This window comes from Plectrocnemia conspersa, unplaced genomic scaffold (genome assembly GCF_051122295.1).
Source record: "Plectrocnemia conspersa isolate PC_06_02 unplaced genomic scaffold, ASM5112229v1 ptg000012l, whole genome shotgun sequence".
Taxonomy (NCBI): Eukaryota; Metazoa; Arthropoda; class Insecta; order Trichoptera; family Polycentropodidae; genus Plectrocnemia; species Plectrocnemia conspersa.
The window spans coordinates 23134167-23627392 of NW_028277176.1; the positions used below are offsets into that span (position 1 = coordinate 23134167).

The 493226-nt window shown below is 31.1% G+C and overlaps 4 protein-coding genes and 2 long non-coding RNA genes across 13 annotated transcripts in view; 5 read left to right on the forward strand and 1 right to left on the reverse strand.

Moving 5' to 3' along the window:
• Kdm3 (Lysine demethylase 3) overlaps positions 1 to 126880 on the forward strand; it is a 371633-nt gene extending 244753 nt beyond the window's left edge. For 3 of the 5 annotated variants that reach the window (XM_088198984.1, XM_088198986.1, XM_088198987.1), the window contains 9 exons: positions 118210 to 118942; positions 119019 to 119205; positions 119277 to 119432; positions 120403 to 122859; positions 122933 to 123077; positions 123147 to 123277; positions 123351 to 123647; positions 123732 to 124265; positions 124337 to 126880. In XM_088198984.1, the coding sequence (XP_088055110.1) occupies positions 118210 to 118942; positions 119019 to 119205; positions 119277 to 119432; positions 120403 to 122859; positions 122933 to 123077; positions 123147 to 123277; positions 123351 to 123647; positions 123732 to 124265; positions 124337 to 125458 (5762 nt within the window). In that variant the 3' untranslated portion in view covers positions 125459 to 126880. Of the gene's footprint in view, positions 1 to 109110; positions 110236 to 118209; positions 118943 to 119018; positions 119206 to 119276; positions 119433 to 120402; positions 122860 to 122932; positions 123078 to 123146; positions 123278 to 123350; positions 123648 to 123731; positions 124266 to 124336 lie in introns of those variants that run through there. The other 2 variants (XM_088198988.1, XM_088198985.1) reach the window with 2 other exon arrangements.
• A 1850-nt stretch (positions 126881 to 128730) lies between these two features.
• On the forward strand, positions 128731 to 130904 carry Tasp1 (Taspase 1). Its single transcript, XM_088199439.1, has 4 exons — positions 128731 to 128823; positions 128923 to 129051; positions 129116 to 129927; positions 130318 to 130904. Exons 1-4 carry the CDS (start codon positions 128796 to 128798, stop codon positions 130477 to 130479), a joined length of 1131 nt encoding a protein of 376 aa, XP_088055565.1. The 5' UTR covers positions 128731 to 128795; the 3' UTR covers positions 130480 to 130904.
• Positions 130905 to 132684: 1780 nt separating this feature from the next.
• Girdin (protein girdin) lies at positions 132685 to 140066 on the reverse strand. Its single transcript, XM_088199438.1, has 7 exons — positions 139936 to 140066; positions 137271 to 137687; positions 136787 to 137103; positions 136352 to 136522; positions 136072 to 136288; positions 134117 to 136003; positions 132685 to 133914 (listed from the first exon to the last, which is right to left on the reverse strand). The coding sequence occupies exons 1-7, from the start codon at positions 139993 to 139995 to the stop codon at positions 132862 to 132864; spliced, it is 4122 nt and encodes a 1373-aa protein (XP_088055564.1). The 5' UTR covers positions 139996 to 140066; the 3' UTR covers positions 132685 to 132861.
• Positions 140067 to 148279: 8213 nt separating this feature from the next.
• On the forward strand, positions 148280 to 427036 carry LOC148228653 (uncharacterized). Of its 4 annotated transcripts, XM_088199016.1 has the most exons (16): positions 148280 to 148594; positions 223122 to 223338; positions 292475 to 292543; positions 395168 to 395290; positions 402266 to 402467; positions 414827 to 415084; positions 415154 to 415402; positions 419161 to 419420; positions 419491 to 419635; positions 419709 to 419849; positions 420659 to 420816; positions 420883 to 420953; positions 421026 to 422519; positions 422643 to 423895; positions 423959 to 424111; positions 424493 to 427036. In XM_088199016.1, exons 3-16 carry the CDS (start codon positions 292500 to 292502, stop codon positions 424745 to 424747), a joined length of 4806 nt encoding a protein of 1601 aa, XP_088055142.1. In that variant the 5' UTR covers positions 148280 to 148594; positions 223122 to 223338; positions 292475 to 292499; the 3' UTR covers positions 424748 to 427036. The 4 variants fall into 4 exon arrangements, with proteins under 4 accessions (XP_088055142.1, XP_088055140.1, XP_088055141.1 ...); XM_088199014.1 differs by having other exon boundaries at positions 421026 to 423895; XM_088199015.1 differs by lacking the exon at positions 292475 to 292543.
• Positions 405753 to 412111, forward strand: LOC148228654 (uncharacterized). Its single transcript, XR_015811543.1, has 2 exons — positions 405753 to 410912; positions 411801 to 412111. It is a non-coding gene; the product is annotated as an uncharacterized LOC148228654 (long non-coding RNA).
• A 50163-nt stretch (positions 427037 to 477199) lies between the features above and the next one.
• On the forward strand, positions 477200 to 491613 carry LOC148228655 (uncharacterized). The gene is made up of 3 exons (XR_015811544.1): positions 477200 to 477523; positions 488060 to 488124; positions 489456 to 491613. It is a non-coding gene; the product is annotated as an uncharacterized LOC148228655 (long non-coding RNA).
• Positions 491614 to 493226: the final 1613 nt, after the last annotated feature.

Below are 493226 nucleotides of genomic sequence, written 5' to 3' on the forward strand. Positions count from 1 at the left end.
CGATATCATAAAACACTTAAAGCACACGGCTTAAGTCGGTAATTTTATTATAAATACCTACCTGATAAATGTTCTTAGTGGGCCCTTACGCGAATTTTTTTTATGTTTTGAGCCTTGGAAACTACTGTGAGAACAAGCTTTTGGAATTTCCAAAAATCGCATATTTTACAGTTATCTATTTTAAATTAGATAGGATAGGTATATAAAAATATAATAACACAGAACTAGTGCTGATAAGTGTTTATCGTGGATTTTACCCTTTACGAGATTTTTTTATGTTTTGAGACTTATAAATTACTGTGAGAACAATCTTTTGGAATTTCCAAAAATCGCATATTTTACCGTTATCTATTTTAAACTGGATAGAGTGGTTATATATAAATATAATAAGCTAGAACTAGCGCTGATAAATGTTTATCGTGGATTTTTCCCTTTCCGCGATTTTTTTATGTTTTGAGCCTTGGAAATTAGTGTGAGAATAAACTTTGGGAATTCACAAAAATCGCATATTTTACAGTTATCTATTTAAAATTAGATAGGGTAGTTATATATAAATATAAAAACCCATAACTAGCGCTCAGTATACTTTTGAATTTTGACTAAAAACATTCGCAAAAAAATTCGTTGCGTCTTTGAAAATTATTTTTGTCGTGGTTTTAAAACACTTTGTCACAGTGTCATTGTGTTTTTGGTAAAAAATTCAGTACAGCAAGAAAATAAGTATGTGTCTTTATATTCACATGTGGGTTATATTTTATGTGTTATTTATAGGTAATTGTTTTTTATAGATTATTGTTGAGAGCGACTAATTTGAGTTACCAGAGTTTATATTCTTCATAAATGGATAATTCAGACATATTAAGTCAAAAAGACAAGGAAAAATATTTTTGGAATGGATATCTTTATGAAAAGAATAGACCAAAGAATTTTTATAAAAGTTTTGAGGTACAATAGAAAAAATATCATAGAATATTTACGTGGTATTGCATATAATTATAATATGATAAAATAAAATTGTTTTTCATTTAATATACATTTTCGTTTTAATGTATATTTTATTAATATTCAAAATAAAGCAAAGCGTGCAAGTTTTTTTTAATTTCTGTCGCCCATATGACCGTCGCCCAAATAACCATCGCCCAATTGACCGTCGCCCAATTGACCGGAATCGCCCATTTGTCCGTCGCCCAATTGTCGCGTACCGCCTATATGATACTCGTTCTTGTAAAACGTGAACCCAATCTGAGGCGTTAAAAGTCAGCCATCTCGGAGACCTTGGATCGGTATTGTCAGTCTATTAAATATTCTAGCCGTCGGCCACCGACGCCGAACAATTTATTACAACACAGCCGAATAATCGATTATATACGCCTGGTTTTGTCTTGTCACATTCTATCGGCCAAATGTGGGTCACTTGTAGACGAATTAATTTACAAACCGGCAACAATTCCGAGTTATGTAACGACAACAGTCGTTTAACTCATCCTGCGCAAGCGATGAGCGATTCCATAGGTCATACTTAGCTAACCATAAAATATACATAAATCTAAATCATTCACTTTCTTTTGAGAAAAATTCAAAATAAAATTCTATACCTTGATCATTATGTATATTCTTTATTCATTTAACATAGACATGTATATGCAGGTCTACCGAAAAAGGGGGAAGGGAGAGGGGACAAATTCCTGGGGCCCAACTCAAAAATCATATATTTGTACCTATATACTTATTATTAATTATTGTCTTAAAACTTTCATTAGGTCAAGTTCAAAATACTTACTAAGTTAACTCATCTCTCAGGGAAAAATAAGCGAAAAAACAAGTACAGACAGATATCGCATCTCACATATTATGTGTGTCTGCATTTCAATGGACTTCTAATATAAGAAGGCTGATCGAAGTGTTTACAAACCGAATTTTGGTTAACAGGAGAGCGCAAAAACAATTATCACTTCTAAGAAGGCAAAAATTCACGTCAAAAGCAATAAAATCGTGTCGGCGCCGTCGCCTATTGAACAAAATTCTGTTTATATGTACTTGTTTCGATTCTCACTCGTAATATTATTATAAAAAGTCTTAAAACACGACTAATTATCAGATAAATATTATTTTTAATAATTTTTAATGCGTAATTAAAATATTTTGCATAAAATATAATGCAAATTTTTATATTTATTTGTAGCATAGAAAGCGTTAACTCGTACCTATTATTATTTATTCAAGTAATTTATTACTATGTTGAAAAATATATAAGACGGCATTTTTGTCATAAGGCCCGGAATCATTGTTTTCCCAGGGCCCGGGTTCGCTCTCGGCGGCCCTGTACGTATATAAGTACATACATAATGATTCTAAAATATACTACATACATATTATGTAGTAAATATTTAGTACTTAGTATATATTTATTATTCTGATTTTCATTAAAAAGTGCCTTATAGTAAGTTTCAAGGCCATGTTTTTTATGACAAGAATAATTTCATATAACATACATTTCGTAGACCCATGTATTTTTGCTAAATATTTATAGAAAACATGTGTACAATTTTTTTACTTATAAAACATATGTTACATTTTCGTTCCACTTCCAAGAAAAGAGTATTTTTTTATATCATGGAGCAAAGCAGAGCTTATTATTATTACGTAGGTATATAGTATCATGTACTATTTCAGAATAAATAAAATTTCATAAAGGTAGCAAAACACTGAGCCTAAGAAAAGGTTGTCTACTTAAAGTCGCCTATAAAAATACAAATATACATACGTCATATCAAAAACAATCAAGATACACATTAAAATGTACACAAAATGAACTTCTACTAAAAAATATTTCATACTAAATTTTTAAATTATTTCCTAATTAAATCTCAAAACCTAAATCGAAATCAATGTAATGTGTATCATAGTTAGACTACATTCTTATTGTTAGAATAAAGAATGTATTCGCACGTTTTTTAACTATTCGTTTTTCGAATTTTTTCGCACTATTCGTATACTTGTAGTGGACTATTTTGATATTTTCAACTTCTTAAAACACCAAAAAACGATAAACTTTAAAAACCCAGCTACTTAGGTACTCATTTTTTATTTGATGTACCGCTGCCTTCTTTGTTTTGCGAAATTTATATCTTTATATTTGTTATTTATAACAGCCATGGCTATTACTAATAATAACCGACAAATAAAACAATGAAGAAAAAACACTGTTATTGCCAAAATTCCAGAAATTATTCATATTTTCGAGTTAATATTTTGCAGCTGTGGACTTTCTCAATAGCTAATAATATTTTTTTCTTCGAGGTACCGCTGCTTTATCTACAGACCAATTGTGCCCCTTTTTTAAATTCCAAAATAATCTTCATATCTTCATGTTATTTATAACATCCATGACCATCACAATTAAAAATCGATAAATAAAATGATGAAAAAACACTTTGTAATTGCCGAAATTCCGAAAATTACTCATATTTTCGAGTTATTATTTTTCAGTTATGGATTTTCTCAATGGATGATATTGAATTCTTAATCTTTTTAAGTCAATACAAATGATGTTTTAAAATCTGTCAAAAACAATTTATTATGGTAATATTTTTTTGAGCATACGAAGTTGTAGTATTTTCATGCAGCAGGTATAATTAAAATGAAACATTATACTGATTTATAGTATGAAACACTTATTGCTCTATTATTGTTAAAATTAAAATAAATAGTAAATAACTACTTTTTATTGTTTCATTTAGATATGTATGTATGTATTAACCTGTATTTTTTTGATTCTTCATAACCTTACGTATATATTCTAATATTTTATAGTTAACTATTAAATATTTGAATAGTTGAACATAGCTTTGTAACTGCCGAAATTCCAGAAATTACTCATGTTTCCGAGATAATATTGCAGCTGTGGACTTTCTCAATGACTGTTATTAATTTTATTTTCTTTAAATCGATACTAATAATGTCAGGTGATAGGTCAATCACCTGTTTATCCAAAATAAAAAAACAGACCCATCCTAATTATTGAACAGAATATATTTTTATATACATATGTATATAAAAAATAATATTGCCCGCTGTACGAAGAACGACGGCGGTCTATAAATCCATGAAATGAATGTACTTAAAGTATATCGTGCATTATTAATAAATTGCCAAATATGATGACGGCAAACGTTGATTTGGTAATAAAAATTGGATCGTTTTTTTGACATTTCAAGCCATAGCCAATTATCAACGGTGAAGATTGTGATAATATAAATTTTATATAAATATCAAAACTTGAAAATACAGTTTTGGGATGAAACACTACAGTTCATTATCTTTGCTATTAATATTGTCAAAGCTGTTTTTTACCAATGACATGTTTATTCCACGAATCCTAAAAAAATCATAATAAACGCGTACAAAAATACACAAAAATCCCAAACATTCACACGAAGAAAATCCCCCAAAAAAATAATGGATTCTCCCAAGTTTTCCGTTCATTTTTTTTCTATCTCGAGCCATTCCTCGCTTCGTAAATTTCCCGAATTGCGTGGGTCTCCCGTTTTATGCTCGAGCCAGATTTACGATTCAAGTCGACCGATGCTTCTGGGCTTTGCGTTTATTTTAGCGCTTCCATCACTCGATTCTTGGTGACATAATTCGCGTCGAAGTCTTGCACCGCACAGGAGCCATTCTCCTCGTGTCTGGCAACGTTTATTTGTAGACAATGCATCGCCGCGAAGGTTATTCTCGGACGATGGCGGGAGCCAAAAGTTGATTTATCCAGTGCATTCTTGAAATCTCTCCTCAGCGGAGATTCCATCCATCTACAAAAAATCTAATACCAAAGCTGCCAAAAATTCGCTCGGTCGATTCAATCGGAGAATACGTAGTAAAAGCAAGGTGACCCCAGTATGTCTACGATGTTTGGATTCAATCGGTGATTCATAAGCTTGGAATGTACGCAAGACGGATTGAATGATACTTTCTCATTAATTAAATTATGCTGAAGGTCATTGTTGAATATTCTCACTTTCAATAATTGATTAATATCAAGAGTGTGATGCCAAAAAGTGACATGTGGTCAATGCTCCGAATACCCAAAAAATAATTTAAATTCATTAATGTCTAGTCACTATAAAGCACTATTTACATTTCAATACGAAGGTCGTCAGAGCAGCGTGCATTGTGTCCGCATGAATTATAATACCAACTATTGTTATGCTATATTTTTTGTAGCTTGCTCTCCCTGAGAATCAACGTTTATATAGGGTGCGTTTTTATCGAAATAAGGACAGGTGCTTAACGTTTTTGCCAAGGGTCGTACATATTGTACATTTATAAGTGTAGCAATTCCATTGTTGTGAATCCATATTTATGCTTCTAAATAAAATAATAAACCCTCAGTAGACTTATTTTCGTCGACATCCATTATCGACTTTCCCCGGGTTTGCACGGCACCGGGCAAACTTGTCAAATTATTTACAAAGTTTGAAAATAAACGCAAACTTTCAACTCGTTTCCTTTGAACAAACTTTCAACCATTATGAGTAGATCTTTACAGAGTCGATAATTCAAAATTATCAGCAAAGTTATCCTGAGTGTATTTACGTAGCTTTCCGTTGGGTTTTATTTATAAATCCAATCTGTGGATAAAAATACACATATTTTTCTTCAGGTGTTGTGTTCGTCTCCGGACATACATAGGTGGCTATCTACAGATTTATTTGCTGAGCTTTATATACTCCATTTTAGTGATGTTTTTAAGTCACTATTTTTCCTCCATTGCTAGCTGTAGTAACCTGTATAAACGATCGTTCACACTACGACGGTGACGCCGTAGTGTGAACGATCTTTTTTTTTTTAAATATATATATAACATGTTAAGAATTAAGATGGATGTATTACCGCCTGATCATTATTGATTGTCGCACGTGAGGTGAGGTGGAAGGGTAATAAAGATATTATTAGGTTGTTTAATATAAAATGGTCGAATTTTTAGTGAGATATAAAATGCTATATTTATTATTTAAAATCTCCATTTACATAAATGTTTTCTTGCCAACGATTTAACAACGAATTAATCCCTTGTGTTTATAAAAATATTAATCTATATTATGAATTTTATATTTCGAAGAAAATGGTCTAATTTTTTTAAAAATGTGAATCTGTAAGAGAAAGGTCAGGGGAATATGAAGGATGAGTCAAAATTTCCATTTGTACTGTAATTAGATAATTAAGTATGAGGTCTAGCATTATCATGGAGCAAGTCTGCTTACCAAGATCGGATATTTTATGGTTAAATTTGATTTCGCTGTAATAGTCTCACTAATATTCCGATAGAATTTCACCATATTACCACTATATTTTTTTCGGGTGCAAATAGGGTTTCGGAGCTTCTTTGCTTTCTTTTTAAGAGCCATTATGCATTTTTCATTGCAAGTAAAGATTGTCTTTAAGAATAGTTCCTTATTGTTTTTGGGAACTAATAAAGAACAGACTTCGAAATGTGCTATTTTTGCCTTTCGGTCCGTTCGTGTGCCATTTGTCCATTTTTCACCTTTTCTATGGCATTCAGATGTCATTGTGTGGGTTTGAAGCATTTGAATAATTAATTTAGAGGTGATTCTAATGACAATTTCAAGCAACTTGACTCAAAAGTTAGACCCAATAATGGAAGAGAGATCTCGGGACTAAAGAATCGCGTTAATAGTTGTTAGTAAGCACTCATAAGTACAGGAAAAAAACTACTCTTTGCTTGGAAAGGATGCGCAATCTACAATGCGTTTAACCTTACGCAGAAGACTATTGTTTTTTACTCATTTGTTAACGATTGTGGGTGTGACCATCTGGCCGTTTCACTTTTAAGACGTAAATACATTTGGTGGGTGTGTCCAAGAAACGATGCAATTGGCCCGCCAACATGCTCATCTGCTATCCACCAGAAGAGACGCCAAAAATTTCGTCTCAGATTCGGCTATTTTTCCGGACAGGATTTTTGAAGACACTGTTTATTTCTTCAACTTGAATTAAATCCATTGAATCAACATTTTTACTTCGTGTATCTTTTTAATTTTTATTTGAATAAAATAAATATTAATACAAAGAGGTATAAATTATTTTATTGCTGAATTTGAGTTTCCCAATTTTATTTGAGTAAAAAAATCAAAGGATTAAGGACATGGACTGATGTCTATCACATTGCAACGATCGACCGATCAAGACACGCAATGCTGCATTCACAGCTCGCAAATGTCTCGTGTTAAAGCATTTTCAGTGTTGTGTGTTATCGTGCCAAATAATATGCGCCACCGTCTTTGATTTTATTAAATTGATTTAAATTTTCAATAGCATAATATGATCGAATCGTCAGATTACTGATCTAGTTTGTGACAATTCGTACGGTTCGATACGCAAATCGGTGGTAATGACGATATTTAAGTCTATTTGGTTGGTAGCTTGTTGGACTGTTCAAAACCGTTAGCTTGGCAACAAATTCACAATCTCGTTAAAGTTGTGACCACGTTCGCAAAAGAAGCGCCCTTAGTCGCCAAGGTGCAATTTGTATCGATCGCAAAGTGTAGTCCAGAAATAGCGCCATTACGAAAATACCGCAAAGAGGAGGAGACGGAGAACGAGGACCACACGTACATACATCCACAAAGAGAAAAGATCTCTGGCGAGCTCTCTCAGAGCAAACACGTGCTGTTTTCACTCTTTTTTCAGACGATGTTTTGCGAACAAAAGCCATATCTGGCACGCTTCCAGAGAATTTTAACATCTTTCCATTATACGAGGAAGTGCCGTAGTATGCCCCTACCAGAAACGCTTCCACGTAATGCAACAAAAAGTATATGTACACATTTGAGTCATTTTTCAAAAATATTGCTAACTTCGCTGGTCGTTTACCAGTCTAGATATCTGCGCGAATATTAGGGACATATGCGACAATCGCGCTACTGTTTTATTTATTATAACTATACAAACTTATAGTTTAAGAAAAAATGCATTGAATTATTATATTTTTCACTTATATGGGTAAATAATATTGCTATAAGGCCGACAAAATCAATGTTGAAACGAGACTTCGAAAAAGTCAAAGTCGGTCGGTGTCAAGTAGCTAGGTTAAGCTTTGACGACCGCTACTATACAGTGGAGTTTAAATCCATCAAGAGTTATATGAAGTTTCAAAATTGTAGAGCTATGTGCAATAGGCACATTATAATTGATTTAAAAAATCGGTTTTATATTTTTAGGTTCTTATTTGAATCGCTCTGGTAAATAAATAACCTCATTAACCATGTGCGGTCAAAGTTACCTGTCGTCACCCGACAGGAATGATACACGAGACCGTAATTCAATCCTCTGGTGGTACTTGAACAGACGCCAAGAGATCAAAGACCTCGCCCCGGTACCAAGTCGCCCGTGAAACCTTCCGACCTGCAAAGACCGACATTTCAGACCTTTAAAGGTCAGAGTTTTGCAACTAAAAAACACAATGCATTACTAAAATTCATCTAATACTAGCAGATAGTTAACAATTTTACGTTACGCAACGAGATTGTGCTTAACCTCGATTCGAAGCTGTTGATCGTAATATAAAAACACAAGTCCAAGGTAAATTTGATTAACGTAGGGATTTTCCCCGATTGACTGAATCTAAATAATTCATAAAGAACGTACGTTACTAGGTTAATAAATAAATAAACGGCTGAGTGGTATTGTTTTGTTATTAGCTCTCTCAAATATCTTATAAGGAAATATTGTGTTGTTTGCTTGAGATGAAAAGAGACGAAGGTCATCAGTTGTGATCTCGGATCTCGTTTCTCGTTTACATATTTTGTTTTGATAAAGATTGATGAAAAACTCGGAAAGGTCAGAAGAGAGCGAATGAAAAATCGAAAATTGATTACACACACAAGTCGTGTGCACGTTTTTTCCGACCCTTATCACGTCTGACCTTTGGGAGTCTGTAACGAGTGTGAAGTCGAATGTTTTATTTTAATTAACATATTGTGTTACACATAGTTAATGATTACTAGCTTATAATATACCGTTTTTATCCATATAGTTAAAATAAATCAATGTAATGGTTCTTAAACGTTAGTATAATTTTATATTTTACAACACAAAAAAGTAGTTTATTTTTTCATTGTATAATTCAGCACTTTAAAATTAAGTATGCTATACATTAACTATAATTTTTTTAGCATATTTCAATATTTACCTTACTACCTTGTTGAATTTTATATATGCTACAGTGAATATAAATGTATTTTCACATGTATTTCGGTAAAATCATATCGGAATACATTTTCGATATCCAATAATGAAAATATAATTTCACTGACAGATTCTAGTGAAATTATATGCTGCTCTAAATTGTCATTTGGCAGATGCAAAACGTCCATTTATGTGCTTTTTTTAAAAACAAAACCGTGTTTTTGTCAAATAATAAAAAATATTGAATCCGAATCATCAGAATAGTGCTAATTTTTTATGAAATTTTTTGATAATACAATTTTACCAATGAAAATTATAAAACAAAATATAGACCAACACCGCTATGATCTAGTTACTTTTAAAAAATAGTAATAATAGTACTATATTTTTTCACTTTCATTAGGTCGAGTTAGGTTCGGTTAAATTCGGTTTTAAATAATATTTTTCGTCTTTTATGAATTTTTTATATCAATTTAGAGGTACTTTATATTTTTTATAAAATTAATACAACATATTTTTTGTTATGTTCATTTACGTAGTATTTAATTTAATGGTATTATTTTATATAAAAAGCATTTACATCAAATTAAATTAAAAAAAAATATTATATAAATATAATATTTTTATCCTATATTTATTCAGTTATATATGTAAATATATAACTATATGGGGCACCTCAAAACAGTGAAAGATCGACCGCCGTACATGTACGGCGATACCGCTCAAGGAGCTAAGCCGATGTATATGGTATAAAAACTACCATGACGCATTTGCCCAGATTTGTAATAAATAAATATGAGTTGTTGCAGTGTTTAGTATAAAGTGACATCTTTTGATTATACATTATAACAGACATAAAAATTTATAATTGATTATATAAATGTGATTAAAACTTACTTGCAGATATTCATTATGTCTGACTTACCCAGTTGGTACAGATTTACACCGTTGTAACGCATTGGGTTTACGCCACTTAGGTTACAACGGAAGATTGAACAAGTAGCACTGTAACATATATATCTAGTTTTTAGGAAAATATTTTAAACTTTTTCCTAAAGGTTTTTGTTCAATCTATTATTGAGTCACCTAAAGGGATGAAAATAAAATATGAATAAATATTAGATCGGAGCGTGCAATGTGTGCGGTGATAGAAACAGGTCGCCTGTCACTACATCTTTGTAACCAAGCGATCAATAGCGTTAGATTAACTTTAGTTCTACTTCTTTTATATTTATAGTTTATTTTCAATGAGGTTAGTTTTCCGTCGAGTAATGGGTATTAATTAAACTATGTGATAGTCGTTATAAGAGTTTGCAAAACAATATTAAACATTATATAAATATGTATTTTAAATTCATCTATGTGTTATATATACATAAATATATTATTATGTTTTCCAAGGTCATGTATTATAAATACCGTAATCTTTATTGAAGAAAATACCACAACACACGAACTTTTGTCATTAAAGATTAAAGTTATATTTAATTGATTATTAAACGTTTATGTTTCATTTAAGCCCACATTTTACGTATTTTTCCCTTGACATGTGCTATGTGATATATTTATTTTAAAACATATATCGATTTACTATCGCAAATCAATTTTTGAATTAGAAAGAAAAATTATATAATAATGTTAAAGGTATTCTAATAAAACTATTTTTATATCCAGCTTACATGTTTATTGACGAATAAAGCCATAATACTCATCGTAATAATGGATTCTCCCATATGTATGCCATTATATAAATTAAGTCTTCCCGTAAAAAATAAACATAAAACGTCTGTTGCTGACCGAACGCTCGTTGCTAGTCAAGTGGCGTGACCTTCATTTGTATATGTTTTTCTATTATATATAACAGTAGCAACTAGATACCTCAAAAATATATAATATTTTTTTTTAAACGACTGCGGTGCACATTTTATGCTATTACGATTTTAAAATTATAGAGGTCTTGACTTTTGTAATTTTTTACGTTTTCTTATTTTGTTCTAAGCGTTATTAAGATATTCAGATATGAGCATTGTAAAAATTGTTTTTAGACAACTTTAGAAATTGTATAATAGAATTGAATACTCAACTTCAGATCACGTCTGACGTTATTTTTGTACAACACACCTGTATAACCGAATGAAAAAAATCAAACAGACACTCCTTTGAAGTTTTCCAATAGACACCAGTCTATAGTATAGAGGCGATGACACAAAAACGAGCGTCACAGAGTTTTTCCACGATACTCTTTGACATGGCGCCAGATGAACGTGTTGGCGAAAAATGTATTTCTGTTAGCGCGCGTTTATAAATAAACGTATAAATACATTATGTTTATTGTTCTCATTGTGTGAGCTTATTCCGAGTCAAGGTCGGTCGTGAAAATTCTTCACGGGATGGTGATAAAATTTGAGAACATTTTTTCCCACCCGGATTCTTGTTAAGAACCCGTTGGATCCATGACCCGGTGATCTTCAAAACTCGTCCACTTCACCTTGGGAAAATTTCGCGAGACGTTTATTGCCTCGACGCATTATCTTGTTTATGTACACAATAGCTACCGGAGAGGCGGCTGTAACTTATGTAAGGAGCGATAAATATTTAACAACAATAAGACATAAAATAATAAAAGTAAACAAAATGATTTTGCATTAACGTCGAATGTGAAATGAACTTTGCGTGTTCCATGCGAGCAAAGATCATGATTTCTTTATAGCATTCATTGTTTACTCGTTTTTTTTTATTTTGATTATAAACATATGTATCTACATATACATATGAATATGTATTAGAAATAATTATATTTGTCTTTTATTTATTTAACAAACTGTAAAAAAATAAGTTATTTATAATATTTTCTTTCGATGCTTTTTATTACTATTAATTATATTTGTTTTTATATAATGAAAAAATATTTGTATTTCGATATCTAATAATTGTTTTATTTTTGTTTGATTTCAGGTGAGTTGAAGTTACCGATTCATTATGTGATTAAAAGTGTAAGTAATTTTAACGATCTGAATAACGTGTTTTATTGTTATTGTCTTGGCAAAGATTTGCGTATCATTCAACAGTATTTTTTTTCATTTGGCACTTGGCCATGACGAAGATCCGTCTTTAGAACCTCTGAGTCCATTCACCGTTCAAATCGGACCTCTAATTTCATAATGTGAATATTAAAATGCTATTTTTTTATTCAGTATAATTTTATACATACATATGTATGTGTATGAATTAAATTAAAATTTGCCAACAGCCACATTAATTAGCTCCTGCATCATAAAATGAAACAAGTTTTAAAAATAATTTACAATAGCGATCAATAAAATAGTTTATATGTTTTTCGAAGAACTTGATCGGTTAATCGATAAATGTTGGCATCAAATCATAGTTTGTGTTCTTATCTGAAATAGGCTTTAATGAATTAGTAGTTCATTCTATGACCGGTTTGGAATTTTGACATTGATTTTTATAACAACAAGTGATCAACAATGCGTATCATTTAATTATACGTATTACGCTTATTTATGCTGTGTTACGTTATCGTATTTTTTCGTAGTCGTTATAACGTACAAGTTGAATAATAAACCGCTTTTTTGTATCAATATTTAAATACGCGATCTCACACACGAGAACGCTATAAACCGAGAATAACATTAGCATTCTTCAGATATTGCACACAACTTAGGTTATGGTTTACATTAGTACGAACATATTGGTGCACTGCGTCACCATTGATCACTTTCAAAGTGATGAATTACTGCAGTCGCATCAATCTATGTCACATTGCCGATTCCGAGTCGAAGCCAAATTCGTCATCGGGGTCGTGTGCACCCCCGGTATTAAAAAATCTAATATGCCATTTCTTCACAACCATAAAAGTCTTTTAGACATGAATCAGGAACTACTGTTCAAATGCCAATAAACAACAACTACATATATATGTATGTTTTAGGCAGTAAATACATATTAAAATGTGATACAGAGGTTCCAAGAAAATATCGAACTTTTTCCTTCCTGCAGTCGCTATTATATTTAATTATGCTATAAACATTATTCCTTCTATATAAACTGGGTTAAACGTGCATAACTCCAGGTTCAACCTTGAGCACCTTTAAGTGATATAATTCGATTCATGACCTGAATATGTACATTATTTTAACTCTCGTATACGAAATACAAATAAGTAATGGACTCGTTGCTAATATGACGCTATATAATTTCAATGATAACCTATCAGTTATCGGGTAAGAATATCTGATATTTTTCCTTTCTATTACAGCCATAACATGCTGCATTGCAGTTTATTTCATTGACGTTGACATTATTTCTCTTCTTATCTTATAAATAAAAGCTAATATTACTTTAAGTTTATCGTTGAAAACTTTTATGTCAACAGTTGAAATAGCGAAGCTGTTTTGTAAATTGTTTAAAATCGGGAAAATCACTGTGTGACATGTATGTTAATTTGTAAAGGGCTTCAGTTATTATTTTAGCTATATTATCCTCGCTCTTCCACACTATAATCGGCGAACTCCAGCGTGTGTCCAGTGAATGTATATTAGGAGTGTGTTTATATTTTCATTAGTGTAAATATAATTTTCCTAACACCAATGTAACAATTTATTTACAACCGCTGCTCAGTATCAGCAAATTGGCTAAGTAATTTATTATGGTAATAATTTGTAGTATTTTCGGAAGCGGGTATAATTCAAATTCAACTTTTACTAAACTCTGAAACACTATGCTATATTATTTTTATTGTTAACATATAAATATTAATGTATGTATGAACCTGTATTTGTTAATCAAACTGTACTCGATATTCGAATAGTTGAAAATAACGAATACTTAGAGCCACACAGGATCTTACTCTATGGATGCATCTCTGAGAGCACGTCTTAAATATATGTCTGACCGGTGAAAGGCGAAGAATCGGTGTCAGGCCATCTGTGGGTGAAGTCTTCTGAACAGGGGGCGCCCGGCCAAGGACAAATGCGTAACGAATGGCATCTTGTTGCATTATATCGGTTCCGCGATTCACTCACCGACGACTCAAACTATTCTGCACTATTCAGGAGTGTTGCTCAAAGCCGTTGATATCATTAGTTTCTGGCGAAGGAAGTGATCAGAAACCAGATATACCAGGCTTTTTCAAAAAGTGGTTTTATCTGGTTCTGATAAACGGCGTTATATGATTTATTTATTTATATTAAATGTGAAGTTGTAACTGTAAATAATTAAATATAAAGCTGTTTGCTGTTCATAGGCAGCAACAAAGTGAATTTTTTTCAGCAGTCAATTATTTATTATTTTGCTTTTCTTTCCTTAACATTTTTTTTCTTTTAAATGTCGTAATCTCACTAATTTATCATGGGCTTGGGACTGTCAAAAAAAACCCTCAGAGTAATAACGACACTTACAATAATAACTACGCAAATTTCAGTCTATACTGTTATAAATTTCAAATTTACTAATCTAGTACAGTATCAACAAGAAAACACTAGTTTTTGAGTTGTATCGTTATTGTAGCCGACATGCAATATTTTAAAAATGCTTTATTATACTAAAAATAAATATCAGCAGGTAATAAAAGACGTTTACTATATAAATAAATATATATTCACGCGATGCTTATCTTTATCGCGCCATTGTAATGCGTTCAAGGTTGGTTGTTCGTTTTTATGTCGTTTCTTTTTTTATCTCGTTCATGTGCATTTTTTGTAATTATCGCTTACACAATGCTTATGTAAATATGAGAATCTTATGTCGGTTGTTTATTGGCAAAGTCAGATTTTATCAAGTGCGGTCGAGTGGTATCATCGCATTGCTCGGATTTCATTCTACATATGTGTGTATATTTGTCGATAAACTCGCATGTTTTGAACCTATTTTATTATAGCTTTAATACGTGCATGTTCTGTTTTGATTCGCTGCCTCGTGTTGTGTTGTTTGATTATTCAACTGTGCCACGTTTTATTTGCTCAGCTTTTTCCGCTATAAACAAACTCCGCGTTTTATTGCATTGGTGAGTCTGAGCAATGCGCGGCCGTTATGCGATGCAATAATTAAAAACTGCAAATAAAAAAATAAACGTCTAGACGAAATTCTGCATGAATACATCCAGTATTCATTTGCATGAGTTCAATTGGATTCAATTGCAGCATAACCTTGGCAATGATATCCAAATATATTATTAGGAGGTTGTGCTTAAAAAAATATTTACATATATAGCTCCTAAACTTTTTTTAATATTATATGTTCCAATTGACAGGTGTGTCTGACTTTATAATAACGTAAGATATATCTGAGACATTGCGTATTGCGTTATACCGACAACATTTTGATGGAAAAATTCTTTAACCAAGTGTCAACAACTTTTTTTATTTCTGCTGTAATTATAGCGATCGTTAAAGTATATTATAAATTATAAACAATCAAATTGAAAAAGTGGTCGTGCCATTTTGGTGCTTTGTAGTCCAGTCCGGTTTCAATATACCCAATGGACCAAGAGAGAAATAAAAAAAAACTGTCTGGATTGAAGGACGGTCGGCGGTTTGAGAGTGGAAAAACCACTCGCCATCTTTTCCAGCGAATTCTCATGTACACGCGAGCTCGAGAAATCGATTTTGGATGTCAATAACACCGTTTGACCTATATTTTAATGGCTTGCTTAATAGATTAATTAACAACCTCGTTAAATTGTCGTATAATATCATCAATAAAATAACCAAAATAAGAGCTTAAAGAATTTCATTTTAAATCCACGAAGCTTTGTTGTGAAATATTTCATGATATATGCATTCTTTATGCGACGAAATCAAATTTAGTAAAATTCCGGTTCAACCCCTACTGAAAGCTTCATGCACCCCAATATCATTTTTCTTCATTCTATGATAGTAAGGGAGAAATATATTGTTTCAAAATTTAATATGAGGCAACTAGGGGAATGTGCATCGCATGACATAAATCATCATTATTAGGTACTTGTTAAAAACACGTTTTTTGCAGTATAATAAAATATATTGTAAATCCTTAAAATTATTTTCATCTCCTGAAGGTTGCAGCATTTTATTTGCCTTGCTTATAATAACAATCATAATGAGTTTTATATTTTTTTTTTTAATATAATAACTACTTTATAATATTTTTGTTACTGTAACATTGTATTGATTATAATTTGTTTCTATTATATCATAATAATACTCTAGTTTAATATTTAGATATCCAAAATTAATTACAATTTTCCAAGAAGGTTTGATACTTTATATAACTAGATACTATATAAATTTATTGTGTTTTAATATATGATATAAAATATTCGAATACTAAGTAGAATCGCATGATATTTTTTTAAAATAAAGTATCAATTAACTTTTGCATAATAACAAGATTTTGCTTTAACCCTTTGAGTAGTGAGTTAATTTACACATTTGTTATTCTGTTAGTATACAACTGGAAGTGAGTTAATTTAACGTATTCTTGTTGTTATTTATTTATTATTATTTATATTGCAGTTATTATAAGTTATAAAAAAAGCTGTTTATCAACGTTTAATTGCTTTGATTGATTTTACTACTTTTTTGTATTAGTGTGTTTTGATAATTTATTTAAACATTTTTCTAATACATATTAAATTTCGTTAATTTATTTTACATATTTTTTATTTGATCAATTCAAAGGCTCTTAATATTTTTTTATAATATTAACATAACATATTTTTTGTTATGTTGATTTATGTACTCTTTAATTTATAAAAAAAAATTATATTTGCATATGTATTATTTATTTAGTTATACATATATGTAAATATTTAACTATCTGGGCTACTTCAACACAGTGAAATATCGACCGCCGTACATGTACGGCGATACTGCTCAAATGAGCTAATAATAATACAAAAAGTTTCTCAGTAGAATTTGACTACATTGTCATTGAAAGCAATATTGATATATCTCTAAAAATAAAAAATATATTATTCCTGAGAAATTTAACTTCTATGCAATTATAAACCACACAGTTTTATCCTTTATGTAAAGTTAATACTTATGGGGAATCGTATAAACATGAATCGATTAAAGCAAATATCTGAGCATTATTAATTGATATGACTCAATTATATTTATTTTACTCTAAGGAAAAAATACATATTTTATTTAATTTGGGCGTCTGTCTCGATGACTAAACGACTTACAATTTCAACCATTTTTATTTTAACATCGTCTGATTCACACAAATACCTCCCGTCACGATTGTTTAAAAATAAATTGAGGATAACAAGATCTCATCTCTTGTTTATTTAAAACAAGCATTATTTCGTCGAATTTCAATCAATAATCCGAAGCTTATGATAAAATCTATTTTTTTGCAAATTTCTCAGAAACCAAACAATTTTCCGCATCATAAAGGGGACATGTGCTATTTTAAAATCATTGTATTATTTACCACGAGCGGAACTAACAACAAATAAATTGATAAGACTTATCGCAACAATAATGTGATTTTTAAATTACAGTACGACTTTTTCTATGCACGCGTATGTCTATACACCTTGAGAGTGAAACTTTGATTTGTAGTTTAATGCATACATTGTTTATGTCAAAAAGCTTACAATCAATAGATGTAATTTTATATTATTGAAACTGCATTTTTAAGGGAAGTAATACAATCATAACATTTTTATACACGTTCTCATCATGAGCTTTAATTATATTTTCTACCACATACATATGGTGTAAAATAAAAATAAAAACTGATATTATTTGTATTAACAAGGAAGCGATTAAATCTCTTGTGCCCTCGCACATTGAAAAGATACATGTTGTCGTTTTTCCCATAGGCGGGCCCTCTCTTGTTCAATTCTTGTTTTTTTGCATGCATTCTGCGGACGTAGCGAAACCGGTGAATAATGTAGGTAGCCGTCTGGTTTTTCGATTCAGGATCGCATTCCAGCCATTAAAATCCGAGGGGGACTGTCCTCCTATGCTCTTGTGTGGCGACAGACGGACCCGTTAATCTGGCTTTTTTTACTCGGCCCAAAATAATATAAAACGGCAAAAAAACCTCTCCATTGTTCGTCTCTCACCGTAAAAAAATACATATCAAGCGACGCATAAATCGCTATATGTGTTGACCTTCATTGACCTTGAGATAACTTCAGTTTTATTATTTACGTAATTCACGGGATTAAAAGCGACAATGACATTTAAATGACCTTTTAATCGCCACGTGTGATTGTCTCATATTAGGATGTGTAACGTAATACATATTTCCAGTTGAACCGAGATGGCCCCCAGAGGTTAAATATGTGAGATAATGATTCGGTGGATTATTTTTTAACGATATCTCGCTTGAGGTCAATTGTTGTTTGTTATTATCAGGTTTTTCCAAGCGTGTTGATTGATTGGATTATTTTTGGTATGCAAAAAATGAACAGGGTCAAGATCGGCAAAATTTCATCATCATCATCATCATTCCGATCGTGCAGAATTTTATAAGCATTGTTTGCGTGGCTCCAAGGTTATCAAAACGTGCATTAAAATATTTCAACGCTTATAAATTTTTTGAGTGGTAGTCAAAATAAAAATTAAAAGACTTGTTATCTGATAAGCACTTATCTCTTGATCTTTAATTAACAATTAAATTGTATAACTGATTAAAAACGTTACTGTAATTAAAATTAGCGCATAATTGTGCATATGAATCAGTTTATTTAACTGTGGCAAAAATTTGTAATCCAGGTTAATAGTAGCGAAAAATGCATATTGCGACGTGACACACTAATCGTAAAATATGATAACAATTATAACAAAAAAATTATTATGCTAGATAGTTTTTTTATAATAATTCCGAATTAACTATCTGTACCTTATAGGAAGAATATAAAAAAAATATCGTAATTTTAAATATAAATCGAGTTAAATATCATTGAACGATGAAAAATTCAAGGGCGAAAGGAAAATGGCACGCGTCGCAAATATCTATTTATGAATAAGGTATGCAGAGTTGATATTAAATACATATCAATCAAAGTTAATACAGCTAATATTTTTTCAAGTTATATCAATATGACATTGTAAGAGATATTCTATTATTTAGATGATTTTTGCGTCATGAGTTTTGCCTTTCATAACCAAAATTTTTCAGAAATATTTTTTTATTATTAATGGCTATTTTTTAATAGAACAAAAATGCACATTTTGCTGCACAACATAATTTGTAGATATTTTATTCGTAAGTAAAATAATGTATAAAATAGACCGTGTCATTTAACCTTAATAATAATTATTGTTATATAGTATTTCTTCTTGAGAATTAAATACAAAACTAAAAATGTTTTATTGAAAGTTTCTCGAGAATTTCCATATTTTTTTTAAATGTATATGTTCGCTAGCAAAATTCAATGTGTCAATTTTTTGAAAAATGGCGACAAGTTTAAAAACTTAAGCACTCATAACTCAGTAGGTTTAAATTTTAACAAAAATGAAATATTCCGCTTCTTTTATTTATTGTATAATATGTATAAAAACGGCTAAAGGAACTCATTACCTAAAATACATCAGTATATAGGTACATCTCAAACAGCTGTAGTTTAGATCAGATTCATTATTTGAGGTCGGTTTTTTTTTATAAATATATTGATTTCAGAATCGGGGCCCGAGAATTTTTCCCCTCCCCCCTTCTCGGCAGGCCTGATTGTTATAATATAAATATAATATATTTTAATATATCCAAATTTCTCCAGAGGATATATCAATATATGGATACAATTAATGTAATATTATCTCAATTAACATGATAGTAAAATAGGAAGGAATTTGTTCTGATAACATTACTTCTTTACAACACGTTAGTCCATCAAGGCGATATAATATCAATCTTCATCTAGTCGCAGCTCGTAGAGATAACAAATTATTTTATAGCGTGTCTAAAAGATCATCAATCAACCTGGAAGCTGGAGTTATCGAGAGTTTTATTAGAATGCCTCAAACCCTCATTGAAACCTTCTACGATAAACTTGGAAGTATATCGATGAGATCAGCCAAATAGTTTTGCAGAAACAAATTATATTTGGAACAGTGTTTTTTTCGCTGCGCGGCTGAGTATGTATCAAGTATTATGACAATTTTCGAGTAAAATATTTGAAAACACTGCTAGGCCAATTTAGCTTTTTTTGTAGATATTTTAATTAAATAATATAGCATTTTTAAGTGAAACCATAAAAAAACAGTAATACAGTAGAACCTTGACTTATGAATTAAATCGTTCCATGACGGAATTCGTCACACAAATTACTCGTATGTCAAATCAATTTTCCCATTGAAATTAAAATGTATTAATGGCAATTGAAATGGTAAATACCCACTACATAAATTAATGATAAGGGTTTTTGCTCGTGTGTCTAATATATGTATATATATTTTAATTTGTCCATTATCTTTTTTTAAGTCAAGTCTAGGTTCCATTGTATTTTCTTTAGGTAAAAAATCAATATACTTTAATTATAAATGCTGTACCAATGCGCGTTTATTTTAACTGAAAATCGCATAATTTAAAAAACTTACATTTGAATTTCTGGCCGAACAAATTTGTTTTAAAAATATATTATACGTGCTGGGTCGTTCGTACTGTAGCTTGTAATGCCTGCACTACACTCTCTGGAAGTTGGCCAAGATTGGCCAAGGACGGAGAATATAGTGGGTTACTTCGGTCGAGTTCGGTTCTGCCCGCTCTAAAATCTCTCGGAAGTTGTCCGAGGTTACCGAGAACGGGAGGTAAAGTGGGGGTAATTATGTCGACTTGGCCAGCTTCAAGCGCTTCCGAACATTGTCGGCAAACGGACCGAAGTCGAAGAAACCGAAGTCGGAGCTGCTCTTTCGAGCGCGAGCGGCGAGATACTTCCCCATTTCGCTCTCTCGCGTGTTAAGTGACGACAGTGAGAGAGATAATGATATGGTTTTTCGTAAACTGAGATAGAACGAGTAACTCGGTTCAATTTCAGTATGCGCGTAGGCGTCCTATGGTCAACACACATGTCGAGCGCTGCATCGTAGTAACATGGTCAAGTTATAATACCACATACTTATCGGGGACTTCAACAGACTCTTACTTTGAATATTTTAGGGCACCAAAAGGGATTAATTATATTTTTGATAGTATATTCTTCTAACAGATATCGTTATTATATTTTTTTCATATAAAATTAAATAAATAAAAAATAATTAGTGGTACTTGATTTTGTTAAAAAAATCGTTTCGAATATCCTTATGTATTTTCCTAGATCGGTTTATATAAATATCACACCATAACGAATTCTTATTTAGAATCGATGGCGACAAATTCTAGGATAGTCACAGATGTGGTGTTCGTATTCTGAAGTATCATTTTTATGCCTTATGGCATTTTGCAAAAGCCGACAAAGATTTTGCGTAAATTGAATATTTACGACCGAAAAGTTTTCACTGATACTCTATTGGTGAGTGCCCACACAAACTTTTATAATTATCAGTAGCGTAATTTTAATATGACAATTTAATAATTGCGATTATTTGGCACATTTTTCGATCGCGCGCAAATATGCCGGCTGTACGTGACAGAAGCCGCCGGCCGGACGTCATTCAAGCTCGCCGTCCGGACGGCATATGAAATTTGCGAGTGTGGTAGCTTACTCGAAGTCGTAAGTCTCGGCCGACTTCAGTTGTAACTTCGCTTCGGACAACTTCCAGAGAGTGTAGGCAGGCATAACAACTTAAATACTTGCGATTCAAGGTGACTGCTTGGCTGGATCAAAACTGACGATCAAAGTGGAAGCGGCTGCGTTTGTCCGGATTTCAGTGATGTCGTCTTTATTGCTTTGGCACTTCACCAATGGAGCTCCTCCACCGGTGAAGTGAAGTTTGAAGTTTTTTTTTTATTATAATATTCCGGCTTATATATGACCAGAGAAATAGAGGAGATCGACGATTTTCTCTTCCAATAATGTGTGATTTGAGGCGGTACTGGAATTCTAGCTGTCGACAGTGCAGTGTGTTGTGGGTTGCGTAAATCTGGCAACGGTGGAATTTGAAAGGTTTCATTACCTAATCGGAGGAACGGTTTGGTCTTATGTGTTTGTTTGCGAAACAATGTGTTATCTTAAAAGCGCCGTATATATTTTATTTTATTTTTCTTTTCCTAGCTTTGCGGTCTCTTGCTTTACGAATTCCTCAAATATAAAAAAGCCTTTATATTTATTTGTGTAGTATTTTATTTGTTATTGCTTGTTATAACGTCACCGTTTGCTATTTTTATCCATTCTCGTATTCACACAGCGTTAACGGATCTTTAGCATAATTTCACACAACTGTGATAATTACTCCCTAAACAAACTAACCATACGAGCGCAAATTAACACATGAAATTTTAATTAACGACCAATCCGTGCTTTTCAGAGCGTCAACGCGATTACTTATCAATCACGTACCGGGATTATTCAACATAGCGCTACGTACACAATACATATCCGTCGATTCGCACGTGCCATTATGACACAAAAATGTATAATCAACCGTGCATTGTTGCCGCCGAAGGGTTGTTAACCTTTTCGTGGGTTTGGGTTTATTTATTTTTTCCCCTAACAAAAGGGGAAACATCACGCAAATAAATGAGAGGAAATTTTACTGTCTGGAAACCACCCCAGCGGGCATAAATACCCCCCGGGACGCGCGCGAGACGCGACCCTCGACCTATTTCGCAGAATGGGGTTGCCAAAGAACAATTTTACGAGTTGGCACAAAGGGCCGGATCGATACGAATGGCCGTAAGTTGGATCTACACTAGATAAACGAATACATCATCCATCGTCTTATCGGGAACGCAAACAATGCCGCGGACCGAAACAGATCTCTTGTCTGAATGGTTTATTATTGGATTACGCGAGCTGGAATGGTCGGAGTAATTTGATAGCTTTTGGATGAGGCTATTTAGTTATGCCATTGTCGTAGTCAGACAATCCGTTGTTATGCACATGTACACGCGATGAATGTATTAAAAGTCCACGATTGTATCATACTAAAATGATCAAGAATGTCACGCTGAATCAGATCGTAAGCACATGTTTATTAGTTCTAGTAGTGTTTTACTCTATTTTTATTTAAAAATAGTTAATGTAACATATAATAAAATCAGGTTATTAATATCTATAATTTAAGCCCTGTGTTTTATTATTAACGTTTACTGTATTAAATCTTGTGGTCACGATCTTTAGTCATGAACCAAAGAAGAGGAACGATATTAATCTAGAATGCAAAAAATATGCTATGCGAGTTTACGAGCTGCGCAAAAACAACGAAAAAGTGTGCAGTTCTATAATGACTCTTATATAAAAATGTATCTCTGTATACATGCAGGAAGTTTGGTCACTTTTTTTGGACGTTCTTCCAAACCCGATAAACGGGTCTAAAAAATCCTGTCCATCATCACGTACACTCAGCTGACCGAGCCGGATTATTATGCCACCCATCGAACCATGACTCAGGTAACAGGTTGACAGCTACCATGCAAATTCGCATTTTTTCTACTCTTCTGAGAACTTTCGAAGCGGCACTGAGCAGACAAAAGATCGTTTGAAGGTCGTCGACACTCTCTTTGTTCCAGTTTTTGCGCTGAAAAGAAGCGTAATGTTACCTCTTTCCCGGGCCGTCCTTTGTTCGATATCCGCATTTCTCGGATTATGCAATGAATGCTAATAAAACGCTTCCTATTCACATTCGTCACCCGATGAGTTAACAACTTCCTATTTTGCAGGTGGTTAGCAGCGTTTTACTACGACAAAGGGTTGCTCTAAAGTTCAAGGTGGCGTGCCTGTTTGTGCGTAGTTGTTGGATTAAGTTCGAGATTAGTTCGGCTTGCCCTTTCAGAGAGCTTTTGTTGTGTTGTGTGTGTATTCCCACTATACATGCAACCACCTTAACAATTAAATGATTTAATAATAGCCCTCGAATTTCAATTAAGTTTAGTTAATCATATAGGCGATTATACGATTGGGTGGGTTCAAATTTAGTCCAAAAATTGACTCACGATACAATCGCTTTTGTACAGATTGTGTTGTATTTGTAATATATTTGAAGATTGAAATCTCCAATTTCTAATAAAAAAAAGTTTGTGCGAAATTTTTATTAATTTATTAATTTATGCTAGAGAAAACATAACTCACTGGTAATATACATTGACTGTAACACATGTATATATTTTAATTTAAAAATAATAGAAAATTAAGTGCTCTACTTCATATTTCTCTTCATCAGTACGAAGTTTAATTTTAAATATACCTGCTGCAGAAAATACTATAACTTGGTTCTCTGACTTAAAATTATACGTTATTCGTATTGATTTAAAAAAAAAACAATACTAGCCATTGATAAAAAGTCCACAGCTGCACAATATTAGCTCGGAAATATGAGTAATTTCTGGAATTTCGGCAATTACAAAGTGTTTTTTCTTTATTATTTTGTTTGTCGATTATTAGTTTAATGGTCATGGTTATTATATAAATAGCGTAAAACAATTAGGCTGTAGATAATGCAAAGGTACATCAAGAAATGAATATTTCAGTTATTGTAATGCACAAAGACACAACTGTGTTTTTAGACTTGGCCAGCTTTTGCAGTAGAGCCATTTTCACAGCTCAAGTTTCAAAAATATTTTTGGAGCTGAATATGCTGGATATTTTTTAATTTTATTGTACATACACATCACTAATCAATATAAATAAAAGGCAATGTTCGTATGTGTGTACTCTATAAACTCAAAAACTACTGGACTGATTTGGCTGACAATTTCACAGTTTGTTCTTATTAGTGCCGAGAGTGTTTAGAGAGTGGTTTGAATGGAATCTGACGCTGTTGATCCCGATAATTTTGACGTCATATCATGATGTCACATCACCACCGTCGATTTTTCTATGTTTAAATATATCTTGATTTAGTATTAAATATTCGCATCCTGTCATATACAACCTATAAATTTAAAATGCGCGCCACCGTTCTAATTATTATTTAAATGTATCTCAAATTCCTGGTATAATGACATCATTTAATTAATTTATTTATTTTAATTTATTTACTTGGTTAAGTTCAATCAACATTTTGAATATTAATTCTAATATTGAAAATAAAAAATCAGTTTTTAGTGAAAAAAAAAGTTTTTTTCAAACCTGATTTTTAAAAACCGTCAAGCCCTAGAGAGAATGTCAAATCAGAATCAATTACATTATTGCTTTGCAAACATAATTTCCAGGTGGCAATTTTTGGGCGACCATTTGATAAAAACAAAAGTACAACAATTTTTTTGATGTAATGCCAAGACTATTTTTACTCGGTGTGTCTCGGTGCTCATTTTTGCATGACTTTTATGTAATTTTTTAACGTTTACGATACTGGTACTAATATATTATTTCTTCTAAATTATCGTGGAATGATATTTTTTCAAAGAAAGCATTGTGGTTAAAATCCATTGGAGTTTAAATATCTTATTATTAAATTTAATAAAAAAAATGCAACTTAAAAAATACTTGTTGTGAACTTCTGAATATTTTATTATTTGTGTAGTTAATCAATACATGAAATAAAAATAAACAATGACTTTGTATTATATTTTTGGACCTAACGACAGCCTTGACACAACCTCAGAGCGAGGATGGTCCTGCTGCATAAATTCAATGTTAAATGCGGTTTACTCATTTCCAATTTGGAATTCTATTGTATTGTACATGTGGGATGTTTGTTTTATCTTAAGCGAATCAGAAAGAATAGCGCATACATAAATAACTCTCACGAGATTAATATCTGTGTATTGTTAAAGCTTTTAGCGAGCACTCGCATAAGCATGTAGGTCAAGAGCTGGGTTATTAAATGCTTCGTACAGCAGTATCATACTTTTTAAGTATGTTTTGGGAGTAATTAATAAATTAACTGTCCCTTTGTTCGTTACTATACTAGACAGTTTGTGTCGTCGGTGAAAATTCAAAGGTTTTCGACTAACATTTTCACAGTCTGTGTATACATAGTGTGTCTGTAGGTATGTTTGACGGGGAAGAATTGCTAGGGGATGAAATAGGGTCGCCCAGACGAGCGACTATAAACAAAGGAGTCGGATATGGTGAGTCGCCGGGAAGGAGGACAAACGATCCTATGGGAGACGAAGGAGAGACAAGGAGAGCTCTGAACGAAGCGCCGAATTATGCGAAGCGTGAACGCCATACCGAAAGTGAATTATTAAAATGTTCAGAGTTGAACAAATTTTCAAAGTTTGCCACCCACTATCGGATTTCGTTCGTCTGGTTTCATTTTCGTGAAAAAAGAGATAATGGACGCGCCTGGAATATTTTGTTGAATAAATTATTATTCGCAGAAAAGTGTCGAGCAAATCTTATTCAATAAGATAATAAGCGAAAGGCCAGATTTATACGCATAGATATGTATTTAAAAGTGTCATAAAAAGGGTGGAAAATTTGCCTTGAAGAATTTAATAATGAGATTTAAAAAGTACGATTTTCCTGGGCTTATTTTTTTTCTTTATATTTGAGTGACTTATGGTGTGCTGTAAATATTTATCCAATATACTAAAACATCTCTTGATAAAATTATTATTATAAAATAGATCCAAAGAAAAAAATCCCTTTTGCCAAATATTAGTAGTATTTTTCTATTATTTTTTGACGGCAGATAGAGCTTTTTACAATAAGTTACTTAGATGCTTTCCTACGTGGAAGCCAAAACGGTTGTATTTCACTCCCTAGTCTAATAATATGATAATATATCTCGATGAACTCGATGACAACTTAGAGTGTACACAACAGCTGGTCGTATTGAATGTAAAAATAAATAAAATTTAGACTAGCAGTACTTGCAATTATTTTTCATAATAATTTTGATTAATTGTTTCTTTTTCATGTTTCATGAACATAAATTTATAAATGCGAACTCTCGTTTTAAAATATGTGTAATATATTTACAATACAGATAATATTTTTTGATAAATTAAAAAAATCTGTGATTCTCCTTTGCTTTTGATAATCTCTCAGTAATTTTCAAATATCAGTTAGAACTATTATATTGTTTGTAACTATAAAACCGTCGTTTGTTTTCAATATGCTTTCATTTGGATGAGAAGGAACATTATCTATTAACATTTCTGTGGCAACTTTGGGTTTTGAAAATATTATTGTTGTATTTTATAAAATTAGACAATGTAAAAAGTTGGCTAATTATAATTTTTTCACATAAAGAAACATTGGTTCAAAACCATTAATAATACAATTACTATTATTTTAATCGCGACTGACTTTTTATGCGTTACACTCAGATCACTTATTTTAAAATAGTAATAATAAATGACCACGATTTTTATTTAACGAGATCATATTATATGTCACTTTACTTTTAACTTATATTTAAAAATAAAATTATATGGGCGTCCAAATATTATGACACAGTGAACAAAAAAAAAAAAAAAGTCTTTTCTGTGCTCCCTGTGGGATGTTCCGCTATTGCTTGTTTAACAAAAATGTAAAAAATCTAACATTGTCTTTTAACAGCTGATGGGTCAAAATAAATATTAAAATAATGACAGCTGATAATGAAAGGTTTCGCGTATCGTTCCGACGCTTTTGATCAGTAAGGACAAGCCTTAAAATATGTATGCATATATAATACAAAACAAGGGAGTGTCACGTAAATTGAAAGTTGCTGTTTCTACAATGACAACATTAAATGTTTTAAAATGTATCTATAGAACAAATTACGATTCCACTGACACGCTCTGTAAAGTAAATATAACTTTTACACCGTCATAACTTTAATTCAATAATTTTCAGTTCAATTTGGACCGGGTCCAAAAACGTGCGCGCTCAAATCGAACTGTTGAATATGACCTCGTAACTATTGGTAAATGATTGAAAAAAAAAACATCGTTGGCACGTTTACCGCGAAAAAAAACAGCGAAGAAAATACATAATAGAATCCGCGCATAATGACCGCTATATACATACAAACTTGTTTTTATGCATATTACGTTGCCGAGAGGCGAAAAAAAAGCGTTTCAGGATCGCTGAGCAAAAACTTCGTTAATGACCACTTTGCAATTTTACTTTCGGAATACGTTGTAATAATTTGTTGTTATGTGTGTGTGTTTTTTATTTTTTTTTGTGCTTTTAAATAAATTATAAATTTATTTATGGAACGTTTAATGTGCAGTTTTAGAACGCCAGTTGCATTATTTTGAATGTATGTATGTATGCAGCGCGGCCTGCCTTGCTCCAGTTCGTTCCTCTCTGAGCTCTTCCAGTTAAGAACGAATCTAAATCCGCCTCTGGCAATTAATTAGTCGGTCTGACGTTTTTCATTTGCGTCTTTTTGTCTTTTGCTGACGTCCGCTTTTAGACAGGATGACGACGGTGACCGCACACTTGACATCGCACAAAACTAATTCCCCCCCTGTCTCTATATATTTAATTAACATTCTTTGTTATTATTCTGCTTCTTCAAGTACTGTGCTTGTGCTTAGAAATTGGCGACTATCTACTGACTTATTTGATATGTATGTATACTTCTCTCTCCAAGCATTCATTTCAATTAAGTGATTGCCTTCTGTTTTTTTTCTTTTTTTAATTATTGAAAGATATTTTTAACTTATTACTTTATAATCATATATTCATTTAATTACAACTGCATAATAGTAACTAATATCTGAAAGAGGGACGAAAAACATTTATTAGTTCTTACTTAGAATTTGCAGTTGTGATAGCAATTATTTTATTCAAAATTAATCACTATTGGATTTACAAATACAAGGTTGTTATGTTGTTCTAAAATAAATAGAGGGGATCTCGCACATGAACATGATTCCTACTTATTCAATCTCAAGACCGTATCATGTATAATACAATACAATCGGTAAAGTACTCCTTTAATTCTTCCATGCAAACACATTCGTTTTTGTATTTACAATACCGTATTTGGATTTATTTTGTACAACATGACGAGAACCATTGAATGGTTGATTTTCGTTTCAGTTCCAAATTATATTCGCTCTTTGACCTTCACTTAAATTGCTGTTTTTCGACATTCCTAAAATGTTTATCATATAATCCAAAACAAATTAATAAGTTCATAATACAAGTTAACAAAACTACCTGCTATTATTTTGGCCAAGGCTATACATGTTTAACTTTTCGTTGATTTTAAAACGGCTTGAATTGAAATCACATCCATGAATGACTTCTCATTTTTTTATAAATATCACAAAGAAAAGTATAGTCTTTAATTGACCTTGCTTAGCGATTGTGCTGAAAAAAATTGAGTCACGATATCCGAGGCGATTTGCAAATATTCTGCATAGAAATGATAATCTCCTGAGAGATAATAATTGCATGTGAAATGTCTAGGTCATTTGACTTTATCTAGATTTTATATTCAAGTATAAGTGTTTTTATATAGTATTATTAAAAAAAACTTACTATGTTAGCGGATCAATAAATTAATCTTAACCTGTTACACTCCAAAGGTTTTTTCAAAAGTGTTCAGTGAGTTTGGCAATAATTATGTTAAAATTTAAAAAATAAAATATATTGAAAATTTATTTTTGATAAATTAAATTTTAATATTGTGATACTTTTCACAACATTCCCCTGGAATAAAATCAGTTTCACAATAATACATTGTTTCTTATCTTCCTTTTCGTTCTAAATCCTGACCGGGGATCTGTTATTGAATATATATTGCAAATAAAGTACCCAGAATATTTTAAAAACACAAAATATTTTACCAAAAAATGCATATATTTATCACATAAATATTTATTATATTTATGATTTATAAGAAATGCTATAATTTTGATTTCGGTGATATCTGTCCAATTATAGAGAGTAGAATATTTATTTAATTGTTTTCCGGCTATAATTTTTGGTGCATACAAATCAGTTTATTTAAAATAATTTTTGTACAAAAATCAGGCCTGTTATGTGTACCAGATGAAAAATTTATACTAGATTAATAATTGTCCTTATTTGCTACATCTGCCCATTGTGGCTAAATAAGATCAACTAAAGTTGAAGCTGAATAATTATTATCATTGACATTGACATTTCATTACAAGATGATTCAGCTATAGGTTTTTTGTCAAAATTATAATGAAAATATATAAAATAATACGTAGTCATCCCGCCTAACATATAAATTTATATATTTTTATTTGCAAAAGATATATAATATATCTCTAGACTACGTTTGTATCAGTCAGCATATTATAAGTTACCTATACATAATTGACATGTAAATAAATACAACGACGTATCAATTCCGCGTAATCGTTGACGCGACTTAATCGATTTGTTTACCTAGACGTTTATGTAATAGACGAATATTTTCAACATTTTCCATAATGACCACACACACAGACGAACATTTCAAACTAGATAGCTTCGGTTATCTCTCGACTGGTACTGGTATTAAATTATGAAATCTCGACCGTAGCGAAAAACCGGCTTACCGTTACCGTGCCACGCTGCACTAGTTCTATTCCGCAAACAGTCAAGTGATATTTTCTACCGGTCGCCATTCAATTAGGAAATATCTGACAAGCAGTTTCCGATCAGATATGTGTGTGTTTTTCTAACTAAACTGGAACGAGCGCTTCCCACATATCGCGCTAATCGAATTACTCCTAGATTCTTTCGTTGAGGCACCAAATATGGAAAAGTTGCATAAAATGCGCTGAACGAGAAAAACACACAATTACAAGAACGAGAGCGAAAAACGTGGAAAAACGCCATGAGGGGAAAATCGCAAGGTCGAAACACGCGATTCGCTCGCTGACATAATTTCGTTTAGTGTTTTTGGACTCTGACCAACATGCCTTCATTGAAGTCAAAGAAAATTTACATTGAAATGTTTATTGTTTACGTTGTGTTAAATTAGTTGGCGAGAGGAGTTCCTTAATTTCCGGAATGTGGTATAAATATCTGGAGCTTAAAATGATCATTAAAATCTATATACTTATAGATACAAAAGAATCCTACTGCGATGTATAGTTAGGGTTGCCAAAAGATTAAACAAATAACAATATATTGCTACAAAGATGATGTTTATTTTTATGTTTATATAATATCGTCTTGTCGATTGCTATTTTTCATTACTTTGGTTTGATAAAATATTCCAAAACTTTAAATGGATTCTGCGTATACTCTTATCTTGCTAGTGTTTCGATTTTTTAAAATAAAATAAAAACCAGATCTTTCAAGTCATAATCTGTAAATTTGTAGTTGTGTACATATAGTTAAAAAAAGTTGTACGTTGATAATAAAGTATTATTTTATTTAATCGTTAATAGTACATATATTGGACTGTCTGTTCCGGGGGGAAAAAAGTCGCAAAACTAATTGTATCCAAAATCAACACAATGTGACGATGACCTTGTTCAATCCATTCGGAAATCTGCTCTATTCTTTCACATAGGAAATGAAGGATAAGAGTCACCAAACACCTTAAATTCGCACGAAACAGGTTTCGTGCGAATTTATGATTCCGAAAAAAAGTCCCACTCGAGGATGACTGGCCGCAAAAAAGTGGATTGTCGAAATGGAATCGCGACTCTTCGCTACCAGCTAACTGGCAATAATGACTCACGAACGTGACTCATTATTACCTCGTGGTATTATATACTATAACTTGCTGCGGTGGTAACGTGCCCCCGTTTTTATAATGGCGAATGTGTCTCGTTATTATGATGATGACAAATACATTGTATTTTCGATTAAGAGGGTTGTAAAAAAATTTACTTCTCTAGTCACAGCATTATAATCAATTATTGCATCTGAAGTTAGTTTTGATATTTAATGCATTTCGTGCTTGAAACTATCCCTCCTGTGTGGGCGAATTGTGCAGCTCGACCCTGATGACCTCTCGAAACAACAATGCAAAGTTACGACCAAGCCAGAACCTGCTGCTCGGAATTCTTGTAGAAAATATGGCAGCGGTTGCTACGAGCCGTGATCGCGATCTTGCGCAAGCGAGTTAAAAAAACGTGTTTCCTGTTGGGGATCGTCGGCATGCAGGAACCCGATACTTTCATTGCAGGTTTTTTTGCAGTCTGGTATCCTATCTTAACACGTGTGGCGACTATCAAAAGTCTTAACCATTTTTTTAATTCTTGCTATGATTGCTCCCCATCACTTACAGTAGTTATCGTTTTTTTATTGTCACACCTCCCTTTAAAAATGATTTAACAACCAATGCATGATTGATTTTTTGGCGCCCGAGTAAACCGCCAATGCCCCTCGGGCCGGCCCTGCTAAGACCGACCTCCTACTTAGGCAGTTTATTTTAAACATCAACTGACATATTCCTAATTTTGGAATTTATTTTTCACTTAAGTTTATTTCAGGAATTCGTTTCCTCTATCAGTACCTGAAAATAGTTTTTGGTCGCACTTCATTTATTGAGACTATTTCTCCTTTACGATTACGGAAAGCCTGAAAATGTTTTTAATAGTTCCAAATATATATATATAAGTAAGAATTGTGTTTTTTAACTTTAATATTTTCAGTGAAATGTTATTCAATTTAATAAGCCGAATCGCTACAGAGAACTTCTGCATAAAAAAATACGTTTATGTATCTCTTTTCCAACGTTGAGATGAAAACATGTTAACCAGATCCTTTTCTATAACATTTTGTCGTCTTATATAAATATAACTTGAGGTAAATGTCTCGCATCTCCATATATTCCCCGGGGATACGTTAACAGACCTAACTAATGTTTGAAGATTCTGGTATGTTTATATAGCAGATATTTATTGAAGGCATAATATCATATTGTAGTTATATATTCACGTTGCATTTTTTTATGTGAAATTTTTTAAATCAAATTCTCTGTTATATCATATATGAAAACTGCTTATATTACAATATAATAGACGAAAACGAATGTGCTCTAATATTTTTATCTTCATCTAAGTATGCTCAAACAATAGCGAGATTAAATGTGATTTTTTTATTATTATACATAATAAATAATTTTATTGTTTCTATGGAGCATTTCTTAATTAATTGGTCATTGTTCTGACGGCATGCTTCTGTCCTCATCATCGTTCACTCGATCATCCATAGCTTAAATTTTAAATCATAAATCATACTTAACCTCGTTGAAAATGCTTTAGTTGACCTTTCGGAAATCCTATAATAGGTTTTAATAATTCACCCACGTTAAATCTAAGAAAATTCGAGAACGTAATGAACTATGACTATAGGTGAGTTAACCCATATAGAGATGTTTTAATACGATTTAAATCAATCAAAACTTTATATATTTTTTAACATCGTATATATTTTTTAACATAGCTACGAGCTAACCCTTTTTATGCTACAAATAAATAGAATAAAAATTAACCACCGTTGCTATACATTTTCTAAAATCATATTTTATGCGAAATATCTTAATTAGGCATTGAAAATTATTAAAAAAATCTACTCATAATATTTACTTGATAATTAGTCGTGTTTTTTTTTGCTGCTCAGCATTGCCATATAATAAATTTCCAGTCCAGGTCAAAAGCAATAAAATCGTGCCATCGAGGTGAAAACGCTCGATATCAAGCGTTTTTACTAAGACTTTTTATAACAATATTACGAGTGAGAATCAAATAAATCTCATCTACACCGATTTTTGGTCAATAGCAGAGCGCAGAAAACCATTATCACTTCTCAGAAGTTAAAAATCCACGTTAAAAACAATAAAATCGTGCCGTCGCCGTCATGATTTTATTGCTTTTGACGTGAATTTTTGCCTTCTGAGATGTGATAATTGTTTTTGCGCTCTCCTATTGATTAAAATTTGGTTTGAATATACTTTGATCAGCCCTCTTATATTAGAAGTTTATAATAATATCGGTTAGGATAACTATCATATTTTTAAAACATAGTGTAATATCATAATGCAGACAACAATGGAGCAAAAACTTACTCTACAGCTTATTTTCCTATGGGTTGGCTTACTTTATATTTTGGACTTGTCTTTTCTAAAACTATAATTAGTTTTAGAACTTTCATTAGGTTAGCTTTGGGTTTGAACAGCAAATAGACGTTTCGCAACTGTCAAATTGCGCTTCATAGACATTTTAGAGCAGCATATTAGCGTCTACCAGTTCAATTATATTTTCGCTAGTAGAAATATATACATCTACTAGTAAAAATGTATTTGGACCTTACTACTGAAATATAACTTTACTAAAAAATACACATTCACTGTAACATTTATACATTGGATGTATATAAATAGTGATAAGTATGTAAATATATATGTATAATACTACATATAGAAAAGTTGAAATCATATCATTTTACTAGCACCTGTAAGATAATTTGTATTTTCACTGGTAAAAATATATATCTACTGGTGAAAATGTATTCCGATATGATTTTACTGAAATGATCTCGAATCTATCCCGAAATTATTTTCTGGATAGATTCAAGACTGTTATTTCTAAAATTTTTTTTTGGGATAAACAAATAAAACAATGTATTATTTATGAATGTATTGTCAAATTATCGATAATACAATCTATAAAAAAAATTATGTAATTCAGCTTATATAATTCTTCTTCCTTAGGTATTCGATTTGAAAATTCAGATCGAATACTTAAATTTACTGCTATTAATTTATAATACATTCGTTGAACATTTCCTCTCATATCTAATGTTTTTTAAACGTTCAAAAAGCAATAAATTAACAATAATTTGAAAACAAATTTTAACTCAAACGAATCCGCGTCAAAAAACTACAATCTATCCCTTTGAATAATAATGCTTATTGTGAAAGTACTGCCTAGAAAGTGGGTGCTTTTGAAGGCAATGTTCCGCTCCTTTTTCTTGTATGTATAAAATGGTCTTTCGACCATCGTGGCGCATTGGGGTAACCTGTTAGGCCACGATGGTCTTAATTTAATCCAAAATAAAAATAAAAAAAATACATCTCAAACAACTGTAGTTTAGTTCAGATTCATTATTTGAGGTCGCTTTTTACTTTTTTTATAAATATATTCTTGCTATGATTTTTTCCATAGTCGGGGCCTCTCAAGGAGAACGGGCCCCGGGAATTCATCCCCCTCCCGTCCCATCTCGGCAGGGCTGCTTATTAGTGACCAACTTCCAACTGGTAGTTGGAAGCATATTATTGATAATTTCATGCTCAATTTAGTAGTATTATGTATGCAATCAGTGCGTATTGAGTAACAGTCGTTTCAGACTTCTTCGGAAGTGAGCATTCATTTTAACAGGCGATCGAGTTTTATCACAATCTTTGCACCAGCTGTTGCCGTTTACGAATCACGTGCTCCGAGATAAGGTCTCGTGGCGGAGAGAAAGAGCAACACCTGCCTCCCGTATTAACCATATAAAACTTCATGCATTTATATGCCAATGCTATTCTTTGGCACAAAAGCCAGACATTGCTCTCTCTGGCGTACAATGCCTTAACAGAAAACGCCGACGCAATGCACGCTAAGCAATTTTAGAATTCGCGTATCACATCTTGGATCCATTTAATTTTTTTATATGAAAAAAAAGTGTCCCACCCTCGCCGGCGCATGTGGTCTTCTCGATTTGAGCGCACATGCGCCATCATCATGCAGTTTCTTCTTTTTGCTTCGGGCCTTTTCTTGCGCGATCCGGTTTTGAAAGCATCGCCATTTAAAGTCAAAACAGCATTTTTGAGCGACTCTTTTAAATTTTAAAAATAACGCTTTTGTCGTATTGTTCGTAATAAGACAAAGAAGACGCGTGGGTGATGAGATGTTCTGCTCTCTACATGGACTCTTAATGTATAATTTATTTTGTTATGTCTACAATACATAATAAATTATCTGTGTTTTATAATTTAACGATCATATTCATATATATGTGTAGTGGTAAATAAGATTGCCTAAAGCTATTGCTGGACTTATTAACTGTAATCATTTACAAACTACGTCTTGTCTTTACTGCAAGAAGAATCATCCACTGTCGAGATGTATCATTGACTCGGTTACATCACTCATACATTATTTTTTTAATGTTTGTATTGCGAATCACTCGCAATTCGAGGTTAATATAAATATTATATTTTTAATAATGTAATTCAATAGTAGTGCTTTGAATAAATGTATATACATATAGTTTGAAGTTAAGCTTGCTAGAAAAACAAGTCCTTTAAAAAAATATTTTTATTGTAATACAATAAATATTATTAGGGTGTCACTTTCTAATATATTCCAAATTATACACTTAAAAGTGGTATTATAATGCTCTATTACAATATCAGTCACTCAGGGGACAAACTCATGAGCTAATATAACCAGCCACTCCCTGTTACTATTCTCCCATACGAAGCTTTATATAAAAATGTGTGACGTTGAACCCGAATACACCCAAAAAGACCGTTCGATTAAACGAGTCTAATTTTATAACTTTACGGCGAATGCGGATGGTGTAATCACACCCACCAGTGCGATTATTACGTCTCGAGACGTGTTCTAACTATCCTATTAAGGGTATAAATATGTAACGATATGCAAGGGGTATCTTTGTCCCCCACTTCGTCGTATTAATATATACATATGTAAATCCCTCCCCTTCTTATCCATCTTGCTGTATAAAGTACGGTGAATTTTTTGCATCATAAAAGTTTTTGCTCACAATCAGCAAATCACTGAATGGTTTGCTGGTTGTGTAACGAATAGTAATAAATAAAAATAAAAAAATTGCAACGGCCTTGATCGATTTGTATGCTCCGTTGGTTGTGAAATGCTTCTGCCGATTTATGTACGTTCCGCATAATGAGCCTGATAATGTTTGTTGTATGTGATTATTGTGAATTTTTCTCACACTCTCCACGCTCTTAATTAACCCGCACGTCTGAATGGTTCCGTAACCCGTTAGCGCTCGTATGTAGATTTTTTTCATACATCACAGTTAGAAAGTGACGCCTTCGCAATAGACGGCTGCGAGAGTTCGAGATCAGCCGCGATCTTCCTACTTATTAACAGCTTGACTATAACAATATTTTTGCCACAAAGATTATTATTATTATAAATAAAACAATGTCGATTTTATTAATTTATATTTTTAATTTACTTATTTAAATGCTAATACTTGGTGCTACTGGTAAATTATTTTCAACAACAAATATTCGTAAAAAATTGTATATTCAAGCAACATACGCCCGAAATGCGAGACAATGAGGCGCTCCTTCTAAAAAAAATTTACGTTTTAGAAATATATTTGTGAATAGAATGTTTGTCAGTTGTATCTACTATGACCGAAATTCACAGAATTCGTTAATTGAACGAAACAAAAGGTTAGAAAGGTCCGCTTTCATCACCGTTTAACGCTTATCTCAAAAACAGGTGTTCGTCGCATATTTTTGTGAAGTTCGTTTTACGTTTTTGTATTTGTTGTTTCAAGATGCAAAGATTTTTATTTCAATCAATTCAATAATTCGATCGCTACATGTGCTACATGCAATGAAAAAATTAAAATTGCCCTGGTTTCACCAATTCCGTCACTGTTAAAAAAACTGGAACATTGCTTTTCTTTTCATATTCAATTTTTCTATAGCTGCTATGACGCCATGTGCAGGACACTTTTTAATTAATTAATTATCAGACTACTATTTTACAGTTTATGGTTTTGATATATTTGTCCATTGTTGTAATACTATATAAAAAAATTAGAACGTCGGGCCAATTGTTGCCTTTATTTTCGAGCTTCTTAATTGACTTACGAAACGACAGGTAATTTATTCGCGTCTCAATGGCGACCGCAGCTCGTCTCGGAATCCTGACTGACTGGTGTATTTCAACATGGAAAAGAATAATGCCTATGTAGGCGCAAGTCGACAAAAAGGCAGAAGAGAAGAAAGAGGTCCATGAGCCGGCGAGCAGATGCGAGGGCAGAACAATCCACCATCATCTCAACACACAAATATAGCAAATGCATTTCGAATCGATATTGATACGTTGAAAATAAAAACGACCAAGGAAGAAGAGGCGTACTCTACACAATGAACTTATTGTGAAAAACCGGTTTATCATTATTATTATTATAGAGGTTTGATCCGTTCTCCGCGAGTCTGGTGCAAGCTCGGCTAGTCATGATTCACTCTCACGCCATCGGACGTGGACATAGCTGAATCATCGTGATAAATATTGTATCTCTCTTGCAGCATCCGACCGTGTTCCAGAGTCGCACGTGACTCGGCGAGCAGACCTCGATCGGCTTAATCGGAGATCGTAAAAAAAATACATGACCCCGAAGGTAGACAGGAGCATGGAGACGGTTCAAGAGAATACACCTACACTTATGGAGTTTTATTGACTTTTAGATACTAGAATCTCGGATAAAATACGCTCACAATCGATTCATGCAACTGTCGTATAGAAATTTGAATTAAACCCGGATAGACGACAGATCCGTTGTCTACGGGTCAAAATGTCACAGTTGGTATTTCTGTCTGACTTTCGTACCGTTCTTGAGGAAAAAATCTATAAACCGTAAAAAAATAACACGTTTTGATTTATAAATCGTAAGTCGAATGTATCAAAATGCAAATCCCGACACTTAATGATAATATATGTGACGTTCAGCATCAATATCAGAATATACCCATTTTTTATGGATATCGACGTCTTTGCTGTATACGTAGAAATGTAGAGCAAGATTATTACCTTTTTCATTAAATATTTATTATTATTTACATACCTATAGTGTTTTTGCTAGGAGCGTTGGAATATGATTCATTGCATTCTTGGCGTAGCATCTGCATAATTAAGTACTTTTTAAAGTTTCTTAAGTCGCCCGTCAAGGCTGCGAGCTTTAGAGTGCCCTAAGCGTTCCTTATTTTTGACCGTTACTGCCAGGACGCCAGTGCTTGAGAACGCTCCTCTTATACGAGTATGCTTGATGAATCGATTAATGCATAAGGGATAAAATCTTTCGCTTTTTTTACGGCGCACAGTCGCTGACTATCTGCTCCAAACAGATTAAATTCGGATTCGTCGGAGAAAGCCACTCTTCTCCAATCTTCGACGGTCCAATGGCGATGAGCTTTTGCCCATTCAAGACGATTCTTTTTCATTTTATTAGTAAATAGTGTTTTTTTTGCTGGGTTTCGAGTTTTAAATCAAGCTTCAACCAAACTATTTACTGCCTTCGAGTGAAACATTCGAGTTTGAAGTAGATTGCAACCTTGTTTGTATTTCAGCAGCAGATTTGAATCGATATTTTTTATGATATCCTTTATTCTGCGGTCTTCTCGAGCAGACGTCATACGCTTCCGACTACCCCCTCTAGAATTCGCGATTTAATACATTTTCGAATAGCAGAACCACTAAACGCGCTATCTTAGAATTAAAACATTTTCTTCGAAATATGCTATTATTTTAGATTTTACCGTGATTGATATTTATTTAGATCTCTCCATGATTTTGGGCTTGTCTTTACATAATTGAGGCTAACGTGCAACTGAGGAGGCTTTACAACCAGTGGCGTAGCTATGGAGAGGCAGAGGGGGCGGGCCGCCCCGGGCGGCACTTGCTTAGGGGCGGCATATTTGCGATGGGATCGTCTAGTGTGGTTCTTAACCCTTAATGCACTAAAACATATATAAATCCACGAATAACAAGAGCTTAATAATAACCAATTTAATATTTTATGACCCTGCAAAAAATGTATGGGGGGGGGCGGCAATTTTAAGGATCGCCCTGGGTGGCACATACCCTAGCTACACCACTGCTTACAACTTAAAATATATTGTAAATTATTACCGCACTTGATCATAAAAAATACAATAGAACAAGTTTTAAGGAAAGAATACATTTTAATAATAGAATGAAACCATGAAACTTTCAATTAGCTACAGCTGTACTATCCCCATATATCTCTTTTTTTTATCATTCGTCACGATATTCATCTGAGAGATCAAGAAAATCTAGGAAAATGTTATATTAATCTAGTCCTGTATATTTTCTTTTTATTTGAAAATCAAATAAATTTTCAAAACATATTCATAGCTTTAGATTTAATATATGTATATTAAAACTGATTAAAATGTCTTTTTATAGCAAATTAATTAAATAGAAAGTTCGTATAATTTCTTAATTTGATAAAATAGATTATCTTTACGGTCATACTGACTCATACATTTGCATTGTATAAATATTAGATATATATATATAATAAAGACTATTCTTAATTTATAATATTATAAACAAAATTCTTTATTTGATCTTGTATCTAACTTAAATTTGATTATATATATAAATTAATTAAAAATACTATACATGTTTGGTATTTGTGTTTGATAAGATAACTTATCTTGTTAATCTAGGTTGTCTGGTATATTTAGTATTTAGTTCAGTGTTTTGTTAATTATTTCATTAATAATATACTACAGTGAGCTATCTAAAATTTCACGTAATCGTACATTGTTTCAAAGTTATCTTAGTACGTGATAGACAATTTCTAGTAATAACATAAAATTACTTTTCAATAATAATTATGTTCGAAACATACGTCATTATTTTTTTATCTTGCAAATAAAATCGTGTATGAATAAAGCAAAAATATTGTTTGTGAATACATTATCTAAACGTTCATGGTTATTTAGATGCTTTTAAAAATACATACGTTTTCCGTATTTATGTAAATTAATTACGCAATCATTTTTTGTCAAATCACTGTTTTTCCCTAGTGATTTTTTCACATTCAAAGGATTAAAACTACGCCGAGGACAAATTTGTTTTCACACCGATGTGGAAAACGCATGTAAAATTATAAAAATGGCACGCAATATAACGAATTCATTCACTACACGACGGAAAAATGTCGTTTGCTCAGTTGGCGATCCGGTATGCGAAAAAATATTTAGCATAATTAATCGTGCGAAATTGTGTGTTTGATTAACGTATGTATTATTTCACCGAGTGAAAAAATATCCATGACGTCATAGAAAATCGTCACGTTGTATTCTTTATCCAAGTTGCTAATTAAAATGATAAACGTATTACGAATGCACGTATTAATTAATTACATATCATGTATATATAATACGTTCTTGGAACTAGTGTTATGTTAATATAAACGATACTGACCTCTGATAATATTGTTATATTTACATATATTGCTTTTAATTAGATATCAATTAAATAAATGAGTTTTCATTTTTATCTAATTTATTTCTCTGTAGACTTTAATTTCAAAGTCATTTAAGGTCAATAAAGTGGTATTATAGGCACAAATTCCACACAAATCATATAAATAAATTAATTTATTTTGTTTATGTACATATGAACATGTAATAATTGTATTTTATTATTGTTTCAGGTGAGCTTGTAACACATTTTCCCGAGCGTGAGTAAAACTATTGCGATATGCACTTAATTGTAACGATCTTGAGAACTAACTGCTCGGTTAAAAACGCATACAGTTAAACCGTTCGACTAGAATGCCGTACATACACGTTAAAGCGGAACCGTAAACCCGTTCTACAACTTTCTCATATGTAAAATTTAAATAAAATGCACACCCACATACGTAAGTGTTTGCAAAACTTGTGTCATTACGTCGAATCAGATTATCATTCGCTTATCCGGTTGCTTCAATATGAAAATTCAGAAAATTTCTCTAGCGTTGAATAATCGTCACGATACAAAAAAAAACGGATAATAAATCAATAAAATTTAAATAAATAATCCGTGACGAAACTCAACATTGAACGAGTCGTTCATTAACATTTTTACTATTAAAAAAAATCAAAATGATAAATATTCATCGACTTATCGATCTATCTATATGGTATTATATTTATCAAACACGTTAATAACCGGTTCGTGAGGACGCAATTCGTGCCATTACCGGTTTTAGCGCCATTAACATTTTAAAAGCGGCAGATGTTCCAATTCGATCGATTACTAATCGGAATTTGCTTGTCGATCATTTGCAGCATATATGCAAATCGTTGATTTGTACTCCCGTAAAAAATTAAATACCCAGTATTAAAAAAAAATACTATTTCGTGACACTTTGTCCTGAATCCTTGACTTAGTAAACCTATTTTTCAACCATTTAATTTTTTTACTAATATTATAAAATATTAAGAAGTTGCATAACGGATAAAAAAAAAATTCTGAGTTGATAACTTTAGTATATTAATAATGTAAATTATATTTTGTATTGCATTTTAGATATTATAAATATTTCTTCCTGGTATACATTTATAATTAACGGGTTTTTATGATATTTAATTCACGTGCCGGTTTTCTTTTATTTAATTAATTGAACTGTTAAGAGAATCTATTTTTAACATTGAAGCCAAGGAGAAAAAATTTTACACAATTCTTAGTAAAAATATCTAGCAGTGTTCAAAGTTTTATTTGGTATAATAACTTACTTAACGGTAAAAAAATGTTTTGCTTTAGTTGCTTTATTTTTTGTATTAATTTATTGAGACAGATATTTAGATATTTTTCAGTATTTTACCAATCTATAAATTTGCTTTACATATTTATTTCAGCTAATTTGTTGATAGCGATAGTTTTTTTCAATAATTTAATATATACATATGTATGTATAAAGAGGGCTTTTTTTTAAACATAAAAGGTCCCGGAACTTACTTCTCTTCAAGCATTTTACTAAAGAAAATTATATTAAATATCATTTAAATTAAATTTAAAGAATCCTTTTTTCCTATGCCACGAAGCGCATAAAAAAATAACAAAATTTATATGAGAGATTTATTTATTTCAAAATTGATTGATTTTGGTCAATAGGAGGGCGCAAAAACAATTATCACTTCTCAGAAGTCAAAAATTCACGTCAAAAGCAATAAAATCGTGTCGGCGCCGTCGCAGTGGGAACGCTCGGCAACGAGCGAAACTTACAAAATTAAAAATAAAGTTACAAAATTAAACTTACAAAATTAAAAATATAATGACGTCATATTTACGTAAAAATGAATAAATGAATTGTTACGCACATTATCAATGTTTTTTAAATATTAAATATACTGTAAAAAATATGCCGGAACGCCGTTCCACCGCGTTACATGACAAAAACAGCCTTGTGTATAAATATTTCTCTATGGAGATTTTTATAAGAGTATAAAAAACCGTGATTTATTTTTTGTGTGGTTTAATTGGTAAATCACTAGTGAAAATTCTATATATGTTACAGTAAATCTGTGCTAACAATTTTAACTATAATAAAATAAATAACATTTCACTAACTCGGGCAGTTAAAATGTAACAATTTCTCTGCTCAATATCAGTAAAACTGTGTTTGTTCACAAACAGATAATCAATCTGGTATGAGTAGTTTCCACATAATCAGAGCTTCCCAGAATTGTGATGTTACATCGGTCAAAAAAATACTACTATTTTTAAAATAAATTAAACAAAACTCAAACCTAATCTTAACCAATGAAAGCTTAAAAACTATAGTTAGTGTTAGAACTTTCATTAGGTCAAGTTAAGTTTTGTTGAATCGTTTAAGTTAGGTTTAGGTTTGAACAGCAAGTAAAAGTTTCGCAACTATCAAATTAAATTTCATAGACATTTTACAGCAAAATATAACTTAACCAGCGCCTATTCAAAATTTATGTTTCCGCTAGTATAAATATGTCCTATTTTAAAAGTCATTGATTTTCTGTTTTAAAAAATAATAAAAACAATAAAATATTTATAATTGATTACCAGATAGGTGTATTTAATAATATATACTGATATAATCTAAAATTTTAAGGCTTAGATTATAACTAAACATTTTTATTTTCATATTTCACTTATATTTCGGTGTATAGATGGCTAAATTGGCTTTTTTAAAGAAAAAGCGAACGCTTTGTTTAATGTAGTTATATAAAAAGCTTTTCACAATAGCTCCAAAACATTAAAAAGTAATCCTTAAATGATGAAAAAATATTTAGAAATTATTTTTGTAAAAAAATATATCTTTTTGATTTATTCTGTTTATAAATTGAATTATTTGACCTCTTAGGCTAATCTTTGTTTTATGGTGATAATAACGAACTAAATAAATCGTTTAATTTGATATACCAAATTTTTATTACTGATTAAAACAAATTAAGTACACATTAATCATATAAATCATTATAACGTTTAAAAATAAAACGCTTAAAATTGTTTTTCATTATCAACTGACACTATTAGCAACAGAATTTTTACCCATATCACATTTTGGTAGTTCTTGTTATATACATCGGTATTTAATTTTATACCCGCACTATACTCTCTGGAAGTTGTCCGAACCGAAGTTACAACTGAAGTCGGCCGAGACCTACGACTTCGAGTAAGCGACCACACTGCCGCAAATTTCATATGTCCGGACGGCGGCCGTGAAAGATGTCCGCACGGCGACTTCTATCACGTACAGCTGGCATATTTGCGCGCCATCAAAAAATGTGCCAAATAATCGCAATTTTTAAATTGTCATATTAATAAAATTACGCTACTGATAATTATAAAAGTTTGTGTGGGCACTCACCAATACAATATCAGTGAAAACTTTTCGGTCGTAAATATTCAATTTACGCAAAATCTTTGTCGGCTTTTGCAAAATGCCACAAGGCATAAAAATGGTACTTCAGAATACGAACACCACATCTGTGACTATCCTAGAATTTGTCACCATCGATTCTAAATAAGAATTCGTTATGGTGTGACATTTATATAAACCGATCTAGGAAAATACATAAGGATATTCGAAACGATCTTTTTAACAAAATCAAGTACCACTAATTATTTAATTTAATATGAAAAAAAATATAATAACGATATCTGTTAGAAGAATGTACTATCAAAAATATAATTAAACCCCTTTGGTGCCCTAAAATATTCAAAGATGTCAGTAAGAGTCTGTTGAAGTCCCCGATAGCATGTGGTAATATAACTTGACCACGTGACCACGATGCAGCGCTCGATATGCGTGTTGGCCATAGGACGCCTACGCGCATACTGAAATTGAACCGAGTTACTCGTTCTATCTCAGTTTGCGAAAAACCATATCATTATCTCTCTCACTGTCGTCACTTAAAACGCGAGAGAGCGAAAGGGGAAGTATCTCATCGTTCGCGCTCGAAAGGGCAGCTCCGACTTCGGTCCGTTTGCCGACAATGTTCGGAAGCGCTCGAAGCTGGCCAAGTCGACTGAATTACCCCCACTTTACCTCCCGTTCTCGGTAACCTCGGACAACTTCCGAAAGATTTTAGAGCGGGCAAAACCGAACTCGACCGAAGTAACCCACTATATTCTCCGTCCTTGGCCAACCTTGGCCAACTTCCAGAGTGTAGTGCTGGCATTATATACATATATGTATATATTATAAGAACAACATACATTTCCATCTTGCGACTTAATTTACCTATATGTCGTTTCATTTTATTTATAAATATACTAATTAATTGTTGTTCTCATTTCTTTTATAATTTTATAAATTGCCTGGTGTTTTGATAGCATATTTAAAAATGTTTATTAATTAAAACCATAACAAGACAGCGCAATAAAAATTAATAACGTCTACAATAATAAAATAGATAATATATTTTAACAACATAAATATTTTATTCGATTCGAAAACAAAAATATTTGTGAACGATTATTGCTACAATCAACTTTATCATACAAATTAACCCAGGAAAAAAACTGGTTCAAAAATTAAAATACAAATTCTTGATAAATATAATCTAATAAAAAAATATGTTAAAGAAATAGTTTTTACAAACAACCTCAATGTTTATGTAATAAATGTGTTAAATATTTTATTTATATGCACATACATTACAGAGTCGAAAGATGTTAAAACTGTCGACATGACCGAATGCGGGTCCGCTATATAAGGTGTTTGAATACCATACGGGCGTTGACCATACATAGGTTTAATTGGTTTAATTGTGCCGTGGATTTATCGCTACCGCACCGACGATAGACATAACAGTCGTTCGAAGCGAAATGCGGAGGACGGACAGTGTGCGGTGCTGCGGTGGGTGGTAGAGGTGGGTCACACAATCGATCCGAGTGCATTCTGCACTGGCGTCTCCATAGCAACGCTCACACAAGAGATAGAAAGGAGACAATCGTAATAGCATCAACGTTGACCCCGTTCGCCATATGGCCGTAATATCTTAATATATGATTCTGAAACTGAAGCGGAGTAATGAACTAGAAATAGTATCGATCAGACTCCGATTAAGGTCTATATATATATATCACACTAACTTATTCGGAGTACTTAAGAACGCATACATCGGTATATGGTGTTAAAAATGAAGAAATGTGTTCTTATTTATACACGTTAATACAACTTTAAGGATTCATATCTAAGCATATCTCTCAGCAATTTTATTTATATTTATCTCGTACTCTACTACCTGATTTCTCTCGGGATTTGAATATCATTAAACTCCTGGATATGAAGATTATGTAATTTCATAATAAACATTATTCAAAGGGACAGATTGTAGTTTTTTGACGCGGCTCCGTTTGTGTTAAAATTTGTTTGCAAATTATTGTTGTTTTAATTGGTTTTTGAACGTTTAAAAAATATTAGATATGAGAGGAAATGCTTAACGAATATGAATTAGTAGCAATAAATTTGGGTTTTGAATCTAAAAATTCAGATCGAATACCTAAAAACTGCAAAAAATAACTAAAAATCAATAACATTATATAATATAATAACATTAAATGATTATATAAATATAATCTTTTCATGGATTGTATTGACAGTTATTTGACAGCTGGATTTAATGCAGCATAATAATAGTGGTTATTCCTAAAGGAAAATCTAGAAAAAACAGACTCGAATCTATCCCGAAAATATTTCTTAAAATAAGTCACTTCAGTAAAATCATACCAGTGAAAATATAAATTATCTGGCAGGTGATAAAACAATTATATGATTTAAATTTTTCTATATGTAGTAATATATGTATTTACATCCGATGTATTAATGTTACAGTAAATATGTATTTTTTGGTAACGTTATATTTTCACTAGTATAGTTCAAATATATTTTCACCAGTAGATATATATATTTTTAATAGCGAAAATATAATTTAACTGATAGGCGCTAATATGCTGCTCTAAAATGTATGTATTATATATGAAGCTCAATTTGCCAGTTGCGAAACGTTCATTTGCTGTTCAAACCCAAACCTAACCTAATGAAAGTTCTAAAACTAATTATAGTTTTAGAACTTTCACTAGGTCAAGTCCAAAATACAAACTAACCCAACTCGTCTCTCAGGGGAAAATAAGCGGAAGAATAAGTACAGATCTCACATATTGCTCGATACAGTTTGTTTGCATTTCGATATTACACTATGTTTTAAAAATATGCTAGCTCTCCTTTGCCCATCTTTAATAAAAGAGAGCTGATCAAAGTACATATATTTAAACCGAATTTTGGTCAATAGGAAAGCGCAAAAACAATCATCACTTCTCAGAAGGCAAAAATTCAAGTCAAAAGCAATAAAATCGTGTCGGGGCCGTCGTTAATTAATATTTCGTCCATGATGTTGAAAGTTTCTGTGCATATGGTTAACCTGAGGAAGGCTTAGTGTTCGCCCACTTTTTACTGCCACGTCTAATAGATTGCAAATTATCATCTGGACAGGCTTGAAACGGCCGTTACATATTTTGAACTCGCATTCCAATGATATTATATCTATAAAATGGCTATTGTGATGCTATCCGAGATGCTAATTCCTAAAAATATATGGCTGATCCATGCCGGTCAACATATGGAAGGCATTCGCAATCGACACAATCCTCCAAGATTTAGGATGCTTTTAACGCTATGGAAGTTTTATTTTTCACGCTTTTTTTCAATAAAAGCTTTTAAAATTTCCATGAGCATTCAAATAGTCACTGTGGACCCACCCCACACGTTCTTCCTTACTAGACCATGAATGATTTTTTGTGTAATGGGCCTAAACGCACTGGAATCTCGTTCCTGTACAATTTGTTATAAGATGTAGTAAAATTTCTTTGAGCTTTATTGAATAGTCACCGACAGTGTAGTTTTAAACAACACACTGCAAAACCCAACTACAATGTAATAAACAGGATAATCTTTTCCGAGTTCACATAAACTAAAATCTTATTGAACACCCCATATGAGAGTAGCGTTCCACCGAAGGGGTGTAAAAATATGAAAGATGAGCTGGTAACAGTTTATTTTATAAAATTTATAAATTACTATATATATTGTGAAAAATGTAGGTGCTGCTATATTTGGTGTTTTAATGGCAGTCTTGTATGTCGCAGAGACTTCACTGGAGTGTCGAGTTGAATTATTGTCGGCTGTGAACCGTCATGATGTGTTCTCTTGATAATTTTTGATCCGCTGACGTGTTTCGTACTGTTACTCCGAGGCGTCTCTCGCCGAGTCTTCCTCTGTGATCAAGTGTCACATCTTTATAATTCTGGTTCGAGAGAGCTCTGGCAAATTGCAGATAAGGATGTTTGTGGGCCAATTGCATCACTTCTTGGACACACCCACGAAATGTGTTTTCGCTTTAAAATAGAAACGGTCCAGATGGCCACTCGTTAACCATGTGGGAATTATGCGTAGAGTAGAAAGCAATGTTTATCGTGTATTTATAATAAATAATATTATTCAATAAATCTCGCCTTGTATAAATTTGAGGACAATTTATATAAGCAATATATAAAATAGTTGTTTATGCATTACTGTTGGACAGATTGGGTGCGAGCGAATGTAACGACTGGATATTGGTCAAAAATAGTAAACACCTTATGAATAACTCTCTGCAACGATTTTTTTTCTAAAGAAAATCTGAAGATTTACCTTTCATAAATGCACAAAACAATTAGATTTATGGAACAAAGTATTTATTTAAATGCACATATCTCTTAAAAGAATGCCCTGTTTCGCTAGATCACAGTGCATGAGCGTGTTTTGAGGCAAAAAGCTATAAAATATACATAGAAGAACAATGCATGTATAGAAAAATATACATTTACATAATCATGTAATTTTTTTTATAAAAAATGTGCATACATTTTTTATGGAATGCTGTGTGTATGACCCGCTAAAGTGACCTTGCGATAAGTCTCGGCTCGTACACGAGTGAATGTGTGACGCGTCATAAGCAATTGGTGATAATGATAAACTGGCGTGGAGCTGAGAGCGAAATAAGGTCGAGCGCGTAGAGTTCAAAGACCGTGACTGTGTGCGCGCAAACTGTTATGCAAACGCCGATAAACCGATTGGTTAACAGTGTGAGTTTTTCTCGGGAAATTTTATCTCTCAACTTCTAATTGTCGGCCTGATTGGGCTGGCACGATTGGAGCTTCGTGATGAATTCCAATTTAGGCAATCAACGCTGTGTGCATAATTTTTCACTTGCCATGTTGACTGGTTAGCAATAATTTCGGACCTCTTGCTTTTTCCGTGCCTTTCAAGACACAGAGTACAACGAGACCCATTTTATAATACGTAATTATTTACTCATGAGACACTTCACAAGATGAATGGGATGTGTTCTCAGGATGGAACTTTGAAGAGTTCCAAACAATTAAGAATAATAGCCTGCATACAAAAGACCACGAGGAAGACTTCAGAGAGTGTGTATATATTGCATTGAGTTAGAAATAACAACAAACGTGTCTGAGTGAAAAATAATACTAATTGAGGAAAGGAACGGATCGTGTCATTTTATGGAGCAGCAAGGTGTAGCGATATATACTGTCCCGATGATAACAACCTATTAGATGCATAAAGATGAACTAATTTTCCATTGTCTATTTTTACATAGAAAAAACTTTACTGGCCAGTTTATTATGCGCGTTTTCCATTATCTAATATCGAGTGATTTTACTTACTTTCTAAAGAGATAATAATGGAATCTGATAATATCCTCATAAATAATACTCATTGTCTTTTTTATAATTGCATAGTAAAAGTACATGTAGGATAGATTTTATAAATTAATTAAAAATGTGGAAAATCATTCCATATAAAGAACAAATACCATATTATCATTAAGTAAATATAGCAGTTACTAATAAAAAAAATAATGTGTATTAAATCATATCAATTTTACCTTATGTATGTATGTACATATGTATACACTCAGAAGTCACTCCACAATAATAAAAATTTAAACACTTAACGTTGTAAGATATGATTTGAAACAATGTTGCTTTGAGAGTACCACTTGTGTTCTTGTACATCACACATTTTTACCTGTTTATCATTCATTATGTATAATGGGACCTTGAAAAGTGTTAATTTATATAAGTTTTTGGGTAGACGTTTGACACCCTTTTATAAACATTAACAAACAAATATTATACACACAGTGTACTCTCTATTAACCGGATGCGGATTATCCGTGCTTGAAGTTAATTTAATTAATTTCATTTTTTTTTCTAAAAAAAAAAAATTCTTCCTGTTAATTATTTTAACCAAAAAGGAGCATAGATTATCCGTGTTTTTCAATTATCCGTGCACTTCCTCCCCAGCATTATTCTGAATAATCGAGAGTATGCTGTATTTATGTTTGGATGCGAATAACATAAAGTCGTGTCACATGCGTTACTGAAAATGACATCACAGTGATCTTCATGACAATCACGTAGTGAAATGGCAATTGCGATAAAACGTGTCATGACCTTGCGGCAATTCGTTGCCGAGAACGAAATTCGTTTAGCACAATTTGCATAAAGATGCTGAGTAATCAAACATGGATGTACAAGGGAAAACCTGTTCTGCTTATATAGAACTGTCTTGGCAGCTTATTGCCAAATTCCTCGATTTAAAAGTCTTCCATTCCAATTGTAGAATGCGTAGCGGTTGTTTATTTCTATGTTATTTATTATATTATGAGATCTGTTAACGATAATAAAAATATTTAGTCACGAAACGTCGAAAGATCTTGACCCGATTAGTCAGCGCGTCTAAAGTCAGATGTTATCTCGAATTCTGGTATTTTTTCTGATAAGATTTTCTATTATTATCCAAAAATAGTTATCTGTTTTTATTAATTAACAATCGATATCGAACTCATTGTAACCGTGAGAATAATGAAATTAATTTATGATATCGGAATATATGTCACAATCGCAATAATTGGAATTTTTGCAATCCATAATCGCACATTGACGACTGAAATCGGTCAAATTTCGCATTTTTATCTCATTTTGTATGTATATTTGTTTATTATTCTCTCCCATATATTATTATATAAAAAATGTTTTTAATTGTTGTGACATTTTTTTTATTTACTTGAAAAAAAAACAGATAAGTAAGTCGTTATATTTCCTATTATATTTCCATAATGTAAATATTAGCGGAAACGTTATGTTATTACATAAATAATAATAAACGATCAGAATAAATTTATTACTGCTCTCTACATAAATTTAATGCGAGTTTCTTCACCTTTGTAAATTATTTTACGTTAGTTTCTTTATGGCTTGAAATTAATAAGTAGTAGTGTTATTTTTACAGTATTATGTAAATTTATATATTATAGAATAATAACACTTTTTAAATGACCATATTTGTTAATGCCATAGTATATTATTTTATACAATAATGAACATATTCAAGTAATAATAGCTAACATAACTTCAAAGATCATATGTTTTTAGTATAGTTGATATTTAACATATTAGATGTGTTGGGAAAACCCGTAACTGTTGTAAATTAACTTTGTCAATATTAGTAGTTTTGCTAAAAAAATAGCATAAAAATTTTTAGACCTTTTAAAAATGATATATTTTACTGGTCAGCGTAAAAGCAGACATCCATTAATATTTTTAAAAGCACTTGCATAAAAACCGGGACCTTATTTGAACTGTTTGTAATTTAATATATTTTCATTTACTATATATGTGAATATTGCAATAACCCTAAAAATGCTGTAATATGTGTATATAATTCATTGTGCGCTTTTTTATTTTATTATTTATGACATCGCATACAAAATAATAAATAAAAACACTTGATCACTGCTGAAATTCCAGAAATTAGTTATATTTCCCAGTTATTATTATGTGGCTATAGACTTTTTTTTATTATAATGCATTGAATTTTATATCTCTTCTAAGTCAATACGAATAATATTTTTTTAAATAGACCTTCGTATTAATCTAAATATAATTAAATATTTAATTTTCAAAATAAAATGAAAATTCAAACATATTTTTAGTCATTTCTTAAAAAAATTAAATAAAACACTAAACATTTATTTTTAATTAGACAGGGAAATCTATCATATACATAAGACGCCAATTGGCGTCCGCGGTCTTTAACGTTCGGCACGCACGTAAATAAAATAGTTTATTATGATGACATTTTCTTTGATCAAGTTGTAGTTGCTGCAACCCATTGCTGACAATAAAACTCACATTGACAGCAACTAAATGAGTAAAATGAAATTTCGTATTTTATTTTAAAAATTTAAATAAATAGTTTTGATACTTCATGTATTAATTATTTATAATTTTACGAATATATTCGAATATTTTTTTGTTTATTATTCGATATTAAAATAGTTGAAAATAACGATATTTGGAAACTCTATTTAGTGCCAAATATTTCCGCGAACAAGTGCAATAAAACAGATACCAAATCATGGTTATGCATATATTCTAATTAAATTATATATAATAACAAAGAGTCTAGTTCCTCCCCGATCAGAGGATCGAAGACTGAAAGGGACGATGGATTTTCTCATTTTTGAAACATTGCCATATTATAATATAACTTCTTAAAGAATTTCGATTTGAAACAAACTAGAGTTCAGCCGGCTCGCTCGCTACCAAGCGTAGCTACGTTGAATCGACTGAGACGACCCTTAGTACTCTGAGAAAACAGGCTTTTATCGTCGATTAGGTACAGCTAAACCTTCACCTGAATCCCAAGAGTTCAACTCTCTTCAATATAACTTAAAGATTACGTGACGCAGTAGAACAGACACGTATGTTTATAAATCGTTATAGTACGAATTGTACGGCCAATTTCAAAACTATTCTACACAGTCAGATAACATTGTTTCATCTAATGTATGAGTAAGGCATATTTATTTTTATAATACATCAAAGGCTTATCCGTATATGTTTTTACATATATAATACATTACACAACAAAGGATTGATAATTAGTGTCAAAATAAATTTGAAGAAAATAAGTATCTAGAGAAAATTACGTGTATTGTTTTTCTAAAATAATCAATTTACTGCATGTAATCTTCACATGTTTTTCTAACAATAAGCAATACATTTAATTTAATCAGCAATAATTTAGCTTCATAAACAATAGAAATTTGCATTTTTCTAACAATCTAAACTCGATCGGTCAGTCAAATGAATTTGGTAAATTAATATATTATATAACGTAATAAATAGGGGTAAATGGCATCTGTATATCCTGTAGGGGTTTAGATAATGTAATATAGGAAGGTCAATAGTGTTCACCGAAATATTTGTAATAAGTTCAGGTTGGTCCTTAAATTTTATAATACAAAGAATGTGTGTTAATTTAATTCCTGTTTTGACCCAATCATAATAAATATAATTAATGTAACACGTAAAATGTTTAGTTCAGAAGCAACGTGTTTCAATTCTGCTATTGTATTTTATCTCGATTTAATCAGATTTAATCCGACTTATTTCACATAAAAAACTGAATCGATTGTTTATCGTCGCAATAGTACAAATGCGTAATTGAGCGCACAATGCAATTTTCTTTTGTTATATAATTTTCTCACAAATGTTCTCGTTGCATCGCTCGCGTGCGCAAGTCGAGAGAGAGAACACACATACACGTAAGTCGGAAAGTACGCGCGCGCAAGTCGAGGCCGCAACGGTAAAATGAAGCGATTAGCCTCCCGCAACAATGCTAACGAGGTAAATCTTCCACTTTCTACTGATTGCGATTGCAAAAAGTGTTAAATGCGATATTTTGCGGTCTCACGGGCTTTTTTCCGCGTTTTCTATGCGTATTCTTTGAGCGAGCGTAAAAAATGTACATATTATTGTGCACGTGAAACGACGCTGGAAAAAGAACATAATTTTACATAATAATATACCTTAGCTATATTTAGGCTATCTGAGCAGTGTAATTATTATGAATTCCGATGCTCAAACGCGCTGCGTTGTTTATTTTGCCTTAATTAAGTTGAAATAGAATCCATTAGTTATGAATTTGGTACTCGGGTATTATGTGTGTAAATGAGCCGTTTATTTCAGATCTGTTCTTTGTGTAACAAAGTTTGAAGTATGCTTTGCAAATATTTTCTTTGATTTTCTAATTATACGTATAAATATTTATTTCATAGCAACGTTAATCTGACCAATTTAATTTTATTTTCTTTGCCTGAAAATAAAAAAAGAATGCGGTCAATACGATATAACGTAAATAATTATTTGATTAGTTCGATCGAAGCGTTTCAGTTAAATTTACATATAAACATAGATCGGAAGGTGCTTCTTCAGAAAGAGTACACAAATTTACCATTACTCAATAATATGCATTAATTTTAAATCGTTTGAAATATCTGTTTCCTCCTAAACATAATTTTGCTTAAGCCTAAGGATATGACTTTCAATATAATACAAATTTATTTTGTAAGGAAAGGGAGAGTTAAGAACAGAGGTTATATTGGGAGTAAACTTATGTATAACTCTTATTGTTTAAAAATGTATTCGCTCATGGTAGCGCTTATTTTATTTAATATTCTTTATTCGAAAAGAGTTAGTCTTACAAAAAAGTATAGCACTAGGACACTGTTTTACGAAGACACGTGCCCTACGAGGGGAGGGGGAAGCAATTTGAATATTTTGTGGGAAAATCATAAATATTTTTTTCACTTAAAAATCGCATTTATCGAAATCTTTTTTTGATATTGCAACACTGATATTCCGAGAAAAAGATTGCACAGTAACACAAATGTCAACACGACGCGTGTTTATGGTTGTCCCTGTTTAATTCTGTAAAGCCTAAAAATTTAATTTAATTATAGTTCCTTATCCATTCTGTCTGTTGTGCAAACATTTTTGGACCAACAATATCTATGAAAAAAGGTCATTTTAACCCTTTGAGCGGTATGGCCGTACATGTACGGCGGTCGATCTTTCACTGTTTTGACGTACCCCAGATAGTTACATATTTACATACATAAATAAATAAATAAAAAACATATTACTTAGTTTCTATATGCTCAGTGTTCTACGTTTAAAACAAAATGCGCCGCGGATGAAATTTTTTTAGTAAAATAAAATATGTTTCAATTATATGATTTATATTTTCCAAATATTTTTTAATTTTTCATTGTATATTGTATATGTAGCGATCGAATTATTGAACTGATTGAAATAAAATATTTGCGTATTGAAACAACAAATACAAAAACGTGAAACGACCTTCACAAAAATTTGCGACGCACACCTGTTTTTGAGATAAGATGTTCCTTTCCAACATTTTGTTTCGTACATTGAACAAATTCTGCGAATATCGGTCATAGTAGAGACCACTGAAAAATGTTTTTCGAAGGCGTAAAAACATTTTTTTGTTGAGAAGGAGCGTCGCATTTTGCGTGTATGTTGCTTAAGTATACAAATTGTTTCATTTTAAGATATTTTCAAAATTAATTCGAGATAACATAAATACATATTTTAGGAATATTCGTATAGTTGAAATTTTAGTAAATAATAATTGAGAACCCTAGTTATGAAGTTGATCCTGATATTTTTATGGAGTGGTCGAAACAGTAGAATAATAGAGGTTCACCGCTTCCTAAAAAAGCAACGGTGGTGCCGTCTGCTAGCTTCTGTTTTTTTAAACGCGTGGATTTCCTTTCTAAGGGTCAAACCATAACAGGTCTTGAATAAATAATAAAAAAAATAAAGCGAACCGAAATGGTTTTTTAAAAATTTACTGTTCTGGCTTTAATTTTTTAACTAATATTTTGCTTATTACAAATCTGACCATCATGACTTGATAGATTTAACCAATTTTGCATCATAAAGGTTTTAAAAAATTCTTACAAAATAGTTCAAACATGTCATGCACATACATATACTATTTTAGTTCATACATGTGCTCGTTTGATACATTGAACAACAAAAATTGTTACAGCTCCACATTATTATCGCCAAAAACACCAAGCTCGTAATATTTGTGCCTATTTCTCAAATACATGTTTAGCTAGTTTCTTCATAAGAATTCATTATATAAGTAACCATAGTTCTCTGACATTTGAAGGAACTTTTTAGTAGTTTTCACCGTAGCGAAGCGGTTTAACTGTATTTATTACACCTTTGACATTTAAGTTATAATCAGTTAAGTATATTGTTTTTTTAAAGCCCATAAAGCTTGATTTAATCATTCATTTGAAAATACTACTTAAAGAGTCTTCATTTAAAGAAAGTTTCGTAGTCCCAGATGGTTCATTGTCCTTCACAGACAGATATCCAATTATTGTAAATAAAAATGCGCTGTTCGGACTGCAACATGTCATTATGCACAATGTGTGCAATTTAATTTATGATGCAACGATTGCATTTTTCAATGAATAGCCGTTTATTATGTCAGTCCCCTGTCCGATTCGACCTTCGTCGACATTGTAAGAACACGTTGTCCATATTTGCATACGAATGCGTAAGAGAAGGCCTCGACTTACCTTTGTTCGCGACAATTAACCTAAAACTCGAACAGGTATCGGGCGATTCGACAAACGAGGCAAAAGAAATACAATGGCACTCGGTCGAATTGCCTGTCAAACGTGACCAATTAGCGACACTGTGTCATTCTCAAACTGACGCTTCCCGTCTTCGCCGACATTTTCGATTCGTGCCTGACATTCCGCTTTTGTGCCTGTCTGCCAGTGACCCCCCATCGTAATCTTACCGCACTTCCTCGGAACTCATTGTTCGACGAGAAAGTCAATAACCTGCCAGAGGTATAGTCGTAAGATCCCTGCAATCACTATATGCAATTAAAAGAACACCTTTTACTATCGTTCTCTGGGGACCTTTAACTAACTATTATAACTGTTGTCCTAAATATATGTCAATTCGCAGTTATGACACAACTTTTCAATATTACTCGTGGTGTCTTTCACCCTCATTTAATATTCATTTTAATGTACATATTATAAAAGCCAGCTCATAATACAAGTTTTAATTATAAACAAAAAAAACTTCTATGAATTCGTAATACACAAACTGTCGTTTGAGACTTGTGACATTACTGAACTTATACTTGCTCTGACACAATCCTAATTGTCGACCGAAAAGAAGACAGTTTCGACGTTAATTTATATTTATTCAGCGGTCGATCGTTCTATTGCTAAGCACATTTTCTTTTGTGCATTGTTTGCACAGCGGATTTTTCATGCATAATATAAACAAGACACACCAAAGTGGCTGTACCGTTAAACCAGTTGATGTATTGCTAAACTCGAATTTCAGACAAGAGCACGAATAAAAAAATAATCATGTTCATTTATGAACACGTTCGTTTATTGATTGATTGTGATGCATTTTGGGCGTTATGATGTTCACATTTATAATAAATCAAATACAATGTGATGTGTGATATATTACTTTTATCGCATTATCGCTAATAACTTCTTATCAGTGAGTGAAGTAGTATGATATTGATAACATTCGCACATAAACAAAATAATTATAAATATATATACAGTAAAAAAGTAATAAAATAATAAGATATGAATCGCAGTAAATTCACAAATCATCAACGAAATTTTAAAATATTACAAATATTGACTCATAACATACAGTTAAAAAAAATATATGAGTTCGTGGTTGAACCGCTTTCTCTGGGCATATTGCAGTGTAAGATTTTGCTATAAAAAGTGTGATCCGCTGAAGACGTGAGGTCAGCTGCGTGGCAAATTCTTTACGGCAGCTGTAAATATTGAGATATTGAGTAAACGGTCCGGATCAGACAATGGGGGAACTACTTCCATGAATAAGTGTTATGTAAACGCTTCGGACGTTTCGGAATATAAACGGACAGCGAGCAGTCGATGGATCTGGTTTAATTTTACAGTTATTCCGAACGAGACGGAGAATCGGCTGCCGACACCCGGACCTGAATGTATGTAGGTGGGGTTCGCAATACGATACTGCTCGAGGCCCCAGAAAGGTCAAAAGGTTTTCTCCATTAATAATGGACTAACAAAAACTGATCTTGATCAAGCCGGCATTGTGTACGTGCTGTGAGGTGCATAAATCAGCAATGGAACGTTCCGACGAAAAAAAAGACAAAAGTCTGTGTCAGTAATGTCCGTAGTTACATATTTGAGGCTATCGTATCTAGTTATTATGCATTAAACGATAATATTTATTTTGAAAAAATAAATATAGCATATTATTCTAATAGAACACTATCAATTTCAACGAATGTAAATTAGTAGCAGTAAATTTTCAGATCGAATACCTAAATTTAGGAAGAAGCAAAGCAATAACAAAAAATCAATTGGCAAGATAAAGGACAAAGTCGAAGCTACCAGTTATAGAAGTATATTAGAGCAGCACAAATTAACCCTCAAAGTTAGTAGCTCAACCAAAACTTGGCTGTAAACAATCATGACTGTCACTTGATCTTGATCCCATTGATTTGATTTTATTTGACGAGCACTATGTATAGTCGGTGACTAAAGTCTGAATGGCCTGGGTTCAAATCCCATATGAACCCTAGTGTTTTTTTAATTACTATTGTGTCTGGGAGATCGTAATTAGTGATTATTATATAATTAAAATTTTGATGATTAGGTTTTCCTAGATCTCACAGATAAATATTCAAAAAAAAGTTGCCACTAATGTATAGACTGATTTCAGTCTGGTACACTATTTACTTGTAGGTGTTGATTATGTTTATTGCATAAGTTGTGACGCATTGGGCTAGCATCTGTCATGTTATAACAGAGGATTCACAATATATAGTCCTTGAAAGAAGCTTGTAAAAATTAGAGATAATGCAAATTTAAAACTAATAGCATTATTGAGTATGTCCGCCTCCGGTACATAATTTAGTAAAAGCGGAACTTCCAGGTGGCCGTTTATAGGCGACCATCCAATAATGACAATGAATACGTACAGAAATGCAATGTGATGCAAGTTGTGTTTTTAATTTTTTGAATTCTAGAGAAATTTGGACATTAGTATTATATATGTATAACAATTTTGGTCAATATTTAAGCAAAAAAGTATATTATAGTTTTAAAATACAAAGAAATGAAAACAACCGTAAAACTTATTTCAAATTCTTATATGAGATATTATTAATATATTATCAATATTTTTAATGCGTGTTTAATTGATAGTTGCTTTCCATCGCATAATATTTTTCCTTGTTTTTTGCAAAAATGACAATCTTATCATATGATTTATATAGCAAGTCAAAATTAAATGTTTGTTAATTATAAACCTTATATTATTATAGTTGATTATTCATACACTAAAAAAATTTAATCAAAACATACTTATAAATCATAATATAAACAGAATATAGAAAAGATTATAATATTATAATTAACCCAAGTCCGTCCAAGATGTGAACGCTCATCGATATAGTATTGTTGAGAAATATTTAAGGGTGACCCTGTGAAATTACACGTTGAATTAATTTTTCCTTTTTTAATTATTTTTGTTGAGGAAAATGTAAAATATTACTTTCTTGCTTATTTTGTTTATTTATATACATATTTAACTCAAAAATATAATAGCAGCTTTGGAATCACTCTCCATGTTGAATATCTGTTTAATATAATATTTAAAAAAATACCAATAGAATATTACAGGAGTTGTTTTATTGATTACAAAATACCACAACATGACAATAATTTATAATAAAAATATAACACATTATTATTTTTAATTCAATTTCCAACGTATGGTCTCCCTACTCTTAAAACAGCCCTGATTTAATATTGGTAACGTTCTCCTATCAGTGTAAACAATTTCGCGGAAAACTGTATATGGATGCATGCATGCGTACACGCATCCTTATTTCCAACACAACGATGATGAGCGTTAACATCTTGGATGGACTTTTATTTCTTATTGAAATACTTAGGTTACATATTATTTTCTAACTTATATATAAATACTAAAATATTAATCTTCAATATTTTTTCAATATGCAGCCATTTCAATATTTTAATAACACTTTTACAACTAGTAAATCTATTTTAATTTAAAACTTCTCTCATTTGTAATTTTTCAACATCGTTTTATATAATTTAATAATATATTGTTGCACAATAAGTGAAGTGGTGCAATACAATACTATTGTAGATTATTATTTTTTATATTTATACTTAACATATGATATTTCTCATCCTAGATAATATATACATATTTCATTTTTTTTATTTGTGATTACAATGTTGTATTATCAACTATTTATATAATAAAATTATCTATAACTATCTTTATTTTATTGTCTATTTCTCTTTATCTACAATTTCTGTATCATTATCACCTATGCAATAAATTAAAGTGTCGTCCGCAAACAGATGTATTCGGAGTGTTAATCGGTAATCCCTGTCACTTTTTTTACTACCTGCTTTGAATGCAGCTGTGAACATAAATTAATTAATCCACTACTTATTTTCAAAATTGCAGCCAGCGCTTGTAAACCATTTAATAATATTTACATAAATTTAATTTTTAACATAAATACATTTTATGAAACAAATACATACATACATAAGTGTTGGACGAAACGAAACTGTGAACCAACGTTTATTTTAGTAAATTTTGAACATTAATTGCTTTATATGCTACTCAATGTCAGTTTCTTCACCCAAAACTATAAAATCAAGCTTTCTTCGCATATCACGTGACCTTAGTCGATTTGTACACGCCATTGTTGTTCCGTGCAAAACTAATAACTTTTTTACGGCTATGGATACGTAACGGAATCGAACACAATGGCGCGTATCGCAATGTCAGTTTACATAATTTGTATTATAAATAGAAAAAAATATAAATTACACACCGTCACTACTATAAGTGTAATAATCTATCATTGTGAAAAAATAATATGATAAAATAATTTGTTTAGATAAGTTCAAGGCGGCGAAGCGTGGAGCAGCCTGTTTCGCTTTTCTCTTACCCATTCGATGATGATGACTTTCTCTCGAGACGGATTGTTGGCAATCAGCAGTTTTTTCTGCATTCATCGAAGTGACGTCATTTTGAATTTAAAATGCAATCGATATACCTTCATGTCAAGTTCGAATTAGCACTTTTTAACGCTTCGTGTCGCATCAATTCCACCTTGAATCATAAAATAATCAATGCAAATTGCATTTTGTCATTGTTGACAAAGCAGTATCAATGTGTATTATATATGAATATGTAAATTAGAATCATAAAATTGGTCTAAGCCTATTAAAATAAATCGATCCCGATCACGCATTTACTGTAGCACTTGCAGTTGTCGCCAAAAATTCATAATTAGCTCAAAACTCAAAATAAATAATAGTAAATTATAAACATGCAATTACATGTTAAAAATAGGGTTAAACAACAAGAGAAAATCAATAACTTAATAACGAGATTATACAGCGTATATTTTTACATATTCATATATTTTTGTACAATAACATTTTAAATGCTGTTCAAGGTCATTCGTTACATAATTACAAATACTATATAAATAATTGCATTCAATCGATTAAATCATTGATTCGAAGCACTCAAAAGTACTGAGCCTAATGAGAGTTTTTAGTATTCTGCATCTGGCGTACCGCGCGAGAGAAAGACCATTCAAAATCCCATTGCTTATTGAACCGGCCATATAAGGCACATCGTATATTGAACGCCGAGTAAATCCATTAACATTCTACCGAAAAGAAACCAACTCGAGAACGCGAACACCGGTCGTTCCTGTTTGCCATCTGCCGCCGCAATCATCCTCCCGAGTCTTTAACCCTTTTAGTGCCGCGGAGATTTACATTTTTAAATAATCCAGACGCAGCGTAATGACTCACGCCGTTATCATACCTGATCGTTTATTTTAATTAATCTCTACTCAAGGACATTGACTTGAAAGAACTGCATATCTGCCACTCTATTCTATTGGTTTTGCTAGATTCAAAGTGCTTCGGAGAAGGTGCAGAATATCTTGAACGGATCTCTAATCTCACCTATTAACCATCAAAATGGATTGTGTTTTTTCCACTTTTTTAACCCGCCCATTTTTGGTGTTATCAGCCGGTTTGTTTACCGTTTATCAGCAGCTCGCGTATATGTATGTTTCACAGTATTTACACGGCCGCTATCTCCGTACGTGGCCCAATTCGTATGTTAAAATTCCTTTCGACTGTTTGCCTACTACATGGTATAGAGAGAGATATAACCGGCATGACCTTTGTATAACCTTCGACAACGCCCGCTTATCATTCAATTTCTCGTTAGGAATCTGAGCACATCTGCCGACGAGTATGTGACACCTGTTGTTTTACCGTGACCGTTGAATTTTTGTTTTTTTTTTGCTTATTTTACGTTATTGAGGTTGCAGCTGTTGTGGATACAGACTACAGACATTTTTTTATTGGATCAATGCTTATGCTCCTACTATAATAAAACTGTTCTTTAAACTGTACATTTTCTAGTCTAAATAAAAATGCCATGTTCCACATTTTGGGAATAAATGTTAATCAAATATCAAACGTACATATTACATTATATAGCTATTGATCCGATATTTTTCTGCTCAATGACAATAAGACGTATTTTCTAGATAAAATTACTATTATTAATACTTCTATTTTAGGAGGCGGGTATATTTATATCACTATTTTTGGTTCTACAATAATATCCGCTATTGACATTGGCTTAAAATAACTTTTAAGCATATCCATTTTTATCGATACACGACAATGACGCATTTAAACGAAGTTTATTATTATCGCAAGCTAAATCTATCTATCATAAATATTACAACTTTTTAATCGACAAAATATACGAGCGTTGTATAATATAATGTTTCAAAAAACTTATGGAAAGATAAATTTTAAAACAATAGTTTAGCTAAAAGACGTGTATGTAGATCGAACATCTGTTAATTTTTGTGCAGTAAGCTTTTGTTTAGACGTCGTGGAGCTATAATTGAATATATAAGTGTACTGTTAATAAGGAAAAACTTAAAAAAAATGGATCGATACTAAAATTGAGATATTTAAAAAAAAATAGTTCCATTAGTCATTTTTGCATTATTAAAATATTATAAAACATGATATTGCTGAGATCAAGCCCTACTTTATTTATCTGACTTGAAAACACAACTTTTCGCTTGCTCAAAGTAAAAACTGTGTCAGGATGTAAAAGTGTATTAAGAAAATTTTATTTTCTTACATTTTTTTGTAGGAACGTTTCAATATGTATAAACTATAATTCCAATTTATAAACATACATTTTTTTGTGTTTCTTGTGTATTGCTATTTTTTAATGTTCTGTTGTAACCTGATAGTGGTAAGCCCAATGCGTTACAACAGGGAAAATATGTACCGACTGGGTAATACACCTACAAACAAGTATTAAAACCAGACCTTTTAATATAATTAATAATAAATTATTATGTGTGTTACAATTTATAATCAATAGAAATCACTTTATATTATACATTGCCACAGCTCATATTTATTAATCATAAATTTGGCCTAATGCGGCATGGTAGCCTATACGTCGGCTTTACCATTTCAGTGCCAAGGGTTGATTGATCAGCTCTATATCGATATGCTAAAAGTGCCATGGGCCGTTTTAAGCGGCCCACATATGTTTTGATTTGATCCTGCTGATAAAATTATTTATTTTTCGTAAAACTTTGTGAAACACAAGCTAAACATACTTATACACATAAGCCAAAGATTTAAAAGGTCATGTTGAACGAAATTTGTTGAACTTGCGTGAACAAAAGCAGGTATCAAAATATAGCAAGTTGGTTTTTTTTCGACACCGTGTCATCAAAAAGATAAGCGCTCGAATGAATGTGCGTTCCCCTATAAATTTTGTAAATAATAAAATAAATAAAAACATTTATGCTTTCGAAAAAAAATATTTTTATACTGTTTTAGTTTGTTTTTTATTGTATAAAATATATTTTATTTCGTTTATATATTTTCCAAAACGCACTTTTAGCGTATACCACTTAAATCAGTCTGGCATCAAAAGAGTTAAGCATTCATGCATATATGTACCAGGGGCGTATATTCAGGGTGTGCTAGGTGTGCGGCGCACACCCGCAAAACCGTCTAAAATATAAATTTAGAAATTTAGAAAATTTAAGGCGTAAAGCGACATCATTTTGCATACAGTAGTATGCAAAATTATAAAATTTTAATATGCAGTGTATAGTATGCATTGGTATTTGTCATTCGCTCTGAACGTTTTCGCGCGAGCGATCGTTTTGGAACAACACATATAACGCGCCGACCTTGCGCGCGGCCGCCAACTAAAGTAAATTGTTCCGAGATTTAACGGCTGAAGTCGATCTGTCGGCTGGCAGCGCTCAGTAGTAAAATTGGTCTCGAATTTGGTGCGCGTACTTCAAAAACTCTTGCGTCCGTCGCTGCTTTTTTATTACATTATATCACAATAACAGGTCACTCATTTTTTATATTTTGGCGTAAAATAGTTTATTATCTTATTTACATATGATCAATATTTAATTTTCTATTCTAGATTATATTTTTTTATTTACCCCAATAATGATGAAGAATACTGTTGAAGATATTTTGAATAATCCATTTTCAAAAAGAAGTTATGAAATTAAATTGAAGATAATATTAAGGAAGAAATAAATTCAGCAAATTTCGTCGCCATTATTCTTGACGAAACTTCAGATATAATGACGAACTCACAGCTCTCAACAGTTTTGCGTTTTGTTTATGAAGGTAAAGTTTACGAGCGGTTTATTGGCTTTACAGACGTTAGCTCTGATAAAACAGCCGATGGCTTATTTTGCCACGTTGTAAATATAATTGAAGAATTTCAAATTCAAGAAAAATTAGTTGGACAGACTTATGATGGGGCGAGTGTAATGAGTGGGCATATTAATGCTTTGCAAGCCAAAGTACTCGAAGTTTATCCACTGGCCATTTTTACACACTGCTATGCTCATATGTTGAATTTAACATTACAAGAAGCTCTTTCCAATATAAAAGTGTGCAAATCATTCTTTCAAACTTTAAATGGATTGTCTGCATTCTTTTCGAAATCTTCCAAACGAATAAATGCTTTACAAGAGTTTGTAGCTAGAAGACTTCCTTCTGTTACACCTACAAGATGGAATTATACATCACAGTTAAGTAACACAGTGCAAAAATACAGAAATGAATTTACGGACTTTTTTCGAGACGTCGTGAAAAATTGTGAACTATGGGACCCCGACACTGTAATAAAAGCACGAGGTTTTCTTAGCTTTTTGGAAGATTTTGAAACAAGAAAACTTCTCCACATATTTTCAAACCTTTTTGGAAAAACTGATGTGCTATTCAACATTTTACAGTCCAAATCTTTTGACATATTATATTGCTGTAAGAAAGTTACCGAAATTTTGCAACAACTCAGACATAAACAGGAAAATAATTATGAAACATTATGGGATTCTTATGTAACGGAAGAAAATTATCCAAGACTGAGTAATGATTTGCTTGTTGAAGAAAAGCACGCGTTTAGCCAACTATTTAATACAGTAGTTGATAATATATGTAAGCAAATTGAAAACCGTTTTTCTTCAATGTCCAAATTGGAATATTTTCACCTTCTGGAGAAAGGAAAATATGAGCAATATAAAGAAAAATTTCCAAATGAATTACTTACCAAACTGCAACAATTCTATGGAGCATTATTTGATTATATAAGTTTAAAAAATGAGCTTGCTGTTCTTAATCATTTACCTAAATTTGCAGAGAAATCTGTTCATGAGCTTGTACAACTTATGAACACAAATAATCTTGAGTCAGGTTTTCAGGAAATAGATAAATTAGGCAAACTAATATTAACTCTTCCAAGCAGTACTGCTTCAGCAGAACGTTCATTTTCTGCTCTGAAACGAATTAATAATTGTTATCGAAGTACCCAAGGCCAAGAAAGGCTATGTGGCCTTAGCTTGATTTCAATAGAAAAAGGGATCCTTATGGATATTAAAAAGAAGAGCACTTTTTATGACAGCGTAATAGAAAAATTTATGATTAAAGAAAGAAGATTAGATTTTATATATAAATAATTATAAGTTTATGTTTATTGGAAATTTGATATTTTTATATAATAATATTTTAGATTAGGTTTGATGTTTATTTATTTATTTATATATGGGAAAAAGCTGTAAGGCAGTTTAGGCATGTCAAAACCTCGGCTAATAAAAATGAAAAAATGTACTTTATTTTTTATTTTTTATAGCACACCCAATATTAACACCCACCGTACGCCACTGATATGTACATATTGCTCAGTACAGTAGTTCCTCGAATCTTTCGTCAAAAACATCGTTGTGTATGGCAAGCTCGTTAAGAAGCTGTACGAGCGGAATACGTACTGGTATCATCAATCAAGAATAACGGACGCAATCGAAACTCTAGGGCACTCCATAGTTGATAGATTTTCAACACCGCCCTTCATTGCATAAAGACTATAATAAATGCATGCAATAAATTATATCCAGAGATTCCAATCTTATTATTAAAATACTGAATATATTTGCCCATTTTTTAACTATTCGTGATTCAAATATTTGTCTAACTATTCATCACATATTCGTTAATATGTGTAGTGGAATATATTGCTTTTTTTTATTACTAAAAACATAGTTTTGTATTGTTTCTTAAGTTTTTGTGTATTACAACAACACAGGTAGCCATTTTTTTCGATGTATAGCCTTTTTTAGTTTTGTGAAATTAATATTTTTATCATCTTATTTATAACAACTAATCAGTGGCGTAGCTATGGTGGGGCGGAGGGGGTGGGCCGCCCCGGGCGGCACTTGCTTGGGGGCGGCATATTCGCGATGGGATCATCTAGTGTGGTTCTTAATCCTGAATGCACTAAAACATATATAAATCCACGAACAACAAGATCTTAATAATAACCAATTTATTATTTTAAAAAATGCTGATTTTATGACCCTGCAAAAAATGTATGGGGGGGCGGCAATTTTTAGGATCGCCCTGGGCAGCACATACCCTAGCTACGCCACTGCAACTAATAAACGAAAAAAAATACAGAAAACAAAAACTTTGTAATTAACGAAATTCCAGAAATTGCTCGTATTTCCGTGTTTATATAATTTATAATTAATAATATAGATGTCACCGATTGCCTGACTTTCAGTCTGGTGGTTAATACTTACTTGTAGGTATTCATTATGTCTGATTGACTTACTCAGTTGGTACAGATTTGCCCATTGTAACGCATTGGGCTAACTTCTGTCAGGTTACAACGGATGATTTAATAAAAAAAATAGCATTATATTGATTTATAACCATTTTCGTGTTTATAATTTTGTTATTAGTTACAATAATAATGATTGCTAACATATAAATATGTAAGAACCTGTATTCATTATTCACACTATTTTTCGTTACTTCATAATCTTATGAATATATTCGTTATCTATTCGATATTCTAGTAAAAATAACGAATATTTAGAAGCTTCTCCAACAAAAAGGTGTAATTCGTTTAACTGAGATTTCATAAAATAGAGCAATATCGTACAGAACGCGAATCCCCAATACATTTTCAAGTGACACGTGCTCCGCATGACGAAGTCGAGCATCTTGAGACTTTATCGCAAATACTTTAGTCTAAAATATATGGGAATATGAGTATGTACATTATTCATATTGAATAGATTAGAAGTACATATATTGTTAAATCAAATCTTATTTTCACACACTACCCTTGAACTTGAGCTCCTCAATGAAAGATATATTGGTCCTAATATCTGTCCAAAGTATTCGGAGCGTTTTTATTCAACACTAAATCTCAAATGCATCGATTCTTTGTCTCTACCTCTTTAATGTTCAAGTAGTATGCTTCGACTTGTTGCATTATTCGAATCTTAATTTACCTATTGGGCTACTCGGTTCTTTTAATATTTTTCGTTAATGGTAAGGTGACCAAATTTTTAAAATAGCAAAGGTGGACACTAAAAATAATAAGGGCATATTAGATTTTTTGTTCGCGTGCGATAAAGGATGATAAATTGCTGTGAGAGCTAAATTTCGGATTTTTTTGTTTGAGGAATACTAATTGCTGCTGGAGTTAAAAAAAGGCTATGTCCGATTTTTTTATGATAATTTGCTACGGAAGCTAAATAAAATGTCATTTTGTTCAAGGAGGACAAAAAATTTTAAGATGACGTCTGTTCACCTTATTACTGTAATTGTAGCACACTTGTAGCGAAATAGAGGACGTGATCGCATCATGCATTGAATATGCTAAATATGCGAAATTCCCTCACTCGATCGCCAAGTTTCCCACGATCGATGATCGATATCGTTTCGAAATGTCTATCCTCGTTCCGGCCGACGCGAAAGCGAAAACGGCCATGTTACAAAATGGCCGCTCTCGATAAAAATACTCATTTTTTTATTTCGCTTCACAGTCGATCGCGTGGGCAACGTGGCGTGACGGGCCATTTATATGGAATTAAGCGATGACTTTGACTAGTTGCAGAAGCGCTAGAAATGCGGCGTTTATCTAAATGAGATTGCGATTTTGGGATCTAATAAAAAAATGTTTAAAAAAAAACAGCTAATTAGAAGTGAACTGGCCAATAATTAAATCATATCCGAAGAAGAGATCTGATGTCCAAGGCCATCGTTTTTGGCCTTTCGATTCGATTTACAAGTATAGTTTTCGGGGCACATTGAGGCTATGCCATTAACGAGGTCGTCCAAGGTCGCAATGGTTGCTAGTTACAATTACAAGAAAAACAATGAGGACTAGTATAATTGTATGTAATGGATCAAGGTCAGTGATAAAAGCATGTCCTGAAAATATCGCTCTTATTATTGTAATTTATATGAAGGTGCTGCAGTTTCATAGATCTGAAAATACATAAAATCGTGATTCATCGCTTTTATATTTTTGGTTTAGTTTGATATGAAAACGTTGCCAAAGAGCGATTTCAGCAAAACAACAGCAATATTTCAGAGTAAAATATAGCTAGCTGCGATACGGCAGATACAACATTGCGTCACATTCCAAAAACGCGGTCTAGAATTGCAATTATTGCTAAATTACATTAGAAAATCTGACATAAATACATACGTAACGCGAATAATGTAATTGATTCACTTTCGTGCATTTTCTTTTAGTAGAATTCACATGCATTTTAAATCAATGATTTGCTCCTTTGTTCTGATCTACATATGTACATACAATGGAAAACGTTAAATTTGAGATAATAATCCTGATTCGTACTCGAAATAAAAAAGGGGATCATTGAGTTGGCAGATATTTAAATCTTTTTAGCTTATAAAGATTATTAAGCAATGTTATTTTATATCTCGAAATAGCTTTCGCTCTTGTAAATGAAAATCCAGCTTAAAATCAATTATTAGATTATATATTGGGGAGCAATGAAGCAATATATATTTTAATTTAATGGGTATATTTATTTGCTTTATAATTGATATTCTCGGAAGTCGAAGCCTTGACATTAAAATGATACCGAGCTGAGAGTTCACGTTGCCAGGATACGCTCCTTTGTCCCTTTTCCAGGCGGGGAGGATATTCGCTTGGGAAAATTTATGTACATACCAAAGCGAGTTTAATGTTCGAGAATTAAATTTTTCCACCCCCACGCCCACTTTGTAGCGTTTAATTTTAATATTAATTTCATTAGAAAGGTTGTGCTCTATATTCATGGATGGTAAACATTGGAAAATGTAACAGTTCTTATCAAGTAGACGTTACAGTTCTTTATATTTTAAGAAAGTTATTAATTTCACAAAACTATTTGTAAATGTAATACATAAATATATGATACACTCGGTGATTCTGAAGTCTGAATTTTTGAAGGGCAAAATAAGTTTTTAAAAATAATAAGGCATTATTTTAGACGATTCACATAATCTATTTATACTTTTCATAGTAAATACTCGCTCGCTTTCCATTGATGTTGGTTTAGTTGTGAATATGGATTTATATAAATAAAATAGATTTTGGGTCTTCTAAGCCCGTAAACATATAAGATTTAACGTTTATTTTGTATACTTGTGTTCATATTTTATATTTGTTGACTGTTCGAGGATTTTTTTATATTAGAAAAGGTTGTTCTTGATTTTGTATATATGTATGTAAGTCCCAAGCGTTTTTGATAATTTATTAACGTTATAAAGCTACGAAGATTAAATAACTTCATGCGTTTATTCAACAAAATTATATTTAAATTAAAACAATTTGAAATATAACGAACAATTGCGCACGTAGTATCAAAGTCATATCGAAGATTGGGTTGAACTCTTAGGACTTCAGATGTTTACTAAAAATTAAAAACGTCAGTTTTCCTACGTCTTCTAAGGATCGTTTTGATCGATTCGGCGTAGCTCTGCTTGGTGTGAGTTCGGCTGAGCTCCCGTTATCCTAAAGCGGAAATGAAGTGATAGTTCTAGATGGTAGTGGCGGAAGTAGTTCTGAAATCTCTGATTTTTTTTCTTGTAAATCTCGAGAAGTGAGACAAAAAAATCCGATTCCTGAAAATACCGTAAATCGAGACTTTTGTTTGCTTATAGGTAAAATATTTTTAATAAATATTTGAATATACGCATGTGTGTAAAAAAGAATACACGTTAATTTATTAATAAAAATTAAAAAAAACATATTTTTTGTCATGTTAACAGCTGCAAAAAAACGCAATTTCAATTATATTAAAAAAATAACAATACATTTTATTTTTGTTGGGCATAATTTGTTTTTAGAACAAAGGCAAATTTTCCTGCCGTTGAGAATATTCGCTTTCCGTTGATGTTGGATTATTTGTGAGTAGCAGGTTCCGGGAATCAAAACTTTTGCTTGTTTATCGGTAAAATCTTAAGGAAAAAATAGTTTTGATAAATATTTTATTAGTAAAAGCATACACGTTTATTTATTAAAAAATAATTAAATATAATATTTTTTGTTATGTCTATTTATTATTTATAACTCAATTTTAATTCTATTTACAAAACAGCAATTGTAAAATTAAATTATAAAACATTTTTTTTATTTTTTCTGGGAAAAACGAATTTTTAGAAAGATTAACGCATTTAATGATGATAGATGAATCAGATATTTCTAATTTTTATAGTGAATATTACGGCCGTTGAGAATACTAATTCGCTTTCTGTTAATGTTGGCTTAACTGTGAGCAAAGACTTACATTAAAAAATAGATTTTTTAGTCTATTCTTCGGTTGGTTGCAACATCTTAAATTAATTTCGTCTACTATATTTATTCTTTTTATGGTGGCTTATTACTTGTTTATTTAATTATTCTTTGATTTTCAATGTCATATTAATAAAATCGTCATCAGTATTTTATTAATAATTATGTCAGTATTTGATTCTGAACTATCTAAATTAGAATAAAGTCGTTCTAAAAAATATTCGTTATTGTTCAAAAATATATTTTCGGGGGAAAAATAGTGTTCATTGACAACATAGTCAAGCTTTTCTAAAAAAATGCATTAACTTTATAAGATGCTTATTTCTTCATTTTTTTATTTAAGCGCTGGAAACATTTCTAGTGAAAAAATTGTGTTAATTTTATACGACTTTTTGAGTATAAAAATCTCGGGCTAATTTTTTTAAATTCCTGAGATTCTGTGTTGTCTCAACACAGAATCTCTAGGTCTATAGTCTATTTATTTTCAAGAGTCAGCGCACTGTAATCATTATGCCCTGTGATTGGTCGTTCTCAATGAATCGATTGATCTCACGGCGAACAGAGCAGAAATTGAAGAGCACATTATGACTTCGCGTTAAACGATATTATTGCGCACTGACTCTTGAAAATAATTAGACAATAGATAGAATACAGTATTATATACAATACACATATGTTTGAAAGATTATGGTTGTATGATATAATTTAATAAAGAAAGCAGAAGTTTAAACATTATTATTTTTTAAATTGAGAATATTGAAAGTGTACATATATTTACAACTTCTGATTGAAAATATAATCATGTTATATTCAAAATATAAAAAATTGTTCCTTTCAACAGCTGTTAAATTTGTAGATTATACTCAACTTTTTTGAAACGCTTTTTTTATAATTATATGATATTTTGGAGAGTCTACCAATTTACATTTTAAGCTATCGATATTAAAAATTAATATTTAATCACAAGTGACTAATAATGTTTTTTTCTTTTTGTTACAGGTTCGTATTTCATCCATATTCGCCATGGTAACGGTAATAATTTTATGATATTATGTTTAAAATAATTAAACAGTACTATGTTCATATATAGCATTACAATAGCATTTTAAATCAATTGTTGACAGGAAGGCTAAATTCCATTGTTTCGCGATTTTGATGTGTGGTGTTGCTGAATAAGATGCATTTCGAACTTTTCTGGAAACATATTTGATCACATATTCACGTAATATATATAAGTGACTTTTCGTATCCTTCATTGGCTCGTGCGTTTTGTAATTGGTGAATTGCGAATTTTTTCATAAGCGTCTTTTCATCACGTCGGGCTGTCACCATGATCTTGATGTATGGTGCCTAGCTGTTAACAATTTTTATCTCGTTTGTGGCACATGTGCTCGCCAAAATATATATTATTTAGCTAATTCTGCTAGTATCATTGAACCCAAACACACTTTTATAGATTATTCTGTATTTTAGATATACATAGATAACCTCACGCTTTTCATTACAAAAACCAATTGCCTGCACAAGCATATTTTATCCTCTTCAAACAGAGATAATTTTAAATTAAACGTAAACATGTTTACCGAGAAGTTTATAATACGTTTCATATATTTTCCGGAAAAATTTCTCATTCGATTTGTATATTATTATTTGCTTTACATCCACTTTTCTTCGTGCGTCATATTTCACCGCGAAATCAAAACCGCTTTGCGTTAATTACCGCGACCTGTGGTCGTTATCTGGCACAAAACGGGTTTTGTTAGCTCACTAACATCCGATAGCCGCATACCGAGGCGTGTTTTTAACCATTACAAAATGACTAACCGACAAACGCCCCCCATCAAAATTATGTGTGTTATTATTTTCATCATAATAATACAAGGTAGTTCACAAGTCACTCCATTTAAAAATTGAATAGGCTTTGTTGTTATATTGACGTTACAACCTGTGGTGGATTTTGTAATCATTGTCTCCACAAATTGTTCCTAGTGCTATTTTATAGACAGACTTGACATTCTAGCAATTATGTAATTATACCTGGATTTATTTTAAAAATGAAAGAAGAGAATAAATAATGTTATTGAGTTCTAATAGCTCGTACAGGACACCCATACATTTAATTTTCAAACATACTGAAATAGTTTTTTGCTTCTAGTGAGTTTTACAACCAATTCTTAGATCGGTTTCAATTACAGCTTCGAAATTTAAAATATTCAGAAGTTCTCCTATGGATGTAAATAACTGATCACATCTTTGCTCTTTTATAATTAAAAAAAAAATATTCCTTTACTAATCAAAATTATTTATAAAAGATGACCATTTTTTAACGGTAAAGCGATTTACGGAACACGCTGTATCATCATTGTTATAAATAATTACAATGATGTATGTATAATGTACGCGATGAATATTCATTGCGGTCACGGAATGTGAATCACATTGTTTCTCGGTCGTTATCAAGAATTGCGATAATGAGCATAACGTAGTAGTATCGTTTATTGAGTTTAACCGGTGATGTAAACGATTTGATCGTATTATGCAAAGGATAATCGTTACGTTACGTGGAAATTCCGCGATAACGTGATGTTCGAATTAATTACATAGTATTACAGTCACATTTATAAGAATCAAGGTTGTATAAAATAATTCAATGTAATGTATGTAATACGTAAACAATAATTTAATGCTATAAAATAGATTATAAAACGCGTCACTTTCTCTAGTCAGTCGACATACTTTTTTATTATTATTTATCCATTAACAACCTATCGGCGTGAAAGTGAAATGGCGTAAGAGAAAATTTATAAATAGCTTAACATTCTTTGTCTTATCTAAGCACTTCGTCTCCTAGGAATTTAGGGCTAATAGTAAAGCTGCTCTTTTGTACGATAAGAAAAGTTTATCCCTCCTTTTCAAACGGTACATTTACATAATCCAGGTAACACCGGTTTTGTTATTTTGCTTATCTTACAGTTTTTATGTTTATAATATATAATTCTTTATTTTAAATTATTTAAATATTTGCAGGATATTCAAATTAGGGCTGTTTTAAAATGCGCTATATTTGATATTTTTAAAGTAAAGAATTAAAAATATTTAGAAAACAATGAGTTTTTCAATAAACACATGTAAATATACTCGCTACATGGCCTAGCATTTAAAAATAAATAAATATTTATTAAAAATATAAAACAATAATTATTTAAATTGATATAAAATGCGTTATAGCTAATCAATATATATTCTAGAATAGTGAAAGAAAAATTGTATTCATCCACATTATTTATTTGACAAAAACCTTTTTAAAAAATTCTCTCTGAGTCACAAATCAACGATTATCATAGAAAAATCAGATAAAATGTTGCTATCATGTTAGTACTTCTTAAAAAACTAGCTACAAAATTTTGTTGCATAGTTATATTTTAAACATTTATCAAAGAAAACGTATAAAAATTCCGTTACACGGCTTATTTTTTTGCGAACTTTTTTCAATATAATTAATCCACTATTCCATACTTTAAGATTTGTATATGATTGGAAAAAAGTATTCTGACAGGACTTAAAAATAAGATTCCCCGATCTGATTTGGCTGAAAATATCTGAAAAAAGGAATTCGAATCAAACGTTAATATAAGAGCTTTATTAAAGAAAGGCAAATTTTATAGATTCAAGAACCTTCTGAATAGCTCCAATCTAACTATTCGTATTATCAAATACTGAACATATTTTTTCAACACTCGTTATTAGAATATTTTTTCCAACTATTCGTTCATTTTAAAAATTATAGCGAAATATTTTGAAATTTTTATTTTTTTGAAAACACATCCGTGTATTATAACATAATAATATTTTTAATATTTAGGGGTTAAGACCTTGTGAACAATGAGACCCAATATGGAATCTAGTAAGGCTTTTTGAGTGGTCGCTACAAATATTTTTATATAATATTTTTAATAATATAATATTTTTTCTATTATTTTTGATAATATTTTTTTATCAGCAAAAAATATTATATTATTTTAATATTTTTTTACAATAATATTAAATATGTTTTTTCTTCGGTGTACCGCCGCATTATCTAAAGACCAATTGAGCCCTTGTTTGTTTTATAGAATTTATTTTACTATCTTAATATTCTTTCTAACAGTCATTACCACAACAACTAATAGCCGACAAACAAAATAATTATATAATAAAACACTTTGTAATTGCCGAAATTCCAGAAATCACTCATGTTTCGGAGTATATATTGTGCAGCTGTGGACATTATTAATGCCTAGTATTGCTTTTTTTAAGTCTGTCTAAAGTAATTTATTTTGCTTATCTTTTTTAAGGTGTAATTAAAATTAAACTTCATACTGATTTTTATTTTGAATGTACTATTATGTATCATATAATTATATGTGTATGAACCTGTATGCAATAGGCAAACTATATTTTTCGATTCTTCATAACTACAAATATATTTGTATATTTTAAAGATCTAGTTCTGAGAAAGCGTCCAACAAAATTCAGTCATTTTTTGGCACGATATTTGTCAGCATCTTATTACAATGCATATGAAAAAATAAAACACGAACTTTCGGCATAAATCAGGTCTATAAAATAACATATTGCTTGTAAATGTAAAAGAATGATATCTATAGAATGTTGAGTTTAATACTATTTATATTTGATGAAAAAAAACTTTGCCCTTATTTTTATTAATATAAAATACATACATATGCATTATGGAATGCAGTCATTTCAAATGAAATTAAAATAAATATTATTAACCGCACACACAAATCCGTTTTTATCCAATTAACAATGTTTTGTAGTACGATGACATCAATTTCATCTTTTGCACTGTCGATTCATTCTCTTTCTTCTACACACATTCATCACTTATTACGAGAGTGCAAAAGATCAGCGGCGTCTTTTGTATCGGCGGAAGCCAAACGAGTCACGATTCGAACAGCGGTATTTTATTAACTTTTGTGTTACTCAACAGTTAATCTGAAAAAAATAAGCCCATTTCTAAAAATAAAGTATACTATCACGCCACCGATAACAGTGTCTGCCAAAAGTGGATTTGCAAAATACGCTTCGAATGCAGCAGTAGTGCCTATCTTATCTCTCTTGAGTGATACAGTCATTGTTTTACTGCTGTGTCTACAGAAATGATTTGTTTTTATTTTATCCGTATAAATGCGAATACGACACGACTATCAAACATTTTATTTGCGTCGTGTAGAATGTTTAGCAAACACGTATAAGAATAGTATGGTTAATGAATTTTCTCAGTTATCGTCGTTTCACACAGCCTTCGCGTTGTTTATTATGAAAATTGTGTTGAATGTTTGTATGGAAATCTGATTAGAGCTAATTTGAACATTTAACACATTAAGATCGAATTTAGAATCAATTTAGATGTTATTTCATTAACTTTGTTGTGTTTTGATAAAGAACAGCATCGAATACTGAAAAGCAATTCGTTGAATAATAAACTTCAATAGAATAGTCATAAAACATGTATTGTTTTAATTTTCCTTATTTCTAAGAATTAATATTATACATGAAATTATTATTTCTATACATATGTATATATTCTACTCGTGCTTTTAACACAATATATTAAGATTTTTGCTACAAAGAATTATATGTAAAATAACATACTGATCACTGATTTTATATATACGATCTTAAAAATCTGTTACAACAAAAAATACAGCAGTTTGATCTATAGATACGACACTGCAATACATAAATGATAGTTTTGAATACATAGGGCTTTTCTTTAAACATAAAAGGTGCCAGAACTCACTTCTTGTCAAGCATTTTACTAAAGAAAATAATACTAAATATCATTTAAATTAAATTTAAAGCAGCTTTTCCTATGCCACGAAGCGCATAAAAAAATAAACAAAATGTATGTGAGAGATTTATTTATTTCAAAATTTATTGATATAAGAGTATTGGTCAAAGTGTATTCAAATTGAATTTTGGTCAATAGGAGGGCGCAAAAAACAATTATCACTTCTCAGAAATCAAAAATCCACGTCAAAAGCAATAAAATCGTGCCGTCGCCGTCACAGTGGGAACGCTCGTTACCGAGCGTTCCCACTGCAACGGCGCCGACACGATTTTATTGCTTTTGACGTGAATTTTTGACTTCTGAGAAGTGATAATTATTTTTTGCGCCCTCCTATTGGTCAAAATTCGATTTAAATGTGCTTCATTTGATTCTCACTCATTGAAAATTGTAAAAAAAATCGTAAATTAAATTGTAGCTTCCTATCTTTTCATACTTTCCATAGCTTCTTATTATACCAATATTGCCATATTTTCTGTTATTGTTTTGGTATTTTTAGTGTGACCAGCGGTTAAAAAGTAACCGTAATTTTCTTTCATGTTTAAACTTGGGGCTAAACTTTTCCACTTAAAATAAGAAAAATAAAAATAATGACTTAATATTTACATAAAAATAAAGAAATGAAATGTTACGCAGATTGTCAATGTTTTTTTGAACATTGAAAATACTGGTGCCGGTACGCCGTTCCACCGCGTTAAATGATAAAAAGCCCCGTGTATACATATACTTTTTGTACATATTTGATATAAATTTGTATTTACATATAAATCGCGTTTTCTTATATTTAATTTTAAATTGCTGTACGAGCGGTTACTTTTAGTATACGAGAGAGAGAATTTTTTAGTATTAAATTTATACGAGTATGTATAAAATATGATTAATAAACGTCACATAAAAAATCAACAACAAAGCTTCAGATTCGAAAATGTCATTGTTTCATTTCGCAACTGTCACGTAATTCTTCTGTGCCAAATTTGAGGAGAACATTGGCCATTGTGTTTATATAATCACGCCAAAGATTTTTACTTAGCCAATAATTTTCCTTCATAAAACATGACACACATAACCATTTGTGAACATACAAGTGTTCGACTCAATTATGACGACCTCGCCCAGCCCTTGACCGCAAAGAAGCCATAATTATATAATAACCAAAAAATGTCCAGAAGAATTATTGTTTCCGTCTCATATTCGCATCGAGTTGCCCAACACGTGCTGCCGCCAAAACATCATAGTGTTCAGAATTCATTCACTTTTGATTTAGAGACTTGGTGAGGCGTCCTCATATATTCACGTCTGGATCCGTTCCCAGGTTTGTCGGTATCCTGGCAACAAGCCAAACCGAACGTTTCCAGGAACTCATCCAATATGGCAAATGCTTTACGCGTAGGTATTGCCTTTTCTCTTCGATATATATGCATGAGTATACATCCGAAAGCAATTATAAGTTTAGAGGCGACCTTGAACCAAATTTCTTCCGAGTCTTAAGTTCTTGGTACAACGTTTTTTTGATACTGAAATTTATTATTATCTTATTAAACAGCTATTGAACTACCTATTTTAAGTCTGCATTTTTACCTTTATTGTAGACTTATTTTTAATTGGTCTTTTAATAGTTTAATGCTCAGTATTTTATTGGGCAAATGGTCCGTATAAATAATGAATGGGGGCCTACTTGACTTACAAGTATTTCTAGATATGTTTTTTTTAAATTGACTACATACGAGAAAAAAATAAGAAGTATTACGTAACTTAAAAAAAACTTTATCGTTAATTTAGGTAGTATGTATTTATTATTCCAATTGCCATTAATCTTTCAATTCATTTCAATATCCGTGATTATAAAAACGTGGTTATTGCTCTTTGATGTACAATGACTTTTACATTATATTTTTAGTTTTAATACTTTAAAGTTGGTACAACCTAAACTTCTATTATTATATTTATTTATTTTTTTTGCTTAATTCGTTAAAGTTAGGTTTTGGTTTGAACAGCATATAGACATTTCGCAGCTCAACATGCTAATATTTTTTCTTGTGTTCATTATCTTATACATACATATATAATTGTTCTAAGCCGCTTCTGCTTCCGGACGCGCGCGCTTTAAAACGAAGCATTATATGCTCAATTCTCTACTCTATAAATCGTATCGCTTTGAATGAACGGTGTATAATAATAAACGTAAACAAAGGAAATATATTTAATTATAATTAATAGAAATAAAAATAGAGTTGACGCAATGATTTTCGAGCCTCCGCTAATGTATTATTTTGTTGTCGACCAATGAAAAATAAGCATTCAAATATAAAACAAGATGGCTGACATCAACGTGACAACAGATTTAAATAATTATTATTTATAACAAAATTTTGCTACGCAACAATAATTTTCATTAATTCATCATGTGCGTTGTTCGATTTGACTGAATATAAATATTCGGATTGCAAATTAACTAGGTATGTTATAACTATGAAAATGAAATATATACATAATGTGTGTAGGGATTATAAGAATATATTGATTAAACTAGATAAACAACCATAAAACAATCTTCCTAATTAAATCTTCAAATTTTGAATTCCCGTCGACGGGCTCCGAGGCCGAAAAGTGAGTTTTTCCTTTTACAATACATAAAAATTATCATTGCTTCTGATTTAATGCACATATTCGTTAGACTCGTGACAACAGTTTCAATAATTTTGTATGAAAGGCAATAATTTTCATTAATTCCTCATGTGCATTGTTCGATTTGACTGAATTACAAATATTCGGATTGCAAATTAACTAGATGTGTTAAAACTATGAAAATGAAATATATACACATTGTGTGTGAGAATTAGAAGAATACATTGCTAAACTATATAAACAATCATAAAACAATCTTCGTGTTTAAATCTTCAAATTTTTAGTTCCGAGGCCGCAAAGTGAGTTTTTCCTTTTACAATAACATTATCATTGCTTCTGATTTAATGCACATACACGTTAGATTTGACTGAATAAAATTGCAAATAAACCAGGTACGTTTTAAACGCGAAGGAACGTTTTTAACGCTCGTTACCGAGCGTTCCCACTGCGACGGCGCCGACATGATTTTATTGCTTTTGCCGTGAATTTTTGCTTTCTGAGAAGTGATATTTTTTAGCGGCCTTCTATTGACCAAAATTCGGTTTGAATTCACTTTGACCAATACTCACATGTTAGGTAAGAATAGCTATCATATTTTTAAAACATAATGTAATATCCAAGTGCAGACAAACTATGGAGCAATATGCGAGATGCGTCTGTACTTTTTCTTCCGATTATTTTCCCCTGAGAGAAATATTTTGGAATTCTAAAACCATAACTTTCATTAGGTTAGGTTCGAGTTAGAACAGCAAATGTACGTTTCGCAACTGTCAAATTAAGTTTCATAAACATTTTAGAGCAGCATATAATTTCACTAGCGCCTATCAATTATATTATATTTTCGCTAGTAAAAATGTATTTAAAATATAATACACATTCACATCGCATTTAAATAAGTAATGATAAGTTTTTTGGCAACAATTGTTTCGCCGGTTGAATTAAACAAGAGTCAATGTTTTCGTGTAAATGCTGTATAAATTACATAGAGTTTGATTAAAAGACAACAAGCCTTCTTTGAAACCTTTGGAACCACAAAATTATTAAACGACACGAAAATTGGTGATATCGAGACCCGCCAATTTATAAATACTATATGTTTATTGTAACAATTACTTCAAATCACTACATAGAATAGTTTCCCCTTTCAAAATAAAAACCGAAAGTAAAAATGCACCAATATTCAATATAGTATCTTATGCTATTATTGTATTCAGACAATCCGTTGTTATGTGCGTGTACAAATTCTGAATGAGCTAGAAGAAATCGTGTGACCATGTGTGTCAATTTTAAAATGGAATGCCATGATATATTAGATCATAAACATATTACTTCACATGCTCTTCAATCTAACAAATTACACGAACGACTTCAAGTTCATATGTCCAAAAATGCGTTTCAAACCAGATAATGGTTCATTTTAAGTGATATAAGAAAATATAATTGACTTTTAATGGATGTTATGACATGTCGTGAGTAAACACCTTGAAATGAGTTGCACAAATGGCTATCATTATCAGCAATGCGTATAAATCCGCTTGTTGTTGATGGCAACACACTCGAGAGTTTGCTTTGCGATAATGAAATGAAACCGTGCAAGATAGAGCAAATATGTCTAATCAACTAAGCCTGATCTTTCATATTACCTGAAAATGAACAATAAAAGTCAACTCGCTATTTAACAAACCTAGAGCGCTTTATGATTGTCCGATTTATTAAATCTAGCAAGTGAAACACTGCTATTTTTAATACAAATATTAATTACTTACCTAATGATTTAATAACAATATAATTCAGTCCAATAACGCACATACTTCTTCATTGACAAAATAATGGACGATGAAGATGCAGTGCGTTTTTAATAGCACCAAATATCAAGGCCGATATTGATGCAAAACTGAACATTGAGACGCTTTTTCGCTTGACTTGAGAGTTGAATGTTTCTCTTGTGATCGGTTTTATGTGGCAATTTTACTAGCGCAGCATCCAAAATGGATTACATAAAACAAGAATGATTCTATCGGTGTTCGGGTTCATTTTGAAGGCTTTGGTGTTATGCTCATTGTTTTCCTTGTTGCTCAGTTCTACTGTGACCTTTCTTGGGTTTCTCATAGGCAAGCCTGAATGTCCATACAAAGTGAGCTCGAAACAGGTACGATTGTGTAACGAATCGTTATTAAGTCGTTTTTTGTCATCGCACGGTACGATGCTTCCATTGAACGGCGAGAAGAGTGGGCGGGTGTCATTGATTAATGGGCCGACACATCTTACGGATAATGTTTGTTTGTGAAAAATAAAAATACAACATGCACCGAATGCTCGAGAGAGCTCCGCTTCGAAATAGACATGGAGTTATATTTTTAACGCCATGATGTATGATGGTGTGCTGCGGCCAACGCTCGCCGGACCGGTTATCTCGTGGAAGAACGTTTTGGATGTACCGGCCAATTAATTAGCATTCAATTAAGACCAAGGCCGTATGTTAGAATGCGGATTAAGGAGCTTTCGTGCGAATGGATGGAAGCGTCCTTCATAAAGCAATAAGGACACCTTCACCGGACATTTGAGATTTGGAACAGACAGATGGAAAAGCTCACATATTTACTCGTATCATCAAATGAAGTGAATCATATATAATTTTCTAAAATTAGAAACCGATTGAACATTAAGTTTCGGTACTACTAAAATATACAGTCGAAACCGAACATGAACCAAATAAACAAAACGTGCAAGAGTCAATGCTGTTAACATACATTGCTGACTGTTTGCATTGCTGTGGGTTGTGTGGAACACACCCATAAGTGGACGATACATGATGATATTTTTGTACAAATATATTGAGCTTGTTGGGTATTTTAAATGTAATGAGCAAGTGAATATATATTTATTCAATAGCTAAAATACATGTGCTTTACTTTTATTAATTTATAATATAGAAACAAGTTGATACGTTTGTCTCTAATTTGTTAAATAGTAAATGACAACTAGACCAGTTCGAAGGGCTTCAATCGTCTTTTTAAGTAGTTCATATTTAGGTGTTTGGTGCATAATTAAATATGTTAGTTTAACTATTGCTATTTTTGGATGCTTTTTTATAATTTTGACAGTTATTGAACACTGTCGAAATAACACGTAAAGATTTTATTATATGAAAATACCTTTTATCACATAAAAATGAAGTTCACAACATATGCTGCTGCTCCGCAGACCATTCAGGAAACTACATTATTAGAGAATTTTGATTTTATTTTAATTATCACGATATTCATTCGTGAGATAAGGAAAATCTAGATAAACCTAATCTGAGATTGATCGATTGGAATTATATTTATATAATAATCACTAATTTCGATCTCTTTTTGGATCAATATTTATGCATGAAAATTATATTATAGTAAATATTTAAAATATAAACGAACGCAAAGAATTGTAAAATCTTTATCAAAACATACTAGTACATCAATAATATATTTCAAATACCGATACGAGATATTATAATTTTGACTAACATGTTAAGTGCATGTTTAATTAAAGGTCACTTTCCATCACATAAGATTTTCCATTGTATTTTGTAAAAAATGCTAATACCTTAATGTATAATTTATATAGCATTTACATGAAAATTAGTGAGCACTGTTCCTTAGAATTTTTTTCAATCCCGGGAATTTTAAGTATTTTTATTGAAAAAAAAATTAAAATAAATAATTTTTTATCAACAAAAAACCAAAATACACCATTTAAAATTATTCTCATAAAACAAGGTCAATCTTGTTTTTATGATAAAGATTTGAGATTTATATCGGAATAATATGTCATTGATCTTCGCATTCTTAATTTGATTTTTTCTTGAGATGCAAATGTTAGAGAAAGTCGAAATGAAATATTTTCTAATCGTAATTCCTAGAGTCGGTCATAAAACTTATATTGTCAAACAATATTTTCTAAGTGTTCGGAAGTTCCTGTCCCTTTATTAACTACCTGCTCTGAATGCAGCTGTGAGTTTAGCGGATTTAAAACAATATTTAATTAATAGAATAAATTTATTTTTTAACAAAAAAAAACATTTTATGAGAATTCTTGAGAAATGAAAAATCATTATTTTTCATTTTTCTTGAGAAGAAATATTAGTTAAATTGCAATGGTTTGAGTCTCTCTATCGACATTTGTCAGAGCTCAGAGTTATGGATGGACTTTAGTACTTAGGGACCGAACTAGCAGACCACTGGTTTGTGCAATCAGGACTGGGAAAGTAAGTAATATAAAGGAGAATGTAGATATGGGGTATAGTCGCATGGGTCTAGACACGTATACATTCTCGGCGACATCAAAGATTCAGACGCGAGCTCTTAGGAGGCAACGACAACACAGCATTACGAATTCAACATAAAAAGCACACGAGCGATACCTACCTTGCTCGGCTACAACGTCCGCCTTTTTCCTCAATCGATACCAAACTTGGAGTGTGTGCATGCGTTTTGACTCTCGCAACTCTTGCATCACGCGATCAGATTTTAAAACGTGGCCAGCAGAAGTGAAATGGAGGTCCGGTTCCGCATGGTGATTTGGCGGAATTTTACGCAATCGAATTTACAATTGGATCACGAAACGGCGGACAAACTTGGCATCGATAGCAAGCTGTATAGCGTACCCTCTCAGACACAACATTCTGGTTTTGTAACACGGCGCGGTGTTTGTTTCTTTTTTTTGCGGTGTCACGATCGCCGAGCCGTGACCCAGTCGCAGTTTGGATTTATTGTCTGCTTCGCCACGATGATCGATTCCGGCCACGTTGTTCCGATGCCATTACAATAAATATTCCATACAAGGCAGCGATGCGTCACTTCCTTTGAGCCGTTAATTCTTTCTTCGGACGCTTATTGGCATATCGAAAAATATCGAATTGCCCATTAACGCCCATAAAACTCTATGCTCTTTTGGCCGTTTGAAGTCTGGGTTCTTCTCGGAGACCATTGAAGACGAGCGCTAACAAAGCGATATTCCCATAAATGGACACGACTCGTTCTTCCAGCTTCGGTTGCTTCTCATTCACGTCAACGTCCCGAGATGGTCTGAAGACCCTTCTCAAGACTTTTTCTTTGGAGCTTCTCGAATATTTTAACGGTTATCAGATTTTTTTTGTAGTGTACCTTACATCATAAATTTAAAACTAATTAATTCTAATTAATATTGTACATAATAATATAGTCATTGAATATTTTTGTTGTCCGGAAAGTCGGTTTTGTTGAGTGTTAATTGGTAATCCCTGTCCCTCTTCTCACTACCTGCTCTGAATGCAACTGTGAATTTAGCGGAATTCAACCACTACATGTTTTTAAAAAATGCAACGGTTATAAACCGTTTGAAAATATTCACATAAATGCAATTTTTAATGGAAAATCATTTGTGAGAATTTTTATTAAATGTAAAATGATTTTTCCAAGAAATTCTCGAAATATTTATTTTAATAACTGCTGTCATTTTCAGTTTCAGCTTATAGAACTATTTCATATATTTTTTTATATTTAAACTGTAATTTAAAAATCTCTGCAACCGGCAAATCGTTCAAAGGGATAGTAATCAATTGGAATCTCACCTCTGAGTTAACTGTTGGAATAAAAAATATATTGCGGGAATTGTGCTCTTTTGATCTTTCACCGTCGAGTTATGAGAAGTATAAAATAAGTCCACGTTAAAAAAGAAAGCACCGCAAATTCACACTGAGATGTTACTTACTGCCTTAGGAGGACATTTTTCAACTGCTTTTTAATAATGGCCCGATCATTGAAAAGGCGAAGTACTACTTTCTCCTAAAATTGATCGCTATCGTGCATTTACTACAATGCTCGTAAATTATTTAAGGATCGATTATAGAAATTAGTAACTATTAAAGTGTGAAAGATATCTGCAGATATTGTTTAGAATTCTGAATGTTCTCGCTAAAGCCGAAATTAATTTGATATGATTAAAATGTATTGAAACGCACGAACGAGTTTCGGAGAAAAAGTATAAATGGATTATGGAGACTAATATATATTTTCTTTGATATTCAGAAGAAAAACATCTATTTTAAGAAGCAATTATCTTGAGAATTTTCTTTGTATCCATGTTGATGTTAATTTTTGTATTTCCAATAGTATATTTTAGAAAATCTATTATCGCCAAAATGTTTTATTTCAATTGCTTACTCACTGAATCTGCTGCGTTATGTCACTTATTTATCTAAAGTGTTTCTTTCCAAATAAAACCTGATCCAAGCAGTAATCTTTACTGCCGAATTCCAGCAGATTGATAGGTATTTTACTAGCCAATAACAACTGGTTTTCTCCACAAAGGTCGAACCAATGTCGCGACAACGAATCGATTAGCGTATAATCGCATCGGCAAAACGAGCCATTTCCAGCGAGAACCGGTCTCGTGAGTGCTATAATATAACAATACCGATTTTTGATACCGACTAAAGTGTCTTGTAGAGTATGTAAAGGAATTCACCAGACCGGTTATCCAGGACAGTTTATAGGTCGTATTCTCGCTTCTGCTTCCGCGTGAGGCCTACACCCACGAATAATGGATGAAACTCGCGAAATTTATATTCATACATTCGTATACCTGCGCCGATTGATAATCCACGTTCGGACTTTTCTTTGTTTGCGGCATATAAATCTGAATAGCAAAGCGGTGGAGAATCTGGATCGGTTCCAAGTGTTTGTGTTTTTTTTTGTTTGTTTGTTCTTCTTCTCTTCTGTTTATTTATTATTCCACCGCTGCCCACGCATACATATCGGTCGATGTGATTTACATAGTTTCATTTAACGCTTCATCTTGCAGTATCAAGAATTTAGCGTTAAATATTTCAGTTATTGGACCGGTTCGAGTTTGAATCCGATACGTGTGTGAAATAACTGTTGATAAGCTAAAAATAAAAAATTCACCAGATTTTAACGAAACAAAAAGTATACGTTTGTGCATAGAAAAGTCATTCGCCTCCCCTTGAATTTGGCCAAAAAAATGCATGTCATTTAACGAAATAAAATCGAAATATTAAAAAGACAATCACTGATTTATCAATCAAACTTTTGCCCCCCCCCTCCCCCTGGAAAAAACTGAAATAACGTCTCTGATTCTAAACGATAAAAATAAAACTTCAGCATTTTTTATAGACTTTAAAGAAGCTTTTGACACAGTAAACCACATCATATTGGTTTAGTAGGACGAATGCTAAATTTATATTTTAAAAAATATACAACAAGTAGTTGTAATAAATAGTACACAAAGCGAAGTTCTATTTTGGGACCTTTATTATTTAATCTATACATAAATGATTTACACCTTTTTTGAACTTGCAGGAAGGATTCATCTGTATGATGATAATAAAGTGCTAATGTTAACATATAACTCAAAATCATACAAATATATGTAGAGAAACTTGTAGAGTGATTTTATCTTTATTAATGAATGGATGAGATTAAACTAATTAACAATTAATGAAAAAAATTAGCTATATGATATTTAATGATAATTTTGATATCACAATCACTGTAAATAAATCTCTGATTACAAAAAGTGATAATATAAAGTACTTAGATCTACTTTTCGATTAAATTTTTTTTAACCATATTGATTATATAATTTTTTTTACCAGTTTCAAAAATTTCAAAATATATTTTTATGCACATATTCATAGTCATCTACATATACATACATGTACATATGTATATGTAAACTAAAATTTTGCCTATAGCTATTCTAAGAAAATGTGATCAATAATGGTAACTATGTTATTTTAAATTTTAATATTAAATATTTTAGGTGTCCTTATTATATTTTTCTAAATGTGTACATATTATATTTCTAATTATAATATATTAAATTGTAACCGCAGAATGAGTTATTTCTTACTCATGCGGAAAAACAGAAATTCCTCAGGTTATCCCTCAAAAAAATGAAAAAAAATAACAGTTTTGAATCTATCGCCTATATTGTATTGAAATACAATTTCACCGGTAGATATATATTTTTACCAATGAAAATATAATTTATCTGGCAGGTCCTACTAAAGTTTTATGTAAATATTAATGTTCACTATATACTTAGTGATAGTATTATAAGGGTTTGTCGGGCACAAAAGGTTAATTAAAGCGTTCAATCATCAATCAGAGCGAAATAGGGGCAATAAATTCTCGTTTTTGAACTATTTTCTCACAAGGCTCAAAATACTCCAGCTAACACAATGCTGAAAGGTTGTACCGATGAATTTATTAACCTCGTTTTTGTGCGCTTTGGAAATCGATTGCCGTAATAGCTTTTATTTGAATACACAAGCCGACAACAGTCCAAATAAAAATCGGCATTTTGATTAAATTAGAAAGTGATTAATTCTAAAAATATATTTTGTTGTTGTTGTAGTTTTTATGGCACACGTGACACACGAAAAAACATTGCCTTTTCAATAAATTGTGTTATGTAGTTTAGCGAAAACGTGACGTGTGAAAAATTTGGTCGCTAGGGACCCGAGCTTTTCTGAGAATTTTCACGTGTACGTTTTTCTGTGTATGAAAAAAAAATATAACACATCATGATGAGGTCGTGCCGATTATGCTTCGAGAATTTTAATAACACTTTCACACGTTACACGCTTAACCTTGTGCCATTATATCTGCATCGTTTACATTTATGAGCTTATTTGTCTGTACGTAAATAACATATAATGTCTATAATTATCTAAATCTAAATTAAGATCGGACAACGCATCATTTCCAGCAGTTAGAATTTTTTTATATGATGATCTTCAATAACATTCACGTTGTTGTCAATTACACAAATTTATAAAAATATGTATTTATAAACACTTGAGCAAACAATCGTTAATTCGTTCGTCCAATGTTTACCTCCTATCGTCAATTGCACCTTTACACTTTTTTTATATAATTCATATAAAACTCGAAGGTTGTTTCTGTCTTATCCTCAACATTTCGATCAAATCTTTATCTCAAAATTTCAAGGAATTCGCGTCGGTGTTTATTTATGTATTTCGAAGAAAACGCAGATGCTTCTGGTGCTCGCTCGAAATTAACCAAAAACTCGTTTTTTAACCTTCATCGACATACAATTTGCATTCGTAACAAACGAAAATGGCATCTCGGTGCTCATGCCATGTATTTTAATGTCTTTGTCATGAACATTCTGTGGAGAGAACCGTTATGAACAATTTAACAACCGCGACGACTCCTCGTCGTGACATATTCTACTTTTATTATTTTTACAGACGGTTATATGTATATGTACATTCATACATAGCTATCATACAATACAAGACATAGTACGTATATGCATTTACTTGAAATAAGTGAAGCTGAGTACGACTTGTTGGAGAGAATTTAAGGAAAATTTCTACGATTCTACAAGAGAGAATATGGGTCGTATCCGTATTTCATTTTCCGATATCTCAGCTATAACTTGGCTGATGTTGGTTTTTAGGTGCTTTAACGTTTCGGGTTTGTCGGCGTAGATATGACACAAAAAAATCCAACAGCAGTAAATTGCATGATCTTGGCGTCCAGTTGACCTGATTTGTGGTTGTTGGAACCACGTGATTTCCTGCCAAAAATAATCGGTTATCATGCGGCTGTAGTATTCACCATTGATTGTTACATTCCAATCTTCATCAGTTTTCAATACAGTATGGCCCAATGACGCCGCCTGACTATAATGCGCAGCAAACAATCACTTTTTTGCTATGTAATTGTACTTCGCGAATCATATGAGAATTCTTCCTGAATCAAATAAGAATTCCTCGCCACATATGCGGCAATTTTGCTTATTGACATACCCAGAGAGGTGGAAGTGTACCTAATCAGTAAAGAAGATTTTCTTTGAAAAATCAATATTTTAACTTCCTGCTGCTCTTCACTTAATATTCGCTTCAGTTGCTGTGTTATCTAAATTTTATATGTGCAAGACCAGATGCAAATTTCGCCAAAGGGAGCAATAAGAAAGGTCCAAAATTTGCAAACGCAGACGAATCGACAATTCTGGGTCTTCGGCCACTTACAAAAATGAATACCCTATCTCTAACGCTTTCAGTCTCTTTAAATTTTTTCACTACGCTGTGAATTGTTCGTTCAGTAGGACGATGAAATTTATAATAAAATTTCGATATACATTTCGTAAATGTGTTGTTGCAAAGTAACGTTTGACACTTTAAAACGCGCGTAATTATTGACAGCTGTCAGATTTACAGTGCTGCCAACTCGAATTGGATCGCTCTGTATATTAAAATACATTGTATATATTATTATAGATTCATTTAATGTAACGATTTCTAAAAATATGACGTAGTAGCAAAAACACTAATGATACAGCTGAAAGTATTGTGTAATTTTGTATATAAATCTATATATTCGTGTCAAAAAAAGTGCAAAATTGTTTTGATCTCAATCCACCTCAACAAAGACAACGCGACACGCGCTTGTTTAATAATATACGTTATACGCAAGATTTATGTGTTTAATTATTCTATATTATGTAACGCAAGCGCAAGGTACAAAGTCGTGACACACCACTGAGCCATTCAAAGACATACATAGATATACACACTGGTTTGAAGCAGTCCTCGGGAGAAACATAACTGTATCTTTAGCCTTGTTTGAAAAGCGCCGACTTTTAATGGACAAATGTATTAGATATAAACCGCGGCGAGGACACGACGAATGGTAGCAAAAAACCGCAAGATGTGGATATATGGTCGTATAAATAAAGAGTGGTGTTGTTGCACAAGCGTCACAGACACTGGACAGGCTTATCAACAGCATCGCCGAGACCGGTTCCACGCCGTGTTTCCTCGAAGCATCCGATGCAGGCCCATTTACATAGAAATACCGGGCATTCATGCGGCCGAACCGGGGCTGGTTCGTGAGGTTCGGATCAAGCAGGAGGATTGTTGAAAATGCGGAGAAAGCACGACGTTCCGGCATGGTCAATAGCGAATGTGACATTAGAATTGAATTTATCCTTGAGGTCATGCTCTTAAGAAGAATAAGAATGTGCTTAAAATTTATGACAGAAGTAGCATTACTTGAAGATATTTCTTATGGAGAGACTAGATTGCATCGCGTCGTTCATATATCAGCTGAAGGTCTGCCGAGAGGGGACAAATTCCCGGGGCCCGACTCTGGAAAAAATCATAGCAAGAATATATGTACGTACAAAATAAGTATAAAACGACCTCAAATAATGAATCTGTACTAAACTACAGTTGTTTGAGATGTATGTACTGATGTATTTTATACATACAAGAAATAAAAGGAGCGGAACATTGCCTTCAAAAGCACTGTAGTTTTTCGACGTTTGTTTGTATTGAATTTTTTTGTAAATTACTGTTAACTTCAATGCTTTTTTAACGTTTAAAAATATTAGACATGAGAAGAAATATTCAACGAATGTAAATTAGTAGCAGTATCTGAAAATTCAGATCGAATACCTGAGGAACAAGTAAAGAAATAACGAAAAATCAACAACATCACCAGCTGATTTATATAAATCTAATGTTTTTATAGATTGTATTATCGGTAATTTGACAACCGGATTTAAGGAAGCAAAATAAATAAATAATATATTCAGTTTCATGTGCGTATTCCTAAAAGAAAATCTCGAATCGATCCCGAAAATATTTTTTTTAAATATGTCATTTCAATAAAATTATATCGGAATACATTTGCACCAGTTCAAATTGTTTTCCCAGGGTCGATTTCGCTCTCGGCGGCTCTATGTGTCACACAACTCATAGCAATAGCAATTAATTTTCGACCTACGTCGAATTTATGCATCAGCACCACAGGGGTATTCTTAAAGACTTGACAGCGGCAATCGGTTTTTAATTGATCGTAATTTGACTGTTCAATAAAAAACAATGTCAAATTTGTTACGTACTAAAATTGTACATTGAACATTACGCATGATTGAGTATCAATTATCGCCCACCCACTAACCCACAGAGTTTTAAATATATTTATATATAATATATATAAAAAACGCAATATGCGGAACCACGGTTATTTTTAACTGTTAACACTTTCCGGCTAAAGCCGTGCCCAAAGACCGAAGTTAATTCAACTTTTATCATAAACCATATTTTAACTGCAAATGATACCGTTACCGGATATCTTGTTTAAACAATCAATATCTAATCTAGACACTACTTGGTATATAGATTTTTTCGCTGATTTCACACATTTCAACTTTGATTGTAGATATGATAATAGGTTTCGTACCTGGTTTCACCGTCGTTTGCAGTATTATCTAATCCTTTAACTCTTGATCACAGACAATATTTTTTGTTATTATCATATTAAAGCACATTCATACATACAAGTGTTTTATTGTACATCCTCCGCTCATGACATTGTGAGTTGTGACATAAAATTGGTCATGTATTCTTCTTCCAAGTCAATTCCTATGCATTGTAGTGGCACAACTTTGGTGGATCGTCAAAATATATAGAATTTAAGAACTAGACCATTATTTATTGTAAAATGAACGTACTAGCATCTGCTCTTTTATGAAGTCAATATTATGTGGTTGTAATTTATTGAAATGATTATCCAATACCTATCTACATAATATTTAAAAAAAATGACCTAGAAAATGCGCAACAAAAACTTTTTGTAAAAAATTCATATCGCGAGTTTTTAGCGAGAAGGTCAAACTCGAGAGTTGTATAGATTAGTAACATCATCTATAGATCGTGAAGCGCTAAGAGCCAATCATATTTATTACGAGCACGATAAAAAAAATAATGTAATCGGTTCGACGAACTGCATGGGAAAGCGAGTGGTCGCCTACCGCAGTTTCCTGCTCCAATTAATACAAGTTTAGCAACTTGCATTTAACCGTTATACTATGCTCACATAAAAGACACCATCCTTTCGAGCGGGTGATTCACTCAATGGTGTAATGATTGGAGTAAACGCAGTTGAGTCACAGGAGGCAAACGTAACGACTTTAAATTAAATGATTGTAGAATATCCGACGCGGTGGTTGTAGAGTTGTAGGCTTGTAGAGTTGTAGAGAAACCGCGAACCAAGGACAACTACAGCATGATCTCGTTGGGTATATATTATGTAAATAGGTACACGATAAGGTGACTGAGCATGCGTTATTAATTAAACTGTGTACGTAACCATATGTATATATATAATTTGATTGAACGTCGGCGTGGGTGCAAAAAAAATCCATTGCTCATTCCGAGAATTCTACTAGATCTAGACAATGTAGTAGAGACGCTAATATGCACTCACACAAGTAAGACGGCTTATTATGATAATACAAAATGATGAGATCACGAGTGTTCAATTCGAGAACGTCGAAATAATGAATGGTCGATGACCGTGACAATTGGTCCCATCAATCTTGTCGTGACAAATCGCTTATGGTAGAAACAATGTTAATTTGTGTCTCTAAATACACCTATACGACAAGCAATCCGGATGTGTTAATGTACTAGTTGGAATTTAGATTAAGTATGCTGAGAATCAGCTATGAAAATAGATTGTCAGTCTCATATTCTTCAACAATCATTGAACAAAATTTTAGATTAATTAATCCTCATTCGAAGATTTTCTGATATCTAAGATTAGTGCAATTCTGTAAATACGCTGTGTTTTAATTATGTTAAATTTACAGCTGCATTCAGAGTAGGTGGTAAGAAAAGGGACAGGGATTTCCGATTACCTAAGATTATAGTTGTTCCAAAAAAAAGCAGAGTGCTGCTTTCTCATTTATTCTCGTAAAATGTTTTTTCTTTAAAATTATTTTATGCAAATATTTTTAAATGGTTTACAATCACTGTTGTGGTTTAATTTACAGCTGCATTCAGAGCAGGTAGTAAGAAAAGGGAGATTTGCCGATTAACACATTTTTTTGTCTATGTAAAGAATGATCCAATTCGAGTTTCCTATGTTGGCAGTACTGTAAACCAGACAGCTGTCAATAATCACGCGTGTTCAAAGTGTCAAATGTTAGTTTGTTCTACAGATATATCAATTCTGTACGAATTGTATATTGAAATTTAAGGGAAGATTATGGTAAATTTCATCGCCTACTGAGCAAATAATTCGCAACGTAGTGAAAAAAAGTGTTGGAGATAGTTAAGCCGAGAATATTACTGCTATAGGTGAAAGTGTCGATTTACCATCACCATCCCACATACATATTTCCAGCTCTTCATAGCTATCCCTAAAAATTTTATAAAGTTGATCAAACTCGCTGAAAAACTGGATGGCTCGTGCAAGAGATGCGCTCTTGAGCGCTGACGTCCTGGCCGCGACGGATAAGGGACGCGATCGCGACGATCTAGTTACTTAGAAATGACGGATTGCCAATGCTCCTACCAAATAGGCACCATATAGTTTACAAATACGGATACGATCCATAGTTATATAAAAAAAAATCTTTGAATTCTTTACAACAAAGAGTACATCACTTGTATTCCATATAAAAGAGCCATATCCAGAACGCGAATCGTCAATAAATAATTGTGACACGCGCTCCTTATAACAAATACGAGCAACCTCAACGCTTTATCGCAAACTCCATTTCTGCTAGTATTTCTAAATATTTCTAAATAATATTAATATATATTGTAATTTACATATATATTTTCTTATGATCAGATCGACTTTTTATTTCTCGAAAAATGGTTAACATCGAGAAATAAGAAACACTTATCTAAGATAAGTTTTCAGTATGCACACGTTTGCACTTCTATGATATCATCGGTATTATTTTTGTAATATGTATGAATTGTTAAGCACTTTATGACTAATTTTGATAAATATTGATGTATATTTAATATAAATAAAGATTTCTTTATATAGGATATGCTCAATATCTTTTCACCAAATCATAGTTTTTGCTATCGTAGCAATATATAATTTTACAATAAAAAACATTTTTTTAATCAAATAACAAATAAGCTGTAAACATGAAAATGGTTATAAACCAGAACACATATATTATATGTATATAATTAGTATGTTGTAAAATGATTTACATATATTATATAATTTGATATATATGAACATATTTTTTTCAAAACACAGCACAATTATTTGTTAATAGCATAATAAAAGAATTGCTTGTTACTGCGAATTACGTTTATAATTTTCGTTGGAGTTATCCAAGCGCGCGTGCAGATTGCCTCTTTGGGCGGATTTGGACAACTTGGAAATGCACCATTTAAATGGACCTAAAATGAACTGGACTATACCGATACAAAATAATTCATTGTCTAGTAAGCACTTACCCAGGGATAGCGTTGCCAAATCTCCAGCTGTTTGAATTATGATTTAAAGAGCACTCTTATATGATATTTTAAAGTTGATAACATCTCAAAATTGTTTGTTAAAGATCTTACACTTTAAGAAGCTGCTGAAATGAATAAAAAATCAACTATCAGGCTGAATTTCATAGTTCAACTTGTCCAATTTTTTTACACGTTTCAATCGATTGAGACGTAGATCGCTTCAGAACAAAATTTGCAGCGGTGACTTTTAGTGTTTTCATTTAAGCAATGATTTAGTTTTGAAATATAGTGTTTTAGATATTACGATCTATTTTTTTCTGGCAACGCCTAATACATATTGCAAAGCAAACAGTTCTCTTAGTAAAACAATATTTGAGTTGGACGATAACAGCTGCCACGATAAAAACAACCAGACGCGATAACAACAATAATATTGGTGTCAATTGTTTGATTAATAATGAATAAAGCACGCGATTGTGTGAAATATTGCATTAGAATACAATGAAATTGCGATAACGTTCATAATGAGATACGATTTTTATAGCACTACAACAATTGACCTTGTGAAGGTCATTCTTACGTCTCCGACCGTTAATTGATTTAACGTGTAAAATATTGCGCGGAAATCTATCTATCATATTATATTTGAAAGGCTCTGCCACGACAGGCGAGTAAATAGAAACGTTGAAGAAAATTGATGGAAATGTGTCAACGTCCATCATTTTTCACATAAGGGATTGTGATGTTTGTCTTTGGACTTTTCGTGATATTATACATTACGAAGCGCACAGTGTATCATTATCGCTTTTTAGCGTTATCGCTAACAGTTAGTTACACAAAAAGGGTAAACATGCCCGTAATCAGCCGCGTAACAAATATTCCACACTTAAATATAAAAATATGTATTGACTCATAATTTAATATCTTATCGCTTCTAATTAACCTTGCCACTTTCCATATATTTATGGAGCATAATTTATTAGCTATTTACAATAATACGGCGATTGAGTAAATCACGCGTTTTGAGAAATCGTGATGTCAAATTTCAAGACCGTTGACATTGTCATGCACGATCAAATTTTGATTTGAAGCATAACTGTGTTTTGTTCATTTCGATACTATTTTGACACAGATAGCGCAAGCTTTGCTTTATCGACCTTCGATTAGTTGCAAATTTTGATTAAGAATGATTCACTATGGGCGTCAAAAAAACGCAGTGATTGATTGAGGTTTTTTTGTTATAATTTGCAACCAATTTGTCTATTGTGGCTATTGTGAATAACTATCAGATCGCTTACGTGCGCAATGAACTCGTGCGCAACCCGACACGCCCCTCCAGTGACGTCACATGCGCGCGCATCCGCGCCCCTTATTAAAAGCGTCTATTTTGGAGTAGGTTCAGTGCGGTCCGACAATGCGAAATCGTTTCCTTTCTTCTCTTGCCAAGGTTGTCGACTCGGTGTTACGTTACGCGTTTCATTAGCCAAGTCGAGCGTTCCGAGTCGGCTGCCAAGTTTTCAAGATTTGTGTTGATACACGTGTTTTTATTGCCAGCTATGTCTGCTGGGGGGCATTCCTATAATTCGCTTATGTGCGCATTCAAGTATTTATTTACCTTTCGAATGCTGTACAGCAAAATTTGTATCACAAAGATTAGATAACACGATTTAAATACGGAATAACGCAGTCCGTAACGTCTCAGACTAGTTATTCTAAGGTTGCGAGTTCAAACCCCGCCATCGACATTATTTAAGAAATACATTTTTAAAATACGGGCTTCAGGGGAGAATATTTTTTTTTAAAACATTTGTATAAATATATTTTAATATGTAATAAATCAAAAACCCATCAGTTTTTCTGATAGAATATGCAATATTTTTTGTGATATTATAGATTATATAATTTTTACGGCTCATGAGGCGTAGCGCTTTTTACATTATATAATGTAATATATAGTTTAATTAATAAAATTTAAATCGACTAAAAAAACTCATGATAAATACAAATTAACGTATTTATGTAAATTTACATATTTCACAGATTATTGTTAATTGTTAGCAAAATAATTATTATCAAGTTATTTGTGAATAAAATTTCATTGAAATTATATTTAAATATACGTGTACATAGCTATATATTTATTTTATTTTTAATCCTCTGTTGTAATCTAACAGGTGTAAACCTAATGCGTTACAACGGGGTAAATATGTACTGGTAAAACTGAGTAAGCCAATCAGACATATAAATAATTAATTATATATCATTATGTGTACTCGAATTTATAGTCTATAGATAGGTTTTTAATAATGGCGCATTTTTATAAATAAAAAATTGAGTTTACTGCCGTGGCTCGAACCCGCGGCCTCTGGGTTACCAGTTTAGACCTTATGAACTACGCTATTCTGATCTGTATATGCTATATTTACTGGACTTAAACAATTAAACACAGTGGCATTTTTTATTTATTTATAACTGGTTAGTAATAGTATTATAAACATTACATTTTATAAAATCATTGCTTACAAAAAATGTATTAGAATAAAAGTAATAACAGTTTTTAAATTAGCGCATATTTTTACATATACATATATAAGACAAATTAATCTTACTGACAAAAAAACGTAATATTTCAGCAAAATAACACGTATCACAAGTAGCCTAAAAACACGATAAAACCGACCTTAACAAAAAATTTAGACATACATGCTAGCAAAAAAATCAATCATTTTGGAAAAATACTGAGTATTTTTTATTTAGAAAATTATAATTTTTCTACTTTAAAAACTTACAATCAATTACAATCTAGAGTCTAAAACTTATCATAATCAATCAAAAATATGTATTTTATAATGATTTTTAAATATTCTGTGTCGAAAAACTGAGTTTCATAAAAAAATCGTCTAAATAAAAAAAAATATTGGAAAAAAATTAATTGTTCAGCTGAAATCTGCATGTAGGTACATATAAAAATTGGTGAAAAAAACTGTTGTTTTGTTGTGTTGAATAACTATTAAAAAGAATATAATATAAATAATCTCAAGTCAATGCTAAAAATTAACTAAAAAAATGTTTCTTAGTTGATATTTGGCTTTAATAATTTTTTGACGAATCAAATATTTCTATCTTTTTCATATACGTACATATGTATGTATATACATACGTATAGGAGAGGTAATAAATTAAACGTATATTTTTATATTCCTATAAATTTAAGCGTCATTTCCTTTGGCTAAAAATTAACATTTCAAATCACTCGAAAACAGACGATCCGATCAAAATGTACCGTAATCTGTTAGTGGTCCATAAATAATTGAAGAGCTTATTTATGTGATGTTAATAGTTTCAATCGCTACAACCATATGTCGCTATGAATATGTACGATGCAATTTACAGCTATTTTTTGTTTGATAATGAATACGGAAAGTGCTTAAAAAACTGAGTAAATACTGTAAAGTGGGTTAATAAGTAAGTTAATCGTTCTCGTTTGTTTTAATTAATTATCATATTTAAGATTCTATTATTATATAATGCTCTTCTTTACACAGAACGTGCATTTTTCACATTTTAATATATTCATTTGAGATTATGCAAACGCGAATAGTGCCGAATATATTTTAATATATTTTTTTGTGAGACTACTGGCCATTATGCGACTATAGAAAAATGTGATGTAGAATTTAAGCTATTGTATATTTATACAAAAAAAGCAATTCCACTTACGTTGCTATGTAGTTTGTTCAAAATTTAAATTCGATTTCTAAAAATAAAATCAGATGAGAGTCTGTTGTTTATTTTCTGCTATGTTTGTACTATTTTCTTTCCAAATAATTTATATATTTATAACTGCTTTAATGAAGACAGTTGCAGCATGTGCATTTTACTCAACCTAAGTGAATTTCAATACGGTTGGTTGTGATGGTATTGATGGTATTTTATCAGAACATAATTGATTCACAGCGATTTTCCATTTCGCTTCAAGGGATTCTAATCCTCATTTCGATTATGAGAAAGGCATGAATAATTTACGAAGACAGTCGCTCAATATGACAGGATTTGAGTTGAGAGGTTGTATTTTATATGTTTGCTATAAAATCCATTTAAAAATATTATTATTGAAATACCAAAAGTAGTAGTATCAATAGGAAAAAGTAACAAATATTTATAGATCAAGGAAAGGCATTAAAATCTACGGTTTAAATATAAGCGAAGAGTAGACCAAATACAAATTGAAAATTTGCTACACTGTTGCGTTTGAAAAGCAGTTTGCAAGTGTAAAAGGTTATTTCTGTAAAACTTTGTTGTTGTGTTGCCATCGGATACGTTTCACCGAAACGAATATGAAATTTTCTGACTGAAAACTTTCAAGTCGATACCATTTTTTCTCTTTACACACTCTTACGTATTTGTATACTTTTCATTCGCATCAAAAACTTTGATCGTCTTCTTTTGGAACTTGCGATACGCTCGATTGGGTTCGTTGCTAAAACTCATTCGCTAAAACTTTTTCCAGCAACCAACACTGCGAAAACTAATAAATAATTCGTATTTGTTGTCGTGATGCAAACGCGAGTTTACTGTTATGTCCGTTTGCGTGTAGCGTCTCTATCTTTGCTTTTTTTTCATTCTCCTCTCTCGTTCTGTTCTTATTGTGTTGAAACAATGATGTTGTTCCATTTGCATGTTCTAGCGTGTAAAATTGTAAATAGCCTTTAGCAGATCTCTTAATAATGAATGTACGTATTTTTTCACGGTGAATTACTCCGTTTTCATGCCTCCACTGACACTATGAATATTCTTATTCTGGTTCCAATTGCAGATTGTATCATTAAACAACTTATTGATGATGTATCGCAGTGGTCGACATTTTTGGTTATTACTCCAAAATAATAATAAAATAAACAAAAACATATGGTTTATACATTTATAAATACAGAGTTAAGAACCTAATTTCGAATATTAGTAAATTAGCGAAAAAATATTTGTATTGTAAATACGTGCAAAAAAGTATACACATTAATTGTAAAATCAGTTAGTCTATTACTTATTTTCATAGTGTATATTACTGCCGTTGATAATACTCGCTCGCTTTTCGTTGATGTTGGTTTAATTGTGAGCAAGGTTTTATACAAAATATTTAATTATGAGTTCATTCACCGACTGGCTGCATTTCCTCGGCTTAATTCTTCTTCGACTGTCAACGTCATATGAAATCGTCGTTAATATTCTCTTCATTAATTATTTCAGTATCCGATTTTGAACTATCTAAATTAAAAAGTCGTTCTAATAAATCTTTCCTACTATTCCAATATATATTTTTGGTAGCAACTTCGCAAATTGTTTTCATTGGTAAAATAATCGAGCTTTTGTGAAAAATGTATTAAACCAATAAGCTGCTTATATTAATTTATATTTTTTATTTGAGCGCTGTAAATATTTAATTTAATTTCATACAATTTTTTCAGTAGAAAAGCGATCTCGAGTATTTTTTGAGTCTCGAGACACGAGGCAATACAAAAGTCGGATATTCCCCGGAATAAATTCCAAGGTTGTCCCTACACAGAATCCCTAATATGTATAGAGAATTTTACATATGTAATATAGTTTTCATACAATTCGCCTCAAACAAGCATAACCTTGTGATTAGGGTTCTCAATCAATTATTCGAATTATACTATATGAATATTTGAATAATTGATCGAATATTCGTAAAATTTTTTCTTTTTCAACCCTCAATGATCAGTAATTCGCACATCATTGTATTATGCATATTTTTTTAAATTCAATGATTAGTGATTTTGGAGCGATTGCTTCAAAAGTTTTAGCAATTTTACGAAACAGTTAAAAAGTATCACATTTTCATGAAAAAACATTTGTCAGTTAGTCGTGCATAAATTTGTACTCAAATTTTCAGCGGCTTGTGTTTGTTTTGAGGTCTTCATATACTACTTTGGCGGACGGATAGTGATGGGTGGCAATTATACACAGATTGAGCGGCTGCAGTAATATTTTAATGAATGGATATCATATTATAATAATCGCATGTTGTTGAATGATCGTTGAAAGAATGAACGTTGCCCTCGCCGCTTTCACGTCAGTGTTGCCGCATAGTTTGTGGCCAAATAAATCGCCCCCTACAGATTTTTTTTATCCAATTCTTAGACTCATGGTCTGAAAATATTGTTTAACTGTAATTTAATAATAAAAAAGTTATCTTACAAAGATTTTTGGGTATATTATGAAAATATCAAGAAGGAATGTTTTATTCGGAAACAGTTTAAGATGTCTTTTAGCAATGTATTGTTATATTTGATTGCGCAGCGCAAAATCTTTGGAAAATCTATTCATAATTTCCACTTTATTTTAATAAATGTTTTAGGTTCTATATGTATTTAAAAATTAATTAAAGATATACTGCATGAAATAAAAGTTACCAAAAATCTCCTAATATAATTAAAAATTCATAAAATATAAATATTTTTTCTATCGGAGAAAAAATAGGTTTCTGCAAACAGCAGCAGCATTTTTATCGCTTTTACGTGATACATTTTGCGCGCTTTTGCAGACCTTGACATCCAATAAATTACAATCTGCCATATTCTGAAATTCAATACATGATTCATTGTTGAAGCCAAAAATGTATCGGCAGATCCTATTTTTTGTTTGAAAACATACATTAAATAGCAATATTTTATGCAATTTTATTTATTATAAAATCTCCTGAGATTTGAATTATTACTTCAGTTCCTCGACCCTGTTCTATTGAATGCATTACCAAATTATATAACTCTCTGAAACACCTGCTGGTGATGTGTCAGCTTGGTTGCACGTCTAAGATAAAAAAACAATTTTCAATGCAAATTAAAAAGTATATAATCTACGTGACGTAAATACGAAACCGATCGTATCGTACGCATTTCAATCAAGCATTTTATTGCTTGCGTATCCTTGGGAGTACTTGGGGAACGCCCACGGCATGAACATACATACTGTATATGCATAAAGAAGGATCATATCGTGTTCACACGAACAACACTCATACACACAGGATACGTTTGGAGATGTGGCTCGCGTTCGTAATCGGTTCGGAACCCGCTTTAGTGAAACAATGGGCCTCGGATTGCTCTTTCCCACTATTGTTTTTTGACTCGCAACGGTCGCCAAAGGTCGACGGTCCTGTGATTGTTGGTCACTTTACAGAACACGCGTGAATTCCTCCCATGTTTGTGAACTGTTCTTTGTAACCTCACTCTAACAATAATCTACTTTATTTTGACCCATATGTTGCTTCATTTGTGACAATTTTCAAATAGTGACACATGTCATATTGGTTTAGCTTGAGCGTTCCCACTGCGATTTTATTGCTTTTGACGTGGATTTTTGACTTCTGAGAAGTGATTTTTTGTGCTCTCCTATTGGTCAATATTCGGTTTGGCTATACTTAATTCGATTCTCACTCATTGTAAGTTGTAATATTGTTATAAAAAGAACTGAGCGCTTCCACTGCGATGGCGACGGCACGATTTTATTGCTTTTGACGAAATCGAAATATTAAAAAACGATTACTGACTGGCCAATTTTGCTCCCCCTGGAAAAAGTTAAAAGGACGTCCTTGAATACCTTATCCCACTTTACTTAAATTTTCCTTAAATATTTTAGAAGTACAATCTCGATCCATTTTTAAATACTCTTTCTCATTTCGTGTTATATGACCAAAATATTGATAACTTCGTATTTTTACAACAGTCCCACGTTTTTACACAGCAATAAATCCAAAGTTCAAAAGTTTTTTTCTACTTTTTTCATTGTTGTTTTGCTCAAAGTCCACACTTTCACTCCATATGGATTTAAGAGAAGAATCAGCATGTCTATACTCGCATTCGTAGCTTACTAATAATATAAATACTCCATAGTTACTATTGCTCATCAAAATTTTTTGTCAAGCCTTTATAAAATATCAATTTATATAAATGCGGATTTAAGGTTAAGATTAAGGGAAATCAAAATAATTAGCTAAATCGCTGTTAGTACTTTTTAAAAAATAAGATACGAAGTTGATGTGAAAATCGTAGTACACTCATATAGTCTGAACAACCGAGTTTCATGTATACTATATTATATAGCAATCGAAAGTACAAATGTGATCATATATTATACAGCGTGGGGATAAGTTACAGTTAACTGTCAGAATATATTCTATAAACAATAGTTGAGATTACCCAGAACCGTCGACTTTTGTAAATATTTACATAGGACAGATGAGAAACTGCACTCCCGTTCTGACTTTCTCGGCGTGTATCTTTACCTTCTTAATTGGCAATGGCGCGTTTCAACAATGCAATGTGAAGGTGAATGCGTGCGGCAAAGTGAGTGGCAGCACGGAGAAGAGAGAGAGAGAGAGAGAGAGAGGTGGTTACGTCACCTCCATTGACGCACACCTACGCGGTCTGCAGCTCGTCTCCGCCATTGTTTACGACGCGAGACCTCTTTGTTTCCGACCGGTCGGTTTGTGTTATGTAATTTCGATTTTCGTTCGGCGGCAGGAATGCCGAAGGCAAATTGCCGCATAATTAATCGCTGATTTAATGCGTTGAAGTATTTTTCCAAATTGTTCTGCGTCTGAAATGGGTTCATACTCGGGAGGCTTTGTTGCGGAAACGCACTGTTCTTTCATGTGTTAAAATTGCACCACTAGCGTGTTTTGTGAAACCGTATCATCTTTATTTCACTCAGAGCTATTTTGTATTTTTCAATTGATTTACTATACTAGTTGCATCCCTAGAATAATAAATGTGTTTCATTTACTGCTTTTTTATTACATTATATTTACTATACAAATACAAAGTGGAGATGATATCATTACATATTTCATATTAATTCGATTTTTTTGTGTTAGGCTAAAAAATTGTGGTTAATTTTAAAATTATTATATATACCAAATTGTGGCTAATTTAAAAATAAATATATATACCAAAATTTACTTTAAATGAAATAATAAGTTAATTTATCAGTTCTTTCCTGTTATTGGGGGACAAATTTTTACTTAAAATTTTGTATTTATTTGTTTTTACATTTAATACATTTAAAAATTATATTTTTTAATTAGATTCGCTGAAAATAGTTATTCATGGGGTGTTCACTATTCTGACCAACACCCACTTATTTTAAAACAGTGATGGTCAGAACCAGTAGCGTAGCCAGGATTTTGTCAAGAAAAAAGGCAAGATAATTTTTGTAATTAATATTTAATTAACATAAAATCACTGGCTGCACTCCGCCAAGGGGGGGGGGACACAACTTAACATATTCTTGCAGGAATTATACAGCTTCCGTTTCGGTACGAGGCAGATTAATCACGTTTATTTTAAATAAAAAAAATAATTGTATATAAATGAATAACATGTATATTTTTTTTTAATTTGCCTATATTTAAGTTTAATTTTAAACATCCATTTTTTCCTTCAGAACCCACCACGCAACGCATCATTTTTCGTGAAAACAAAATCAATGAATTTCGTGAACTAATCCTCAAAACCAGCATTTTTATATTTTATTTTATTTGTATTGAGTTTCAAAATATTCAGTTTTCTTGTAAATATTTTTTTAAACTTGAAATAAAACAAATTTTATCATTTTATTATGGTCTTATGCAACCCTCATATTGAAAAGCACCGATTCAATAATTTTAACGTACATATGTTGATTTGATATTTTTTGTTTTTTAATTCAAAAGTTTTCACACATCACGAAATGAATAAATAACAAATTGCTTCATTATATTACGCGTGCAAGCGTGGCGGTGGCCGGTATAAAACCGGCTAGTACCATAAATTGCTATATATATTCATCAAACAAAACAATACATTTTTCTCTCATTAAATCATCTGCAGAAATAAATGTCTAAGATGTTATTTGTCGATTTTGCTATCTTAATAGACATATATAAGCGTTTTCTTTAAAAACACAGAATTTCTTGGAAAAACGCGATCCCTAATTTGTTTACGTTGAAATCGGATTGCGTAGAAAAAAACATAATATGTTCAGTTATAAATATCGCTCAGTTTATACATGTGTTTTTGAGGAATTTATAGAAGTATATCTTGACTTTTATTTTAGTAGAGTTTATTCACGTCCGCGACAAAAATAAACTCGCGCACTTTAGCGCATGCTAATTTTAAGTAAATTTAGAGAGAGAGAAAGCCTTTTTTTTGCATGAAAAAACTAATAAAAGAATACCGTGAAAGCAAAAAAAAATACAAGAAAATAACATTACGGCCTCTATTGTATATTTAGAACTCGTCTTTGAGATTATATACTGACATGTGATACGCAGAAGATTTTTACCCTTTTTTGACTCCATGTTTATAACATCGACAAGTTTATGGTTATATTTTATATGTATACATACATATTATACATACGTATATAAAATGTATTACCCGCGTATTTGTATTATACGTTTATTTATTATTACATAGAAGGGAGTCGACTAGAGAAAGCGGATACGTTTTATACGTGGATAATTTAAAATGTATATACGAGTACGAAGAAACTACCCTTGGGGGTGAATTTGGGGGACCTTTCTATAAATACGCCCGCATGCGACGCACACCTTGTTTCGGCCCTTTGTTTAATATTTATATTCGAATTCGACGTTTAACGACAGTGCGGCTGGTTTTCTCGTGCCAAAAATAATTGAAAAACAGATAGCAATCATAATAAAAAATATTAAGCGAACAGGCTAAAAAGATCTCCGAAAATTGAAAAGCGACAAGCCAATATACAATTAGTTCTGATAATAAACAATATACAACTCTACTGAAATCGTAGAAATATCAATCCATTTTTTCTCATAACGCGTCAACCTAAAAACAATTCACGCATCCTTAAAATAATATCGACCATACACAAACTATTGTGTATGGTCGATATTATTTTACGGATATTTGCACTAGCAACATTGTGTCCTATTATTTTTTAAATTGCACGCAGTGAAAAATTCGAAGAAATTAATTTTTAGATCCAATACGTAACGTGTTCATTTTACTCAATTGCCAATATAATTGAACAAACAAAAATCTAAAATACCCATAATTACTTCAACAAAATTGTCGAAAAAAACGATATAACTAAGTATAATTTATAATTAAGAGATGAAGTTAAATTTATGCAAAACTTAAATACATACATACATATATATTATATAGGTAAAACTGTAAAATTACTGAATAGAACGATTTTCTTATCTCGGTTAGAACAGTTATTGAAGAATTTAAAGTCGAACTTGAATTACGGCAGACGAGTTAAGTGCGCCATATAAAGAGACAGCTGTTGTGTGTTAAAAATTGCGTTTCTCCGACTTATTGCGCGTCCAATTTCCCAGTACTGTAAAACCGGTTCGTTATAATACTGCGATGAAAAGTCAATTCTTCGAACGGCGCTTATCGTTTCGACACTGTTGTTATAATAATATTATGTCATATTTTCTAGAGTCGTCGGAATGCGCTTTGCATACAATGCGTCACTTTGCAGTCGCCGAGTTTTTTTAAAATAATTATTCTAATCGAGAAGCGCTAACGAATAAAATAAAACACATGGCTTCCGCTAGTCCGCGTAATAGCTTCTGCGGAATTAGCTTTCTCGGAAGTGCAGACGCGTTTTGATACTGCACGTCGAAATAGCACCCGAGGAGCTAACGCTCAGCTCCGACTTGAGCCGAAAGCGCTAACGATTTTTATTCGTAATCTTGCACGGTTATTATTAATTAAAATATTTAAAAGAGCGTAAATTATGTCATGATTAGGTATGCGCATAAATTAGGTGTTAATTTCAATCGCCCACCGGTTGTTCGTTAACCGTTAAGTATTTCGTTGTATGAAAAATATAATCACGCCGTGGGTTTGAATTTGCAAGCGTAGTGTTGTTGTCGTATTATTATTAGTTCGTCTGCGTCGTTTCTTATGAGTAAATTTAAAGAGAACTACAATTTGGAATTTATAATGTTATGTGATCAACATCAGTTCCCGGCTCTTTTAAAGCCTTCGTAAAATGTCAGTTTACGGAGAAATTTATATTTGTTAAACTAAATAATTCTTACATTCTATATTTTTGTTGTTTCGGAAAGTTCGGAAGTGAAGGGGAAGAAAATAATTAGCGTCCCGGCACTTTAATTTAGCACTATAATATACAAAATATATGTGTGATAAGAAATCTGTAGTTAATTTTACAAGTATAATTGTAGGTTTTTGAACAATTTTTTAAATTAAAAAGACCATATATCATATTAAATAGTTAAGATTATTTTTATGAAAGCTGTGCAATTATTATAATAAACTAGCGTAAATACCATTATTTTTTGTTTTGTTGTTTGGGGTGAAAAATATTACCGCCGGAAAAGTAAGGTGATTCCAAAAATTGCAGCTGATATATATAATATTGATGGTAATTGCGAAAACCCATCTGAAAATTATAATCTTTTAAAGTTAAAAGGCAGGTCGGTTAGATATTCGTTTTTAGTTAAGCCAGTTTAAATTGTCTCCTCGTTACATTCGATAGCAATGTTTGAAGCATAATTGCGTAATCGATGTGTTTCTCATAGCATACAATTATGTGGGATATCATATATCAATGGTTAGAGAATCAGGGTAAAATCGGTAAAAAATATTTTTTTTAGGGATAATAAAATGAAAAAGTATATATTTGTACTATTTTATATTAATCTAGAAACATGTATTATGTTTTATTTTGCAGACACGTTTGGTTCATTAAATTTGACGTGTCAGAAGAACCTTAAGAAAATCACTTTTAAATGACAATATTTGTTAAAGCTTTTAAAACTGTAAGAGGAAGCGATAAAAGTAACTGACATACACTCTAACGAATATTAAAACAAAGCACAGTAATCGACTAAACTTCGAAGACATTGTTCAAATTAGTTTGCCATAAAAACATTTGATGTTCTTGTGGCAATAATGAAGCAATATATTTCAAAAGCTTGAATATAAAAGTTTATTATTACAGTAAATCATTCTCTATAGAGGGGGTAAAATCTGGATAAATAAATATATTTTGCGGTAGACTTGTGTCGTGGTCAGAATTTATATTAAAAGGTCAGAATATAAGCGGATTATTTTGATAGATGGTCAGAATAATATTTTTCAGTTGGCAATAATGTTCTTGTATAGTCTTATTATTGCTGTAACGCTGAACATTAGTACAACTGGTCATTATCATTATCAAGGTGTTTTAGGAGCTTGAGCAAAATTGTTTGATTGGGCTCGCAATATGTTAATACAAGCCAAGGGTGCTCTCCGCCGCCACTCTGTCGTTATTCCCGCTTCGTTCATCGCACTGAATACCTTACAATCAAATATATTTTTGACCAACAGTTTTAAAATAAATAATTTATTGGCGATTTATATTATATGTGTTCAGAAACTCTTGGCTATTTGATCATAAGAAAATAATTTTGGACCAGTGAATATAATTTTGTATAAAAGTAAAAGAAAAAAAGAATAAATTAGTGCGTGCAGTACGCGTTAGTAGTGTCAGACGGCAGAGAACGTTATTCGAAATGACAGAAAAATGAGATTACGGCGCTCGGCTGCGTAGCGCCGCTGGCCGGAAAGGGCCGATCTCGGCCGAGAACGGCCGAGAGCTGCCGACGCACACTTGTTGCGGCAGTCCGCCGGTGGCGCCCGAGTGCGTCGGCCGCATTCACCGTATCAACATCGTCGATTCTCTTCGTCCGCGAAACCGACCGAATTACGTAGCCGCATCTGCTGCACGCGTCGCACGGTGTACGTATCTCGGTCCCGGCGAATCTAGTGTTGTTCGCGCGTCGCTGTCGCAGTCGCACCGGCGACGGAGGCGACAAGCGGCGTGTGTGTGTATGTGTGTGCGTGCGTGCGTGTTTTTTTTTTGAAAGTTCAACGGAGGTCCAAGATGGCGGGCGCCGCGTCGCGATCGGCATAATCAATTATCGTCGGTCGGTGGAAACGAAAGCGACCGATTTCTCTCTCCGCACTCGTTTGCGAATCGCTACCCGAACTTTTGAAAAAAAGTTTCCCTCGAGGGGAGCGCGTGCACCTGCCTCGCATTCTCGCATTCCTTCGACGATATCGATCGCGCTCGCGGCCCAGCCGACGTAGGGGTCGCCTATCCTTTGTTGCATTTCCTATGCACTTTCGGCAAAATTGTCTCCATACTCAAGGTCGCGTTCAAAATGTACGCAGTCATGAAAACGCGTTAAAACGACAGTAATCGTCGTTCGTTCGAGCGACGTTAACGCGACGCAGTCGCCATCTGTCGACGGTCTCCGAACGTTGAACGTACATTTTAAAGTGCACAATTCCAATAATTAATTCATTTGAAATAAGACATGACCTTGTGCGGATAATTGAAAAAATATTGATTTTTAAATTAAGTCGACCATGTGAAAATATGTTAAATCGCGAATATACAAAATACAAGCCAGTTGCTACGTAAATGAAAGTCATAAGCATAACCAAGATGGCGGATATGCATTTTTATATCTAGCAACATTTAATTGTCTCTAATTTTATTTACAAATCGACCGTGTGAAAAAGGTGAATCAAAATGGCGGATGTTACCAGTGTTATGTTATAATGTTACCAGTGTTGAAAAGGGAGTATTTGTTGTGGCTCGTGTACTCGTGTGCTGTGAAATCGTACGTGTGTTATTGTCGCGTTTGTGCCTAGTGCCCAGTGCCCAGTGCCCAGTGCCGACCTATTGACCGTTCGATTCGATTCGACCAAGTGTTATTGAGAATCTTGCTGTGGCCAAGGTCAGAGTGACAGCGGAAAAACTGGTTTACAAATAGCCACAATGGGCTATTTGGCTAAATTTACTCGTTTGCGTTTTCTCATACTTTCCCGTCACAAACGCGCCTTCAATCGTTTTCAAACTATTTTGCATAATCGATTCGCAACCGGCAACCGGTTTGCTATTCAAATCGAAGAGCACTGCAATAATGTTTCAAAAAACTAGAACATACGAAAAGCACAATTATATATTTGTACGTAACTAATTTATCCTCGGGATAAAAATATCCTTTTAGTGTCCTCGAAATCCGCGAAACCTTAATTAATACATTATACGATTTTTTTTCGTTAGTCCACTAAGCGCCCTCCCAAGCTTTTAATTTCATTCTTTTTATAATCATATATATTTTACATATGGCTTGAAATATCGGTAATAGCCGGTGTTGTAGTATTGGTATTAAAATCGTTGGGACATTTTCAACTTTATGAATAAATCTAAAGAGATTTAAGGGCATTCTCCTGTTATCAAAGGGGGTGGGAGGTCAATTTTATTTTAAAATCATATTTATTTATATACAATTATAAATGTCAATTTTTAAATAGATTCGTTGCAGAATTATTTATGGCTTGTTTACTATTCTGATGAAACAATCGAGGAAGAGTATGTACTACACTTTTTTACTTTAAACCCTTGTTACAAATTGAGAATTGAATAAAGCTTGCAATGAAATTTATTTATAGTTAAACTTTGACATTATACTCTGCCAATATATCGATTTATTGAAACACACGTGCGTTCTATTCCATTTCCCGTAAACGTATACAAGTATTCAAAAAGACACAATCCACAAGTAAAGTATAAAATACTCCATATGTTCTGTAACCACTTGCATGGCTTCCAAAGTTACCTATGTCTCAAAATTATTTACTTCATTGTTGAGCCAATTTCTTAGCACCTCTTTCTAATTAGTGCGGCAGCAATATTATGTTTGTAAATTATTTTTTAGAGCTACTATTTCCTGGATATTATATATTTAACATATAATAAACTTTATTATTTTGACTCGGGGTTTTCTTTTACTATTTGCAAAGACAAAGAACTTCAAAAGCAGTTTTTTGACAAAACCACCTGATTAGTCCGTTATCGTTGAATACATATTTGATTTCATTGTTTTACCGATATCATTGCAATTCAAGTTCGTTTCTTGAGTTTTTGTCTAGATTGCGTATGTGTTACTTTCGTAAAAATGTACATAGGTCTGTCTTTTTTTTAAGAATATGCATCGTAAATTAATAATAACAATTAAATTGATTCTGATCAATATTATATCAATGTATAAATTATACCAGTTATTTTAATATTATAAAATTGTCAGGGATGATCATGTCGATCGCAGTAGTGTAGCTAGGGTCTGTGCCGCCCGGGTCGATTCTTACCTTCCCCCCCCTGCATATAAAATCTGTTACACTACACACTATTCACATACTATTACAGTTTTCAAATTTGATAAAATACTTCAATAGTTTCAATGCGCTCGACTCAAACAAACAATGGGGAATATCTGGTAAATTCTCAGAAACTGGCCAAATTTTCGGGTCGGTCAAAGATATTTTTATCTGTAGAGGCGGCATCAGCATTTCTTGAACTGAAGTTATTCGTAGATATATATTTTTAGCGTATTAAGAACCACACTACACGAACGGTCCTTCCATCGCGAAAATGCTGCCCCCAAGCAAGTGCCGCCCGGGGCGTCCCGCCCCTTAGTTACGCCACTGGTCAATGTTATGTGTGCCTCGACTTGATAGGTTATTTATAGGCCTTAACCTCTCTTTTTTACTTTTTAATATTGACTAAAAAGCTAGCGATATTACACTTGAATTCAATAATAAAATCAATCATAACATGTCACATTATCTATTTTTTTACTAATAATTCTGTATGAAAATTTATTATGATTATTTTAAACAGTCGGATAATCATTTACTGATAACATAATAACGTTAAGTAATCAGATTATAGATTTGGCTAAGTGGCTTCCACTTCTTTACCACAGCAAATACAGTTACCCCGGCTGTCTTATATTTACAGCTAGAATATCTTATCTAGATTTTTCGAGTTTTTAATTATTACGTAAGTCATTGACTAATGTAGTTTTTATTTTACAATGCACGTAAGCTTACATTTACTTGGATCATTAAATAATAATGCTATGTAGTTTTTGTAATCAACGATTCAATAATAAGAGACCTAGAGATTTTTATGCCTTAGCTCGCGCATAACGGCTCTCGACCAATTAGCAAGTCATAAACTACTATGCTCGACGAGAAAAAGCGAGTAAACCCAACGGTGTCAACGCTCGCCGTCAATCGTAAAACTGCGAGTACTGCAGAATTTAATCTGAATCGTGGAGAGTTCGGGTATTATCGTTATCAAAAGGCCCTAGTTAATTTTCGTTTGTATCTTTATCGCAAGCTTTTATGGTGTTATCTGAATCGGCAATCACTCGTCCTAATCCCGACTGCGGCGGAGCGCATAAATCGTCACGAAAGTGGCGCATTCCTGCGATTTATGCTCGAGCTTCTCCGCTCCCCCCCTCCCGTTCGTGTCTATCTTCGGTCACGAATGATTAATTTAACGGCGGGCAGAACCAGATCGGGAACGCGAGACGTCCAGCCCGGGACCGGTTTCCCCCTCGGACTGCTCGCTCGCCCGCTTTCTAATTATGCATCTGTCTGCTGGCGGTTCTCTCTTTGTTCTTCGCTCGCCTCTCTCTCGCTCTTCTCTGCGGCGGTTCGCACGCTCGAGCGCCTGCCATTATCTCCATAGGTCGCGAGAAGATGAGCGCGGAGGAAACCGTTTTTCGCTCGATCGCTTCCGGTGTGTTGGACAGTCGAGCGGATTGTCTGACGGCCTTGACTCTGCGCAGACGATGCTCCCTAGTTTTTACCGCGGCGATGATGTTCACGAATAGCAGTGAACAGGTGAAATTAACGGCAAACTCATCAGACACATATAACCTTATCTTGTAGAAACCGCGTGATGGAATTGTATCCAATGTGTTCTGTTAAAGTTTGTGGTAAAACATACTTCTAAGTAAAAAATGCGTGCTATCATAATACAATACAAGGCATTGTGTTTCGTACATATTATTATTATATATTATATTAAAAATAATATATTGTATGTTTAAATTAAATAGTTTCTTTAATTTATCTCATCTTGTAAACTAAAAAATAATTATAAACCAGCAACGTGTATTATCCTGTATTCAACGTGTATTGCGTTTACAAATTGTCCAGCTGAGCTTAAAGTAAAATTCGCATATTAGTTTTTATCAAAATAGTTTATGTTATAAGATGGCATGTATTTTTCCAAAAATAAAACGTTTTTTATATTATTTATTACAATGCGTCTTGGAGTAGGAAACACTAGATTATTTAGGATTCATATTTTTCGATTCAGAATTTTAATACGGTTGTGGTCAGAAGCTATATTACATGGGTCAGAATTTATATTAAAATGTTAAAATATATGCGGCAAGAATAAATATTAGAGGGTCAGAATTTACATTAAATGGTAAGAATTATTTTGACACGATAGTCAGAATCGTGTATCGGCAATAATGTTATCGTATAGTGTTGTTATTTCTGTAACGCTGAAGATTGGTACAACTAAACATTGTGAAATGTCAACGCAACAAGTCTCCGCCGCTCTGTAGTTATTCCCGCTTCGTTTGGGTTTCAAGTTCTTAGAGCGTGCGAGAATTCTAAAATAAATAATTTATTGCTCGTTTATATTCTGGAAAGGTTTTCTTCAACTAAGGATTTAGGAGTGACTTTCGAAGAACGTTGGAAATTTAGCCAGCACATTGCAGTGACTCATAGCAAATCCTTAAAAATGCTCGGTTTTATCTTGAGAAATGCACGTTACTTCAGGAATACTTTAGTATTGCGCACTCTTTATGATATTCTAGTCCGCAGCATACTAGAAACTAGCTCCATCATTTGGATCCCAGGCGTAATGAATCAATGTAATGAATTGAAGCTGGAAAAAGTACAACGTAAATTTCTTCGATATTTATACTTGAAGGAATACGGGTATTATCCGTTATTGTTTCCCAGTGCTTTTATTTTGGGAGCCCTGGGATACGTTTCTTTGTTGACTCGCAGAAGTGTTTATGTAATTAAACACTTCTGGAAATTGCTCAAGGGCATCGTAGACAATCCTTCAGTGCTCGAGCAGCTTCAAATGTGGCAGCTTCCTGAAGGTGGTTATAGTTCTCGGTCGCGTCCACTATTCTTGCCTGTTAAGCCTAGAACTGGAGCACTTGCCAACTCTTCTCTGGCCAAGGCTATTTATCTGCTCAATTTTGTCCATAGTAATATTGACATTTTCTCTTGCACATATGGAGTTTTGGTTCAGTTCGTATGGGACAATGCACACCTGTTGAGGTGATTTGTGTCTGTTGTTTTGTCTTGTTTATATTTGTATGTATTGTGATGTATTAGTACTTTTGACTATCGTGACGCATTGGGTTTGCCTGTCAGGTCACGATTGTTATAATTTTAATATTTTTTTTTTTAATAAATGATAAAATATTTTTTTAATTTACATAATTGTCTTATATTTTTATTCTGACCCTATGCTATTTATATTCCAACCATTTGATATTTATTATGACCAGGCTGATACAATTCTGACGTTGATTTGATTTTTATACTGACCCAAAGTTGATTTAAAAAAAAAAGCCATTATTCAGCAGTTCTAACGAAATGGGTTTTTAAAGCGTTTTATATGCTCATTTTTATTGTGATGTCATATGTTTTTATACGTCATTATACTATGTATCGCCTGCTGAAGGTCATTCAATTCATAGTAATGAAGTCAGAAATGCGTTAGCGCTACCCTCGTTGTTACTATTGTCTCGAATTGTCGAATTTATATATCAGTTCAACTTTCTATTTTGAAGAATCAGCTGATCGTAATTTGACTGTCTAACTCGTTAGAAACATATTTTTCATATAAGGATGAGCTTCTCAAGCTTCAAATATTGTACAAAATATGTTAGGTTTCGATTTAGCTACCCATTGGTGCACGTATTTAATAAATAAATAGGGTCACTTTTATGCTGTATTTACTGCCTCCTCATTTGAGTCCGGAATTCACGCAATAATAAATGTCGACGCGTTTTTACAAAATACCTATTTTTCATGGTTGACATTTCAACGATTTGTATATTATAATTCAAACGAAACCTGTACGTTATATTACCATAACCATAGTAATAATTATATAGTATTATAATAATATATATAATATGTACAGATCCGCGTGGAATATTTATGAATTAGTCGCGAGTGAAATAATCAATATTCTGTTGACGTTTTTTAAGTTGACCTGTTCTATTTTAATATTTTTGTTGATAAATAAAACTTTAATTATATTTTCTATTAATAATAAATATAGACAACAAGGTTAACTTATACATATTATATGTACTATCAGTTTATTTTTCAGCGGGTGCGGATACTGGTAGCTTATTAACTAATAATTAAAAGAAAACTAGTTTAATTTCAGAATACAATTGATCAAATATTTACGATTGAGAAAATCTGTTTTTTTTTTATATATGTACATACCTATAAAATGATATCTCGGTGACCTTGTAATTTATTCAAATTTCAATAGTATGTTGCCCCATTAATGTTATTTTTCTTACATTTGCAAAAATGTATAAGTTTATAAGTTAACGATAATTTAACTATTCTTTCGGTATTTGGTAAAAGTAGTCGTATCAATGATGCTATTTAGTAACAGATTATTTTTACTTAGATATTTTCAACCCAAAATCAACAATGACGGTGGAGATAAAATAATCTCAGTTTTGCTATACTATTCTTTATGAGCTTCAACTTAATAGTAGTTAAATACATACGTAATGCAATGGGCAGGGATGCCATTACATTTAGAAAGTGTCAAATGTGGTTCTATAAATTTCGTTCCGGGAATTTTGACATTGAGGGATATTCCTTATGGGGTTGTTAGTGAGGATATTAGGGTTACCATTAAAGTAGGTCCGAGATTAACGATACAGAAGCTAGCACAAAAGCTCACCATGCCGCCTATATCAGTTCACAGACATTTAAAAAGTTAGAAAATGTGTTAATTTGCAGAATATGAGTATCTCATAAATTGTCTATGTAGCACAATCTCAATATGCCAATAATTAATAATTTTAGAACGGAAAGATTTATCTTTGAGTCGAATTGTTACTGAATATGAAAAGTGGATCATTTACTTTAACACGCGACATAAAAGGCAGTGGTTGGATGCCAATGAACCCCCAATTCCAACCCCGAGAATAGGATTACACCTTATTAATAAGATATGTCATGCATTTGGTGGGATATGAAGGGCATAATTCATAATGAGTCATTGGATTTAGGCAGACAATTACGATAGACACATAGTGTGCTCGGCTAATTCGCTTAAAAGCGACTCGGGCTATAAAAAATACCTTCCCTTATAAATTAAGGAAGGGTGATTTACACAAAGACAGCGCTCGCCCTCTTGTATTCAAGAAGACGATAGAAAAAATCAATGGATTTTCTTGGGAACTCCTTTTTCACCCTCCGTTTTCTTCAAACATTGCTCCAAACGACTATAATTTATTTAGATCCCTGAACAGTTTTTAGGTGGAAAAAAATATGTTACAGAAACAGATATAAAAATGACATTAAAGAATTTATTGCTTCTAAAAATAAATTATTTTTCGATTCAGATATAAACAAATGAATTAACTTGTGGAGATTAATCGCAGAAAAATATAGGGAATATATAATTTATTAAAAGTATTACATTTTTAACTCACTTAACCCGCGCACCTTAAAAACGCAAAGACTTATGGAACAACCTGATATATTGTGTGGAACTGGCACTGGAGGTTAACATATGTCGATGTACTATTTCCCCCTCTTGATTAAGCTAGCGTCAAGTTATAATGTCTGTCATTTCCACCTGCCGTATAATTATTATCGTGAAATTGTTCTATTATATATGTACGTATGATTCGTTTGTGATGTACCTATATAATTTTCCTACGTTCCCGACGTTTCGTTGTCGCATATGGTCTTCTATAAATATTCACGCGATTCATATAGCGATAGTAAAAAATGATAAAGAATTTGCCAATGATCCTGCATAGTTAAATACCTCCGTCGCCGAGATTCCAATCTATATTAGGAACGTCACCCTGGAATGTAATATTTATCGTACCATATTCGCGCGAATATGCGTTTTCTAATCCGTAACAATGGAAGCTCATTGTGCGCTCGAGTCGTTTGTCCCTATCTATGCAAAACGGCGCTTGTTTCCTTTTTCTCGGACTCCTCATGTCGCGGCCGCTGGGATGCGCGTCTTCCGCATTCAGCGTGCCATTTGGAGCGGGTTTTGCGCTCGCGATTCGATCGTTGGGCTCGCGCCAAACGACCGCCGGAGAAATTCGGCTTTGTTTATTCTCGCGCGAATCTCTAGCTGCCCGAATTCTTCGGAAGAAAACGCGCGCCCTTGCTTGATTGCCTATTATTAGAATCAGTATATCGATTAATCGACCTCGATTCGGTTGCGTCGGCGTCGGTCACGCAATCGGGTCTTCCTTATAATGTCGCACTTCCGCTCGTTACCGTTATTTGTATAATCACGATTCCTACGCGTAGACCGAACGTCGAAGAAAGTGCGTATGGGCCGCGTCTCGCGATACTTTCGGTGTCGTTTGGTCGCGATTTATAAGTCGAAAAAATACGACGAGCGCGAGAGTTAAAATCAAAATCGTCGGAGAAAGTAAGCCGCCAAGGTCGACGTTCTTTAGTCGTTTTGTAACGCTTTTAGTTGCGATTATGAGCTTGACGTGTAATCTTTTGAAAGTTTTCATCGCCTCGTTGTTCTATGATCCCCGCTTGAGGAGCTAGAAGTTGACCCTTTCGTTTTTATTTTGCAGAACCTGAGAAATGCGAAAAGAAGAGCGAATCATCGGAGCCAACCCCCGTTCCGAAGCGTGAGCGAGAACGAGAGAAAGAAGGGGAAGAAGAGCAAGAACGGCCGAAGGAGGAACCGCCGGAAGAGGAGAATCTAGCGGAGATCGAACCTCCGAGTGTTCCCTGCGAAGACGAACCATCTTCGGAGAGAGCCGAAGCGCCGCTCGAGACAGAAGGAGCCGAGAGCGAAGCCACGGCCGTTGCGGCGAGCGAGGAGGGCCCCCGGCGGCTCGATGAAGTGAGCGGCGCCAGGCGCGGCAGGGATGTCGCCGGGATGGACGCCGCCAGCAGGGAGGAGGTCGGATTCCCGGGCCGCTTTCCCGACTCCGGGGCCGATTTCGGCAGCGACTCGGGCGTGAGCAGCCTCCGATCGGCGTCGGGCGACGAGCGCTCGGGCTCTCGGTCCAGCGCCCTCAGCGGCCCCGAGGAGCACGACCAGTCCTCGCAGGCGCCGCTCGGCTTGCCCCTGCCTCTGTCGTTGCCGCTGCAGACCCTGTCTGCGCCGCTGTCGCTGCCGCTGCTCATGGCGCATCCGGCCGCTCCGCCCGCGCCGCAATCGCAGCAGCCTCAGCCGCTCGCGCACCACTATCCGCCGCCGCTGCTGCATCTGCCTCCGCCCTCGCTCTATGCGCCCCCAGATCTACTTTGGTCCAAGCGCTATCCGGAAGAATATCTGGATCGAGAGCGACTGATCAGGTTTGTTTCGTTGCGCATTTTCAAATTCCGATTCGATATTTGCATATACTTATACTTATATTAATAATTTTTCCAGAGAGCGTCGGGAGCAGGACGTCAGAGATTTAGAAAATCAACAGATGAAAGAGCGTGAAAAAGAAAGAGAAAGAATAGAAAGAGAGCGCGAAAGAGAAAAGCAAGAACGGGAACAGCAAGAACGTGAGAGGCAAGAGAAGGCTGTCCACAAGCATTTTGAAGAATCCTTTAGGCTGGCAAACCAAAAGGTAAGCTCTTCGTTCTTCTTGATGATGTACGTGCATATAGCGATCTTACACATTATTTTTGTATCCGACAGAGAGAAAGAACCATGTCGTGGAGCATCATCAACAGTCTAACTCCTCCCGGCAGAGCTCCCACGGTCCCCGGCGAACACGAGAGAGCCGCGACGGTCGAGAGACACAGAAGCGACGTCAATAGAGATCAACGCTCGTATTACGCGACTTCTGCACCGGTTAGTGCTTTATTTTTTATTAACATATTGAATACTGTGTGCACAAATATGTGCGTTTTGTCATTTTAACTTCATATAACAAAAACACGTTAAACTGCGTATTTACTGTAATGTATTTATTCAGCGCTTTAGCCAAAAATGTTAATATTATTATGCTAACTAAAATAGTTTAAAAAATTAATATTCAAAATTCCAGACTCAAAACTAGGATAAAAAAATTCGTTCTAAGGGAGTGTTACATACACACAGTTTTTTTTTTTATAAATATATACTACATATATGTTCGTAAATCAGTTATCATCAAATTGTAAGTTACGTACCATTAAAATAAAAATGTATTTAAATAATCTTTAACACTATGGTCAATATACGCAATGATATTCGCATATGTCACCCAACCGTGCAATTTTTACATTTTGTTTGATATTTGCACAATGTAACAGACAAACAGATTTCTTTCAATTACTGACAAGTACAATGGAAAACGACAATAGAAATTAAATTTTAAATTTATAATTTATTTTTGTGTAGTGTGGATTCACTGTTTTTCTAAAATACTGAGTTTTAATTCTAGGTTTGCTATTTTTTCAAATTATTGACATAATCAATAGTTAAGATATATATTTTTTAAATTCTAGGACAATAACATCTCTCCATTTTTCATGAGTGAGCTGTAGTTACGTATTTTGAAGTTACGGTGATTTTGCTCCTGATATCGGTTTGTTTCTTCTGATATTGTCTGGAACGAATCATCACCAATGAACTGGCACAATTTTAAAATTGTTCAAAAAACTCAGGTTTAAATTTGACGTTAAAATGTTGACTAATTATAAAGATATTATGGTTAAAAAATAAGTTTAGGTTCTAATTTTCGCAAGGAAATAAATAATGCCTGGTATTCAATGTGTTACAATGTTCAACATAATAATTTGGTTTTGCGATGATTGCTAATTTTTCGTTTTCTATGCAGGTGCAACGACCGCCCAGCAATCCCAACAAGAACGACTATCCTCCTCCGGCGCACAGTCGAGCGTCGCTCTCTCAAAAGTCTGTCGAGAAAGCCCCACATCATGTCGGCTTACCGAAGGCCGAGCCCAACTTCAACGCGTACGCTTATCCGGCGTATCACCATCCCACCGTGTATGCAAACCACGACAGACACAAACTAGACCGTCCGTCCCAAGTGCAGATGCACAGCAGCATGTCGCCGGGAAACAAACCTCCAGGGTCGATCGTCGACAGAGACCGAGACGGCTCGCTGCCGACTCCGCCGCCCCTCGTGAATGAACTCAAAAACTCAGTGATAGTGAAACACGACGCCAAATTACCTCCTCATCATCCTCTGGATTCTAAAATGCGTCAAGCGCACTCTCCCAAGTTAAGAGCCGTGGACGTTTCGAGTCCCTACTCGCACGGTCCGTCCCCTCATTCGGTCGCCAACTATGGATATTCCCTCCAGCCGCAGGCGGTCGTACAACGAGGGAGGCCTCATCATTCTCCGGCGCCGGCGCCATCGCGGCCCGCGATGCAGTCGCAACATCCGCAACATCAGCAGCACGCGCAGCATCCCCAGCACCCGCAGCATCCCCAGCACCAGCAACATCCGCAACATCCTCAGCATCCGCAGCACCCTCAGCATCCTCAGCATCCGTCGCAACCGCCCTCGGAGAGATACTCCCGCGCTCCGCCTGCGACATATCCTTATCATTCTCAGCAACAACAGGCCCCGGCTCCTCCACCCGTTCCGAGCAAGCCCAAGGTGTCCAGTCCGGCGCCGCCGCACATATACGGAAAACCCAGTGCTGGCATCACGAGCGGAATTCCCGTGTGTCGCGCACAAGACGTTAGAGTGCCCCTCGATCCCGTTCCGTTGACATCCAAACCGAACAATGTGAACGAAAATTATAGGGTTTCGAGGCCGCCGCCCGCTCACTGGAGAGGCGATCCGCGTCCTTTCCTGCCCGTAGGGGCTTCTCCCCCGGCCGCGCATCCTGCTCCCTTGCAGTATCCGACGCAACCGGTCGCATACCAGACCCAACCTTTGGATCTCGGCATGTCGTCCGAGAGAGACGACGGGGATCGTTCCCCAAAGAGACGAAACACACCCCTTCCGAACACATCCGATCCGGTAGACGCGAAGAGGAGGAGAACGGATCAACCTATTGTTACGCCGTTCAGACAAGAACCCGTCCAACGATATCCCGCCGCAGACGGTGCGTCTCCGCTGTTGTCTCGGGTCAGCGAACCGACTCCTTTGATAGCGAGCGCAGCGACTACCATAACCACCATGGTCAACACGGCTGCTTATTGCACTTCCCCCGCACCGAGGACCGTAGACGATTCTCCCGTTAGGATACCTTCGGCAGACGGAGCCGTTCGACCTCCTAGCGCGCCGGTCGTCGGCGAGAAGATCGTGGAACTGGAAATAATCGACTCTCGACCAACTGCTGCGACCAGCTCGTCTCCGATCCCCGCAGCGGTCACTCCCGTCAAAGTCGCGTCTCCGGCTCCTTCTAGCAGTCCTAAAGACGGCGGTGCGCCAGTTCGACATCTCAAAAAAGCGTGGCTCCAGCGACACGAAACTGCACCCGAAGGGCAGAGCGGTGCGGCGGGAGGCAACAGCGGTGGCGCATCACCGTCGATGCCGACAGCTAAGACTCCCGATCCTCTTTCGCTACACAGTGTCGGTTCCATGGCCGTGAACAGTATCGTTCGGACAAAACCCGCCAAGGTCTCGAGAAAGACCGTACAGAAAGACGCTAATGGACATTGTGACGATCCTCGTAAGATCGAAGACAGTTCCAGTTCGGATCAAGAGCGAAACGTCAAAAGTCCCCCTAAAAGAAAACCACCTAAAGTTAAGAGAAAAAAAGGCGTAGGACAACGAAAATCGGCGATGGATGAAATAAAAAAGAAAAAGAGTTCTGCGATCAGCGATAGCGGAAGCGACAGTGATAAAGAGAGCAACAGTGACAAGGATTCAGACTCGGGAGCCAGCCTGAACCGTTCGAACGTTACGAAGCGAACGGCTAACGGCGGTGGCGATAACAGCTCTAATAAAGCACCCAAAGAGAAAGAACCCAGAAAGCGCGGTCGAAGACCGAAGTCATCCAAAGGAGACAAGAACGGCGACGACGAGCCGATCAAAAATAAGAAGCCCAAAGACGATCCGCCCGGAGCTCCGTTCGACAAACCTCCCGTGAGTCAGTTGAAGAAGACCGGCGAGTCTTTTCTTCAGGACGGAGCCTGTTGCGACGTCGCTCCCAAGTTGGCCAAATGCCGCGAATGTCGGTGGACTCCGCATCAGAGATCGAAGAACATGCCCAATATCTTTTGTAGATTTTACGCATTTAGGAGGCTCCGTTACACTAAAAACGGTCAATTAGCCATAGCTGGATTTTCAGACCCTAATAAGGATCCTTCAGAGGTACTTTTCTATCAATGTGTGTCATTTTTGCATACATATGTATGATTAATTATTTTTTTTTAAATTATTTTAGGAGGATAAAAAACTTTGGATTCAATCATGCAGCAGCAAAGATTTAGATATAGAGATGAGCTGTTTTCTGTTGCGACAGATAGGCGATCAATTTTGCGAACTTTTGCAACAAGAGCGAGAGGCTAAAAATCATAATCTCAATGAAGGTACATAAATCTTTTTTTTTTATTGTTATTGTTATTGTGAAACAATGTTTCATTAAGATTTTATTACAGATAAGACTATCGCTTGGAAAAGAGTGGTGCAAGGCGTTAGGGAAATGTGTGATGTTTGCGAAACGACATTGTTCAACTTTCACTGGGCTTGCGGAAAGTGCGGTTTCGTCGTATGCTTAGATTGTTATAAGGTAGAAGCGTTAAAGTTGATATTTTAAATTGAATAGCTCGTCACTATAATGTATATTTTTTACGATATTCTAGAGTCGAGCGCAAGGCGGACGCAAGAATTGGAGCTCGGGTGGTAGTGCCGCTAGAGAACGCGACGAACACGGATGGTTAACGTGCACATCGAGAGCTCCGCACGAACAGGCACGCCTCATGCCCACGCAGATTGCAGCCGGAGACGCGTTGGCTCGAGTCGGTCGAAGAGCTCATCGAGCCTCTGCCCTCTGGGGAGTTCCTAGATATTGTCAATGCCCATCACTTCGGGCACCTTCCCCGACGGCGATAAAAGTGTGTCGTAATTTGTTATGCGAAGCTATAGCCGGCAACGCTAAGGTGCTTATTATTATATGATAAATTCAAACATGATCGTATATTTTACAATAACTATTATTTATATAAGTGCTCTCGTCATTTTAGAAAACTAAAGAAAATCAAGACAAAGATGATGCATTGCTTAACGGAAGCATCGCCGAAATTAAAAACAACGGTACGTCTTTGAGTTGGCTATCAGATTTACCTATTAAGATTATTAACGAAGAGAAGAAAAGCGATACGTCGAGCTCGGATTCTGAAAATGAAAACTTCTCAACTCTTCGAGAATTACTCATTAGACCTTCCAACAAACCTGGCAGCGAAGGAAATTCACCGACGAACGGAACCGGAAAAGCTACCAAAAAAACTGCTTTAGATATTTTGGACGATGTTCTATCCAGCGTTAACGATAAAGAAGTAGATAAAGAAAACGAATTAGAAACTAAATCCTCCGAATTGAAGCATTTTATTAGACGTTATCATAGAACTAGCACAGGAAAGGATCTATTGCCAACTAGAATTATGACTTTGTCCGAGTCGAAAGTGTTGTATCCTGATACTCCTCATTCTTGGCTTTGCGATGGAAAATTATTACGTTTACATGATCCAAATCATACTGGCAATTATAGAATATTCCAGGTAAATATTTTTTTCCTTTAATTCTTTATTGCATATTATTAAAGCACACTAATCAAAATATGTATTTTTAGGATCAATGGAAGCGTGGGCAGCCTGTTATCGTTTCCGACGTTTTGAAGAATATGAGTAAGGACATCTGGACGCCTGAGAGTTTCGTGCGCGACTTCGGCGAAGAGAAGAACGATCTGATCAATTGCATCACCGGAAACATAGTTCCTAATCAACCGATGAAGAAGTTCTGGGAGGGATTCGAACACACCTCGAAAAGATTGAAGGACGAACACGGCGAACCTATGCTGCTCAAATTGAAGGATTGGCCGCCTGGCGAAGACTTCGCCGATCTGTTGCCGACCCGTTTCACCGAATTGATGAAGAATCTGCCTTTACAAGAATATACGGTGCGGAACGGACGGTTGAATCTGGCTTCACGGTTACCGGAATGCTTCGTGCGACCAGATCTCGGTCCAAAAATGTACACCGCATACGGTACAGCCATACATCCCGGACACGGTACGACGAATCTACATTTAGACGTAAGCGACGCCGTGAACATTATGGTTTACGTGAGTGGACCGAAAGACGTAAGTGAAAAACTCACTAGAGAAGCTTTGAGAGCTATAGACGAAGCGGGCTGTGATATTTTGACTAGGAGAAGGGTTCGCGAACGCGGCGAAATACCCGGAGCCTTATGGCACATATATAGTCCTCGCGACGCTGATAAAATTAGGGACCTTCTCAATAAAACTGCCATCGAACGGGGTGCGCATCCTCAACCGCATCACGATCCGATTCACGATCAAAGCTGCTACTTGGACGCTTCTCTGAGGGAACGACTCTACAAAGAATACCGAGTGGAAGGTTATGCGATTGTTCAGTGCTTGGGAGATGCAGTGTTCATTCCGGCCGGTGCTCCTCATCAAGTTCGGAATTTGCACGATTGCATAAAAGTGGCCGAAGACTTTGTTTCCCCCGAGAACGTGTCGCATTGTTTCCATCTCACTCAGGAGTTCAGAGATTTATCGGACACTCATACAAACCACGAAGACAAGTTGCAAATAAAGAATATCATCTATCACGCCGTAAAGGACTCTTTAGACTGTCTGAAGAGAGCCGCCGCGGACGCGATGGTCTCCGAAATCAAGGACGATTCCGATTCGTCCAAAGAAGACATTAAAACTGAAATGTTACCTTGAAAGATTATTTTATATCAGACAACGAATTGTGCTGAATCTGTGACTGTATAATAATAATAATAATAATAATAAAAAAAACTTTTCGACTTACAGCTTGTGATATTGTTTTGAAAACGTTATATTTATAGAAACGACTAAATAGTTGTAATTTAGTTAAGGAAGAAATCAATATCTTATTGTATTTTCGTTTTTATTTTAAAGATGAAAATATTGTGCATTATCAAAAATAATCGGAACTAAGTTCCTCAAAGACGATATGAGTGCATTGTAAATATTTCGTTGACCATTAAGTTTAGTTGTGATAATTGTTAATGAATGAACTTTTGTATATATATAAAGCGAAAACTTGTATATTGGGATACAAGGGTTAATTTCTAAAATCCTATAAAGAGTAAGTTGTAAATTGTAAAGTGTTGGGATGTAAATGCAATGCACGGTTCATCTTCCTGTCACTAATAATTATTACTGTAAGATGCACTAGCGCCGCCTGCGTAGCTCATAAAATTTTAACTGCGAGTTTCCCTCGCTCCTTTCAGCTTTATTTAGAAGTAAATGTGGATACATGTTTTTTTTGTGAAGAGCTAGTTTCCTGATTATTGCTCATAATTGACGGTGATTGTGTGTAAAATAATATTATCGTTGTTGCGGAAAACCGTGGGCTTACACAGCGTTCTTTGTGCTAGGTCTTATTTCAATAGTAGAATTCACCCGGAAAGTGAGAATATTTTAATAGCGTTTGCGGTATTGTGTGTTTTACGCGTACAAATAAAATATTCTCTGTCCTCTTTGATACTCTCGTTTGTATATGGATGTAAGTGCTATTTTACTAAAAAAAAAGAGAAAAGTGCCAATTCGATTTTTCTATTACATATTCAGGATAAAAGTTATAATTTATTAGTATTAGTGTAATAAAGGCTAAATACTAATTTTAAATATTTTTTAAATGGAAACGAGTCAAACAATATTGCAGATTTGCCTTATTGATTTTTCCATTATGAATTTCTTGATCTCAAAACAGTGTAAAAATAACAACGACTCTCGATTAAATATGTATATGATGATAGTTAATTTATAATTTGCCCACCTTGCGATCGCATTAGAAGGTGCATTTATTTTATAATAATAAAGTAAACTTATATGTAATTATTAAATTAAATACAAAGTGATCATTCCCGTTTTTGATCACCATCTGTGAAGCCATGCAAGACTATAAGTTATTTGTGTAATTAAATAACTTTTGTACATTATTAAACATTACATTTTGTAGATAAACTAGTTTATTATCATTTTTCATCATCTTCTTCATATTGAATATAAATGTGACTCTTAATTAAATTTTGCCACATTACAAAAGGCAAGTAAATTTTTTGTACTGTGTAAAATGTAAGATTTTAAGTTGGAATAAAAATGTTTATATTATAATGCTTTTATTAATTATTTACATCACACCTGAATGTTCTCTCCGAAATACCCGATGCAGCGTTGGAAACTATTATAATATGTAGTACGTATATTTATTGCAATATTAATCTGCTAATTATGCTAACTAAAATTAACCATTTGAGCTTCTGTATTGAGGTACTCCTGATAGTTTATATTTATATATAATACTGAAAAAATAAGAAATAAAAAACATTAAATTTATACATTTTTTTTATTTTACTTAATGTAATGATTTTTATAGAAAATAGTACCAATAAATTTAGAGTACGAAATAAATTAACATAACAAAAAATATTTTATAAAAAATATTGAGAACCTCTGAATTAATATAAAAAAATTCCACAAAAGACGAATAATATATTAAAAAATAAAGTGAAATAAATCAAAACAAAACGTTGGGAATCTTTCTATAAATGTAATATGAAATAATTATGGGACAATACGTAAATTTAACTTACTCCCAGGTGTATATCAACAAATGTGTATAAATTAACTCACTACTCGAAGGGTTAATGCAGTTTGAATCGGAGTACATAAAATTCAAAATTTAATTTAAAAAATATTGCTTTTTTCTAGTAGTAAATAATAGATGATTCATCGTATGACATATTGTGTTGCTATTATTTAAAAGGGTTTTTATAACAGCTTTATTGCTCTATAGTCTATAATTTCTTTTCGTCTGTTTCGTGTAATAATCCTACCTGTAAAATTTAAAACAGCTTAGATTAAAATGCATGTAATTGAATAATCATGAGTAAAATATATGTAAAACGTATGGCGTTAATGTGGTTAAAATGCAAAATAGTCACTTTAATATCGTTTTTAATGAAGGTTAATTCTGGGGATTTATCTTACGATGATAATTTCTGGTCATGCTCATTTGACTGGGAAAATTGCTAATGTTATATAACTTTCATAAACTAAAGACTGAGCTCAGTGCTTAAGTTAACTTAATTGAGAGTGATATTTTTGATCACCTTGTCATGAATTCTTTAAAATTAATACCAGTTGTGAAAGCTTTTCCGATAATCTTTAAAGTTAAAAGGCACGTAGGACAGTTTTTCGCCTTTTGCACAGCCAGTTAAAATTATCGCTTCAATTACATTCCGTAGCAATGTTTTAATGCACAACCTAGTTTCATTGAATAATCTATGTAAATCTATGATGTTACAAAGTAGCGTAACCCCTGTCCTCACTTTGAAAAGCAAACTGTTGTTAACACTACTAAATACTAATTGTTACTCTTGTTCATACACATGTACGGGATTAAATATGGCTCTCAATGGCTCTTCTTGTTAATTAAGAAGAAAATATGATTGTATGAAAAATTTCAGGTTCCTAGCTGAAATGATGTTTAACTCCTGCAGAAATAATGACCTTTTTATTTGTAGTGTCCTTTGATATTTTCAAAATCTGGTCACCTTAACTTACACCATGAGACTTACATCAACAATAAGATAAAGAAATTTTTTCTTATTGTTTATAAAAAACAGTAATTATTTTCGCATCAAATTAACATGTTGAGGTAAGAAAATAAAAGTTGAAAATTATAAAATTTTAAGCAAAATATTATTAAAACATAAATAGCATTTTATTTCGCCGACAGATGTCTCGTTTTGACAGATAATTTGGCCATAACAACATAATATTGGGCTAGGTATTACATTTTGTTTTAATAAATTATTTGTTGCAGTAATTAAAAATGTGAATATTATTTAATCAGTAAAACAATACTTTGTAACTTTTAACGTGTGTTTGAATATTTAACGATTAATGAAAAATAGTAAGATATTTTAATGACAGTTCGAATACAAACGCGTTTAGGCCAAACATACGTAGTTTAAGAAAACTCTTGTAAACAAATGTGAGTGGTTTCCTGTCGCTGAAGTTCACAATGAGCGGTTTTATTGCCGTGCATTTAGGTATAATCTCCTAAGATTTAATTTTTAATATGTTTCGAGTATAATTGAGAGATTTTGATAAAATCTATAATGTTTTAATGCATCAATGTATGTTCTTAGGTGCAGGGCATCATAGTAAAGAGTTAGGAAAAGAATATCAAAAGTTATGCCATACGGCGTGTCAGAAAGCTTCAAAGATCTTAAATCGAGATGGAAACGCCATGGATGCCGTCGAAGCAGCTATGATTGGTTAATTTCATTTTAAGGTTATGTTTTTTCCAATTATATATTTGTTTCAATTTTAATTTTTTAGTTTTAGAAAACAGTGGCTTAACTAACGCTGGATTTGGTTCAAATTTAACATGGGACGGAAGAGTCGAGTGCGACGCCTCAATAATGAATGGTCATACTTTGCATTTTGGAGCTTGCGGTGCAGTATCCGATGTGCGAAATCCGATCTCATTAGCTAAAGTAATATGTCTTAAACAAAGCGAAGGTCTGTCGTTAGGTCGCATACCTCCGTGCATTCTCACCGGAGCCGGCGCTAAAGACTGGGCTGAAAAATCTGGATTGGAGATTGTCGAAGACGGCAAAATGATATCAGCGAACGCCTTGAAGAAGTACAAGCATTGTCAAAGAAAGCTGAAACGCTACTGCCAACATTTTCATCTGAGATATAGTCCGTTAGACACAGTCGGAGCGATCTGCGTAGATTCCACTGGAACCGTAGTGGCCGCTGCTAGTTCTGGTGGCGTTTCTTTGAAACACGCCGGAAGAGTCGGTCAAGCGGCTTCGTTTGCGAGTGGAGTGTGGGCTGCTGACGGTGATGTCAATCTATCCGTTCCGTCCGTTGCTGCGTGTACGTCCGGGTGCGGTGAATATTTGATAAGGACACAATTGGCTAAGAACATAGCCGAAAGTTTGAAGGACTCGTGTCCGACCACAGCGCTATCTAAATGTTTGAAAGAAACTTTTTGCGAGTCTCCTTTTCTTGTGGGCGTGCCTGAAAAATTAGCAGGAGCTATTGGACTGCGGCACGAAGGTGGCAGAGGCGAGTTTCTGTGGAGTCACACGACACCTTCTATGTGTATTGGATACATGTCTTCCAAAGATGCTCATCCAAAGGTAAATATAAAATAAAACCAATTTTGTACAGCCTTGTCGAGTATTTTGTGTCGTGCTTATGTGAGGGATGTAGAGTGACCATCATTTTACTACTAATAGATTTTTTATGCAATAAAAATATTTCGACCCTTTTGATTGCAGTAATCCGATAAATTGGCTTTACTACTTCGGTAAAAATTTGCAGATCTAATACCATCTCGGTGAAAAAATCAGAAATATTTTAAATTGATCGTGAGGTACTTGACTTCAGGGGAAAATAACATGTTTTTTATTACATAATACGTTGATACTTAAATAGTAAACCCAAAAGGCTCTAAAACTAAAACTATGGATCTTCTCTTATGTAATGTATAAGTAGTAACATAATTTGATACTGAACTTTATTTCTAGTATGTGATGTCTCGTCTTCCAACCAATGTCAAAAGTGGTACATCAGCTATAGTCGGCGGCGCACCGTTCACGATCACAATCAAGATACCTTCAACCGTACAATGGAATATAATCATAGAGGAAAAACAAGAATTAACAAACAATACAATCACAACTACGTAATAATCTCTTATAATATTTTTATTTAAATATAAATAATATATTATCAATGACAGTACATGCAGCCAAAGAAAATTTTACAAAATAATGGGAATACTGTTCGTAAAGTCTTCATTAGGAATACATAAAAAAATTATTATCATAAGTATTTATATTTGTGCGCTTCCTTATGAAATGTTCATTCATTTTTCCTTTGGTAATTGAAAAGATACAATTTACATTAAAATATTTTGCATTTATATAAATTATTATTAAAAAAAAAACTTTTTACACAAAATACATAAAAAATACTAGTAAAATAGTTTTAGTTAACGTGCAAAAAACACAAGACATTATTTATACATGTACATTATTATGCAGATGTAATAAAAAAAAATTATATTAAATCAAATAGGAAAATATGAAATTAAAGTATACAAAACAACAAATCTTTTAATTTCACTGCATGACGGATTATAGAGAGATCTATAACTTACATTTACATATATAAAAAATCATAATATACATAAATATATTGCATTATGTGGTACTCATGCAATAAAGCATTCAACAGTTCTCGTATCTTAGGCCATAATCGTTCCGATTCGTCTAGAACATAGCTAGATTAAGTACAGAATCAACCGGAGGGAACAACTGTACAATTACATTATCAATATTAATATAAAGCACTATTCATGGCAAGAGTACAGGAAAGACGTCTGTATTAAGGCATTTCTAGAATCACCATTCAAAAGCACCACGAGCTGCACACTGGAAGTCTATAAATTATTACATACTAAAATACATATATGTATATATAAACATGTCGCATATCCGCAAACAGAACTAAAATTGAAATTTGTACATCCGATGACTATTAATATTTTTTGGAAGATTAAAAAAAATCACTGGTACTATTGACGTATGCACTGTGTGTATTGGCAGACAGCGGTATTGTCTTAAATTCTCATTCTTAGTCTATGTATGTATAAAGATTTTATCTAGTTACAAAAAATTGAATTGAGAAATTCGATCTAATTTTACAAAATGCATATCTAATCTATTTTTACGTTTGCAACAAAGGCACAAATAAGTCACTTTACTGTGTTATGACGAGGAGGGGTAGATAAGTTCGCAGAATGTAGGGATTCTAATAAAATAATCACCAAGAGAAATAAGAGATAGCGTCCCAGAATATCATAAAAAATCGCACAGACAAGTCTCAATAAGACTATAATCAAAATAGAAGACCTGTCAGAGCTGTTACAATATAACATATCAAAAAAGCTTAATATAGTAGATATCTCAAGTACTTAAGACTGGAAAGATAACTGTAAAATAAAGGAATTAGTCATTTTATAGCCACATAAATTTTCTTTCATTGCCTATTTGTTATCGATCGCGATCATACATTTACCGTAATGCTCATCATTAATTTATATTAATCATAAATTTATATTAAAAAATTAGTTTCTGTAATCCATACATTACCAAATGACCTATTTCATTAAAATTTTGTATAGTTACAAATTTACGTAAGAGTACGTAATTGGTTTTTATTCTTTATTTCCTAGTGTCTATTATAAATTTGATGAATCGCCTTTCAATATATTTATGTAAATATAACGAGAATGGCTCTCTCAAATTAATCTCAGGTTTATTTATTGTTTGATTATCATATTTTGTACACAATGATGAGCATTACAGCAAATGAGTGATTGCAGTCAATACAATAAAAATGACAATTATAGAAATCAATGAAGGTGATGCATAAATAAATTTTAAGTTTTTCCCAATTCCCATTATGATAAAAAAACTATACCGTAAGCAATTTGTTATGACAATGTGCAATGCAACAATAAATTGCATTATAAAAATCTAAGAAGTCCGTCTATCATACAGAAAAAAAGTGGGAAACTGCAATATGCTTTCTATCATTTAACTTACTAATACTATGTAAGTTTCCTACCCCCAATAACGGCCGACAGCGCCGTGAGAAAAATAAATTGAAAATGCATTTGGAAGCAAAAAATTAAAATAATTTTCGACCTACATTTCGCTAACCCATTCCTTTAATTTTGCGAACTTAACAACCCTCCCTCGTACTTCTCATTACGTATACTATCAATAATAGTTAATCGGAGAGTGCAGGTAAATATTTCTCCAAGTGCAGTTATTGCCTATACGAGTTAACACACACACTAAAAAGTAATCTTCGTCGTTAAAAAATTTTGGCATACTAAAATTAATATTATATAATAATATATAAAAATTCTCAAAAAAAAAATCATAAAATAAAACTGTATATATATCACATTTTAAAAAATGGAGTAAAGTTAGCACTTTTAGAGTTTTTACACATCTATAAAGCCGCCGTCAATCTCCAAACATAATCATCACAATCAATTATACACAACCGTATTCGTACCAAATCGCCGTCTCCTTTGCGGTGCACTTTTTGTTCGTATCTTTGTCTTCGTTTGTAACTGTGATGTCTAGCTGCTGGTTGGGCGTCTTGGTGTCGCCGTTGTGCACGTCATTCTGCGAGAACGCTTGCTTCGCACCATCACCGATCACAGTCGATATCCTATTATATACAAGGAATGTGTTTGAACTTTCAGGCTTTTCAGGCGATTCCTTCGCCTTTTGATCTAAGTCGGTTTCGACGGGAGAAGCTAGGCTAGCTTGAGTGTTATCTTCGGCCAAATATACAGCTCGCCTCGAACCGGCTCTGCACAAAGCCGCAGTCACATTAGTCGGAGACTCCGCCCCTTCGAAACCTTGAAAGCTGTTCCTGTGGCCGCTGACGAGAGTACTGTTCAGTTTATGGTTCTGTCTTCTTCTCAACGACGCTCTGATTAAAGCGTCGTCACCGCCGCCGAGAGATCCATGAAACGAACCGTGCGATAGCTTCCTAGCAAAGTTATCCATACTGCTATGCCTCGGCGATTCTAAACTTGAAATAGACGGAGCCGCAGAAACGGTGCTCTGTTGATCGGCGGTGGTTGAAGTACCAGATTTTTCCATCCTATTTGAGTCTTCGTTATTAATGATATCTGATTCGTCAGATTCTGAACCTCCCAGTGTGACTTGGGATTGTGTCAATTTCGAACTTTCGTCTACGCTCCACGAGCGCCGATTGCTTCTAGAAGGAACTTTATTAATCAGATCAGAACCGGCTTTACAAACTCGTCTGACCCAATTCGATCCGAAACTCTTCTTCTTCAAAGTGCAGTTATCGAGTTTTTTATAATGCTCCATTATCTTTTCTTCTAGTTTTTCTTTTTGCCGACACAGGTTGTTTAATTTATCCGTTAGCATCTTTTCCTCTTGGTGGTAGTGTTGTCTGTCTTCCATAGAATGCGCCAACATTTCATGGTACTGTGTAAGCAAACATGAAACATGATCCATTAGAGACCTTCGGTCGGCGTCTAACGTTACGTTCATTTGAACTAACATCTGAAAGTAAACACAATGTTATAAAAACATCACTAATAAGAAATATTTTAAATCAGTGTTTTTTAACGATGACGTAAGAATAAGTGTCATAAATTAGTATTTAGAAAAAATATATAAATTTAAGCATTAGTGAAAAGTTATTCATCATAATTTTAATACCGCGGCGCGAAAAAGTTTAGGAAACATTGAAATAGATACTCACTTCACATCTCTGGTTGACTTTATTGAGTTCAAGTTCAAGGTTGTTGATTGAATCTGTCTTTGTACTGAGCTCGCCGGACATTTCCGTATTGCGTAACTTGAGCTGACTCGCCTCAGTGCGAGTGTTCTTGTACTCCTCTTGCAGATGCCTGTATTCATTCTTGAGTCTCTCGTTAGCGCTGAACAAATTTCGGAAATCCTCCTTGAGCTTGGAATGCTCTCTGCGTAAATTGCCCAAATTCCGCGAGTCTTTTTTCAACTCTTCCTTCTCTTCCAGTAAATCGGCAATCTTCTTCTCGAACACCACGCTCTCTTCCTTCATCTCGCGATTCTCCAGCTTCCAATCTCTGTTCAGCGTCTTCAGCGATTCTCGCTCTTTGAGCAGTGATTCGTATTCAGAATTGAGCTGCTCGTGAAGAATTTGCAATGATCTTTGATCGTGTAATATATTATCGTACGTGGACCTGATTGATTCCAGTTCTTTCAGCAGCCCTTCTTTTTCAGCTGCCAATTGGCTGTTTGCGAGTTGCAAAGTCATCTTTTGAGAATCCAGCGATCCATTTTGGGAAGTCAACATGGATACGGCGACTTGCAGTTTTGCATTTTCCGACTGACAAGAATCATAATTGACTTGCAGAGTTGAAAGCTCGGCGGATAATTGTTCGCACTGTGCAATTATGTTCGATTTGGTCTGTTCCGATTCTTCTTTATTATCTAAAATTTCGTTACACTTACAAGCGAGATGCTTATCTATCGGATCTAGATTAAGTTTGACATAAACGTCTTTGATTATGGTTTGTATATCGGTGTTCTTAACTATATTTTCTACAATATCCTCTAAAATTATTTCTTTACGTACAATATCGGTGGTGTTGATTCCTAGCTTTTCTAAGCACACTTTCACTTTCTCCGAATGCACCTTTTCGTCGACCAGATTCATCTGAAGCGTCTGAATAGTCTCTTTATCCATCATAGTCTGAGAGAGTAACTCTTTAGACTGCGACTCAATATCCTGCATTTTTTTAATTTGAGTACTCATCGTGTCCGCTTGTTTGCCCATGTTCAAAATCTCTTTATGATTCTGTTCCTTCTCTAAGCAGTACTCGTCTAACAACTTATCTTTCTTTTCAATCGTTTCCCGTAATTTACACACATCTTTCGTCATCACATTGTTATCCTTCTCTAAAGTATTAACCTTGACCTGTACGTCGGTTAATTGCGATTGTAATCTTTCAGCATTTTCTGATATAGGTTTCAATACTTTGACTTCGTTGGTTTTAGCTTCCAACGATCGCTCGAGGTCTTCCGCCCTCCGTTTAATCGATTCCGAAAGGAGATTGATCTTTTGCTTATCATTATTCACCGATTCAATGTGTTTCTCTAATTCTTGTATCTTACTTCTGTCCGATTCTTTTTCAACGTTGACCCTGTCGATGCTTATCTTTTGACTGTCTATCGTGTCCTGCAATTTTTTATTTTCCTCTAAAGCATTCTTGAACACATTTTCTAATTCTGAATTTTGTTGCGTCAATCTGCTGCAATTGTCTTGCAGTTGATCACATCTCAACGATAACTTTTTCTTTTCCTTTTCAAGCTCCAAGAATTTATCGGACGAATCGAGGAACGATTGTTCTTTTAGCGAATCTATGGTGGAAATGAGTCTTTTGTTCTCTAATTCTAGTTTTAAAGCTCTAGCCTGCGCGTTGCTCGTTAATTGTTCTGATAAACTATTATCGCCCGACTCACTTCCTTGAGGGCAATACTCCGAATAGTCGCCTTGATTGTCAAGGCTAACGTTCGTGTTGTTCAAACTCGATTTGATAATGTAATTCAAATGAGCGTTTTCTTCTATTAATTCTTGAATTTTTTGCTGCTCTATATCCCTTTCCTGCAACATAAAAATAATATTAATAAACATAATTCAAAATTAACAGCATATAAGCGCAAATAACTCACTAATGCTGCATCGTTTGCTTTTTGTTTCATCTTCATCAATTCGTGTTCTAACGAACGACTCTTCTCGGCACGAAGACGCGACTGAGAGAGCTGTTCTTCCAGCATCTCCTGCGTCTCTAAAAGTACTCGGTTGTCATCTCTAAGTTCAGACTCCCGAGCTTTATAAAATTCCATATCAACTAATTTCTCTCTATATTTTTGTACTTCCATCTCCAATCTAAAATAATAAATTTAAATTAATATCTTCGACCAGAAACTGAAGATTCAATATAATAAATACCTATCGGCTCTATCAGCCCTTTCTCTCAGTGCGTCCACCTCATCTCTATACGCGGCAGTTTTACGAGCCTCGCTGCACCACACCTGGCTCTCGCTTCTCAATTTATTAAGGACACTTTTCGTATGTTCCAGTTCTTCGCGGCACTCGGCTAAATGCTCAGACTTTTCTTCCCTGCATTAAAAAATCATCACATCAGCATCATAACTGTATCATGCAAGGCATATATAAATACGTTTTTAACAATTTAATAACATATCGTAACTGTTGACCTTCTTTATTTAGTCCGATGAATGAAAACAATAAGAGCGCGGGAACGAAGTGTACCGTAAGTATTAAGATCAGTTCCCGTACCGTGTGAATTTTCTTTGTTCCATTAGCATCATCGTCAGCGCAGAGTTTAAACATGCATATTGGTTAATAGTAATATGGACTTACAGCTCTTGTCTTTGTTTCCTAAGTCTCGCTTTCCAATCGGCTAATTCGACGGCCAAGTGGTTGTTTTCGAAACCGGCCGTCGTCGTCGTCGAATTGTACATGGTGTTGTTTTGATTCAACCGATTTGCAGTCTTCTTTTCGGGCAGTCTCGCGCCGCCGTCTTCGTTAGCCGCCACTTCGTTGACCACCAGATTCGCCCACCTGCTGAGATAATGGTCTCTCTCTTTGGCGAGGCGTCTTACGTGGTTGTACATAGCTGCAGATTGGAAGTACTCTAACGAATCGGGCGTTAACACTAAAGATTGATTGTCGGTAATCTATAATAAAAAAATAAACATTTAAAATTGGTTGTTATATAAATTAGTTCATAAAATCTTCGATTGATTAAATAAATCTCGATGGCACATTTACTGCAATTATTATCATTGACACAAAAAAAATCATGCGACAACCTAATACGATAATTAGAATAATAGAAAAATACCTGTTTGATATGTTCGACGATACCGTGTTGCGTTTCTAAATCGAGTTCTTTTATTCTAGTTATAAATATTTCTTTATTAGGACACTGGACGGCAGCACCTAGCAGCAATAATATAAGCAACTTCATATTCTCCAGTCCCTCGCGGGTATCGGATGATTTTGCCAATACGATGCATTCGGGTACGACGAGCAGCGTCTGTCCCAATTCCTCTTCATAGAGAGCTTTAATGTTCTTGACTATGCAGTCAAAGTTTTTAATCCGGCCGACGGTGAGCGCCTTGTCTTCGAGGCCGTCCAGCTCCGAGAACTGATGGGGAGGCTCCGGATCGATCTGCAGCAGGACTTCGTGCAAAACGCTGCCGTTCCATAGCGTCGAATAGTCTGCGAGTCTTTCCGGCTGCGACACGCAGGAAGCCAACTGAAATGTTGCATTAAAACCTTGATTAAAACATAATTTAGGAAGCTAATTTCGCGACCTCGATACTCATGGGAACCATGAAGTGAATTTAACCGAAATAAACTAATACATTATGAGAAAGTGAGATGAAACAAGGTTGTGTTTTAAAAATTAAAATTTTAAATTTTATTTAGAATACATTAAAAATGAAAAATTTACACAAGTCGTTATATAATTATAATTTTATGTTGTATATATTATTTATGTTTAGATTGTTATAAACACATTCGGTATCGTCATTGAGGATGTAGCAGATCATTGGGAGAATAGTAATTACTTCATTTACATCATAGTGTCCTTATTAAAATGCAAATATTGTAAGCATGTTTCATAACAATTTTTATCTTAACCAAATTTGGAACGAAGAGTCTTATTAGTAATGCAGGAGTCAAACCGTATGTCGTTCTAGTCGAACCTGTTTATGAAAATTGCAGTCGAAGAGATAACTTGGATATTTTAAATTCTTGTTGGTTTATTTTGACATATTTTATGTATGCGAGGTATGGCAAAAGAGTACCTGGACTGATTTAAACCCACGATTAAATGATATTTTATTTTTGAATACTAATTATTTAACATGTTTAAGCAAAATGTTTTAAAACGGATAGTTACTAATTAATTTTTATTTTTTTTATAACTAATCTCATATGAAAGTAGCTGGTGAATGATAAAACAAGAACATGTTAACTGACGTTTTTAAAGAATATGATTTTTAATATCCAGTGTGTGATCTTTCAAGAGTACTCTTGAAAATAGCTAAAAAATGTAGAGCTTGATACATATACTTTTCTACAGGAGATAAATGCATCTTTACAGCAAGAATATGTAGAGCTATAGACGTTTTTAAAAATCGTATATGACTTCAGGAAAAATATAATTGTTCTGTGAAAATATTAAGTGGGACATGATTTTAATAAATTAAACAATATAAGAAAATTTAGGGTTATAAGAAATATCGTCAGCTATTTATAATGAAGAATGGACTTTTCAATTTAATCCTTTATTTCATGATTTTTTTATTTCGGAAACATCAGGTAATGGTTTAAAGAGACAAATTTTTGATTCTACGAGCAAATACTTATTCATTTAATATCTAGAATTAATAAAAAGTGGTTTGACATATTGATGTGAACATCTTGTGTATTTATTAGTTAATTATATAATAAATTTGAATGTAGTGAAGATGACGAACTTTTGTAAATATCTTTGGAGTGTAAAGGGTTAAAGCTTAAATATTAGTCTAGATAATAAGGAATTTATTTTTATTACCATATAGAAATATCATTACACCATGAAACGAAGGTTTAATTGTTGAAAAGTATTTCGTATCAACGAACATAATCTTTGGAATCATCGGCAATTTTTGGTTAAGCAACAATGATTTTTGCCCTAAAACAGATCATAAGATTGCTATTTTAATTACTAAATAAAGAACGGTGGGTGTAAAAATGATTTTTTAGTGAACTTCATTGATGATCTTTAGACGATAGATTTTGCAATCAAACCCTAAATATACCATTGGTTTGTCCACTTTTTAGGAATTATTTCAAAGAACTTAGCTGTGTGGAATGCCTCGACTGTATCTATTTTCATGATATTATTTATTGAGTACTACTTTATTTTAATTATATAGGTATTAATCAAACATGTTTCAGTTGATTACAAAAATAAATTACATCTGACGTAGAATGCTGAATTGAATTAAAAATGTGGAGATGTGACGTTAAATATTAACTAAAGATTATGATGTATTTGAAACGAGTGTTAAAAGAGATGCAATAAATAAAATGATTGTCTCGAGTTTAACAAAAAGTTTTTAGTCACATTAGGTTAGGTGAGAATCTGGAGTAGATATTTTAGTAGTAGAATGTCTAAAATAGAAGTGGATTGATTCGAAATGTCGATTCGAGACTTCCTGTATTGCGTTTTTTGTCGAAGCGAAAATCGTACGTGCGTGAGTTTTCGCGTTCGGTGGCCATTTTTCACGTTGTTTACGAACGCACGGGGAGGTTTATCGCGGGCGAAAGAGAATAAGATAGTCGCCGGCGCAAAAGAGAGACGATTCGGCGGTGAGGCGTATCGAAGCGGAGTGGACAGGTGGGGCGGAGGTCGCGGGGTAACCCGAGAGCCGAGAGCGGCGGCCCGTGACGCGTCGCAAAGGCGATGCGGGGGTGTCGATCGCGTATTCGGAATTCGGAAATCAACTCACCCAAGCGCCGAGGGGTCCCGATAGGAGCGACTCCATGTCTGCGGGCGAGGGCGCTGCCATAGTGCGCCCGCGCCCGCGCGACCGACGTGCGTACACGAAACGACCACACGAACGCGACCTGTCGCAACACTGACTGCCGATCGCAGAGACCTCTGCCAGGTGCTCGTTACATCGAACCGCACTCGTTACATAAGGCACGTTCGCAAATTACAACTTGTTACAATTATTCGTATCAAATTTTCATTTTTTACATAGATATTAATATTAGATGTGTTCCAAAATTAGTGAAAATTATTTTCAGGGTTGAAAATACGCCCCCCACATAAGCGGCCCTCAAGATTTTAGTAATGTATTATAAGAATTAAATTGCATTTAAAAAATAATATTAAATAAGTTTGATTAAAATATTAAACGAATTCATTTCGTACGATTTTTGATTACATATTTTAAATAAAAATATATTTCGAAAGTAAAATAAAATATAAATAAGGGAGCTAAAAAGGGTCATCTTTTTTATTCATTTAGAAATGCTGTGGGAGTTGAAAAAAGGTAACCTCGAATTCATTAAGAAGGGAAAAGAAGAACAGTTTTCCTGAAAGAAAGACGTCTGGCCACCTTAATAACAATAATGATTAAAATCATAAACAGAAAAAGTTTTAGGCCACGGTTTGTTTTTAATAAAACTTGTTTCATGAATATCATTCAATTTAATTATAGGCGTTAAATTATATTAATGGGGGCTATTTTTATTTTTTCGTCCGATTGTTTTCGCATAATTTCAAAAGACAAACAATTGGATGTTTAAGAGTTTTATTTTAATTTCATTTCGGTTTTTGCTAATTTTGAGTCCAATAATAAAAGTTGGCGAATTGCTACCATTTAGTACCTACCGCCATAATGAATATCATTCTTTACGTTCCTTTAATGATATGGCAATCCACAAAATAATATATAGATATATACAATTTTTGTGAGTATTTGTTGTAAATTTCATTTTGAGATGCAATATAGTACTGCGTTTGCACAATGGTGACCGCATAGGGGTAGGTAGTACTTTTAATTACATTACGGGAAAATAAATATTTTGAAATGGGCTTCGAAAAGTTTAGCCTCCATAAGCCTCAGTACTCAAGATTTCAAGTTACACCTAAGCTCCGGTGGGTAAGAAGCGAATACTCTTTTGGATTGCTAATATAATAGTCTTATCGACAACCCAAGATATTTATTCCGTTTTCGGATCCTGATTACGGATTCCATCCCCGGATTTCTATTCGACCAGTCAATCTTCTAGCTTAGAAATTCAACAATACAGAACGAAATATTTTACTCATCGACATAAAATACATAACATGTAAACTGTTTCTTGTATTTGTGCAATAAGCATACTATATACCAGCGAATACGTCAAACAGCTCATAGGGGTAGCGAAAGAAAACCTTCTGATACAATATTTTAATAACGCATGTATATAATAAGGAGCATAAAAATATAATATGGTAACTAAGTTAAAATTTTTTTTTATAATTTTTGTTACTATTTGCTCTAAAAGGATCTTAGATATATTTTTGATATATGTACAGCAACGTTTTAAATACAATTGGAATGTTATGATTTTTAACTTTTTTATACATTTAATTGCAACAAATCGTTAGGAAAATATTAAAAGGGATCGAAAAGAAATCAGTGTAAAGTTTCAAACTTTTGTGTCGGAGCGAGATAAGGGGTCGAAACCTTTCAGAAAGTTCATGAAGTTCAAAGGGCGAGTTTGTGAGCGTTTGGTCGCAAAGTTTGAAATCTAAAAATTTAATCTTTGTAATTCACTATATAGACGTAACAGAGAGCTTTGTTCGAATTAAAATTTCGACAGTGTGGAGATAGGTTGATCTATTAGGTGAACTCATACTTTTGGTACAAAAAAGTTAAAATAAGATAATACTTATTATTACTATTTTGCCCCTATAGAAACACGTTGCCTACTAAACTATTAAAGCGCAGGACTGTCACATGCTTGTCTTAAAATAAATGTACGCATAGATTTGAAAATTATGTTTCATAATGTTTTATATTTATATAAAATAATTCTCCTCCCAGAATGAAGAAAATATACATGTAACTATTTTTTTTATATTTAACTTTTATTTTATTTGCCACAAGAATTCCTCGAGGTTCTAATATCGGTCCATAATGTTTCTTGTATTTATTAATAGTATTAATATTGATTTCTTACTTTTCACTGATGATCTTAAAGTATTTATTAAAATAGATTCCATTGAGAATTATGGAAAAGTACAATTTGATGTTGAAAATCGAAATAAATTTAATGAAAATTATTCCATTAATGTATAGAAAAATGTATGCAATGAATAATCTAAGATAGTGGGATTTGTCTTGCGATACGCGCATTAATTAACGAGCTAAAGGGAACTGTGAGCCTTGTATAATTATCTAGTGCGCAGTAGTATGCTTCTCTGGCCTGGTTGCTAAATAATACAACAGAGTCTTTCTTAATAGAAAAGGTCAAATACTTGTAAATGAGGAAACAGAAATATTATTCATTTTTATTTACAACAAAATTCCTACAAGGTATGCTGGGATATGATTTCCTTGAGTCGCATTTATTTATATATTTGCTTTATACAATATGTTTATTCTCTTGTTTACATGTATTGTAGTAGCACGGAATCAGTCATCAGCACGTCTCTGTTCAGCTCAACTTTCGACTAAAAATTTGAAATTTAAAAATAGCACAGTTGATCTAGAAATAGAAACCAGAATGACATGTGTAAATGTCACGTCGCTACCGTTCACAGTTTGGGAGGAGTTTTTGTGACAGACATGTGTATTTTTTTAAATTTATAGATACACTTTGTTGTGTATTTATATGTATATGAGTATTGCATTTTTTTGCTTCAATTATAATATTTTATCTTTCATGATTTTTATAGTACACAAAAAATTATATTTGTGAAAAATAAAAATATTTCAGTTTTACCACTGCAAATATTTCACTACTTGCAATTATAGTAGTAATAGTAAAAAAAAATATGAGTTTTTATAATATACAAAAAAATGCTTTACAAATGATAACATTTATATTGCGCAGCCATGATAGATACATTCATCCTTTTTATATATTTTTGAACAAAATATATAATTATATTTAAAAATTCAAATAATTTTTTATAAATTAGAATACAATAATCACTTAAACACTTGAACATAGTTAAATATTTAGTAAACAATTTATATGTTATATAATATCATATATAGCATATGATTGTCATACAACTACAGGCATAGGCAGTATAAATGATATAATATATACATCTAGGGTATATTAAGATATAAATAATACTTAATAAGTTATTATTAATGCAAATTTAAATACCACTCAGGCGGATTACCCAGCGATGTTAATTATTTATTTAATTAAGCTTCAGCTCGTACCACTCCTTCGAGTGATTTTTTAATTAATGTAATGTGTTATCTAACAAAAGTTTAAAAACGTTACACGAGACTATCATTTACAGCATCTTTCTGTTAAATATTGAAAAAATATGCATACATCAATTCTCTCATAATGCATCCAAATAAATTAAAGTAACTTGTTTACTGCGCGACCAAATAACCCTAATATTTAAATAAAAAATATTTTTTTAGTTATTTAAAGATACGGTTGTAACAACCATGCAACGCAAAATCACTATTTTCAACGGCAAAAGCTTTGGTTCTGAGAAACAACTTCTCTCCGCTAGATGTCAGATAACGGATTTGAGCCACGATTGGGCAGGATGGTTTTACTAGCTGATCTGAGTTACATGGAAGATATCTTGGTGCTTGTAGATACTGTAGCCCTTAGAGATACATACACAGAGAGAGGTCCTATTAGCAGGCCAGCCAGGAGCCAGCGTTACTACGCCTTTCAGAGGATTGAAAACGCTAGTGTGCGCCTCGGTGAGCATAGCCTCAGATCCCGCGTCGCCGATGGTCTGCACCCCCCAGATACTTCTTTTTCCGAAACTATGAACTGAATATTTATATTAAAAAAATCACTACTAAGGGTTAGACGTAGTGGTAAGTTGCACAAGAAATACCTAAATATGATTCGCGTTCAACTGAAAAATTATATAGCATGTACCCTAAATTATAATTCATCAAGTTTTTTAGGAGCTTAAAATTTTGGGTCGCTGCAAAAAATATCACTGCTTTTTAAATCATATTTATTTTAGTGTAAATTAAATTATCACATATTTATTTTTAATCTTTCGTTACAACACAGCAGGCGTTAACACAATGCATTGCAACCGGGTAAACACAATCAACAACTTCTAATTGGTGAAACATCAGACTAAAAGCAGTAACATCTATTTTATTAATTATAAACTACTATTACAGCTTACAATTAAAATGTCACTATGTACGATCTAGCTCGATTTTATTATTTATTACGATATTCATCCGCGAGAATAGGAAAGTCTAGGACAACTTGTGACGATCGATCGATCAGTTATTGGTCTACCATGCTGGTTTATATATACGTACTTATGTACATATAAAATGTTTTTAAGCTATAATTGAGAAATAAATAATGCAGATATTTTACTTTAAACTTTCATATTTCGTAACGAAAGTATAGATATACATTTACTTTAACAACATTAAAAATGTAATTATATTTAAAGGCAGTGCTATGTATTTTGCCCATGAATTTTGTACATATGTTTCGCCTTTATCCTATCATGCTATGATAAGATAAAGTAGACTGAAGTAACTTAATTAAAAATGATATACATACATACATTATATAGCAATTGTAAATATGCATCTAAAAATGGACCCCTGCTGTTACGGGCTGTTGTACCACGTAGTTTTATCGCTGCTTTGGAGCTTGTAAATATTATTTAGTGTTCATAATAGTATAATTAAAAATATTTTTATTTTTTGTCAGTATGAAACAAATTATTTTCTAATGAGCTTATAGCTCATCGACTATCACATATACTTAACAAAAAATATATAATGCATAAAAAAATATATAATACTCGTACAACTTATTAATTGGCTTTGTGTTCAAACAAATTTTGCCAATTTAAATGTATTAACGGTAAAAAAACTTTTGTTAAACAGATTTCAATAATATTGAAATTTTAACTTATGTAAATAACTCAATAATCTTAAATTTACGAGTGTAAGTTTATTGTAAAATTTTTCATCGGAACATGGTCGTATCGTGTGGTGTTTAGACCGCTTGGCGCGATATTGACAGTTTTATGTTGTCAATTATGGCTTTTAAATTGATTTTTTCCTTCAAAGGGTATCTATATTTTTATGATATGGGATGAAACGGGATAATATGCTCTAGTTGTGCATAATTGTTACTTTATATTGTGTGTCTGTTATGAAATAAAATGATTAGAAAATTTTAGTAAGACGAAAAAAAAAGAGCGAGATGTCGTTAGGCAAGCAGAGCTCGCTATTTCGCTCGCTCTATTAAAAGGAGCGATTGACAACTATCGACATGGGTATCGACATTTTTAGCGACAACTCAAATAATAATATTAGTCTCTACACATTTGATGTATTTTCGAGCTAGTAAATTACTAAATTATGTAAAACAGAAATAGTAATCTATGTTTTAATTATTTATGGCAGTGGAAACACTCGTTTCCGAGCGTTCCCACTGCGACGGCGACGACACGGTTTTATTGCTTTTGACGTGGATTTTTGACTTCTGAGAAGGGATAATTGTTTTTTGCGCTCTCCTATTAGACATAACTCGGTTTAGATGTACTATTCTGACTCATTGTAAGTTGTATTATTGTGATAAAAGTCTTGATATGAACGCTATATAATCAAATGTTCCCTTTTCGACGGTTTCAGTATGCTTTATACATATTAAAATCGGTTTAGATATTCTTAATTAAATTCGCACTTATTGTTAGTCGTATATTAATGTAAATATTCGTAATATAAATGCTAGATAACTGAACGTTTGCACTGCGACGGCACCGACACGATTTTATTGCTTTTGATGTGGATTTTTGACTTCTGAGAAGTGATAACTGTTTTTTGCGCTCTTCTATTGGTCAAAATTCGGCTTAGGTATGCCTCGCTCGATTCTCATTTATTGTAAGTCGTAATATGTTATATAAATTGTTAAGCGTTTCCACTGAGATTTTATTGACTTTAACGTGGATTCTAAACATATACGTTTCCTTGAATTTGGCCAAAAAAATGCATGTGATTTAATGAAATATGCTATGAATCTTCATGAAATCGAAATATTAAAAAACGATCACTGACTGACCAACTTTTGCTCCCCTTTAAAAAAAGTTAAACGACGTTCCTGCATTTAACACTATGAACACGCGTGATTATTGACAGCTGTCTGATTTACAGTGCTGCGAAGATATGCTATTTAAATTAGTCCACTCTGACAATTGTATACGATTATATTACTTTATGGTAATTTTCCAAAAAATATATTTAACTAGTTAGTTAGGTCTAGAGTTTCCAATTCGAGTAATCGAGTACTCGATACTCGAATTGGAAAGTACTTGATAATGGAGTATTTTGAAAATTACTCGATTAATACTCGAAATTAAAAATTTTTGGAATATTTCAGAAACAAAAATAACTTTAACTCGGTCCGGTAAAGGTTAACGTCTTGCTTTTATTTGGCGTTTATGCCCGAAGTCCCGAGTTAGAGCGGTTACTATCAGGTATAATTTTTTCATAGTTCCATAGTTGCATAGTTTCGGACGTCGGCTATGTTAGTGGGTACGACGGAGAAATTTCTTTTGTGTTTTCTGTTCGACAGTCCCGACTTATCTAATTTATGGCAATGAACAATATGAAATATCAACAAAAAATTTTTTTAGGTTTTATGACTATGCATTTGTAGCGTAAAGTGTTGTCAATTGTTTATACTGATCCCTCAGCTTAAAATATAAATCAAAACAATTGTGTGTTTCAAAGGCATTTAAAGTAAAGTCAGTTCTTTGCGAACCGTTTAGCTCTAGAGTGAAAGGGATTCACCCAAATACATCTTCGAAGGATATAGATTTAAATTCTTCGCATCAATCAGAAGGAGTAGAATATTGTATATTGTTAAGAAAAAAAATCTATTCAAGAAGAATTACAAAATGCGATTTTGTCAGTAGTCGAAGGAAATAAGAGAAAAGCAGAGAAGGGAATGAAAGAAGAGAACATAAAAAGAGAGTTCAAAAATTTTATATCTATAAAAAGCGAACAGATATAAATTAGAAGCCTTATCCAACGCGTTAATGACAATAAGACAAACATCAACAGCAACGGAAAGGGTTTTTTCCATAACGGGAATAATAAAACCAAAGGTTAGCAGTAATATTAAATTCGAGACACTTTTTGCATTATTGTTTTTAAAAAGTATGTTCGTGAAGTTAAAATAATTGTAAAAATTAACATACTAAGTATTTTATTTATTTATTTATATGTGCACGAATTTGAATAATAGCCATTTTGGTACATTTGGTAAATACTCGAAAGTACTCGAGTACTCGAGTATTTTAAAATTTTAATATTCGATACTCGAGTAGTTGATGGTTCGAGTAATTGGAGACTCTAGTTAGGTCTAACACAAGTAATAAAAAATACACAATGGAGAAATTGTAACATATAAATTAACGAACAATAATATTATAGTATGTAAGAAAAATAGTGGCGAAAGAAAAACAAAGGAAATGTTTATAAACGTAATTTAAAATCATGTCTTCATATGAAAGATTGCTTCGAAAAATATCATAAGAAAGACAAATATAACCAAATATCAAGTATAATATATAAATATGTAAGTAATTGTAATGTACAAACAAATCAAAGCAATAAAAAAATTCCATGCGATTGAAAATATGTTGAGAGCCATTGGTGTTGTGTGAATTAGTATAGTGAACAATTAACGAAATACTATTTATAAGGTTAGAGCGAAACATTCGTTCTTTTGTCATTGCATTCGTAGTTGTTTTTTTTCAGGTAGTGGTCCCAACTATATAAATAATAGGTAAAATGCTTGATTTTTGTGTTTAAATAAATTGGACTTCAGTGGATTTAATAAGAAAAAACTTAATTTATTTTATTGTTGTTATTTTTTTAGGCCTTAAGTCTGTGCTTAAATATATATTTTTTTTATTCACTACAGTTTATAAGTGAATATATTATTTAAACTCAACGCCTAACTGTACTTGATACAAAACCGATTACTTTTTTGTTGTTCTCGAGCGGTGTTCAGCGTCGAAAAGTTTGACGATAACTGTCCTAGATTGTTTTGCGCGTCAGCGAGGGCCTCATCGCGGCGGCACTCTCAGCCAGTTCGCTCTGCGGAGTCGCTCCGGAGGGACGTGTCGCTCGCCGTTCCGCTGCCATTCTCTAGGTGTAAACATATCGCGACGGGTGATGTCATATCGTCTCGCGGGCTGATCGACAGTGCTTTTTCACACACTACGACCCCAGTGGATTTATAACCTTGTTGTGCAACCCCAGTGTTTGTTCTGAGTTTTGTTCATTATTTAGTTTTTTGTTTTGTTTTCACTTTGCACTATAACTAAATAAGGAAGTGTTTGTGTTGGCAAGGAGACTGAGCCGCGCTCTCGGCTAGAAGAAGAAAGAAACAGCAGATAAACACGTAAGCAACGTCATCTCATTGATGTATGTAAACAGCAAAATATTATATATGCATGTCAAAAAAATACAAAAAATACGAAATCGCAATGTATCCATACTTAATTTATTTAGCTGATGATTGTTTTAAACAAAACTTATTCCACCCGACACAAATAGTAATTTAATCTATATTTTAAATGAAAATTTAATCAATTACTCTCAATACTTTTTCCTATTTGACGAATAAAATTGTATCATAATTTTGCATATATAATAATTGTTTTTTGCATATATAATAATTATTTCCCGTTTTTTCTTACATTTGCACAATGTATTTATAACGTTTTATAAATTAACGATAATCCGGAATATTTTTTTTCGATATTTTCAACCCTAAAACAACAATGGCAGTGGAGATAAAATAATCTCAGTTGAGCTATATTATGTTTTATGAGTTTTAACTCGGTTATAGTGCGACAATAGCAAGTAAAAACACATATAGTACAATAGGGAGAGATGCAATTAAATTTATTAGTGTCAAATTTTGATATTGAATATTTATATAAGGGCGTGTGTGTAGTTTTTAGGGGTTATTAGTGAGTATATTAGGATACAGAAGCTAGCACAAAAGCTCGAAGTGTCGTCTACATTAAATCACAGATATTTAAAAAATTTAGAAAGGTGTTAATTTGTAAAATATGGGTGTCTCATAAATTGTCGGAGAAAAATCTCGCTAATTAATGATTCTAGAACAGAAAGATTTATTTTTGAGTCGAATTGTTACTGAAGTCGAGAAGTGGATCTTTTACTTTAATAATAGCAATCAATCCCCTAATTCTAACCCTGAGAACAGGATTATATCACAATAAGATAATGTTATGCATTTAGTGGGATATGAAGGGCATAATTGATTATGAGTTATCGAATTATAGGCAGACAAATCATTGAAAAGCGACTCAGACCATAAAAATACCTTCCCTTATAAATTAAAGTAAGGTAATTTTACACTAAAACAGCGCTCGCCCTCAATTGATCTTCTTGGACACTCCTTTCTCATCTGCCGTATTCCTCAGACATTGTTCCAAACGATTATCATCTAATAAGATCCCTCAATAATTTTTAAATGGAAAAAATATTTTTCAAAAACGGTTATAAAAAACGACATATGAATTTATTGCTTCAAAAAATACATTATTTTTCGAATCAAATATAAACAAACGAATTAATATATGGAAAATATATAATTTAAATTTTCAACTCATTTAACCCGCAATTTAAAAATCGCAAAAAATAATCTGATATATGTATGTATGCAGTGGCGTAGCGAAGGGGAGGGGGGGGGGTCTGTGTGATCTGGACCCCCCTTGGCGGCATTTTATGTTAATTAAATATAAATTACAAAAATTGTCTTGCCTTTTTTCTTGACAAAATCCTGGCTACGCCGCTGTATGTATGTATATATTATATTTACATGATACATGCTCATTGAAATCTGACGTTATTGAAGATATAAAATAATGTTATTTTTTATGCTTCGAACAGACAGCATGTAAGTCGTGAATACTAAATAGCTTACACTTTCAGAATATTAAATTATTCTATAAAAATAGCCTATGATATCTTAGCACATGTTACAAGCTAACCATGTAAACTGATTTAGAGTTTGGTTTCGAAAAATCTTTTCCACGTAGTCAAATGTTGCTATATTACTTCTTATTTATCAAAATCAATAGTCGTTGACGTATGCGTATTGAAAAATGCTCATCTATGTTGACATTTATAGATGTTTTATTAAAATATACTTGTTTTAACATTCATTTATGTAAAAAAAAGACAATGGTTTGGGTCATTGGCAGTTTAAAAAAACGTTTTATAACTAAAATCCATCCTACATATTTTTATTCAATAACATACTACATGTATTATATTTTTTCGTAACGTGACGTTTCATTTTTATAATGCAATTAATGTTGCATGCCACTAACTACTGATCGTTTACCATAAAGGATATACATATATACGCAATATTATGGTTGTCTATTAGTAATTTATAAAGGATGTTTCATTATGATTATATTCACTGTAAATTTGGTACCTTTTCAGGCGATGAATGGAAAACGAGTTTTTTTTTTAATATGAGACACAATTGTCAAAAAAATAACTATAATAGTCAAGACAAGTTTGTGAGAAAGTATCATAAAATAGGTCATGCTGATAAAAGTTGGTTATTTGTTTCACGAAGCAAGTGGCTACGTATGTACATACATGTATGTATTATTTTTACATATTTTTTTTATAATTCTTATTAAATCGCAATATAAATAGTCATTTTAGAAACATCCTGTTTAACCTAATCTAAAGTAAATAAGTCGAAATTATATTTTTACTATTAATTATTAATTTTAATAACACTGTAGCATAAATAATGTAAATCCCAGCAAGATCACCTTCATTTTTTCTTTGATGTTTTTCATTGAGCAGCAAAATATGCAATTTGCTGCCCATGCAAAATTCTAAGCAAAAAATCTTCATTATGCTGAGAGATGACTCATAATTAATATGTAAATTTCAACACATCTGTTTATTAATATTATTTGAATATTCTAATTTGATTATATGCAAATTTTTATGCCGCACCCTATCTTTTTACATTTTTACGACTTAATTCAGTTTCACTTTCCGTTCGTGTCAATCGAGCTTATCTTCATATTTATATAGATATTCATATAATTTAATAAAAAATAAAATATATACTTTCAGCGCCTCTCAATATTTTTTTAATATTTAAATTTTAATAGTACTCGACCATTCAAAGTGAATCTTCAATCGTCTCTCTCGGAAGAGAACTTTTCCTCCTTTCTGTATTTATTCGACGGGCCATCACACGTGATTCAAAGATAGCGTGTGCCATGAATACAAACGACGTATTTCCACGGTCACATTTCGCTTTTGACCCCACCGTTGAAACAGGCGCGCTTTTTGTTTTGAAAACAAGTCGCACGTGTCGAGATTTACCTCTGTAGGAGAAACAACTCAATATCTTACTGTACAGAATCATAAAACCGTCTACCGCGAACCCCATTAAAAAATCATAGTAATTGCTATCACATTCATGGAATCTCTTATCCGTAGTGACTCTCAATCATTTGTAAAAGCTTTAAAAAATCAATTAAAAAAAATATAATTCTAATGCAGTAATTAAAATAAATGTGTTATTTTAAACTTACTGACATCGTAACCAGTAAAATGATTAAATTGTGAGAGGCCGATTTATTTTTTTATAAACACTGACGTGACGCGAGAGCAACAGTATTCTTTGGTTGACCACGACGGGAGTGTGAGGACCGGTGGCGCCTCGCCCGCCGATCATTTATAGCACTTGTAATAACTATGTGTCTAATTGTCACTCGTCAAAAGATGAATACATTAATCATCAGAAAATCTATGTAATAATTAAAGACTCGAATATAACTAGAATAACGAACATATTCACATATTTGTTGATATGTGTAGTGAAATACATTTAAATTTAAAATTTCTAAGAACACCAATAAACGAATAACTCTAAAAACGCATTTATATATTATTTCTGAAATCGACAAATTCTAGGATAGTCACACATGTGGTGTTCGTATTCTGAAGTATCATTTTTATGCCTTATGGCAATTTGCAAAAGCCGACAAAAATTTTGCGTAAATTGAATATTTAAGACCGAAAAGTTTTCATTGATATTGTATTAGTGAGTGCCCACACAAACTTTTATAATTATCAGTAGCGTAATTTTACTAATATGATAATTTAAAAATTGCGATTATTTGACACTTTATTCGATTGCGCGCAAATATGCCGGCTGTACATTTGTTTTTTCGCGCAAAAGTGCGGCGCATTAGGTGTCGCGCAAGAGCGCAGTGGCAGCCGCCGCCCGGACGTCATCCACGCCGCGAAGCGCGCGCGCATATGAAGTCCCCGAGAATGTGGACCGCTACTCAAAGTCGGCGATCTCGGCCGACTTCAGTCGCGACCCTTTTCCAAATCATTATTTGAAAAATATATTTTTAATTTATTTTTTATTTTTATGTTTGCCTTAGTATTATTGTTATGGTAATATTTCATTGAGCAATTATAATTAAAATTATTATTCATACTGATTTAATGTTTGTTTTGTATAATTTTTATTTTTATGTCTATCTAAAGACAAGTTTCATGGTAATATTTTTTTGAGAAAGTATAATTTAAATTATATTTCGTACTGATGTATCTACATATCTTTATGGTTTTTATAACAGTCATAGCTGTTTACATAATAATCGTTAAACAAAATAATTATAAAAAAAATCCCTTTGTAATTGCCAAAATTCCGAGTTTAAATAGTGCAGCTGTGGACTTTCTCAATGGCTAGTATTTTTTTTTCTCTATTAAACTTTTATTGTAGTACGAATAATGTTTAATTTTAAGTCTGTCTGAAGTTTTGTTATGGTAATATTTTTTAATTCGAATTTTTGACAGCGTGTATAATTAAAATTAAGCTTAGTACTGATTGTAAGTATGAAACACCTAATGCTATATTAATCTTAATATTAAAATAAATTAACATATACATATATATGTATGTATGAACTTGTATTCAATATTCTTACTGTATTTTTCGATGCTTCATGACTTTACTAATAATTTTCAAATATTTTATCATTTATTATACGACATTCGAATAGTTGAAAATAACAAATATTTGGAAATTCTAATAATAATACTTGATAAAAATTTCCTCTACTCTTTAGACGCTGTTAAAAATTATAGAATTTTATTATTTAAACAAACATTTTAACATGAGATTTTTAATTATTTGGTAAAACATTTAGTTTGGTATATATTCAATGGCTCACTGCGTGTAAAATGTTTCTTAGGTCATTTTTTAAAAACGATTCAATTTTTATTGAACGGAAATAGCATGATGTACCACCAGCTGAATAATACGTGCTACACAACTCATAGCAGTGAAATGCTTATAGGTAGTGTCACATAGGTGACACTTTCTGTATTTATATTTATAGTAGCAGCGTTGTTTTGTGAATTTTCTAGTCAGCTCAAGAAGCTCATTTACCAATTCAGCTGATGTATTATAATATCGTCGACATTTAGAGTCGACGATATTATAATACATCAGCTGATCGAAATTAGACAAATAGTATCAATTATAGTTTCTATTTTTGGTAGAAGTATACATCGGAAATAAAAAATAATCAATTTGTATACTTCTGCTATTATTTTTATTGTATTAGTATTGCTAATCAAACTACAAAAACTATATTTAGTTAGGGTTTTATATAAATATTATGAGAAATACTTTTAAACAGTCTTTCTCTCCATACGAAATCTTGCAATTAAGTTTATTTTTATCTATTTTTAATGGTTGTTTTAGATCTGTGTTTATGCTATAAAGTTTACGACTGACATTATAGTCGGAAAATTCGGCTTAAGTAGTAGAATAAAGCAGTCCTAAGGACATTAGCTGAATTTTTCCAATGTTGAAATAATATAAATTATAAAATTATTACTATAAACATATTTAATGTATTATTTGTATATATAAATATATAATAATAATATATTTCAGTACTTAAGCGTCATTTAAAGGTCTCATTTTTAATGTTTTCTTGAAATTACTTAAACACAATTTTTAATGGGATTATTATTAATCATTTTTTTATTCCTTTGAATGCTTATATTTTAAATTTATAACTTGGCTAAAAAATATTTTTTAATGTTTAATATATACTGACGCGTTAAAGTTTAATATACAAAAAAATAAATAATAAATATTTCATTTTACAAGCGGCATAAATCGGTGACAAAAAAACTAAAAAACATGGGTTTGAATCTCATATGAATTTTCATTTTTTATCTCGTCTGGGAGATTAGAATTAGTGATTGTTATAATATATATAATTATAATTTCGATCGATTATGACAGATTAGGTTTTAATGGATTTCCTAAAGTCATTAATGTATATCGTGATGATTAATTAAAAACCAACTAGGTCGTACATATTAGGTATTAAAAATTCCGTAATAAAGAGCTATTTTAGCTGATAGTTAATATCATATAGGTGTATGTAAATAAATAAAAAAGTTATATTTATTTATTTTTTATGTTGTGACTTGAAAATGTTCAACCGACATCGTCTATAGCAAGTATTGCAATGCAACAACACTGTCTGTATTTTTTTAAACTTATTATATTTTTTCACTCACAAGTGAGTAATACGAGATTATAATTGGTAAAATACAATGTGCTTCAAATATTCATTTCGATACACTAATTAATTTCAACGAATATTTCTGAAATACGAATTCGGTCGACTGTCCACACTAGTACCGTTGAAGTTCAAAACACCTGATATAATTTAGTCAGGTTGCAGTTGTGCAATTATTGAACGTAGTGCATATACTGCTGACTATCTTTGCAAAGTGTATATAATTTCACGTGGAATTCGCTAGAAGCAAGTAAAGACAGCAATCCTTGTTCTTTCGGAAGCGTTCTTGTAAAAGCGAAACGAGCTTTTCGAAACCTCAACGCCATTATGAAAGTCGGTCTCTCTCAGTGGTTATTATATTTTGTGCAAAGTACAATCAACTCGGTTTTATATCTGCGGTCTCATTCGCGGACTGGATTATATGTCTCGGAGAGTTTTAGAAGTTTTACACGTCTCCTTTGGTATTTTATACGTGCTTACATGGAAAGACGTTATGACCGCATAAAATGCTCGAAACTCGTGCATTTAATCTGTATAATTTATGAGAGTTGGTATTAAATCTTACTAATGCTATTTGCGAAATTTTCATATTGACAGTAACTATTAAGTGACAGAAACGTTTTATGCAAGGAAATAAATTATAAGGATAAATGCAAGTACTACGAATTTTTACTATTGGCTTTTAAAAGAGCGAGGGGTACACTTAAAGTTATTGCACATTTTTTAATGCATATTTTGAAACTATTGCGTGTGTAGGTATTTGTTATTTAAGTAACGCCTCTGTAATGGTTGAGGAGCTATCATAATAAACTTGATTCAGCTTCCTGAATGGCCTGAGGAGCATCAAAGGATGTTGATGCACGATAATCACTAAGATGTGATAGATGGATGCATTTTTAAAAGTGTTTTACCTGTTTTAATATCACTAACATTTAAATAGTAGACTTCCATTTTTTAACTAGTGAATTAAATAGTAAAATCATGTCTATGTGATGGTTCTGTTCTATCTCTTTCAGCTGTTATTTGTTATAATACATTAAGCGTACATATCTACATCCTTAATTAAGGAATAGCATGATACATCGCAGGTTTATTGATATTACCTATTTGCTTGCTCTCTTGTTTTCAACTGAAGAATATCTGCCACTAAACCCATAGCAGTGAAGTCAGCAATGTGCGAGTCGTTACCTATTATATTGCTAATCTCGTTTTTACGAATTTAACATATGGCATAACATATTTTTTGGCTAACTAGAACTGAATTAAATCTACAATATAACAAAGCAACAAATAATATATACGTATAGTGCTATATAATTCATTGAACAAATGCGAAGTATATGACTTATTTTGCTGTGAAAAAATATTATTAAGAATTTTTTTATTGGACTGATAATATTTAACAATTACGAAGTAATTGTTATTAGCTTGGTTACATGATAGCATGAAATGAAATAAATATTTGCGCTCATCGCAAACGATTAATCTTAATTTTATTATCGCTTTGTAGATTAACTGAATGGATTCTTAATGTTTATTACAGAATTTATCGAGTCTGCAATTTCATTATATTATGAAATACAATAGATACAAATTAAAAAATATATATAACTTAATTGAACAGTATTTATATAATTTAATATAAACAAAAAACTTAGAGGAGCTTAATTTTTCAGTCTCAGCAAAAATATTTTAGATGATAGCATTGCCCTTTAAAGGATATTTTGCACCATAAAAAAGTTATTTTAGAACAAGGGTGAAAATTTTTAAATGTTATAAGACCATTTGAATCTTTATGTAATATAATAATGCTGCATTTATAAAGCTTCTATATGATGCACTGCATTATTACAAATGTATCAAATAACTTTTTTTTTGGATTTTACGATGGAAAATTTAGATTCATAAAAAATATTGCAGGTTGTCATACTCCTGCTTAATTAGGCTGCAAAAATATTCAGATTAGTTCTTATTGTCTAGTTGCAGGAACAAAACCTAATTTTGGGATAAATATATTGTTCTTAAAACTGATTATTGTCCTACAGTTAATCAATTGAAAATAATATTGTAAAAAGGTAATTTTTTTTGCCAGAGTGAAATTTTAAGGTATACTACCAATTGGTTTAATATTAAGTCAAAGTCCTTTTTTTACTAACACATTTTGTTAATTTGTAAAGAGTTACTTTTGCAGATTAAATTAATCTCAACTATTCCGATGGAATGTTATGGATCCCGATTCCAAAGCATATTTGATCCCCTTCTCTATATAACATAGCGAATGTTATTACCCTTGTTTTAAGCATGCCATGCAAAGAAGAATTTCTGTGTATGCTATTATTTGAAATATCTAAACAGCAAAATTCCAGGAATATACTTATATTTTTTATGATATAACAGTTATCGGAAAAATACACAATATCATATTTATATTAGGTTGTTCTTTTCAGATATTTATAAATACGTGTTCTTCATATCAGAAAAAATATTTTATATTACCTAACTAAATCGTAATTATAAATTAATAACAAAGTAATGTTAATTTGCAGCATCTGTTCGTTTATTACTTTACTCTGGTGGTGCTTTTCCATGAAATTTTGCACTGTCTAATCTCTAATCTTATTTGAAGTGCGGGGTTTCTCCTTTTCCTCCTCAAACGAGATCTCCTTTGTAACCTCGTGCTGTTGTTTACGATGCAGATATACATATTAGTTTTTCGATGTTCATTTCCTGGCTATGTTTCTCCACCAACTCTTGAATGTCGTCCTCATTCACTTACGGTCCCGCGTTCTTCCCTAAAGTACGGTAAGGGAAAATAACATTTTTACTGAACACATATTTTTTATTATGTGGTACATCGATATTTATATAGTGATTGTAAAAGATTTTTCAACAAAAGGGTGAAACACAGCGAACTTTTAAGTCGATTGTCTCGAAACAGGCATTTGTTAAATTGCTTCGTCTCTGATCTTATAAAATTCATCAATATTCGATTATATTATAAAAGTAAAGTAAATTTTTAATGAATGATTAAGAGCTATATGTTATTTATACTACTTGTTTGTATTATACTATGAGCTGATTTTTCAATCGGTATGATAATATTACAATCACATCATCATAATAAAATATGAAATTCGTTCGAGTCCATCGTACTTTTAATTGAATCAAAACATTCAATTTCCAAGTCTTTCGCTCACCAGCGTCGGAAGTAGGCATCGTCAACCCCTAACAAATACCCGTCGGGAAATGACGAGGCTCGTTTCGGAATTTTCCGTTACATTTCCGCAAAGTCGATCACGTGGCAAACAATAAAATTGTATATAGAAGAGTACATGTATTTTTTAGGTATACGACCATAGACACGCGATGTCATTCTTGTCGAAGAGTCATGAAAAACACGACGATCGGCTTTTCAAAACCAGTCCGTATTTGCATATTTGATAAATGACGGCACGCCAACCGGCACTTACTTTTGCGTATAATGATCGTCACTCATATTTACACAATAAAACGCGTTTCCACTAATGTGTCGAAAAATAATAATTGAACGACAATTCGCCGGTCAGTTCAACCCTTAATTACGCCGTAAAACTACCTAAAACACAAACAAAACTAATTTGATGATTCTGAAAAATGTCTATTTAAAATTTTGTTATACAATATTTTCATATTTTTCAGCTAATTCGAAATTGGCTTATGTGGTCAATGCTTTAAAAATGTATATTCTTTAATGGTACAAAAATTGATTATAATAAAAATAATACATTTAAAAATGCTCTTAACCGCATTAATAATATCCCCGCTCTTTCGCTCAATCCAAATAGATTAACCCTTTCTAAAGTTCAACCGCAAAAGTTTAACGCCGGTAAACGAGATTTTTATTTTTACTAAAATTTTGCTCCATTTTAATTATTTAAATTCAGGTAATTCTATTTTTATCGCAACGAAAAAGTTACATAAACGTTCCGTTAATTATCGGGTTTAACGTTGTTTTTATTTGGCTCAATAAATTTCACCTCCAGTTAAACGCGTAATTCGTTAAATGTAGTTCATAATCTAAATTCCGTGAATAGTATTATGTAATTAAGCAATGAGTAACATTTTTAAAACGATTATAATGTAATGGTTACTCCTTCTATAATATATATAATTGAACACACCTGTGCTAAATAAATATTATATAATACATAACAATTTAATATTTTTGTCAGAATGAGTTATAATATTCACTAGACTCAGTTTAAAATTCTCTCCAGTGAGTAAAGCACTTTTCGTTTATATTAACGATAGTTAATATATACGAAAAGTGACATTTAGCTATTACAAAAATAAGTTACAACTAAAATAGCTAGTAATTTTATTACTATTTCGTCTTTTGAGGCTTTTGAGGCACTGAAAAACTAATTAAAGTTTATTTTATAAGCATATATAAATTACCGTATATATATGGAAATGTAGCTGCTATTATTCGGTGGTGGGTTCTAAATGGTAGGTCTTGTAAGTCAGAGAGTCTTCGCTGGAGTGTCGCGTTGAATTATCGTCGGCTGTGATCTGTCATAATGTGTTTTTGTGACGATGCTGATGTGTGTCGTACTGTGACTTTTTGGCGTATATCTTGGTGTGTCTCTGGTCACGTCCCCGTTTGTGGCCAAGTGTCTATGGTAAATTGCAGTCGAACATGTTGGTGGGTCAATTGCATCGCTTCATAGACACACCCACGAAATGTGTTTACGCCTTAAAAGGAAACTGAGTTCAGGCAGAATAACAATAGTATTTTGCGCAGGGTAGAACGCATTGTCTATCGCGTATTATTTCTAAACAAAAAGTTGTTTTATCCGATATTTATGTGTGCTTACGAGTGATTAACGTTTCGGGACAGATGGTCCGTATAATATTAACAATTATTAATATATTTTTTTAGTCCCAAGATCTTTCTTCCATTCTTTGGGCTTACTTTCTAGACGAGTTGTTTTTTTCCGTTTATTTATTCGAAATAGTCGTTCCAAATTATTTTTTTCAGGTGGTTGGGACAAATAAAATTACAACATTATTATGATAATGTTTTAAGAGCTTTTGTATAGCATCAGCTCAGTACTTTTTTTTTGGAATTATATGATTATTTTCTATGTACGAGATCTAATAATAAATTCTACATACGCGATTTCGCAGCTCGTTCAACGATTTTCCAATAAGTAAAAGAAAATCGATTAGATGAAGAGGCTGTTCCGATATAGGATAATTTATTTTGTATTATGTCGTGTATAGAAAGTAATCAGGCGTTCCCATATGTGTGTATGTATGTATATCTTCATATGGATTATGCCTATTGAACATACATACGTATTATGTGTACTGATAGGCTGGTACGTCACGTCGATGGCAAAATTCGCGATTCGGGCTCACTTTTAAATTAACCCAGAGAAGGGAAACCCATACGGCGCAATTTCGACGGAATAAAAAAAATCAAAGACAGTCAATTTGCCTGTCGGTACAACAGCACGAGGGGAATCTAAAATTAAACGTAAACGCGAGAGTGTAGTATATACGCAATATACAGGCAGATAAACTTACATGAATATGCATAAATATGTATATAAGAAGAAAAGAAGAAGACTACATGCATGCGTGTGGATACATCGGTCCCGGCAGGCTCACCTTGACATATAAGAGCCGTCATGAATGTCAGGAATTTACTCTCAATTTCGGGCTCGAGAGAGATGGTTATTTTGTACGTGGCGAGTCGCTGGAGAAAAATCAGGTTTTTCACTACATCACGCGACGCTGTTTGCGTCACGAGATTGAATATATTTACTTTAAAAAACTTTCGATGCGATCTTATCAAGTGAGAGATGACCGTTATTCCCGTCGGATTAGTTGGACGCGACGAACGTTTAACAGCCGGTTTCGTAACGAGTGAAGATGTTGTGTATGATGGTGGGTTGCGTGAGAAAGTGAGAGTCGAGCGATGACGGATTGAAAAATCTGACGAAAACTGGAGCGAGACACGATCGGACAAAGCAGATAATTGTTAGCAAAGTTTACATAAAAAAATAATAATCGAAGAAGCAGTAAAACGAACCCTCATTAGAGCGACTTTCACAGATTTTTTAGACGATCGGCGAATCGTGTCGAATCATTCGTTCTTTGCGGTTAGCATGATTAGAGATCGACAACTTGATCGTCGTTGCAAATCATCCAAAATGGAAGATCGACAAATTGTGAACACGTGCACTTCAAAAAAAAACATTTTTATTTGCGAAATTGTAAAAATAACGTGCTATTTTACAGAAAACTGGACCATCTGAGGCTTTCCTTTGATCTTCGTGAAAATATACTCAAGGCGGATATAAGAATATGAAAAGCTAGCTAGCTATTTAGTAATTCACTTCGCAACTAGTATTTATATTAATATTTAAAAATATATCAAATATTATGGAATTGCAATACATGCATTAGAATTGTACAGTAATTTGAAGAAAAGATACAAAATCCTTTTTTATAATAATCAATAAAAACTGATACTCATCGATTCTCCCATAATAAAAACCAAACCACATCATCCCGGTTTTCGACCATCGTGGCGCATTGGGGTAACCTGTTAGGCCACGATGGTCTTAATTTAATCTAAAATAAATAAATAAATCCCGAGACAATAATAAAATTATTCAGCCTGCAGATTTTAAACGATATAAATCAAATATGTAGTAAAACGATCTATTAATATTCACGAGTACTTCTTAACGTTTCTTTAATTTATAAATAAACAAGCTAAATCTTCAGCGATACGTATGCACTCCAAGAAGCAACTCAGCACGCACTGCATGGGCAGTTAGAGAGGTGCAAGATGTAGGTCAAGTGCAAGAAGTGGAAGTTTTTACATTACTCATGCGTTTGCTTTACATGTGTAGTACCAAATATGTTTGAAGTGTTTTAAAAACAAATGTTTTTTTTTAACTGAGTAAAAGTGAAACCACGTAAATCGATGGATAAGTGTATGTGCGGGTTGTAATTAAAAATAACTACTTTTCGGTTGAACTCATATTTTTTCACGTCTGCATATAAATATATATAATAAAAGAAGACTATATAGTCACGCTAGGCGATTATTTATTTAAAACGGATAAATTGTGACTTAAAAAAGATAATAAAATTTAGTGATTTTTTGAAAATGTTAGAGAAGACTTTTGGCGAGGATGTTATGGATGTTCAAACGAAGGGTTTATGCATGTTGCAAATATTTCTAAGAGGGCAGTGAAGACACGTACAAGACGATAAGCAAGATAGACGGAATAGCACATTCAACAAATTACAACCATCAGGATATACGGTTAAAAAATTGTAAATTTGCAGTTTTAAGCAATACGAAAAAACGGTCAGAATTGTGGGCAACAACATTTAAATTTTGTACCACGGATTAATAATTCTTGATTTGTTGGCCAAAAACGACATCGTCGTGATGCCGCAGGCTCTGTATTCCTTAGATATGTCCCCTGCGACATACAAAAGTGAGCTGAAGACTCTTGATTTTGCGAATTGGAAGAAACGCTGGCATAAGTAATACATGTATATATACTTATTTGAAGGGGTTAATTTCAATATTAAATATTAAATTAATATTATTTGCTAAAATAAAATTATCGATATATTTTTTATTGTGCTTTGTTATTTTATTAAAATCTTAGTTTCATAAAATCTTAAACGCTAAAATTGGTCCAACAAACTTCAGTTTTCTCATTTTCATGAGGCAGAATGTATTAGGTTGATGCATAAGTAACGTCGTATTTTTTTAAGAAAACAAAAGTTAATATTTTTAGATAAAATTAATTAAATCAATCAACTATATATTTTCCATTATTTCTAATGACTGTCTCCCATCTTTCTGTCATGTTTTTAATCCTATTAGATTAAAAACTTTTAAGTTTCGATGCAAGGAACGAATTTAGTGCTGTTTTTACCTCATCTGTTGTATTATTTTTTTTTTATTTAAATAATTTTGTAGAGATAAAAACAAGTGAAAATTAGAAGAAGCTAAGTCAGAAGAATAAGGTGGATCCTTTAAAACATCCCAATTGAGCTCCTTTAATTTATGCTGTGTCATCATTGCAGAATGAGGCCGCGCATTGTCATGATGAAAGATCACACCCTTGCGATTGCTAAGTTCAGGTCGTTTTCTTACGAGTGCCGAGTTTAATTTTTGCAGCTGTTCACAATATCTATCAGCATTAATTGTTTGGTTAGGTTGCAATAACTCGTAATAAGTAATACCCTTCATATCCCACCAAACACAAAGCATTATTTTTTTAATGATGTTCTGCCTTTGGAGTGGTTATTGAGACTTGTCCTGGCTTGACTCAGTGTCGCTTCCTAGTTTTATTATTATAGACAACCAATTTTTCATCCCCAGTCACTATTCGAAGCAAAAAAGTTCATGCTTTTGTCTCGCACACAAAGAAACACATGTAGCAACTCGGTCCAGCAGGTTTGCGGGTGACTAGTTGTGCGGGACCCAAACGTTGTACTTGGAAACCATTCCACTGTGATTCTGATGTCTCACCACCGTAGATTGAATTATACCCATCTTCATTGCGATGTCCCTGGTATATTGACGGAGATCAGTTTCAAGTATGTCATTCAGAACATCATTATCGGTGGTTGAAGGGCGCTCCACTCTTTCTTCATCAGCTGTTGATAAATTCCCAGATCTGAATTTAGCAAACCATCTTCGACTGTTTTGAACATCCATAGAGCCTCTGCCGTACACATCACATATGTTTTTGGTTGCCAATGTTGCATTATGGCCTTTAAAAAAAATAAAAGTAAAAAATGTCGAATATGGACTTTTTTCTATAACATTTTAAAAAAAAATCACAAGGGCTCTGTATAACTCAACCGCTGACGATAGACTAAAAAAATGTTAGAAGAAACCCTCCTTTATATAATACAAATACAACATTAAGCACAGATATTAAAACAGTTGGTTAAAAAAAATATATGATAGTCGATGTAAAAATACGACGTTACGATCAACCTAATATTTGTTTTTAAATATATATATTTTTTGCACTGCGCAGAATAATTAACGATAGATTAATGCAATAAAAAATAACATTTATTATTGTATTAATCCTTAAGATAAGGAAAATCTAGATCAACTTTATCTAAGGTGAACGATCGAAATTATAATTGTAATAATATCGAAAATTAAATCTCATTGTTCCATCGTGCTTAGTTAATTAATAAATTCACATAAGAACGATATGTCATACATACAATTTGTCACATAAGGTTTTCAAATCACTTGTGATTGGAAAATCATAGTATATTTTATGTGACGCGCTATTGAGAACTTGAAAGTGTATCAGAATATTCGCACAAATACGGATTCGCTATCACTACAAAAGGATTTGAAAAAACCGGATACTTGTCATAGTTGTTGGATAGAAATTTACGATTCAATTCCTCAGATATAACAAGGAGTACGGATATTATATGTTTTTGTATCATTTAGCCCTTTTGATATAAGCGTTGGGGTACAATTCATTGTATTATCCAAGTAGCTTGTATCGGATAAGTCAATACTCTGTGACCCCTAACTGTGGGCAGTAGACTGGTCTAAAGAGTCGCGACTGCGTACCATATTCCTGGCCATCGTGCACAGGACATCAGACCTTTTGATACGAGCCATCCAGATTCTCAACGAGATCGCCAGACATGTTTTCGGCGATAGCTATGAGGAGCTGTTGTATTGTGCAAATATTTTTAGGTGTGCTCAATGTGTATACTGTTCATTACAACGCATTGGTTTAATAAATATATATGTTATTCATATTAGATTTGGTTTACTGTATTTAGTTTATTTACAAGTAGGAAGCAAAACACAATTTTGTCCAATCCAATAGGCAAACCCGTAATAAATCTGGTGATTTTTGCGTCGCCCATTTTTATTGTTCAATACAAATTTTTTCAACGCAGATATTTTCAGACTCGCCCGAAATTTCGCTCAGGTCGCGAAAAATGTCGCTGGGGTTGATTTATAAAAAATGAAACGTGTATTCGGTCCGCGGCCGTAAATCGTCGCCGGATTCCGTAGGCCGCAAAAACAGATTTAAAATTTAAACTCGAGCCTTTTGTGTCCAGCTTAGGTCCGAGTGAGTATCCGGCCTGAACTGCGTACAATTATATGATACTTCTGTATGCTCATCGATTAGCGGTCGTCGCGACGGCCTTCGATGCTCATGGTGATGTTTCACTCTTGTGCCATTTATGACCGGCCACTGAGCGTGTCTCAGACAGCACGCAACGAGAAATTGCACGGCGTTCTTTTGAGAACAACTGGAATGCGTGATGATGAAAAAAGAAACGAGAAGAATCAAGTAGAATATAATTGCTTTTGATTATGTTGAGATACAGGGACGTTCGTTTAAAAAATTGCTACAGAGCTGCAATATTCATAATGATAATTAAAGCAATAGCATAAAATTAATTGATTTGACTAAAAATATATCTTGTGGAAAGCTGTGTTTTGCGCAGCACGCATATTTCGCAATTTTTTGCGTGTTTCCGTTTGGCGTTTCCCAATAGAAGGCGCATGGTGTGCTGAGTAATATTATATTGTAGTTCAAAGTAGGGATTCTGATTCTCGGCAGTGAAAAATAGATTTCGATAGTGCTATTGGTTTTATCTTATATTACAAAATGTATTTGCATACTAGAAGTACTATTATATATTGGATTCCTGTCTTATGAAATTCAATCGTATTTTGAGAAGAGCCTTTGAAAGTATTACTTTTTAAAAACATATTTTTAAGATGTATTCGTTATTTATTATTTCAACGGACATATCGAAGCATCATTAAGAATTAGTGCTTCAAATTTAATTTTAATTGAACGAATCACCTCTTTAATATTTTTAAAGCGATAATATTAAATTTCCTTTATTATTTTCACTTAAAAAATTAATATGAATCTTACAAAAATATCTTATTTTTTTATTTAGAGATTTCTAAAAAAATCTTGACTAATCTCTAGTTCTGAGGTAACGTTTAATGAATACTATTCTAAAGTTAATGGGTAAATTCGTTTATATTGTAATAGAAAAATTAAATGATTATTGGTTTTCTTACCTTTTAATCATTAAAATGTATAACAAATCCCTTATTGAATATACGCAGAGCGGAGTATTTAAAAAATAAATGTAAAATAAAAGATAAGATAGAATAAATAAATTAATTTATAAACTTCTTTTCCGCTTTATCGTATAAAACACAGTTGAATGATTTTTAAAATTACTTTATTAAAATCGCTGGTTAATGTTCATATAATTATATTAAGGCTTAACTTTTTTATGTCAGAATCAGTGTTTCAAACTTTTTATTTTTAAAATTTAACAAATAATAAAATTCAATATATATGTATATATATATATATAATTTAGTTCGCAAAGAATATTCTGCAAATTTGATCAATATCAACATTTGCTTCTCAAACTTTCGTCCTTCAAAAATATTAGGAATAAAATAATATATGCTTATAATTAGGGATTCCAATCCCGGGATCCCGAATCCCGGGATCCCGGGATCCCGAACGATTTTCAATACCCGATGAGTCCCGGGATTATAAAACATAATCCCGAATTTTTCGGATTGGTTGATTTATCAAGCACAATCGAATTATTATTGACAACATCGTTATATTTCGTGTACAAACTTGCGCGAGTTGCACGTGTCATCTGTGAATCTTTGAGGTTGTGAGTCTGAACGTGCTTTTTCAGCAGCAGGCTGCTTAGGAACCAAAATCAGATCAAGGCTAAATGATAAAACACTTGATGCTTTGATGTTACTTCGTGAGTTTTATTCAAAATAATGTTTTCAATTAATTGTGTATGAATGTACATACCTATGTGCATACATTGTCAAAAGTTCATTTTTTTCTTCTCAAATAAATATATAAGACCTTCCTTTTTTATTTTTATTATATTATTTTCTATTTTAAGTCGAAGACTAAAATTATACGTACTTTATACATTGTACGTTATAAAACACAGATGTAAAAATATATTGTATTATTCATTTTAAATTATTTTTATCGATAAAATAGCATGAAAATTATCCCGGGACTGGTCCCGGGATCCCGGGATCGACTAATTGCAATACCGAAAACCCGGGATCAAAATTTTGGCCCGGGATTGGAATCCCTACTTATAATGCATTAAATAAAACTATCTAGCAAATATAATTTTTTTTGTTGTGTTTATATTACATGTACATGCGAATGGATAGAATATATAGTCAGTTGAGACGCAATTCAATCTGAGGAGCGTAATATCTGAGAAGATGGGTTACTAAGAAATGATTTAATAGAGTAGATCTTATGTAGAGTGTAGGTGCTATGACGCAGGTCCTCTGGAGGTCGTAGCCTAGCTCTATAAACTTCAGCCACTTAGATAAGGATCTCTGATTATATAAAAAGAGACTGCGGGCGTAGTGGTGGCGCAACAAGACGCGTAGTGGGAGTGTTCAATATACCCCCCCCCCAATAACACGGTGAATTTAGGACCTGCTATTTGGATGCCCGTTACTTTATCTGTGAGCGAGCCAAATCTCACCACACGCGCCTAGTATTGCAAATATGATATGAGTATTTACTACTTCCCCAACTACACGTTCCCAATCTACCGTGTTATTGGGGGATCTACTGTATATAATATTAATTGCCGCATAAGATTACAATAAATTGATGTATGAATTAATGGTCAATCGCAGAATCATCTGTGACTGATTGTTGATTCTCGCGATGACTTGGTTCAAGTGGACTTTAAAGTTTGGTCAACGGTTTCGCGACGTTCTCTCAATGTTATCGAATTGTCAGGCAATGTTCTTAGTTTGTCGGATCGGAAAAAGCATCGACGTATTATAATGTCTCGGTGCTCGGAGATCTCATTTTGAAGTCGGTGAGCGGCATATGTCAGTTGTGGTTCATTTGGTAGGGACTGAGTCAGCTGATTGAGTGCCGTAGACGAGAAAATTAATCTCTCGTCGACCGACTTGATGTAAGTCCAGCTACAAAGTCGAGTGTGGTTCACACCGCACGAATTGTTTAAGTTTCACCTCATGGCTTGTGAGTTGCCGCATGATTGATTTTAATGGGAAATTCGAACGCTTATATAGTAAATTTACGTCTTTATCGTATTTTTTCTCATGATTTTATTTATTAAAAAGGTGCAAGATTGCAAATTTTATTTCACTCTCGCGATTTAGGCTTCCCTGTAGATGATTTTTATAGCAAAATAATTCGTGATTTATTGGTAATTAGATTTCATTTCCGTTTTTGCGTTTCGGCTCAGATTAGTTTTTGTCAATTACATCCACTGTTTAAATATCCTAATCCCATATCAAACTGTCCCTTCGTCTATAAGTGCACCTGCTAAATTATATGTTACGAATAAAATAAAATGACTTCTCGCAGAAATAGTGAAGTTAAAAATTAATGTCTTTATTGGTAGAATTTAATAAAATAAACTAACCATTCAATTGGTACAGAGGGAGCGGGAGCGTCCGGTCTTAAGATTTTGTAGTTTGAATGACGAAATTACCAGTAATGCGTTATTTCTTATTTTGCCGCCGAGACAATTTTTACTGTATGTGTGACACATATCGGCCGCCACAAGTCTATAGTATAATACAAGTTAAAAACAAATTTTAATAAAAAAAAATCGCAAATTATAATATAAATTATAAATATTTTATCATACTAACACTCAAAAACGCGTTTTTTTTTATAACAAACGTGGTTTAGTTTCAAGTTATAGAGGTTGAATATGATATTTTATCGATATTAGTATATATGATTACTATAAGAAATAAATAAATTTAATACACCTGTGGTAATATTAATTATATTTTTATTGCCATATAAACCTTCCATTATAACTTCGAAGCGTTTGTTTATGACGAGAATCTGATTTATATGATAATGTCTCCATTATTTTGAATCTCTTGTGTTCATAACATCTTATTATTTACTAAATGTAAAATACGAAATCTTATTATTTACCATTCACTATATAGCTATGTGAGTCATCATAAAATTAAAAAAATGTATATTTTATTTATGGTCTGATGATATAACATAATGTTTATTATTCTTATATGTATAATGTTATGCGATTATGGGATAGTTCAATTTTTTTTATGAAATGTTTAAGAAAAACCAGTATATTATCTAACTGTATACATTAAACACACATTTTGTACGTCACGGGTCATGTGTGTGCTGTCATAATATTTTTTTTATTCACGTCATTAATTTATACACACTTGCTCACCTACATTTATATCTCGCGCATTTTTATAAACTTATTTGCATACCCGTCGCTAAATTTTCAACACCGGAGTTATAATTTTAACAACAACAACCGAAAATTCCATAAATTTTGTTGGTCGATTTGCTTGGCTTGCGTTTTTAAAGCACTACGAGAAATTTATGTAAATGCTTTTATTTTCTTAAACAAATATACATATAAAACAATATTTGCTTCTAATTTATGTGATGTTATTTTGTAAAAGCATATTTTTTTTCAATATTTTGTTTGCGTAAGAAAAACGCAGAATAATATTTATTCTAAACGCAATATATAGATACAGATGTTTTGTATTTCTGTATCTCTACTAAATATAAAATATGCAAACGTTAGCAAACAAACAAAGGTGCTTGTTTTCTTTTCGTTACCATTATTTGTTCAAAGGGCAGGAACCCTCTATACCTATTCTAAATAAATTAGAATACGCATCAAACACACATCACATCCCTCATTATAATAAACTAGCAGAGTACCCCATGAAAAGTCTATGAAAAGTTAACTTATCCGACTTAACTTATATCAAATATTAGTAAATACGATAGCGTTAGTTTGTGTTTATTGATTATAAAATGCAGTGGCAAAGAACTTTCTTTTCGAGGACACTGAAAATAATAATACCGTAAATGAAGGCAACTATGTTGAATTATTGTATTTTCTAAGCGAATCAGACAAATTATTACAAAAAGTGAGAATAGATTGTCAGCTCTTGCATTAATATCAATCGGAAAAAAACATTTAGACAAATTAAAGAAAGACAATATACTGATTATATAATGCGGTTATTGCTGACTTTTGTAAGAAGGAGCGTCGAATAAAATTAATTTTCAATAAAAATAAATACATAACATGTTTATAAAATAAAGAAAATAAATTTCAAAATATAGTTTTGTTCAGCCCCCCCTAACCCCCATATTATCAATATGTAATAAAAGTATATATTTTTCACTATTTTCAACGAAAGAACGTCATTTGAAAATGTCGTAAATTTGGCACATATAAATTAGATTTAAATATTTAGAAGGTCAACAAGTCAACAACAAAGGTGACCTTCGTGTCACTCTCGCATTAAAATAAATCGAACGAGAGATACATATTTAAAAATAAACAATCAACTTGCATTAAAATAATTCGAATTAGAGATAAATATTTTAAAAATAGACAAAGAGGTGAATGACATTTGTTATTTTTAATGAAGCATAACCTTGAATTGTCTGGATGCATCTAGAAATATTTAAAATAAATACCAGTAGCTATGCGACCGCGGTCGCACACGGCCGAATAAATTCTTTTGTTACATTTTTCTCGAATAAGTGTTCTCGTTCATATTTTTTATAATAATATCCGTTTCGATGTTTTTAATTATAAAGTGATAGTGTAATTTAGTGTATGTGTTAGAATTAAGCAGTGTATTGTTACTATGCAAGGCAACCGACGCGATGCGACGCGTCCCTTCCCCCGCCGGCCTCGCGGGGGAAGGGACGCCGATTGACGCTGAAAGCTTACTTACAATTCTAGGCATCATGCGGTTGACAAGGTAATGTCTTTGGAATTTTCTGTGTCATATAGTTAACCCTTTGTGCTAGTAACTCAACATCGTATTCCAAGCGTTGCACTCAAAACTTGAAATGCATTTATTGGCTTTGTGTTGGAGCTAATTTTGCCAATTTCAATTTATTAATGGTAAAAAAGCTTCTGGTAGACACAGTTAAGTAATATTGAATTCTAAACTTATGCAAATAAGTCAATAATCTTAAATTTATGAGTGTAAGTTTATTATAAAAATTTTCATCGGAATATGGCCGAATCGAGCTGTGTTAAGACCGCATAACGCTTACTTGACAGTTTTAAGTTATTAATTATTCCTCTTAAACTGATTTTTTCCTTCAAATGTATCTATATTTTTATGATATGGGATGATACGGGATTATATGCTCTAATTGTGCATAATTGTTATTTAATATTGTGTGTCTGTTATGAAATAAAAGGATTAGAAAAAAGCTATTTCGCTCGCACTATTAAAATGAGCGATTGACAACTATCGATCTGGGTATCGACATTTTTAGCGGCAACTCAAATAATAATATTAGTCTTTTCGAGCTAGTAAATTACTAAGTCGCGTAAAACAGAATTAGTAATCTGTGTTTTAATTATTTATAAATACATATATTGATTTATTTTTACAAATTATCCATATAATTACGAATGACGATATAATAATGGACGTTTAAGAAAGTGACGATGAATTTGATATTAACTGTGTGATTATTACTGTGATAGTAATAGTAGTAGGAATTATATATAACTACTGAGGGGCCGTATACCTGCCCTATTATACGCATTCATTGAAAGTCGAGTCGATAAATAATAATATTTTATTAGTAATTTAAAAAATTATTTAAAATTTATTATTTAATTAATAATATTAATATTTGTCAATTTAATGGAAAACATTATAAAACAAACGTAACGATAAATTTTAAATCAGCGTTTCATTTTAGTACAAAATATATAAGTATATCGTACGTATGGGAATGGGGAGCCATACTTTCGTATGTACGTAATAATTCATAAATAATAATGTTTTCATTGACAAATCATTTTAATCGTTAATACACTCTGGCACATAAAATGTTAATTTTACCGCCTATGTTTCGTGAATTTTTATTCCTTGTAAATTTTTCACAATTTACCTATATTTTGTATACCTCATTCCTAACATATATATTATTTAATTTTCTTCAAGTATTTTTGCGCTCTTATGATGTGCTTTCTTTTGTCAAACGCTCATGTTATTTGTTATATCAAAGTTATTTGTTTCATCTAAGTGTATACAAAAAAATAAACTGTCCTTATCTACCGTAGATAAGAACAAGCAATCTGTTCCCGTATATAATATATACTAAGTCGTATTATTTAAACTTTGTTAGTAAAAATTTAAACGCAATATTCTTAACAAAACGACATGTACCAATTAAATTAATCAAGTTGTTTTATGTACATATATTCTTTTTCCTTTGAATATAGTTAGAAGTGTCGAAAAAGGTGAAAATGTGTCAGCGACAGATCTGGTTAATTTATTATGATTCGAGCGTGTTTTCTAAAAATAACAATTTACTATTTTCTTATCTTCCTACCATCCAGTAACCATAAGCTTCAGATACTTGTTGTCCGACTATTTCGTTAAAAATGGGGTTTTACCGTTTTGACTTATCAACGATGAACATATCTTCCAGTATCTCATTTCATTTCATGCGGTACCCATTTTAACCTATTACATTTTTTCTATCGCAGGTGTGTGAGTTTTAACTATTGTGGATTAGCTTCTATCGTAGCTGTTGTTCTTTTCGAAGCTCATTGTCAAGATTAATGTTTCTGGAGTGAATTTTTCACAAAGTATTAAAATTGTTTTCTGACTGTAATATCCTCCCCCAAATGACGATTTATATTTATATCGATTATCGCATTGTTTCCTAACTTAAATTTACATAAAAAAATCGCAACAATTTTGGGAAGACCATCCTGTTTAGATATGTGAAAATATATTCATATGCTAAAATACCTTCGTATTGAAGGGCAGTGCCTTAGTGAAAGTTGAGATAGTACAACCTAATATTTGTTAATATTATCAGTTACAGGTGATTGGTTTCTAACTATCAGCAGATAGAAAAAGTCAGACTGTCCCTATGTATCACGTCATCAGGGTGGTCTATAAATGCCCGTGCATCGTTGTTGGCGTAAAGCGAATATTATTATTAAATATTATACTAGTATCAATGGAGTCTTTAACGGCTAGCTAATAGTATTCCTTATTTATTTTAAAATAAAATTTAATTTTAAAATTAAAGGGAGATTGTTTGTTTAATAAAATTTGATTAAATTTCGGTGTAAATTAACTGTTGCTTGTCTTTTTAACCACTACCTCTGTTTTCTAACAGCATATAAGTATACTTTACAAAATGTCAACAGTAAAAGAACGAACGTTTTCTATTGATTTTGTCATATATAATACATATTTAAACAATAATTACAAGATGTTACTTTTGTACGAAAATTACACTGACGCCTTCGTTGAAATTATGAATTATTCAGCTTGCGAAATTGCCGCGAATTTCTTCTTTTCGGAGATAGCTCTTTTAAATGGCGCAATTTCCCAAGATCGCGAACCTAATAAATATTGGCACGAATCAATAGGCCCGATTTCCTAACCGACTGTGTCATTCATTATAAAGCGATTTTGCCCTTTCGTCGAGGGGGGCGGATCTGACGGGGTTAGAGTGGGCAGGGGCCCCCAGGGCCGGATTCGGCGTGCTTTGAGCGTATATTGGATTAGCGGGAGGGTTCCCGAAATACACTGCTCAATTTATAAGACGCCTAGATGCTGGAAGAGCGTCGAAAGAATTATCATCCGACAGTGAGTGCTATTGGCATGTCTTCTGGACGGTGTTCGAACTTAATGGTTGTTATGTATGTTCACTAAAATATATATAGACGCCTAGTCTGGTTAAATATGACCGTGAAAAATAATCTTAGCGTTATTCATGTATATTTTTATAAGAAATAATAATGTATTTGTAAATGTTTATGATGCGTTGAATGTTATTTTTTATATTTTTGTATGTATATTTTATATACTATATTGATATTGAAAATAAATGGTTTATTTGTGCTATATGAGTCATTGAAAGGTGATCGCATGGTCTTGACTTCGGTATACATTATATTGTATTTCACTGAATGCTGATGTATTGATATTCTATACAATAAAGAAAATCATAAAAATATTTTAATATTGTCTAGTTTATAAAAAAAAAAAATGTTTTTTTTAATGATTCATTTTTAAAGCTTAGATAGTAAATAATAGTAAGAATTTAAATTTAAACTTTAGGTCAGAATAAAAAACAAATTTCACCTAAGTCATATTTATATTATTCAGGTTCAAAATAAAAATTATATAGTTAGAATAAAAATAGCATATGGCCAGAATCAAAGTATAGGACGACTGCAATGAATCTTTTTAATTGTATGTAGGACGCGAAGGTATTCAAAGCGATGAACGAAGCGGGAATAACGACAAAGCGGCGCGGAGAGCACGCTTGGTTTGTTGTGTTGCGAGCCTAACCAAACAAGTTGCCCTTAAAACACCTTGATAATGACCATGCATTATTATGCTGACCATCTGTTAACATAAAACTAAACTTTACCGTTTGCTAATTAAACGTGATAACGATGTTTCTTGTATCCACTTTAAATATAAAAATAATGATTTTAACTTTCCAAGAAATAAATTAATCTATGAATTATCGCACGTTTCTAAATGTTTCCGAGAAACCTTTTCAGTTTGTCAGGCGCAGTTTTGGGCCACGCCCGAGTTTTCTTCTTATTTTTTGAGTTAGTTAGTTAGGCATTTCAATACTTTCGTCCTTGGCTTTTATATCATCCCTTACTTTATTTAGTGTATCTCATTAAGGCTTTTTGAGACTGTAGATTCCACGCTGTATCCACGAAGTGAGACCCTCCTTAGAGGGTCAGCAAGAAGATTACATCTACATGGTACATTTTAGTAGAGATGCAGCCTATCGAGCTGCCACCACAAAACAAGTCTCTTCTAAAAGGGTCAGCCATGTGTCAAAGCTATTCCTTCTAAGGACGACGATCTCATCTGCGCGTCCTTTTGACCAATAGCTCTTATAGTTCGCGCGTCGTCTAAGGTCTGTGTTTTGTAAACTGTCTCCAATGGCATGTTTTATCAGTGTTTCTTATTATATAGTCGTTTTTTCATTTAATTAAGTGCTTTTTGAATTTCCACCGACAACCCAAGATCCCGAAAAGTAATTGCCATAAACAGAAATAATTTAGTGGCGAATTTCTTCTTTCGTACAAAAAAATTGTTTGAAATGAAGCAAGTACTTTGTGAGATTATGATTTGCAAGTACTACTTTGCTGCGATTAAGGCCTTTAATACTAGCCGCTTTATGCCGCTATTGTTTCTTTATATTATTAATAAAATTGCTAACCCAATGCGTCATGATGGCAATATATTCATTGCAGTATTGTGAAATTCCGTTGAATATCAACAGTCAATTGAAATGTCGATTGCGTTTTTTATAAAATTCATTCGATATGCTTTAATGAATTATTCCCACGTTATGTACAAAAAAACACATTTATATAAATGGCGTGATGATATATTATTACCTATAAGTCACGCTCGATTTAAAACATCATCAATTATTGTTCAATTAGTTTCAATTTTTTATAGTATTGCACACAATGTAATAATGTAATGTGTATATGATTTTAAAATTATATAATACGGCTTGTCAGTTGCAGTGTGCGTTTATCTTGATCCTGAAAATCATAATCTCAATATTTCTATTGATCCTTTTTATTATAATTAGTATTCATTGCTGGCATTCAAATTGTTGACGATGACTGATGGCTCTGGTCCAATTTTCATTTTCCGCAAAAGCCTCGTTCGTTCTTATTACACGCATTTTTTAAAGAAAAATTATACAGCGTCGATGAAAGATGTTCCGAGCTTTTTTGTTATTATTCTAGAGTAGAGCGATTGTTTACTTAATACAATTTTTCACGTCGGAATTTTACCCTGCAAGGAAAATATTTGTATTCCGCAAGGTAAAGTTGCCTAACGGCCGCTTGTTTCTCCTTTCCTCATTCTTGCTGATTACATTGCAAAGTAAATTTTTGAACCGTTCAAAGTTAAAGGTATTTAAATACGCATATTTCCACTGTTTTACGTTTGATTGGATAAGTGGCCCGTGTACTACGCCCATTCATTGGGCCAACATTGATATTGACGAGAGGATGCCGCTGGGCACTCGACGACAAACGGGTCCTTTAATCACAGCCGAGGACATTGGGGGACTAGACCCTCTGTGCAAATAAATACTAATTTATTTTTATTATTACGACTGAACACTTTTGTATTTTTAAGAGTGCTTATATACTTTATTCATAGGAAGCGCATTTATTTTGGACTTACATAATGCCTGGAGTGACATATGTTTGCTACTTTTGAAGCTCTGTGACATAATATGACAAAATTGATTGATTCAGCTTTAAGACGTTTAAATACTGAGATATTTATTATTGGAATGTAATATATATATGATATTTTATTTTGAATTATGTACAATAAATACGTACAAAATTATGGTTAATATATATGATTTATTTGATATGATGCCACAAGATATTATTAAAAAAATAAGTTCAAATTATTTGTAAATGATAATTTCAAATTAGGTATTTGCAGATAAGTACAATATTCTGATATTATTATTTTTTGTCGGCAATATAATATAAAAAATTGAAAACAGATTATTTATAGCAATGTACTTAAACCATTTGGTTGCTGAAATCTGATATATCAGGTTTGCTACTATGACGAAATTTTCTGATCCGACTTGAAGAAAGAATGTGATACATTTTTAATGTAGGGTAAATAATATTTTTACAAACCTAGCATATGTCGATATTTTGATTGTAATATTAAAAGGATCGGCAGCTAAAGGGTTCAAATAGTTGATAAATATTTTATAACATGACTGCTTTTCATCTTATTTATATGCTTTAAATTTATTATATGAAATAATATTATATTTATAAGATTTGCGTGCCCATATATTTTTCCATTTATGTTACAACATGGTGGCACGCATTTTATGTTAGTCAACCATTAGGAGTGCTATATTCGAAGCTTTCAAAGCCAAATCACACCACAGAATTTTGCGTAATATGTTACCTTTGTTAAATTAGACAGCTACTTAGAAAAACACGTATACGTAATAATATCCAAGTTAAGAGATATACGGGACCGATAATAAGCCTTGTGTATAAAAATAGTACAAAGAAGTCTTTGAACGAAAATTTGATTAACATAGAAAATTGGCAAAATTAGTATATACAATCTGTAACTGATATATAGTTGTAATATTAGGTTTTTAATACCTTCAATATTTACGACTTTATTTGGAAATATGTGTTTATGTAGAAAATTTAGAAAGTTGCAAAATAGTGAAATAAAACATATTAACAATTAAAAATTTTATACATATAAATTAAAAAAAATCTGGTCGGAATAGCGTAGTCATTTATATACATTTTTTTGGTGATATGTATATATAAAACACCAGATAAAAAATAGAGTTTATATTGTATAATTATTTACCTAATAATTAAAAACAATAATGAAGACAATACTTATGTAAATTAAATCAATAAGCTTAGAATATTTATTTTGCCAACCGTTTGCAACCCAAAATGAGATAATTTAAAACTATTTTCTGAGAAATATAGTAGGCGTTAGCTTATCGATTTCTGTGACTCACACGTTTCTGAAAAGTTTCAGAAAAACCCTATTTTTTTAAACCGTCGGCCTGAGAGAACAGTGCACTTATGTTTTGGGTCGATACCGGTTTTATCTCTTTGGATTGTCAGGATCTTCTTAAAGGCTTTTTAGTAGGGGAATACAGCAGTGAATTTGGCAAGCTTTAGTCCTTGGCCGGACGCCCCTGCCCTTAAAAATTCCATCCGAAGATGGCCCGATGCTAGTTTTTAACTGGCCGTTTGGTCCATATTTAAGGTATCACCTGAAGAGAAGTCTTCACTAGCGCTCCCCCAAAAGCCCTTCTTAAAGAAAGTCCGCTCTATATTAGAGATGTCCTCCAGAGAGGGGACTTCCATTGCCACCTTAAGCTGCATTTATTGCTAAGCTGAATCTGTGAGTCTTACAAATTTGCAAAATTATATAACAAAAATCAAATTTTAGCATACTGAAGACTGCTAAGATGCAGTTTATATGATACTAAGATTAGATAAACTTTAAAATAAGTCCAAGTTCACAATATTAAGATTTGTATTTTCTAAAAATAAAACCCATAGCTACCCAAATCGAGGCATAAAGTCATTTTAAACACGCTGTAAGCAAACTTTTTTGTGATACAGACCTGTCTATTTTTGCACGTCACGTGGACTCTAACGGAAACGACAATGTAAAAACGCTTACGTTTTTACTATGAATGTATCTTTACATTTAAAATATTTATTATAGATAAATATAACGAGAGGTTATTATATTATTTATAATTTATTATATTTTTCTATTTATAAGTAAAATTTTGTTATGGATAGTCTTTGGGCTACATATAAATGCACCACTCGTTTCAAAGCTTATTAATTGAGTAATAAATTACGGAAATGTAAATTTAAACGTGTTTTATAAACGCTAAATGGTGAACTAACGAGAACATAAATTAGGAGGCAATTTGGAGCGGAAATGACATTACAATTTATGTTAATTTATAGATATTTATAAAATTTCATTGAATTTTATGCATTAAATGAAGATATAAATATAAAGATTTATGCAAATTTATAAATTTGTTTACTATCAGATAAATTATCATAATGTAATTTTGTCACGTAACAATCATTTTAGATGCAAAAAAATATTTTTTTGCTATAAAAATAAAATCTAAAATGTATATTATGTTAGCGTGCTATTTGTATATATTTATGACAACTTTTTTTTTAACAAATTGTTATGTTGACACTGAAAAGGATCGCGTGTGTCAAATTGCACAGGTGAGCGTGAAAAGGCCGTCTACGTCGTCAGACATACATATTTACGTGAAAAATGTTTTTGAGCTTCAAAAGGAGAGAAAAAAATAATATTAAAATTTGTTTTAGCGTTGTTATTTTTCTCTCTCTTTTGAGTACTTTACGTATTCTATAATGTATATATGTATTATGTATGTAGGTACGTATCTGCGAGGGCGACAGTGTCCGTCGCCATTTTTAATCATCTTTGATACAATGGCCCTTTTTTATTTCGTTCGCAATAAACATAAGGACGAAGGGCTCCCGGAGCGGGACTTGTGAAACAAAAGGAATCGAAGGGATCGCTGCTCTCTCCTCGTCTGAAAATATCAAGGGAGGAAAAATAGCCAAAGGGAGCGTGAATTTTTTGTTCTTGGAAAATACCGCGAAACGACATCACTCTTAGGACAAGTAAAAGTAAATTCAGAAAGTATATAACAAATTATAGAAAAAATTTCAAAGCATGTTATTTTAAGATTGTTATAAAATATACAAATAGTTGTTCTAAAAGTATTGGGTCTAAAATTAATTTAGTGAATCTAGGGACGTGTTTCTTGATTTTTAAATATCTTTGTCGACACTAATGTGTGTTTACGAAAGACCAGTATTTGACACATATTATATATTTATTGTTTTCGGTACATATTCCGCCATTAGTGGTGTATAATATACATACACGTATACACATTTATGTGCAAAGTTGTAAATTTGCGGTTCATTACCTATTTCGCTGGCGTCGCTAAACTTTCATCGCCAATTTGTGGGCATAAACCGGCGTCGGGTAACTTGGGTGCACCCGTCACCGAGGGGTTGAAAAAAGTTCAAATCCCGCATTCTCACTTCTTTGCCAGGGTCTAAATTATGCAATGATTACCCCCTGGGAGGTAGGACTTCTAAAAATTTCCATTAAAGCGCTTCGAAAACGATCTTGGTATAATTATATTGAACACAGTCATGTAATAAATAATAAAATTATATTATTTTTGTCAAAAAATACGAGAATGTTATGTGAATCATAAATTAATGTTTTAAATATTTTTTTTTCAAAAAATTATCATTTAAAATAATTTAAAAAATCTCCTATAACCATATGCTTACAATGCCTTGGCATTGTAAGCATATGGTTATGTTACGTTATTAGTTGTGTCGTAAAATTAAAAATACATCTTTTTTAGTTCTGTAGAAATTTAGTTTTTAAACTCTAAGCGTTCTTGTTCATCGATTATCAAATCTTGTTCATTGATTATCAAGTCTTGTTCATCGATCATAAAATAATTCAATAAATTTAATTTGGTGAATAAATTATCTAGGTTTACTAGTAGATAATCTAGCGTTGTAATTAATGGGGTTAAAAAATCATACTATTTTATCGTAAACAGTTATTTTCTCAGACTTTTGACATAATACATATCAAAATATGTTTTTTTTTGTATTTTTAATCTTCAACTATTTTTGTATTTTTAATCTTCAAATATTTTTACTTGTATGTACATTGTATTTTTTTGTTAAAATTATGTAAACTTATTAATATAGGATCCATAATTAAATTTGTGTATTTTTAAATAGAGTAGTAAAAATTAATGTTTCATAAAAATACTTACCTATATTTGTAGCGATTTTTAAACATAATTATACTATAGAACAGTGCTTCTCAACTAGAGATTTTAACTCGAATATTTGATTATTCGATATTAGAATATATTCGGCCTTTTTCTACTATTTGAAATTCAAATATTTTAAGAACTATTCAATTTGTAATTAAATATTATAACTGGAAACTTCTCTGTTCTATTGAACATTTCAAATACTTACTAAACTAACTCAAATACTAAATAAAAGGTGTCTTTGGCAAGTAATATAAAGAAAATTAGTTTATTTTTTCTAATGGTTGATTATATTATAATTTATTATATTTTCAAAAAAATAACCGAAACGTTAGACGTATTGTTTACAAAACTTCTTAGTATTATGCCTGCACTACACTCTCTGGAATTTCGGTTCGAGTTCGGTTCTGCCCGCTCTAAAATTTCTCGGAAGTTGACCGAGGTTACCGAGAACGGAAGGTAAAGTGAAGGTAATTCAATCGACTTGGCCAGCTTCGAGCGCTTCCGAGCATTGTCGGCAAACGGACCGATGTCAAAGGAACCGAAATCGGAGCTGTTCTTTCGAGCGCTGCATCGTGGTCACGTGGTCAAGCTATAATACTACATACTTATCAGGGACTTCAACAGACTCTTACTGACATCTTTGAATACTTTAGGGCACCAAAAGGAGCTAATTATATTTTTGATAGTATATTCTTCTAACAGATATCGTTATTATATTTTTTTCACATAAAGTTAAATAATTAGTGGTACTTGATTTTGTTAAAAAAAATCGATTCGAACATCTATTTTCCTAGATCGGTTTATATATATGTCACACCATAACAAATTCTTATTTAGAATCGATGGCGACAAATTCTAGGATAGTCACAGTCATATTCTGAAGTATCATTTTTATGCCTTATGGCATTTTGAAAAAGCCGACAAAATTTTTGCGTAAATTTAATATTTACGACCGAAAAGTTTTCACTGATATTGATTGGTGAGTGCCCACACAAACTTTTATCTTTTACATCAGTAGCGTAATTTTAACAATATGACAATTTAAAAATTGCGATTATTTGGCACATTTTCGATCGCGCGCAAATATGTCAGCTGTACGCGACAGAAGCCGCCATCCGGACGTCATTTTCAAATTTGCGGCAGCGTGGTCGCTTACTCGAAGTAGTAGGTCTTGGCTGACTTCAGTTGTAACTTCGGTTCGGACAACTTTCAGAGAGTATAGTGCAGGCATTAAGGAACAGCATGAATAATGATGGCAAAATTAAGAATTAATTTAAAATACGAAGCGTTAAATGCTTTCTTTACAAAGTGTATTTTTAATTTTACTTAAATGCATAGTTTATAATAACTTTTAATTTTTAATTCATTAAACAAAATATTCGATTCTAGTAAATATATTTGGCTTTCCTTTAGCGAAGACACTCTCATAGATAGACTTATATACAGCCAAAGAGCCTCTAAAATCATTTAAAAAATTTAAGACATATTTTTACCATATATTAAAAAAATAGTATATTAGTATGCGCAAAGTTTTATTACTGAATTAGTATGTGCAAAGTTATATTACTGAGAGCCTTCAAACTAAGTAACATGATACGAACATATTAAATTTATGTATTATTAAATAAATTTCTTAGTAATTAAAAAATAAAATAATTACTGAAGTGCTTTCTCATCCTATTAAAGTGACAGCCTTTTTACATCTATGTATATACTTCTTCATAAGTAATTGGGCGACGTTAAGATTACAAGGCCAATGTCATTAGTGAATATGAAATGTTATATTTGTAGGTCAATCCGAGATTGTATGACTAAGCTTATAACAATATTTCTGGATTATTTTAATAAATACTTATAATGTACAACTAAGTAAACTCTATATTGCCATGTATCTTGCCAAAACAGACAGTTTTGATCAGTATATATTTTGAACGCATTGCGGCGAACCAATTGGTTACGAAGCACTGAAATAGAGATCAAAATAAGGATTCGTACGATATGTACTATGAATTATAACAATGAAAAAAATATGTAAAAATAATTATTAAACATTTTAAATTTTTTTGAAGATTGTTGTAATATGTATCATAATCCTATGAGATATAGAACGTACTATTATATAGCTACAGATATATTGTGTCACCGTTTTCATACCGTTCGTATAGCTATAGATCGATTTGAGGTAATATTTTTAGGTGGCTTTCCATACATTCAACCTCTAATCCACGGTACTCGTAAAACGGATTATAACAACACGAACGGTTGCTAAAACGTGTTATTAAACTCTTCCTACGGGATTTTGAAAGCCTCGCTTTCATCTCATAAGCATGCAGGTCGGGTTTTGCACACGGCATACACACCTTTTGACACCAAATCGACAGTAATTTACTCCTCTATATATAAAATTTAAGTACGGTATTTAAAACATGAACGTATAAAATTAATCTGTGCGTCACGGGTTCAAATCTAATAAAATTCTGGAATCTTTCAAACAATATTATATTTTTTTATTATAACATCAATGATTTAACTGCCTCATATGTTTTAAACCCTATTTGTTTGATTACGAGGTGTGCTACGAATTCTCTCTTGGTGTATAAAATACATTCGCGCAGTTTGTTTCATCAATAAACGTCACAATCCTCGGTGGATGTAGCCTACATTTTCGGAGTGAAAAATGAAATGGATCTGTTTTTGTATGTATTTATTCACCACTGTGTGTGTTTGTACATTTATACGTTTAAATTTGATCCATTATGTATATAGCTCTACTTATCCATTGTTAGTTTGGACTATTGTTTGAGAGGGAAATATAGACGAATTCGAAATTAACTCAAGACTGGCTTAGTAGGGTCGAATTTGAATGCAAAAGCTTATTAAAGTTAGCTTGTTTGGATCGAATTGACCCATCGCCGTAATGAAGTCGCTTGTGCTTCTTTACGGGTGCTACGTTTTCTCGCAAATTTCCTCAGAATGGCATGCCATCTAGACCAAGGTACGTATTTCCTGTGATTGTCCACTTCGTGATGGCTATCTTGGCGATATTGCTCCATTATGTAGATCAAATACGAGGTGGATGACTTTTGATGCAATGACGTCAGATATGGAATTCCTAATAGTTCAATATTATTTATTTAATTTTAAAGTTATAAATTTGAGTTAACAATCGTCGCTCGTCTCACTTTCCTTTTATACTTTAATACCTTTTAAATTTTACTGAACTTTACGACTCAACAATTCTCCGAAAGTTCGTCGAGGATTAAACTACGCTTTTGAAAACTGGTTCCATTTCCAAAAGTTCAACTCAATCGATTCTTTTATGAAGTATTTCGCGTTTATTTGAATATATCATAAATGTCGATTGTTATTTGTGCTTATTCATGAAATATTATTGCCTAATTATTATAATTATTGTATAATACTCTTGCGTCTTTAAGACATGCTAATAAATATGATTTATTAATAAGATATAATTTTATAATGTAAAATAAAAATATTCAGTAAGCAAAAATACGCATAAAAGTATATTTGGTTTATTAGCATAAAATATTATTATTATTATTATGGTAGTCTATATTTTAATGCAGTGGTCGGTAAACTAAACTACTTGTAAAGGACCAGATCGTATATTTTAGGATTGGTGGGCCACAAAAATTATAATAAGCTTACATTTTTTTTGCAAATTTTTATATGCAGTGGAAGTTTCATATTCATGCAGTGGAAGTTTCAAAAGTTAAAATCCATAAAAAATTCCATGATATATGCAGCAAAGGCTTATTTCCAAAGCCATTTAATATTCGTAAGAACTCGATCGCTTCTATGAGTTCAAATAATCAATAAAACAACCACGACAGAGCCATCAAACTTCTGTATGGTAGAGCAAGTCAGCAAGGTTTTCATTTTTAATAAAAAAGAGTCATGGAACAACGACGGTTAAGTCACCGCTAACATAACTGGTTCAATAACACTTGATAGATTGAAATGTTTCCCACAAATTACCTATTGTGAATAATACAATGAATCAGAGGTTTTGAACAACTTGCATTTTTAGCAGCCTCATATTATTTTCAACTAAGCCTTAACCCGTTTCACATATATTCTTAACGTCATCAGATGTGACACATTTTAGTCGATTTTACTTTGGAATGTACTTTGTTAACGTTTTAATTAACTTAATTAATATATTTTTATCTGAAACTGTTTCATGCAGACTATTTTTCAAATTTGATTCTTTATCCACTTCAAACATAGCACCGACTTGGTGCAAACCAGTATCTAACTGTTGTATTTAGTGTTACTATTTTAACCTAGCTCTTTAATTATACAAAATATTTGCTATTTCGCAAATTGCACTTGTTATAATTTGCCATGGTTGTTTTGGAAAAACTTGGATCCTGTAAGTGCGATGAGAGCTAAAAAAATTGTAATTTAATTGCCTATTGATGTTACTCACAATGTGCTCAATCTATCCAGCAATTGTTTTCGCCAAAAACTGAACTATTTTCTGGGTAACAATCAAATATGACTTAGTTAATTCACTATCGGTAAATGACTTTTATTTATTAATTAATAAATGTGCTACAGGTGAAGTGATTTTAATTATAGCCTTATTTTCATTTTTTATTTTCGCAAAAAAATCTGTCTCAAGCTAATTAACTTTTTTGAGTGTTGTTATTAATATATTGTATTATGTTCTAGTAATTATAATAATAGGATGTGAGCGTCTATGACCGTATGTTGTCCGCGGGCAGGGAGTGTTTGCTGGTGTCTGCCCTCTCATTGGAGACCAGCCATAAATATTCAGGGCTGCAAAGCTTGCTGACAAATCACAATCATACAGCGATCATTCAGCAAATTATAGCCAATTACAGCCATGATATATTGTTTCCCGTGTCCGTTTTGTAATAAAGAAATATTCATTCAATGCACCGGAGAATCCTTGCGTGTTATTTATGTGGGTACCTTTTACTTCTAGTCGTAACGAGGGCTTTGTGTGGTCCCATCCTTCACACTATTGCCTAGTTTGATCATTTTTGGGCACAGTCATTAACGCAAGTTTAAGGAATAAGATCCCCACAAAATCTTCGCACAATAAACATAATGCTGTCATCTAATTATATAATAAACAATCATAGTCCACTAGCCTATTCTTCTCTGGCTTTGACAGTTACATAATAAATATTCAAAATAATAACAAAATATTGAAAAAAATGTTACACTGTCGAATTATAACTACATATTTCGCAGCCCATTAGCTCGATGGTTGGCATTTCTGGTATAAAGCATATTTTTTAATTTTAATTTTAAAATTTAATCTTAGCTCGTGGGCCAATTTGGCTCGATCCCTGTTTTAATGCATAGAACAAACCTGAAATGTTATCTAAGTAGGATTGCTCATTTTAGATATCAGCAGCGTTTCTATAGCTTTTATGGGTTATATATTCCCGATAATTATTTTGGCTTTTTGATAGCTATTACCTTGTTAATTTGATGCATTCTATAATAATTATTTGACACTCATAATAAAATATCACACAGCTTTTATTAGCTTTATATAAAAAATATTACCCTTATATGTTTTGAACTTATTTGAAGAATACCAACTGTAATAACTGTAACGATTCTTAATAATTTTATTAAAAATATTATAATATTAAATATTTCTTAAAAATCACTTAATATTTTTTAAGAAATGTGTTATACACCAGATTAGTTTATATTCTATACACTAGTAATATATAGCAGAATAACCCTTGACTATTTTTAGTATACGCGGAGATTTGAATTCTAGAAGCTTTCGGGTATCCTTTCGTAAATGTCACGGATATATATTATATGTATATTATATGTAAATACTTGGAAATATTATTTTAAATATCTCCGAAACATCACGCGATATTCTTAGCACAATGCCACGTGGCTCATTGATTTTTTAAATTTGAGTTCTTAAAACGTTTGTTTATCCCTTCGCATCGTATACGTCAGAGATGATCAAGTTTTTGTGTATGCTGTTTAAACAATGCATTTCTCAATCGATCAAACCAACATATCGCTGTTTCCTATCAGAGCTGTCCATCCATCATGCAGAAGCGGTCACTTAGAATCATCGGTTCAGACTATCCCATTGCCGTTAATTAACATCCACATGGTTGGTTTTAGAAAGCTTCGTCGGTTGGGTCAGGCTCTTTGATCGTTGCACATCCCCGTCACCACAAAGTAAAATCACCCAGCCGGCGCTGGTATAACGACCACCGTTTCCTCACACCTGGTCGTGGTATTCGGCCTTGGGTGCATCCTAGTATATTCGCAAATCCACCCTCAACCCCATTTTAGTCTCGGCTGAAAAAAAAACCACCCAACCCATCAGTTTCCGTGCGAGCTGCTCTTAAAAGATTCGCGAAATACCAAAGGGCGGTCTCGCTCGCTAATAATTATTATCAGCAAGGGGCTTTCGCTGTGCTGCTATTCATATAGAATAAAGAATGAGGAAAAAGTAACGCCATACACAATAATTATGTATACGTAATTGTGGCTTTTCAAACGCGACCTGAAAATGGATGTGGTGTTGTTTTGTGAATTTGCATTTTTGTGTCATTAAACGGCTTGAAAAATTTGCAAATAAAGCGTAATAAAATTGTATATTTTTTAATAATGTCTTCATAGAAAAATAATTATTAACTAATTACATATAAATAAAGCATTTAAAGAATTTTCTAGAATTATTAAAATAGATTATTTGCGAGGTGTAACACAATTAGCTGGAATAGCCTAACTAATATCATTAGTATTGTAAATCTAATAAGCATAATGCATTACAGTAGCGTAACAATCAATACATAATAGTAATTGTAAGAAATCGGTGATATACATATATTCTATAAATCGTATAATATTTTATAATATAATTCAGATTTCAATCATTATATCATGGCTATAGATTATCAGTCCATAATCTTACAGATTACGCTATTACGGTATCTGACATTTTCACGCTAAAAAAACGAAATCACATTATAAATAAGTCACACCTGTGCTACTTCAATTGCACCCAAAGAGAGCGCTAAAATCATAATATAAAAATCGTTTTTAAAAAGAGGGAATTTGATTTATGTAGCGTGTAAAAAACGTTCCAAAACTACTAAATCTCAGACTCACGAAATGTGAGTTCTATTCAAACTTCAGCATACGAACTATGATCTAAATTAAATATTGGATAGATTAAATACGAAAACCTACAACTGGTCGGTCGACGAGTAAATTATACCTTTGTCGACCGACGTTAATCTAGTCTTAAGTATGCAAAAATGGTGCTCACTTTGATGAATAATTAAATTATTTTATGATTATGCCCGGAATATTATACAAAATAATTTTACATTTTAATATAAAAGCTATTCTAAATTATACATTTTTAAAGAAAAATTGTTAAAAATACAGGCGTAGGGTATTATTTAAAGTGCTAGTCACAAACGACCCCCGTGGCGCTGTATCATACACCAGTCTCAATTATCAATTGATATCACCGATAAGCACGCTAAGAGCTATAACAATACATAGATTATACTATATTTGGTACGTATCACATACTGTATATGTATGTTTAATTGTAGGTACTTTAACAATTCTTTATTTGATCGATATAAATACAATTTTGCATATTTTTTTGTTTAGGAACTTTCTTAAAATAAAGACACGCTCCCACTTTCCTTTTACCACCTTACCCCTCCCATACGTACTATATGCATCTATTTCATTTTTTTTAGTTGCACTCAAGGATTAAAAAAAATATTTTTAAAATACTAATAATTGTTTCTAATACTTTGTCGTATTATATCGTGTCTATCAGTAGTTGCTTTCAAAATAAATAGTTTTCTTTAAAGGTATTTAGAAATAAAAAATATTTTTGCGATGTTGTTGTGGTGTGTATTCGATTGGAAAAAGCAACGTCTAGCACATGTGAAGTTTAATCACACTTTAGAAGTGACCGGTGGAGCACTAGAAACCATTTTAGTAAAAAGGTTTTGCCGGGCACCGGCGCCTACCCCGGCACACTGCCAAACGTTTAAGCCAGTCACCGGGGACACAATAGCGCAGTGCCAAGCATTTAAACTGACGTCAGATGCCACACAATAGCATCGAACATGTCGAAATGTAATTAATTAAAGGCTGTGTTAAGCTCAATATGCTCGTAAAAATATTTCCATAAATGTGCAAATATGTAAATGTTTATATTTAAAGATAGTTCTATTATAAAGGCTTCTAAAATGTATATCAATTAAGGAACTCGAGGAAATTGTATGCCTTTTCTTCTCTTGTCTAAAGACTGATATCTCTATTAAACTTATTAATGGAGATATCAATTTCTTACTGGGTTTTACTAGGATTTGAATATTATATTCCCATCGAAGTTTATAGGTTTTATGTTACTGTATAGAATAACATAAAAATTATATAACTTTTTAACTAATTCTAGGATAGTATTAATATATTTTCATCCGGGTACTCACAGTTAAATAATTATAAAAAAAACATTATGTATTATAATTTTAATGTAGGCCACGTGCCTTCAATGAATATTTTAAGTACTTATTAATAAGAAGAAATCCAAATTAAAAACTTCGGCTAAACCCGTTGTCAATCTTTAACGAATGCCGCTTTTCTTTTGATCATTTTTTCCTCGGAATCTCTTTTCCGTTATTTCGCCTATTTGAACGTTTTTCTCCCCATCCGTGAAATTTATACCTTTTAACGTCTATTATGATTTAATACGATTTTTAGTCGATTAAAAAAAATAACTCAGGCACGAGTAAACAAAAAAAATATCATCCAAGTAAACAGACAGTCACGATCTCATTTACATACAAAACGTATTTTACGGCGGAGGTATTACAAAATTGCGTCACACATAAGGTCGAGTGTGTGTCGCGTTATTTTCCCCTCAACAAATTTTCAAGGTTTCGTTTGCATATTGAAATACCTGAAAATTAGTTTTTAGTCCGTGTGAGCCCACCTTTATGAGCGATTAGGGCGCGTGCACACGCGCCAAACTTTTTCGATTAAAATAAAACGATATAACTCTAGATTTGATGCCGCTGAAAAAGTCTATAAATGAAAAGAATACTTATGAATTCAAATAGTGTATGGAAATGAAAACCCCAAGCTGTAATAATTAATTTTAACGTGTAGTATATTAAAGTTTTAATTATCATAAAAAATACACAATTGCAGCTGGGTATGCAGAATAATCTTAGTTTGTGCAAAGTGTTATTATTAATTGAATAACTTTACAAGTATAAGCATTCGATTTTTTCATCTTGCTTACCTATAAATTTATAAAACAACTCATCCTTGAAAATGGCTTACGAAAACAGTTAAGTTTCTCTCTCACCGTTGAGTTTGTAATAAATCAAGGCAATATTTTTAAGTGTTTTCAAAAACGCTCAAATTTAATTCTGAATACCTCAAAATTTTTTAGCTCAACCTTAAGGTTGGCACTTGACCTTAAGGCTTGAAATTGCGCATATCTTTTTACGCTATTAATCATATTTAAATTAATTGTGACATCATGTTTTTAACTGACGCCTTTTGTCAACAAAAAAACCGCGTATTTAATGCGGTTTTAATGGAGGTTTTAGCATTGGTTGAATTATTACGTAATTTTCGAGTAATGAGGTTTTTATGTAATTATGTTGGATGGTTATTGTGTTCAACTAATGCATAATAATTTTATGTTAAATATTTTATTTCCTTGTTTTAATAATTTAAGCTGACAGATTAATTTTAATTCTTAAACTCTTTAATACCATTTTGTATATTTATAAATAAATATTAAATGCTACATTCTACAAGTCTTTTTTATACAGATAATCATTTCTAGGAGTTCAAGCTGGATTGTCAAAATCTTTATTTGTTGATATAGAGATACATTTTATTTATAAACATTTAGCAATTTATTAACAAATAGCGTAACCATAATATTTGCTTTTCTATTTATTCACTAAAATATCCATATATACAGATGTATATGTAACTAAAATATTAAAACTTCTAATAATCGATCCTAAAAAAATATTTTCACTTTAAGGTAATATTCTTTCAAGTGCTGGTTTTCGTACTGACTTATTCATAACTCATTACGGTCCGCTCACGCGTTTTCGCATGATAGCGAAATTTCACTGTCAGCCTTGTAAAAATATCCCGTGAACGTTATAGAGATTTCAAATGTTATCTAGAGATAGAAATATATACATTTATAATTATTTTTATACCGTGAAAGAAATGTCACCTTTTGTCAAAAATAGATATATACATTTACAATTCCGCGTAAGAAAAATGCAATATGATAATTTCTCATTTTTCAATAAATGTTTTTTGTTGAATAATTAATTTAAACGAATATTTTAAAATGGTTTACAATCACTACAATTTTGAAAATTGTGGTGGTTTAAATAGGTAGTGCAAAAAGGGATAGCGATTTTTGATTAACATTCTGAAAACTTTATTTGATAATATAGATTTTATGACCGACTCTAGGAAGTACGATAAGCAAACATTTTGTTTCAATCCTTAAACTTTTACCGGTCAATAAAAAATTAAGAATAAATAAAAATATCGCAGAATAATATTGTAATTAAATGATCAAATAGTATTCACGTATATTTTTTAACATTTCTTTAAATTATAAAGTATACCCCAAAAATCAACTCAGAACAAACAACATGGGTATTGGGAGAGGTTCCAGATGTAGGTCAAAAGTGGAAATAAGCCATTAGCCCATGTGTTTGTACATTGCCGGGTTACACGCTTTGAAACAAATATGTTTGATTTGGGATATTTAAAACAAAAATGTTATTTGTTGTCTACGTGAAGGGGAAAGCTCGTAAAACGAGTACCGTATAAATCGAGGGATATATATTTTTCACGTATTTCATATTCTTTCTCACTAAAACTGACAGTCAACCACGAGGTGTGTTGCAAACACAAATAAAATAGTTGATACAAATATTTTTTTTCTTTTCGAATTTAAATTTACATCTGCATAATGAATTAAGATCATGTAATGTTATGCAAGTTACAAAAAAAGTTGCAAAATGTTGGCCAGTGTAATTGAAAGGTTTATATTCTACTAATGTAAAAGGTTAATGCAGAGATTTACGTCCTCTTCATTACTTAGATACTTATTTTACCTTACTACTAAACTAAACCTCGCTAACCGAGAACGTTTAATGTGGTTTATTTTTGACCTTTTACTCGACTCGCTTTGAAGAGCCGAGTTAATGATGGGCGTACAAAAATTGAAACATCGTTTATCAGCTTTACCAGCAAACTCTTCCGCTTCTTCCGTTTTCTTCACCTTTAAAAAAAATATGTTCAGTGATGAAATCCCGGGAAGGCGCGGAAGAGATTGGCGAGCTATCGGCAAACTTCTTGCTTACCTAAGGGGGAAAATTCTTTGGCTTTTTTCCACCACCTACCCCTGCGGGGCGAATTGATATTTTCCCCTTTGTTCTGTCTAGTTTAAATTGGTCGATATGTAACCTTTCGACTCTCTCTTCTGCCGTGTTTTTCTTGTAAATTCGCTCAAAACGTGAAATCGGAAGCTTCTTACCGTTAGGAAGGCAAAAGTACGTGAATCGAATTTCGAGGTCGGGAGTTCGTTAGAGGAAATCCGATTGGCGCCTTTGTGCCGTCGGTTTTAAATTGATTGCAGCTTTTGTACTGATTAACTTAATTGTTAAAAGTACTACGACCTGACTCACTGAACTCGGCGGTTAATCTTTGGCGTGTTCATTTTTAATTAATTACTATCGCGGCTCTTTTTTATTACTTCATTTGTGATTGAAGTCAAGATAAAGTCAATATTATTTAATCAAATAATAACATATATATACGTACAGAATATCTATAGATGCCTTTTATCTATTATCGATTCTTGTCGCAACATTGTAATAACATGCAGAATACTAGACCTATCTAATAATATTAAAAAAATAAAATTAATTAGTTTGTGTTGACTTTCTATATTGCAAATGTTCAAGCCTAAATTTTCACTGGGTAGTATAAATGTATTATATATAACCCATTATGCTTTAATTAAATAGTTTGTAAAATAGCAGTTTCGTAGTTGGATTAGTGGAATTTAATTTATGGTTTATATTCGATATCAAATCTAATTTAAACATCTATAATGTAAGGTTTTCGTTATATGTAATCATTAAGAGAAGCTCATTCAGCTATAAAGTTTGTATTATATTATACAATAAATTAGACGTGTATTTAATTTTAATAAAACAGTTTAATCAAGGATTATGACAATATTTTTACACATGTACATTAATTTTAAATTGTATATTATCTATTTTACTTTTACTTTCATTTTATTTTTAATCTATAAACAATAAACTAGCATGACAGATTAGTGGTATAACGCACTAACTATTGACCTAAAAGACGTGGATGAGAATCTCATATAGAAGTGTTTTTAAATCATATCTGGAAGATTAGGATACATTTATAATTCCGATCTATCACAGCAGATTAGGTTTACCTAGATTTTTACAATCATACGAATGAAAAATTATGACTCTCATTAAAATCGTACATATTTCGTATTCAAATTCAACTCATAAAGAAATCTTATGTATTATATATATATATATATATATATATATATATATATATATATATATATATATATATATATATATATATATATATATATATATATATATATATATATATATATATATATATATATATATATATATATATATATATATATATATATATATATATATATATATATATATATATATATATATATATATATATATATATATATATATATATATATATATATATATATATATATATATATATATATATATATATATATATATATATATATATATATATATATATATATATATATATATATATTAAAAAACGTTTACTTTTATTTGATTTAGGACTTTGTATGTTTCCTTACTGTAATCTAAAGTAATCGATAATTATTTTGTACCTCTAGTATATAATATGATGAAATCATGAAACTTGTCAGATCCTCTATGTTTCAATATAACAGCCTATTTTACAAACTGAAAATGCTTTAAAAGTACATACATATACACACTTGATTAATGAAACGTGCAGCACCACATCCTGTGTTGTAAATATAAATTGGCGAGTGATGACGAGGGCGCACTCCGAAGGAAAATGTCTATTGAGAGGAGCCACTCTCAATTAAACGCAACATGTGCTCATGTTGGATATATAATAGCGTATATATGTATGTACATACATACTATTGTATATACATATATGTATATACATAAACTCTTTAATTAATTAACGTTCCTCGTGACACCTTCGAATCATAGCGTGGCATATTTGTTTCTATATATAGAGCGTATTATATCATATATGATATATTATTAATAATGTGATATATAGTGAGACAACGGTAACGTCTGTTAGCGACGTCTTCTCAACGCTGTGCCTATAAATAGTTTTGATTTGATTCGATTTAGAGCGTTTACGGGAAGCGATTAACTCGACGGTTGCGCCGTTAACCGAGACGATAAAGCGATAACGGCGACGAGTCGTAAATTTTAACATGTATAATCCGTCGTGGACAAATTTTTATTTTGTTTGTTAAGGGGTGGGTTCGCATATCCTTGTTTGATTTAATGCGTATTTTTCGCATGAAAATATAAACGAATGTATGTTGTTAAAAAAAATTGAAGTTAGATTTATTTTTAGCAGTTAGTATTACATATTTAAAGATTGACAATTTGATTGCCAAAATAATTAATATCCGTATCGGGTTTGAGCTCAAAATTTTCTGATATTAGTCACCGAACTATACCACTAATCTACTATGGTCATTAAAATTGTTGGTAGAATAACTTATGAAAGTGACTTTTTAATTCAATTGGTCTCCGTAAGATCTTAATGGTGACTGGATTATTGTGCAAACAAAAATTGCATACATGAAAATTATTTTTAAGCTAAAATTTGTGTAATTATAGGAAAAAGTAAGTGTATCATACCAACGTATATTACTTATATAATTGTAAAATATTTTAGGCACATACCTTGCACTTGTTTCAGTAAGATTTATGTTTCTTATGCAAGTGCATTGAAACTGTTAATGTATACCGTTTAGTATTCGTCCATTCGGATACGGTTGTAAGCCTGAGGGGCGCGTTTAGCGATGTAATAATTATGGGTGGTCGTGTTATTGTATTTAAAATATAGTAAAATAATAAATATTCAGAAGCTCTAGCTTCTTTGCAATACACGTGATCTGTGGATTGTAGATGATTTATTTCACTACTACAAATTTTGCTGATGTATTACTATTAATGAACGATTTTTTTAAGAGGAATATGGTAGATAATTTAGCTTTGGAATCTCATAAGTGGTGATATTACACGGTTTTCTACATCGTTATATACATAAAAAATGTAGTTAAAAACGGAGATAGACATATTTATTGTAGAAAATAAAAAGTGTTAGTTGTACGAAAAATAAAAAAAATATTCAGGGCATAAAAATGCAAACTCACCCTAAAGTTTATTACAGGATCATCAGAGGCGAGAGTCGTAAGATTTTTCCCATGAGAGTCATGACAACAAAAAGTAAAAAAACTACTGATTAAATCATAATAATCAGGAGTTCCCTTGATAGTACAATGGTCTTATTTAGATTTATCCCATGAGGAAGTACTTATTCATTTTGATTTTTAGTTCTTAAAAAGTTTGCACAACAAGTTTAAATGATACAGTAATTACCATCCATTCATCACAATTAACATTTTAAATAATATAATTATATTTTAGATTATATAAAAAATATAAGAAAGTCAGCATTGAACAAAAAACTTGATCATTTTACACTACATACATAGCTTATTACCGATCACAATACTACAACAGAACGAATAAAATTTTGAATCATAATATTATAATATCCTAGATTAGAAAACATCTTAAAAAGTAGCACTTCTTTCAAGGTAGGCCCCGAGTTTCATTAGAAAAGGCGGAAGCGAAAGGTAATTATGGGAAAAAATGGCCGAATCCCGACGAGAATCCTAATTAGTTTTTTTACGCTCTTCTCCTGCTGGCCCTACGCCTTCTTCTCGTCTTTAAGATTTTTCATCTTCACCATTATGAAGAGATTGTAATGGTTACGCGCTTCAAAACGATATTAGTACGAGTTTACAAAAGCAATAATTAATCATTACCGTCGAACATGAAAGGAGCACTTTAAAAGGAAAGTCTTCCCATTAGACTCAATCCGCGGATTTAATAATAAACCACGGTCGTATTGAAGAACCAGAGCTCAGATTGAGTCATTTGCAATTCGGATTGTGTGTAAATTTTAAATCATCGTCACGCTACAGGAGATTCTCTGAAGTATTGAAAACAATAGGATTGTATAATATAATAATTTATTCAGCAATCAGTCATAAAATAAGGCTAGATCGTTTATTTATTTTATTAATAAATAATATTTATTATGATTGCTTAACTATTTTTTATCATGTAAATATTAGATTAATATCGATTGAAATCAGTATCTATTTATTATTTAATACATGATCGTTTATAAAAAAATAATATTCTTACTAATTTTCCAATTTCATACAATGATTAAAAAGAGAAAATATGCTGTAAAATGTTATGGCTAGGGATTCCAATCCCGGGCCAAAATTTTGATCCCGGGATTTCGGTATTGCAATTAGTCGATCCCGGGATCCCGGGACCAGTCCCGGGATAATTTTCATGCTATTTTATCGATAAAAATAATTTAAAATGAATAATACAATATATTTTTACATCTGTTTTTTATAACGTACAATGTATAAAGTACGTATAATTTTAGTCTTGGACTTAAAATAGAAAATAATATAATAAAAATAAAAAAGGGAAGGTCTTATATATTTATTTGAGAAGAAAAAAATGAACTTTTGACAATGTATGCAAATAGGTATGTACATTCATAGACACAATTAATTGAAAACATTATTTTGAATAAAACTCACGAAGTAACATCAAAGCATCAAGTGTTTTATCATTTAGCCTTGATCTGATTTTGGTTCCTAAGCAGCCTGCTGCTGAAAAAGCACGTTCAGACTCACAGCCTCAAAGATTCACAGATGACACGTGCAACTCGCGCAAGTTTGTACACGAAATATAACGATGTTGTCAATAATAATTCGATTGTGCTTGATAATCAACCAATCCGAAAAATTCGGGATTATGTTTTATAATCCCGGGACTCATCGGGTATTGAAAATCGTTCGGGATCCCGGGATCCCGGGATTGGAATCCCTAGTTATGGCGTATACACTTTGTTTTGCATGATTTATTTTAAATAAAAAAATGCATCAAATTAATTGCTATAGTATTTATGGTATATAAAAGACTAAAGTTCAAATTAAAATACATGTTGAGTCAAGTTCATTACTGAAAATCGATTTAGTTTTAGTGTAAAATTTTAACTGAAATTTGAGAGATATAAATAGTTCTCCCTAAATAAAAAAAATCTGCCGCTGTAGTTTATCTTCCAATGTATGTGTTTCCTTAATGTTGATATGTAGGATTATTTTGTTGTTTTGGTTTGTTTTTAATCTGTAGTTCTGAACCCCCTCGAATATCCATTTCATCGATAGCTTATCAATTTCTCAGACAACGATTTGTAAACGAACCTGTCTTTTTTGATTTGTTATTAAAACATTTATTATTCATACCGAGAAATAATAAAATAAATGATTTTTCATGATTCATATGGAATTTGATGTATAATTTAAAAACAACGAATTTGATTAATTAATTAATGACATATTCATGTTGCGTATTAAAGAAACTGTTCCTATATTTCATTCATTTTTAATCTATAAACATTTTTTAGCAATAAACTTTTGGTTTTTATCCCAAAGTTAGTGCTGCTTCGAAAAAAATCAGTATCACAAGTTCAAGTGCTTCAAACAATGCTGTGGCAAATATACTTGTCATTTTTATATTTTGATCAAACTACTTTTTTCGAAAAGTGTAACTTATATGTAATTTATTTAAGTAAATAGAGATACTTTTGAATGGAAACTGATATATAAAATGTATATATATATATATATATAATTGCTATGATCGTTCGCGTGCAAATATTTCATAAAACAATTTCTTTATTTTTTTTAGTTTACATATATTTATAATCTTTTATACATAATTATAAATCAATAGCTACATATTTTTATATAATGTGAGTCTATTTGTCCCATATGTGATGTACTTTATGTTGTGAATATTCTGTCACACCATGAATTGTTGTTGGATAAGTTAAAAGTGCATTTAATTTGTCGAAAAACTTAGTATAGTACTTCTATACTAATTTGTCTAATTGTAGGCAATTTGTTTAATACGATTATATCACATTTGTAGCGCCTTAGGGCTTAAATCTTGGGCCCTTATTTTTAATTATTTATTTATGAAATACGTGATAAGGTTTCATAACTTTTTTTTATATATGATATGCTCAAGCTGACAATTAAGCTGTTAAAGATACATTGTTTCATTTAAATAAAATACGATTTTTATTATTTATAGTCAATATTTAATTAAGTAAGTTTTTAAAAACCGTTTTTTTTTTTATTAAAATTCATTTATGAAATTAGAAAACAGATTTTTCGAATCAATTAATCGATTTTAGATACTAGAAATATACATTTTAAAAACTTAAATATTACATAAATTTAACACGTACATTCCTAAGTCTTGGAGGAGATGAATTGGAAAAAAAATACTGAATCTGTGGAGAAATAGGTAATTTATTTTTGGATTATTAGATATGACAAAATTAGGGTTTATCGTTTTTTTCTTTTTGATAAATTTGTGAACACTAAAATTAACATGCAAGTAAAAAAACACTTTGACTTGAAATTGCATGAGGTATAAGATATTTTATAATAATAAAATTGAACTACATGAATTTAAGTTCAACATCCGACGTGAAATTTAAAAAAGTACGAAAACACGTTTACTGATTTTTCAAAATGTTTTAACAATTAAATGTAGTGTAGCTTCACATGAAAAATATTGTTCAGAATGTATCCAAATTATTGTATGAAAAAACATATTTTAAAATTGAATACACGAGAGAAATTATTAAAAAGGCAATGCTTTTTTAATAAATGGCATAAAAATCATTTGATATGCTTATTCAGTAATCTCAAAAAAACAATATAAAATCTAAATTTTCAATATTTAATGCATATTTTAAAGGAACAAAACTCTAAAAACAATAAAATCAAGTTCGGTAGTCTTTCGATGAGTCACCCCTTATCGTGAATTGCTTAAAATATCTGTTTGGCGTGGCATGTTTCTGTGAATGCGTTTATTTATTTTATAATATTATTATTATTTTATAATAATTATATAAGTTTTTCACATTATGTTATTATTTGTTTAAATAAGTATTTTAATACACACATAAAATAACATCTGTGCTTCATTGGTTAAAATATGTATATATAAAAATGAGCAGCGTCGAATCACAGCAATGGTCTAATTTTGACCTGTCTGCGTCGAAATAGCTCAATACCTTCATATTAAATTTCAAAGGTAAAACCACTAGAAAACACGAACAAAGAAAATTCATAAAAAAGAAAATTAAGTGCACTTAAAATATTTGCTTAAAGTTTCAAAAATAGTGGAAGATGAAAGTATAAAATTTCAATGGAACGTATACCACGACAGTTACAACATATTTTAAGTAGAAGTAGATACAAACATACTATATTATAAATTAATCTCAAATTAATCTTAAAATGTCTAGCGACTTTTCCATTGCTGTGTGTATAAACTGTCACAAACACATATGGCAACACTTTTGCTTGCCAGAAAATTGGCGGTTCACATTTTTTGTTTTTACTTCTCTGGTGATTGTGTAACACCACCGTTATGTTATATGTTTGAGGAGCACGGCCAGCAGCGTGTATCCAAGTCAAGGTCGGCTTCTAACTCTTGCGGTTTCGGTTGTGGAGACAAGCACCAGAACGGTCCAGCACAACAGTGTAACCACAGGAGGTTCATTGGCTTTGCAAGCTGCCTAGCTGTCACCACTTTATGGTCATCCGGCCAGCACGCGGTACGTCTAAATCTAAAAAGAGCTATGTCTATTTCGGGCTTTGGTCTATCGTTAGTAATTTCACTCTAGCAACGGTGACGATGGAGAAAATTGTGTCGAAATAGAAACCAAAGCGCACGTGTAGTACTATTGAGAGATTTTATGAAAGGAAGCGGAAAGCCGGGAATGTTTTTGAGCTTTGTTTTTGTGTCTGTCACTACTGAAATCGTTATCGTTAAACATTGCCTCATTTCCCGGCTAAACGAGTGGTTTTTGTATCGAGTTGTATGCTTACGTACATTAGTACAAATGCTTATTTTTTATTACGGCATTGTTTCATACTTGACCTTGGTTATTTCCGTCTACACTATGAGATGCCATATGGTGTTTTATACTATATATTTGTACTATAACATTTATGTAAATTTTAAATGTGAATACTAATGTCACTCTCCGTTCTTTTGCGTCTTATAACAATTCAAGGGGAAGAACATTATTAACATTTTTTAAGCTAGACATGCAGTCTTGCATGTTTAAATAAATCATGCAATATGTTGATTTTTAATTTTCGGTAATGCCATAAAAATTACTTAAGTTTTATTTGTTTAACTGCTAGTTCAAAAATCTTTTTACTGAAACATTTTTACACTTACATATTTGTTAGTAATATATTTTTTATAATATTACATAATCGATAACTCATACCTTCGAATGAAATCTAAGGAAAAAAACGAGAAATCCATTCTTAAATATATATAATACATATAAATGTTTCATAATACTTGAGTTGAAAAAAAGTTTATAAGTCAAACTGATAAAAGTTTTATCGTTACATCTTTCTTTCATATCTTATTATGTATATATGTACTTATATCTATATATTTTTTAACATTTAAGTAAGTACTCGAAATTTAAAAATCACTGTATATGACATATACACAAAACACAGTCGTCGAATATCGACCTAATGGTATCACTGGTATGTTTTGAAAGAGAGCTTCAGTAACTTGAGTGCTCCTGGGATACCCTTTGACTCGTATGAGAATCAAACAAGGCAACGGGTTGTGCACATATGTGCACATATCATATATAATACGTGAATACACGAGGATCTTCTTATATATCTCAGCATCCTGAAATCCTCCATCGAACACAATGCAAACCTTGTTGTGCAGATCAAAGAGACGATGACTCTTTTGCTATGCCTTTTTCAGCGGCAAATTTAAACCAGACTGTCTATATTGAATCTTGTGTTCAATTTGCTCAGATAAGATAATGTTATGTAGTAAAAGCGAAAGAGAAAATGAAAGTGAGTCGGTAACCGGTCGTCGATCGTGATTTACGAAGGAAGTGTCATTATGCCTTTTTTGTCGGTGCGCAGAGAGAAAATCTCTGGACCAGATTCTAGATTGATTCGAATGGTATATATTGTGAGTTATAATCAATCTGTGTAGTGAATTGGTCCGATTGGACGGAATTGATTGGGAGCAATTATGCGAATTACTCGCAAATTGCAAGCGGTTGTATCTGTCTTGTCACAATTGCTCGTGACAATCTCGTCACTCTTAAATTAGTAAATTTATCTGTAGTTGTTTATTACTTAAAAAATAGTTCGATATGTTATTTTTATTTATAATATTTTGAAACAGTTTAACAAGCACTGATGTGGATCTAAGCTAATTTGCAGATTGTCAAAATAGAAAAATGTGTATTATTATATCATAAAAAATCCATTTCCTGTTCGTAGAAATGTGTCTGTTTCTGAAACTTAATTTAAAAAAGAAATATGTAAGTACTTTAAAAATATTTCAAACACTTTTAACTTATGAGCTATTAAATTTAGTAGTTTAGGTATTTCATTCCATACATATAAGTGAATTACTACAACATAATTTTATTATCAAGGTTATCCATAAACCCTATTATATTGTAAGGTATTAAACACACGTAACTGAAATTATCCAGACTGGCATATTTCAATACGAGAATGTGTTTATTTTCAAAATTCAATTAATTCTGAGAGATTTGTCATTTAGTTTAGAGCGGCTTCAATTTTAAATAAGCTTTACTTACGCCACGTTAGTGAATAATTTACAGGGAGATTTGCTAATGTTTCAGAAATTTACTTTAAATATGTTGCTCTCATAGTAAATTTTATGTTAAAATGTCACTAGCGGAGCATTTAAATTACTTGTATTCGCTGTGGATTATAATAATTAAAAAAATAAAAATTAAATGATCGTTCATATAAACGAAATCAAAATAATCAAAATTTAGATCAGGGTTGCGGCGTGATGATGTCACTTTTAACATGGAATATATATTTATATGTTTGTATCTGTACACGCTAAATTAATACAGTATGGCAGTGTTTAGCAAATTGTACTTTATTTATTGTTGGTTAGTTTAGATCAGCTTTTACATATATATTTAATTGTTAATTAGGTTAGCTTTTCGCTGATTTATATACAGGTATGATTCTGGCAATGCTCATAAAACATAAAATTCTGATTTAATGTCTGAATTTAACTGACAACCTAAAACGTAAACGACGTATACATAAATACTGTAAAATATAACCAGACGAAGCTAGACTTTTGGATGAGATCCAAAACCGACGTCTTTTTTTGCTACAGAAACCGCACTAATTACACTAGACAACTAATTAGTTTTAAAACACATTTCAAATGATTATCTGAACATTTTAAAAAGTACGAACCAGTAACGAGATCGTTATAGCGAAGCCTTAAACTTTAGATTCAGACTGACCCGGTGAAATCTATATTACCAATTTAGTAGCACAATAAGGTAGATGAATTGATTTTGTATTGCGACATTTAACCTTTGATTTCGCCACGCCAGACGTTTTCAATTCGACACAATTGAGACTTTCAGATTTTCGATTAAAGGCGATGTATTAAATATTATTTTCTCCTCGCGAATCCATACAACGATCTGTATTGTATGCGTTGTAATAAAATCATAAAGCGAATGAATCATAACGTTTTTCTAATCTTGAATTGGGAAACGTTTCACTTTTGCTAATGGCGATATTTTATATTGCCATAGGCAAACACGTGCCTGAATTTCTTATCTCATATTTATAAAGATTTTATTATTCATTTAATGACGTGTGTTGGATCAGCTTTCTGGCTTCTGTTATGTTTTAAATATGTATATACATTTATTATATTTATTTTTGGTTTTAAAATATATCTCACAGCAAACATCATTTGTTCGCTCTTTGTGATGATGTATCGGTTATATGGTGTTGATTTCTGAGATGAAAGGTACTCTGGAAATAGACGAGACCTCCCAGCAGCCCTGGAAATTAATATTATGTTTGTATTTATTTATTTTGATGCTGAGAAAAACTTTATTTGTGTTCGAATTATGGATGAAAAAATATTAATCTAAAAAATTGTGTTTATCAGAAATTGTATGGTTTTCACCTTTTGAACATTTTTATTATTGTGTAGGAAAAAATATTGTATTTATATAAAATATAATAACAAATTTGGCCTTTGTTGCAAATAGAAATTTAATTAAGTACGGCCGCTCTTTTATCTTGACTAATTCGGTTCTCATAGTTTCTCAATTCGTTAATTGCTATCATTTTACAATCATAGTTTGTGGCATTATTTAAAATTAATAATTACATAATTATATGCAACTGATGGAACAGATTTTATTTTTACTATCTACTTAATGTCGTAAATATAAGTACAAACAGATTTATATGCATAATTAAACGCTGGTTTTAAATATATTTTTAGCTATTCTATATGGTTTTGTTTTTATATTCCTGACCTTTGTGTTATATAAGAAAAGGCTGTTTAGTTACAAAAAATATTATTATTGTTTAAATACACGTGCAGTTTTGGTAATTAATTTATACTAGCTATATCTGTGACTGGATAATCCAGTCGTCTCTAAAGATCGGGTTAAACTTTGGATTTTAGACGTCATAGTTGGGTCATATCAGGGTTGCGCGAAGAGAGAAGCGGCTGCTGTCTCTGTCGATAGTTGAATATCGATTGCTTGGCTTTTTTTTTATATAAAAGCTAGTTTAGATAAAATAAATAACATATGATAGTTTTTTATATTTTTATTCTTGCTCCATATATGTTTACATAAATATTTGCTATTATGACTTGAGTTTTTATATTTAGCTGATCATTACTAGAACTAATATCAACATATATAAGTGTTTAATAGCGCTTTTATTATCTTTTATAAATTATTCAAAAATCGTAAAATATATTCGCGACATAAATAATGATAAAATAAAACCCTATTCTAGAATCTTATCATCGTTTAACGAGCAAAAGGCTATAAACATGTCTCTAAAGACGATGCTTTATAAATATTGTCAAGATAAAAATCTGTACAAAGAACAGGTTTATTATATTTTTTTAATACGTCACTATGTTTTACCTTCTAATAAAATAAAATAAAAATTATACAGCCTTTGTAATGGTCGATAATTTTTCTTTATGCTCTAATGCGAGTTATTATTTCTTTATTTTAAAGTAAATATTGATCAATTTAAGTTGTTAAGTAGGCGAGACTTTATATAGTTAGTTTATTAATCATGAACGAAGCTTATTTAACGCTTAACCGTTTAGTTAATTGCCTTTTTTTACACGCACATTGTTAATTGGCTGCATTTCCTTTAAGTTCGACGTCGGCTCACATCTGAGTGTTAGATTTTAACTAGCCGATATGATTTTGGACTCGCGTGTTGCGTTACTGAGCCAAGGTGAGGCGTTTTTGCAACAGTTTTGTAACGCCAAAGTTGCGCAAAATGTAGGGGGAGAGTGAGAGAAGAGAAGAGAAAAAAAAAACGATTTTGATATATGACGGATATGCGCGAAGGTAGCGATTTATCGTTCGCGTTATCGAATAAAATACGGCCTCCAAAAGCAGGAAGAAAACGCACATACAGTGCGATTCAAAAAAATAAATAAAATAGATTGATTGACCTGTGGATGGTGGATCGTTCGTATCACACAGATTCACTTTAATAAATCGACAATTGATGTGTAATTTTATGCTTTGTTATAAAATTTTGGTTGTGCATCTAGAGTAAAGGAAATAAATCTCCTTTATTCGTAAGTTTATACAAGTCGTATGTAGGAACCCTAAAGACAACATTTTCAATTGGGCATCTAAATACTTAGTTCGTGTAGGGTTTATATATTATAGCTATACATAGTCAAAGCATTCGAGACATTTACATAACGAAATACATTTTTATTATTATGTACCATAAAGTATCTCAGTTACTTGCTTAAAATATAAAGAAGGGATTGTTTAGAAGTGAATGTGTAAGTAGAAATAAAAATAAAAGTGCTAAAATATGTATTTTACATTTCACTTCACGTTCCTAATTATGCTATAAAAATAATCATTATTCCAGAATCATAAATACTAGTTTATCATGGATTTAAATTAAATGTCGTAAAATTTTGGGTCATCCTGTCTTGTATTATATTTTTCCGTTCCGACTTATATCTCGGTATACACTGAAGCAAGATGAGAGTCTCGTCGTGGAAGAACAGACGATTTTCCACTTCCTGTCACAAAGTTAAAAATACTCGGTGACGTCACACCGGTGTGTCTCCAGTTACCGTATCAAGAAGACGTTTAAAAATTGAAAACTCATTTTTGGCGCTTATTTAATATTTATACACTTATATTACGGTGCATTTTTTTGACACGGCGGTGAAAAATCTGTAATACTCTTATTTTTTCTTATTAAGATTCTTAGTGCGAGGGTACTGTGGGCGTAGATTTGCGCGTTACGTAACTTAACTTGATTACGTAACGTTATTATTATTATTATTATTATTTTGTATTATGCGATGAACAACTAAGAGAGAAAACAAAGGCATCGTGTGTCAATTTATCATTATTAATTTCTGACGGGTATTATATTTTATTATTAAAAAAGACGTATAAAGTAGTAAGTACGGTATTAAAGATATTTATACGTAAAGCTCCTTCTTTCATATTAATTAAAGTGTGATCGAATAAATTTCAATTAGTTTGATCGCACTTGAGCGTTTCTTTAATCTCTGATTGCGATAGAACATCTGTTGATTTTTACGTGGTAATTTTTAATTGAAAATGTATAAGTACTATCCATTGCCAAAATTAAATAAAATTACTTATCATTCGTCTAGTTAATTAATTAAATATAGCAGTACATTAATTAACTAAGTGTTCGAAGTGTTACAACTTGTTAAATAATTGATATTTTGATTGCTGAGAAGAAGTTCTTATGCCTTTATTTTTATAAATTATTATATTATTAATTAGTAACGAACGAAATGAAAGTATTTCAATGTTATAATGTTTACAACTAGAACTCATTAAAAATGGACAAAAAGAGAAATAGGGACAGAAATTAAATCTAATTATACAGTACCTTGATTAGTTATAATTGTTATTTAATAGTGTTATATATACATCTAACATACTCAAATATACATAGTTGTTTATTATTTTTAATATTATGTTCAAGCCTTTCATAGAAAAAAACATACGTCCCACATCTCCATAACTCCATATTAAACATTTTTAAGCCTGAACTAAAGCAATTCTAAATTATTAAAAAAATAAGCATAAAACTTAAATGGCGGAGAACATTGCTCATTTCAGATTTTAGTGCCAATGTATTACGACAAAAAAAATGTAAATCATCACTCTATAAAATCACATTAAACAATGTGAAAATTGCATAATTTTGTCTTTCATTTTTAAGTGTTTTTTCTTAAAATATAGCACAGATATTAAAAAATAATATTCTTTGATGGATTTACGAATCTCAAAAAATCTAGGATTGTCTGCATTAATCTTTCAACAGTATTTTCATTCAAATGAAATCGTTTCTTCATTATTTTATCCAAAGCATTGTCTAAATAAAAATCAGCCGTAATATCCATAATTCTAGAATATATTTATTTTCTCTGTTGGTGACTAAAACACTTTGCTTATGATTTGTTCATATGTAGTATTCAAATAGTAGCCACTGAGTTAGTTGTTAAGACCAAGTCGTATGTATGACTTTAAGGCCAAGCTAATAGGATAATGGCCAACAGCTATCTATCTTTTTTACACCGCCTAATGAATACTTATCCCTTTGTACTCACAAAGTGAGCCTGAATCTATTGGTAATTCTTGAATGGTGTTCTAGAATCACCACTATTTTTTATTATTTGAAACTTCGATTTTTATTTACCTTTATATATTTTGTAATGTTGTTAGTAAAAATTTCAATAAACATATCTCCTTCTTTACCTTAATTATTGCATAATTATTATAGAATTTTTATTGCGGTGATGTGAGTTTTTTCAAAGACAAAATTGTGTTTAAGTTCCGTAGTGGTTTTAGTTTGTTAGTATAGTTAGTTAGGTAGTTAGCTTAGTATTGATACTAATTTATTAAAATCATTTGATTGTCGCTATTATTTGTATTAAGACCTAATTTGTGATATTGTGATTTGTATTAGAAAATATTTTTTTTTATAATATTGATATTGTACCTGGGGTCATGAACATTTTTCCGGCCCACGAAATTCATCACATTTTTACAAAATATATTTATTTTATATCGCCAATACACTATAGACAATTTTTCAATCCAAAAAATGTCTATAGTGTATCTAAATCTAATAATTTTATATATGGCCCGCGGAGTTATGACGCATTTCCCGCAAAGTATCCCGCAAGATCATTTGGATTGGCCACCCCTGCTTTAAAGTAATCCATATAAGATAAAGTAATGATACACTTATTCTAGAGTTTATTTCAACTCGCAAAATATTTGTGAAACGCAATATTTATTACAGTCTTCAGCTTACTCATGGATTTTGCTTTTATCTTCTCTATGGCAGCAAAACGTCGTTCTTTCAGTGTTATTTTTATCTGCGGAAACAGGATAAAGTTGCAGGAGGCCATATCAGTGTGCCATGGAGGCTGCGGTATAACGAAAGTGTCTTTAAAAAGTATGAGCCGATGCGTTATCCTGGTGCAAAATCTAAAACTTGTTTGCCTACAAAACTGATCAGATTGCCGTCTGCAATGTAATTTTGTATTATTAATCGTATCTAGTAGTACGAATTTTGACAATACAAATAAGTAGTACCTTAATATTTGATCGAACTTCACGTTCCTTTTTAATCTTGGCCCTGTAGAGCGCTTTAATTGAGACGATTGGACCTTTTTAATGTATAGCCATAGAGAGCAAAGTCAGGCTCTGGGAAAACAATAATTCCGGGCCTCATGACAAAAATGGCATTTTATATATTTTTTAACATCATAATATATTTAATAATAATAGGTACGAGTTAAACCTTTCTATGCTACAAATAAATTTAAAAAATAGCTACTGTTGCGATATATGATCTGAAATCATATTTTATGCGAAACATTTTAATTAGGCATTAAAATATCTACTTATAATATTTAGTTGATAATTAGTCGTGTTTTCTTTGCTGCTCAGTGTTGCCATATAGAAACAAAAATAAACGCTCGATTATCAAGCGTTTATATTTAGACTTTATAGCATAATTACGAGTGAGAATCAAATAAAGCACATTTAAACCGATTTTTGACCAATAAGAGAGCGCAAAAAAAAATTATCCCTTCTCAGAAGTCAAAAATCCACGTTAAAAGCAATAAAATCGTGCCGTCGTCAAAAATCAGAAGTCAAAAATCCACGTCAAAAGCAATAAAATCGTGATAATTATTTTTACGCTCTCTTATTGAGCAAAATTCGGTTTAAATGTACTTCGATCAGCCCTCTTATATTATAAGTCCATAGTAATACAGTCAAATTGAGCTTAATAACATTTTTTTGAGTTAAATTATATTTTCGCTAGTAGAAATATATATCTAGAGAAATTATATGCTTATAAAACTCAATTTGACAGTTATGAAACGTTATGTGATATAATAAAAGCACTAAAACAAACTTTAGTTTTAGACCTTTCATTAGATCATGTTTAGTTAAGGTTAGGTTTCGGTTTGAACAGCAAATGAACGTTTCACAACTGCCAAACTGAGCTTCAAAAAAAGTTTAGATCAGCATATAATTTCAATTGTGCTTATCAGTTTACTTATATTTTTAAAACAGTTTTAAAACGGGCGACAAATCACCTGTTAATGTCAAAATATCTCATACACACGTGTACCATATCATCCATTCAGTGAATAAATACAGTTTCCCTGATATTGACTAGTGAAATTATAAAACAATCATTTGATACATTAAAATTGGACTAGTTATTAAAATTATATTTATAATTTCACTAAAAAATACACATTTACTGTAACATAAACATATTTATATGACACTTGTTTGAATTCTTTGATTGTTCCAACACAACTATAGATACATATATTTAGAAATTTCTTTGTCTTTGCTAAAAAAAAAAACGCATAAAATTTGCTTTAAGTAATCACAACTGAATTTAATTTTCTTTGATGTTTCATTATTTTGTATATGTATTATAGTACTCATATAACAACAAACTTATAATCGAGTGGCAACTCAAACTTCTCCATATAATCCATTTGGGAAGACTGACTGACTGATTTAGGACCACTGTAATTTACGATTTATTATTTTTATTAAAACTCTCTCTCTGTTCATTGCAGGAGTCTTTTCAAATTTTACTATCCATGAAGTTCATAATTTGACGTTTTTATTTTGAAACTCTCGAGACATTCATATTGAATTGTCATCCCCCAGAGAAGTAAAATATCTGCATATACATAGCTGAAAATCGAAAATTTTCAATGAACCCAAAAAGTTTTTCCTGTGAAATTCCAATAAAAGTGGGTGGTTAGGTAGGACGAATTGCATTACTCACTACCCAAACCAGTAAAACTGACAGGCGAATAATAAAGGCGGATTCACACTTTAGTGTGTCCCTTGCAACGACCGTGTGCCGCATTCCTTGCTTTATACACTGTGGTGTAATAATACGATGTAGCGCGTGGGTGACATAAAACATACCATTTGGAACCATCATCGACATGGACATGGAAGCTTACATTTTCCAGGAAAATGTAATAAAATTCTGGCACACGTATTCTTACAGAGAGTTATGCGTAATAGCGACGCAGTGATATTTGTACATATGTAGAACATACATTTATGTGTAACGATGTGCTGTATTTTTTATGAATGTAATAACTTTTTGAGACACTGAAAACCGTTGACTTAGAATTCTTGTGTAGAAATTGTAAAAAATTGATTTTTAACATTGTATATTTTTTATTTTGACCAAAAAAGTTTAAAGAAGATTAGATAATCATAAGTAACTTTGTAAATTTTATTTGTGAATTTGTATTTATAGAAAATGTTATTTTAGATTAAGAACGATAAAAATAATGTTTCAATTACTATTATTTTTTTAGAGAGCGAAAAGATACTTTGAGTTTAATAAATCGTGCTTTAATTTAATTTGTGTTCTTTGTTTTTAAGTCATATTAAAATATCATCGGATATTCCGCATGCATATTATTTCCTTGATCCTGACAATATTTATCCTCTGGTCAATACAATATTTTAACGTACAAATTACACAAGATTTATTCTTGAGTGCTTTAAAAACTTTGTCACCAGTTACAATTTTGTCCTTTGTGTTGGCGAATTTGGGTCTAAGCTGTTTCGTAAGTTGCCTCAAATCGATAAATTTACCGTGAGACATTTATGTTAATTTGTAAGGAGTTCTAGCTTTAGCAGATTGAATTATTCTGATACATTTGGGTGAAAAGAAATTGGTTCTAATTTCAGAGCCCTTTTTATAGTCTTCGCTTGAGTGATCGTCTATTCTTGAATATATTTATAATTCATTTTATTCGAAACTAGCTAAAATAATCTGACTATTTGTGATTTAAAACTGGGATGTTAAATTACTTTAATTTATGCAACTATTGTTTTTATTGTAAAACAATAAATTTCAAAAATTACTATGGTATTGATTTATTATATAATATATAACTATAACAAAATCAATAATTAATTGGGATTGCCTACTAGATGATATTTATTTATGATCATTGCTAGAGCAAATTTTGCAACAGCTGCGATTATGATTCATCAAAACAAAAATCATAATCTCTTCATGAGCGACAAGTGTAAATTCCAATATTTTAAAGTTAAAAGGCACGTTGATCGCATTCTCGTCTTTTGTACAGATACAAAAAATACATTCGCTAGCAATATTTTAAAGCACAATCTAGTTTTATATTGTTATTGTTAAAAAACAAACAATTGTATTATTTTAGTTTGGTTACAAGGTATACAATGTAAAATTTCATACTCGAGCATATGCGAAATGAAATAAACATTATTAAAATATTTTGCATAAAATATAATTTCAGAAAATATGTTGCAATGGTGGCTAATTTTATATTTACTAATAACATAGAAAGGGTTAACTCGTATCTATTAATATTTATTCAAGATATTGTATTACGATATTAAGAAACATATAAAATCTCATTTTTGTCATGAGGGCCGGAATCATTTTTCCCAGGTTCCGGGTTCGCTCTCGGCGGCCCTGCTCATATGTAATACTATCATATGAAAAATACCAGCATCGATGTAAGCACAGCTTATACGATGGGCCGGTTCGAAATATTTTCAACAATAACAATATATGTATTTTATATATTAAGTCTATCTTGCGTAAGGGTGATATAGAAATTAGCATTGTGTATTGAAAATTATTTTTTAAAAAAAAAAATCATTCTTTGGTAATAAAATTTTCGATTTAAAATCTTTTCCATAGTACTGAAAATTATTAACTTAAGTACATCTGCATCAAAGGGAAATCATAAAAGTATTAAATTAGCTGAAAATATTGATTAATTTTTTCCTGAATTCAATCAAACTTATACAATTTTTTTAATGCATTTCCGAATAAGGTATTGTCTATTATGGTTTTGTGTAGTAAAATTAATTTATGCAGATTTGTCAATATAAATATCATACAAGAGCAACTCATTGAAATACAACATAAAGTAACCAGACACTTCGCTACGGTTTTATCAAAAGCACCGAGTGCTTTTTGGTTGACATTAAAAAGCGAAAAGCCAACATTAGTGAACGAAGCAATGAAAGTACCATCGCCCTTTACGAAAACATATATGTAAGAGTCAGGGTACTAAACTCGAACTATGTATAACAGAAACTAAATTGTGAAATATATTAATATTAGTAATGTATTTTGTATTACCATTTTAATCGGAGTTTAAGGTTAAAAAAACACTGGCTTAAATTATTTATATTTTATACAGTCAATAAATTATAATATTAAAATTATATCGCTGTTAAGTAACAGGTGGATTATCACCCACACTTTTGCTTGAATAAATCCCTTAAGAATAAAAACAAATACCTATTATTCGAGAGGGATTAGAGTACCTTTATTTCCCCCTAACCAGACGTTTTCTCTGGGCATCCTTGATGGACGTGCGAGCAAATTGAAAGATATAGAAGACGCACACACTCAGTCTCTCACTTCTCCATTACCGACACAATCGGGCACTGATTGAAGGATCCCTCTTTCGCTCTCAGAGAGCGAACGTGTGCTCTCCTCACATCCACTTTGTTTCAATTTGCAACGTTCGACAATCCCGTTCAATTATTAATCGCGTCCTTATTGTTCCGCGAACGGATCCCAGACTTACCCCGAAAACCCGCCTCTCCACTAATCTAATTGTTTAGTATACGTAATGTAATCGGGTCAAAGGAATGGATGAGTCGAAAGCCAACTATTGAAGACCTGTTTGCTCTGTCGAAACTTTTGCGACGCACTCTCCGTCTAATTCAATAAGGCGGAGATATAATCAGAATCCAGCGAGATTAATTAGTTCGACGGAATGAGCAATTGGATCCCGGCGAATGGCAGTTGGAGCAGAAAAATCGGTCCAGCGCTGACAGTGGCTGTTCATCCGCAAACCGAAAAGCCGAGATTTGCTATTTTCGCGTTGCCGTTCCGTTGAACATGAAATAAATGTTTATTAGGTATCAATAACTTTTTCTGGTTGACCTGATGCCTTTCACATCAATTCTATTGTAGATCTAATAGAATCTGACCCGTTGATAATACGAGGAAAGAGAAACTAAACCGACAAATTTTCAGTGTACTGACGATATATAAAGTGTTGGGAATATAATTAATACTAAGTCTAGAAATATTGACTTATTTTAAAACGATATAAAATGTATTCAAGTACATCGTATTATCTTATATTTGCAGCAAACATCTTGTCGTACATTGTAATTATACAATTGACACTGAAGCAGATTCTGCTTATTTTACACCAGGTAAAGCCATTTCACGTACATTAGATCACTATATACACGTTGTACACGCAGCACGTGACAAATTCACACAAAGCACGTGATATATGACCAGCTTTAAAGTACTGATGGTAGATCAATAAGCAAATACATACGTACATACCAAACTTAACCAAGTACACGTACATTTGCATATTCTAACGGCAGTATGCCAATTTTGCCATTAACTCTAAGGATATACATAGTATGTATGCAACATTCATAGTAACCATTAAGTGTTTAATGCCGTGCCAAGGTCTGGGTTCTGACTCTTCGAGCTCGGAAGGTTTTGCGACGCCAACGCACGTTCCTTTCATTACCAAGTCCGACGGCTTCTGAATGAAGTTAAAATTTTATTGCACATATAGGTGCTCCGCAAGGACATTGCCGTGCCGAGATTGCAACAATTGCCAGATGAGTGATGATACTACTGTTTATTATTATTGCGATATGGGGGCTGTTGGATTCAGTCCAAAACTTAATGATGTGCTAGGCGGTGTAAGCATAACAGTGTCTGTTTAATTAGTGCTCGGGAAATTTAGCTTTAAATTAATTTGTATGGGTGAACTTATATAGGATACATTTTCTTGAGTAAAAGTTTTTTTTACCCTATGAAATCTCTAGACAGACTATTAACGATACGGCAGTGTACTCCATGGCTTCCAATTTTTACACACATACATTAGAGCTGAGTCCGCAGGAAAGTCGTCTATGCAGAGGTTGATAACAATGTTACACGTATGATATATTATTTAAAAAATGTAGTTTCACTAAATCTAATTCCATTCGGTATGATACTTGGCATTTAAAAATTCTGTTCGAAAGGATATTTGATAGTTTAAGCATATGAGATTCACTTAAATTATTCCTAATTGAAATTGATTCCTGTTGCTTAAAAAATCGGTGTCTCCGTTTGCAATCCAGGATGAAATGCTAACTTTTGCATTTCGCACAAAATAAATAATAAAAATATATACATAATATCATAATAACTCTTATAGTACAAATGTATTAGTTCGGCGTGCGTATGTTTTGTATAAAAAGTGGAAGCTGTGACGTTCACTGCTATACGGTTTAATTATTTTGCTACTAAGATATCATATGATATTATTCATGATTTATTTAAATTTATTAAAATATATCGTTGATATTAAATTTATTTAAAACCACGTCTTCAGCTTTAAATTAATTTGATAATATTTTTTATATTAATATAAACGACGTTGCGTTCACAGCTTACTAAGCCTACTCTTTTAAAGCTTTCAATGCCCATGCGTAACTATACTTATTTCGTTATTGTTATGCATATCGGATAATATTATATATTTGCTTATATTATTCATTAAACCTTGGGATTATTAGATTATTATTCATTAGACCTAAACCCTCATCCGCTTGTCAAACTAGAATTCCCTTCGTTCACCTCGTTTAAACCTATTCTATATAAACAATTCTATGAATGACACATTTAATCAACCGTCTTTATTTTATAATTATAATATATATTTTACTGTGTAATGTTATTACATAAATTATAATATAATCAACAATTGAGCAAGATGAGAATCGCGTATATCATCATTATTCGTCGTGGGAACGACCTAGAACGCTTCACTTTTACTTGCCATTCTTTGGCCTGTCACAAATTACAATAATTTGCGATAAATGGAGCGTGATGAAGTATCCGCAGTAATTGACGGACTATTGTCAACGTACTTCTATCGTTTTGGAGGGTTTAAGTATCAGTAAATATATAGGTCATTATTAAAAAGGTCACTTGGTTGAAACACTTAATTTGTTCTAAAAATATATGACTATCTACAATTTGCCCCTTTATATTTATATTAAGAACAGAACTAATTATTTTTGGAATATCTTAGTATTTCTTTAATTAACTTTTAAATATATTTAATACGAACTTTATTAATTTATTCTGTTATAGAAAAAAATAGTTTTAGCTTAATAGTAAATATTTCAAATAAGCTTTCACAGAGCTTTTATTTTTTCATAGCATTATAATACATATCGTAAATATATTAACATAACTTAAAAGTTTAATGCACTATAATAAAAACTTAGAGTTGTTCAATCTTGATTAAAACAGTGTATGAGATTGAAACGCACGAGCGTGTTCCGGGGCAAAAATTTATGTTTGGTTTCATATATTCATTAACCTTAGTGCTTCTAAAATAATATTTTTTGGTTATTATTAATATTTCATAAAATATTTATTTTTATTATTTATAAATATTTTATCGTATTAGGATTTAATTTTATAATATGCAACCGTATGAATACGTTATACTAAGCAATAGCTGCCAATACATTATTAAAGATTTTGCATCACAAATCCAAGTAGTTTTGATGCTTTATTAGATATGTTGTCTATTTATTTGTATTTATTATTCATGGCTAGTTTTATTGTAATGTTACAATGAACTTGAAATATTGGTACATTTTAATATAAAGAGTTTGATTTTGTTTTTCCTTTCATTAACAGTGCATTAAAAGGTCGGAATAGCATTGTCTTTATATGTACGGTCTTGTTTGGTATCCCGGAGGGCGCGGGATCGAGCCACGGCAGCAAACTCGAATTTTTAATTATAAGATTGCGAATCATCTATTGAATATAAATAATAATAATGTATAATTAATTGTATATAGATGTCACTGATTCAGACTTTCGGTCTGGTGGTTTTAAAATCTATTTAATTGTAGGTATTCATTATGTCTGATTGATTTTTTATTTACGTAATTTTGCATGAGTAAAAAATAAATCTCATTCTGCGGTTACATTTCTTGTACAGATTTATCCAGTTGTAACGTATTGGGCTTACGCCTTACGTTAGGTTCCAATGAAAAAATTAAATATAGTTTCTGTATGTAACTAGCCATTTATATAGCATCTAGTATCGCATCCGTTACATAATCAACGGTGGGCATAAAAATAGTATGAATTATAGGACGCTTTATATATTTGCTATTTAAAAAAATATATAATAATGTTACAAATTTCAATTTTAAGTTATTACGAATTTATAAACAGCATTAAATTCAATAGAAAGTTTTTTATATAATAATTTTTATTACCTTTTAAAATTTAATTCTATATTTTACTACTATTAATTCTATAACAATGAAGTATGTATAAGCCTTTATCTTTGAAGTCGAATTGTGAAACGGGAATGTTGTGGCCTTACGATGCATTTTGCAGAAATCAGAATTATTGATTTTTATTTTATTTTTAATAATCACGATCACATATTATGTTTCCTTATATTTTTCTAATCTCACGAATTATTATCGAAATGATTAATTTAAATCGAGCTTAAGTTTTAGCTTCAGCACATAAAATATCTTATATATAATTGTTCTAAGCCGCTTCCGCTTCCGGACGCGCATAACTTAAAATGAAACATTCCCCGTTCAATTATCTACTCTGTAAATCGTATCGCTTTGTATGAACGGTGTGTAACAATACACGTAAACAAAGGAAATATATTTAATTAAAATAATAAATAATAATAAAAATAAAAATTGAATTTGCTCCGACTGATTTTCGAGCCGCCGGCAATGCGTTCTGTTGTTTCGACCAATCAAAAATAAGCATTCAAATATTCAAATAGCGTCGACCAATGAAAAATAAGCATTCAAATTCAAATAGATAGTACCGTGACAACACTTTTAAATAATTATTATTTAATAATAAAATTTTGCTACGCGACAATAATTTTCATTAATTCGTCATTTGACTGAATAAAAATTAAATATATACATAATGTGTTGAGGATTAGAAGAATACATTGATTAAACTAGATAAACAATCATAAAATAATCTTCGTAATGAAATTTTCAAATTTTGAATTCCCGGCGACGGGCTCCGAGGCCTAAAAGTGAGTTTTTGCTTTTATAAATAATCGGATTGCAAATTAACTAGGTGTGTTATATAACTATGAAAATTAAATATATACATAATGTGTTTAGGATAAGAAGAATACATTGATTAAATTAGATAAACAATCATAAAACAATCTTTGTAATGAAATCTTCAAATTTTGAAATCCCGTCGCCGGGCTCCGAGGCCGAAAAGTGAGTTTTTATAATAATATCACATAAACATTATCATTGCTTTCCGATTTTATACACATATACGTTAGATTTTAAGAATTTTAAATTAACCAGTTATGTTTTAAACATGAACGTGTAATATATCCTTAGTATGTGAGGATTGAAAGTTAATGTCGATCAAATCGGCGCTGTCGGACAGCTTATAAATGTGTAGTTTCTTGGATGTTATCTAATAAACGACATTTTACAATGATTATAAATATGTGATTGCATACCTGGAATAATCGATAGCCAAAATATCTAAGAGTGGGTTATTTTTAATTCCGATGTGGCAAAATATATACAATTTTTGTTCTGTGCCATCATTCCTCTTTCTGAATAGCCAAATTTAAGATATTCAGTTACATCAAACTTATGTAGTATGTTCTTTATAAAAAGATAATACTTGCTGACAGTGACTTCAACATGAGAAGATTAACTCTTTGTTTATATATACCAATTCTACGTTGTAGCCATATAGGTCATCAAATTGTTCCATCATTGCTTCTGAAAAATAATTAAAAAACAATAAGACTCCTATCAAGAGTAAACATTGAACACATTATTACTACTAATATAATCCATAAATTAAATTTAAACGACAACCAAAGAACACAATTGATGGATGTACTGTAGAGGATTAAACACGTAGATTGGCATCTTTTCATCTTCTACAAAATTGTCACAATATGTCATATATTTTTTATTATTACTAGCATTGTAATATGTTTAATTAACTTCGGTATGTATACCTTTAATTGCCAAATCACCGCTGTTTGTCTTTTAATATTAGATCCTGGAAAGTCAATAGTAATTTTGTTAGAATAACCGTGTTATATTATTCATTTATAACTAAACACTTACTGGCACACCCGCAATTTATAGTTTTGTCTATAATTTCAAATGCTGCATCACTTGAATCATCTTCAATTGTCACTTTGTAACAAAAATCCCGCGATTATAACATATTTCTTGCCAGATCTGACAGAAGAACTGTCAAAGCAAATTTGGGAAGTCCCGCGCTTGAGAACGAACTAAATTGATTTTAACGAGCGAAATTGATTTTAACGAGCGAAATTTATTTTAACGATTTAAATTGTATAAAATTTATTAAAATATGTATAAAAATCATCAAATACAAAAAAAAATGTTTTTTAAAATATATTTTTAGTTTATAGATTTAAAATATAATATAAATAATGTGGATATGTATTAGCTTCTCTATACAGAAAAAATATGTACCTAAATTTTGGCGAACGTTGGCAATTTAAAGTTTTAGTTTTTAGAGAATTTTTAAAACTTTGCTTTAAAAAGTATTTTAAACAAAAAGGGGCAAAGTTTCAAAATAAGTACTATTCATTACCAACCAACTACTAAGCGCACAGTATTGCAAAAATCCATCTTACTGACGCCTTTGAAACTAAACTACACAAAAATGTATAACACTAATTTAAATATTTTTTAAATTAAAAGTTTCAGAATAAAATTTCAATATTTATTCAAAATATTTTTTTAAACATTAAAAATATTTTTTATTTTATTATGGATTTTAAATATTAATCATTTATTATAGATTTTAAATATCATTAGTTCATTATTAATTTTAAATATAGTGAAAACTTTTTACACTCATTAATTATTAAAATATATAATGCTGCGCAGAAAAACATTTACTTTAAAAAAGATGTAAATCAAAATATTTTTTAATCAAAAAAGACAAAGGTTTCAAAATTATTAATATTTTTAAAACGCACTTTTGGTCTAAAGTAACAGATTAGGTGCTTGATATCTTTAGTTTATTGTTTCTTTCTCATTAGTAAATGTAATTAAAAACTGACTTATATTTACACATAAAACATAGAAATATTTTTTTTAAATTATAAAGTAACTTATGATGTCACCAAAAAACTTTTTTATTACGAAAATTTAAATTTATGATATAATTGTGTTATGCAGCGTTAAAACTGGCACTCAAACACATAAAATACCCTAAAACACAATCAATGACTTATAATCACTCACATTGCACTAACTATATATGATCGATTGTGTTGTAGCGTTAGTAAGGTGTAACAAAATATTTTTTCATATCAGTAATATTTTTGAGCGGATGTGTAACCGATGCTATTTATTATTATTATTATTTATTAAACTGTAAACCTACTTTTAAATGATACAAAATGTTACGTTTTAATATTATTTTTTATGTTGAAAACATTTTGATATTTTTTGTTTTAATAATATTTAGTAAAGTTACAAACCTATTTTAAAAAATATTACAACGAAATCTCTTTGTAACGAATACCGAAATAACAAAATTCCCAGTATAACGAATCTTTAATTTGTCCCCGAAAAACTTGCATACAAAATGTTTTCATTATAACGAAGACTGATCTCAGTATAACGAAATATTTTGATCCGAATTTAAGAATGACGTTGCAACTTTACACAATATTTCTCCAAATTCAGTTCGTTCTTGACGTGGTGTGTGACAGATGTGTTCCAAAGCGACATTACAGGTGTTTCGCTGACCCTCAAACTTTTTTTATAAAACATTTTTTTCACAAATTTTATTGTTTCATACGGTATCCTTAAAAATGGGCAAAAAACTATCTGTCAACCTTATAAGAGGTTATTTCGATGTTGTAGTAATGTGATAATTAAAAATAAAATATATCATCTTCCTTACGTTCAATATAACGAATTTTCAGTATACCAAAATTTATTCATTGGTTCCGTGAGCTTCGCTGTATTGAAATTTCATAGTACAATTTTTAATTTATTATTATCTAGCCAAGTTTTAAACCTATTCATAAATGATATACAATATTTAGATTTATCATTAAATATCTAAGTTTCAATATAACGATAAAATCTAACGTTGTAAATCTAATAAATAATATAAAATGTTTTCTTCTGGAAATATTTAGTCAAGTTGTAAACCTATTTTCAAATGAATTGAAAATGTAAAGTACTTTTTTATAGATTGAACTATTTTGTCTATCATTGAAAATCCTAAATAGTAATGTCCAATTTGAACCATTAAATTTTAAAAAATGTTTAAAAAAATCAGAACGAAGCAAAAATTATATTTAAAACCCAAAAAGTTGAGGGTCCGGTATTCGCACACTCGCTAGCTATCGGTACCTCACGATAGTGAGGTACCGACAGCTAGTATCATATATATATGAACAAAATAATAATAAAAAACGACGTGTAAATATTTATTAGGCGGTCGAAATTGGTGCCGATCCCGACCGTGCGCTCATTGCTCAGTAACCACATTTTATTGGCCTTAACAATCATTTTTACAACTTGTGTTAGTGGCTAATATTTTAATAATACATAATGAATTCTACACAAATATAAAATAAAATGATTGTTACATGTATGTAGACATCTGTAAATTAGGCTTAAAATTTATAATTTAATTCGTTCTTATAATATTAATAATTAATTATAATATTATAAGTATATTTTATGACTTGTTAATGTATCAAGTATATATAAACAAATTAGTAAATATAGCTATTATCTCAGACGCTTGTTAAATGGCTATTGTCAGAGGTAAATTCTCAGGATGCAATTGCGACTTCCTAGGACACTAATCTGTAGCTGTGAATCACAGGATCGAATAGTCGAATCGATTCCTTAAAAACTCAAAACAATAATGAAGGTGAAGCAAATACAACGATAATACACAAATGTAATGCATATAAAGTTTTTTATTGCATATATTCGCAAAGCGTTTTATTTGCGCGCAAAGTCGATTTTCAAAGATAAAACCCTAAACCCATTCTTCCCTGTATTCTTTATGATAATATAATCTTTTTATTCCCTCTCCCGCCAGACGGTGGCGCTGTCTTCTGGAAATGCTTTTTTATTTGAGGCAATCGTAGCGCTCGGCGTGGATTTATGTTAAAATAAAGAGGAAGCGGTTTTCCTGTTAGGCGTTTTCTTCTCATTATCGCTGAAATGGATCCGTTCTGCGGGTTAGGCAATCAAATAACGATTTTCCTGTTTTCGGAGGTGTTCGTATCTGACTGTCGAGATCGCATCAATCTTGATCAGGTTGCACGATGGGAGCGATCAATTAAACTGGAGCGGCGAATTAATTGATTGTGGAATGGAATACTAGCAGCATGGCGTAGACAAATTTAGATAGCGTAGATAAATTGTTAGCTCTTGTTAAAATTTTTGTTCTTAAACTAAAATTCATAGATAGACAAATTATATATTTCATAACCCAGATATGCCCAAGAAATTTTGCTATTTTCAAATTAAAAAAAAACCGCACAGCTTCACCAGACGACAAACAACACTAGACTTAACAATATTCCGGTTTTTATTGTTTAGGAGTTATTACTAAACCCTTTTAATGAGTTCATTCACGTTTTGACTCATGTAAAAGTAATAAAAACGTCACAATTGTAAAAAACAGTGGCACGATTTTAGTGTCCTACCCATAGGACAGTGGGCATATCTGGGTTAAAAACACTACTGTTCAATTTCGTGTTTTGGAAATCGGAATTAGTGATTAGTATATATAATATATATTAGTCACTAATTCCTCTCACATCTCACAGATAAATATTGTGATGAATAAAATACAATCTAACCAGATTGTGCATAGTGACATATTAATTGTAGGCTGTAATAATAGTTCATAATTAATAAAATATATTTCACTGATTTGTAGTTTTTGATTTCTGGCGTTTTACTACTTAGGATTTGATGATTGTGTTTAACCCATTGTAACACATTAGGCTAACGCCTGTCATGTTGCAACGGAAGATTTACAATAAATAAATAAATAGTAAATGTAAAAATTTTCTGTTTTTTTCCGACTGAATGCATATGTATTTAAGGAATCATAAAAATAGACATGTTTATTATTGATTAACTAAACTTAGCTTATTATTAGACATTTTATAGCATATACATATATGTATATATATACGACGTAGTTTATTTAAGTAAAGTAATATGCTTTTTGGACTAATAAATACATTCGAATGACTATTTTTATCTTACAAAGTAACCAACAAGTTAGTTTTCCAAGTAAAATACTAACTTTTCTTTAAGTGAAATTCCAGGATTTTTTGTCTAAAAGTGATTGACATTGTGGTTATGACTTTACTTTTTTATTGCTGCATTGCATTAATCGCAACGCATTTGCGTTATTACTAAACTGATAAAATAATATTACTAATCATAGTTAAGTTAATCAACCTTGATGTCCATTCATGAAATTAATTAAGCCTAATATGAGGTGATCGATTTGTATTATACTTCTAATTGAGGTATAACCTTTTTTATAACCTTTCAAAAAATATGCAACGACTGGTTAATTGATTATTGATTAGTGATGATAGTAGTTTTAACTACCATTATACATATTGTTATTAAATTGAATGATTAAAAATGTATTTAATTTTTTTTATAAGCACATGTATATACAATAATTATTTTTTTTAATAACACGTCATAAGTCAGTATTTACTAATGGATATGTATCATTGCGGTTTTTGTGTTATAATAATTAAAATAAATTAAAACCGCACAAAAATTATTACTTGAAAAAATATTCTGTATCAACTATAAAAATTTGACGTAATTAAACAAACAATATAATCGACATTCATTTTTATTTTTTTCAGTTATTTTCCATTCTGTGTTACGACTATGTAATGCTTTAACTATACCTTTGGGTACAGTGCATAATGAATACTGTACCATTTCAAAAGGAAACTCATTTTAAAACAGTTATAGTGAATAATTACTATAAACGCCGGGCGATGAATGGCCAGAATGTTGTAGCAATATTTTACGCATTAACCGGTGGTTCTATGTCCAAAAGTAATAGAAGTAATTTTTTTATACTACAATTTTACAGTTGAACTGTAATTTCTATACTTTTTTCATTGAAAATTTCCGTTAACGCACTTTTTTTGCTTCCTCTTAACTGACATTTCTCACGCCATACTGAATATTTTGATAGTGATCGATTGTACTTTCATCACGATAAATAATTTAATTGTTTGTGTTTTACTTTCTATTTTAAATCGTATTGATCATTTAATAATTTATTTTTTTCTCGTTGTTACAGATTGCCGAGAGTATAATTGTGTCGGCTATGATGGAGTTTGAATAGCCAGTGGTGTTAAATTCGAGGGCATGTTGCTGCAGCAAGGGCCCGGGGCCGGGGCCACAGCTTGCCCCGGCCCTTCAGCTGACCCTGAAATAGCCCTTGAATCCATCAGGAAGAGCATGAAAGAGGGATGGACCGTCCATACAGGAAGGGATGGGAGGATCTATTATTGCAAGTGAGTGATTCATTCAATATATAGTTAATAAACGGGTTTTACGATTCGTATTACTAAAAGTAATAATAGTCTTATAATATAATTAGGTATATAAAGCTCTTTTCAATACTACAAAATAATATCTATGTATATATATACGATGACTTAGGATAGAATATTATTATTATCTTCATGGGTCATTGCTTCAATGCAGTGACCTAGTCTAAACAATCCATAATATCACGTGATAGTGACAAAACATGAATCATAAATCACAACACAATAGACAATATCAATATGTCAGACGTCCTTAGCGTAAATTATACGCAAAACTGACAGTATACATATGTAGGTCCTCTGAATTGCAACCGAAACTTACGACCGTGTCATCTAATTCACAGTAGATCATATGCGCCTTGGTGAAGAAATACCGTATGTACTTACAAAAGACGTTCTACTATTATATTCGGTGTGATTTATAAAAGCACTTAAACCGCAGACCTTTTCACGTGATCGCATATTTAACATACTTTATAACGCCTTTCGTTTCGTTGAAACGAGATTTGCACGTACCAGACGAGGATATAAAACGACTACTGTTTTATGGCACAAAGACTTTGTCAAACATAATATTTTCTAATGTACTTTAATAACTGTCCAATAATTTTAATTATATTTTTAATATTTTTGTTCTGTAATTAGATTAACATTATATCTTAAGTCGACATAAAAAATCTATAGACCTTTTTTTAAAGTTTTTTAAATGTTAATAAATCCCACAAGTTTACTTCATGGTTTGCACAAAATGTCACCAGCAAAAACATTACGCAAACTTGCATAAATCACTCGCAAGCAAATGGCGATCTTTGTATACCTATCGGACCGAAACTTGCCACAATTGAATATAAAACAACTCCAACCCGAAATCGGTAGTTGTTGCCACAAGATTGTCCACACACCAACTTTTTGCTCTCCAGTTTCTGTATGACGAAGGTCCAAGATTGTCTCGTTGCGGTACAAAACTTGAGGGTCACTCAAGTTTTTGCCAAGCACACCGCGGGCTTCTGGCACAATGCGACGCGTTAAGACTTGGGTAAATTAATTTCGCACACACACCCGAAACTAAAATGTGTGTGTGAAACAATTGTTGGTACACCTTGTTCCGAGTCGAAACACAGTGCTTTTATCCGGCGCTTTTGAAACGGATTTCATTAATTAAATTTGGATTATGAGCGAATTCATCGAATATTATGGGTAAGCCATATTTCACGTGGTTGGATATAGTATATACAGCAAAGGAATGAATGTATTAATTGAAATTTTGAATGCAACCCTTTGTCATTCACCGCAGATTAATATCGCATGATTATATTATTTGATAATATGAATTAATAATGTATTAAATGAAACGTATATTTCGCTTGGCTATATTTATTTCTGTACCTATGGAATAATAATAGTATACGTACATACGGATTTCGATAAGGCATTCGACAAGGTTTGTCATTGGTTACTATAAAAAAAAATGTTCGGATGATTTAACTCGGTTATTCTCGAGTTATTTGAGCGATCATAGATAGTTTGCTGAAAGAGTATTTCACTAAAAAGCCTAACCAGGACCCCCTGATCTTTACGTTATTTAATAATTAAATTAATACGGCAGTTTTCTTCTGTATAATGACGATTTACAATTGCTTAAATGTATATAATCTATTGAGGACTCTTATCTACAGAATGATTTAGATTCTCTATGGAAATGAGTTTCCGTCAAGAGCCTGCTCTTTAGTGTCAGATACTGTGTCATATTCTCGATTAGATTATTCATATGCTCTTAATGGAAACATTTTGGCTTGAGAAGCTTTCACTAAAGATCTCGAAATTACTTTTAGATCATATGATGTCTGCGATAAATCTTCTAAGATGGTATAAATCTTATAAGAAACGCATTTTACTTTAATGATCTGTCAGTTATTCGTGTCCTCTAAGATAATTAAGTTTGCAGGATTCTTAAATTGGGATCTATAATTTGGAATCCCCGAATAACCAAATACTCTCTCTTAATCGAAACAGTTCAGAAAATTTGGTTATTATCTGTTCATAAATCTCAGCGCCTTTAGGAGCGTTGGGATACGTTTTGTTGAGTTTTCGCAGAAATTTGTATCTCGTTATGCATTTCTTAAAACTAATGAGTTGTTGGCAATAAAACTATTTTGGAGGAATTCCAGTTTTGGTTCAGGAAATTTTCGAAAATCACAATTGCATCCTCTTCTAATGCACGTTAGATCCAGGAAGTCAGCACTAGCCGATTCACATGAACTGGCATTGCACATTGATCTGTTTAATGTCAGCTACGAGGAGCTGGACTGACTCGTGTAATTTAATTTAAAAATTTTACGATTTTTTTTCTTATTTACTATGTATTGTTTTTAATTTTTTTTGTGTATTGTAATTGAACTTATTGTTCATTTTTTAATATCGTGACGCATTGAGGTAACCTATTAAGTCTCGATGGTTCTAATTTAATTTAAATAAATTACTGTTCAAATATAAATTCATTCTTGTATATAGTTTATCAGTGTAATTTGTAAGTGGACTAAATCCGATGGTATTTAGATTTATTTAGGAATACATACTATGCATTTTTAAAACTAATGAAAATATATATCTATTGCTCAGAGTCATGTTCAGTGTGTTTTGCAGGTGCGTACGGCGAGATATATTCCCTTTCGCTCACTCGCGTGTTAAGTGACGAGAGTGAGTGAGAGATAAAGGCGTACGTTACATGCGTCCCGCACGCCCACTTTTCACTCGCTCTCGTCACTTAACACAAGAGCAAGCGAAAGGGAATGTGTCTCACCGTACACGTCTGGTTTTTTACGATACTTATTAGGAAGAAGCTTATTTAAAAAACATTAACTTATTTTTGGACAGCCACTTTCTTCAAAGTTTCAAACATAGCTTTGAATGAAAATTAGTTTCAATAAGAACACGTTGCGCATTGGATCAACAATAATAGGAAATAGTGCATATTATCAATATAATTTTTGCCACTAACAAATATGTCATTAGTTCCTATAAGGTTTTGATTTTTTTTATTATATAATATAATTTATAATGATATATGGTTTATTAAATTCCATTAAATGAAAGCATTCAGTGATTTTTAAAATTTAAGTAAAAATATTATATTATAAGTTTTATATTAGCCCATAAGTTTATATGTAAGTCAATTTATTAAAACTCTGTAGTATAAAATAAAAACTCATATATTTCCAGCGTATAATCTCATCTACTAATCTTGATATAAATTATTAGATAACTATTTTTTCTGTTTTGTGTGGCACACGCATTTCTCGTTGCTCAAAAAACTGTTACATTTAGATAAATTCTCAATGTGGAGATAGAATTTATTAAATTATGTAGTTAATATGTTGTGATATTTGAATACAAAAATACTTCAGGAGGAGAAAAAATGTATAAAATTCACTAAGCTGTTGAATATTTAACTATATTAGATATTTTTTTGTGATAAAAAAATTTACGTTATGAGGTTTTAGGATTTGAGGCTAAAAGGATGCGACTGCATGTAAATAGACGCTGAAATAGCTAGTAACAGTTTATTTTATAAACATATAAATTACCACATATAAAGAGACACTTAAATGCTGCTATCAGAATTGAAAATGACAGGTATTGGAAGTCAGAGGGTCATCGCTGGCGAGTCAAGTTGTATTATTGTCGGCTATTCGCTGATGTCACTTGTCTTGATGCGGGCTCGGCTCGTATATGCTGCAGTGACTGTACCATTTCCCCAAATATTTTATAATGCTGATTCGAGACAGTTCTCGCAAATAGCAGATGAGAATGTTTGCTAGCCAATTGTATCGCTTCTTGGACACTCCCCCAAGATGTGCTCATGCCTTAGAAGAAATTGTTTATATGATTACTCCGGCGATTGCTAAAAAAAGAGTCGAATAACAATAGTAATGTGCGATGGATAGAATATATTATTTAGCGCGCGTCCTTTTCAAACAAAGAGTAGTTTTTTCGGCTGTCTTGGGACGGATGTGCTATTAGGTTGTCCGTGTAATATTTTTAAATATTAACGCAATTATTTGGTCACGAGATCTCTTTTCATTTTTCGAGACGGGGTTAATCTCTCTTTTCGTTTGTTATATGATTGTTAGAGTGACCTCTAAATTAAAATAAATTATACATGTAGATGAAGCACCCCCCCCCCCACAAAATGTATGCATGTAGGCTTGGTCTGTGATATATAATATAAAGTATTAAATTAAATATATGTAGCGGTTATTAATAAAGTTTAGTTTATATATTCATCATCTATTCTATTAAATATAGATATTGTAAACAAATAACTAATATAAACGACAAAGAGCGAATATGTGCTGATTTTCGATTTTTTATCTATATTTTTATATTCAGATTCTGAATATTTATAGCAATCGTTTAACTACTTTCACCTGACTGGTAAATCTTGTATCAACTCTATTGTGCAACAATCAAGATTTTCTTGTTTTTCTTACTGACCAGAGATGTTGAGATAATAATGGAAAAGTGGGTCAAGATCTACGAATTATCTCATCAATTTATGTAATTAATATGAATATTGATCACGTATGCATGTATTTATAATTAATTACAATTTATAGTGAATCATACCTACTATAAAACCGCTATAATAAATTCTATTTTGTGAGCAAATCTGAATTATTAGATAATATAAACAAAGCGTCATTGTTTTACAAATAGTATATACATACTAGAAAATCGCCTTCTGGTTTTTTAAATATAACATGTTGTATTGACGCTGTAAGTTATAGTTATTAGTACAATTTAACAAATTTTATTGGCAAATATAAATGTAGAAATTTAATATAGTACTACTTGAAATGAAAGTGTTATCAATGGTTGACTTGAAAGAAACCAATGTTTATCAAATGTTTATCGCAATAAATTAACACAGCGTATTAGAAGCACGCACGCACGCACATACATCAACAAACAGTGCTTGATTTTTAACCATTTGTCAACTTTAACAAAGCTAAATGTTGAAACTTTGTTGACGATCGTGACTTGCGTCTGAATTGTGATCGCTTTGGCAAATTGTTGCCCAGACAAAGGGCAGACGAATTTTACGACTTTGACATTTGAACCGAGTAATATTCAAATTTTTACGCTTAGTTATTTTTGATTTATTATTATGGGAAATGAGGACATTAGTAAGAGTCTTACATACATTTTATATTTATAAAATTTGCAATTTTTCAAGGTTTGTTCTAATATAGTTGCGTACTACTTTTATATATTATTTTGAGTCAGAAATCCGTACATTTAGACATTAGCAACAGAAGACTATATGTATGTGATTTATTTTTTTATATGCTATCTTTTTTAAGGTAAAAATTAATATATATATATATATTGAGATATTGAGATGGTTTAATAATTACTTATATAAAAGAAAACAAAAAGTTAAGATAAATAATGTATGTTCTGAAGAGAGGTTAGTGTATTATGGAGTACCACAAGGGTCTAAATTGGGACCATTGTTGTTTGTTTTATATATAAATGATATAGTTAATAACGTAAGAAAATGTAAAGTTCATCTATTTGCGGATGACACATTGATCTATTGCATGGGTGATAACATTGAAGAAGTTGTGAGTAATTTGAATGATGAATTAGGTGTGTTAGAGATATGGTTAAAGAATAATGTACTTAAATTAAATGAGAATAAAACTAAATGTATGTTTATTAATTATAAAAATGTGTTAGATGATAGTACCAAAATAGTAATAAATAACTCTAATATAGAAATAGTGGATAATATAAAATATTTAGGAGTAATTGTTGATACAAAATTAAACTTTAAAGAACATTGTAATTACATATTAAAAAAAATTAGTAGAAAAATAGGTTTATTATCTAGATTAAGAAATATATTAAGTATAAATACAAAAAAATTAATTTACAATAGTATAATATTGCCCCATTTTAATTATTGTGCAACACTATTAAATATGTTGAATAAATTAGATAAACAAATGTTGCAAAAATTACAAAATAGGGCAATGAGAGTAATCTTAAATAAAAATAGATTAACTAATTGTAAAAGTATGATTGATAGATTAGAATGGTTGAATGTTCAAGAAATATTGAGTATGAATGTTTTAGTATTTATATATAAGTTAGAAAATAATATGTTACCACACTATTTTAATAAGTATTTAATAAGAAATAAAGATGTACATAAATATAATACTAGAAATAGAGAAAATTTAAAGATAATTAAGTATAAGAAAACGAGTACGGCTAGGGGAATTATGTACGGAGGTTTTAATTTATATAATAGTCTTCCAAGAGAAATCCGAAACAGCAAAAATATAACGGGTTTTATAAATGGAATAAAAAAACACCTTCGTACATATAGAAATAAAATATTATAATATTAAGTCTTTATTATTGTATATTTTTTCTTTCTGTTATGTATTTTTTATATATTTTTATATATGTTTACTAAATTTGTTAGATGTAAAGATTAGCTATTAAGCTAAATAAATTAATAAAATAAAATAAATAAATATTGATTACGATTCGTGAAATTTAACTGGATAAAATATTTTTTCATTCCGGCGCTGTAACTCTTCAATCCAAAGCCATTAATTTTGATTCTGCAAATAATCTTATTATTGCACATAAAATATAAATACACAGTGGATTGATTTTGATTGCTTTTCTAAGATATTGTAAATATGAGATGGTAATTGATGATATTTATTAAATTTTTGGAACATATCCTTTGAAACTCCTAGAAATATATTGAATGTTGTTGAAATAATATTTTAGAGTTGTTGTTTTCAAATATTGATTAATAGTCAACTTTAACGATCGTTGGTATAAATCTATAAAATTATTAATAATAATTTATCGTTTACTATTCTTAGCACTTAAAAAAATACACGTTGGAAAAATCCTCATATTATATAACTTTTCAACAGAAATATTTTTTGTCGATATCTAAAAAGTGTATTATTTACTAGCAAACACATATATATATAATATACATATGTATATAGACATTGTAAAATAAAATTGAAATAAACCTGAACTAAAAATTCGTAAACAATATTCGTGCATGAATTGAGGGAAAAATACACGTGATATGTCGACACGTTTTCTGAAATTTACTTCAATGATATCAGTGCCGAAAAAGTTGACATTTAAACTAGATATACTTTCCACTCATGTTTTGCAAATATTTATTTTATTAATTTAGGGCTCAGATGTTTGCTTGTCTATCAATATAATATGCCTTATGATATTAATGTAAATATATTAGGTAATCCCGAAATTAATGTCGTTTTTTTTATGAAAACTTAAAAATCGCTTTTAAAGTTTTTTTTTTATTATTTTAATAATTCAAAATATAATTTCCTTCTGAATATGTAACCTTATCTTTCCTCTCCGTCATTTTTTTATTTCCATTAGCATTAAATGTGTGAAGTTTTGATTAAAAATACCTTGATACCCCCTTTTTCATATCTTCTGTATTTTGGAGTTGTTTCATCGATCGAAATAAATAGGGATTACCTAAAATTATTTTAATAGCCATCATTTCTTACCTGTTGTTGAAAACTAAATATTTTCTACCCTAAACAATACGACAAAATGAATATAGAATAAAATGATTTAAAACCACAGATCGCGACAACAATTAATATTTATCATTTGATTTCGCAAAGTAAAAAAATCAGTGTTATTTTAACTCTTACATATTTTTCTATATTGATTTTTATTGCTTCAGTTAAATAATATTTAAAATGGTAACTCAACTATTGGAACATCTTGTTTAAAATATGTGTTTTTAAGAGATTTTCTCTCGAACCTTATATCCTCGATTACAAGCAATATAGATATACATTTTTTTAAATGCACGTCCATAATTTAAAACCAACAGTGATATACTGAAAAGCCAAGTCGACCTTGCTACCAGAGTCCTTATTCACGGACGAATAATGGATTTTTATACACACAAAACCCTAGCTCGCATAAACCCTCCTTATCGATTGGCCGATAAAAAAAATCGTAACGCATAGCCTTTTTAACGGCCGTTAACGTCAAGGGGCGAAACTACGTGGTGTGTACGTGGAGCCAAAGCTCGGATTTGGCTTTGGATGTAAATACCGTTTAATTGAAAATCGATAGTACTGTTTGTGGTCAACGAACGCCGGTTGGAACGTGTCTAGCTGCTGCCAAACGATGTTGTGGTTAGCGACGTTAATCTCTCGGTTAGTTTAAACCTTGGGTTAGGTTATCATCACATTTATTTGGGCTTTCCATCGCCTCTGTGACGTTTCTTCTGGGGTCAGGAGGGTCCAAGTTTAACGAAGCGAGGCAACTGACTGTCTAGACCGGAGGTACGGAATGTAATTTATTTAGCCTTTTTTCTATTTTTCAAAGCGGAGTGAAGCTCTATTGACGCGTCTCGCAGTTTTACGATTGTCGATAAAATATTATATAAAATACTAACGTAATAAAATTTTTATTTTTGGGAATTTAATCTTACGTAATTACAAATTATAGTAATACAACAACATGACCTTAATAAACATATAATTTAAAATAAATAGCAATATACAATTTTGCAATTTTGAACACTGATATATTTTATATAATATATAAACATTTCATAAACCGTTAATGTTACAAATACTGATTTGGGTTTTTCCTATGAATTACTTTACGACAATGTAACTTTGAAATAGTATCACAACAACTTAGATTTTTTAGGATGTCATTTGAATATGCAGAGACTTCAATTCGAATATTGAAATATACAACTACTTAGTAGAACTATTTGTAAATAGAATATTTTGACAATTTCTATTGCACTAATTCTGAACAAACGTTTCTCCCCGATGTACCGTTTCAATATCTACAGTTCATCGTGATCATTTTTTTTGTTGGATTTATTTTCTTATCTTTATGTTATTGGCCATCGCTATAAATAATTAAAAAGTCACTTAACTGCTGAAATTCCAAAAATTACTCACATTTATAAGGCTCGTATTAAATTAATTATTGTATAGAAAATTTACATTAAAATATATGTTCTAAATTTCTAAATTTATATTATAGTATATATCAATTATAAAGAAACATATATCCGTATGCAAAAAAAATGAAGTTCAAAACAATTTTATATATTTAGATACATTTATAAAAATGACACACTATGAATCATATTACTGACAATAAAGCTCTCATTAACAGCAACTGAATGAGTCTTTTCGTCAGTAAGAATAATTAACTCATTTACTTATTTAACATCTAAAACATGCAAAATTATTTTTAAAACCAAAATAAATTACTTGATACTGTATATTTCTAACATAGTATGAAACTGTTTTTAATATTTTAACTATATTTTTCGATTCTTTATAGCTAGTTATTCCAAATTCGAATACTTTTAGATGGCAGCCGGTCAAAAGAGCGTGCGTCAAATGAGCGCCGTCATATAAGCGCTGCATTATAAGCGCTGCTTCATAAGAGCGTTTACCAAAGTAGCGCTATCACAAAATAGCGTACGTCAAATGTGCAGTCATATGAGCGCTTAAAAAAAGAGAGCACGTCGTAAGAGCACAAAAACAACTTGATATATATCAAGTAATGAATATTTTAGGAATTATGTGTACAAAATATAAGTAATTGTGAGAAATTTACTAAGAATTAAAATTCACGAGATAAATTAGTATTTTATGTGCCAGAGCGCAATGACGATTAAAATGATTAGACAATAAAAATATTATTATTTATTAATTAAGAAAATAAATTTCAAAATATAGTTTTGTTCAGCCCCCCCTAACCCCCATATTATCAACATGTAATAAAAGTATATATTTTTCACTATTTTCAACAAAAGAACGTCATTTGAAAATGTCGTAAATTTGGCACATATAAATTAGATTTAAATAATATAAAACTTGAAATCATCGACATTATACTTTTAGAAGGTCAACAAGTCAACAACAAAGGTGACCTTCGTGTCACTCTCGCATTAAAATAAATCGAACGAGAGATACATATTTAAAAATAAGCAAACAACTTGCATTAAAATAATTCGAATTAGAGATAAATATTTTAAAAATAGACAAAGAGGTGAATGACATTTGTTATTTTTAATGAAGCATAACCTTGAATTGTCTGGATGCATCTAGAAATATTTAAAAAGAATACCAGTAGCTAAGCGACCACGGTCGTAAACGGATGAATAAATTGTTTTGTTACATTTTTATCGAATAAGTGTTCTTTATAATAATATCCGTTTCGACGTTTTTAATTATAAAGTGATAGTGTAATTTAGTGTATGTGTTAGAATTAAGCAGTGTATAATTCAAATTAGTGTTTATAATATTGTTACTATGCAAGGCAAGCGACGCGATGCGACGCGTCCCTTCCCCCGCCGGCCTCGCGGGGCCGATTGACGCCGAAAGCGCGATATTTACAATTCTAGGTATATGCGGTTGACAAGGTAATGTCTTTGGAATTTTCTGTGTCATATAGTTAACCCTTTGTGCTAGTAACTCAATATCGTATTCCAAGCGTTGCACTCAAAACTTTCAACGCATTTATTGGCTTTGTGTTGGAGCTAATTTTGCCAATTTCAATTTATTAATGGTAAAAAAGCTTCTGGTAGACACTGTTAAGTAATATTGAATTCTAAACTTATGCAAATAAGTCAATAATCTTAAATTTACGAGTGTAAGTTTATTGTAAAATTTTTCATCTGAATATGGCCGAATCGAGCTGTGTTAAGACCGCATAACGCTTACTTGACAGTTTTAAGTTATTAATTATTCCTCTTAAACTGATTTTTTCCTTCAAAGGTAACTATATTTTTATGATATGGGATGAAACGGGATTATATGCTCTAATTGTGCATACTTGTTACTTAATGTCTGTTATGAAATAAAAGGATTAGAAAAAATCTATTTCGCTCGCACTATTAAAATGAGCGATTGACAACTATAGATCTGGGTATCGACATTTTTAGCGGCAACTCAAATAATAATATTAGTCTTTTCGAGCTAGTAAATTACTAAGAATTAGTAATCTGTGTTTTAATTATTTATAAATACATATATTGATTTATTTTTACAAATTATCCATATAATTACGAATGACGATATAATAATGGACGTTTAAGAAAGTGACGATGAATTTGATATTAACTGTGTGATTATTACTGTTATATTGTAGTAATAGTAGTAGGAATTATATCTAACTACTGAGGGGCCGTATACATGCCCTATTATACGCATTCATTGAAAGTCGAGTCGATAAATAATAATATTTTATTAATAATTTAAAAAAAATATTTATAATTTATTATTTAATTAATAATATTAATATTTGTCAATTTAATGAAACATTATAAAACAAACGTAATGATAAATTTTAAATCAGCGTTTCATTTTAGTACAAAATATATAAGTATATCGTACGTATGGGAATGGGGAGCCATACTTTCGTATGTACGTAATAATTCATAAATAATAAAGTTTTCATTGACAAATCGTTTTAATCGTTAATACGCTCTGGCACATAAAAGATTAATTTTACCGCCTATGTTTCGTGAATTTTTATTCCTTGTAAATTTTTCACAATTTACCTATATTTTGTATACCTCATTCCTAAAATATATATTATTTAATTTTCTTCAAGTATTTTTGCGCTCTTATGATGTGCTTTCTTTTGTCAAACGCTCATATGACTGTCTGCGCATTTGACGCGCGCTATTTTGTTACAGCGCTACTTTGGTAAGCGCTTTTATGACGCAGCGCTTATAATGCAGCGCTCTTTTGACACACGCTCATTTGTCCGCGCTTATTTGTGACGTTGCCCTTATACTTTATATTTTAAAGAATTTTATATTCTATATAAAATAATAGCAAACGAAAGCTTTTTTATAACATATCACATATTAATGATAAATTAAATCATGTCGAAAGATTTTGGCAGTTCTATATTTTTTTAAATCAAGTTGAAATTTTCGTTTATTTCCAGCAAAAATATCCACAAAATAAAATTAGGGCAATAAATAAAAGAGCTGTGTTTTAATGAATATCATTACAATATAAATTAATTGCACAATATATTAAATATTTACTTATTTATTTTAGGCCGTTAAATATATGCAATAATGATATATATATATGTATACGTATCTAAGATCGGGTTGAACTCTTGGGGTTCAGATAAGTTCTTTAGCTAGACTAAATTGGAATTGGTTTGGCTTAGTTTTGCTCGGTACAAGTTTAGCTAGACTCGTTTATTCCTAGTCAGAAGCGAAATAAAAGTTTTGGAGGAAGTGCCGAAAGTAAGTGATTGATTATGGCAGGGTTTCTTTCCTTTAATAATGATTCAGTATCAGGGTGGAATCTGACTCTTTGTTATTGTATAATACAGATCTAATAAAACTGTATAAATGCGTAACAGTAGATTCGAAATCAGTATATTTGGCAACGTAGTAATTTTATAGAATGCATTCCTTCGCATTTGGTATTGACTTGCATTTGTTTTATGCAAGTTAATAGTTTTTTTTAATGTATGTTCACTCGGATACGTTTTTAACGCCAACGAAAAAATAGTTTTTAAGATAATTTAGGTCGCGTCAGAATATTATAGTAAAATAATAAATTGCATAGCGCAGATTATTATAAGTTTTTCTGCGCTCAAACGTGAAATAGTTTACAATAAATACTTCTGCTGATTTTACATATAAATTATCGTATTCTATATCTTTAAATTTAAATGATACAATATTCTTTACTTTTGCTTAATTTATTATTGATATAAGATATAACTCGATTTAGTTATGAAACTTTAATTAATGTTTCGCATAATTTTATATTATACAATTTCAATTTGAATAGCAAAATAATTAATTATCAACGCCGTAAGATACCGTGTAAGTTTCTTAACATTTCAGTCATAAACCTGTTACAATAAAATCAGTAAATAAAGGTTTAAAAAAACGATAAACATCATTAATTATTTTATTATTTTATAAAGCGTCTATCATGTGCATTGCATTAGCATATTTAAACTGGTACGCGCACCAAGGCTTGCAAACACCTGATCCGCAGTTTATATATGCATTAAAACCGAGTTTCGTTTCATTTCACCGCGGTCCAGTTATCCGGCGCAAAAACGGTTCAACTCGCTCGGAAAACTAATAGCCGCCGCTCTTTAGCGTTGCTGCATGCTTTTTTCGAATCGTCGGTCTGCAAAAATAGTAGCATTACTCAAAAAAATATTTTTTAGAGATAATCCCGTAATTAGTCATTAACATATGTAAATTTGTTGTGACAAAATTGTAATGAATTACCAATCAGTGTTGATTTGTTAATCTCACGAAAATTGTTACAAAAACAGAAGTTATGATTTGAGTTTTATTTTTAATGGCCTTTGTAATTATATTAATTAACTTATCATTAGCAGTTGTGAAAACTTGTTATATTTTAGAAACCAAAATTTTGCTAACATCATGTATTGTTTACATTATTATTTTACTGTTTTACAATCAATAATGTTGATCAGGAATAGTAGAATATCACTCGAAACTGTTTCCATAGCGTGAGGAAGTGGCTTTGCTCAATGATCAGGAGCGATTTTGATTCAGTGATTCTCGCCGCGGCATCACGCGATAAACATGATGATTTACGAACAAGTATTAGTTTTATCAAAATGAAGAAAGGATGAACATTCTTTACACTAGTTTGCCTTTTTTTATACTCCTACTCTTTCAACTTTATATCGATGAAAACTGTTTGTTTTGAAAGTTTTCACTAAAGCTACCGCGATCGTTCATACTTGTCGCGGTGCTTTAAATCAAAATATAGTTTATATCAACGATTGGTTTAAACCCTAAGGTTGTTTTTATTTTTAACATTTTCAAAATTACATTTTTTTGACTTCGGTCACTCTCATTTCAAACCGACGATATGCTGGGTTAAAATGCAATTTATGCAACAATCGACTAGTCGAAGCGTAATTTGAATGACAATACGATGCGTGCTATGACTCATGTCGTCGGAATCGAATCCTACACAACATAACGGTTGTTGTTTCAATGGAGGTGTTATGTGATGTATACATAGGTTTTAAGCCTTCTATTTAAATATGTAGGTAAAACTAGTTATATTTTTTAAACGTTTTTAGTTATTATTTGTTAATCTTCCATCATTCTACTCAAGTGTCGAAAAAAAATATGATCTGAAAATAAAACAGTGTCTTGATTATTCTAGAAATTAAAAGATATCCATTATTAATGAAAATCTGTTTCAAATTTTGAGGCTAAAGAGATGTGATTTTGCAGTTAAAAATCTTGTCAGAGTTTATTTTATAAACATACATACATACATACATACATAAATTGTCACATATGTATATACATAAATGTATGTGGAGTTCAAATTACATGTCTTGGAAGTAGGAGAGTCTTCGTTGGTGTTTCGAGTTGTAATATTGTCGGATGTGATTTCCGTAGAGCGGCTGGGATTGTCTCATTGCTCCCTAGAGCCTAGACGACCCGCTGATGTCTCTCGTCTCGATACAGTCTCCTGGCTCATCTCTTTGTAGCGTTTATCACCGCGTCTCTGCTGCTGTGACAAATTGTCATATTTTATAATGCCGGTTCGAGCCAGCTCTAGCGAATCGCAGAGTCAACTGTATCGCTTCTTTGACTTCACACTTCAAAATGTGTTTACATCTCACATTTGCCATTGCGGCGATTGGTAACCAAAATATATAATAACAATAATATTTTGCGCAGGGCAGAACGTAATATACAGCGCCTATCCTTTCTAAACAAAGAGTAGTTTTTTGCTGCTATTTATATGGATGTACTATTAGGTGATCCGTGTAATATTTTGTGTAATAATTTGTCACGAGTTGTGAATAGATTATGTGTGGCCTTACTTTAGAGACTTTTAATCTCTCTTTGTTTATTTAAATGATCGTTATAGTGACATCTAAATTGAAACAAATTGTACATGCGGTTCAAACATTCACAACTGTATATTATATGTTGTGGTTTTTTATTGTCTTTTAAAGGTTTATTAGCTGAATTATTATTAAATAAATTAAAAACATGACGCTTATCGAATCTCGAATAATTCAAGTTTCCTAACTAATAAATCGCCAACATAATGAAGTAATAACGACGGCGTGTTGCCATAACAAATTATTAATTACGATTATTATTGAAAGCCTGTAGGGGTGCTTGCTCCTTGGTTAATATTCGTGATTTGTGAACGTAAAGGTTCACAGTCTTATCCAGTCCATTAATCACACATACTTCGCTCAGTAACTTTATCACATTCTCCATCATTCGTGACGCGGCTCCATTACACGCAGTCTCATGACTACCAAAATATGAAGAGGTCAATTTCTCTACGTCGACCCTGACGCTAATATTTTTTGGCATCATTACGCAATTACACGCGCGGATTTTCGCGGATAATTCATCACCACATTTTTTTCCGACTGTCAAGAGTTAATGATTTTATAATTTTAATTATTTAATTTAATTTATTAATATCTGAAAAATATTTTAAATAAAAAAATACGCTTAAATTAATTAGTATTTTGAGAATTTTTATCCCTTAATATTTAGTTGTGATAAAACTATTTTTTTAAATTTAAGTTTTGTTAAATATATTTATTTGGCTTAAATCTATAAACCAAGAGTCTAGATAATATCAAAATAAGTAAAACTCAGTTATTTTCTATATTAAGTATTAGTTTACTCAGATATCATGCAATTTTAATTACCATATATTTATAGCAGTATCACGCTATTTTTTATCAACATTAAATGTATTCGGATTTAGAAGGTTTCATAGTACATTACCAGAGTTTTGCTTTTGAAAGCTATAAGCGGTAAAATATTACACGGCTTAGTATTAAAATCAAATTCAATTGCACACAATTCAAAAACGTCAATATATAGTCACAACTACATAAATTTGAGAGATGATAAGGGCATGCGTTCCGCACGCCATTATCTCTCACTCACTCTCGTCACTTAACACGCGAGCGAGCGAAAGGGATAGTATCTCACCGTACGCGCCTGCAGTTATATCATTTAATAAAAAATAATTTAATCGTATAAAAATAAATGGGCTTATTCGAAGGTATATTTTCATAACAACTTAAGCGCTTTATGCTTTTTTTTAAAGATTTAACACATTTGAATTACCACAATGTTATAAATAGTGAAAAAGCTCCCCATAATATTCGTAACAAACCGTTAGTCAGAATACTGATAATATCGAGACCGTAGAAATAACAAAATAATTTATTTTGCGTCTTTAAAGTTAATTACTAAACTTGGAAACGGAGTAACCGAGAGCTTAATTAGAAGACCTCAGACCCTCATTGAAACCTTTCGCGATAAACTTGGAACCTGATAGCTGATAAAAGTCATCGAGTTTCATTGTGGATTTCAGACCCTCCTAGAAACCTTCATAATAATGGGAGTTTCATCCAGATTCGCCAATTAAGTATTGATCGCAAACATCTTTTGACCAGATTTCCGAATAGAATGATTCAATACATTCACATTGGTTTGTCAATATTTCTTAAAAAAATACAGTCGCCTAGATTACGTTGTAATACAGGAAAAATAAGTTGCTAGATTGTATTTATGTTATCTAATCAACCATTTTTTTGTAATAAATTAAAAAAGCCCTTTTTAATGTAAGATTAGGTTTTTCTGATTTTAAGAGAACGAGGTGTTATTTTAAAAAAAATAATATTTCGAATAGTAAATAATGAAGAGTTTATTCCAGAATATTTTAATCATTGCTCAATATTTAGATGATCAGTAATAAACTTATTAATAAAATTATTTTATATAAAACATCAAAAACAAACTCAACATTCAACTCATGATCCCTTATGCCCACAACAAAAAAAGCTGGTATTATTGTTTATGCTGACAATTAGTAGATCGTTTAAATAGGCATTTTAAGTTAAAATCGATTATTTCAAAACATGTATGTATATGTTAAAAAAAGTTAGTCCTTAAAGCTTAAAAATAGTTCGTTATGTTTTTGATTCTCATTTTATTTTAATTTTAATATAATTGCTATGTTTTTAATTAAGTTTTATTGTGTATTGTAATTCATTAATTTTTTTCTTGCTATGAATGTTGTGTATATATGTAGATATATACAGATTTTCCGCTTTCAGCTCCATCGCGATTTTCAAGACTCCAGCATCTAGTCACGTATAATTTGGCATATTTCCACATTCAACAGCCGAGGGTTATCCGCCCCCGCACACAACAACTTAAACTATTCATGAAAGATGCCCACTAATTTAATACTGTGGCGATACTGTTTTCACACAAAGCATTCTTGGCATTATTAAATCTCCAGGCTACTTAAGACGTTTTTTTCATCTCGTAACATTAATAACCGCCCGTTATTTACAATGGCCGTACAAATATTTGTATTTCATCGGCTGTAAATCGATTCGCTTTAAGGGAATAATGGATTTCGAGGAGATTTAATATACATATTTTTTGTCGAAAATAATTTATATTCCATTAGCATACCCAGTGCTTCATTAGCCTTTGAATTCGCTCACAAATCTAAATCGTTCCCTGGGTTTAAAAATATATAGCCAGACTATGCTAATGGGAAACATTTAAGTAATTGAATTCTCGAGTGAGTTTCTTTAAAACTCGGGATAATGTTCCGGATCGCCACTTGACCAAAATTCGAGTCCAATTGGGTCTTTTCTAATTATTACGGTCAAAGTTAGCCACAATTTCACGGGACGCTTCAGCTGCAAACGGTACGAAATGTATGGTACTCTCTTACTTTTCGGCGTGTAAATGTTTTAACGTTTCGCATAAAGAACCCTAATTAATGCGATCTCGTTAAAACTTTACAGCTGTAACTTCGTGCTTGCGGTGGCGCGGTTAACTTTTTTTGCACATGCAGTTCTTAATTTACAAATTGAATAATTTGCACTGTAACTTTTTAATTAGGACTGCTTCTAAAACTGCCATGCGTTGTTGATGAAAAATTATAACTAATTTAACAAAGTTTTATTAATTAAACGCACGTTATTCAGCTTTAAACGACCATGAAATCTCACTTCTGTGTGGGCATAAAATAAATATTTCCCCATTTTTTTTATAAAAAATTAAAAGTTTTAAATTTTAATGCAGTCTCGTGGCTCGTCTCTGCTGCTGTGTCTCTCCCTTCTGTGATCAAGTGGAAAATATTTTATACTGCTGGTTTGCGAGACAATGGCATCACTTCTTGGACACATCCACGAAATGTGTTCACGCCTTAAAAGAGAAACGGTCCAAATGAAAACTCCGGCGATTGGTATACAAGTGGTAAAATAACAATAGTATTATTCGCAAGGTTAAATATACTATTTTTGGTTTGGAAGTAAATGTATAAATATATAATACATATATTTTAATTTTCAACGCCAACATAGGTTAATCTAAATCGTGGTTATTTTCCCATTTCTATTATTCCAACATTCGCAAATAGTTTTTACGACGATTGAACACGTCAAATCGTCTATTATATTCCATATACATTAATAAAAAATCGCAGAGACCGTTTATATTATAATAAGTATAGTACTGATAAGGAAATTAGAACGGAAGTTCGTACGTATTCACGCGCTACCGATTTCGGTTACTTTTATAACCCATTGAGCTAATTGCTACACACGTCGTTCGCATAAAATCCTTTTCATATTCATCAGACACAAGACGCGATTATTGTTTGACGAGAAAGTAAGACGAAGAGAGAGAAAGAAAAAAAATGACACGTCATTACGAATTCTGGTGACAAGTGTCATTAGATACGGAAAAGTGAAAGGCTCCGAGATTTCCGCGTCCGGATGTCCTGTCGGCTCTTCCGCTTTTTCCGGAACCCAAAAGAATAATCTTTGTGACATTTTCGTACGACACTAACAAGCTCTTTCATTTATTCGGACGTTTTCGGGTTTATAAATGGGATTTGAAACAAATTTAATTTAAAACGGAATTAACGAGTTTCGAGGAGGCTTATTTCTAAAATAGCTTTTTTATTATTAAGATTTAGAGAAATCTATTAATTAAGATTAAATAACGCCAGCAATAGTATTTACATATCTAAGTATAAATATTTATCCAACCCCCCATAAGACCATTTTATTATTCGTTACCCTTTTAGGGTTAAACTCGTGGGCGTCTAATTTACGGCCTTGTTTCGCTCCATTAATTTTCCATTTGTTACTATAAAATTATTTCATTATGTGCATTTTAATGTGCAGAAGTCAGATTGCGTATGTATATTTATGTAATTAAACAAACATTGAATGTGAGTTTTTTGTACAATTTTATGGCATAGTCGTAAAAATAACGAACGCGTTATAATAAAACACTAGCTCTCGAGAGGAATTTTAAAGACCAATGAAAGTGAAACTTTACTTGATTTGCTCATAAATTAAAGATACATCTTCGCTTTCTGGCAATTAATTACATAAACCAATTATAAAATTGAGCTCTCGCAAAATCGTATTTTACTACTGTGTTAGCACATAATATTATCGATCAATTTATTCTCTGTAAGGTTTAATTTATTATTTTATAAATTAAATGATAATAAAAATATACTTGTCCATAATTTAACAAATAAACATGTAATAGTTTTGCAACTGTAACAGAATTTCATTTATTAATAATTAAAAATTGATGTTTTTCCGTAATATTAGAAAGTTTATTTAAAATTATAATACTAATTAACATGAATAATTTGCCCTTCTAGATAAGATGGAATTTGTTAAAATTTGATAAAAATCTCATTTAAATTTAACTTACAACCTTTAGTCTGTAGCAAAATGACGATACAACTTTAGGTTAATTAAATTTTGTTTGTAATTCGAAACAAATTGTATGGTTATAAATTAACATAAATAATAACAACCAGAAGCTTAATATTAAAATATTAGTTTAGGGTTGAACTTTAAATAAATATTGTATTATATTACACAAGAGCAGGCATTAACAATCTCGTAGTTATGTAATATACGTTTATTTTATAGCTGTTTGGGTAAATTAGCTATGATAATATAATTAGAAATGAAAGCTGCTAGATTAAGCCAAATCGAATTTGATGATTCAATTATGCTAAAACTGACTTTTAAATTCTAGTATTTTCTGAAAATGGTTTATATCAGTTTGATTTATTTTATAAAAAAATTTAAAGAATTCTTTTACGATACAAAATAGAATAAATGTAAATAATTAACCAAAAGTTGCTTTTTAAATAAAACGTTTATTTTATTGCAATAATAATTTTACAAATATACAATACATGTTATTGGCTTATAATTATTTTTATGTTTACTATTTTACTATTAGCTACAATATATTATATAAAAAATAAAGAATATAGAAAAAGAGTAGGTGGTTACATTTTGAAAGGAGAGAAATAAAAAAATCTTATACAATTTTAGGAGAATAAAAAAGTAAAGAAAAACAATGGATTAGGTGCTAATTTAAATATATTAAGCTTTAGACATAAAATAACAATTTATTGTTATTTCGTCATATACACAGATTTTGAAAAAGCATTTGATAAAGTTAACCATGCTTTACTTGTAAAAAAGTTATCTAATTTCGGGTTTTCTGAAGATCTCATAAATCTATTCTCAAATTACTTGACCAATAGATATCAATTCGTCAGGTATAATAACTCTTTTTCAGAACGATATAAGACCCCTACTGGAGTACCTCAAGGATCCAATTTGGGTCCATTGTTGTTTTTATTGTTCATTAATGACATAGAAACAGCAATAGAGCATTCAGATTTTTTATTATATGCAGATGACTTGAAAATTTACAAGAAAATGCATTCGATTTCTGATTCCCTCGACCTACAGGAGGATCTCAACTCTATATGGAAATGGGCTTGCTATAATCAATTGCCTTTCAGTGTAAAGAAATGTCACACATTTTCATTTTCAAGGTCGTTAACGCCGGCAAAATATTCATACTATCTAGGCGGATATTTTCTGGAAATGTTTTCTTCAACTAAGGATTTAGGAGTGACTTTCGAAGAACGTTGGAAATTTAGCCAGCACATTGCAGAGACTCATAGCAAATCCTTAAAAATGCTCGGTTTTATCTTGAGAAATGCGCGTTACTTCAGGAATACTTTAGTATTGCGCACTCTTTATGATACTCTAGTCCGCAGCATACTAGAAACTAGCTCCATCATTTGGATCCCAGGCGTAATGAATCAATGTAATGAATTGAAGCTGGAAAAAGTACAACGTAAATTTCTTCGATATTTATACTTGAAAGAATACGGGTATTATCCGTTCTTGTTTCCCAGTGCTTTTATTTTGGGAGCCCTAGGATACGTTTCTTTGTCGACTCGCAGAAGTGTTTATGTAATTAAACACTTCTGGAAATTGCTCAAGGGCATCGTAGACAATCCTTCAGTGCTCGAGCAGCTTCAAATGTGGGCTCCTGAAGGTGGTTATAGTTTTCGGTCGCGTCCACTATTCTTGCCTGTTAAGTGTAGAACTGGAACACTTGCCAACTCTTCTCTGGCCAAGGCTATTTATCTGCTCAATTCTGTCCATAGTAATATTGACATTTTCTCTTGCACATATGGAGTTTTGGTTCAGTTCGTATGGGACAATGCACACCTGTTGAGGTGATTTGTGTCTGTTGTTTTGTCTTGTTTTTTGTGTTTTTACTTATATGCTTTGAGTGTGTGTGTGTGATTGTGCGTATGTGAAGTTGTATGTATGCATGCTGTATATTTGTATGTATTTGTACTTTTGACTATCGTGACGCATTGGGTATGCCTGTCAGGTCCCGGTGGTTATAATTTTAATAAATAAATAAATAAAAATTTTATGTTTTCATCTAAATTTATTGTTCTTATCATAGTAATGAACTTATAAAGTTGAATAAAAAATACTTTTTCAATTGCCACTAAATTTTATGTTATAAAATAATAAAAAATATAAATGGTTTCCTAGAATATTGTTTTCGGATTTGATATTACTTCTTCAGGTTTCTCAAGATACACATTAATTAATTTTTTAGTGGCTTCTTGTTTTATCGCATTGCCCTAATTGATATTCGAAAGTTTTTTAATTTATTTTTTATATAATGTATTAATAAGTACTTAATATAAACGTAAAATGTATATTACAATTATAGCAAAAAAACTTATATCCTTGTTCCAATGGAATATAAGTGTGTGATTTGACAGTAGAGCTTAACTTTTGAATACAGTGAAACTTTGGTTCACAATAATATGATTTAGAAACGTGCTTGTATTTTAAAACAATTGTATATTAAAGCAAATTTCCACATAAAATATAATAAAAATAATTAATTCATAATATTTTTTATTATTTATATTTATGGTAAACTTATTATTTTTTTATTTATACATATAGGAATCACTGCAGTCTATCACTGATAGCCTAATCAAACCTTTAACAAATTATCTCATTTAAAGAAAGTTTTTTTCGGGCTCTTTCTCATCTTTTTTAGACGAGATCTCATATGTAGCATCGTGCTGTTGCTCGTGATGCAGATCTATTAGTTATTCGATGCTCAGGTCTTGGCGATGTCCCTCCACCAACTCTTGAATATCGTTCTTACTCACTTTCAGTCCCATTTTGTCCCAAAGATAAAATTTCATTTACAATTGGCAAACCTGTCAACGTAATAAACAGAATTGAGGGTTCACTTGATAACCCCACCCCATGCTTTATCGATGATCTTGAGGCAGCTCATGATGTAGAAATGATTTTTCCAGTCTCTGAGGGTAACATTTATTTTGTGTAAAGCTTTTTGCAGTTTGAAATGAATTTTTGATTCATGGGTTTGAGTAATGAAGTGTTGTTGGGAGGAAGAAACTTAATTATAATGAATTCGAATTCCTCCAATGAGTCGTCGTAAAAACGTAAAAGATAAGCAGCAGCATTATCCATAACCAATTTTGAGTGACAAATTCTTTTCCGAAAGGTATGTCTTCACTGCAAGAAGAATCATTGGTTCAGTTGGGGAGAAAGTGGCGCAATACATACTGCTCGGATTGCAAGACATTGCTCGTTTATCAAGTCAAAATTTATTGACTCACAATCCAAGGTTATGCGGTCTAAATAGTAAAAGTATATTTTATACAAAAATCAATAGATTTTGGGATAATTAATAGTAAAAAAATATGAAAAATCCTTTGTTTAACTATTTTAACCTCGTTTATTTCTCGGTCTACCGTACTTAACAACTTGACATATTTTGATTGATACACATGCGAACGTGGGAAAATAAGCAGTTGGTCAGCTGAGCAATTAGATCGACTATGAGTAATATTTATAATTTGTTATGTAGTTTAATGGTGACAAACTTAACGATTAAAACGTATGTGTAATCTTTAGGCGTGCTCCGATCCAGTGACCACAATATTTGATTATTTAACCATAACGTATAATATAATACGCGACAATGTTTATTTTCATGTGTTATTAAATCTGACGGATCGTTAGTATGACACGCATAACATGTGGTGCATCTGACACGGCCTCAGAATAAATATAGAAGTGTGTGAACAATAGTTTCCGGTTTGGATGACTAAACGTGATCAAATGTGTAAAACATAAAATCCAATTTTGCACATCCATTTAATGAAATTTTTCTGGAAAACAGTTCAAAGAAAATACCTAAAGCCTTTTTATTTCCCTACTGTGTTGAAGTGTCGATCAGTTGTTTTCTGTTTGATGTTTTTCAGCTGAAAATTCACACTTGTGTTCGCATGAAGCTGAAAAATCCTCAGGCTTTCACTTATAGCGTAGCGTGATAAATCAATATGAAGAACGCTCATATTCTCGAGCCATTAACTGCCTAGAATGCACGCACGGCTTATGCTTAGTAACGTTATTTTATTAATATTGTAAAATGTCTCACTCAAAGTTTTGGAATATAATATAAAAAATATCATCATATTTTGTGTCAAATATTGGCTTGTCTGTGATTCAATTTTTTGTATGTGTATTACAATAAATTATAACGATGACCTTTTCTTTAAGGACTTATTATATTTCTTCCCAGTGCTTTTATTTTGGGAGCGCTGGAATACGTTTCTTTGTCAACTCGCATAAGTGTTTATATAATTATACACTTCTGGGAATTGCTTAAAGGCATCGTAGACAATCCTTCGGTGTTTGAGCAGCTAAATGTGAGCTCCGGAAGGTGGTTATAGTTCTCGGTCGCGTCCACTGTTCTTACCTGTAAAGTCTACAACTGGAGCACTTGCCAACTCCTCTATGGCAAAGGCCGTTCGACTGCTCAATACTGTGCAGAGAGATATTGACATTCTTGTGCACATATAGGGGTTTGGTTCAATTCATGTGGGAAAATGCACACCTGTTTAGGAGATTTGTATCTGTTTTTAATTTTAGTAAATAAATAAATATTAAGTATGACCTAATGTACTGTACCTCGTGTATATAAATAGACCATTCTAGCAGACATTCGAAGATAATAACACTATTTTATTAATATATAATTTCAGCTGTGTCGTTAGTTAATTTACAATTAAGCTTTTTTAATATATTTATAAATATTCAATTTTGTTTTAAAACATAAATAAAATTTGTTATTTTTAGAAAATTTCCTTTGAAAACTACTTATTTTAGTCATAAGATGTTAAATATAAATTATGATTATTCATAACAATTTGGAAGTTTGATGTTCATTTTGTTCAATAATCAGTATACATATGTATATACCAACGTCAAGTAAAACGTCGCGTGGTCTTCGAGTCGTCTTGAAGATCGAGCTTAACTCTCATATTCAGGTTACAGCTTCTTGCTCGAGCGTTTAAGGATCGTTTCATTCGCTTTGGTCTACTTGGTGGAGCTCAGATGAATTCTAATTTATTAAGTGAAGTGATGATTCTTTGATTAGAAGTTAAAAAAAATTGTGGGTGAGTTCAATGCCCTCTAGAGTTCTCAATCGTCTGGTCAATGACAATACATTATTGTCTAATAATATTTTTGTCTATTAATTGTAATATAAAACGCGTTTTTTGTATTTGGCACCGACCATTGCATTGTTCAGGTAGTCTAATTTTTTTCAAGTGTATGGCCGTGTATCGTCTTATAAAACTAATTGATTGATTTGTTTTTTTTTCTCGTCTGCGTAAACAATGTAATGCGTATCTGAGCAGACATCCATTAAATTCTTATCTATTCGTTTGTATAACGTTGATAAAAATGCTTTGTTTTTAAAAGGTTCACAGGAAACATATAAAGCAATTTTTCGCAACGATCACGGGCGGTCCTGACAGTTTATATTTGTCGACTTTTTTTTCTGTATAAATAATAGTTATATCGTTTATTGTATAAAGTAATTATTAAAAACAATTACTTTATACAATATATGTAGCATTGATATTTTTTCGTTATCATATAGCTTTTAATTGCAAATTCATTTAATACGACTTCATGTGACGCATAACTTGTTGGTTATAAGTTTGCTTGATTGCTACTTAGATTCATTGATTTGGAATCCATAAATTGTATATTAATATTATGAGTAGTTATTTTTAATTGACGATAGTATAAAAAAGTATGGCACAGTAAATGTTAAAATAAAATATTAAATCAGGCTATTTAATTTTATGCCGAAAAATTGTAAGTAAATTTAAATACAGCAAAAAATATATTTATTCTCATTTTGCATTTAATTTAGGTAAGGTCTCAGTTTTTATGCTTTCTGTTTAATTGATGTTCGATACATATATTAACTAGGGATTCTGTGTCGAGACAACCCGGGAATTTATTCCCGAGAATTCAAAGATTTTTTGCTGTCTCGAGTCCCGGGAATTTAAAAATTATTAGCCCGGGACTCGAGACTTTCCGAAGTGCAATTTTACAAAAATATGTAAAGAGCGAATTTGATGTCAAGCTTAATTTATGTCTTGATATGAAGACAAGGTGGAATTCCTTATTACCCATGATCTCGAGATTTTGAAAGTTAATAAATTGCATTTAAAAATCATTAACTGATCTTGGCATCGGCCAAATTTAAAATGAATCGAACATTCACGTATTGGAAAATATTTGTGAAGTACTCACTCCTATAAAACTGGCAGTTGAAGCTCTAAGTCGTCGAGATGCCACTTTATTAACTTCCGAAATTATTGTTAATTTCCTTTTAAAAAAAATATTTGAAATCAACACAACTCTGTCGCACGAACCACCAAAATATTTCAACGACTAAAAATAAAAAATTCAACTTTAAAAAGGAGTTTCAGATATTAGACTCAACTATCAAGCGAACTCCGAATCTAGAGCTTTTATTCAAATCATTGCTTACAATTAAGCCAACATCTTCAGAAAGCGAGAGAGTTTTTTATACATCTGGAATATTTGCCACAAAAACCAGGAACAGGCTATGTGATTCATCATTAAACGCCTTGGTGTTTTTAAAAACATATTTTTCCTTACAAAAGTAAAGGTTTTAACTTAATATTGATATAAATATTTCGATTAAAAAAATTGTAATAAATTAAATTTAAAGAAATATCGAATAAAGTGTTTTAAAATTGTTTCAATAAATTTTCACTTATCGTACCTATAACACAAATAATATAAGTTAATAATAATAAATTAATTAAAGTTAATATTAATAAGTTAAATAAAGTTAATAATAATAAGTTAATTTTTTTTCATGATTATACGAAAAATAATCAAAGTCTCGAGTCCCGGGAATTCCCGGGACTTTAAAAATTTGGGTCTCGAGTCCCGAGAATCGAAAAAACCCGAGACTTCAGAATCCCTAATATTAACCCTTTGAGTAGTGATTTAATTTAATACATTTGTTATAATAATAATAATTTTAATAATAATGTTATAATAATAATAATTGAATAGCATACACTTCCAGATGTATGCTATTTATCTATTATTATTTTAGATTGCATTTATAGTAAATTAGTAATTTTCAACATTTTATTGCTTTGATTTATATTACTAATTATTTTTTTTTAGTATATATTACTAATTTCTTTCAAAACTTCTAATATTAAATTTCATTAATTTGTATTATATATTTTTTTTATATATTATTCGGCTTTTGTAGATTTTTTATAGCATTTAAGAAGCTTTCAATATTTTTTATAAAATTGATATAAAATATTTATTGTAATGTTTATTTATTTCATACTCTTTAATATATCGTTATTATTTTCTATGGAAATCATTTACATTAAATCAAATTAAAAAAATATGATATATGTACATATAATGCTCTTTATTTATAGTCGATGACTAATACCCAAAAGACCTTACAAATCTTCGTGTTTTTTAATTTCGATCGTATCTAAGATAACATAATTAGTGATTATTATATATTTATAATACCGATCGAAGACCATAGAATAAGTTTTCTTAGATTTTGCTAATCTCACGGATGAATATCGTGATGATTAATTAAAATCGAGCTTCGGTATAAAAAATTCTAATAAAAATGTACTTTAATTCATAGAAAATTTTATATATATATAAAAAAATAAAATATAATACTAGATCTAAATTTTGCATAGTTGGCGCAAAATATAAGCATTTTATTATTTATTTTTAGCCGATCTACTCTATTTTTTGTATAAATACGTATTGTACTGGGTGTTATCTTTTTAAAATTAAGCTTAACTATACTCTAGGATCTATAAGATCTTTTCTATTTATAATGATTTATCGTCGTAGTCAATTATTTGTTCACTTCTTTAATGCTTTCTCAATGTAATCTATATTTTTTCTAGTTGGTACAGGGTTCAATTAATTTTAAATATGAATGTAACAATAAAAGTAAAACACAAAATTTATGTGAAGTACACATACGATTTTTAAAGCTTCATTCTGTATTGTTGTTGTTGAAGTAAATTTTTAAATCTTTTCTCGAGCAAGAAGCCGTAATGTTCACATTTTTTTCTATAATAAGATTTGTATAAGGGTGTAAGATATTTTCCGAGAAAAATAATCATATCTTAAATATTTTAATCACAAACCTCATTCATATCAAAATGGAAAAAATATACACTTCGTCATCTGTTTCAATCCGTCAAAGGAGATAATCGATTTAATTTCGTACGTGTCGCAAAAGCTCTCGCTTGCGGTATTCCTTCATCCCAACTCTAAAGATGGCGGCAATCCCGCGAGATTTGGTCATCTCGACAGCTTTGTGTTTCGGTAATTGAATTACCAAGAATTACATTGTTATCTTTGCGGCTCTAGTGCCAACGGTTGGCTCTCGCTGCTTTGTAGTCTCGTTTTAATTTCGCGCTTTGTGTGTACGTTTTCCCAGCTACGTTCTTGAGTGTCCGGAGATTTAAATTTGCAGGTGCTCACGTGCCGTCTAGGAAATTCATTAGAAACGGGAAATTTGAAAAAAAAAACGCTTTCTGGAGAGCCTACGTGAGTGGTATTGTGTGAAAAAACGAAGGAATTAGTCCAAAAAGGAAGCTTTTGAATCGTTTTCTTTACGTATTTTAATGCATTTATACGCCATGCCTAGAATATGAATCTTTTGAAAGGTAAATAAATTATAAGGGCGAATGCTGTTGATGTATTATATAATAGATATAATAGATAGATCTGAGATGGTTTTAGATAGGCTCAGTTCTCTTGGTTGAGTCAAAAATAGAGACCCTGAAACCAATTAGGGATAATAAATTTATTATTTAAATATTTAGTCCATATAAATCAATGTTTAAAAAGCCCAAAGCGTATCCAGTTCGATGGTCTGCCGCCGGTATAATTGGTGGAAAGCCGTTTTAAGAAAGAACGTCTGTCAAACGCATTTATCTTTATTTGTCAGACTTAAATTTAGAGCTGTCCTGTGTGTACATAATTTTTCTACAGGATGAAAAAGACATTTCATTGAATAATAGCTATACAGATTATTTGTACGTAATCTTAGTTAATTCATACAGAATTATTTGTATATGTAAATATTTTTTAATAATTTATGACGAATAAACTTAAAAATCATCAATCAATAAGACATTTTCAGCACTGTACTATCGGCGTATAGTAAAACAGTTTAGCTTCACTCATTTTCATGGTTGCCTGAATTACGCATTGATACAAAATGTCAAATTATATATTATTAATATTAAATTTATCTTATGAAATAAACAATTCGACACGGAAATGATTAGTGAATTATTTATTAGAAATATTGCTTTTTTTTAGAGAATAACTTTCAGGCCTATTCTATATACAGCAATTAATTATTTTTTCAAGACGTTTAGCCTCTTTGGTGATCGATGTATCCACCTGGCGTCCTCATCGAACAGATACACGTACCCTAAAAATATATTAGCGAACGAACCTATTCATCATCGGCCTTTGAAAAAAGGAGCGATAATTCAATTGTGCGATATGAATTATGTAGATGGAGAAAAAAATATCCCTTTGTTGCTCATTTTCGTCAGTCACGAAACCGATGGTCAGGATTGTCTTTTTAAGGCATCGGTGTGTGAATATGGAAAGAGCGCATGGATAGGCGATAGGGTCAACGCGCTGGTGATTTATGACTTGTGACACCTTATGACTGAGGTAAAAGGTTGTGCACTTTGATGTGTAGTCTTAACGAACGGTGAAATCTTACGTTGTATCTGACGTTGATATATGCACGTCGCTTATTGACAAAAGCTCGTTTGCATGCGCATAAAAATGAAATTTTAATGGGGTGTCATTCGTCAATATCTTTTTATATCTGTGGATTTATTTTTGTCTTTGATTAATGTATTATTTTTTTCGCTGTCATTGATGATGGATTTATATTTAGACGTAGTATAATCCTTGGCTTTGGCCATTTGTTATGTGAGTCCCTTGGGGAGACATTTCCAAGAGTTGAGGAACAAATATTATATGTGTTATCAAATAAGAAAATGTGTTTCTATGATGTAATGTATCTTGAAATAAATATAAATAATATAAATGCATCGTTCTTTTTACAAAAAACTTGTAATGCATTTAGTGCTATTGCTAATTAATTATTGATTAGCAATGGCATTAAATGCGTTACAAGCTATGATGTAAGAAAAACTGTTAAACATAAAATTATGATTCGCTTAATAATTATTTATTATAAGATCGTCAATTACTATAAAACACAATAGTTTAATACATATTCTTATATTCTAAATTAAATTAATATTTTTTTTAATCGAATACTGTATTTTTTTTCAGTAATATAAAATAAAGTTAGCTCATATTAATTTTAAGAACTGACGATTTTTTAACGAGTACAATACTAGCTAAGAATAATACATAAAATCGTCAAATATATTTTTTTATAATCGAGACAGCAGTTGAATAAATATGTCTTGATCTAAGTGCCAAGGTGTTGTTTAGTTATAAATTATTATTATTATTATTCTTGAGTCCGAAAAAATAAATGTTTTGAAATTTATTTTAGTAGTGTCTTATTTTATTTTTATTTAAATTTAAAAACGTAAAGTTGTTTTCCTCTTACCCTGTATAAATGAGTAGCTCAAAACCTAAATGGAAAAATATTTTTTTCGATTTCTGTCACGATAAAAAATGTACATACATATATAATGTAATAAAAAAAACGTTAAAACTCACCCAGTTAGGGGTTGTCAACTGAGTTGCGAAGCAAATATGGTTTTACAAGACGATCAAAGCGACGGCACAACATCAATCAACGTGGGTGTATTGGGAGTTAGTTGGATTTTGGGGTAGAAGAAATTCGAGAGATTGACGAAGGAGCCACAAAGTGCGGTTTTGCGGTCCGTAACAACCTTTTCCCAAGGAAAGTCAGTTTGAATGTCTGTCCCCTCGACGACTCCGAAGGGCGGTTAAAAATACGGCAGTAATCCCTAGAGATAAGGCCAACTTGTTTCCGTCCGGAACCTATCTCTTTCGAGGGCTACATTTAGGTTGAGAGAAGTGCTAGGACACCTTTAAGGTTGTTTAATAGATAAGGCTGTGTTTAGGTCTAATGGAGATTTAACAGCTTATATAAAAGCAAGACTAATTCTTAATTGAGTCAAATTGTTCAAACAAAGATTTTTGGTAAAATATCTAAAATATTCTCGTGTGTATAAATTACAAATTACAATGATTGATTTAGATTAAGTTTATCATTCATATTTATGGTGACTATGATGTATCAAATTATAGCTTGTATGGACACCATACATTAAACATATCGATGATTAGTTTAGATTAAATTTTTCATTAGATCAAGCTTTATGTGTAAAGATGCTAAGTAAACTTTCCCTGAATTTAAAAATGGCTTAAATTCAATATTGTCTTTCTCAGGCATAAATTCTGTTCTCTAAGACATGTTATTATTTTATAATGTTCGTGTGTTGCTCTGCTATCACATAAATACAAGAAGCAGCATTACTTCGTAAATCCTCCTTGCAAATTTAGCAGTAAGTCTCCACAAATATTTCATTGCAAATCATTGTATTTTATCAAATTTATTAGAAGCGGCATACTGTTCTTATTGACCACATGAGCTATTGGAATCGATGGTTTTTTATTACCATTGTGCAGCAAAACTGCTTTTAGATGAATCTATGATCGCCAATCAACTGGATTATAATCTTCGTTCATTTCTGTTAATTTTTAAAATAACTTAAGTATATTCTTGCAATAATAAACGCCTTAAATCATATCGAAATATTATATATTTTATTAAATGTCAAGGAAACGCAAAATAAAAAATATATTGTACGTTTCTGTTTTTAATATAATTAATAAGTAGCATTCAAACGAAAATTATTATTAATTAATGGAAGCACATCTAAACCGAATTTTGACCAATAGGAAAGCGCAAAAAACAATTATCACTTCTCAGAAGGCAAAAATCCACGTCAAAAGCAATAAAATCGTGCCGTCGCCGTTGCAGTGGGAACGCTCGTTACCGAGCGTTCCCACTGCAACGACGCCGACACGATTTTATTGCTTTTGACGTGAATTTTTGCCTTCTGAGAAGTGATAATTGTTTTTGCGCCCTCCTATTGCCCAATATTCGGTTTGAATATACTTTCACTAACACTCTTATATCAGTAAAGTATTGGTAAGGATAGTTATCATATTTTTTAAATATAGTGTAATATCTGTACTTACAGACAAACTATGGAGCAATATGTAAGATGCGACGTGACTGTACATATTCTTCCGCATTTATTTTTATAAAATAAGAAATTTTAGTTTCTGTTGAAAGTAAATTCCATTGTTGCAGTCGTGAGCCGAGCAATTTAGCTTGTTGCTTTGATAACTTAAGGTCCATTACCAGATCGCTAAGCTCACTTTGTTGAATTAAATGTGGTTTCTTTTCCTCTCCATAACTATCATCGCTCGATGATGATGACAGTTTCTTCGAAGTAGAAGCAATAGGTTCTTCATTAAAAATAATATCTTTTATATTGGATGGTGGATTAGGCACTGGTGTGTCAGGTTCGGTTCGGATACGAAATGCAATGTTTATTTTTGTATGAGAATCTTGTGATGTCAGTAAGGCAGAAGTAGCAATTTGTTACACGATCTCTTGGTTTTCTCCAAACTTTAGGGAGCGTAACTCTAGGGGTGGTTGACCTCGCGGCCAATGAGACTCCTCGGTGAATCATATTAGACTGTTTATTATTTTTATATTTACAAGTTTGTTAATGGACGAATACGGCGTGACGTTTCTCGTGATGTCGGAGTTCGTGCAGTTGATGATGCTCAGGATGGCTCAAGCTGCATGCGACAGGTGTCAGGAGTGGAGGCGCGTAGCTGGTTAGAAAGGCTGCTGGTAGATCGATTGCCGCTGATTCCGCTCTCTGGCGTCTGGTCTCTGTCTCGTGCCTCAGCGTCTCGTCTCTCGCTTGACTGCCTTGGGCTCTTTACCAAGGTCTTGTGTCAACTGCGGATCAACTGCCGTCTCCTCGTCGGAGTCCGGGCTTATATTCTTTTGGGGGATGCACCCTTGCTGGCCAATCACGCTTGTGCGTCGATCTCCTAGCCAATCGCTGGAGTCGCTTCGTAGAATTCGAGAAATCGGATGTTGCATATTTGGAAGCAAGTTTTTGCTTGCTCCGACTTTCGAATTCTACGGAAAGGGTTTGCTGTTGTGATGATTAATTGCATCCGCACCGTTTAGTCACAAAAAGGGATTCTCTTAACGACCCGTGTTGTGTGGTCAAAAGAAATCCCTCTTGTGCCATGATGTTTGTCTCATTATTAATGGTGAACATTCTTGGTTACGGGCATTAACAATGAGACAATTGCCCTTTTTTTGTCCGTTACTATTCATGGTGGTCGTCAGTCGCCACAAAACCATTGGAACACATCGTTCTTCCTTTTCCATGTAACTACTGAGTTAGGCTTACCTTACAAGATGTGAAGCAAAGACAAGTAGTCCATGATTTGTCTTGATCACCAATATGGCATCCGAAGTAGTGAACATCTTCAGTTTTAATCTTTGGAGTTATATAATTTCTCTGTTCGACAGATATATAAAAACTGTCAACCGCGGTCTTGCAGTGTCTTGAGCTGCCCTTTACATTTTACTGATTTAACGTATTATTTTGAGGGTTTCTAAGTGCACTTTCTCACTAAAACTGACAATCGACTGTCAGTTGCCAATCTAAAAAGTGTTGCAAACACAAATAAAATAGTTAATAAATTATTGCATAATTAGTGCACAAATGAAAAATTATAATCTACATATACAGGCATGGCCATAATAATAGGGCACCGCAATAAACATGTTGTATCTTAAAAAGTACTAAGGTTGTTAAAAGTGTTTATTTTAAGCTTCATTTTAATATTTAGTAGGCCCACTTTTAGCTATAATTAACGCTGCAACCCTTTTTGCCATACTGTCAAATATTGACTTGCGAATGGACCGAGATAATTTTCTCCATTCCATCTGCAATTTTTCTCACAGCTCAATTTTGGATTTACAATTGTATTAGGCAACATTTTCTGTTAATTTTGCTTATAAATGTTCTATAGGATTTAGGTTTAGTGACTGTATAGGCCATCCTAAAAGCGTCAAACCCCTACATTTTAGCGAAATATGGCATGGAGCGTTTCCTTGCTGGAGTCGGATGGTGGCATGGTCTGTGCTTGGAAATATTTTCTAGTAGGAATACATTAAAGTGGATTCTCACATTGTAATATAAATGCCACTATTCATGCTACCCTTGCAAGTATACAGGTTTCTTACCCCTGCTGCTGCCATGCAACCTCAGATCGTAACGCTTCCGCCACAATATTTTACTTTGGGTACTACGCAATCTTCTCCAACTCTTAGAGGCACCTGTACTACAGGGGTTGCAAAAACTAAAAAAGCTGAATTATTTAAAAAATCAATGCATTAAAATTTTTTGAATAAATTATATTTTTAATATTTTTTTTATATTAATCAATTTTAGTAATTTATCGATCCAAATGACTCACCTAATTTCAGTATTTTCGGGCCCACTCTAACCTTCGAGTTTTATTTATTTCTGAAAGCCACGGTGTGTGTCTGACTTTACAACTTCTGAGTTCCATATTGTTGAGCATTCTTCTCCGCTTGCAGGGACTTCAGCAGTCGGTTTTGAAGACGTTTTTCGACGATTTTTCAAGGACTTGCGAACCAACTTCTTGGTTTTGATTTGTAAGAACCACATTCATTGAACCGTTTCAAATCATTTTTGATAGCGTGTCGTTAACAATTATTATTTTCACTATTTTCCGATATATTCATTAAATAATATGCATTATACGAACGCAATAAAATTATATTCGCTCTTTTCGCTTCACTTATTTGGCGTTTTTTTTGTAATATATAAAATAAACTGTTAAATAAAAAAAATAGAACGACAAATAAAGTCCGAAATTACGCTATTGTCACTTATGCGAGACTGAACAATTTAATCTTCAATTTTTTTTTAAACTCAAGTTAGCAATTAAAATCTACAAATTCCTTTGTATAAAACTGTCTGCCAAAATATTTCGGTCAGACTGTGCACTTGTAAAGAGCTACACACCATTTTAAGGAGTGCCCCATTATTATGGCCAAGGCTGTACTTTTATAAAATATATAAACCTATCTTTAACTAATAAATCTGACGTGCTAAATTTTTTATGTTTTCGAGTTTGAATTTGCCTCTGAAAAATGCATTAAGATCAGGTATTGTTATGCAAGTTACGAAAACAAAATTGAAAAATGTTTGCCAGTGCTATTTATATTTTACAAATTATTGCCAATAATTTGCGCTTCGTTTATAATTTCCACAACAAAAAAGCATTTTATTTAACTTTCATCTGTAGCATTAACAATTCTTAAGGTATCTTGTATTTCTTAGTGTATTTTGTGGTATTTAATTTTTGTGAAACTCGGAAATACACGCTGGAAAAGCTACTGGTATAAGATGTAGCGAAAAATCAAAAAAAGATATAAGGAACGTATAGTAAGTTACAGTAATACTCTTGCATCAGACTTGATGACAACCAGTGAGGGAACAAAAAGACTGAAGCGAGTCAGTATCCTGAAATTCTCACAACTTCGGTGAATTCGGTGTTTTGCTTGTAAAATGCAGTATATGATTTGTTCCAACAGACAGGAAGACTGTTGTAACATATACTTTAATTACGGTTTTTATATCGATATATATAGTTAAAATAATATTATAGTCAGAAAACTATTGTACTAAATTACTTTGATTACAAACTGTCGACCATAAGAAACCTGATGAAAGTAGGCAAAATAATTTGTAATAATAAATCACAATTATTACAAATTAATAATAAAATATCAGTGGTTAATTTAACATAAAATGTGTTTCGAATTAACTTTTGGCAAAGAACTTGCTATACAATTTAAACATATTATGTTGGAGCTAATGTATATCATGCGCTTGTATTAAAATTAGGTTAAACTCCAAACTCGGCGCAACAATCGACAATTAGCTGAAACTCAGTTACGCTTAAATTAACCGCTATCAACTGCCAGTTATATTATATAACACTGCGACACGATTTCGAAACGACCGAAAACGAACCATTTTCTCACGCGTGTGCGAACGAAAGTGAGTGAGTCTCGCCGGTCTGTTTTTAGACGAACAATGGTTAAAAGTTAACCGCGCCGCCATTGTGATGCAAGAGCCGGCCGCCGCCTTGTCTAACCGAGATTTCCCCCCATACATGCGTTTTCCATTTTCGGCGAGGAAAAATAAACGGGAAGCCGTCACGTCTCCGTTGAAAAACCATTTTTCCTTTTTTTCGGGTTATTCATAGTGAAGAGGGTGACATAGCCTTTCTATGTTTTAAGTCATGACAAAAATTCAGTGAATTTATATGAATTTTTTAACCATTGTCATCTCATTTTCTCACATCTGCTGAATTTTATTAAGTGCTACTGCGTTGAATCCATAAAGTGGTAACCCAGAACTCGTTAATATTAATAATACTATAGGGTTTATATACAGATATGTTAAAGTTGTTGTTTGAAGAAGCTTTTCGTGTGAATATTTATAAAACATTTGTTTCGTTAAATATGTATTGATATTCGTGTGTGATGCATATGACAAAAATCAATTACTCTTTTAATATATTTTGTGTAACTTGTATAGGACAAGTAGTGATTGGTTGTAACAATATATTGTAATATAAGGATTTTGCTTGTATACTCAATGGAATAATACTGATTTATTGCCATGAACTAATATTTATTGTTATAAAATTAATATATGTATATTCATAGCTTTAATAAAACAAATTGAAGATAGTATTATTATTATCGAAACTCAGTTTCAATATCCCTACTGTAGTAAAATACGGTTTCGTTGTTAAACGATGCGCATCGAGTGTCCCGACCACCATCGTCGAATTACGTTTTCCATTTGGCGTTTAAAACGTCAATAGCAGGAGCCACTTTCTCTTAGAAATTTTCCCGTAAAATTCGAGGGGAGAATATGAGTTTTACGGGTGTTTACCAAAAAAACGGGAAAATTTCTCGGTCGAGATAAATAATTTGCGTCCCAAATGGCAGCGCGGCCTAATTGCGATGTAAACTTTTGCTTTCGCGTCCGTCTCAATTTAATTTCACGACGCGATAATTTCGCCGGATAGGCGATAAACTTTCGATTTGTGTAATCGAATAATAGCAAACTGAAATGCAATTGAAAGTTACGTTCTCTGAGTGAAATCTTTATTAACAATATTTAATTTATATTGTTGTTCAGTAACGATTTTTTTCTTAAATTTAAACTAACAATTTTAAGCTTCGTGGCAAATTGCTGAACTTTTTAAAGAAAACTACGACTGAATAAAAGTTTGATCTAATAATAATTCTATCATTTGTAGAGAGTAAAACGGAAAACCATTATTCTGCGTAACCGTCCAGTCAGAACAATGTACGTGGTACTACGTATCGATTGACGTTTACAAATTTAATAATTTCAACTATGTTACAAGTACATAGATAGCTTTTTATTTTATGAAAGCAAATAGCTCAAACGATTTTGAATTCGTTAGTTGATATTTTTGGATTTCAATAATTGTCATTATCTATAAATATGAAAAAGTGATTGTCAAGCAAATAACGGGAATAAAATTATAGCTGAGAGAGCTGTAAAAATATATTTGTCTCAAAATGTATGTATTGACTTTCTAATCTATTTATGTATTTCATCTATGGAAAGATGAGAAACATGAATAACCATACAACAGGATATAAATAATTGCGAATAAAAAAAATTGCACAAACAAGTACATTTTAACAAAATGTCATATTTGTTGCTAGAAGAGATTTTGATAACAATATCTCAAATCGTCACTTCACATCGAATAATAAATTAGTTTGTTTATCAGCGAAGTCCATAATTTAAGTATGGAACTCGATAAAAAAATAGTTTTTGAAAGTAGAATTTTTTTGAATATTTTTTGGTTCTTTTTGAAATACAATATTATCATCGACACATTCCACTCAAATGAATTTTTAGCTCAACTCTTACTCTTATAGATTATTTTTTATATTTTTTAATGGTTTAAAATTATTGTCGATTTTATGAATATCACACAATATTAAAAAATCTTTTCCCTTGCCATTTTTTTTGACTGAAAAAATGTTTTCACTAACGTCAATCATAGTTTAGATCTTGCATATTTAAATTCAGTTCATTTAGAAAGCTTAAGTCTTTCAGATAATATACTTTTCTAAGACAGTATTTAAATTTCATTTACTACAATTCTTAATAGCCAACGAACTTTAAAATGAAAAATATTTTGCTACTCAGTTCCCAATCTTCCATATACATGTGTATATGTTTTTAATTACTATTTTGTACATATATGATATTTTAGTTATATATTTTTATACCTAGCTTGGTTTGAATTATTCATCATGATATTTATTAGTGATATGATAAAAATATTGAAAAACACAAGGTTTTATAATACAATTTTGCAATGCTAAATTGCTAGGGAAGGAGTTCATGGGAAGGCAAATTTAGTTGGCCCTTCTAAAAGTACGCTGAAAACATAGATACAAAGCAGTGACTATAATAATTGGTTGTGGCGACGTACCGATAGTGTGTGATGGTCAGTGACTTGCAATCGACGCGTATTTATAATATTTTCATAATTTAAAATTATGCAGCGGCTAATTTTATTATTATTGTTTGCGTGTCACCACTCATTTGCTAAAATGGTATCTCAAAGAATGGAATAAAAATTTAATTTCACCTCCTTCCTCATTACATTTTATCTATATGATAACCTTCATTTCTTTATGTACAAACAATAAATATACACAAACAAGCAATTTTCATATAAAAGATAATAGCTCTTGAAATAAATATAAATAAATTGAAAAAGTAAAACAGATTTTAGTAGAAAAATATCACATGAGAACTAAATTTAAAACGCAATACAAAGTAAAATCTTGCTGAAAAAAATAATTTTCATTAACTTATGATACCATGGTATTTTACATTTAAAGATTTTATTTTTCTTATTTTATTTTATTTTTTATTACAAATTTTACCATCATGCATTAACATATTTTTACAATGCGTCATAATGACCATTAGACAAACAAGTTTTATTTAACATATCATACGCTTTCTTTTACAATCAATCAAGTAAAAAAAAACGCTCATATAAGTATCTATGTATCCATACACACACTCTTTATTATACATATCTCTATATATCCACAGGAAATGCTAAATTATACTATCAAATAAAAAAAAAATAAAGAGCGATAATGTCGCACATCTAAAATAGATAACCTCCCATAACCCTTTTCAAGTTCAATTTCGCCGAGAAGTTAAATGACATGTGCAAAAAGAGCATTCTCAAGCGCTGATGTTCTGGCCGCAACGGCAAGAATAAGGGACGCGATCGCGAATTTCTAGGGCACTATAGCTCGCAGCTGAAAGTCTCTGGGAGTTAGTTAAACATATTTTTATCTTTACTTGAATTATTTTTATTTAAAACTTAAAATATCTCACTTTAATTCATCATTTCACTGCACCAATAATCGTGTCTTTCAAATTTCTTGAGAATATTAACTTCATTTTTGTCCTATTATTTTATAATGAAAACTATTATTTATATTTGCTACTAATTAATCACATAGTTTGGCAAAATATATAGTTGTAAACTTGTAAACTTTATTTATCATAAGCGATTTAGTTGCTTTATTTGACAAAATTATAAGTTGATTAAAATAGTGGCATGGTTGGATGCTAGAGAAATATTAAAAAATAATATTATATTATTTTTATATAGTATGTTATATGAAAATAATATGTTTTTAGAGTAATTTAATAATTAGAAATCAAGACATATATAGATTTGATACTAGAAATAAAAATAGATTAATAGTAGATAGATAAAATTAATTAAGTCAAGGGAATATTGTATGAAGATTTTATTTATATAATAATATTCCTAGAACAATCCACGGAAATAAAAAATAGCGGTTTCTATAAATGAAATATAAAACTCATTGGTACATTAATATTATATGCTATTTGTGTCTTATTTTATATATATGATTTCGATTTTTGTTACATTATACAATTTTGTACTAACTAAATACAACATGTGGCGCATCAAGCTTCTTTAACTATCAGAATAGATGCGAATGAATTGTAGTATATTGATAGCTTATTGTTAATAATTCTATTAGCGGATATAATTAGCATGAAATATAACACTTAAATCGGTTATTAACCAGACGATCAACAAATATTTGGTGTTTTTGTATGAGTTTGATCGTGGAAGATTTTATAATGTCTACTACCTACGATTATGTTTAACATCAATCCTCAACAGAATAAGTTTCATTGGATATTTTTTATATCATCAGTAAAATTTAGGTTTTTATTAAAAATATATAAATAATATTCATTAAAGTTATGTAAGACTAAACTAAATAAATAACCAATTTATTCTTCACAAAACTTTTCTACGAATTACATACGCGTTCGTGCCGGATATGTGCGAAATAATTTCACTCGTCCTAATGGATTTCCGTATCGGAAAAACTTTTCCCTGAGCGGCCGCTTCGTCATTTCCCAGCAGTGTATTAATTAAATGAGGGTGTCTCGAACTTTTACGCTGTCAATCTTCCTTTTTGTAACGTAACACAAACACACAGACGATGCTTTCAATGAGAAAACTTCATCGTATTTTATAGCTATGTGTACACATATAAATATATTGTTTAATGCAGATTGCAGAAGTGGTATTCCTACAACCGGTTCATCCGATCCGATTTTTAACAAATTCTGTACTATTCGCTAAAAGTAGGCCAGCTATGAGCTTTTGTGTGAATATCTATAAGCTTGACTTTATTTATAGATGTATTGTTGTATTCATACGCGTGTATTATCTCATCATTTTTTGTTTGAAATACAAGCTTGAAGTCTTTAATCAATTTAACAAAATATTTATTGAAGTGAAGCCTGGAAATAATTACCTGGAAAAGGTTCAATGTAACAATATGCCAATCATTCATTTAAGCTATGCTTTAAGTAATATATTATTCAGATTTAATCTTCCCGAAATTATCACAATATTATCTAAAGCCATTATCTGCTGTGGAATGTTTTGCTTGCCACATAGTATCCGAATGGAAACCGCAAAACCGGCAGTTGCTTTATAGGCGGCTAACTGGGAAATCGCTATATTATAATGATTTATGATTTTCGGTAGCTAACTAGACAATATTCGATTTATGTGAATTTTTCGTTAGATTTAAATATCTTGGTTTCTCTATCTTGAAAGCGCTAATTTAATGGATATAAATAATTTTGTAAATAGCTCAAATTTGACTCGTGTGTGTATAAATTAATTGTGATTAATCACTTTTGGAGGTTTGTGGCTTTTAAACATTAAATGCAGCTTAATGTGTAAAATAAAATAAATTTATGATTTCATAATTATCTAAATAAATTATTAGGTACCTAATATTTTTTATCAAGTTTTAGAATTTTTAATATATTGCTTCTAAAGCATAAAATATACTTGATCAATTTCAGTAACAAAGCATATAAATGAGGTACAATTAAAATTAATTGATGAAATTCAGTATATTACAAAATTAGGTATATAGAATGGTTTAGGTTGCTATTGAGTAACTATCCAAAATTTTACTCATATCAGTCAAGTGTGTAGGTTTGTATATAGTGTAAACATGATTGTTTTAAAATTTTATTATGATAACGAAGAATACTAAAGTGTAAAAATATTTTTTTATAATAGAAGAACGGATGTGTTATTAAAATCATTATAAATTATTTTTTTGGCAATATATGTGCCCCATGCTTTAAAGCTTAAAACTCTTAAACCATAATTAAATAGTATTATAGACTATAACAGCAGTTTTTAAGCTCAAGCATTTTTTTTACGATATTTGTACCTTACGTTTATTAGTATCAAATGCAAAAAAAAAATATTATGGCAATATGCACAATATGTAATCAATATTTCAATTTTCACATAAGCATCTCAATCACAAACCTCATAAAGTTTAAGCATTCATAAATCCCAAACCGAAACCGACTTATTTGGTGTTAAATTGCAAATCTGCTCGCTAATAAAAACGAACAAACTCGGTACCATAAAAACTGTGATTGCCATAATACGAGAGAGGGAGAGAAGAGAGAGACTGGAGCATAAAACGAAGTTATAAGCGCATTGTTCACAGCCGAAAGCGAAGCTGGTAAACGCCATGAAAATTCATCGATTCGTCAATAAAAGTGGATACGACTGGTACGCGACCGACATGCCAAGAATAGAAGAATATTCCGAGCAGGCTTTCGAGAAGGAGAATACGGGCAACCCTGTTAATCCGACAAAAGGCGTGTCGGATTCAAAGTGGGGCATTTCTGATATCGACGCCCAGATGAAAATTGTGAATATTTTACGTTTTGCTCATATTGAGACTACAATGAAAAGTTCCTCGCGGTGTGAAGCAGAAGCTCTTCGGGGGGCGCTGAAAGGGGAGCTCTCTTTGAGCCGTGAATGTTTAACGCAAATTACGCCCCGATACAAGTTGATGGGTGTTGGAACGGTTGACAAGAAAATTGGCGTTGAATCAATCTGGGTAAAAGAAAATATATGTATATGTGACTTCAAATTCGAGCCATATGAAAACATTCTTTAAAGATTTAGATATATCACTTAATAATCCAATACATCTATGATCGAACAAGTATTTTTTGCTATACTTTTTTTCTATATTATGCTAGTCCATATATAGAATTTCACAGTAATTGATGAAGTTATCATTTTCTTCAGCAAGAGTTCTAAAAAAACTAGCACGATAAAGCCGTTTCATTTATAATACAACACCTTGGTCCATGTGTTGAATTATGTAACATTAGGTGGTAGAAGATTTGCAACTGTAACTTTCTTTTCCAATATGCTTTCAATCGGATGAAAGAAAGCATTATATATTACCTTTTAAAAAAAAACCATTTGGTTTAGAACCAATCTTTGAAGATCTCTCTATTTATCCATGTTCCATTTTAATTATAATATTAAACATTGCTGTCTCCGTTTGTTTTATATGTTACAACAGACGCACATTCTCATTAAAAAAATAGAAATTAAAACAAATTTAGAGATGATGCAATAATATTATATTTATAATCACTATTCATTTAAACAAAACTATTTAGAGCATATACAGCATAATATTTATTTTTTAACTTTTTTATTTTTCTTCGTACGATTGTAAATCTTTATTAGTCGTCTAGCGAACTATTCGTTTAGACTAGATAAATATTTATGTATAAATAAAAAGACGCTAAGCTTTAGAACTAGGTTATTTTAGGACAAGCGCTCATTTTAAATTATTAATAGCCCCATAATAAAATCGTTTCATTAGTTTCTAAAATATTTTTTAATTTTTATTTCATTATAATGTATATTAAAAAAATACTTTTTAGTCGGTGAGTCATAATGACATAGTGTTGGTTTAGCATGTTTGATATATTAAAGAGTAAATAAGACCTGTGAGGAGGAACGAAGATGAAATGAACATTATTATTTTTACTGCGTATTTTCAAAGAGCAATATTCGAAAGCCATTTTTCAATGGTTTAGCCGCTATCAAAGAGTCCGCAGACGGCCGTCGCTCCAGAAATACAATATGAGATTGAAAATATATAAGCACAAATAAAATACAAAGAGAGAGAGAGAGAGAAAAAGAGACTTGTCCGTCGCTGTCTAGAAATACAACAGACTGTTTCTCGTCATTATGACAGCTTCTTGACAACGATCAACCGCGGTGGTCTTATGGTGTTGATAAGTTATTACAAACAAACGTATATAATGTTTACCTAAGATAATTTCCATAAAATCGGCGAACTGGAAATTAAGATTTTCAATATAAAGGAACCGCATTATGTTCGTACAGTAGATGTTACACGAAGCGTCTCTCCATCGTCTTATCTTCGCAGATGTTATAATTTAATTTGCTCTATATTTAGAATTTGTCTTGGAGCTAAATTGAAATTCAGTTCATTGATGTAACTTTGGATGGTTTAAGTTTTAATTTTGCACAATTGTTATCTTATATTTGTATCTAAAATTAACGTGTTTTTTTTAATATAATTAAATATTTATTGAGATTGGTTCAAAACCAAATCAGTTTAAGAAAATTAAAAATTGAAAAGTTGCCACAAAATTAAAGGATATTGAAAAAAAAACGATGGTTGAAAATTGCTGGTTTATTCAAAACTCTTGTTAAGAAAGATGATGGCTTGATATGTTTCTGTAAAAAAATGACGACATTGAATGTCTGGCCCCCACAGGCCTTATTCTTGAAATTCGCGTTATTAATGTGACCAAAAATAACCATTCATCAATCAGGATAAACTAAACAATAGAGCGATCACACAAAGGCTCTCGTTACGACTAGAACCCATAAATAACACGCAAGAATTTTCCGGTGCATTGAATGAATATTTTTTTGTTGCAAAACGGTCATGGAAAACAATATATCACCGGAAGACAAATAGACAAATTCAACCTCGGAGATATCCATCAAGAAAATGTCACTTTCTAAAGGCGTTGTTCTAAAAAGCGTGTGCAAATATTGACTGGATGATCGCTGCATGATTGTAATTGGTTAGAAAGCTTTGGAGCCCTGAATACTTGAGCCTGGACTCCAATGAGGAAAGAGCAGTCACAGCCAGCCCGCAAACAATATACTGTCATGGGTGCTCACACCCTGAGAGGGACAGAGAGGGATCAAATTTTGCTATACTGCCACGCCACCTACAAAACTTCTGAGGATCTTCTACCAATATCAGCTCTCCACCAGCATCTCCACCACTTTTTGGAGAAAACATTTCGCCCATAATTCTGTCGCAATGTGTAATATAATCTAATAAAATTCTCACTAGCTTCCACCTGGGTCTTACTGGCTGCAAAGTCACACCATAAACTTTAAGCTACCTGTAATTAAAATAATAAACTGTTAAATTTTGTTCAAACACTACGATGTTGTCCTAAATAAATAAAAAAAAATATTAGTACCTGATCTACCTTGTATACGTATTCATTATTAAGCAAAGAAGTTGAATCAGAATTCACTATTCTTTAGTATGTTCTAAAACACGCGAGAGCATTAATAATGGTTACATGTTAATTTACCATAGAATGTGTATCTTGATTATGGATAATTAAATGCTAATGTAAGTTGAGCGTTATCTTATGAAATGAAATTTACTCATAACTTCCATCATATTAATTATTTAATAAAATCTTTAAGCGTTGACGTAATTATAATACGCACACAATACTTGCGGTTAGTCTCATATATACGATCCGCATAAACTATACGCGCGCTGTATAAGCAGTCAAACGGAAGATAATATTATACGTCTACACGTCTAGTTTAGAAGAGCGGGAAATATACTATCTATATTTAACCATGTACGTTGAAAGCTAGCGCGCGCTCCTTCCGCACCAGACACGATTGGGTCAAGTGAAAACTAAAAACGATCCCAAAGAAAAAAGATTAAGTAAGGTGCGACATTTACGTAATGGCTCAAGGGGACCGCAGTCTAAATTTAAGCACCAGACACCAAAACAACAAACAGGAGTGATGATCTTTAGAGGACGGAGGAAGCACACCTTGCGACTCGAATATAAACTCGAATGTCGTTCAACCGTAAGAAAAATTAATGCGGTTCAAGATCAAACGAAGTATGGATCTAATATTACATTTCCCTCTGGCTGCTATTGCTTTAAAATATTTGTTTTTAGCAGTACATGTAAAAATACTGCTACGAGGCTAACAAGGTAGAATGAAAATGTAACCATGGTTAGAAAGTAGTATCGCATCGTAATGTATAATATTATAATTCAGCAGACTATGTATTCAAGTCTTTCATTAATGATACTCAAGAGAATATCGCCAGACGACATTCATTCACGTGTTAACATCTTCAAATTATTATTTACAGTGTACGATAGGCAAACATTATTTTTAATATATTTGTAGATTGCTTTATAATGGAAATAGTGTGCAGTGGGCTAATTAAAAAATATGTACTGCTTGATATACAAGTATTATCAAATGCAGTTAATTTTTATTAATAATACCGTATAAGTGATTCTTGAATTTTTTTTAAATATTTACATCGAATTTTTTTAAAATTATTCTATATTGGTATGTTTTCAATCGCAATACATATTCTACTTTCACTAATCTTTTGACATATACTAGAGATGTGACTAAATCTCTCAAACTTAATACTTAAGTTGCGGTAATATATTATATATACAGCATACGTTCAATCATCTGGGCTATTGCTGGGGAGGAAGTACACTGATATTTGACAAACACGGATCCGAACTATCAATTTTTATTTAGTTTCAACATATATATTATATAATATATTTATGATACAGATTATATTTTTTTATTTATTAAGAAAATCTGTGATTTATTCTCAATAATTTTCGAATATCAGTACGATTTTTTCTAAAAGCTATTATCTTTATTTTCGAATCTCCTTTGATCGATGAAGTCTAGTAAAGTTTTAACAGAATTCAGTGGCATCTTGTGACTAATGTGATTGTTAGTATCCTCTTCACTTACATTCTCATTATCACTTGTTTGAGTGACAATATAATCTAAACAATATCCGCATCATTCAAACATTAAAACCCCAGATTACATGATTTGCGATCAAACAACTTCAAAGCATTTTAAATATTCTATTATTATTTATTTATTTTAGATTAAATTAAGACCATCGTGGCCTAACAGGTTACCCCAATGCGCCACGATGGTCGAAAACAAATTTTAAATTTATAAAACATAAAAAAAAGTATATATACATAAATATAAAAATACTTAAACATAACAAAAAAATTATAAAATATTAAAATTAAATGAAATAAACCGGATCAGCTCCTCGTAGCTGACATTAAATAGGTCAATATGTAATGCCAGCGTATTAAGGAGCCGGATGGCCACAGCCATAGGCGAGTCGGCAAGTGCGGATGTCCTAGCCCTAACGGTCATCAAAAGAGGTCTCGATCGTGATTCTCGAAAATGTTCAGGAACCCAAAACTGGAATTCCTCGAGAATAGCTGGATTGTCGACAGCACCTTTTAGTAATTTAAAAAAATGCTTAGCGATATACAGCTTTCTGCGAGAACTCAGCGAATCATATCCCAACGCTCCTAAAAGAAAGGCGCTGGGATATAAGTACGGATAATAACCAAATGTCCTTTTGTAAAGGTATCTTAAATACCTTTTTTGATTTTTTTCCACTAAAAGGGAATATTTGGCTATTCGGGGATTCCAAATTATAGATCCCGATTCAAGAATGCTACGAACTAAGGTGTCATAGAGGATGCGAATAACTGACGGATCGTCAAAGTGAAAGGCATTCCTCATAACAAAGCCGAGCATCTTGGAAGATTTATCACAGACGTCGTGTATGTGTAGAGAGAACCTCCATTTGCTCTCGAAAGTGATTCCGAGATCTTTAATGGAAGTTTCTCTAGTCAAAATGTTACCACCGAGATGGTAGAAATAAGCTGATGGCGAACGGGATCGAGAAAATGACACAGTATGGCACTTTCCGACACTAAAGGGCAGACGGTTAACGGAAGCCCATCTCCACAGAGAGTCTAAATCACTTTGTAGAGAGAAGGAGTCCGCAACAGATCGAATGCATTTATATAATTTTAAATCATCTGCGTACAGAAGAAAACTTGAATGTTTAATTGCTGTATTTATGTCATTAATAAATAACACAAAAAGCAGAGGTCCCAGATTGGATCCTTGAGGAACCCCCGAAGGGGTAAAATATTCCTCTGACAATCGGCCACCATATGTTACAAACTGTCTACGATTGCTTAAATAACTTGAAAATAACCGAGTTAAATTATCTGAGCAACCGAGGTTCGACAATTTTTTTAATAATAACGTATGACAAACTTTGTCAAAGGCTTTCTCAAAATCTGTATACACGACGTCTACTTGAATTCCGGCATCGAGAGAAGTTGTCACCGTTTTGGTGAACGACAGAAGATTAGTAACAGTGGAACGGGCAGGACGAAACCCGTGCTGTTGGTCTAATAAAACTTGCTGAAAGTGATTGTAAAGATATTTATGAATAATTATTTCAAATAATTTAGCAGGAGCTGACAACACTGCTACTGGTCTATAATTCTTTATATATAATTTGTCACCCTTTTTATGAATAGGGGTGACTTTTGTGCATTTCCATAGATCAGGAAATGATGATGTTTTGAGAATCAGATCATAAATACATTTTAGAGGAGCAGCGAGACTTACTTCGCAACCCTTCAAAATAAAATCGGGAATTAAATCAGGTCCAGAAGAACGCCCTGTCTTTAATTTATTAAATCCGTATTTAAGATCTGAGTGCTCAGTTTCTCTGATGGTCAGTACTGAAGACCAAGAACATGAAGAAGGAAGCGACTGAGCAGAAGGCGAAAAATATTCCTCGAAAACAGAACGAAAATATTGCGCAAAACCGTCAGCAATATTTTGTGAACCGTCCAATGTTTTATCGTCGAGGTTCATCACTTTCAACGTAGACTGAGTAGCGCGTTTAGTGCTAATGAATTTCCAGAACGCTTTGGGATCATTAATTATTTGTTTTTGGCAATTTTTGTAATGATTGCGATGACAGGAAATTATCAAACACTTAACGCGTGCTCTTAATGAACGAAATTCCTCGAGAGCAGATGGATGTCCCGATCTCTTCCATAACTTATGAAAGGCGTGCTTTCTTTTTAGCAATGAGATGATCTCATGAGAAATCCATCTAGGATATGACACGTTAAGCACTCGAGGGCGCTTTCGAATAAAGAGCTGGTCGAATGCACAATAAAGAACCTCATAGAAGTGTTTCAGATGTATCCTAAGATTCGTTAAGGAAATGCATATTTCCACGTAAGATAAAAATCTTTCTTCATGATCTAACAAGTGTTACTGGCTTTATTTTTAACCAAGATCGTCATTTCTTTCAAGAATTCGGCAGTAATTTTTTTTCAATCATAAGATGATTGTACCGTCGTTTGTCACCAATATGTTTTCATTCGGATGATATTATCTATAAAAAATACTGCTTTCTATGGCAACTATTCACTTTAAAAAATCCATTTGGTTTTGAACCAATCTTAGATCTTTCTATCTATCCATGCTCCTTTTTGGTTATAATAATCAACAGGAGGATAATTTTATTATATTTCCCTTAAACATTTGAGCGGTATCGCCGTACATGTACGGTGGTTGATCTTTCACTGTTTTGTGGTAGCCCAGATAGTTTTATTTTTACATATATAACTGAAGATATAAAAAATAAAAAACAATAAATTTATTTAGTATTTTTTTCAATTTGATTTAATATAAATGATTTAATAAAAATAATACCCATAAATGAGTGCGAAATAAATAAACATAACCAAATATAGTTTGTATTAATTTTATAAAAAAATATCGAGAGCCTCTGAATTGATATAAAAAAATCCACAAAAGCCATATAATATATGAAAAATATATTAAATTAATTAACAAAATTTAATAATAGAAAGGTGTTAAAATAAATTATTAAAACATAGCAATACAAAAAAATAGTACGATACTAAAAACACGTACAAAATTAGGAGATAGGTTACAGAAAGATTATTTATTATTACTTTGAACAATATTATATATCTAGTACATAACTTAAAACGAGATAATAATTTTAATATTCCTCTTCGTCGCTGCTGTATTCTAATCTAACCTGTTGTTTCCTTAAAATTGGTTCAAAATCAATATTGTCAGAGTCATATCTAGTGGCAGATTCCTCTGTACCTTTATTAAATAATCTGCTACCAATTTTTGCGTTTTATTTTTTTCAAATCTTTGTAAATTTATTGATACTGCCCGCAAATGATTTATTAATTTTGCTGTAATTTAACAGCATTTTATTGACCGCGTTAAAGCGAAACCGCGTAAAATGGGTACCACATAAATCAAGGTTTGGGTATAATAAAAGAACATTCAAGGAAACATATTTATATAGTAATAATATAATGTTAGTAAAAAAATATATTTTTTTCTAATCATCTAATATTACAGTTAATCTCATGATATTAGAAAATATACATATTTAAGAATATGCCATTGTTAAAAACAGACTTACATAAACGTATTTTTTAATATTTACTTAAAATATTTTGTTTTAAAAACAATCAAAATTTTTACTGTTTAAATGTGATCGATTTATTTTTCGTTGTATAACATAAAATATGCTTAGATAATATTCCTATTAATGGTAAATAAAAATAGTATTAAATGCCATTATTTTAAAACATGTTCAGAAATTTAACATATTTACTAGTCAAACGATGAATATGTTTAAAACCGATTTTTTAGCACAACAAAACTTTACATGGGCTTTGAATGGCGAAATAGTAAAGCAGTGCATTGAAACATTTGTAAATATAAAAATTTATGTCATTAATAAAATTTATAAGCGTACCAAGAAATAGACAGCAATACTATTCGACAACAACAATCTAAAACATAACATTGTTTAACCGTTGTCAGAAATAAACATTTTCATGAGAATGATAGTGATATTGTTGCTCACTTATCTGATTTACATATATTTGAATTTCCACAAAAACCTGAATATTATGTATGTATTACTATGCATTTATAACAAAGCTTGTACTCAAAGGTACAATATTTAATTAAAGGAACGCTTGTTATTTTGTCTTACTTCGTTCATGTTTATTGCCATATCAAACAAATATTAACAAATATATACAAGAAAACAAAATGCGAAATTCAATGAATTGTTTGTTAGAGTTTTCCCATTCAGACTAAAAATATTCTAGATAAATTTCAAATGTTAATTAATAATCTTCTAAAGGCTTTAAAGTATTTAAAGAAAAACAACTAATTTATTTTCACAAAACTTATGTTTAAAATAAAAAATTGAAAAAATTTCATATATTAAAAATATTATAAAATACGTTTTTTAAGGACTATTTTATAATAATATTTATTTAAACTAAAACTCAGCTAAATTAAATGCAACTGTGAGACTTTAATTAATTATAATTGTAAAAATCGCGTTTTCTTATGGCTGAAATTGATTTAACACTCGTGCTTCAAATAATGAAAATATGATATTTATTTTATACTTATTGTGATCCGATAAATCAATAATATGAAACTTTCCAGATATTATAAGCATATGAAGGAACATATAGATGAAAATTCCCAACTCCCTTCCTTACTCATTCTTCGTCCAGACAATAACCAAGACATTCCGAGGGTCAACGACGCAATTCGCAAAACTTTCGACATACGCACGTGCCCCCAATCCTTTGACATGTTTCATACGACACACACGTGTGTCAGGCAATATCGCTTTCGAACAGCTGCATTTTCGGAGGCTTCCATTCGCATTTGCAAAGCATGCGAGCGTGAATTGAATAAATTCCAAACTGCACGATGCGCCCGCGAAAGGATTTGACAGAGCGCTCAGAGATAAGGGGGCTAAGCCTCCACCGACGAGGTTCGAGAAGACTAAGGGGGCCGCCTTGTGGATGTAACAATGTCATCGAGGCGCCCGCTCTCAGAGAGCCCCCTAATCCTGACTACGTGTAGCATTAAACAGCGATATATTGTTTCGCTCACGGCGCAAGTCTAGATCCACTTTGATCTTAATTAATAATAAAGGGGGCTTGGGTGTGTGGCCGTTAACGTTAACGTTTTAATAAGGTGTGGGTGTGTGGGTGGATGTTTGCGAGGTTTATCTCGAGTGACAAAAACTAATTGCGTGATCCGGTCTTTGGATGATGGTTATGAATATTGGCGATGAATAGAAGACAACGTGTTGCAAATGTTAACATTAGATTATGTTCATAGTTGATAACGCAAACTTATTTCATTGTTCTTAGTAATAATTTTGCTTATATTATGGAAAGACTGATTTTTATTTTAATGTCTTTTTATACTATTTATAAACGATTTTTTAAATAATATAAATTAAAGCATTTAAATAATATAGTCGAACGACGACAAAAGACGGCACGCATCTTAGAACATGCAATTTGTTATCTACTAGTATTATGCCACATTTAAACTAAGGCTCTCAATTATTCATAATTTTTATTTTAAATATTCGAAAATTGATTAAAAACAATTCATAATTTGTTTCTCGGTTTTTACCGATATTAATTAATTAAACTAATTAGTGCAAAAAATCCATCCAATTATTTTCCTGTAAAATAGTATTTAATTAAAAAATATTTATTGCTAAATAATAATTATTTTAATTAATCATTAATTACTTTCATAATCATAACTTATTGAATTTTTTAAACACAATGCTTTGCGAATTATTGTCGATAGGAAAATGCCTAATTTATTATTTTTCGTACTTTTGATCAGGGACGTCATTTCAACTTTTTCCATGGTGGAGAAAACCTGAGCCATATTGTAAGATTTAATTTGTAATTTATGTATAAAAATACGACCGCTCTTCATGTTGAATTATTATTGCTTAGGTTTTATATCCCCATGACTTTTTTTTAGTAAAAGCAAATATGTTTCTATTGAACGTTAGATTTTTGACAGATAAATCTATTATTTAAATTTTTCAAAATATTGTATGTAGTGTATATAGAGATCAAATTATTGAACTGACTTAAATAACATCTTTGCGTCTTGAAAAAAAATAAACAGCAAACGAAACAAGCAACTGGGATTAGTATTAGAGCTCGTAACTCTGAAAGTTTATAAGTCAAAAGTAGAGGAACGTCTCGTTCGTTTTTAGTATTAATATTCCACCACACACATCTCTTTTAGTGCTGAAAAGGTTTGGTGCTCTGTTGTTTTTTTACAACATTATTGTATACAATCCCATTTTTCATCACCCGTTACAATTCGTTCTAAAAATATTTTTTGAATTTGTCTAGCGAGTAAATTTTATAAGGTTGTCAGCCTATCTAATATTTTTTTGACAATTAATGCGGCACCCAAACACAGAGCTTTGACATCATTTCCAATTTTTGGAGATGTTTTATAACGATTGATTGATCAATATTCAACCTTTCTGCAAATTATATTGAGGTCTGTCAAAGTATTTACCATTTCCCGTAGTTTATATCAACAAAATTTAAAATAGCATAAATGAATATTCGATTTAGCAATAAAATTAAGTACTTTAAATAGTTTTTTGTAGTAATTTTTATTTAAATTGATAAAAAATGCCACATTTAAATTTGCAATAATTGTTTTCGACCTCTACAGACATAAACTTATTATTATAACCACGACTTATTACAATGGATAGTATAACTAGGGACCTTATTATGCTCTGAGAGTTTGTCAAATTATTTAATAACTAACTTAAAACTTAAGAATTTCAAGAACGCAGCAAGAAAGCTATTACTGATATGATTTATTTATATATTTTAAATGTAAAGGTGTTTTATGGACCATAGTTTCTTGTTAAATTTATGTTACTTCCGGTCTGGTTTCCTTGCCGGTATAATGTCCCTGTTGGCCTAGATGCTATGTACTGTCGAACATCGACTAGATTTTAATTGACTGACATAAATTTGCAGTAACCCAATTTAAATTTTGACATCATCATAGTAAAAGCTAGACAGTGTGTTAGATCATCTTTACTGCTATAGATCAGTAGTTCTTAAGCCTTTTGCTTTTATTACTTAATTTAAAAGCATCTTGTCACCTACCATGATTTATGAAAATTTATGTGGGTTGTAAATTGTATATAAAAATTGTAGGTCATGGATTTCTTCAAACAATATAAATGGCAATATTTTATTGCAATAGATTACTTTTGTGTAATATAACATGTGGAAGTTTTTAACCATCTGTGCTATTAGTCACAATTTATAAGTCACCATAACGACCACTTGAACAACGAAAATATGTATAACCCACGCGATATAATTATTTTACGCATATACAAAAGTTACAAATCTGACACATTACACAACAAAAGATAGATTTCTGTTCTTCTTGCCCAGAATATAACTTTTGCTATTATTTAATAATTTCATTTTTTGCAAAAATTGTTTAATAAATACATTAAAAGTTGTAACATATCGCACTCCATATTTTACTTCAGATTTTTTATATTATTAAATACAGTGCACAGTTTGGGAAAAACGTCGGAGAGCATATGGCATGTCCGACCATATATGGCCAGCTATTTATTCGGTCGGTTGGCCTCTGAAACGGAACGCGTGTATGTGTCGAAGTAGCCGACTCGACTGTCAACTTTGCGGACGTGCGCTGAAAACAATTTTTGCTTCGTGAGAACAAAACCATAATCCGATCGAGGTCTTGGCCGCGAGTGGAAAATGAAAAAGTGAGCCTTCGCCCTGGATGCTGGAGGAACTCATCTGCGCAAATGGTGCACGTACTACGCATTTAAAACTGTACGCATCGGCTTTTTTGTATGCAAAGGTCGGCAGCGTAGGGATACGCCATGTGTATAAAAATATGACATTAATATGTATTATGTATACGGGGTGTCCCATAAAAATGGCGCGCACACCTTAATAGAGGTTATCCGAGGACATTTTTGAAGTCGAGATGATAAAACATACAGTATATGTATTGTATGCAGGGACAACTGAACAATATTCTATACATAAATCACATGAGAAATGGCGGTCAGATTTCCATACAATAAGCCAATGACGACGTCACTTCATGTGACGCATTTTACGTCTAACATCAATAACAGACATATATATTTCCATGGTTTCTCTATATGAAAAAATACAGGCATTTTTGCATGTGTTATAGTGTTAAATATTCAAATTAGACACAAATAAAATTAGCAATCAGAGCCTTTAATCAATGCTTGTTAAATTGACTGTTTTTGTACAATATACATAAATTTGGTTCCTTTTTTTAACATGCCCAAAATATGTCTAAAATTATTTAAAGTATATGACGTAATACATATGAAAAAACACTAAATATACAATTTAAAAGTTTCAAAAAACAAGCACGTGCGAATGCTAGTAAGTAAACACCACTGAAGCACAACACAAAATATCAGTCACTAGAAGTTGTAAAAAACAAATCAAAGGAACAAGGAACAAATCAAATTAATGCTCATTCTAAGAAGAGAAATAATATATTCAAGTATTTATTAAAAATATTTTTTTGCAATATGACAGTCGCTAGTCTAATGCATTACAACGAGACAAACACAATCAACCACTAATAAGTAAGTAGTGGGAAACCAGACTGAAATCAAAATATATAGTGCAAACTTAGCATACTATAAACTATTTTTTTGATGACCAAATAAGGTTTGACTAGATACACATTTTTGCTAAAACTTTAATAGACCCTGTCTACTAATAAAAAAATACGTTTATGGAAATATTTATAACCACGACGAATAAAACCAAATTGAATAATTCATATCTTCAATATGTGTAAATATAAAAATGAAATGTTATAAGATAATAAAAAATATACGATACATATTTTCGAAGACCAATACTATATTTGTGTAAATAGCGACATTTTTTTTTTTATATATTTGTATTAAAAAATATATATAAAAGAAAATAAAATACGTTTCATTTATTAATCTAAGCAAAACGCTAAAAGGTATTGCTGAAAGCTTTTAAAGTGGATTAATGTTTTATAAATTTCAAACATGTATTATCAACGTACCCTCTTTCCAACGATATTTTTTATGTGGATTGATTGCTTTAAAATTTATTTAATCCAGTACAATTTATAATAAATGACCGTTTATTTGGCGTGTATACCAGGGTATTAAAATTTCTTCGTTGTATGGTCTCTATATTTTATCAACACAATGCAGACTTTGCAAGATAATCTCTAAATATATACTATAAATCCTCCGTACGGCAATTGGAATGAGAAATTGTAAAGGGTTTCAACTCGGTGCAACAACGAAAAGCACTGAAATATCGTCGGGCTTTGCAGCATCTTCCTGCAGAGCGTAATCCCTTTGGAGCAATTCTAAATATAATGCACTTTTGATTCTGATGAAAAACAACATGAAAGCGACTCACACACTACCACGATGCGACACAAAATAAGTGCATTTTACAGTTTGTTAAATAAATTAAAATTACCAGAACTTGTCAGGATTACGTAGTAAAAATAAGCATACAATTAAAATGTAAATCCATTGCTTTATATTGTATAGAATGGACGGCACTTTAAGTGTCTTGGAATCATATTTGTGAAATGTGTTTTAAATGATCTGCTTTTGCAGAATTCTTGAATTAAATACATTGTTTTGATGGACCGAAATTGCTTAGCAGTATAAACAAGCTATTCATGGTGGTTAGTTTATTATGTTGTAAACACTAAATAAATATGTCCAATAAAATATTTTTCTATTTTATTTTACTACATAGTATAATTTTAAATTTACTGTACAACAAATTCGATAAATATCGATAATTACAGGTTAGATGAAGCATTTTTAAAATACTTTATTTTATAATATATAAACTGTAAGAAGGTGTGCGTTTTGCATCGTCGCGTTAAATATTAAATCAATGCAGCCCTCGCGGTGGGTGAGTCCTTTAAACCCCTCGTAAATTATATTCATACCCTTGAGCTGAGGTTTTCCAGAGGTCGCATACGCCAACACACTCGCATATACCACCCAAAAATCCACACATACGCAAAATATAAACACACCACCCTAAAACCAGTTTGGAGTTTTCGCGATACACCATAAAGGGCGCGTTTCTCGCTCGTGCTGTTTAGCGATTGTTATCATTTTTTTTGTATGAATGCATTTAATCCCCTTGGGATGAACCGAACCAGCATCTGATCGAGAAGCGTTACGTTTTCTATATAATATATATGTATAGTGATTTCTTTCAACATTTATGTACATATATGTATAATATATACTGTATTTCCGCGTTGAAATGTAATTACATAAAATCGATCTGCAGTTGTTATAATGCAAACATACACTCTTTAAATTTAAATATAATTAGTAGCTTTCTTTTAATTTAGCTTTTATTAATGTGTGCAAAAATGCGAATATTATATTTTTATATAGTTTTGGTAACATTCGCGAATTTTATTTCCCATTCCTTTGACCCAAGAGATTTTTAACAATTTTGGTAAAAAAATGTAATTAATGGAGCTTTAAAGACATATTTATTTACAATTAAATACTGTTTTTTCAACAGGAATATAAACTGTTTTTTTTTATTATTAAATTAATATTTCTAAGAGACTGCTAATTAAAAAATAATATTTAATTTTATCGTTATTGGGTTTATGTTTAATTTGACATTATATTAAACATATTTTTAATTACATTTTATAATTTATTATACCGTAAGTTTTAACGTGTATATTTATATGTTCAATCTAATCAAATATAAAACAAAACCACATATGATAAATAAGCAATGATAGTTTATGTGTCAGTTTATTAAAACTATCGAGAAAATCACAGTAATTTCACATATTAATAATTCACTACTAAATTATTTTTGCCTGTACTAGAAATATATAACTACAGAAATCTCTACATATAAATAAAGTTATAGTATAATTTTGCATATAAATAAAATTATTAAAACAATAAAGAAAATCACTTAATACATGTAAATGTCTTAATAAATGTTTTACCATTTTTTATTCTTTGCTTTGAAAAAATATTTTTAAAAAACATTTTTCTAAATAATAAAATAAGACACATAGAATTAATTTATAATTTGATCGTTTTATTAGTTTTAAAATAAAAATAAAAATTCTAATATAAATATTATAGTAAAATTTCGCTATGGATATTAATATTAATTTATAAAAAAACATTTTTATTATATACTTTTAAATATAATAAAAAAAATATTAAGCAATATTTTTGTAGCGATCCTTATACAAAAATTTACGGTAAAATTTAAATAACAAATAAAAAAAATTAAATATGTCTTGATACATACCGGAACGCAATTATAAAATAAAGTTTATTTACGCCTGTTCCACTTAGTCAATACGAAAACTTTTTGTGAACTTCACAAAATTTAATTTAAGCACAGTTTTGAAATAAAAGTTTAAGCTCAGTCTTTCCTGAATATTTTGGTAGTTTGTGTCAAAGCACTTTTTTACAAAATTCAGGCAAAAATCCGTCCCATTCTCAACTTCACAAAGACACATAAGGTTTTAAATATTTTATCTTACAGCAATTTATTATTGAAGCCACTAAAGATTTGTTTGATATAATTTATTTAAAAGTAATAATAATCTAGCACCATGTAACTTATCTATATATACTAAATATTTTAATAGTTTACAATAGACAATTAAATAAAAATATAGTAATTATCTACAACATAAAAAAATAGTTTTTAATTTTATATCTTATATGTAGGACAAATATTTCTTATACAAATACCGATAAATGTTTTAATATTATTTTATTCTATCTATTAAACACAGGGACTGAATATATCATGCTATCGTCAAAAGCTCTTTGGTTGATTGAAATTGCGGAATATCCATACATCGTGTGTAGGTACAATACAGGTGTAGCTACGATATACTCCATCAAAGATAGATCGATTTAATGACAAATTTAGTGCAGTTATAAAACTATAAATTGCCTTAAATGTTGTATTGGAACGCAATTGATATTCGTAGCATTACTTGAAATAAAATTCATCATAGCATTAAAAAGTGAGAAAATTATTAATAATTTTAAAACTTAAAGGTAGTATATAATCATAATCTTTATTAGATATTTTTTTATAATTACTAATTTTATCAAAAAAAAAACAAAGTGATTAAAAATAATTACAATTAAATTAAATTAAACTAAAATAAAAGTATTAGCTTATCAATTTAAATGTCAAATCAGGTTTAAAATCTATATGAATACCAAATATCTATTTAGTCTCTTAAATACTCAATTAAGAAATTCCTAACAGTCACGTAGGGATATCAGCAAAACCATTGATTATACGCATGTACTAGTAGTCCCAATTCTTTGCTCCTTTGAGTTCACATCCACTAGTTTGCTATTATGTAACCAATATTAATATTATTAAATAAAATTTATGTGTATTACGAATGTAAGTAAAAAGGAATCGATTCGATGTTCTGTTCTATTATTTTGAACCGCACTGTGCCATGGTATACTCATATTGCTTCGGCCGCGGTCGTATTGTATATAAATTGAGTCGTTTCGAAGCAAATTTTTGAAGCGTTGCGAATTTCTGATGGAATTTTGGCGAAGCGGCCGTCCCTTTTATACAAATTGTCGCTGGAGAAATTGCCTCAGTGGGCAAAAAAGTTGCCATTTGTTTTTGGTTAATGTGGAGTGGAACGCGTCCTCCATACGCGAGCACAGTCGGATGTGACGGAATGCTGAACTTCCATTGTCTCCATTCCTAGCCTTCAAGAACAGGTACGTGGTTACCGTTACTGCAGGACATTCGTCAGTTCAACTTCTAATTCGATTGTGACGGCCCACGATTATATCATTATTTCATATAGCACGAACGGTATAACTTTTTATTTCACAGTTACCCGGGTCAATTCGAGTAATTGAAAACATTACGTACACATTCTAGGAGTATTTTACGAATGTATTAGGGCATTCGAAACATAATAATTTTAATTGTAATACACAAGAGTAACAAATTAGTTATTTTTAGAAATTAGTGCCCGATTTATTTTATATAACCAAAATTAGGCGAAACTCTAATAACAATGGCGTACACATTCTTTGGTGGACTTAGACGGGAAGCAACAACCGGCGGCGCTTCTTTAATAAAATATTGGATATAATTTCGAAATACTTCTATTGCAGCGGCGCGAATTCTGAATAATCCGCTAAACCTTATTTCGGCATCTAAAGTGCCAAAATACTCGTTAATCGTTTCATAAAATAATGAGTCCTGATCATTGTTCATGAAGTTTATTGATTATTAACTGCATTTTTTTAATTGCCTTTCACACTTTTCGTCATCATAAATATCACTTTATTCTGATTTAAATTTATATGTTTAGTTACATTAGTTACATTTAGTAGCAGTATTTTATTGCATAAAAAACATAAATTTTTAGCACACTAAAATTTTTATTTTACTACCCTTATTTATTTGTGTGGGTTTCAATCGACTCCACAATTCATTAAAATTTCAAGTTAATTTTAATGACCATTACGAACTCACGAAAAAATTAATCAAAAGTTTCAAAGGTCAAATCACAAACAGTATATTCACAACAATAAAATTTATATATGTTTATAAAATAAATTGTTACCAGCTTTTCCTGCGTTATTTGGCTGAAAAGTCACACTTCTTTGGCTTCAAAACTCGAAATATTTATATTTAGGTTATCCTTAGTATACAATTGAAATAATTATTCTTTAAACATAATATTATACTTTGTTTAAAATATATGATATAATAATATAAATATATATTTTTTACTAAATTAAATCTCATATTTATTTACCTTTGTCACCATATTTTAATAAAAACAACTTTAAAAAGTTAGAATAACTTCATATAATATTTAATAATACTAGCATTAAAAGCGTATCTTCTAAACTTTATATAAATGTTAAATAACACATAAGCTTTCTTTAAGCTTTCAAAAATTTGCATGCGTTTTTTTGCTGGTTTTTATTTATCAGAACAGTATACCCAAATTTTTTTTATTTTTATCTCAGGGGTAAATCAAATTACAATTCTTCTAACCTAAAGCTTATATTTATGTTTAATTTCACCATACATGTAGTATTCAGATTTTTTAATTCTTAGATATTGAAATTTATGTTCGTAATTAAAATTTAACTTTAGGGTTCATCTCTGGGGTAAATAGAATTAAAATTATTATCTCCTGAGGTTCAACTGTGTTTTTAAATTGTCTTCTAAATGAAACACACATTTTGTGTAATGTTTTACCAAGTTAATTATAGATTGTAATATTTTTTATTCTACAATTAATTAATTATTATATAATATGTATTATTATATAAATAATATTCAGACATATTGTTGCATATTTATATATTAATATACATAATAAATAATTAAAATATTATAACGTCTAAACGAGACAATATAATGTGGGCAATTAAAAAATAGTTATGACGTGAAATTTATGGAAACTATGACAAAAATAAAAGTAGCAGTTTTAATTTTATTATAAAAAAACAATCGTATTTTTATATTCTGCAGGAGCTGGACGTTAGGTTATCTTTATTTCAAGGATCTACATAAAACACGATGCCATGGTAACAGTTTCCAAATTTAGATACCCTTCACGTGTAATCTGAACCGTCCAGAAATTTATGTATTATTTGCTTCCATCAAAAATAAAACGATCGCCTTGATTTTATACGTATTCTTTTTTAAGGATTAAAAGTATGATTTTTCTCATTTTTAAATTTATCTGCCTTTTGAATAATGCTTTTATTATTAATCTGAATCTTGACAATGTTTGCGGCGTTGATTATTTAATAGACGATTCACTGAATCATTAATAATATACATTTAAATATTTAATTTTGTCAACGTACATATCGTCTTTACGATCGATATGAAAACAAATAAACCATAATTGAACATCGTCAACCTTGTAATATATTATAATCGCATGAATATGGCAGAACATTATTTGCCATGACATAACCAAGGAAGCGACTAGAAACTTGCAAATCCGGTTGCGAATCGAATTAAATCCCTCAATAAGGAAGCAACTATTAGTTATGTTTATACCTACTAAGATATAACGTCGAATTTAACTCGAAGCAGTAGCATAATTTACATTTTTAATATGGAAATGGCTTGAGTTTATGTGTAAAATTGTAAAATATAGCTATCGGGATACGTAGCTAGTTTAATGGCAACAGTCTAGACTCTAGAATAGTGAAATGGAATATTTAAATGAGACTCGTGTTTGTGTTTACGTTGCAGCTATTCTGCTTGATAGTTTATATGCATAATATTGTATAAAGCAGGATGATTCAAATTGCACCATATATACATTAAATTACGTTTTAACCATAAACGAAATTGACATCTTCGACATGAAATATGGTTGAAGCTTAAATCGCATTCCACAGGACCGAACTTCATACTTGACTTTATATTGAAAGGCTGTCTGGTTAATCTCTTTGCTCCCCTTTACTTTTAATTTTCCGTTTAAAACTTCATCGTTTCTTGATTTGTGGAAATGTATGAAAGTCACCCTGATCCACAAAAAGGCTATTGCTAGATACTTAATTTGTTGTTACAAACATAGATTTAATAAACCTGATTTTTTGCAAACAACTACCCTGATTTATTTTAGCATATTTTTTTGATATTGATTTAAAAAATATGTATACGAGAAATTGATCGTTTCTATTTTAAGCCACTTTTTATATGTATTTAATTAGCTTATGTTATATAAAAATATTAGCTAACGTTAATTATAACTTGAAAGGTTCAGCTGTGACATTATATTTATTATGCAAATAAAAATTATATTTTGTGGTCCTGAAATTGGTTAAATTTAATTATTTAAAAAAATTGCCCTTTTCAATTTATTAAATTTGCTTTAATTTTGATTGAAAATGTTTATGTTTATTAAATAATTTTAGCAGTATTATATACTTCAAAGTTCATAACGTATTCTTAGCATCTTTAACTTTGAACTTTCAATCAGAAACGATCGCTTTTAATCCATAGAACGGGTTAGTTGAGCGTGTCTGATTTTTCGACTTTGACGGGCGATTGACTTTTAATTGGCGAATCGTTTACTTTGATCGGCCAACTTTTCCGACGACACAATTTGGATGTCGCTGGAATAATTTCTAGGACGATTTATTAAAAGCTCATCGAACCGAACTTTTCGGTTATAGCAACGAAGCAGACCATGAAATCGTTTTTGCTAATTGTATTGAATTTATGTTGATATTTTTGCGAATAGTATAATACATTTTTGAAACAGTGTCAAGCGGGTCTTACTTTTTTTGAGGACCAATCGAATATGTTACGGAATTTTCAAGATGCTTAACAGGAAACGTGATTGAATAGAATTTTTCTTGGGGGATCAAGTGTACTCGATATATTGTATATTATATATATATATACAATATAGGTAATATATAAGCATGCATTTTTCAGAATATGAAAAAAATATTATTCCTCAAACTTTTATAGGATAATATTATAGGCACACACATTGTACGTTTACTATTCATTGTTGTAAATATTGGACCTAGAATTATCTGTAATAGAAAAAATATATATATCATAGATATTTCTGTGGCATAAAAGTCCGATGGTCTATATATGTACATGTACATATACATATATAATATTATATTATTCCGAACCCTACAATAAACTGCGTGAGTTGAACCTTCGGAGATGGCTCATTTTATAGATTACATTTTCAGACGCTTAGGAAAAATAAAATAATAAATGTTTTTTTTTGTGAAAAATTACCACGGGTTCCAATTAAAGAAAAATATCAAGCTTATCTAGACTACATCATTTTTATATTATTATATATTAAAAATAAAAATAGTATAGAATATTATTATTATAAGAGTATCCTATATAATTTATTCGATGTTATAGTATAATTTTACATTTGGGATAACTGGTTTTTCAGCAGTCAGACTTCGTTGATGTTGTATTACTTGTTTTAAAAGGGATTTCCAACTTTTATTGTATGTGCTTTTTCACCCCGAAAGCCACTAATTATACCGTAATAAAATATATGTTTCTGAAAGGGAATAAAAATATCTGTTTTTTATACCGTACTAATAAAAATAGTGAATAATATCAATATATTTATGTATGTTTAATAGTATATGTACGAGATATATTCGGAACGTCTTTGTAACTAAAACTGTGTGCCACAGCGAAGTTGTGCTTGTATAGTATACCTTGTATGTATGTTTTTTTTTTATTGTATATACATATAGTTTTGTCAGTTAGTTTTATTTGCTTGATTTAATATGCAGGAATTTACGGATTGACCTAATATTTGTTCTATGTGTATAATAATCTGCAGTGTATTCGAAAGCTTTCGTCGCTAAAAGCTTCGCTTTGTTTTTGGCATTGTAATTGAGCTCGAGGCTGTTACCGAAGCTTTTATTGGCGTTAAAGGAAAATGCGGAACTTTGTCAACGTACAAATAATCACTTCAAGGCTTTGTTTCGCCTTTTAAGAAAAAAAGATTCTATAACACAATTTTTCAATTTGGCTAATGTTATTATTGGGTAAAAATATACATTATCAGATCCGATTGAGCGCAAACAATAATAACAACGATATGAAAAAATGTTTTCAATATTCTTTTCCATGCAAGAAAATTTTCAATTGTTTCAATCTTATTAATAACCAAGTCGGTTAAAGTTTGTCGTTGGAGGGGTCACATTTTTCTAACAAGAAAACTTTTTTGTGAATTGTCGCGTTGGACCGGTTTTCAATGTATAATTTTCTGAAAATTTTCACTCGCGCCTTATATAATAAAACAACGGTGGATTGTATTATATTAACGTATTCAAGTTTGTAATAAGTCAACTTATGAAACTCACCTTCGAGTCGTTATATATTCGTCATTATTATGCGACACGCGTCCAGAATCCGCTAGGCCTTCATCTCATGGACTTATGGTCTTGTTCTTGTCCCCACACCTGTTATATACTCCCACGAAACAGTTGTTGATCAAAGAACTTTCATAGCCTATAGTTAAAATTTATTATTTTTTGGTGTGATAGATATTAATAAAGTTTTAAAGCGCGAGAAATATATTTATCTATACGTGATAGATACTTTTTCTCCATTTCCGTGAGATTTCTGATGTTTTTACGGTAGTGTTGGTAACGATAGCTCTTTTGTCGGAAATCCGATCACGTTCCGGATTTTCCTGCGAACTTTTTGCTTAGCGACTGTGAAACTATGTGTTTATGTAATATATAAATATATATACACTTTTAGGATATATAGGAACGTATTAAATAAATGTGTATTAAACTAAGTAATTTAGTATTTAAATATATTTTTACAATAATCGATAGACTGTAGTAGAATAATGTGATTAAATAACAAATATGTCACAAATAGCAATTGCAAATGACGCTATTTATTAAAATTAATTAAATGCAGATTAAAAATAATAACTGTAAAATCAATGATTTATAACAATTTTAAACGGTACAGCATTGTTCATTATGTATTGAATACACTGAATTCCCTCGATCATTTACTATGCTTAAAACGCTTATGCTTGCATTACACTCTCTGGAAGTTGGCCAAGGTTGGCCAAGGACGGAGAATATAGTGGGTTACTTCGGCCGAGCTCGGTTCTGCCCGCCCTAAAATCTCTCGGAAGTTCTCCGAGGTTACCGAGATTGGGAGGTAAAGTGGGGGTAATTCAGTCGACTTGGCCAGCTTCGAGCGCTTCCGAACATTGTCGGCAAACGGACTGATGTCAAAGGAACCGAAGTTGGAGCTGCTCTTTCGAGCGCGAGCGGTGAGATACTTCCCCTTTCGCTCTCTCGCGTGTTAAGTGACGAGAGTGAGAGAGATAATGATATGGTTTTTCGCAAACTGAGATAGAACGAGTAACTCGGTTCAATTTCAGTATGCGCGTAGGCGTCTTATGGTCAATACACATGTCGAGCGCTGCATCGTGGTCACGTGGTCAAGTTATAATACCACATGCTTATCGGGGACTTTAACAGACTCTTACTTTAAATATTTTAAGGCACCAAAAGGGATTGATGGTATATTCTTCTAACAGATATCGTTATTATATTTTTTTTCATATAAAATTAAATAATTAAAAAATAATTAGTGATACTTGATTTTCTTAAAAAAATCGTTTCGAATATCCTTATGTATTTACTAGATCGGTTTATATAAATGTCACACCATAACGAATTCTTATTTAGAATCAATGGTGACACATTTTAGGATAGTCACAGATGTGGTGTTCGTATTCTGAAATATCATTTTTATGCCTTATGGCATTTTGCATAAGCCGACAAAGATTTGGCGTAAATTGAATATTTACGACCGAAAAGTTTTCACTGATATTGTATTGATGAGTGCCCACACAAACTTTTATAATTATCAGTAGCGTAATTTTAATAATATGACAATTTAAAAATTGCGATTATATGGCACATTTTTCGATCGCGCGTAAATATGCCGGCTGTACTTGACAGCAGCCGCCGTGCGGACGTCATTCACGCTCGCCGTCCGGATGGCATATGATATTTGTGACAGTGTGGTCGCTATTTGGAAGTCGGCGACCTCGGCGGACTTCATTTAAACTTCGGTTCGGACAACTTTCAGAGAGTGTAGTTCAAGCATTATAAATGAGAAGTAGAAGTAGTTTTACTAAATAATGAATACTCTATACCGCATAAAATTCCAGCTAGAGATCTTCAGGGAAGTTTGCTATCCTCTATATCTATATATGCCAAGGATACAGCAATATTAAGGAGTGTAATATTCAGAGAATCCAAAATAAAATTTTAAGACAGATATTGGATGCTCCGTGGTATATCCTAAACTTCCCTATTAACAAAAACTATAAGAAGTAGAAAATACAATACGAAAATATAAAGAAACTTCAACAAATTAGCCAATAAATTGATAACGGAGAAATCAACTGGAAAATTATAGAGAAAAATAAATAATTATTTATTTTACTAATTACTTTACTTACAAGTAAGTGAGATTTAAAGATAGAAGTCTTGCTGAACGTCAGGATGGATAGACATATTTTAAAAAAGTATATTAAGTTTAATGTATTTTTATACATTTTATATTGAAAAGCTTGTATATTTTGCTTCTGTATTAGGCTTTGCATCTTTTCTTTTTCAAAATAAACGTAAACCTAATAAAATACTACATTAGAAGATAAATATCATTAGGTGATTTATATAATCTTTTTCACTAGTATAAATATTTTGTCATAATATTTAATAACAGAAGCATCTGAAATATATATGTAATATTTTGAGATACTTTTTGGATTTTTCATTTTATTATTTACATTTTTAAAGCGTGTATTTTTACCTGTTTTATATTCTTTAAAAAAATTGAATGTCTCCCTTGTATTGTAACAGTTCATTAAAAATTCACTGTAATTCCCAGCGTTGATATAAAAAGGTAAAAAAGCATCGTTTCACGAAGCAATAGCCATAACCCAATCCCACCTCACACCATATGCAATATTAACCGTTATAATCTTTTAAGAAGCGAATCGCACGTACGTATCTATACAAGTGCTAGCATTTTCCGAATCTCCTCTGACCCCTAGAGACCTCTAAGCCGCTTTTAACTAAGCGAGAAGATGTAATATACGAAACGATTTACAAAATCCTGCAGATTTTCCGATCCATATAATAAAATAAACATCATCGAATCAAATTTGCGCATCTTGTTATTTCGGATAAAGGAAGCGCTAGGCGATATTTCGCACAGGTGTCTTGTTAGAGTTTATACCGGATCATCGTTTTTTAAATGCTCCCAGCCTCATTAGATTCGAGTTAAATTTAACTCAGTCGCCGGGGATCGATTTGGAGTATGGTTCAAGGTTATTTCTTGAACACGGCTCAGTCTCTGAGGGTCCTAAAGGTTACTTTAAACACGCTTAATTAATTCGAAGTGGGATTCAGTACTCGTCTTGTGGCAGGCCTTGCGATTAAGTAACGATATGGTAATGATAGATTGGAGACTAAAGTAATTCAATTTATAATATGCTTTGTGTGAAAAAGAACATTTAAATTGCACAAAGAGATAAGTTAAAATATCCACACAAACGTCTGAGATAAATTGTAAAAGTTTTGCAATTGTACCCAAAAGGGAGCATATGAAAGTTTATTAAGTTATGGGTGTTTTATTTTATGAAAAAATAAATATACTCACTATTAAAATACAGTTAAATCATATAGGTTTAGGTGTGTCTGTTATTATTTTTTATTACGGTTTGTTCTTATTTTGAAGCATGTAAATGCACGTTTCATGTAAAACTATTTGCTTTTGATTTTAAGTCGGTCTAAAAATCTGTAACGTTAAAACAAAAAATAAATTTTAAATGTTAAAACAATACACATTCATATGTTGTGCTTTTGCCATAAGAATAAAAAACTAACAAAACGTAACCATGGGATCCATTTTTTTGTAAAATTACTCGTTGATCTCCTGAGAAAATATTTTTTCTGTAAATTAATTATTAATGGCATTTTTACGATATGAATAACAATAATATAAATAAACAGTAAGTTCAACATTCAGTTATAAATAATTCAAATATATACAATGTATTATTGTATTCCATAATCAATCATGAAAATGCAATTCATATTCAAGTAAAGTGTTTTTTAATGTATGAGTCTTCTGCAACATAAAAATAGAATTATCATATATTTGCGGTTGTGATAATTGGATTTTTATTTTTGATGGCTTTCAATGTTACATTGTTATTTCACAGTGTAACTTTAAACATAAATATCTATTACTGCCATCCATTTTAATATGTATTTTTTGGATAGTCCAGACACACAGTTCTATTAATTTTTTAATGAAGAGCTTTAATTATTATTAATCAATATAAAAATAACCATTAAATGATTTTATAAACACCATAATATATTTGATTCAAAGATGTGATGTATAACAATTATGCTTTAATGGCAAACGTGTTTCTATTTAATTTAATAATTAATCCATTCGATGGAAATACACAATGAAAGCTCGTGTGCCTTCGAGACTAGAATTTCTCACAATCGACGTTATAAAGCATCTGAAATGCAATTACATCGTTCTTGGGATTTTATCGACAGAAATTACACGATGAATCCTATTACGCTGGAATTAGAGCCTTCTTGTTTGAATTTCTCATTTCGTGTCTGATCGAAAAGCGAGAGCTCCGCGTGGTGAGCTTATCGTGAAAATTTATTTTTCTGACAAATATTTACACATGAAATATTAATTATGTATTTTTTTAATTTCAGGTAAGTCTACAATGAAGAAAATGCGATGCTAGCAGCGATATTAAATTGCTTTATTATCAACTTCAAATGGTATGTGTTTGTGCTTTTATAAATTAGGAGCTTTTATGGGATTTACTAAGCACATTTACATATGTGAATGTATATATTTTATAATATTATACGTACGAGTTTAATCTGAAGCTTACGCAATAAGCGCTTGCAAATTATTGTTTTCTTAGTGTCCATAAAGGAAGAAACGCCTTTATTAAATTCTTAGCCGGTTTTCGTACATATTATACATAGTGTATGTATATACGTACGTATATATTATATAAATTAAGCGCATTTGTAAGATTCTTCTCAATATTGTGACGTTATGTACATTTTTATTGTATTGTTATATACAATAACTCAAATAAGATCGTTTTGAGTAAAATAACCATGAGAATGCTCGGTAACTGCGACGGCGCCGACACGATTTTATAGCTTTTGACGTGAATTTTTGACTTCTGAGAAGTGATAATTGTTTTTGCGACCTTTTATTGATCCAAATTCGGTTTGAATACACTTTGACCAATACTCCCATTTCAATCAGTTTTGAAATAAATTTTGTTTATTTTTTATGCGCATTGTAAATATTTTTTTTAAGTTCCTGCATTTTTTTTTGTTAAAAAAAACCATGCATACATGTATATGAAGCGCGGGCGGTGAGATAATTTCCTTCTCGATCGCTCGCGTGCTAAGTGACGAGAGTGAGTGAGAGATAAGAGCATTCGGTCAGCATGCCCTTATCTCTCATCACTCTCGTTACTTAACACGCGAGCGATCGAGAGGGAAAGTATTTTACCGCCCGCCCCTGATGTATATGGTTGTACAAAATAAATAATATCGATATCATACATTGATTCCAAAATTAAGTATTAAGAAAACGCATCTTGGTACATTAGAAATAACGATATCCACAGGGATATAAATATAGAATTTGTAAATGAATATGATAAGCGCTTCATCATTATGTCAACGTAGAGGCAATCTAGCTCCTTGATAATACTAACCTGGTTAGAAGACTGAAAATGTCAAATACCATTTAAATTAATCTCGTAGCAAAACTATGATAAATTAGTGTAAGGTGTTGTGAAAGTGGACACATGAGCAAAGTGACTAAAGAAACTAAGAAAAATGGGTGAAATCTTAGATATAGGTATTTTATTTAGCAGTTTATAATTAATATAATATGTCACTTATTTACAGACTGATTCCAGTATTGTGTCTCACTACTTACTAGTAAGTGTTGATTGATTATAACGCATTGGGCTAACGCCTGCAACATTAAAATAAATTAATAAATTATTATAATATCAGTAAAGTTGCTTAAAATATTTTCAGTGCGACAATTTCTATATGGATGTTTTGGCACGGATTCACCAAAATGGCACAGTTTCATATATTACACAACTATAACGACGCCTTGTATCCGCAGACGTTTATCCGCAGCGCTCTTATTCCGCTTTTTCAATAAAGAATGACTTCATCCTCTTTGGCAAAAGGTTCGGCTTTCTCTCGCAAAGCGCAGTCTCTCGGCTCAATTAAGGTTAACTTTTTACGAAACTGTACGTACCACGCAAAAAAGAACAAAAAAATGCTTTTTTGCTTAAATTTATTTTCTCGTTAATTCTCCGCCTAGGTTCGTATTTGGAATTTAGTAGCAAGTGTACCATTCGCATCTCGGTTGACCATATGTTGGCACTGTACTTTAATATAATCATTGTGATTTATGTGCACCTTAACGTAGCCAACAAAAGGTGATATGTATTAGACACCAAAGTTGACGTTAACGTTCTTAAAGAATGAATAATGGATTACTGTTTTTATTTTATATATTAAATTTATGCGTCTTTTGCAGGAATTTCATTTAGTTCTTAGTTAAATTCCAATGCAATTTATTTTGCGGTTTTAATTCACTGCTAGAAACACAATTATTTTGTATATAATACATTTAAAAATCAAATAGCTCGTTATGAAATTCAATTGCATAATAATATCTCTTTTTAATGATACTGTTAAATAAAATGTTTTCTATAAATTGCACAGTAATGATATGCTATTAACAGATAATTTACTATGCATATAAAAAGTGCTGTACAAATAAAATTTAACGATTTACCGGGTTGCAATATTTTGTCATTAAATTTAAGTGCACACAATCTATAAATATATATCATTAATTATTTATTTTAAATAGACTAAGGTAATTCGTATTGTTTTTTTGTGAGCTATAACTACAATAACATGTTATTTAATTGTTCAAGCTTTTTATTAAGAACATAATTACAATTATTTAAGCAAAAATAAATTACTAATAAGTATCAAAATATAAATCGACTAATTGAGTGTTATAAATCGCTAACTATATGCCTATTAAATGGACCTTAATACTTTTCAATTTATATCGTGTCTGAGACATCGATCGATTATCATAGTTTAGGTTTACCTAGAATCTCACAAATTAATATCGTAATACTTAATTAAATTACTTATTAGTTAATATTTTTTTAAAATAATAAAGTACTTCAGCTTATAGAAAATCTTGTTAAAAATATGTGCCAAAAAATATAAATGCTAAAAAAAAAAGCTTTCTAACTGAGGTTTAAACATTTTTAATAACTTTCTAAAATATATAATTTGATTAGTATTAAAAAAATATTCATTGCTTATAAAACATGTTAAATCATAAAAATCTTATCTAAATACTTTCATACCCATTTTTATATTTCGCCTTTTACAACTTATACAATATCACGCCACAGGAGCTATCCATTTCTCCAGTCTTTGTCACGATACCTTCTTTTCCACTCCGTCATTCACTAGCAAGATCGATGGTGCATAAAATGTGTTCATTGTGTCGCCGGGGCGTAGTTCCACCGATTAAGTCTCATGTGACACGAGTTTCGCATGGCAACCAACGGTCTCCATCCTTCCATATCCACAGTTATTTCAGCTCCTTACACGGAAAACCATTTCTTTCATACATAAGCACTACCTACACCTCTCTATTTGGTAGTTGAAATAATCAGAATCGTATATACCAGTATCCATAAGACACGTACCACGCTAACAACAGGTGTACCGATGCAATCGTCGTTCTGTGTGCACACTGTTGCACATTATTGTTTGCAGTTGCTCGGTTATTATGCTTCACTTTCGATATCGAGGCTGTTTTTCTTGTAAATGTGACCTTTACTTAAGCCGAGGTTGGATGAGAGATGTAATTATTATTGGCGAGAACTCATTCTCACGACTGTTGTTGTTATTGTTGTATTGAGTGAAATTAATTATGAGGATATTCGGCTTTGTTGCTCGAGTGATTTTAATAATATGAAAAACACTTTTGATTGTAAAACCTTATACATATGAATATATAACTATATATATATATATATATACAACGCTTGAACAAATACTTAACAAGCACATTGTTTTTTAAAATAGATATACCGATTGATAAGTAATTTTTAATATCATTGAAAAATACTTTTTATTTCAATAAATGTTCTAGAATATCATAAATAGTATATGTTTGATTTATTTAAAGCTGTGTTTTGAGCTCTAGGTTATAATTTTGAAGTTAAATAGTACAAAAATCAAATGTATACATCTCAGTTTTATCTCATAAAATTATCGTTTTTGTTATCGCAGTTAACGTACATATGTACATACATACATAAATCATCTTTTTTGGTGCACCTTATGCTCTTCTCAAAAATTATTTCTCAAGAAAAATGTCAAATGGTGAATTTTCATTTCTCGAGAATTTTTATAAAGTATTTTTTTGTTTATTTTTTTTTTTACAACTGCTGCATAAGAAAGGTTAGGTCCGTGCCAGATGTTTATTTATGTGCATGCTTACTTGGAAGCTTTTATTAGATGACAGAAGTGATAAGAAATTGTTTACGATTTTTTCAACTACTTTTTTTCTTTGAAACTACCGAACTACATCGATAATTAGATACAAATAAACTACTCAGCGTAGAATTTGGCAGATTGCAAAAATGTTAGTGGGCTTTTCACACAGTTACGCCATAAAATTTTCCTATCGGCAAACTTAAATCTCATTTATTTAATAAGCAAAAGAGGTTTTTCATCTTTATTGTTAGTAGAAACATCTGTTATTAGCAGTCCAGTATTCCTTCTTAACTCGACGTTGTGTAATCAATAAAAGTAGAACGATCCATTCTGGTCTTTTAGGTTTAGTGTTCTTTTATAATATCATATGATATATTATTAAAATCACATACTATATGTATATTACAAAAATTTTTTTTTGGATTTTCGAAGAAATCGATAAGTGAAACTAAAATTATTATTTCTCGAGAAATGAAAAATATCGTTAAACCAACATGCTTAGGTTCATATATTGGACTATTTTGCAAACCATCAGCGTACATCAGCGACAGTTGATTTTACATAACAAAAATTAAAAAAAAAAGCAAATGTACGAGCCGAGCGCAAGAATCAAAATTTGTTCCTATAAAGTGATAAATCTTGGCAGATCGGTACGATTTTTGTCAAACCGGTCGATTTAAATACTTGTAAATAAAACAAGGGCTTAGTGTGTATTAAACATAGACAAAGTATCACAACATTATTTCAAATTCATTAGAAATACAAGTTCTATATTTCTCGGAATGTATTACAGTAGCACTTACACTACAAAATGTAATCTGTTATAAATAATAAACAACAAAACCGTTTAATCGGTTACATCCAGACTAGTATTTAGTCGCGTCAGCAAATGTATGCGAGCCCTAAACTTCCCTCTACAGGGGCCTTGTACATAAAAATATAATATTTTCAAACATATTTTTTAATATGTATGTAATTCAATAAGTTTTCTAAAAAATACAGCACGTTAGCTTAAGTGCTAGTGACTATTATCTGAAAGTGCTGGGTTCGAATCACACATGAACTAGATTATTGTATACATATTATTATTTAAATTCCGTTCCTAGACATTAATCACAAAACATAATATCGTTATGAATCATTTTAAAGTGACATCTATTGATTATAAGCTATAATTATAGTTTATTATTAATAAAATAAATATCATTGATTCACAGACTTTGATTTAGTTTAGTGTTTTACTACTAGCTTGTCATATTACAACTTAAGAATTAAAAAAGTATTTTCTAAATTATTACAATTATTCTAAATTATATAATTATAAATGAAAAATAACAAATTTAAATAAGTTTTTATTGTGTAGAATAATTCATTATAAATATTATTTTTTAGTATTTTGTTATGGCGATAGTGTTAGAAACCATAGATTTTATAACTTATGGGGAAAACTATTATATATTATTATATTATTCAGCTTTTTTAGTTGTATATAAAATCCATGTAATGTTGTGCAATTTATAATTACCCAGAATTGTTTTATCATTACTTTACTAAAATTGGTACTAGATGTATTATGTTATCGTCTAATGCTCTTTAGTTGATTAAAACTGCAGTATATACGTATATCTAAACAGAGGTAGGTATAAATCCTGCTCGTAACATTCGATATACTTTAGCAGAGATAGATTGATTCAATAATAACTTTAGTGTTCTCGTAATACTATATATTGCCTCAAATGTTGTCTTATAATTATTTTCCAAATATTGTTAAATAGTTGCTTTAAATATTTATATTCTTGAATATGATCATTTGCTTGTTCTAAAACGATCTTCTCTTAATCAAATAGCAAAACATAGTATTCATATTTTTCTTAAATAATTAAAATCAGGTATGTCGTCAGATTATTTTAGTCTGTTTATTATTATTATATATTTTGATTATAAAACAAAAATGCTGAGGGGGTATAAGGTTAAGTTGCAATAGTAAGCTGTACATTTAATCTCTGGAGTATAGATAGTGCAGGTTTTGCCAAAGTTAATTGCAACGCTATATATTTTTTGCACTTTCCGATGACATTTAGATGTCGTTTGCAGCAAATACTACTGCAAATGTACAACAATGATTCACAATTATGATCTAAATATATATGTATATTATTATAATATTTAATATTGTTATATATTATATTTATTTATTAAAGTAAATGGTTATGACGCTTGCTTAAAAAGACAACATGTGGAAAAAACCTCTTTGTAAATGAGTTATTATTATTATTTTTTAAGCTCGTGTTTTCAAATATCATTTAAATTAACAACACATTTATTATATGTAACCTGTGTTAATTAACAACATACTCGCACACTTATTAGAGTTGCAAACATGCATTACCGTACTAAACCTTTATTCTCATATAAATTTCGATACAAGACCATTAAATTCTCAAAAACCGATTATATAACGTTGATCCTCAGGCGCATGTTTTTATATTGTTAATAATATTTTAAATATTCTGACAATGCATCCTATTATTTATTAGTAACTAAACTAGCTAAAATATCGTCATCGTCGTTTATTTAATATTTTATTAGATACTTCAAGTTTCACCTATACAAAGATTAGTTACTCACAGATACGTTGTTTTAAAATCATGTTTAGGTTTTAGTTTTGAAATTGTATTATGCAATCTTTGACATTTTTTACATTGGATGTAGAGAAAAATATTGTCCCTTAAAATACGCCTTAAAAAATGCATTTATAATTTTACTAATACTATGATATGTTTCTGGTTTAAATACTGTGTTTAAATAATATATTCACCTTGCTTAAATTTTTTACCGTGTCTGAGAGATCGGAACTACAGATTATTATAATTATAATTATGATCAATTTCCACAGATTAATTTTTCCTAAATTTTCCTAATCTCACGAATAAATATCGTGATGATTAATTAAAATCGATTATGGTCGTGCATATTTGGTAAAAAATTCTCTAATAGAGGTAAATTTAACTTGGAGAATATCAATTATGTACTTATGTATGTATAACTAAAAAGTTTTAATTTATTACGGTTATAAATAGTTTAAATAGTGTTTAAAATATATTTTACAATACCATATTTATTTTTTATTTAATGTGTCCTTTAAAAACTATATTAAATCCATTGATTTATGAATATGGATATGCCTACCTAATATGATTGGTGAAACTTGTTATTTATTAAATGTCTATATATATATATATATATTTTCGACCATCTTGACGCATTGGGGTCATGATGGTCTTAATTTAATCTAAATAAAAATAAATAAATATTGAAATAATAAATATTTATTTTATTATTTCAAACAATAAAAAACTTGCTCTAAGTAAAATATAAGTTTGGTTTTAGTGAATCATGTAGGTAATATTATTTCAAAGAAACTCTAGAAATTATTGTATTTTAATTAACAAAGACAATTTAAATGAGCAATATATAAAATAATTGTTTTTTAAAACATTTTTGTGCATTACTGTTGGCAGCATTGGTTAGAACAGTGAACACTCCATGAATAAGTCCGAAACGAATCGTTTTCCAAAGAAAAATCCAAATATTTACCTTATATAAAAGCATAAACAATTTGTTTTATGGAATAACGTATTTATGTATATACACAATTGCACCATTAATTAATTAACATTTTTTAATGGGTGAAATTAGACGTAAATTTATGGTAAGAATAAACTCAATGTGTTTTATCTTATAAAATAAAATATGTTTTTATATAATAATAAGCAATATTTTGATTGATGTCCCAGTTGGGTATTATTTATAATAAGTCTTTGATTCCGAAGAATAGATATATAATGCATTAAAAATATTCCTTACAATTTGATGTTTTCGTTGCGTGTAGGGATTCCAATCCCGGGCCAAAATTTTGATCCCGGGATTTCGGTATTGCAATTAGTCGATTCCGGGATCCCGGGACCAGTCCCGGGATAATTTTCATGTTATTTTATCGATAAAAATAATTTAAAATGAATAATACAATATATTTTTACATCTGTTTTTTATAACGTACAATGTATAAAGTACGTATAATTTTAGTCTTGGACTTAAAATAGAAAATAATATAATAAAAATAAAAAAGGGAAGGTCTTATATATTTATTTGAGAAGAAAAAAATGAACTTTTGACAATGTATGCACATACCTATGTACATTCATAGACACAATTAATTGAAAACATTATTTTGAATAAAACTCACGAAGTAACATCAAAGCATCAAGTGTTTTATCATTTAGCCTTGATCTGATTTTGGTTCCTAAGCAGCCTGCTGCTGAAAAAGCACGTTCAGACTCACAGCCTCAATGATTCACAGATGACACGTGCAACTCGCGCAAGTTTGTACACGAAATATAACGATGTTGTCAATAATAATTTGATTGTGCTTGATAAATCAACCAATCCGAAAAATTCGGGATTATGTTTTATAATCCCGGGACTCATCGGGTATTGAAAATCGTTCGGGATCCCGGGATCCCGGGATTCGGGATCCCGGGATTGGAATCCCTAGTTGCGTGAGTTTCGTTACAATTTTACTACGAGGCATTAGTCGATTGCCGCACTCTCTGATAAAACATTTTCTTGTTGCAACAGCCCGCATGCACAAGCCGGCAATGTTTGTTGCAATCATGAGCTCATTTTGCTCATTTCTACCTTTTATCGCGGTTCGCCGTCGGCGCTGACAACCGCCTTTGTGAATTTGCCTCGTATTTAAAACTATAGTTAAAGCATATATGAGAACGAGAATAATCCACGCACGTATGCAAACAATAAAGTTAAAAGGTACTACGTTTTTACTGTAATTAAAATTCAGCCGTAGTTTGCTTGTTATGAGTTTCATAACCTGAGCTGGTTCAATACTGGGATTATAATTAGCATATGATAACATCTAAATTAATACTGAAGACCAACTGAAGTTTCATTTTACATTAGTTTATGTTTATCTTCGTCTTTAGTTTATGTTTATCGTCGAGATACACTTTATTATATATTCAGCTTAGCGTTTATTAAATAAAGCACTGTTTAAAGTTGCTAAGGCGCGGTCAATGTTCGTTAACTTTCATCTGCGAGAGTGCCCCAGAGAATCGCGATCGCGTTCCTTATTCTTACCAGTTGCGGATCATATTCTTGAAACTTGCCATGGATGTACTCGTTTCTTAGAACAGCGAAATAGGTATACGAATTTAAAAAGCGACTTTTTATTATCTATTTATTAAAAAAATAAACTCAAAAAACTGTTGCGTTTGACTCCTGGCACATTCTTCGTGCTCGTGTCGCAATAATACCTGCACTACACTCTCTGGAAGTTGGCCATGGTTGGCCAAGGACGGAGAATATAGTGGGTTACTTCGTTCGAGTTCGGTTCTGTCCGCTCTCTCGGAAGTTGTCCGAGGTTACTTGGCCAGCTTCGAGCGCTTCCGAACATTGTTGGCAGGCGGACCGAAGTCGGAGCTGCTCTTTCGAGCGCGAACGGTGAGGTACTTCCCCTTCCGCTCTCTCGCGTGTTAAGTGACGAGAGTGAGAGAGATAATGATATGGTTTTTCGCAAAACGAGTAGCTCGGTTCAATTTCAGTAGTCGTCCTATGGTCAACACGCATGTCGAGCGCTGCATCATAGTCACGTGGTCAAGTTATAATACCACATGCTTATCGGGGACTTCAACAGACTCTTACCGACATCTTGGAATATTTTAAGACACCAAAAGGGATTAATTATATTTTTGATAGTATATTCTTCTAACAGATATCGTTATTATATTTTTTTTTCAAATAAAATTAAATAATTAGTGGTACTTGATTTTATTAAAAAAAATCGTTTCGAATATCCTTATGTATTTTCCTAGATCGGTTTATATATATGTCCCAACATAACATATTATTATTTAGAATCGATGGCGACAAATTCTAGGATAGTCACAGATGTGGTGTTCGTATTCTAAAGTATAATTTTTATGCCTTATGGCATTTTGCAAAAGCCGACGAAGATTTTGCGTAAATTGAATATTAACGACAGAAAAATTTTCACTGATATTGATTGGTGAGTGCCCACATAAACTTTTAAGTTGCGATTATTTGGCACATTTTTCGATCGCGCGCAAATATGACAGAAGCAGCCGTCCGGAAGTCATTCACGGCCACCGTCCGGACGGCATATGCCATTTGTGGCAGTGTGGTCGCTTACTCGAAGTCGTAGGTCTCGGCCGACGATTTCTGTAACAAATCCCAATTTCTAAGCAATAGGAGGTCGACTGTACATAGAAACGTGGTAAAAAAGTACATATATAACAACGATATAAATATTACCAGCGTAAATAAAAATGGCAAGCAATTTAGTATAACATAACATAGCTCTTTTAAATAGTTTTTAATAATTTTTACACATAATATTTCTACAATAATCTTACTTTAAATTCACAATCTCATTAGCATTTCAATAGTTGCTTATACATTTACGATTTAAAATCAACTATTGAAATGCTAATAAGATTGAGATTGGTAACTAACAATATGTTCTATTTTAGTCGGTCTTTAATTTAATTAAAAACCAACAGCTTAATACACAATATCAAAACTCACCCTGATTCATTCACAATAAACCACAAATAGATAGAGCAGAGCAGACGGCATTATGGAATAAATTGAAACGAGGAATCGCAAATGATACTCAAATGTTCATATCCGATGCATAGTACTGTTACATCTGGTACAAGATTGAAAATTTTATCAGAGCCTCACAAAGGCATCGATGCCGACTGCTCTGCAAAACCATCACGTTCCAGTGCTTCGTTACCAGATTATCCGGTGACGATATTTTCTTATGGGTTAATGGTCCCCCGTGTGACGTCAAAGAGTTTTGCTACGTACTCTGTAACACAAACATTTCTCCCCCATAGAATAGAACTCGGTAATAAAAGTTTTAAAATTGAAAAAACATGGCTTACAAATTAAGTTAAATTGCTTCTAAACGCTACATTGGTACACAATGGAGTGTAATTGTTATGTCGCTGTATTATATAAACAATGATAAAACTATGTATAGGTCTACTCATATGTGACGGAAACATGAAGATGTGCGTTTATGTGTATTTAGGTAAATATTTTGTATAAAAAATATGCTTTGGAGCAATGACATCATGATTCGGCGTGACTCACTCGACGGTTAAGTTTGACCTTTACGATTTTGTTAAATTGTAAAGCTGACAACTGTACATATTTGGACTGTAAAGATACAACATCCAAGAAATATTTCTAAGGAATTGACTTATATTTTTAAAAGAGTCCTTTATTGATTTTTCAAGTAAATAATATTACTGGACAACTTTTTATATCGTTCATAAATCTATCAAATTATATTTTTAATTGAGCTTCGTGGATGAGCAAATGTATCTTTCTTTTTTCTTAGATTTTGCGTACCACTGATTGCATACCTGATTTATTAATATGATATTTTTTTTTTAAAGGTATGTAATAATATTTTTATTCTAAAATAAAAATAACTTTTATTTTTTTAAATAATTCTTTTAGTATGACATTTTTACGAGCAGCTTTTCCATACCTCATACACAATTTTCCATTTTACCACCCCTATATTGTTGCTCCAGTATTACATTATATAAATATTTATGATAAATGTAAATTGTTATATTTACGACTTTGGAGGCGCGATCGCATTGCGTTTTCTCGATTAATATTCAAAGCGCCATTAAAAGTTTTGCGATGGTTTTACGCCGAATTTTACCCAAAAAACGAATATATTTCTATACATTATTATTATTAGAGCTTCCTACACTTTCAGAGAATTACCACATTTCTACGTAATACACTAGAATTTCTATAAACTGTGTTTTTGGTACTGAACGGTTATCTCTGGCGTTTTTGTTCAGTTTGCCGCCTTGGCTTTTACTAGGCCATTAATTAGCGCATTAACTGCCATCTTGGACGGATTATTTTCGGCGATTATGTTGCATTATTTCATTGCGATTGTTCTTAAGTCGGTTAAACAAGATCTTTATAGCTCGGAGGTAGTTAGTGGCGTATGGAAAGAGTTAACGGCCGTTATTATTAATCGTTTAATGCGTACTAGCTTCGTTTCTATTACTCACAATAAGAATTATATTATTACACCACCGCAGTAACGGTTAATTGGCGTCGTTAAAAGTTTACGTGTTGATGCGATGAAAGAGAACGTAGTCTATCTTACAAAGATTAATGACTAGATTTCAAAGATAATCAAAGTCTTGTTAGTGTAATAGAGACACTTTGTGTATGCTTTTTAAAACGTTTTAATTAAACACATTCCTTTACAAAACATTGTTGCAATAAATCCTATTTTCTTGAATGAATATTGTGTTCTGGCGAATGAATGTACACATATATACTATATTAACTTTATGTGTCGCAAATACTAAATAATCTATATGTGTATATGAATCTACGACCAGACAGACTATGAATAAAAGTTATAAAGCTATTATGGTAATCCCGTTAACTTAAATCAGCTCCTGAATAGTCTAAAGCAGCAGTTCCCAACTTGTGTTTCGCGGAGCCCTAGGGTTCTAAAGAAATTTGGGGTTTCATAGTAATACATAAGGCGAATCTCTATCTATGTACATATGTTTTTTTTAGAAAACTTCCTCTTGCTACATCTGAATACATATAAAACATTGTCAGATAACGAAATAACATATATGGTTCCTTACACATTGAACTACCGTATAGAATCGCATACAATTTTTAAAAGTCATAAGACCATGTATTATAGATGTTTACTGATTTCTTAATAATTTCTTAATAATAAATATCATTAAAAAAATGCATTTTTACGCGTTGTCATCAATTAGATGAGAACATTTTTGTTGTAAATCTCCCAAATTTATTGATTTTGATTTTATGCAACTACAAGTCTATTGATGAAAACAGTTGCTCTGCGGAAATTTACAAACCAACCCAACAGGAGAAACGTTGTTCAGATACGAGTCGTAGAATTAGTATATAATTTTATAGAAAAGCATAATTTATATATAACGGTAACTCTCTCAAGATATAATTCTGCGCATCCCTAAATCAGTATTGATTATCCACGGTGTTTTATCCATACCATAATTACCGCAAACAAAGTTTCAACAAACCGGTCCCGTGCATTAGTCAGGGGCGATTATCCCTGACATGTGCATCGTTTAACATCATAACGGCAAATCGACACTTCCCAGTTCCCGCACTTTGCCAGATGTTTGAATTGCAGGGACGGTAATTGCCGTAATGACCGTTTGCGGCCCTCGGATAGCAACACATGCGGCCCCAATCGCGACTAGATCTATTCGTGATCCGGGAATGGAATGCCGGTCGGTTACTCGTAATCTACAATTAGTTACAAATGGACGTGCCCGTATAGTTGTTGATCCATAAGTAAAGTCAGGATTAAGAATTTTGACCTTATGGGTAGAAGTTTTTAAATTTATTTTCATAGCTTCATTTACAAATCAATGATTTTGGCAGCAGAATTGGTTATCAAACTAGAACATATCTTGACATATTTTATGTAACTGTTTAGGACTTCTGAAAATAATTTTATTATTAGCGCAATTTTATGAAAGCTCTATAAATAGTATAATTTTTTAAAATCATTCTAAGCTATCTAGGTTTAATTTTTATTATCTATTAATGCAGTTCAATGCATCTATGTTTATTCTCTATATAATCATACACCAATTAGCTCTTAGCTAAATATAGGCATTCTGGTTTATCCATATTTTTAATTTCTCGAAAAATATTTTAAAGTTTGGTAACCCTAAGAAGTGTGACTTTGCAGCTAGTAAGACGCAGGTGAAAACTAGTAATAATTTATTAGTTTATATTACATATATTGCTAGTTACTATGATGGGCGGGTATCGTTTTTTCCGAGCAGTGGTGGAGAAGCTAGCGCAGGGATGATATATATGTATACGCTTTTGATGCCTTTGATGGACATCTGAGGTCGAATTGTACAATGGTAATATTGTGGCCTTACGGTACTTTTTGTTTTCCGGTGATATATTATTTCCCGTGACAGAGGTCACGGGAAATATGTTACCTTTTATTCTAAAAAAAAATAAGACTAGAACAGCTGGAAAGTAAGCAACATAATTATTTTTTAAGCAAAAAGATTGCCTAATATGTTATTAAGTAGTTATTGCCTTATTATATGATGCTTTATATTAGACTAATAAATTTTATAAAAATGAAATTAACAAATTAATTTTATTTATATAGAAACCAATTACATTAATAAATGCGATTTTAAATTTGATACAACATTATACCTTTACGTTTCACACAATGAAATGAATGTCTAGACTTTCTTATATACTCAATATACTAAAATAAAATTATTACTATATTTTTTTTATTTTTAAACTAAAACCAAAAGGATTAAACATAAATATAAATTATTATTGCAAAAAAAATGTATGCAAACAGTGAGAAAAATATATTCACGTTAATTGAACAGGTGGGTCGGATCACGTTGAACCGGATCCGATTCCTAGCTGAAACCGGAACCGGAAGTAGAGGAAGTCTCGTTTGTTTGAAGCAATGTTCGTGCTTCTGTCGTCAGTGATGGATGACGTACGGTGGGAGCTTTTAAAACCATACAAAAAATAAAATTCAGAATTTTGCTTGCATTAAGCTCGAACATTTATTAAGGATTTAAATAATATAAATTCTAAAATTATAACATTAATATTGATTGTATAAATAAAGAATATCCTATCTGCTATATTAACATCGTTAAGAGCCAGTTAGTAATAGTTTGTATTGTAATTGTTACGGTAGACTCGTTTAACTCGATAGTAGTGAATAATATATGGGTATTAAGCATAATCGCCGATAATGATTTTATGAATATGGTAATCGTGTGATATTTACCAGTTACAACATATTTTATATATTATACTATATATTACACAGGAATATGACCGAATTTTTCTGTCGCCGAAAATAAACCCAATTCTGAAATAATTAAAATTATTGCTTTGAAATGCGCCAAGGGATATTTTTTGTGTTTAATTCGGTAATTATTGCGAGAAATCGTTATGGGTGTTATTTTAATTGACGTGTGTATTTCGTTTATTACTTTATTTATTTTTGACTTTTATTGCATTATAAAATTGATAAATTATACATAGGGACTAAGGATAAAATATTTTAATATGACTATTAATTGTTAACGTTAACAAAAAACTCGCGTAGTTAACGATAGCGTTTTTTTCTCAAGAATTTTTCGAATATTTTTGTTAAGAATAAGATTTGTACGAATAATTTAAAATGTTTTATAACCGCTGTATTTTTGTATACCATTGAATAAAAAAGGGTGGGTCCATACAAGATGTTTGAAAATATTTTTTAGAAGTTTTTATTAGAGATCGAAAGTATTTTTATGGCAAAACATGTTTACGATTTTCTCAACTACTTTAATCACCCTAAAAATCGCTCCGCTTGGAAATCGGCATATTACAAGAAATGTATGGGGGCTTTTCATAGAGTTACGCCATTAAATTTACCTGTCGATGAATCTCATTTCTGCAATAATCAAAATAAGTTTTGTTTCTTTATCTTGCTCAAAATATTAAAAAAAGTAAAGTAGAAACAGCTAAAATTGTCATTTTTTTTTATTCGGGTATAAATTAGAGGCACAGTATTTCATTTTAACTCAAAGCTCTGTAATCAATTGAAGTATATCGATCCCATCTGATCCTTTGATTATTCGCATTGAAATTAATTCTTAACGATTATTTAAGAGTATCATTTAAACAGAGCCTAAAAATATATACATAATACATATCTATATATGTATACATAAAATTATTTAAGGGTTGAGTCATGTATGTTTCACTCCTGATTTTTTTAAGGTTAGATAGTCTGACTTTTGTTCAAGACAATTCTTTAAGTGCTATATTTTTTTTGCTTTCAAATTCGAATTTTCCTCTGCATAATGCAGATTAAGATAAGATATTGTTATGCAAGTTACAAAAACAAAATTGAAAAATGTTGGCTAGTGTTATTTATCTATTAACACTATGAGGTTAGTTAAGACATGGTCATTTTAAGCACACAAGTTATTGTGAACCTCAAACAATATTTTAAATTGCCATTTATAATGGGGATGTTATCTAGTTTTTTATCATATTCTCCAGATCTTGCTCTTTCAGATAAGCAATATTTAAAGTTTTTGCATGGAAGCCTCTGAAATTTTATTGACTATCATTACAATTTGCTATTGAAATACGAGTAAATCAATTAAGGTTAAGTTAAATTATGTAATTAAATCTTTTGAAATACCAATACATTGGAACGTTTGCATTCTAATTAAAAAAAATATAATATGCAATTAATTTTGCAAATTTGTCTACAATGGAATGGTTATGGTAACAGTGGCGCATTTAAAAGTAGCCTTTATAGTGTTGTAACAGTTTAATAGTAATTGCCAAGTCTTGTTTATAATAATCGCATCAATTGCGATAAAGTTTAAGACACCCCTGATACAATCAGCGCTCCAGGCACAATTATTAAATTGCCTACCTGATTATTGTGAATCTGGACTAAGCGCACGCTACAACACAACACCTAATTGTACATCAAAGCCTTTGACGTTTTAATTAGAAATTAATATTCCAACGGCAAAACTGGAACAAAGCGTCAGTTCGCGGCCGTGTAGCGGGCGCACAACCCCAGGCCCAGATTTTCCGATTTTTCGCTCGGATTACCCGCAAAAGCGGCAAATTTCCTTGCGAAATCGCAGGTGTTGGAGTGGCGATAGGCGAAAATCTGAAAATAGGCAACTCTCCGCGTCGAAATCACTGTTTCAAATCTGTGAAACCGGCCGTGATGAGCGAAACGTGTTGTGTTTTACAGTCGGAAAGGGGTTGTTCCACGCCGCTTCGAATCAGATTTCACAACTCAGATCGTGTATAAAATGAGCTATAAATAAAATCAGTGGTTATAAAACAAGGAATACAGTAAACACGGTTTAACCAGGAACTCTACTAAAATTATTTAGGAGTCCAAATGTAAACCAAAATTTTGACAATTAGCAATTTATTAACAAAAAAATATTTATTTTATTTTTTATGATCATCAATTAGGTATGATCAGTTTATTACGTATCATTAATAATAGCTAGTGACAGAATGATTTAATGTATATTAGTGTAAGAATATTCGGGACAAAATATCACCATTATGCCTTTTTTATTAGGGGGTATAAAACTATCGCAAACGGTGTGTTAGCGTATTAAGTTATTTACTTATAAATTATTATTATTATTGTTTAAGCATTTTTGAGTCACGAACACTATGTGTAAATATTTTACACTTATATATGCGACGTTCTCGCTGCCTTGTCTGCGTCTCGTAATCCTGTCGTCTCGTAAAACGTCGTAGCTTGACCAAGATTGACGTGAAGAGAGAAGCTCCTACTTTCTCTGTATTTTCAGTCTTTGTCTCTGAAAGTCGGCATAGCTATATTTCGTGCAAGCTAGTAGATAGCAATTATAAATTCTTTGGAATTAAATTTCGAATAAATGCGCTTTATATGCGTTTATATACGTTCGTTTTCACTAAAAGCGATTTCGACGACCAATAACGAAAATTTGGTAGTGCTATTAAATTTGTTTATTGCCAGAATTTGAATAGGTGCAGATTTGGCTACGCCGCTCTTGTCATCGCATCTTAATTGGTGCATGCATCAAAGCAACAAAGTTTGAGCTCACTGCATAAAAAAGTTTTGAAGGTAACTTAAAAGCGATATAACGCTAAAATTTCCTTTTCGACGCAATTGATTGTTGGCCTAAATATGTATGTTTAAAATCTAATAATTAAGGAATGTATCTTTTTAAAACAACAGATAAACATTTTTGGCTAAATACTATGTTTGTTATTATAAAAAAAACAGCAATTCCAGTGTTGGTCGAAAAAAGCAGGGAAGAGAACTAGTAACTTTTTTGCTTTTCTACCATTATCTGACAATATATAAGTCGTAACGTTATTACGTACACATAAAATCACTCTCATAGGAACTTTTAATCAGAGGTTTTACTTTGCCGCTGGGGCTTCGCCCTTGGCTGACTGCACTACGTGCCCTCGTAACTGTAACCAGATACTGCATCAACATCAATCGCGCTTTCCAGAGAGCCTGCGATCACCAGAGATGTGGAGTGAATGCATATAGTGTTTGTTAATAGTAATGTTTTTTTACAATACTAACGCATTATTCAAGTTGTTATTGAAACTGCTATATTGCCTTAGAGATCGTGTGTTTTGCTATTATAAATTGTTATTTAATTTGCAATTTTTTTAATCACTTACAATTCATGAACATTCATCAGTCGACACATTTTACTGACTATCGAAACATCACTATATTAAAGAATTATATTTTTTATTTAGACACCGATTTCTATACAGTTCATTTGAAATATGTATTTAGCTAATATGCTTAAATCTCCGATCGTCACGTACGTCAGCGTTACTAATATACAATTCGCAAAATATTAAAATATTCACTTCACACTATTTTTATTTAACTCATCTCATTTTTAATTTTGCCAAAAATAGGTAATTAAAATTAATAGATCGGTCTTGATATTTTTTTTACAATTTGGCGATACTGTAAAAAAATAAAGTAAGCAGTAAATCTTCTCAAAAGCATAAACCACCCTATTGTAACTATTAAAATGTTGAAAGCTACATTATTGTGTTATATTATCTGATATAGATAATGTGCATATACTATTTATATACATAGCTTCATACATATGTATATGAACAGAAATACCATCAAAACCACATTGAACCACCCGCGTTTAATTAATTAAAATAGAACCAACCAAACCACTGGTGTTGCAAGCATCAAACGAGTATTTTCTAATATGAATTTTCATATCACATGTGTAATCTCACACGCCGACATGTTAAATCCTTAATATTTCAGCAGCCTGAGGATAATAATTTTCCTTTCGGGACAAGGCCCTTTTTAGCCCCGTGAGACCTCAGCGAACGGGTTAATAAGTATTAATTTATTCAATTAGATGTCGGACTTTGCGCTATTTATACACCTTTGTTATTATTTTTAATTTAAGTGTTTCTGTACTTAGATATAAGTTTTAATATAGGAACGTAAATGATTCTGTTGGAGGTGTAAAGATAAAATTTAATATTTTTATGAAAACGTTTATTTTTTTCATGTTACGTTTTAAGTACGATAAATTTATTTTATGCGCGACAATACGTTGTAAATGTTAAACAACGTCGTGAACGTTAAAAGCGTTCATTTCCTATATAAACGAGGCGAGTTGAGTTGCCAAGACCTTAATATCCTGTCAGCGTGACTGAAACCAATTCTAATATAGCCATTTAAATATTAATAAAATTTTATTTTAGTCATATTCAAGTTTCGTAAAAATCTAGATAGTTTAACGAGTAATAAAAAAAATATTGACATGGTTTATTGAAAATATTTTTATATCATAATAATTCAATATATAAGAGATATTCGTAAAAAGTACAAGCCCAAAGCTACCAACAAGGCTTTGAGTGGTATATTATTTTCTGAAAGCTATGACTTCACTACAAAAAGACTATCAATAAAAATCATTGTCTTAGTTGGTAAAAAGTACTGCTCTTATTGCAAGACATCACTAGTTTAAATATACAAAGAAGAAATACATATATTGTTTTACTAGTTTAACATAACATGAAGGGATGCCTTTATGTTAAATAATACATAACCTACACTAAAGGTCGGTGACTAATACTTTTTTCGTGTGTAAAAGATCAAAATTAATGATTATAATATATTTATTATTTTGAATCGATCGTCACAAATTAGATTTTCTTACATTTTCTCATTGATGAATAATTAAAAATATGAACTAGATCATGCATATTGCTATCGTTTATAATTAATTAAATGGATTTTGATTTTAGTGTCTCAATGGGTTAACGCCTGTCATGTTTTAACGAAACATTTATAATAAATAAATACATAGGTGTGGTATTCAATTTTATTGATAGATATAGCTGAGTTTGTTTTGTATTGTTTTTTTTAGTAATACTAGGATATGATTGAATGCTTATTTACACAGCTATCTTTTTATTTTGTATTGAAGAGAATAAGTTGGATAAAATAATATAAAAATTGAGGTCTAACAACTAGTGCAAATAAAATTTTAGTTTTGTTGTGTAAAAAATAATATTTTCTTCAATAAATAAGTTATATTATTAAATAGAAGGCAAATATTATATATTGAATAATAAAATATTTTCATAACAAATAATATATTTATGAGATTACCTTTTAAGGATTATCCTTACCTCTTATTCTCCCATGAAAATATATAAAATCAAACCAATACTTATGATTGCTTATCAATTATATAGTTGTATAATGTAAACCACATTATCAATAATTTTTAAATGAAATATATAATTACTATATATGTAAATTACACAGAGATTGGACATATCAATGCGTTAATATTTATGAAAAAATTAAATATTTAATATTTTAGTTAACAATGATGTAAAGAGTACCTACATATAAATATATTGCTTTGATGAAATTGTAATTACTTACACTTTTTTGGCTACATCAAACTTATGACGTCACTTTAATTTATTTAAAATAATATCTTGAAAACCAGAACTTTTTGAAAAAAATCTAATATAAATATTTTTTTTTTTTTTATTATTTTATTTTTTTTATTTTAAATATACGTTTTTGTAAATATAAATAAAAAAAGAATATAGTTATTTATGTAAAAGTATGAAAGTGAAACTAAATACATTAATAAATAAAAAATATTTTGATTACTTACATAAATTACTATAATATTTTTTATTTTATTTTTGTATTAATAAAAACTTTTATATAATATATAATACGATAATTAATTCTACAAACATAGTATTGTATACAATGCATGTTACCTGTTTATACCCATTTTTCAGGGATGATCTTCTACGAACATCATCCCTGCGCCAGCTTCTCTACCACTGCTCGAAAAAAATGATACTCGCCCACTATAGTGGCCGCAATATATGTAGTATAATCTATTATAATAAAATTCTCACCTGCGCCTTACTGACTGCGAATTTACACCCCCTCCCCTCAGGATCACAAAACCCAAAAGTATTATTGAAGTAAATGTTTACAATTTAATACAAATTAAGGTAAATAAAAAAAACTAAAGATCTAAAACCACTGAAATGTACTCTTCAGCTTCTAAAGCAATATGAATTTTAGACTTTAGTGCTTATATTCAAATTTGAGAATGTTTTTATCATTGTCTCTGATATTTGAGATTAGTGTGTGTATTTTATGGTATGAATTTGTCATGCTCTTTTTTTGTTGGTATTTGTAAATTATTATGAATGTTGGTAATGTATGAATGTTAAACGTAATATAAAAAGCTGTACTAAAAAATATTTTTATAGTTTTATTTTGGATGACTTGCAATTAATAAAAAAAAACAGTATTACTGGTGTTACTCTACACCGAGCAAGCATATGTTAAATGGATCTGATTAATTGCTGAAAAATCAACATTCTTTTGCGCTCTTTCTATTAAATATTGGTATGAGGACCACAATAACAGAAAGTCTGTTAGAGTAAAGGTTAAAAATATAATGGCTAATATCATATTATATTAAATAAAATCGTCCTATATTTATATGTTTTATAAATTTTGACGCCATAATTATAATTACAATATACACGCGTTCTAAGAACATGATATATAAACTTATCCAAATATAAATTAGACAATTTTATATTTTAATTATTATAAAACATTTACTCCGCATTTAATTATTAACGTTGATAATTCTCTTATAATTTATATTAAAAATTCGCAGACGCACGCGCAAAGCTTGTATTTTCTTTAATTTAAAGCTCACATAACTACAAAAATATATTTTTAAACAGCGGTTCTCCATTTTTCCGCTAATTGTTCCGACGAGTGCAACTGATGACTTGCGATTCCAGAGCAAATTACGTTCGTTCGGATCGTCGATTTTGGTCCATTACGCTCCATTGCCGATTTAATCACTTTATACTCGTTTCGCGAACACACGCCCTTCGCCGGGAATTTATTTATTATATGTTCGTTTATTTTGCTTTATTTATATTGTGTCTAAAAACCGGACAACCCCGTTACGGAACTGAATTTTCGGTTCCGCGGAAGCGTAGCAATTATTCAACCGTTGATTTTTTACGCACACGTCACTCTATGTCATATACATAATGCTTATGTATATGTAACTAAATATAAAATAAAAGGGTAAAATATATGCATATAAAACTTAAATAGAATTTTATAAATACTATGTACTCTAATTATAGTTTTTTGTATGTATTATTATGGTACAAAAAATAATGTTATGTAATATATAAATTGTTGCAATTTAATAAAGTTATATCATACAGCGTCCATTGTATATTATAGTTTGCGAGCTTTAAACTTTATTTGCGAGTAATTAGTTCATACCTTTGAATTACAATGTTATAGTATTTTGTAACAAGTTTGTATTTATTAATCTCAACTTTCGACGATAGTACCTTTTAGTCATATTTACCAATTAAAACTATTACAACCTGCACACATAATACAATTACAAGCTATCTATGAATATAACACTGTTGTTATATTATTGTATAATTTAAAACATTCAGTTCCAGGCGCGTTATCAAATATCAAGGGAGAGCGCGTAATTCCGTTACGTCGTAATTCGTTTAACGAAGAAGCGTAATATCGGGGAGTATCGTGTTACATTTAAAACGTAACAGACTCGAAAAAATTTATATTACACGTGAAGTTTAATTTGTCAAATATGTAAATGTGACGTATTTGTATAAAGCCATTTTTATTTTAGTAGAGATTATTATTTTTTGTTGTTCGCAATTAATAGGTTAAAGTAATGCTTTTTGAAATATTTATAACACCTCTTACAGTTATCTAAGGTAATACTTTCTTAACGAAAGTTATAATATATATAATATTTTAAAGAGGTCCAGAGCCAATAAATAACAATAGTCTTTGATAAATTGTTTTTATGCCAATGCGTGACAATATAGTTTTAAGGTTTCTACCTTTAACGGTCTTAACCAGTTTTTTCATGCATAGAAGGTATATAGAGCCTAATTAAAAATAATTGGTTCGTTAGTTAGAGTACATCATATACTTCTGTAATATAAGAATTTGCACATGAGAAATTATTCTGTAATGTATATTAAATGTATAATTTCTCAATGCATATAATTAAGGTCCAAACGAGAGGAACTTTCTTAAATTTATTCATTATTTGATCCAAATTATCTGCGACGTATCCTAAATTATAGAATTTATGGCGTCGCTTAAAAGAGTTATTTTTTTAAGTTTTTGGTACCTTACAATTTAAACTGAGTAGTGAGTAGAAATTATTAAAAAATATATTACATATTTACTACGCATTTTTACAAGTGTGCGGTAAAAGTATTAAATTCTTCTATATGTTTTCATTATACATAGTGAAAATATATATAAAATTGTTGCCTATGTATAGTAGAAATACAATATAGGATGCGCGCTCGAATATTTCATGCTTTTCGCGACATTCTGAACCGTTACTATAAATAGATACACTCCTTAAATATAATTTGCAAAACACTCAAATTCAGCGTATTCAAGTAATGGATTGTACAAAGGGACCGCAACTGAACCGTTTTTAAACAAAAATGAGTTATTTTACGTCTGGCTTTTACCATTTACCGGGCAATCAGCGTCCAAGCAATTTTAATCAGTTTTTGATTACGCGGTCAGGGGTCTCCCATCCCAAGGGTTTCGCGTTTGTCACGGGTCACCTGGTTTTGTTCCTGTCTCTCCCGGTGTTTTTCCTCGTTTTCCTATTCATCCAATCAAACCCCTCTTCAAACCGACTCCACCACCCACGCCTCGGACCACCCTGAATGTTTGCCAAATGCGGTCTGCTCTGAGCGCTCGTTACAAAAGCCCTAATATTCCCTGTGTCTACACAGTCGTGAAAAAGTTGACGTTGTTCAGACATTAGCGTGTCGCAGTAGTAGCATGCACGAGGGCTGTTAGAAAAGTTCTCGGATACGGGTATGATATATTCAAAAGGCACTGACGTAAATAAAATAGTTGATAACATAAATAGTGATTTAAGGAGTGTTCAAAAGAAAAATTAATTTCAGGTGAAACATATCACATTATTATTAACAATATGGACGAGGTAAATTTATAATTATTTAGGTGTATGTTAGATTGGCCAACTTTTGGGTTCAGGCTGATCGACAAAAGGAGGGACAGTGTTTAGACTTTACCGTACTATGGTGCAGTATAAATAAGTAGAGTAAACTATTTATGAAAATGTTTTATGAATATTATAAATTAAAATACATAAAATACAACATTATTTTATGGTTATATACAAATTTTAATTTTTACAATTATTTTTGGTTACAAAATTATTTTTTTATTGTATCAGGATAATAAAACAAGCAATTTTTTTAGAAGTCCACAAATTATTATTACTGAATAATATTTGTTCCATGCAAGAACTCGTCCCAAAAAGGCACAAACTAAATTCAGTTTATTTTATTTTTTATTATATGTATATGTTTGAATACATATTTTAGGTTAATCAATTTTTAACTTATATTGCATTCCATTACATGATTTTTTTGCATTTAAACTAAAAATGTTTAGTCTCTTTAATTTTGCAGTATGGTTAAAAAAGAGACATGTTTGTTACTTTTTACAATTTGTAACGTTGGTCATCGTAGAATATGGCAATTATTTGTGTTGTGTTGCCTAAGAAGTATGTTAAAAAATCATTAGATTTAAAAATGAAAATAAAACTGTTATACTTAGTTTTAAAATACCAGTAAACCAAATTATACTTAAATTAACTAATTAAAAAAAAATAATAAGTTAAGAATAGAGCTTTCAATGGAGGTATTCCAAATAAGGCTATTTCAGCCAATTTTAAATTACAGAAATACTGCTATTTACACAATTATTTCACCTACTTTATATGCAGTATTAAAATAGTTATTGTGCACTAAGTTACGTACAATTATTGTGTGTTTTCGACTACTTGAATGTCTTACTGTATGTATATTCGAAGAGAAGAAACTGTGGGGATCCTATTCTTCAAACTTGCAATATATGTACTCGTTTCTTAGATCAGTGAAATAGGTATACGCCTTTAAAAAGCGACATTCGCTTGATGGGCATTGTCCAAGGTCGTATTCTGCAACGGAATTTTGTGGATCCAATGATTTATTACATCCATGACCGTTTTGTAACAAAGAAAAAAATATCTTTCAATGACGGAGAATATTTACAACAAGAACAAAAATCGTGTTATTTATGTGATTTTCTGGTCGTAACGAGGGCCTTTGTGTGATCCAATCCTTAACGCTATTGTCTTGTTTCCTTGTTTATGAATGATCACTTTCAAACGTGGGCATGTGTATGTGGTCGCCACAGACTATTGCTATAATATTTTTCTCGTAATAGTGTACGCTTTTTAAACACATCTTAATATGTACACTGAGTGTACATCACCGGAGCGGGCAGATTTTTTCACCGTTTTTCAAGGTTGATTTGATTTATTTTTATTATTAGCGTTTTTATAGTATGCTGTAATTGATTATAATTGTAAAAAAATGTACAGAAATTTATAAAGCGTGGTTTAAGTATTGTATGAATATTTATGAATTAGAAATAATTAAAATAAAAATTAGTACGTTTTTTTGGAAATGAAAACTACTTCAAAAATTAAATTATTTAAAAATATAATCAATGAAATCTTTTATAAAAATCAACAAATCCTTCTGTACAACTATAGTAAAGGATTGTAAGATATCCGTAACGTATCAGACTAGTAACTCTGAGGTTGCGGGTTCGAGCTCCAGCAGCGGCACTCGAATTTTTATTTATAAAAAAATGCGCTATGTTTCTCTGTGCGCCTGTCATGTTATTATTATACAATATTATATTATATTTGTATTATTGTTTTTACAGTGCTTTACGGTTATTTTGACTATGAAAAAATCGTATATAACTAAATTATTAATTAAAATAAATATACGTTAAAAATTCATCCATATTATAACTTATCATACTCCCTAGCAAACAGCTAGAGAGATAGTGAGAGAGAGAGATAGAGAGAGAGTGAGAGAGACTGAGACAAGTTACGATTTCGGAATACACTTGTTACTATTAATTTTCGCTTTGGAGCGGGTCAAAAGCGCGTAATGCCCTCTAATTCGATTTTGTAGCTCTCTCGGGATCGATTCGCGGAGTCCGCTTTTAAAATATACGTGTATGTGTCTTTAGTGTATTTTTTTACAAAAAAACCCTCGTCCGAAATCTCATTTTAAATCCTCTCTAGAGCGAGGTAGATTTTTTTGTTAGTAAGTCTTTGAATTGATTGTCTTTCAACTCTGGCCTTTGAAATAAAACAATAAAAGTTACTTACATTGGAATTCGTGTTAATATTAAGAGCATTCTTAAACTTGCCTATATTTGATCGTTCCTATTTGCATATTAATTTTATATATTCTATTTATATTCGGTATTCTATTGAAAGTTTGCCTTTGACATAACATATTTTATCGGTATTCATCTTCACAACACACAAAGGACCTTTACCTAGCAAAGGAAATATCATATTTAGATGGAGTATTTTCGAGTCAATGCTCTCATATAATTTGCAAAAAATAATACTTTATCGGACATATATATCACTTATAGTTTTATTGAGCGTTCATTAATTACATTCTATCTGACAGTTTGATTACTTGCGGATATATTTTTATATAAAAGTATTTGCTGAATTTGGTTTAAAATGCGAACGCTTTTATTGCGGCATTTTTTACTCACCCTCTCTCGGATATGTACATTTTAAAATAAGTTCAATATAAATGAACATTTATTTTTATTATATGTAAATAAATAATTTTTATTTGTTTTTAACTATTATATACATGTAAAAATGTTGACCAAATATGTATTTAGAAATATGCCGCTTGAAATGCAAACGTGATCCAATAAAAGTTCAACTCAAATAAGAATCACGTTGGTTACCATTTAGTTTTACTTACTGTTGATAATATTTTAATGTTTTTACCTGCCTGGAAAAAAAGGTTTTCGGCGTGCTTTAAATATTGTATACTAAAACAAAACTGAACCAATCTGTGCTACCAAGTGGGCGGTTTCAAATCCGCCCAGGCAATCATCTCGCCCTTGAAATCCTGAAACGTCTTCGTTTCAGAGTTTAAAAGTGGGCTGAGCGCTGACAAAAAAACACGGCAGTGTGTACACAAATCGCTTTCCGCGAAATTGAGTGTGTTTACACAGCTGTGAAAACGGATTCAATATGTTCCCTGTCGGTACGGTTCGGTTCGGTTACGTGCGACGCTGATCGATTCGAATCTCTCATCTCTCCTTGCGAGGGAGATAGACTCTTCTAGGGACAAGGGTGTGGGCGTGCAAATAGAGAGGTTCGCTTCGACATCAAAGAGAGGTCGGCTCAAACTCAAATTGGGAATCTTTAATTCGATAAAAGTTTGTGGTACCTATGACCCTAACGAGATACTGATATCGCAGTGCGTTGGGTTTACATATTGGTATATACATATGTACATATATCTTCTTAGTGTGCTTCGCCCTTGTTTGGGCATTGCTGATTTAACTCTGATTTATTTGATGAGTTTTATGTACTTAGAGTAGGGCAAAAGTACATAATTAGTTCGTAAAAAGTATCATATAAACAAGTAGTAAAATCATAGTATATAGAAAATAAATTAAATAATATAAAACATAATGCATGAAAAAGTATATTTACTATAATAAAAAGATTTTTTTTTAATAACAGTATTTTTAAAATTTAATGTCTGTATACAAGTATTTTTTTTTAAATTGCGATAAATTTAGAAAATTATTTGATATAAAATATGAATATAAAACTATTTAAATCCCCATCAGAATAAGTATAAAATACTTTTGTAGTACCTTTTTCAATATTTTCTTATTATCTTCGCTTAGAAAAATATTTTATAACGCCTAAAATAATCTTTATATATAGTGAAATTACAAACATTAAAAAAAAGTATCGGAAAATTAGTTATAGACATATAAAATGATACCGTTTGACACGACGGTCTAACCTTTAAATTATCCAACTGTAAAGCCTCTGATTAACTTACATACATAATACGCTTACATCTAAAAGGTCGAAACTATATTGCGGACTAAATAATTAACTTTCGATACCGCGTAAAATTCCAGCTGGGGTTCTGCAGGGTAGTTTACTCAAGCTGTTTTTCTTCATTCTATACCCTAATGACATATATTTTTTTAAATACTGACTTATTGATGTACGCTTATGATACAACTGTCATAACTAGTTATTATTTTATTAAATGGAAAATAAAAATATAAAAAGACAAAACATCTTTTTCTCGTGTAATGTCCGATTCCAGACGTTGGCGACCATTTTGATGATAAGCTCCCGGTCCTTCGAATGTCATACTTAGGGCTTCCGACCCGGGTACCCAAACTTTAAAAAAACGATACCCGGTCATTTTAATATTTGATTTCTTCATATGAAATATATATCTCACACAATTTTAAAGAGAAGATGTAAAATTCTTTTGCTATTCTTCTTATACACAAAACCCATTTAGAGATCGGTGTATCGAAAAAGGTAAGGAAATCCTTATTTAATGATCCAATTATAACACATTTCGTTTCGGCATTCTCAATTTGCCGTTTTACAAAAAAATAAAAATGCGAGTATTTGCAAAAAATACACATGGCATACTCGGGAGAATGCTGTACAAAAAAAATAACATTTAAATTTATTGTTGTTATTTACCGTCGGTGATTTATGACCGTTAGAGTCTTGCTCGCTCGTTATCTATCGGTTGATGGTTAGTATCGCTAGCACGAGATGTGAAGAGATTTATTTTTATTACAATGCAATTTTGATAGCAAATAAACGGAATGAATTATTTGAATATATAAATAATATTTATTATCGTTCAAGACGTTCACTTTTGCAAATATAAAAAGAACATGTACAATTAGGTGGTCCATAAATAGAAGATTATAAAATTTTATGATGCTTTCAAGAGTTGACAATGGTCGAGAAGTTTATGTTAATCCTTTCACTAGAAACACATTTTTGTTGTCAACAATATATTGGGACGGGTGAGCCGTTTCACGTGTTTTTACGATAAGCAAATTCATATTTTAAAATTGTCCTACTCTCACGCACAAAAGGCGAAACAAGAGTATTTCTGAAATATATCTTTCCCATCAGATTGCTTATTCGTTGTTATACGAATATCTTAAAACTGATAAATTTAATAAACGTAATAGTTTTGTAATAAAAAAAATTATCCGCCGTTGTAATTAATTTTGAAGTACTAATTTGAATGAAAATTTTAATCTGACTGTTGTATAATACTTTAAGAACCCTTCCCCTTTCATAAAACTTCCGCTTTTTTCTTCAAAATGCAATTCTAAATTTATCTGTATTTTGTAAATTAAATTCATATTTAAGCATATTTTTATTTGTTATTTTTATTGTAAACAATTTCGTTTAAATAATTATACACCCATACACATTTAATCTTACATTTTTAAATGTATTATTTGAAGAAAAAATATTTATTAAGATTTAATTTCATTCATAAAATTTTCAGTGTTGACAGTCCTTATTCAATTTCATAGAATGTTTAAATGATTAAATTATTAGTGTACTATATATTATACAATATATGCATACATTCATTGTTGATAACATTACAACTACATAGTTATATAATTAGGTGATTAATATTTATTATGTATATAATTTAATAATAATTTTTCAGTATAAAAAAGTATTGATAACGCATTTTATAAAAAAGACCACACTTAAATTGGCAAAACAAATGTTTTGGCGAATTCGGTATTAATATTATCTCTTTATGAATAATTTTAGAATTCATATCTTTAAATCGAATTGATGTATGGTTTCCAATTTGCTAGTTTGTAGTATTATACTATTAATCCCTTAGGATTTAATTGATTTTAAGATTAAAGTTTCACATCCTACTATTTGTGATGATATCGCGCTTGTTATTTACTTTACAAATAATATTTGTCATATTATCTGGCGATACTAATTGAAGTAGAAAATGCAAATAAGTGAATTTCTCTTATTGGATTATATATAAAAGCATTTCTAATAGAAAACGATCAAAAATGCAGGTAAAATGTACTTTGAAAAAAATAAAAATAACATTGGTCCGAATCGAAATATTTTAAAACACATTAAATTGTCTTTTTTTAAATCTTACTGTTTTTTTAAATTATAATTATTTTTTTATTAATTTATTTTACTATATAATAATACTATTATTCATGCTGAAATTTGCGCTAAAACCGGCTTTAACTAAATCTTACGGCACTCCGCCATGACACCTCGCAGACTAATTCAGTATTGCTTACATTCATAATTGTACTGAACACTTTTATTCCACTTCACTTTTCATTTATTGTGTTAATATATTATAAAATAATCTTTAAAGAAACCCTTGTTTAACTAACAATTAAATAATGTAGCAAGTGCAATGTAACAATGAGCAACTGCAAAACTACTAAAACTTGCTAGCGTACTGTCTTTACAAACAATAATTGTCTCTAAGTAAACTTTTACTTGTAGAGACATAAAGTTTATACATTTACTATGTTCACATCGAGATTACTGCGTGACACACAGAGATTACCTTTCCAATTCTGTAAAATCAAATTATCTCCCCGGAATGATTCGATTCGATCGCATTTCCGCAGGTTGCGCAGATTAACGTAGACGCAGAGTAATGCCTCCATCCCATCGCCTGGATATGTCGAATGTTGAAACGCGTTTACACCGGTTTGTGCGGGATTTAATTACCGGTCGACAGGCGCAATGGGGTTGCGGGAGTAATTCAGTTATCCGCGGCTAGTAGAGTTGCAACTCCATTGTGGACATTGATGTTGATTTAATAAAAGAGCCACACCAGCTCCGTGAAACTAACAGATTATCTGTAATTTAGTTTCACAGTACATGCTGGTTACTGAGAACTGTACAAATATCTAAAAATTTAATTGTGGAATTAATGATTTATATTAAATTTTATGTCCATAAAAAAAATTCAAAACAGTAGTTAAATAAATTTAACACTATACAGGCCGCGCGGTTACACGGTTAATTTTTACCAGATGACTGCAACGTGGTTAAATAATAAATATGCATTTTATCATTTTATCATTCAACGTGGTTAAATAATAAATATGCAAAAATTGCTTTTCTCCCAGTGATAATTGTCATTTTTATTTAAAAATCATATTTTCAATCACCTTAAAATTAACTAAAGAGATGAAACCTTTTAGGAAAAAAATTAAGACGCGTTGTCCAACGCCCCCAGTGATTGTGAATATAGTGATATGTGCGAAAGTGATTATAATTCAAGTGTACGTGAGCATAGACCGCGTGTAATGAATTTACTTTCATTCAGTAATGGTGATATTATCATAGAAGACTGGAGTGAATTTGATTTAACAAGGGTATTCCAGAGGAGCAAATTTTTCGCAATAATGTGCGACAGCATCAAAGGCCAATTTATTTATTGGTGATGATTTGTTCGAAATAATAGTTTCGAAAGCAAATTTAAATCATCGGAGAACATCTCATAAATACAAAAATATACAAAAAAGGCACAATGGAACGATGTGGCAGTAAATGAACTAAAAAAGTGGTTAAGTTTACTTATTATAGTGGGCATAGTTCATAAATTCAAAAATACCTAATATTTCGAAAAACAATGGAATAAATATAATAAAATCGTTTGTTTTTTTATTTATTTTAATGCGCATTGTTTTATTCGTTCCGCGTCTATCAAAATTTGAATCGTAACAGTAAAATTAAATTCAAAGATTTTCTTCTGAGTAAAGATGGAGGCAAAATTCAGTGGAATCTATCGATTCTGAATACATTTTACCAGTTTCTACCACATCTTGCCGTGACCGTGCTGTCGATTCACCAGAAAGGCTTTCGGATAAGCTGAAAAATCATCAACCGATAAAAATAAAATGTGTGATGTGAGAAAAATGTAGTGCACATGGAATAAGGAAGATACGGCATACATGTGTAGAAGTTGTAAAATTGACGAATGTTTTTATACGTATCACTAAAAAATAATAATAAAAATAGTGTGAATAATAAAAATAAATATAAGTAAAATAGTGTAAATAATAAAAATATGTGTATAAATAAAAAGTGTAAATATTAAAAATAAATATAAATAAGGATATAGTGTAGTGTATAAGTGTAATTGTAAAAATAAATGTGTCTGTGATGGTTGTAAACAGAAAAAGGACGCCGAAAAATTTGGTGAGTGTAAATTATATTATATTATAAACGGATATTTTTTTTATAAATTGTTAGTACAAAAAAATATAAAAGCATTTGAACATACATATTATTAAATTATAAATAACTGGCTTGTAGTTATTGCAAATATTTTCAATTAATACAAAATATAAGGTCGTGATTTTATTCCTCAGAGATTATTTTAAGTGCAATAATATTATTTTTTTCTCAATTATTTTACTTAATGACGGCAATAAACTAATACGGCAATAATTTATCCGAATTGTAGTTTTTCCCCTGGTTTCTTAATCTGTGAATCATTGCAGTTTTCCGAATGGTGAGGAAATTTCAAAATAATAAACAACCGGTAAAAATGTTCGTAAGTTAATGGATGATATTTTTTGCAAGTTCTTTGATTACTGTTCTTTGATTAACGATTTTACTTTCTATGTTTGCAATAACATACAGAATTTCAGGTTGAAAAACTTTGTTAATTGATGTATAATACTATCAACCAGGATGTTTCGATTTCTTTTGATTGGATTGGTTTTATGTTTACCTAGCCTGATAGGTCGATCCTGAAATTAATATCTGTCCAAGTAGTGTAACATAAAATATTATTTTGTTATGAAATAAATAATTATGGTTTATACATTTCATAAAAAAATACATGTGCCCTAAAAATGCGACGTCTCATTTCATTGCGTCGTCTTTTTACAAAAAAATGAAGTGAAATATAATTTATTTTTCATTTGATAGTACGTAGAAATAGTATTCTACCAACTCTGATTTTCATATAGAGGAAAACTTGATGGTAACCCAGTATTTTCTTAATAAAAGAAAACGCATGACGCAGGACTCATGCATAAGTCCACGGTCTCTAAACAATGTTTTTCAAGACTTTTATACGAATCCTCGGGCGTTAAGCGGTTACTTATTGGTATTTGAAGGCTAATATGCAATTTTAAAGAATAATAAAAAAATGTGTATTATATATTATTTTTATAGCTTTGTTTTGAATGACTTGTAATTTAGAATAAAAATAATATTACTGCATTCCGGACTGGGATATGTTATAATGGGTCTAATTAATTTTTTATAAATTAAAATTTTATTTTTTTATAATTATGCGCTTTTTTTTTATTAAATATCGGTCTAAGAGACGTAATGTCGGCAAGCCTTTTAGAGCGATGTTCCTAAATATGATTATTAAATTTAAACTCGAAATCCAAGTGTAGCCCTAGGTATTTAACGTTTGTTTCTAACCTACGTTTTTTATTTAGAAGAGTTTATCTAAGTTTTATGAAAAAAAATGTTTTTGTTTTAATTTCATATCTCTCAAAATATTTATTCAATTAAATTTTTATTCGCGATTGGTTTAAAACTGTAAGCACTAGTTAAAATAGCTGTATCGTTAGCGTGCATAAATAAATGGGTATTTTTATTTTTGGGATATCATTCGTATGCAATATAAAAAGAAACGGTCCGAGCCAACTTCCTTGAGGAACTCCAGCTGTAAATTTAAGCGGGATCGAGTGTTAATTATTTAGTAAGACATTTATATACGCATTTTAAGCGTAGCATATAGTCAGGGGTTTTGTTTTTGTGTAGTTTATGAATCAAACCATCATGCTATACTGTATCGAGTTGTTTTATTTTATATCTAACGTTTAAAGACCATTACTCTTTTTCATCTTACAATTAGCTCATGTGTGCTCGATTAAACTAATAAGTTGATGTGTTGTTGAGTGATTTTCGTGGAAACTAAACTGTTCGTTAATATTTTTTTGTTTTTTATTAAATGACGGTAATAAACTGATATGGCGATAACTAATCGGATTTGTCTGCTAGTGAATAATACAATGACTACTTAACATTTTCATAAACTAACAATTTTTTTTCCCAGCTAACCTGTTTCGAGTATATTCTTTCTACCGTTGGATATGACACATTTTAGTCAATTTAACTTTAGAATGTACATTGTTAACGTTTTCTCAACTTCATTAAAAAAATGTTTGTCTGTAGTTGTTCCATGCAACCTATTGATAAAACTTCAAAAATACCATTTAGTCTTCGAATTAACAATGTAGTGAAAAACACTAACTGTTTGTAGAAGCATTTAAAAATGTGTATTTAATGTTACTATTTTTAATTATACAAAATATTTGCTATTTCGCTTGTTATAAATTGCCTTTGAGAGTCATAATTGCCTATTGATGTTACTCACAATGTACTCAACCATTTTAGCAACAACGGTTTTCTCTAAAAACTGATCGATTGAAATAAATAAATTTCCTGGTCACATTTGTCGCAACAATCAAACATTACTTAAATAATTGGGTTTTCTTTATTTATATTAATAAATATAGCCTATAAAAAAATATAGTGTGCTTATAACTATTGTACAAACTTATAAAGTATATTGTATTATTTTAGTACATATTATATTATAACAAAAAATAGAGGATTCAAAATAATTTACCAGCGTGAATTAGGCTGCACATTAGCGCCACGAAATCATATGAGAATTACACTACACTATACTATATTTGCGTTAACACAGTCAGTTCGAGAGCTATCCATTTCATAATAATTCATAATTGAGAAAAATATGGCAAATTTGGGTTTACCGACTGATTAATAAATATAAAAAATATAGAAATGATATTAATTTTATACGCAACGTACACAAACTTGCCACCTTTTTCTCAATTATGAATAATAATGAAATGGTCCCTCTTGAACTGACTGTGTTAACGCAAATATAGTATAGCTATTTTTTATGCGTATATGTATGTGCGTCGGTAAATTATTTTGAAAATAGTAAGAGTTTTCATCAGTTGGGAATTTTTATAAATATAATATTAGTATTAGGATTTTGTACAACTCTAAAGACATAGTTACAAATGTAATATGTTTAGAAATATTTCTATAAATGTTATTGTTCTTTATAATAAATTTTCAACTATATTTTATTTTAAAATAATTAGACAATATCATTGTACAAAATAATTACCATGTTTAAAATAAGTTCTTGGTTGTTAATATCATTTAAATATGTAGGTACTTTATAACATAAACAATTAAAAAAAAGTTTGAAAAGCAATTCGACAACATAAAAAACCGAGTTATAAAAGAAAACAACTTGACATAATATTATGTATATTTAAGTTAGGTTTATATTTGTGTCAAAATAAAAAATTGTTGTACTGTTAGTAAACGTTAACTGATATAATGTAGCGGCTGTTTAGAGCAATGTAGGTGTGTAATATGTGCAGACTATATAATACTGTAATTAGTTGTATGCTTAATTAAGACGTCGATATATATAATTTTGTATTTAAAGACAAAATAGTTGATCGTCTCGATTTAGTCTATATATAGTAGTCATATGGCTTTCGTGATATATTTTCGTCTTTAATGCAACGAAAATTGTTTCGACATGTGCGTGTGTGCGTGCCATAATAACGCCGCAAACTCAGAAACTAGTTAACGCTAGTCGTTTAAATTTTGCATAATATCACGCAGTTCAGATTTATGTCTGATTACTTTTTGATTAAAGTTACAGATGTTATTATTATTATATTTTTAATTCTCGTCACAGAATTTGCTTAAAAATCTAGGGTCAAAACTAATTAATTGATTATTATCGTCGTAACTGATTGACGTTCACGACTTAATATAATAATCAAATTATCTCAGTTAATAATTTTGCTCTACAGCTGTATTGCTTGTCATAAATTGCGAAAGGACATGCGGTTATGTGTACGAAGATCGCGTTACCTGTTAAAGATTAATGAACCTTCATATCCTGCTAGGAATGTTCCGTAGCTCAAAATTGCGGTTAATCGATTTTTAACTAGATATATATTTCAATTGATTTATTACTAAGTTAGGTCAGCTATGTACAAATTTAATTAACGTCTTTGATTATACTCTATGGCACATGCACGTAGTATGTATGTAAGTATAGCTTAGGACATGTCGCGTGCATGAATTTTGTAACATGGCAGCTTATGAATCATGGTTAGTCCTAGCCATGTTTCAGCAAAATTTACGATCCACCAAAGGGCTCGTCAATAAAATATTCTGAGGTTTAAGCGACGGACATTACAGCTTAATGCAAGATTAATGGATAACGTTATAAAAGATTCAACACAAAATCCTCTCTAAAAACTATATTGCATCTAAACATCACAATAAATTATCACTTGTTCTTAAATAATATACTAATCGGTCTAAAATGATGTATTTTTGAATATAAATATTATATAAAAATATCTATAAAATATCGTGAATAGGTTCCGCCGCTTTTTGTACGAGCATTATTATTTAAGGCCCTCAAATTATTATACTATAATATACGTAGTGAATTATGTAGTAGAGAAAGCATTTATGCATTTGTATGTAGGTGCGTATAAACATATTAGAGCTAAAAGTATTTTCTTGTCAATCATTCGGTGTATTTGCCGAGAGAGAAAAAAACCTGCCAACTTTTATATCGGCGAAAGTGGTCTTTCGAAAGGGTACTAATTGACGAAGTTACAACTCTCCGATCGTCGTTGGGTTTTAGAACTTGGATCGAACGAATCCAATGGTATGGGGTTTCTACCCCGTAGCTTTCAACCCCCGTGCGATCTGGTTCGATGAAATTGAGCGTGTCTTCCCGACCGACGAGTGAACCAGCTTTTGCGAAATAAATTTAGTGCGGATCATTAATTCATAAGTTTTTTATAGCATTTTGTCGTCGCACATCCGACGAACTATAATATTAACGATGTCGTAAAAATATAAGTAAGTTTTGCTTGGATTCTTACTTTAACAGCTTTTGAATAACTAATTAATATCATAAAATATTTTATATACTTCGTACTTTACTTTGGACGACTACTTCCACTATTAAATTGTTATCACTCTAATTAATAACTACTGCACACATTACATATACATAGAGGGTAATTAGTAGTTATTATTGATCAGATTCAATGTAAAAGAGCATACAATTTCAAAAGATACATATACCGATTATAAAAAAAATAATGACACATTAGATTTTTCTATGTAACTGTGTTTTTTTTATTAAAATACATCATTGATTTTAAAAGCTTTCGCTTACAAGAAATAATTGAAATATTAGTCATATGGAATAGACAATTATGCTAATTGTTAAAAGTAAACATTCTATTTTCATTTATAGTTTAGTTTTGTGTTTGTTGAAAGTTAATTATTTTATGGCATTGGTTTTTTAATCTAGGTTATTATGGAAGTTAAAAGAAGAGGTAGTAAAATCTTTCGCATAAAATCAGTTATTATATCTTTAATAAAATTATTTGTTCAATTTTATAATTGCGGTCTTATGTTTTCTATTATTCTAATCAACTTTTAGTTTATTAATGTAGTTTAGAATAAACCTTAATATAATTTTTATCACACAGATTCAATAAATAAAACTATTTTTATTAAATGCTTACTTTTTATGGCATATAATAGACAGTAAATTAATTTAAAGTAACGTTTTTATTACCAGAATAACACTGTAAGAAAAGTGTTAATTTTTGCGTAAAATTACTTAATAAATTGATTTTATTTATTTATCTATCTTTTATTTTTATAATTTTTTGTAATTTCTTTTTTGTAATTTTAATATAGTTTTGTTTAAATACAAATATATTTTTTACACAATAATTTAATGAATTGAAACTTTTTTTTACCATTCGAAAATGCCATTTTCTACAATTCAAAGTAGATATATAGAGAGTTTTTTGATTAAATTAGTTTATTATGAATGTTAAAAGTGTAATTTTGAAATGCAAAATTCATTTTTATTTTTTACAATTGATTCAATGATTTATTTAATAAATGCCATTTTTACGATCCATAATTAATTTTAAGTAGAGTTTTTTAAAGCAAAATTTCATACTATAGATATAAGAAGTAGGTAGAAACAAAAATTCTTCTGCGGAAAAAAAACTTTTTTATATATTTTTATTTCTTAGTTTTGTAATACAGTGAAATATTTCTTATTGCTCGTTTTATATTTTTTTTTTTTAGATATTTGATACAATAGTTTTATATGAACATTATTATATTTTTTCACCATACGAATTTAAAAAAATAAAATTGCTAATGTTTTTATTTATTGCTAATTGTTAGTAACATTGACATGAATATAAAAAGTAAAAAAATGTAAATCATTGCATTTTAAAATTTTTTTGCAGTTTTAATATAGATTTTTTAAGCATTGTTTTATTTTTTCACCACAATGATTCAATGAATTAAAAAAATATTCAATTCGAGTATTAAAAAAATTTCAATACATACTATACAAAGTAATAAAATATTTTAAATTAATAATTTTTCATACAAATCGGTTAAATGCATATTTATTAGAAATGTAAATATAATGTACTTGTAAAAGCTACAATACCGACATTATATTGTATTGTATAAAAAACATAACTAACAGCATGGACTCTGTATATCATTATAATAAAAAATACCCACCATTTTTTATCAGATGATTTATAGATTTATTAGATAGATAATAGATTTTATTCTTCAAAAGTTTTACTTATGAGCTTAAACAATAAAATTTAACTTTTAATTATTTAAATATATTAGATAATCGAAAAATAAATGTCGTTTTTAAATGAAACGATAAAAACATTTATAAATATTAATTTTAATTTTATTTATTTAAAATAATTGTCCTTTTAAAAAGATATATACTTCCCCCACATTTCAGTCAAATTTTTAATTCCATGTTGGAGGCTTAGAATCAAAACATTTTCGCATCGTCTGCAAGTATTAAATTAATCAAAATAAAAAATGGTAATCGAAAGGAGCATGGTCTGGAGAAAAAGGTGGATGAGATCAAAGATTTCATCCAAAATTTCTTGATTTTAGGATAGTTTGAGTACTTTCGGCAACTAAGACAATATCGTCTGTATTTTCTGGTCTGCCACATTTAGAACTATGCTTGATATCGTAATTTCCCTTTCAATTATTTAAACCATCTTTGACATTTACATTTATAGTGGCATATAACATGCAATTTCGAATAAATTGTGCTCTTTGAAAAATTTTAAGAACCAAATTTTCTAATATCTGTACCAACACAAATTTAATATAATATGTATTCTATAAGCACGACGATGTATCAATTAAAAAAATTAAAAAAGCATTGTGGTAATTCTTATAATATTAGTGTTTTTTATTTTACTTCTTGTATAAAACCTATTTTGACTTAAATCTCTAATACAAATACACTACACATGCTCATTAAATATTTATGTGATGCTTAAGGCTCTAGAAAAATTTAAATGTACTTTTTAAAATTGTTTAATTGCTCATTAAAAATGTGCTTTAACTTAGAAGTTATACATTAGAAAGATATAGTACGTTCTATATTTACATTGATTTTTTTAGTATCAATCCATAAGATATTGCTCACATATAAAAAAAAAATATATTTAATTTTTTATTAAGTCAATGTTTCTCATACTTGTTTAATATAGATCGCACATTTATTGTATTCATTCGAACATACATACATTTTTAATAATGCACTCAGTAACCACTGTGGTCAGATTTAACGTCGACTGTTAATCTCTCAGCTTTTAAACAGTTTCATTTGGAAGTTGGCCGTTGAACGACAACTCTTAAATCTGCATAAGTTCGAAGAAAATTGCCACGGATCGGCTGACTCGAATGCTTTGTCGAAAGTTTTTGCGCTGCACTATATTATACGAGTTGGCTATAGTAATTTGAAGGCCAAGTTTGGCGTGCCGATATTGCATCGTTATTCCCAGACTAAAAGGCTTCACATTAAAACTTCTTCGCATCTGGCGTACGCTAAAATGTCTGTGAATGCATCTATAGATATAAACTTTTATGCGTTATATTTATATAAAGCTAGAAAAGGTCAGAGATAATAAAACAATATTTAATATAAATTTAATAATTATTTATCTATTTTTTCTCTGTTACACCTGATAGTTATATATAAGTATTTTTATTAGTAATTACATACTTTATACATTAGACTATGCTGTATAATTATAATATATACAAGTGTATGTATAAAGACATGTAATGAAAGAAAGTCACTCTTCATTCTTAATACTTATGTACGATGTATGCGGCTTACAATTATTCACAAGTGCGACAACGCGGAAAATTCCAACTAAGCTACTAGCGCTAAAAGTGTTCAACCTTAAAATAGGGCTGTATATTGTTACATGTTACATATTATAAGTATTACAAAAATACTGGTCTGTAATTATTTTGTATGCAGCTAAGATATGGATATTGCTTGATTATTTTAAATTATTTCTGTCAAGAGCTTTGAATGCATCTTTTTTTAGACTATATGAAATGTATTTTCGGTCGGCCCATCAATACCTCTCATATAGCGGATAGCCCCATAAATTTAAAATTTATTTTTAGAACCTTTTATCTACGCTAAACAGGTGACAACCCTACGTGCTAACCTTAGAGACCGATATCAGTAGCGATATACGACAGAGACGACGCGCTGTAAAAGACGCCGTCTCGTGTTTGTAACCACATACAATGTTTGTAACATGGTCATCAAGTTTAAGTGTGCATCCTCGCTCCTGTGTTCCAACATATAAAGCTTTGAGTGGCAAAAGCTGAATTGCACTGTCATCGGAAATAGATCCTCACTTGAGATTCTCACGCCGTGCGAAAGTTTCATAATGTAAAATATTCACGATGTTCGACGAAGCTCCGGACATACAAAACTGAATATATTATATTTAAAATAATAATGGTCAAAATTATTACTAAGCAATGCCAAAGCTCTAATTCCTAATACTACTGTTGGCGGATATAGCAAAATCGATTTGTGATTAACGTTTTGCGTGGTTGAATTCGGGTCTCGGGAAATACAACAAACCCAGGATAATTGCCAGCTAATCGATTTTCTACACAGAAGCCATACATACCTCATAATATAGCCCAAAGATACTATAATGCGATGTTATAACTCTAATAACAATAAAAAATAATAGTACCGAAAGATCATATATAACGATATAATGATAATAGAATCGCGAATTGTGTGATACAATAACGATGAAATAGTTTATGTGTTGAATGTTGTTGGCGGATAAAACAATAAAACGAATACAGAGAATAATAAAGTGGAAAAAAATGCGCGGTACCAAGTTGCTACACCTTTATATTATTAAACAAAGTTTTTATTTATTTATTTGATAGTTGCAATATTGCATTAAAATTTTTACATATTTTATATATAAATTGTGTTTTTTTTTCTTGCTGGAGTGCTGTGTCGTAGTAGTCTCTAAATCGCATTTAAGAGTTGAACTCTTGGAGATTCAAGGTGACCGCTTAGCTGGATCAGATTGGACGGTTAAGTGAAAGCGCCTATATTTCTCAGGCTTCTTAGAGCTATCTCAGTTGATTCTGCGTAAATCTGCTTGATACGAGTTTAACTGAACTATCGTATATTCCAAGTCAAAAAACTTATTAACATATAAAGCAATATGCTTAGATATAATGCGCGCTTTTAAGTCGAATTTAAATAGTTCAGAAATAAATAATTGCCACTTTATCTTTACTAATTTCTAGAATTTATAGTATTTTACGCAATATCTCAGTTAAATTGCTTGCAATTACAGTTATTCCGGAAGGTCCGACAAATTGAAAACTTGAACAAATCCATACGTTCTCGCCGATAGGTTTGTCGACATACTTGAGTACCTGCCCGTAATTAAACCAGGTGCTCGGCAAGCCAAACCACCACAGTTGATGAAGTGTTGATCTCCGGTTACCGTAACCGATTTTGCCTGTTAAACTTTAACCAAACTATACCGTCGACGGTCGGGACGTATTAATTGTTGCCAACAATTTAAATCGTAGCATATTGATCTTTGTCCGATACGTCTATGTTGTGGTTTGGTCTTAGTTTATAGAAGTAATAATTACTCGAATCATCTATTCAGTTATGCATATACCTCTCGCTTGTTTAAGTAATATAATATTGATAAAAAGCGCAAAATAAAGTTATTTTTTTCAAATATATTTATATATAGTATTTCCAGATAAGATTCCGCCAACACACCTGATATTTAATCACATAAGAATAGCGTCGAACGCTACTTTAACCCTTCAGCATAGTTGTGGTTCTCTGAACACTCTGCTGGATATCTGATTTTGTTTAAGCAGTGTATTAGGTAGTCAGTTAGTATTCATTATAGCTACATGAGCGGCCCCCTTGAGCTTTTGAGCTAGAAAATGTTATTACAGGGATAAATACTTATTAAGCATACATACGTATGTATTTATTGTGATTTTTATTAGTAATACTTTTTATGATTGATAGGACTACAACAATATATATATATATATATATTTAAATTAATATTAATTATAATTATGCATATAAATAATTACTAAATAAAATATTATTTAGCAAACTTGATTGATAATGCTTTTATTAAACAATTCTCATAGCAGTCTTTACGCTTATAATACAATTCCTTAAGGGCGATGTTTCACGAAGCACACAAGAATGGGACCCTTGTTCCGCATTTCGAAAGGCTCGTCTATTATTCCAGTCGTTCGCTTTACGATTTTTATTACAATCTTTCTCCTGCCACCCATTCATTCGCCAGACGATTGCTCATCTCTCCGCTCGCCAAATTGACCGTTCTCTATATAAAACCCATTTAAAAAACTGACAAAATCCCCACAAGCAATTCCGGTGTGTGTTTTACAAATTTTACGTACGCGTAATGCATGTAGCGATTGTGTAAAAAAATGTACGAAATAGAGTCTACCGCCGTTGCCGAGGGGGTGGAAAACGCTTTCGAGCGAACTACGCCATCTCGTAAAACTGATAGAAAACAAGAGATTTATGCAAATTTCACATCCCCCGCGGCGTCTGAGGAGAAAATTTAACATTCGGCGTCGCTGCTCTACCATAGACTATGCATAGTCGCGATTCAACGCGGAAGCGTTTTCTCTCTGGTGAAAATTTTCCCCTCGACGAGTGTATATCACGTTTTTACTGTACACCTTTTTGCGTGAGCCAAATTACCGAAAAAGGGTTATAATTCATTTCACGTTTGAGCGCCCCTAAAGTTGGATGCTAAATCGTCTGAATTTAGATTGGGGCATATTTGACTTGGTGATGTTTGAGGCACAGCCAACAGATATGACTACATACTACAAAAAATACATAATCTCTCTATCTTGTATAGGCGAAGCGAAGAGCCACCGTTTTATCTGTCTCTAAACTATGTAAAAGGGTAAAGATATTTGCTTACTCAACTTTAATTTGATTTTTTCATAACATAGAATTGAGTATTTTACTATTTAAACTGTATTTTTGGATTCTTCACAACGAATATGTTCAAATATTTTTTCGTTTATTATTTGATATTCGAATAGTTAAAAATAACGAATATTTGGAAACTTTAGTCACAAGATGCAATCAAATTCAATGTAGTTTTGTTGAAAGTAAACCGTATAAAATATATTCTAATGAGTCAGTAATTCCTATTTTTATATATTGTCAATATTTTTAGGCATTAATAATAAGTTGAAAAAAAGACGTAGGACAAGAGTTTACTTTGATCCTACGTCTAAAAAAAAAAGGTAAAATGTCTACTTTAAGCATACAACAGATTTAAATTAAAAATTTTCTAAATAATATATTATTTACACAAATTCACTTTTTATAATTCCTTTTAAAAAACAGACTATGTATTAAAGCTAAATCTTTAAAGTAATATATTTATCGTGTGTAATTTTTTAATATATTAAATAGGTGTGAATAAAATTTTTGTAAACTTTATATGTATTGTACATTATATATTGTATATAATAATAATCATTAAAGTGCTTATTTGGTATTTTATCAATTTTGATATAGTATATGGAAGTCTATTAATAAATATGTGTACATATATTGAGATTTAAAACTGCTGTTTTGTATGTTTAATCTCATAAATATATCAGGAGCAATATTTTAGTCCAATTCAATTTATGCATTAATATAGAATTTCATAATACATTTTCAAAGCACAAGGTTGATATACATGTCGAACGTCTTTGATCCTTCTCCGCCAAGGTTTGGCATGTTTTGAGATTAAGTTCGTGGTTGCCCCTCATCTCTGACCTTAAGAGGTTCCGTGTTATGTGAAATGCGATTCTCGACGTCTGGTTAATGGGGTCCATCGAAGGAGTCACGAACATGGATTTTATATACATGGTTCGCTCGCATTTTATAAGTGTATCTCAAGTACTTATATACGAAAACAATATATTCTTTGAAATTTAATCCAAGTTTGCTTCCGCTCTAAAACAAACTTGTAGCGTCGATTGTTTCGGAATTCAAATACACATTTATATCTTACATAATCAATCGCGATATTACGATTTAGATTATAATAGTCTATATAGAAGTTTTCCGATAATTGCTTTAAATATTAACTTTGTAACTTTGCGAGGCGTCGGGAGTTCTAAAGTCGATACATATTACAATGTTATATACACGTTTGTGTGTGTTCAGAGTTTCAATCGGTTTATTACGATGAAATCCCCAACACGTACGCTAAGGTTTCGGGAATGTTTACTTTGGATGGATTCTCAAAAGCTGAATTTCATGTATTCATATCATGTGTAGTTTTTTTTTTTATTAAATTATAAGACTCGTAACATTTTTTCACAATAAGGTGCATTTTCATTTTAAAATAACTGTTAAAAAATCATCAAACTTATTTATATTTTTAATCATTAGATATGACAAAAATTATTAATATTAAAAGCATTAAAATGAGTCATTGCAATACTTGTATTATCTTGAAATGAATTTGATTAAAATTTTTGGTGTTTGCTGAATGAACACATACGAAAATAGTTGTAACATCGCTAAACTAAAAATTGTCTATATCTATTAAATTATTACTAGATTTTACGAATTAGTATATTCAGGCCTTTGCGCCAAATGGTTTAAACAAGCGCGAATTTATAACCCAAATACATATTACATCGTTAGCGTGTTTATTAAATTAACGAGATACGATTAATCAAGGAGATTAAAAAAAATCCCGTCGTCGTCTATTATGAGTGTTCCTAGATGCTGTAACAACGTACGGAAATATATCATTAGATACTGTGAGTCGTTGGGACGTGCCGTCTGGGGGATGAAAATAAACAGAGAGAGTCCCTCCGTATCCTTAGATTATGTTTCCTAGCTTCTGTCTACCCGCGAATGGACGGAAATAATAATAAAAGTGAAAAGCAAAAGAAAGCAAAAAACACAAGGAAAGAAAGAAGAGAAAGATCGTGCAAGGAGCGCAAAATATATTTCGCTCTCTTTGCGAACGTGAGTAATGGAAAAGGTTTTTTTTTATGTATGTATATGTATATACTGAATTTGTGTACTGTACGTGAATAAAAAAAACGTGACTAAAAAGGGGATTTCGCTTTTGCCCTACCCCTAATTGTGTTGGCTCAGTTTCAAACATTCGATTCGTGCACTGGTTTTTGAGAGATAAGTTCCGATGTGTGACACTTTCCGTTACACCATTAGTGGTAGTTGGATTTGGGAGCCAAATCGGTATTTAGGTGTAATAAATATTTTTTTTGCTGATAGTTAAATTTTACTATCGGTTCAAATTATTGTGTAACAATTAACAATATAATATGCATTGAAAATAATTATTTTGCTGGATAACTTTTAAATATATGGCATATGTAAATCATGTGTGTGTATATTATAGAATATAAGAAGTACGTGAAATCTGCAGATGGCACACGTTAGCATAATTTATGGAAATTTGCTAGACTTTGCAAAATGCCAACGCTCAAGAAATTTGAACTAAAATTTTTTATATTATATACATAAAAATAATAACATAATGTTACTTATATATCAACATATGCATATGCATTACACATTAGCAGCATTCATGTCATGATTTTTATTTTTATGTGTTAGTACCGGTAAAATAATAAAGCTTGGTAGATGTTTGTTTTTGTGTATATATATATTTACTGTTATATGATAAGTGTTTATATAAATTATTTTATATTTACTGCAATAATTTGATTTACGTGTAAAATTATTAGCTGATTTAATTATATTATTTCAATAAGGTATTATAACATCATTTACTTTAACACAGTTATAACCTTTACTTTCTGAATCTTATAGTGTTTTTATACTTTCCTGCTAAATTAAAAAAATTTGCCTTAAAATATTAATGTAAAATAATCCGCGACTTTAATTTCTCTTTTTAGCGTAAGAATCTCAGTTCAGATTAGTCTTGAACGAAAGATCAATTTGCTATGGGATAATATCTCTTTTAATTATTGATATTGAAATACAGCGATTGTCACTCATTAATCCATACATATTAATAATTATTATCTGCTAAATAGATAGCTAGTTGTAATGACGTTTTTTAATGGAATTTAAAATACAGGGTTTGATATCGGTTTGTCGGAGATATTTGGGGACCAATATCTTATGTATTTGGGATTGATCATCACATCTTATCACCGACCTTTGTGTTAATGGTTTTTTGTGCTTTAACCCTTTGAGTAGTGAGGTAATTTACACACATTTTTTATTTGTTGCTATACAGCTCAGGTTGAGTTAATTTTACGTATTATTCCTAAATTATTTCTGTTGTTATTTATTTACTATTATTTTATATTGCATTTATAGTGAATTATAAAAATTCTGTTTTGATTTATTTTACACCTTTTTTTGTATTAGTATGTTTTAATAATTTATTTAAATACTTTTCTAATTAAATGTATTATTTTTTATATATTATTCGACTTTTGTGTATTATTTTTATCGATTCAGAGTCTTTTAATATTTTTTTATAAAATATTTGTTACGTTTTATATAAATTATTATTTATAAAAATCATTTAGGTTAAATCAAATTACGAAAATTATTATATAATGTTTTTTATTTATTATTTCTTCAGTTATATGTTTAAATATCTGTAGTATAAGTTAGACCGCCGTACATGTACGCTCAAAGGGTTAAAATCGTTCTCTGAATGTCCGCTTGAAACGTTGTTCTCAAAAAGTTCTATAGATACAAATAAATTAGTTAATGTCACATTTAGCAGCGACAAATTTATTTAAATAATGTTTTTAAATATATAATTTTGAAAATTTATTGTCGATTTTAACAAAAAAAAAACATGTTAACTATTCAGTTTTTACCTTAAATTACATATTACATAAAATTGCCAAGATGCTTGCTCGACATCTTATAAGAGCGCACAAGTTATCATATAGCTATTTAACAGCATTTAAAAAAAATATTTTATCATATTTTCATATACAAATTTTAGTTCAAAAAAAGTAATAAAATTCAACGGTTCAGTATTTATTAAAAGAAATGCCCCACAAGTACCATGTCATTCCCATTTACGCGTTTTGTATAATGCTTTCGCGAATTATAACCACCGCTACGCAAAATTATAGACCAATTTAAAAATGAAACGAGAATTTCATATCGTTATTTTCACCTAAAGCGCTCCCCAAATTTTGTAACCAGGTGGAAAATTGTTTTTCGCCACCGTTGTGTCCCGATGCTACACCAAAGAAGTTCGTAGAATAACATTTAACTTATAAAAAGTAAAAATATTTTTACATATATTTATTTTAATATTATGTAGTATGATTTATATACTGTAATATATATGTATGCATATATAAAAATAATTCATAATATATTTATGACAATATTTATTATAAACAAAATGAGCTATGATTTAGTACTTATGCATATATAATACTTTTTGAACAGTATAAACAAATTGCATATGCCCTCTTTGTTCTTCGAAAAGCCATTGTTTCAACTTTGAATACGTCAATTTGTCGGCATCCAATGTTTTTCCGACTCTTTCATTATTCTGTCCCTTTTATTCTGCTGCGTTTGCAGATAAAAGGACACGTTTTATTTCAAAACGAAGCGTTATATGTGATGTAAATGTACTTGTGATTACATGCAGTATACTTGACAGTGTGATATATAAATAATAAATGAAGAGATACTATTCCGTATCAATATATGAAATAATCAAATAAATATATTAACATTTTCTGTCTTGAACAAGCTTTAATATGTTTACCTTCTGATTCCACTTATGCACCGCCTACTTAAACGCATCAATATTGTTCCGAATAACATTTTTCCATTAAATGAATCCAACATAATATTTTTTTATGTTAAAACCCATTTGAAATCGAAGAAGCATATCTTTTATTTGTTTATCTACTAATGATAATAAATCTTAAATCACAAATTTATAATATTTAAACAGCAACTAAAGATTTTTTTATGAATATTTACAATTCAATATGCAGGGGAATATCAAAAAATAAACCACTGAATGAACAACTTCTATATTTCAGTATGAGCAGCTTTGATTAGTCATGGTTCCCAAGGTTATAAAAAGTGCCAAGAATCAGAATCACTACTCACATACTATCAATGCATGCAAATGCATTTTAAACATAATATTCAACCAGTTTATTTTAGCATAGTGTTTATTGTTGGAGTAATTCTAGCCGGAAGCGTTTATTTTGCGGTTCATCCCCTTTTGTACACTATGAGTTAAATACGGGAACTGAATGATTAACGCTATATTCTATGTGACGAGTTTGTAAATGTATACCATTCGATTTTCGAATTTAATTTAATTTGAAACGTAAATTTCAACACTACCTACAAATTCACTCGCTCACGTGAACTCGTAGTAATTACCCAGACCGCAGTTGAAACCGCACTTTCGAATTCGCTGGAATAAGGTTCACGTACTCCCGACGCGACGGGATGCAGTTCTGACTCACTTCACGTAGACGTGAAATTCTATTCTAGCTTTTTACGTGTTCGGAACATATTAAATCCGACACTCATAATGATATAGTACCGCCTCTACATAATATCGCATATAACTCTGTGTCTATTCGTTCCATTTGAGCTTTCGCCCCGGTGCACTACGTCGCCTCGGCAACGTTAACGTTCACGGATTCGGCCTTTTGTGAAAGTCTCACTTCAATTCTCGGAAGTGTTCTCCACAATGGTGCGGCGGTTGTCCGTTTTCTATCTTTGCTCAAGAATGGCGAGGAAGTAAGTGGTAGAAGGTATCGTGGGACTGCAGCGTTAAAGCTCCGCCCGATAAAGGCTGGAAAAGCTCCGGATCACACGCGAGTGAGCTTTCGCTCTAAAATTTCGAGCTCCTTGAAAAAGCTTGCCGGTTCGCTCTAATTAAATTACACGCTGTATTATATTATATTTAGAATGATGTAATATGTTGAAATTAAATGTAGTAAGATTAATTTATTAAAAAACGTGGTCCTAATTATCTACATATACAATATTATCTTTTGGAAATATATTCAAATGAGATTTTGAGCATTTAAAAAGTTGACTCTTTCAGAGTCAATATAAAAATCTAAAAAAATTAAAATTAAGAGGTTTAAACTTATACTACACACTTAAGAACAAACTGTTTATTATAAACGAAAATAAATAAACATGACTAGCTACACAAATATTTAAAAATATTTAATGCATTTACTAAATATTTAAGTTTCATTTTAGACAATAACTTTTTTTAAATTAAAAAAAAAAATCAGATTCCGATTTAGAATATTTTTTAAGCTATTACTTGTATGAGTTTTTCTAAGCAAATCTGATTTTAACATTAGTAAGAAAAATTATTTGCATTTTTTATATGTAAATTAGATAGATATTTTAATAATATAATGTAACATATTTTATAAAAAATTAGTCAAAAATATTTTTTCAAAGCATAGTGTTTTTACTATATTTTTTGAAAAATAAAATTGTCTTTATCTGAAAATCATTTATAAGTAGCCAAGAATTGAAAAAAGAGCATTACAGAAGTTTTATAGAATTTTTTAAGAGCTTTTGAAGCGATTATTGATGCATCTTCTTATTTTTTCAATATGATAAAATTCATTATACATTTTCTTCTAGTTTTTTAAAAAAATAAATATACTCTTATTCATGTGTATATAAATTATTAAAAATTTAATTTAAATATAATTATAATTACAAATATTAAATAATCTTATGTATTTGTAAAATTAAAATCATATTTGGTTATTGTCGTTTTGGTTAGTTATTTTTGTCTTTTAATAAAATTTCTGTTTAAAACTACTTTACGTGCAAAAAATACTTTTGAAACCTAACCATTTTTTATAATTAAAATAGTTAATGTAACATATTTTATAAAAATTTAGTTAAAATTATTTTTTTAAAGCAAAAAAATTGTCTCATACGTAGCCAATAATACAAAAAAAGATCATTACAGTAGTTTACTAGAATTTTTTGAAAGCTTTTGAAGTGGATATTGATGCATAATATCAAAAAAATTTGACAACATTAGTATGAATAAAATAGTTTTAAGATAGTTTGGTAATTATTTAAAAAATATAAAGTAAAAGGTTTAATAAATTATGTTTATTCTATTTTACTGTTAATAACAGTTACCATATAAGGGCTATAGTTATTTATAGTATATGTATATTTATCATAGGTGTAAGTAATATACAAAACTGTAAATACATCTGTTTGTAGAGGACACTTTAATTTATTGTAAGTGGTGTTAGTGTTAACGAAGTAGTAAATAAATTAAATAACGAATTAAGTATAATATTAACAATTGTTGAATAATTGTGTGCTTTAACTGAATAATAATATAGGAAACGTGTAATTTTTACTAAATACATTTAAAAATGATTTAATCATAGTTGTAGATAAATAAATTATAGTAATAGTTGATGTTATGAAATAATTTGAAGAGATAAATTGTAGATAATTTTTTTTATGAAACATTGTAGTTATGTTTATAAAAGATAGTTACGTTTAATACAAAAAGGCAGACATATTAATTATTCTGCAACAGTATTTTATAATATATTCCTAATAACCAGATAAAACGATGCTGCAAAACAGTATTTTAATAGATATTTATTTATGAAAAAAAAATATACAATACATAGTTTATGTATTTACTAGATATTTAAAGGGTAGATAGGTATGAGAAAATAAATGCGACTAAGGTGTGTATTTGTATTTATAATATTATTTCTTGGACAATTCGTAGAAATACAATTTATCGGTTTTCATTATTGGAATAAAAAAACACATTTTATCAATAGGACCTAAATTATATAGATATTTTATATTTGTTACACTATACAATTACTAATTAGCTTAATAATTCATAATTCAAAATGTATGTGTAAATAAGTTATTTATTCTTTGTAGCTCATTATTATTTTTAATCACAATTTTCGGTACAAAAATGTGAGCAATATTTTTATGGATATGAAGATTGAGTGCTTCATATTTATTTCACATAAGCTAATTTTATCGCTTTGATGTCTAAATGCTATGGTAATTAAATAAATCTGATACAATTGAAATTTAACTCCTCCTCTGTAAATTAGTCTGTGAATCCATTTATTGTACGTATCATACAATATGCACGTGTATGATTAGTCGAGTGCGGAGATTAGATTTAATATTAAACGTCTGATGTGATGAGATATTATAACGTTTCTAACGCAAGTGCTCAGAATATTCTCATTTGCATCACAGGGAATCGATTGGTACATTATCCCGCGTCAACATTCGCAGTGTTTGAACCAAACTTTGAACCTTGATTCATCGAACAGTTCCCTGATTGGAGGGCGGCACGTGTGGCTATAAATATTTAAGGAGCCATAATGCTAGTTTGATTTGAGATTAACATTCGGTGCCCGATCTAGCACGAATCTGGCGATGTGTTCGAAAGGGTCGTAAATATTCGGTTTGTGATTGGACTTTTACTACTTCGATTGGGCTATTTTAATAAAACACATACTGTAGCTAGATAGTAAAACGAATATATTCTAAATAATCTCAAATGAGTTTGTTCTATAAACGAGACATGTAAAATAAATAAAAAGCACATTTGGAAAAAAACATGAATTGCCCCATCTGCTTTTTTATATATGTTTGAAAAAGGACACTTGTAATACATATAAAATGTACAGTTTGAGATCGATAAATCGTTCCTAGATTTTAAAGTACCTATTTATTTAATTTTAATGTTTTTAGATATTATTTATATAATACCAGTAAAAAAGTCGACTAATACAGTTTCGATACAAGATACGAAATATTAATCTTAGATTATGTTTGAGTGGCGTTTTCCGGCTTTTTTGCGCTTTTCCCTATTTATGACGCACAGCTGTCGGGATCGTTAATTTTTTATCGACATTGCCGAAGTGCTATATCAATAACCGGAGGGCATTAAAAGATATTTTAGGTTGCTTGATTTATACGTGTGAAGACCTGCGTGCAGCTTTTCCGATATATTTATGAGACACGATTTTTTTTAGGATTTCGGAAAATACGCATTTATTTATTATCGATTACCGATTGCTATTTTTTTTACTCAGTACCTTTACTAATACCGCCACAAGTCTTACAGACCTTACGTATCGATTGATTAAGGATTCATTTAATGTAAGCAAATTAATATGTGGATTGTTGATTTCGTATCTGCGATACGTTCGGATCTCGCGATGAAAACTTTACCCTTAAGTCGTCTTTCCGGTTAGTTTTCAATTCGCGGAAAATCAGTCAGTTTTTCAGACTCTCTGGGACACTCTATTTTATCTACGACGTGTCTGTCGCAGAATCCCGAAGAGGACGAGATTGCTCCTGAAAGTGACAAGTCGCAAGCGTATCAGGTCTACTAAAGCATTCCAGCGTGTACAACATATTTTGGAATACAAAATATCAATAAATACATATACATACAAGAATGATTCATAAAGTGCTTACCTGTTTATATTATTATGTGCTAAATTTTAGATATCATTCACTGCAATCCATTAATATTTATTTTTAATGTAATATTTTTGGCGTATTTTAGAAGTTGCATTCTCAATGCATCCTAAAAGCATAGTGTCCAAAGACAATTTATTCAATAGCCAATTACCCTCTAAATTGTAATTTATTTATATATTCTTAGTTCTGGAATTCTTAAAAATAATTTATTTAATTATTTAAAATAAATAAGGACTATTGTGATCTAATAGATTACCTTAATGCGTCACGATGGTCAAAAAACAATACATGGTATTTAAAGGAACCAAATACTAGCGTTAACTATATGCCAAGTTGCATAAAAGCTCGTATGAGGGCCCGGTCAATTTACCATAAGACTCGTTTTTTTTTTTAAAAAAATAATTAAAATTTTTTTTTAAATGCAAATTAAGCTTCTGAACACTTTGTGTCTATTACATTTTTCAGTAGGACTTCATTTTGCGAAGTTATGACACTTTTAATTTTTACATTGGCCGCCATTTTGTAAAAAAATATATATTTTTTTCATACAGAACGTTTAGGGGGTGGGGTGCTGAGTAGTTATATAAGATAAAAAAAAATTTAATTTTAAATCTTCAAAACCAAGCAGTTAAGAGCGTTAACTCTTCTGAAAGTCTCAAAATAGCTCGCGTAGGGGTCCGATCGAACTGATACATCGCTTGTTTTGAAGCAAAAAACTTTTTTTTATATTTTATTTAGATGAAGTTTAAGCTTTTAAACGTTTCATAAATAGTGATCTTTTCGTTAAAATTCAAACCTACTGAGTTATGAGTGTTTAAGTTTTTATACTTATCGCCATTTTGCAAAAAATGGACACATTGGATTTTGCTAGCGAACATATACAGGGTGCTTAAGAATTCTACACTGTCACCAAAATTCAACTTTAAATCTGTATAAATAAGCTTACACTGACCTTAACTATATTGCAAGTATTATAAGGTGGGTCGATCATTTGACTCATTTTTTTTAATTTTTAATTTTTCTAAACGATTTCATAAGTATATTCGAAAGATCTATTTTGTTTCAAGAATTCAAGTCTATATCTTTAATGCAATACATAAAAATACAATTTAAGTATAATAAAAAATAAAGTATAGGATGAAAAAATTCATATAAAATTAAAACTAAATGATACGAACCGGAACAGCTCATAGCTGATATTAAATATCGGAAAATATAATGCTAGCATATTAAGGAGCCGGATGGCGATAGTCATATGCGAGTCGGCTAATGCGGACGTCCTTGCTTTAACGGATATTAAAAGAGGGCCCTATCGTGATTCTAGAAGATGTTCCGGAAGCCAAATCTGGTATTCTTCGAATAGTTTGATTGTCGACAGCACCCTTCATTAGTTTGTAAAAATGCTTAGCGACATACAACTTTCTGCAAGAACTCAGCGAATCGTATCCCAACGCTTTAAAAAAAGGCTTTGCTTAAAACTAGTTAGTTGTATTTTATCAACTTTTTTGACGGTTTGCAACGAGACACAGTTTGGCAGCTGAATTAGATTTTTCTTACAGCATTTTTTTTAAAAAAATTACCGCGATTTATGTAAAGATACATGTTTTTTCATTAGGATTTTAATATGATATATTTCATGAAAATGATCAGTGCTTAAAGTAGTATTGAGATTTAGTATTTTTATCTTTGAACTTTATAATTAAATGTCAAAAATTTAATAAAGCTTTGAGATTTATTCTAGGAAGGGGTGTTGTAATTTTAATCATTTTTTCTCATACTACCATGAAAAAAGTATAGTTTTTTAATATTTATATTACATATTTAAGTGAATTGTAAACTAATATATATATGTATGAATAAATATATATTTATGTACTATATTATTAAAAAAAATGAACTTAAAATGTTTCAAATGAAAGCAATTCATAAATCTCGCCCGTAGTCAATTATAAAAAAAGTCTCGAGTACTTCGCTAGAGTAAAATTAAATTAACACCGGTGCGCAATTTTATACTTTTTTTTATATATATGTATGTATAAAATAAATTTCAAAGTATAGCCAGTCGAGAGTTCATAAATTAACAAAGCCGTATTGTGCGGTCAAATTTGCATAAGCTCGATTTCATTACGTTATGGTATAATAGTAGCCGAGGGACGTTAAATTCGGCGGCACTATTGTAAGTATTTTTATTGTTATTTTAAATTATAGTTCCACAGGGAAAGCACTTTAATCTTGTACATAATTTAATTTCTAAATTTTAAGGCAGACTTTGCGTATAACCCTACTTTCGAGGTTTCGTCTGGGTGAAACAAAGCGATGAACGCTTTCAGATGGAAAATACTTTTTAATTACGTCGTTCTGCTGTACACTAGTTGAACTTAAGCTTTAATTAATGATTGATATAATGTTTTTATTGAAATATAATACTATTTAATTCTTTCTGTAAAATATCCAGACTTATGTACTACTTTATTTAAATTGAATGATACTTATTGTTTTTTTTTTGTTTCAGGTAAGTGATCCAACATCAAAGTATACATTTCATCAAATAACATATACATGATAATAATACAAGGTAATATATTTAAAATCGTTATATTGTACATATTAATTTGAAAGTTCCAATGTGAATATTGTTGTATGAGTTTGCCTTAATGCTTATATCAACGAGATTATTTTTTTAAGATATCTTTAAATCACCATTTTGATATTTTATTCAAACGATTGCTTTAATGATATTAAAGCATTTTAGTGAAACGTATAAAACATTATTTCAAAGGCATTCCGTTTCCTAGAATTATTAAAGCTAAACAATACATCTACATTCGTATGTATGAAGAGTTGCTTTTAATTCGCTTTATTGAATAAGGCAAGTCCATTCCTTTTCATTGAATTCCCCCTTTAAATGATTATTCAACCCTAGGCCCATACCCTTGTATACACAAGGCTAATTTGGTTTATCGTCCGTAGGTGCGAAGCGATTGTGTAGTAATGATTCAAGATTCGCACGCGTGTTTGTGCGGTTGCAAACTTTGCGTTAAGAGTAGTTCTTGCCGGTCGGCAAGGCGTAAACATTTATTTAGGTGTAGTTAGCAGGATAACCCCGGGACAATACAGCGGATCCGCCTCGACACAGCCTTCCGGTTGCTCTGGGGTATGGGGTTGGATTCGGCTAATTCTACAACAGAATCCAATTTGGTACACGGAAACTTTATCTCGAGATGCGCTCCTCGTCTCTTCTCGGTCTCGGCGGGCGATTCTCTGCGCGTTAACGAGTACATTACAGTTTGGGAAACTTTTGCCGAATTGTTAATACTCCAGTCGGGGTGTGGATTTTCTCTCGGACCCATTCGAGTTTACCTAGTCGATTCGGGAAGAAGCGAATCTCTGGTGTTGATGTTATCTATGTAGATATTGAGAGGCAAACTTTTGCGGTGCTTGCTATTGAGTGGCGGTTGACTTTGGCGTTATCACTGCATTGATATGTATTGTTAAAGTACTGTTACTTCTGAAGTTTTTGTGTTATAAAATAATATAAATTAATATCGCACATGAATACAGTAAATATAAAATTTGTTACAAATTAAAATATATACATACGTACTAGGAATTAATTAAATTAATTATCTCTATAAATTAAAAAAAAAACAGTTTGGAGTCCCAGTAAATATATAAAACATAACTGATTCAACAATTCATAACCATGGAGTAGAAACAATATGCTGAAAAATCTCGCTTCAAAAGGATAACGAAAACGAAAATCGAAACCCTGCATAAATAACACAAGCTAACAAAAAAATGTTTTGGTGATGTGGAAATAATTATGTATGCTTGAAAGTACTTGCTAAATTATATTGGGTATCTCTAGTTATTTATGTATACTTAGAATTTCTTTATATTATTACGAATTACATTATATTATAATATGAATGATTTGATTTTCTTTCAATTTAAAACTGCCTTGAATTAATAGTTTTTGTGAGTATGAAAGAGTAGTATAATACAATTGTTTTAAAAATATCCAATGTGTAAACTTAAATACGATGTACTTTATTCTTTCACATTGAAGAAGCTACACATTATATCCATGCTCTATAAGTTTTTAGTTTTTAATATATCCACGTTCTATGAATAATACAAACTGGAATATGTTAGTTGAGACAGATAAATTTATGCTTTTAGTTAATGCTGACTAAATTCCTTGATTGTAAAACCTTTTAATCACAGAGTTTGTAAAAGAGCCAGCTTCAATATTTCGATGAAAAATTTTGACTGACTTTAAAGAAAAAACATTTTTTAAATACTTCAAATTAAACATATTTGGTTCTACGTGTGTAACGTGGTGATTAGGATTCTCAATCGAATATTCGAATATTCAAATTATTACATATTCGTAAAATATTTGTTTATACTATCTCGAATGAAAAATGAAAAAATCTTAGAATAAAACAATTTGTATAATTAAGGTAGTCGTTTTTTCTCTCACTATACCCAAAATTCATGATCCTTTAAATACAAAAAAATAGTAAAAAAATGCTTTTAAGCCTTCAAAAAATATTTGTAAATAGAATATTTATCGGTTGTCTCTACTATGACCGAAATACACAGAATTCGTTCGTTGAACGAAATAAAGTGTTAGAAAGCCTCGAATTTTATTATCGTTTAACGCTTATCTCAAAAACAGGTGTGCGTCGCAAATTTTTGTGAAGTTCGTGTTAAATTTTTATATTTGTTGTTTTAAGACGCAAAGATTTTTATTCAGTTAATTAAATAATTCAATCGCGGTTAATTTATTTATATGTAAATCCGCACAAAAAACGCCAATACAGATCCGATCTTATTATATTTATATCAAATTCGTTATATTATTAGCTATTAAATGTATAAAAAATTCGATATAGTTATGTATTTAAAATGTTCCATCAATTTTGCTGAATTAACTCAATCGCACTTGATCTTAATTCTGGTGATTTGAAAAAACTGAAATGGCGTGCCTGATCAAAAATTATGTGATAATAAATTAAGCATTTTTCTTTTGACGCCCTCACTGAACAGTAATTCGCATAGCATATATTATAAAATTCAAAAAGTTTTACCGATTGTGAAAGTTTTTATTTTGTATTATTTTTGCACTAATTGGTTTAATAAAAAAATATAGGTAAAAACTGAGAAAAAAAATTACGATTATTTTCGAATAATTCATGAATTTTTATTCAATATTAGAATAAACTTACGAATAATTGAGAACCTAAGTGACGATATACTCCCAATTCTTGCACTTGACCTACACTTAGAACCTCTTCCACTGCACATGAAATATGTCCAGGGTCGTTTTTTAGATTGCACGCATTTGCACACATTTATAATTCAAAGAATCGTTAAAAAGTACTCGTGAATACTATCTTGATTTTATTTGTGCTTTAATTTACGCATTATTTTCTGGAACGTATCTATCGCGTAAACCGAGAGATGAGCTTACTATTGCAAACTGATTCCAAAATATTTCGCATGTTCTGCCTGCGGTAATCCGTTCTTATTGAGATATATTGGTGAAAAGGTTTTTCTTCTCATGGTGAATGTTACATGTACCGACATAGATTTATTTGCCTTTATTCTTCATTATACGAGCCATGGCTGAATATTATTGAGGCTTTCATCAGCAAAGGTGGCAATCATACTATTTTTCGTCTTTATGAGATCTGCAGTGTACACAGCTTCAAGCTTCCTAGAGGAACGCCTGAATTTATAGGATTAGAGTGTTGTTCGTTCTTTATAATGCTTTTCCAAAAAATATATATTATTGATGTATTATTTTTTGACCAGTACCATGGAGAACTGATGATGAACACTTATTTATATTTTGTTGTATTTCTCGTTTTTCTTCCAGATTCTTAAATATTTTGTTAGCAATTATGTTCACCTGTCAATTGTTGAGTGATCCTTCCTGAAGCCAAAGTGGTGATTAAAAGTATCTTATCTTAAACAGATTATTTTCATAAACATAAATTTTCGATAAGCCTTTAATACAAAAGCATTATTATAGATTGTATACATTCAAACAATGCCACATTTTAATAATTCCCAAAGCCCGTCTCTGATAATTTACACCCCACGATTTACATTAATTTCAGCTTACTAAACAAAGTTTATTTAATATAATAGCCGGAGATTAAACTAAAGTTTGATCCGACGGGCTTTGAAATCAAAACACAGGTACGAAACCTCCTTCCACGATTGCACCCGCGGAAGTGGCCATTAAACGCAGCTTCCTCTCGGAACCGGAACCACGTGAGCTTTATCCGCGCGGTGCTATCGCTCCTCCTTTATTGTCCTTTGAAAAACAGAACGGCGATGATGTACGAACCGTGCGCGAGATTTATCGGATTTTTATGCAGCACTACGATCACGTTTTTCCATTAGGCTCGAAAAAAAACGATAAAAATTTTCCTACAAACCGCCCACGCAATTCGCGCCTCGCTCGTCCCCCTGTAAAGCTTCGAGAGGAAAGAAATAAAGCGAGGAGTCCCGAGGAATATCAGTTCCGACGTAATGAATTTGTGAAATTCGGAAAATTTTGCGAGAGAAAATTTGTAGCCAGAGTATTCAAATGATGTTGCTTTAATGCGATAAATATATAGTGTGTCTATTTTTTTTATAATGATCCTTTAAGACATAATTTTCATTAATGACGATCGTGACCCACATTGCCTTTTGGTTATCTATACAAATATTATTTTCTGACTAATTTTTATCATTATCTTGACACTTCTTTTACAGTATATTTTCGATGAACTAAAGCAGCGATCGGCAAACTACGGTCCCTTAGCCAAAGCTTGCCCTTTACCTATTTTAATCCACACAGCGAACTAAGATAAAATTTTACATTTTCAAAATCTTTATGCGCTGTAAAAGAGTTGCAATATATATTCGTAAGGTTAACTGCATTTGAAAATTTAGAAGTAATGTTTATTTTTGAAGCTCATTTTAATTTTTCTTTTTGGGTCTGGCTAAAACATTAAATAAATTTGCTGACTCCTGAACTAGATTGTCCTTCTTCTAAATGAATTTCTCAAATTTAACTAGATATACTTCTCAATGTACTTACTTTTATTTGCTTGTCTCTTTAAAAACTTGTGAATATAAATAGTTAATGAAGTACAAAAAAAACAAGCAAAACTTCCGCAATTCAATTTATAGGTTTAAGGGATGGCAATTTCAGCACTAATTTACAAGATAATGGACTGGTGGATAAGATAATGGATAATGGAATGAATGGTTGATACAATTAAGTGTGGTTGGTTGTAAAAGCATTGGAAGCAATCCTGATTGCTACATTTAAAGGCTATTATGTGTTTCTTAGAGATCTGCCTTTATATTTTAAATGGCTTCAGCTACTTTTTCGCCATGATTATTGATTGTGACAGAAAGGAACAAACGCTTCTCTCGTGTTTGATTTTAGGTTTCAATTTAACTATCAAATTATTCCAAATACATATATGTGCTTCAGCATTAAATACAGATTCATATATTTGTACATCTCGACGACATCTGACATTCAACCCTATCTATAGATAGATAGTGATTGATAATTTGTTCTAATCTAGATAGATACATAATCAGTGACTAATACCTAAAATACATGGGTTATAATCCCATATGGATCATAGTGTTTTTTAATGTATATCGTGTCTAGAAGATCGGGTTTACTGATCGATTATCACTAGGGATTCCAATCCCGGGATTTCGGTATTGATCCCGGGATTTCGGTATTGCAATTAGTCGATCCCGGGATCCCGGGACCAGTCCCGGGATAATTTTCGTGTTATTTTATCGATAAAAATAATTTAAAATGAATAATACAATATATTTTTACATCTGTTTTTTATAACGTACAATGTATAAAGTACGTATAATTTTAGTCTTAGACTTAAAATAGAAAATAATATAATAAAAATAAAAAAAGGAAGGTCTTATATATTTATTTGAGAAGAAAAAAATGAACTTTTGACAATGTATGTACATACCTATGTACATTCATAGACACAATTAATTGAAAACATTATTTTGAATAAAACTCACGAAGTAACATCAAAGCATCAAGTGTTATATCATTTAGCCTTGATCTGATTTTGGTTCCTAAGCAGCCTGCTGCTGAAAAAGCACGTTCAGACTCACAGCCTCAAAGATTCACAGATGACACGTGCAACTCGCGCAAGTTTGTACACGAAATATAACGATGTTGTCAATAATAATTCGATTGTGCTTGATAAATCAACCAATCCGAAAAATTCGGGATTATGTTTTATAATCCCGGGACTCATCGGGTATTGAAAATCGTTCGGGATCCCGGGATCCCGGGATTCGGGATCCCGAGATTGGAATCCCTAATTATCACTGATTTTCTTAATCTTGAGGATAAATATTCTAGTAAAGTAAAGTAGCATAGTAAAATCTAATAACTGTTGGCTGTAATCATAGTTTATGTCAAAAATAGATTTGATTTACAGATTTTGATTTCAGTCTGTTGTCTCACTACTTATTTATTACTTGTTAATTGTGTTTACTTCTCTGTGACACATTAGACTAACGCTTGTAATGTTGTAACGAATGATTACAATAAACAAATATATATCCACAGCTCCTTATATGAATCTTTTTATCAATATTTCTTTATAAGAAATATATAATTGTATTGGAATTTTATATGTTCGATCCAAAGTATTATATGATAACTTGTAATGTGTCATATAAAATACGAAGTGTGACTACTTGTATTGGTGAAGAATAAATGTATTTTAATAATATATTCATATAAATATAAATCATATATTGTTTATACTCACATCACGTACACTGCGTTCGGTTTGTTATCAATCGTCGAGTTTATTTTATATTCTGGGATCACAGGACGCTTTCGAAATAGCAATTCCATATTTGACAATGGCGCCGATGCGAATGCATATAAATTGCATATATGTTCGTGCGAACACGAACGCATATCGCTTTATGGGTAGTAATGATTAGGTCGCTTCTCTTGAAATACGTATTAAGCTCTCCTTTTATGGTATTAAACATGCAACATATTATACATTCACAACTGCCATGAAGACGTCTAAATGCGATGAATGAATTTTTACTCTTTCATGTGTTATAATATAAGTCTTTATTTCTTAACATGAAAATATATTGCTTTTAAGATTATTTTTGTAACATACAGTTCTTTGTGAATCCTTTTAAATGTCAAAGCTTATTATACAATATTTTAATATGAATATATCAATGGAGTCGATTATTCGTGTAATATTAAAATGCTCTTGACTCTTGAATCTGTCAGAGAGATTGGAAGACGAGAAAATTCTAGGCTTCGCACACTTTTTTGTAGGCAAAAGTTTAAATAATATTAGCAATTTATGAATATTAAAAGAAAAATTATAATGAAGACAAAGAGTATAATATTCATTTTTTTATTTTATTTTGATGACGTGTTAAAAAAATAAACTTAGCTAGTCTATTATTTAGTTTTGATATCTAAGCTTTCAGTTTTTTTTAAATAATTATAATTATAACTTCATCTCTACTTACATACTAAATATCATTATTTTAATTAATATAAAATAATATGTATATTAGTGAAGAGCATTTATTATAGATTTCACATTTAAAAATTACAGATAAAAAATCATTTATTTTAAAATAAATTATATTTAATAAGATATATTAAATACTTAAAAAAATTCAAGAAATTTTATACTTCTCTCAATTATTGCTTATATATTGCCTGTTTATGTTAGCTATATTATGCTACACATTTTTTTAGATGTAGTGACTAAAATAAAACTGGCAATATTATATTTGTACTCTTTCTCTTAAAAAAATATTTTTTAGACCGTAGCAGTAAAATTTGTTCGGGACGTAGCAGTGAACGTTTTTGTAGATATGTCTTAATTGTCAATTAGTAAATGCCAAAACAATTAAGCTCTTGTATTGCTTGACCATGAATTGTTTTTCTATGTCTTTACTAATATAAAAAATCTATATAAGTTAATCAGAATGGGACTGGCATAATTTGCTTTAATGGTGATCGAGACCACATTGCCTCTTGATAAAATATCCTTATTCTTTTCTCACTCTTGTCCCACTTTAAACATGATTTTTTTTATTCTGATATTAAAAATTATATTAATACTAAAAATATATAAATGAGACACATACATACGAGAAAGGCGCTAAAGATTTGACTCTACATATCCATTATTACGTTTACGTGTGTAAATATAAAATGGTTTGTTAGGAAGTAATACATGTAAGTGTTTATTTAAGAGCTATTGTAAGATGTCAAAATATGTTCAAATAAGTAGGGACCAATAATACATTTAGCTAACATTTTTGTCTTCTACATTGCATGTATCAGTTTTCCAGCTTAATAGCACTAGGTTATTATTAAAAAAAAGTGTTTTACCCAAGAAGTAATTAGACAAATCAATTTAAAAATAATATCTGTGAAAATTGACAGTATTCTACCCAAAATGCAAGGTATATTTACAAAATAAATAAAAAAATAATATTTCCAAAAAATTCATAATATTTCAGAACTCACATTTAATTACTTTTAAGGTTTTAGAACATTAGGGATGTGACTTCGTAGCCAGTGAGACGCTTAGTGGAATCTAGTTAGAATTTTATCACATTATTTTTACAATTGTTGCGACAGGCGATAAATGGCGAGATGTTTTCTCCGAGCGGTGGTGAAGAACCTTGCGGAAGGATGATGTCAGTGGACGATCCTCAGAATTCTGATTGGTGTGGCCGCTACAGTATATTCTCCGAGCGGTGGTGGAGAAGCTGGCGGCGGGATGTGTGTGTCCATGATCGTATGTTGTCCGCGGGTGGCAGGAGTCTAATCTCTTCAAGTATCTGCCGGAGTCTGCGAGTGACCGCTTGTGACTGCCTTTTCCTCATCGGAGTCCAGACTTAAGTATCCAGGGCTGCAAAGCTTGCTGACTAAGATCATCCAGCCAATCGCTGCAACCGTTTCATAAAATTCTAGGCAGTTCTTAAAGTACATCGATCGTTAAACGACCAACGTTGGCACCCAACGCGCGCATAGTTTCCTATCTAATCTCTTGGTAACCGTTGAATTTCTTTCTAGACATTTCATTGATCGTTAAAAGCATATTAAAATGATATTTACTTCTTGAGATGTTTTTGCATGAGTTCATCAGTGATATCAAGTACATAATGAATTTTAGTTTTAAATTCACAAAGCAATTTTGTCTCTTTATTGACATTGACAACAATAAAAATTGCCGATAAATTTTAAAAACAGAAAAAATACTGAAAAAACTTTTAGTTAAACTCAACTAAAATTCTCGTATCTTAGTTGTAGTAAGTAAAAAAATACTATTTATTTATTATTATTTTTTAATAAACATGGTTTTTCAAAATTTAAGCCATGGGTTAGAAGATTTCTAGTGCCAATAAAGTCGATATTTCAAGAAAATCATTTCTCTGAATTGAACGAATATGTTCAGTTCGGAGAAATGATTATTTTTGTGTTCGATTATTGGTGGATGAACTTCTTTTATTGTAATATAATACTAATAAACTTTTGCCATCTCACAGCATGTTTTTGACATATGATATAGTACGTATCAACACGTCTAAATAATATCTCCAGAATAATGTTGTAAGTAGACCTACGCCTCTTTCACGAACATGGGTTCAAATAAACTCACGCGCGCGTAAAAGCTCCGAAAGCTCTCGCCGGTTCCCCGAAACGTGACGACAGTAAAATTGAACTAATACGTGTACTAAAAATCTCCAGGTGCGCATTTAGAGACAGATGGCTCGTCGATAAATTGAAATGCGATAGGGCCTCAATATGAGGCTGCGTCAAAATTAATGGCGCCTTTGTCTCTAAGTATCCTTCCTTCCCGTAGCTTTTAACAGTTTCCACATTTTGTGAGGCAATTTGCCTCCTTAAGCATCTCAATTAAAGAACGTATTAAGGCGATGATTATGCGGTGATAATTACATCGCAAGGGTTTAACGAACCGTGTGCTATGACACAATTTCAAACGAATGGCTATTATATTCAACTAGATTTTTTAATTGGGCACTTAATTACATGCTTATACGATTAATGAAAAACTTATTTATTATAATATGAGTGAGAAATATAAATTTAAAGTGGTGTAGCATTGTAACACAGACTGTAAATAATATAGATAAGTGGTTCTTGAATTTTTTGATTTCGTTTATATACACAAGTATGTGTGCGTTCTATTTTTGCTATTACATTTACATACATCATAGCTTGATTGGGGTAAAATGTAATATCCACTATTTTCTCCAGACATCGCTTCATCAAACTACTAACCGTTTCGAAGTCTGCAAAATCATTTGAACGGAAAGCGATTAAATAACGTGTATGAAGTCGGAAATGCACTGAATGGATTTTTTTGCTTACAGCCAAATGAGTTGCTAAATAAGTTTCAAACAAAAATAGATATATTATTGATGAAAAACGTCTTAAATCTTGTCAAATCGAGTTTGCTTAATTTTTAATTGTTCTGAATTATCTCAATTCGAATATTATTGTGATTTTTAAGTGTCGACATTAAAAATATTTGATTTCATTCACCAGATTTGTTTAAGAGAATGCATATACTTATGGAATATAGAGTTTCATATATCAAAGATTTTCTCAATTTGATATAAAATGCAAAGCTCTTATATAAACAACCGGGAAACACGCAAATACATAATTTCTGTACAATCCCGATTTTCTCGTATGCATAAAATGAAATATTTAAGAACATGAATGTTGAATTAGTCCACACGTTTGGCTGATATATAAAATCATGAATACGCGACGATACAATATCTGCGATATACACTGACCGACATTCGGGTATTCGCCATTCGCTAAATCGCGAATAACTATTCATTCCGAGCTTTTGCTATTATCTGTGATTCGCGCGCGAAGCACATTCATCACATACTTTAAAATAGCTCGACAGTCACAGATGTACATTTACTCACATGGATTTAATGAAATTTTTACCATTTGCTAACCAACCCCACTTAATATCGCCGCAGATGCTACCCAACTAAATATGGATTAAAAGTGACGTTATGAATTTTAAAGGCACTGTGAAATGATACCGAAAATTATACCGCTTTCCCGAATAAGCCCGGTTCCATTGTTTTTTTGAACCCTTGAAGGACTTCAATGGCGTTGTCATATTCAGGCGGTTTTTTTGTTTTAAATTTTGCGATATTCATAGCTCGAGTTTCGCCGTGTGGTTAAAGTCGATCGATTCGTTAATGGCCAGGCCCCGTCGGTGATTAATCGACATCGGGAAAACCCATTTATGGTGTCGCGAATGTGCTTTGATTGAATACCTGTGGAGCCTTTCAGAGTGCTTGATCTAATTGAAAATTTTGTATAATGCGTGCGTACATATGTATGTGTATTAAAAAAGCTCAGGACGTTTAATAAAAATAGATTTGCTCAGACCTTTTATATTGTTATCCGAACGATACTATTCGACTACATGTGTTATTGAATCAAAGTTTCAAAGAGATCTTCTTTTTTGGGTAGAGATATTTTATTTATGACGAGAAAGGGTCAGGATGGGTTTCGCATAACGTCCAACGAGTTGAAATTTCAGCTGGAAAGCTCACACTCGAAAAGTCGTGTAAAAACCTATATACATATGGTTTAAATACGTTGAAAATTGAGGACTCTTTTTTACGATAATCGTTGCGAATATTTTTTTTAAGTCCTGATATTTCATAAATCTTAAAAAAATTTAAAGCACATGATTACAATGTCATAAAAAATCGTTATAAATAATAAATAATAAATAAAAAGTTGTTGATTCGTAAAAATAACTATATATTACCTTTAGTGAATCACACATATCAAAATGCTAATCAAACATTTTAAAATTAAATTCTTACAGACAATGTGACAATCTACATATGAAATAGTGTTTTACAGCTGAAATTGCTGTTTCCTTTTTTTCTTTTCTAAAGATCTATATTTAACACCACTAGATTATTATTAGTAGGGTTGTTTCAAAAACAAGGTGTACGATAATAAACCAATAAATAACCTACTGAAGGGCAATATCCGTGCAAAAATTGCGAGGATTCCATGCGATATATTTTATCGACGTGCTTTCAATATTTACGTTGTGAGTTTCAGCATCGAAACAGTTTATATATCAATAATATATTTTTTTAACAAACATTTTGCAAAGAAATATGTCGATACAATTAATACAAAATAAATATTATTTGTTAGCTGTTGATTTAGCATATATAAAAAGTATTTTCGGGTTAAGAGAGGTAAAACAGTCAATACCGGTATTTATTATTATTATTTTAATTAATTGGTAAATAAAAAAACGAAAAAATAATCCGAGTATATGTTTCACCATGTTTATTGATTAGTCAAATAAAAGCATTTGAATATTCCGGCAATTATTGTTTTGATACATCAAATATTTTATTTATACCATTATCCTTTCAATGTTTACACTGCGAGTTATTATGTTTTGTATAAATTTGCGACTTGTAAATTTTGTATTGTTTTTTATTATATTACTATCAAATTACAACTATACTATGATTAGTATCTTTAAACTTTATTTATTCAGCTTATCTGAAAGATGTCTAGTTATTCAAAATCAAACTGAATGCTTTATTGCTAAGTTTATGTTGTAATATATTGTTGAAAGTAATACATCAAAAATTCAAGCGCCAGAACACTTTATTTAAAGATATTTAATAAAGACGTAGTTTAGTTTTCTTTTTGGGGAAATATAATAAACGAGCAGAACAAATTTTGACTTTTATGCTTGATTATCCGTCTGACTATTGTATATTCATGTTTTAAATAATAACAATCGTTTAAACAATCTTATTTATATTTCAAATACTTTATTGTGTTATTTATAACTACCAATATAAATCAATAAAACGACTTTTTACAAAAACCTTTTGTTCCCATTATTTCTTCATTACATAGTCGAAAAATAAATATTTTTAAAAATGCGGGCGGCTAAAAAGAGTACGGGTCATATCCGTATTTGTATCCCAGTTCCTTTTTGTTAGGAGCGTTGTGATACAATTTATTGGCGTAGTACTTAATAAAGCCCTTTTTGAAGTCGACAATTTGTCAATGCTCGACAACTTTCGGCTCCGAAAGAGTCGCGATCGCGTCCCTCATTCGTACTCGTAGCGGCCAGAATGTTAGCGCTTGAGAACACTCTTCCATACAGGATCAACAAGCTTGGCAAATACAGGAATGTTTTTGGGAAAATCTATAAGCTCGTCATACACATATGTATTTCATTGTTTGATCGATACTCGCTAGTTACGGGCGTCTTTTTAAAAAGGTCGATATTTAGAAATATGAATACGAATTCTTTTGGCAATCCTTTTGTTATAATCTTTCTAAAATGTTATTAACATCATTTATAATAACTTAATCGTAATTTGTATGAAACAGGCATTGACTAAAAAAAATTTAACCATTGTAAACTAAAATGGACCAAATGTTTTTCTCTAATTTTTTTATTAAGTTTCACCCTATTTTAAATTTATCACCGTGTCAACAATGGATGTTAAATTTTCAAGATAGAAAAATAAATATGAATGTACTATATATCGCCTTCTCTTGATTAAAATTTAAATATTTATTACGTTCGCTTGATTGACTATTACTTATAATGCTTGCACTACACTCTCTGGAAGTTGTCCGAACCGAAGTTCAAGTGAAGTCGGCCGATGTCGCTGACTTCACAAATTTCATGCCGTCCGGACTGCGGGCGTGAATGACGTACGCACGGCGGCTGCTGTCATGTACAGCTGGCATATTTGCGCGCGATCGAAAAATGTGCCAAATAATCGCAACTTTTAAATTGTTATATTATTAAAATTACGCTACTGATAATTATAAAAGTTTGTGTGGGCACTCACCAATACAATATCAGTGAAAATTTTTCGGTCGTAAATATTCAATTTACGCAAAATCTTTTTCGGCTTTTACAAAATGCCATAAGGCATAAAAATTATACTTCAGAATACAAACACTACATCTGTGACTATCTTAAAATTTGTCGCCATCGATTCTAAATAAGAATTCGTTATGGTGTGACATATATATAAACCGATCTAGGAAAATACATAAGGATATTCGAAACGATTTTTTTTAAACAAAATCAAGTACTACTAATTATTTTTTAATTATTTAATTTTATATGAAAAAAATATAAGAACGATATCTGCTAGAATAATATACTATCAAAAATATAAAAAATCCTTTTTGGTGCCCTAAAATATTCAAAGATATCAGTAAGAGTCTGTTGAAGTCCCCGATAAGCACGTGGTATTATAACTTGACCACGTGACCACGATGCAGCGCTCGACGTGCATGTTAACCGCGTTGTGAAATTGAACCGAGTTATTGGTTCTATCTCAGTTTTCGAAAAACCAAATCATTATCTCTCTCACTCTCATCACTTAACACGCGAGAGAGCGAAAGGGGAAGTATCTCACCGCTTGCGCTCGAAAGAGCAGCTCTGACTTTGACTTCGGTCCGTTTGCCGACAATGTTCCAATGTTTGCCGACTGAATTACCCCCACTTTACCTCCCGTTCTCGGTAACCTCGGACAACTTCCGAGAGATTTTAGAGCGGGCAGAACCGAACTCGACCGAAGTAACCCACTATATTTTCCGTCCTTGACCAACCTTGGTCAACTTCCAGAGACTGTAGTGCAGGCATAACTCTCAAAACGCAAAGTTTTGCTCTCATGCGAAAACACGTAAACGCATTGCAATGCGTTAAGATGATTTTTTTTTATTATAACTCGCTATGTTATAGATGTAAATTTTAATTATAATTTTTAATAAAAAGTATCTTTCATCCACAAGTTGCGTATGCCAGTATAACCCTATCCATTTGCCGGTTATATTCCCTTTTCGAAACACACAGTCCTGGGGTTCTAAACTTGATCTTTAATAGCTTTTGTTAGATGATAGTAAGATATGTGTAACTCGTGTAAGCCACGAATTTGAAAGCTCCTGCCGATCGAACCGGAAGAAATGCATTGTCATATACGTCACGATTTAAGTCTCGCAAGGGTTAATTACGGTCGAATTAGGCAGCCGCGAAATATGAACCCTCCCAGTTTGGACCTTCGCCTAGGTGACAGGCCATGTATTATTCATGAGCGGAGCCGCCACGGCCAACTGCGATAATTTCCAAAGCCCCAAGTCAAAGTTGAACACCTGTCGGTGAAGGATGGCCGCTGCCTGGAAAACTAACACATCTAACCGAAATCAATTTAGCTCGAAGGTTTTTGGATTCTGTTATCGGTGTGTAGTTTATTTGTGGAATGCGATAGTGCCTGTTGCATTTAAATTGCGACAAGTTCACGTCGGAAGAGTCGTTAATTTTCTCGGACGCGTTTCAACGTCGCCATCGTGCCGGGGCGCCGCGTGACTTGTGTGCTAATCTCTGCGCAGGTATTGGAAAATTCTTCTAAACTTCCTTGTAACGATGTGGAAAAGAAGATAAACTTGTGTAGGTTTTGTATGGGGTATACGTGTGGAGTTACTTGTGCTATTTGAAGGTATTTATCTAATAACATTGGTCAACTGCTAATTTGTTTCGCTAACGAAATTGGTAGCTGGATCTATGTGTTTTCATTCTTTATTTTATAGTGTGTTTGCTTTGATTTTAATTATACTCATTATATAGTTATATGCTTTTTTAAATAAGTGCAGTATTATAAGAATTGTATTAATATAATTTAAAAAAATATCCTGTAATAAACATATCCCCTAAATTATATTTTATAGCTTTTACATACACTAGATAGTGTTTATGCTATTGTTCGATATTTTGCCACCCTAAAGCTATTTAACAACAATGCGCATCAACTAAATTGATTTTATATTAATTATGATAATTTTAACTACCGTGTCTGTTTCACATTGCCGCGATTACATCAGCCTGAAAATTAATACTGTTAGTGAGACGAGTTAAATAAATCAAATAATATGGAAGAGACCTGATTTAGTGTTCTAAAATTTATTTTTGGGTCTACACATTGTCGATGGATCAAATATTTTGTTTCAATACATTCATTTCAATAATGGTATATTTACTAAAGTTTTTTATGTTGATGCTATAATACGTCGTACGTACACAAACTCTATTGACCCCACATTTTCTCTACAAATTGCTTTATGGAAAATATTTAGTCTACACTATATATTTCAATTAACCTAAAAAATGTTATGGCACTCATATCAGTTGTCGGTTAAGCTTTTTAGCTATATCAAAACATATAAGAGTGGCGAAATGGGGCATAACTCGGTTATCTCGCCAGGTCCAACCGTAACGGTCCACATAATAGCCGGCTGTATATACAGGCCGATTTTGTCACTCCTGTTCGTGTCCTAGAATCTCCACCGGAAGTGGGCTGAAGCTTAAAGCTCGGCTCAGACACCGCAAACATCCCCCAGCTCCCTGTAAATATTTAGTAGAACGATCCAGCCACAAACACAGGCCGGGCCCGCATTTTTGGACCCATTGAATAATAATTTCGAACGCCCAGAGGCGCCTAATTTTCTCGGCTCTCCTCCCCTCATCTCCCTTAACATTGCGTTTGGGACCTGGGGCCGAAAGCTGTTGACTCACGTAATAATGAGGCAACGTATCCCTTCACGGACGGGGCGAAATCCCGATCGTTTTCCCCCATCACGTATTTATGACCGTTGTTATGGCCGTAATGTGTGCGGATTAACGTTTTATTGGAGTTGCTCGCTCCTTCTACGAGAAAATTGTCGCAAATATATTTTTTCATGGATTGTGTGGCAGACACTTTATTAACCCCTTCATGACTTGAAAATTACGCAATAATCCAATCAACGGGTAGGTTTACCTTACATAAAATCAGTTCATGAGATTATAATATATAATAGTTACATCCAGCGCCGCCGAGAGCGAACCCGGGCCCTGGAAAAACAATGATTCCGGGCCTCATGACAAAAATGGCAATTTATATATTTTTTAATATCATAATATAATTTGTTGAATCAATAATACTAAGTAGGGGGTAACCCTTTCTATGCTATAAATAAATATAAAAGCTAGCCACCGTTGCGACATATTTTCTTAATTTATATATTATGCGAAATATTTTAATTACGCATTACAAATTATTAAAAAAAAGTACTCAAAATAATTATCTGATAATTAGTTGTGTTTTTTATGCTGCTCAGTGTTGTCTGGACCTTATAAAAGTTCTTAAACTGTAATTAGTTTTAGAAGTTTGAACAGCAAATGGACTTGGAGCTTTATAGACATTTTAGAGCAGCATATTAGCGCCTAGCTGTTAAATTAAATTTTTACTAGTAGAAATATCTACTGGTGAAAATGTATTTGGACTTTACTAGTAAAAATATAAATTTACTAAAAAATACACATTCACTGTAACATTTATACATCGGATGTATCATAAGTATGTAAATATATGTATATTACTATATGTATATAGAAAAGTTGTATATCATATAATTGTACTAGCACTTGCCAGATAATTTATATTTTCACTGGAAAAATATATATCTACTAGTGAAAATGTATTCCTATATGATTTTATTTAAATGACTTATTTAAAAAAATATTTTCGGTATTGATGCGAGACTGTTTTTTCTAAATTTTCTTTTATGGATAACCACGTGAAACTGAATATATTATTTATTTATTTTGCTACATTAAATACAGTTGTCAAATTACTGATAATACTTTAGGGAGCGTAACCCTAGGGGTGGTTGACCTCGCGACCAATGAGACTCCTGGTCGAATCCTATTAGACTGTTTATTATTTTATATTTACAAGTTTGTTAATGGACGAATATGGCGTGACGTTTCTCGTGATGTCGGAGTTCGTGCAGTTGATGATGCTCAGGATGGCTCAAGCTGCATGCGACAGGTGTCAGGAGTGTCAGGTGGGGGCGCGTAGCTGGTTCCTCAGGAAGGCTGCTGGTCGTCGTTTGCCGCTGATTCCGCTCTCTGGCGTCTCGTGCCTCTCGTCTCTCGTGGATTGTCCTTGGGCTCTCTGCCAAGGTCCACTGCGGATCAACTCGGATCAACTCGGATCAACTGCCGTCTCCTCGTCGGAGTCCGGGCTTATATTATTTTAGGGGATGCACCCTTGCTGGCCAATCACGCTTGTGCGTCGATCTCCTAGCCAATCGCTGGAATCGCTTCGTAGAATTCGAGAAATCGGATGTTGCATATTTGAAAGCTAGTTTTTGCTTGCTCCGACTTTCGAATTCTACGGAAAGGGTTTGCTGTTGTGATGATTAATTGCATCCGCACCGTTTAGTCACAAGAGGGATTCTCTTAACGACCCGTGTTGTGTGGTCAAAAGAAATCCCTCTTGTGCCATGATGTTTGTCTCATTGTTAATGGTGAACATTCTTGGTTACGGGCATTAACAATGAGACAATTGCCATTTTTTTTGTGCGTTACTATTCATGGTGGTCGACAGTCGCCACAATACAATCAATAAAAACATTAAATTTATTTACAATAATTCAGCTGATGCCGTTGTTGATTTTTTGTTATTTCTTTGCTTTTTTCTTATGTAATCGATCTGAATTTTCAGGTCAAATATGAACAGAAAAATCAGACTATGATCAAATAATATATCACATCTGAATACTATACTCTCATGATACATGAGTTTCACTAGTAATATAGAGGTGTGTGTGTGTGTGTGTGTGTGTGTGTAGCAGCAACCAAAAAGTCTTGACAAATTTAAGAGCGCTACTACAAATATTGTAGAGCAATTGATAATACTAAGGTTTTCAAAAGATTTCTGTAATTTATTCGCGATTGGTTTAAATCCTTAGTTTTAAATTTTAAATAATTCCAGAAGAATTTCAGTTGGAATTTTATGCGGTATTGTGTTTATTATTTAGTTAAACAGCATAGCTTTTAATTCATAAGTATGAGTGAATTAAATATAGCATTTTATATAGTAAAGGGCAAATATGTGTACAGTTTGTAGATTAAAACGTGTTGAAAACTTTTTCTATATCTAACGTTAAAAGGCACCTCTTTTTTTTTAATAAAATAATGCATATATGCTCGGTCAAACTATGTTTTTTCGAGTGATTTATACGCTAAACTATTTTTATCGAAACATACATATAAAACTTGATATAAAAATAAACATAATATAAGAGACTTTATTATTATAATTTATTTATTATTGCACGAATGTGTTTTTTTATTCCATTAAGGAAACCCGCTGAATTTTTACGGATTATCTTAGGAATGTTATAATACAAATTCACACTTTCGTACAATGTTCCCCTGGCCGTACTCATTTTCTTATATTTAACTATCCTTAAATTGTCTCTATTTCAAGTTTTAAATATATGTACATCTTTATTTCTTATTTAATACTAACATATTATTTTTTTCAACTTATATATAAATACTAAAATATTTATTTTCAATATTTCTTGAATATGCAACTATTTCAATTTTTAAATTATAGTTCTACAACTAGTAAATCTATTTTTAATAAAAGCTACTTTCATTGCCTTATTCTGTAAATTTTGCAACATCGTTTTGTCTAATTTATTATGCACATATAATATTGTTGCACAATAATTAAAGTAGGAAAATATAATACTATTGTATATTATTATTTTGTATCTATATCCAACATATGTATTTTTCATTCTAGATAATATCCCTTTTTTCTACTACTTGTATGTTTTTACAATGTACCTTGAAATAAAAAAAAATATCTACAATTACTCCTTAATATTTTATAGTGTCTCACATATCTTCAAAATTATTGAACATACGTTTAGTTAGAGTACATTATATTTTTACTATATTTATTATATTTTTTATGCATTATTTAAGTTATCTACAACTTATCAATAAATTATAAAGCTAATCGAAATTGTAGAATGCATAATTATATGTTATTTTTTAAATATCTTAAAAGGTAAACAATTATTTATGTCAATGAAACATACAATATTAAAAATGTTATTTTCCCAAAAATCAATTTGTACACCACATTGTATTTTATGCGTAGATAGTCTTCTTTTTAAAACTTATTTTCAATAGTGTATATAAAGCTCTCCTTAAAGTATTACACCACAATTTCGACAAACATTTACCATAATCATATATGCCCACGGAGATGAACAGGCCGACGTCCGACGCCTCCGTAAATATTTGTCCCCGAAAATGAGAAAGGATGCAGATAAGAAATTGGCGGAGCATACCTTATACCGCCACCGAATGTTGGAGAGACGCGAAATTATTCCAAGAGCATTGAAATGCAAATTCCCCGACCATACATTTCGCATTCTGATCCGACACACGAGTATTTTCTCCGGTGCGGGAACAATTTGGAAAATATTCGAACCTCCTTAAGTGAAACGACGCGAGGCGAAATGGCGGATTACGTTTCGTAATTCTCGTAAAACGTAAAGTCCCCGGACCAAAAATGAAATGTGACCTCCCCGCACATACACAGTATATGTACGTGTACTTGCAATGCTCGTGTGTGCGTGGGACTAATGAAAATATATGCGTATAACATAAACCCGAATTGATGGTCAACGGGCGGGTGTTTTATAAGGGAAACATGTGTATTTAACTGCTCGACGCGGAGGCTGTATACGAATTACGTGATGTATGTTATGCACTATAAAATTATTTAATAAACACGAAGAATTTTGATATTCAATAAAATTAAAACATAGTTATGAAGTACATAGTTAAATCAGTGTAGTTTTGTTTTATTTAGCTCTATCATACCAATATATCTCTATTTGAAATAATACAAATATATAAGAACAATCAATTCATTAGTACCAGTATTAATCATCATAGAACAAATATTTAATTTTAACTCTTATTTGTATTGCCAAGTCGCTTGTAATTTGGTATGCACAAACGTACTGTGAACATGTAAAATTTCCCCTGAAACGAAATTGTTCAAGTGTGACCGTCCTTTGTAGCAAACAAAGCGTTTCAAAATTGCGAAGTAAACACTCATCTGGTTACTGCAGCCTCTCTACGTCATCCTTATGAGAAAGGGCGTCGAGACGCCCTTGCACAATAGACGTTCACGTTTCCGCTATGGCGTCGTTTCCTTCTCTCGTCCCATATTGCACTCTGTTCTCGCTCAATTTTCACAATATGGAGCTCGATATGATAAAATATATTTATTTAATATCATAGTACATATGTATATGATGATATCGACGCATGAGGGTTAAAAATAATATTCAATTAGGAAAACTGGGATGGGAGTATAACTCGATTGTCTCGGAAACAAGTCTAACGTAATAATCTACGGAGAAGAAAACATTTCAACGTAGAAATTTGATACGAGAGAACAAAAACAACATTAGGCACGCTGCGCGGTTTCAGGACTCTCTCGCGAAATTCTCAAAAGAGCTATCTCCTTTGTTAATGTTAAAATGTAATGTGTGTTACTAGTACATATGTGAGTATCACATGATAAATATATGTACAAAACAGTTTTGTTTTCTATGATACAAAATATTATTTCATGTATTGTATTATAGTGAAGTTATTGTGTTTTTTGTTCTTAAGAATGTATTTACGTAATTCTGCACGAGTAAGAAATAACTCATTCTGTAATTACAATTTAGTTCATACTTAATTTTATTTAATTATATATATTTATATATATATAAGTTACATAAATTCAATACAAAAATATTTCTTATTTTCTTTCTTTAATATTTCTAACATAAGAGGGCAGATCAAAGTATATTCAAACCGAATTTTGGTCAATAGGAGAGCGTAAAAACAATTATCACTTCTCAGAAGGCAAAAATTCACGTCAAAAGCAATAAAATCGTGTCGGCGCCGTCGCAGTGGGAACGCTCGGTAACTTATTCTTAATACATATATTTTTATAATTACTAAGAAAATGTCTATAAAAGCAGCATTGGAGCAATAATAATCAATATTCTGTCCCAAAGCTTTCATAAAACTTTCGCCCTTCCGGCTTCGTCTGTCGTTCATATTTTCGTGCCATAAATCTCATTAACTCACTCCTCTCCGCTCTCTCCTTCATCTCCAGCTATGAAATTGTATTAGTTTAACGGCATTCACGATTCTATAAGCCGTTCGCCCTACAGGCACAAGACTACCTATCATTCGTGTTGTTATTTTTTTACAACCCTCTTTTACGGTCATCCTTTCGCGTACTTTGATCACACTTTTACGGCTTTACTTTCGGCGGCCCTTTGTCGCGGATTAGAAATGGCGATTTGGCGATCCCTTTTTTGTTTTTCGGCGATAACCTGCATTTTAAAGACAGTAATGATTTAATTAAGCGTTACCCAAACTATACTTTTAGGCACAGTATCCATTGAAAAAATCTCCACTACATTTTAAGCTACAAAAATAACAATCAAACTATTTTTTTTAATTTTTATGAGCAAGAGAAATTCAATATTTTTTGTTAATATATTATGCGTAGAATTAATGCATACCTAAGTATGTTATAAATCATAAAAAATAACATAGTTTACATAAATCAAAACATCCTAAGATGAGAAACATTTGAGCAATCCGAGATTACGATAGAGAATTAATTAGAAAACAAGTATCACTAGTAATATATATGTACATATAGATAAAAAATAGCTTTATCACATATTTAATAATACATCTTAGAAATACTCTATATAAATTAGTTCAACCCTAGCAAAGATCTTATATAATATATCAACACATCTGGAAAAGTTTGGTAAGCGCTGAGCTTACCCAGAAAAGGGACAAGTAGCGGTCCGAGAGCTTTTTGATGTGCTTTTCCCAGCTAAGGGGCGTTTTTCCTTTTCCTGCAATAATCGGTTCCGTGCATGCTTTTCGGTAATTGGGTTTGTTTTGTATATAATACAAGCCAGATATTTTGGAGGGTTAGTGGATTAACGCAAAAGTGCCGCGGCGTGTAATTATATTACGGCGTTTATATGGAACGGTTTAATTTAATGCGCGCAGGGAAAGCCCCGAGCCGGATTCGAAGGATAATCAAAAATTATGATTCAATCTGTATTTAAAGATGTTTCAGCAAATATCTAATGCAGTATTCAAGTTAACTTTCTTGGTAATTAATATGTTTCAGTAAACATAACTTTCAGAACGTTTAGAATCGACATTTTTCACTTACCGACCAAGTTTCGTTCCTACGACTAGGTCGTTAAATAAATAAGTTGATAAGATTGTGAATTTGTCGTTTAGGTTAAAAGTGAATTTGTCATTTAGGTTATGGCGTCGTGCCTCAGATAGACGGGTGCTAAGAATCACGTCGGCAGGTCACCACTCGTGGACAGCGAGGGGAGTAAAGATGCTCCGTGAATAATGCGACTGTATGATTCTATACTTCTAGCGATTTACTTCTCTATTCATTTAATTATTCCGTATTTATAGCTAAAACTCAATGACATGTTTAATACGTTACACTTGTATATATACATTTTTTATCATGAATGTCTTAAATATTCTTTCTACATTAAATTCACGATACAATTTATACATAAAGTCACTACAATGAAATGAAACAAAATGATATACATATATACTTATGCAGCAGTTTCTCCTGTTACTGAAAATATATTAACCTTACACTTTACAATCATATTTTAAATACTGTGGCTTCGTAAACATTGCAAAAAAATGTTTACTAGCCATGTATCTTTACTTTTTGAATATTCCTCGTATAATGCAATTTTAAACTTATCTGCTTTTAAAGTATATATCATGGTTAATTTATTACTGCATGTTTAAAAAGTGTTAATAAAATAAAGACCACACGTAGGTAATAAATCATGCAAGGATACTGCTTGTAATTCCACGCCGTTTGTAAACACCTATTATTTACACTGCAAACTCTATGTTGCCATCTCCTGTTGCGGTTGCCAAGCAACTTGTGTGAGATTAAAGTGTCGTTTTTGCGGTTACTAAGCGACTTGTGTAAATATCTACCATATATGTATATCTGGAACATAAACACTTAATATTACATAAATATAGAATAACTAAATATATCCTGAAGTATAATCAGTTCTGTTTAATAATTACGTATTATTTATCTAGGTTCCGGGTTGTCTATCCTGTAGGGAAATGTTCTGTATATTCACACACACACAAACACCTTTACATTCCATTGTCATCTGGCAACACGTGTGCGGTATTAGTTTACCAGAGTGGCTATGTGCCACGCGTGAAAGAGTATCAAAGAGCTTTTCGCCATCAAATCGATACGAGGCGTATTTGATAGGCAATTTTCTAACCGACATCCACAGCTTTACATCGTATTGTATATACAACATAATTAACGTACTTCTGCTGAAGAGTTCTGCATTACATGTACATATGTATGTGTGTATTTTCACATATATAGTATATCTTTGTACGTTATGGCAGTTAAGTGTTCATTACGTTCGCCGTTTTCTCTGAACACTCGGATTAACGTGTATTAAACTCGTTACTCGCGGTTATATTAAATTTGGCTGGTTGAATTTATTATGTTTTTTTTTAGTATTTAATAACAGAGCAGAGAATGTATGACACAATTTTGTATGATATTTATGAATATTTTATATTGGATAAAATAAACTCTTCATGTGAACATTATTTTTTAATATTTTTCACTTTGATGTAGATATAATGTAATTGAAAAAATATTCTATAGCTAAAATGAGGTGAAGTGGACATGAACAAAATTAAATATTTGCATATTTAATATTTAAATACTGTATTATAGATATACTATTAGTAGTTACGTAGTAGTTTAGGGATTCAGAAGAGAGGACATAGAACTAAAATCTTTTTATTGATTCTTCAATTAATCCCAAAATGAATGTCATTTTTTAACAAAACAATAAATCACTTTTAAATTTTTAATTTTATTTTAATGATTTAAAATATATTTTTATTCTAAAGTCAATTTTTCAGTCAATTTTATTTTAATTCCATTAGCAAAAATTTTGTAGGCTTTGATACAAAACATTCTTACAAAGCCACCTTTTCACATCGTCTGCATCGATCGAAATAGATAGTAGTCGGAAGGAGCAAGGTCTGTAAAATAAGGTGGTTGAGATAAAACCTTCCAACCGAATTCTCGTGTTGTATAACTATTCACAACTGATTATTTCCAGCTTCTTGTTATTATCTGGCCAGATTTCAGTGTTTCGTAGTACACAATCATATATAGCTTTGGCTACGGGAGGTGACGGGTGGCAATTAGACACAGATTGAGCCGCTGCATTAGTATTTTTATTGAATTGTATTATAGATTACATGGAGCTTACAAAATAATGGGGTGCAGGCACGCAACGGCGTGCGAGCCCGCCAGTGTTACCCGAGTGGTGCCAATTTTGGCCATAACAAAACTTTTTTACAGTCAGTCCGGGCTTCAAGTAGATTTTGCTACTTGATATAACCACTGTCTTCGACGACGATTGTCGTCATACAATACCAATGATTCGTTTCCCATAAACAAATTATCGAGAAAAGGCGATTCAGCATCAAAATTCACAAGCTCTTGGAAAATGCAGATACGCGCTGATTTGTTTTCTTCGCTTAATTCATGTGAAACCCTTACATTTTGTCTCCAAGAATTCTCAATCTCCTTAATGTGTCTATGCACTATTTAATCGGACTGGCTTAGTTTATCTGCAATCTAATGCATAGTTTGAGTGAGATTTGCTTCCATTTCTGCGGTCAGGATATCTTAGTCTATCTTTAGTCTCCCACATCCAATACCTGATATCGTAATTTACTGTTTGAAATTGTTTGAACCATCTTTGACATTTGCGGATATCTATTATATCACAAACCACAAATAATTTAGTAGCCATAGACATTTTTTAATACCATTCACTTTTGTATAAATTGAAAATGTGTTTTTACTGGCCTTGGTATAGTCCTTAGTTAAACGGATAGAATATAGGTAAGCCATATTTATGAAAAAAACAGGAAAATAAAAATTTATAGAATTGTTTAAAATAGCCGCGACAAATTAGACCACGAACTCATTGAATCGTTGCTTTATTTCTTCTTTTCTGTGCTTAGCAGTATTGAAGCCTAAATGAGGTATAACTATATAATAATATATTACTCAACGGTTTATTAGTAGTTATGTACCATTTTAAAATCAGTTTTTACCTGTGATATTTTATTATAATTATTGCTTTAATTTTACTGGTATATTATTTTTTTGTTTCAATTTTTATGTATAATACTTTAAAAAAATAATATAAATATAATATATATATATTTAGATATGAAATATGGTGATTTCGATGGTTATTCATTATTTTTACCTTACGGCATGTATTTATGTAGATATCTTTTAACAAATAATTAATGCTTAAAGGTATCACTAATAAATTATCTCGGTGCCTCTTATATTATTGAAAAAATAAAATATTTGTACATATGTATATTTTTTTAAAACTAATTTATGTTTTCTTTTTTTCAGGTGAGTGTTGTATTTATATTACTTAAACGCCACTAAGGGGGGTAAATATATTTTAAAGTACTTACTATTTTATTAAATCAGATGTTTTACAGCCTTTATTATTGTTTTAATAATAATTTGCTGTTGTGGAGTGGAAAGGTAGAGAGAAGGATAGGAGGAATTGACACTGTTTTTTAAATATTATTTTTAGAGTATCAAATAAAAAGTAATATAAAATAAAAATAACGAGATGGCCTTATTTAAAATAAATATTTACCATCACATTATATTTGTAAAAGAAGATTAAACATAATTTTATTCTTAGAATTATTTTATAATTAAATTAAAGATATTTGTATACATGTTACTCGGTATTGTGATTTTCAAGAAACCGTTGACTTTCAATAGATTAAGCAGGGAAACATTTTGTCATAATTTTTAAAAACTTTAGTTTTAGTTAAAAATCTTTTTAAAAGTAAACTTTTACTCAATTACCTATTGATTATATTTTTTTAGCAAATTTTTCTTGATATGCTCAGAAATAATTCCTCGATAAATTATAAGAAGTCTTATCATGCTACTTTTCAACGAGCATCATAATATATGTACATGTCAAATTTAGAATTGAAAATCCATTTTTAATCCAGTCAAATTAAAAACGACAATTATAACGCGAACCCTGACCTTTCAATCATCGGATCCAATTTCCGGGGTTTCGCCTTTGTCCTCTCCCCTACATTAAGGACGCTTATCGTCGATGAAGTATTAAAAGCTCTGCGAATCCATTAGAGCCGACGGTTTAATCCATTCGAAGACGATTCGCGCTTTTATGGTTTATTCATGAAACGATGGTTCGAAATTTCATTACGCACACGAGAGAGAGCCGCCTGACCTTTCCTCCGGAAGGACATGTGTGTTTTACGACCCTCATCGATTTCCCGTGAATTTTCCCTCATCAGTCGGGAAGAAATTTCGCGCCGTCGAACGGGAGAAATTAGATTGTTATGACGTCACTAATTACCTCACGGCGTATTAAACATCAAACGAATACGGCGTAATCAATTTTGTTATGCTGAAGGAAATCGGGTGTTTCTTATGAGCTTTTGAATTTATTTAGGCGCTCGGGTAAGTTTGGGTTAACGATCCATAAATAACTTGAAATGTTTTAAATATCAAAGACGAATATAGGCTTGAGAATAATCCAACCGATTCATTGTGACAAATTTGCACTCTGGTTTAATACTATCAGACTATTCAGACCAATCGGTCCATACTAAGAAGGTGTATTTTTTAATAAAGAATAGTAGTAGGTAGAAGTTGGGATTTTTTTAAACCCTTAACCGTCAGAAATAGCTAAAATACCGTTAATTTAAAGCGATTCAAGTAAAAAAGGCAATAAGTGATATTGAAAGTTTAATTTGGTTTATTGTAAAAAAATATCTGAAACTGATCAATGCAAATAAAATAAAATATTTTTTAAATAGCCGTAATTTTAAAATAAGATCTAAAGAGCTATTTTATGATATCTCACAAAAAATAGAAAAAAATATGAAACATTTTTTTCTAAATATAATTATTATTTTAAATCATTTCTTCCTCTCTACTTTTATATATGTAAAAATTTTTTTTTGATCAGTCAGGCTACCAAACTTACCTAAGATATTTACAAGATATAGTTTCAGAATAAGTTTTATAACAATATTTAAATACAGCAGTTTTTGTGTCTTCAAAAACACTAGATAAACGACCAAACAATTTAAAAAGAATCAATTTCCTAAATTTCATTTCAGTTTTTTTTCACATATTTTTTACCGATTTTTTTATTCTTTGAATAGCTTCCATTTTAAATTAAAATCGCTGATCAGGCTGGCGAACAAACTTATTTAAGATTTTTACAATGTCTATTTTTAGAAAAAAATCATTATATTAATACTACGGCAGATATTTTGTCTTGACAGTTAAATGACCAAAAAATATAAATATTTTTTAAATTATTTTTTTTATTTTCAATGTTTTTTTTTATTTTATTACGTTTTTATCTAAATGTTTTTAATGAAGTAGCGATTTTTTTTAATCAAGTTAGGTAACAAACTTAGCTGAGATTTTTACAATATCTATTTTTAGAAAAAATGAAAATAATATTATAAAAACTAGAGTAGTTGTCATATCCTCAAAGTTCGTTATCGTTACCTAAATTACTAAAAAATATATTTTTTTTCTGGGGATAATCCATATTTCTGCATTGAATTTTTTTTAAGGGTCCCTCTGCAGTAGTTATATTTCTTAAAAAATCTACCTAATAAAATCTTGTTGTTTACAACAGGTTTAATTGCTATTATTCATAAAAAATGAAATTGAAAAATACAGCAAAATATAATTTATAAAATTATTATATATAATATTTTAATATTAAATTATATAATTCTTGATTTATAAATAATTGAATTTATTAAAAAAATCCGTATCAGTATTCATTTATGTTATAACCAATTTTTAAAAGGTCCTATAAATATATTTTTATCGAATTTTGCTTTCACTGATTTATATCTTAGATTTTTTTAATTTTTATTAATAGTCCTTTTATTTATTGTAAATTTTCTGTTGCAATATAACATATGTTATCCACAATTACTATCTAAAAACTACACAAATACAACTACTAAGTAGTGAGATAGCAGACCTAAATCAAAGACTGTAAATTCGAGAAATTTATATTAATAATTATCTCTATAACTCTTAATGTAGTTTAAAATCAATAGATGTTACGACCTAGTTGGATTTATTTTATTTATTTATCAAAACGTAATCTGTAATAAAATAATATTTTTCAACTCCTGCTTAGTTGCACTTTTTCGATTGATAATACAGTGAAAGTCATTCAATGATTTTATTTTTACGCTATTTTACAACAGTGAAGAAATAAAGTTGTTATAAAACAATTGTGTTTCTTCACTGTTGTAATTATTTGTTTGCTTAAATATATAGTTTTGTTATTAGTTGAAATATTGTTTTACGGCGAAGTGTGGTGCGTAACTATTATATTATATATTTATTAGTTTAAGAAATTACGTTTAGTATTCTGTTTAAGAAGTATATAATTAGCGTTTTGAAGTATTCAACTAACTTTTTCAGTGTTTTACCAAATTTGCTATGTTTCAGGCAAAATTATAAACTGTTTTTATAATAATAAAACTGTATTCTTTCACTATTACTTCTTAAAATATGTACATAAATATATACTAATATTATATATTTAGTTATTTTATTTTATTTATATTTTTACAACATATCTACATAAAAAATATTTTGGGTATGTCGATGGAATGTTGTAATGACAAATACTTTGGTGTATGTGATTTTTTTTTTCTTGTAATGCTTTTATATTATTACTTGATATTTTAGAGATGTTAATGGTATATGTATGAGAATGATAGAAACAGTAGATAATTAAGTAATTTCCACTCTAAAATATATTTAGTTAAATCAAATCACTTTAAACTTAACCCCATTAATTTAACAGATTAAACACGCTGAGTAATATTTCACCCATATATTAAATATTTCATTTTATGCGCATTCGGAATTCGTTGTGAAGTACTTGTACATGTCAAATTTCGTTTTCAATCAATCGCACATTTCGCGGTAATTTTAACCTGTCGAATTGATTTATAGGCCTTTGTAAAATAATTCCCACAGCACACATCTCTCTTTTTTAACCAGATTACAGTGTCACCGCGTCCGTCCCAGCTGATTTATAAATACCTCTAAAAATCACACATACACCCCAAAAACGGTTTAGAAAAAAATATGACTCGAAATGAAAAACGACATACCGCGACAATAATCGGCCTTGCAACATTTGTTCGAGGCGTCTGTTGGTCAGGTCGTTTCCGCGATTTTCAGTCGTTATCGCATAATTTTCCAGCACAACTGGCGCAGATGCTCCTTATGTTTTTTTGCCGCTTTCCCCCAGGGGAGGAAATTCGATATTTCCCGTTTTGCGGGTCTGGTCTCCCGCTTTTCGCGTGTAATAAAAACAGGAGTACGATGCACGCAAATACTGTTTCGTCTCGCTACTGAAAACTTTTCTGACTTTAATTTCCCTCAGGGTAGTTCCTGTGGCGACATGTGCAGGTACGGGACTTTCAAATTGAATTTTGTAAATGTGACGTAGGCGAAAATCTGTAACGGTGCTGCCTGAAGAGATTAATAAATTTTGTATAAATTATTTGTGTTTTGGGCTTTATTCAATCATGAAAAGTAAGCGTTGAGGAACTTTTATATTACGCAAATATATTTTTTATAAAATCTGTAAAAAACTTCTTTTTTTTATAATATAAAAAAAATAATAATGTGTAACTAAAAGTTTAAAGATATTTTAGATAACATTTGGTAGTAGAATTGCTAAATAAGTATTTTTTAACTACTTTATCCATACTCTTACTTATAAAATAATTGAGTCATCAAAATGGTAAGAAAAATATTTCTATATACATATGTATATATTATATATAATTTGCTTAATTAATAATAAAAATGTACTTCACTGCAAAATGTAGCTCTGAAACTTATGGCTAAATATATATGATATATTTTTGCAAACAAATTCTTTACAGTAAAAAACAAGGTCTCAGTAGATGTTAGAAGTTTTATATAATAAAAATATTAGATTAAATTATTAGGGTGTTTTTTTTTATATATAAAAGACAAAGTTATTTCGTTATTATTGTCTATATTGCAACAGTATTGAGTCATTCCACTTAGACTTTGTATAATTATAGTTATACATATATACGTGAAGTTCTCGTAGTCTTGTCTGCGTACGAAGGATTCAGTCGTTTCTAAAGATCGGATTGACCTCTGAATTTCAGACGTCATTGATGAACTAAGGATGACGTGAAGAGGGAAGCCGCTGTTGTCTCGTTTTTCTCCGTCTATGGTGGTCAGCGTTGCTTCACATGGTTTAGATTTCTTATGAATTCTCGTGTGTCCAAGATCAGGAGCTGAGATGAAAGTTCTTGATATTTTGTCGGAAGTGAGCTCCGAATGGTAGTGTTATTATGTATAAGCACTATGTTTGGTTTTGCCTGGGGGACTTTTCGCTGGCCAATCATGAAAATTTGAAGGTGTTATTGTATTTGTTATTATCCGTTTGTTTTCTTACTGGAGCTTTCGTGTTGCGCTAAAATTTGAACAAACGATGCGACAATTCAGCGACCTGTAGTTTAGAATCTCAATGTGCTGTCCTTTGTTAATATAGATGTACAATAACATTTATTAAAAGTATTAAATAACCGATGCGATGCTTTTAACTTATCCGTTGGAATTTATGTCAATGGCCACACAAATTGCTTGTCGTGTCGTAAAAACTGCTGGATTGGTTTATGGAGCTTTTAACGAGTAAGTTTGTCCATTTTGACACGGTCCATTTAAATAAAATATTTGTACATTCAAAGTATGCTTTTATGTATTTCATTTTACCTACACTTTCAGCTCATAAATCTGAAGTGTGTCTAGAAAGTGAAATAAAAATCTTAATATCATGAAAAAATAAGTGAAAAAGGTAATCTAGATCTCAGCTGGCCTAAAAAGTATAAGCATATTGGTATCCGTGTAAAAGGTCATACATCTTAACGAATCTGAACAATGAACAATCTTTCTAGAACAAGATTTATTCTAATCTTTCAAGAATTTAATAAAAAATATAGATTTTATATCAAATTTATATAAATTATGTACCCAAAGTATTAGTTCGCAATTTTGTTATTATTCACGATTTTATTTTGAAAATCTAGTAAATATTTTAAAATAAATACTAAGCTGTAATGAAAAAAATCGAAAGCATAAGTCCTGTAAAAAATGAGCTACATCTAAAATTTTTGTGGTAAATATATTTGATTAAAATAATGAATATTTCGTATAATCCGATTATAAAAATTTCATTGATGAATAAGAGAATACTTTATATTCAATAAAATAATTAGAAAGGCTAAATGTAACATTCAAAATGTTAATGATTCTTTAACATTGAATACATTACTCATAGATAAGCTTTTTGTAGGTTAATATATAAATATTCTGGTAGACCAACATTTTTGAGCTAGCTGCATAATTAAAGATTTTTTCGGTTATAGTATCATACGTGAATATTCTATTACCTATTAGAAGTGATTACTTAATAAAACATTTTTTTATTGTCTTACTGAAAAATTGTTTTATATTATTAATTAGTGTTTCAAGAAAATTCAATAAAAATTAAAGAGCAAAAATAAAAGTCACATAGCTCATGACTTAAAATAAGTAAATTATTGATTACTGTTTAAAACACAATAGATCAATCATAATGAATATTCAAAAGTTGTAGAATACTGAAGTAAATATAAATTTACCAAAAAAATATTTTTTATATTTAATACCCACTTTGCAAGAAATAGCAAGTACATATTATCTATGTTTATATGTGTACGTAAATCTAGATTCCCGATTATTGAAATTCCAAAAAGTCATAATCACTAATATGTAGAAATGATTATATAAGTAGGCTACAGTAGTTGGGTCATCCTTGATACATACATACTTAATAATATACAGCTTACAACTCGAATCAATTATTACCAATAAATTGGGCACACGGGTTTAGTTTTACGTCATGCGTGCCGAAAGTCAAACATTGAATTTAATCATTCATAAAATAATAATAGCACACCCCGTTGTTGAATAACAATATTAACTACATAATACGCTACACAATAAAATAGTTTAATTTACGTGTGTTTATTAGCAAGCGATGAATACATTTTCCCATAATTAAATTTCCGGTCGCTATATATATGAACAATATACATAAGTACCTACCGAAAATAATGTTTGTACAAATTAAATTCAGCCGGAGACGGTTCAGTAATCAAAGCGCCGTGTCTTCAAGGATACGTATATGAAACGGGGTAAAGATGAGTATCAAACAAATTATATTGGAAAAGTATACACTAGATTGATTCCCGGATCAGAGCTTTTCTCTTTGACGATAAAAAAATTCAGCGAAAATGTGAGCGAAAATATAAAAAGCGTGGGGGATCGAAAATAAAACATGATTATTCTCTTCATAGAAGAAAATTTTGAGCCACCTACTCTGTGTTAGTAGTAATTATACAGTAGGTTTAATAGGAAATAAGTTTTGTAGTGGTATTTTACAAAGAAAATAATAAATAATTTAATTTTAAGAAATTGTTATGAATATTTATATATTGGGTTAGCATATATTTAATTTTTTTCATTTCAAAAGAGGCTTCTATTCCGTGTATTAAATTGCAACTTGAAATACAAAGCTCCATTTTATCTTTTGTGAAAATTAAATAATCTCATTAAAATTTAAGTTGTTGTGATCGCTCTTAAAAAATACCACAAACGTCGAACGTATTTTTAAATTACTTCTAAGAATTAGCTAACATCAGTTTGTTTTCAACAGAAGGATAAGAACAACCTATACCTAGAGTTAAATACTAATTTAAAATACGTTGTTAATTTTTAATTATGTATAAATTATTTGAATGTTTCGATGTTTAATGATTGTAATCTTACGACATAATCTATGGTTTAATGGAGGATCTGGGATAATTTATACAATTTATATTAATTTCGTTATATACCTAAGTCCTTTGACCCTTCGTACATTCTTTGCGTGAAAAAAGCTATTTATAATTCCTAAATATATTAAAAGCTAAGACGTGACATCGAATATTTTAGACCTGAGAGCTTTGGCATACAAATTGTACAAACTGAAAGTGCGCTTAATAAACATAATTTACATAAACCAAGATTATGATTCAAGTCCGAATGTTAATTGAAGAATTAGAGTTTGCTTCAAAGAAGCTAAAAAAAACCTAGCAGTGGATGTTATCAGCAATAAAAAACGCGTGTGGTGGTAGTATATATAATTTGATTAGCAATCGTGAAATCGGCTGTAGCTAGCTAGCTGTATTTTCTCACAATTAAATTTGCAGGTACAGTAATAGGTAAACGACCTCAGTTCTAATGTGGTATCAGTGTTTGACGAATATCAGCCGCTAATGTGCACTCTGCTGTTGCATATTGAGATCAGATATCTGCTGACTATGGGTCGGTCGACGAGGGGATAAATCACTTTTTTATCGACCAGATGTATTTATTTGGATGCCTTAAACCCAAGATTGAATATATGTAATAAACAGTTCGTGAGTCATAGAATGAATTTTTAAACGTAGACATGAAAGTTTTTTTGTATAAAAGAACACAACGGGCTATTTAACTTTTTTAGCAAATTTAACTTTTTTTTAAATCGTTAAAAAGTAAACAATCTTACAATTTTGTTTAATTTAGTTAATTTATATTTGTAGTTCAATTCCGAGCTTTTACGTAAAAATGCTTTTTACATTTTATAAAACAAATAATGTTGTTATTGTCAATTAATTAGTATATAAATAAGTCAATTTTTAAAACTGTTAATTAAATTCCCAAATCAATTATTCTAATGAGACGTTAAGAATCAGATATGCAATTAAAAATTATTGTATAATAAAGTAAATTAAAAGTACAACGTACTACAGAAAACGGGTGAAATAAATCATTATAGAATAAATTTATAGCACAGCTGAGAGAGTACCTCATAAACGTGCCATGAAAATATTGCGTTTATTAAAATAAATTATTTATGTTGTTATTTTGCTTTAAATTCGCAACGTGATACATCGTCCACTTTATATTGCGAGCAACAACGTCGAGTAAAAATTAGTATTTTCCATTAAAACTTTCCGAGCAGATAACCATGGAACGCGATAAATTTTAACAGTAGAAAAAAACTTTGAAAAGCACTGATTATACATAATGCCGTGTAAAGCGATATGTAAAAAACACATTTGTATTCTGATCTAACGACCTCAGTAACAAATTATTGACCATTAGCTTTAAGAGTCGTTACACACATACTTAGCGAAGGAATGATATAAAACCATTTTTCTTGTCACTGTTTAATGTCCTGACGTCAGGTCGACGTTCCCCTCGACTGCCAAGGTTTTCCATTCTTAATTAACAAACTTTTTGAACGCAACCCCCATATATACCCGGAGGCGCTTATTGTGTCATCTAATTTATTAGAGTTTCGCAATTCTGCAAAGAAAGTATAATAAGACCGCTATATTTAAACAGTGTTAAAGTTTACATAAAGAGTTCTGTCTATATATTTTAATTAACAAATCGAGATTAATAATAAAACTAATTCAATTCCCTAACTTTTTGATTTTCTCTAGTACCTTTTGCGGATGCTGTAATATTAAATAATTTATTTAGCAAAACGTTGCCATTAATATAAATCGTACAAAAGAGAATCTTTCAAGGATTTCTCAGAATTTCTAGGAAAGCAAAGTAAATCAAGTAAAATAAATATGAGAGAAAAACATATTTTCGATATTTTTTAGAACGTTGAAACAATATTATTGTCGCAATATTTTTACAACTAACTGATTTTTTTTACGAAGCTTTAGAAAAGGTGTTATCTTATAATTTCCTGAAGCTCTTTACTTTTCTCGTGCATGACATAGCTCATTTTATTTTCTCGCCTTTTATGCGCATTTTTATTTTCCTTCAAGGATAATTTACTTTTACCGTGAACCTTTCCCCGTGCTTTCTACGGCCCAATTGGACGAAATACAAATTTAATTTACTGATATATTTTCATACACTTTACTCCATTGCGGGGTTAAGAACGACGGCGACAAAGCAGTGTTGTATTATAAATTGATTAGGTCGGAAAATTCTCAACCCTTCTCCATACAACCAAACATTTGCTTTTATTTGGTATTTTCATATTGATTGATGGTTAAAATAATTATAAAATCTCTGGAAAAAATAAAAGGTGAATTACGATAATAAATTTATCAAGAAAATCTAACGATAACCTTAAAATGTTAATTAAATTTTATAGCGACGTTTTCTATCTCGTGATTGAAATATATTTTTATACCATTAATCATATCACCCATAATAATTTAAATTGTATATTCATTAAAAATAAATAGCAAAATGGGTTATTCTTTTTATACAATTATATATTTTGCTATATATGTACTATCTATACGACCTCGAAAATGCACTGAAATAGTCAAATTTTCTGTAACTATCTTTTCATAAACCGACCACAGTTTAGAATAAAACAGCGTAAACATAAAATTCTCTTATTAACTCTCTTACCTGGGGTAATAACTCTAATGATGATAACTTTAAAAGATTCGAAAATGTTTGAAAAAGTACGCATGTCGTTTTTCATGAATGGTACACAAACATAGTACTATTTGTAATATATTAAAGACCACGCTGAATATAATGTTAAACAATATAAATTCCGAGGCACAGCTGCACATAAAATACTGCTATTGCTTATTAATAAATTTCTCTATTCTTAGTGCCAATTAAAAACTAATGCAGGTAGATTTTAATGGTTATTTTTAATTCGTACATATTCCTTATATAGTTTTCATAAATTTAATATAACACAATTTTATATTTACGTCCAGTTAAATTATTTTAATTTAAACAAACCGTAAGAGAATAATTACGGTCACGTAAAAAGTCATGTAATACAATTTTAAAAACGGTTTATAATATACCTTAGAAATCGTTTAATGAAATAGTGGCACACTGGACTTCTACTTTACTGAAATTAAACACTTAAATTCGTTAATGCTACTGAAAAAGTTATAACGTGTAATATATCATAAAGCCTATTTGTGATATACGTTAGAATCAAATAATCTTTAACTTCCTTGTATGTTTATATTAAAATAATATTTTCAAGTACATATATCATATAAATAATGATATAGAAAATTTGGGTTTCGTTTAATTATTATTTGATATGACAACAAAGTCATTCATCTTAATTGTAAACTTTTCGAACTCCTCAAACTTTGTTTTCTTTGATAATAAAGACGCGCTTCAAATATCACTTTAGATGATAATAAAAATATAATTGTGTATAATTTTCTTCTAATATATTTTAATTTATTTTATGTATATAAAATAATCCCAAAACACTTGACGAATACTCTTGACAAATTGTTAGCCCCTAAGGTTTTTTTTATGCTACACGTATCCTATTATTATTTATAAGTTTATTAAGCCAAAAGCAGATAGAATATAATAACGCTAATAGATCCAGTAGTAAAGAAATGAAGGAAAAACACGAGTTCGACTTCGTGTTGCCTCAACCATGACAAAAAATACGCAAAGAATTTGTCGCAAATACGCAAAGTCACGTAATTCCCCTCCATAAATTGAATGTCTTTTTGCAAACGAAAAGTACTTTGTTTACCAAGAAATGGGTACGTTTTAAACGTTAGTACTATAATTATTTTTGGTTGCTACAGAAATTGTATTTTATTTATATAAATAATACATTCTAAACGACATATAAAAAAAGTCATGGAAGTGAGAAATAATATGTCGTTTGTATGTTTAGTTCTTATATATCATATTTTACTTTAAAACTGCTACATTATCTCGTAAAATTTATTATTTATATAAAAAAATCAAAATTTCTGAAGATCTGTAAAATAAAATGGTAAGGAGGGTTCGAGTGGTCAAAGAGAATATTTATTTATCCATAGCAAAGCTCTTGCATTAAGAATGTAAATATGCTTTTTCTCAGATACTTAAATATATATTTATACAGTCGATCCTTGGGTGTTTGTTTATTTGTATTTGACATGCATAGATATTTTTTGATTTTGTATAAAGAAACGTAGAAATTGGTTGCACTACAATATCATTAAACCTTTTGGCAATAAAATTTTTCTTATATTTTTCTCACTGAGTTAATCTTTTAACATTTAGAAACATCATATATTTCAGAATATAAAATGTTATAAATACGCATTAAAAGTAATTATTGTCATGGCTGCGCTCAAAGTTAAATAATGTATGTATTTTCTTTATGTATAATATAAATAATATTTATATCAAAAAATAATTTTTCCGTATTCCTACAAAAAACAATTTCTTATTTTATTGCGTTCAGCGATACCGTAGCAGGAAAATTGGAATTGAAGTGAAATCCAATTAAATAAAAAAATCTTGTTCAATATATAAATGTACAAGTGTGTGCTCCGTCTATGAATATTTTTTCTCTTTTGCTTAATTGTATCGAAAGGCAATTAAACTCGAGTTCAAATGCAAGACTTTACCAAAGATTCTCAGTCTACATAATTCGTTTAATTATCTGAGATCTATCTATAGAACAGTTGAGATAGAATGCTAATTTTAAATTTATGTTTGTCAATACAATAAAATCGTAATAATTAACAAGATCTTTATAGATTTATATTACGTAGCTTATTTAATATATTCCGTTTTATTCCTGGCGCTCTTTTCAATCGATATTTACGCTTGTTTCCCCCTATTTCGTGGAATCCGTTCGTGTTCCATCAAAATGGAAATTGGCAATTAACGATATGCGATACAACAATATACGCGATTTACCATCATAAAAATGCAAAGAAATTCGGTCATTAAATTGACGCACAATATATATTTTTTAAATTCCTATACATTTTACTTCAAGGTATACCTCTTAAGGTTTGAATAATATCAAGTCGTTTTCAGTTTGTATTGACTGCGCGAACTAGGATTATCCGACTTAAGCGATTGGAAAATTTGATAAAAAAAGGTCTTCATACCTCAATACACGCGTTCAAATACACACAAAAAATATATGTGTGTATGTCCATAAATAGAATTGTCTTCAAATTTAAGATAATGTATTACATTTACGTTTACACTTGAATGATTATTAAATAAAATTTAGTATTTCATAAGTATTTTATTTAGTGCTTTATAGAACACAAATACGGTTTTTATAACTTGCCACAGTCAACATACTTGAATAAAAATTAAGTCTTAACATATATATATATATTACTCTTTAAATAGCAATAGTTAAAAAGCATTGTCATTATCATACCAGAAAATAATAAAAAATATTTTGCGAATAATTGTGATTTCAATGTTAGTCAATTTACTTGACAACATATAAAAGAGCGTTTGTAGTCGATTTTTGTATTTTTAGCCAATTTATTTTAATTTTACAATCTTAGGAAAAATCGTGGGTATTCAATATTTTCAGTATTTTATTTCAGAATATTTGTTTATTATTTGCAAAACCTAATATATCAATAAAAACTTTCGCACAGATATCACATACTGTTAACTAAGATTTTTACCTTTTAGCTAATATTTTTTATCACATTTTATCCTAAGTTCGTAAGTGTCTATTTCAATCCTCACGTATTTTGTACCATCTATATGTGGAATTGATGTGTATTTTTAACTTTATTGCAGGAAAAGTCTCATTTTGCATAATAAAATTCACATACATAGATTTCTGCTTAGATTTATATTACGTATTAATCTCTTTTTGTGGGATTTTTAAATATCATTTTAATTAGAGTTTTCTAAGAAAAGCCATTAAAATAGTGTCATAAGTTTAAATAACAACATTAGTTTTTTTTTGTAATTCTGATGCTTTTATTGATTACAAAATTATTTTGAGCTATTGCAGTCGAAAGCTCCAGCCTTTAAGTAAATAGCATATTTTTACTTGAAAGTATCTATCGTTAATGTATGAAGAGCAACATTTTATTGAAAGCTTAACTGATGGATGTTGCTGAGCTGTATGTTTTCTCGTGTAAGATTTTATTGATGCATTAAGTAGAAATTTTATAGCCCTTTTAAAAAAATATATTTCCTTTATCGTTTTCAACAAAAGTATAAAGCTGAAGACAGTAATAAAATTCAATCATTTTTGAAGGCTAATGTATAGCTCCAAAAGAATATGTAATTGATGTTTTCTTACTTTTTAAAAAACCCACATAATTTTAATAAAAAACAACAAGAATCGCATTTAAAAATCATCAAAACGACAATAGTTTGTCCATCGAAATAGTAGATATCGTTGACTTTCCAAAAACTTTTTAAATCATATTTTTATAAGATTTAAAACTCGTTTAGAATACAGAAATGGTTTTGTATCAAATAAGCATTGTTTGAACTATATTTTATATTTTCGTCTAACGTGAGGCCTTAAACATATAAGCTTTTACAAATGGAATGATTTAAGAGGTTGAGTTAAACCCTTCAAACTTTTATAAAATATAATCCGAAAAAAACTGACTTTTTCTACATTTATCTAGTATTTATTTCTGCAGATATGTTTCACGTGTGTATAAGATTAAAGTAAATACTTACATACATATAGTTAAATATAATTCTATTTTTTATCTAGTCTGTTTCAATCCGACCCATATATCAAAAAGTTTGGAGACCCATGATCTACGTAATACCTAACATTAAACTTTTTCGTATCTGAATTTTTAGGTTATCTCACCACCTAATCAGAATGCTACAAAAATCTTTTGTCGACCTTTTTTGAGCTCATCAACCGGATAGCCTTTTTTCCAGCTTTCGAGTCGGATCAACCAACTGTTTTTTTGGCTCCGAGTCCAGAAAAGTATGGTTCGTAAAAAATATGCTATCTGAGCCCGTATTGAAATTTAAATGCGGGTAAATCATGTAAATAAAATATATAACGAAAGACAATATTGTTTTCACTTATTTCTTAAATATTCTTTATATAGAAACACATTTTTCGTAATATAAATGACACGTCAAGAAAAAACCTTTCTTTAATATAAAATTCCACATATTTAAGAAAATACGTCAATAAAATATAAGTGCCAAAAGCCACGGAAGTCAGCACGCGGAGCTTTTATTCGCCGCATTATCCTCACTTCATATTCCCTCGGAAAATTCACCGCCGCCGATGGCACCTTGATTGATGGTCACGTATTTATCGTGACCTTATTGGGACCAGGTTCCGAGGTTCGCACAATGCTTGTCCGCCTTTCCACGGGTCCAAATCTTCGCTTAATCTCCTCACTTTTCCTTTCACGCCTAAATAAACTCTGTCCGACCGCAATTCACCTTTTAAAGGATCACAAATCGATCACTACACTAATGTACTCGCTGAAAGCAAATTTACATTTATTTTTGATTCTTTAATAATAACAATTGAGTGATACTTGCGTACAATTTCACGCAGATTACGTGTAAATTCAACCATTATAGCAAATTCACCCCTACGCGCAAAAATAACGAAGTCAGCACCATAAATATTTTTGCGCCCCGTAAGATAAAGCACGCACGTATCTTTGTGAAATATGAAGGAATAATGTGTAATATGAAATTCGGATATATTCAAGATTTTGTTATATACGTTTAGCTTTTATATGTCGTCATGATAATTGTATTCTGCAAATACGTTATGAATACCCCTTTGTTCGACTTAAAAATGTCAATATAAAAAATAATAATATCTTACCTTCAGAGCTTCTAAGAAGCATTTTATTTTTAAGTAAAATTTGTGCTCATGTTTCAATAAAAAAGTCAGGTACTGTTTTTTATTATACTATAATAATAATAAATAACAATCAAATTATTTAAACATTTTAAATAAATTCGATCAAAATAAAAATTACCGTTATTTTGATAACATCTAAAAAGTGCTTTTAATACATGTTTTTATTTTATTGAAAATGCATTCAGAAAGATAAAAAAAGTAGTTCAGTTAAATGAGTATGATTGCAAATTTAATCTTATTTTACCTAAATAAAATATTTTACTGCACAGAAATAATCATAAAACATTTAGAAAACAGATATGTTACGAATTGTTTTATTATTGAAATTTTACGTAAGTTATGTTTAATGTTTAATAAAAATTAATTTAATTAAATACCGTCATTAATATAACAATTACTATTATTGTTAGATTTTATATTAAACATAATATATTAAATAACGGCTCTGTTATAGTTTCGTAACTAATTTTAATTTTCTTGTCAAAAATATTGCTCATTAAAAATAAAACTATGTAATATATCCATCTATTTTCTAAACAACTCATAATTATACATAGTCTGTAAAAAGCTTTGAAAAAAGTGTTTTCAACTTTCTTATATTTTTTTAATATTATATGCTTTATTTTTAATTAAAATATGAAGATTAAAAAGAATATTTATATTAGAGGTGGCTTCTACAAGAAACAATTTATTATACTGCTGTTACACAATATCAAACAATATATTTTAGGATGAAAATATAATAGTAGTTTAATTATAAGATTTATATTAACTCTTAAAGTAAATAAGGTTTATATGATATTAACTCTTAAAACTGACTTTAATAACTCTTAAAGCTCAAGTTATGATTATGTTTTCTGATTTTTAATCTTTTAATATCACTCACTTTTAATATAACAATGCAAATCTCACCCTTGCAAACAAATTAGCCAGCCTTGCCTCTATGTGTTTGTGTCTATCTTTTAGAAGTTTAGCGAGAGCTATTTTTTTATTGTTGGTCGTTTCCTCTTCATTGTCGCCGGTGCGGTCCCATTTATTTTCATTATTTAATTCACCGCTATTTTTCTTTTTCTCTTTCTTGTTTGTTGTTTTTTACCTCCTTTTCTTTTTTGACCGGCTGCGGTTTCTTCCTTTTATATTTATTTGCGTAATCTCGGCGAGTCGCCGTATAAGGATATAAATGTCGTTCATAAATCTTACAACAACGATAAATTGCTATAAAACAATCGGGGATCATAACTCTGTGCAGAGCGGAAAATTGGCGTCTGAAAAATAAGGGTTAAGTTAATCTTTAAAAATATCTTTAACTGTGTATTCCATAAACTAAGATATACAATATTATATTGATACAATGGAAACTTTACAAATAGCATTAATTTTTATATGAAACTTCGTGATTTTACTGATTATTAATATATTTTTTATTATATTAAATACATAATAATATATAATATATATAAAAAATAAGTCGTTCACTTTATTTAATAATTAAATAAAAATTATTTATTATGTTTTCAATGGCTCAGTGTGTTGTTTACTAGTTACACTCTTATCAAAAATAAATTTCTTTAAATACTTAGGAAAGCTTTTGTTCTTAAACCATATATCTACCATACATCATTTCTTTAGGGTTCTCTTTCCAATATCTACTTGTTGGCCGCCATTGTGTCTGAGTCAATACAATGGCTTGAAATATTTAATCGCATTCCGATATCGTTAACGTTTTATTTATGCATTCCATGCCGACCTCTCCACATTTCACATGTGAATTACAGCAATAGGTTTTCCATGAAAAACCTTACGGCTATTTGTGGATGACCTTAAATTCACCTAACATTTTTTTTATATTTATTATTTATAACAGTGTTTCTATATTCCCTTCTGAAAACCTGAATCAACACCTTTTCACAATTTTTCTCTTTCACCAAGCTAGTCATAAATTATATCTATTGCTAGTATTAAAACACCTTAGTAAAATATTATATCAATTCATTATTATTATTTGTCTAACATTTACCATATGTAATATTGTTGCACAATAAATATTATTATTACTAGTGTATTTAAAAATAATAATTAAGTAGTTCATAATAATATATATTTTTATATTAAAACTATTTATTATAGATATAATATTATCTAACAGAAGTTCATAATTTATTAATATACATATAGTTTTTCATTACATTTTTCTTTAAACACTTTTATATTGTATTTTTTGCAATCGCACCTAAGCAAAAAAATATATACTATTGAATATTAATAATATTTTTCTCTGGAAATATAAATCGCACGTATTTGCGCGTGGAAAATTGCATCGACGAAGAGGAAATTGAATTTCTCCCGTTTAAGAAATCTTTTGTGCGCGAAAGCGTTAGTTTTGCAAAAAAAAATGAAAGTATATAGATTGTTATATTTCTTAACAACAGCATTATATAAGTTGTGTATATATTTAAATTATTGATTTTTAGTGTCGTGAAAGTATAAAGCGGAATACATATATTATCTAAAATGACTGCCTCAATAAAAAGTTTTTTAATTGCAGTCGAAAGCGCTTAGCGAAGCTTAAAAGCTCCTATTATCATACACGTTGGGATTTAATATTTTCAAGCTTTTTTGTCCTTAGTCCCCATAAGGGGGGCGAATAAGACGCAAGGGATTTATCAAAATTTCATCTCTCGAATCTAATATCGACTCTGAATGTTTTCGCTGCGGAAGAATTTTCATTTCCTATTCGCGAAAGAAAGCGCTCTTGCTCGCTACGCGTAGTTTAAACAATGTAGAATCTGTCTGCGCTTTAATCTTCCGAGACAGACGCTTTTGTAAAAATATTTTCTGCAGATGCTCGATAAAAAAATCGGCAGTCTACACAAAAATGAAAAATAAAATACAGCATTTTTTTTTTAATATTCAGAAACATTTCATTTTTATGCTATTTTTACAGCTGCTGTTTTATTAATAAAAAAAATTGCTTTACCTCATCTGCTATTAAGAAATGTATTTAAATATTTTATCCGTTTAAATAACTAAAAAAATTAGTCACCTCAATTAATTGAAAAAAAATATATTTTTGCAATAAATTTCTACAAGTGAAGTTTATATATTTTTTTCGACGCGCTGCAAAATTCATATTACATATTCTAAAACACCTAACTTTCATGCTATTTTTAATAATTTTTACAACTATTATTTTATTTAAAAAATATTGCTATTGCCTTTTATTATTCTGCTATTAAAAAAATCCATATATACATTTTGCCCATTTAAATTAATAAAAAAAATAGTCGCCTCAATTAATTTGAAAAAAAAATTTGTAATAAATTTTTACATGTGAAGTATATATCTGTTTCTGGCCGCGTGTCATGATTTTTTCACATATTCTAAAATACACCATAGCATCTAAAGGCTTAAATCGTCAGTTTTAATAAGCACACATATGTTAGGGTTTTTATCAACTGCCGATTAATGTAATTACTAGCTTTGTTTTTTTACAACCTCTTATGTATAGGTTTAAAAATAACCAAAAATTAATCCTTATCGTTTAATTATAAAATTAATATCAATTTAACTGTTAATGAAATTTATTTATATTTTAAATGTTTATAAAAGTAGTAATTATTTTTATTAATTTATTATTTAGATATCGATTTCAAAGCTATATACATTTTCTTCACACTAAACTAATAAAAAAACATACAATTAAATAGCAAAATTTATTTATGCTAATAGTGAGCAACTTCAGTATGGATTCAAAACCAACATTATTTCTTCCACTTTCTTTTACTCTCTTTGTAGACTTACAGGTATCACACCAGTAATCACCTGAATGTAGATCATTTAATTTCTTAGACAGTTCGTCTGATTGTGAGATTACTAAATTTTATTCACTTTAATTTTAAATTTTATTTAACTAATATGATATTTTTAATAAAAAATTAAGCATTTATTTCTAAAATTTAATCAATGTGACTTATTTATTACTATGGTAAAATATAAATATAGTCGATAAGGAAAATAGCAAAGCTCTGATAATAAATTTTTAATTTATCAGTCAGGATTAAAGCATTTTTTTGCTTCATCTTAATTACCTAAAAACATAATACTACTGGTCCTGAAGGCTAATTTTTGCTATAGTAATTAACTTTAAGAATTTGAAAATTTAAGAATTCGAATAGATTGGATTATCTGCTGATTCAAAAAAATAATCTCATAGATTTATTATGCTAAGCTTTACTATATCATCAGTAATAATTGAGATATTGGAAAAAATACGCTATCGCCTTTAATTTTGAATTTAAGGTGAGAATAGTGTAGTTCGTAAGGTCTAGATTAATAACACAATGGTTACGGGTTCGGGTCTTTACAGCATACTTAATTTTTTTATTTATAAAAAAGCGCTATTTTAAAAAAGTGACATATTAATGGTAACATATAATAATACATATTGGTTTATAATTAATTATATATATGCCACCGATTTTTACACTTTTAGTCTGGTGGTTTATACTCACGCAATAGGCTTTTTTGTGGATATTATTAAAATAAAATATTATTTACATCTTATCGCGTTCTATCGCGATAAATTACTTAACAAAGTAATAGGGTTTTAACGCTAGTTTATGCTGTGATAGTCCACTAATATTCATAACATTTAAGAACTTAAATCGATAACTGATAAAAAAATGAGTTTATATTGTTGAAATTTACTATAATATTAAAATTAAAATTTAATATATTTTTGAAATTGTGTTGAACTATATTTTTTTTAGCGGAACGTTAATTTAACATCTTGAAGCTAGAGTAAAACATTCTAGCGAATAAAACATTCGCAAGTTTTTAATGAGATAATTATGCTTTGAGAGTCATTCAATTTCGTAGCAAAAAAAAGGTACTTAAAAATTTTCCATAGTTTCAGAAAAATTTTCTAATATTATTTTAATTTTGTAGTCGGGTTAGCATAATTTGAAGTGTCAAGGTTTCATTCTAAAGAGACTATATTTTTAATTAAAAAGACGCATATGTTTCAATTATATTTTAATTACATAATATATTCCGCTTAAAGATGCAAGACTATATAAAGTAGACTCATTTTTTTACTTGTAAGTATGTTGATACGTTATGCTTGCATTGTGTGTTTAAAAAAGCCGTGTTAATAATTGTCAAGTGCAAAGACAATCGATTATGAACAATATCATGTTAAAAAAGAAATAAAGAGGTGTTCAATTGATTTTATAAGTCAATCCCAAAATAAAAACTATTTATAATGTTATAATAAGTCATTGCCTCACTCTGCTGTCCAATCAAACAATAACTAATCACAAATCACCTAATAATATTACGATCCAAGCCCTCTATAATCCCTACTCAAACGTACAACTTTCAAAGGTCAACTAATCCAAGTGTATGTGTATTTTCAGTCACGTGACCCACACGGCCGGGTGGCTGCCTCCCGCCGAGAGCTGGGTGGCGTCATCCCTGGGGGACCTGCCCTACGGATGGGAGCAGGCCACGGACCATCGATCCCGCCCTTACTACATCAAGTGAGTACACGCTTTGTCAACCCCTCTGTCTTCGTCAGACCGATTGTCGAAGACACTCGAAAGAAAAATCGTTCGTTATTGGATTATGTTTTCGGTAAATGGAAATCTCGTCTGGGATATTTTTCTGACTGTCCCTATCCTCAATTACGAGGGTGACGAATAATAGCTGCGAAGGAATTCTATCGGAAAAAGCGGCATAAACACGAGTGGTGTTGTCGCGTGGGACAACATAGATGTTGTTGACGTATGTATTAACATATCGACGTTGATTTTGCAATATATGATGAGTGTTCCAAACTTTTTTAGAAAAAATAAAATTTAAAGTGAAGTATATACTTTTTGGTTCGTTAAATATATAGCTAGAAACTACTATTGAACTCGTTAATAAATCAACGGAAAATAACAGCTATATTTATTATTTTAAAATATATTAAAAAATATAATGAAAAATAATTGAACCTTGAATTTGCTCTAAATGAAATATTAGTGAAATACCTAAATAAATTCTCAATAATATACTAGTTGATTACTTAAATATCTCAAAGAAAATAATAGTTCATAGCAATATATTCAATCAATTACGATTAATTGGGCCACCGATTAATCGAGATAGCCGCTTATTTGGGCAAAATCGCAAGGAATAGAAAGCAAATAAGGTAAATAGCATTAATTTATTTTGTTCATTTGCGAGATCATTTTGTTTAATTGGGACACTAAATACAAGTTTCGATTAGTGAAAAAAATTAATTATAGATGTAACGATGAAAATTATAACTGGATCATTTGCTAAAGTTAAATCAACACACCAAACATAAGGTGAATATGATGATAGCAATAACGAAGATTCACAAAAATATTTCTGTGTTAAATTTATTTAAAATTTTAATTTAGTTATATATGTACTATGTACAATATTTTTTATTTTGTTATTATTGTTTGTTTTAATAAATAATAATAAAAATTATTAACTAATTATTTTTATTAGTTATTTAATTATTATACTAAAAAATAACATAAATAGAATTTTAAATATATGAAAAAACTAGCTTAAATTACTTGAATAAAAATTCGATTATAACAAAATATTATTCTGTAGACCTAAAGTGCTTCGATTTTAATTTATGAATGCTAAAAAATAAAAATAGAACATTGCTACAATATATTTCGTCTCACTGTGTTGTATTTACAATTTCTTAATAATTACATTTAAACCTTCTTGATTTAAACTTTTCACTGTAGCTGTTTAAGAAGATTTCCCATAAAAAAATAAAAAACAAAAGATTTATATATAAATACATTCAGTTGAGCAAAAATTTCTTTCAAGAACGCTTATATTTTATTTTAATGAAGCAATTTCGAGTTGGAGCTTATAAGGCGCCTATTTCTTTCAAAGACTTCGACTCAATATATTTTATTTCTAAACCCTTGTTAATGTAATATATCTTCAATATATGTATATATATCATTATAAAAATATTCCGATAAGAGTAACATTTAAAGTAGGTAGCCAAATAACAAACAACGTAAAATAACTCACCGACAAGAGCAGTCTAATAACGGCCGGCATGGAAACGTTACCGTAGCTCAACAAAACGCTAACGTTGATTGATCGATGAGTAGTATAATACTACATCTACATACTATATACTGTGTTTTGTTAAAAAATGCCCAGTTTAGGATAACAGTGGGGCATTGTGATGCCTGTTGCCGCTGCTTTATCGATTGAAACGAGCGTTTTCCAGACTTTTTTGCATATTTTTTTAGGGTTGTTGCAGCGTTTGCGTTTTCGCTAACGAACCACACGTTACGCTGAATAAATTTACCCTCAATTTTCATTGCAAATTTAGATCAATGAGACTGTGCGAGGAATAATTCTTAGCTGTAACACTCTATAGACACATTTAAGTATGCAAGACTAGACTTACTTTTTTTTTACAAGATATTAACATATTTAAGCACGCAATGTAGTATTCAAAATATTATTAGCATACAAAATCTTCTTTATTAATTATTGAAAATCTGACAAATAATAAGGATATGTATATATAGGGTGTCCCAAAATTAACGAACGAAATTAAATTCAACGTACTCTCTTCGCTGTGCATGGTCATTAGGCTTCAGTTGTTGTGTTAATTGAATTTTGTAAGCATAGAGACAGATCTTGTGAGTACACGCTGTAAAGAGCTTATTGAAATTTGCAATTCTTGTGTTGATGTTCCGGGATTTTCACCAACACTGCTTCGATATTGACATTTGAACGGCTTGTTTTTGGACGACCAGTGTGCTTAGCGACTCCAACTGATCTAGCCTCTCTGAATTTTTCAATTAATCTTTTCGCAGTTGACGAACTTAAAACATTATTTTGTATTAAATTTTCGAATTGCGGCCGTTAAACTTTCATTATTTTTGAGATATTGTTCAATGATGAAAACACGTTGTTGTATCGTATAACGCTCCATTTTTATTAACCATAAAATCTCAGCTGTCAATTTTTTTTTCAGGGTTGCCAGCATTTACTGCACAAATGACGGCAAATTCAAATCTTGCGTTAATTTTAAAACACACTTTATATATATATTTAAGGACACCGTAACGTCTCATACTAGTAACTCTGAGGTTGCGGGTTCGAGCCCTAGCAGCTGCACTCGAATTTTTATTTATAAAAAAATGTGCTATTATAAAAAAGCCGACCTTATATTTTAATAATTTATAATTGTTAATATATATGTCATCGATTTCCAAAGTTTTTCAAACTATTCATTATATCTGATTGACTTTTTCAGTTGTTACAGATTTACCCCGAAATGCAGATAAACTATAGAACAATATGTGAGATGCGATGTCTGTACTTTTTCTTCCGCTTATTTTCCCCTGATAGATGAGTTGGCTTAGTTTGTATTTTGGACTTGACCTAATAAAAGTTCTCTTTTTGTAATTTAGACTTGACCTAATATCAGTTAAATTATATTTTGGTTAGTAGAAACATATCTACTGGTGAAAATGTATTTTGACTTTACTAGTGAAAATATAACTTTCCCAAAAAATAAACATTCACTGTAACATTTATACATCAGATGTAAATAAATAATGATAAGTATGTAAATATATATATTACTACATATAGAAAAGTTGAAATCATATCATTTTACTAGCAACTGCCAGATAATTAATATTTTCATTGGTAAATGTATTCCGATATGATTTTACTGAAATGACATATTTTTAAAAATATTTTCATTTTAGAAGATTTATTATTTAAGAAAACCTTTACTTGCTCTTAAAAGTGATTCAGAGATCATTAATGAAAGTTTTTTTAGCCAAAATGTTCCTATCGAGATCGTAGAAATAAATTAATAGCGAACAGGATCGAGAAAATTAAATTGTATGGCACTTTCCGACATTAATGGGCAGAAGTATAAAATAAGTCCATCTCAATAGACAATTTAAATCACTCTGTAGAAAGAAGGAGTCTGCATTAGCCCAAATGTATTTAAACAATTTTAAATTATCTGGATACAGAAGAAAACTTGAATTTGCAACTGCCGTATTTATTTCATTAATAATTAACGTAAAAAGCAGAGGGCCCAGGTTGGACCCTTGAGGAACTCCCCGAAGGGGTGAAATACGCTTTCTAATACCTCTAAAATAACTTAGTTAAAACATCCGAGCAAACGAGGTTCGACTATTTTTTTAACAATGACCCATGACAAACCTTGTCAGAGACTATATGTAATATTATAGCACTATATATTTTTTTTATAAAATTAAATTATATATATAGGCAGATCTTAAATCTATTATATTTAAAAAAAACTTGGTTTATTTATATTTATTTATTGATTTATTTACGAATATAATACTTGTTTATATAGCAACATATCATAAAAAAACCACCTAAAACCTATTTATTTTTGATGATAAAGATAACACAAGTCAAAATACGAGGGTTCAGTTTATTTTTAGAGTTTCTGCGCTATGGTCATAATAAGAAACAACCTACGTTCTAACCATGAAAAATTCATGACAGCCGAAGATGACGTACACCGATTGATCAGTTTGTACGGGCCGCAAAAGAAAGATTTGGGTTGAGGGCCAGGCACACTAAAGGGCCATTCCGACGCCCATGTGCAAGAGTACGTCTGGCCATAATGTCGGCTTGTAAGGGCAATAACAGCGATCCGACCCGACCCCGACCCTTGCGTAAGGGAGCAATAAACGTAAATCGAAAGAAATGTGCATCTCACCGCGAAGATATCTATATAATATTTTTCGCTTAAAATTTCAATAGATTTTTTTCTATATTTAATAAAAATAATACACGTGACTATTATGAATTTATAACTGCTTTGATGTAGTATAATATATGCATAGGCGGAACAAACCGCGAGTTTAATTTCAGTAAGACGCATATTATTTTACTAATATTTTTATTTTTAGGACACATCTAAATTAATAAAGCTCGCTTTTTGTAGCTAATTAAATATTTTTATTATTTATGCAGGTATCTTTTTTCAAGCATATAAAAAACGTAATAAAATGAATGAGTGCGCAAAATAGCATAAAATATATTATTATCGTCATCAATACTGGCCCAACAATCCAAGCCTCTTCAAAGAATGTTCTCCATCTCCTCAAGTCCTGCGCCAGGTTTCTTCGGTTGTTGGCTCCAGCTGCACTGGTATCTTTTGTCACATCGTACAACCATCGAATCTTTGGTCTGTCGGCCGATCTTTGGCCATCAGGCTTGTATCTAGCTATTGAGTCATAAATGGTGATTGGGTAGAGAAATAACATTTATTTGCTGACTTTTTATTTATAAAAATGCGTTATTATAAAAACCGAAAAACACGGCTGTGAAGTGACATCTATTGAATATAAATCATAATACATATATTAATTTATAATTAATTATATAGATGTCACCGATTCTCAGACTTTCATTCTGGTGATTAATACTTACTTGTAAGTGCTTATTATGTCCGATCGACTTACCCAATTGGTGCAGATTTCCCCCGTTGTAATGCATTGGGCCTACGATTTTTACAACGAAAGATTGAAAATATAACAAAATAAATATGATTCACATTAATTAATTTATGTTTTTATATTAATGAGGCACTTATTTCTACCAACTGAAAACGTAAAAATAAATATGTACTTACAGATTTCCCTAAAGATTAGGACAAAGTAAATTAGAAAAACCTTTTTTTATATTTTTAAAATATTTAAAAGTAATATTATTTACTTGTGGGTTACAAATGTAATGCCACGGTAACATCAATATAAGCCAAATATTTATATAAAAAGAAGAATATTTTAGATGGCTTTATATTTTATCGTGCATTTTATTTGTATTATAATTTTTGTGTATTTTTGGACTGTAATTTTTTTGACATGTTTGATTTTTGACTTACATATATATGTAAACTTTTGAATGTCACTAATCTTATCTTGTTTTCATTGCCTTTTTAATTTTCAGACGGTAAACATTATAATGGTTATATTTATCTCGCATTTTTTATGTAAAAGTTTATGTAATACGATAATTAATTTTACAAACATACTACTATATACAGTACATGCTACTTTTATCCATTTTTATGTTTACAATTTTTTTATAAACTACAATATAATAAAATACGACAATATAAAATATTGGTGGTTATAGTTTAAGGCAAAAAAACTTGAATTAAATCGCAAGATAAAGTAAATAAAACAATGGATTAAGTGCTAATTTTTATATATTGAGCTGAAGATCTAGAAACATTGAAATGTGTTCTTTATCCTTTAAAATAATGTGTTTTGATATTTTTTTCTTATATTCAAATTCAGGGTTGTTTTTATTGTAACCCATGAAAAATACGATTGGTGGCTTAGTGTAATTATACATAAATATTTTTATATACATTTTGGTATAAATTTAAAGACTATTATAATATTTTTAGATAAATACATAAAGGTGTATTGTATATTATTTTTATAGCTCTTTTTTAGGTCTAAGATAGGTTTAATTAAGATTTTATTTTTTGTGGTGAGTGAGCTTTTTCTATAAAATATCGGTCTAAGGGTCGCAATGACAACTAGCCCTTTAGAGCAAAGTTACAAAATTTACGCTTTTAGTCCAAGTATTAAACGCAAAATTTCCATTTTATGTAATCGATAATATAATCGATTATGTTTTTTCTGGTTTATTTTAATTTTCATTTCAGAATATTTACTTACCTATTCGAAAGATTTCGTTATTTATTTGTGATTGGTATAAGACCGAAAAAACTCCGGTAAATTATTAAATTGATATGTTATCGGTAATGATTTTATTCTCCTGAGATTATTTTAAACGCAAAAGTCATACTATTGTTGTATTAAAATTTGGCAGTGCTCTTTTCAAACCACTGCCAAATATTCTGTAGTCAAGACATAGAGGAAGATGTAAAGAGACAGTAAACACCTTACCATTATCATTCTTCAAAGAAAGCTCATGTCGGTTATATCTAGTGTTATCATAGTCTTCGTTTAGTCTATCCCAAATATATGTATATATTTTCTAATGGAATTCCTTGTACATGTTTTGTGCTTATATGCACTCATACATTTTATTTTTTCAAGTTTAATATTGAACTGTATCTTGTACAGGCTTCTGTTATTTTATTAATAAGCGCTTGCAACCCCTCTCGACTATCTGAGTGAGTATATTTTAATCCCTTTCTCTGGATTCAGCAATGCTTGTTTAAAAAAATGAATATAACCTTGTTTCACTTTTTACTGTATCTCGATATTTTCTGATGATTTGTTATTAGTCAAATCGTTTTTTGTTACCAATGCAAATTGTTGTCATTTTTATGTCGTAAGATTATTTTTAACACATGTATCATTAATTAAAAAATATTAACAATGGTAATATTTTAAATACACATATTAGATAATAAGAACATGTAACTTTTCAAATGCCCCTCTTACATTAAATCACTTTTTCAGCCACCTAAACAAGACGACTACGTACGAAGCGCCGATCTTAAGGCACGATGGATCCGGAGGTGAAGGAGAAGGAGAAAGAACCCCGGAACCAAGGACCGTCACTTTGCAGAGGGATCCGGAGTTGGGGTTCGGTTTTGTGGCTGGTTCTGAGAAACCGGTCATCGTCCGGTTCGTCACCGAGGGCGGTCCCAGCGTCGGAAAGGTATTTATCCCCGATTTTACAGCTCAATAAATATTACGTAATGGTGCTATTTCATGCCCTTTAAGGCCTTAAAGAAAGCGATCATTAAATGGGAAAGGTTTGAATATGGCCTATAAGTGTATTGTATTAGATGAGGTAGAAACCATAGATGCGACATGTTTTATAGTTTGTTAAATATCTATTGCATATAACAATATAAATTGATTTACGTAGGAGAGAAGCTTAACTCTAATTATGAATCATAAGGTTTAGTTTAAACCGTGTAACATAAATATTTCTTACTATTATTTTTTTGTTATTAACATATTTAGCACATCTTGAATTGGTATAAATTAAAATCTGATTAGATAAATATTAATAGCCATATAATGTAGAATTATTATGCACATTAAAGTTAATCAAGTTTTAATCTTGTAATTTATTGAGCGAAACAGTATAAAAGGACATAGATAAACTTTTATCTAAGGGGTCCACCACTTCGTTAGTCCTAAACCTCTTTCGTCTCTTTGAGTGGTCCAAATATATATAGTTTCAACAAAACATCTGTATTTAAAAGTTTATATCGTCTTAATTTGATTGCAGCTTGAATAATATTCTTAAGAATATTTACATATTCGTATTGTAAATAGCGTTTTCTCTGATACGCAATGCTTTAAAATTACTGCTCATCCATCTCAAAAGAGAGCCAGAATAGTTTTTTCCTAAATAGTCATATATAATACATTTTTTAGGGTGCATTGATTCGTCAATAAATTTTAATAAGTTTCATTACTTCAGTACTTGCAAAAAATACATATTGCAAGTGCAGTAATCATTTTAAGATATCAAAGAGTTGCATGCCTAATGTGTTTTTTCAAACATATACTTCTGCGTATTGTGTTTTGAGTTTGAATAACTTTTTTTAAGGTTTCTCTTAATATATATTGGTGCAAAATATATATTTTGTTTTAATAAGCAATAAGTTAGTTAGGTAATACAACTAGATTTTAATATAAAATATATGCAGGCAGATAAAAATTATATACAAAAAAGGGATACGATAAACATTACAAATTAAAATGATATTTTATTGATACTATAATACTTTGATTTCCCAGATAAAGTGGATTTGTAAAAATCCGACCCAATCTATACTCGAAACCAGTATTGAATTGATTCATAAGTTGGATTAGAAACCTTAAACCATCGCATTGGTAGACATAAAGTTTACGAAATATTTACTTTCAATCTGAAATATGATGTGACTAATCAGAGATTATGTTTTGCTTTTTACACATAGCCGATATGTCTTAATACAATATTTTACGATAAAAGATAACCCGGCGTTAGGGGTCGTTTTACGACTTCATTCCAGGCGAAAAATCTTTTATCCTTACGCAGGACACTCACAATTGTTGCGCAGTATCGGCCTGTTTTGGGGGATGGGGATAGGTACTCGAAAACGACGTTAATCTTACGGGGTTGGGAGAAGATTATGGCTTAGACGTTAAATGGGTCGAAACCGAAAGCATGGCGGTTTTGGTGTGTGATATTATCCGATACAAATTTGATGATGTCGCATGCGGTTAATGCTGTCATTTTCCGATAAGATACCATTTAATCGTAATGGTTTACTTGAATACAATAAGTAAAAATAGGTTTTGCTACGTATAATTTTAAAATTGTAATATATATTATAATATTAGTTTATCTACCAAAACCATAAGAAATTCAATGAATTAATTTCAATATTTAGCAAGATATATATGTCGTGCTTCGTAGGGTAGTTAAAGTATTGTGATGATGACTACTAAGAGAGAATCGATTAAATACATAGTTGTACATTATATTTATCGTACAATCTAGTTTTAACCGCTGTTTCTTATTGTTTCTAATTGTAAGTGATAATCTAGCACAATAAAAGTTTATTCTGGTGTAACTCTTCATAGTTATGTGTTGGCTTCTGTGTAGTTCGACAGGTTAGTTAAGATATTGGCTAACTATTGAGGCCGATCGATCATTTTGAATGAGATTATTAGGCAATAGAATCGGAGCTCTATTTTAAGTCGTCCTGAGACGTCGGAATTTTTTATGAGCAATTATCTGCGGCGATCTAATTTTTTTCATATGAAATTCTACTTTTAAGTGGTTCTTTTCACAATTAATATTATTTTTTATTTACGATCGCGTCCTTTTTTGCTGACCGTTGAGGCTAAAACATCCGCACTTGCTGACTCGCCATCCGATTCTTCAATACGCTGGCATTACATATTGACCTGTTTAATAATGTTTGGTCCATATCGTATCATTTAATTTTGCTATTATTTTATTATTTTTTGTGTAGTATTTTAATTACATTTTTTGTGTATTAAATAATACAATTATTGTTTTCGATCATCGTGACGCATTGAGGTTACGATGGTCTTAATTTAATCTAAATAAATAAATAAATATAATTTAGACTAACACTGTATATTTAGTTAAATTATATTATATAAATAGCAGTGACTAATTATAAATTTATTATTTCGCTATGCGACTAAATGATACACGATAAAGCTTGCTTTCATCAAAGGCCACCCCTGTTCTATAGAAATCGAACCGACAACTTCGGATTATCACTTCAGTACCTTACAAATTACGCCATTCCGGCCTAGCTCCAATCAAATCGAAATCTTGGAATTACCTTCAAGGGTTGTTTATATAATTTACACCCCCGCAAGGGTGCCAGTTTTAATTACCGAAACGCGTTGAATCGAGACGATTACACTTCTGCGAAGATACCTATCGTAAAAAGGGGCCGTTAATAAATTTCATTAGCGCGCGCTTAGCGTGCAAATAGTTTTCGCGCCGCCCCGGGTCAAGCCGCAGGCGTCGGTGCGGCCCTGTAAAATTGCTGTTATTAATAAGGGCCGAGCCGCGGAAAACTGCGTTAATTTGAATGTTTGCGGCTGCGGTAGAAAGGGTTTCTGGCGTCAAGACAAATGGCCCGAGCTCAGTCACGGTTGAAAGCTCGTTCGTTTCGCGCTTTCGCAGCTTCTCAAAAGCCACTGCTTCAGGACAAATTGCTGTGGCAATCGATGTGGATCTGGATGAAATATTCTACGTATGGCTTGGGTTAAATTTGGAAATATGAAACATCATTCTAACTACAATATATTACTGTATTACTAAATGTACTAATAACACTATAAATAAATAAAAGCTTTCAATTCCAGCTTTTTAAAAATAAGCTTTAAGGACTTAACATAATTTTAATGAGTACGGTAAATATTTGGAAAAATATACCAATTTAGTGAAACTTCTGTAAATAAAAACACATTTTATGGAGATGCTTGTAATTAATATTTTCTGGTTCATCAACTGAAACACTACCTATTTACAATTCGAATGAATAACGCATATAATAATAAAAAAAGCTAGCTCAACTCGCGATAAAACCGCTTTAAGCATTTAAGAAAAAATTTGGTTCTTTGTTTAAAATGAAATACCGTGGGAGACCACTTAACGGATTAAGGTACGCGCAATAAAGTATGTAGAATTAAATATTTATCACCTTGTAATCTATCTCATCTGCTAACGCAATTTATTTCAAAGAAATTCGCCACCCTTCTATGCATAATTGGTCGTCTCACTGAAAAAAGGTGGACCACAAAATTCACCATGGAAAGGTCAGGAATATAAATACTGGGACCCTGGCAACCAGCAATCACTTCCACTTCGACACTTCATATTGACATCCACATGAAGCGCAACAGAAAGATCCATCTTCAATTTTACTTTCTCTTAATCAAATAAAGACCCCAGACTCTATAACCCGGACAATGGGAATCTCGCTCTTAAATTATTTTTTTATGGCGATTTAATATATAACTTAGGCTCAGAAAAAAATAGTAAAACCTATGTATGTTGATCGTGTTGCATTCGAACTTTTATCAACAACGTTGCTTCAACAAAAGTATTTTACAACACTAGTGACTTATATAAAGAACCCGTTGACGTGTCAACGGGTTCGATGGTAGTGCAATATGTAGAGCTACCCGCTCACATACATCACACCGGACTTCCGCAAGGTCGTTTTCCTTGACAGCGCCACAGCACTCAGTTTGCAATTTTGATTAGATTACAAAACATACACGAGTGTCTGCAATATCATCCCGTAGTATATGTATCTACATATGTACGCGGAGTGTAGTCTCCATGGTGAAACGACAGGGAGGGACTAGGGGAAATATTTGCATAATGGCTGCAATGGCAGTCTACTGTCCTATACACTCCTGGTGTCTAACAGACGCCTCCTCTATCCGCGAACAGGGTGTTTTTGGCAAATTTCAGATAATCTAGTTAAACTGCAGTTTAAATCAGGTTTGTCACGGTTCGACTCTGCTCTGACGCTTCACAGTTTAGTGTCGATAAATCGATTGTTTGGGCAGTAACCGGCAAAACTCAGTACCTGATATAGTATGTTTAAAATATTTAAAAGTATTTTTGATTATAACGCTGCTCATAGTTTTCTATGTATACTAAAACTATCAAGATAAACTATAAGTCTTGATTAAATGATATCAATAGTTAATCTCTTGTACTTATTTTGCTTCTGATAATTATTAGAATAGAGAATATTGTTACTAAATGATTAAAAACCAGATATTTAAAAAATGTCGTGAGCTTTATATGAACATTTTTTTAGATTTTAAATAAGAAATCAATAAATTAACTGTGTAATACTAGTGCTTGACATATGCGTTTATTTTAGTTTAAATTACAAAATCTGTAATTATTATTAATTTTCAATAGCTGATATTTTGACCATATAAATCTGTGCAATAAATAATATATAATATAAAAAAAGCGTTTGCGTATTTCTCTGCGACGCATAATCTTCGAGTAGCTCCTGGCGACTCGAATGTACGACTGGTCTGGAATAAATCTGACGGTTGAAGCAGAAGAAATGATTGCCTTATTCCGTTGTTTAATTGTGCAAGATGTACGCTTTTAAATCTCGGGTCGGTAGTGAAGTGAATAGCTTATATATTAGGTAATGTCTTAGGAATTTGAAGGCAAAAATCATTCCAACTGTTTTTTTAACCTTTCATTGAAAAATATTTTGTTCACCGGTATATTAAAGTAACGAAAGTTATATATTATTAAAATTATACTTATATAAAAATTCGAAAGTACATAAAAAAAAAGGAAATTATGATTGATAATGATAGACCAGAATCGATTTTATTTATTTTTAAATAATTCGTTGTAACCTGACATGCTACTCAAAGCTTAACTATTTTATGTGGTTTTTGAGACTTAATTTCTGGCTCAATAATCGCATAGATACCAGGCGCGTACGGTGAGATACTTTATCTTTCGTTCGCTCGCGTGTTGAGTGAAAGATAAGAGCGTGCGGAACGCACGACCTTATCTCTCACTCACTCTCGTCTCTTAACACGCGAGCGAGCGAAAGGGAAAGTATCTCACCATACGCACCTGATAGATACTACGTTTTAATAAATATTAATAAAAATGTACCGTTGGCTATTTAAATAAATATTCTTGCAAGCATTTTTATCAGGATATAAAATAAAAATAGAAGTAAAAAAAATTAAAAAACGATACAGATTATTATATAGTTGGTCAAATTTTGGTCAAAATAGTTTTTATTATAAAATGTTTTTTGCAAAATTTTTTTACTTAATGCGATGGGTGTATTGTTTCATTGAAACCATAAACCGCAATGTCGGGCTCGAGGTTGGAAAGTTTACTTCTTAGGTCCGCTTCTACTTGAGTTTGTTTCTATACGTAGATTTAATGTATATCAAAACCGGAAAAGCCTGCTTACATATACATATATGTTGTGCAGAATGAAGTCAAATGTTGGAGTGCTTTATTTTCAAGTGCAGGGTAATCAGAAGTAAGAAGTCACCAAAAATTTTTAAGTTCAGTTTTGTTGAATTGTAGTTTTAAAGATGTATCGCGTGACAATTCCACGAGAATATCTTATTTAAATACAGATAAATGTTTCTCTAGTTGTTGTCAAAATAAGGACAAAAAAAATAATTTCTAAAACCATTAAATTAAAAAAATCGTATAAAATTGTTCTTAGCGCTCAAATGTGTAATTAAGGTACCTGTTATTGCTTTAGTTGCTCTTGTAATTTAATTTCATATTATTTTTTTTAATTTACAATAAAGGCATAGTAAAAAGGCAAATGTTTATGAATTAAAAAAGTAACTTTGCACTGTAGTTACCATCAAAACTTTAGAATATTAAGGGCCAACTCAATAAATGATGATTTTATGCAGATAGTCTTAATAATATGGATTTAAAGTGTTAATGATTAATATTTATTATTTAGACACTAGCTTTTGTTTAATTTACCAATTGGTGTTATTATCCGAATTAAAAATAATTATAAAATAAAATGTTTTAAAAATACTATTAGGGTAAATAACGTAAATAATAGATAGGAAAATTATCTAAAGTATCATTAAACATAGATAAAAGGCCCTCAAAAGAAAACAACAGTTACGCAATATTAAAAAGAAAATGAACATCGTTCGTTCCGCGTCATAAACGCTTTACGATCACCCTGTACTTTGAATTTTCATTGAAATTATGCGGTCAGGATTTATATGCGAGGAATGTGCGCGATGTCCGGTCCGAACATAATACCACCAATAATCTCTCGACTGTTTTGCCCATTGTTATCTATATTATATCTGCGTTATCACCACTATGTTTTTATTTTGTTTATTGTATTGTATTGTATTTTAATTTATTTTTTTCCCCCAGTATATACATTTTTCAACAAGCCAATCCCAAAGTTTATTATTGTAGCATACATCTAGCGAGCGGTCGTAAAGAGCCCCTATTAAAATAAATTATTATAAAAAAGGGTCGTAAAAGCGCGAAAAGAGTACTGCTCTCTACGCAGGGTTGAAATCATAAAATGTGTACTTGGCGCTGAAGATTTGATCGGCGAAATGAAATTTTCCATTTTCCTACGGGCGTTTAGATTTTATCGCGCTCAGGTGAAAAAAAACTTTATAAGAGGATTTTTTTTACAAAATTATTATTACGAAAAATACACTTTTGCAACGGGGGAGAGGAAACTGATCTTTTGAAGCTCAACTCATATCTCCATTGTGACTCGACTTTTTTGCACCGCACAAAATGCCATTCGCATTTTACAAAGCTGGAAGATTTACTTTGCAACTTGTGCGTGGGCAAAATTTTCGCAATTATTTTTTTTTGTTCGATAAATAAATTTCGCTTAAAGGACGTGTGCGGCAAAGGCGAAGATAATAAAGCTGAGTATGCGCGATTTTATTGCGCTTTCAAGAGCTTTTTATCTGCGAATTATAATATTTTTTTACTGTGCAATTCACGTTTTGGTCAAATATTGTGTAACATAACAAAAAGAGGGCTCGTTTTTTATGTTTAAAAATACATTAACAACAATAAAATATTCTGTTATCAAAATAAAAATCACTAACGTTTTTATTATAAGCTAATAAAATTCGCCCTTGGGTTTTATAATTATTTTACTGTTTATACCAGGAGTCGGCACTGTTTTTGTAAAAAGCTGGAACGGACGCGACGGGTGAGCTTAAAAAAAACGAATTGACTCATTGAATAAACAGCAGAAAATAAGCAGTGTATGTAAGGCCAGTGGTTCCTAAAGTGTGCGACATGGCGCCACTATTATAAAATTATAATTTCCATTTTCAATTCAATATAGTGAATACCAATAACTCACTGTTTGCATAAGCCTCTAAAAATGTTTACTTTCTATTACTATAACCCTTTAATTAAAGAAAATATCTGCTATTTTGCAAAGTGCAATTGTTATAATTTAACATAGGGCGTCTTGGAAAAAACTGGATTCAGCAAAAGCGTTAAGAGTAAAAAAAATGTAAATCAGGTGAAACTAAAAAATATATTTCTAAATAATTTGCTTTGCTATTAAATTGGCTATTGATGTTACGCACAATGTGCTTAACATATCTAGCAACTGTTCTTACTGATTAGTAAAATAAGACTAACAATCATACACGAGTTTATGAATTCCCAATTGTAAAATAGCTTTATTTTATTAGTTGATAAATTAGTTACTCATAAACAGATTTAAAATACAGCTTCAGTGTATTTATTTTATTTTTGCCAAAAAACGCTTTTTGAAAAAAATATACATTTTATACTTCTCATCGTTGCTTTTCTACAAATTGGGAATATCGTTTTGAGTGCATAGTCTGATATTGACGAACTTATATTTATTGTATTCTTTTATTACATACATAATATCATCGCACCATAAAAATATTAGTACTTTGTCATCTAATTTGATAACAAAATAATTTACTCTCTACTCTGCTTTATAAAAGCACGATAATCGAAGTCCACTAGTCACTTTTTTAAAAAGCGTTACACGAGACACATAATACTGTCGTATAACTGCGTAACGTCACAGTGGAATGCGAAGCAATAGGAGCACCACACACGGTTAAATCACCTTATAGTACATTGCTTATATTTATGAATAAAAAAAATCTATTATTAGCTTGCGGGTCGTAGTTTGTCGACCCTTGTTCGCAAACCGTCATTTTTAGTAGTCATGCCAGAGACAATTTTAAAAACTGTGATTCTGTGAAACTTTAATTTTGGTCCTTAAATATAGCTGCATCGTGATCACGTGGTCAAGTTATATTACCACATGCTTATCGAGGACTTCTACAGACTCTTACTGACATCTTTGAATATTTTAGGGCACCAAAAGGGATTAATTATATTTTTGATAGTATATTCTTCTAGCAGATATCGTTCTTATATTTTTTTCATATAAAATCAAATAATTAAAAAATATTTAGTGGTACTTGATTTTATTAAAAAAAATAGTTTCGAATATCCTTATGTTTTATCCTAGATCGGTTTATATAAATGTCACACCATAACGAATTTTTATTTAAAATCGATTGAGACAAATTTTAGGATAGTCACAGATGTGGTGTTCGTATTCTGAAGTATAATTTTTATGCCTTATGGCATTTTGCAAAAGCCGACAAAGATTTTGCACAAATTAAATATTTACGACCGAAAAGTTTTCACTGATATTGTATTGGCGAGTACCCACACAAACTTTTATAATTATCAGTAGCATAATTTTAATAATATGAAAATTTAAAAAGTGCGATTATTTGACACTTTTTTCGATCGCGCGAAAATATGCCGGCTGTACGTGACAGAAGCCGCCGTCTGGACGTCATATGAAATTTGCGACAGTGTGGTCGCTTACTCGAAGTCGTAGATTTAGGCCGACTTCAGTTGTAACTTCGTTTCGGACAACTTCCGAAAGTGTAGTGCAGACATAAGGATTTACCCTCATTTCGTCCGAGGATTTCCTCTCGGAGATTTTTTCTGACACTTCCGCTATTTACACTTAGCTCAAGGCATTGAATCTTCAAGAGTTCTTTAACTTGAACTGCAATCAAGAGGGGCCGATTTAACTTCAGACGAAGCCACCGCTTCTCTCTTCGCATCCGCTGATTCAGCTCGACGTCCGAAATCCAGAGCAAACCCACTTCAGATACATTTGCAGTCTACCGACAACAATTCTCAAGTGTTGCACAACATATTAAACAACAAAAAACTTTTTCTTAACAAAAAATAAACCACCTGAATCTAAGGCCAGGACAGAGAAAATATGATAAACTTGTGTTGAGAATGAATTTACGAAACCTTAAGTTGTATAAAAAGTACCAACTGGTTTATTAATAGTTTTTTGTTTTACTTTCTTATGGTAATGAGTAATTTATTTTGTTATAAAATATAATTTCGATTACATTTTTATTTTTTATAACATTGTATGCTTTTAAAACTAAATAATGAATAAAAGAGAAAACCAACTCAGAGGCCTTAAATCTTCTTTATATAAATGTAGTTCGCTTAAAGGAAATTATCACTACATTGAAACAACCGTATATCATTGAGTACCCGTTGGAACACACAAGCTAATGGAAAACTTCTCGCGTGAAAATCATTATGCCGACACGCATCCATTAGACTTGCGGATGATAGAGGAGGATTTCGCGTTCTAGATTTCCTCTCCGTTTCTCTGGTCCTCGACCTCATGAAAATGGATGGGGAGAGAGACGATCGCATCACCGGCGGCCATTTTTCACAATTGCCCTCCTCGGGGATCCGGAACGGTCTGTCGGTGAAAAATATCTCGTGTTTCGGCAAATGGCCCTCGTTATTTCGATGGAGTATAATTTACACTTCGTGTGTGAGTGTAAAAGCCTAAACAGACCCAATAATAAGTGCTGGAACGCGATTTTTCCGCGAATTATTGCCACTTATTTACATTTAAGGGTTTAAGGCAAAGTTGGTGAGCTTTCTAATGCTTTCTCGAATTATTTTAGATCACTATTATTCACTACATTCATATATTCAATATGTGAATATACAGTATACTCTCGATTATCCAGGCTAATACTGAGAAATACCATTATTGCTTAATATAAATTATAGAAGAACAGTTGATAAGCTATGTAAGGATCTTAAATATCTAAATAAGAATTAAACAATATTTCTTTCCATTCAATATAATTAATAAAAACATGCTAACTACTTAATTGATAATTGATTCAATTTTTACGAAGAGTCCGGGGACATTAAAAATAATATAAAAAATATATATATTCAAGCTTTTTTTCAGATATTAGATATTTGACATTGGGAAATATCGTATATTTAAAAAAAATAATAGTAAATAAATACTTGTTCTAAATTTAGATTCATGTATAAAAATTAAAATCCACTCAAATTAATTGTTATTATTTAAATATTGATATTCTTCTAAGCTTTCCATATAACATAAACTTTTCATTGTAATTAAATTATCAGTAAGTTTAAGCTGCTTGCGTCGATTGTAAAATGCTTTACGATAGTTTGAGCCAGACTTTTGGTAATGTATTATGACAAAGCATGTTTATATCGTTTAATCTTTTATGGAACTTATACAATAAGTCTTATATAATAATATAATATTACACAAAATTACCTTTCGTCTGAAACTTTATTTTTTCTGTAGTATTAAAAATTACCGAACATAAAATCAAATATCAGGAAATGTCATCAAACCATATTTTTTTTAAATTAGAATGTCAGCCGGACCTAAACTAATTAATTTATTAACTGAATAAATCACATCTCTCATACTTTACCTCTTAAGTGCCCACATGTTATCTTGCTGATGTGTAATGTTTTAGCAAACCGTGCGTGAATATGCCTATCCCAAACAACCGTTTCGAGAATGGTTTCGCCGCTTTTCTCCAATTGCTTTATGCTTTGCCCTGTTCGTGATAATTATTTAAAAGGAAAATGCGGGTATTAGATAAAACGCTCGTTTCGTTCGCGTAATACCCGCTTAAAGTATAAATGTAAGTTATCGCATATGCACATAAGTTGTATTATTTTTAATACATGTTACGAATATTCCGATAACTACTGTAGACTAGATTGTTCTAATCATTAATAGACAAAACTGGTAACCATCACATTTTAAGTTATTTTTATTATATTGATTTTTTACTCGTTTATCAACACTACTGTTTCTGCTAGGATCCGCGTGAAATGGCAGAGTTTACCTCAGTCGCAGCAATGCCTATTTAAAATGACCGTCTTATGTACGTTTATTGATCCGTTTCTTATGTTCTAAAATATGATACATTGTTGCTTGAATAAATCTGTTTATGAATATATAAAATGGTGTCATTAATTTAATGTAGATGGTGTGACATTGATGAAAGAAAATAGTTTATGAAAAAAACATAATTTGTCACTTGATTAATTTAAAACATATCAATCAATAAAATTTATGATCAATGTCAAGAAGCATATATAAAAATAATAAGGTATTTATATTACGAAATATTATTAAAACTTTGTATTTTTACTAACTCGTACAATATCTAAGCGCAAAAATAAAATAAAAAATATATACCTGAAAGTCAGATTACATACACATAATGATTATAATTGGCGGTGTAATGTTATCGTTATAGTTCATGTTCTCTGAATGTATCAAGTTTCATTTCTTATAATAAAATCGAATTTTATCATAAAATTAATATAAAAAATAAATGACTCATTTTAGTCCAAATACATATTGTATTATTTAGCCTAATTTTACTTTTATGCACTCTTCGTTTAATTTGCAACAGGTTGATAATTATTATAACATTAATATAACTCCATGATTTTTCCTTTAAATTATATTTATATTATATCATTGTTCTAATTTACAGTAACTAGTAAAAAAACTTAGTTTAAGACTATTGTATGTTAATAAAATATTACTAAAAAAAATATTTTTATTTTTTCAGCTCGAACCTGGCGATCAAATCTTGAAAGTCAATGGCGAAGAAGTCGAATTGGCTGCTCGTGAACACGTTATAAAGCTAGTACGTGCTTGCGCACATACAGTGACCCTGCAAGTTCGTCAACCAGCTGCTGGAGGTGCACCAGGTCGAAGATCAGCGTTATTGACAAGAGCCGCCCGTGAAAGACTACGTGCGAGACCCAGACCTCCTAGGGTTCGTTTTGCCGATAGCGTCTGCGTCAATGGAGCACCTTTATTCCCTGTAAGAACAATACAATCTCATTGACATGAATAATTTCAGATACACTAATAGCTATTAAATATGTTACAGCCATCAGCATTCTCTCTCGGCGATCTTTGTCTACCACCAATGGCCAACGTGCTGAAAGTATTCCTAGAAAACGGTCAGACTAAATCGTTCAAATATGATTCTACCACAACAGTCCACGACGTTGTGACCAGTTTGAAAGATAAGTTGTGTCTATCGGCCGGAGAACACTTCAGTTTGGTCGTCGAGCATGTAAAAAGTCTTAGACGGAACAAACTGACGTTATTGGATCCGAAAGAAACACTAGTCAGGGTATGTTATTGATTTATACATGAGTTTTAGTCTTACTCTTTCGACCTGAAATCATAATCGTGGCGCAATTAACAAAAAAACAGCTTAAGCTACATAGTCAAATCTAATAATTGAAAGCTATGCTATAATATAATATAGTTTACAACAGGACCGTTAAGTTGGAAATAAACCGACTCAAATTTAGGTTTATTACAATCTATATCATGGTGACTATCTAAAGCTACATATGTAAAGCTTCAATTAAAGACGCGCATTATTAAAAAAAATCTGTCTCACTCCCAAGGACAAAGATATATTGTATATATTTAGCAAGCTAAAGTCCATTTTTTCTTCAAGACTAGATTTTATCTCAGACTACATTATGAAAGGTTGCAGGTCTGATACTGTGAACCCTCTTCGGTTTATATTTAATTTAATTTTGAGATCATTCTGTTTTCTAGAGTTTTGTAAATGCTTTAAGATCACCCCGATTCATAAAAAGAGTGACAAGTCTCACATTCATAATTGAACAATAGCTTTTTTTTTGCACCTGCAAAATTATTTTAAATTATATTACATAAATACATTTTTAATCATTGCAGGTGTATGCTTCTCAAGCAGCAACATGGTTTCCGTCAATCTCGATCCATTGTCACTAACTTGATGGTTTTTTCTAACTTTGTTTTGAGATACTCTTGAAAAAGTTATCTAATTTCTGGTTTTCTAAAAGTCTCATAAACCTATTCTCAAATTACTGGAACAAAGATATCAGTTCCTCAAGTATAAAAATTCAGTTTCAGAACGATATTAAACCTCTACTGGAGTACCGCAAGGATCCAACTTGGGTCCATTGCTGCTTCTATTGTGCATTAATGAGATCGAAACAGCAATAAACCATTCAATTCTTTTATTATTCCCCGTTCCACTGTTACTAACCTTCTGTCGTTCACCAAAACGGTGACAACTTCTTTCGATGCGGGAATTCAAGTAGACGTCGTGTATACAGATTTTGAGAAAGCCTTTGACAAAGTTTGTCATAGGTTATTATTAAATAGATTGTCGAACCTCGGTTGCTCAGATAATTTAACTCGGTTATTCTCGAGTTATTTAAGCAATCGTAGACAGTTTGTAACCTATGGTGGACGATTGTCAAAAGAATATTTTACCCCTTCGGGGGTTCCTCAAGAATCCAATCTGGGACCTCTGCTTTTTGTGTTATTTATTAATGACATAAATACAGCAATTAAAAATTCAAGTTTTCTTCTGTACGCAGATGATTTAAAATTATATAAATGCATTCGATCTGTTGTGGACTCCTTCTCTCTACAAAGTGATTTAGACTCTCCGTGGAGATGGGCTTCCATTAACCGTCTGCCCTTTAATGTCGGAAAGTGCCATACTGTGTCATTTTCTCGATCCCGTTCCCCATCAGCTTATTTCTACCATCTCGGTGGTAACATTTTGACTAGAGAAACTTCCACTAAAGATCTCGGAATCACTTTCGAGAGCAAATGGAGGTTCTCTCTACACATACACGACGTCTGTGATAAATCTTCCAAGATGCTCGGCTTTGTTATGAGGAATGCCTTTCACTTTGACGATCCGTCAGTTATTCGCATCCTCTATGACACCTTAGTTCGTAGCATTCTTGAATCGGGATCTATAATTTGGAATCCCCGAATAGCCAAATATTCCCTTTTAGTGGAAAAAATTCAAAAAAGGTATTTAAGATACCTTTACAAAAGCACATTTGGTTATTATCCGTACTTATATCCCAGCGCCTTTCTTTTAGGAGCGTTGCGATATGATTCGCTGAGTTCTCGCAGAAAGCTGAAGGTCGCTAAGCATTTTTTTAAATTACTAAAAGGTGCTGTGAACAATCCAGCTATTCTAGAGGAATTCCAGTTTTGGGTTCTGGAACATTTTTGAGAATCACGATCGAGACCTCTTTTGATGGCCGTTAGGGCTAGGACATCCGCACTTGCCGACTCGCCTATAGCTGTGTCCATCCGGCTCCTTAATACACTGGCATTACATATTGACTTATTTAATGTTAGCTACGAGGATCTGATCCAGTTTATATCATTTAATTTTAATATTTTATAACTTTTTGTTATGTTTAAGTATTGTTATATTTATGTATATATACGTTTTTTTATGTTTTATAAATTTAAATTTTGTTTACGACCATCGTGGCGCATTGGGGTAACCTGTTAGGCCACGATGGTCTTAATTTAATCTAAAAAATAAAAAATTATATGCGGAAGACTTGAAAATTTTCAAGAGAGTGCAGTTGATTTTGGATTTCCTCGACCTGCAGGAGGATCTCAATTCTTGCTATAACCGATTGCCTTTCACTGTAAAGATATGTCACACAATTTTATTTTCAAGATTCTCAATGCCAGTGGAATATTCCTACCATCTCGGCGGATATATCTAGACAGGCCCTCTTTTAATAAGGATCTAGTGTGACTTTCGAAAAACACTGGAAATTCAGCTTGTACATTGCAGAGAATCACAGCAGATCAAAAAAGAGGCTCGGTTTTATCTCAAGAAATCCACACAACTTCAGTAATACTTCAATATTGGGCCCTCTTAATGATGCCCTAGTCTTCAGCATATTAGAAGTTGGCTCTATTATATGGATTTCAGGCATAATGAGTCAATGTAATAAATTACGAATACAAAAAGTACAGCGTAAATTCTTTCGGTATTTATACTTGAAGGAATACAGATACTATCCGTTCTTGTTTCCCAGTGCTTTCATTTTGGGAGCGCTGGGATACGTTTCGTTGTCAACTCACAGAAGTGTTTATATAGTTAGAACATTTTTAGAAATTACTCAAAGGCATATTTGACAACCCTTCGGTGCTTGAGCAGCTCCAAATGTGGGCTCCGGAAGGTGGTCATAGTTTTCAGTCGCATCCACTGTTTATGCCTCTAAGGAATCATAATACTTATTTACTACATTTGCCATGTACTCTTGTACGACTCCGAATTTTTTGGAGATCATAAATAGAGCAAATAATTAACGAAGCTGTTACTAGAATACTGATGTGCAATATATCATACAAAACTTTTCATAGTTAAAAATATAAAGAATAGATTAAACAGCTCTTTCTTCCTTGTAAGAAATATGAGACACTTCTATGAGCTTCTTTGACACCATTATCAGCAAAATGACAATGATTTGCCTTAATAATATTACCTGGTTTGCTTAAGTAACATTAGAAATTAGTAGAACATATAGAATTGCACAATATACACGTAGACTTTCGAAAGCCTTCAATTATCACAAAAACTTCTTAATCTTTCCTTCATAAACATTCGAAACACATCTTAAAAAAAGTATTAATGACCTCACATTTAATAAGGATTGTTCGAATTATTTTCTGTAATTATCGAATGGTCGCCAAACCTGGAACCTTGAAACCAGCTACCATTAAAGAGGCAATATGGAGGTGGAGCTAAACTTGAACGCCATTGTCTCTCATATGCCTCATATCCTAACGTAACACTTGTTAACATTACTAATCACTGGCAATCATTAGAGGGACATGAACCACATACCAAGCACACGATTTGCCAATTCAATCTCGTCGCCCGATACTGACACCTACATTTTTCTGTACATATATTCAGTAAATTATATATTTTGTACAATAAATTATTATAAAGGAATTAGTGAAATGTCAACAATTGTCACTGAAAAAGAAGATTAAAACTCATATACACCTAAAAGTAATAGACATGTGTTTAAATCTTATGTTGACTTGCAGATAGCTTCACGGCCGGGAGCCCATAAATTGCGTTGCCTATTTAGAGTGTCTTTTGTACCAACGTCGGCTGCCGAGTTAGCACAGAAGGATCTGAACTCAATGGACTATTTGTACATGCAGTGTTGTAACGATGTAGCACAAGAGAGATTCGCACCAGAATTACAGGCTGATGTAGCTTTAAGACTTGCGGCGTTACATATGCATCAGCACGCTCTAGCACACAACATGTCGCCTGCCAAATTAACTGTTAAGGCTGTTGAGTACGTATATTTCTTAAATTTTTATTTTATGATTAACCATCAATAAGAGTTTGTTCTTATTACATTTCAGACGTGAATTCGGATTAGAAAGATTTATACCATGTGGTTTATTAGAGAGTATGAAACGCAAAGAACTCAGAAGGCTCATAGGACATTTTATAAAGCTGAACGCACAAATGACTGGAAATCAACAAAAACACTTATCACAACTACAGGTTTAATAAAAATACTTTTATTTATTTTTATTAATAATATGTATTTTAAACTAAATAAAAATTGTTTTTTTAGGCTAAACTTCATTATTTAGACATAATTTCAAGTTTGCCGAGCTATGGTGCTAAATGCTTCAGTAGCAATCAACCCGAGAGAGTTTTACTAGTCAGTCCAAGGTTTGGACTTAGTCAGATAGCTGGGATAAGAAATTCAGTGGTATGTTTCATCAGTGTTGTATCTAGCATTTTGTTGCCTTGTGCAAGTTTTTTTAAAATAATTATAAGTTGTTTACTACATATATACAGTAGAGTCACAACTAAAAATATATTATTTTGGATTAGTACCTTATTGGGATTATAGAGGTTCGAGTCTCTTGACATGCAGAGTATGATTAAAATAATAACATAGTGTCGTTAGTATACCGAGGAAGTTTTAAACAAACTTAGTTATGAATAATATCACTTTAAAATTTATACGGAAAGTTCACCAAATTCTTAGTGAAAGAACGACTACATTCAAAGGAAAAGAATAAGCTGCTGAAAATGAAAAAGCAAAACGTTTCTATCTTCAGTTACACCTTTCACTATTTGAGAATAGAGAAACTTAAAGCAAGGATAATTTAAATTTTTCAATCTTTGCAACTCTTAATATAGATAAATAGTGAGAATTGAACAAACGAAATACCTTGTGTAAAACCGTTCCATTAAGGGAAGGTTAGTGGGGTGAAGCGACTATATTTATCTGGGTCCTAGAGTGCTACTGAGCTAAATTTGGGATGGATGAAATAAAATATAATTCACATTTGTGCCGGGGGATGTGGTAGGGTGACTTATTAGAAGCTGGAGAACAAAAATGTCTTAAGCAGGGTCTTAAAGTGTAACTATGCAAAATCAGTTAAAGTATATAATCATTTGTGACGGATATCGTTTGTTATGGGTCTTTGCTTACTCACCTGGATATGGCCCTATGTTTTATTTTAAAGCTATAAAAACATTTTATATTCATTTTTATAACTGTTATTTCAGCCTACGTTAATATCAAGTTTGGAAGATTTGGGTGCTGTTAGGCTAATGCGGGAGGACGAATTGTCTTATAATGTTACCGTTTTTCTTCAAAGAGATAGAGTTTTAACATTTAATATGGAAGACAGGGACGGATCAGAATTAGCATTGGTTTTAGCTGGGTATGTACATTCATATTATAAAAATAGGTTTAAAAATTCATAAATAATTTTAAATCTCAATTTCAGATATTATCGACTTGCTACTGGTAAAGAACTTGAAGTTGATCAAGAAAGGGAACCAATGACTGATGATATAGGTTTGAATATCAAGATGATGTGATATATAATAGTATTTGTGTAAATTTTATACGGTATTTTAATGATTTCAGCTCCTCCGTATCTATCGCAACATAACGTCATTCCGTCAAAATGGAGTTATATTAAATTCGATCAACCCTCAGTTCTTTCTAAAAGTCATTACATGACATTCACAATGCCACCGCCGTATCATTCCACACCTAAGATGGCCCAAAATGGTTTAGATACGAATATGAACACTACAATAGCAAATAAGAACCATACATACATGTCCGGAAGTCCGATCATTACTTACGATCGCAAAAATGGTAGAGCGACCAATTCGATTTATGAAAATCATCACGAAAATGGTGAAACGGATGATTTCGGTAAAAAAGAGAACGTCTGGATTGAAGATAATTTAGGATTTGATTTCCAAACGCTATTGAATTTTGACAGTTCAACTGATACGAGACTCATCGAAGCTAGAAATGAAGAAATGCTCAAACGCGTTACGGATATGCAGAAAGCTGTTGAAAGTTCTGAACAATACTTAAGCGAACAAGGAGAATTAATCTATAAGGATCATGTCAAGATGAACGGTACAAATGGTAACTCATATTGGTACGAAACAAACATCGATAAAATGGAAAGTGATACTGAGTCGAGTCTCAGTAGAATATCTTCAGTTGACGATCCACCTGGTAAATTAAAACATAGCGATTCACTCATACTGCTAACTGAAACTATAAATCAAGGATTAAACGGCATTAATAACGATCTGAACTCAATTTTATCAACTAATAAGAATATATCTAATAATGATTCTCTCTCTAAAAGGCAAAGTCAAGGTCTCAGTGCAATTTTGAGCAACTGTGGTTTAACAGATGCACTTCTTGCTTTGAGTAATGATTTATCGCAATCTGAAAGCGATAACGACTCACTTTACACTCCGACGAACAGTCCGATTCATAGACACCAAGTGAAGGGTAATAGTATACAAAATAAGGTAGTCAGAACAAGTTTTGGTTTACACAGTCCGGACAATCCTAATGCTCAAAATAACGGTAAAGAGCAAAATCTTCGCGAGTATCTGAATCAATTGAGAGAAAATTCCGCTACAACTAAAAGTAATGGGGTAACAAACGACGTCGGAGGAGAAGTCTCAACAAGTGAAAACCGAGATAGTACTTTATTTAACGGAGATTTGATGAATCTGATAGATATGGATCCGGATTTAATAGATTTGACTCTATTACCTCCGCCTCAAACGCCCGATGAGCTAGATAGTATATCGCAAGTTCAAGTTATAGCTACAGTTCCGCCCTCATTCGCTGATGAAAATGATTCAAAAAATGAATCAAATTTAGAAGATTTTTTAGCAACGGTCGTTGTGGATCCGCCTACACTCAAAGTTACACCTGCCGTTGAATTGACACCGGAGGAGATCATGTCTTATATTATACCTCCACCGCCTGTATCGAGTGTTTCGACCAAAAACCAAGATAACGTCATCTACTCAAACGAATCGCAGATTATTCAACATAAATTGGATTCTTCAAAAATGAATGGCCAAATAGCTAAAGGTACTGTTAGTGAAATGAGAGATATGTTTAACGCGAAAAGTTTAAGTCAAGCTCGTAACAGTTTGATCTTGAATGAGAAGAATATAGAGAAGAATAATGCATATGATGTTAATATAATTACAGATTCAAACGCAAAACGGACTGAGAGTTTTTCTAATAAAACGCAAGCGCCAAATGGACATATCATAGATTATCCGACGGTTGAAAGAAAGGGAGTTTTTTCATGCTGTGCCAAAGAAAATAAGAGTAAAAGTAATAACCAAGATCAAGAACAATCGGGACATAAAACTGATGATGCTGAATTGAAACCTCCGCCAAGAATGAACAGAGAAGACGTTCCAAAGCCACCGGAGAGACCGCCGAAAAGCGCAGTTTTAACAAACACCGTAAGACCTAGATCAAATTCTTTTAGCTATAGCAACAACACCTTATCCATAGCTGATTCACACGAAAATAGATTCAACACTTTGAATAATAAAAATATTAATTATAAAATGATATGCGAACAGAACGGCGAATTGATGAGCACGTTTAATCCCAGTTTACCGCCATGTTTGCCACCGAGAGGTGAAGTTCCATGCAACATTCCGCCCCACATACTTTTACCTCCTAAAAAACCACCACTACCTCCTGTACCCAGTATAGATACACTGAGAATGAAAGCCGCTATGAGACACCCCTCGCCCATTCTCAAAAACGGATCCGAACAAAGAGTAGCGAGTATCGGCTCTCCTCATTTTATGAGAAATCCAAACTTATTCAAAGACATAGAGAACGAACACCACAGTAACTCGAATAGTTTAGAGCATTTGCAACCAATACCGCGTCCCAGAACCTCTTCACAACCCGAATGCGCCGTCCATTCACCGATGACGCTGTCACCGATCAACATGCAGAGCAAAACCGGACACGTTAGATCACATTCTGAAACTAAAACGACCATCTTGAAGAACAAAGAAATGAGCACAATATTCTCGCTGTGTTCGCCTCAGATGAATAGAAAGTTCACTAGCACGCCCGTAAACCATTTAGGCATGCCTGTCGATAAAATGTATTCATCGTCATTCAACGCATCAGACACAAAAATAGCTACAGCTAATTGTTCCGCATTTAACACGTTAAAGTCCAATCATGTGAGGTTTAAGGATCAAGTTGATAGTTATTCGACTAATACATTACCTACGCCGTTGATGAGACAGAAGTTAAGCGAGAGCGGAGTCGGAGGAAACGGACACGTGGTCAGCGTGGAGCTGCTACTCCAAAAAACAGAAGTCGCAGTGGATGGTTTGTTGTCAAGGCTTCATCAAATTGCACAGTCTTGCTCGCATCAACATGCTCACGGAGGCGGCGAAGATATTGACGAGCGCAAGTTTCAAGTAAGTTTCAATAACATCAATATTTGCTTTGTTTATTTTATAATAAATATTTTATACTTTCAGGAAGCACGTGATCAGCTAACTAATGAAGCCGTTTTTCTTGTAACGGCTAGTAGAGCACTTGTGGCATCGTTAGCCGCCGGAGTACCTCGAGGAGTAGCAGCGCCGTTAGCAGAATGTTTAACGCCTCTTAGAAGGCTTACTGATTTGTCTCAGGTAATTTAATGTTATCTCGAGAAGTGGGCTTAATAATAATGCTATGTGATTTCTTCAGTATGTGTTTCTTTACTATTCACCAGAATCACGTCTAATTTTCCCAAATAGGCGATCAGTATGTACGCTTGTATAATGTCCGGGTCTCGCATAAGCTTGTTTTGCAATTTGCAAATATTTTATTACGCTTTTAAGAAGTAATTGCGACACATTCAAGGGTTTTCGAAAGTACTACTGTCTTTAAGTTTAGGGATTATTATCCGAATTTTAGGGTTTTTATTTGATTCATCTTCGTATGATGTGCTAAGCGAATTAGCATTAAACTGCTGGGCATTGTGCGTATATTATGTAGAAAACGTATTATATTTTTAAAATATTTTTCAGGCTTTGGCAAGACATACGTCTTCTCCACTTCAGACACGTAACTTGGTTTTACGAGTACATGATGTGACCGCAGCATTCAAAGAATTGGCTGGTGCTGATATGGCTAAGGTTGTACGAGAACATACAAGGAAAATGTCAGATCCTCAACTGTGCGAAAGTAGCAGTTCATTGGAAGGACAATTGGCGTTGCGCGCTGAGTGTTTAGCGAATGTTTTAGCAACGCTTTTGAGAAGCTTAAGAGTTTTTTCCCCCTAATGTTTTGACACAAACGAGACACAAGAAGAAACAAAAATATTCGTAGGAAGGTTCTAATCGAAAATGATAGATAGTTACGAATGGCCTTTTTTGTAGTCATAATTTTTATTAGTTTTGTTATTAACTTATTGAACCACTTTTACTTATTGTTTTATATTACCATGTTTTCTTGTTGATATTTTATGTAATAGCTTTGTTAATTTATAATTTGGGACCAACTGAACGGTTTGTTTTGATATAATATTTGAGAAATTTTAAATACAATAGTATAATTTCTTTATTTATATTATAAACTAATGTGGCATTTAAGTAAATAAAATAACAAATAATATTTGTATTTAACTATTTCATACAGATTGATTTAACAATTATAGAAGATAGTATTGTAAACACTACATTTAATTTATTTCACATAAGATGTAATAATTTTAACTGAATGCGATATCGGTAGATCTAAAAGTATCCAGTCAAAATATTTATTTTATTTGATATCTCTTATACAGTTATGAAATCAGAAGTTTGGTTTTCAAGTATTTGGTTTTTACAGCCTGATTCGATTACTATTACTACCAAAAGCATTGAAAAATCAGCGGAGAATATATAAATGTAACCAAAAGCTATCGAAGCTACCGAAACATTTAAGGATGGATACCTTTGAATCTTCTGATTAATATGTGTTTTTAAAGACAAATATTTTGCCACAATAGTTTTGATTTGATCTGTAAATTATCATGTGCTTTTTACACATTATACACATTTCTATGCTTAAATTCTTCGGGGAGCTTAAATGTAAATATTTCGTACCATTTTGTATGTTTGTATTAAAGTGAATCAAAATTGCCTTAATAATATATATTTATCGGACGTAATTTTTGCTCATCATTACATCACATATCTCAAAATTGTTTTATTAGCATATCGTTGAAAATCATATCCAAGAAAACACATGTATCATTTTATCAAGCTGTATATATAAATATCAAAATTAATAACGTGTAAATTAAAGGTGCTTTTGATATACATAGACATATGTATGTAAAACTGCTAATGCTGTAATTGTGTTAAAATAATATATGTGCAATTTGTTGTGATTGCTTAAGAGACCAAGTCTAAATAATAATGATTTTTAAAGTATATACCGCTTTGTATGTTTATCTTAAAACCATATCGATATTAAATGAAATGATGTAATCAATAATCAGATAATATTTGGATACTATTGGATTTAATTTATTATATATAATATTAGTGGCGTTGAATATATGTAATATCAAGCAAATATGATCATAATCATAATTACCTATTTGCCATTTTTTTATTTTAAAGTATAGAAAGAATGAAAATTGATGTTAAATTATTAACAAAACCAAAGAAGATGGGTGAATGTGAACATTTATCGGTCTATAATAGTGATCCTTATACTATTATATAAAAAGGCTATCAAAGTATATTAAAAAATATAATTTTTCGTATTACAAAAAGATACTAATACTAAAAGTATGAATGTTGCTAAATAAAATTTATCGTTAGTTGTTTTATGTATTGTATGACGTACTGAAAAAGTTATAGTTGAAAAGTTTTTATTTTATTATGTTATATAAATATGGTTACCATTAATATGCATGATTTATTATAATAGTAGTTATTTAAATTATAGCAAAGATATGTGGATAAATAATTTAAATGGATCAAACTCGTATATGTAAACGTAATATGTATATTAGTTACTGGATAATCCGATAACTTATATAATATGGGTGTAATATTTTATTTGTTGTTTTTAATCAAACATTAGCATCGTTGTAATGTAATATATTTAATTTTGTTCTAAAGCGTAATCATACCAAATTGATTTAGGCGATTTTTAAGTTTGTGTTTCATAGTTAAGCAAATTGGAGATACGTGCCGTTTGTAAAATGGCTGACTGTACAGTTGTGCCTTGTAACAAGGTAGCTTTGTAAGCATTCTTGATTCGAAATGCGACAAAAAATTAATAGATTGCTTCGGAATGTGACCTTTTAACATAATCAAAAATGCTTAAATACAAAATCTCCATTTTTTGCCATTTGTTTTCCATTTTGTATATAAATTTACCATATATTTGATTATTATTACCGATAAGCAGGTTGATTTTATAAAAATAAATATATCATTGTTGGCTACATAATAACATGTTAACAAAGACGATACCAAAACAATGTTAGACTAATTGCAGCATAATAATTATTATTAAAATTATATATATTATTTGTTGTATAACAAATATGTATAAAAAAATATTAGTAATCACTTACTTGTTTTATTTAACCCATTATAAATCTGGACTGTAAAAAATTGAGAGAATTACTTTAAAATCAGATTTTTTAAACATTTTAAAATTAGTTTTAACTAATATGATCATGTATCACGTGAAAATAAAAGAGGATAATCCAAATTTATGAAGTTTTGGTTCTGAGAAACCCCTTCCCTCTACTACATTCTACTGTGTTTTCCCGAAAATAAGACCCGGTCTTATTTACATTTTTTTGTCAAAAATTCTTAATAGATATATTCAAGGGATTTATTATTTTATATATACAGTTAACAAAATTTATTTATACATTTATAACAATTTAAATTTATTACAGTCCAACAATCTACATTTATTCAAAAACAGTTAATGTTATCTTTTTCTGGAACATTGTCACAATTCTTCAAATGGTGAATTCCGGCCTGATTTTTTGCAACTCTATTTTCTTTAGAATTAAATAAGGGCTGCATCAATAATGCTGATAGTAGAAACGCTCAATTTGATACATTAAAATCATATGTTTAATACGTATACATTTAGAAAAATATATTGTAATAAGTACAGTTAAAATATTTATTATTAAATAACAATTATATATTGATATGATGTATATATTATTTATTAACTTAATTTTATTTGATGAAAGTTGCAACTTTGCAACTATTCTTAGCTGATTTTGGTAAATCATTAAAGTAATATCTATAATAGAATATAAGCTTATTTAAAAGACACTCTTCTTCAAGAAAAACTGTGTTTTTCTTTATAAATAAAATGTTATTATTTTAAAAATATAAAAATATGTCACGCCTTCCTACATACATATGAGTGTCAAATAAATGTCCTAAGTTCCTGTTTAAAATTATTTTGATAATACATGAAAGAAACAAATAACTTCCCTCATTATCCCAAAACATTTCGTGCATTCTAAACTCTTACACATTTGTACAAATAATATTAATGGAAAGATTTAAATTAGGTATTTTAGCAGCATGTGGAACAGTGAACAGATGTTTTAATGTAAGTTGCAATAAAAACGTCATCATAATATATTATGTTTATGGTGTTGGTTTTCAAAATTGATAGTTCAATATTTCTTAATGGTATTTTATCAAAATTAGGTTCACATTCTAAAAAAAATTCTATACCATAATTAAGGCAAACAACCCAAAAAAATATTCATTTAAGTAATTAAAAATATATCTGCTGTTTCTTCAAATTTTAAGGAATAATATTTAGATTCGATGGAAAAGTATTTTTCCTCACCGTCACAATCGATAATATCATTTTGATAGTATCTTGATCTACATAATTCAATAATCTCTTATAAATAATTAGACAATGCTGAAATAAAACTTTAATTCAATAATCATATTTAATAGATATCTGATTTATTATTTTATCATATCAGTGACATCTATGGAAGTATTTCTAAAATATTTATTTAAAATAAAAGTTTATAGCGTTGTCGCTAGGATTGCTTTTCTATGATCAATCAGTCCATTCTTTATATTGAAAAAATACAAAATATATTTATTTTAAATATAAATTAATAATAGTATTTTTAATAAGGATTAATTTATATTAAATCGAACCTACTTTACGCTTTAAAGTTAAATGTATATTCAGATTTTAACAATCATTCCCTACTCCTTTCTTATTTACTCTACCTAATTTTGTAATAAAATATGAAGATTGCAATAGAAAAATTCACAATATTCATTTTTACACAGTGCCTTTAAAGTCACAGTCTTAGTAAAAAAAGCTATAAAAATGATCCAAGTACTAAAGATGAACGACTCTACTTTAACAATTGTGAAATATAATCTAAGTATAGACATGTAAAGGTATTTATTATATTTTTATCTCTAAGGAAATATTTTTTTCATTAAATATATATTTATGTTGAAGTATTAATATTAATGTTGCATGTTACACATGAAGAATACTAAAATGCGTCAAAAGCATTAGATTTAAATTTTATCTAAAGTAAGTCCTATACTATTTTATATAAACTCTACTAACTATATATAGTTTAATGTGCTTAGCTTAATATTTATTTTATTTTTAAAACGAGATGCGGGAGGGGATATGAAGTGACAATATCTATCAATATATATTAAACTAATCTGTTAAAAATAATTAATAATATATGCAATATTTGCTTCATTTTCATCAAAAAACAACACTGCTGCCAAGTCATCATCCTCGTGCGTATGATTTAAAGAGCACCGGTCAACACCAACCGACGGATCCAGTTTTCTGCGACATGTCCATTTAGGTATGTATATAATGTAAGTTGTGAATGTTATGGTTAACGTCCCATCTCGGACCACTATCAGGGATTACATTCCGTGTGCTCCGAGAGCGCCAAGGCGAATCAGGTTCTTCAATCTTCAAGAGCTTAAATTTCTTTGTACGCCAGAGGTGTGTACCTACCATACAAACATGTATTACCATAACACAGCCGACCTTATTTTACAAAAAACATGAATTTTGACCAACACAGATCAATGGAATAGTCACAACTTTCCAATTTAAACGTCGTGATACAAATACCAATTTTAAAATGAGTTCCGAATTAATTCATTGTTAGGTACAAAGTAGTAAACAATGTTTTAAACACAATATACGGAGAGATAATATTTCCTAATAAATTAAAAAAAAATAACTATGATCACTTAAAATTTAATTTGCTACAATTGTTTTAAAATATTAAACTAGTTGTGGGGGTTTCAACCACATGCACAAATTGTTATAATTTAGAAGTGACTCGAACGACCATTTTAAAAGACTTATGGAACTACCTCACATATAGGAAAAACTGTTATTAAACAACTTTTTTATTATTAATAATGAATATACGTTTTAAAGAAGATTATGTATTTATTTCTGAAGGCGCTTAGATCCTGTGGGATTTCAAAGTGTATTATGCATTTAATGTGTATATTAACAACACAAAGCACAGCTAACCTTATTTGACCAAAACATGAATTTAAAATCAAAAATGGGTTAAATGATACATAAGTCATAACTCGTATCTTACAATGTCAACTGAGAAAGACTGAGTGACGAGAGCGTCGCTAATAAATCTTCTCGTATCGATCGACTTGACTGGTCTTTCCGTTTTTAATCACACGTTTCAAGACCGTAAAAAATATGCGATCCAGGAGATTACATGCGTGTATGGGTATTTTTTAAAATTAATTGCATAAGTCCAGATCATGGGCGGATGTCCGTTAAATGAAAATGATAAAAAACCTTAATGATATTACTTTTGATATATATTTAGAGGCGGACTTCAAGCCTAAAACCACTTGAAAGAGATACACCCATAATTAAAATCTATTTTTTTCTTTCTCGTTTACATGCGAGTTCAAAAACCCAAATTTACATATTAAATTTCATTAACTTTTAAAGTGACATTATCTGATCAAACGCTCCTAAAATCTTGAATTTTATGACAACTCTGTTTCTTATATTTAGAAAGAAAAATTTGTGGTGCAATTACTTAAGGTGTAATATTTTAAATTACATTTCGCACAATCTTATCTTTATAAATATTTACGATCACTTTCACATACGTATAATATTTTAATAGTATGAAAGCTCTTCAAGCATAAATAATACATATCTGGCATCCCTATGTTAAAATCGCTTATGTAAAAGACTTACACGTGCTTAAAGTTCGCATATATTGTAATTTAATTAATAATACCAGTTTGAAAGCAATAAAATCTATTTATGAGTATTTTTTAAGTAACACGTCTACAACAAAACAGAGTATTCGCATACAATATTCCAATACAATGGATCGTATATAATATTTAAGGTTCGTAAAAATAATAATGACCATGCGAAGAAAAATGTAAAGAACGAATTTCGTTCGGCACTTTTTAGTGCCTTGCTTCATAGTTGCATTTTATTTGCGTACATTTACTACAGTGTAAAAACGATTTATATCCCAGACGTATATAGTGTATAATTTTAAAATTGTATGTTTGAGCACGAAACGCCATAAAACTCCATCATAAAGACTTGTACTTAAGTTCTAATAAAGCTCTTTCAGAAGGCGTTCAGTTGAAAAGCTTTTATCTTATTTCTTTCTTTCGTACTTTTTAAATCTACCTACTCACCAATCGTATTGTATGCAAATGTAACCTATGGAGAAAACAAACACGGACATAATTGAAAGGAGGCCTTTTGATTATTTAAGTTCAGGAATGCAATTTAAGGTATTTTTTTCACAAATGAACAATTTTATGATTTCAGTTTTTTTTACAAAAATTCTGTGTGTGGCTTTGCTTTCGAGACTTGTTGTTTTTTGTTCGAAATGGTGATAAGAATGGCATCTAAATTATAACAAATTATGCAAATGGTTGAAACCTCGCACAATGATTTTGTCAAATGTTGCCTATTGACTGTGATTTCTGAACAGAAATTGATTTTTTGTTACAAATGCCTGCACTACACTCTCTGAAAGTTGTCTGGAAATTACAACTGAAGACCTACGACTTCGAGTAAGCGACTACACTGTCGCAAATTTCATATGCTGTCCGGACGGCGGCTACTGTCACGTACAGCTGACATATTTACGCGCGATCGAAAAATGTCCCAAATAATCGCAATTTTTAAATTGTCATTTTATTAGGTTTGTGTGGGCACTCACCAATACAATATCAGTGAAAACTTTTCGGTCGTAAATATTCAATTTACGCAAAATCTTTGTAGGCTTTTCCATAAAAATTATACTTCAGAGTATGAACACCACATCTGTGACTAACCTAGAATTTGTCGCCATCGATTCTAAATAAGAATTCGTTATGGAGTGACATTTATATAAACCGATCTAGGAAAATACATGAGGATATATGAAACGATCTTTTTAAGAAAATCAAGTACCACTAATTATTTAATTTTATATGAAAAAAATTTAATAACGATATCTGTTAGAAGAATATACTATCAAAAATATAATTAATCCCTTTTGGTGCCCTAAAATATTCAAAGATATCAGTAAGAGTCATGTGGTATTATAACTTGACCACGTGACCACGATGCAGCGCTCGACATGCGTGTTAACCATAGGACGCCTACGCGCATACTGAAATTGAAGTGAGTTACCCGTTGCGAAGCACCATATCATTATCTCTCACTCTCGTCACTTAACACGCGAGAGAGCGAAAGGGGAAGTATCTCACCGCTCGTGCTTGAAAGAGCAGACTTCGGTTCCTTTGACTTCGGTCGAAGCGCTCGAAGCTAGCCAAGTCGACTGAATTACCCCTACTTTACCTCCCGTTCTCGGACAATTTCCGAGAGATTTTAGAGCGAGCAGAACCGAACTCAACCAAACTAAGCTACTATATTCTCTGTCCTTGGCCAACCTTGGCCAACTTCCAGAGAGTGTAGTGCAGGCGAAAGACTTGATATCCTGATTTATGTGTAACATGATATGCATTGTAATAGACGCAATATTTTCATATAAAACACAACTTATATTATAGATTATTTAATTGTGAAATATTTAATTTTAAAACCAAAAAATATATTTTTTGCTATTGAAGTAATGTGATTTAATGGAGTAATATTTTTTTTATTTATTTGAGTTAATTTTGTGAATTTTTACTTAAATTAAATTACAAAATATATAATATATTGAAATAGTATGCAATAGGTTTTATTATTTCAAGTCATAATTACCTTTGTGTATCATAATATTTTAACTAACACTGATTATTGCTCGCATTATATATGAATTAGTATTGAAACCAGAATATCACCCCATCATCCCATCACTACCATGTAAATGCATAATTCATGAATTATAACTAGCAACATTCCCAAAGACCTAAAAATGAGCACAATTTCGTTTAAGTTATGCACATAATTTTACTAAGCCCCACAAAAATAAATCATTTGAACTGATTGTAACATAAAATTAAGTCATACATTATGAGAGTTGCTTTTTGTTGTATTTTAATTAAACAATAAACAATCGACAAACAATTTGTGCAAGTATTTTTAGGCAATACTATTGTAAAAACGCATGTTTTCACACACGCGCGAATGTGAAAACTATTATTTAAATTTTATTATTACAAATCTTTCAGACATCAGATTGCAAAAATCTCGATTAAAACATTATATAATTCGAAAAAAGTATTTGCTCACCAAATAGCAATACGTGATTATTTTTATCATACTAAGTGAGTTTGCCGTTCCATTAATTTCACAAATAATCAAAAGTGAGTGCTTAGACATGAGCTTTAAATTTATCTCACAGTAATATATTTAATCGGTAAATAATTGTGACATAATAAATAACATGCAGCTTAAAAAACTAATCTCTTTTATGTCATCGAACTTGTCAAACGAGATTGACTTGTATTTTAATAACTATTTTTATTTACGATAAAATTGGATAAATAGTTTTACTTCACCACGAACAATGACCATGAACCTCATAGTTGCGGACAATATGAGATTCAAGTAAGCTATTCAATTCACAATTCAAGGATTTATGGTTCAACTACTTAAATTAAGAAGTTTTATGTAAAAATGACGATTTGTTTTATTGAACTTATTAGAAGAAATATATGATAAAAATTTTCGATGTAGATGTAAATAATTACAGCTTGTTTATTTTTTGCTTGGAAGCATTTACACCATGTCTCAAGCGTATTTTATTTTTTTGCACCATAAAAAAAAATACGGAATCAACAGGATTCCAGCCTTTCTTGGACGTTATTAAAACGCGTATCGTTGGAACTTTTGAAAAGGCTGTCGAAGAAGAACTAGAAGGCCAGCACCAGTGGCAAGTATGTCCTGTCGTCCCTCGTTGTCCACAACTTGTTTTGTAGCCTTTTTTAGCTTAGCTCCGAGCGGAGTGGATACTCAGATGTCATTCACTTTTCTCAGAGGTACTGGATGGCTATTAATCGCCGATTGTCATTCTTTATATCGGCTACCGTTCAAGTACGAGGGATATTTGGAAAGTAAATTTATAAGGCACATAAAAATGGATGTGATTTTATTTTTGCAAAGATCCGAGTGACGTGGCCTCATTTCAAGCCACGTTGTGCTTGTATTGCATATGTACTTAAAACGGCCCAGACAATTCCTAATCTATTTAAACTGTAAAAATCAGTTTCATTTTTAACGTTTTTTTTATTACATTACAATTAAATTACAACTATATCTAATTGTCATATTAAGTAAGCTAATCTTATAAATACCCATTTATTCAAAGTTCAACTGAATGCTTCATTGCTAAGTTTATGTTGGAATATGTTGTTGAATACATGCTTACGAATTTTGCAAAAAAATCAAGGATTCAAGAGTTTTATTTGATGATATTAAATGAAGATGTAGTAACTATTAAGGAGGTCAACTTTCGACTTAAGATGCCGACATGTATGACTAATTATCCGTCTTACTATATATGGATATTTCGTGTTTCATACAATAAGAAGTGTTTGAACAATCTTCTTTACATTCAAGTACTTCTAAGAATACTTTATATGCTGATCCTTGATTGTGTTATCTAGTACCAATAAAAATCAATAAGACGACTGTATACAAACATCTATGAAATATTTTTAAAAATGCTTTTGGAACAATAAGTCTAGGAAAACATCATATTTGACCAAATATCGCCTTTCATGGACCGCTTTTGGATGCCTCTTAATATTTTAACTCAATTTTTTGTCAAAATCGTAAGTCTGTTTGAAGAAAATGATGTGTTTGATGATTGTGATTAAGATGTAATCTATTTATATATTTTTAATTTATTTATTGCATTTATTTTAGAATATCTCAATATTTATTTTCGTATAAATGATATCTTTCGTATATTTAATTTCTATTCATCATAAACGTTAATTAAATTAAAAAATATGTAAATATTGCAATATATTCTACTTTGATATTCTACGCCGATAACACAACTTAGGCTAATCTCCTAGAAGAAGCATAATTTTATTCCCTGTTTCAGCTTTCAAGCAATATGGGCATCGTCGTTTTTGTACTTCTAAGCCATTGAAATATCGTTTTTAAATAATAAAACATTTTTTTCGGTACTACCGGTATTTTATTTTGTAATACCGGTAGTATCAAAGTCGATTTTTGCTCCAATTCTGGTATTACCGATATTGCAAAACCCTACGTACAACACAGAACATATTTATATTATAATATCAATTTATTGTATAAATAAATTGTGATGGCAAATATCTGTTGCAGCTTAAAAATAATTTATAAATTTTTGTAATTATATATAGATAATTTAATCAAGTATAATATTGCTAGCATATAATATATATTAAAATGAAACTACATTTAACATGTATACATGTTAAATGTAGTTTCCATATTCATTAAATTTGGGACCCTGGTCTAATTTTTTCTATTATATATTTATGATACTGTGTTTAATAAGAATCATTTGATTTAATTTTTTTGCTCTCTAGCAAAACATCTAGAATCAAAGCTTTGAAAGCTGCAGTCTTTTTATTATATATGGATTAATTCTGAAATCTGTATACATGTATGATATAAAATTAAACACTTCTTCATTCTCATACATTGTTGCCACAATGCTTACAGATTCATCGATCTATATTATTTTTAGTTTGATAGTAAACGCATGTATGTGGTAATATCGGCGTGGCATTCTTATCCCTTTAATTTTAGAAGCAACGCCCAGAGCAGAGAGCGGCTAGACCTCGAAGACTATGTTCGAGGGTCGTTACTATGGCCGGCTGAAGATTCAAAAGATATTAACATGTGGCTCGAGCAATTGAAGCCGCGTTGTACCAGACTGGGAGGAGCGAAGATTTTTACGGCCAAAAGGAGCAGCAGCCTCGGCGCGAAGAGGACAGAGGAGGAACACGAGGACCTCGAAGGAAGCCGAGGACGAGGCGGCGAGCGGGGAGAAGGGATATACAGGTTACCAGACAGGTACGCGGTCCGCGGGAACCCGAGCCAGGGGTTCCCAAGGCAGCGGGCGCGGTCTTCCGAATCGCTGTTGAACGGTTGAGTAGCCATGTATAAAATTTTACCACAAGAACGAAGCTGGGGCGTTCTGATACGGCGACCCTCTTGTTCGTGTCGATGTGCGAGGGGTGCTTAAAAAGTTCAAGGAAGGAGAAATTTTACTAAGCTTACATTATCTACCATTAAAAATATTATTACCTTAATCAATTATAATGTGTAAGATATGTTACAAAAAAAAGCAAAAATGCATTCTTGAATTTAATATTACTCTCCTTTTATTAAATTGCATTGGCTTCCCTAAAATAAAATATAAGATGGTCTTTGTATTATAGAGCAGTATTTTGAATAAAATAGATCCGATATATTCTACTTATTCCAGTATTAAAAGAATCTGTTTAACGCAAATACAAATATCTATGCACTTAAAAATCTATCTATCTTTACTTAAAAACATTTTTAAGCAGCTTTTTTCGTGGGTTTAAAATTTACAGCTTATGAAGTATAATCACTAAAATAATTAATTTGTGCATCTCAAAATCTCAAAATTTACTATAATTTATTAGCAAATGTTAGCAAGCATTACATATTGATATAATATATGTTTTCATGCTGTTTATGATAAAACAAAACTTTTCGTACATCCTTTATTATGGATATACAATACAAACGAAGTCGCATGTTAACAAGAAATTTTATTCGACTCCCCTCTATCTCTGCAGCATAATCGTACTAATTAACGCTAGGATAAAATCCTGCGCCGATGAGATTCCCATGCAAGGGGAATATCATTCTCGATTCGCCCGAAACGGATCGAGACACGACAGAGATACGAAGAAAGAGGGAAAGAGAATACAGAGTGACAAAAAAGTAATTGAAAAGGTAGGCAAAGAACGATGCCACTTGAAACGGGTTTTCCGACGAGATGTCCCTTTCCGAAGGCGATCTTCCCTTGTATGCACTCTTCATAAAAATATTTCTACGATCACGTGATTCAGGAATGTTCCGACGGCCATAAAAGTGCGGCGATAGATTGTGCGATGGTTTTATGGCATTCGGAACGAACGTGTAACTTAATCAGTTTAAACGTCGTTATCAGATGTGTGTTACAGGTCCGTTGCTAATGGTCCTAGGCGGTATTACATCAGGACGGCCGTACAAAGACATATTTTTTAAGTTAATAATCTATGTATTCTTCTAGGAATAACATCGCAATTGCAGGTGTCAACTGTTTACTTACAATAGCAATAGAATGATACTGATCAAAGGCAACATAATAAATCGAAAAACCAGAAAGCGGCATATAGTGACAGTGAGAAATTTAAAGACAGATAACCAAACCGATGATAAACCTACATGTACTTGAATTTAAAAACATATGTTTCTGTATTTTTAAAATTAATTATATTGAAGAAGTGGTTTGTAATTTTAATCAATGTTTAATCAAGTTTATTTGAACAAAACATATAAGGCACATAAATAATTTAAAGAAGTATTTTTGACTAAATTATAAATTATATGTAGTCAAAAATGTTTAATATATGAAAAAAAAAGGAAAATTTTGCTTCTTTAAAATCGTGTGACAACAAATGTTTAATTTAAAAAAAAGTGAAAATTATATTGAAATGAAAAGAACCGGGTACCCGTTAAAATACCTAGTTCTCTGTTCCTTTCCGGTTCTTACCCGGTTTGGAAGCCCTACTTCTTACGCTTTTTTATTATCTAAGAAACGTCGTTATCTATTCTCGGCAGCGAATTGCCGCGACAGGTCTATGCATCATATATAAAGCTTATATAGATACAAAAATAATTGTTAAAATTATAACATATATTTTATTTTTATTATATTTAAAATGTTTATAGTAATTTTATTTAAAAATATCTAAAACACTAAAATGTATGTTGTGTGTTACAACATATTAATTTTACTCAAATAAATGGTTTAAAAATGCATTTTATTCAGTTAAATAGTTTTAAATAAGCCCAGCAAAAACTAACCTTTAAAGTTAGTAGACCTATAATACTGATGGTAAATTTAAATCCGTCAAAACTATCTAATTTAATGCAGATGAGACAACATATTTATAAGTACAATAGATTTCCAGCCTTTTTGTTTCTAATGTTTTAATTCCTAACTTGCTATTTCATCTTTCACTTGAGACTGCTCATGACCACTTTTAAGTCGCAATGTCACAAGTAAAGCATATAAAACATATGTCTTTACAGATAAAAAATACCAATAACATCGTGTTGTTGTTAATACTATTTTTTTAATCCACATAAGTCAATCGTGTTTTTGTCTAAATTAAATTAGATTTTTTCTTTGATCAAAATAAATAATTAATTACATTTTACTGACCTAATACAAATTTACACTGCATTATAAAAGTTTTAAAAATAATTATTCTTACATTTTTTGTATCCTAATTGTAACAACATTAAATTCAGTAGTTAATAGACAAATTTATATGTAGATGTATTTTACATACTACATAATACAATATCGCGAGTACGATGACCGCAACCAATACCACGTTAACACATTGTATTACACTTTTTTTATATCATGTTTCATAAATCTGATTTAAATACGCGTCTAGTTTTAGCAGCTCGGCAACGTTGATATTCAAGCTCAGACAGTGAAGTATTTTAGCAAAATTTCGCATCAACACTGCAACATTACTATTCCAATTTTAAAGAAACCGATTTTCATGTATGCGTATAATTCGATGTCATTTTTTCCTTTCATTCACCTTGGACTCTTCAGCATATATTTTCCAACGTGTCACACGTATCAAAAGGCAGATTTACAATACCTGCAAGGTAATATGGCGGGAGGTACCGACCGCATGTCTCGCCAATACTTATTTATAATTCCCCACGTAGCCTGCACTTGAAATAAGGAGAGTCGGTACAAAAAAAAGCCAACATTCTTTCTCTTGTGTGCTGGCAACACAGCGCTCCACCGGCGGCCATTAGCTAACCATCTCCGAGACGTGATTTTATATGGATTTTGCTCTTTGCAATATAAATTGATCGAACCGCGCGCTGAGAAATTTATCACTCATTGTTGACTGTGTACTCACTCACAACTTCTTGTCATTTGTATTTATATTTTCTAAGCAAAGCGCTTCGCACAGGATACGTTGAACTTTAGGCGTTCATGACCGAACGGTTAATTGAACAACGAACGGACGTTTCGAGGAATCTCTTTGTTCGTTGTGTGTAATTTCGAATTTATTGTATTGGGAAAATGTACGTACAGAACTACCTTGTGTATTGAATGCAATAAATTTACCTTTAATTGCTCTGAAGTATAAATCTTACGTCATTTTAAAATTGATTTTGAAGTAATCGAGAAAGAAAACAACACCAAATTTTAAACAACACTATTTGTAGATTTATATATTTCAGGATTGTTCACAAAATCAATTAAAAAAAATTAAAAATGTTTGTAATTTCCAAGGAAAAATAAAATATATGTTAACATACAATGTTATATAAAATAAAAAGTAAAGTGGAACAGAAGTTAGCGATCATAATTCGTTCTAGAGACTTTTTTTGCATTAAACTCTAACTAGGAATCTATCCAATGACACTTGCTTTTGCTTCATTTTGAGGATTTGGCGAAAATGTGACATTCATTGTCATTGATCCACAAGATGTTGCACTTTTTCCCACATTTTATAAATATTTCTAATTTCATTTAAAGTGATGGGTTTCTCAGCCTCTTTCTCATTCTCCTCAGACGAGATCTGCTTTGCAAAATTAAGGGTTCTATTTGTAACCGCACCCTATGCTTTATCGATGAACTTGAGACAGCTGACGATGTAGAAATGATTTTTCCGAGTCTCTCAGGGAAAGATTTGTTTCTTCGGTCACTTTGAAGCATTACTAAAATTGTGATTTTGGTGTAAAGCTTGTTAAAGTTCGAAATAATCTGATGATCAATGGGCTGGAGTTATAAAGTGGTGTTGGGAAAAAGAAACTTGATTTAAATGCACTCGAATTTCTCTAGTAAGTAGTCATCAAGTTCTGAAGGATGAGCAAGAACATTATCCATAACCAATAAAAGTATCAAAATACCGGTATATATAATTTCCTGTTAATATTATAGTAAATTATATTATTTTTGATATCAAATACAACCGTGAAAGCTTTTATAGATATTATTCATATAAACTTAGAATATCCTGATAAGACAGTATATATGAAATTTATATGTACATACTAAGGATCGAAGTCTCCGTTTCATATCGATTGAGTAACGATACTGCTCGATAATGAACGATATTATCGTTTGTTGTGAACGTACAAAATAAAATAATGTTAACCAATGGCACGTGAAATTCTGCGCCCTTACGTTGATGGCCGAACTAGTCCCGATATTAGAAAAAGTTAAAGATGTGAGTGAGGGACTTTCTGCTGATGATTCACTAACCGCTCAAAAAATATTCACATATCTTGGAAAAGTGCTCGCTGCTGATCTAACACAACAACTCACGAAAGAATTCGTCACTGAATTTCAGAGACAAATGGAACGAGTTTTGCCGAAAGCTAGTACTGAAGAGCACCATGTATGTATGGCCAATAAACTTTACCCATATTATAAGGGATTACTTCTTACTCAACAAGGAAGAGTCCACTTTAAGAAGATTTCTTGACTCACATCCATCGTTTCAAGAGTTTGAACAGGAAACTCCAACAAGGCAGCATATCGGAGTGGCATCAACTCTTGCCCTCGACGACATGGATTTCATGGATCATGGATTTCACGGACTCTAAATCGGACAAAATAGGCAGTTAAAAAGTAGTGGGACTCCTTCAAGATTTATATCCCGGACCTCCATCTTAAGACTACAACGGGATCTTCCCGTTGTTGGCGGCTAAAGCCAGAAAATGACCAGAAAAGTGAACGGTTTTTTTCTGCTAGAGGAACCCTCGTAGCATCTCAGAGAATAAGGTTTGACCCGTCAAATGTTGAAAAGATCCTCTACATACAACTGAATCACAGCAGAGTCCGTATCACTAAATACAAATTGGAATTCCTATTGTTGAAGAATTACCTGTCGGAGAGAAGGATGATAAGGAGAGTGGAGCATCATTTTTAACTCCAAGAAGTCGTGCTGATTCTGCATCCAGTGCAGCAAGTAAGGATTCCCGCAATGTGACTCCAAAAAAAGTTTAAGACAGTTACCGAAAACTTAAAAAAAAAGTTACAAAGAATTGTGTATGCTCCAGATTCAGACACAAAAGATGATGTTGTCAGCATTGGTCCTTCAGAGACTATCAGTGCAAGCTACACAGAATCAGAGACAGATACAGAAACTGATTAAAGACTTATTTTGCTGTGAATGCATCAATGCATATTAAAAAGTAATTAAAATAAGGTGAATTTTTTGAAATTTTAATATTTGTGATTTTTTGGCTTTAAAGATAAAGTAATGTTTTTATTATATATTGTTCTGGTCATTTTAATTTATAACTGGTAATTACAGATAGTTTTGTAATATTATTAATTTAATAAAATTTTGTTAACAATTTTTTTTTTATTACAAACGAAAGTTGCAAAATTTATTGTTAATTTTTGGGGTTGCACAAAATTAAACAATATTTATATTAACATCGTTTGATCGATAACGATAAATTTCATTTATCGTTATCGACCATTATCGATCTAATCGATAATATATTTTTTTATCGTTTCGTATTGTTTCGTTCATTATTGATTCGAACATTACGCTCCTTAGTACATACAGACGAAGGAAATTTACACATAAAGCTAGACTTTTTAATAAATTTATATTTTATTGTAATTGTAATGAAAAATTTTTTTAGAACAAATTTTACACATTTTGTTAGCATCCAAAGTTTGTTTAATTCGTCAGTATTATTAATATGCTTTTTCAGGGTGATATATAAGTATAAGTTGTACAGTATAGATTATACCACGTTTTAAAATAATATCAGTAATTAAATCATTTGCATTTTTCTAGAAAAGCTAACCTTTATAATTTATTTTATGTATTATAATTTCATTGTTAATAATAAGCATAAACTGGTTTAGCAACAGGTTATTATGATCTTTAAATCCAGTTATTTTATAATATCGTAAATTAAAAGACATAATTATGTTTTCTCGCTTAACCAGTTATTTAAAAATACTGACAAATATGCAAAAATTAATGCTGAAAGCTGAATATTAAAAATTGTAGTGACAAAATTATTTCTTTTATATTAACATTTCTCTAGATTTAACATAAAAATAATTTCTAAGAAACCCATTGTATTTTTTCTATATTATTTATATAATATATTTCATTAAAACATGTAAACAATTTACACATGTATATTCAAGAGATAAGAATAAATGAGAAATGTCTACATATTTAATTATTGTCTTCTTGAATAAGGCACGAATTTTTTTTAAGCTTTCTGGTATGCTTTGGGTCAAAAGCTACACATAAAATCAATCTCTTTGTATTTGTACGACCTCACCGAGTCTGAGAACCAAAACGAACAAACGCTTTCAAGTACAAAACCCCACGCACCTCACGCCGTATTATCAACGTAATCCCTACTAAAAGAACACTATTCATCCACGCCGAGCATTGATGCTAAAAAACGGAAATATTTTATGTGTGAAACACGTTTATAGAACCTTAATAATAACCTTTATTACTTGTGATATCTGATTGTACAATTTAAATTATGGTATAAGTAATAAAAATTAATGTTTTCGATTGAAGAGATATAATAAACATATTGCATATTGCCAGATCGGCTTACTTTAAACTTATATATTCTGTATGAATATACGACATAAATTAATTTTAGTTTAAGACTCATTATTCATTTATTTTATGAAATAAAAATTGACTTGATCAACTCTAGAATATGGGTTATCATTTTTTTACACCGTCGGTTCCACTGTTAATAACATTGTTTTTCACCAAAACGGCTACAAAATATTCCCAGATCCTATTTGGCAACTAATTCATTTTCTATGGATGTAGGGCATATAACGGTGGTTTCTAAAATGAGGTGAATTAATTTGTTCCTAATATTTTTAAAGAAATTGATACTTTTTGATAACAAGAGAGAATTCACTAATAATGAATTGTGGGAATAAAACAATATAATAGAAGCCCTTTAATGCAATAAAATACTATTTATCATTAAGATTTACAATTATTATGATAAATAGCTTTAAAAAAACAATGTGTTGAGCTTTAATCTTATTTATGTGAAATGGTTTTTCTGCATAAAAAAAATCATATCTATTATAAAAAAATATGCCTGAATTATATTATAAAATATGGAGCGTAATAACATAAAGTTTGGAAGCCACTGGCATAGAATATACATAGATAATTATTTGTCTCTATAATAAAGCTCGTTTGTAATAAAAAAATAAGATAAAATAAGCACCTACTGGGTGCTAGTACGTGACGACGGTCGATTGTTTTAATTTGCATGCAAATCGGCCGTTTATTTATACAGACCGGGATACTGGGAATTTCGTCCAGCGTATCGACAATTTGGTGGGTGGCTGGTAATTGCGGCCCTGCACCGCGTTATGATGCGTGTTCGCATGAAAGCAAATTGCAGGGCGACTTTTTCCACAAGCGGAAGGAGACCGGCCTGAGTCTCCTTCGAAGGCGAACGCAATTATCCTTGCCTTTTAGCTCCGACCGAAGAGCTTTCGTGGTCATCGGTGGTGTATTGCGAACAAAAAAAGAAGAACGTACAACTGTTAAGTCGGCGAGATTGCTGTTGAGGAATTAATGGACGCTTATACCGGATCGAGCGGATTTTAACTGCCTTTTAAAATGAAGCCATTTTAGAATTACACAATTTACTATTAACATTACAAGCCCATCTACAATAAACCTACAACTGTTATTAGGTGATTTGCAGTGTACAGTTTTAAATTAAAATAACGCAGTACAACGTCTTTATATTAAGAAAAAGTACAACATATTTATATCCATAACCTAATGGATATATATTCTTACATAAATATTATTTATGTATTTATTTATTATTTATTTATTTATTAAAATTATAACCATCGTGACCTGACAGGTAAACCTAATGCGTCACGATAGTCAAAAGTATAAATATATCATAATACATATAAATATATAGTATGCATACATACAATTTCATATACGTATAATTACACACACACTCAAAGCATATAAGTAAAAACATAAAAAACAAGATAAAATAACAGACACAAATCACCTCAACAGGTGTGCATTGTCCCATACGAACTGAACCAAAACTCCATATGTGCAAGAGAAAATGTCAATATTTCTATGGACAGAATTGAGCAGATGAATAGCCTTGGCCAGAAAAGAGTTGGCAAGTGCTCCAGTTCTAGACTTTACAGGCAAGAATAGAGGACGCGACCGAGAACTATAACCACCTTCAGGAGCCCACATTTGAAGCTGCTCGAGCACTGAAGGATTGTCTACGATGCCCTTGAGCAATTTCCAGAAGTGTTTAATTACATAAACACTTCTGCGAGTCGACAAAGAAACGTATCCCAGGGCTCCCAAAATAAAAGCACTGGGAAACAAGAACGGATAATACCCGTATTCCTTCAAGTATAAATATCGAAGAAATTTACGTTGTACTTTTTCCAGCTTTAATTCATTACATTGATTCATTACGCCTGGTATCCAAATGATGGAGCTAGTTTCTAGTATGCTGCGGACTAGAGTATCATAAAGAGTGCGCAATACTAAAGTATTCCTGAAGTAAAACGCATTTCTCAAGATAAAACCGAGCATATTTAAGGATTTGCTATGAGTCTCTGCAATGTTCTGGCTAAATTTCCAACGTTCTTCGAAAGTCACTCCTAAATCCTTAGTTGAAGAAAACCTTTCCAGAAAATATCCGCCTAGATGGTATGAATATTTTGCCGGCGTTAACGACCTTGAAAATGAAATTGTGTGACATTTCTTTACACTGAAAGGCAATTGGTTATAGCAAGCCCATTTCCATATAGAGTTGAGATCCTCCTGTAGGTCGAGGGAATCAGAAATCGAATGCATTTTCTTGTAAATTTTCAAGTCATCTGCATATAATAAAAAATCTGACTGCTCTATTGCTGTTTCTATGTCATTAATGAACAATAAAAACAACAATGGACCCAAATTGGATCCTTGAGGTACTCCAGTAGGGGTCTTATATCGTTCTGAAAAAGAGTTATTATACTTGACGAATTGATATCTTTTGGTCAAGTAATTTGAGAATAGATTTATGAGATCTTCAGATAACCTGAAATTAGATAACTTTTTTACAAGTAAAGCATGGTTAACTTTATCAAATGCTTTTTCAAAATCTGTGTATACGACGTCCACTTGTACACCAGAGTCCAATGATTTTGAAACATAGTTAGACAAAACCATTAGATTAGTGACAGTGGATCGAGATTTACGGAAACCACGTTGTTGGTCGAGAAGCATACACCTGCAATGAATAAAAATGTATTTATGCAAAACAATTTCAAATAATTTTGCAGGTGATGAGATCAAAGCTATTGGCCTGTAATTGTCAATCTGAGATTTGGGACCCTTTTTATGAATCGGAGTGACTTTTGAACATTTCAAATATATGTTTAAGATATCATATATGTGATTTTAAATATAGAAGAGAGCTTTAAATCTAATTTTGTTTCTATAACGTATATTATATAATATTTGTGTTAAAAATATACATGAAATAAAGCATAAAAATCAAGCTTAATAATGAAAATTATATTATTAATAAATGTTTTTATTAAAATAAGGTTAATCAATTATTATAACATTTACATCCAAACAAAGGTAATATTGTAATGAAAGAACACAAAAACACGTTCGAGGTATTACGTGAGAATATTGAAAGCCCTCTTTTTTATTTTCCCACAAACCAACAATTTACAAAGCTTAAAGCTACATTGATGTTTTAAGTCTTTACAATATAAGTTGATAGTTAATTATATAAAATAAGCAGGAATTAAAAACGAGTTTAGGTAGTTGACACTTTTAATTTTCTATGTTGCTTATTATGTACACTTTGCGGATAATGTTAGTACCGTTAATAAGCCACGATGACAGGTTGTCCATATTAGAACGTTATAATTAAATTATTGACGAGTTCATCGTGAAAACAAATTATAATTTTAAATTAACGCATCATATTTTTTTGCAATTAAAATGTGCAACGAGCTACTACTTTATATAGTTCTGTACGCCGCGGGTTTATTGTAATGTATTTTAATTGGATTTGCTTGTTTAACAGGCGATTGAATATTGTAAAACATTGAGATGGCGATAAAGATTCGTTAAGAAACCTAAATATGGTCAAACACTGTGTGATCGTATTTTTTTATGTACCAGTGATGGAATTATATGGCGCAAGAGCTGTGAGATTTATAAATGTAAATGCATATTACATTTTATTATTAAATACAGTAATTTAAATAACACTAAATTATACAGTTTGTCGAAAAACTTAATAAAGGATAAATACAGTATTAAAGTTATACATTTTACTGTTAAATCCAAATTAGGTAATTCTGAAATCACCTTTGAATGTTTATTTTTATTTTCATATTCATACATATAAGATATTCATTTTATGAGCTGTATTAGCTCATTATTAGAGGAGTTACAATACCAGATATGTATGACCTAGCTCGATTTTAATTTATCACCACGATATTCATCCGTGAGATTAGGAAATCTAGGTAAACCTAATCTGTCATGATCGATCGGAATTATAATTATATAATAATCACTAATTTCGATCTCCCAGACACTAAAGGTTCATATGGGATTCGAACCCATGTCTTTTAGGTCAATTGTAAGAATATAATTTTATTTTAAATATATAAACTTTTACCACTTTTTGGTCGATTTTTTAATTCCATTAACAATATATGTTAAACACAGATATAATAAAAAACATAATTAAATATAAAAGGCCAAAATACGACTGACTGTTTATTAATAATTTAAGTTTTCATAAATAAAAAATATTTACGTAATTTAATGAAAGCATTAACCAAAGTCATATTGAAAAACCAAAATATGACACAGGAAGATGCATTTAGAAATATAGACAATATGATCGCTTTTTCGGTAAAATTTTATTAAAAATCTAATCAGAAATAAACGTGGCATCAACCTTATAAATATTATCTTACTCTAAAATATAAAAATATACATATTTTGGAAAGTATAATATTAAAGCTTAAGAATATTTTGTATTTTAACACAGACTTTAAAAAGAGAATTAAAATCAGAAAATCAAATTAAACCATTTATGACAAATATAATGATCTAGAGTTGCCTTCAAGGGTCCATATATATTATAAGTATTTAAAAAAATATAAAGAAAATAATTCAAAAGCTCCGGGACATCCATATTTAATTTTTTTTTTTGATACCAGTATATTTGTAAAACATATTATACAGTGGTTGATTGCACCATGACATTTTTAATAAAATAAATAATAATACATTTCATTATTAATGCATTATTTTACATTTTATTAAATTAAAATAATTGAAGCAAAAAATCGTTTTGTAAGTTGATTTAAGTAATCTATACATTAAAATGGACATTTACAGCTCCACAGGACTTCGTTTTCAACTTGGCACGCGTCTTGAATAATTACAAGTAAATTATTTAAAGTGTATGTATCATATTTTTTACCGAAAAATAATACGTACGTATGTAATTAAAAATAAACATATTATATTGTCTAATATATTTTTACGGCACCTACCAAAAACAGATGTTCTAAAAACATTTTTTTAAAAGATTATCCGTATCGCTAGTTAAATAATTATGTTATAATAAAATTACATAAATGCTAATTTAAAATAAAACTCTTTGTTCTCAAGCATCATGTTCGAACTTGGAATACTAAAACGATAAAACATATCGATGCGAGATCGTAGATCTCCGCCAAAGGAATCCAGATCGAGCCATTAAGAAAAATAAGTCAAACCCGTCCCAGTCTCCTAGACAAGACAGTAGTATCCTTATCGCAAATATATAATGCTTCTTGTAATGATTATTTTTTTATAATGGAAAACCTCCGAGCGCTACCTTTGCGCATTCTGTCACAACTCATGGAGCGCATTATGCATTATGCATTTCGCAATTCTCCTTTTCATACTCGTTTGCTGACTCGTCAGGATGCTGCCCTTTTCTTTGCAACAGTCGGCAATGCATCTCAAACTTGGCCTTTTTCAACAAAAAGTATCGGAAAGTATTGAGAGCGAGAGGGAAGAATGAAAAAATAAACAGCGACGTAGAACGGACGTGCGATTTTCTTGTAAGATAAATTTGTTCGCGCGCTATTCCGAGAAAGTAATAAGAATATTTTATAAAATCGATGTTAATATAATTCTAATCAATAAGAATCATTTATTTAAAAATTCTATAAGCATGATAATAATTTATTGCTATATTTTACAATGTAAACTATTTATAAAATATTTACTGGAAAGCTCTGTGTTATATCATGTATACTTAAGCATAATTTACACAATTTAAGTTATATTAATTGTTGATTAAATTATACTATTTGATATTAAAAAGTGATATTATTTTGCATTAAATAGTCTCTACTAAATAGTTGCTCTTAAAATGCTTAAACGAAGCAAATCAAACTTTATAATAGGGAATGACTCTACATACATATTCACAAACATCATTTAATTTTAAAATTACACTTCTTCAACAAATCTTGTATTGAGAACAATTTTAGAACATCTAGTTCATCGTATGTAATCAGTAGCAGCGTGTTTTACGCACAGATTTCATAACCAATTCGGTTGTTACGTATTTAAAAGAGATAACCGTTCCATTTTCATATGGTGAATTTTGTGAAAATCAATTACGATTTGTCCTGAAGGCTTAATGCATCATGAAAATGGTTATACTCATCGATTGTTTGAAGTGATTCAAAAATTGACTTTCTTGCTCAAAACCAATATGGCTTCAGAACGAGAGCTAGTACAAAAACTACAGGCAAAAATGATAGCGAAAAATATAAATAGACTTTGAACAAGTCCAGAAGCACCACCATCATCATTCGTTAATGTCTACTACTTTATCACAGATCATTCGTTAAACACCCGGACATTCGCGTTTTTAAGTAGATACATATTTTTTTGTCGAATGCACCTAACCGTGATAGGCCCGAGCGATAGAGCCTAGACACAGCGTTCCGTGTTATAAATATGCATGAATAAAGCGTCGAGTTAATTTGCCTTTGAGGGAAAGAACCTGGTTGGGGTCACGGCCATCGGAACTCTCGGTGAGGCCGCGAGAAGAAGAATAAGACGTGTCAGTCATGGATCAGCATACCTCGTAATTACTTGGCCGGCGACCCCGTGCAAGAAGAAAAAGAATAAGAAGGTAAAATCGTAAAAGTCAAACGTTATTTACTGTCTACCCCGGGTAGGAAGAAAGCATCGGTCGATTCGGTAAGTGCCAGCTCGAATTCGTGAATAACGTCGACGCCCGTGGCAACAAATTCCTGGGAACTCTTGGGAATGATTCGGTGCAGGAATATTTTCAAATTTTAATGTTCTTCACACAATAGTGACTTCATGGCGTTTCGACGTGACTGTTAAACCCATGAGTTTTATTTTTAGAGTGAAATTCGATCCAGTTGCAAATTTAGCATATTAGGATTCATTTTGCATTTGGCGTGTTTATAATAAAATACACTGACATTTTTTTAACATCTTTAGTTATTATAATATTGTACAATATCTAAACCTAGAAAGAGATAGGCGGAGAAAAAACATGTTTTTAATAAACCAACAAGACTACGAAAATAAATCTGTAGCAATTGTCACTCATATAAAACCCTCAATTAGATACAGATACAATGAATATTATCATCTTCGAAAGCTAAGTATCTTATTATACTTTCTCTAGCGGTCTTGTAATATTCACAAATATTAAAATTGGCAAAAATCGTTAAACGAAGCATTGAAGACGCTGTCAAATTATAATTGCGTAGCGTCACAATGGAATGTAAAGCAATAGGAGCACCACATATGGTCATAGTTGGCCGTTCCATTATAGTGCATTTTTTTTAAATTTAAAAATTTAAAATCGAATCTGAGCTTGAGCGTTTTTTATTTTTCTTGTTTTGTATAAAATAATATAAACCATAGACATTTTTTGCAATGTTTTTTCCTTATATAAATCACTCAGAACTGTATATTAGAATAATGGAGTCAATAACTAGCATTTATCGATTGTTTAAAATCTATGTATTCAATTTAAGGCAAAGAAAATATGAGGGAGAGATGTTTTTTATTGTAATATTCTTTGAGATTAGGGATTCTGTGTCGAGACAACCCGGGAATTTATTCCGGAGAATTCAAAGATTTTTTGCTGTCTCGAGTCCCGGGAATTTAAAAATTAATAACCCGGGACTCGAGAAGTGCAATTTTACAAAAATATGTAAAGAGCGAATTTGATGTCGAGCTTAATTTATGTCTCGATATGAAGACAAGGTGGAATTCCTTATTACCCATGATCTCGAGATTTTAAAAGTTACGAAATTGCATTAGAAAATCATTAATTGATCTTGGCATCGGCCAAATTTGGAATGAATCGAACATTCACGTATTGGAAAATATTTGTGAAGTACTCACTCCTATAAAACTGGCAGTTGAAGCTCTAAGTCGTCGAGATGCCACTTTATTAACTTCCAAAATTATTGTTAATTTCCTTTTAAAAAAATATTTGAAATCAACACAACTCTGTCGCATGAACCACCAAAATATTTCAACGACTAGAAATAAAAAACACAACTTTAAAAAGGAGTTTCAGATATTAGATTCAACTATCAAGCGAACTCCGAATCTAGAGCTTTTATTCAAATAATTGTTTACAATTAAGTCAACATCTACAGAAGGCGAGAGAGTTTTTTCTACATCTGGAATATTTGCCACAAAAACCAGGAACAGGCTATGTGATTCATCATTGAACGCCTTGGTGTTTTTAAAAACATATTTTTCCTTACAAAAGTAAAGGTTTTAACTTAATATTGATATAAATATTTCGATTAAAAAATTTTAATAAATTAAATCTAAATAAATATCGAATAAAGTGTTTTTAAATTGTTTCAATATTTCACCTATCGTACATATAACACAAATAATATAAGTTAATAATAATAAATTAATTAAAGTTAATAATAATAAGTTAATTAAAGTTAATAATAATAGGTTAATTTTTCAACATAATTTTTTTTCATGATTATACGAAAAATAATCAAAGTCTCGAGTCCCGGGAATTCCCGGGACTTTAAAAATTTGGGTCTCGAGTCCCGGGAATCGAAAAAACCCGAGACTTCAGAATCCCTATTTGAGATGCATATTTTTGTATTTTCAATAAAATAGTATCTACAATTTATGTTGTATTGGAGAATAATATTAAATTAAATTAAGTACCAGTAAAAAACAAGCAAGACAAGAGTTTAATTATAATTAAAAAATAATAACTTGTATCATTTCATACGTATAGGCAAAAATAACAACTATATTACTATTTTTAAAAATTGATTGGATGACCTCTACTATCGATATTAAAATTTCTGATCAATATGGTATGATATAAATAAATTGTTTCAGTGTATAAAAGCAGTACTAATTGTGACATTTTTTAGATCAAATAATAATTACAAATTAATATTAATAATTTTCTACATGTTCACAATTTTTCTTTTTCTTTTAACTCTCTATTATATACGACAAGATTTGTCTAAAATTTTAGTACCCGAAACATCGGACATGATTTACATTCCGATCGGCAATTTTCACAAATATAATTATGCCTTTAAGTCAAATGGGCTTTGAAACCATATTTTTACATTCTTGAGATTTTTAACACAGTCGTGATACTTTCATATTTAACTTAAAATCAGTTTACAATGTAGTAATAAAATACTATGAAACGGTTTTTATTGCATTATAATAATTTAATATACACTCTATTACTTATAAGTTTTAAACTTACATCACTTTTCAATAACATAATTAAGTGTTATTAGATATTTAGGCAATCTTATCAATAGTGGAATTATTTAAATGCGAAAATATTGAATTTTGGAATTAGTATTACCTCATGATAATAATAATATATCACTATAGTATAGCATAACAAACGTGTTCTGAATCACCTGCAAATCTTACACTACTTACAGGTGTTTTGCAAAATCAAGTTTAGAAGCAGACTCGCAACGGGGGGAGCTTTTAGAGATTAAGCTCCGGATTTGTTATTATCTCTAATGGTCGCAGAAGGAAGCAGGTGAATGAATGAAACGACGAAAGCTGAATCTAGCTCCGGTTATTAGTAGTCTCGCCACTCTGCTTCGCCTTGAGGTATTCGTTTATGGCTACCGCTTATTATTATTTGTTTGTCTTGAAGCTCTTTTTTTCCGTTTGACTTAGACTTTTTTCTACATTCGGTTCGAAGTTTCTATGACTTATTTACACTCGCGTGTGATACTCCCAGATCGTATTTGTTTGTTTAGGACCGACAAATTTCCAGAATGTGTTCGCTCTGGGCACACGGTGTTTCAGGAGTTTGTTACGAATTCACTTTTTTAAAGGTCGCATCGAAGATCTTGAAGGGCATCAGCCACTTGTCTGTTTTAATTAAAGGATAACACGGTATCGGTCTTTGTCCTGCGACCTTCGTTGTCAGCAAGTGCCATTTAGAAACCGATAATTATCGTGTTATTATCGAGTAACAATTTCTTGTACAATGATAATTATCGCCCCTATTCTTTTTTGCGCATGATAAAAATGTCGGGTAGTTATAATTTCGTTTTGTTCTTATAGTTGCCAAGGGCAATATGAGAATGTATATTAAGATCACACTGTACTTGTTGTTTCAAGTAATTGAGAAAATGATGGCTTTTTACCTAATGACATTGACTCAGGTGAAATTCTCTTCGGTAAAAATGATTTGTTTTCTAAGCAAACTAGGGATTTAAAATTGAAATGTACTTATTAGAAAAGTGGTTAAAATTTAAGATGCTTGTTATTTAAAAAAAAATAGGGTATTCACATTAAAAAAATATTTAAAATAAATTCAATAAACTGAATGATTATTTTCTAAGCGTAAAGTTAAATAATATGCTGTTAAAATGTCAATAGTTTGCAGAGTAATATGTCATATAGATAAAAATATTTATACATTAAAGACAGTTTTATAATTTAAATACCTAATTTATTCTTACACAGTAAGATACTAAGTTTTTCATCAGAAAAAAATAAAGTCAATCGCAGTTCTGGTTTTTTAATTGGGCACTCTTTTGTAATTGGTTTTCTCACCGATAAGAAGCGACAACTAAGTCTCCCGTGATATAAAAATACGGGAACGCGGGAAACCAATAATCATTTCTCCTCAGACACTTCGTCTAAAACTACTTTTTATTAGACTTATTTTCAAGAGTTCAAGGCAGTGGCGTAGCTATGGGGGGGGGGGGGCGGGGCGGAGGGGGTGGGCCGCCCCGGGCGGCACTTGCTTGGGGGCGGCATATTCGCGATGGAAACGTCTAGTGTGGTTCTTAACCCCGAATTCACTACAACATATATAAATCCACGAATAACAAGAGGTTAATAATAAACAATTTATTATTTTAGGAAATGCAGATTTTATGACCCTACAAAAAATGTAAGGGGGGGCGACCATTTTAAGGGTCGCCCTGGGTGGCACATACCCTAGCTACGCCACTGGTTCAAGGCATCTGAACTTCGAGAGCTCTACAAGCTGGACTTCAATCAAAAAAGGGCGATTAAACTTCAGGCCATCGAATATCGCAAAACCATCGCTTTTTTCCATCTCTTAGTCAAGCTGCCCGACTTCCAACCATCAGAATCCATGGAGTCTATGGACGCACCCACAAAAAAAACATTTCTCGATTTTTGCACAACATATTAAAATATTAACAATTTTGTCCTACAAAATTAAATCCTTAATTAAAATGTGAAGGCAAGTTCTATATGCTTTTAGCAACTTATTGCACCAAATTTGATCTAAACGATCGCAGGTAGTCCCGACACATTTATTTACAATTATCGCGAATTATTTTTGATAGTATGCCAAACATGTGCTGTGTGAAACCTTTAGGGTTATAATTTTTACAGCCGATCAATAAAAGTGATATGCTTTAAAAATTATTGTACTTTTTTCTTAATATATGTCATAGATGTAGATCGGCTTTGATTCACAGTTTTTTTATTATAAATATAAAAACACTGCTATTTAATAAATAGTATGAATTAATATAATTAATAATAATTAAAAAATCAGATATACTGACTAGAAAGCGATATTATTCTTATCGTACATACAAATAATACCTTTGATATATATTTATGCACGCACGCTAACCATAGAGTGCATATTATTTACATTGTAACAACGATTTATAATAGTGCATTTATTCAGATAACGATCTGCTCCGATAGTCTCGCACAGTTTCTTCAACTTCATGTTTGATATATTGCATTTTGCATATGCGAAGTATTTTTCATATCATTTAAAAAAAAAGTATCTTAAGCGATACGCCATATATGGTTCGCAATTAAAAAAAAATCTTATAAAGGCATTGGTTGAAGTTAAAGGTTCTAGCGGCAGTAAAAGATTGATGTAACGTACTCTCAGTCGCTCGGTTTTGTATTATGTGTATGTACAAAGCATACCTGTATGTACATCGTACAAGTGTGTCATAACAGGAGCTTTAAATTTAATGTTACAACCCATTGCCATAACTGAGCTTTTAGCATGCATTAAAAGATAAAATTAACATAATTATAAATAAAAATTTAAACGATGTTAACATTTTATTATGCATTGATAATTTATTAATTTATCTAAAATGGTTTTTCTAATATCATTAATTGCTGATTTATTATATCTATAATCAGTTTTTTTTATTACGCCTAATTTTTATTTATAACTAATTGTGTGAGTTTGATTAAAATTGCCTTTCGCACTAACAACGCAAATTGAGTTTGTATTTATGTTGACTTTTATTAATAAATGTGGTGGTGACAATATGCGTTAAAAAAGAAAACCAGAGAGGATGAAAGAAGCTTTATGTTAAGCAATAAACTGGAGCGCTGGTAATTATAATCATGAGTGATTATATTTATAAATCTAAGAACTCGAATGGATCAACGTCATATTACAAAAATATGTTAGTTTTGCTTTCATTGTCCGTGATTTCATACTTCTGATCGGAGAGCAGGTGGAAGTGTTTGTGAGTAAGGCAATGCGGGTTGCTCGTCAAGTTGTCCGGTCGCATCGAGAGTACCTAGCTCACGAGGCTGGACCAAACATGGCAGCTTCAAGCCGAAGAGATGTGCAAGTAACCACATTTGTGAGAGACGAAAAAAAGAACAGACTTCCTCTCTCAACCTTGCCGTCCATCGCTTCTTACGATGTATAAGAGTGCTATAAACATGGAAATATTATTATAAACAAAAGACTTGTTTGGATGCTCATGAGCTTTTTCCTCAGTAATGCAAATCTGACAAGACTCTTTGTCTTCAAAGTATTAATGCATTTTAAATGAGACACTAGTGACAGTAGATATTTTTATCCAATAACACATCGACTTGAATTAATATACGAGAGGAAAACAGGATTTTTCAAGGCCTGAGAAAAGTAGGATTAAAATTATAACTGCAATCAAAAGTCAGTGCTTAAAATACGATATTGATAAATATTTAAAGCTTAAATTCCTATTAGAATTAGGTTTACGATCATTATTATAATAGCTTAACACCTGTTTGATCTACAAAAATTATATATTGATATAAGACACTTACTTTGATAGTAAGAATATTGAGTTGATGTTGTAAAATATATAATTTTTTGGCAAAGACAGTAGCAAAATGTATCTCTTTTATGTATTATTAATACATACTATCATTAAGATAAAATGTAATATTATTTTAATCAAATACTTTTACTTCGTTTTTCGTCTAGCAACAAATTAATAATTTAATTCTTTTTGTAAAAATGATTTCCTAAAAAAAATTAAATTATTTTACAAATAATAGTGTGTTTTTAAATTTTAATTACAATTTTTTAGGCTTTTTGAGAAAGTCTGGCACGATGGACGGCTCTATAAGATGAAAGTAAACTATGAAATATTAGAATCTTACATAATAATTTTAACGCGGAGTGCATGGAGCTGAAAGAGATCAATTCCACAGGCAACTGTATGAAGACCGGTACTCTACCTCATATAATATATACAGCTAATCTTACAAAGATAGGTTCAGCAACAATAGCGATATTTACAGACGATACAGGACCAATTGAAAGCGTTAGAAGACTTCCAGAAAAACCTTAATGAAATTAAAAAATGTTTGAACAATTATTGAATAAAAGCAAACACGACTAAATCACATATGTAACGTTCACATTGAATATAAAGATCTCAATGTGTCGCTAAATGGTCAAATACTACAACACAAAAAAGATGTCAAGTACCTGGGAATATATAAATGACTAACATGTCGGAAACACGTTTTCATTTGAAGGAAACAACTCGGATTTCAACTTTGGTAAATGCACTTAATGATGGAAAGAAGATCCTAGATGACACTAAAAAACAAGTCACTTCAACTCGAGGGTGATGCCTGTGCTTCCACCATCGCCATCATCGCATCATCCAGAGATTCCTAAATAAGGTTCTGCGAATGATAGTCGATGCTCCCTGATATGTTCCTAATGACTTTATAACATAATGACATTAAAATAGAATACATAAAATACAAAATAACGAATAAATACACAACATACAGAGAGACTAAACATCCACCCAAACAAAATGGCAACCGAACTACTTGACTGTAGATCTGACTACATAATCAATTTAGATCATCTGACATCAATTAATTAATTAAAAATAGTAAATATGGTGAATTAGTATAAATAAATATAAAAAGGCATCCAATGAAATATTTTCTTTACATGACAATATCGTAATAAAAAAATAGTTTTTGTGCCAAATATAATAAACAGAAAAAATATGATTTTATCAATTGACAATTCTTTATCTCTATTTTATTTATATACACATATGTAGTATATATTACAGTATTATCAACACAATTACTTATACTTTTATCTACTTGACCTCATGTAATATTTTTTTTTAATCTATAAGTACTGAATGAAATACATAAAGCTGATAAATCACATCTGCATCTTTATTATTTGAAGCATTATTATACTTTTTAATATCGATAATAATTTCTGAATACCTATTTTCATTTAAATAAACATATATTTTAAGAAATGATAAAATAAAATTCCGAATAAAAAAAAGTTTAGAATTAGATATATACAAGAGATTTAGATTTGTAAATTTTTTTGTAGAAAATACTAAATGTATATATTTTAAACAATATGTGTAAATAAAATTTACATGATGATTTTAAGCTAAAAATCTTTCTTTAAATCGATTTTATTTTATTTTTAGTTAAATCACATCTATAAAAAATGCATGCTGTAACTTTACAGTAATTGTAGAATTGTCTAAATAAATTTTATCATCAAAAGAGGATATAAAATATAGTTCTACATACAATAAAATTCATTATTTTGCAGAATTATGATAAAATCATAACTTTTATTCTACGTTATTACAGCTTACAATTATTAGATGTTACTATGCAATTTTAAGCTCATTTTTATTTAAGGAAAATCTATAAAAATCTAATTTGTGATGATTCATTAGAATAATAATCACTTAGTTCAATCTCCTAGACACGATAGACATTGAAAAATACTAACATCTAGATATATATGACTCAAACCCATGTCTTTTTGGTATTTGTCACTTTATTATATCGTTGGTCAATCATTTTATATAAATTAATGGTAATTAGTCCTTATATTTTTGTTAAGACAATATAATATTTTGACTCTAAATTATAATAGATGTAATTTCAGAAATTCTCTATTAATTCTCTCAGATCAGTTAATTGATTCTTTGTCATGACCAGTATTATGATTAGTATTAGTAACTATACATAGATCTCGTAAATAAAAAAAGAAGTTAAAAACAACATTTATAACAGGAAATTTGCATCCTATTTTTCCAATTGCAATTTCAAAATTAAAATGTTAATGATAAAAACATCCAGTAAACAATATGAATCACAGACTTTTAGTCTGATATTGTCATACGAATGATTAATATATACCTTGTTTATATGTATTATGTGATATAACCACAATAAACTTATTATTTATTGATAGTTACTGTAACGTGTAAATCGAGAAATCCTAAATTTATGTAATGTAAAAAGATCAACGGAACAGTGATAGTTTAGCTTCTTAGTCATTTGATGAAGCACATCATACTCGAAAGGGAATCTGACCACCTTGGACAGCATACGCATATCCCTTTGCATTCAAATGCGCCTCATGTAATATTGACGCGTATCCCTTGCAGCAGAAGCGGCCAAAAAAGGGTAAAATCCCTTCTGACCGTTTCCCAAGAGGTGGCCAGTTAAGTGACTTCGTAGAGCGGGAGTTGCAACAAGAATAAAAAAACCTTCAGAATTCCGATTCATCCCAGACGTATATAACGAATGCACCAAGTCGGCGGACACAAAAAAGACGAGATGACCTTATGCAGGGCCTCTACAACGGACAGGGACGGACTTATACGCAGACGGATTCTCTGTGCCAGTGTACCCAAGGAGATGTTGGGAGTGTGTAAGTGGTTGAAGTTGTTCCCAAGTACAATAAAATATAATATAATGGTGGCGCAATGGCGACAGGTGAGGTTTGTTTAAAATTTTAATAAGTATATTTAACAAATATATTGCCAAAGTAACGATAAAATATCCATCCATCCATCCATGGGTCCATCAGAAAGCCGACTTAAGAGACTACAAATAGTGCACAATAATAATGGTGACACTAAACTTATTCCACTCTAGCAATGGAGCCATAAAAATAATTTTTCAGAGGAAATTCCTATTTATGTAATACACAATATTTAAAATCGACTCTTTCCAGACGACTCTAGGTAATTATAATAGAAATTCTTTCCTTAAAAATATAAATATAAACTTCCTGATAAAACCAATCATTAAAATCCGAGCGGTAAATGTAACGAGCTTAAAAATACGCTGAAACCACCACTAGATAATTGAAAGAGTCACATTGTGTTTCTTATGAGCTATTTATTAATAAACACTCTCATGATAGAAAAAAATGAATAGTTCCGAAAGTTCGGAAATATAATCAATATGAGATTTTTTACTTTAGCTAAATGAAGATTGTATATATGTATGTCAGAGTGAACGTGTATTAACGTTTGAACGTGTAAAACGTGAATTTGTACAATTTCAGTGAGATATAATCGGAATACATTTTACCTGGTAGATATATATTTCTAATAGTGAAAATATTATTTATCTGATAGGTGATAAAGAAATTATATGCTTCTCTATACTGTCATTTGATAGGCGTAATACATGTAAAAAAAGTGGCGATCTTCAACAGATAATTAAGAACGCCACTTGTTTAATCCTGTATGCTACCACCGAATTTCGTTTTAAAAAAATACTTATTAGACGCAAAATTTTTACTCAATAAATACAGTTTCACTAATATTGAGCAGTGATTTTACAAATCAATTCTTTGGTACATTTCAAAGGTCTAGCAAGTAGAATTATATTTATACTACTAAAAATATAAAAATTAGTTGCGAAGGATCCATTTTCTGTTTAAACTCACAATATAACCTAATCAATTTTACAAATTGTCGAAAAACTATTTTGTTAATTGAATTATTTATACAGTCAAACATAGGGGTTAAGCCGTTATTGCTTTGTGTTAGATGATAAAAACAGGGGATAGAAAAAAAAACACGTTAGGGATCACATGAATAGTATCACCAAAAACTTATGTACACGTAATGGATTAAATTTGAAAAATGTTTCATTTAAATTTGAAAAGACAACGTTTAGTAAAAAAATCAAGGGTTTTGTAAAAGGTTTAACAGTGTTGATTACGCTTTGCTCAATTGGTAATTTGTAAACTCTATAAATCCTAAATCAACAGTTAATAGACTGCAAATGGGAGCTTTAATTTTAATTACAACCTAAATGGGGCAACTGAATATTAAAAATATGTATTAAATGAATTAGGTAAATAGCATTAATCTTACCTTTTTCGTATATTTTTTTAATAATAAATATGTTCATTTAAGCTGATGTGTTTTAACCGAGACACTATGTACATACATACATATAAATAACTAACTTTCATTAATAACAAATCTGTTGTTTTATTGGCCTGCTCTTGCAAATGAAATAAAATAAATTATTTTTACCTTTTCTACATCTACTTTGTTGTTGGGAAAAAAACAATACTAAATATTTTTTTTTAATAGAAGAGCAGAGATTTAATTTTTTTATTAATGGGAGAAGATTGGAAAATTTTAACTTTTTAATTTATAATGGTCTCGAGTAATTTATAAAAAATTACAACCTTACATTCGCATTTCTGCAAATGTAAAAATAAAAGAGTTTCTATCAAAATACTTTCCAAGAGTGCAAATATATATTTGCATATTATCTCTATATATATTTAAAATATAAGGGAAACATATAATGATCAAATCCTTAAATGGATTAGTAGGTAGGCTTGCGATAGAAGAACGAAAAATAATCTACACGTGAAACACAAATCGGGGATTGATTTAAATTAAAAGCAGTATTATACCATATTTGCGTTAGCACGGCCAGTTCGAGAACTATCCATTTCAACATAATTCATAATTGAGAAAGATATGTCAAGTTTGGCTTACGCCCCTACTATCAGCTCTAAAGCACACGACTGTTTATATTTTAAACATATTTATAAAAATTAAACTAAAATCATAATATCGTAGGGGCGTAAACCCAAACTTGTCATCTCTTTTTCAATTATGAATAATGATGAAATAGGTAGTTTACTAACTGACTGTGTTACAAATAAAGTATAGGTAAAATATTAAATTTACTGAGAAGCTCTTATATAGAAAAAATTAAGTTCCCAAAGAGAAATTCGAGAGCGTATTAGAATGATTACATTTGCAATGACTTGACTCATTCAATACTATTATACTAAAAATAAAAATATTAATCTGATAAAAATGTATAATATATTGTATTTGTAATAGCATTATATTAAATGGAATTATGAGAGCAAAGTAAAAAACACGTTATATTATTTTATGTGGTATTAGCGTCGAATGTTACATATCTACTGAACGCAAGACACAGAACGACATATCGAATAATGCTCCTAACAGTATATTTAAAAAAAATAATTTACAGCAGTAATATAAATTTAAGAATACAACTTGAATAAATAAATGGTAAACGAAAAGAGCGAAGAGAATATTCTCAAAAGGTGGATCAAGTAAATGCCAAGATTTTTTTTATATTTTGCAATCAATATGGCATATGATTAAGAACAATCAAGAGATAATTCTTCTTTCTTGCCAAATATTGTACTAGTCATTAACATTATAAGTATTTTTATTATAATTCATTAAACTATAAAATTTTAATAATGTCATACTAGTTTCAATTCATATTATTATATTTATTAATTATAAAATTATGTTGTTAATGTTGCGCCACTGGACAATATCAAAAAACCGGTTCCCATTAGTTATTTCATTTCTTTCTTTATGCCTTCCACTAAGAGAATGGTGGTGCGTGTAAAACTTCCCTTGTGTGCGTTTAACAATTATTTTTTGTATAATTGTTATTAAAGATGGTACGTTTTCTTGGCAATATTGCCATATAGGCTATAAAATAGATATAATATACATTAAATTTGATTTGCTCTTAGGACCTTGTATTACTAACATACACCTATTGAATCATCCATAAACACATACATACAAAGATTCATAGACCAGCTACATATTTTAATTACATATTATCCATTTCTTTTGAAAACCAGTTATATGTTATGGGAGAGAGATTTTTACCTTTAGGTTACACATAAATAAACATTTTTTAATAGTAAGTTGTAGTCAGATTGCTCAGCGGACGTGAACGAAGGTGTGAATGAAAATATAAGCTTAGAGATGCATATTGATATAAAAATCATTTTAAGTCTAAATGAATAATTTCGCGTCGAATACATTTATATGATGTATGCACATAATAATTTTTCAATAATAAAATTCGTTACGCTCTTCGAAACGACGGGTGCATAAAAGAACCTTTTACAAGTTTAAAAGTCTGCTTTTTATTGTTGAAACACGTAAGTGCGCTTAATAAGCGGATAGTATGTGAATGCGCATTCCAATTAGAGTCGTTTATTTCCCTTTGTGATAAGAAAAGTTCACATATTTCGAGTGATCTTTGAATATATAACAACTTCATAATCAATTAGAACTAATCAATATCAATTATAGCGTACATTTTTTTCAAGCGCCATAAAAAGTATGTACTGCGAATTTTTTTATGATTTCGAGGTCGATCTAAAAAATAGCGTCTCAAATGGTTCTCACATAGCAATTTCCTTTTGATTCCAAGGCTACTTTAAAAAAATCATAACTATTGATTTCCTTTGACTCTGGTTGCGCTTTGAGTCACCAGACAAAGATTTGTTGGGAAACACTAGAGTTGAAGTAAATATATTTAAGCTAGTTAGGATTAATAGTGACTAAATACGACTTGAATTAATTCGTTTAGAAATGCATTTACACTTTGAAACTGTGTTCTATAGGTTCACAACCCTATATAACTATTATATTTAAAGTTATATTAGTATGCATCCATACTAACACTACCATAACAGTTGATCTAGTATGTTTTTTTCATCGCGTTACAAGAAAATCATACTCGATTTTTTACGTGATCTACATTGGGTCAACAAACTCCGTCGGGATCGTCTCAATCCAACACCAGAATTGTACAATGGCCTTCGACATGCGATGGCTTAAATATATATATATATATTTTTTGTGTACACTCATACATATATATATTCGAATCCGTTCAAAAATAGACAGCGATATCAAAGAGGAAATGTTCCGAGTTCGGGTTTTAGCACTGACCGAGCGTTGATGTCTTTTTGTTAGCTTACATACATGGGACGTTTTTTATGGTATCAAATGTAAATAATCTGACCAATTATTCATAGAATTGAATAATTGCAGTTATTTTTTAATTTGTTAAACTGGTAATAATTATGTTGTCAGTCTAAATTATATTAATTTAATCTGTTGCAAAATATTAAAATTTGTTACAGTCATATTAGTTGAAGTCGTGTGATTTTTGACAGTTTAAAAAATAAGTTTATATCAATAAATGTTACATAAAAATAACAATAAAAATATGTGGCCGAAATATTTATTTTACAAATAAAATCTTGATAGGGTATATTTTACATCCGAATTAAAAATCCAATTTTCATTAAAAAAATTGCTGCGTGGCTAAAGTATTTAACGTAGCACTGTCTACAAATAAATAATCGGTTTTAAGAGGATAATTGTGTATAAGTATAATACAGCAGTAGATAATAAAAAAATAGCTCATTTTACTTTTGCCATATTTCATTGACTTCGCACCTAAGGTTTTAATGTCAAATAATGTATGTGTATATAAAAGCTAATGCCAACCTAAGATTTCCTCGTTAGGTTAATATTTTTAATAGCGATTTATTCAAGTGTTCTTGTAAACACGACATTAATATTATCTGATGCTGAAAACACTCTAAATTTTCTGAAAATAGCAAAGGCTGTCAGTGGTGCGTTTGATGTTTAACGAGCTTTGCCGTAATGGTAGCGATGTGAAGACAGAAAATTTATGTCAAAAAGCTATAACGCCTTTGTCCTATAAGTAAGCGAAAATAAGAACGAAATGTTAAGAATCTTAGCAAAGAGCATTATACTTAAATAATTAAAGGTTGAGGTTTGACAGTAACAAAAGCCAAAATCAAGAATGGGTGATGGCTTATATTTACAACTGAAACTAAACATAAGAACTAAGGTTATAAAAATATATGTCAAGTTTTATCAACAAAAAGCCTTTATGGATTTGAAAATTCTTGGGTTTAACGTTAGTTTATTAAAACTTAATCTATTAACCCTTTGCGCTCGTAAGTCGACTATGTGTCGACATCGTATTTCAAGCGTTGTACTCGAACGTCGACAATATGTCGACAAAACTTTGAATGCATTTATTGGCTTTGTGTTCAAGCAAATTTTGAAAATTTAAATTTATTAATAGTAAAAAGACTTCTGTTAAACACATTTCAGTAATATTGAATTTTTAACTTATGCAAATAACTCAATAATTTTAAATTTACAAGTGTAAGTTTATTGTAAAATTTTTCATCGGAACATGGTCAAAGCGCGCGCTGTTAGGACGGCATCGCGCTAGACTTGACAGATTTAGGTTGTCAATTATTGCTTTAAAACTGATTTTTTCCTTCTAAGGGCATCTATATTTTTATGATATGGGATGAAACGGGATCATATGCTATAATTGTGCATAATTATTACTTTATATTGTGTGTTTGTTATGAAATAAAAATAAAAATTTTAAGTCGGAAAAAAGAGCGAGATGCCGTTATGATAGCAGAGCTCGCTTACTCGCTCGCACTAATAAAATGAGCGATTGACAACTATCGACCTGGGTACTCAACTCAAACGATAATATTAGTCTCGACACATTTAATGTATTTTCGAGCTAGTAAATAACTAAATGATGTAAAACAGAATTAGTTATCTATGTTTTAATTATTTATAAATACATATATTGATTTTCTTTTAAAAATTATCCATATAATTACGAATGACGATATAATATTGAATTTTTAAGGACGTGACGATGAATTCGATATTAACCGTGATATTATTACTGTGACAGTAATAGTATGCGTTTATGCTAAGACTATTTTTACCAATTTTAAATCTAGTACAAGTATTTAAAGTTTTAAGTTTTAGGATAATCTTTTAATGTAATAATTTTTTATGATCAATTTATTTATATTTTTAAGAACTGTTTTAATAAATTCAAAACTTAAAAATTCAAAAATAAAGCCACGAGGCCAAACTACGCTGGTTCGCTCTAAGTGTAAAAACGCCTGCCAATCCAAAACAGATCCCCACAAAAAAACAATGTAATATTTATCATTTCTGCCTCAAATGGGCAAATACATACGAAAAACTTGTAGAATATTTGTCTAAATATAAAATTTGATCATTTTCACAAAATATAATAAAACTTTACCAGCCCCACCTATTTTTTTTTATGTACGAAAAAATTGGGTGGGGCCTGGCCCCAATTGCATTTATATTATCACCACAGCTGATATTTTTGAGCGCCATTTCGAAATTTGTTAATATGTGGGGGCACCTATTCATGCCATATTTTTAAAAATATTATGGTTCAAATAATTGATTTACAGCCTTAAATTATACTAAAAAGTCATTTTATTAGGCTCAAATGCTTACGGCACCTTTAAATGTCTAATGAGTACTGGCGATTTTCTTGATGACACCTATAGAAGTCATCCGCGGTGAAAGGGTTAAAAGTCTTGTAAAACATATTTTTTTCAGTGAGTTTTAGGATTGTATTACACTTATATAAATTTATCCATATTTATCACTCTAAAGGTGGATGACTCAAATATGCGTCATTGAAAAACTATTGTTAAAAGTCGTTTATGCACAACATAATCAACACTTACACGTTTAATTGGATAAGATTTAAAACACAGTTTGTAAATTAGTGATATCTATTATATATTGTTAACTATAATTACAGCTTACAATCAATAGATGTCGCTTAGCAGTTAGGGCTTAATTTTAATAATAGCGCATTCTTAATATTAAAATGTTTAGTTTGCTGCGGGACCTGAACTGATAGTCTCTAGGATATCAGTTCAACGCCTTAAGGACTACGACATTCCGGTTATACAAGACAATCTAAATATAAAGTTGTAAAATCGCCATGACGCGTTTTGAATGTCTCTCTGTAAAACATATGACTGAAGAATATAGACAAGGTTATTTTGCTCGTGTAACACCATAGACCAGGGGTCGGCAAACCTTTTTTGTGACGGACCAGATTGTAAATATTTTAAGCTCAGCGGGCCAGGAAGCAAAATTAAAATGAGCTTTATCATTTCTCTCAAATATTCAAATGTATTGCAAAAGGCGTTACGTGGGCACTGAAGATGCTGTCAAATTTAAAGTGCATAACGTCACGGTGAAATACAAAGCAATAGGAGCACCTTATAAGGTGATACCTAGCTAGCTCCTTAACTCGACGGTTGGCCGCTCTATTATAGCACATACTTTGATTTTTTTATATGTCAAATCTAACAATTACTTGCAGCCCGGATTAAAATAAGCAGAGGGCTGGATTTGGCCGTAATTTTCTGACCTCTGCCATAGACAGTGAATATATTAAAAAATATCTAATTTAATTTGGCCTTCTTTTTCGTATTTTAAATATTCCTATCCTAAGTGCATGTAAACGCAGGACAAATACCCCCTGGATAGATATATCTCCCATCAAAACTCCCCTGGACATTAATCCCCTGTACAAATAATCCCCTGTGCAAATAACCCCCTGACAAATAGCCCCCTGAAAAGTAACCCCCCGTGTAAATAACCCCCCTGACGATTAACCCCCGCCACGTATAGAGATAAGTATTTTATATAAGTTGTTATTATTTATAATAAATGGTCATTATTTTAATAAAATAATGTTTAATACGAATAATCAGTATCAATACTAATTTATTTCATTCAGCAAAATACAGAATTTTTAAAATATCAATAAAACTAACACATTTACGAAGAAAATATACGTATTGTATATTTTGTACCGGTGACCGGTGCGAGCAAAATTGTTATAAAGAGAATTAAAAAAAAATAAAAAATATTATTAGGCTAGATACATATGTATGTATAATACAGCTAAACTTTGGTAATGGCGTCAGTATATGTTTTATTAAGTATAATAGAGCGTCACGAGACGTGTTAAGTAATATCTGTATTATCTTTATACGTGGCGGGGGCTAATTGTCAGGGGGATTATTTGCATTGTGGGTTAATTGTCAGGGGGTTATTTGCACGGGGGGTCAATGTCCAGGGGGGTTTTTACGGGGGGTTATTGTCCAAGTGGTATATTTCCAGGCGGTTAGTGTCCTAGAACCATATTTCCTAATCTAGATTCTCCTTTATATATGGACCTTCGCTTTACTTTATTTGGAATCTCATTATCGGCAACTTAGCGTCAAAAGTGTTAAATTTTGCTTTTAAAAATCATTGGTTACATCGTCAAAATGTATCCTTTTGCTTAAAACATATGTGCTGATGTGCATATTGTTTGTGTTTTATTTATTGTAAGGTGCATAACAATTTTTCGTATTAAATGTGTTTTTAAACGTTATTATATGTTGATATATGTTTTATTTAACTAACAGTATATTTTTTTATTTTTTATAATACGTTTATTGTAATCTGATTTTCTAAAAAGTCTAAAACTTGTTAATGGGAATATATTAACTATTTACCAAGAAAAAACAACAATTAAAAAAACTAAAAACTAAGGTTTTACTAAGAAAAAAAAACAACAAGTAAAAAACTTGTGCTCTTTGTAATTTTAATCTTGATTAAATTTTATTGTAACCATTATTTTTTTGTATGAACGCAAATTGTTGATCGATGTTATGAGCGCTAAACGCTATACAACGAGCGCGATGCGCAAGATAATAAGCGCATTGCGCAAGATAATAAACGATAGGTGCAAAAAAAATACAAACAGTCCAATATTTTAATTATTCAGAATTCATATGACATCTAGCTATTTACAAATTTCTTAATGGCTATAAACCCCTGCCGCTACATTACTCAGCTGTTTTTTTTAAATAATTCATTTATTTGTTTTACCGCGCATTTGATTGCGATGGACGAAAAATCATCTAAAAACATCATTACATTTACCTTCCTATACTATGTATACCTAATAATATGTCATTTATTTTTTGTGAATAGTAACAACAATTCTTTGTGAACACATTTTAATAATATATTCTTTTCTAAGTTTCATGGTTAACGTTTTACAAATTATTTAAAAAAGTACAATAAAAAAAGTTATTTTCCGATTAAAGTATTTAAATTATAATATATTTTAAATATTTATTTAATTTTTTTTTAACTAAAATACTGACAAACTATCAATCTTTCGCTGTATTAATTTTAATTTGTAAAAAAATTAATCAAAACATGTTTTATTTCATTTTTACTTCCAAAAATTGAACATAAAAAAAGTCTCGAAATTAAATACGAGCTGGCGCTACCCCAACCAAAAAAAAAATACGAGTGCAAAGGGTTAAATATCCATTGTCTATTAAGTAAGAAATCTTTAGCCTTTATGTTTTTGTAACTGGATATATGTATATAATAATAAAACTTTCATAATCAAAAGGACAATAAAACTGTATAGTTGAATTTAAAATAATTAAAAAAATACAATTATTTAAAATATAATGACTGTATCTGTGCTCAAAAGAAGCCTTTTATTCTAAATTCTAAATTAAAAAGTTTTATAAATTATTTTAAAGTAAAAATATGGCCGTAAAATTAGCGCAATAAATATATGTTGATACATGCTTAATCGTTTTGCTTCGTCATATTATTAATCATAACGTTTCAAGGATCTAATTGAACTCTTGAAAATTCAAAGGTACTGTTTGACTTGGACCAAATCGGATAGTTGAAATAAAAGCCACTGCTTTTCCTTGGCTTCAAAAATTCTAGCCTGTGTTGATTCGGTACAAAATTTTTAAACTGAGGTTCGATTTAAGCTTGTCCATTTAGTCTAAAGCAAATTAGTAGTACAGCTTTCTAGCATATATACTATTGAGAAATTAAGGATTGCGTATCTTCGGTAATGATGAAATTATAGTTTCGCTACCTGCTCGCTCGGAGACGATATTTTGGGGTACCGGTTTTACAGTTATATCTTTAAAAATATACAGTGTATTTAATTTGGCTCAAACGACTTAGTATTAGCTTTAATTAATTTTGGAAAGAATGAGCATAACTGTTGTAATATTGTTCTTAATTATTTGCATACGCAATCAAATCAATTTTAAGACTTGTTTAACCGCGGCTGGTATTTTTGCACTCCATTTCGCTCTTTGCTAATATGTGGTTGGCAATTATTTATGTCATAAATTCATTAAAGGTTAGCCTTAGTGATATTTTTATGGCATCTGTAGATGCCATCCGCGGTAAAAAGGTTTACAAAATTCATACAAATTAATTGCTTTCACTGCTGAGCAAAAAACTAAGCATTACAGTCGTTTTTTCTTAAATTAATGTTAAAGAATAAATTTTAGAAAAAAATGCCTATACAAACTAAATATTTACATAATAGTTCTTCATAAACTGAGAACAGATCCTATACTTTATTTTTAATATTGGCTCATAAATCATCTGCTCATCGCTAGTGAAAAATATTTAAAAATTTAATAACGCTAATAAGAATAATCTTTGCCCCAGTAACAATTTTATAAGCAAATTCACAAAGGTTTGACAAGAAAAATATTCTTAGAATTTTGAATCAAAATTGAAAAATCAAATGTTAGATCAAAAGTAATATTTAAATTATTGTAAAAATTAGGTAAAATTAAAATATATTAAATATCTGTATTGTAAAAATAAATATCTCTCATATTAAATTATAAAGTTTTGTAGAAATCACATTAAAGTAAACTAATTCAAAAAATTAAAATAAATATACACCTAGCTACATTTTACCACCTTCTTCATAGTGAATTAATAAATTACCAATTTAAGAAGTCTTTAGTACGAACGGCAATTTTTTATGCCTGCTAAGTTTGGTGATAGTAATTAATAATTAATAATATAAATTAAAACAAAGTAAAACATTTCATTTAGAATTGCAGAAAATGATTTGTCTTATTTAACACTTCGACAAATTAAATAAAAATCATCGGAAGTCAATGACGTCTTCTAAACATATATAAATTAATATCAAACATATACCAGTAATAGAAATATATATTTTTTTAAGGGTTTAAAAAAATTCGCAAACAACATAATGAACTTAAAGCTCATTTAGTGAAAATATATTGTGGCTTACTAAAATTTATAGAAATTAATTCATAAAATAAATTCATCTGAAAATTACTAGAGTAATTATAATCACTTCTACTAAAATAACGGTATTAAAATACGGTTATATTAGAAAGATACCAATTTGATGTAATAATGAAATTATACACATTGCATCTCACCCGAGTAACATTTTATTTATACTCCTGATTTATTTTTTTACATTTTTAAATACCCCTTCATAATGAAAAGACAGATGTCAATGACATGATGAAGCTTAAAAAGCGATTAACGGAGATGAGTCATTAGTTTATTCAAGAAAACCAATGATCCATGTCAAGCTGGATTTTAATTATTTGAAACCCAATATTTGTATATTATATTATTCAATTCAATTATATGTTTTTTTGCTATGCAAAATGTATGTGCCTGCTCAAACCGCAATTTGTAGTCTGAGAATTTTTGCCAACTCGTTATAAGGTGAAGGACTCGACAATCGGTCATAAGTCCGGATACAGTGGTGGGAAATATAAAAAAGGTTCTATTGACCCCAAATTACTCGAGAATCTAGCAATTTTACGTTCGAAAAAATAAGCGTCTAAAAATTACCACAGTTTCGGAACGAAATTTTAATTCAACGTTACGTTGATTCAATTGCGCGTATGTTTAATAAACCAAATAGATTTATTTATTCGTAATAACATTGACTCGGTTACGTTATTTATTTATTCTTGTTCGGCAAATGCGTCTTTAAGCAACGATGATTTCTGAAGGAACATTTTTCACAGGCAGCTTAGCGTGTGGCAAGAGAAAATAAAATATTTTTCTTTGCATACACGTGTCAAGTTTTCATCGTACGTGAGCGATGACAGATCATCGTACTCCATTGAAATTATTATAAAATACACCCACGAACGCTCGAACATTTTATAAACGCATATCATAAAATTATTTTAATAAATGTATTTATAATATATGCAATTTATAAAATTGGTATTTAATACTATACTATTTTACAATTAACAAATAATTATTGTCTCACTTACCATTTGCTGCAAGCTATATCACAAAGTCCAGTGTCTTATTTGTCCTTATGATGCTTTTCTTAAAAAAGAGTGGTGCACAATGGACATATTTGCGATATATCTATCTCGCGGCACGTCACTGAAAATCAAATTCAAGTATATTTTTTGAACTACTAATTTAATAAAAACAAAACAATTTTATAATAAAAATAAATTCAAATTTATTTTTCAATTACATATAATTTTTTTTTATTTATATAATTGCATCGAAATAGACATTACGACCGTTTAAAAATAAGCATCAGAAGTGTTGCCATTATTGATAAAAACATTTAATAAAAGTATATTTTGAATGCCTTTTATTAGTACATGACATAACAGCATCGTAAATAAATTGATAATTAATTCATTAATAAATCTTATGACGCGTCATATCAGGTGACGGACAGTTCATATTACATAATAAAAAAATAATATTAGCAAAAAAGCACGTCAAGTTCATTTACAAGAAGGACCTCCTTACCGCTATTTCTTATTTCTGCAGATAAAAATGATATTAAAAAAGCACCGTTTTACAACTATAAAAAAATATGATGACTACATCAAATTGTGTATTCTACAAATGTTTTTTTTAATTCAAAGAAGTAAATTACATCTAACGAAGACTTCTTTTAAATAGATAATACTATGAATAATATATTAATTTAAATATTAAACATTTTTACATCCAAACCATTGAAAGTTAACAGTCGGTATAACAACCCAAACCTCTCTATATCGAATATACAAGAAGCAAAAATGTTAAACGTATCGCAAAATACATTATAAAACAATCGTTATTTACCTCAACAATTTTGTCCCTTTTCAAATGCATCTCGAGCCCTATCACTCGTTCCCATCTTAATTTTACGATGGCCCCGAGGAAGAGAGGTTATTGATCCTCTCATTCTCGATCATGGATCGACCGATACATTTTTCTACCAAATTAGTTTTTAACGTATGATTTTAGTATTATCGACATCCTGAGCTCAAGTTACCCACAACTGAAAATAATAGAGCTGAGAGCTTTGATGATAATAACGATTACAATATTATGTTATGTACGATGTAAAGCTTCAATGGAATTATTCGATTTGCCAGATTTTGCACGCTTTACCTGCAATTATATCTTAAAAGCGTCATTACACGGCGGAGTGCCTTTATTCGAACGATTCGAGGAGTTTTTATTTTACAACAAATCGATTTGTGATAGTAAAAGCTTTTAATGGTAATCGCGTTCTTACCCCACCTGTGCGCATAGAAGACGTGGCAACGCTTGCAGGAACTGCGCGTGACGGATCATACACTGTCTGATCTTGTGATTCTAAAACTTTAAAAAAATAAAACTTTCTGCTTGATATTTGACTTTTTGGCTCCCAGCGCAAACAATGCTTTTATAGCATTTAATTATATATAAGCTCATTCATTAATTTATCATACATGTATTTATAAACACTGCTGAATTATTAAAATATATATAATATATATATACAGCTTTTATAATATTATATTTTATAACGTGAATATTTTACATTGATATTCAATTAAATTAAAACAAATATGTACCTACAAAGAGTCGTTTTAAAATAACGCAGTAATCAATGTAAAGGGAGAAAGTTCTGTATATAGTGCCTTTTATGAGTAGGTATCTCTGATGGGAGGGCTGGCTAAGGATGAGATCATGGAAAATGGCACCTCGCTGTGATGCTAACATACTATGAAGCCTGATTGCCGGCCGTCAAGCCAAAGGTTAAAATAAACTCTGGAGTTAAGCCAAAAAAATTGCGCTCTCCTCTCTGCTCTGGTCTACGTCCCAATAACAACTTAGCAGCGTAGCTCATAACTATTGCTATCCCTGGCGCCTGTCGAAAAGACGATGTTTCTCGGAACATTTTAGAAATATGTGATAACGAAAAAATTTATATTTTTTGAAAAGGTCTTCTGATCCTTCCTTATCTTTTTAAAAACGCCTTATCTGCTTAAGACCACCACAATAATAAAATAATACTAGTTTATATTTAATAAAAAAAATCCTAATTTTTAGTAATTATATTGGTTCCCTATATAGTTAACTGTTGTAACACATTTCAGTATGAGAAACCCATTCTGTTTATAATTTATTCATAAAACAACTTATGTATTTTTTTATTCGATATTTTGACAATCTTTGTGTTTGTACCCGCACAAATTACACAGCGGAACGATCCGAGGGTAAGAGGACACAATTCTTTTAGAAACTACAAAGAAATGTTTTATCATTGAATAATAAAATTATCGCAATGTGAATTCGCAGACTAAACAAAGTCAGTAAAGTTCTTAATATACCATACGTGATGAAAGGTATATATATAGTGAAGAAGAGGGTATATAAACATATCATACATGTATACATTATGCGATGTGATTTGAAGTTCCGAATCGAATTTGAACCAGTTTTAATATAACTCAATCTTTGTCGATATCAAAAGCACTTGGAAATTATCGCATATATCGTAAAATAATAAATATATTGGCACTTGAGATTTAAGTGTATATCAATAATGTTCATCAATGATGCAAAAGTTTTAAGAATATAATTGTTTCTTATATTGTACTTTTCTGTATAGCAAAGATCTTTTTTTTATTCATTTAACTTGCAAATATTGGTTTATAGTACAACTTTGAATGCAGGCCACATAGCATACTCTTAAATAACAGTTTGGGACTTAAAATATGATTTAAATTTAACTAGAAATAGTTGGATTAATTAAAAATATTTGTAAATAAAATTAAAGTATTATTATATATAATATTAAATCTATATCGCAATTTATATCAGAATCCTAAGCATCTATTTATACGTTATACTCTATATACATATATACAGGTAAGCATAAAGTATATGTATTAAATAGTACCTTTACACAAATTCCCTCAGCGTGTACGTGAGACTAACCCGACATTCACGCCATCGCGGTTCAGGGGTAATAAACTGAAGGTAAGATAATCAGAGGCGTTAACGTCTCGCTGGATACATTAATCTGTCAATCAGGCAGCTTTTTTCTATAGAATCTTATGATTTTTTATCAATCGCACAACTGTGAATCACTATATTTATAATTTTAATTTAATTATATAAGATGATACAGTAATTTTGTTATAGATTATTTAAATGGTTCAATTTAGATGTGCTCATAATTTTTGTAAATAAATATATTGTAAATAAAAAGCATAAATCATATTTTACAATCGTGTATTATTTGTAAATTTCACATCAATGAGATCACAAAATTATATGATCACACCAAAACCAGCCAGCTAAATGACAATATCCAAGCATAACTTAAGAGGATACAAAGTGTTTTATGTGTTTTATGGTATTAACTTACTTCTAGAAATAAGTTATATATAAAATACTATAAAAGATTCGCGAGCCCTATCATAAAAACCATGATTTTATTTATTATGTATTACATACATATATGATATTCTCTATGAGCTGTAGCTTATTATTAGTGAATTTTTATACCTAATACGTATGACTTATCTTTTTTTAATTGTCACGATATTCATCAATGATATTAGGAAAATCTAGGAACACATTTAAATTACAAATATATAATAATCACTAATTCTGAAATTGAACAATAAGAAGATTTATGTATATAGAATTGCAATATTGAATTTATGTATATGGTTACTATCTATCTATTTTTTTAGAAAATATAGAAAAACTTATTGCTTCGTAGTCAAATAAAAAAATAATATTTGTCTAGTCCATAGATAGCAAAAAATGTAGCCTTACCGAAGCGAGATCAATATATTTATGGTGATAATAATATATGCTATATATTACGCTCATATAAATAATAATATGAGTAATGAAATTAATAATATGTTTGCTATTGATTGGTGCCTCGGTAATTCTTACTTTACTTACTTACCTTCTGCACAAATCAGCGAATATGTTTAGTAAGCATTGCAAATGAAATGTTTTGCAGTGTGTAATTAATTCTACAAATATACTACTTTCTAAAAACAACTACAAATGCTTTAGTTAACCAATTTGATTGCATTAAAATATATATTGTGAAACTATGCTATATAAAGGAAAAATTAGTGAGATTTTCATTTAATTTACACATGTTGTCAACAGTACTATAAAGTTTAAATTCATTAAAAATCGCGAAACTTCTTGCAATATTTAATAGAAAAAGCGCATTAACATTTTGTTTTAGCAAACAAACAGGCAACTTGACTCATTATAAGATACGTTTGCTCGGAATGGAGCTACTATTATTTGGTTAAATAAATTTAAATGTTGCTGTTACTCCATTACGAGCAAGCGTATTTTTTAATTAGTCGAATTGTTTATTTTATAAAAAAATGTTAATGCGTTTTTACTATTAAATATCGCAATAACAGATTTTCGGTAGGATTATAGAAATCTTATTTAATCGTTGGAAATAAAATCTACTATGCATTTTTTAATTTGTTAAAAATAAAGTGACAACCATAATATATAACACACTTTTCTATAACATTAAAAAAATGCATGGATTTTATTAACAGCAATTAAATAAAAAATTTATAATCCTACCAAAAATCTGTTAATATGATAATACCTAATTTAAAATATAAACAAAAAACGATGAAACATACCTTGCTTTAAAGGCAAAAATGTTTGTGTGATCAGATCCTTTGTTAAGTTAATAGTTATAAATAGATTTAAGCTTAATAAATACAATTTTTTTCACTTATCTATTTTTTTTTATTATAAACCAGCAAATGTTAACTGCAAACTATATAAAATTATTTACGCACTATAATCGGGCAAACCATTTTTTTTACAAATTTAGATTATAGCTTTATTATAAATAAATCCAGTGATTCAATATTGTTATTTAAGTGTATTTATTATACTAATAGATATTCATGCTGATGGAATCTGTAGTCCACTTGTAATATGACACTTAAATCGGTTACCACTTATGTGCGATGAAGCACAATAATCAATATTAACACATGACGGTCCGCTTTTTTCGCAAAATTATATACTATGTTCTAATAAAAGGTAACATTATTTTCACGTTACTAAAATAATTATAAATGTATGTATTTCCATCTCTAATGAAAGCTTGAATCTGTGCACATGATATTTTTACAAGCTAAAGCTACATTATATGAAGCTTAAATTTAATATAACATATTTTGGAACTTCGCTCTAAGTGGCTTACCGCTATTACGGTCCTTAAACCAACACGCCTACTATAAAAAAATATTTTTATAAACAATTAATTAGAACCAATTTAATATATGCGTGTAGAGTAACACCAGTAATACTAATTTTATAAATTATAAGTCGTTCAAAACATACTATATTAGCATTTATATACCGATAATTAAAGAACACTTATTTTTAACAATATTTTTGCACTATGAAACAAAATAAAAGCGCGTAAATAATCATGAATTTTAGAGCGGCACTAGTCACATGGGTATATTGAGAGAAAAAACAATATGTATTGCAAACTTAAAAAAAAAATAATTTAATTTGAGATTCGATTAATTATTCGAATAATTTAATATTTAAATATTTGACTAAGAACCCTGCTTTTAACGTACAGAGAACCAAAACGGGGTGCGAAATAACTCAAATTTTTCACTTGAAAAAAATTGTAGCATATTTAAACAATTGCGATTTTCATCCACCTCGATTTGGGTCTACTAACTTTTTCGCCATTAATTTTTTCAATGTATCTTAGCTCAATTAGCATAGTTGAACAAAGTATTGTAAATGTATCTGAATGTTTTTCTTGCATCCCGATTTCAACCAGCCCTGAGTGGCCGAAGGACACCGATCGTGTTGTGGCAACCCTGTTATGGGGCTTACGTCCTGGCCGCAGTATCTCGCGCATCTCTATCTCACAAGGCTCGCGTCGTTACCCACCAGTCTTGAGCCGCCCGGCCTCGCGACAGCCGCTTCGCAGTCGCTCGCTCATACGCATCCACCAGTTGCCCTAGCGCCTGCTCATCGCACAAAGATGAGACGAAATCCAACTAGACTCACGCCAGAAACCGATAAGAACGATCCAGTGCCGCAATCGAACCGACCACGAAGTTTCGTTCTGATCTGTTTACACGGCCGCCGATCCCGCTGCGATCGCATTACAGTATGCATTTCACGAAGGAGGAATCGAAACCGCCGTTGCATACGACCTTCGGACCTGTAACGCAATCTATTAAGGTCCGATCAGAATCCCTCGGTAAGTCAAGCGACCGTTTTACACTTCATTTTTTATAACCCAAGAAAGGTACAAAACCTGTCTTGCGTCCCTTCGGACGCAACACTTAGGTACCTCTGAATCTCCATACACTCACAATTTGACAAGTCATCCTTTTTTTTATTTCAAATATATTCATAGTGGGTGTTCATATTCAACACGTCGAGTGGGTGTTGGGCTTAGTTTAAACTTGGAGCACGTGTAGAATATTAGAAGCAGGTGTGCTAAAAGTGGTACTAATAATTAGCATCTGGTCATTTGGCGGTACCGCAATCGCGTCTCTACCTGGAAAGCAGCCCTTAAAAAACCTTCAAACAGGTAGCAGCGAGTCAAATACGATTTCAATCTGAACGTACCCGCATGCATATGCATGTGCAGCGCTCGTAAAGCGTCCCATTCCAAAGCGTAAAGCAAATTTATGGTTGTGGTGCTTTATTTTTAAATTCAATGTATGAAAACCAGAGATTTTGCGCACGCAAGAATTTATTTATATCATCTAAAAAAGAGAACTGTGGTTTTAAATAAATAAAATGTTTTAATCTGTACTTAAACTATTTTAATCAATATATCATTAAAAATTCATCTAATAATATACATATATATAATTAGCAGTAAAATGGTTTAAGATGATTTGAAAATATTAAATCAAGTACAAAAACTAAATTTTATATATTTTCATTAAAAAATAGTATGATCTAAATTAAATTTATAAACTTTCCAGATTTCTGTGTACTTCGGTACAACAAATAATAATCGGTGTAAGTGTAGTGGTTTTCATTAGTCTTTCAAACCATTTTTTTATAATGGTAATATTAATAAAATAATTTTAGTTCTCATATTCGATGTATTATATATATACATCAATATTTCACATTAGGCGTCCATATTCTGTTTGTCCTCCAACTCTCGTCCAACAATCTTTCAAGTGACTAACCCATTTCAAGTGGCTGTTGAATCACTTTTAAACTTACAAATAAGCAGTATAATTCGTAATTGAAACGCATTTTTCATGCCTTGCTTTCGTTCACTAAAATTAATGTTTTTGAAACAATTAGTGCTGTAAGTGATTGAATGATTATAAAAACAAATTTTTGTACCTGAGAGATATCATAATTTCCACATATGAATATCTCAAAAATTGATCTATTCCTTATACTTCAATGATATACAACTGTAAATATATGTTCCTAAATTATTATTGAGTTTTTAATTTCATTCGAAACGAAGCTTTTAAAAAGCACGTGTCGGCCTCGGCCCCACGGTTTGAGGAGGTGTGGCCAACGGCCCTGGAACAAAAGGGGAGCGTGCATCGCGTGTCTGGACCGGTCGGCTAGTAAACTGCATTTGTGCATTCAAATGCAATCGCTGTGCAAAACGCATTCGATTCGAATCCCCCAGACATAAAGAACCGAGGCGAAGGTCTCTGGCGGCCGCTCGGTTCGGTTCGAGGTCAATTTCACTTTCTGTCTCGGATTGTGTCGAACCTCACCAAACGTACGTAACACATAAGTTACCTTGACTCATACTTGGTAATAGTACAATTTTTTCTCTTTGACGCGCCGCTGACGTTCCGCCTGGAAAAGCTCAAATAAAAGCATCGAAATGCGTGATAGTGATCGGACTATGGTACTTCACTAAAATAAAAAAAAACGCGGAAACTGATTCACTGTGCTATAACAAAAGTGATGTGACACAAAGGTGTTCAATGTTATTTTATAATTCGAAGCTCATATTTAAATTATAAATCATATCAATCTTTTTATTTTATAGTTAGCTATAAAATAAAACTATATTTTATTTTAGTGGTAATGTGGTACAATATAAGCCCAAATAAATTTTTCACTTTAAAATTATAGCATTTTTAACGAGCACACAATTTCCAATGATGATCAAATTATTGAATCTGAAACATCAGATAGATTTCAGTGTTTTATATAATTTTTACAGAAGATCTCATAACGCGCCTTTCTTTAAATATTTTTGATAAACGGAGTTACGAGTTTTTTGTACAGCCACAATTTTGAAACACTAATGAATTAAATTAGCAAATCAAACTTAACCAAAATATTTACAAGTCCAATTTAAAAAAAATGTTTGAAATATCTCATATAAAATATTATATCGCACTTTTTAACTGTAGTTTTAGGTATCCTGATATTTCTAATAAACGTTATACGTTTTAAATCAAATACTGCAACTTTAAATGCATAAACCCAATATTACAGAACGGTTAATAGTATAAAACAATATCTATTTAATATATTATTTAAAGACGGAATAGCGTCTCAGCGTAGCGTAACTCTTAGGTTGCGGGTTCGAGCCCCGGCAGCAACACTCGAATTTATATTTATAAAAAATGCGCTATTATTAAAAAACCGGCCCCAGCTGTAGTGACATGGAATGGTTAAGAATAATATTACACACAACCATTTATAATTATTAATATAGATGTCACCGATTCCCAGACTTTCAGTATGGTGGTTAATACTTACTTGTAGGTATTAATTATATTTGATTGACTTACTCAGTTAGTACAGATTTTCCCCGTTATAACACACTGTGCTTTATACCTGTAAAGTTACAACAGAAAATTTAATAAAAATAAATAAATAAATAATTGCGATTTTTCTCACCTTGATTTAGGCCTACCAACCTGCGCGTCGATCTTTTCAGTCGAACTAACTTTCTCATGCGCTAAACGTGACCAGCATATTTTAATCGGCCTATTTTGAAAATTTATATATCGTATTTTATACGTTCTTTAATTTTTTCTTTGATTGCTAGCAATGTTTTTTGTTTTAATTCAAATTTTAATACTAAAATTAATATGTTAAATATATTTATATATTTATTACTAGTTGCAGTTTTCTCGAGTGAGTATTAATGCATTAATCTATATATAATATATAACTAGTGATTAATCCAAATATTTGAATAATTTAATACCGAATATAAACTAAACAATTAACGACCGAAATTTCAGTTTTCTCATTATTCCAATTTAATATTTGTGTAACTGTGGGCTTTCTCGATAGTTAGTATTTATTAATTTAATATGAATAATGTATAGTCAGACTAAAGTATTTTAATATGATCATATTTTTTTAAGCACAGCCTTTTTGGTAGCAAGTGTAATGAAAAATTATTTAAATTTTAACCTGTTTTCATAATTTGAACAGTATTTTTTAAGCTTGTATTCTTGTTTATGTGATATACAAATAGTTTAAAATAAATTATAAATATAAAAATAATAGAGCATAAATCAATATCTATACAAAGTCTAATTTTAATTTTATCTACTACGTAACAGAATACTTTAGACAGACTTAAAATTAAACATTATTTTTATTGATTTAAAATATATATATAAAAAACAGTACTAGCTATTAATAAAGTCCACAGCTGCAAAATATTAACTCGGAAATATGAAGAATTTCGGCAATTAACGTGTTACAATAAAGTGTTATTTTATTATTTTGTGATTTAGTTGTTATGGCAATGGTTTTTAATAGAATAATTATAAAAATATAAATTTACGGCACGATTTGGCTGTAGATAAAGCAATGGTAAAACGAAAAAAGAACTTAAAAGACTCAAAAAATAATACACAACTGTGTTATTTGGTTTTTGGTGTTTTCATAAATTAAAAATTGCAAAATATTTTATAGTTCGACAAATATTAAAATAATCAGATTAGAGCCTCCAGTTGTTTGTTTGATTCAACTATTAATACGAGATTTAAATTTTCAATATCTGTGGACGTAGATCATATTATATACTCTCTACTTTTGGCACCCAAGACGCGCAGAAATATTCGGTTTTGGATATTATACTATACATAAACTTCATCAATTGTTAAATGCCGTATCAAAATGATGTTTCGGAAATTTCACAAATTTAAACAAATTGTATCTTTCACATTTTTTTTTATCATAAATGCCACTTCTTTCTGTTTAAAGTGCATAGCTCTATTTTACTACATTTTGTCTATTCATAGCATTATTGCAATATACAAACACAAGTTGGCGATTTTTTTTAATACGTTTATTTTAATTACATAAATAATTTTATATACATACTAATTGTATATATATATGTATATAATATACATGTTACTGGTTTATAACAATTTTCATATTTACAATTAGTTATCAGCTAAAGAATATAAAACAAAACGTTTATGGTTATAATTTAAGGGAAAAAATACAAAATCCTTCACAATTCAAACGAATAAAAAATTTAAATACAGAAAACAAAACAAAAACAGAAAATTAAATGATGATTTGAGTAGTATTTTTGCGATTAATTTATTGGCGATTAATTTCAGTAGCAGCTTCTCCTTTGGTCAAAAAAATCAGATCACTATTAACCAAATATTAATAGTCTTGTATCTCTCTTTTCCAAATATTTATATAAATATTTCTAATTTGCTTACATATAAGTCGTTTAAATCTGTCATTTTACCCTATTTATTTTTTTCAAAGTCAAATTCGTCAAAATTCTTTAAAAAAAATAATCGTTATAATTTATCTTAGATTTGATCATCTTAGATGACAACTTTGCCTTTATAGAATTCATATTACCATTTATACGTGTCTAAATACATTGATATCATAGCCATGATCTAAGCAACGATTTGCAGATAGTCGATCGCGAATATAACCGTCTCGGGAGTATTGGCCTGTTCAAGGCCACGATCGGTCATGAGCTAATGCTAGCAAAAATCCAATGACCGCAGCTCGTGACTTGCTTTGCTCTTGGCTCCCTTTGTAACAACCCCGAGATTATCTGAGATAATTTATAGATCCAAATTCGACGATTATATAATGTAGATTTGGTTCCAATCATCCCCAGAGCATGCTACATGTTACATTGTCTCAGGATGAACCACAGCTCGCACGGCAATTAATCAAAAGGCCTCAAAAGTTAATTGCGGCACGTCAAAAACGAGGCATTGTCTGAAGAGCCTTCGATACAGATCTCGAATTGCATAATTCGCCGGTCGGATGTGGTTGTGTGCGGAAAAAATCGCACGTTCTCGTGTCTGATGACTCCGCGGCGTGCAGATTCTTTTGGGGCCCGCGCACACAACAAAAAAATATTACACGAGCCGCAAAAAATGAATATAAAAGCGAGTGACCTCTCGGCTTGGAGTTATTCAACCTGGTTTCGAGTCGATCGGAGCCCGCGCGCCATTTGTTAAGAGTTCATTTTCTTTTCATAACCAACAAAAAAAGACACATCCGCCTCGAATGCTGACATTTCCAATGTCCAATTAGCAATAAGGCTTTAAAAGGGTCTGATCGATTAAAATAGTCGACCAAACTATTTAAGGAATACGATATCAGTGACTCACTAGCGCTGTATTTAAAAAAAATCAGCAGTTCGACTCAAATTTTCGAAAATTATTACCTCGAATCACTAAAGATCCATCCTATCTCATATTTTTTCAACCATGACTCTATTTTTCCTGTCACACTAAGAGCCTAAGTTTAAAGCGATTACAGACTTAATTTGGCCAATCTTCTCTACAATCCTTTACATATATAAAAATGACTTACTTTTCTTGAAGTACATTTTCCTGGATTTTCTTTGTCTTTAATATATTATACATGTAACATAATATTATAAATTTTTATTTTAACTTTAGATTAATAATATATTTCTCTTCTCGTGGAATTTTAACTGAAACCTATCCAATGAAGATTCGGAAAAAATGTGACATTACATTGTCATTGAATAAATTCATGGCTCATACTGCTACAAGCCTTACTCACATTTAATCAGATTTAAAATGAGGGATTCTTAGTACTTTTCTCCTATCCATCAGACGAAATTTTCTCTGTAGCCTCGTGCTATTGCTTGCGATGCAGATCTATTAGTTACTCAATGGTCAGCTTCTGGCCATGTTCCTACACCGACTCTTAATTAATTTTATTTTTCACTGTATAATTGACTAATTACGTAACTTTTTATTAAAATTGATTTAGCACTTAATTCGGATTTATCCCCACCTAGCACATAAAGGGTTAAATATCGTCCTCATTCATCTACATTCATATGTTCTTTCCCAATGACACAGTTTCATTGCCAACGCAACCAAGCAACAGTTTTCTTCAAGCAGAGTTAAGAGAGGGGGAAAATTCCCTTGAGGGACCCGACTCTGGAAAAAATCATAACAAGAATATATGTATAAAAAAAGTAAAAACTGACCTTAAATAATGAATCTGAACAGTAGTTTGAGATGTATTTCAGGTGTAAGTTCTTAAGTAAGATTTGTTCCTCCAGTCATTTCGAAGCATCGCTGAATTCGTTATTTTGTGTAAAGCTTTATAAATGATCTATTGCTCCTTGGTCTGAAGTAATAAAGTGGTGTCATCTAATACCTCCAGTAAGTCGTACTCAAGGTATGAAGAATGAGCAGGAGCATTATCCATAACCAACGAGACTGTAAGTGGCAAAATCTTTTCTAAAAGCTATGTTTTCACTGCAAGAAGAATCACCGGCTCATATTGCAAGACATGGCTCATTTATCAAGTCCAAATTGATTAAGAACTTTTGTTCTTAAACTAAGTTACGTGCGATCCAAGGTTTCACTGTAATATTGTTAAGGCAGTTAAAAAAAATTAACTAACTTAATCTTGCTTTAGTATTTCACATAGCTAAAATATTTGCATATCCTACATTTTTATTATTTTTATCTGTAAAGCCTTTGGCGTCTGATCTTAATTTGTACCTTCTAACTTTCCTGATAGGCTTGTTCTTGCTCATTCGCTGCATTTACTAGTTGATTACATTATTAAGCTCGTGGTTGAACTACATCATCTCTCGCACCAAAAACACAGCAATATTTTTTTTCACGTTGTTTAACAATGTTTGATGCTTTATTAAATATATTTACATCCTTTATTTCAAATCCTAAATAGCTACTATTTAATAAGCAGATATATCTCTTCTGAAATTAAATTAAACACAGCTTTTAACTCTGCGCTTGCATAACGATAAATCATACATGACACTAACTGCCGGACGTCTGTCTAATAATATCTCTATCTCTAAATATAACTACAAACTGGTCCAATGCATGACTTGAAGTTCATTGACAAGACGATTAATTATTAATTTTACATTTTTTATTCCATTTAATAAAATCATCTATTGATCAGGATTATATTTCTTATTAAATAATACTTTTACTGATTCGGACCTATTGATTTATTTATACAGATGTATGTATATGTAGCGTATATTTAAGTTCAATGAGTAATATACCGTCACTGAACTGTTAGGTGATTGGATACTGGACGCAATAAGATCAAACATATATCGATTTCTTTGCTGAATTGCAGAGCAAACATTTTCATACGTCAAGCAAACATGTCAGCTTGCGGTCTCGACTGCGGTCGGTCTCGATTGAATCACAGGCACGAAACCGCAGTTAAAATGACTTACTTTATATCCATATCGTATATCTGTAATGATATATAAATGAATAGGTAATTCAATTGTATCATATTTAAAAAATATATATGATACTAACTCAAACACACTAGCGTCTGACGCTACTTGTCCTCAGACAAAAATCTCCATTCATATTCGCATCTCTAATGTTTTTATTAGATTCATTCACATTTCTCACGTTAAGCTTATTTTATGCTATGCGTCAATTAGACTAGTTGTATAAACAACTCCCATTCTTTCGAGTGTTATAAATAGCTCTAAGCCATCCGGATTACCATATTTCCGTATATATTCGCCCATTCTCGTGAATTACTATGACAGAATAATTCGCGTGCAGTATTTTCAAACTTACTATAGAATGGTTATAATATCTCATTCATACATTTGTTAATAATACTTTAAATTGTATGCCATTAATTTTCTGATTGTTATCTGCAGAATAAATGTATTGGAATAATATATAAAATTTCGGTAAAAACCAGACGATTATTTTCGTCTATTTTTTTATATTTGTATCGGCGATTGCGCAGAAACTATTCGTGTTTTATGTTTTGTATAATATAAATATAATTTTATTATATTTTAAATATATTAATAATGACATTTAATTTCATAAAATGCTGATTAAAAAATAGCCCGATTTTCAGACACTCAAAAAATTTGCGCTACGCGGCCAATTATATTTAATATGTACTAAAAGTGAAGCGAGAAGAGTAAAACTGACTTTTGTCTTTATGTAACGAACACACACATACATATTCAAAAAGTGGCCGTTCACCTTTCGGCGGCCATTAGTATTCTCGAAAATCCTGTCCGCATCCTCTGGACGCTACGCGCACGCGCATACATCTTTTTTGTCTCTGTTCTTTTTTTAATATTCGAACCCATAAAAGTTAATTATGAGAAGCGTATTATGTGTTATTCGCGCTATAGTTTTTGCCGGTGTATGTGTGTATGTGCGAATCGAGTCGGGTCAACGTCTGCCGTTTCGACTTACCTGTCGACGTCATCGCCCGCCACTGCTCAATTACATAAGCGACTATGCAGCGTCTATTGCCGACACAATCGTGTCAAATCGCTCTCGTGCACTTGGCACTGACACTGCGCTTCGATTCGAAACAAAAGCAGTACAGCACGAAAACAGTGCTTTTATCGGCAATCGATGCCATAACAGGAAAAAAAATATATTTTAGTAATTTAATATTGCTTTTTAAACCGTTATATTTAAGACATACGGACTTTTATGTATATATGTGATTTTTGTATAGCAGAAATGTTCATGACTTTGATGATATTAAAAAAATGTTCTTATTATCTAATCAATTAAACCTCAAAGTTTACATCTACCAAAAAAAAACATTCATCAAAGAACATAGCAAGACATTCCATCAACCTTCGTTTAAGTACATACATTCCGATTTAAATATTACCTATTTATAATATACGACGTTTCGCCCAACTATTATTAGGCATCCTCAGACATTTTTTCTATTTTATTTTATTACTGCAAAATATGTACTATTTCTTACGATATACGTCGAATTAAGTAATACAAATTATTCAATGCAGTTTATCATCAGTATCACAAACCACCCTCAATTTAAAAGTGGAAGTGAATTTTGAAAAAAGTTCGAATTTCGTCAAAATTGATCGGCCATCGTATTTTAAAATAGTAACTATTGAAAAAAATAGCTGCATTAAAAATCTTTGCATTATCTAGATTTCTAGATAGTTGCTTTATTTTTATTTCATACTCTGCGATCAATGATAATGATACGTTCCAGGAAATATCGCATAAATCATGACATTATTTTATTATATTATTCACCTGTACTTTTTACCGTTTCTTTAAATTATATAGTAAGCGAACAAAATCTTCAGCAGCACGCGTGCACTCTAAAAAGCAACTGCATGGGCAATGGGAGAGGTTCTAAGTGTAAGTCAAGTGCAAGAATTGGGAGTAAGCAGTGACCCATTAATAGTCGCTACCAAATATGTTTGATTAATTTATTTTATTGTACGTTTGTAGACATTTTGCAACAACAAATTTATTAAATAAACTTGGTTAATTTTAGAATCATAGAAAAAATAAATTTGTTTAATTCTAACCCAAATATACAGTACATAAATTGTAAATTAGCTAGAATTTGGTGTATTTTTAGAGCATTTTTTATAACGCCTGTTATGGGGTTGTATCATATATTGATAATTCTTTCTAAATCATCACATTTTTACCCCAAATTTGCAATTTTTACACCCTTAATAATTTGATTTTTGTATTTATGTATTTAAAGTCGGAATAGCGTACTCCGTAAGGTCTACACTGGTAATCTAGAAACCACGGGTTCGAGCCACAGTAGCAGACACGCATTTTTATTTATAAAATAGTGACATCTATTGAATATAAATTAGAATGCACAAAATAATTTATATTAAATTATATAGATGTCATCGATTCACAGACTTTTAATATCGCGGTTAATATTTACTTGTAGGTATTCATTATGTATGATTGATTTACACAGATTTACTTCGTTATAACGCATCGGAAGAATAAAATAAAAAATAAGTACACATTCTTATTAACATATGATTTTTCTGATGATATTTTTGCAGTAAAATATACGTTATATTATAGATTTATACATTAATAAAGACATCTTTTGATGCTTTGAAGAATTATTTATAATGTTTAGTAAATAGTTGTACATCACGACTTTAATTATTAAACATATATATGTTTTCCGGCACAAAAAGATTTAATATAGCAAGATAATATTAGTATTATAATATCAAAATTAAATATTTTATGTTGTAAAATTACAAATACAAAAATTATAATGATGACACGTTAACCACTAAACAATTTCCTCTTTTCCCCCTTTAAAAAACTATTGTTTCGTAACGTTCCCACATTACGTAAATTACTCATGTGTAAAATAACGAATTACAACTTAAAACAATGAACTAATATAATATTCATTAAAACGAATGATTATACTACTATAATCGTATAGGTATAGAATGCATAATTTAGTTTATGTTTTAACTTTTCAGATTTTTAATGACATCGACCTATGGTGTAGAGAGACTACCGCACGAAGCATAATTAAATATTACAGGTGAGAATAGCATAATTTACTAAAAAAGGCATTTCATTGAAAATACTTGACCAGCATTAACTCGACGGTTTCGGTCTAGTGAATTAAAGGGTCTGTGGATGTAATAATTGTTAGACCACGAACTCCATCCAGGTGAGGTAGTAGTTACCAAGTTATCTATAGACAGCGAGGGCAGTGCCTTCGACCAAGGCCAAGACCACCACAAGGCGCTGCTCACTTCCCTGCGAGAGTAACAGAATAAAAAAAACACCGAAGCGCCATTGTTAGTCAGATATCACTGCGTTTTTTATCTCGTACCAAACTATCCATGACTTGCGTATAAAAAGCGTCGGTTGGCGTTTTTATGGCTATCAATGCGCTCCCCCAAATCACACCATAAATTCCGTTCGATTTTATTAACTTTGATGATCGTTTTACAAAATTACGTCCAGTGATGCTCAATAGTTTTATCAAATTTTCGGCAAAATTATCTGCATGAGTTTGAACTTTAAACACTATCCACATTTTCTACTGAACAGTTCTGGGCATTACTTCAGATTGTTGTTTAGGGGAGTCAAATTTTACTAGAATATTTTTTTTATATAAAATTGATGTATGTTTTACTATTATAATATTAATTATGAGCTAGCATTACTGCTATTTACTATGCACTTAGAATCTTATGCTTCACCCCAGTATTTTGACGAAATATATTTCTTTACAATCAATATTCTAACAAGCCTTCGTTATTTGCTTCATTCTTCAGAAGTTCAATTATCTCACTCGTGTGACATTGACAGCAGATCTTTTGCTTTTTAAAAGTTATAAAATATTTTTTACTCTCATATAGTTCAAACCAAAAATTAAAACAATATTTCTACACATGTGTAACATGCAATTAATTTATTATTACATATTTTTATACAATAAATAACTTATTGTAAACGTTTGTGATTATGAAATGAACGTGCAAAATGTAGCACATATTCGTCAAATTCATTAAAAATGTGTATATTTTAACAGGTTGAATTCTAAAGATAGGATCTTGGTATCTTTTATTCAACAAAAAGAAGATGGTAAACTTTCTTATAATGGTCTTACCTGCTTTAATGCCTCTATTGTTCGTTCAACCTGTGCTTTTGTGATCCCTGAACCATAAAAAAGACCTATCCCACAACCTGAACGCTTAGATGTATATAAAATGTGGTTGGTGCTTCATATGTTAATATAATGTATCTTTGAAGTGTGCGTATATATTGTATACATATGTATTTAGATTATTCACATTCTAACAATGTATTTATATAATATAATAAAACATCAGATTTTAATGTTATGACTTAATATTTCAGGTTGATCATCAGAACAGCTGCGATAAATAAATCGAAGAAAATGTTAATTACATGTGTATTTGAATGACGTTATGAGGACTGGTAACTCCACCACCGTTGGCTTGGCAATTAGACCGCCAGCGGTTGAGGAGTTCCTTCACCTCGCAGCGCCGATCTCAGCATTATATGAATTAAGTGTTTAATTATAATTATTTATATATAAGTATCAAAAGAGCTTCATAATCATATTAATCAATTAAACCACCATCCTTGTGACATCATTAAATTATAAGATTTTTAAAAGAAGCATTGTCAAATTTTCATAATAGTAATTCATCCACATTTTAAATTAAATAAATATTGTAAGAAGAACAAGCAATTCCACTGAAGATTGGTAGATATTTGAGGCTATATTAACCCTTTGTAGTCCGTTTTACTTTTAATAAGTGTTGCTCAAAGTCCAATCTATTTTGAAGAAATATATTTAATTAAATAATTTAATGATCATTGAATATTAAAATAAAACAACAATTTATTCTATATTATATGAAATAAATTATATTTTAACAGAATTGCTTTTAGAAGTTAAAATTTATATTTATAATATAAATAGTTCATATGAAAAATATGTATTTATTGAAATTTAATTTTTATAATTGAATGGAATTTAATTAATATTAATTTAAGAAATGTACTAATTAATTATTATTTATGTAAATTGCTTAAATAATTTCTTGTATATATAATTGTTTTAAGCCGTCGCTGTCGCTTCCGCTTCCGGACGCGCTTATCTTAAAATGAAACATTATATGCTCAATATTCTACTCTTTAAATTGTATCGCTTTGTATGAACGGTGTATAATAATACACGTAAACAAAGGAAATATATTTAATTATAATTAATAAAAATAAAAATAGAGTTGGCACGATGATTTTCGAGCCTCCGCTAATGTATTCTTTTGTTGTCGACCAATGAAAAATAAGCATTCAAATATAAAACAAGATGGCCGACATCAACATGACAACAGTTTTAATAATTTTGTTATGCGACTATATTTTCATTTTGTTACGTTACAATAATTTTCATTAATTTCTCATGTGCGCTGTTTGATTTGACTGAATATGAATAATCGGATTGCAAATTAACTAGGTATGTTATAACTACATATGAAAATGAAATATATATATAACGTGTGTAAGGATTATAAGAATACATTGATTAAACCAGATAAACAATCACAAAACAATCTTCGTAATGAAATCTTCAAATTTTGAATTCCCGTCAACGGGCTCCGAGGCCAAAAAGTGAGTTTTTCCTTTTACAATACATATAAATTATCATTGCTTCTGATTTAATTCACATATTTGTTAGATTTGATGAATTGTAAATAAACCAGGTATCTTTTAAACGCAACGTGTAATATAACCTTAGTTTGTATGAGGATTGAAAGTTAATGTCGATCAAATCGACGCTGTCGCAGTGGGAACTCTATATATGATATATTAGCCAACGGACAGCTTATAAATGTGTAGTTTCTTAGATGTTATCTAATAAACGACATTTTACAATGATTATAAATATGTGATTGCATACCTAGAATAATCGATAGCCAAAATATCTAAGAGTGGGTTATTTTTAATTCCGATGTAGCAAAATATGTATCTACGTCATGGTTTTTTATCATTTTTTCTTCTGTGCAATCATTTCTCATTTGGAACAGCCAAATTCAGGATATTCAGTTATATCAAACTTATGTAATATGATAATACTTGCTGACAGTGACTTCAACATGAGAAGATTCACTCTTGGTTTATATATACCAATTCTATATTATAGCCATATAGGTCATCAAATTGTTCTATCATTGCTTCTGAACAATCAAGAGTTAAAAATTAAACACGTTATTACTACTAATATAATCCATAAATCAAATTTGAATGGCAACTAAAGAATAAAATTAACGGAAGTTACCGTAGACTCTACGGTAGCATCCGTATTAATCCTATACGGAGTAGAAGATTAAGCATGTAGATTAGCATCACTTCTTAAACTGATAAGTTGTACGTCATATTTTAATTGTTTGCCATACGTAAATGTTATTAAATCTTTTGTTGCTTCTGAAAATTAACTGTAAACGATACTATATAGTAAATAAAATGTAATTTTTGCTTACACAAATATGAGATTTTTCATTTTTATTACCATTGTAATATGTTTAATTATCTTTGGTATATATATATCTTTAATTGACAAATCACTGCTCTTTGTTTTTTAATATGTGATCCTAGAAAATCACTAGTAATTTTGTTAGAATAAGCGTAATATATTATTTATACAACCAAACACTTATTAGTACACTCATAATTTATAGTTTTGATTATTTTGTCTATAATTCCAATACTACATCATTTATAATCATCTTCAATTAGCACTTTGTAAGAAAAATGCTGTGATTATAACATATTTCACTGTTTATTTAATTGCACTGAACTGCGCAAAACGAGCGCTTTCAAGATGACAGAAGAGCTGTCACATGAGAGTTAAGGATTATCCCTGTTTTGGGCGCGCTTGAGAATGAACTACGAGATTGATTTTATCGATTTAAATTGTAAAACACTTATCAAAATATGTATAAAAATCATCTCATTCTAAAGGAAATATATTTTTAACTTACGAAAAATATTTTTAGTTTATACGGGATTTTAAATATAATATAAATAATGTGGATTTGTATTAGCTTTTCTATACAGAAAAAAGAAGTCTTTAAATTTTGGCGAACGTTAGCAATTTAAGGTTATAGTTTATAGAGAATTTTTAAAATTTCTTTTGAAAAAACATTTTCAACAAAAAGAAGCAAAGTTTCAAAATAAGTACTATTCATTAATAACCAGCTATTAAACACATAGTGTTGCAAAAATCCCTCCTACTGACGCCTTAGAAAGGAAACTAAACAAAATTGTATAACACTATTTTAAATATTTTTTTAAATTATAAAGTTTCAGAATAAAATTTCAAGATTTATTCAAAATATTTTTTTCAATCTTAAAAATAATTTTTATTTTATTTTCAAATATTCTTAATTTATTATAGATTTTAAATATGTTTAGTTTATTATAAATTTTAAATACCCTGTAAACATTTTGCATTTATTAATTATTAAAATATATAATGCTGCGCAGTAAAACTATTTACTTTAAAAAATATGAAAATTAAAATATTTTTTAATAAAAAAAGACAAAGGTCTCACAATTATTATTATTTTTTAAGCGCATATTGCGCTTACTGACCACGTTTAGTCTAAAGTAACAGATTAGGTGCTTGATATTTTCAGTTAATTTTTTCTTTCTAATTAGTAAATGTAATTTAAAACTGGCTTTTATATTTACACATAAAACATATAAACAACTTTTTTAATTATAAAGTAACTTATAGTGTAGCTAAAAAACGTTCTTATTTGTAAAATTTAAATTTATGATAAACTTGTGTTTTAAGAAGCGTTTAAACGGGAATTCAAATACCTAAAATACAATCAATAACTTATAATCGCTCACATTGCACCAAATATAGGTGATTGATTGTGTTGTAGCGTCAGTAAGTTGTAACAAAATATTTTTTCATATCAGATATATTTTTGAGCGGATGTGTAACTGATGCTATTAATTATTATTATTTAAATTTTAAATCTACTTTTAAATGATACAACATGTTACGTTTTAATATTATTTTTTATGTTGAAAACATTTGAGTATATTTTTGTTTTATTAATATTTAGTTAAGTTGCAAACCTATTT

Bases quoted from the DNA above. Each gene is read 5' to 3' on its own strand.
- Tasp1 (XM_088199439.1), top strand. From the start codon at position 128,796: ATGAGCGGTTTTATTGCCGTGCATTTAG. The intron at 128,824-128,922 runs GTATAATCTCCT...GTATGTTCTTAG, and splicing joins TTTTATTGCCGTGCATTTAG to GTGCAGGGCATCATAGTAAA. The intron at 129,052-129,115 runs GTTAATTTCATT...TTAATTTTTTAG, and splicing joins CGTCGAAGCAGCTATGATTG to TTTTAGAAAACAGTGGCTTA.
- Girdin (XM_088199438.1), bottom strand. From the start codon at position 139,995: ATGGCAGCGCCCTCGCCCGCAGACATGGAGTCGCTCCTATCGGGACCC. The intron at 137,104-137,270 runs GTATTTTTCTAT...TTTTTATTATAG, and splicing joins TCGTCGAACATATCAAACAG to ATTACCGACAATCAATCTTT. The intron at 133,915-134,116 runs GTGAGTATCTAT...GTTTACTTTCAG, and splicing joins AAGTCAACCAGAGATGTGAA to ATGTTAGTTCAAATGAACGT.
- LOC148228653 (XM_088199012.1), top strand. From the start codon at position 223,190: ATGTTGCTGCAGCAAGGGCCCGGGGCCGGGGCCACAGCTTGCCCCGGC. The intron at 420,954-421,025 runs GTTTGAATATCA...TAATGATTTCAG, and splicing joins ACCAATGACTGATGATATAG to CTCCTCCGTATCTATCGCAA. The intron at 424,112-424,492 runs GTAATTTAATGT...AATATTTTTCAG, and splicing joins GGCTTACTGATTTGTCTCAG to GCTTTGGCAAGACATACGTC.